Consider the following 484,418-nt stretch of genomic DNA (forward strand, 5'->3'; position numbering starts at 1 on the left):
CCACAGACTTGGAAAACCCTACATTTGATACGGTAGTTGTGTTAGTTAGAGAGGGGTAGTCATCTTTCTGGAGGCCTGGTACATTCCGGAGGTCACATGTAGACCTGACCTCTCTCCCAGGGCTGCAGCTCAGAGAAGAAGCCATCGGAGAGGGTGAAGCCCTGCTCCAGACCCAGAGGAATCACCTGCAGTTCCTCTTTGATCTCCCAGGGATGCACCTCCTCCACCACCTCCTGCTGCTCTAGGAACAGTGCGGGTTCCTCAAACTGGTGGAGGGGATGGAGCTGTGCCTGTAACAGCAGATCCTGGTGCTGCTGCTGCTGCTGTTGGAGCTGTATGTCCTCCATCATGGTACATCCCATAGCACTGTTCAGTTCTATGTAGCCATAAGAGAGCTGGTTCTGGGCCTGCTCCTGGATGTGGGGCTCGCCCTCTCCACACCACCTGGCCGGCCCAGCAGGGTGCCTCCCCTGCAGACTCAGGTCCAGCTCACAGCCCAGGGAGCTCAGCGCCGTGTTGATGTCCAGGTCCTCGAAGGTACTGCAACTCCCGCTCAGGACGTCGTCGAACACGGACGCCAGGTCAAAATCCCCCCTCAGGATGTCGGCCCCGTTAGCCTCCGTCGCTAGCAGGGGGGACTTGGGCATCCGCACCAGCTTGCTGTTGTGTTTGGGAGAGAGGTGTTTGCGTTTGCTGCCCACCCCAACCCCGTGGTAGACCTCTGTGTCTGAGAGGAAGCCATTTTGGCTCCGGCCCTGGGAGCCAGTGTGGTACGCCTGGCCCTGCGGCCCTTTGTTCTGTCTGTGGCTGCTGCTGCCGCCGCCGCTGTAGTGGTTGGTGGACATCCTCCTGCGTTTGAAGATGCCGTTGACGAACATGTGGGCGTACTGAGGGTCGATCTGCCAAAAGCCCCCCTTCCCCGGCTCGTCCTTCTGCCGTGGAACCTTCATGAAGCACTTGTTGAGGGAGAGGTTGTGGCGGATGGAGTTCTAAGGAAAGGATCATGTTAAGGAACGTGTTAAACCCGTGTTGGAAACAGGTTGTATGTTTGAGACAATCTGCTGTTTGTGTGCGTGCGTGCGTGCACACGTGTCTGTGTGTGGTCGTCGGTAGGTGCATGAGTGTGTGTGAGAGGGAGCCAGAGAGAAAGGACAGAATGAGAGAAATAAAGGCATGTAAAGGGGAGGAGGGGGTATTGTTGTTGTTTGTATAGGAAAGCAAATGTACCTAATGAGGCTTTCAAGTAACAGCGCTCAGTGCATTTCAAACATGATCAGCTGGGCTCGGCTGCCAGCTCTCTCAGGAATCCTCATTAACACTGACACACACACACACACACCATGTTCTCTCCCTCCCCCTACCTAGAACACTTGTCATCAAACCAATGAGACAAGCCACTAGAACACCAGGATGTTTGACATTTCAGAAAGAGATGAATGTTCATTCGAGCAAGCAGGCACATTTATTTTATTGTTATAAAAAAATATTAATATTGCACGCAGTCCATTTGCTAATATGTTTAATTATATCCATATTCTTGATATTGTGTATAGAGAGAAAGATAGAAAGAAAGACAGAATCCCATAAATGACAGATGGATGAGAGAGGTGGATATTTTACCTGCCAGCTGGGCTCTGCGTGTCTGTAGTAGCAGAAGTTTTCTGTGATCCAGTTGTAAATAGTGGACAGGGTCACTTTGGGCTGGCTACTGGCCTGCATGGCCATACATATAAGAGACGCGTAGGAGTACGGCGGCTTGACTTTCGAGTTGGTCTTGTAATCGACTTCGTCCGGGGGACTGACCTGCGCTGTGATGTGGAGGTGGTCATGCGGGTAGTGTAAAGTCTGTGAGTAATGCGCCCCACGCAAGTCCGTGGAGCTGCTACCGGAGGTAACGGGGCTACCGAGGCATAGAGGCATCCCCGTGGCAGCAGTATCCCCGGCTGGTGGGCTGGACGGCGAGTCGGTGCCTTGGGGGTACAGGCGCTGGTGGTACAGCAAGTGCTGCTGTGAGGGGCAGCCGGAGCTGGTGGGTCGACTCTCTAGATTTGCGCTAAGGATTGAGAAGTTTTGAAGCCAATGGAGGCTGGTGAGACTGTCGTCAAGGTGCTGAGATCCGGCCTCGTCACCCTGACCCTCCGGGTGCACCTGCAGCCATTTCTCTTTAAACATGGCGGCGATCTCCGGGCTCAGCAGAACAGGCATTATGTGCGTAACGGGTTCCTCTCAAAATGTGAGAAAATATAATATCGGAGGTCCTAGATAAAAAATAAAAAATAAACAAATTCGAATGAATACAAATAAAAACAATATGTAAAAGTAATTAACCCATTCACGCAATCAAGAGTAACATTACACACAACACTGGCATATGTCCTAATGAACAGCAAGAATATCAACAATACTGAACATGATGCATTAATATTTGTCTACCTCGAATTCAGTTCAGCGATATGCTCGCGAGCTGAGGAGCACCTGTTGCAGCGGTCGGTCCGTCCCTGCGCTCTAACCTATACTCTCCGGGGACCCAGGCGGAGCATCTATCCTTTCGGTAACAAGTGCAGAGTGGGAAGACTCCCAAAGTAGAATCCAAATGTAGCTCACATGAAAAAATAGATAACATCCATATTATGGAATTTAATCCAATCCGCCCAATTCTTCTAATGATGTTCGTCTGTGTGAAGGACAGTGTTTGAATGTTATGCGGAGGTTGAGGAATAGTCCTTGATAAAGGTGGAGAGACAGCCCACGAGTCCTTTAACTGTCTTCCAGGTCTCTGATTGGCTCGGTGACTCTTCAGGCTTCACTTGTTCAAGTAAGTCACCCACACGAACGGCTCAACTGGAGACTGGAGACGGGGGGGGGGGGGGGGGGGGGGGGGGGGGGGGGGGGTTAGAAGGAGCTTTCAATTCTGAAGTGTATTAAGAACATGCCGCGCATACAGCCGTTCTGAGTATGTAGCCTTTGGTTTCGGAGTGGTATACTCTTTTTTTGTCTTTTTTGTTCAACTCTGCAGTCTATTGTTCCCGGGAGGAAACTGGTTGAATAGGTAGGAGTGATGTGTTGAGCGACACCGCCCCCTGAAAGCGCTGAAAATTAGCGCCACAAGTCCCGCGTGTGCAGCGTGCACTTTACACTCATCATTCAACACCTTTGTCAACATTGAGCCGGTAAACTGTTATTTGCCATACCACATATCTGGTAAGCACATGTAAAAGGGTATGTGGGTGGTAGACTGCAGTAGGACATGGAATGTTTAACTTTAACTGTAGTCTGACTGAACATTCAGTCAGACTATCCTGTAGACTAACAGGCCTTTGAATAAACCTACACTTATTAGTTCTATGGAAAAAAACGATGTTATTCGGTTTGTCCAGTACATTCCACTCGACAATAGCAATACAATTCACCTGTAGAAAAGTACCCTGGCTTACATTATCCTACTGTGCACTGCCACTCTGTGGAAACACGGTGTATTGCAGTTTAAAAGCAACAGTGCAGAACACCTGCTTGGTAACTCCAGCCCAGATGTTGAGGACCAAGAACATCTACAGTGTAAAGTCAGCCTACCTTACGCCCTGAAGTGGTTAAATGCTGCAGAAGACTATGCTAAATGCAGACCCCTGGACTGAGGTATAGTTAGATAGATAAAAGGCAAATATCTGATTTTATGCCAACACTCCCATACTGATACAGTCTCTGTATTTGCTTCTCTAAATCAAACGTTCACACTAACCTTCAAACCTTTAGGCTTTGTGCTGCACTGTTTCTACTAAGAGGTTTTCGCCTTCATGAACCAGAAGGTGGTGCAATCGCCCAGAGAGCACCTTGTTCGCTACACTAATGGTGAGGATAAGATGTATTCACAGCTAACTCAGGCTGTATATTAAAGGTATAAAACACGTACAGGTACATGCACTCAAACCAAGACAGAGCAGACTGTTGATGCCCTCCTACCCCCGTTACTGTGAAATGTGATATGTGTTCAAGGCAAGTGAGGGACAGAACTGTTAAGATAAAATACATTTGATAAGCTAACGCAGCTGCTGCTCATTGTCAGTGACAGAGACTCTTCTTGGAAAATACAACCATTCATTCAAGGGTCTGCTGGTGAAATAAGTCAATGTTTGAACAGCTGTTCTAATTGTTTTAAACTAGAACACTTTATCATGAGAACCTTAGCACAGACAGTTACACTTCCCCCGTTCTCTGCACACACACACACACCACACACACACACACACACACACACACACACACACACACACACACACACACACACACACACACACACACACACACACATACATACATACATGCATACATACATTACATGTTTCTTCCTTATGTCCTATAGAGAGTGCTGCAGATAGCAGGATGTTTACAGCATCCAATTTCCCAGAAGAGCATTATTAACTGGAATGAAAGCTAATTTTATACATATGTATCCTTGAAACTGACTGGAAAAAGAGAGGGTCTCCAAAGTCTTATATCTCCCGAGGGTGCTAATAAATAAAGGACAATGGTACCCAGAGGTGTACCATCTTCTACATGATAATTATCATAATTACCATTTGCATCACACTCATTACTGTAATATTGCTACTATCACATTCGCCATTGTGGTAGAGGGACATATTCAGGGTCCTCCTTCACGAAAGAATCAGTGCAGTTCTGAAGGGGAATTCACCTAAACGTTACTTGAATAATTGACTTGGTTACTGCCGATGGGGGAAATACTCCCTGCAATGGCCACACCCATCCAGAATATGTTCATAAGTGTCTATCTATTCCATCTCGTTGTTTAGATACTGCTATGTTTTAGTGTTTTAAATTTAACTCAGATGTGTTTGTAAGATGCTTCTTAAATAAAGCTGACTTTTTGTCATTACTGTATATAATGTACATTTCTAAAATAATATGAGCTCGTTATGACCTTGCAATTACAGATGGAAGACTTTGTTCAATTAAATACATACATCACAAACAAAAAAACGGTACGCCAAATCTCGCAAAACTGTGCAAAAACTGCGCAGACATGACGCTTGCTAATGCTACACTAAATACATCCATGAGTGTCAACGTACGTAACTGTCCTTAGTACCACTCGGAGGAGCAATGTGCTCGTGATGGAAGATTTGTTTACCATATTTGGCAAGATGGTGACACCACGCGCATGGGAATTGGATAGGACCGGCCGTCATTCACAAAATACTGCCTTCTAGAACCTTACAAACAAAGCGTGTGCTCGTGGGACTTGTAGTCCAAAACAAACCATGGTGACATGTTGGCCCACGGATTTTAACCTGTGTGTTTGAGGAGGTCGGGCGTGCATTGTTGACATTAAAATTGAGGCATGAAATTCAATATTTTTAGGTTTTTAATTCATTAACACTATCAAATTGTCTTGATTAAAAAGCAGACATGTACTAATAAGCGGAAATGGCATACAACTCCCACTGTCACGTCTTTCATTTTATTGGCTGTCTCTTCACGTCAATCAGGGCGGCGCTCCTACACTACTGCTCTTACAGTAAATATTTGTGTTTGCTCAACCGGCTGTAATGGTGGACGACTGAGGCTGAAAAGAGAGGACTAAAACCACGAAATATTGTTTTTAATCGACAACACGCCTTGCCGCGAGTAGGACTAAAGCTTCGGCGAAGATGGATGAACTCAAACATCAAGTTATGATTAACCAGTTTGTCCTGACGGCCGGGTGCGCGGCGGATCAGGCGAAGCAGCTTTTGCAAGCCGCACATTGGCAATTTGAGGTAGGGTCGGTGTTCGTTCTACATGGAGAGGACGAGCTTGCTGTGCCTAATGTTTATGTCTGACATATCTGAGTTTTGACTGGCCTGCCATATTAATTGATGAGCTATGACCGTAGTCGCATAGTCGCAAGAAGAAGTCGCAAAACCTATTCGAACAATTCACTCAACTTTTATGTATTCATGTTTTGCAAATGTATGTAAAATTGGACATTTCATTTTTATGTTTGATCTACAATCAGTAGTAACGGATGAACCGGTAGAAGCTTATAGCCTACCATACAACTATCCAATTAGAATTGACTCTAGAATAAATACTATAATCCCTCACATTACATGACAGGGGTGACCAGTCTAAATGCTATTATGCAATGATCACCGCTGGCATTGTTTTGACTAGATTTTTGCTGCACGAATGGCTTAGTCTGAGGTTAGATAATCTACACATTATCTGACAGTCGACCTCATTGTTCACGTCATTGTGTTTATCTTTAAAACATGTTTTTTTTTGTATGTACCCGACAACCAATACAGTGTATTACAGTTGCTAGTAATTAACCATTTATGAATACAATCGATGCGTATAATCTTTTCTTTGATCTCTTTCAGACTGCCCTCAGTGCCTTTTTCCAAGAAACAAATATTCCATACGGCCATCATCATCAAATGGTAAGTAGCCTATACTACAGGGTGTAAACAGTGGCGTCCCTCTAATGTCGTGTATCCAATTACAACAGCTTACTCAAATCAACGGTGTTGTTACTTTGAAGAAACGGGGGGACACACGCAACTGTAATACGTCATGACACATATAGAGCCGTTATTATAGTGTTGTACCACCAATAACAAAGCACATGTCGGCCATGTTGCGAAGTCGAGCTTCCAGAAATAAACACAAGCCAGGCATGCGGCAGCAGAAGCCACGCTCACACACAGGGGGGCTCAGTACTGAGGGAGAGCGGGGAAAGAAACGTTGCATTAGCTCCTGTGGATGACCACGATTACACATTCCAGTGTACCCTATGCCACAAGCGGAACGGCCGTTCATATTTCTAAGAGGGGAAAAAAACGCTGTTTCCTGGAAAAGAAAACTGCCTTCAGCAACTGCTGCCGTTGCAGTATATGCCTCCTTGTAATGAAATAATAGTAACGACGGGACTTAAAGCTTAATGCGTTGGAAGTCAAGTATTATAATTTAATGCAAATGGTATCTTAGGAGGAATAAGTGCAAGCAAACTGTGTTCTTGCAATACAGGCTACTGCTGAGTACAGTGCGTGGTTATTATAAAATCTTGTTTGGGTTTTAAAAGCACCCACTCCAACCTAAGCCTTTGTTTTCAGCTATATGGCTGGTCTAGCAACAGCTGCTGGAACATCCCTAGATGGGGATTTCAGGGGAATTGTAGAGCTGAGCGAACGGAGTGTGCGTGTGTGTATGGGTGTACGTGCATCCGAATATTGAATTGCATTCTCCCATTTCTGTCAGATGGACACAAGGCAGCGGAGGACATTTTAGGTCTGTTGTTTTGGATGAGAGATGGTGGAGGGAGAGAGCAGAAAGGAAAGAGAGACAGCAAGGGAAAAGGACGTGTGACACAATATTTAGTTTTATGTATAAAGTGCATGTCTCTATATTTACAGTAGCCCACATTGTTGTCAAACCACTCATGCAAGATTAATAACATCCCAGTGTGCTTAATGTGCAGCTTCAGCACAGAAAACACTGCAGTACTGAATACAATACAGTATTCAAAAGTCCATTATCGTCTGTTGATGAAGAAGTAGGTTGACTCCCCAGAACCTTACCAGCCCTGATGTGTCACCTGCATATACTGTGTCAACAATTGGCCAAGAGGGGTCTTCATCTGTCTCTGCAGAGCCTTTGTGTGAACCAGCTATTGCTGCAGCGTAACCCCCCAACACACTATCTGCTGACACGGGCATGGACGGTTTTATCAGGGGGTTTTCTCCACATAGCCAGTGCATACACTGGGAGTCAGATGGCTGAGCGGTGAGGGAGTCGGGCTAGTAATCAGAAGGTTGCCGGATCGATTCCCCGCCGTGCCACATGATGTTGTGTCCTTGGGAAAGGCACTTCACCCTACTTGCCTCGGGGGGAATGTCCCTGTACTTACTGTAAGTCGCTCTGGATAAGAGCGTCTGATAAATGACTAAATGTAAATGTAAATGCACACTCTAGTCTACAGGCCAGCATGACATGTGGATCATGGGCGAAATGGGTTGGAGAGTGAGTCTGCGTGGAGAAACTGGACTGGGGCTGTGAATGCCAGGCCGGCTCGTCTGGGAGCGTGTTCAGGTCTCAGCAGGGCGGCTGCAAGTCCTCACAGCCCAGGGCCCCTGTGCCCTCAGCTCAAAGGTGATCTAATCCACTGCTGTTTGACCTAGCCAGGGAGATCTAAGAGTTTGCCTCAGAGTGTCCTACCACTGACACAGTTTGACGAACAGACCTGAGTGTTTTGGTACTACTCGCCTCCTCTGCCCCCCCTGTGCCTAGGTGAATATGGGAATAGTCGTGATGGCACCTCTAGCGCAGAATCCTATGATGTGGTCTCAGCGGCCTTCTCATTTATTGAGTTTTTACTCTCCGTCCATCCCCTATCACGATACAACGCTGCTGTCGAGAGTAGGAGGGCTTGTCTGCTATCACACCACCAGCCTAACCTTTAATCAGGTCATCCCAAATCTATATGATTGCATTCTGGCTGTGGAATTAAACCAGCACCTACTATTTCTCTGAAATCATTACACGTCTCAAGCCAAAAATCGGATAAGAAGTTACAAATGACAACATGTTTTTTACGTGACCGTTGATCCATCTGGAGTTGACCACTAAATGGGTCATGGAACAGTGTTGTAGCACAGGGTGCAGGACAGTGTCCCCTCCCTGGGCTGGTGCTGGTGTTGTGGAAGGGGAGGCTTTAAACTGGGAGCTCTTTCATTCCCCTATCCTGTGGGCTAGAGGCCTCACTGTTTGGAAGCGCACACAACAAACGCTAATCTCTGCACAGAAACCCCATTATAAGGTCCATCCTGTATGTGTGTGCGTGTGTGTGTGTGTGAGAGAGAGAGAGAGAGAGAGAGGGGGAAGGGCCAGGGAATCAGAGGTGGGTGTTGGAGGGTACGAGGCGGCGTGTGTATCTTGACTTGGGACAGAAGGACTGCGATGAATCACTTCTTTTGAGTTGGTCTCTTTCCACACTGTCATGACAACAAAACACAGCCCTTCAGTAGATCCCTGGCCCGTGTGTCTCCTGCGTAGCTGATGTCAGAAGAGCGGTCTGTGTGTGTGTGTGTTTGAGGCCTGTCTGTGTTCAGCCATGTTTAGATTAGGTCTCTTTGTTGTTAATGCATGGCTCTCCTGCTCTGTGGTTTCCTGCTCCTCTCCCTGCCCATACAAACACTGTCACCGACGCACAGGAAGCTGGCCCTGAACTACCCAAAATGGACCCTTCTTAAAACTCAGACAGGGGTTCTCTACTACTATATACCTTTCGCTACTTCTGCTCAATTTATTCTCTCTCTTTCTCGACCTCTTTCTCTGTCTCTCTTTCTCGACCTCTCTCTACCTCTCTCTTTGTCTCTCTCTATCGCTCTATCTCTATGTCAATCTTGCTGAATTGGATTTGAGAATCTATTGACTCAGTGGTGTGTGTGTGGTGGGGTCACACATCAGCAGTAGAATGAATGAATCTCCTTTTAACCACAGAGCAGGAAGCAGCATGACTTCCACTTCAGTGCACCAGAAGCATGTGACTGAACACAAACCTAAAAACACCCTTCACACTCACCCAGCCTGGGCTAGGCTTGTATGGATTTGAATGATTGCGCTGTTGTGGTTTATGATGGCTGATGTGATGTCATTTTGCCTTCAGGAGGGACCCGTCATAGTCGCACTGTGGTGAACCAGGCTGTTACAAAAGTAGCTTTCACTGCAGCGAACCCCTCAGGCTGTTGGCCGGCCTGACTGTCTCCCTCCCTGTCTCCCTGCCTCCCTGCCTGCCTGCCTCCCTGCCTGCCTGCCTCCCTGCCTGCCTGTCTCCCTGCCTGCCTGTCTCCCTCCCTGCCTCCCTGCCTGCCTGCCTGCCTCCCTGCCTGCCTGTCTCCCTGCCTGCCTGTCTCCCTGCCTGCCTGTCTCCCTCCCTACCTCACTGCCTGCCTGCCTGCCTCCCTGCCTGCCTGTCTCCTTGCCTGCCTGTCTCCCGGCCTACCTGTCTCCCTGCCTGCCTGTCTCCCTGCCTACCTGTCTCCCTGCCTGCCTGTCTCCCTGCCTACCTGTCTCCCTGCCTGCCTGTCTCCCTGCCTGCCTGCCTGTCTCCCTGCCTGCCTGTCTCCCTGCCTGTCTGCCTGCCTGTCTCCCTGCCTGCCTGTCTCCCTGCCTGCCTGTCTCCCTGCCTACCTGTCTCCCTGCCTGTCTGCCTGCCTGTCTCCCTGCCTGCCTGCCTCCTTACCTCCCTGCCTCGTCTCTGGGTGGAGCGAAGTTGAACTGGGCACCGTAGGGCATCCATAAAGAAGAGATGAAAGCTTGTTTCCTGGCACTATGAATATTAGAGGTTGGGAAAGTGGGAGCAGAGGAAAGAGGCCAGTTGTTTCTGGTAACTACAAACATGTGGTTTGTGTCTGGGTGGGGCTTTAAAAGATTGTTAGATGGTCCAAACTGCTGACACACGCACACACACCGCTTCCATTTAGTCTTCCCTCACACACGTAGACTCTCAGCAGCCGGCGGTTGTCTGCCGTTCACGGCCTCCATTCTCTCTACAACAAGGCAGAGTGTGTCGGTCATGGTCCACAGGACAACATGGCCGCCTGACTCACTGTCCGAGAGGCAGTCTCTGTCTGCGGCTCCATATGTTCATCCCACCAGCGGCAGGACGGAGGGCGAGGGAGGGAGAGGGGAGATAGAAGGAGAGGGTACAAGGGGTACACTGAGAGGAAGGCGTCAGGGGAAAGGGAACTAGAGTTGTGGTTTTTCCGAGAAACAAACTGTTGTGTCTGCCCGGCGAGGTCCGGGACTGAGCGAGTCAATGATGTTTTAACCGTGGAATGAAGTGTGTCATGTGTTTTATGGGGGATGTTTTGAGAGTGCGTGGCAGTGGGCCACGTCTGACGGGGCCTGGTCTGTGCTCCGCATGTTCTGACTGCTGCCCTCCCTGTCTCCTGCAGAACTGCTTCCCAGAACACCCAACGCAACAATCTCTCTCTCTCTCTCTCTCTCTCTCTCTCTCTCTCTCTCTCTCTCTCTCTCTCTCTCTCTCTCTCTCTCTCTCTCTCTCTCTCTCTCTCTCTCTCTCTCTCTCTCTCTCTCTCTCTCTCGGGTTTTCACACATACACTTGGGTTTCACACACACACACACACACACATACGCATGCATAATCTCACAGTTACACAGACATGGTCTGTTCTTTCCAGATGTGTGAGTGCATGGGAGAATAGGTGTATGGGGGGTGAGAGAGGTCAAATATGTGTGTGTGTGTGTGTTTGTTTGTTGGGGGGAGTGTGATTAATTCTGTACATGGTAGTCTGTGAATGTATGTGTTGACAGCAGGACATAGTCTGGAAGGTTCTGTCTAGATACAGTATGAACACCGCTGGGTGTTCGGCTTCTGTTACTCCAGCCACCTTTTGTTATTTGTACAAACAAACACTTTGTTGTCATTAGGACAATTGCACGGCCACTCTCTCCCACACGCGCTCAGGCTCATGCATTCTCTCTCTCAATCAGTATCTCTCTCTCACACACACACACACACACTCACAGTGCAGATGTGTGGAAACGGACGACGCTGGTAAACCGATGATACATTAAAGAAATGAGTTGATCATGTGTTCCTCCTTCTTTACGCTGCCTCCCGTGGCTGCCTGTTCCAGGAGCATGGGATCATGTGGGGCGTCACAGGGGGGCTGTGAAGGATGCAGGAGATCAGGGGCTGAGCAGCGTGTGTGCGTCCGGGTGTGTGTCCGAGTCCAACTGCTGAGCACGAATGCTGTTGGAACAAAGTGCAGCGCAGAGCAAACACACAGTCTAACAGGAGGCTCGCCAGTTCAAAGAGCACGCCAGCCACTGAATACGTTGCCTCGTTTTACTTGGAGGAGGAATGAACGGGTGATTGAGCGAGTGAACGATCCCGGCAGAGGACCGTGGGTGTGGTGGAGGACGTCTGGGGAGCCAGGACACCTGGAGATCAGCAGATCTCCTTCACAGTGTCTGGAGAGCACAAGAGATCTGGGGGATATGTAGGGGGTAGGTCACTGTAGTGTCCACAGGGTCAGCGGTTACAACCGTCCAATCTGATCCTTATAGGAACCTGTTTCTGAGCCCTGTTCAGCTGACACTGAGAGGGCAACCATTCTTAAACAATATACCCAAGTGTTGCAAGGCATAACATGCAACCTGTTACATATACCTGGACGTGTGACTTTGTCATGTTTGTCACCTCAGTCTGAACCGTCTGGGTATCTCCTCACCTGGTGTCCTTGTCTCCTTTCCTCGCTGTGCTTCCTACTCCTAACCTGTGTTCTCTCCGTCCAGGCTGTTGAGGTGAGGATCACATGTCCAGCTGTTACAAGGCCCAGAGTTCATTCAGCTGGACCTGCTAGCATGTTGGCGAGAGAGAGAGAAGGGGAGGGGGAGGGGAGAGAGAGAGGGAGAGAGGGAGGCGGATAGAAAAGGAGCAGATTTTAAAGGCTTCTTGTGAAAACTGTAAATCCATCAGAAATGTTTACAGAGTCCGCAGCACCAAAGGACTGGTAGGGAATGTGGGTGGGTCGAAAGAGGGTAATACACTCTCTCTCTCCCTTTCTCTTTCTACCTTTCTGTCTCTCTCTTTCCCCCTTTCTCTATTCCCTTTTCTCTTTTTCTTCCCCTCTCTCTCTCAGCCTGTCCCTCGCTCTCTTTTTCTCTCCCTCTCCCCCCCCCCTTCCCTCCCCCTCTCTCTTCCTTACAATCCTCTGAGGGGTTGCAAGTGCTGACATGGACAGACACACTGTGGACCGGAGCCACACTGTAACCACACAAGGAAACAGGAACGAGAGAACGAACAGACGATTGGTCAGTCAGTCCAGTGGACCCCAGCTCATCCTGACCAGCCTGTCAGAAGGTCCTTGATTGGTGGAAATAACAGCTCGTCTGGATCTCCTAGCTATACAGCCGAGCTGGGTGTTCAGGGTTTGGGGCTAAACACAGACAAGGCCAGGCCAGACATCCGAGTGGTTGCTAAAACAAGTTTCAAAAGAAGGAGAGGGATATTCATCTCCCCCTCGCCACACACACACACACAAACACTCGACATCAACAACACACCAACTGTCTCACTTCAGTTCCAGTCCCCATGGCAACCCCTCTGCCTCGACTCTGTTTAGAAAACTCTCTCCTGCTAGAACAAACATTCCCTGGATCTCTGCAGTGGACGGTGCAGCGCTTACTGTCTAGAACACACTGTGTGTGTGTGTGGCCGTGTGGCGTATAAGAGATCGCCCCGCTCCCTGGGAGTGCACCTGCCCCGGGCCGCCTGTGTCAGCCAATTGGATTTCATGCTTTGCACGCACACAGCGTCCCAGAAGCCCTTGCAATGTTACCTGTGTCCTTTACCGCTTGGAACCCTAATCTACTGCTCATCCTCTCAGCCCTACTCGACACAGACTAAAGGCCTTCAGTAGCCTATGTACAGACTAGAGGCTAGTAGAGGCCTCGACACAGACTAGAGGCTAGCAGTAGTCTCTATACAGACTAGAGGCTAGCAGTAGCCTCTATACAGACTCGAGGCTAGCAGTAGCTTCTATACAAACTCGAGGCTAGCAGTAGCCTCTATATAGACTCGAGGCTAGCAGTAGCCGCTATACAGACTAGAGGCTAGCAGCAGCCTCTATACAGACTAGAGGCTAGCAGGAGCCTCTATACAGACTAGAGGCTAACAGTAGCCTCTATACAGACTCGAGGCTAGCAGTAGCCTCTATACAGACTCGAGGCTAGCAGTAGCCTCTACATAGACTACACTGCTAGTCCTCTCATCCCCACAGCCCTAAAGCGTGGTAGCAGCCTCCATCATCTATTTCTGAACTTGTTAGTGTGAGTCAAGGTGGGATGGGATCCCCATGGCGCCTCCTACCACAGGTAGCCCATTCCCCCGACGGAGGTCACGTGACCTGGGTTGGTTTAAAAGTAACTTGAAGCAGGTGCCCAGGTGCCTTCTTGTCTTTGTCTCTGCGTCTGTCCAGGCCCCACACACTGTGGTGTTCTGTGTCGTGTGTGAAGGTCAAGCCAGAGTGTGTGTGTGTGTGTGTGAGTGAGAGGGGCAGATGTATGCTCAGCAGTAAGACAATCTGAGCGAACGTTTGGCCACTTTGACATACCGGAGGGGCGCTTTGGAGGTAGAGAGATCCTGTCGAGGCAGGGTGTCCATTTACCACAGGAAGTGGAGCAGAGACATGACCCAGCACTTCCTCTCTGAGGGCAGTGGGGACATGCTCACCCTTCACAACATGCAACTTCCTGTATTTATAGCCCCCAGCCTTGCATACATTGCCTCCCCCCCCCCCCGCCCCCCAGGTTAAACAGTTAGCTGCTGCAGAACTGCCATGGCCAGCCCACTGTGGGTGCTCCTGTCAAATTATATATAGAAAGATATGAAGATATGTCCTATATCGATGCCTAATTTACACAAAACGGACCAGAGCGTTGGTTGTTTCAAGTTCTCCCGAGAATTGCCCTGTTTTTTCCAGCCTTCAGCGATTTCCGCAGTCACGGTTCTCCGAATATCCCTTTGTTGCTTTGTTTGCTATTTTTACTCCGTGTTTTTGGTTGCAGATGATAACGTGTGATAGATGACCCATTCCCGCTGTCTACTTTTAGCCCCCTAGATGAGGCCCAGATCTTCCTCCCAGTCCTGTGGACGTTGTTATTGTCCCGGGCAGAGAAGGTCCCTTAGTCCCAGCTCTCAGCACGTGCTGAGGTAACTGGCAGTAGACCAGAGCAACTCAGGGGTGATGGTGATAAACGTGCTCGTACGCGTTTGCTGCGGCAATCCCCTCGCCTTACTGTTCCTGTGACGTCCTTGTCGACTCTGCATTCTCTTCGCTCCGTCTTGGACAGAGTAGAACAGTTGTTTATTATTGATGTGCTGTGTGCTCACGCATGTAGAAGCCATGCATCTGGCACGCTGCTGTGGAAAAAGAATGCACTTCTCGGAAGGCGTGGCCCCCCCCCCCGTTGTCAGGCAACAGCAGCACACCTCGTCATGTGTCCCTCACAGTCGGGTGACAAGTCTGTCACGGCTGCCACGCCAGACTGGCAGGATGCTGGGCTTTGTGACGTCACTGCCATTCTCTCCATCTTCAGATGGGCCTCTCTTCTGCTAACCTCTCTTATCTGTATCTCCCCCCCTCCCCTCTCTCTTCCCCCCCCCCCCCCCCCCCGCTTCCCCCTCCAGATGTGCACCCCCGCCAACACGCCAGCCACGCCTCCCAACTTCCCGGACGCTCTGACCATGTTCTCGCGTCTGAAGGCGTCGGAGAGCTTCACCAGCAGCAGCCCCATGGGCCTGGCCTCCATGGCGACATCCCCGCCTCCGCAGGCCTCCTGGGGAGCGGCGCCCCCCAACGCGCCCCCGCAGGGACTCTGGACTCAGGGGCAGCCCCCCTCGCAGCCGCTCCACCCGCCCGCCTGGCCCGCGGGGGTCAACATGGGCCCCCACCCACACGTAGCCTCCGAGCAGAAGGCTAGTGTCGCCATGGAGGCAGAGAGATGAGGGGCCAGGACTGATTGGCCTCGTCTGGGGAGGAGGGGAGGGAGGGAGGGAGGAAAGTCGGGGAGGAGCGGCGAGGAGTGGACTATCTTCTCTTTTTTCGAAACTGAGAGGATGGATAGTCGGGATAGGTGGATGGTGAGAGGGGCGAGAGAGCTACACAAACCAAGAAAAACCAAGCAACTACTACATGGACAATTGATGAGGAGAATGAAGTGGAAAAACATCAGTTAAAAAACGATGATAAAAAAAAATGTATAAAGGAACGCGCACACATAGTAATAAGAACAAGAGCAGCAGAAGTCTTTGTTAGTCTTGATTCTCTCAGTATAATAATAGATAAGAGAATTGTAGGAACTAAGAATCGTCATGCCCAAGGATATTTCATGTTCTCTGAAACAAGGACATCAACGGCAGCAAGATCTTTTTTTTCGTCTTCTATTCCTTATGTTCATCCAGTGCTTTTCACGACTGGAAACCTTGTGTCGAGAAGCGTTGGTGCCGCAGAGTGCGAGGAAGCAGTTATATATGTTATCTTAGTATATTCACAAGCGGGTGTGTGCGCGTGTGAGCAGTCTATAATGATGTCACACGCGCGCGCCCGCACAGACACGAGCATACTTCAGCTAGCGGATGGGAGAAAACGGCAGCCCTTAGCTCTGTGGCTTGTCTGCATAATGCCACTATCATCCCTCTGCCGTTACTAATGTTTACGTCACTCAGCGTTGGCCTCCGTTGAGGCGGATCTAAGGCCAAGTTAGCATGTGTTAGCATTAGCCTGCCTGGGGCTGAGGAAATGGTGTCTAGTACTAAAATATAGATTTTTTTTTCCAGTTTCTTTTTGTGGACAGCATTATTCAGCTGGTTTCAGAAGTCTTTAGAGCCATCATGGCACAGAGGAGCCATGGAGTGTTATTAGAGGTGGAAGGTTTGATTAGAAGTAGAGATTAAATCACAGTGGCGGTAGAGGAATGGCAGTGGCAGCATGCCCTTGGTGGATCTGGGACATCAGGACAAACACAAACATCCGGTATTTTCAACCTCATACTAAAGGTGGGACCTTTCTTACCTCACCCGGTGGTCACCTGGACATCTTTCAGCCAATCAGGGATTCTCAACCGTTGTTGATAGCAACACAGGACATTTTTTTAGGACAAGTTTTACTAAAGGCATAAGCGCTGATGTTCATGGCAAACCGCTTTGCTTTCAATTGACTGATGAAAAACGACTGTCTACGGCAATGGTTGTACAGGTTTGGGTATTATTATAAAATCATGGTTTGATATAATATAGTTTCTTTCATTTTCTTGTGAGGGGGGCTGAAAAGAGGCTTTGAAAGTGGGTGGGATTTTCTGATTGTTTTGTGGGGAAGGGCCAATCAAAGCAGCTATTTATGAAAACAAAAAGCTTCAGAAAAAAACAACCAACCTAGTCCATACTTGTGGACTCTTTGTAAGCGGACTGCCACTTTGCATGATGTGTTTCATCGACTGTACCATGTTTTGTAGCATATTTCCATGAGAAGCCAGCCGTACTGGCTCCACAGGACTCCTGGTCTGGGTCAAACCCGTCACACCTTCTGACTTTGGTTTCACCTGTTTGAGTTCACCCACGGAGATGAGACTTTATGTCACAAAAGAGCAAAACTGGGGTTGTAATTAAGTTCACTGCAATCCTTGGAAGTATTTGATCTACTGTATTTGTCGACCCCCCCCCCCCCCCCCCCCCCCCCCCCCCCCCCCCCCCCCCCCCTCAGAGTGGTAGGTCAGAGAGGTAGTACAGCCGGCTACATGTGTGTGGGGGTGGTGCGGGGATAGACATGGAGCACTGCTAAACAGAGTAATAAGAGACTCTGATTTAAGGCAATATGTTAATGCAGGGTGCATGAGCACCTTTCAATTGTTCGCTTCTGGTTTCGGAAGATTATTTTGAATTTGATAAAAGAGGGAAAAAAGGACAAAAACATTATGAACATTAGCTGGAACTTTTTGGGGGAAGTGACAGTGAGGACTTGGATGAGGACCCTTTCCCACGAAGATACAGGAAATCCAGATTTTGACGAGTAACCCTATTTCTTTTTTTATTTGACTAAAATAATGTTTCATCCCTTTTGCATCCTCCTTCACTGTCTCTGGACTGGGAGCCCCTCGGAACTGGCTGTTTCTGCCTGTTCCTGGTGCCTGTTTTCCCTCTGTATGACTGTATACCATTCCCACAATATTTGTGGACTACCTGATAATTAACTTATCATTTTTTGTGTTCCTAAATAAATATTGTATGTCGACCTGTGCTGTGTGTCTGTTTCTAAAAGCGTGGATTCATTGCTGTGTATTTGTGTGTGGCAGACAAGCCGACTTAGCGGACGCGTTGATGATTTGTTGTGACAGAGGATGGATGCAGGCTAATCTCATGCCTGGCTGCTCACCAGCAGAGCAGGGAGTTAAGACACACACACACAGCCAGGCTTCTACAGGCTGTCTAACCAGTAGTGTTGTGGCAGTTAGTGCTCCGTCTTATGGTCTGACCTCACAGGACGGTCAACATCATTAGTTCTGTCAGCCGCACCAACAGACCAGAGAAAACACACACACACACAAACTGGTCTGACTGGACACAGAGGGAAGGACAGACCTGCCGTTGGAAGAAATGAGGAGAAATCAAAGGAACACGGGGGGAAAATAAAGATCTGACGGCTCTACGTCCTGAGGTCTCCTCTTCTGCTTTCCTCTGCAAGAAATGAAAGATGACCCTACCCAGCGCTGTGTGTGTTCGTTATGTGGGTGTGAGAGTGTGCCAACCAGTGTTGGTGAGTAATTGAAAGCGCTGCCAACTGCCAACTTGGCATGGGGCCGCATTCGTTCAGAGCCAGTGAGAGCAGGAATGAAGAGAAAAGACACCAACAGCAAACACACTGAACCGCAGTTTGTTCAGCCACAGCAACTGTTGCCATGGTAAGCTAAACTACTGTTCATTAGAGACACCTGCTGGACTAGGAGTTGAAGTGCGATTCAACCTAAATGATTCAATGTTAATTTGGATACGAGACCGAACCTGCATAATAGACACCAGCTACATATAAAAATTTTAAAAAAGCATTTCAAAATCTAATTGGACCATCACAAGTTTACTCAGTGGCAACAGGTCAAATGTGGCTGCTTTCAAAGGAATATGTAAACCCATTTACAATAGGTCTGCTGCATGCACAAACTATGTAAAACCTGTTAAATAGAACACTAAAAGCATTACCAACATGAGAGGTGGCAAAGAAGAAACTTTAAAAGCGTAAAAATAAGAGACATTAAAACCGGTTCTGGACAACAGGAACACAACTTTGAAACTATTTCTGAGTCTTTCTCAGGATACTTTCCTCTTCAACTGTTGAGCCCACAGGTCATGTGGTGTGTGTTAGGTTTGGTTGTCATTTGATATTACACTTATGTTATGAATGAGAAGATTGCGGGTTTCAGTCACATTTTAATGGTATTGTAAAACGTGTGGATCCATAGACTAAACAGGACAGAAACATTCCAATCTTTACATAGCACAACGCAACTTTTTATGAATGAGGGAAAAAGTGACAACAGTGATCTTACATACCAAGATTGCAACAGAGTATCAGACAACTAAGGAAACACTAGAACATTTTAGTAGCAGGGTAAAAAAATGAATAAAGTCTGTTCACTCTTGACTTCTTGCATTTGTATTTCCATGTAATGTTTGTTTAAGTGGTAGTAAGTCAATAGCAAAGTAAAGTAAATTGGCCAAACATGCTCTTTGCCAAGTTCTTAACATCAAAAGTTCAACCGTTAACAATACATTTAAGCAAAGCTTCTCTTAATTTTCCAAACAATGTGTCCAAACCAAGTGTATCCCTGGGATAAGTCATTAACTTAATATAAACGTTCTATAGGTTTGTAGGGAGCTTCCCATCCGACTGTGCACATTGTTACCTCAGAACACGCTCACCATCTGAAGAATAAGACCATCGAGGTTGCTTAGAACAGGGAGTTCTCCCTTTCTCCAGAGGCCTAACTGAAAGCTATTTGGTTTCCTCTAGTGTGGTTCCTCATTTGAGACTGCAGATGATCTTCCCGCATTTCCCACAATCTGTGCCGAAATGTTTTTTCCCCGTTGGTGAACTTTTGAATGAAACACCAGATGGTCTTTCCTATTGAAACACTTATCACATTCCTTACACTCAAATGGTTTCTCCCCTGTGTGGATTTTCATGTGACCTGTAAGACTACCTTCGAATTTGAAGTTTTGACCACATTCTGTGCAGAAATATGTTTTCTCCTTTCGGTGGACTTTAAAATGAGATACCAGATGATCTTTCCTATTGAAACATTTATCACATTTCTCACACTGAAACGGCTTCTCCCCTGTGTGGATCTTCATGTGAACTGTCAGACAACCTCTGGTTTGGAAGCATTTACCACATTCTGTGCAAATAAATGGTTTCTCCTCTGTGTGCATGCTCATGTGAATGTTGAATTTGTCATTGCTGGGAAAGGATTTGCCACATATTTTGCACCGATATGAACCGTTGGAAAGTTCGCTTGCTTCAACTTGCTGGGTGGCATCTTTCGAGTCATCTTTGAGATTGCAATCCTTACCAAATGCCTCTGTACGCCTCTGCTCTTCTGTCTGCACATCCATCTCCTCCAGTGTCTGATCGCTCTCCTTATCCTTGGTACAGAGACAGGTGTGCTGTGTCTCCCTTTTCTCTGGACCTTTGGAGCCGAGATGCCTCATGATAGACTGCAGTCCTCCAGCGATGTCCCCACCTTTGCTTTCATCACGGACACCACAAACGGCGGAAGTCTTGAGTTGAGAGTCCAATAGAGTACCCTCTTGGATGTTTATGACCTGATAGAAGCAGGACCGTGATGGTTGAGGTGGGTCCTCTTTACAGTGCGCACGTTCGTCGATGGGAATCAGTATGATGTTGTTGTTGTCTGAATCCTGCTGCCGAAACAGTCCTTCATCTTCAGTTACGCGGATCTTTGGGTGAGGCTGAGCGGGTTCAACCGCCACTTCAGTGACTATTGCAGCTGAAAGACAGGTTTAAGCTTTAAGTCACAGATTAGCAGACAAAGAAATTGATTCTTGACACACTTATTGCAAATATAGATAACTGAATGCTTTAAATACATTGCCTTTATGTTGTGAATTGACAACAAATCATAGGCCTAATCAAAAAATCATGTAGTAAGGATACTAGATTAACATTACAGTAAGATACAAACTTCAGCACTGGACTTGGGTGTCCAGGGTTAGCTGGAATTTACATACCAATCTTCAGCTTATCAGGGCTCATGTCTCACGCATTTCAACCACACGCGTGCACGCAACACCTTCTATTTCAATAAAACAATTAATGGACACATGTTAAAGTGGCCTACATTTCTTACCTGACTCAGATTTGATTTGGCCTTCATTCAACAGAGACAGAAGGCGTGTATTTTCTTTCTTCAAACGTTCCGTCTCTTCTTTGTATTCGGATATTGTTTTAGCCACCGCTCCAATGATTTCAACAGCCGCGACTGTCAATCGGTCAGCGATAAAGGCTGCAAGCTCTTGTTTCATGGTCATTCCACATGCATACACACATGCAAACACTTACCACAAACCCTACACACAGACCCAGGCTGAGGCTTCTCCGAAACAAGTTGAAGCAAAAAGTTGTCTTCTTCTTTGGTTTCTGGTTGGCTGGTTACTGCCACCATCTGGGCTGGAGTGTGAGGCGAGTCACGACCAATCGATTTTTATTCTCCTCCACAATCCAGTGTCAATTAAATCAACACATGCTCCACGGTGTCCTCCACATGGCCTCCTCACACAATCCTAAACCATGCTTTCCCATAATCGTCAATGTTGCATTCAGTCCTGTTCTAACCTATTTCACAACACTTCCTCACTCCATCACCCTAGTACTACAACCAAACACTGTCCTCCTTATTGCAAATCTTCCAACAATTGAGACACATGTACCCTGCACTTTGACTTGGATCTCATTTGATCTTATAATACAGTCAGAACTGATGGCGTCCTTATTAACCCTATGAAAATACTTTTAGGTGCATACCGTCTAACAGGACACAGCAAGATATTCGACACTAGAGGTCAGACTTGTAACGCCTTCAAACAGCATGTCCCATAATATTTCTGTTATTTTCACACTTCGGTTGGAGTGCGGTCAGTACGACGATCAAGCCTGATCGTCATGATGCTCTTCTCCCTCGTTTTCTAACCAAATACCCACAATCCCCCCCCCCCCCCCCCCCCCCCCCCCCCACTCTTTTACCTCCCTAATCCTCCTACACTATCAATCAAGCACACTGACACACACACAAACACACACAAAGTACAGTGTTTGTTGATGTTCCCATTCATCCATACTTCCCCTCCTCTCCCTCCCGTTGGACAAAAAGGCTTTCTATGGATTCGCCAGACTGTAACATAGATCCGCTCTTCTCATTCCTGAAAAAGATGAGGTCCTGGACTTTCCCACACCCTCCTGTGGAGTCCTCATCGCAGGAACCTGGACACTGCTCTGGTCAGGACACTCCCTCCTTTTCTGTATCTGGTCATGAAAGGTTGCTTCCTCATTCCTGTAAATAGGAATGTTTTCTACCAAGAGTGATTTGAAAGATGGTTCCAGAAACCGAGTTAATGACTTAACCAGGATTTACCTGTTTTAGCAGGTCTAACCAGGAATGAGTTACCTGTTATCTGAGTTGCAGTACATTTAGAATACTATTGAAGATAATGTTTTCTTTTTCATGAGTTGCTCATAGAGTTGAGTTTCAACCATTTGCTTTACTTCAAATCACACCTGGTTCAGGTGCACTCTGAAGGGGCAGTCATAATATTTTCACATCCAGCGCACTTAATGTATGTGCAAACTACATTAGTAACTTCACAATATAGTAGAGCGGACTCCAAGATATGGTGGGCCTTGCTGTTTTCTTGGATTAATTCAGACTACTACGTTTAATCATCTTTCGGATTTGACCGTTTGGTGTCAGGGGAAAACCACACAGAGTTGTTGACGCACCCTCTACAGTCAGTTGTCTTGATTCATTCTCACCCAAACTAGATTTTCAAAGAACCAGTTTTTTTTCTACACCATCCAAGTGAACCTGATCACGTATGAACTAATAACAATAATATTATGGTATGACTTAACGTTCCTTCTTAGAGCCCCTGGAGATCCAGCCAGCGTTTGGTCAGGTGCTTTCTCCTGGGTATTACTGTGTAATTGACACCCCCTTTACGCGGTGTCATGGATTTCAGCACATGCCCTTTTTGTCCACACAGTAAAATGTTCTCAAAACACTTCTATGTGATATAGGGGGGAAATACAGAGACATTTTGACGTATTTCTCCTCTATAATTTCCTTCTTAAAAACTGTTTAACATTCTGGTAGTTCTGTTATTTAATTGAAGAGAGCGTTCAAAATTGTTTCAGTTCATGTAAGGTATGTTATGAGAAATAAAACCTGCTATCTCTTGTCAGAAATATTCATGCCATGCTCTTCATATACTACAACCAGAATTTCATCCAATCAGCGTTCATTTGCTATCAGCCAATCATCATCCATTCACTCCTTTCTATGCAGTCTTGAGGCAGACAGACTTGGCACATCCTCTCGTCACACTCATCAACTCTTTGTGAACAAGTGCTGTTATGTCTGAGTGCGCGTGTGACAGAGTGTGTGTGTGTATTAATATGGGAAAGGTCCCTTTATCAAAGAGGGCCCAGTGCTCATATGAAGCTGAGTCAGTGACCTTTCACCCCTGAGTCACAGCCCAGGAATGCTCTTGTCCTCCAACCAGCAGCAGTCCAGCAGGAGAAGAACTTACACACAACGCTCTTGCAACACTCCTGCAATGTTTTTCGGGTGGTGGCCATAACAATGAGAATACGGACTCTCTCTCTCTCTCTCTCTCTCTCTCTCTCTCTCTCTCTCTCTCTCTCTCTCTCTCTCTCTCTCTCTATCACACACACACTCGCTTTCCTTTTCCCCACACAAACAAATGTACAAATGAATGAAATTCAAGTTCACAATTAATTGTGAGGACATTGCTTCTGCTCAAGGCTACTGCGCATGAACAATAAAAACATCCAACGTCCTATTCAGCAAACAGGTCTTTTGAGTGGTGGGTGGCTGGGTGGGCAAGAAGGAGAGAGTGAAAGACAAGGAGAGAGAGAGACAGAGACAGAGCAAGCGAGAGAGAGAGAGAGAGAGAGAGAGAGAGAGAGAGAGAGAGAGAGAGAGAGAGAGAGAGAGAGAGAGAGAGAGAGAGAATGACCGGACCACCCTCTGTGTCTGTGTCCAGTCTGTCAGACAGAACCCCCTCATTGCGCTCTCATTCACACATTCAGCAGTAAAGACCTTTGAATCAGCTGGGCTCCACTGCCAGGAGGAGGGTGGGTCCATTTACCATGCCAGAGCGCCAGTGCTAATCATGGCTGTCAACATGCACCACTGACTACCCTCTCCAGATCAGCCAAACAAACTCAGTTAGAGGAGGCCTATGGGTCACGCAGTCACATAGACAACACATACATGGCCCACACATCTAGTCATGTGGGCACTCTGAAGGCTCCTTTGTTAGAGAGAGACCTTGATAGCTTTGTGGGATTGTCAGCTATAATGCAATTTCAGGGTATTTTTATGTTTATCCACGGGGTGATACAGATGTTAATTTGTATATATAATATAGTGCCTGTTGTGATTTGTTTTTTGGCCAAAGGTTCCACTAACATGTTCAGTATCAACACTCCTGTGAAACTGCATCGAGGGAGCTTGATCACATGGGATTTAGTCGACATAGGAAAACATCCTTTGACAGTGTTTTGGCAATAGTGGCTTCAAAATGTCAACTGACTTACTTTTGGTTACATTCAGACAGTCATACACTGCCAGTACATGTAAGCTACTTGTAATGGAACTACGGAGGCACTGTCTGCTTTATTATAGTAGTGGCCCCTTTTGACGGGAATCATCTCAGACACAGTTTGCTATTTCTGACCCCCAAACATTGTGTTTTGGTAATGGAGCAAAACTCCAGTGGAAACTTTGTTTCCTCTTGGGATTATAGAAGAAGACCGGCGCAGTAGAGGACTGGACTCTGTGGTGTGTGGGTTTGGACAAACTATGATCCACATCTCCTTCTCTTCAATGAGTGGGGAGATGTTATACCAGGACACTGATGTTCTCATTCATCCTTGATTTGGATCATAATTCAGAAGACATGAATTGGGAGTCACGTGCACAAAATCCTGTTTAAAAGGAGAATGTCTGCACATTCCCAGTATTTCATTTAATACATTTTCGCACTTGCTCAAGGTTGCCTTTCTAAGAGAGATTTACAAAGAGTCATCCAGCACCACAAAAACACAAAAAGAATGACCCAATCAAACGCACATGACTAGTCACGTTTTTTCTGAGGTACTATAGTCAGAGGACCGAATTTATGGTGAATAAAGAAAACCTGAGATAAAATACTGTAGGCCTACAGCCAATTGGTGTTTGTCACGTAACTAACTGTCATCAGTACACAGGCTTCAGCAGAAAACACATACGCGTAAATTAATAAGATAGTATATTCAAATAATAAGGCAGGAGCTGATCTACTGATTGTGATCAACAAAATCACATAGGATCTCTTGATATCCTGTCAAAATCCTAAGGACATTTGCACCATCTTCCACCCATAGGTTCTCAACACATTCACACCCACAGTCTTCTGCATGCACTCACAGCTTATTGGCACACTCTGTGATCCCTGTTACAACCCTTCAATACACACATTCTGTATACTCTCAATATGGTCAGGGCCTTGCGTCAACACAGGATGAAATAATCAGTAACCACCCTTTCTGTGTCCCCCCCTGCCCCCTCCTCTGTATGACTGCTGTAAATATAGTGCAGTGCACCACAGCTCCAGGGCCAGATGACATCACGCAAGCCACCTGCCTCACTTTACTGCGATGCAAGTTATACTGTAGTAGTACTAAGATCAGTTCCACTCATTCAATATTTTAAACTAGAATATTATTTGAGACAATGTAAAACTGACCTCTGACACATTCCTATTGGTGATTCCACCCAGCTTTCTAAGGTCACAACCAATCATACACCTCAGCCAAGGTTAAACATGTTGTCCAAGTCAGTTCAGTTTCTGTGCAATTGAGGACATATTCCTCCATTTGGAATTAGAAAATGAATGTTCTTGTGTGTTTTCTCGTGTGTGTGGGTTTTCGGCTTTCAAATCTGATGAATTTCATTAACTGGTCTACAGCCGTCGACTCCCAGGGTTTTTTGGTTCCATTTACCGTCCCGTTGCAACATTGCCTGTGCGCACTACATTCCGATCGTGTTTTCACCCGGTCATGGCTCTCCCATGGGTCGTGCGCTTGTTTTTAAGTGGATAAATTCGCTTTTCTCTGTCAGGGATTCTAAGGTTTTCTCTGGGAACGTCGCTCCCCCTACTTTAACACAAACAATATCTATGGAAAAGAAACAACTTTAATTGTTTTTGTTGTTCCATAATGCCCCTTCAGACTTCCTTTTCCTCTTGTGGAGGGTTTTGGAGGCTATTTGGTCTATGAAAAACACAGTTGCCGATTAAGTATCTGCTTCATCTGAAGGCTACTAAATTACATGGAACTAAACGACTTTCTAATGACTTTTGCATCTAATGGGTGTTATTCTAAGTTGTATGTCAAAATACATCGTTCATAAATATAACATATCATTCAGTTATTGAAAGGTTACAGGTGAAGAGTTTGCTTTGACGATGTTAACCCCATTTTTAGCATTGCTTACTTTACAAACGTTTTGCTAAAATGATAAGGAGACATGAGAGGTGTCTTATATTGATGCTGCGGGATGCGGCAGTGGGCTGACCGGGCGGTGACGTTCAGAGGAGGTGCGGCAATCGCGCAATTGGGAGCGCGCTTGTCCAACTGACAGAGAAGCTGCGGACTGGGCTGCACTGTTGTATTGGAGTAGGCTCATCAATCGAGTCGCAGTCCTATTTAATCAACCAGCTGACTACTACATTGGAATAGCCTTCTTAAATAAAGAAAATCGACTGGTTTGTATCGAGAATGGAGAAGCACAAAGGTAAGTACAGACTGAACTTGTAAGTGAATGAAAAAAAAGTCATTAGCTTATGAATGTGTTTTGGAGTTCAAAGCTATAGCTCATTATTATAAAACTTATAGGCTACGGCCTACCGACAACTAATTTTGGGACAGCAGTTTTTCGGACTGCGCATTGCAACTCCAGAGGATACCCAAACCAGCTGGACTTGCACCCCACTGCAGCGAGACGTGATGCGTGTTGCAAATCACAACCCCATAAACACTCATCTGTAACTATCAAAAGGCTACTTTATTATTTAAGATAAAGTGTTGTCTAACGGACCTTTCTTTGACTGAGGCGATTGCTGTTCAACGACAAGCCAAACGTGAATCGAAGAAAGTTTGTTATTGGCCAACAGTAGGTTCATAAAGCCCATTGTCGATTGCCTTATGATCCTTGTTCCTTTTAAGAATTTAACACTTTTATAACGTTTTGGAAAACAACTGTCTATTTTTAAGACTACTTGGACTGCCTGTCTGACCAAAGTTTCGCACAGCTGTCTTCGATAGCCTATTTGCCCTATGTCAAACCCACCGCCAACGCACCGGCTGACAGTTGATTAGGAACTCAACTGCATTCCAAAAAACGATATCAACGAATATGAAATTGGTCTTTTAAGTAGGCAATTTTATGGTCCAATTTGAATGGTTTGTCTGGATTTGCAAAACGTTCCTCCAGAATGAGATTAGATTATGCTAAATGAGATTATCGTGGTCCCATGGGTTTTTGACAGTAAATATTTACTTTGACCCGTCTCTCTCCACTCTCCCACTCTTTCTTTCTTCCTCCTCTGGACTCAACAGTATGTGTATTTCATCAGTCTATTCCCAACCCCCCGTTAATGCTTTGTCTCTCATAAATAAACTCCCGTTGAACAGTGTCCGCTGGAGATGAATTCCAGTAGCAACAATTGTTCTCACAAGATTCCACAAATTCTTGCGGTTAGTTTTTTCTCCACGAGAATCACTAGCCTATTTAATATTTTACCATGGCCTTAGCCTAATCGCAGGAAAATCCACTTTGGGGTGACTATGCGGGATCCACATATACTATCTAAATCTGTCAGATAGGCAAACTATTTATTGGAAAAAGCCTTTTTTGTTGTTGCTCCATTTGACATTGACATATACATTTGACCGTTTACATTCCGTGTACTTCATTCAAATACAGACTTTTTGTTTGTTTGTGAGTATGCATTAGCTCAGGTGAAACACAGGAAGTCCTCCTCTGTCTAGGCCAGTGATGCTGTGAAATCCCCTGTGGTCTTAGATCATAGGCTATCTTTGTATGTGGGAGGCAATGGTTTCAGAACAATTCGCTCTTGGCTGTGAGGGTAGTGAGTAGTTCACAATTCATATCAAAGCTCTTTCGCTTCAGTATTCATCTACCTCTAAATCCTGGGCTGCCCATTTGCTCAACAATGACACTGTACATATTTATGCACATTTCATTATCCTCTGTAACCGTCCTTGACGCTTGTCATTCTGACATATCTTGATTTGTATTAGGCTACATTTACATCTATGTGAACAACTGCAAGATACTTTCCTGACGTACAAGACTATCTGTACAACTAGCCCATGCAACACTGTAACTTATAACTATAGCATTCCAAATTGAAAGTTAAAAAGTAAAACACTGACTTTGAGATCTGAATAATATGTGGTAAAAATCCAACCCTTTCTTCATATTTTGAATCTTTTCTTCCAGAACTAGCAGGACGGGCTGTAAACCTTACTTGGTTTTAAGGGGTGTATACCCCTTAGTCACCCCTTAGTCTTAGCCCTACCCCTAGCTCAAAAAGTGTATTGGGACACCACTAGCTCTCACGGGAAGTTCGAACGCGCAAAACTAAGGGGCAAGGGGAAGGGGTAAGGGGGAGTATTGGGATTCGGCCTTAGACTAGTTGGACAGCAGGGTTCAGGTTTATCGGGTTCACCTCCTTTGGTGATTTTGTCTGGTTAATGTAGGCCAGTAGGATCACCTGCCTAGTAACATGGATGTGTGTCAGGGGGTAACTGCCAAGGGGCAGAGAGAAGTGCTTCAGGAAGCAGGGGAGGCTGTAAAAATGATGAAACGAAGACAGTCTTTCTTCTCTGTGGCAGTGGGGCGCTGACTGAGTTTGTCTGAGGTTGTGTGTGTGTGTATGTGTGCGTTTGTAAGGTATTAGTTTGTGTGCTTGTGTAAGTGTGTTTCTCTGTCAAATACACACTCAAACACTCACCCCCGAAATCCACACGTGCAATAGACGACCATATCCAAACCCACACGTGCGCGTCATCAAACCCCGCGCCTCTCCTGCATGGCGCTGGGCTGCATCTGTGGGATAATGAACGAGAGGAGAAGCTTTCATGTGGCGACTCTCAGCCGGCCATGCTTGTTAGTTTTTATAGTGGTTGTTGGTTTCTCCCTCTCAACAGGGCTCCCGTGCTCATTAAGCCTACTGTCTATACTCTCTGAGTAGCATCCAGGGTCGGGAACACTGACTGTTCAGACCAACAGGTAGGCAGAGTGAGGTGGAGGGACTGTAGGTTTCCGGTTAGTTCTGTATGGTTCGAATAATCAGCGTGAGCTCAGTAGTAAAGACTCAAACATGCGCACACACACACATGCAAGAACAGCAACTGAGTCACGAGACACTCTCGCTTAACAAAACCAACGGAAGTCATCACTCATTGCTGTGTTGTCGGGGATGACCAGGACGCCACACTGTGGCTGCGGGAGGTTTGTTTTGGAGAGATAAGGAGGAGAAGGAGGGAGTTAGGGACAGATAGGAGGAGGGAGGGAGGGACAGATAGGAGGAGGGAAGGAGGGACAGATAGGAGGAGGGAAGGAGGGACAGATAGGAGGAGGGAGGGAGGGACAGATAGGAGGAGGGAGGCAGGGACAGATAGGAGGAGGGAGAGAGGGACAGATAGGAGGAGGGAGGGAGGGACAGATAGGAAGAGGGAGGGAGGGACAGATAGAAGGAGGGAGGGAGGGACAGATAGGAGGAGGGAGGGAGGGAGGGACAGATAGGAGGAGGGAGGCAGGGACAGATAGGAGGAGGGAGGGAGGGACAGATAGGAGGAAGGAGGGAGGGACAGATAGGAGGAGGGAGGGAGGGACAGATAGGAGGAGGAAGGCAGGGACAGATAGGAGGAGGGAGGGAGGGACAGATAGGAGGAGGGAGGGAGGGACAGATAGGAGGAGGGACAGATAGGAGGAGGGAGGGAGGGACAGATAGGAGGAGGGAGGCAGGGACAGATAGGAGGAGGGAGGCAGGGACAGATAGGAGGAGGGAGGCAGGGACAGATAGGAGGAGGGCAGGATGCGAGTGGGGAGGTGGCATCCCATACTGGTCTTCTCCGCAGCGTAGGGGTGACATATTTTCCATCTCGGTGCAGATTCATGATTGTTTGTCATGAGAGCATTGGCCCAGTCCTTCATTGGAGTTTCCCTGTGAGAATTCTAGTGGACATGCATAATATTATCTGACAGTGTACAGTAAAAGACGTCTTGATTTGTTGATGTTATTGCTATGTATAATCCACTGGATTGTGTGTGTGTGCTTAGACTCTGTGGTAGGTCTCTCAGGATACTACTGTAAATATGCTGTGTACAGTAACTACCGTTTTAACTACCACATACACACACACTTTTCAAAGGCAGCATAAGGAACTAGATCTCAAAACTAAGAGATCCCCTCCCTCTACACACACACACCAATCTCTGAATCTTTCAGACTTCTTTGGAAACCTGCTTTGCATCCCAATAAAGGCAGGAAATCCCAGGGAGGGCTTGCACAGCACCAATCTGACTGGATTTTGTTCCAATCAGCATTTCTTATGTGTATTTTTTACAGACACTCAACTTCACCCTCTATGGACCGTTAGCCCTCATTATCTACGATTGTCTTCACTTCTTGATAGAGAAAGAGGGAGGAGAGAACTGAGAGGGTGAATGAGAGAGAAGAGAGCGAGTGAGAGAGAAGAAAGAGAAAGAGTAGCATTCTCATTAGCATTTGGGTGTCATGAGACAGAGCAGTGAGTGCAAGAGAGAGAACAGAGAGAGAAACTGATCCGGCTGGCCTTTGATCAACCAAAACCCGCATATTCGGGGGATTGATTAAAGGGGAGGAGGTGTAGAGCAGAGCAGGACCCTGACTGGAACCTCAAACTTGATCACCATGTTTTTCGATGAGCGGTCAAAGGCGATCAGTTCAGGGATGGCCTTTCTTGGCCCACGGGTTCTGTATTGCCATTACCAGCCATGACAAACTTTATAAGACGTAAACTCTGATCTTACGCTTATAAATACAGGTGTTGAAATGAAATAGACAGTTGGTTCGAAGTGTGAGATGCATTTGGATTATGTATGAAAGTACTGTCAGAATCTGACTTTGAGAGGAAGAGACTGAAGGAGAGAGAGGAGGGGGAGGAGAGGCATGATACACTAAGAAGAAATGACTGGACTTTTGGTTCTTTATCAGTTAGAGCAATCATGCTCTGAGCCAACTCAAGGTCTATAGAGGAATGAATATAGTGGGCTTGACGGAGCTACTGGGAAGTGGGAACACACTGCGTGTGAGTGTTTGTATGCACGTGTGTGGGTTGTCATACAATGTGAGTTAAGTTCCAGGGTGACCAGTGAAATTCAGTCACCACCAAGGAGCAGGCAAGGATGTCCCCTCACATGGGTTGTGTCACCAGTGAGATGCAGTTCAGTTGCATGCCCTGAGCATGGGTCATGTTATGCACTCTTAAGAATGTCTGAAGATTTGGATTAGGCTCCTCAGAACCACTACTAATTCGGTTGAGATTTTATCTAGTGAGAAAAACATGTTCAACAAGTTCCATCATCAGGTCATGTGAGCAGAAGAAACATCTAGACTTTGCGGTTTGACCTGTGTATTGGCAATCAATGCTAGAGCGGGTGTTTGCCGTCATTCTGAATCGACATGTTCTTTGGATTTGATTGAACAAAGACAATTTTACACCTGCTGCAGAGTTTCCTAAGCCACGTCCCAGCGTTGCGTCAGGACTGGGATGACATCACAGTGTCGACACAAGGCTTTTCTCTATTCCCTGTTTCTAAGGCGATAACCACAAAACACAGCTTGGATTAATTCACCCATGTCTGAGTGAACTCGCTACCCTTCTAGTGAACTGTGCATGTGGAGAGTAGCACTGGCCAAAAGTAACAGACAGCCAATCGGTTTGGCCAAAGGCCTCTTTAATCAGGCCTGTCGTCGAGCAGTTCCTCGCTGTGACTCGACTTGGGCGCTGACATGGAGGTTGAGGAGGGCCATTACATAGATGTTGCTGCAGGAAGAGGGGTTATGGCAAGGCAACTGGCTTGAACTCTGATTACCTGAGTACAGTGAGAAAACAAATTCTGCTTAGTAATCACTCACTTCTATGGTCCTTTTCTCTTAAAGTAAGTCTTTGGAACCACTTCTATGCATATTAAATGCATTTATTGTTAATACAATGTCTGCAAATTATTAAATAAATGCATAAATAAAGTTAAGTAAACATATACTGGAAATGAGAAAATGGGAGCAAGATATTTCTCAGGCACCTTTAAATTCCACTAACGGCTCCACTTTTAAATGAGGCACTAGATCATAGCCATTTTAAAGTTATTGTGCTGTAGTGTTGGTTTAAATTCCCTTTAGACTCTTACGTTCCTGGAGAAACAATCTGTAATGTCAATGCATTTGTAATGGCTTTACAGGGTGATTTAAAAGTGCATATCATAACAGTTTGTTTCTAGAGGGTCAAAACCTCAGAGTCACAGGACAAAGAAAATGTGGTGGCTTGGAATGCAGATGTGTGCATGATAAAGCTCTGGTACTGGTGTCTGTCTGTCTGGCTGGAGATTGGCTTGCTGGCTGGCTGGTGATTGGCTGGCTGGATGGCTGGCTGGATGGTGATTGGCTGGCTGGATGGTGATTGGTCCCGTTGTGAGTGAAGATGAACCGAGTCCAACGCCACGTCTCGTGTCCTGCTTCCATGGTTGTGCAGCTGCTCTATAACCAATTTTGTTATGAGGAATTAGCATCTGGGAAGCAAATGGTTTCACGTCTGCAATGGACACGCAGACATGCTAAGACAGGCAGATAGCTGATAGACTTGCAGATAGTACAACAAACAGACAGACTCATAGGGTAGGCATGCATTCCTTTAGACAAACAGACAAACAAACATAAACCACGTAAAAAAAACACATTCTGTTGTATGTTTAGGCAACACAAAAAAGTAGCACAAGTAAAATACAGTATGGCTTTTGAAACAAGTGTACCACATCCCATAATGTGACAGTGATTCAGACAAAGTGAACGAAAATGTCATAAAAGGAACTTCCGATACTACAGCAGCACCCACAGCAGAGAAGATGAAAGATTTGTATTTGATTCCTGTTTTTGCATCATTATTGCTTCGTAACATTTCATCTGCATCCTTTGTAGTTCACTTTCCTTAACAGTATGCCTTCTAACAACTAAGATCCTTTAGGTGAGATGTTTCAGGCTTGATGCGGGAACAGGCCTAGTGCAACAACTTAAACAATGCCACCCTAATTTTTGTGATTCAGACGTCACATTTTATGGAAAAACTACTGCGGTTCTGTCAGCTAACCATGTCTGTACAGGCTATCTCTGTCTACCAATAACTGGAGAGGTGTGTAGAAGGGTAGAGACATGGAGAGGTGTGTGGAAGGGTAGAGAGAGGAAGGGTAGAGAGAGGAGGAGTAGAGAGAGGAAGGGTAGAGAGAGGAAGAGGTGTGTGGAAGGGTAGAGAGAGGAGGGGTAGAGAGAGGAAGAGGTGTGTGGAAGGGTAGAGAGAGGAGGGGTAGAGAGAGGAAGAGGTGTGTGGAAGGGTAGAGAGAGGAAGAGGTGTGTGGAAGGGTAGAGAGAGGAAGAGGTGTGTGGAAGGGTAGAGAGAGGAAGAGGTGTATGTGTGTGGAAGAGAGAGAGCGGCAGCCCGAGTCATCAGAGGTGGTTATTGTTGGAGGCAGCTCCAGTCGCCAGCATCTGTTCCTGTTTTGGAGGCCCTGGAGACAACAGTATAGTAGCGGGGCTAGTTGGCCGGGGTTCAGAGACTGACAGAAACAAGCCTTACTCGTTTACTACTGGCTTGACTAAACATCCCACTTCTCGCTCCCACGCCTTTCAACTCTGCAGTAAAAATGTAGGGAGAGAGGAAGAGGGAGAAAAACACACACATATGGGTAGTTGTGTGTGTCTGCACACACACACACACACACACTCAACCACACACAGGCAGATGTTGGTGAGTGGAGACCATGATGGACAGGCCGGGAGTGTAAGGCTATTCTCTTCTTCCTTCGCAGCCAGAGGGTCTGTCTGCCCTGGGATCACTCTTCTCCCCTTACGCCCTTCTCTGCACACCTGTCCAGCCTCCCAGGCACTTGCCTGACACACGCAACTCCGACAGAGAGTTACCTCCATGTTCACTTCAAATTCAAATGTTTGGCCATTACTGTTTACATGGACAGCAGTACAGTGTCGTTGGCATGAACACACGGCCGACCAACAGTAAATACAGCTGTATGACACTGCAGACAGGCTACTGTTAGCGCAAAGCCTTCAGTACAGTGTTTTTTCTTCTACAGTGTTGAAGGCATCCGGGCGGTTTGAGATGAACCCCTCTCAGCTGCCCGACAGGCCAAAGACACCTCACTTCACCTCCTTGACCTGTTAGCATCCACACAGTCAAAACCAAACCTTTCACTTTCCTCCCCACCCATAGGCTGGAAATAGAGAGTGAAACGTGAAGAGAACGTTTGGGCTCCCTTGACGAGGGAGTCTGTAATTAAGGGAAATTGAGTTTGCTCAACAGTTTTCTTATTTTCCCTGTAAAATCGGATTTTCTTCGGCTTGCTGGCTTAATCTAGATAACTCTACATCAATAAAGTGGAGACGAGAACTGGAGACGGAGGCTGTGCTGTGCTTGTGAAGCTCACAGCATGAGCTCCGAGGCTGAGTTGTGCTCTCAGGCCGGCCGTTTCACTGTTCACACTACAGTTAGCGAGACTGGGGATGGGGGAATGGATGGACTCTTAGCAGGGTTGTGGTCAGCTGTGTCACAGATCAGTCAATTCAGCAAGTGAGATTTGACTGAAATGCAAACATTATAAAATGGTCAACACTCTGCATCTTATCATGAAACCATAGAAAACCATTTCAAGGTTACATTATGAACTGTGAATACACCTGGAAAGTCATGGACTTGGCTTGGTGTGCTGTTACAGATGTAATTGCATTTGTTGAAATAGAGTTGGCAGCTCGTTTCAACGTAATAAATATCTAAATATCAGATGGTGATTAGTCCTAACGAAAAAGATACCTTACAAATTGCTGTGTTGCTACCGTGGCAAGCGAATTCTGGGAAGATAGATAGTTGAGTATTGAATAGTGATGTGAGATCAGACCTTTGCATAGCTTATTAATGCAGTGACAAGATGGTGTCGCAAAGATGGATTCACATGTCACATTGTTCCACCAGCACACCATGCAGTTTTACCTCACAACAGAAATACTCTCGTGCATACAGCCATATTGCTTTCACATTATACATGCACCGACACACACGACCAGCTTGGTTGTGACCGCCCACAAGACTGACACTGTTTCAGTTTGGAGTCCGTGGGCGGCCCTTGCGGATCATAGAAATGATGTGTTCTGGCATGAAGACTGCAGCCAAACCTAGACCATGAGCCTCTCTAAGCCACAGCTGGGTTTAAATGTGGTTGTCTGTCAGACGGAAATAGCAAGTTGACCAAAACTTCACTGTTGCTGTCAACATGCATGTTTGCCAGAAGGTTCTTAAGTAAAAACCTTCTTTGGGTCTTTTCGTGCTTGCACTTGCTTAGTTTAGATGTGTCACTGAGATTTTTCTGCTTGCCATGCAAAAGATGGAGCACCAGGTTTCAAACATGGTGTGCCTCCAGGAAATAAGATGGTTTCATTTTAGAACTGAAGAATTTGCTCAGTTTGTCAGAAGACTTGTGGCTATGAGATGGAATATAGGTGTCACAGATGGAATGTTGGAGACTTGGAGTGGAGTCACACTTAAGTCATAAAGAAACTCCATCTCACCCCAATCCGTGAATAAATGACTTGATACGCTGTAAGTCCAAATCAGTCCTATAAGGATTTGCGACCCTAAAATATATGACTTGGATTCTACCTTTAAGACTGACTTATGAACAAGTCTGCTTGAAGGTATAATGACACCCAGGACAGTGTCGTGTACCAGCTTTACACATGACCAGGATGATGTGTTTCCATCAGGAGATGAAGCCCATCTCCATCTAATGGCACATCCTACGTATGTAAGATTTGGACAAGCAGGTTTAATTTCCACTGAAGATGAAGTAAAACCTTTTGACTGCTGCCTGCTTACTTATCCCCTGTTTCAGTTCTCTGGGAACAGAGTATTTATATTGTGTTTGCTGCTGTCACTACTGTATTTCACTGGTCTGTGGGCACCTTGCCAACCAGTAACCCATGGAAACAGCCCACTCAGACCCCTATCTCGTCAGCTGACTCCGTTTCCCAGGGCCCCCCTCTCCAAAAGGCCATCTGAGTCAATCTCTGCAAACACATAGCGGGAAGGCTTGGGAAAATGTTTGGACACAATGAGCAGAAAATAAGCAACTTAACAAGGGTTGTGTTGGACTGGCTTTCTGCATTTGAGGATGCTTTAATGGTCCAAACAAATATATAATTGAGCACTGATGTTGTAAGTACAGTACATGAACTGGTCTGGAGGGAGGGCTCTGCGTACGGTACTTAAATACTGGGTTTTAATTGTGGCTCGATGTGTTCATGCGTAGGCGAGGTCGATTTTCTTTACCTCACAGGAGTCTAAAACGATGATGTTATGCCACAGTGGAGCTCTTCACGGGAACTCCCAGTGGCTGACTCAGCTTGACAAGGAGAAGCTGAGGAGGAGAAGCAACATGAGACTGGGAAAGCCAAGCCGTAGCCTCCCGAAGGCATAGCTGACTGGAGTGGGATGCCTTACGCTGCAAAAGTCCCTCTTTCCAGAAACCCTTTGAAGTGCGTGGGGCAGAATGGTCTCAACCAAAACTCCCTCTTTTTAAAGAATTGATGAGCCGGGGCTTGAAGCAGCTTGTGACTGGAGTAGCTGCAAGTCAAGAGAGTTCAAACTGACAGTAAATGTTTACAAGAACTGGGGGGATTTTGTGGGAAGCAAACATTCTGTGTCGTCTGCCATTTTTAAATGTGATTCTAGAAAATTAGGATCGGTGATTGAATAAGGAAAGTATGTTGGCAATATTATAGCAGCGTTGCCCTCTATAAAACGTTTTTGAATTAGTCCTCATGAGACAGCCGTTGCGCTTCTGCTCAGTTGTGGAGTGTTAAAGTGCATGAAAGCAAGTTCTTAGATGGAGCACAATACATTTGTATGCACGTCACCTCAAATCAAATCTCCCATAAATAAAATCCTCAGAGTTCACAAACGATTCTGCTTTGCATTGGACTTAGTCAAGACTTCAAACAACTCCCGTTTGAATGGAAGAGGTAGAGCAACATACCGAAAATGAGCACCACTACACCCCCACGAATATCTGACCTGCTTTTTCCTTTTATCTTCCTTTTTTTCCGCCTCTGTTTTCTGTCAGTTAGAAGTGGTCACACAGTCAGGCCCACTGTCATGAGGGCCTTTTCACTAGAATCAAATACAGTGAACCAGGCCAGAGAGACCCCCCCCCCCCCCCCCCCCCACACACACACACTGACCTAAGAGGGTTCAACGCTGACCTCTGGAGGATGTGTGGGCAGCACCCTACGGGCTGGCAGACACAGTGGCCCCATTCACCCTCACACCAGCCCCTTCCCCTCTGACACTGACCCATGTCTGCAGTCATAACAAGCTCAAACAGACTTCAAACTGTAAACAGAGGGAGTTGGATAGAAAAGACTGAAAGAATATGAAAAGATGGCACAACGGTTGTAACGATAAGTATGTGGATTCCTTCAACATCTCGCGTGCTTCAAAGTGGCCCATAATATGCTACCGTGAGACAAAAACAGCCAGCTGAAGTGAGAGGCTTCGACTGAAAGCTGAAGTGAAATGCATTGCAGTACAGGGCATGAAAAAGTTTGAGTGAAACCATACTTGACATTTGTTTTGTGGCAAAATTATACGGCACAGGCTTCACGTTATCACCAGTAAGGTAGACATATACTCAGATTCAATCACTCACACTGTGGACTTTAGGTCTATGATTGTCCAAAGGTTACCGTAGGGCAAAGTTGATAAATAAAGACAAATAACATATGATATATATACGGCCATCTTGGACAGGTCAGGACCAAAAGTGATTGTCTAACTGCATATTAACTGTACAGAATTGGGTTTGAAAACAGCTGACTGAGAATGTGTTGTCTCCTGATTGTCTCCAGTGCTGGACCTTCTGCTGGTGGAGCTCCAGCGATTCCTCGTCGTCCTGGACAAGGAGAACCTGAGTGGGAACGCTACCATCCAGAAAGGCCTCCTCTCCGACCTGCTGCAATCGTACAGGGGCAATGGTAGGGGAGGGTGACCCTTTGACCCTTTCAGAATTCTGCCCGACTCTCTATAGTGTGTCATTAGACTTGATGCTGAATCCTTTTTACTCTCTTAATGTACAGATAATGCAAAAACATCCTCTTGGCTCTACCCAATAGAAATGTGTATAGATTTGGAAAAAGCTAATAAACCATTAGCATTTGTGTGGATTGTGAATCCATAATCCGAGGACAGTAAACAAACTGTTCAAACGGTTTCAGTCAAACATGAAACTGAAAGCGGAAACTTCAGTTTAGCTGCTGTCGCATCGACATGCATCCGCCAGCACATCTCCCCTGGAGCAGGGAAAGCACGTTCTGAGTCACAGCTTTTAGAAAGACCTTCCCCACCACTCTCAGTTCACTTATAACCTGCTTGTTTTACCTTCCTCAGAAATTGGAGCGAGGGCTAGCTCTTTTACAGGAACAATAATCTCCGGTCTTCTCATTGTCCTCCGGGGAAGAACTGGAGAGCTTCCAATGATTGTGAATATTTGCCTCTCAAGCATGTTAAACAGTTCAGAGCAGATCGAGTAGGCTCCTCTGCCGTCCACTCTTGTGAAAACAAATAGTTAACTGTAATACACACACGTAAGGAGTGGTACGTTTGCTTCTGTCTGTAGTAAAATAGTATCTTTTTAAACAGTATTTTTTGCCCCTGGTCTCCCCTTCACTTCCTCCCCTGGCTCCTAACTGTATCATTTTTCCAAGGCTGCACTTATCCTCATGGGATGCTGACTTCCTTTGAGTAGCAGTTTATAAATAGCATTCATTTCCATCCTCCAAAATCTGTTTTCACTGTACAGGCAATACAGTTTCACTGTGGTGCTGTTCAGTCTTCTACCCTGATATCCATATCAAAGGGGAAACATCCTGCAGAGAAGGGGCGTGCAGCGACGCCAATATCTCTGAGTCTGTTTCTTTAGAAACCACAAAGTTATAGGTATCTGTAGCATAGTGCATATACAGACCAGAAAGCGGGTTGAGCTGTAGCCCCAAATAAAGAATAACGAACGTTGCCGAAACATTTATTGTGTTTGGCAACTTTCAGCTGCAAAGTTATGGTTAGCTTTTGTCTTCCCTTCATTGGCTGGGCAGAACGTTTAATTAGCAGAAAACAGGAGAGTTTCAGCCTGGAGCTAACCAGACAGGGCCCATGACTGCACTACCCCTGCACAGCAGCGACTGGCTCGTCTTTTTTTATTTTATTTTTTCTTTGCTGCTTCCATTGAATGGGCTAATAGCCCTACCACTTACATCCAATATGAATGAAATCCTTCAAACTCAAACATGAAGTGTCACCTTTGATGGCGAGCTGAAGGCCAGTGGGATCATGAGGTGGTCCATCCCAGTCGTGAGATCTTGAAAGCCTTCAAAGAGCGTGCGGACACAGTGCTCCATCTGTTCTGACACAGAGCTCTGTGAGGAATGTCAGATGAGTGCAAAGCAAGACGAAAGAAAATGAGAAAGAGAGAGCTAGAGGTTTTGAATAGGCCAGTGTACCAGGATAACGCACAGCTTGTTCAGTCGATACCTTTTTAATCCTGAGTTTCAGGAATCAGCAAAACAGGTGTAAGGAGCAAACTGGGTCTATTATTTCTACCTGCACTTGTTGTGCAGTTATTTAAAACTGTAAACCTATGCAAGAACATTTTTATTTCAATATTATTATTATTATTATATTTTATTATGCTCATTCTTACATTTACAGGGCTTGTGTGTAGGAACAGGCTGCAGATTCAATGCAGATTTTGCGACTTCACTATGTTCTTAGCAAGCAAATTATTAACTGTATGTTCCACAGTTAAAGCCTTCTATCTTTCATTCTGCAATGTGAACTTTCTTTGTCCGTCAAGTTTCAGGTGGTGATGAGGAGTACATTTACATGAACAAAGTCACCGCCACTGGGAAAGGCCAGGACAAGACTGACAAAGGTGAGAAAGGTACCTGCATCACGGACGAAGCTGCTCCGAGGCCTTGTGTTAGTGTCAAGGTCATGTCAAAGAGGGAATCAAAGAGGGAATCAATTAATCAAGCAGTCAATCAGACATTAATAAATGAATCAAATAATCCATTAATCAGTCCATTTGCCCAATATTTTTTTAATTAGTCATCTACCCAAAGCGGACATTGTTTTTGTTGAGCATCTGCCCTCACTAGAATAGCTCCTACTGAAATGTAGCGGTCAGATTGTGTTGATAGATATAGCAGTGAGGTGTCAAGTCGGTGTAGAAAACGTTGCCACAAACATCCGTTCCCTCTTACGCGCCCCCTTTATCAGCCCATTTCCTGTCTGTTTCTCAGTAGCTCTCGCTCTACTTCTCTCAAACTCCCATCTGAGGCCCAGGCTGTTATGTTTGGACTGTGATGAATACTGAGCTTGAGAGTACACTGGAAATAACGCACACGTTCACTACACAGAAGAGCTACACACAAGTTTTTATTTTGGTGCCATGATAAAACTACATGTGTGTATATATATATATATATATATATATATATATATATATATATATATATATTCCTGTAGCCTACTCACAGGCTGTGGACAGCCTACCCGCTTCACTGGTATTCTACAGAACTTAGCAAAATAGGTTACTAACGCTGCTTCCCGGTCTCCGGCACCACATCTTAGCGGGTATGACTATATATGTATGTATTTTTTTATGTCCTTACATTAATGCATTCAGAAGAGTCCTTGAGAGTAAGTTCCATTGTAGGCCAAATCTTGCTTTTTTATAGCCCTTTGTGGAACACAAAAGCACATATCTACTGCCTAGTTAAGTATATTTGTTCAAAAATCTTATCAAACAATCCCATTCATTGTGAAATAAAAGCCTTCAAACTAACAGCATTTAGCTACAACATGAGGGTCCAAGTCCACATATAGGTGTCAAAAGCAATCTGCAATTGCACATTACTTCAGATGAGGCAATATGAAGTAACTTGCAGCTTGTTCAGCTTGCTCTCCAGTGACATTCTCACTGCTGTCCCCTACAGTATGAGGCTCACTCATGGCTTGTGCTCCCATGGCAACCCAGATGTCAGTTTTCTGGGAGGAAGTGAGTGGAATGTCTGACGAGTAAAGAAGACAGTTTATGGCTTAAGCTTGGAGACATAAACAAAGCATAAAGACCAGTACCTCTGGCCACTTTTTAGGGACAGCCACAATCTTTCATTTCCTGACAAAATGAGCTGCACTGACACTACTTGGTAAACTGTCGTGGTGAGTCTTGGCAAATCTAATTACAATGGCCATCCAAATATATTCAATTTGAACTGCAACTTCCTTAGAAAATGTTGTATGTCAAAAGGGAGCAGTTACTGTACCACATAATTCAAATGAACCAGAGAACATAACAGTTAACATTGACAGTTTGCCAAAAGCGGGAAAATAAAATGTGTCTGGAAATTAATGTAATACATTTTGCCCTTGCAGTGTCGTTTAATCCTATGTTGTTCATTAAACTACAAATCTAATCATTTTAAAGGTCAAAAGACCATAAAGAGGTTTCACCTTTATCTCTTTCTAAAATGTGAACATATTTTTTTAAGAAATGTATCATTTCCCTTCTGTCTGTAACATTGTTTCCTTGCCAATATTGTCAACTAACATAGCAGATGACCTGACCAATGGGAAAGGAGGAAAACCTGTGCCCGCCCCTCAAAAGAGCCTTCCAGACTTGCCTCCACCCAGGACAGTGAGTAATGTTCAGATTCACAGCATCAAATCCAACGACCACATAGTATTCATCCAAAAACATATGCCACAAAGCTCAATAATAACTCTTCTTACTTTCGTATATGTAATAAACCTATGATTCCCCTATCATTAGTCAGTATCATTTCCATGGTATCACATCTCTCTTGGAGTTTTCCTCATATTCAATAGTAGCAGTGTATTTTCAAAAGCCGCAAAAATCAACCTACATTCCCACAGTCGTAAATCCCAGATGCTGCTGCTCCTTGAGATTTAATACGTGCTATAATCACCCACAGCAACAGGTATTTAATCCCACTTGGAGTGATAAAAGAAGGAAACGAGTGGGGAAACGTATGTGTGTTGGAGTTTCATGTTGACCGGCGGCTAGGTGGCTTCTGTTTCGCTCAGCGTGAAAGAAGCAGGGGAGACCACAGACAGACAGGAGGATGGGGTATGGACGTCCCCTCAGTGCCTTTGAACTTCACACACACACACACACACACACACATACACACGTACACACACACACACACAGTGCGGAGGTTCTGATTAGAAACAGCTGGTTGGAAAGGCCATGTGGTGGCTAATGGGCCACTGTGTGTGAGTTCATCGTCCTAGCGCTCCATCTGAATTCTGAATTCCATTCAACGTTGTGTATGACCGATGTATGTTTATACGCCATCAGTCAGTCTTCATCAAGGTCTGGATTTGCTTTTAGTTTCTCAATGAGGTTATAACTGTTCATATCTGCATTTGTGCGTTACTATTAACCGTCACGTAAGTACATTCACAGTCCCAAGATAGTCTCTTCAATTTGCTCACTTTTATCTGTCAGCGATCCTCTCTTTCCTTCATAAGAGTTCTCTGTTCTAGTCTTAGGTAGCCTCAGCAAACACGTCCACAGGGAACCACTCTTTGGAAACCCTTTCATCTGCTTACGTGGTTTCCACAAGTCTCCAGCGACGCTGTACTCCAGAGTCAGCATGTGTTTGACAGTAAATGCAGAGTCACCCCGGATCATCGAGGTGAACAGCGCCCCCTTGCTGTTGATGTATTGCCCGGGCAACGCTGTCCACTGCCCCGTGGTGAGATTATAGCGATCCATGAGGCAGCGAAGGAAGTCGTCTGAGGGCCCGTTGCGCATGACATAAAGATTGTCCCTGTGGGCCACCATACAATGTCCGTAGCTCTGCGGCTTGATCATGGTGGTGACGAGAGTCCACTCGTCTCTCGCCGGAATGTATTCATAAATATCCGTCGTCTCGGGCGGCTTCCAGAAACACACAAACATCCGCCGTCTCGCCACGGCACACGCTGCCGACGCCACCGGTCTCGGCGCGTGCCGTATGGACGTCCACTCCCCTCTGACGACATCATATGCCTCCGCCGAAGATATTGTCTTTTTCTTGTGCTCGCCTCCCACTGCGTAAAGTCGCCCCTCGAGACCCAGGAGGGTGAAGTCGAATCGGGGTTGCTGGGGTCCAGGTAGCATGCACCAGGCTCCCTTCTCTGGATCATAGCAGAAGCTACAATCGACCGTGTCCTTCCCATACCCGTAGACGCCTCCGACGATGTAAAGTCGGTTGTCCAGGACTGTAACTCCAGCCATGGAGGTGCTGCAGAGGGTCGGGAGGTCAGTCAGTGGCTTCCACTCCCCCTCTTCCTCATCCAGGTAGCAAACATTCCTAAAAGAGTCATGCAAAAGTTCCATGGACGGGGAGTGGGTTCCCAGAGCGACGTACGCGGCCGGGGACAGTGACTCGGCGTATCTGAGAAGCTCCGCAGGCAGCGCGCTCTCCGCTGCCTCCCTCAGGTCAGCGTAGGCATCGCGGAGGAAGAGAGCAGCGCTGTGAAACAGAGTCGACAGGCCATAGACCGCTGCAGCGTGGTATAGCAGGAGGCAGTTGTCCGAGTCGACGAGATCACACAGGTGTCGTACCAAGGGAGCCACCTGCAGGAAGGCGGCACACTCGACGGCTTCCACAAGTTCATCCGGGTCCCTGATGTCAGGTGTTTCACCCCTGCATACAGACAAAGCAATGAGGAAACCCTTTGCACGCACTCCCCCTTTAAGATACAGCTCGTCTTGTTGGCAATCCTTCATGCCGGAGCGGAAGAGGGCACAGAAGTACTCGCTGCTCTGCCACAGCAGGGTGCGTTCCACGGTGAACAGGCTTTCCTCCACCCTCACCCTCATTGGGCCTGTGAGCAGCTCCAGCTGTCCTGGCCCTGGGCTGACACTCCGGGCTACGGTGCTCTGATCGTGTCCTGAGCTTGGACACGCATCCATTTCATTTTCAGAGTTTTCTCCCAAAAAGCCTGTAGCACGCTTCAGCGGTAATGCATGTCTAAAAATGTGACAAAATCTCTGACGTTTTTCACAGAGACGAAAGTCAATAGAAGTATGTCAGAGCGGTGCAGAGTGGCATGGCGTCCCGCCTGTTCTGAAAATAGACTGAGGCTAAAGATAGCAGTACCAAGCGTCAGATAGGAAAGGGAACTGCTGACATGCGGGGCAACATTTAAACAACACGTTGCATCGTTGCACCTCTGCAATTGGTTGAAATAGGAATTTGTTGAATAAGTCACAACTGCTTCGTGAAAAATGGCAAGTGCATGATTATTCCGACAATTATACTAGTATGCTCCATCTATGCAGATAGGCTACTATTATCGCCAATCATGCCGGTTAACATTACCTACTTACTAGCTAATCTACTGTAAAATGTACTGCCTCTACTATTTTGCTGGAACAGTGAGCTTGACAGTAGAACAGAGAGAAGGACTGAGGTGAGTAGAGTTCGATAGACAGTAGAACAGAGAGGAGGTGAGTGGAGTACAATAGACAGTAGAACAGAGAGGAGGTGAGTGGAGTACAATAGACAGTAGAACAGAGAGGAGGTGAGTGGAGTACAATAGACAGTAGAACAGAGAGGAGGTGAGTGGAGTACAATAGACGGCCCTTGTTTTCCAACATCCTGATTAATTGTATTGTTACCTTCTACCCATTCCTCTGTTCCCAGCACTGCAGTGTGAATGTGTGTGTTTTTTTGTTGCTGTGCTGGATTCCTTGGCATGGGAACCAGGGATTTTCCATGTTCTGGGTGTTCGTTAGAGTTTTTCCTTTTTTCCCACTCTTTCTCCGCCCCCCCCCCCCCCGCCCACTTCTGGACTTTGTTATTTATGCCTGACTCCTGATCCGCTTCCATGGCCTGGTGTTTCCGTGGTGATGAGTCGAGCGGGTGGGGGAACGGGGGTCCTGGTTGCCATGTGAAGTGGGAGCTGTAGCTGGTATTGAGATGAGTGTAAGGGGAGTACACATGCTGAGAAAGGCAGAGTAAGAGGCTATGGAGGAAGAGTTAGAGGCTATGGAGGAAGAGTTAGAGGCTATGGAGGCAGAGTTAGAGGCTATGGAGGAAGACGCAGAGTTAGAGGCTTTGGAAAGACACACAACGCCTTCTCAAACTGAGCATCACACACACACACACACACACCTTATGTATCTCTGCCTCACACACACACACACACACACACAAGCATATGCACAAAGAACATGCATACTATTGTATGGATCTCTCGCTCTCTATCTCTCCCTCTTTCTGTCTGACATCAGGCCAGCTGTGCTCTGGTGTGCTCCACCATGCTGCTTTTGGGCCCTGGCTAGAAGAGCAGACATAGCGAGGTTGAGGGGGAGAGAGAAGAGGAGAGAGAAGAGGAGAGAGGGAGAGGAGAGGGGGCTGCCCTGGAATGCTTGGCCTTTTAGTTTTAATCACTGACACATGTTCTGCCTTTTTATCACTGTGCAATGTTATGTGTGTGATAGACATGTCATCCAATGAGAAGGAGAGCTTTCCCAACGTCATCCACAGAAGATATCAGGTCATCTCACGCGTTTCCCACCAAAACCTCCCTGCTCAGGACTGTGTCTTTGCCTTTTTTCTTTGCAGCTGCTCTGTTCTCACATAGTTTCTCTGTCAGCTCTCTACTCCCCCACTGCCCCTCCACCCGCCTCCACCGCTCCACCCCTCCACCCCTTCCATCCATCCCCTGTCCTGCCAGTGACAGTCAGACCCTCAAAGTATTTAACTCTGAGACTGAACATCCTTCCTCCCTTGCTCTCTCTCTCTCTCTCTCTCTCTCTCTCTCTCTCTCTCCTGTGTCTCTCTCTTCCCCGTTTTCTCTCTCTCTCTCCTTTGTCTCTTCCCCTCTGTCTCTCTCTCTCTCTCCTGTGTCTTGCACTTCCCCATTTCTCTCTCTCTCCATCAGCGTCTGTGTCTGGGGGTGTAGACTAGCTTGTCAGTTCACTCCCTTCGCTTCAGCCTTCCAGCACCTCAAAGCCAAAGGCGAGGGGCGAGACACTGAGAATGTTGTGATCTCAAACAGGATAACAAGATAAAACACACTGTTGTGTCTTCACATGAATTCAATAGAAACTCCCTCTGACAAGTAAACCAGTGGTGTTATTGACAGCGTGTCTCGATGCAAGTGTGTCGTTTCATAACAAACTGTTGTTTGAGTAGGCTGGTGATGTCGAACAAACCTCGTAGACTCACTTCAAAATACCTAACAGACAAAAGATCATGCCTAAGTACAGCATGATATACGTGTAGAGTGCATCCAAAAATACTCCATTGGCTGTGCATCAGCGCTCGGAGCTCAAAGGCATGTGACCGAAGGCGTCTAACTGTCAAGTGACTGAGGTTTGAGTCAAGTGACTTACGATGTTGCTCTCCTCTGTGGTGGAACGCCGACTACGCCACATGTCACCAAGACTGTATCGGGATTAAGCGATGACATCAGATGTTATGACAGCTCATGACATCTGTTCGGAGTTAGCAGAAGGTTTGTTCAATGAGATTCAATATATTCTGGGAATACTTTGAAAACCACGGAAATCCCAGCAAGTCCGTTCGAATCGAGGTAATAATGTTTTTGTTGTTGTTATTTGTAAAATTCTTGAATTGATTTTATAGAAAAGAAACGTGATGTTTTCCTGGTGGGATCTGATCAGCGCCTGATAAAAAAAAGTTTGTAGACTTTAAATTCATGAAAAGGTGAACGTGCATCACAATAAATTCAAACTGTACACGATCATCATTTCCTTTCATCATCTATTACTGTCTGTTTCAAGACAATAACAAAGTCCACAGTGCAACATCCTTCACATCTGGCCCTGAGCACACAGAGAACTCTGCCCGGTGTACGTGTACAGTATGTGTGTGTGTGTATGTGTGTGTGTGACTGTGTGACTGTGTGTGTGTGACTGTGTGACTGTGTGTGTGTGTGTGTGACTGTGTGACTGTGTGTGTGTGTGACTGTGTGTGTGTGTGCGTGTGTGTGTGTGTGTGTGTGTGTGTGTGTGTGTGTGTGACTGTGTGTGTGACTGTGTGACTGTGTGTGTGTGTGTGTGTGACTGTGTGTGTGACTGTGTGTGTGTGTGTAACAGCAGACGTTGTGGGGAAACACGGTAGACAGCTCTGACCGCGGGATGTTGTTGGAGAGGGAACAGTAGACAAGTGGACCCCAGGGGAACGTGGGTAAAACCAGGCTGATTGATTTGGGGAAAGCCACCGGGGGGGCTAGGCCCACCCAGACACACACACTGTGTGTGTGTGTGCCTGTGTGTGTGTATGCCTGTGTGTGTGTGTGTGTAACCCCCTCCCCAAAAAAGCAAACATGTGTGGAATTCCCATCCCAGTCCAAAAGGTGAGGTCAGAGCAGTATTGGTTACACGTGGAATTCCCCTTTGAGTGAGCAATAGGAGACCACCTTGAGTGACAGCTGGATTGGCCAATAGGTCTAAGCTCCAAAGTTGGAGGATGTTTGTCTTTAGTGCAAAGGTGCACAATAAGGTGACTGGGAGTATGTGCATGTAGTCCTTGAATGTGTGTGCTTGTGTATGTAAAATTCCTTGGTGTACAGTGACAGAGATAAAATACTGTACAGAGCAGGAGAGAACAAAGAGCTGTGTTGTACAGTATGACTCATGCAAGTGCTCCCATCACCTCTCCTTATCTCTATCTCTCTCTCATCTGCTCTACTCCTTTCCACATACATCTCCTCTCAATCTCTTTCCTTCCTATAGCCTACTTTTCTCCCTCCTTCCCCTGTTACTTTCATCTTCTCCTCCTCACCTCTTCCTCTCTCTCCCCGCCTGTCTCCTCACTATTCCAGTCCCCTTTCCTCCCTCGCGTCTTACTTCCCCGTCTTTCCTCTGTCTCACCGTCTGTCTCTCTGTCTCTTCCTCTCTCTCCATCAGGGTGTGGTAGGGAGGGAGCCCTTTCCCCTGCCCGTGGCCTCGCCCCCCGCCCCGGCCTGCCTGGAGGAAGGGTACTACGAGGAGGCCCAGCCTTATGACTCCACCAACAACGGTAAGCAGCTACTGCCTGTCTGTGTGCCTGTCTCCCTGTCACCCTGTCTCCCTGTCACACAGCCAGCCTGGTCACATATCCTCCTTCAGCCATAGCTAGTACCACACGCTCTTAGAAAAAAAAGGTTTCAACCATCTAAAATCATAGCTCCGGTTGCTTGTACAACATTTGATGCAAATCATGAATGGTGTAATGATTCTACTGTAGGTAGCAGCTGAGAGAGTACCGTCAACTCTGATGACAAAATTTGTTTTTTCCTTTTTTGTATGTACTGTATTGACGATCAACAAGAGGTGTGTGTAACAGTGCACCATATTAGGAACAGTGTGTGAGTGGTGCCGTGTTAGTATGAAACTGGATTGAGCACCTCCGGAAGAAAGATTCAGTTCATGCAATTGGGATGATGATGGACACGTGCCAAATGTGGAGTCTGTTTAGAGGGGAAGTGACTCTCCTGACATTCTGACTGCGTGATTGGTGGTTGACTCTGGTCTCTCTCTCTCTGTCTCTTTCTCTCTCTCTCTCTCTCTCTCTCTCTCTCTCTCTCTCTCTCTCTCTCTCTCTCTCTCTCTCTCTCTCTCTCTCTCTCTCTCTCTCTCTCTGTCTTGTGGTCAAAGGAAGCCATTGATTCATAACTTGGGCTGTTTTGTGGGATCAGTCCTCAAGATAGACCGAGAGCAAGAAGGCAAGAGACGGGGGCACGCAGAACAACAACTGTGTGGGAGAGAGGAAGAGAGAGAGGGAGATAGTCCGAAAGAGGGACAAAAAGAGAGAGAGAGACAGAGGGAGGAGACGGACTGAGACAGAAATGAGAGAGAGAGAGACATGGACACGGATACTGAAGTGGATGACGAGAAAGAGAGGGCAGCTGAAGAGAACAGGGCTGTGCTTTGTTCTTCTGTAGCTGCTCCTCTGGCCCTGAGGAGAAACGATGAGCACAGCCCGGGGGAGCGGGAGATTGTGGAGGGCTGAGGTGATCCGTGGGAGGGGAGGGGAAAGATGGGAAACACATACAAAGTGACCGACAGAATAACGTGGAAATGAGAAACAAACGCTACATGTTTTCTTTGAGGCGGGAGGTTAAACCGTGCTTGAGAGCCGTTGTCAGAACGAATGAAGTCTAAAGATCCAAGACTCTACAGACCTTGCTGGCAGCTCTCAAATTAAATGTGGCAGTCGTTTCTCACTATCAGTTTTGCACAATTCTAGACAAACCGTTCACTGGAAAAAAAAGAAGTAGGGGACTGGGCCAAAATAAATAAATGAAACTATCTGGTAGATTCAAACGTCTATTGGCCGATGAAAAGAGAACTGTGAAAAACACTTTTCTCTGTGGGTGTTTGTGGGTAGAGGGGGGTGGCCATGTGAATACACTTGGTTAGACAGGCCCTTGGCTTTTTCAAATCCGTTGTCCATTGTCCTTGAGAGTGGCTTCACAGCTTTTTGACCACAATGGAGAAATGACAACCTACAAACATGAGACACTTCTGTCACGTGTCGTTACATGTAACCACCTGTTCCAGTTCCAAGTCACAATCAAATAAACCTCATTCAGGCACTACTGCCACCATCAAAACACACCTTCCAGAACAGTCTTACGTTTACCAACGTAGTCTGGGTTAGTGTTTGTGAGTGTTTACTCATAAACACTCATCCAACTATGTATCAGAGGTCAAATGGAACATTGGAGCTCAGAGTGTGTTCTTTACAAACAAACCTATTACTCTATGACTCGATATTAGAGCATTTAGACTGATTAGCGCAAACCAAGTAGAGATGGGTTGAGTGATTAATCATTAGTTGATCTGCACTCTTCTCTTTTTAGAGTCTGTACTTTGAGCCTAAATACAGGTTTGTATTATCAACTGAACGACTGCGCATCAAAGATTTTTCTCATCTTTCTCTCCTTCTTTCTCTCTGCTCCTCTTCTTGGTCTTGCCCTCTCTTCTCTCCACCGTGTAGACAACATGGGTTGTTTCCGCCTGCTCTCAGAGGCATGGACCCGGGTAGAGAGCTCAGACAGTGTGGTCTATGCTGTGATCACACGGGGTACAGGCCTGCATCTCCTATCACTGCGCACACGCATGGGTCTCCGTGTGTATGTGTGCATGTGTGCAAGTCTGCAAAGTTTGTGTTGGAACGTTGGCATGCGTGTGTGAGACGGAGAGAGAGAGAAAAGAGAGAGAGAGAGACACAGACAGAGAGAGAGAGACAGAGAGAGAGAGAGAGAGAGAGAGAGAGAGAGAGAGAGAGAGAGAGAGGGAGACACAGAGAGAGAGAGAGAGAGAGAGAGAGAGAGAGAGAGAGAGAGAGAGAGAGAGAGAGAGAGAGAGAGAGAGAGAGACAGAGAGAGAGAGAGAGAGAGAGAGAGAGAGAGAGAGAGAGAGCGGTTGAGTGGGAGTGCCTGCCTGCACGATCAGCACGTTCTCCAGTCCGGGCCCTGAGAGGTTCTGTGCATCCCGGTGAATGCTCCTCACACATTCTACCAAGCAGGATCCCTTCATTCTCTCCTCATCTGTTCATCACTTCTCCTCCAAATGAACTCTCTAACCAGCTCATCGCTCGTTCACCAGGAATACCAAAAACCCATCCATTTCAATCCCCTCGGTCACCCTCACGTTTCTCCTCCTTGTCATCGTCCTCCCCCTCCTCTGGTCAGCTCTGACTCCTTCCTCCTCTTCCTCCTCTGGTCAGCTCTGACTCCTTCCTCCTCCTCATCCTCTGGTCAGCACTGACTCCTGCCTCCTCATCTTACTCTGGTCAGCTCTGACTCCTTCCTCCTCCTCCTCTGGTCAGCTCTGACTCCATCCTCCTCCTCCTCTGGTCAGCTCTGACTCCATCCTCCTCCTCCTCTGGTCAGCTCTGACTCCTTCCTCCTCCTCTTACTCTGGTCAGCTCTGACTCCTTCCTCCTCCTCCTCTGGTCAGCTCTGACTCCATCATCCTCCTCCTCTGGTCAGCTCTGACTCCTTCCTCCTCCTCTTACTCTGGTCAGCTCTGACTCCTTCCTCCTCCTCTTACTCTGGTCAGCTCTGACTCCTTCCTCCTCTCCCCAGACGACGGTGAGGCGGTGAGCAGCTCATACGAGTCATACGATGAGGAGGAAGTGACAAAGGGGAAGTTGACACTGTCCGCGCAGCACCAGTGGCCGTCCACGGAGGCGTCGATCGAGCTGATGAAGGACGCCAGGATCTGCGCCTTCCTCTGGAGGAAGAAGTGGCTGGGCCAGTGGGCCAAACAGCTGTGTGTCATCCGAGAACATCGCCTCCTGGTGGGTGGAGGACTTTATAGGATATTATTTATTTAAAATTTATATTTACACACATATTATGCACAAACAACAGATATTGACCTCAAATATACTGTTTAGAGAATGAATCCATGACCATACAATCCGACTGGGACAAAGGTCACTCAGTAAGGGAAGAAGAAGAAAGCTCAGGGTGTTGTGAAGGACAAAACACACTCCATGATCGTGTCTCCGTGTGTGCTGCACCCCTCAGTGCTACAAGAGCTCCAAAGACCAGACCCCCCTGCTGGACGTCAGTCTGCTGGGCTGCACCGTGGTCTACAAGGAGAAGCTGCCCAAGAAGAAGGAGCACAAGCTAAAGGTGATCCCCATGGGAGGGGAGACCCTCGTCCTGGGCCTGCAGAGCAAGGAGCAGGCGGAGCAGTGGCTCAAGGTGAGCGGGGAGAGAGAGCAGGAGGGTGGAGACTACTGACACATGGATGATGGATGGATAGAATGATGGATGGATGGCTAGATAGAATGATAGAAGAACCTTCACCCCAGTCCCTCGTCTTAACGGTAGCTGTTCCGTTCCCCCTCCAGGTGATTCTGGAGATCAGCCCCAGGCCAGCAGAGGGCCAGGATACCCAGCACCAGGTCTCCGACTCCCCACGGCTGATCTGCACTAAGGTGAACACGACGATGAGCATGTTGTCACGCTGTGGTCACTCAAGAGAAAGCTTCCACCCCCAGAGACACACACCCGCTCTACCACTCGCCCACGGATAACCTCTGCTGCCTCTGCAGCGTGGCACCACAGTAACACCACCTGCTGTCCTAACACCACAGACGCTGCCTTCCCAGGTGGAGCTGAGCGAGAGGTACTCCGTGATGTCAGAGAGCGGCAGCAGCACCGACAGCCACGCGGACGTCCCGGAGAGCAAAGACGGTGAGAAGGCCTCTCTCAGCTGTCCCGCCGGACGTTAGGGTTTCACGTCCCCTCACAGCACGCCATCAGAAGCTTTCCTAAATCGACTGCGTTCCAGAAGCGACGTGTCAACGTGTTATGACCGTTGGTGACAGCCCATTTGCTCCACATACAGAAATGTTATGTGACGCAGTCAAAGTACTTATCCAGGTTGTTATCCAAGTCAAATATTTCGCGCTGTTATCCTTCAGCTTGGTGTATTCACAGTTGATTGCCATAAGTCAACAAGTTTCATCAGGCACTGACATAGCTAGTTAGACATCTATTCCTAGATCTTATTATCTTGTCCCTTTCCTCGTTTACAGTGAAGAAGAAGTACGGAGCAGGGCTGAAGTTCAGTAACCTCATGAACATGGGCAAGAAGAAACCCCTGTCATTAGAAATATCAGAGAAATGTGTCGACACCTCAGGTACAAGAACGTCAGATGCGCTGTATTTCTCTCCGTCTGTCTCTCTCTATTTCTGTGTGTCTTTCACCTCATCACAAGCCAGACATGGTTGACATCAGAGAGGTTCATGTTGAATCTATTTCTACTCCCTCTTCCATTTGGTTCTGATCCTTTTATCCGACACCTTCTATTCCCTCATTCGGTTCCTCTCTCTTTCACCCTCCATCTCGTCTCACCTCCCCATCCCTTCTCTCTTTCCTCTCACCTCCTCCTCATCTCTCCTTCCCTCCATCCCTCCCAGGTTACCTCAACGTGTTGGTAAACAGCCAATGGCGGAGCCGCTGGTGTCTGATCAGGAATGGACAGCTGTGGCTCTACCAGGACAAGGGCAAGACCAAGGTGGCCCAGCAACCGGTTCCCCTGGAGGGTTGCATGGTGGTTCCAGACCCCAGCCCTGAACACCTCTACTCCTTCAGGATCCAGAACGACGGAGCGCAGCTGGCCACTCTGGAGGTAGGAGGATGGAGGTGTCTGGAGGACTTTGTGTAACACACACCACTGTGTGTGTGTTTACCCTCAGTGTAATGCATCTCTGTGTGTAGTTTGTGTGTGTCTATGTTTATGTCCTCTGATCTTTGCCTTCTGTAGCACTTTTCCTTTCTTTGAAAGTGAACAGTTCTTTTTTGGGTGTGTTCTGATGTTGTTTGATGACTAAAAGCACATACAAGTGTCAGACAATTGCTCATTTCACACTTAAGGTCCTTCTTTCTTCTTTAAAGTACTCACTGACACAAAAACACACATGCTGACACACATACACACACACACACACACACACACACTAGTTCATGATCCTGACTAACCCCAGGTCTCCTTTCATACTTCAGAGCATACATGTGAGCTCAGATCAGCCTTTTCCCAGAGGAAAGGGTGGGAAACTACTTTGGATTGGCCAATGTTGTTGTGGGGAAGAACATGTAGTGTAGCACAGCTAGTGTCTTGGGCAGAAACCACATATTAGCATTCCTAACACTAAGACTGTGCTGATGGTGCACTGCTCCTCCCAAGAGTCTCCAGCCCCAGTCAGCTGCACACAGACGAACAGTCCAAACTGGGATTAAGCCCAGAGTAATGTGTGTGTGTGTGTTTGTGATGGGTGGGAATGTACAGGGTTTCTGTGAACATAATGGAACACCCATTTTCATAAAGCTTTATAAGTACCACCCTATGTTTTGTTGTCAATACAACCCTTTTGTCTAATCTAGTAGATGTTTCCAATCTATTACACGGCTCATTGCTTCCCTATCCTTTCCGTAAACTTACACGGAAGGTAGATATATGGCTTACTTCCTGTAAAATCTTGTATGTTGCATATCTCTGACCCGGAGATAAAGGCAAACAAACATTGATAAGCAGGGAGGGAGGTCAACAGGGAGGGAGGTCAGCCGAGTTTGTTTTGAGACCGTGGGTGAATTCCATTGCATCAATGCTGTCCCTCACTCTTCTTACTGTAATACACACTGGAATCAGACACTGAAACTCTGAGGCCATGGCATGACTGCCACCTGTTGGCTTGTCCAAGACATTTAAAATGCACGATTTTATGACTCATTATTGTATAATAATATATGATGTTCTCTAATTGTATAAACACAATATTGTACTGTTATATCATTTAATTGTGTTACATACATATATAACTACAGGGATTAAAGCTACAACTAGTGTCAACTGACCTACACACTAACGATTCTTGTGTACGGATTTATAGCTGTCTTTTCCCTCCTCCACTCCCAGGCCAAGTCGTCAGCAGACATGGGCCACTGGCTGGGCCTGCTACTGTCCCAGACAGGGACCAAGACCGACCCCGAGGAGCTCACCTACGACTACGTCAACTCAGAGAGGATCTCCAGCATCGTCAACGCAGCCAAGACGTCCTTATAGTGAGCCCACACAGCCCCACCTGTCCACCACTCATGTTTGTGTGTTGACCTACTCAAGAGGGTTTTATGAAGAGCCTTAAACTGTGTGTCTGGAACGTGTGCGGGTGTCGACCGACACCTGCTATGCACCTCTGGATTTGTACATTGTACGAACGTTCATGTATTGGTCTGGACCTACTCTCCAGACCAGAAATGACAGTGTGTGATTTGTGTGTCGTATGTGTGTGCTGTGTGGGCGTACAGTGCCCTCCAAAAGTATTGGAACAGTGAGGCGAATTCCTTTATTTTTGCTGTAGACTGAAAACATTTGGGCTTGACATCAAATAATGAACGTGAGACCAGAGATCAACGTTTCAGCTTTTATTTCCAGGTATTTACATCAGGATCTGATGCACAACTAAGAAAATATCACATTTTGTTTGAATCCACCCATTTGTCATGTGATCAAAAGTATTGGAACAGATATACTTAAAACATATTTAAGTGAATAAGACTTAATATTTAGTTGCAAATCCTTTGCTTTCAATAACTGCAGCAAGTCTGTGACCCATTGACGTCACCAAACTTTTGCATTCTTCCTTTTTGATGCTTTCCCAGGCTTTCACTGCAGCCTCTTTCAGTTGTTGTTTGTTTTGTGGGGTTCCTCCCTTCAGTCTCCTCTTAAGCAGGTAAAATGCATGCTCTATAGGGTTTAAGTCTGGAGATTGACTTGGCCAGTCTAATACCTTCCATTTCTTGCCCCTGATGAACTCCTTTGTTGTTTTGGCAGTGTGTTTTGGGTCGTTATCTTGCTGCATGATGAAGGCTCTGCCAATCAGTTTGGTTGCATCTTTCCTTAAATTGGCAGACAAAATGTTTCTGTAGACTTCCGAGTTCATTTTGCTGCTGCCATCATGTGTTACATCCTCAATGAAGATTAATGAGCCCGTCCCAGAAGAAGCCATGCAAGCCCAAGCCATGACATTACCTCCACCGTGTTTCACAGATGAGCTTGTGTGTTTGGGATCATGAGCAGTTCCTTTCTTTCTCCAAACTTTAGCCTTTCCATCACTTTGGTAAAAGTTAATCTTTGTCTCATCAGTCCATAAAACTTTGTCCCAGAATTTTTGAGGTTCATCTCTGTACTTTTTGGCAAATTCCAGCCTGGCCTTCCTATTCTTCTTGCTAATGAGTGGTTTGCATCTTCTGGTGTAGCCCTTGTACTTTTGTTCATGAAGTCTTCTGCGAACAGTAGATAGTGATACCTTCACTCCTGCCATCTGGAGGTTGTTGCTGATCTCACTAACAGTTGTTTTAGGGTCTTTCTTTACAGCTCTCACAATGTTTCTGTCATCAACTGCTGATGTTTTCCTTGGTCTACCTGTTCGACGTCTGTTACTTAGTACACCAGTAGTTTTCCTCTTCTTCAGGACATTCCAAATGGTTGTACTGGCTATGGCCAATGTTTCTGCAATGGCTCTGATTGATTTTCCATCTTCTCTAAGACTCACAATTGCTTGTTTTTCACCCAAAGACAGCGCTCTGGTTTTCATGTTGTTTTCACCTCTGAATACAGTCTGCATAGACAAAACCTATCTTACCCAATCTGAACCTGAGTGTAGACATTCAGTGGTATTTATTGATTGAATAATGTATGTAATAGGACACACCTGGGCAACAAAACACACCTGTCAGTCACATGTTCCAATACTTTTGCTCACGTGACAAATGGGTGGGTTCGAACAAAAAGGTGATATTTTCTAATTTGTGCATCAGATCCTGATGTAAATACCTGGAAATAAAAGCTGAAACGTTGATCTCTGGTTTCACATTCATCGTTTGATGTCAAGCCCAAATGTTTTCAGTCTACAGCAAAAATAAAGGAATTGGCCTCACTGTTCCAATACTTTTGGAGGGCACTGTATATATGTCTGTGTGTGTAATGTGTGTGTCATGCTTCTTGTGTGTGTGTGTGTTTGTGTGTGTGTGCCCCACAGTCTGATGCAGAGGAGGTTCTCTGAGCCCAACAACTACATAGACAGCCTGCCCTCCGTCCCTCATGGTTCAGATGACCTCTATGACGATGTGCCCTCTATAGAGGCCGACCCAGAGGTGAGCACATCAGCACGCACTGCCTCTATACCTCTCTGTAGGGGGACAGCTAACAACAGTATACACCTGCTATAGTCTCAAACACTTTCAGATCGCCAAACTTGAGTTGTCGACGAACCTCTTTCACAGGACTTGATAGTGTTCTCACCCTATGGGAAAAAGGGCGTGCTTAAATCAAATTGAATCATCTTCAATGAGAGCTAATGGGTGACATCAGGAAGAATTTCAAATATCAGAAACAAGGCCCCTTATTTTTGTTGGATTTAGTATATTCACATGCTTACGCACAAGTAAAAGTATAAGTATAAAATAGTATTAATTAAGAATAATAATTAAAATAATTTAAACTTGGGCATCAAATAGACCATGTACCTCCTTCCAGAGTCTGCCATGCAAATCTCATGCTCCATCTCAGTGTGTGTTGTCCCTCTCACGTTGTGACAGGACGCTGAGGACAGCAGTCTCCTCGAGAGCCGGGGGGACAGCGCCCTGTGTGGTCAGGAGGAGCTCTGCGGCCTGGAGGTCAAGCCTGCGCTGGGCTCGGGGCAGGAAGCTGCCCACCAGGTTTACCTGGATCTCATCCCGGTGAGGTCGTTCCTGCACACGTCCGGTGGGAGAACGTGTCCTCCTAAAGACTCGTCCAGCCCCACAGCAGCCCCCGCCGAGGGCCCGTTAGACCCCCACAGCACTGTGAGTCATGAGAGGGAATGTCTTGGTTCTTTGGATGTGCGAACAGCATGGGTGAATTCGGTATCCAATGCTGTATTCCCCAAATAATCATAATTCTGTATTGAAATAATAGATGTCTGATGTAGTGTATGTTTTTTCCGGAACATTTGACAGGGTTGTTATCAGTTTAAGTGTCTTTGGTTCAACCCGCGTGTGTGAATGGCAGCTGTGAAGGCTTGAAAGAGTCTTAATTGTCCATTTGTTGGACATATACACACTGTACATGCTACCATTTCCTAGATCATCATAGTTAGTAATTATTATATTGACTTAGTCTATGTTCATTGGTTGTAGGTGGAATCGAATAGCCAATCAGACCTTAGTCCTTCGTTGACCCAAAATGGCGCCAATCCCACCGCTACCACCAGCAGAAGCGAACCAGAATGCCGTTCCCCGTGCCCCAGTCCCATCCCTCTCCATACCCCGCCTCAGAAGAACACCTTCCCCAGCCAGGACACTCCGAGGAAGGCTAACCCCGGAACAAAGACCCCTCCTGTCTCCAGTGCAGCTCCCCTCAGCACACACCCACCCAAGACTCAAGTGGGACTGAGTCTTAGCACAGCCAGTGTTCCCCCACACAGTCCCCAGCCCCCCAGAGGAAGGAGCACCAGCAGTGGAGACAAGATCAAGGCTCTGTCAACAGGTGAGAAGGGAAATAGAGGTGCAACAATGACCTTGTGTAAGGAATGGCGCTTGGTTAAAAATTCCCTTTCTGTTTGCCTCTATGAATGAGAGAGTCACTTATGCTATAATGACATGAGAGGATGGAGACTCAGCCTCTAATGTGTCTCCGCAGCCCACCCCGGAGCCATAGAGGCCAAGCTGGGGAAGAACCGGACGGAGGCCGACTTGCGGCGCTACACAGACGAGCGAGACGGTCTGGAGCGCGAGAGAGAGGAGGTGAAGAGCAGCCTGGCCCAGCTGAAGAAGCAGAGGAGGGAAACCAAGGAGGAGCTCAGCACCTGCCAAGGTACGGAGCGCCAGCCAGGCCAAACTTGATGACCACCGCTCGTGTCAATCAGCTGTGTGGCAGCAGTGAAATACATACAGGACAGTGGGTCCTGAGGACCAGGGTTGAAGACCATTCCTGTAGACCAACATCTTATGTTTTTGCTTGTTGACACCGTCTTTTAGCTTGGACCTTAGCTTGCTTTGGAAGCACGATTACAGTACCATTCTGACATGCTAACTGAGTCCATACCATGGTGTGTCTCAGACCCGGGGCTGCAGGCCTCGCTGGAGGCGTGTCTGAAGCAGAAGGAGGAGGCGTGCCGGGAGGCGGAGCGCCGGCGGGTGGAGGTGGAGCTGAGGCTGATGGAGGTGAAGGAGAACCTGAGGAAGGTGGAGTCAGGGCCTTTCACTCTAGGGACCACCTTGAACAGTCTCCAAGACACGCCTACGGTTAGTATGACTTTAGGAAAGAATACAGAATATAATAGCTTTATTCTAATATTGATGTACTGAATAAATGTACACATATTTCCTGAGCTGGATAGACCAGAAATCTTAACACATGAATCTAACTCACTCATCTTTTCATAAAATGTCATCCAATATACATAACTGTGCAGGGGTTAGGCCTAGGGCTTTCTCTACGGTAAACATTTGTCAGAACAAAGTAAATGTGAAGTCGATGACGGCAGTGATTCATTAGTCTGATTCTCTTTTCTCTCACATGTTCCTAGCCAAAGGCGGTATCTATGACAACCACCCAAACCAGCAACAGTGGAGACTTGTCCTCACCAATCAACTCTGCCACGGCTCTGAAGAACAGGCCTGCGTCCGTCATGTCCTCAAGCAAAGGAAACGTCCTAGAGAAGACTAAGGTCAGAGGGCATCAACATACACACACACACACACATGCAAACGCATGGCACTGAGGGTGAAAACACACACACACACACACATGGGGTTGTAATCGTGAGATGTGGTACTTTTCTTGTTTTGGCCATAAGAGGGCGACCACTGTACACCTAACATCAATGTTAGGACTTGATGTTGCTGTGTACTGTGTATAAAACAACATATTCTCTTTTTATACACATAGGAATGGGAGAAGAAGTCCACCACCTAGTACAGAAAGAAAAGGTTTGTTATGTACAGAGCCGGAGGTCACCTGACTATGGTGACTAGGTGCCCCTTGTCCAGGTCCGCTGTTCATCCCCTCACATGGCCATGCAGGGAGGAGCTAATGATAGGGTGCTTCAGCAAAGATCCAATCACAAAGAAGCACACCTGTCTCCTGGACTACCAGTGCCACTGGACAACCTTAGAGTTACAGACTATTTAAAATGTTTTAAGGGAGATATCATCCAGTTATTTGATTATAATGGAAACGTTGAATGTTTGTTCAATAGACTGAAGTAACATGCCCAAAGACGTGTAAGAGACCACTGAGTATCATTTTATGCCTTCGCCATCTCTTTACCCCTCTACATGGCCATTTGGTACTGTCTAGATCGTAGCTTGGTTCGTGTATGCCGGTAGCCAAGATGTAAATACATATTATTACACGGTTCTATTCTGCCTGTTTGACTTGTTGTATGCTAGCTAAAACTTGCACTTTTTACTCAAATAAAAGGTAGTACTGACAGCAACCGATGTTTTTAGTTTGACTTTCTTTAAATAACCACATTCAGCATTTTTGCAATTAGCATTGCCACACATGGACACTTGTCAGAAAGTAATCTTTATACATTTAGCCCTCAACAACATTGAAAAGTACAACCAATTACTATTAATAGTCAAAGCTTGATCTTCTTAATGCGAGGGAAGGAAATTGGTTTGAGGATACAAGTGTTTCTGTACACCTCAGTGTCATGTTGGTGTTACAGTTAGCAGCCTGGCCTTCCTGTTGTTAGCTTGGTGATTTCTCTCACACGGATCTCATATCCAACCTCAGAATCACTGCCCCAAGTCAAGTCATGTGTTATTGCAGCTGAGGTTGTGTGTCCAACCAGCTTTGGCCTGTTAAAGTTGTCAAATGATTTTTTTGGGGGGGTGAAAACCCTTGGTGTTTTCAGTAATACTACCGCAACAATCAATTTTGGTCTTGTGTTTTGATGAAACAGTAGTTACAAACAATAGTTTGTAATAGTCATACATGGACACTTGTATTTGGTCATGATATTGTTCTATCATAGAAGAAAAAAATAAATAGTTTTTATTAAAATAATGTTATATCTTGTTCTTCCCAGAGAAATAATCCAACAGAACAACAATGACACTTTTGTTATAAAATATTAGGTTATAGAAAATATGGCACTAGTTTGAACATGGCTAACAAATAAGACAGTAAATGGAGCCAGAAATCAAGGACAAAACATGGTCCCTTTGGTAAGTGAATTGTGTTCACCAAAATGAAAATATAATACTAATAGTAATATTATTTGTAGTTGCTGTAAGATTTACTTTACAGCAATCTTGAACAAATGAACACATATTAATTCAGATGTACTGTAGAGTGAAAAAAACTAAAATATGTACAAAACCACTTCAAACATTGGAGCACTGATGGCTGTATAGTACGTTTCAGTAATGCCAAATCCTATAGGCTGCATGGGGTCCTACTGTCTCTCATCAGATATTTAACACAATAAAAGGCACTTAACATGATATCATCCAAGTCCTCTTTCATAAAAACATCCCTTTACTCCTTTATGTATGTGCAGCCCTTAAAGGGGTCTGCAACCGAGTGCTGCGTGCACACAGTGTCTGCTCATTCTGTTGTGTGAGGGTGTTTGTGTGTGTGTTTATGAGTGTGTGTTTATGAGTGTGTGTTTATGTGTGTGTGTTTATGAGTGTGTGTTTGTGTGTGTGTGTTTATGTGTGTGTGTTTATGATTGTGTGTTTATGAGTGTGTGTGTTTGTGAGTGTGTGTGTCTATGTGTGTGTGTCTATGTGTGTGTGTGTGTGTCTATGTGTGTGTGGAGGAGGCTGCCCTGGCTGGGTGTCTCCTGCGGTGCAGTTTATAGTGATGCAGCAGTTGTTCATGGCTCTTCTTCTGCCTGCTCTTCCTCCTGAAGCCTGCCGGTCTGGGGAGGTCTCCTCTAGAGGACGGCCTGCTACTTCCTGAGATTCAAAACAGAAACATTGAATAGATCATATTAACCAAGTACTGTGAAGGCTAAAAACTAAACTTTCAACAGTAATAACTTTTGGCTGCGACGAGCAGCTCTATAGCTCAATCTGTCAGTCGATCGGTCGGAGCTATTGAGAATATGCGCTTGTTGATAAGTAGTGTACAGTTTGAGGAACAGCAGGTCAAGTTTCAGGTCCAACCTATGTTGCTATGTGTTCCATCTCACTCTAATTTCACCTTTGGTGTACCATAGGTCATAGGGACTGTTACATATACATATCAGTTGCCCTCCTGAAGAGTAGAGTGAAAGGGAGTGCTCATTGTGTACTGACGTGTCTCGCAGTGTGGCCCCTCGAAGCCTTGGCACTGGCATCGGAAGCTCCCTCCAGACAGGATGCAGACCCCGTCGTTCATACAGGGGCTGGGCCTGCACAGGTCCACTGGCTTCTTCACATCTGATTGGAAAATGAAGCACAGGCATCGATAGCTTCTTCTAAATGCAGTCCATCCGTCTTATTGGTGCTTGTAGCTCAGAAGACTATGTGTGTAATGTTCCACTGTACATATCATGCAGTATTATACAATTATATATACAGTAACTGAATATTGTTCAATAGATTGGCACTGGAATGAGGAAAAAATAACCATGTAAGCCAAAGGAAAACTATTTCTAGTCTTCAATGAGACAATGTTTATCATAGAATGTGTTTATGGTCTGACTGACATCATATTGTAATCCCCAATCAACATGTATGAGAAGTCATGAATTAGAAAGAGAATGTCGAGGCAATGTTGGAAGATGAGCCCATGTGGCCAAGTGAGGGACGCTGCAGCAGTACCTGAACACACCATCTGCACCAGCACATCCTCAAAGTACTTAAGTTCCTCGTAGGACGTCACGGTGACCATGTGGTCCTCTTTCCCGGCGATGCGCAGCAGCCTGTCTCGCTGCACGTCCCCAATCCCGATCACAAACACCGACACGCCGTTCTCCCGGAGCTTCAGGGCAGGAACGGCCGCGTCGTCCCCTCCCGACCCGTCCGTCACCACCACGACCGCTTTGTTGACCCCGGGCCGCGCCCCTTTGCCCACCGTCAGCACGTTGGAGTGGATGTGCAGCAGGGCGGAGCCCGTGGAGGCGGAGCCACCCAGGTAGTTGGCGGCGGCGGCGGCCTTGAGCACGGCGGAGCCGGTGTCGTGGGTGTCCAGGTCGAAGGTGGTGACGGGCCGGCGGCCGTACACCACCAGCGCCACCTGGGCTACGTCCCGGTTGATGTCGAACTGGACACTGAGGCTGCGCACAAAGTCTCGGAGCGTGGCAAAGTTGTCACGGCCCACACCTCCGGACCCGTCCAGAGCAAAGACCAGGTCCACAGCCTGGCCCAGACACCCTGAGGGAGGGAGGGAGGGAGGGAGGGAGGGAGGGAGGGAGGGAGGGAGGGAGGGAGACTCACAGCATCGCATCATCGCGGCAGAGAAGATTGGTAAATTCACTTGGTCGTGTCTCATAAAAAGGTTCTTTGTAGAAAGACTACAGGTATTTCGATAATAAGCTTAAAAACAAATGAGTTACAAACAATTTTCATTCACAGAACTGTTTCCTGCTTCTGGGCCTCTTTCATTTACAAAACATCAAACACATTCAACAACAAAGAAGTACCTTGAGTGTCCACGCTGCAGATCTTGGCTTTCAGCTCCGGGATTTTGGCATTGAACCTATCAGGGGAGGAGTAGGTGACAGTCCGTTGAGGATTCCCAGTGATATTGTTGAGCTGTTCCTTTAAGGCGTCGGGCCCCACCCCTATGAGGAAGATCTCCCGGTCCCTGGCGTATTTCGAGGGCTCCACCACCTCGTCGACGGCTGGCGTGGCCGTCAGCAGCACCACAACCCGAGGGAGGTCGTCGGTCACGTCGGCAAACACCGGGGCGCTATGGAAACCGTGGTGTGTCACGTAGCGGAGTGCCTGACCCGTTTTCGTTTCCCCTCCAATGGGTTGGAGCCCCTCCACTGCTTTGAGGAGACCCCTTACATCACCTTTAAACTTGCCCACCGGAGCGTCCACACGCGTCTCACCACCAAACACGGCCAGGCCCACTAACGTGGGGGTGTCGTGACCCATCACGGCCTGTAGGAAGCGTTTGAGGAAGGATTTGAGGCGCAGGAACCCCTCTAAGGTGAGAGTGGTAGAGCCCTCTATGAGGAAGAGTAGGTCCACGGAGCAGTCTAACATCAGCTTCGGGGCTGGGGGAGGGGGAGGGGGAGAGCATAGGGTCAGTTTGTGGACTCATTCACAGGCACTGTATACAGCATTTTCAGGTTTTCACAAAAGTCTACTCTTCCATCATTCAGCACTACATTCTTGATAGAGATCTCGGCTGAAGCCGGGGTGAGGGTAGAACAGGGGTGTTCTAATAATATAGCTCATTCAACAAAAATACCATAGGGGATCATGCATCTATTCTTGGGTCAGATCTGTGTTGTCACAAAGCAGTGCTGACAGCCACAAAGTAGGAATGCAGGAAGAATGTTTTCCCCTTTCTGGACTACATCTCTTTCTCTTCCTTCTTCGGAATAAGAATCGTATCTCTCATCATCTCAAAGTAAGCCATGAATAGTTTAGGCTCAAGTCAGATATTCTATCCAGCCATGACAAAGCATGGAAACAAAGCATTGAAATATCACTTAATCGATCGTGACCGGTAAAGGTAAGTCTACCCTTAATGTAGTCAACACGATGTGGACCCCACAGTTGAAAGAGTGAATGAGAGACTGTGTGTGTCTGTGTCTTGGTGACCACCTCCACTCACCACACTGGGGGTGTCCTCCATAGCCAGGCAGGCAGACACAGCGGAACGCCTCTGGGCCCTCAGAAACACACGTGCCCCCATTCAGACAGGGCTGGGAGTCACAGGGTTCTGGGACACAACACAACCATGGTTTGTACATGTTGGATGGGAGTTCGAGGTATGGGGTGATGTGGTGTTGGGTGTGCATGCATGTGTGTGTGTAATGTGTTTTTAAGGTCTTACCTGGACAAATAGTTCGGTGACAGACTGTCTGGTGGCTCTTGTAAACCTTATTCCACCTGCAACATGAAGTAGCGTCTGTTATGGACAAAAATCCCCATAAACTGACACACTGTAGAATGATCTTCTTTGTTTAGGAACAGATGCATCTAAATGACAGCTGTTTCCTTCTGAATGCAAAGACGTAGTTTCCAACACATGAACCAGGGAAGATCTAGATATTTCCAGGCTGAAATAACAAGGTATGAGGAGAAACAATAATAGAAGTGTCATAGTTTTCTGAAAGGACATCACTACATAAAACACCATACAAGTGTAGAGACACTCTACAAGCCCAAGTCAGAGGATGACCTATCAAGGACAGGTCGTTCTGTCATGTCCTGTTCAAGCATGTACATGTACATGCTACGGGACCATGTGGTCAGACAGTGTCATAGTGTGTACTTGTGTGTCGGGGGGGGGGGGGGGGGAGTAGGGCGTGTTGTCTGTGTGTGCTAACCTGTAAAAGGGACAGAGGGAGGTGTATGGGGAGTATCCTTTCGAGCCTTTCCAGCACATGAAGTTGCCCTTGAGTTCCTTCACCGTCTCCAGAGTTTTCCTCTCGCAGGGCAGCGTCTCCGTCTGGCAGCCTGAAGAGAGGGCGGGGAAGGGACCAGGGGGCGGATTACGGGGGGGTTTGGGGGGGTCTGACCCCACTAATTAAGACTTGAACCCCCCCAAAAGAGGTAAAAACAGCAGGTCGGGGGGGTAGATACACGCCCTGGAGAAGAAGTTGACCCCCCCCGATTGTCATTGTATAATTTGTACCCTGGAAGGGACCGAGAACGAGCAGTGTGGGGTGTCTTCTGAACAGCGCCAAAAACAGACAACGATCCCTAACAACGAGCCCTAACAACGATCCATACGATGCTGCTTGAAAATGTCTCGCTTGATGACAAGAAGGAAAGTTGAAAAGTGTGATATTGCTCAGATCAGATTGATGGGTTACTTCTGTGGGTTGGGGCTATGGTATGTACCTGTGGGTTAGGCCTAGGTTAGGTGGGTTGGGGCTATGGTAGGTGGGTCAGGGCTGTGTGAGGTGGGATAGGGCTGTTCGCTACCTGTGGTCTAGGGCCAAAGTAGGGTAGCTACCTGGGGGTACAGCAGTGCAGACTGAGGAGGTGGTGAGCGTGGTGTACAGGCCGTTGACCGCGTCTTGGACATGCTCTGCGAAGAACACATGACTCTCCACAGGCTCGCTGGCCAGGGCGTGGAGCTCCTCCCACCTGAGGGAGGGAGAGAGGGAGGCAGGAGAGAAAAAAAGAGAGCCAGCACATAACATTAACCACCGAAAACTGTGACGTAAGGGGTCTGCTTTGGCTAAAGAGAGTGAGAAAGAGAAACATTGAAAGAAAGCGTTTGACATTGAAAGAGCGTGTGAAAGAGCACGCCACAGAAAGGCTTCATGAACACTTCTGTTGGAGAACACTGAAGGAGAGAGACGGTTCCCCAGTTTGAGTCCCTCATGTAACCATGGCGCTAACGGTGCCAACCGACACCCCAGGGTAAGAGGCAGGCAGACAGAGAGACAAGGGGATAGGAAAAAGGAAAACCTTTGTGTGTGTGTGTGTTTGTGTTATGTGTGGGCAGATCTTGAAGCAGAGAAAATGTCAACGCTATTCTTTACAAAGCCTCCTAGCTAAGCAGGGGGATAATTAATGAAGATTCTTCTCTCTTTTCCTGCTTGGACCCCGCCCTATATTCAACTCCACACACAACCTGCAGACAGACACAAATAACAAACCATTAACCCCCCCTTCCATATCACACACACACAAGCAGACGCACAGCCCTACCTGGGGTAGCGGAGTCCCACAGCAAACAGGGTGACGCCCATCTGCTTGAGCTCCGTAGCGGCCTTCAGCACGGCACCCTGGGACTTCCCATCGGACAGCAGGATGACGATCCTGGGAACGGTGGCATTCCGCCCGCCCGGGAATCCCTTCTTCAGGATGTACTTGAGAGCCAGACCTGTCTGGGTGCTGCCCCCTCTGGCAGGGAGGGGAGGAGCAGAGAAGACGAGGGAGGGAGAGGATAGCGAGAGGAAGGTGGAGGAGGTAAGGGAAAGGAGGAGCAGAAGGGGGGATGGGGGAAGAGGGATAAGGGGTTGAATGGGTGGAGGAGGAGATATGAAAGGGGAACAAAAGTTGGCATGGGGAAGAAAAGGCATAGAGAGGGAGGGAGGAGGGGTTGAACAATGTGGTGGGAGAGTAATGAGGTGGGGGGGAGATAAACAAGGGAGAGATGGGGGGGGGGGGGGGGGGGGGAGTGTGAGAGAAGAGGAGGGGAACAAGGTGGTTCAGAGCGGAGGAGGAAGAAGGGGGGTAAAGAGAGGGACAGAAGGCGGAGGAAGGGGAAAAAGAGAGAATTAAAGACAGTGAGTCTATGGGTGGTTTCAGTATTTGGTTTCATGTCTGCGTACTTTCACAGTGTTTACAGGGTGGAGGGTGGTAATTGCTGGGAGAACCCTGACAGGAACGTGAGTGTTGGAAATGTGATCGCTGTGGCCTCGTTGTTGACCTCTCTCATACACAAACAATGAATTGTCTAGGCATACAAGCCGGCGTAGTCTATACATACTGTAATTTACAAAAGACTGGGATCCACTGTGAGGGCACTGACTACAATAGCAATACACAAGACGGCCTACTCTACACATTGAAATGTACACATACAGAGTAGACACACACACACACTTTGTTCACGTGTACCAGTTTATCCCTTTTCCAAGCAGGATTATCTACTCTTAATCTGAATTTAATTTGCTTCTAGTACCAGAAACTCCTTCCCTAATTCCTTGCCAAACTTCAAATTGTGTGTGTGTCTGTGTGATTAATATGTGTGCATCCCAAAGCCTTATGTGGTATACTCACATCTATAGAGGGTCATCTGTGGTGTAGAAAATGTTTAGGGAAAGAGGGACATATTGTATCAACAGTGTCTTTGTCTCTCGTTACCTCAGTGGGTGTCGCTCTACATTTCTGCCAATCACTCCACAATAGTTCGAGGCCACTGATTTGTCTAAAACTGGTGAAGCACAACAGCAGGGAGATCCACATGGCATCATTGAAGCACGTACAAAACACTTGGAGGCATTTCAGACGGAGCTTAGAGAGGCTCACACAGCAGTTGTGCACGACTGACGTGAGATATTTCCACAGCAGTCGTGTGAAATCATCCTTTCACCCCCTCCCCCCTTCCTGGGAAATGGTACGTCCGGCTGGATTAGCAAGTTTTGGGCCCGCCGCCCAAGAATGAATTTGCAGGGGTGTAAATCAACAACTCAACTCCTGGTTCTGGATTAGTTGCGTTACCCTAATGTTTTTACTGAGCAACTCAGTCGATCATTCTTGAGGAATTGACTCGTTTTTGGAGGCTGAACATTCAATAATTGGTGGCTACTGACACTGCCAAAGACATTAAGCAACATAAAGCAAAACAAATCCTGTGGAAGAGGGCAGAACTGATAAGAGAGGAGCCTGTACTGTACTTGTATGTGACTTTCTTCAAGCGTTTGCGCAGCTCTGCCTTGGTAGAGTAGGAGTCCAGAGAGATCTCCAGTCTAGGAGAGGAGCCAAACTGGATCAATCCCACTCGCACCTGAACACAGAAGACCATAAAACTCATGTCTTTATGGGAATCTGAAAGATGAGATGCCCCTCTCGGGAAATGTATTGTGGGGGAGGGGGGGGGGGGAAGGGTTGCAAACGTTCCAACGATGTTAATTCAAGAGTCATTTATGAAGATACTAATGCAGCCGTATGAATTGGATTCCTGATGCCTGTACTCAGAGTGGCACAACAACAATGACTTGTGATTTGGACAGATAACTCGAGTTCTCTTTGCAGCCGTGTTTGTGAGGCTCGTACCTTGTTGGGCCTGACGTCCAGAGCTTCTGTCAGTTTGAGAGCATAGTGTTTGGATCTCTCAAAGCTGCCCTTCCCCACGCTGTAGGAACCGTCCATGAGGAGAAGCACGTCCATGGGAGTAGAACACTTCATCACTACGTGACACACGGTGATGAAGGGAGAGTCAAACGCATGGCCGCACACTCAGACTACCACACACACTTGCACACATACAGGAAAAAAGGTATCGATTTCATATTAGGTTAGCACAAACACACAAATGAACATGTAGTATACACATGCACACAGCCATTCACACATACACACACAAACACACAAAAAGAAGAGGTGAAAAAAAAAAACATGGCTTTCTTCCCAGGAAACTAACAGGACCGCACACACACATTCAGCTGCAATCAAATGGTGGCTGGATGCCAAGCAGTTGCATTCCTGGCTGAGCATCTTGTTATTCAATTAGTTGATTTGTGAGATACTCTTGTTAACTTGCAATAAGTCTCACTGTGAATGAATGAATAACAAACTCACAAGATACACAATGACACACAATGTCACACAGCAGTCTCCCTCCCTCCCTCTCATTCTCTTTCTCTCTCTCTCTCTCTCTCTCTCTCTCTCTCTCTCTCTCTCTCTCTCTCTCTCTCTCTCTCTGTAAAACATTCACACACACATATACAATAACACACACACAATCTTTTTCTCTCTCTCACACACACACACACACACACACAAAGTTGAGCATGTTTGTACCGGCTAGCAGTGTAAATGATGAGTGGTGTAGCTGTCATGTCAGAACACGCCCTCGGCCGTAAAGGGAGCGATTAGAGCTGGAGACGGCCTGCTGTCGTCTGTCAGACGGCACCAAAATATGTTGCTGCTCTCCCAACCAGCCCGGTCACACACACACACAACCTTTGTATCACATACGCAGACAGGTATCACACACACGACTAACTCTTCCCCATTGCAAGCGTTACACCACCACATCAACCCTGTTGAAAACACGGCAAGAGAAGGACCAAGGACAGCCTCAGGTCCACATGCTACTCACTGTCTCCTGCAGTGTGGATCTTACTGATGGTCTCACGGTTGGCTTGGATCTCCTGCACAGAGCGCACAGGGTTAACTGTGGGGAAGAGAATAGCAACAACTTCAAAAGGAGTCACTTAAGATAATGGTGAGTGACAGAACAGAGGTCAAAACGAAAACATCTGAAACCCTTTTCGTTTCGGTAACAGACCGGACGACCGGTCAGAAAGGTGGAGCCTGACAATCAGTTGGTTCAGTCAGGATGTTTAGGAACACGAGCTGGGAGGCATTAGACCACCCTACTGTCGTGTCGTGTCAGTGACATGGGTACGTGGATAAAGGGATGAGAAGTTTGAACAACTGTAGGGCCGGGATGTGACTCACAGCCTACAGCATAATGATAGAGAACAAACTCAAAACGACAACCGCTTATTAGCACGTGTCCACGGAGTGTGTTTACCCCTCCTGTGCTACACACACACACTCAAGAACCTCCCCCTCTCCCTCCCTCCCACACACACACAGACACACACACTTCCCTAGGGCCAAGGGGGGCCCTAACCCCCATGGTCTGTAAATGTTAGTTGTCATTTTGCCATTTTGAACTCTTTAAAAAGGGACGTCATTTAGAGGGATTGGCATTCCAACCACGCCCCCTGGGCCTTGTGAATGAGCGGGAGCGGAGCTGTCCTCAAAGTGAATCTTGCTAGCTGCTCGATTGAACAACCATCCTGTCCCCCTTTCACAATAACCCATCAAGTTGGAAGACAGGATGACAGCAACGTGGAGAGATGAAATCCTTTTATCACAGTAGCTTAATGGGCACCATTGCGTTTCTCCAGGGTGGTGTGTGGTTTGGAATGGGGGCATGTAATCTTGGATGCACAAACATTGAGGAATGAGTGGGCCTTCCCATATCACCACGGTGACCACCGAGTGACAGGCAAATATATAGCGAGTCTGGGGAAATTCTGATGGTTCATTGGTGCGCAGAAAGCTTAGGTGGTTTTAGTGTCTTTCCTTCACTAGACCAATTCAAAGGGACAATACAAAGAGTTTGTGATGCTATAGAAACGTGTACACTGAACAAACATGAACGTATGCTAACTAAAAACCTGCTACTGTACGAGAGCCTGTAAACATGGGTCTCCTGCTCAGCTCTTCATAAATACCCAACCCCACATATGTCATATTACAGGGGATATAATAACTAAGGAATCACTAGTGTTGACCACAATTATACTACACCTCATTGCCACTATACTGAGCTAGATTCTGTGTGGTTATACTGTAGTAGTTGGTGCACCAGCACACACACAGACAAACAAATCAAAGCCACGGAAAATGTTAACCACTACCTCTACCACTGAGGCCTGTCTACATCGGATAAACACTAGAAACAGTTTTCACATTTTGGATTTGAATGTCAGTCAAACTGCGGCATCACTTCTGCATGTCTTCTTTCCCGCTACAGTAGGCTACATCAACACCTCTTCTCCTGTCCAGGTGCCTCGTGAAGACAAAAAATGACTTTTCCAACACTCGTCTTGCAAAAAAAAGCTCCTTAGCTGTATCCCAAGGCTCACGACCAGTTCCAATTCATGTTCATGTTCATCTTCCTTTGTGATGTGATTCGGCCATGGAACAGACCATCAATGCTGAGGGTAACAGGGGGTCTTACTTTAGTGGTTCACGACAGCCCTAAAGAGACAACTGGATACAGAGTACAACTTTGACATTTGGTTTAAATCTCATCGCATCACTTCATCTTTGAGATCCTTTGTCTCAACCCTAACGGGCCATAACATCAGAGAACACCATTTAATTGCATCTTAGGGGTAGTCTTCCACACGGTCCAATATGACTACATCAACTGTGTCAACCACACTTCCAACATTGACTTTGATCTTCAAAGTGACAGTGACCTCTAACTTGAATGAGTCACGATGCTTCACATGACCCCACAGGGCCCCCGAATTGTGGAATCTTAAAGCCTGTGTAGGCAGTTTCATTGTGAACATCGAAAGGCCCTTTCTGCACACGGTCATTCTTCTCACCTCAAACCCCCTCACAGATTTACAACACGTGTACAATGTGTGTAGAAGACAGCTTAGTGGGGGAGAGGAGGAGCCTAGCCGACAGGACGACCCGTGTCAGTGAGAGAGGAAGGCCAAGGGGCTTCTGGGAAGGTTCCCAGGAATCTCCCAGGAAAACTATGATTAGGTGCTATCTTTCCGTGGAGCTGGGTGCATGGAGCTGGGATTATATGGATCCTGAGGTCCTCAAACACTGGAACATGTTATTTGTCTTGTCAGCAAGGTAGGGAAAGGGGGAGCAGTCTAAGCCATGCACCAGTCTGGTTTTTGAAGTTCAAAGTGTTGTAATGGCCAACAGTAAATACTTTGGCAGACGCTAAAGCAGTTATTTTAGAAAACACCTCAACTGGTATATTGGTCCTAGCAATAACGCCTCTTCCTCAGGGCGAATGTTCCTAGCCCAAGTGCATTCTGTGGATAGGCTATAAAAGTAAGACAAATCTCAGCTGTCTGGCAAGAAGCGATAAAATCTGACAGACAAGGGGCAATGAAATTCACAACTGTTCGAAAGGGGTAAAAAAAACGTGGCTTTTGCTTGTAAAACATGTCACACAATCCTCACTGAACTGTAAAATAGCACTCCACTTGTTTCCAGATATTACCGGTACATTCATGCTTAACTATGTGCACCATTTACAAGTTCCTAGTTATCCTTTCCTGTGGACTTCCTTTTGAGTGGGCTTTTCTCACGGTATTTTTCTTCCATGCATTTCTCTGACAATCTCTTTTTAAACATGATCGTTCTTTCATAATGTTCCTGTAACATCTGCTTCTCCGGTGGTGTTTCAGGGTGGACCTACCTTGAATGAGCAGCAGAGCAAGGAGACAGGAGAGCTGGCTGGTACGATGCATGTTGGGGAAACCTGGAAGGAAATATTCAAGTTTAGAGGAAACAACATCTCTCCCTTTAGCCGTCTGAGTGGAGAGAGAGAGAGTAAGTGAAAGAGTGTGAGAGAGAGAGGGAGAGAGAGACAGAGAGAGTGAAAGAGAGCCAGACAGGTAGACACAGAGACATTCTTTTAGTGTGTGTTTGTGAAAGACTTTCAGCGTAAATTACCACTGGAGGGAGAGAGTGGGAGTGAGGTAAAGACAGAGAACGGGGGTTACAAGAGGAGAATTTAACCCACAAGAATAGGACAGCACAGCTGTGCTCTATTCTGAGTAACAGAGGGGCACAGAAATATTTTAACGAGGGTGCTACTGTAAAAGGTAAAAGCGCAGGTCAGGGCACAGAAAGGCTATTCTAAAAACGTGCACACAACGCTGGGCGTGGAGTACCAGACTAAAGAGTTCCACATGCATTGCTAATATAGACTGAAGTGAGCACAGGTGGACATTGCTGGGAAGAATCCGTTCCATTTAGAATATCATGGAAACCAAAGATGAAGATAAAAAGTGACCTATGAAGCCAACATTGTTTCAGGCATCAGGAAGTGTTTTGTGTATTCTAATATCTAGTCTCATGGCATGGACAGTGTTTACAGCATAATGTAGTGGCATCATAGCACTTGTACTGTATGAAGGGCTTGAACTACGTGTTCAGATCCCACAGTTCACTAGCTCTGAGGAATTAGGAGTGTCCACTGCATGCCACTAAGTCATTTGAACTTTCATGATATTGCAACTAGACTAATCATTTACTTTTTTGTGTGTGTGTGTGTGCGCGCACATAGGAGGAGGTAATGGGAATAATTAAATGAAAGGAGGAAGTCTACCCTGGTCCTGCTGGAGAAGGTGTCAATCACAAAGAGAGCTGTTCAATGGCAGACCATTACAAACCTGTCTGTGTCAATTAATAAAGATTGATGACAAAGTACGTTGCCCCAAACAGGTCACATTTAATGCAACAGTACATACCTGTGCTACATAGCCTTAGTTAAAAGCACAAAGTCAATGTCTGCAGTTAGAGAAGGAGTCGAGACCATTAACTAACAACACAATTGGAATCAGATGGGTTGAAATTGGAATCAGCTGACTGAACGGGTCACAACGCAGTTGGAGCACTAACGGTCACCTGTCCAGTAGAGTTGATGTTACCTAGAGAACGGAAGGATGATTTGAACTAACAACTGGGGCCATTATTATCCCATCGCATCCTGAAGTTCCAACTGGGAAACAGGAAGCAGCCACTGGTTTTTGTGTTCATTGACAACTTTCTATTGAATCTGCTAGAAAGGAGACAAAGTGTATAGATGCTGATCTTAGGTCAGCTCCACCTGTTTCCCAGTAAGGTCTAAAGGTTGTACTTGTGGAAAGTAAAGTGACTTTGGATCTGTCCTGAAGCGAAGGAAGTTCCTCCACTCTCTGACCCTCGCCTATTCACAAGGAAAAAGCCAAAGGTGAAACTTTCAAGGCCTGAACAGCAGGATGAAATGAAAAGATGTTGACAAGTGCCTCTGCAACCCCTCTGCAGCATAGGGACAGGGGAGCGAGGAGTGAGGTTGAGTGACTGCCTCATACAGTCTCCAGCCCAATGAACTCCATGCACCCACTGTTTGTCAAAATTGGTCTCAGACCTGCAATAGATAGGCCGTGCAGGCGTGACATATCTCAAACTCTTAATTACAAACAACCTCTACTACTTCCAGGTTCCCCAACAATAATAACAACCTCATTCAAACACCCGAGCAAGAAAGCAGAGCTATTTACATACATACATAACCAAACACAAAGTGAAGAATGCCCACAAGTCACTTCCACTGGTCTGTGTGACCATACTTCACACGTCTATGTGTCATCAAAGACACATAGACACTACATTATCTTTAAGGTTAAACCACCATATCGACTTCCCTCCATTTGTTGAGTCTGTGTGGTTAACAAAGGATGATTACAGTATTTCTGACAGTCTGCCTCAAAGCTGTTGGCGTGCCAACAGATTAAGAGATAACATCTCACCTGCTTTTGATGTAAGCATCTGTGTGTGTGTGTGTGTGTGTCTGTGTGTACATGGCACAGTGCGCTTACTGAAATACGTCGAGGAAAAGTACGAGTGTGTCTCCCTTCTCAGGTCTGCAGTGTGAAATCTTATTGGTTGAGTTCCAAGTGCCTTGTGGAGTTTGCCAGTGGTGAGCTTATACATCTGAGGATTTGCGGTGCGATTCCAAAGATGACACACTGAGCCGTAAAACCTTTCTCAGACTCGAGGCCTACAGATATCTGAGGAACAGTCATATCCTATCGAGGAGTGAATGGCAAATGTCAGGAAGTGTGTGTGTGTGTGTGTGTGTTGGGTGTGTGTCTATGCCTTGAGAAGAGAATGTGAGTCCGATTTGAGTTGGGGAGAGAGCGCTCCTAAAGAGCAGCCTCTTTGTCTGTGATAGCCATCTAAGGACCCGACACAGGAGTGCCTCTGTTGGAGCCCGTTCAGAAAGCGGCCCAAGAAGCCCAGCGAGATAACCATCAGTGGCCTGCTGCTCCCTTTGTGTGCTCACCAGGGCATCTCAAGGACTGGAGATTTCATTAAGGAGTGAGGGGGCTTAGGCTTAGATCCACACAAGCATGCACTCGGGCATACCCACTTACACACATTCATGATCATGATCAAGTAGTACACAGACAAAATCATACTGACACACTTGATACTTTACACACACACGCACGCATGCACGCACGAGCACACACCTTACTTCTCTGGCATCCTCTTCTAACACATTCCGTAGGACCCTTCACCCAACCTAACCTCCTTTTTCTCCTCGCTCTCTCTCTCCCCCTCTGTCACTCTAATGGAGTCACATTCCAGGATTATCTGAGATTTCTTCTCATGTCCCTTAAGAAATGATCTCAACATAAATATGCTGAACTTCCACAGTAATTGGAAGTAAGTACAAAGTTTGTTATAAAGCATGTTGTCAGGTTGTGCCGCACATAATTGCTTCTCTTTCATCTGAAACTTCCCCCAGTCCACCTGTTTGAGGGAAACTGTATTGAACTGTAATTAAAGTCAAATTCAAGGCTACTATTTTTGGTATATATATACAAAACTATAACTGTTAATCTAATGAGATAAAACAGAACAATATTGTTTCCATTTGTAGTAGCCATGCTGATGTGGAAAACCAGACCCCGACGTAATATGTTCTTCTCCACACCAGAAACTCACACCAAACTCACACCAAGAGCAGAAACGGTTCATTGACGTGCCTTCTGTTTCTGAAAGTCAGAAAACTGCATCCACACCACATCATTAGAAAGGAGGGCTCTTGAACTCACTTCATACAAATACTAGGAATTTAACCAAGAACACACATGCTATTTACAAAACCACACCTGCACACGCACTTTTACAAATCATAAACGCTATAGGTTTTCCAACCATCCTACCATATCAACATTCCCCATTGAGTCAATATTCAGAAAGATCTCAAACTAATTTGACTGGGTTTGTTGTAATCCAGATTGGGCTGTTATATGAGAAAGGACAGAGAGACACACTGACCTTATCCTAAACTTTAGGAATTGTGCCTTACAACTACTGCTTAAAGCGCTTTACAGTAAGTCATTTTTTACATGTACAAGCATGTTTCTTATGAAAGTGTGGACATTTTTTTAAACATATTTGAGGAGCAGTGTCAGTAGACTGTAGAGTAGTATATTATACTGACAACTAGGCATACTTGAACATTCATGTAATAAAGGATAGTTGCTTTGAAACATGGCCCTTAATCAATTTCAAAAGAACGCTGATCAAGTGTTTCAAGTCCCACTTACAGGCCCAGACAGAAACACTCACACACACTTCAAAGAGCTCTGCTCAGTGGCATGTCCTTAATGCTTTTAGGAAACAAACGTATGCTCACAAGTTGAGAGACAAAGATAACCCATGTATTATGACTCCAAAATTGTTTTTATCTTTGCAATCAGAAACCAGAAAGATTGTTTCATCTGGACATCATTGTCCTTCTGTGAGATCACTTACAATAATAAGACTTATGCGACAGGATGTTTGTTTTGTAAAACATTGCTCAAAGTTTTTTCTTTCCTTTGGGAATAATTTACTGAGATTGAGATAATAAAACAATACTGTGGCGTTGAATTTCTCTACACAAAATAAATCACGACAGCCTAATTGATTATGGACAAGTTAGTACAGTAACTGTCAAATTATATTGCAGTAGCTTTTTTTTGTATACAGATACATACAGATCAGTGCGCGAGTCTATGCCTCGAATCAATAAACTGCCTAAAAAACATTTTCAATTTCATCACTGCGATGTATTGAGAGTTATGGAATGAATTGTGGCAAGTACCTACCATGTAATATTCTGTTAAAATATTGGATGCACGAACCAAAACAGCTGATTGAGTTCCTTCCCACAGACGCGTCTTTTGGATAACAGATCCCCCTAACTCGGCAGCGCAGGACTCACGCTCTGCCTTCAACTCACTTCCGCAGTGGGCAAACTAATGATTTCATTCGCTTCTGGGATGGGCAACCATCCTGTCATTCCCACTTCCGAGACGATCAGTTTTCTCCAACATTGTAGCAACAGGAAGTTAAAGCATCTTGTTTGCAAACAATGGAAATATGAATCGCCAAGGTCAATCTGTAGATTCAAAGTAGGTATGACTGCTCTATAGATTAGGTGCAAATATTCCAGCTAGCTAGTGGTGTTGAAGATTCAAACTATAAGTCAGTAAATTGTTTTAGTGGTATACTAATGTACACAGTAGTGCACCATATTTAGAGGTAGTATTTAGAGTATTGTGCTGTACTTAAAATTAAAGTGCCAATGGGGTCTGAAGGTTGTAGAACTTGGGAAGTGTGTGGAGTTTAAGATAGGTCAGTGAAACTAGGTCAGTGTGTTGGACTGTTGGTATGTGCAGGTGTGTCCATGTGTAAGGCGTGTGTATTGGCATGTCTAACTCTAGCCCCATCTCCAACCACATCAAGAAAGCACAGAACCTGATCACAAACGTTTACGTCCAGACCACCTCCCCCAGCTATTTAAAACTAACACGATACACTATTGCAATGGAAGACAATTAAGGCGATACACTGTAGTACATATCACAAATGAACTTTAATTTAAAAACCTACAATTTAAGACAGAAATATAATTGGAACAGTAAATGAGGAAAGGAGTAATTGTAACTGACCAATTGTAACTGACAAAACCAAACAGTCTGAACACAAAACAGCTGGCTTTCCAAACGCCACACTGTAGTCCCATGTAGAACCAGATCTGCTGCTCTTACGGAGGGACATCCAAGGCAGATCATTGAGGTTGTCACTTTAAAACAAAAAATTTAAATGTGTCATTTTAAACTGAAGGGCAACATTTTACATTCATAATGTAAATAACTAACAATGATAAATCTCAATGGAACATTCACAACAACATTGAAACTAAACTTGCTTTAGTTGTAAACAATATTAACAGAATATCCAAATGTATTCTACATTCATCCTGATTTTGCCACAGTTGAGGGCAGAGTAATGGACTTCAGTTGGGCAGTCCCAACTGCTTCATTAGAGACAGAATCAGCCCTTCAAGGTTATCAATCTGGGGAAAGACAAAACCAAACACTGCAACTGTTAACAAAAACACACAAGCTGAGGGTTTACTATGAATCTTCCATACAGAAATGAATACTGGAGATTGTTCTCACCTGTGTCTTTAATTGAAGACAGCAGCATGGTGATCCTGAAAGGATGTATAACATATCATTGAGTCAATTTAACAAAATCAAGCAAGTTGTAAATACTCTACTCCTAGAGGACCAAAACAGGTCAACCACTAGGTTCATCGAGTGCTACTTGTGTTCCTGGCCAACGAGCAGCATATCTGCCATGTCTCTGCAGACAGGCTTACTCAACAATGAAGACTTTTCAGATTGTTCATGCAGAGCGACAAGGCAAAGTACAGAAGTGAGAAAGAGACTATACCGTTGGTGCTCTTTGAACAAGTGGCACTCTGCAGGTCCTTGGGTTCACGCTTCACTTGTCTGGTATGTTCTGGAAACACAGGTCAAGAGTCAACATGTTCTTCGATGGAGACCATCAATCATAGTCGCTTTTAAAATGAGCCTTAATTGGCTTCTAAGCAGCCAAGTGTACCATCTGCTTGGGCAGCGTTGGTAGAAAATCCTCTGGATGAAATATCAGCTTAAATGAGCCTAATGAATCCCTGTCACCGCTCAATGACATCCAATATGACATGGAAGAACCACTTACTGTGTAAATTCATAGCTGAATTCACTGCTACCCCCCCCCCCCCCCCGTCTGAATCCCCTACCATTGACTGGAGCTGCAGCAGGCTTAACACTCTCCCCACTGTGTCTCGGCCCTGGGGTCTCCAAGACGACAGCGGTGGTCTCCATGTTGCCAGCTGCGTTCTGGGTGGTTGTAGCGGTCGGGGCTGGGTGCGGTTTCGGTGTGGGCGTGATTTGATCTGGTTTGTGCGTGGTTGTGGCGGTCAGGGTGTGGTGTGGTTTGGGTGAGGCGGTCTTGGCTTGAGCCTTGGTGCTCTGCAGGCCCTCCAGGATCATGCTGTTGAGGTGGCCCTGGCCGTGCTCGTTGCTCAGGGTGACCGACAGCAGGTTGCAGCGTCCATCGTAGGTCTGCTTGGAGGCCAGGACGCCGTCGGACAGCAGGACTCGGAACAGCTCCAGGACCTCCGCCGGCCACACCACAGGAAAGTTCTCCCTACCTGTGGTGGTGTGTGGGGGAAGAAGACGGTTTGAGACTGCAGTCGGAAATACCGCACAACTCAAAACAGACGTCCAAAAAGACGAGAGGTCCCACAGGTGGATGGAGGGGGCAGAGTCTGTCCTACCCTGGAGGGCACAGCGGCAGATCTGGAAGGGCAGCTGCAGCAGCTCTTTGGGGATGGGCAGGATGCAGGAGAGGGCCACCGTCTCAGCGTTGCCGTAGTCTGCATAGAGCACCGTGGCCTCCGTGTCCCGGGTCTCCAGCACCACCGCTCTGTACCAGCTCTTATCTGCTGCAGGGGGAGAGCATTATTCCCAAAAGGTAACAGCGGAGATGTACGGAGGGTCACGCGTCACAGGTAAGAGCAGCCATGTGAGCAGGTGGGGACTGGAGTGCTGACCAGAGAACTGGGCGCAGCAGGCAGCTCCAGGGGGAGGTCTGCCCTGGCTGGGGGAGGCCTGGCTGCTGCAGTAGACAGTCAGGTCCCTCATCACCTGTTGCAGCAGCTCCCGGTCCACTGGGAAACAAACGAGAGAAAACACACGTCTGACCAGGACTGACGCGCCACACAGCGTGATGGTTGGGGGGGGGGGGTTGTGCGTGTATGTGTGGCCTCCTCACCCTGGTTGGGGTTGAACAGATAGAACAGACTAGGGCTGACCACAGCTGCAATGCGGGGCTGGAAGGTCTCCATGCTGGGTAACTCCTCGGTTCTCCAGTCCACAGGGAATGAAGCTGCTTGAAAAAATACAAATGTTGACCAACTTTTCATTATTATTTTTAAACCACATACAAATGATTTTGTCTGGCCAATCACGAACCTTCCTTTGGCATCAGAACCTGAGCAGGAGCCTCCTTCTGAATGGCCAGTTTGGGCATCTCCGTGTGATGTTTCTTCTGATTGGTGGGCACGGCTGTGGGTGGGCCGGTGCTAGCCGTGGTCTCTTTTGAAGCTGGTGTGAGCTGCTGACTGGACACTCTGGCCAGCTGTTCAGAGAAAAGGGTGGCCCTGACGTTCTGCCCGCCGCTCTCCAGCTCGATGCCGTAGCCCTGCTCCGTGATGGAGAGGACTCGGCCCAGCAGCTGGTGGCCGATGCACAGGTCCTGGAACCGTCTGAGAGACTCGCTGCTCCACTGGAAGCCCGGGGGCTCCACACCTGGAACGACACACACGTCGAGATTTCATTCCAGTTAGAAATGTTTTGTAAGTATTCTGTGAAAAAACGTTACATTTTTTTGCCACAGTAAACCCTTGCGTGAAATCCTAATGCACGCGCTCACTGTACCTGCGAGGTAACAGCGGATGGCCTGGAAGGGATGTCTGAGGAGGTGTGGCGTGATGGCTCGGAGACGGGGCCACTCCACCTCGCTGGAGTTGCCGTAGTCCACAAAGAAGACTCTGGCCTTGCCCTCAAACACCTCCTGCACCATACCTCGGTACCACACACTGTCTCCTGCAGAGGGAGAGAGAGAGGGGAGGTGTACAGAGGATTTCTTCATATGTTGATTTGTAGCTTGTGGTAGCTTGGGTGAGAGAGCTTTAGCCAGAGAACATGCAGCATGGTCAGGTGTGTGGTGTTACCAGAGAACATGCAGCATGGTCAGGTGTGTGGTGTTACCAGAGAACATGCAGCATGGTCAGGTGTGTGGTGTTACCAGAGAACATGCAGCATGGTCAGGTGTGTGGTGTTACCAGAGAACATGCAGCATGGTCAGGTGTGTGGTGTTACCAGAGAACATGCAGCATGGTCAGGTGTGTGGTGTTACCAGAGAACATGCAGCATGGTCAGGTGTGTGGTGTTACCAGAGAACATGCAGCATGGTCAGGTGTGTGGTGTTACCAGAGAACATGCAGCATGGTCAGGTGTGTGGTGTTACCAGAGAACATGCAGCATGGTCAGGTGTGTGGTGTTACCAGAGAACATGCAGCATGGTCAGGTGTGTGGTGTTACCAGAGAACATGCAGCATGGTCAGGTTTGTGGTGTTACCAGAGAACATGGCGCAGCAAGGCTCTCCCACAGTAGGCGTGAAGGGGGTGTGGTTTGCCTCACAGTATTGGGTCAATTCCAACCTCAGCTCAGCGAGAACCTGAAACTCTGAACAAGAACACAAACATGTACTAGATACATAGAAAGTTTAGAAATATTTTTCTAATTCACATTACTCATTTAATAACTGCTTCATTGCAAATTCAGCCTAACATGCATGGATGGAACATGGTTTATTTCACAGATCTGAACGGCTGTACCTTTAGTGTTGTAGACGTTGCAGTAGAATTCTCCCGGGGTCTCTATCACGCTGACCAACAGCGCCACCTTCTGGCCCTCGCAGGGAAGCTCCACACAGGACCACTCCAGGGCCTCCATTGCGGGGGGGGCCTCAGGCGCCACGTCCCGGGGGGGGCTGGGGTCAGCAGGCAGGGCGTAGCCGGTGGCGACCAGCACCTCGGCCACGTTGGCTTGGGGGTCACTGGTCTCGTCCACCATGGTGACCAGCGCCCTGCCCTCGCTCTCTCCCAGGATCTCCACGCGCAGGAAGCGGTTGCACACGGTGCGCCGCAGCATCTGGACGCAGTCCTCGGACCAGGCCTCGGCCACGGGATGCACGCCTGGAGGGCGGCAGGGACAGGGTCCATGTTCAAAACGACAGCCTTTCACCTTCCAGGTTAAAGAGACCCTATCCCGTTTGTGCTGCCAAACCTCCCATGTTGACTATTTTACGCTTGAGGACCACATCTAAACAAGTGTACAGCTTTCCCCATTGCCTGTGGTTGTTAGACCCTTCGAAAAACATATCAGGCCATGCAGCTGGATATTAAGAGCCAACTCCAGGACCTGGCATCTTACCGGCCAGGGCGCAGGGGATGGCTTGCATGGGCAGAACCAGCAGCTCCGGGCTCAGGGGCAGCAGGCGCCCCAGGTCCACCTCCTCGGAGTTGCCAAAGTCAATGTACCCCACACACACTCGCTCCTCGGACGAGTAGGCCAGCACGGTGGCTCTGTACCACTGGTTGTCCTCTGCAGAGAGACAGGCGCATGACATGTCGACACTGACACATGCCAAGTTTTAGGCAAATGACAGAAGCCAGCCCTGTGTTAGGATTGAAGCAGTTTTGCCCTGCGTCGTTTGTCGCTGGCGATGCTACATGTTCTGCATTTCTGTTTAAAAAAATGATTGTGTGTCGATCGTGTGTGTGTGTAAAAGTGAGACTGTGACTGGAGAATGAGCTGGTACCTGAGAACAGGGCACAGCAGACGGTGCCAGGGGCTGGTCTGAAGTTGGCACTGGCTGGAGGAGCCTGACTGCAGCGTTCCCTCAGCTTCAGTTGCAGCTCCTGGATCACACCTGCACATAAAAAAAAACACACACACACACACCAGGACTGCTCCAACCACTGGGACCATCTGGAGGCAGCGCTCTCCACAGGCCGCTCTATATTAAGATCACTTGAGATATTTCTGGACCAATGGCTCCCAGTTGGAAACCATACAACCTAGTGTTGATAGGAAAAACCTTTCAGCAGGCCTGGCAGGTGGGTGTCACTTACTGGCGTTCTCCAGCTTCTGACAGATGATGTCGTCAGGGGACTGCAGGTGAGTGACCACAGCAGTGAAGGAGTCTCCCAGCCCCTGGGTCAGCGGGTCGGGGGACCGGGCATCCGTGTTCTCATTCTTACCGCCCGACTGGCTCCGGAAGTTCTCCAGGGAAGCACTCACTGGAGTATCAGAGTTATAAAACCTTCACTTGATATGATACAAAGCTTAGGGATGTAGAGGAATACAGAGTAAAAGTATGCTACAAGAGCATATCATCTGTTCAACAAAAACAAGAGTGACCAAAATATTGAAATGCGCCCTTTAGTTATCATTGTCAGTTGAATTCAACTCTTGTGATAACCGGCTACAGGCTGATGAAGGAAGTTTCCTCACCAATGTCCTGTTCAGAGCACTGCTTGGTGGTCACCTTCGCCGCATATCCTTGGGCCACGAGTAAGGTACTGAGATTCTTGCCTGTGATGTGGATGGATTTAGGAGAAAAGGAGCTCAAAGACGAGTCAGCGATACACAGGAGGTGGGAGCACAACTTCTAACTGCTTAACTGGCTTTAGCAACATGCCCAGGAATGAGCTTGGCCATGGTCAGACATTACCAATAGGCGACAGTAAGACGTCCACAGAGTGGAGGCGGCCGCTCTCCTGGACATCCACCACAGTCACCGTGAGGCTCTTCCCTGCGACCAGCTGCTTCACTGCTATGCTACACTCCTCCGTCCAGCTGTCCGTCACCGGCTCGATCCCTGCCACGCGGCACTCCACAGCCTGACACAGGGGAATCTGGGAGTCACAACATGTCAAAGAAACATCTGGGGCCTGAGGTGACATAGCACCTGGGCCCATTTCATGTGGGGAGCTACTACGAGTTTTTATAATTGCATTCACTACATATATTGTTTAGTAGAGATTTGTAGAAAGCTGAAACTAAAGATTGGCTGTACAATAAGGCAAGTTTTGTTCAATCGGAGAAATGTTTACCGTCATAAGCTAGTTCAAGAGGGTAGAATTACTGCACTGATCTACACAAAAAGTATTATTTCCATAATGGGAAATTTGTCTACATAAAAATAAAACTTTAACATACAAAGTTCTTCCTGTTTAAAATTCTACAACTCACACAAGGAGGCATGAGCCCCAGGCCAGCAGCCAGGGGCTTAATCATGTCCATTGTCACATTTTCCTCGTTGCCAAAGTCAATATAGAGAATACTGGCAGTCTTCTGGTCTGAAGCCACAGACTGGACCATCCCTCTGTACCAGTTCTGTAAAGACAGGACGGCAGACATGCAGTTCAGTTCTTTCAATTCAATACTAACAACTCTATTGTCCATCACATCATGATAGAAGATTGTCTTAGATTAGGGGCTCATAAACAGCATAAAACACATGAAAGACTGAAAACATGACATTAAAACTGTTCACTTGAGAATCATTCTTCAGTTTGTGCTCCTCTGTATGGATGTCAGGCTGACAGGAGGGCCAGTGTTTGGAATGGGCGGCGACAATTGACTGGACAGCTCACCTGATCCAGGGAGAATTTGACAGCGCAGACCTCTCTTTGATCAGGCACATAGGTGGACCTCAGAGAACTGACGCTGGACTTCTGTAGTTCTGCAGAAATGGTTTTAAGAGACTCCGTGGTCTCAGGGCTCTGCACGTGGATGAAAAACCTGCCAGGGCTTTGGAGCTCCACCACGGTTGCCTGGAATCGTGTTGGATGTTGTTTGAAGATTTCAGATACTTTTAATACAATGCCTTCCACGATCATTTTAATCATGAAATCCTCACAAGATTGCAGGTCAACAACTTTGATCAAAATGATTAGTGAACACCATAAATCATTGCATTGTGACAATGTAATTTTTGGTTCTGTACTCTAGTACTTTTGAGATTGAAAACATTTGATATTCGATATGCCCTTTGGTTGGTGCTAAATGGTTGGGTTTTTCAATATCCGACCCTAACCTGGAGCACGCACGCACTTATAACCTGTCCTCCTGGGATGAGAAATGGGCATAATTCCAAACCTGTACTTCAGCTCCTTTGCTAAGGTTGTTCTTGTGAAGATTCTGGAGGTAGACTCTCCGGGGACCAGCCACATCACAGTGGTTCACCTGAAAAGGTCAGAACACAAAAGGTCATCAGCTGGAATGGATAAAGGTCTCATCGCTGCAGCCATATCAGCAATAAGGTGCCATGGGGCATTTTGTTTGAACTAGAAATACAAATGTCTTATAGATGCAACCATTACAATTGGTAATGCTTGGGTATTTGCCTGAACTGTGTATATTTTACACTTCACAAATAAAGTATTTTACAACATAAAAAGTAATGATACCTTTGAGTTTAATGTGTTGGATCCATTTCCTACTGGTGACAGTGGAGTTTCTTTTGGTTCACTTTTTATAAACAATTGAAAGATAAATTGTTAAACTGGAGAGCTTCTGTAAGGGTTTATCCATACAGTAATGTATTGTGTGGCTATAGCTAGCTTTATACTACTCCGACACGGACAGACAAACGGATTCGGACGGATTCGATTAACTCTTGAATTTATAGTACTCCGTAAGTCGCTCTGGATAAGAGCATCTGCTAAATGACTGAATGTACTCCGAAGGCTGTGGGTGCTTAAAACAATTCGGTAGCGGACCAATCAAGGCCAAGGGGTATCTGTAAAATTCGGACGATAGTCAGGAAAATCAGGAGGTGCACGACAAATTCTCCGAGGGGCTCAGAGAGGGCGTTCCCTGTGTCCATCTCCGTGAAAACGGAGTAGTATAAAGTGGGCTTGAATGATGTCTCCACTCTGGGAGGACTCAAGTCTACCTTGTAGGGCTTTCTGGGGTACTTGGCATGCACAAGTGTCTGTGAGCGTTCCAGTTGGCTTTCTGACATGCCAATGAGCAGTACCAGGTTCTCTTGCAGCGTGTACAGAGAAGGTTTCCTTAAATCAGCATAGATCACGTAGTAGACATGAATCAAATGGTGAAAAGTTTATACGACAGAAATGTTCATTATAGAATCAAAAGAATAGAAGTATGAACCCGATCGCTGGAAATGTCAAGACGGACAACTGACCTTGCTGACTGCAGTAGTTGCACAATTTCACAGTCATGGGTGGCAAGGAATCACTCTGAGCAAAACACATGGCACTTGTTTTTTTCCATATTTGTGTACATTTCATCTACCCAATAGTGAGCAGGCAGGCTGATAAGAAATCCCCCAACCCACTGCCTTTCACCAGAAAGCTTTTTTAATTTATATTTATTATTATTACTAATAAGATAATAATGGTAGTTTAGACAGGTCACACAATTATGTAATTTATATACATACCAAAGAACGAACAATAGATTCGGCGCCACCTGGAACACATTTTTTTAATGCTGTTAATTTATCATGAAAGAAAAACATTACAACTGGCACAAAAAAAACATTTTGAGTACCTCCGTCACCGTTCAAAGTCACTAGAGGCCGCTCTGGTGTTCCGATGGACGGGGTGAAAGTCTTGGGAGAGACCGGGGCATCGCCCGGGCTGGTGGAAGGCCTCCTCAGTGGCATGTTGGGCATCACCATTGTTAGGAGACACGTGCGTTTCATGACGATATGGCTTGTTAACTGAAGGATACGAATTGAAAGATAATATCAACATCTCAAACATGTATGTTTGTACAGCAGGAGACAGCTAGCCAGCAATGTCATAGCTGCAAGACACATGCAATCACCACCACGGGTCATCTACGCCTACGTTTTCATTGCACTTAACTAACTACAACATCGGCTAGCACTGTTCTGACTGTGCACTTGTTCCAGGCCGTTTCCAGTTTGCGACAGCTGCTATCACAGTTTAGTTTTTTTTTGTTCATTAAAAACGTAGTGCCACCTATGTCTCCTTCCACAGCCCAGTTGGAATTAAGTGCATAATAGGCCCAGTTATGGTAGGCATGTTGTGACACATACAAAGCTATCCGTTTGGTTGGTGCGTATAGGCTAGCTAGCTAAATCGTTTTGTGAAGCTAGCTGATAATGTTGGAGCTACTTGACCAGGCTACCTCAAGTCACGTTAGCAACATTCAATTAACGCTAAATGTTGGCTAAAAACAGCTAGCTATAGACCAATGTTTTGTTTTATGAAAACACTTTTAAGATAGGCCTCCTAAAAACTAGTAACCCTCCCTGCTGTGCATTTTACGGTTATTGCTATGAATACATTGTTCTATTTACAAACGAAGCAATAAAACGTGGACATTTTACCTTTCAAAACCACCCACGTGTTGCGCTTTGAGTTTCAGTGAGTTGAATGTAGTGTCATGATTATGAACACGGGTTCACAGACTTCGATGCCCACCGTGTAGTGCACGTGCGTTAAACTAGGAAATTGCCTATTTGGGTTTATCATTTTGAAATAAAGATGGATCCAAATGGAATCGAAAATGAAATGAAGTTATTTTGTCTTTTGTCAGTGCTGTATGTTACATTTAGGTTGTTGTAATGTAAATATTCTATATTATGAATATTGTAGCCTATTGATAAGAATGTTTAGATCTATTTTTATTTGGATATACAGCTAAAAATTGCCTAAAGGGTCAGCACCATTCATCTAAATTCTAATAAAAACTTCAATTAAAAAAAATCTCAGTAATTTAAGAAAATTAAAAACAAGAAACAGTGCATATAAAACAAGGAAATAATCCTATATAATATAATTATTATATTATAATATCAGCCACTGATACTAGGATTTGAGCCACTTTGTGAAACAGTTTTGTCAAACTCGATAATTTGGAGTAAAATATGCCAGTGAAGCTGGGACAAGTTGAGCCAAAAGTTTATATAGGCTGAAGGCTACAGTATGTATTTAAGTATTATTTTAAGAAATTGTTTAGAGATGACAAGCATTAGAAAGACAAAAGGTTCTGTTTCCTTGGGTGATCAAGAAAACACCAAGGCAAGTGGCAAAGTGTGTGGCTAGTTATGATGGTTGTGGAAATACTTAATCTGAATTGGTAATTTTTGTCCCTCTAATTTTTTTTTTACTAACTTCGTGGACATTTAACGTCAGCCCATTTCACGGCATTCATTGGTTGATTGGTTATCGACGTCGTTTCTTACAGTGCCAGTGGCCATATTTGTTGATGTGTCACCTCAGTAGCGACTGGTTTCGACCCAGCTGGACAAGCCTCAGTCAAGCGAAGCTAGCCAGCTACATATTTCCAGATTTATATTCAAATCTACATAAACGATATAGAATGGATTTATCATATAAGGTTGGTGCAATTGTTACGAACGTATGGTTTTGAAGCATCAACTCATGCTAGGTATGATCAAATCTACCGGTGGAAGGTAGCTAGCCTAGCTATCTAGCACTAGCCCAGCAATACTTAACGTTAGACGAGAATAGCTATCTCTTATCTGTCAAGCAGTCTTATGGTAAATGGTTAGCCTAGCCAAAGTCCATGGTCAATAACTTTGTATTAAAATATCGTGAACTAACTAGCTACCCAATCTTACACTCTACGCTACGTGCACATTTTAGACAATGCACATCCATGTACCTTAGTCTAGATGGTAGACACAACTAGCAAGTTAGCAAACCACCAAAAACAACAAATGCTTCAAATTAGCTTCAAATGCTAACAAGTAAGACTGGAGCAGTTTTCTAGTAACAGCTACAGATTGTCAGGGCTGAATGGTTACTGCAATTTGTTTGTTTTTGCATGCCTTGGTAACTAAACAGGTCAGCCACGTCGTTATCGTCTCTGCTTTATGCAGTCATAGCCTATAGCTACTGGTGCACCCTAAAGATCATCGCTAATTCTGAACAATACAAGTGTAAACATTAGCATTGTTACTTTAGCTTGAAACAACCACTATCATGTCATTTGGACAAAATGTCATATAAAAGCAATGTATGTCTAAACATTGCAGGTTTTATGCCACGGTAGTGAAATATGACCTCTATATCCTTCATGGGAGAGCTGCGATTAGACTGCACTGCAATACACTGAAACCAATCTCCTTGTCTTGACCCGGCTGGCCCCTCACGCCAAAAGAACCCTTTTCTGATTTTAAATTAATTAAACCGTAGGTACTATAAATCAACACTGTCCAGTGGCCTCTTTAATGTTGTGGTTTAAGATGATTGCAAAACGAAAGTAATTTTTTACTGACCTATGCTGTCAGTAAGCACAGTGCTATGCAATGGTGATTAATTAACTGAGGACTGTTGTGCTGGGCAATATTCATCTATTGGCTTAGTCTGTTTATATGCAAGCACGGGAAGGCCTCATCCATTTGTGGAATGCTGGCCTAGGCAGTTGGCAGTGGCACTCCAAATATTTGTATTTGACATTAAGTTTCATTCATTTTGTGTGTATACATCATGGCTGACATTTTAGATGTGGTATATAGAGGAAGACTGGTACGGGTGTAGCAAGCCCACACCCAAAGGTTTCACAACCTTTAGAAAAAGGGTGGAATTAGAGCTATATTGCTATTGTGTCATTGGCAGCACCACACCCCTCTGTTGCATGTGAGCCTGTGTGGGAGGGTCTGAGAGGGTGTATTGTGACGTTGGCTTTAAAGGTGTGTTGTAGTTTCATTCAACTGAGTGTGGCCCCATCTCCATCTTACCTTGTTTCTCTCTCTCTTTTCCCCCCCAATCTCTCTCTCTCTCTCTCTCTCTCTCTCTCTCTCTCTCTCTCTCTCTCTCTCTCTCTGTTTCTCTCTCTCTCTCCCTCTCTTATCCGTCTCTCTCCCTGCCCCCAGGTGTGTAGCTGAAGGAGACCCATGGACCAGTCTGATCACGCCTCAGCCGGCAGCCTGCCTCAAGGGTCAGAGGTCACGTTTGCGGGAAAGATGGAGGGAGACCACCACGTTGAAGGTGGAGGGGAAGCAGAACGGCCTGGTCTGGAAGATGGCACAACACCAACATGTAACGATGCAGAGCCAATTGAACCAAGGACACGGATGCAGACAGACGCACGGACAGAGCCAAGTGTCCCAGCTAGGTGTGGAGGTGACCAGGAGCTAGACACCAGCTGTGGCAGTGAGACAGCCTCCATTGAAGACGGTAGGACTTTAGCTGCTCTTCTGGATGGAACGGGTGGTGTTCTGGAATCTTCCCCCACTGTCCTGGATGAGGTGGTGGAGAGCTCCACCTCTGTTCTGGAGGGGACAATAGAAGCCTCCCCTTCTGTGCTAGGTGGTGTGAGAGATTCTCTCTTGGCTCCTATGCATGACGTACGAGATTCCTCGCCCTCCGTCCTAGATGGTTCAAACGAAAACCCCCCCGCTGTTATTGAAGAAGCCGGGGAAAGTCCACCTTCCACCTTGGAATGCTCCACCGAACCTCCTTTCACGACTGCCAACTCCACACCTGACTCTGGGGTCCCAAACGGTCTAACCACTCCCTCGACGCCCTCCAGCCCTGACACCGTGAGCTCTGTGGCCTCCAGCCCTCCTACCAAGAACAGCAAGCCTCCCCCACCTAGCTCCTCCAGCCCATACGACACGGACTGCAGCCGCAAGCTCATGTCCCAGATCCAGCGCTCGCTGTCTCAGGAGTCCCTCCTGGATGAGTTGGAGTCCGAGCTGCTTGCATACCAGCTCCCGGAGGGAGGAGGAGGGGGGGCCGGAGGGCACCAAGGAAACCCCCTCGTCAACGGGCTGCAGACAGACCCAGAGGGTCACATGGCCTTTGAGAAATGTGTCCAGCACAAGTACGCCCAGCAGGAGAAGGCTATCAAGAGGTGAGATGATGGCCTTCAGATCAACTGCTGGATGCTCAAGAGCACATTTTACGGCACAGCAGGCTTCATGTGTTACCATGATAAACGCAACTTCTCTTAGTCTCTGTCCCTGATACCGTGCATTGTGGTTATATCATCCATATAATGGGGATGGATTTGGTTTTGGATACAGTCTTTAACATTGACATCCTGAGTGTGAGCCACTTGGTATTTCTCCTGGATTCATGTTCCTTAGGACGGTCTTCTATACAGAGAAACAATGTTTGTAGAGAAGCTCAGTTCCTCCCCCCTGATTGGTGCTGTTAGTTAATCCATGTTCCTGTTCTGGCGCTGAGTCAGTGATGATGCACAAGGCCACCCAGAGGGTTGACAAGCAGTGTGCTGCCATATCATCAGCCATTCACGTCTGCTATCTGATCATCCCCAAGGTTGTAGCCCTTATAATGGGTCCATTCAGCTGCGATAGGATTAGCCTGTGTGCTAATCTCTTTAGCAGACCTACGGTAGTCTAGTTGTCTGGACATGAGTGATGCGTTAAGCAAATAGCCATTGTTTACATTTTATAAATGTTCTGATGAATTCCATTTGAAGCACCCAAAAATATTAAAACATCCAAACAAACAACTAATATAAGTGCCGTTGTTATTGTCAGATGTAGCTTGTAAGAAAAGTCCAAGGCGTAGTTACAACCCCCTTTTTAGCTTGTTGTTTCTTATTGAAGACTCTTCAGGGTAGAAGTGTTGAAATAGGTATTTTTCACTTCATATAATTCCCAAAGGGCTTACGTGCCTGCCATAATCCTGTTTTGTAAGGGAAACCGCTGAATTTTTGTTCCTTCCCTTGAGGTCATTGAGGTAGAGGTTCATATTACAGGTGTAAATATTCAGGTCAGATATTTGGACCATATTTCTGTAAAGGACCCACACATGTTGATCTCCATAGGTAAGACTGATTGTAACCAGGACATGGTTCACTGTCTAACTGAGTGGATTTCCCCCCCTTTAGGCTGCTGGATGACAATAAGAAACACCAGGAGCTGATTCTGGGCATCTGCTCTGAGAAGGATACCATGAGGGAGGAGCTGCGGAGGAGGGCGGAGACGGAGAAACAGCACATGGCCACCATCAAGAAGGTAGGCGCTACTAGTTGGAACCTTTCCTGACCAACGTGACATTTGCACAGTGCACAAAGCAGAAAATCGACAGGTAAATGTATTCACATGAATAGGTCGCTTGCTGTGGGGCATGGTGATTGCAGCCAGCCCGATCAACAAAGGACTTGATTGTCCATCTATTTTCATTCCAAATCTGTGTCATCTTAACACTGCCCACCATTCACCGTTTCCTCAAATGAGTAATCCAGCGTTTCCTCCTTAGGTTCTGTGATGGGTGGAAGGCAAATGGTTTTTTGTGTTTGAGAGCAAATCTTGTCACAGTGTAATTACAAGCTAATTTAACGGTAGCGCTGGCCCTGCAAACCGGTAATAACGGTCGCCAAACAGACTGTCTGCTCAGGAAAGCTGTGATTGTCATCTGCAGCTGGCTGTCTGCAGCCAGCAGGAAGCTGACACGCGTTTGCCAAACACTGCAGGTGCTTGTCAGGGTAGCTTGTGTGTGTGTGTGTGTGTGTGTGTGTGTGTGCGCGTGCTCGCTTTGTTCTAAGCCAAGGCTTATCAGCAATCTGATCCCCATTTGACCTTTGGCATGTTATTCAACGCATCTGAATGTTATTCAACGCATCTGAGGCAGTCGTAGAAATGAGAATATGTGTTTGAGTTCCTCATACTGGCCTACCTTTTTATTGAAACTTGATTTGGGTGTGTGTTGCCATCTCTGAATGATTGCATTGGAGGCAGATTTTTTTTTTTAACAAACCTTTTGCATTTGCTATATTATAGCCCTATAAAAAATATATATATATAATAATTCCTGTCTCCAATGCAATCATTCAGAGCTGGCAACACTTACAAATCTAAATTAAAATATGGGTAGCTAGCTACCCATTTTTTTTATTAAGATTTGTAAATCACTTCCCTTAACAAGGAAGTCTGTGTGTCACATTCGACATCATCAAATCTTTGGTTCTCCGTATTTTAGTGACTGTCATACACACCTGTTAGGCAGGCTCACCTGGGTCTGCCAGCTCCAGTCTAACCTGCTGTATGACGCTGTCTTCAGTTTGAGGCCAGGGTGGAGGAGCTGTTCAAGGAGCTGAAGGAATCCAGGGACAAACTGGTTCACCAGGACCAGGCAGCCAAGGGAGCCCTGCAGCAGATGCAGAGAGAGATGGCCTTCCGCCTCGAACAGGTGAGAGCATGGTCTGCACATCACTCCCTTCACCGTCTTAACCGTTTTGCACGCTAAAGGGTCTAAATTCATGACGTGTTCTCAAATCTGCGGAGTTCTCAGCTCTGCGCTAAAGCAGTCAAGGTCACAGACAACAGACCCAGGGACAGGCACAGGCGAGTGACTGTGTCGTCTTTAGTTTCAGTATTTGTACACCTGATTCTGAACTGTCAAGCTACTGTGCTCTAATGGCTTTTGGAAAAGGAACACCTTCAATTTCACTGTCCACTGAACTATGGGAAATGGATTTGGCAGAATTTCAGCCCCCCAACCCTCCATCTGAATATTTACCTCAAACATCGTGATGCCCTCTCGCTTGTAGACAAGTGATCTAGAAGATTTCTAAACAGTTTTCCTCGTTTCGAGACGAGAACTACACCGGCTCACCCCTATACTCATTACTCCATCTCTCATTCTCTCTATTTTTGTCTCCCACTCTCTCTTTGGTTCTCAACGGTCTCCTCACTCTTACTCCTTGCCTTCAAGCAACCCCTGAGAAGAGGGTTGCTTCTGAGCTCTCCTCCTTACATGGAGATACTGAGAAAGGGGATACAGGGGGTCAGAGAGACTGCTGACATTCAACCTGTCTCTGACTCCAGCCATAGTCTCTGTGGTGGTGAGTGTGTGTGTGCAGGACAGGAGGTATGAATCCCCTGGTTTGGCCTGCGTCGTCTGACACGTTGAGGAGATGTCATCCTCATGAGAAATGAACACACCTGTGTGAGAGCCACTGGCTGTCTCAAGGCCAGCTGTCAGCTAACACAGGGAAAACGTACCGTCCAATCAGCGATGGTTTCCATGGGCAGGGAAGAGTGAACGACCAATGACTGCACGTCTTCCTTATTTATGGATAGAAGCAGACCATTCAATCACGGTATGCTCTGGCCCGCCTTTCGCGTGGTGCGATACCTAACAGACATGTGTAGAATTGTTTAATCCCCCCCCCTAGATATTGCAGCTCTTACCCATGCTTTATGAGGCAGATATTTCACGTTTTCTTTTTTTTACGACAGCCGACCCCTCTTCATCAAATTAGTTTATACTTTCTTTTATTAGTCGATAGTTTTTGGCTTTCACACTCAAGTCTTTCATGAAGGACCTTCAAGATAAGAATGGGATCGGACAGATAAACGAAGACCCCTGTCGTTCTCTCCTGTCTCGACACACGCGTATCTGTGCCCAGATGGGACAACATTGGGGAACCTTTGACTAACTTTAAACGCAAAGTCCCACCCATGTCCGTCCCCCTCTCCTCCCAGGCGGGCAAGAAGTGCGAGGAGGCGCGCCAGGAAAAGGAGTCCATGGTCATGAGGTACGTGCGGGGGGAGAAGGAGGCGCTGGACCTGCGCAGGGACAAGGAGTCCCTGGAGAAGAGGCTGCGGGAGGCCAGCAAGGAGGTGGACCGCCAGGCCCTGAGAGGCAACCAGCTGGCTCAGGAGAAGGGCCGCCTGCAGCAGCTCCACGACGCCAAGGTAACCACGGGCAACGGCAAGGCTCTCGCTCCGCCGCGCATTCTTTAGGTCACACACAGACGCGTGCGGCGGGGTGCGCACAGCCAGCTGGCCCAGCCACAGTCACAGTCAGACTGACCACGTCCCCCTACACAGTGTTAGTAGGAAAATGCGCACACTTTCAAATGTATAGCTCACAGACACCCCCCCCCAGCCTGCTAGCCAGCTTGTATAAATGTATGGTAAGGCTTGTGTTCTCCGTCGGGTCATATAACAAACACATGCACACACATACTGACGAGCATGATGGGTTTACTGAGAGGAAAGGCAGACTGCAGGGTGTATTGCCTGGGACAAAGGGTCACGACTGCTGTGATGAAATGTTGGCACAACATTTGACTAATGAATCATGTTTTTACTCACCTACACACAGCTGCCAGGGTCATTATAGAACAATAGAAGTGGTTGAATGTAGAGTTGCCTTCCTCTATGCAGTGCTCTTAGGCGACCTAAACAGACAGCAGAGTTCAATTACCTTAATAAACCATGTCAGTACTTTTTACTCGTCTTTTTGACTACTTGAGTTGTTGATCTCCAAGACAAAATAGCCCATGTGACAGAGAGGAACTTGAGATGAAGGCATGTTATTAGTGCATTGCTGTTGCCGCCTCCAAGTCAACGTGGGTCAGGACTAAGCCCCTCCCCCCCTCCTCTCGTCTGTCTGTCTGACTGTCTGTCTGTCTATCTGTCTGTGTGACATCAGGAGGGAGAGGTGAGCAGGCTGGCCCGGGAGCTGGAGAAGGTGAAGGAGGAGATGAACTCTCACCTTATCAAAGTCAAGTGGGCCCAGAACAAGCTGAAGAGCGAGGGTGACGTCCACAAGGTGAGTGGTCTACAGGACATGATGACCTCCACACGTCTGCCTCCACCACAGCCTGGATTCACTCTCTGGGCCTCATGTGCTGATTAGAAAACAGCCTATACTGTTTCACAATTGTATATTGTAATTCAAATGGATCCAATTATCCTTATTTCGTTTTGTGATGTGTTATGGTTCCTGGAGGAAGGTAAACTAATGTAGTTTTAAGTGTCCATTTATGCTGCAATTGAATTGGGAGTTGCGTAATGCCAAATTGCTGTCACAATCCAGATGAAAGTTTTGTGATAATGATCATAGCTCAACAGGGCCCTCGTTAACTGGCTTATTTGGGAGTGTTATCACAAAAAATGATCATCTTCATCCCGATGGGGAAACTGGGGCACTGAGAAATTGCTTTGAGGAAATGTGCAGACGAGACGTATTATTATTGACACCCCGGAGATAAGTGTGTGTGCGTGCGGGTCTGTGTGTGCGCAGGCATGCCTATCCGCTCCTTTCGTAGCGTTGGTTTCTTCCCAACACGGCTGACTGAGTGTTCTCCCCTCGCCGCCTCAGGAGACGAAAGACAAGCTGAGGGACACCACCGCCAAACTCACCCAGGCCAAGGAGGAGACGGAGCAGATCCGCAAGAACTGCCAGGATATGATCCGCACCTATCAGGTGATGCTTTGTCTCCGGCCGGCTGGTGAGAAGCAGACCTCCCTGCCTGGGGCTGTGCGGTCTGGGCTCTGTGCTCCACTAGAGGGTGGTACGACACTAGGATGCTCTGCCTGGCTTATCAGTTGCCAGCCACAACCTGGGATATGTTTGTGTGTCGTCGCTTTGATGTTTCATGTTTTCTTATCTTTTTTAAAGGAGCAGAGCTATTGTCTTTACAAACCTTTTGAATCAGGAATGCTTTTACCGACAAGGTGTGCTTGTTTCCATCCGTCGCGCCTCCCTTTTCCCAAGCATTCTCTGTTCAACTTTGATATGGTCTTTGTCTCGTTCACCTCCACACATGCATGTGCCGTTTCCCCTGCTTCTTTCTTTGTAACGATCCTTCATTGACATCCTCGACTTCCCGTCTCTCTCCATCTTGTCAGGAGTCTGAGGAGATCAAGTCAAACGAGCTGGATGCCAAACTGCGGGAGACCAGAGGACAGCTGGAGAAACACAAGCAGGAGCAGACAGACCAGCTGGAGGTAACACACACACTCATAACAGACGCACACATAGCCGCCCCCCATCTCCCCCCTTTCACAAGCCCAGGGGAAAACACACTTGAAATACATGGTCCTGAAAGGATCAATATGAAGCCACGGGTCGCTGCAACAACAACCCAGAAGACTTCACCCGTCGTCCCTCTCTCCACTCTCTTTCATCCAGGGATGCGTTGCCATGACAGTTATAATATGGCAGGATTTAAAGGCCCATTGTACGCTCATCGATACAGTAGATAGACATAGATAATGAAACTGTAAATATATACTCTCACAGTAGAGAAAGTCACAGGAGCTACGTTACAATTTGTAGGGTTCTTCCCCCCCCCCCCCCCCCCCCCTCCAGACAGAATACCCCACTGAACTGCTGGTTTGAATTCACCTCTTGCTTCACCTTGACTCGCGTCGGCCCGTTGTCAGTATCGATTGAGCTTCTGCCCAAGTTTCATTATCAACCCTCCTCAGGCTCCTTCTGGCCAGCCAATCAGAATCCACACGGGGGCCCTGGGTGCTGACTGCCTCGTGTCGTGTCTGTAAACAAAGAGTACCTCCACGCCTCAAAAGAGACAGAGCTTAAATCCGATTGGACGGGGACCGACATGTTTACTGTATGTCCCTGTGCTCGTGGCCTTATTTTGAAGGTGAATCCTTTTTCAAGGTAACTCAAGTGATGAAACGGCAGTAGCGCTTGTGTTAGGCCAGGTGGAACATCTCATTGAACCCAATAACAACCTGTCATCTTGACAGTCTGGGTTTTTACAGATTTACGGGAAACATCCAGCATGCTTTAATCACTCCTGTCTGGAGGGCTCATTTGTCACAACACAATTCTCCTAAGAATAGTCTGTATAATTAGTTATGTTTTTTTATTGAATAGTTTTTGTGCTGTGAGAATACTGTACTGTACATAAAGGAATAGTGGGAAGAGATTTGAGCTATTCATTGGTTAAAGTGAGTCATCTGTCTCAACACCTGACTGACAGATGCATCGAGTGAAATCTAAGGAGCTGGAAGACTTGAAGAGGACTTTCAAGGAAGGGATGGATGAGCTGACAACTCTACGAACCAAGGTGTGTTAGTGAGTGAACATGAATTTGTGTGAATAAGAGTGTGTTTGTGTGTGTGTGTGTGTGTCTCACACACCTGCCTCCCTCCCCAGCTGAAGTGTCTGGAGGAAGAGAGACCACGCTGGGAGGATGAGCTCTCCAAGTACAGAGAGATCATCAACAGGCAGAAGGCTGAGATCCAGAGGCAGAGAGACAAGCTGGGAGAGATCACCTCCCTGGAGGAGCAGCACCAGCGGTGAGACCTGAAGCTCTCTCTCACTCACAAAACACACACACAGTCTCTGAGATTACTAGAAGATCACCACAAGCACACACGTTCCAACTCGCTATACGTCTGCAGTGGCTGTCACTCACGCTGTAAGACGACGGCTCCTCTCCTCCTCTGCCTGTCTAAGCAGGAGTCCACTTTCCACATGTAACACTCAATAATTCAAGTGTCCCAGGAGGTGTTAGAGTCCTCAGATGTGACCATGTGACTGAGGTTTGTACTGAACTTCAAGTTTGTCGTGGAAGATGTGCCTCATGACGAACCCGTAGGATTCTTTTCGGGTCAGAGAAGCAGTCATCAGTTTGCTAGTGCTCATATACCGTAAACATGTCCCCCTCACCAACATGGGTCCATTCAGCTGTGTACACACACACACACACACACATGCACGCATCTCTTCACCTTGACCTTGTAATCACATCTGGGACGTTGTGCGTGATGACTCTGGGTTCTGTAAAGGAGCAGTCTGTTTTCATCCTAATTGGCCTGACATCACCGCAAAGGTGAGCATCGGCCTGTCATTGGTTGAATATGCGCCCTAGTTTCACGTAGCCAAGCTCTCCCAAGTTAGGTCAAGGACAAATGGGACGTAGAACCGAGAGGAACTTAGGAGAAATGGGCAGCATTTCCAATGATTGTGTGTTTATGGCTGTGTGTGGGAGAGAGCAAGTGTGAACTTTAACAACAAGCCTGTCTGGAAGTTAGACATTCCATTTTATTGTTGACTATTATAGTAAAACCATGAGCCATTCACTTTACTGATTTATTTATTAAATAGTCCATGGCAGCCTGCAGACCGAGAACACCTGAGGGAACGCCCATGTTACTATTTGCTCCCTCCCTCCCTCCGTCTCTCCCAGTGATGGACAGGAGATGGCAGCTCTCCGCGAGGAGGTGGACAGCCTCGGCGGTCAGATCACCGACCTCCAGCGGGACGTGCAGGGCAGCCGGACGCGCGAGGCCGAGCTGCTGGGCTTCACAGAGAAGCTGACCAGCAAGAACGCCCAGCTGCAGTCCGAGAGCAACGGGCTGCAGTCCCAGGCGGACCGCCTCAGCGCCGCCTCCAGGGAGCTGCAGGAGCGGCTGGACGACACGCTCCGGGCCCTGGCCGAGCAGGTGAGGCCGCCGCCGTCCCACACGGTTGTTGTTGTTGTTGTCGGTGCCGGCTGGTGTCAGCTGGGGAAAGCCCAGCTGACGTGGGCAAAAACAATGTTCTCAACCTTGTGTGGGACTCAGAGAGGGCTCTGTGCTAGGAGCTGTGTTTATAATGTCATACAAAATAAATATATATATATATATACGAATAGATTCCTGTATACAGTTCATGTATAAAACGATAAATATTCTATACTTATTCTTGGATTATACCTCAATGACTCTTGCTACTTGCCGTGTCAGCAAAAACAAAAGTTTCCCAAATGTGCAAGCTGTAACCGTAGCGCTTGTCCTCCGGGTGCAGACGGAGCGTCTGCGGAGGGAGGAGTCTCTGCGGCAGGCGGAAGGTCGGGCGCTGCAGGAGGAGAGGGACCGGCTGCAGGAGGAGACGGCCCGGCTGCAGACCCGCGTGGACGAGCTGAGAGACGAGCTGCAGACCCAGAAGAGGAAGCAGGCGGCCAACCTCAAGGACCTGACCAAGCAGCTGACGCAAGGTCAGGATGGAACCCCCCAGAACCCGCTGAAGGGAACAGCCATGTCGAAAACGGACTGGTCTCGTCCCATTCAACCCCAAACTAAACCTTTCCGCTCGAGCCTCGGTTTAGAAAAAGCAGGTCGTAGACAACTAAACAGCCCCCGCAAGGTGACACACATTCGAGCATGACTTCAGGCAAGGTCTAAACCTGCATCTTCCAAAGAAAGGAGCCGAAAAAAGTCAATCTCGCTAGTGGCGAATCATCTATATCCAATTCATATCTACAGTGTGTGGTTATATTTCACCGAACCTTGTTGGTGTGTGTGTGTGTGTGGTTGGTGTTGCTGTAGCACACAAGTCTAGGCCCCTCCATGCTAGCGGCTGCAGACTAGCACTCGGGGCTGTTGTGAGACGACTCCTGCTCGACCAGATTGAAAGATGGGAGGGAGAAAAGAGGGGCAGTGTCTCGGAGCGAAGGATGATGGAGGAGGGAGGAGGAGGAGAGCCTGGGGACCCGTTTTTCTATCGCCAGGATGAGAAAGGACACGGGGTTATTTTTAAAGAGCTGCTGTTACCTCGACCGCTTCTCTCTGGGCGCCGATATTAACGAGCGCGCGCGCGCTTCTCCCAGCTCGGCTGGAAAAGCTTTTTGGTGGTAACATGGTCGACACACGGGAAGGGTTCCCTGGGGAGGCCGTGGTGCCTTCGCCCGTGAGCTCGGCCGTAGACGTTCTGCTCCTGGGTGAGTGTGCGTCCCCCTGTAGGCGGAGGCCGCACTGCAGCGACCTGAGTTTGAATCCCCGCGTTTCCTGTCACTTAAATAACTGTCCCAACAAACCAGGAAAAAAGCCCCCCCCCCCCCCCCCCCCCCCCCCAAAAGAAAAAAATTGATCCCCCCGAAATTAATTATTAATTAATTAATTTTTTTCTCGAATAATTATAAAACGGTGTCTGTTAACTTGCTCGTGGTTGTTCTTCACGCTGTGTGCTAACCGGCGTTGTGCCGTCCCGTGTGTCTTGTCTCCGACAGCTCGCAAGAGGCTGGAGCAGCAGGAGAACGGAGGCTGCGACCGGGAGGTCAGCAGCATGGGCAGCCGCTCCAGCTCCTCAGGTACGTTCCAGGACGGCTCCCTCCAGCTCCAGGGCTGTCATCAGTGGAGGAAGGGCAGCTCGAAATGTTCCGTCCCTTTCCTTTCTCCGTCCTTCAACTGTCTCATCCGACAAAAGAACAAAAAACCTGGAAAAAAGAATGGCAGAATAATGCAGTCTTTGTCTACGCCGCCAACAGTGTTTCCTCCTCCTTCTGTGATGTCACCAGGTTCCTTGAACACGCGTCACGGAGGCGGCGGAGGGGGCGGCACCCTGGAGGAGCGCTCACCAGAGAGCCAATCGGGTTCCTCGGTGGTGGTGGTGGACAGCTTCCCCGAGGTGGACAAGGCCATGCTGGTGGAGCGCATCGTGCGCCTGCAGAAGGCCCAGGCCAGGAAGCAGGAGAAGATCGAGTTCATGGAGGACCACATCAAACAGCTGGTGGAGGAGATCCGCAGGAAGACCAAGTGAGTTGGAGGAGCACAGGTCGGACGGGGACGAGAGGAAGAGATCTCAAAAGTCTTCTTCACACTTGGAGACACGTGAAGAATGTGTACCAGAAGGATCGTGCTGAAGTTTAAACGTGCGCAACGGAATCAAAAAGAGGCCCTTTTAACTATAGTTCAAGAAACACAAAGCTACTAGATGCTTGCGGCTATTTGGAAGGCTAATATGAGATGTATTGATTTCCGTCAGTCGGTCTGGCTTCAGCGGCGCAGCTCTTTCACTGACTTTGTCTTGTGTCATGATGCTAAAAATAGCCCAAGTCCCTCCCCCCCCTCTCTCTCTCAGGGACCTGTGTTTACAGCTGTGAGAAGGGTTTTTTGGCAGGTCATTGTCACTCACACAGGGCTGTCTTCCTCAGCCCAGTCTTTTGGTGTAACAGACACATCATTGAATTATTGCATTTGTGCCCCCCCCCCCAATCACCCTACCCCTTAAAAAAAAAAAACACTGCAAAGTATCAACACACTCATGCATTATGCATAGGCTGCATGCAAGCGTGTGTACTCACAAACAATCTCATTCACTCCACCCCCCCCCCCTCACGCACTCACACCCCTCCATCCCCGTATTCTGACAGACGAGGGTTTGTCGCAGCTATTTATAGCAGCCTGGTCCAGGGAGAAGGAGATGTCAGTGAAGACCTTAATGATGTGGTATCTATATTCATGCCCAGCAGCCGAGCCGAAGCCAAAGAGACGGCGTCGAGCGCATCACTGGCTGGAGGACAGGCCGGTCTTGTCTGTGTTAAATCCCCTAACAGGCCTTAGTAGCCCGGAGTGAGGCGGGGAGAGCTGGGGAATTTTAGCAGCCCTGACAGGTTTGTGTTTCGGACGGTAGGTTTTGAACTTCTTGTGACATCACATTTCCAGAGTTATCTCAGGACAGGCTTTCTTACGGATCCTTTTCGCGGCCATCCGCGACTTCTCATCAGACCTCGAGTCCCTGGGATTTTCCCACCCCGGCGTTTCAGACTAATTTGATGCTGTCGGAAGATTTGCCTCTCTCCTTCTCTCTTCCCAAGTTCCATTCTATAGGCTCGGAGAAGAGCCATCAACCGCAACCTACATTCATAAGTAAAGAAATCGAGGCCGAATCCCACGACAGCCGAGCTTAATTTAGTTTGGTTTAATATCTGCTGGTGGGAGCCATCTTCATTCTGCAATGTCTATGTGAATTTGTCCTTTTTGCCTTTCGCTCCCCGTCCCTCCGGGGGTCACGAAAGACGGGGGAGGGGGTCTGAATGAGAGAGAGGGGGGAGGGGGTGGAAGGTGTGCTGTCCCCTGCTGTCGTTTCGGGGAGCTAGACCTTGAGCCATCGTCGTACAGAAGCAGGTTGCCCTCATACGTTTCCCCTTTTAGGATAAACAACGTGATTTATCCAAGCATGAAAGGCCCTCTGGTCCTTTCCCCCGTAAACATACCATCGCCCGGCCACGGCCGTTGAGTTATCCAGTGCCACACTGGCGGAGGTGAAGCCCGGGGGATATAAACTGTCCTCGTCCTCGCCATGTCTATCTGCTGCCGTCCCGTGATGCGTCACGCAAACACCTTCCCCCCCAAGGACAACGTGGGGGCAGTAGATGAAGCGTTCAACCTCCAGTTGTGAGCTTTGTGCTAGCATCAAGGCTCAAGATCCTTCAGCTGTTCGACTGGGATTGTGTCGTCTCTATGGAAGCAGGCCTCTGCTTGGCAGAGAATGGATGGCTGTTCCTCCAGGGAGATTTTTTTTCTCCTCTGATAGTGATCAGGATAATCTGTATTGCAAAGGAGGAACGGAATCAGCCATGCAAGTCATTGGGGGCCGGAAAAAAATCGTTGAGCTCAATTACACACTTGGTGTCGCAGGCAAGGTTATTCTAGATCCCATCAAGCAAGGATCGCTTGGGTCTGCATTAGCAACACTTTCAAGGACATTGTCTTTCCGGTTGCACGACGCATGATTCGAAATGATCCGTGCCGTTGCGGTGGGAAAGGCAACTTTTCATTGCCTTCACAATTTTGATCGACTTAGTTGATCTCGAAGATTTCCCAGATTTCAAGAGAAACCATACCGAGGTTGCGGAGGCCTTGTAAAGAACGTCCTCAGCTGTGCCCCAAGTCAGGACGAACCAAGACGGTCTCTCTCACCCCCAGATAGATGCTCCCCATGCAGAAGCCTCAAGCCTCCAAGCTTGTCTGTCTTCCCCTCAGGATGTCCTCCATGCTTCTAGCTGCATTTCATGCATGCCTGTCCTCCTGCCCTTCCTGCTAACCCCCTCCTTTGCTCGTGATAGGAAAAGGCCCACGAGACACATTTGCAGTCCAACACATGAAACGTGCGCTCAGACGCATGCTTGGTGGTGAGCCCGCCCCCTCCCTGCACACCCCCCCAGCTCTGCATGCCCGTCACCTCACCACCCAGCCGTTTCTTTACAATTGTTGTCACTTTGTTTGTTTTTACTAACACTACCGTGATGGAATTTGGGGTCCGAAATTGGACCCCCCCAGAATTAGCTAGAGGTAAGTCCATGTTTATCTTGGTGTGATTATGTGTGCGTGTGCGTGGTTAGTGGTGATTGCTTGCTTCTCTTTCTAGAGCTCACATAGCTTTCATCTTTTTGTTGTTTAGACTGTGCTTAATAACTGCTGTCTTAAGAGGGCTTGTTCAATATGTTTTCAGTGATCCCTCTTGTGTTAGGATAGTTAGAAGCACGTTCTGTCCCAGTCAAACAAGTATATTTTTTAATATTTTGACATTGTTCATGCATGCACATGTTCAAGTGCTACAAATCAAATTTCTGAACAAATGCCTTTGTTAGTGACACAATGCGCATAGATGTTATTTCCAACAGTTCTTGAAATCGTAGCTTTAGCTAAAACTGGTTTTTATCATCTGCCCACCCCATCAGCATTCCTTGACCATGATTCATCAACGGTTTCCAACGGAAGTGCATATACTTGAAAATTGAAACATTTCATGAAGCATATTTCTCCACCTAAAGAGCTTCATCAATACCAAGAAGGGCGATAAAAGGTTACCTTGGTTTCCTGTCGAGCATTTCACCCTCAGTGTTCATGAGTCATCCGCACCATAGAAGTGCGAACAAGTATTGACAAAAGATGGGATGAAATGGAAATGTCTCTCCTTGTCCTCCCCCTCATTCTTTGCTCTCCATTCCACTTCACACTGTTAAAGGGACTTGAGTGTTTCTCCTTAACTCTCCACTGCATAATGAAGAAAAACTATAACAGAGACGAGGGGCAATGAAGATTCAGAATTACCATCGCTGTTAAGATAAGAACTCCATTTTGGTTTAAATGGATCCAATTTAATGTAAATTGAGCTTTTATTACTCGGCGGGTTTTCGGAGGTAGCTCTCAATCTAAATATGTTCATTATTTAATTAGGCGATGGTTGTCTTGCAAGAGAAACCCAGAACTTTTTTTTGTCAACTTTCAAGATGCACATTCCACACTTAATTGAAGTGATCTAAATCAAACAAAACAAAGTGATTATATTTATATATTGGTATTTTAGGGTATCTTAATTTTTTATATGTTCCAGTGTTTTGGAAATTAGTTTGAGCTTCTCTATCTCTTCATAGTCCAACATATTAAAACATACACACATACACAGACAGCTGATTAGATGGAGCATTGGGATAAATAGAGGTCCTAGCAGCCCACACTAATGCAGTGACCCTGCTTCATTAGTGAAAGAACCTTCTAGCCTATAAACTGTGACTGGCACGGTGCAGCCATTAGGGCTCTGATTGAGTGTTCAGCTCAAAATAGCAAGCGGATGAGACGACCACCAAAAGCAGTCCTCCCAGTTCAGTGATAGCATGTCGTTTACAAGCAGGCGGGTGTGTCTGTGACGCAGAGTAAAGGAGGCACAGGCGGCACACAGTCTTCACGGGGTGTGTCTGTGATTTCAGAGTAAAGGAGGCACAGGCGGCACACAGTCTTCACGGGATGTGTCTGTGATTTCAGAGTAAAGGAGGCACAGGCGGCACACAGTTTTCACGGGGTGTGTCTGTGATGCAGAGTAAAGGAGGCACATGCAGCACACAGTCTTCACGGGGTGTGTCTGTGATGCAGAGTAAAGGAGGCACAGGCGGCACACAGTCTTCACGGGGTGTGTCTGTGACGCAGAGTAAAGGAGGCACAGGCGAGTGTGTCTGTGACGCATAATAAAGGAGGCACAGGCGGCACACAGTCTTCACGGGGTGTGTCTGTGATGCAGAGTAAAGAAGGCACAGACGAGTGTGTCTGTGACGCATAATAAAGGAGGCACAGGCAGCACACAGTCTTCATGTTCTGTTGCTTCTAAAGTATCCACAAGCAGCTTCCCAAGTGTCTAGGTTTAGGCCTCCTATAAAAGTCAATTCAGACGGATGTGTTTTTTGTGTGTGTAAACACAGTAGACTGTTCAGCTAAATGTCCTGTGTCGTCCTCCCCTGCAGGATCATCCAGAGCTACGTGTTAAGAGAAGAGACCGGGGCTCTGTCCACGGAGGCCTCAGACTTTAACAAAGCCAACCTGAGCCGCAGGGGCGGCATCATGGCCTCCCTGTACACCTCCCACCCAGCCGACAGCGGCTTGACCCTTGACCTCTCGCTGGAGATCAACAGGAAGCTGCAGGCCGTCCTGGAGGACACGCTGCTGAAAAACATCACGCTCAAGGTGGGTCGCCCATCTGTCCTCGGAGGAATAAAAAATGTGGACTCGGCATTGTGACATCATCCTACACGGCGGGGGCTCCCCCCTGTTCGCTCTCTTGCCCAGCCTCTCTCTCTCTCTCTGCCTCTCTCTCTGTGTCTCTCTCTCTCCCAGCCTCTCTCTGTCTCTTGCTCTCCCAGTCCCTCTCTCTGCCTCTCTCTGTCTGCCTTTCTCTCTCAGTGCTTTTATCATCTCCTTCTCTAATTTCCATCTTTCTCTGTTTCCTCTGTGTCTATCAGAGACTGAAGGAAACAGACTTGTGTTTCTCTCGCCATTCCCCGTTCCTCCCTTCTCTTGCTCCTCTCCAGTTCCTTGTTAGTTTATCTTTCTGACTGTGTGACATGTCATTGTCTTTCTCTGTAAACGTACTGGGCTCTTCTTTCTGCCTCTGGCCTTCTGTACCGAGAGGTGCTGCTGTTGTTGTTGTTCTGTCGTACTTGGCCTGGTCTGACGCTGGAGACCCCGGCACTCTGTCTGTTCAGCCGCCATCCTTCCTCCTCTCAAACCAGGCATGCACAAGGTGGTCAGCGTGCCCCTCTGACAGACGGACATCATCTTGTAGACCGGCTGTAAGTTTGTTGTCGAGGAAGAATTCTGAAGACGCTGGATACTCGAATGGTCAGGATTGCCAGCGTAATACAAATAATGTAATCAGTATAATGAAGGTAGTTAAGAGCGCTGCTCTGCGCTGCTACTGGAGGACACATGACCTACGTGTCGTTCAGCTGAGTGCTGAGGATCCCACAACAGACAGACTTATATACCCTCACAGCATCTGGTCATTGTAAACAACGATCAATCAATATAAACATTGAACACGGTCTTCTTCACAACAGATGTCTTAACAGGAAAAAGGTCTTATCCTTAACACATTCCCCAAAACTCTCAAATCACCCAAACTTGATGTCGGTCAAACAAACATTCCCCTAAATCCTTCAACCCCTTTTCGCCTAAATCCTTCAAGCCCCCTTGACCTAACTCCTTTTTGAAAAATGTAAGCTAGTCTCAGGATGTTCCTTAACAATGAACAAAGGAGATTGCAATTCAACCACAATTAAAACACATTCATTTGACACACAACTTCAAATTCGATTACACTGTCAGCAAGCGTCCATTGGTATTGCAGACGGTACTGTCTGACAGGCTGGCGCTGAGCCCTGTGTGTTTAATGCCGGTTGAACAGGAAAATAGGGGCACTTTTCTTTTTGTCTGATATCAAGCCTTTCGTCTGGGCTCACACAGCTCAGTTTTCCTTCCAATTTGTGGAATTGAATCCGAGCAAAGTGCAGCCCATTTAGTTGAACTGAAAGTAATCCTAACCTCATAATAACAACACATTCTTTGACATGCAAGATGAGTGTGGTTTTCAAGGAGTGCATGACTGTTGACATATTTCTACCTGCATGCCTTGGTGATTGTGTTGCCAGGGCAAAACTCGCACCTTCATCAATAAAGCCAGACCATTTGCACAGTTTTCAGTCATAAACATTGACCCCTAATCTCCTCACCCACAAACCCCTTTACTATGCTCTTTCAACCTGTTTTTGGTTTCTGCATTGTCAGTTCGCGCTCTTTTAACCAAGCAATGTTTATCATCCACAAATCTATAGAGAATACAGTATTACACGCAGCCCAAAGAGTCTGGGCAAACTAGTCGGGGAAACTCCAGCCTACCGGTTTGATTGAGGGTTGGTTCTCCACCAAACACTACCGTGTTAATGGAGAATTGACACTAAGGGGCTTCCCAGGCCTGTCCTTTGTCGCCCCGGGGTGCAGCATTTGATGAGTACCAGTATGCTGAGGGAATCACTCGGTTCCAAGTAAAAGCACAGCACGGCGCAGGGAGGCATTGATCTCAGGCCGCAAGTGTCTTCCTAAACCCACTCACTCCTCCAATCCTTCTCTCTCGGTCTCTCTCTCTCTGTGTCTCTCTCTTCCAGGCTCAAACACTCGTTCACTGTATACACTCTTTTTCATCTCATTTAATGCATAGTCCTCACCCTCTCCATGCCTCTCGCTCTCTCTGCCACTTTCGCTCTCTCTTCTATTTTCAGTCCAGGTCTTCTGACCTAGAAAGCAGAATGGAGAGTGACTCCAGATGATCTTTTGTAGAATCCAACAGCCAGAATATTTGCAGTTCTTAAATGGGTCAGAGATTCTTATTGATTTTCATCTCTATATCTTTTCTATGTCTGTTTCTCTCCCTCTCTCTCCCCCCCCCCCCTTCTCTCTCTCTTTTCCGCTTCTTTCTTTCCAGGAGAATCTTCAGACGTTGGGGGCGGAGATTGAAAGACTAATTAAGCAGCAGAGAGATCCAGTTGATGGGGCGAGACAGAAGTGACCGTGGGAGATGACAAGAAGGAGTCAGGGCCAAGCGGAGGAGTGGGGAGTCCCCATCCCTAAACGAAGGCCTCACAGTCACACACACACACACACACAACATGTAATGTACACCCTCAAACCCTATAAGAAGGACAGAATTGAATGTTGAAGTGCCAGTAGCGCCTGTATTTCATTTGAAGATGATCTTAGCTTCTGTCTGGAGCGTGGGGGGGAGGACGGGGCCAGTAAAGATGCCTACCCCTCCTTCGGTCACGACCGGATTGACTTTCTGATCTTCCAGACAATGCATCATTGTGCTGTTGGTCTCGACCAACACTATGCTCCAGCTCCGATACCAACACCATGCGTTGACTTCAACACCGGAGCAGCTGTTTTAATCATCCATTAAATAGAAAGACCGATCCCGATGTGTAACCTTTGGAATCCACCTTGACAAAGCTATAATCTGTGGTTTTTAATCTATAAAGGAATGACCAATCCATGCCCCTGTAGAATAAAGTGTGCAGAACTCTCCCAGCAGCACACGAGGCTTGTCGGTCAGTACCTCCCCAAGCTGCTCGTCATCTCGATGCATTTCCTGCAGGGTCTGACGACACACATTTTGGAATAAATTAAGGGGATTATATTGATATTGCTAAAGCCAGTGGTTAATGCAGTTCACAGCATGCTGCCTTTCCTGTCCTTCAGAAGTCATATGTGCCAGTGGCTGAATGTAGTTCTGAATGACCCCCTTCCCCCACCCCCTTCATCCACCGTCTGCATACTGTTCCCCTGGTGAACCTGAAGTGAAAACCCAAGTCTGCACTCACAAGGTGCTAACCCTCCTCTCATGCTCGTACATGGGCATTTTTGTTACTGTCCGTCCATACGTGGCAAAGCACTTGTGAACGAAATGTTGTTCCGAGTTTAACGCCTACATTTTAGGAGCGTGTCGACACCTATTCCCCGAGTTTGTTTGTGTTTCCCGAGACAGAAGACTACCTTCTGTGAGCACCGCACCAGAAAGACTTTCTGCACGTCATTGTTGTTAACATGAGGTGTTGGATCTAGGGCTGGTCTTTAGTTGTCCATTTAAATATGATTTATTTATTTGTTTCTCACCGTCATTTAAAAAGTTTTCACGAACGTCATGAAATCTGAATGTTATTTTATATTCCTTTTGAGTTCACTGAAATCATGGAAGCCCTTTCTGTTTATTCTTTGGTCCGTTCACAGATTCCTATTTATTATATTCCTTTTTTTGTATTCCTCACGGTAGCTCGTGGAGACGAGCTGTAATGGGATTAGAATGGGAACTAGAACAGCTATTCTGTTAATGGACCCAGCAGAAGGAGCCTATGTAAATGCCCTGGGCAAAAGTGCAATTATGCCACCTAATTACGTTTCCCCTCTCCTTAGCGTGTGTCTTTTTACTATTGGTGTGGGTCACACACATCTGGCTGTGCATGAGGGTAGATGCACTCGTATGTTTGGTGTGTGTGTAAGCAGGTGTATGTCCCGGTGTGTGTACACAAATGTCCGTGTCAATGCCTCTACATGATGGCCTGTCCATCAGCTGTCTTTGCTTAGGTCTATCTAGCCAGACCAGGGATGTTTTGTCCACAAGGGGAAACATCTAGAATGTAACCTAGCAACTCCAATACAAAGACCTGGACACCACACCTACAGCACATCAGCTAAGATATGATCACAATATTTTCCCTGATGCATTGATGTCTGATTCACACACACACACACACCTACATCATGTTGGACACTGACCATAATCACAAAGGAAATACGTCTGTTTTTCTGTTTATCGTCCAATATTAAACTCATGAGAGAGTTGCCTTTTCTCTTCAAACTAGTGATTTTTTGGGGGTTGGATCTAGACCTTGGATCTAGAATTTTTTTCCCTAAAATTTTGATTGGGTTTGGGATAAGTACGTTCGGAAGGAAATTCTGTTTCCTGTAAGTGAACCAAGGCACAATTCAGAGAAAAGAATCAAAAGCTACTTAACTGAAATACTTGCTAACTTGGGACCCCTTGAAGTTCAATATCAGTATAAAACGCTACTTAGAGTCTGCAGTTGTGTGGTTATCTCTGCAGTACATGCCCAGCTTGAATAGGTGTGTCATTAATCCTAAGAAGGAACATTCGAAAATGTAATTATTATCAAATTGATGAGGCTACATTTACATTATTTAAATAATATGATTTATTTTTTAATCATATGTCGTCGTCTGCTCAACTCTTATGTTGTCAGTTATGTAGGCTATTTACTATTAGTGAGTGGAAATGTTTCAACACACATAATCAAAACTATGTGATGTAACTAACTATTACATCCCTCCACATTTTGTCATTTTTGACATTGAAAGGGCTGTACTGTGAGAGCAGACCGTATGTTTAATTTTTTACTGTGAAAAGATGAATATGAGAAGTAACCTGAAGCACGTGGGTGTACTTCATTTTTCATCACCCGTCCCAAAAACGCACTCAATGAAGATATGTGGTTGATGAGCGTATTTAAACATTTATGTAAATAACTTATTCAAGATGTTTCTCTTTTCTTTTTTTCTTCTGATGTCCAATATGCTACCGAAACTCTGTATATTCAAACTGTGATTATATAATACATTTGTAGATATGACATTCTGTACAGTGTTCAAATGTAAAAAAAAAAAAACATTGTTCAAATGTAAAAAAAAAAAAAAAAGATTCTGGATTAATTCTGTATATAAATGGTGTTTACAGGGACTAATAAAAGAGATCAATCTCTTTTTCTTCCTCTTCTTTTTGGATTTTCTTATGTTGGTTTTTTATACCAGAATTGGAGTCCATGCATTCTCTACAGACATAACCGACATAACCGGAAACAAACCACCAATCCCCCCAAAAAGTAAGCATCCATTTGCAGTTTGGACAGTCATATCTTATTTTTTAACTGAAGCACATCCATAGAAGGTGTGAAAGTACGGTCCTGTTTTGCACATATTTGACCCTCACTGGCCCTCTCCAACCCTGTACTGGCAAATCAACATTCCAACACCTTGCCCTTCTCCAAAACCCTTTCCACTAGGGTGATATCACCAGCAGCAAAACGTTGACTCATATTCTGTTAGAAGTGTGCACTTTGGGGGAGTGTTGGGCCCGCTAAAGGAAATGTAACAGGTAAGAGGTCACCCCAACTTCAGCTCCAGCCTCTAACTGTGCAACATCAGCACATCAAACCAAAGACTTCAGTGACTGAGGTCACCATGGTCAGCTTCCTGTCACTCATCCTAGACAGACACTGAGGCACATCCTGAGTCCAGGAGGAGCTTTCCCATTGTTGACCCGCATTGCCAAGGAATAATATTACAAACATAAAAAGTTCATAACCATAACAAACACAGCAGTGTTTACCATGCACTTGCACTATTCTAACATATTTCTGCCCCATGCTTCTCAACACACAATCTGAGGAAATGCTTTTCTCCTTGCCCTTGTTGAAATTTGAGGAATCCCATATCTAACATTATTGGATTAGTAACAGTTATACAGAGAAGCACATATTTACACCGCTCCTAGTGTGTTTGACTGGATGCGTTTGAGGATTAGACCTCGACACACACTCAATGTTTACACCTCTATTATGTCCACATGCTGGTGATTGAGGTAAGTTCCTTACCAAGGACTGTTGTTGCAACAAAGATCTGCTATTGTCTGTCTTTCACTTTATTGTACACCCTTTTTCTGTCAACATTTGTTCAAGGAACTTTAGTGACTTTGTGTAAGACTTGTCTCTTTGATTAATGTAAGTAAAAATGTCAGTAACAGAAATGATCTATCTACCCTTGAAGTACCCTGGAGAGCCAGGGTACTGCCTTAGTCCGGAATTTAGAAATGTAACCGTGTATAATATTGTTAATTACTATCTACTGTATTATCTGCTTTAACCCTCAGATTATCATTTTAACAAAAGATACAGTTCTGTGAAAATGACAAGACATCATGTTCTGTGTGGTTGCAGTGTAGGTGGTGCATTTCCTGTTTGCATGCTACTTAGCTAATAACAGTTATATTTAGACAAGAGGAAGCAACAAGAACTGCCCCTTTAACAAATAGCTCAAGTCTTCTAGCCTGTACAGAACATGATCTGAATCTTGGGTGTTGAACTGATGTTTTGGACAGAAGAAATGTCCAAGCACGTATTTGTCATCGTAACTAATTACAATCGTTATCAGAGATAATTCTATGACATGACTTCTTGGAAAGTTGTTGCAATAAGTGAAAAACATTTCATAAAAGCTCATCTGATGGATTTATACAAGGTGTTAGAAATGATCCTGTATGTGCTATGGAGAAAAGAAACATTGTCCGGTTTCAAATTCAAATTTTCCAATCTTGACTACTTTCTTGGACAGCTAAACAAGCATTGGTGTGACTCAGTGAAGAGTTTGGTTTTGAAAGGTGAATTGTATGAGTATACAATTTCTGGTTAGTTCAACAGGAAATCATATCCTCACAGAGTTTAAATTATAGTTGGACTTGCTTTCGTGCTTTGCAGTCAGCTCACCTGCAATATTTCCCATCTTCCCAGGGCACTCGGAACATGCCCGGGACGAGCATCCCATTCATGCTGACGGAGTGTTGCGTAACCTCCTCTGACAGACTATTTTGGACTCGCTCAGATAACAGACCCCGAGGCTCCTATCAGCCTGGGTGACCATCGTTCAATTTAGAAACGTGTGCCTCTGCCCCCGACATGGAAACCATGACAGCAGCACTTGACCACCACACACGCACACGCTCACTTCCTCTCCCTGCCTCACTCTATCACTCGAACCAAGCACAAACATCCCTGCCTTCGAAGCACACACAGATGCACGACATGAACGCAGGCAGGTAGGGCAGTGAGTCACAAGCGACGCATCACAGGAAGGAAACGAATGAAGCCTAGGGTGATTGTGTGCCAGCAAAGACCAAATCTGCAGCAGAACTAGACAGAAGGACAGCGTACTCAGTGCATTCTGCATGGTTAACTGTGTGCACGTGAGGTAGCTTCACATTTAGATCACCTCAGTTGACATGCAGGTTGAGATCTGGGTCAATGAATGGGTTAGTTCATATTCTTTTGATAATTGAGCAACTAAATAGAGCACAATTGACCTTTTGGCCTCAACCCTCACCTTTTCAAACTGCAAGCTATGGTTAACTGGACTTCTGTGTGTGTATGTGTGATTTCCGTGGTATTTGAATGTTAATACCGTATAATGAGTGACTATTATAGTCAATGGTGCTCTAATCCCATAGTCAGGGCACATGCAACCATCTAGTAATGCAGACATATAGAAAGTGCAGCACACAAAGTTCACGAGGGAACACAAGGGCGGGTCAGACAGACAGGTACTGTCATCACTTCAGTACTCTCCATAGCAACAAAGTGGGGAAAAAACCACGGGGGAATGTTATCTTCTTCAAGTGTTAATGGCATCCATCTGCTGACATCAAAAAACGTGTCTCACGACCGGTCCAGTGTGAGAAGAGCTCTCAACTCGTCCAGACGTGTAATGTGCTGCTATTTTTACCTCACGTCAACCTCTAGCACTTGTTCTCGCTATTAATACACACCGTCAGTCAATCGAACTGGGAAAATAAGCCTGTGTTGGTACATTTTCAAGTGTGCACTTAGTGAGCAAGGTCTACTGTAATGAAGTTACTGTGCTGATTGCTGACCTACACCAGATGGTTGGTGGGGCAGGGGGTCGTTGTTGGCAAAGCAAAAACGTTTGGCTGAGACAGCTACGATACAGCACGTGGGTTTATTCCCATTTTATCTGCACATAATCAAGCCGATGAATGAAACAAAATTTAGGAAGATTAAGTGTCTGGTTTGGACAAATTAGTACAGGGATAGTTTGTGTCATCCAGTGAGTGGTCACAGTTGTTGTGTGGCAAGGTAAGATCTTCTGGACCTAGTTGTAACCAGTGATTATTATTTCTGCTTTAACATGGTAGGAACAGCCATTACCAAAATAAAAAATGTTAATAAATAAAAAGCATTGCAGGTCAATTATGAGTAAATACGATCAAACAAAACCCTTTTAGTAGTCAATAAACACACAAGGCAGACAGGGTCTGCTCAGACAGAAGAGGAAAATCAACAATCAGGCCTTTGATCAAACAAACTAATGTGAGCATGGTTAATAGTCTCGATCATGGTCAACTCTGCTCTATTATCCTAAGACATAATAAAGCCATATCTTGTTGGCTTCATTTCGGCTGGTGAAACCACCAAGTCACATTCATCAGTAGCCATGGCAGTGTACACAGCAACTGTCAAAGACTGCATTAAACAAGAAATTGCAATAGAGCATTCCACATTGTGTCCTATCGTACAACATGTCTGCATATGCCGTACTCTTGTCTCTGATGTCAGGGGAGCTCAAATGTGTTTCGATATACGCCAACATGCAATTTATGTTCATTATTCTTGAACCGGGCGGGGTCAGCACCTCCATCTGTGAGCCCCACTTTTAATCTGCTCGGATACAAGCTTCCTGCCAAAAAGAATAATACCTAATAACTAGTTGGGCCTTTGCCAGGACCCAGTCACTGATGCTGAATATGGCTCTGGTGCCACTTTTGTCCGCATATATTAGCCTGGGCAATCATATTTAAACAAGGTTCATTAGCTAAAACAGCGGAGCTCAATTCCATTCAGCTTTCTTTCGACTATTTTAAATGTTCACAGCAGTCTCATGGGAGAGCAGCATTAGAGGGACACAGAACCCTAATGCATTTTAAAGACGTCCGGCTCAAAGACTGATTACTAGGCCCCAGCTGTGGGCCCCGCTTGAATGTTTTTCCTTAAGGGCCAGTCAAAAACACCCGGCCTAGGTGTTTACCGGGCACATTTAGCACGTTGTCATGACGTTCTTCACAGGAGGTTTTTGTCATATAAAGCATCTATGGAGATCAGTTTACAGCATCGGTAAACGAATGTTGCTACGTTTTGAATGGGATCGTCTCATTTCCATATTATGAGAAGAACCACCAACATCTCACTATGTAATACAGGTAATATCCTCTATGACTTACGCATGTCCACAAAGTCTGCATGCTTGGTCTCTCTCATATCCTATGACTTACGCATGTCCACAAAGTCTGCATGCTTGGTCTCTCTGATGTGTAGTTACACTACATTCTTTACTTAGTTGGTGTGAACTTTCATGTTCCTAACAAACCCAAAGAACCCACATCTTTACTTGTTTGGTCTTCAATTGTTGGGGCTTAGTTTGAACCTTTAAGTCCCTTGTATTGTTGGGTCAAAACATGACTTTGGATATGTAAAATAGTAAATGCATGCCTGCTTATAGATACTTACTGAGCATGTTACTTTAATGCAAAATATCACAAAGTTCTGGTTAAAGTTCCAGAAAAAATTGTGATATGTGTAGTGTGTAGATATTAGTAATGTTTTATGTATGGCAAATGGTTAATATCTTTTTTTTAAGCATTGATAAAATAAAATGAATTTTATAGCCATCATGTACACCAACCTACGTGAAGATCAAACTATCTTCCTGTTTGGTTGTTGTGTATGAATGTTTATGTTACTATTGGGTCATCAGCATTATTTAAATAGAATTTGGTCAAAATTTTTATTAGGCCTACTTCAATGTATGTTTTGTATGTGTGCATATGGTTGAGATTGTGGATTAATCGAATTCCTTTGATCACTTCTTTGAACAAGTATTTGAAAATGCACAACAAATTATTTAATCATGGCCAGATGGTTGATGAAATATGAATCAGATATACTTAGCAATTCATTATTCACAAAATATATTGTTTACAATGTTCTCAGCGCTAGTTTGCTATGGAAATCACTATAGTTGTGAGAACCAAAATAGAATGTTTTGACTTAATGTCTTCAATAAACTGAATTCTTCATTCAATTATTGTAACCAGTTATACAGCACATTCAACAGCTCACATAGTGTAGCGATTCCCTTTGTGAGAGTTAAGTCCATATGTACATAGACAAATACATATGAAAAACTATCATAATGTGGAACGAAGAAACAGTTGTCATAAAATGACACTTTAATGCACACTAATAAACATCCACCATAATACAATAAAACATAGACCCATGAGCATTGAAGATTAGGAGACAGACATATATATACAGAGAGAGAGAAAGAGAGAGAGAGAAAATGGGGATCTATTTGGTCCCCCTCTATGCTGAGGTGCACATCAGTACCACCGCCCTTCAACCCACCCAATTCATGTTTGTGCAATTCTTCACCTACTCTACAGACCTATATACAGCGCAAAATAAATACTGTTTATTTAACATGTGTTTAATATAAACAAATTCCTTACGTACAATTTGTACTTTAGGCATGAGGTATAACATGGCATTTTGACACTTGTTGAAATGTATTTACATTGCTGTTCCAACATCTAGTGCACGATTTATAAATGAGCTGCTCCTTTCCATCTGAATTGAGATGTGCTAAAGTTTATTATTAACACACGGATGATGCTTAGCCTTTTGAGTGCCATCATTGTCGTCCCAGAAACAGATAAACCTTGAGCATGATTCTTGTTCCAAATTTTGGCGCATTGACAGACGAAGTCTCCATGGGCTCAACTGGACATTTATGCAACAACAAAAAATGTCACCGGTGAAATTCACATTAACAATCCTCACAGCTGCGACTCTGAATGAGATAATTTGGCGCTACCCTCCAGGCTGCTGTCGCTATGGTCCAGTCCGTTGCAGTCTGTCCACGTCCCCATCATTCCCGGTTCCAATGAGTTCACAAAGCCGCCGGAGTAACGCGAAAGGTCGCATGAGCTTACGTGAAGCCTTCGGTCTGCTTGTCTTGGGCAGCAAAGCAGTCTTTTAAAAGCCTTTCGAAAGTCCGGACTGCGACAGTAGATTATTGGGTTGAAAGCAGAGTTGACATATCCCAGCCAGTTAAAGAACACGAAAAGGTCTTTGTCCACGACCTCGGAGGAGAACACTCGGACAACGTTGACAATGAAAAAGGGCAACCAGCAAAGAGTAAACGTTCCCATAATAATGCCCAGTGTTTTTAATGCTTTTTGTTCCTTTAATGCAAGCATTTTTGAGGGTCTCTTTCTATTAGTTTTGTTCTTGGTGGCATCGTTAAGGTTATTGTGAAACCTTCCCTCACACTTGTCTATCTTCATCAGTTGCTTTTTTGCTTCTCTATACACTCGGGCATAGACAAATATCATTACAACTAAAGGTATGTAAAACGATATGATTGAGGACGAAATGGCATACGCCCGGTTGGTAATAAAGTCACAACATTCTGGATTCTCATAACATGCAGTGTTCTCATTGTCCCGCGACCAGTGCATTAAAATTGGTAGGAAAGAGACCAGCGCAGAGATAGCCCACACACTGCACACTATCACTTTTGCCCTTGCCTTTGTAAGCAAGCTTTGGTATCGGAAAGGCGAGGTGATGGCGACATACCTGTCTATCGCAATAACGCACAGCGTCTCGATGCTGGCTGTGACACACAGAACATCAACGGATATCCAGAATTCACAGAAGAAGGAGCCATACAGCCACGCGCCCTGGACTTCCAGCGCGGCACCAAATGGTACCACCAACAAGCCCATGATAAGATCTGCGCTCGCCAGGGAAACAATAAAAACGTTGGTCAATGTCTGTAGTCTCTGGTTCTTGGCTATAGCAGTTATGACCAAAATATTACCGATAACAATTGTTAAAACTATGAGACCCATAACCAATCCTATTCCGACCATCCACTGCTCAGATGCGCCATCGCCAGGAATGTCGACATCCACCTTTCCACCTTTTGTGTCATTGTTGAAGTTTATAGATGACGGACCATCCCCCATGATGGGCAGTGCGCTGTACATATATTATTCCTATTCATCAAGACAGTTTGTAGAGTTCCTGGTCCTCTTTAGTGTGTCCATGAGGTAGCTATGATCCCTCGGCTCTCCAACTCCATCTGGACACCGCTTTCTGTCTGCTCAAACAGTATAGGCGATTAAGTAGTGACATCACAACTCTGGGCGACCAATTGCAAGGCTACAGTTGTTTTGCAAGTATCTCATCCCATGACAATGAACTTCACGAGAAGACACTTTTGCCTCGGCGCATAAAACAACGTATCCATTTCAATCACATTGTGTTGGCCTATACATGCGTCTTTGCCCAGTGCATTCCAGGGTTCTGCAGCAGACATCATCAATTAAGGATAGCCAAATGCTTTGATTGCTTTGTTTATTTAAGCTTTCCTCCGAGGTAGTGTGCTTTGGTTTTTAACGAAGACAACTTCTCCACGTCTTCAAGTTTTAATGTAACTACTTTGCAATTTTTGCCGTGCTTAATACCATTCTGAAAACACATTTTAGATTCAATGTCTTTTTGATAACAGCACACTTATTTTTGCTTGTATTTACAGAACTTCAGACGACAAGGTTTCAATGCACGCGTCGAATATAGGAAGAGCTTTCAGAAAGCATCCAATCTTAGCTAGCTTTCATTGTTCTCTGTTTAACCGGATCTAATTTTCACCTGGTCCCTGGATTTTCCACTGACATTGGCTATCTCCCTGCACCAGGCTAAATAAAGAGGGCCATCAGTGCTCTGCGCGCTAGTTATGTCCTTGCATAGGCTGGGCAAGAGAGAGGCATTTTCTGCAGTAGGAAGCTGTTACTGGGCGATAAGATCATAATTGCCCCTCCTTATAGCTGCGGCTGAGCCAGGGAACATCGGGCAGGGGCAGAAGTGTACTTAATCTGCATTCCTGGAGTCTATCATAATTACTGTAGCTTTCAGACAGACATTCACTATAACTGGGCCTACAGACAGAGATGTCTTATCACTTATATTGTAATAACAGTATCCAGCCATAGTGTTCTAGGCACCAGTGCCAAAGAAAAGTTTAAAGCAGTTTATGCATGATGCTCCTTTTTGGGGGCTGACAAATGACAAAAAATAGTCATGAGGGACGCCTTCATGACCGATTCATGAAACCCAAGAAAGGATGCTTTCAAATCAAATTTTCTGGCTGGACGTTTACTACATTTTTTCAAATATGATAGCCAAAATAGATTGAACCCGTCTATGGAGGAGGGGAACCCTCACCGAATTGCTGCTCCCAAGGTTTCTCCCATTCGTTCCTCAATGGATTTTCCTGGGCGTGTTTCCTTGTCTTCCTTGAGAGTTTAGGTTGGCTGAGGGGCAGTTCTGTGAGCGTATGAGAAGCCCTCTATGACATTGCAGGTGAAAGGGCAATACAGCCATAAATGTTGATTTGAAATGTTTATTTGATTAATTAGGTAAACTAATGGAGACCTCGTTAAGCTGTACAATATAGCATCTCAAATCCAAACCAGGACCAAAGTATGAGTTTTCACCCTAAAATGTACCTATGGAATGTATGGTAGCCTACACTAAAAACAACTGTGAACCTGGTTTAGCTTGGTTGGTTGCATACCTAAGAACTGGACTGTCAATCAGTAGATATGCACTGTGACTATGACATGACTGACCTAACCCAACATTGCAATACCTCTTGAAAGTGTCAGTGTCATCATCCTGTTGCTTGATGCAGATGACAATTTGACAAATACACCAAAGACCTATGTAACACAAATACCTAAACCACCCCATATTGTCCTAGAGGCTACAGGTTATCTGAAAACCAGGAGAAGTTATTTTTAAATCAGGCAAAATGGAAGAGTACAACAGAGATTGGAAACGTAAGCGGCTCTCATCCTCCAAACATAAACACATCTGAGTCTAGAAGATCATTTGTTTCTGTGCAAACCTTAACTGATCATTTAGAATCAAACCAGGTTCTATCATTTCTACAGCATGCATTTTACACAATGAGAAGCATACACACATTCGTTAAATATGGTTTATTGCATCCCCCATACATGACTGCATTTCATATAGAGCTTCCAGACTATGAAATCAATCCCCACAGTACAAAAACATGACAGACATTATATAGATTTGCACTGACACAAATCATCAGGTGACATAACCCTTACCAGATGAACATATCTTCTGCTTTGCATGCACATGAACACCCTTCCACTAACGCCTACCCAATTGTTTCATGGTGAACCATAGAGGGCTTTCCAACACCTGTTTGATTCATAATAAATGGAGGCTCCCATATTCATAACAATAAATCTTCTCATTCACCAAGTAATACATTAAACTCACAACGGCTTTGGCATCTCCATGGCATTTTCCATTTAGCAAACGTTTACTGATAGTGGGAGTTTCTGACATCCAGCCCCACTATCAGTAACTCTAGGTGAGCAAAGATCGGTGACTTCTGTATAAAAGAGGCACTTTCATAAATATTTTTTTTCAATTATTTGTACACCTGAACTGCTAGGTGCTGTCTATACTATTTTGAAAAGAAAAAAAAAAATATATATATTACCAACTGTATGTTAATGAGCATGTGGGCAAAAGCAGGTCCCATACAAATTGATTTAATTCAAGTTTTCCTTCAATCATGACTCAGTTATTGTTACATAAACAACTTTCAATCTTGAAATTCTAGTTTTTCTAAGAACCAGTGAAAATATGAGCTGCCTCACCCTTTTGTTAATTTTGGAAGCAGGTTTAGTTATTGACACACATTGACGGAAGTTTGGCAGGGTGTGGTACAGTCATAATTTCTTGTAAATATATATTTCTACTATGAAAATGTTAACAAGAGTGTTTTTGTTTTATAGCTGTTCTGGTATGAAGCTTGTGGCATAAATACCCTTTAAGCTAAGCTGGTTAATACATGTGAACATTGAATCAACAAATAATAATAAAAATAACAAATATGATATCAGCTGTGAACGGCAGAGATGTTTGAGTGCTCACAAATTATGATAGTTGTGCTTGAGGATATTTCAGAGTACTTACAACTGTGTCATGTAAATATATGTGCCACAATCCTGTCATTGAGTCACAGTGAAGGTACTTGGGACTTGATACTTTGGTGTTAATCTTAAAAAAAAATCATATATATGAAATCTACAAGCGTTTCTGTATAGATTATGGCGCTTCATATTGACTGTAAGGGCAGATAAAGGACAAGGCCTTTAAAGCTATCCACACCATGAGTCACTACCCTGTTGAAAACAAATCTCATCTTTAGACCACTGATAACTAAAAGGGGGGGAGGTGAAGGTTGCATTAAAAGGTAATATCCTGATTCTGAGGCATACTCATCCCCAGAATGAAAGGACCCAACTCCGCTGGTTTCAGAAGGCGTGAGCCATCGTCACGGTGACCCCTCCCTCGGCGGGCGCTCGACCTATGTCGAGGGGCTGGGTGAAGGAGGCCGCTTTCATCATACAAGCTCCACCCTGGGCCAGACAGCAGTACACCCATACACTGAGAGTGAGAGCAGGGCTGGGGCTTGCTGTCCCGGTCATCGCTGGAAGCTTGGTTGAAAGGGAGAGGACTTGAGAAAGGTCCAGGATGTCCCCGGTAACCACCTGGCCCTCTAGCAACCACTCATCACCTATGAAAGACAGGAGCTTGGATTCAGGAAGTACATTCAACTGTGCACAAAGGCCTTGATTGAATGTTTTGAATAGGACGCGAATCAGATTAGTGTACTCATCATCGACTACCACCTTACAGCTCTTCTAAATAGCTACAAGGTGGTCAATGGAAATTGGTCTACATCAGGGAGTGAATTCCTCCTCTTTCTCTGTGTGTGTGTGTGTGTGCGTGCGTGCATGTGTGTTCACGTATATACCGCATGGACGTATGAGAGAGTAGAGAGAGTGTGTGGAGTAAGATCTACTTTGCATGCACAGCCGCATCTCCAACAGCACAGGAGCACGGCTGGTACTGAACAGTAACTGTGAGCTATCTTAGCAGTGCTGTTCCAGCTGTGCCGTATGCCAGGGCCGGCCCTGACCGGACCAGGAGCCCACCGGGGAGTGAACCCGACAGAGGCAAGAGAGAAGACCAAACCAACACCGATGACATGGACGTTCAGTGTGAGGACCATTGTTGCAATACACTCCCCTATGAATTACACCTGTATGTTCATGACCTCCATGCAAATTTGACTTTACCTTAAAACATTGTGTGGACTAATCGGTCCTCCAAAGACTGTATATTGATCGGCTGGCCAATTGACTGTATAAAGTGCTTTCATTGTTCATGCGGAACCAACATCAACAGATCTTGATCGTGAAATTTTCATTCAGAGTTTGCGAGCGCGAGCAGCTAGATTTACAGATGCTGCTGCTCCTCCTGCATTGATTCAGTCATAACAGACCGAGTTTATTTTCAGGATCAAGACCTGCACTGTAAATCAGTTCAGCTACATCGAACAAAAAAGCAAATCTAAAATTAGATCCTTAACGTCATCGTTAAACTCGAGATCGTTACTCAGTCTCACCTCTCTGTGAATGTATATTTCCGCCGTACTAGAAAAGATCAATACCCACATGGCATTTTGAAGTATTTAAGGGTCTCCCACATCACCGCAATTACTTAATTACTTCCATCAGCCAATTAATGAATCCGTTCCCAAGTTTGAAAATACTAAGACACAGTTAAACTATCATTCATGATTCTACGGTATGTAGGTGTGCACAGGCATCCCCAAGGACAAAGAGTTCTTGAAAGCTAACGGTGTAATGACCTGACTGTGTGGTTGAAGTGTGTGCTGTTTTAAAAAGACTGAATATGGTTGGAGTGTTGAGATGTCGACAGGTTGAGTAGAGGATGGATAGGGGTAAACTACGGAAGGATTAGACAGATTTCGACAGCTATTACAAGAAATACTACTACATCTCGATCAATGACTCTCTGAAGAACATGTTTGAGCTGAAAAGCAACAACATTATTCATGTATGCTAAAAATATTCATTAGATCTCTCATACAATTGACACCCAATCTGTGCGTGATGGGACACAGTGTTCCGGCTCTGATTGGGATGAATACAGTCCCTTGAATGTGTGTTCTTACCCTCAGCAGACAGGCTCCAGAAGCTGGGGGCCTCCTCTGTGAGCTTGGTCCCCTCCGGTAGAGACAGAGTCACCTCCATGGTCACAGTCAGCCCCAGGGACACGGCCAGAGAGGGCAGGACGATCCTGGCCGCTGATTTGGGAAGCTTGGGGACTTTGGGAGGACCAGAGGCTTTGGCTGGCGCAGAGTCGACAGTCTCGGTGAGAACAGGGAACTGAGACGGGAACACAGGGAAATTGGGGAGAGCTTTCAAGATGAGGGTTGAAAGAGAGTATCAAAGCACGCAGTCAACTCCGACTTCAAACCACTTGATCCAAATGTAATCCAAATTATTATCGGAAAGACCACATGATTTGCACATTAAAGCTATTGGAACAGACATATAAATGTACACACGGGACATAAAAAGAGCAAATAATAACTGAGAGTGCGCGCGATGGTTAGATGGTATTTACAGAGCTTTGTACTCATAGCTGGGAACATGGAACTCTGGATTATGGTTGTGTACGCAATAGAAACAGTCATTACTCACGCTCTCTCTAATACAAACACTTGGCTCCACAAGTATCAGAACATGGACATATTTTGGTTATTTTGGCTTAGCTTTTGAAATAATCAACTATGGCTATATATATACCCTCATATTAAAACAGCACGCACTTCAACCCCACAGTCAGGTAATTTCACCATTAGTAAGAGTAACAGAGGAATACAGGGTCAACACATGGAACTCATTGGGTGTTGTCTGCCGTTTAACGGCAGAGGTGCCCATGTCCACACGCAAACACCCGGCCTCTCACCAGGGAAACGGTCTTGGTGTCCATGTCCAGAACCATGACCTGGTGGTTGTTGGTGTCGGCCACGTAGAGCACCTGGCCCCCCGTCCCAACACACAGCCCTCCAGGCTCGTTGAAGGCCGAGTCTAAGAAGCCGGGCCCCAGGACGTCCCCAGCCTCCCCTGTCCCGGCCAGGACAACACACTGCTTGGTCTTGGGGTCTACCACTTTGATCTGAAGTACAAACACACACACACACACAGAGACACCACACACACACACACACACACACACACAGGCTGTGAAAAAGGCTGGCCTGGGAACAGTAAAGAGTCTTCTTCATCTGCATCCAACCCATCTAACCTGACTGAACTACAACAGAGGAAGGGCATGACGTTGGGACCAGTGAGAGGATATGATTGGAGGAAGCCTCGTGCCCAGATCCCACTCACCTTGTGGTTGTAGGAGTCGGCCACATACAGCAGGCCCTGTTCCGGGGCCCAGGCCACACCAAGAGGGTGCTGCAGCTTGGCCTCCACTCCTTTCCCATCCACGTCTCCAAAGGCAAAGAGATTCTGTTGTCCAAACACACGTAACTGGATAACCAGCATTTTGGGAAAGCCCAAACAATCATTTCCATACAGTTCAATGGAGCTACCTGGGAGTAACTAACTATGGAGATTGTATCAAGTTAAATCAACGTTAATAAAGTCTAAAACAAAATTGGCTAGTGTATAAAGTCAACCTTCTAACCCAACTAATAACGAGTGAGATTTTCTGTTATTCCAAGGGAACCCATTCTAAGCCCTTCACATAAAAATGATCCAATGTTTTGCAAAGTCACATGTGTGACGTTATACATGTGAAATTCCAAGAGGAAGAGGAAGAATGAACAAACTGCAGAAATCACTGAAATAATATGAACTGCCAATATGTATGGTAGAATATTTCCACAGACTGTCTTTCCACTAGAGGGTCATTTCAGTGTCTGGTACTTTGGGAAACTGAAACCCAAAAGAGTAAATAGATGTTGCTAGAAGAGAACTGTCACAGCAGAGCAGAAATCAGGAAAATTGATATAAATAGCCTCTCGCTCTGTGTCACCCAGTTTAATAAATCAAACAAATTAGATAACGGTATCTCATTAGAAACCGTCTTGAAATTCTGAAAATCCTTGAAATTTTCCCACGCATGCCAAGTTTGCGAGAACTTTCTGCATGGAGTGTATTCCACGTCACTGGAAGTACAAGCCTTGAATAAATCTGTTGCTGTTCACATAAAATCAGTCAGAACGCCTCTGCTTAACTATGTTTTGTTGGGCATTCATCTGACAAAGTGGTACGGCCTCTGAGGGCTCTCGATTCCTTATAAAGAACCTCATGGGGAGATAGACTAAGTATTGCTGAGGGAGAATATAAACTGAGGCTGATTAGAACAGTCAGGAATGCCAGTCAAAGTGATGAGTGAAAGCCTGGAATGACCGGGGCAGTCCACTGTATTCAGACCCTATATGGAGACACCTATAGCTAGACATGGGAACCAATTCTATTTACAAATCATGGGGCAATAGATTTGGTTTCACCCAGAATAATGAAACAAATGGATCGGTCCTAAGAGTGCAAATGGCCTTTTTTTGCATCTCAAACACTTTCAAATAATTTCAAGGGTTTGAGATTATATAAACGTATATTTATACTATATATACTGTATATATCTGTACAGTACTGTGCAAAAGTCTAGGGCACAAGATTTTTAGTAGTTTTGCTTTACTTTAACATGTTTTTATTTGTGCTTAAGACTTTTGCAAAGTACTGTGTATAATATTGAGTGTAAACAGTAGGTATATGACAATGTGCATCATCTGTGAACGCTGAAGTAAAACATTTAAGACTGATCCTCTTGAACGTACACCAGAACTGTGATTGGTCCATAAGGAGGGAGAATTCATCCAACAACAGTTGGCCAATACCCAGTAAAGGCATCGTCTGAGCCAGTGGGAGTCATTTGTCAGTCGACACCAGTGTAAATGTTTCCGTTTGGGTGGCTTAGTGTGCATTACAGGTGGAAAGATGGCCTGTCCAGTTTCACTTAGGTGTTGCGTGACGTACTTAATATTGCACTGCGTTTACTACTTGTCAAGCCGTCATTGCAAATAAGAATTTCCTAATTGCCTGGATTAATCAAGGTTACACAAATGAATATACCCCCCCACACACACAAAAAACAAAACAAGGATGACTTAGCAGGGAACAACTTTGAAATACAAAATGTCATCGCTTACAGTACACAATACAGAACAGGATCCTTGCCTCTATACAATCTATACCCCACTCCTACTGTCTATACAATCCCCCTCTACGATCCAGCAGACAGACAGACACTCACCAGGGGGTCCCTCTCGCCCCCCACCAGCATTTTGACAGCCCCGTCCTTCAGGGCCAGCGTGCGGACGGTGCTGCTCTCGCTGTCGGCCACGTACAGGCAGCTCCAGGGCTCCTCGGGGGCCGGCGCCAGGCCGGACGGCTGGGCAAAGCCTGCCTTATGTGGGTAAGCATTGTTTCGGTTCTCCTCGCTGCCACTGCCAGCCCAGCGCACACACGTGCCCGCTTTGGATTCGCTGGAGGGCGAACATGGGAGGAAAAAAACTCAAATAAAAACGATATGAAATGCCCTGTCATAATGGATGCCAGTGACAAAGTCAGAGGTGCCAGGGAAGATCAATTAAGTATGATTATGGATTTGAAATGGCTTCGAGATCGGATTTCAAACTTGGGCCTGTCCCCAATAGCTGCAGACATGGGATCTTGTGATGAATCAGTCTACTACTACTGCACGTCCTCCACAGCTGGCGTAGATGAGGTCATTATGCCGGTAGCTCACCTTGCTTTGGGCAGCTTCCCATCAGCTAGGAACAGAGCCCAGATCTGGTGGGTCCCGGCCATGGCAATCCACAGCACATTATCCTGCTCACCACCTGCCGATACAGATCTGACCAATCAGAAAGTTCTCAGTGAGGTTGTATCGGCAACCCTCAAGTGTTCATACGGCTCCTAAAACAGTCAAATATCCGTCATTAAATATGGAGGGAGGCTGGGCACCGGTTGCACCTTTGGCAGCATAGTTATACATTTATCTTTGGACTGGAAAAGGTTTGTACTCTGGGGGATTGAAGCCAACTGGAGTGGGCTGAATCATTAATGATCCCTTCATGAATATGGAATGAGTGAGTAAGGGGAGTTGTGTGTGTGTGTGGGGGGGGGCATAATAGTGGACGTACGGGTTCAATGACCACGTTGTGGAACCCTGAGGTAGCATTTCCGATCTGGATATTACCTTACCTGTACACTTTAAGATATAGGGAGGCAGTTAAGCTGCTGTCTTAAGAGGTAAAGTAGCCTAGCAAGGAAAGGGGCATTGCTGATTATGCTGCTTCATGGGCACTCATGGTAAACCAAACCAAACCCCACAAAAGTGAAACAAATTACACACATTTCAAGTCTCCTGATGTATTGCAACAGTGTGGATTTTCGAAGCAAACAATCTCACACGGTACAGAACGTCTCTTGTCATATAAGGACTCTGGTGTTCTTTTTTATTAGGATGTTCAGCCTTCTTGTATTGTTCTTTGATATTGTTATTGACTGAATCTGTGAGGGAGGCGGGCAAACTGGGAGGACTGCACATATTACTCACATGCAGGATTAGAGCCTTTGTAGTCAGGGGAATGAATCTGAGGGTTGTCATGATGAATTTTTCGAAGCAGCTCTTAGTATGCACGCGGGCGCACGCACCCATACATCATAGAACATCATCAAAATGTCAGCCAAAGGCTCTTTCTGTCAGATGAGGTCAATGCTCACTGAACGTGGAGCCCGAAGTTTGGACTGAAATGGCCAATCAGTGCTGCAGCTCTCCCTGAGAAGCTTTCTTTTGGTAGAGCAAGTTCTCTCCAGCATCAAATCAGCTGCTAGGTTAAAGATAAAGAACTACACACACATGCACACACACTTTCATCTTCACAAAGAAACTGACCAATCCACAGTGAGACTTGAAGGCACTGATGGTAACTGTATTTTTTTTTTTCGAACAAAGCCCCATTCTATGAGCACCCTGTGTATTTTCAGAGATTAAGGATCTAAAAGAGAGCTTCAAAAGCGGACATTAAAACAAGATTGTTACTCTAGATAGGGAGAGGCTGTGATGGATTAATGAAACAAAGATGAAAAAAAGGAATTTACACTGCCCAAAGCAGAACACCAAATATTACAAGATTTGATATTTTATGAGGCATAAAAACGTGTGGGTTAGTCTTCGAGTTATTCAATGGCAATCACTGCCAATTAGGCATGGTATGTCAAGTTAACCCTTTGATGCCATTTCTATTGCAGCCTGTGTGTTGGGAGTCCCTTTGACCCCATTGAAATCCTTTCTTCACCTAGATTCTAAAGTGCTATTGCATGTGTTTGAGGTCACAGTGGGCCGAACATCTCGCTCACCTGCTGTTCCGAGAGCTACATCCCATGGGGAACTGATTGGCTGCTGGAGTCCCATAGCTCCGCCCTCCTTGTCTTGGCCCTGAACCCCCATTCCTGCCAGAGTGCTGACTCGCCCCTCCAGGAGGTCAATCTGAGTGAGTGAGAGACTCGTTTTGTAATGAGAACTTAATAGACTCGCAAAGTGCAAAATGGATTCCCTGACTTCCACACAACCTTGAAATGACACACAACGTTCTAGAAGGATTGGAGCCAAACTACCTTGCGTATCAGGTGGTTCTCCGTGTCGGCCACGTACACAGTGTCTCCTTTAATGGCCACACCCTGAGGAGCACAGAAGGAAGCTTCGGAAAGGCGGCCATCTTGTTTTCCACTCTCCGGCCCTGGGGGGGTTGCAGGAGGAAAGGCTTACTCTACTTCTGGTATGAACACAGTTGCTTAACAACTTTAAAATCTATATTATTAATAATAATAATACTGCTTCCCTCAGTGTTAATACTGACAAAGACACTTGTCACAGCAAAGGCATATACCTTAAATTAGACACTTAACCAACATCATCCAGTTGGCTTTTAATGGTTAGACAAATAGCATTCAGAAGATTCTAGACTAATCCCCAGAGGTGTGATAACTGGAGCAGCTGTGGGGTTAGAAAGTGTGTTCTTGTGTTGGGGACACAACCAGCATCATGTCTCTGTCATAACTACATAATAACAAAACGAAACAGTAACCCTCAATGTCATCTCCTTGAAGTCCACTGCAGTCACAGCTACCATCAACAACTCTAACATAAAGCACATACATGCCCAACAACATAACCCCACCCCCCACCACCACCAAACACACACAAAACAGTGATTGCACAAAGCCCATAGCACCAGCCTGACCCACCTCCTACAGCATAAAGCACCTCTCCAGCCTGGGACACCACCAGGACCCTGTGGTGCCCGGTGTCTGCTATCGCCAGCCTCTTCCTCCTGGTGTCCACCGCCACCTTCCCAGGGAAGGACAGGATGGTGGGGGGCAGCGTGTCCCTGTAGAGTCGGATCCCCACAGGGTGGTCCCTCAGCAGGCCTCGGTCCCGTAGTGTCTGAGGGCGGCCTCGGAGAAGAGGGCGAGCCTGTCGCGGTGTTCCTCCCCCACCACAGAGAGGAGCAGGTTGCCGCGGGGCCCCAGGAGGACGAGCGTGGGCCAGCAGGACACCTCCAGCTCATGCCACAGCCGCGCGTCGCCGTCGTTCACCACCGGGTGGCGGATGTCGTAGCGGAGTACAGCGCTGCACACGTTCCGAAGGACCTTGACGGGAACGGAATTGTGGGATATGGAGTTTATTAAGATCGTTAATCTGACCTATCACTGTGCATAATTACTTGTGTAATATATATATAATATATATATATATATATATATATATATATATATATATATAAATAAAGGACAGTACAGGTTGATTTACTTAATTTGTTATTTGCTATACAATTATATTTTCTTGTGAAGTAGCTGAAACGTACCTTTTCATTGGGAAACTTGGCAGAGTGTACTCCCACAATAACCAAACCGTCTGAGATCAAATAAAACAGAGATGGGGTGGAAAACATCTGATTAAAAAACTATTAACGTAGAAGAAATATGACAGTTCCTGACCATTCAGATGTGGTAGGCATAACTAGCATCCATACTTGATTTGTCAATACAAATATTTCAACAATAGCAAAGCTCATGTTGGTTACACAAAAACAAAATGCTTTTCAACAAGGACGGCTTCTTGCTCTAATGTAATTCATTTTACAAGTCAAATTCCTTTCAAGGGAATGAAATCATAAAATTGTGTCAGGCAAGGACAAAGAATCCAGAGGACAAACTGAGCTTTACACAAAGGGACAGAGACCAGACAGTGCTCAGCCTCAACCACACTGTGTCCTGGCTCTGAAGGCTGCCAAACATGTTCATTTTCTCTGATCTCTGGTTCAGTAAACTGACTAAGCAAACCACCAGAAAAACAATAACAGGTTAAACAAGGTTGTCACCTCAAACCATAATGTTTTTTGGATGAAATGTAATCATGCATGATTGTGAGTTATGCTTCATAATGAATCTGTTCAACCAGAACCTTATGTAACTATGAGCGTGGAGACTTCCAGTGGAAGTTCATGTGATTTGGATCTCATGATTCTAGCTTTGTCTACTTATGTTAAATCAATTTGAGGGAATAGATATGTTGGTGAAACTGTTTTATCTGAAATGTCCTTTATACTTCAAACGCTTGCCATCTTTTTTTTTTTATAATTATTTTTTTGTTTACTTCAAAAACATACAATCTTAAAATGTTATTGAAAGTGGGCAAAATGTTTGAAGACAGGTATTTTCTTTCACCACATCAGGAGTCCTCACCACACGCAGTTATTTTTCTGTACATCAGTCATAGTATACTGCCCGGTATCTGGCTCATCCTGTCTCACACGTCACAGCTTCAGGATCTGGGTGCGTGACACAGCCCATTGGCCTCACTGACCCTAAATGTTCCCGCACGTTCATGGGCTTTAGAGTGCTTTCCTAGAACGACATAGCTTCAGGATGTAAACACATTAATAAAATAGCCTGGATGCATGGACCCTACTGACTTTTGACCTTTACGATGGACTCCCTCCTCTGGTCCAGAGACCTAACAGGAAACATCTTCTTGTCACTTGACTCACCTTCCCCTTGCATGCTCTTTACCAATGCATTAAGGCCACGAGGAAGTCTCCCTATAGACCGCTGAAGGACATTGGGTCTTTGTGTTAATGCTGTGACGGCACCCTGGAGGCTTCCACATCTGTGTGGGCTGTCACTGTGTCCTCCATATCTGGTCATCACATGTCCTACACCAGCTACGCCTCGATCCAAAGTCAAATGACATGGGCCTTCCACACACCAACAGATGGACTCATTTTAAGAGGTACAAGCTCATTCAAATCACATTTGATGGGAAATGTGTGTTCTGAAAATTGGGAAAAGACGCGAGGACAGGCTGAAGCCTTGCACATCATGTTTCAAATGTCTAGCTATGACAGGTAACAGGGCAAGAGAATGGAAGGCCCAGGGCTCAGCCGCTCTCAGCATGGGCTTCGTCAGAAAGTTAGTTAGCTTATTTGACTCTTTCCCATTTCAATATAGCTGCTGCTCACTCTGCCGTGGTTCGTCGAGCTCAACTGAAATGTCAAAAGCACTTTTGCGCCTCGTCATTCATCCAGTTTCATCCCTGGGGCTTGAAACACGGAGGCTGATAGATGCAAAGGACAGACAGAAGCACATTTGCAGCGGTCTGTCAAAACATTTAAATTCACAACCTCGGAAGCGTAAAAAAAATCGAAAACCACATGCAGAAGGAAAGGTAGCAAATTCATTTTATAACGCAACATTGTGTTGTACTGAACTTAATTTCCTGATTCACAGTACTACTGAGAAGGTTTCCACACTGAATAATGACCCATGTAACAAGTCAATCTAAGCACTCATAGAAAATGAAAGTACACAAATTGGGCCTACATATTTACACAAATTACTTTAGACTGAGAATGCACCTGGTCATGCTCACTAAGAACAGCACATCAGATGACAAAACTCTTCTTCCCTATCGTTGTTTTGACTAGCCAACCTTTTTTTCTGAGTCTGTAGTCTACAGGCAACAGAGCCCTCCGCGCTGGGCCTAGGCCCACTACTACCACAGATTGCAGAGAGCATAGGGGGTTGTTGTGGGGGCGGCTGCTGCTGTACTTGGCTTTGAACACTTTACCGGATGAAGAAGCATACAGAATGTACCCTGAGCAGTGCCAGAGATATAGCGAGGGAGATTGTGAATTAAAGTGTGGAGCAAATGGCTGCATGGTGGTGTGTGCGTGTGTGTGTGTGTGCGTGGGGAGCGGGGGGGTGTACACTACTCAATCATTTTACTTAGATGATCTTGGTGAAGAGCTAACAATAGGCCACTTGACTGTTAGAACATGATTACACAAGAACAGACTAAAAATAAGCCACCCACCACAGCCAGCAGCATTGTACAGTACTCAGACCTCTGATCATTGTGTGTGTGTTTGTGTTGTGTTTTTTTTTAGCAACTTTGGCACTTCAAGGACTGAACTAGACTACTACAAGATCAGAAACCACTTTCAGAACAGATGACATTTCACAAAGAGCGGAAAATAGGGCCATGGAAGACATCCACTGTAACGTGAAAATGTTTTGACATGATGACTGTGTGTGTACTTGGACCAACCACTTGTACACACACTTGTACATTGATACACACGCTTGTGGTTGATAATATATTGCAACATAAGGAGTCAAATCATTACCATTTAAATGGGAGATGAGAGTGTACCTACCTTTGACGGGGTGCCTTTTCTCCAGCTGATGCAAATCCGGTAGGATATGCATGCAGTTTATGCAGCAGTAGGTAAAGAAGTCCAGTATCACCACCTTGCCAGACAGCTCTTTTGCTAGAGACAGTGGACCTTCTGTATTTAGCCATTCCAGACCTAGGCAAAACAACCCCAACTACAAATATTAGCATTAATATTGTATACATCGCATTTATACATTCTCTAAAAAGTTTGAACGGTTTTGTATTGTTGGTGATCACGTATTTTACAAAGTTCCACTATGATCGCGTGCCTATATGATTATGATGGTAAATGAATAGCCAAGCTTGTAAGAAAGGAAGCACATAGTAATATTTTCTGCAGAGAATAGCAGCATGTCACATTTTAGAAACCGGAACGGGTCCAAATATGGTCTGTTTGGTGTGCATACGGCTGGCTGAAGGACCGCGCAAGCGCTGCAGGAGCTGTATGACGTTTGCCAACAACTCCCGATTCATAATATTCAACTTGCTATCACAGTGTGAGCTAACCTTCATCAAAATCGGGAATCTTCAAATCTTCTCTTTCATCCAGTTTTTGCAAGTACTGGTACACAAGATTTTCTTTCTCCTGTTGGGTTGTAGCGTCATTTAGGGCGTTGTCCAGCTGACTCTGAATGGGAAACAAAGTAGACAAGCTGCACTGGGACGCCATCTTTGTAACAACAAACCGATAAAGTGAATTTGTTCATTCACATGAGTATTTTCAACATTAATTACATAGGACTTTTTCAGACAAAATCAAGATCTAATATCTAAATGCACACTAGTGATGCTATATATACAAATATATCGTAACACACCGCTACAGATTGTTGTTATAAGATGTTCATAATTAAAAAAATATACATATCAAATGTGTCGAATCTACTGAAGTGTTTTGTAACATTGCACAACATCACACTGTATTGTGTGGCGGTAAATTTCGGTGCCGAACTTTGAGACTCTGCTAATGTTATTGGGTTCTATGAAATATGTTTTCATAGGAACGTGGAATATCGGTTTTACGCATTGTGGTGGATTGTAATTTAGACTACACGGAGATTGTTAACAGGAGACGGGTAATGCAGCTCCATGGCATGTTAGCAGCCATGAGACGGAAGGTTAAAACACATCAAACATTCCTAATTTTTCCCCACTTTTGAGATTTTGGAAATACAGTAGTTTGGTGTCCATTTCGCATGTCGAGATGTCAGAAGTAGACGATGAAAATGACATCTGGGAATATAAGCCTCTCCAAAAGAAGAGACGAGAGACTTCTGAACCGTCCAATGGAACGGTGCCCAAGAGAAGACGTGTCTCCAAACGAATAAAAAAGGGCGAGATTATGGTCAAGAAAACAGGGAATAATGCCCTTTCTAAAAGCAGAGGTCCCAACGCAACAGAAACTGAGTGTATTAGTAAAGACTCCACACGACCTTCAACTGTCACCTCTACACAGTCAAAACAAATTGATGTTACCCAACCATTTGACAACGGTGACGATGAGGCATTAACTCCTGGAGATTTCTGTCCAGTGTGTCAGATGCCATTCTCTGTATTAGTAGTCCAGTCCCAAAGGTGGCATGTAGCCGAATGTCTTGAAACCCCAGTGGATGAGAGCAAAGGTACGTAAAACATTGCAGACCTTCTTTTAATGAGATATATAATTATGTTTACATTTAATACCAACTTGACCTCTTTAGTTCTCTTGATTCTCTTGTTTTTTTCCTGATATGGATAGAATGCCCAGATGGAACCCAGTGCTCCTCCACAATTCCAAGTCACTACAAGAGATACAACCACACGGTATTAGCTCACTTTCGAGCAATAAATGACCCAGCCTTCGTCAGTCTGTCTCAGGAGAGGACATCCAGTGAAGTCCCCAGCGGCAACTCTTTGGACCAAGAGAACCAGGGCAACACCAGTTTAGTATTGGAGTGTTCCCAGAACAGTGCGACAGGGCTCCCCACTCATGGCTCTCCCTGTAACACAGGCTGTGGAGCCTCGACCCCCTCAAAGCTGACTAACGCTCTTTTGCTGTTGAGGTCACCTGCGCCTGAGGACATCAGGAAAAAGAAAGGCTGGTCACCATCTGTCAGAGGGGTCAAGTCTGCCACGTCACAAGAAAGCAAAATGGAAGAACCGACCCCCATTGTTCCAGATAGGGAAAGTCCAGCTATTGAAGGAGGCTTTGTCAAGGCAAAGCCCTCTCCTTCCAGTGATGATGGAATCTCATATTCTCCTCTCTTTGAATTCCCTACGGATCATGAAATCAGTGGTGGCCAACCAAGAAAAAATCTGTTTCCAAATAGTTTGTATGAAAATGAGAATAACGAATCAATCATTCTATTCAGTAACAAAGCATCACTTGATGATGAGTCTCTGTCAATTGATGACGAGCTCTTCTCTGACATATCTCAGTTGGAATCAAACGGTGACACCCAGGTGATGTCAATTAGCTCATTAGCGGATAGCAATCACCCTACGTTCACAGCTGCTAAAAATGGCCTTGCCTCCCCTCTGACACCTGCAGTAGCAAACACTTCAGTTCCCTGTAGCAGAACCAGCCATAGACTCCAATCCCCGCAGAGTATAGTGTTAGAACAGCTCAGAGAACACATTTCTAGCACAAACAGCAGTCACGCCCTTCACGCCGAAAGTTTAAATGCATCTCCAAAAAAAACAGAACAAACTTCAGCAGCGCCAAAGAAAGGGCCTTCGTCTCCTAAGATCTCTTTAACTCAACTGTCTCAAGCAAGCATGGCACCCAGGAAGGGGCCGGGCAAGGCGGGACCATCCTCTGGCCTCAAGCAGACAGACATTGGGGTGTTTTTTGGGCTCAAACCTCTGAAAGAGCAGGCTGCTGAGAGTGAGCTGCCGGAGCAGAGTTCAGGTCCAGGGTGTGCTGTGGCTTCCAGAGGGAGAAGGGCGCATGGAGGACGGCAGAGGAGGAGCAGGGGGGCCAGCGCTGATGTGGTTCTAAAGGTGGAAGAGGTCCCAGACGATGACGGTACCCAGAAAACTCAGGGAGGAGGAGGAAGAAGGGGATGGGGAGGAGGCAGGGGGTGGAGGAACAGGGGGAAAGCAGATGGAGGGGCAGAGGAACCCAGGCGATGTCCTTTCTATAAAAAGATTCCAGGCGAGTTCATGTCTTGTTGAGTCATGGTATTTAATAAAACAACTGTTCAAGTATTATTGAAAACGAATAGCGTTTTTTAAATGAAAAATGTTCATCCCCCAGGGACCAAGTTTGTTGTGGACGCTTTCCTGTACGGGGTGATAGACGGCATCACTGCATACTTCCTCACCCACTTTCATTCCGACCATTACGGAGGTCTGAGGAAGAACTCCACGTTTCCCATCTACTGCAACAAGGTAGGCCTGCTGTGGTCGCTCAGCACAATCTACCAACTGTTTTCTCTGCATCAGTAGGGCAAGGCCCCCGGAGGTAACTGTTAACTGATTAGAATCCCTGCCAGTGACTTCAAACCACTGAGGCAATGCTGTGTTGTAAAAAGGACAGTGTGTTCAGATGAATGTAGATTATACAGGACAGACGTGTTCCGGCCAGCATTGTTGGTGTCGCACTGAACGTGGTCAGGAAATAAATACTGATGCATGCACAGGACTCTAGTCAAGAATACACGTTGGCAGCAAGAGAGCATTAAAAGATGTATGAGAGCCTTTGGGAACTGTTGTGAACACCCTTGTCCCTTATCCTTTCCTGAAAAAAGGACATTTGTCTGTTTGGTATGAAACTGAAAGTCGACTAAAATGGATACATATGGAAAATAACAATCTATATTTGGCCCATTTTTTCCCCAATGAAGCTACACTCTTGCTCAAACTGTAACAACTGGCCACTGAACTGAACCTTGTGTGCTTTAGATCCTTAACTTAAGTGATTTTACAGTATATGAGATAAATCCCATGGAGTTGTAGGATTTACCCATGTTTTACCCCAAGTCTATTGTGCAGCATTTCCAGGATAGTAGGTCAGTCTCTCTCATGAGTCATGCCCTGCTAACATGTTCCAGTAGCAGTCTTCGGTGGTTGAGGCTAAAACAGGACAGTGGCCTGAACAGAGGTTTCATGTGGACAGGCCCTATTTCTTTCATCATAATCCTCATGAAAAATGAACATGCTGAGTTCATGAACCAAGTTTTAATGTCTTCTCTTATAGGTTTAAAACAACTCCCTTGGCTACCCTTTACAACAACTACCCACTTTGATTTCCAGTATTAAAAGATTTGAATGACAATCTTTCTTTACAAACAAGTTAAGAACAAAGACCCACGTCTATCTCGATTCCTCTAGGCCCTGGAGCTGTCAGTCAAAGCACTGTACTCGCTTGAGTTTCATCAGTTTGTTTGCCTTTGTGTAGATGCAGAGAACTAGACCTTCAGAATCCATTAGTGACAAGCACTAAGAGGCAGGCCCACAGTTGGTTTTCTGACCACAGATGGCAGGCTGACAGCTGCTTTAACGGCTGTCCCTCCCCTTCAGATCACAGGGAACCTGGTGAAGAGCAAGCTGAAGGTGGAGGAGCGGTATGTTCACATCCTGCCCATGAACACCGAGGTCACAGTGGATGGAGTCAAGGTCATTCTGCTGGAAGCCAACCAGTGAGTATCAGAATTGGGCTCAAATTCTACGGCTATAACCGAAGTGTAAACAATTCAAAATGCTTAAGTGGGGGGGGAAAGGAATGTCTGTTTTAATCTCTCAGTTTCTTTAGAAACGTGCCACGAACTGTCCAGCGTTAACAGGGGTCCAGAGGCTCCATGTGACTCTGTAGCCCTGGCGTCAGTTAGTTACCCCACCAGCGGATGTTCTACCCTCTCACCTGGTCCCCTCTGTGAGCGCAGCTGTCCGGGCGCTGCCATGCTGCTCCTGCGGCTGCCAGACGGCCAGACCGTCCTCCACGTGGGAGACTTCCGAGCCGACCCCTCCATGGAGCACTACCCTCCGCTGCAAAGCTGCAGGGTCCAGACCCTCTACCTGGACACGACGTCAGTCGCTCTCCCGCACGCACGCACACTAGAAATGTCACTCCGGGTTTTCTTGATGTTTTCTTTTGTCAGAAGACGGTAAATATCTCCCCTGATTTTCCAGTTGTCTTAAAAAAAAAAAAAAGAGAAATACAGTGGCCAGACCGCTCCATCACGCAGCCGTGTCATCGCTGTGGCCCTGAGTGAACCTCAAGTTCAATTTCTGTCCTCCATTGTGACTGCAGACTCGAGTGCTTTATTCCGCTGTAGACACACACACACACACACACACACACTCTGTCACAGACTCGTTCTCCTCCTGAAATGAACGCTCTCCCTCTGCCTTCCCATCACAGCCAGCGCTGTCCTGGAGCAACGTCGGCTCATTACCTCCGCTCCACACTCTGCCAGGCACCCAGATTTACACACACACACACACACACACACACACACACACACACACACACGTAGACTTCAGAAGTCTTCAACTCTTTTCTCACTCTGGGCCACTCCTCTGTTCTTTCCTTCTTCCTTTTCTCTCCCTCCCTCCCTCCCCCCTCCCCTTCCTCCACATGTACTCCCAGGTACTGCAGTCCTGAATACACCTTCCCCAGTCAGCAGGAGGCCATCAGCTTTGCAGCCAGCACAGCCTTTGAGCACGTCACTCTCAACCCCCGCACCCTCATAGTCTGTGGCTCCTACTCCGTGGGGAAAGAGAAAGTCTTTCTGGGTGAGTGGTCTGGACCAAGAGTGTGTGGAAAAGCCGTACCCTGTAGACCAGTCATCAGGAAGATGATTGGGCAGTTCTGAGATTGGAGGGCAGAGATTTGTGCAGAGAAGTGTTGTTTTTTTGGGGTGCCTAACCAGCCTATTTGAGATTGGGAATCTTGCTGTATAGAATGTGAGAGGGTGTGGATTTGTACTCTTGGGGAATTTTTTTATGTCAAATACGATTCAGGATTTAAATGTTGAGGAAACATGTATATGAATGATTATTTCAATGTCTAATGTTGGTGGCATTAACATTGTATTCCGCTTGGGTTTGAGTTTTCTCCTGTTTGTATCTGGCTCTGCTGTAGAGAATAATTTGAAGTGGCAGACATGTTCTGAAAGGGGGGTTCCATGGATAGTTTGTGGATGAGTTGGAAATGTCAAAGGGGAGCTACTCCATCTCCAAGATGCCCTTGGTTTCAATGAGTTATTTCCTGCCTTTTGTGTGATGCCTGTATCCCCCCCTCCTCCTCCCCCTCCCCTCCACTTCAAACAATCGCTTGCACAACACATGCACGCACAAAGCTGAAAGAGACCATCTCTCAGTGAGTGGAGAAAACACTTAAGAACCAAGGACACTTTTTACAGAATTTGAACTGGGCTCAGATCAGCTTCTTCCTCTGGTATCTGTACTGCTGAGAACATTTGTATTTAGAATAACTTCAACAATTATTACGGTATGTCTAGTGTGAAGTTAAGAATAAGTTTGGCATTGAATCAGTATACATATCAGTAGTGGAAATCATGGGGGGGGGGGGGGGGGTCTGTGTGTTCTATGTATGTTCTCCAAACGTAATTGCTATAAAAAATGTTGTTAATGCAACCCTTTATTGTATGCCCTGCTAACATGTTCCACTAACAGTCCTTGGGGGTTGAGACTAAAACAGGACAGTGGCCTGAACAGATGGTTCATGTGGACAGGCCCAACCCTTTATTGTAGAACATAGCTCTGACCCTCTGTCCATCCCAGCTCTGGCAGAGGTTCTGGGGTCTAAAGTGAGCATGTCCCGGGACAAGTTCAACACCATGTGCTGCCTGGAGTCGAAGCACATTACACAACTCATCACCACAGACTGGAGGGCCGCCCAAGTCCATGTGCTACCCATGATGCAACTCAAGTTCAAGGTAGGTTCATCAGCACGCCCCATTTCGGAAGTAACGCATCCCATGGAATGTGTTTATTGAGCAGACGCTTTTACCCGAAGAGACGTACAGGGGGATTTGAACTTGTGAACACTTGCTCTGCAGTCAGGGGCTCTAGCGCTGAGCTCTACCTGGTCCATGTTGTGTGTAAGTAGTTGTAGGGTTTGACTCAATCCCTGTGCATTACCATATCACAGCAGCACTAGCACTTGTTTGGCAAAACTAGCCAATTACTTGAAACTATAGAATCTGACGGTATAGACTAATCGGTTTCGTTTTTGTTCTGTTTATTGTTTGAAAAAATACATTTCTCAGGGTTGACATGAGAGGTTCTGACTTAAACGATGTCTCCCGTTTCCAGAAAATAGGGTTAAATAATGCATTTTCCCTGGATATTTTGACAACCAATTAAAAAACCTCATCCATTTCTGCCTACTGGTTGTGTATGCAAATCTAAGACCCGAAGTTTAAACAATTAATATGCTAATTCATTTAAATGACCGCGCTGCAAGCACAGCATCTCTCTCTCCCAAGGAGTACAACATTTCAAACTGCCATCTGCAGCTCTCCAGATAGTTCTCAATGCTGGGACAGAGCCATGACCAGTCTTCACAGAAGTGCTGATTCAAAACTTGACTTTTCTTTGGTGGTGGGGGTGGGGGTGGGGGGGGGGGCCCAACGTCCCTGCCATGCATGTCTGAAGGAGATGCCCTGCGACCAAACTACACTACCCACGATGCAGTTTGAGCTTTGAAATGCATCTTTTGAGACTTCCCCACAATTGTTATGAATATTGATTCAGGCTTTCATGTCTGAATAGTTTTGCTGCGATAAGATATTGACACGCTTGTGTGCGACAGAAATTAATTGAATGCTGCAAATGATGATTCATTATAAATGGCTTAGTTGTCTCATTACCGAATTATTGTGGTTTCTGTTTTCCCCGAGACACGTTTGATAAACACTTTGCAAAGTTTATATCCTGCTGTTAGTGAAGGGAAACCATGATTCAGATGTGAAAGGCCTACCTATCCCCAAATGTAGTCCAACCTTTGGACTTCAAAAATATAAATAATCTCTACTATAAATATCCCCAAATGATATAATGAATGAAATGAAGGTTTGCATTGTGAAGTTGTAATTAATTTATTCCCCTCCATGTTTCTTAGAAGTACATGTGAACGTTGACGTAGACGTACGGTACAAATGTAAAATGCCCCAAAAGAGGAATACTAAACAGTATAATAGGTTAGGGTGTGTGGAAGCTTCACTGTTCAGATGGTGTGTCCTGCTGTCTTTCCAGAACCTCCAGGCTCACCTGGGCAGGTTTGCGGGGCAGTATGACCAGCTTGTAGCCTTCAAGCCCACCGGATGGACCTTCAGCCAGAAGGTGGATGTGGTGCAAGACATCCAGCCCTACACCAGCAGCAACATCTCCATCTACGGTGCGTCTCAGTCTAGCTCAGTGGTCTTCAACCCTGGTCCCAAGGCCCACAGGCCCACTGTCCTGTGTGTTGGAGATGTTTCCCTGCTCCAACACACCTGATTCACATAAATGGTCGTTATCACCAGGCTTCCGCAGAGCTTGATAACAACCATTCATGTGAATTGGGTGTGTTGGAGCAGGTAAACATCTCCAACATATAGGACTGGTCTAGATTGGAGACCATCCTCATCACATTGAGGATTAATATGGTAGGACCATTGGTGTGCCAGGTCAGTATCTAGATCAAGTATATCTATAAAAGTATACATCAAGTGTAAAACTAGCACTGATGTCCTATCCATCTCCTGCATTCATATAGTTCAATAATGATCTGAAGTGTGCCCACACTTCACTGTCCTCAGACTCCGTTTCCTCCTTTGCCGTTTGCGAGACTCAGCTGGATCAGGTATCATGTTCAGACGGCATGTTCAGTAGGCCGTGACTTGATCTGATATCAGTGATTCAGCCTTTTTCTTTCTCCCCTTCTGGAAATGTTTAGACTAGCCAACAACCCCATCCGTCCAGCACGTAGCAGCACCCACTCAGCAGCTGAGGGAGGTGACCCAGAAAGACGCACGCAGCACAACCCATATGCAGTTCTGCAAACTCTCCCGATTTTCTAAATGTCCAACTCTCAGCACCTCGCTTTCTCTTGCTTTTTCTCTCGGTCCCTCTCTCCTTCCAATGTCTGTGTTGACCGCTCTCTCTCGCCCGCTCTCACCCGCTCTCACTCTCTCGTCCTATGGATTGGTAGTCTTCCCGATTGGTACAGAAGATGCGGGGCATGGAATTCAACCCAAACCAGAAAGGTCACAGGTTGCTTCAGCACATGTTAAGGTTGTATTTCTATGGTTTTGAGATCAGGAAAAGTGATCTTAGACCAATACTCTTCTGAGCATTGTTTTTCCATTAGCAGTCCAGCCCCCCGCCCCCCCCCCCCCCCCTACTTAAACTCCTAAATGAAAACGACTCTAGAATGAAAAGATCGAAGCCTTTTCAAAACACGCCGCTTGACGGCACTTGCCTGAAGTTAACATCTGCACCGGCCTCACGGTTTTGGCCATTTTTCAAGAGGTGTCATTTGGAAATGCCTCCCACCAACGCAGTCCCCTGACAGGACCAGTTGGCGCTCCCCCCCAGACTGCCTTCATGCTGCGTTTCTGTATTCCGTGGGAGACGCACAGCTGCTGCCGCCTCCCTCTAACCAAACACATACTTATTATTCATTGGACTTGATGGCTCGTAATAAGGGAGATTAGGGAAATCGTCGTTTAGCTTTTAGTCCAAGAGCGCATCCATAATTGAGGAGTCTGAAGAGTTCTCACCACCCTGCTCAACTTTTTCTGGACCTGGAAAATGAAATTAAATACTTTGAATTTAGGAAGGAGGATGAAGGCATGATCAGGGGATCTGATTAGAATTCTACCCCGTGTTGGACTGGGTGTTGAAAGCGTAGCCCCCAAAACATGCTGGCCTCTTCAAGCCAGGTAGAGGGGGCCAGGTAGAGGGGGCCAGGTAGAGGGGGCCAGGTAGAGGGGGCCAGGTAGAGGGGGCCAGGTAGAGGGGGCCAGGTAGAGGGGGCCAGGTAGAGGGGACCAGGTAGAGGGGGCCAGGTAGAGGGGGCCAGGTAGAGGGGGCCACTTGTGTCTTGTGGTGTTACTGGCTATTGGGTTTCTCCCAATGCCAAGTAAAAAGCCACTTTAGTTTTTTGGCATTGAATCGATTGTGTGAGTGAGATGTTCTTTTCCCTGCCAGGTATCCCCTACAGCGAGCACAGCAGCTTCTCGGAGATGAAGCGCTTCGTGCAGTGGCTGCGACCCCTCAAGATCATCCCCACGGTCAACGTGGGCAGCAGAGAAAGCCGGAAGGCCATGGACACGTTTTTCAGCGAGTGGCTGGCGGAGGCGAAGGCAAAAGCAATATGAATCCATAATAAGAGAAAAAAAGTTGAATCCATATAATATATATCTATGACGTGAAGTCTGGCTGTGCCTCCAGTATTGACTGAAATTACATTTGACGACCTGACTGCTTTTAGGAATTGTGACCTCAGATGAAGCCTCTCTGTAAAAACCTATTGTATTTTATTTCAAATTACATGGTCACAGGTTGAAAGAATGTAATCTTTTACTTCAGTTGCCATGGTCACCTTTCATTTTGAACTGCCACCGAAGGAAACTTATGCTACCTTGAAATACCAAAATAGTGTTCAATCTTTCTACTTTCTTACACTGTCAAGTATTTGTCAATTGCGTTTAATGGAAGTTTTATATGAATGGAAATACATTTGTGTAACTGATCAAGTCATTCTTTTGTCATTGGGTAAAATGTCATTGCTTATCTAAGGCTGAAATGCTGAGATTTGAAATGTGTTGAGGCAAATAACTATCCCTGTCTGATATTTTAAATAAAAAAAAATAGCTGAAAAGGTAAATCTTAAAAATAGCTGAAAAGGTAAATCTGAAAGTATCTCAATGACATCTATTGTAATCATGCATTTGTTCATATGGTTGTGTGCAACATTGACACGTCTTAATTCAACTGCCTGACCAGTGATTTATATGTTTTGGGGTATTACAAACCAATAAAAATTGTACAGGCAAGTTTAAATATTCTGGAATTGTTTTGTATCATAAGCTTTTTTATGTGTAAATGTATACTGTGTCAGTGTGTGTTTAAATATCTAGAAATGCTTGCAACTGTGATATGGCAATTAAGTGAATGCTTTCTCATCTAACTTTATAATCCAATTTGAGGAAGGTCGTTTTATTATGTATTCTTAATCATCAAGAACTTTGATGATTCACTGTAGAGGTCAGTAGATGCAATTAGGCGGGGTGTCCCTGTGACACAAGTTATGCATAACATTTAGTGAATATGATGGATCTCGATGGAACCAGTCGTGACGTGGAAATGTCACCGGAAAAGTTGTAGGAATTCTTGGTTTTAGAAACCAGACACTGAGGGGGTGTTGTGACTGGACACTGGCAGTTGGACCAAAAACCAATCAGGATTGACCTTTAGCAAGACAGGAGAGAGCGTGTGTGGATCAAGCATCTAAAGGTGCTTCTAAATTCATCTACACACCGTATAGGTCCACTGTTCATGTATCGGTGGTGGGGATTGCACAGACAGGCCACATGATGGTGTTAACTGAACCCGTCATAGACTAAGCTGGTGTTGTTGATTTTGTTTAGTACCTTCCTTAATATGCTAAGCAGTGGGCCGCATGCAGGGAACCTCTCTGACCACACATCTCTCATCCTCCCATCATGGTTTATCACACCTCTCCATACAAGGTGACCAATCAATGTAAGGACCCTCCAATTACACTCCCTGCCCACTGCCATCTTGAGGGGATTCTAATTGTAATGCTGGTCTCATTCATTCTTTACTAGCGCATGACATTTATCAGAGTCCGACCAGGATCTCATCCATTGGAGTTTAAGACCCAGAGCTTACAGGAAAGCCTGTCTTATCTTGACTGGAAGGAGTGGCTGCGAGGACACATCTAAAGCAGGGAGAAGGAGCTCCCAGGCATGGTGTTCATGCACTGTCTTCACAACACATCCTGCAAAAGTCACTCTGAAACCTTAAAGCCGCAAATGAAAGCTTTTTTTCTTTTTTTTCTCCACTTGTTACACATTCCAGCCCACGTTACAAGTAAGATATCAGTTCTGTCTTGTACCTTATCAACTAAAGATGGTAATGCCAACATTTTAAGGTCTGAACTACCCATGTGTTGCTGTTTCGTCCAATCCTACACAAGGACTGAAACAGTTAAGTCCCTCTTTATCTTGGTGTAAGTCAGCCATCTACTGGTTTGAATTGTAAAGCCTTTTTTCTCAAGTTGATGCGCACACTTTCCAAATGACTGGGAACACTACACTAAATTGTTCCAATGTACTCAGCAAATGCTTCTACATTTTCTAGATCAGACTGTCTGGTTGGAATCATAAAGTATTTAAGTAATTGAGGACAATAAGACAAATGCACAATCCAAAGCTGTATTTATTACAGTGATTTAATACATGGAAACATGTAAAAGGACACATTTACAGGAGCCAGTATGTACAAGGCATGTTTTAGATATAGTGCAAATAGAGAACAGGAGTAAAAGGTAGACATAATGTGTGTTATAAAGGAGTCCTCTGCTCTCTAGGGGGCGCAACTGGACTGTGGAATATAGGTCATTACATAGCATTACATTGCACAAGTCAGAGGAAAGTCAGAGGAAAATTCATTTTCAAATTAAATCAAATCAAAATGTATTTGTATAGCCCTTTTTACAAGCAATGTCACAGAGGGCTTCACATACGCCCATAGAACTGCCCTTCAACAAACCTAAATCCTCGAGAAAGACAAGGAAAAACTCACTAGAGGAGAAAAAATTGAAGAATTCATCGAGGGATCCCCTCCTCCAGAGATGGTTTGTGAAAGAGAGGTGCAGAACACAGGCTAAACATAGTCATACAGCAGGGAAGTGTCAATGGGTGTTGAAACACCAAAATCCAGTGCTCAACTTGGGTCAGTTGGTAAATGTCAGTATAAGCAGAGGTAGCCACAGGGCTGGGACTGTGATCGGCACAGCATCACAGGCCGGTTCCTGATTCGTTCAATCCAAACTGTACATATACTTCAATAGATCACATATATATGATCACAAATCTCAAGTGTTTCCCCTGGGGTTCATGTATAAATCAACACATTGCAATCAGCAGTGGGCTGAACCCTGTAGTGATTGACTCCCAAAGAGTATCTATTGACAGGAAACCAGAATTAACTTCACAATTCAACAGTGTAACACTGCCTTGTCAAATATTTGGCACAAGCTTATTATGATGCCTCTGAACATTAAAAAGGATGTTTGCAAGGTACGTCACCAAGCAGGTTTATCATCACAAAGATGTTTTTGGGAAATGTTATTTTGTCACATACTTTTAACACCCACATCAGTTGGGTTTTTAGTGCCTAACTAAGCGCCCTCTTTCTTCCCAGGAAGAGATTTGACACAACAGATAGGATCCGGATTTCAAAACAGGCAGCACACCCTCTTGACCAACTAGGGATTGTTACACAACATGGAGCAATATGGCTGCCACTGAGCTGAAATTAGGGATGGGCCTATTTTCGGGCATAGGCCAGCCCTGATGATGGGATCTATAATTGGAGAATACTGAGACAAGGCAATGTGCACTTTCAGGATGTAAGGGTAATCTAAAAGGTACTGGGTCACCCTTTCCCTAGTCTGGCACCCCTCCCTATTCCAGCAGTCAGCACTGGAATATACAATATAGATCATTCGAATCTCAATAAGAATCCAATAAGAATCCATACAGTAATGATATTATAGCAATGTCACAGATGTTATGGACCTACATTTGTACACTGTAAAGGTCCATATTTAAGTACCCTGAACTACAGGAACCATGGTCAGGTACAGTAAAAGGCTTTTTTTGTTGTTGATTACAGAGGACTCACTTATTGGAAATAAAGGTGGAAGGCATAGGTTCAGATCCAGGTAGACGCAAGATGGTCAGTGTCACCTGCAATGAATAAATGAGAAGAAGTTCACGTCAGGGGCTGCAGATGGTGCACCCAAAACAAATTCCCACGTGTTAAGCATATGAAATATAGTGCGCTTTGAGTATCTGTACGTGTGTGTGTGTGTGGGCCTGTCCATGGTGTGTGTGTGTGTGTGTGCTTACCTGTTCTTTGAGGAGTCTTCTGAGGTAGGTCTGGAACTCTTCCACACTGCCAGTGTGTAGGTCATTTATTGCCAGAATTCGGTCACCCTTATGGAATGGATAAGTGGTCTGGGACTGACCTGTCCAACCGAAGACACTACAACACACACACATACACACACTGTGATTATACACACCCTATGTAAACCCAGATCTGTCCTCCTCAAAGCCCTTTGGCCCTTGTGGTCTGCATTAAACAAGCAGTGTAGGAGTCCCAGTACCAATCAGCTTGAAGCCACCTGCAATCCACAGTACAGTAAAACCTTGCTACATGCCCGAAGGAATTTTGATTAATAAGATGTAAAGATGAGTGGTACCCAGACAATAGACCTTCACAGTTGTCATTAAGAGTTCATGTTTGGGCAAAGATCACATTTCAACTCCTGTCATGCTGACAAATGACAGTGTGCATGCTCCATTTGCCTACATAAATCCTCATAACAGATGGCGCAAGAAGAAAACAATATGACCTCTGTTTCAATAGGCTACATACCATGGTTTGCCTTCCACATCTGATACCACCAGATGCTTTTTCAAATCCTCCTGGTTCACAATGATATCTTTCTCCGCAAGAAGCTCTTCCTCCTTGCTAATGAAGACGTTTAGTCTCAAGTTATGTAAAATAAAGATTACGTCTTGGCATCAGCATCACCAAACTCTAAATTGAATTGATTAGTAAATACTGCTTCAGTAATTGTGTAAATCACCTTTCGATTGAGCTGTGCTGCTCCAGGTGTTTTGATTGGGTCATCACCACAGGAGGACCAGTTTCATTCTCAGTGGGACTGCTATCACTGGCTGCCAGGAAGTCCACCCTGCTGAGAAATTAAACCCAGTTAGAAAACCCCACAGCCCAATGTTTTCTGTGAAATATACTTCAGAAGCATCTGATATATGAGAACTGGATCCGTGCTCATGATAATTTGTTTCCTCATTCGGAGACTATCCTTCCTTTCTTACCGACACTAATCAACACCAAGCAGACTGAACATTCCCACTGCGCTATAAATAGACCCAAGGGTCACGCACTGCTCTTTTTTTTGCAAAGTCACACCTTTTTATTTTACTGGACACAGTATTTCCCACTTTTTTGCAGACATTTTCAACAACAATGGATGGAACTAAGGTTTAGTTGATCATGTTGATTTACAATACACTATATGGATACAATACAAATGCAAATGTTGTATTCACAGTGTATGTATAATCCAACACAATGAACATGTCACTGTGTACCTGGTGTTTGAGTTCATACTTTGTGCTGAAACAGACTGGCTTGACTGGCTCTGATAGATTCTTATCATGACTGATTAGTAACTTGTCAACAATGCCTGCCAGGAATAACAATGCTGTTACTGTCAGCAGTCTGGTCTACATGCCAAACAAAAGATGCATTCCTTAGCCATTTTTTATTAAATATTAAAATATGACATGAATCAATAGTTAACTGAGTGATGAACCTTTCATCTGGATCTGCTTCGGCCTCAATTGGCACCTGAGTCTTGAGCTTGTCGAAAACTTGAGTTACAGACCTAACAAGGCTGTCTGTGGTAAACTCTTCAACTTTAGCGTTCCTGTAAAACGTACAAAGTACAGTGCTTACAAAAAACACTGACCCAAACAAAGTTGGGTATGTGAACAGACAAAGAGAGACCAGTTCAATGGCAAAAACGTACACTTCAAACGACTGAACAAGGGAATCCTTGTCTCTTTCTCCAGCCTCCTTCATTATTTCAAACCTGTGACACACGCAAACACACACATATATACACACACACACACACACAAGCATAGACCAACACAGACACACACACACACTCAACCGTTTTATTAGGCAAACTAGCCTGGATGGAAACTAAACATGTTCCCTTAAGAACCGCTAAAATGACTGAGGAGTGAGGAGTACTCACACTGTCTCCATTTTCATGTAGTAGCTGTGTCTGTCATCCTCATAGGCCTCCTCATCTTCACTCTCCTGCAATTTGAAGACAAAAATAACACCATGAGGCATGTGAGTGGCATTGTGTGTAGAACATTGTGTGTGTGCATGCATACAAGTGTGTGTGGGTGTGAATATAGTCTTCTGTACTTTGACAGAAATCCACCTAGGGAAGGATGCATTGGTCCAAACCAGACTAAGACCAAGGTGCCAAACAACATGCCTTACTTTAATTCTGAGGCTTAAAGACTGACTTCCTGTTTGTGCAGGTGCCAGTGAACTAGAGCCAGAACAATCACACACAGGAAGGAGGTGCTACATAGATGGCCAGGACTGCCTCTATCCCACCATACCATGTTTATTAGAAATGTGTGTACCTGGCGTGTGTGATTGAGAAACCTCCTGGGATAATCGTAGTAATTGTTCCCGGGCTCTTTCACTTGCTCTGACAAGGGTCTCCAGGCATGTTCCACTGTCTGTGGTTTAATGGAAAAAACAGAAATGGAGTCAGAAGTGTTTTGTGAAAATGAAATTCAAATCAATCCCAGCTCCAGTCATTTTCATGTCACTTTCCAAATGGGTGTTTAGCCGTATACAAATAATATCTAAGCAGAAATATTGCATTGGAGGAAGAGGAGAACACATTGTTACCACAGGCCCAGGACCACATGTCACTTCTTCATTTCCCTGCAAAATGTGGAAAATCGAATACATCATACATCTCAAATATGAATTAAGTCATGGCTTATGCCATTCAGATTCAGATGCATTCAACTAGAAATGTATTACTAAAGGTAACACTTGACAAAGCAAGCCATATATTGAAAATGAACAGAGAGTACACAGACAACCTCCTGAGACCCCTAGCTGCAGCCGAAGAACAATAGACATCACCACAGACTTGATGAGCACAGCATCTTTGGATATGACGGCATGAGGCAAGCACAGCTGTGTAAGTCTGTGCCTGTGGTTGTCTGCACATGTACCAGAGACGCCTTTCTGAGGAAGCTCTTGGGATAGTCATAGAGTGATAGCTCCATAAAGTTTCTCGCAGGTTCTGAGCAGGCTCTCCTGGATCGTTGTGATTCCTGTGAGTCAGGCAGAAAGCAGAACTGGTGTCAGTTTATTGTGACGTGGGATTCATGTGGTCCAAACCAGTTCCCCAGGTCCATCATCACCTTTACACTTTCTGTGGACTTTGCCATTGCTTCATTTGGTTCAGATGCAGATCTATCTTTCACAGGTTGGGTCTGGAAAAAAGGTTTGAAAGAGATGTGCAGTCCGTATGGTGATTAGGGTCTCAATGATAGTAAAATATATCAACACAAGGTCAATTATGACTTAAAACAGTGCATGTATTTTGTATTTGGGTAAAAAGAATTAAAGAGAGGAAAAAGAAGATCATAAGGCAATCTTATAAATAGTGATCAATGTCCAGCAAAATGTGGAATCTAAATTTGAATTTACATTAAGCTAAATCTTCGCTAAAAGTCTCACTTGCAAATGTAGAGCATGAAGAGCACATGTTCAAGCATGTGACATGGCATTAGGTGAGTTTTGTTTTGGAAAATAAGTTCAGTCAAGACAATCACGTTTTTAGCATTTAGTGTTACATGACATGGACATGTAGATTCAACTTTGGCGGAGTGGATGATCTAAGGGAAGCACTCCCTGCCTCCTCGATGTAACACATACATACATGACATATGAGGCAGGGAGCAATAGAGATATAATCCCCCGGAGGGAACGAACAGACAGACTGCACGGGGGAGAAAGGGGATGGTGGAGGGCGGCAGCAGCACTGATCATACAACGACCGGGGTGAGTGTGTGTGTATCCGCGCGTCTTTTGAAGACGTCTTATCGGACAGGGCCCAATGAATATGCGTTGCTAACATGGGTGTGGTTGTGGGCGGAGGAAAGGAAGGTGGAGTAAGACGCCTTACGTCCCCGATGAATGAATGACGGCGCGCTGCCCAATTGCTTGAACTAGCTGCGCTTATGTGTGTCTCCTTTTGCCTTATAACAATCAGATATCTAGGCACCTAACATAATATCAAACATACTTGTGTACTTATGATGATTTTTTTTTTTATATTTCTGTACTGTGTTTGTTTATAGACAGAGACACGCGTCTGAATAGTTACTAGTAAAATCATGTTTCAATCACAACTGTAAGGTGTCACCGGTACAGTGCGATCAAATGTGGCACTTGTCAACTAAGACTCACCTTGCAATCTTCTTTGACACATTTTGCCCTCTTCTTAAGGGTGAAAACCCTTAGAACAGGATCTGAAATAGACTGTCAATAAAAAACGTAAAAAAAAAAAAGTAAAAGTAAAATACACCATTAATACCATTCAACAAAAAGATTGCAATGCATGGATTTTAGTCAAAGACTTTTATAGATGGATATTATATTTAAGAACTCATGTGTTTTGGTACCAAGGTTTGTTATTGTGATACCGTCAGGTTGATGACAGATGACAAGAAAAACTGGATTGCCAACATTACTAAAGGTCGCCAGTTCGATTCCCGGCCACACCAAATGACGTTGTGTCCTTGGGCAAGGCACTTCACCCTACTTGCTTCGGGGGGAATGTCCCTGTACTTACTGTAAGTCGCTCTGGATAAGAGCGTCTGCTAAATGACTAAATGTAAATGTAATTACGCGGTAGATCAAAGAGTTTTTATTTACCTCAATGGTGAAAGAGGAATCATCAGCCAAGACCTTTCAGAGAAAATAAACAGGAAGACTTGAATGAAAATAGATCTATTTTAAAAGATTTTATGATTAAACTACATAATCGGTCTAAATGCCCTTTTTGTACGTTTGTCTCACAAAATAATGAATGAGCGCATGTCTATCATTTCAGTACCTTTGGCATACAGTTTGTGTGTGTTTACAAAGTTGATCCCAGCCTTTTAGGCAATGTAAGAGAATGTTGATTACCTCCGGATTCAGCATTTGGTGAGGGCGGTATTTCAGAGCCTCATATATGTCCCAGAACCAGCCATCAATGTCAGAACTGAAAACATAAACATGGCAGCCATGTTCAACAAAGTACAAACACTTCTTCATGCATGATTTGAGCTTTTACATCAAATAGAACATTCGTAAAAAATATTGTGGTAGGATCAAATCACTTACAGTGGACCTATGGCCCAACAAATTAATAACTCTCCTTTCAACCCCCATTCATTTGATGTCTAAGTCCAGAGCATCGTCCTCAGTTAATTTGTATTGTTAGACTGCCAGAAATAGCAGGACCATGAAGGGAATTGTAAAGCATCGATGAAGTGTTTGGGTGTATGGGTGTATGGCCCAATCCAGCTGGCCAACATGTCAACCCAAAGAAGGAAGCGCCTCTGACCTACTTTCTACTGGTCCACTTCTACAGTACAGCAACTCAGACTAGAGGAACTGCTTGTCACAGCATTAACCAACAGTAGTTTAGTATCAAATAAGGGCACAGCAAAAGCTGAGGTGACAGCTACTTTCCTTCATCAACATATAATCTTCATATGATGCCTGTCAAAACAGAATGTTTTACAGAAGGACTGTTTAACAATGGCAGCGTCATGAAAGTTGGTGAGAGTGACACACAGCATTCAGCCATGTCGTACTGGCAGTCAGTGATGTAATTTCCTGCCTTTTCCTTGTAACCAGAAGGCCTGGAAAAGTCTTACAGACCTGTCTTCTCCGATGAGGAAGTATTCCCTGTCACGAGCCTTGATGAAGAGTACGCAGTCTGGAGAGCATTTGAAATTCTTGTTGATCCGTGGCCACTGGATGTGTTTTTGAGGGCTCAAGTAAAACAGCGAAATTCTACAGTAAAGTAGAGTAAAGGGTTCACAATGACATGAATGAGTATTGTAACCATCACTTGTAGGATTAACATATGTTGAGAGTCAAGTTTGATTAATAATGTTTCAAGCAGAACATGCTTAGATAACTCGATGCCCCCGTATGGTTTTTCCCTGTCTTCTGAACTTTTGAAGTATTTCAACAGGTAAGATTCGTCCTTCATCTTGAACAGCACAAAGAAACGCCGCTTCCATGAGTTCTGCCGATAGACCAATGAATTATTTTTTATCTTGGAATTAGAAACTTTATAAAAAGATGGATGTTTGTGATTGTCAAAAGATACAGCACAACATAAAACAGATCAAAATGTTATTATGCAAATCATACAATAAAAACACATTTAAGATTTATAACCAAATATTACTTTACATACTTTTTACAGTTTACCATGACCAGAAAACAGTACAGTATCTATTGCGATGGCCCAGAAAAACTCACCTTTGTTTTGAGTGGAAATGGGGGAGGAGACTTCAACAGGTATCCTGTCCTAACTTCCTCCACTCCTTCCACTGGCTTGTAGAACACAGTGTTCGACACTGGATTCATCAAAACACACGGCAATACAATCTTTAATTCTAGATTCTATTGTTCCCTACAGAATCATCCATGAATGGAAAAGATTGAAAAGAACAAGAACAAAACGCCCCAGCTCAGGCAGCGCAGAGAATTCCACCAAACCTTTCATTTTCAACAGTCCTGAACATTTGCACACACTAAGACTGCCTTTTAAGGACACCTGTGGTTTGTTTCAGGTTGTGAAAACAGAAATGCTTTTCAAAAGAAGTTTAGGTGGGTGAATCAACATACTGTATAAGCTCCAGGCAAAGGTACTAAACAACGATTGAGAGACATACAGTACCTGAAGATTTCTGGATACTCTTAGGCATTGTGACACTTCGGTCTTATCCACTGTCACACACAAAAACAACAAGAAAACCTGTTACTCCACAGCTGTTAAAATGATGTCAGTGATGCGATATAAACAGACAACCTTTCCAACACTCAAAGGCAATAAAAATAGATGTATCACTCAATGAACTAATTGCTGTGAGTTTTTAGTCAATTCACTGTCACGGGCCTTTTAAAAAACAAGACAATGGAACACCTGGTGAACAAAAAGCTGAATAAAAGTAATGTCTATTTATCAATAGGAGTTCCCCTAAAGATGATGGAATCTTCCGTCATCTAAAGGTACACCTGACTGAGCTGTGCTGACACATTAACATCCATGCATGTTTTGCACACATAATGGACTGTTTAAGTAAGACATCAAATAATCCCCCGTGGGATCAATAAAGTCTATCTATATGTCTAGACCGTAGACATAATAGCCGCAAGCCCTGTGGGAATGCTGCTGATAGTGTGTTACAGTAGGTCTGTCTCTATCATTTCTGTCATATGTCTGAGCAATTAGAAATATGTTCACCTCCCTTCTAACTTCAGAATTGAGAGTTGTTATGAAAACGTTAAATCTGATGCTGCACGGAACAAAGTTTACAGTTTCCATTACGTTTTGCTTTTGTACTTTTCAAAATGAGTTATCTTTACCTAGTCACAACATAACATTTAAAAGTTACATTAGCCTACCTGCTTCCACCTGTAGATTCTCCTACCTAGGTGAGCTGAGACGGCTGTAGAAGGAAGAACACTGTCACTCACAAAGAGGTGCCACCTTTCATAAGTGGAGTTTCTGGTTACCTATGAAATCAGCTGTTTGCAGTTCCTGGATTGGACTGCCTGGGCAGGTTCCAAGGTATTGTTTTTCCTACTGCCTTCAGGCTGGGTATGGCAACTCTTCTATGGAAGGATGACTGATGTGAGCGACACCATACAACTCACTGTCACTACTGTTGCTTGCAAACCCATGAGGAGGTTTCCCATCTCACCTCGGCTGCATCATCATCGCCCGTGCTGTGGACTACCCCGATGTGCATGAAATTCATTTCTGAGGATGGTCGTTTATCCCCCATAAGCCAAATGTGACAGTGGTAATAACCTTATAAGCCAAGTGAGTTACTTCTACCTGTGACCTAATTCTCGAACCTCTTGTCAACGGTCGTGTCTGTCAGAGCTCTTGTAAACGCTGTCACGCTCCCCACAGCGCACATGGCCGTACTCGCACCCATTGCTACACGTTCTCAGAACAGGTCAGCATGTTATCAGTGCAGTGAGTACTGCGCAGCTTGCCAAGCCGAAGCTTCCAAAGATGACTTAAGTGAAAGGCTGAAAGTGTTTGATATGGTTGGATCGAAGACAGGGTACCTATTGTTTTACATTTCTGCCACGTCAGAATTCCAGACAGGAGGCATATGAGTACATGTGGCAGCTTCTCGCTGTGTGTTCATGTCCATACTCCATTTGTGGCATTTGTGCATGTCATTTACAAGGCCGATGGGGTCAAGGCTGCCATTTATAATTAGAACAGCCTGGCATCAACCGTTGACAAAGATCCATCCATCTGTCTGACGCATGCGGCATGTGGTTACAAAACATGGGTCACGGAACATTGTTTGCTTTCCTCTCTTGATCGATCCCCGTTTATTTCTTGTTTTCACATCACAAACACACTACAACAGTCACACTCACACCCAAGCAAGCCACACAGACACACACACACACAGACACACACACACACACACAACGAGACAAAGATTGTGTAGGGTCAGGGGCAAGCTGCCATAAATAGCGCTCTGCTTGACTGCCGTTCATTTTAGTGGGGCACAAAGCAGCGCTGAATGACTGACTAGAACTGCTGCTCCTTCCTTAACACCGCACGAGTCACCCTCTTGTCTCTAGAGTTTAGATTTACGTCCTTACCTCCCTGAATGGAACAAGGCACATGCTTCCCAGGGCACCAGGACATCGCAGTGGGGAGGGACAGATATCTCAACCTTGCCCTAGCCCCTACACCCACCTTGCCCAATAGCAATGCCATCCCATTGCAGGGGTATAAAGGCTTGACTGACATGTTTGTTTTGTTGAGTTGGGGAGAGTGTTCACTCACAGAGGGATTGTAGCTGCTGGCATTTGTGGGAAGAGCAACAGAGAGAAGGTCCGACTGGTGTTGATCATGAAGGGCCACAATCAAGTACGTGGCTTCCAACACACCTTGGTTTGATGTCGGAAATTGCTGGTATTGCCTTCAACTTTCATCTCATTCTTTGAATTCATGTCTCCTTTCTTATGCTTTGAAACACTGTCAGGAAACATTTGTGAGTCATCAACAACACCTTCAAAGGCAAAGAGATGTGGTTGCCTACAGAATGAAAAAACTTGGAGCCAAACAGGTGGACCTTACAGTAAGTCTTCAGCTCCTCTATCTCTGCTCTGCACTAACAGGAATATTCAAGTTACACATTCGATTTATCATAGCCTCTGAGTAGTGGAAAGTTTTGACTTCCCTTCCTAGTCAGGAAAGGCAATCTTAATGACTACATACATTTCCTGCATATTTATTAAAATGTCACCTCTTTTTTTTCAGAAAAAAAACAATGTGCTGAAGGAGAAGATCAAGAAGAAGTATGAAGACATGAAGAGGGTTTTGGATGCGGACCTGAGGATCACTCTGAACCAGCTGGACATGGAGTCTGAGGCGACCGAGCGCACCATCGAGGACAAGATGGAGCGCTGCTATCACTTAACCCAGGAACTGGACCAGGACCTAGCCCAGCTCACCGCCCAGGTGGAGAAAGACAAACAGCATGTCTACGACAAGGTTTGTCTGAAAGGACAGAATTCCAACTGTTGATCGGAGATGTTAAGTTTGGTGTATGAAATGATGGAAAGATTGAAAGCATTATACATTCTTACTGGTCCTGAAAAATGACAAGTGTGATTCTTGTCTGACGACCAATGAGTCACCTTTAACCTTTGTGATGTTCCCATACAGAATGCAGAAACGGAGAAAAGGTGAGTCCACACAATAATATCTACAGCTTCTTAATAGTACATGCTTCATAACAGTGTTCCCTGCCTCACAATAGTAACTACTGCTTTATAATAGCACAGTAATGACGTCTATTGCCTCATAAACGTATATGTAGCTTTCTCTGTTTGTGTAAACTGTCCCTTTCCTTTTCATCAGGATTTCGGAGACACTGAAGACAACAGATCCTGACCTGATTCAGGTGGATGAGTTTAAGAATGAGCAGCTCCTGAGTCTAACCATTAACCTGCTGCTCTTCATCCGCTCTCAGGTCCCTGTGACCAAGAAACTCTTCCAGAGCTGTGAGTTTGTAGAGGGTCTCTTGGGCTTTAGTAGAAAATGTGTCTGAGTTGTCATGTGCCTGTGTCTCAGGTGAAAACAGGGCCGTCATCAATTCTGGTTCAAACCTAGCAATGAACATTCATATCATTTTGTTTCGCGTGTATGAGAATAAAAAATGTTGCTTGGAATCGTGGATAATATTTAATCTGAGGAGCGAGTTAAACCTAACAGCCTAAACGTTTGTTTCAAACTGATGGATTTTCCCCCCAGATGCCTCAGAAGTTGTCCTTGACTCGGATACTGCCCACCCTAAACTGACCATCTCCCCTGCGGGAGACTTGGCCACGTACACACAAACCTGGCAAGACCTCCCAGAGACCCCCTCCCGTTTTGACACCACCCTCTATGCCATCAGCCGGCAAGGCTTCCGCGAGGGCCGCCACTACTGGGAGGTACAGGTGAGCGGCAAGACATACTGGGAACTCGGTCTGACGTATCCCAGCATCCCGCGCAAAGGCCGCGAAGAGGACTGCTGGCTGGGCCGTGGGGCTGAGTCCTGGAGCGTGGAATTTTTCAATGGAGACTACACGGCCTGGCACGATAAGGTGTGCCACGAGCTCAACCACGTTGCCGGCCAGCGTTTCACACGGATTGGGGTGTACTGCAGCTTCCCCGGGGGGCTGGTGTGCATCCTGGGGGCTGACACCATGACCCCCCTGCACTGCTTCTGTGCTGGCACCTTCACTGACGTCCTCCACCAGGCAGTGTGCCCAGGCCACGACAACCAGGGGACTAACTGGAAGCCTCTGCAGATCCTCGATGCCTCCCGGTCGGCCCCTGTCCTCTGAACCGGGGAGAGATACTAGTAGTGCATGCCACAGGCAACACTAGGTTAGCTGTTCTGAATTGTGCTTTTGTGCTTATCCATGCTTTAAAATCCAACTGTTGACCGATATCTGTTTATTGCTCACAAGTCTTGACTTTTCTTTCTTGGGATCTTAACATGCTCCATTTCTAGTTTGTAAAGGTTTCTACTAGATTACCATATTGTTACCATGTAATGGCAAGTTTATAGTACTGTTGCCCAAGGTAACAAAAAAGAACCACACAAAGTCATAATAAAATAGGATCGTCATGTTTAATACAATAAAATAATGTTTACATAGGCATTCCTTTGATGAAGTAATTTAACATTGTATTGGCCCAGATTCAAAAAGGGGCCATAGAGTATGGCAATATTTCGCAAATTCACAATATTTCTTTTTTTAGGGATTTTGCCTCCCAATACTACTATATACTTTTTTTTTCTTTTTTTTGTGCAAATCATTTAAAATATATTCTAGAGGACACTAGCATTTACCACTGGAAACCATTTAAAATGTTCCCTCTAAAAACAGGATTGTTTTCCCTTCAATTCCATTCCAAAACAAGTAGAGCACACCCTCCTTTCAGTACCGGTTGGGCACTACATCACTGATCAGAGATTCATGTGTCGAGGGGATTCAAGGGTGCTACTGTGTGATAAAGGTACAGTATGAGTAGTTGGTAACATTTCTAATGGCTGCCAGGATACTGTTCCCCATCTGGCTTCTAGAAATATTGTGTGATAGTGTAGAAAAAGAAAAAAAGAAAAAGACTGGAAAAAAGAAATGGCAAATAAATTAAATCTAGCAACAAATGTTTTCCCAGTGTTACTGACTAGTGGTAGCAATACAATTTGGAGAAAATGCAATGTGTGAATGGGGACATGTGGATTGTGAATGGTCAGAATTATTATGACCAGTAATAGCTGCCTCTGTAGATAACAGATTATTTTGGACTTTTTGACAAACATGCAGTGCAACACCGACCTTACAGCTGTGCATGTGTGCTTTCAAGACTCCCAAGGCATCGTCTTGTTAAGGGCAAATAAAATAAAATATTGAATTGAATATTGGATACTCAATGCATAAAGTGCCATTACGACAAAATATTTTAAAATTTGTTTTTTTATATGGACTTTTAGTCCTTAAATTTAAAGTGTTTGTCAATGCAGAGTAATTACATAATTTTTACCAAAATGACTATTTATTGTTCGAGTAGAAGGCATCAATTTTGAAATGAAATTTTTGAAATTAATCAAAAACTATTAATTATAAATTTTTAAGTGGGATCTTAAATTGGACTATAAAATAAAGGGACACCCACATTTTCTTAATTTTCTTTTATCTTTTTTTCCCAAACATTTCAGGCATTTTCTCATTTCAAATTAGTGCACACTATGCTTGCATTGAATTTATAAAAAAAAAAGACAATGCTTGGTGCCTTTTACTGACAATATATCACATTGATATACAGTTAAACAATGTGGTCATTTGTGCTTTTAGCCAAGATTAAAATCATCTTTAAAATAATTGTTCCTCAGGTCTGACAAACAAATTCTTCACTGCATTGTTTCTGCACAACATGACTTGGTAAATATAAAAGATTTAAGATAAGAAATTGGCAGCGTTGCGCAAGAAACAAGAAAATGAGTTTAAAGCCATTAAAGTCCATTCATGAGATAAATAACTAAACCCTGGCACTGATAAAATACAGGGACAACAAGCCCATTATTTTGATAATATGTATATACAATACATTCACTTCACTGGTCAAAGTTTAAATGACGAGCAATAAAAGTTAGAGAACTGTTTATACTGCCAGCCTTGTAATCTTCAACTTGATGAAAAATGCATGTAGCCTACATACAGAAACCTGGCGAATCGTCCAGTTTTGTCCTCATTTCTTAAAAGATTAAATATTTCCTGTGCCCATGATCCACACTCACAACTGTTTTGTTACAAAGCAGCGTCACAACTTGCTGGCTATGGTGTCTGTGAGGCTCAGTAACACAAACAAGTGTTAATCCCGCTACTTGGTAACCTGAGGTTGATCACGATTCCATTAACATCTACATCTCCCATAAGTATTCCGGCCACTAATGTTAAATCATTTTGATTCAATATGTCTTATGATGTGCTGTATGTTGAAGGCTTTGCTTTAGGAGTTATTCTTGAGGACTAATGACAGAATAAAAACAAACACAGATATCCAAAAATGAAAGAATCCGGTTCCCAGCTTTACATTTGTCACCACCTGACTAATTTCAGTAAAGTCTGTCTGTTCAAGCTATCTTTCATGATGTAAAGTGCTTTATATTGACTAGTGTACATCCTTGACAGTTATCATGCCACTGATTTGTTATTGGCAAGGTTGTTGTCTCTATAACCTCAGTACTCTGACTTTAACAACAGTACTTTCCAATTCACAAGGACGACTGTTAAGTGCAGAGTTCCGGAATGTTCTCAACTGCTTTTAAAAAGGTAGTATATAACAATGCGATTAAATTCCAAAACTATGTAAAACTTAACATTGTGAATGTTTAAAGTCATGAATGGTATGACAACTTTGCTCAACTGTTGATCGTTGTTTTTTAAGGATTGCTCTAAGAACACTGGACAAATCTTGGTCAGAGGAACATACACTATAATCTACGTAAAGCACCCATATCCATATTAGGACAAGCTTGGAACCTGATGCAACCATTATCAGATATAACCCACATCCCCAACTCTAAAAACAACCTTTACATGAATGGCAGCAAATTTCCGGGTTTGTAAAATAACATGGATATTTCACACTGCCTGTCGACAAGGATCACACACCAAATGTGACATCATTATTCCAAGGAATAACCTGAAGAAGAGGCATGCATCACCACCAACACACAAAGTGCCACTGTAGAAATGGGTTTTGGAGAGTTTGTTAAGGGCCCAGCCACGCTACACGTGCAAAACGGCGTACATGCCCAAACGGTGCAGCGTCCCGCTGGGCCTGGGTCATCCCTGAATGTTTCGACCGCTCGGTCAGTGCGTAAAGAAGTCAAGTCAAGTTAGTCAGAGGGGGGAGGGGGGGGGGGGGGGGGGAAAGGGCTCGGTCGTCGTAGGCGGTCAGTTGAAGTACAGCTCTTTGGTCAGCATGGAGACCACACACGGGATCTGCTTCTTCTCGCTAAAGCGCGGGTCTTCAGACCACGACTCAAAGCTGGTGGCCACCATGTAGTTGACCCTCGTCAGGATCTGCATGATCTCCAGCTGCTTGCCGAACTCGTTGAGGACGTTGCAGAGTGCCTGGACGAACCAGGAGCCTCGCCCCGGATTCCTCCATGAGTAATATCCTGGAAGAGCAGCGGTGTCACTCCCTCGCCATGGTCGTACAAACGCACAAACATGTACCCGACACGTAGGCATACACGCACATACATGCACAGGACTTCAAGTGAACAATTGGATGTGCATTACCAGCCATTATGGTTGATGGAGCCAACCAGGGTAGGTGTGAGTCGGTGGCGAGGCTGGCTGTGGGGTGGCTGTCAGACTAGCGGTGAAGGGTGCAAGCAGCTGGGTAACAAGGCTACCTGGAAATGTTTGGGAGTTCTGGGGTTTACCTGGCACGGTGGAGTAGGCAAAGAGGAAATCCGCCTCAACGGGAATTTTATGCCTGGGATTTGCATCGGTCTCCAGGGTGTCGTTTGGGGGCCCCGAATCTGTCTGGATCCCATCGTCAAACTCTGAGCCCCGACATGCCTGTCGTGGGACATTAAATGAAATGGAATTCATTATCGTGAACCGTATTTCCACAACATTCTCCCCCACCCCATTTTTTTTCATGCCGGTAGCATAAAGCGTCTCTTTAACTGTAATGACCTTAGTAATTCTCTCATTTGAACATTTCACAAGCTCCACCCCCTCCTTATGTGCTGTTAGGATGGTCAACATGGCCCTATGGTTTTAGGGAATACGTGCTTACCTGAATGAAGAAGAGTTTGGGCTTGCCCACTAAGCTCTTGCACATGTCTCCCCTGAAAAGCGACGTCATGGTCTTGATGGGCATGGCTCCGTCCGTGCCGTAGATCATGCCCTCCTCACCGTGACTCAGCAGGATGCAGGCGAAGCACGAGCTGTCCGTGTGGTCCTCCTCCGAGGCTGGATTTCAGAGAAGAAGAGCAAAGGAACAGAGAAGATGGAGACGTCCAGAACCCACCGCTCACACATTCACATCCGGCAACCCTACAAACAACGGGCTGTGTCGGAGAACCTATTCAAAGTGAAGTGCTTCACACTAAACCCAGAGTGCACGCAGTTCTAAGGAGCTGGGTCTAATTACAGAGCGTGGGGAGCCTTGTTAGCCACGCTGGACCACTGCTTTCCCCAAGCTCTCCACTCAAGACATTAGCCAACTGCAAGCCCCCGAGGGGCCCCCACCGGGGCTGGTTCCTCACCCTCTCTGAGCAGACGCTCCATCTTCTCACAGGTCTGGTCGTTGTAGATGCAGACCTCGAAGCCCAGGCTCTTGAAGCACTTGAACAGCTCGCCTGCGTCTCTGTCCGTGCCGTTGCGTACATTCATCCCTGCAGCACAGTATGTCACAGCCTTATTAGATTCACAGCTTAAAATTTTATTTGTAGAAATATGTCAATTTCTATACATTTTTAAGTGGTAATTAAGTACTGGCCAATTATAGGTCTAAATCAAACAATGGAATATCAGTTATCAAGTTAAACTATGTACATTACACAAGGTAACTTCTGTTATCAAACCTTTATAAGACACACATGACACTTTCTGTATTAATTGAGAGGCATCCATGTTTCCCTTAAAGTTAGAATCTAGAGAATCAGTCCTGAAAGGATCACAGGACATTTGTCAGAGAAAAAAAAAGGCTGCTCAATTCTAGTAGGGTGCAAGGATAGCCCAGGTCTGACAGAACCTAAAAGGAATAGAATATCTCCTTGTTCTACAATGTCTTTGGTGGGTGAGTGCCCTAGTTTCAGTGTATGACGGAACATTCTGGAGATAACCTTCATGAAGCTGCAAAAAGCCTCAAAGGTGGTAATTGGTGATAAGCAACTCGTCAGTTTAGACCATCAGATATGTTGAAAAAAAAAGTGTGTCCACCCCATAATTCCCATTAAACGAACAAAGCCCATACCCGTCTTTTCGTCAAAGTTCTTGTTGTTGATGATGATGCACTTGCCCATGCGCTGGTGGCTCATCTTATACTGGAATGTTGGTGAAACGATTCTGTAATGGCTTTCAGAAGAGTAATCCTGCTCCCGCGCCTGGCCATCCTTATTCTTCTTACTGGGGAGGAAGACAGACGAACAGGTTCCACACACGTTTCAAATAGACAAGCAATGTGTAGGGAATGTATATTCCATAAGGAAATCCCAAACGATTGTGGGGTAGGCTAGTTGTCAAGGGTTAGGGTTAGGGCTAGTTGTCAACCCTGTAAAACTGCAGCCTGTTCTGCCTAAATACTTAAGTAAGAGTAAAAGTATATTAGATTCACTACTACCAACAAACAGGGTTGTTTGACACACTTCATTCAGATAACTCAGGACACAGCAGATCTAGAATTTTCTCACATAGGATTTTCCCTATTCTCTATTTGATACAGATATACGTAGTTGTATGTATGTAGACTACAATCCCAGTTCTTCTTACAATTACAAACGTGTCTAATGACAGAAAGCAATACAACAAAAGCAACACTCTCAACCTCAAATATACAAATATGAAAGGAGGATATGAACAGGGTTTACAGCTAAATGAACAGCAGATCAAGACATCTTGAGTCCTCTAGTCCTCTATCAAATGACGACAGCGGAAGTAGGAAAACCACGGAAAATGACACCTTAAGAAGTCGTTTCCGGTCAAAACATTTGCATACCCATTACCTCAACCCACGCCAGGACAGGCAGTGAGCCAATACTCACCCCAGCTTACAGAATTAGTCACAATATTCACAAACGCCCAGAACCACTTACTCAAAGACCATAGAGCACATACATTTTGAAATAAGGCATTAAAGTCATGGCCAAAGCGGTTGCAGAAATCCACTGGAGGGTTAACAATGAAGTTATGACATGTTTGGCTTGCGCAGGTATTAAGAAATCATAAGCGAATCAAAGGATATCCAGCGACAGAGTCAATCTTTCACATGAGTGACAATTCTCACAGACCTGTCATATTTCCATTCTCAGAGGGATTCATCCAGATAGGTGGACCACAGTGGCCTTTTGGGGCTGACAATGTCAGCACCATTTCCAGAAGAGCCTAGTCATCAAGTTACTACCGTAACAATAGGAACCCATGCTCAGGTAAACACGCCCACACACACAAACACGCACACACAAACAGCCCACCTGGCCACACTCCACTTCACATGTCATCCAGAACTTTACAGAGCTCTCCCCCATCGTGCCACTGTATAGTGAGTCTGAGAATGGGCAAAGAGCCCCAACTGTGGGACCCATGGGGAGAGGGAGGGGGAGGAGGAAGGGGTGAGTGGAGGGGGATGGGGGAGGGGATGGAGGGGATGGAGGATGTGATTGGGGAGGGAGGAGGGGATGGAGGTGATGGGGGAGGGTGGAGGGGAGGGAGGATGTGATGGGGGAGGGAGGAGGGGATGGAGGTGATGGGGGAGGGAGGAGGGGAGGGAGGATGTGATGGGGGAGGGAGGAGGGGAGGGAGGATGTGATGGGGGAGGGAGGAGGGGAGGGAGGATGTGATGGGAGAGGGAGGAGGGGAGGGAGGGTGTGATGGGGGAGGCCTTACCTGGGTTCCTCATTAAGCGCCACGCCACTCTGCATTTGAAATGAGTTGCTCCTATCGTCTCGCTTTGGTCTTTTCTTAATTTCAATTCGTTTATCAAACTCCCAGACTCTCCAGCTGTTGTTTCCGTTTTTGTTTGGGAGGGGGGGGGGGGTCGAGGGATATACACTTTTAATTTTTACCTTGCGCTAGGATCCTGACAAGCTCTCTGCACAGTATGGAGACTGGACTGGCCCGTAATGTGGACAGGGGTGGCGCACTGTCAGCCCCCTTAGTCAGCAGCCACGCCACGCCACCAGAGCTTTCCAAAGGCCTATTCATACCTGGCCCCTGCACCCCACTGCTGAGGTCACACAGGGCACCGTGCGTCAAGCTCTGCTGACTAGCCCAGAATCGGCCTCTCGCACGCGCACGCATGTGCGGTTATGACACATAGCCTGTGGGGTCATCGGTGTGCTGTAATGAGCGGCTGAGGGGTTGTTAGCGGTGTCGTACACAGTACATGGGTAACAGAGACAGGTTGTAGGCCGACATTTTGGTTCTAACTCATTGATGTTCTACATGTAAGCGAGGGACAAATGATGTACAGTACTCAAAAATGCTGTTGCGTATAGGCTAACTATTTACAGTGTGGGTGAAAAGTTCAACATTCTCATGTACTGATAACAATACATGTTATAATAATAATATAAATAATAATGATACCGCTTATGGGAGAATAACTATGAGACTGATTGGCATCTCCCAAAGCATCCTTTTCCCTTTCTCATGTTTTTGTCATGCTATGAATAGGCCTAAATAATGGGAATATGTTCAGGTGGATGGGATTCACAACACATGGGTCTTGATCCTCCCCCCATGGTCAGTTCAGTATTCTATATTGCTTCACCTGTGAGGCTATTTTCCCTTCGCACTCTGTTTGTAAGAATCCTTTTAGGGATCTAGGAAACACCCAGGTACATGGTAAACCCCACTGGGATATTTTCATTCTAGAAACTCATGCACACTGTGATGCAATTCACTTGGAATATTTTCAAAAATTAGTATCGGTATCTATTGCTTACAGGCCATACATTACCATAAGAGTGGTGCCCCCTAGTGATCAAAGACAAGAACATACCTGCCAAAACCCCTTCCTGATGTGAGAAAAAATGTACCTGTATAAATCAATCAAATCTAAACTGGACAAAGACAATAAATATAAGAGTAAAAAGTAAATTAATAAAAGTTTCAAAATGTGTCAATGGACATTGGTTTGCTAATTCGTATCGTTCTGTATTTCACAAACTTGTCTGTGGACTGTTTTGTCGGAATACAGTCTTTTACGTTTGGCTGTTTGACTGAGACTGTTGGGCTCACCGTCCAAAGAGAAGGAATCTTCCCCTTCGGTCAGGTCTGGCGTCAGTGCTGTCTTCCTCATACACCTCATCATCATTTTCGAACTTTGGAACCTCAGATTCTCCAGCCATCTGTACCGAAAACACATGTGGGCTTAGTTATAAGTAGTTGTACGTTTAACATTTTGAACATAAAACAGGAGGACTGTGTACAAATGACATTCAAACAGCATGGTGGAGTTATGGCACTCTGAAGATGTTTCACAACGGCCTGTTTAAAATGTCGAGATACTGTACACGTTTTGTTGTTTACTAGCTAGTTAGACAAGTAGGCTAGATGGATTGTACTTGACCCGACACATCACCTCAGTGCTAGTACCATCACCACCAAAAGTGTGCTTGTGATTTCTAATAACTTCTAAATCAACCAATACAATGTGAAATTGCGTTTTGTTCCAGTAAGACAAGACGACATAAAATACATTTAGCCTGCTACAAAATCGCTTTTGTTACTAGCTAGGAATGTAGGCTACAGAATTACTGTACAATAAGTTAAGTTAACCCTGTTACCTTGGTGAAGTAGGGTTAGCTAAATGTAATGACTCGTTTGAAAAATAAAAATATATAACTGTTTTTGATAAGTTGCTGGTTCCTGGAAACCAATTGCTCTGCTTGAAACAGGTCCTTAAAGCTTTCCCAGGTTAAAAGTGAAAGAGTTCTTTCGGCCTTGACACGCCCATAAATTAAAGGAAGAGTCACTGTTTTCATGTGACACACAGTACAGTACGGCTCCACCACCATCCTCCTCAATCGTTATCAGGCTGATTATTATAATATTATAATATTATCATTATATTCATTATTATTAATGAATATAATGATGATTAATGATTAACCTTAATCATTAACATATGGATACAGTCTGTCTGCATCTGACACTTGTTCTACTGTAATTGTATGTATCTATAAATGAATAGTGTGTATTCTTATTTATAAAAGTAGCACATAGTATGACAATAACTGATTGTTACATACAGCACTTGCAATGGTGTGTAAGTTCAGCTCTATTTTTGAAAGCTCAAGGCCACACTGACTAAGACTGACTAACACCCATTTCAGGATCCATTACACAAATCAACATTATCCCCCCTACAATAATTCATCCCCCCCAAATCTCTCTGTCTCTCTCTCTCTCTCTCTCTCTCTCTCTCTCTCTCTCTCTCTCTCTATCTCTCTCTCTCTCTCTCTCTCTCTCTCTCTCTCTCTCTCTCTCTCTCTCTCTCTCTCTCTCTCTCTCTCACTCTTTCTTTCTCACTCTCTCTTCACCCAATCTCTCTTCAGCTGAGAGACAGCTGGACAGCATGTCACCTGACATGACGAGGGCATGGGGGTTGGACCTGGGGTTCTGGTGACATGTAAGTGACTGTGTGTCACAGTGGAGAGTTAAGTTTATCACAACCAGAGAGGCACCACTACGTACGTCTGGGAGCCCCCGGCCTCTTCCTTCCACTTCTACCTGGGTCATCCTTCTGCTTTCGGGCTACTTTTACAGCTTTCCTGCTCCTACCAGTTGCCTTTCACCCCCGAGGGCTCTGTGGAAAGGAAACATGCAGTCCTGCGCTAGGTGTGGGTTTGTGGTGTACCCAGCAGAGAAGATCAACTGTATTGATCAGGTGAGAAAGTTCCTTCCTTTATAGACAGATGAGCGATATGCTGCAAATGAAATTTGATCTAAAACTATCAAGGTTTCATCCGTGAGGTTGACTCATGGGTGATGATGGAATCTCAAAACATCGGGCCCTATTATCTCCCTGACTGTGTCCCTTTATGAGTTAGCTGCTGAATTTGATTTAGGTAGAATTTCCCATGGTTTGGAACTATAAATATGATACTTTGAATGCTTTTCTAAATTGATAAGGTGTGTTTTCTCCATGTAGAACTGGCACAAAGCCTGCTTTCACTGCGATGTCTGTAAGACCACGCTCACCGCAAAGAACTTTGTCAGCCACAAGAAGCGCCCGTACTGCTCTGTGTGAGTACAGATGGCATGTTGTCTGGATGGATGTCGGTCATTTTGACAGTTTACGTTTATTTTGAGTAAGACTACAGTTAGCATTCATAGTGTTGGTGTTCGCTTGTGGGTAACCTGTTGAAAATTGTGATGTTACAGTTAAATACTAAAGCGTACCTGAATGTCGACCTTTCACCTTTGGACCTCTTAGACACAATCCAAGGAACAATAACTTTACCAGCGTCTATGAGACCCCCGTCAACATCAACGCCAAGAAGCAAAGCACAGCCAGCAGTGAGGTAAGGGATGTCACAAACAACGTACTGGACAGGACATGAGTCTGGAACTTTCTATACCCTGTTTACTTCAGTTAGTCATTGTGTGCGGTCACACATGTAACTGTTGTCATCTACTATTGTGGTAGTATGACTTAATTATCTGCTTGGTTGTTTTATGAGCATCATGTGACTCATTTGGATGGTTCAAACCAACTTGGATTGAGGGACATTGCATGGATCTTATTCAAAACTCTAACACACATTAACAGTTCAAGTTAATGTGTCAAATGTAAATATACACACATATATACGATACGTACATATAACAGGAATGCTGGTATACATGACATACCATGACAAAAGTGCCGATGCCTGCTTAATGAGTAAAAGAGAGGTGTACCAGCCTGGTTTCCAGGGCTCTGGGCCCATGGTGACTGCACAGGTCTGGAATAGAGAGTGCGACTTGGGCTATTTCGGTGGTTGTGACAGAGACACCCCTCGCTGGCTTGTTTTTACGCTTCGGGAGGTTAAAATTATATCCCCGGAAAAAACAGCCTCACCTCCCTTCCTCTCCCTCGCCCTTAGAACGGCACCTGTCTCTGTCTGTCAGTTTGTCTGTCTTCTTTTCATACCTCTGTCCGACGGTTTCGCCTTTGCTGACAACCTGAAACAAACAACTGCTAACAAACACAACACTTTATAACAACATTACAACTAGATTTCATTTCAAGTTGGTCTTCTCTATTTCATACTTTCATACTACACTGTCTTTTGATTATGTTGGTATGTAGCCTTGCAAAGTTACTGTAGCCTCCATGTCCATCTGTAGTATCCATAGATGACACTATGGATTGACTAATTGGTCAGACCAACCGGACTAAACTTCTTAACCCCATGCTGTGGTGTGAAAGATATCCCAAAATAACACTTTACTTCCCTCTAATGAGGTGTCGTCTTCTTGTAAACACCTCAAGAGTATCAAATATCAGATTCATACTTTACTTTCAAAATGTTGGCGTTTATATAAATTTAATGGGTAGTTTGGAATATTGATGTAGCCTACACATGCTTGTGTGACATATGATAGATTCTGTTGATACTTCTTTTAAGCACAGCACTTTTATAACTCTTGTATCCTCCAGCTCTGTGCAGGTTCCAGTAATGCCATGATCGATTTAGAAGAGAAACATCAGCCTAAACTAGGCCGGTCATTCATAACTGCATTCTAATATGACCCTCTAATCTCGAACATGGGAGTCATGGTTGTCCGCTTGTGCTTGTGTGTGTGGGGTGCTTGGCGTATCGTGCATGGAGGGTGGATTCAAGGCAGGTGCAAATGTACATAGCCAACGCTTTGGTGTCACTCCTTCTGGATGTTTCAGCTGAAGTACCGCAAGGAGGGCGAGCGCTACATGTCCACCTTCCACTATGACATGAGGTCCATGGAGCTGGAGAAGGCTCGCCTAGCCAGTCAGTTGACGAGCCAGGTGAGCTTCCTCCAGGTGTCGACAGGATATCTGGCTGGACTTCCCTTCCCGCCCTCCCATCCGCCTGACCCATGTCCCCATGCTGTCACCCCCAGCAGGCCTACCAAGCTGAGTTTGCTGAGCAGCAGACCTGGTATTCTGGCACGGTCACCAACCAGGAGATGGTGACGATGTCCCAGACCCAGAAGAGCAGCAGTGATGTGAGTATCTTCAAATAAGATAGGATAACCTTAACAGAGGGTCGACCTTGCTGTGTCCAGAATAGACCGTGACACCTCGTCCATTCATCCAGTGATAACATTGTATTATGTATTGTATTCCACAAGTGTATTTGTACACAATTTTGGCTTAGAGTGCTGTACCTGTCGAATGATTGAGAAAAGTAGATGTGAGAATGAATCTCAGGTCCCTTACCACATCAACATTTTAGTCAGTATAGGAAATGGTGTCATGAAGCGTGCGAGCCTTGTGCCTGTTCTGGTGATTAACAGGTGAAGTACACTGAGGAATATGAAGAGTCTTCAGCAAAGGGCAGCTTCCCTGCCATGATCACCCCAGCATACAAGCTCGCCCAAAAAGCCAGCGCCTTAGCTAGCAGTGTAAGTCAATCTTCTTGCTAAAGTATCCTTCTGTAACTTGTATCTTTCTCATATATTTACCCACTGGTAAATGGTTCTGGAGGTTATGTGAAGCTTGTGACATAGAGTATGTGTTTTTGTGTCGCTATTTCGGTCACCGTTTTGTCACCCGGTCGGCATGACAGTGTCCTGACCCAAGGTGTTCCCCACTCTTTGTGTCCAAACAGAAGTAGATCATAAAATAACGCTAGCTGTCACAGTTATGTAAGACCCCAGCCTGGCTGTAGGGGCTTGGTGGTCTTTCATAGATCATAACAGTCTTTATGAATGTCTTTTTGGATTTAGCTGGAGTACAAAAAAGGACATGAGGAAAGAGTGTCACAGTATACCATAGTTGCTGACCCCCCGGAGGTCCTCCTGGCTAAGAGGCAGGCACAGATTGTCAGTGATGTAAGCCTCCTACAACTTAGTACACTACCCTAGAACACTCACCTTTGTACACACACCTTAGTACAAGTAAAGAATAATGTAAACAATTTATGAATTGATTTAATTTGTACTTTTTTGTTTACCTATGAGGTTGGATTAGTTAACTCATTTGATATTTTTGTGCCTGTGTCTCGTCCCAGTTTGCCTACACTGAGGAATATGAACAGCAGAGGGGTAAAGGCAGTTTCCCTGCCCATCTCACCCCAGGGTACCAAGTGTCCAAGAAAGCCACTGAGATGGCCAGTGATGTGAGTAGTGGAGATGCACAAGCAAAACCCATTTCATGATTTTACACGCAAGCTGTATGCAATCACACACACACACGCGTGTGGCATAAATAGACATACTAAACTTGGCTAAAAGAGACACACAAAATGACATAAAACCAGTTTATAAACATGTACACTCACGCACACACTCACTGATAAATGTCTATTCTGATGGTGTCCCAGGTCAAGTACCGGCAGTTGTACGAGCAGGAGGTCAAAGGTCAAGCCAGCACAGAGGCCGGAGCGGCCAAAGTGGCTTTCGCCAAGGAGAACGCCGAGAACTTCAGCAAGGTGAGGAGCAGACGTGTCCGTCTCCTAGACGACAGAGTTAGAGATAGTTATCAATCATAGTTATCAAATCAAATCAACATACTGTATATAAGGGTATTTGAACCTTCAACTTCTTCAACTGCAGTGACATTCTTTATTCTCTCTGCTGTACCTGCCTACAGCCTACAGACCAACCTAAGAAACCCAGATGTGTGCATGATAATGGATGTTCTTATCTATGCTACAGATTTCCTACACTGAAGACTATGAACAGCAAAGAGGAAAGGGTAGTTTCCCAGCTATGATCACTCCTGCCTACCAGCTAGCTAAGAAGGCCCAGGCTCATGCCAGCGATGTGAGTAACAGTTGTTCTAACTACTTCTTGTTCTGACTATTGCCTCTGCTGGATGTTGTGTTCATTGACATTTGACCCTGTCAATATTTTATCACAAAGTGGATACAGCCTAGAGCCCTTTACATACACGCGTGAAAGGGACTGTATTTGCTGTAGAAAAGTCTGAACATGTTCAATCAACATATTTAGTTGCTGTACAGTCCCAAAAGATGGTTTGATAACTCAGGAACTATTGAATAGAGACTGGATGTCAAAAAAACAAACATTGATTGGCTACCTTCCTCCATCACCCCTGTCTGTTGTCGCCAGGCAGAATGTGGGTCTATGGTCAGGGATGAGTAGCGTTCCTGTCCCTCTCCCCTGGAATCCAATGTTGTCACTCCACAAACACCTCACAGACCAAATTAGAACATCTTTGTGTGAGCACCTAGTGTGTTTCTCCCCAACATTCCCCCTTCATTCTCGGACTGAAATGTGCGAGGGTGTCTGAGTTCCCTTTGCATTGCGTGTAACTGCGCCCCAACGTTCTGTGTTTGTGTGTGTGTGTTGGTGCATGCATGTGAGTGTGTCCACAGAGCGTGTGCAACGGTTGGCCCTTGGATACACGTGTCCATATGTGTTTCTGTGTGTGTGAAGCAACATGTCACTTATGTATGGAAGGATATTACTGTCTGTCTTTCCCTGTGTACAGAGCATAACACAATACGTGTGTGTAGGTGGGTCCGTGCCCGCGGTCTCTTTTGGCATGCATGCGCTCAGCCGATCGCTATGCCACCTGACCGATGGGCATGTTTGGATTGTGTTCTTCTCCGTTTCATCTCTCTGTCCCCTTTTTTAACCTCCCAGCTGAAATACAAGAAGGACCTGAGGAAGATGAAGGGCTCGTCCCATTTCCACAGCCTGACCGCAGAGGACAACCTGGCGCTGAAGAACGCGCGCAAAATCAACAAGATCGTCAGCGAGGTGAGGTGGAGGTTGGCAGATGATGGTCTGGGCTGTTCTGTGTAGCGCACAGCGTGTTCTCAGCTTTTGAAGGTTAAGTAGATTTAGTCATTCCAAAAATATGCGGTCCTATGCAGAGTAGGTCTGTGTGTTTGTGTGTTTGTCTGTTAGTGTGTTTGTGTGTGTGTGTGTGTTGTGTGTGTGTGTAATGAAAACCAGACAGTCACATCTTTGGGCAGACACAAAGCCGCCACACCTGAATTCTCCACATCTTTAACGTCTGTAGTGGGTGGGCTTAGCTTGGCTTTCTAACCAAGGGCAAAGCGCTAAAGAGCTATCCATACTTTGAAAGATGTTAGCTTTCGCATCTATTTCTGATGCATTTCTCCCCTTACAAATCACACAGACAAATCTTTCTGTCATCCCGCTGTTGCTGTGTGAGGTCAAAAGGTCACAGAGGGATAGACACAGGGGTAGACACAGACGGAATGACATCATCGGAGGCGTTGAGTGATGTGTCTGCTTGATGGTGCCGCAGCACTGATGTAGCCAGTGTGTGACACGCAAAAGGAGGAGGGGGATTGATTTGTAACCTCCTCACAGCAAGTGTTCATTTAACACCAGGAGCATTCATGAGGATGAGAGTGGACCATTACAAAACACTCAATGAGTCTAATGAACACTCCCAGTGTTAAACAAGCACTCCGAAATGCACTATGTAGTCTTCATGTTATCTAAGAACGACAGTTATTTTTCGGGACATTTATCTGCTCTTGATGTCAGCTGCCAGAATACGTTACACTCCGTTTCTACGTTTCTGTCTCTTGTCTCCACCTGACAGGTTGAGTATAAGAAGGATCTTGAGAACGCCAAAGGCCACAGCATCAACTACTGCGACACACCGCAGTTCAAGAGCACGAGCAAGATGGCCAAGTACACCAGCGACGTATGTGCCGCACGAGTGGCATGGTCATGTAGAGCAGAGTGGCTCGTTTATTCCATTTCTAAGTAGTGTCACCATGCAGGGGAACCAAATATTCTCACAGCACATGTGTCACATGTACACACAGTTCAACTTATGTCAATCAAACATGATCATTTTTTAAGATTATGAATGTAGACACGTGCTGGACGTTGGTATTTAGACCCAGATATTTCTTAGTCCAGAAAGGAAATCTCAGTTATGGTATGTGTGTGTGTGAAGACTGGTTATAACAGCCAAGTACTGTAGCAATAGAACTGGCTGAATGGTTGACACAATTGAAACTCTTTCTACCAATCTCAGGGACCTGCCTACTAACCTTCCTACCTACTTAAGAAACCCAGTATGTGAAGTTGTCCACAATTCTGAGTCACACAAGTTCATCTCCTCCTTTAACAGAACAAGTACAAGGAGAAGTACACCAATCACATGAAGGGTCATTATGAAGGCTCCGGGATGGACAAGAACACAATGCACGCTATGAAAGTCAGGAAGCTGGCCAGCAACGTAAGGCTCTTTTCTCACCCACACATGCAACCCCGGTGTCTATGACTGACCCTCAGCATGGGGCACTCATGGGTTGAAGTCTGATTCGAGAAACCGTACTTCTGGCTTTTTTATTGTCATCATGTATCATCAACCCTTCATTCGTTAACTTTGCCGTTGTCAACAGATTAAAAAAGTAGTCCCATATCCAAATGCACGTCAAATTTTGCTTGACACCAATAGTTTCTGAACAAGTCCATTCTTCACCATAATAGTGTTGCTGTACCTTTCAGATTGCCTACAAGCAGGGCTACGAGCAGGAGAAGACGGAGCAGGGGGAATACAACTACCCAGCCACCATCACACCGGCCTACCAGAGCCAGCGTAAACTGGATCCCCTCAAGGACGTACGTGACAAGCCCTCCAGCACGCTCACCTCACCCTGCTTGGGACACAGCCCGATGGACCGCGCTAGTGTCCCCAAGCCTCTCACTGGGTCCAGACTTGGAGCGTCTACCGCCACTGAAAATATGTAACACTTCCAAACGAAAGTTGTTGTTATGCGTGATCCAATCTGTGTGTTGTTGTACCTTCCCCATGCAGAAGAACTACAGGCAGCACATTGACCAGGTCAAGTACAGCTCGGTAACAGACACTCCAGACATCGTCCAGGCCAGGATCAATGCTCAGCAGCTCAGCAACGTGAGCACGCGCCGCCCCGCCCCGCTGCGTTTAGAGAACATGCTATTTGTAGACGCACGTTTATTATCTCTGTTCAGCTGCAGCTTTTAGCATCGCCGCCAAAGACAAGAAACAGCTGACACGTTGACAACAGTACAGCTTAGTGCAACCTACCTGCAGTAGGTTGTGTGGCTACGCTACTGACTGTGAGCCTGTGTGTGTGTGTGTGTGTTCCAACACTGTAGCTGAACTACAGAGCAGATTATGAGAAGACCAAGAACCAATACACCTTATCCCAGGACCTGCCCCAGATCGTAAAAGCCAAGGCCAACGCTGAGCTGTGCAGTGATGTTCGTGAACACACACAAGCGCACGGGCACACACACACTCTGATCTTGCCACAGACAGTACATGTACACACACTTGGGGACTTCTCTCACACACACACACACACACTCTATTATATGAAATAAATGGTATACCATACTGTGATTCCAGATCAAATATAAAGAAGACTGGGAGAAGACCAAGTCCATAGCATGTGACATTGGTCTGGAGACCCTGAATGTCAAAGCTGCCAAAGCTTCTCGGGACCTGGCCAGTGATGTAAGCTCTACGCACACACACATGCACACGCACAGAGACATGGATGCACACACACGTACATACACACACTTGTACGAACCTGCATGCAGATACCTCTGCACATACACGCACAATTGAGGGCACGCAAACATCCATAGAAAACTCGATAACAATGCTTACGAGATACTCCTTGCTTCTCTCAGGACTTCAAATACTGTATGAGTTTAGGATGAATCATTGCAAATAACCACATTCTGTCCAATTCTGACTGATAAGATTTGGATGGGTGGACGGTGTGTTGCAGATTAAATACAAAGAGTCCTTTAGGAAGAACAAGGACAGGGCGATAGGGGTCAACATGAGTGACTCCAAGACCCTGCACTCTCTCCAGGTGGCCAAGATGAGCAGTGAGGTAAAGATCATTACAACACAATGTCTGGCCTGCTCAAGTCCAACAAAAAAGATTTCAACAGACAGCACAGCAATCACCTAACAGGGAAACATCGATGTTTCCGTCACACCTACACCACACAAATACCCCCAACATTTGCCTGACCCCTTTCCCCCCCCTATACTCTCTCTCTCTCTCTCCAGATTGCATACAAGAAGGGCTCCAAAGAGAGCCAGTCTCAGTACAGCCTGCCCCTGGACATGGTGAACCTGAGCCATGCCAAGAAGGCCCAGGCCCTGGCCAGCGACCTGGAATACAGGAAGAGGCTCCATGACTACACCACTATGCCTGACGACATGAAGGTCCTGCAGGCCAAGAAAGCCTACGACATGCAGAGTGAGGTGAGGGGAGGCACTGAGCCCCAACCACCACCAGCCCCTTTCATACAGCCCTGCTTCACTGTTGAAGCACAGAAAGAATGACGAATCACATTTGGATCCCAGGGTGAATGACTTAACCCTCCAAATGAAGCATATGTTATTAATTGCGAACTTAACGCGGTGGTTGTGGGTGGTTAGTGGCAAACAAAGAACGTAGCCTTGGGCATTAATTTCTATCTCTTCAAATTGGACAACTGGATTACTGAATAAACCCTTGATATGTCTTGTACTGTATGATCCAAATTGAATTAAATGCTTGGGACTGTAGGGTTTGAGAAATAGAGGGTTAAGAAGAAAATCTATTTGGAGAGTTGAATACATCATTAACTTGGACTGGGAATAGATAGGTATATGACAGTTAGACATAAAGCAATAGTATGGTCTTCACTTTCATTCATATTCATTTACCCGGGAGTCAGATGGCTGAGCGGTTAGGGACTTGGGCTCTTAATCAGAAGGTTGCCGGTTTGATTCCATGGCCGTGCCAAATGACGTTGTGTCCTTGGGCAAGGCACTTCACCCTACTTGCCTCTGGGAAATGTCCCTGTACTTACTGTTAGTCGCTCTGGATAAGAGCGTCTGCTAAACGTAAATATACAGTACCACAAACAATCCACTGACACTGTTTTCAGAACATACAATGTGTTTTCAAAAAAATCAGCTTAACAGTTGTTGCCAGTTGAACACAGTGCAACCAATGTAACCAAATTGTATTGGTCATCTCAGAACCAGTACCGGTCTGACCTGAACTGGATGAAAGGAGTGGGCTGGGAGGCAGACGGCTGTCTGGACATCACCCAGGCCAAGAAGGCTGGAGACCTACTCAGTGATGTCAGTATCTCTGGAGTAGACTTACTCTGTGTGTGTTTGTGTATCGCACGTCTGCTTCAGTGACTTGGCAGTGTCTTTTAAGTGTTTTAGTTCACTTGTTTTGTTTGGGTAAAGAAACTCACATATGTCTCCCCTCACAGCAAAAGTACCGTCAGAAGGTCGACAGGGTCAAATTCACCCAGGTCGCAGACACGCCTTCCATCAAACATGCCAAGAAGAGCCAGGAGCTGCAGAGCAAGGTGACTTGCTCTCCTCATTGCATGCTGACGATTCTCAATCACGCAGGTCCTCTCTTTTGCTTTATTTGATTGGTTGTTTCTCCCGTCAGTCGGCGTACAAGGCAGATACAGAGCAGACCATGCACCAGTACACCATGACTAAGGACGAGCCTGTCTTCAAGCAGGCCAAGGCCAACGCAGACTTGCTCAGTGCGGTAAGGTCTCGCCAGGGAAGAAACCACAGCAGCTTTCATTGGTTTGATATGACACTTGTGGCACATTTCTTGACCTGCAGTTAAGCACTCTAACCTCTGAGCTGTACCCTCCTCTTGCATCATTAGTCGTCTCCTGTGGCACGTTCGTATGTTTCAGAAAGTGTACAAGGGCCTCTGGGAGCAGCAGAGGGAGAAGGGCTTCGAGCTGCACATGGACTCCCTGTCCATCCTCACGGCCAAAGCCAAGACAGACCTCGCCAGTAGCGTGAGTGACCTCCACATGCCCTCTGTCGGCGCGACATCATCATCTACTGTATATTTGTCCATGGCGAACGTCGTGCATTTGACCTATATTCTATTTGAAAGACAACCAGAATTGACGTGACAGTGTTTATTCCCTAGGTCAAGTACAAGGAGAAGTACGAGAAGACCAAGGGGAAGATGATCGGGGTGAAGACGGTCACAGACGACTCCCAGATGGCCCACTCTGCCCAGGCCACCAAGCTGCAGAGCGACCGCCGCTACAAGAAGGAGTACGAGGACAGCAAGGCCAAGTACAGGTGTGTGCGGCTCGCGTTGAGGTCACTTTAACAGCTTTATGCTGGTTTCTTATGATGCTGTCAATTCTGGTGAAACATATACAGGGAGAAAGAACACATTTGAACGGTTGATGTTTCTTCTGGAACCTAGTGTGTTCTGATGACAGTCACTGGTCTATGTATTATCCACCTACCTATAATACCAAACACCTATTGACTCTATTCACTGTAAGCACCATCCTATGACGAATAACATACATTTGAGCAACGAGCCACCTCGAAAGGGTTTACAGTGAACGGACATTCTAACGGATCGATCACTTTCAGTCACTCTCTGGACATGTTGAACCTGTCTCACGCTAAGAAGGCCCAAGACCTGGCCACCGAGACAAACTACAGAACCTTCCTGCACAAGTACACCACCCTGCCCTCTGACATGAGCGTGGCCTGGGCCAAGAAGGCCTATGGACTGCAGAGTGATGTAAGTGGAACATTGTGGAACTGCATTAACCAGCATGCAGCGAGGTTGCGGGAATTATCCTGTGGCAGTTCATTTCAAAGTGTCTGTGCTTAACATCAGACTCCTTTTTTATCATCTTAGACTACAAATATGTCGCATAACCTGCTTTCTGGAATACCCCGCAGGACAAACTCAAACGTTTTTGTTTTGTTTTACATTCTCAGAAAAAGTACCGGTCGGATCTGAACTGGATGAAGGGGGCTGGATGGGAGGCCACTGGGTGTCTGGATGTACAACAGGCCAAGAAGGCTGGAGACATTGTCAGCGAGGTAGGCCTAACCTTTGACCCCCTAAATGAGAAAAAACTGATCTCTCCCGGTCATCTAGGAAACCACACACAATTTACTTTGACCTTAATAGAACATAGAACAGTGAGTGCACACAGACCGCAGAATAAAGGATTAATGACAGTACGTTTTGATTTAATAAAAGAATGGAAAGTTCATGTTGTTACATGATACTGTTGGTATGAAATCGCAAGCCACATCACAAGGCATGAAAGTGGTACGCATCCTTGCGTAACAGTTGTATGCATTACTGCGTAACCCCCTCTTAAAGTAGGCCACACAAATGTTGCTGAAGTATCTAACAACCGCTACAAGTATGTACAAGTACTGTATGTATCCTGTCTTTCTACACGACTGCTACCAGTTCTTCTAACTGACACTGCTGACCCATGGAAAGATGCCCTATTCATGGGATCCCCCTCATTATCGGTGGCTTTTCAGCATCACCCATGTCAGGACAACCATTCTTAGACATAGAGTTGAAATAGACCTGTCTGAAATAGATAGTGACAAGCACAAGGCTAGAGTTACTCCGCCCACATGTATCTCTCCCTCCCAACCCCTTTTAAATCTCCACATATCCAACGATGAGTCCAGGACAAGGGTTCCAACTATTCCGCTTTTAGGGAGGATGAGGCTAAGAGTCTATAAACAGTCTGACAAGGTCGGACTGGGCCCATTACGACCCTGGCCGTAGAGACCAGGTCACTGATGTGATACCAGAGACACCGATGAAGGACCCTTCAGACATGACTAGAAAAACGGGATATCTTATAGGGAAGTGTTACAGTGAATAGGAAATTCAAGCATTAACTAAATATATAGATTCCAATGTAAAATAAGTTGAAGTATTGGCAAGACAATTTTCTTTAGGGGTTGAACCTTGAACAACAGCATCTGCGAAGACAGTAGTGTTTATCCTGGCTTTCAATCTGAATAAGTGGAGGAGCAAGTTCTGTTATATATTACTAGTTGCAGAGGGTAAAGGGCTGAGGCAGGAGAGCAGTTCTCCATCTATAACTGTCGAACTGTCGCCCTCTGCTGTGCTTAAGGTGTTACTTCACCGCACGCAAAGTCTCAAGCACCACAATTGTTCTGCGTTCCAGAAAAAGTACCGTCAGCAAGCGAGTGGGCTGAAGTTCACCAGCGTGGAGAATACTCCAGAGATGGTGCAGGCCAAGCTCAGCAACAAGCTGGCCCTAGATGTAAGTTCATCTCTCCTTCAATGGCCTTTTAAGAGGAACAAGAAACAAGGGCCCATCTAATTTACTTATATCTGCAAGTCTTCATTGGGGTAATAAAGTGGTTCTCATCATTGACGGTTACAATCACTGACATGTTTGGGGTAAATATTTTGTGAATCAACCGAAATACTGCAAAACATTTTAGTGAAAGGTGTCAGATAGGATGAGGCTGGACAGTGACCGAGAGGTTTTGGGGTGCTTGCTGTGTGCAGAGGCTGTACAAGGAGAAGGGGGAGAACGTGAAACACAAGTACACACTCAGCGGAGACCTACCCGAGCACGTGCAGGCCAAGATCAACGCCACGAACATCAGCGAGGTCAGGTCACACACACAGTCAAGGTCTTAACCTCTACACTCTGATTGGTTGATGGTGAAGTGATTTCATTGTTTGTTGGATCCACTTCTGCTGCCTGTGTGTGTTTAGAATAAGCCACTCTTGTGGCTGTTGCAGAGGGGATAACCCACAATCTGTTTCACTGAGCATTACGTATGTAGTGTGTTAACCATTGGTGTTATTTGCATGGGTTTGCAGTCTCGCTACAAGGAATCCTGGACTAAAATCAGAGATGCGGGCTATAAACTGCGCTTGGATGCCATAACCTTCCAGGCTGCCAAGTCGTCTGGGGATATACTCAGCAATGTGAGTGTATGACTAATATCAAGAAGAGATTTAGCGTCATTGTTTCCAAGTCTTGCTTTAGAGAGCAACATGGTGTGCAGAGATTCCAGCTAAGCGCTCGTGTGCAATAACTACAATGTTACCAACTCAATAGTTAAACTTTTTTAGTGCTTTGTTGGAAATAAAGCCTACCCTACACGTGGAAATGATAACTGTACCAGGAACTATCCGCAGTGAACTCCCAAAGAGTGTTTTCTTGTTTTGTGAACATTCGGTGAAATGCAATTTGTTACAGCAAAAGTACAAGGAGCAGTTTGAGAAGACCAAGGGGAAGTTGATTGGACTAAAGGGATTGGAGGATGACCTTAACCTCTCCCACACTGTCAATGCCAGCAAACTGCAGAGCGATGTGAGTCATTCTGTACACTGGAAGCTTGTATGGGAGTGTATCAGAACAGTTTGACATTGAAGAACACTCTTTGTGATGGGAGTGCATATGTGTATTGCACGTTGAGTGTTTCGACAGTACAGCATATAGCGAAGCACTCATGGGAAGTCACTCTTTCTCCTTCTCTCCTCATCCCATCCCATCCCTCTCTCTCTCTCTCTCTCTCTCTCTCTCTCTCTCTCTCTCTCTCTCTCTCTCTCTCTCTCTCTCTTCCTCTCTCCAGATCAAGTACAAGCAGGACTCAGTGAAGAAGCACTCTCAGTTCCACCTGTCCATGGACATGCTGGAGGTGGCTCATGCCAAGAAGGCCCAGTCCCTGGCCAGCGAGCAGGACTACAGACTCACACTGCACCAGTACACCTCCCTGCCCGACGACATGAAAGTCCTGGAGGCCAAGAGAGCTTACCAGCTGCAGAGCGAGGTAGGAACGGCAACCCTGGGGAATTCAGGGGTCAGGTTCAGGGGCTGGAGAGTGACTAGTGTAAGTTTAGGTCATTAAGACAGTGACAAGAAAGGGACAGTGTTGGTTTTCATGCTGACCCGAGTTTGTACTGTGTGTGTGTCTGTTCAGAAAGCATATCGTTCTGATCTCAACTACCTCCGCGGTGCAGCCTGGATTGGCACAGGCTCTCTGCAGATCGAGGGCTCCAAAAGAGCCTCCGACCTCATCAGTGACGTAAGGCCGGCTCCCACGGGCAGACTGGGGACTTTGACTCCACACCAGTTTACCCACCAACAGCATCATCCTGGGCCATGATGGTGACCCAGTACCACCTAGTCATGTCCTAAGTTTAACCATCTCCCTCTCTTGTGTGACCTGCAGAAGAAATACCGCCAGCAGCCCTACAATTTCAAGCACACGTCGGTTGCGGACTCCCCAGATATGGTCCATGCCAAATTCAGCAACAAGCTCACCAATGAGGTGGGGAAGCACAATACCAGATCATACCAGTTAATGATGCTCACCACCTACCATGTTTGTTTCTTTCATGTTTGCTGATGGTCTTCCTTCCTTGCAGCGTCTGTACAAGGAGAAGGGGGTGAACGACAGACACAACTACACCATCACCATGCAGAGACCAGAGCTCACACAGGCCAAGATCAACGCAGCGAACCTCAGTGAGGTACAGTGGCATTGCACGTCACCACAGCTTATTGGACACCCCTCTCTGCTCTGCTTCCTAAACACTCCGAGACAAAGGTGAACTGGGAATGCCATCACTAGTTCTATTAGATGTGAGTGTTTAGTGGACAAAAAGAGCTGTTTCCTGTGTGTGTTACCAGGTGAAGTACAGAGAGTCTTGGCACACGCTGAGGGCACAGGGCTACAAGCTGACCATGCAGGACATCCCTTTCCAAGCTGCCAAGAGCTCCACAGGAATCGCTAGTGATGTGAGTAAAGTTCTGTCGTGAAGAACAAAAACCGTATGAGCAGTATGAACTCGAAATGATAGAAAGTTTATGATAGAAATGAACACTAAACCACGGTCAGCAGGATAAATGAAGTTTTGGATCAAATACATTTGGGATTCTTTTGAACCAAAGTCGTTTGCCCAGAATAATGATCCTAAACTTGCTCCAGGGGTGTTAGTGACTTTCTGTCACACTTTATTGACTGACTACCATTCCTCTCCCCTTCCCCTCCCACCTCAGTACCAGTACAAACACAACCACGTCCTGGACCTGGGCAAACACATCGGAGCCCGCAGCATCCTGGACGACCCTCGTCTCCTCCACTGCCTGCAGATGGGCCGTCTGCAGAGCAACCAGGAGTACCGCAAGGACGCCTTGACCACCAGCGGCCAGTACCACCTGACCCAGGACATGATTCACCTTGTGACGGCCAAAAACGCCCAGGCCCTGGCCAGCGACCAGGACTACAAGACGACCCTCCATGAGTACACGGTGCTGCCTGACGACATGAAGGTCCAGTGGGCAAAGAAGGCCTACGACCTGCAGAGCGAGGTGGGGGAACGGTCGACCAGGGGAGGAGGGAGGGAAGGAGGGAGGGAGGGATGGGAGAGAGCGTGAAGGAGGGGGGGAGTGAAGGAGTGAAGGAGGGAGAGAGTGAGTGAAAGATGGAGAGGAAAGAGGAGCAAATAGAGGTAAACGGAGGGGCACGGAGGTCCAATACGCCCCAGCTCCTCACAGCTGGCGACAGGCTCCTCCTCTAACAGCTCAATATGGAGGATAGAGGAACGGTTCTCACACAAATTCAAAGGCACGAATCAAAATGACGTTTCCCTCTGTTGAACAGAAACTATACAAGGCCGACCTGAACTTCATGAAGGGTGTTGCTTGGGACGGCATGGGAGCACCCCAGATGGAGTCTGCTAAGAAAGCTGGAGCCCTCATTAGTGATGTAAGTACCAGGAGGTATCATATAGCGGAGATATAGCGTACGTTGCGTGCATGCACTCATGAACCATGGTCTTGATTTTGCAGAAGAAATATCGCCAGCTACCAGACAGGCTGAAGTTCACCTCTGTGGCAGATTCACCTGATATGGTCCATGCCAAAAACAGTTATCAACAGTGCAGTGAGGTACAGGGAATTACTTAATTTAATACATGTGATGAATGTGTGCTCTAAAGCTATTATAAGCCTCAAATAAAGATATAATGTATGATTTAATGCGGTTATGTTTGGAATTTAAATAAGTGCTCTGTATAATGTGTTACATTTATTTAGCTACACTCTAATTAGTAGATACTGTACTAGAAAACTAACACTGATGATTGTATGTTTGGCTCCAGAGATTGTACAAGTCTGCAAACACAGATGCCACGATGCACAAATACACTTTACATGCCGACGATCCAGACTTTGTACGAGCCAAGATCAATGCCCAACAGATAAGCAATGTAAGAGTTGACACTCTCTAGTATCTAATGCAAACAAAATATGCAAGAATGCAAAAAATGATTGCATCTCTCATTTGTCTGTCTGTGTGATACGTTTCCTCTTACAGAAAGCCTACAGAACATCTGGGGACCAGGTGCTGTCAGCCGGCTTTGACCTGAGGCTTGACGCCATTCCCTTCCAGACCGCCAAGGCTTCCAGGGAGATTGCCAGCGATGTGAGTATTCACAAGATAAACATTGCCAACTCCCAGTACAAGCTACAGATTGCCCTAGGTTTGGGCTATAGGCATAACTGTTATTCGTTTGCAAGACACTATCCAGCTATGTTCCCCCTGAAAATCGTTTTTTTACTTCAGCACGTTTTATTGTTGAGTGATACAGTATATGTAATATATTATTTGCAATATATATATATATATATAATATATATGTTTGTATTTCAGCATTTCAGTAAATAACTAACCCTATTTATTTGAACCTTTTACAACAACATCTGCCTGTTCCACTCCCATAGTTCCGCTACAAGGAGTCTTTCGCCAAGGAGAAGGGCCAGCAGGTGGGCCTGCTCAGTGTGGAGGACGACCCTAAGATGGTGCACTCTCTGGCAGCCAGCAAGCTCCAGAGCAACCTGGAGTACAAGCGCCAGTCCAAGGAGGGGCGCTCCAACTACAAGATGCATGCCAACCAACCCGAGTTCCTGCAGGCTAAGAAGAGCCAGGCCCAGGCTAGCAACCTGTCCTACCGCCAGAAGCTCCACGACTACACCTGCGACTCCCAGCAGCTCAATGTCCAGCATGCCAAGCAAGCCTACAAGCTGCAGAGTGACGTGAGTGAATGCCAAGCAGGCCTACAAACTGCAGAGTGACGTGAGTGAATGCCAAGCAGGCCTACAAGCTGCAGAGTGACGTGAGTGAATGCCAAGCAGGCCTACAAGCTGCAGAGTGACGTGAGTGAATGCCAAGCAGGCCTACAAGCTGCAGAGGGACGTGAGTGAATGCCAAGCAGGCCTACAAGCTGCAGAGGGACGTGAGTGAATGCCAAGCAGGCCTACAAGCTGCAGAGGAACTTGAGTGAATGCCAAGCAGGCCTACAAGCTGCAGAGTGATGTGAGTGAATGCCAAGCAGGCCTACAAGCTGCAGAGTGACGCGAGTGAATGGACAGGGAACAGACACAGCACATCAACGGGTTTTAGAATGGCAGAACTTTTGAAGATCTCTCATATTACGTTTGTGATGTCAGTGTGGGTATCATATGTTATTTCCCAGTGCGGTAGCAGCGATCTATAACTGCTTATCTCCCTGTTTCCTCCATGGTTCAATACTCTGCACCTTGCTGACTTGTGGACGGTGTCTGTTGCAGGTGAACTACAAGTCCGACCTGAACTGGATCAGGGGCGTGGGCTGGACCCCCCCTGGCTCCCACAAGGTGGAGATGGCCCGGAGGGCGGCGGAGCTGGGCCTGGGGGAGGGTGTGACCGCAGACGAGGCCATCGCCCAGTACCAGCACATGATGATGGTGAGAGACACACTGGGCCCCTACTGTAGAGAGGTCAGGGTTAGATCCTTAGCCGTCAATCAACCAAAGGAACTCCAAACGTCCACAAACCTAGAATGCACATCTGGACCCTCAGTTAGCCTCAGCTAACATCAGTTAGCACTTCTGGGCCACATTAGCAATGGAGAGTGTTGGAAGCTGTGTGGTTCCCTTATCTACATCCTCCTGTGTGTTTTAACTCCCTCGTGTGACCCCGCTCCCCAGCTCCAACACCAACAGCAGATGATGGAGGAGCAGTCTTCAGAGCAGGTGGAGACCGCCAAGCAGATCCAGCAGGGGGTCAACCTCGACGCCATGGAGATCCTCCACGTGAAGAGGAAGAAGACCTCCCAGATAGTGAAGAAGTCCACCACCACCTCCTCCTCTTCCTCCACCGTGGCGAGCACAGTCAGGAAGTCCGTGACGTCTTCGCACACCGCCTCGGCGATGGAGAACGCCGTCAAGACGTCCGCAACAAGCGAAGTTAGCGCGATCGAAAATGTCAAGCGTTTGGGAGAACATTAGAGCAATTATGAGAGAATGTTGAGAACCCTTTTCAGCCCTGTTTGAGCTGGTATCTGTGTGTTTACTGTGAATCATTTTACATGATTGATAATTACATTTATGGTCTCTTACAGTCCTCATGGTACAGTGTTACAAATAGTTTTTAGTGGCGCTTGTTGAACCCCAAATGAACAAAATCTGATTAGATATTGTATTTGACTAATCTACTGTAAAACACCATTGAATGTGAATTTCAAACATATAAGATAAACTCATAGAAATATCGGTTTTTATTAGGTGATTGGGGTGCAGAGTTGACAATAAAAGGTATAGAAAAGGTATATACTTTGAGGGAATTATGCATGTAAAAACAAGAAGGCATTTGGAAGTTTCTGGAAAGGTGTGTGGTGAGATATGGCATAGAGAGAGGATGGTAAGTGGTTGGTGCTTCAATAAAGTGTGCTTTTTGTTTTGAGTATCCAGAAGGGAAGGAGGACTGAACAAAACATGTATTTAATCATTCATTTATTTTATATATATATATATTTCATGAACAGACAGGTTTCAGTTTCAAGCATCATGAACAAGGTCTGGACAACGATTGATTCATTGTTGAACCAATAAGTAACTCATAAGGTATAGCTGTAAGACTGACTACCGTTAGTTAATTTTAGTCTGTTGCTATATTTGGGCGCTCATATGAGAATACTTGTTGAGAACTATATTAAGGTGATATTAGATCTGTGTATTTGTCTGGCAGGTTCAGCTTTGTGAGAATGTACTGGTGCCTCTATGGTAAGAACTCAAAGCTGGACTCGGGTTAAAAGCTTGTTTTTGACATCTGAAAATAAACGACTCGAGAGTCACTTCAATGTATTGGTATCCTAACTTTCAGAAGAACAAACCGAAAAAAGGTTCAATGTTTCTCATGCTGGGCCCTCCTATGCTATTATCTTGGCAGCGATCCAGTCGACAAACTGCGTGACATCGGCGTACACGCCTGGCTTGTTCTTCTTCCCACAGCCGTCTCCCCAGCTCACCACTCCGGTGACATAATGGGTCCCGTTCTGTTCACACACCAGGGGGCCGCCAGAGTCACCCTGATGACCAAAGTTACACACACACATTCTTTTACGTTATTTGCTGTATCTTTCCGGCAGCCCTCCGCTGAAAAACGTGCTTCATAAATATACCAAAAGAAAACAGACCTCCAACAGAATTGCTAATGTGCACCGACCCTCATGTTCTTGTGTTTTAAATAAGACACAATTGTAGACTGTGTTACAGTGTAAGACTGTAACAGAAGTACCCTGGTTAGTGATTAGGGACTGGGTTGGGTTGGCTATTATTTAAATGAAGGGTTTACTCATTATGTACATAAAACCATAAAAAAACACACACTTACATACACTGCACACACACACACAGTGTACACACACACCTGACATGAGTCCACTCCTCCCTTTAGGTTGCCAGCACAGAACATGCTGTTGTCTAACACATTTCCATAGACAGTAGGGTTCTTGCAGCGATCCTGGGAGATCAGGACCACACGTGCGTTCAGCAGCTGATTACTGCCATACCTCTCTGAGAGAGAGAGGGGAAGAGGGAGAGGGGGAGAGGGGGAGAGGGGGAGAGGGGAAGAGGGAGAGGGGGAGAGGGGGGAGGGGAAGGGGGAGAGGGGGAGAGGGAGGGGGGAGGGGAAGAGGGGGAGAGGGAGGGGGGAGGGAGGGGAGAGAAAGCAGAAAATAAGGGGAAAGGACAATGAACATAGAATATGCCTAGTTAGGTGTAAGAGTCAAAGGTTAATTTAAAACCCCAATTAATCCAAATAGCGTCTTACACATGGAATCAACCAAATTCAAATAAGTTGAAAAATACAGTGACCCAAATACATTCAGTAATTTTACAAGGAGTGAGTGAAATTACCCAACACTGTTCCTTATCCTTGGTGTAAAACAACTTGGAGACAGTCAAGTAGAAATACGTTAGCAGTTTTTGTTCCAATGAAAATACGTCATTGAATAGGCGCATCTGAGCTGTGAATGTTTGAGATGTATAAAATTCCTTCCTGCAAAAATGCTGTAAATACTCTATACTAAACTAGACTTTTTATTCATACTGAGTATTTGAGTATGATTAAGCAACCTCTTTCAATTTCTCATCTTCTTTTTTTAGTAATCAATCTGGAATTGACTAGAACTAGTCCTTGGCTTGTATCCTGTTCCAACAGTAATAATCGAATATTGATAAATTGTTAAAATACCCTATATATACAGTGCCCTCCAAAAGTATTGGAACAGTGAGGCCAATTCCTTTATTTTTGCTGTAGACTGAAAACATTTGGGCTTGACATCAAACGATGAATGTGAAACCAGAGATCAACGTTTCAGCTTTTATTTCCAGGTATTTACATCAGGATCTGATGCACAAATTAGAAAATATCACCTTTTTGTTCGAACCCACCCATTTGTCACGTGAGCAAAAGTATTGGAACATGTGACTGACAGGTGTGTTTTGTTGCCCAGGTGTGTCCTATTACATACATTATTCAATCAATAAATACCACTGAATGTCTACACTCAGGTTAAGATTGGGTAAGATAGGTTTTGTCTATGCAGACTGTATTCAGAGGTGAAAACAACATGAAAACCAGAGCGCTGTCTTTGGGTGAAAAACAAGCAATTGTGAGTCTTAGAGAAGATGGAAAATCAATCAGAGCCATTGCAGAAACATTGGCCATAGCCAGTACAACCATTTGGAATGTCCTGAAGAAGAAGAAAACTACTGGTGTACTAAGTAACAGACGTCGAACAGGTAGACCAAGGAAAACATCAGCAGTTGATGACAGAAACATTGTGAGAGCTGTAAAGAAAGACCCTAAAACAACTGTTAGTGAGATCAGCAACAACCTCCAGATGGCAGGAGTGAAGGTATCACTATCTACTGTTCGCAGAAGACTTCATGAACAAAAGTACAAGGGCTACACCAGAAGATGCAAACCACTCATTAGCAAGAAGAATAGGAAGGCCAGGCTGGAATTTGCCAAAAAGTACAGAGATGAACCTCAAAAATTCTGGGACAAAGTTTTATGGACTGATGAGACAAAGATTAACTTTTACCAAAGTGATGGAAAGGCTAAAGTTTGGAGAAAGAAAGGAACTGCTCATGATCCCAAACACACAAGCTCATCTGTGAAACACGGTGGAGGTAATGTCATGGCTTGGGCTTGCATGGCTTCTTCTGGGACGGGCTCATTAATCTTCATTGAGGATGTAACACATGATGGCAGCAGCAAAATGAACTCGGAAGTCTACAGAAACATTTTGTCTGCCAATTTAAGGAAAGATGCAACCAAACTGATTGGCAGAGCCTTCATCATGCAGCAAGATAACGACCCAAAACACACTGCCAAAACAACAAAGGAGTTCATCAGGGGCAAGAAATGGAAGGTATTAGACTGGCCAAGTCAATCTCCAGACTTAAACCCTATAGAGCATGCATTTTACCTGCTTAAGAGGAGACTGAAGGGAGGAACCCCACAAAACAAACAACAACTGAAAGAGGCTGCAGTGAAAGCCTGGGAAAGCATCAAAAAGGAAGAATGCAAAAGTTTGGTGACGTCAATGGGTCACAGACTTGCTGCAGTTATTGAAAGCAAAGGATTTGCAACTAAATATTAAGTCTTATTCACTTAAATATGTTTTAAGTATATCTGTTCCAATACTTTTGATCACATGACAAATGGGTGGATTCAAACAAAATGTGATATTTTCTTAGTTGTGCATCAGATCCTGATGTAAATACCTGGAAATAAAAGCTGAAACGTTGATCTCTGGTCTCACGTTCATTATTTGATGTCAAGCCCAAATGTTTTCAGTCTACAGCAAAAATAAAGGAATTCGCCTCACTGTTCCAATACTTTTGGAGGGCACTGTACACCCGTACACACATGATTGGGTTTGTGAACAGGTCAGGCATTTCCCCAAGGTAAGGAGAAATGAGATGGTCTTCTCAGCAGTGTTTATGTGTCTGTGGACGTGATGCTGTACTTGTCTCTGTGACTCCCCATCCTGAAATGACACACTCTGTCCCAGCAGGAAACTTGTGGTTGGGCAGACAGGCCGTCTTCACAAAGCGAGTCTCTTTGGCACAGCGACCGTTCATCCCCTTCAGCTTGAGAAGAGCTGAACAAGACAAAGACAAAACATTTCACTAGCATTCAATTCACTCACTAACATCTTATTTAGATGGCAAAATATTATACAGTTATTTAGTAATAGCTGATGTTCTTTATGTTCTCTTTGCTCTCGATAGAAAACACAATGTGTTCCATCTTAAGTGGGGGCTGGAAAAAGGGGGACTGTTTGAATGACCGGACCCACCGATGTCGTTATATAGAGCAAACGTTTCCTCTCGGTATTTCTCGTGGATGATGGCTTTCTCCACATCAATGGTCTGGTCAAACGCCTCATCCTTCTCTATGTCCACTCCACCTAAGACCACCCTCATGGCACTACCACCATTGCTGTGAAACAATCACATGTACAGTAGATCTTGTTTAACCTGTCATGTTTGTATGTCCAATATCAACCAGAAAGAAAAATGTACTTCGAAAGATGGAAGCCACTCAGTGTTGAAACACACTGGACTTCTTAAAAGACTTGAATGATTGAACTGTTACAGAAAATAGCGTGCAGATATTTCAAAACTGCCCACAGATGTTTTTTTCTAACACCGCATTCAAACTTCCCATGGCAAATTATTCTCACACAAAAGGATTCTGACATTGACATCATGACTTTCAAATAGTTGATTGTACTGACATGCAGTGGGCAGCTGTGAGCACCCAGCAGGATTCAATAAGGATGCCTCCACATGTGTGGCTAAAGGCCGAATCTTGACCGGGTCTTGTCTGCAGGGACACCTGCCAAGGATGGGCCCCAGGTTGAGACTTCATCCCCCCAAAGATCCTGGCCGCAGGGCCGGGCTGGGGCTTCCCACACTGGGAGAACTCTGCTACAGGAGTAGAGCTTCCTGTGGCTGGAACAGTTGTCCCATAGATGGTTATGGGGGTTGTTTGAACTGGGAGAGGAGAAGATTAAAAAAGGGTATTATTTGAGGAGCATGTAGGGTTTGTGTGTGTGTCTGTGTGTGTGTGTGTGGAGAGTTGGAGGGGTACCTGAGCCAGAGCAACTCCTCACATCGCAGTGGTCCCACCTGAGTTTGCCTTTTTTGTTGACAAAACACCAGGGTCTGGAATCTCCATCAGGGTTTCTGACGAGTAGATGGTAGAGTCATTCAAGCTTACGTGCAGCTACTGCACCCAGACAAACACGACTGTCCATCCGCGTCACATCTCCCACTTGCACACACATGCACAAAGACGCTCAAAGGTCTCACCTGCAGTAGTTGTGTGGGCCGATACCATCAAAGTCCTGGTAGTCCGTAAAAGGGTCCCCTCCTTTCTCCAAGATGAAAAAGGAGTTCCAGTTGAGACAGTCGAGTCCTCCCTCTGTCTCACTCACAGTCCCCCGGTAGTTCTGCCCATCTTCCTGGTAACAGTCGTTGGGATCTGTGAACACGACGTACACAAGATTTGTCTCTAGAGATCAAAGAAATTGTGTGTGGGTTTCAAATGAGGTCAATTGGAATTCTAGTTTACCAACTACATAATACAAGAACATAACAAAACATACCTTTTCATGAAAGTTGTATTAACAATATAACAACAATAAAGTGACAGAAAAATCTGCTGAGCTTCATATTTACAAGGTAATAAATAATAAACCCTTATGGTATGGCTATGAGTTTCTATTGAGAGACTGTTTTTGGTACCATTATTAGTTTTAGTATCATTTGTATTCACCAACTTGGCAGAACTTCCCGCTGTAGTTATCTGGACAGTTGCAGCTGAAGGAGGCCCTGGTGCGGCCTTTTACACAGGAGCCTCCATTGAGACAGGGGCTGGGTTTACAGGGAGATGCTAGCCCAACAAAACACATGGGCATGTCATACTGTGAGGGAACATCTGCTTCTCCACTACTTCAGTATGGAGACTCTTCAGATGACCACAATATGTGGTATAAAAATAACATAATTCATTATAAACATTATCAACATAATTCATTATCAACATTATAAACATGATATGCATAATTCATTATAAACATTATATACATCATAAACATAATTCATTATAAACAGGGATGATTCTCCGTTGTACAGTAAGGGCATCTATGAGTTAAAGACAAGTCTCAAAAAACAAAACAGCTCTTGAATGCAACGAACGAATGATCCCAAACATATGAACCAAAAGGAAGTCCATCAACACAGTGTTGAGTACAGCATCTTTGTGATGATGTTCAGGGCACACACTCACGTCTCTTGCAGGCAGGTGGCTTGTAGGGAGCGGTACACTTGCACTCGTAGAAAGGTGCAGTTTTGGTCACAAGACAGTCTCCACGGCCACACTTGGCATTCTTGCAAACGTTTTTTACTGAGGCCCAAAAACAAGAACAGCGACGTTCATGTTTGTGCTCAAATGCTGTTGCTACTTTATCTAGTGTGTGTAATATGTACAAAGTTACATAGAGATATCATGGACAATGCTCCAGGTCAAGGACCAAAGTGTATCTACTGTATGCTGAAAGCATGTCGTGGCATTACAACAGCCAGCACTAAGCCAACAAATCGTTTTAATGGAATGGAGGAAATGCAAATCACGTGAAAATGCATTTTAGGTTTGCCATAAATAAATACTAACTAGTCTACATTAAAAAGTTCATTCAACATTCTAAAACTGGTTGTTCCCAGCTTCGCGTTGTGCCTAACAACTCCCCTTACCTGTTCTAAAATCAGCCCAAAACACAGCCTCTTGGGGCTTAATGCTGAAATTTGTACCCACGAAAAAAAGAATGTAAAAAGTGTGGGGATATTTTACCTTTTGAACACTTCTTGCCTGTGTAGGGTTCAGGGCAGGAGCATACAAAGCCACCTCCGCCAGTGTCACAACGACCCCCATTGAGACACGGATTGGGATCGCACTCGTCTACATGTGAAGGTAAAGAGGAAATTCAATATTTCTGTGGTGAGTTAGACCTTGAGTCAGCATGTGAAGAGCAAAGGACAGTCGTGTCACAACATGTCATTTTGTTCTTACCTTTGAGGTCCAACAGTTCATACAGCCAGTCATCTAAGGTATCTAAGAAGCCCACATCTGTTGTTTCAGTGGGGACTTCATAATCGTCTGGTGGGGAGAAGTCACAGAATGAGCATCATTTCATTTATATATTTCTCATGCTTTATTGTAGAGTTGTTTTAGTTAAGTGAGAGAGAAAAGGCACGGAGAGAGAGGGGAAGACATGCAGCAAAGGGCCAAGACCAGATTCAAACCCAGGTCACTGTGGTACGGCCTCAGTCTACATGGTACTACCAAAGGACCTACGGAGGAAACCTTGTTCTACCATGTTTGACCAACAGTGGAAGTTGCCTTTCGTGTTTAACTTTACACAAAAAGCTTTTGTCAAACTCTACAGTTCAACAACAAAGTTCCAGCAGAGGTTGAGGACCTACTAACAACAAGAGATAAAAAGGGAAGTATGCTTACAATAGTAATCCTCCGTGTCCTGTAAACAAAACACAGGACCAATAAAACACAGAGCTTCAGCTCCTCCAAACACAATGAAATATATACAATTCTATGGTTCATCAGTGTATCTCCAGTCTAAAACCAGATATGTGGAGTACTTACATCCTGTCCATGTGCAGCCAACACACAGAGGGTTAGGAGTAAAACCACCGGAGACACCATGATGCTGTGAGTCCTAACAAGCACCAGAGCACTGCAGACCCAGTGCAACACTGCAGACCCAGTGCAACACTGCATTCATGCCCCATGGGATTGTTATAACAGCCTTCCTCTTACCTGTCAATCATTATCACAATCGATCGCTGGCTTGATTGACATACGTGTTAATCATCTGCTATATTGATTGACTTAACGCTTCTCAAGACTTCACCCCCTTGATCTCAAATATGTTTTGATGTCTTGCATCACTGTCTTAGAATAATTAGTAATGACAATTGAATCCTTTGTGTCTTCTTGCATGGTCACCCAGAGTTCTTGAAAGGCCGTTTGAACACAATTACTTGTGTACATCATGTCATGTGTGTGGTGGGGTTTGAGGCCCAGCTTCTTTTTCAACTTTGCCCATGGTCTGGAGGTCACTGACTTGAAATCAATTCGCATCAATGGGGCAGACTTTGACCAGTAAACATGCCTAGGTTTACTCTACAAATGTGCATGTTTATCGTATATTTCCATTTGAGTCAAACAAATGTTTCTGGCTAATAATATCCTATAGTTTTATTGATTTTATAGATTTTACGCTACAGTTGATCCTGTATTCAGACACCACCTCTATTCTGTATTTGTTAGACACATTTGGCAAAGGAAATTTAGAACAAATGATCACAAATGATCTCCTGGCCCATCCTTCTCAATGCAAGCTGAACACATTTAAGGTATGTATTATATATGTATGACAGTGTGTAAATACAGATTTACAGATGGGTGGGGGAGGATTATATCCTGTAACTGACTGGAATAGGTACTTTTGTGTTTACGTATTTAATATCTATGCAGAATAACATTATCCCTGAAGTAAGCAAGCACCAACAATGTTTTTTTTTGTAGATCAGTAGTAAGGTAGTAGTAGTGAAATGACCCCAAAGTCAATGAGATTTTTCTCAGCTGAGCTGATGTTTTTATTCAAATGAATACAGTGATCACATGACACTGGAGTGCAGAAATACATTGTCAATATACAGTCTTATACGTAAAGGAAGAGGGTAGGGAGAAACCAAAACGTTTCAAAAAGATATCAGTGATCTCACATTCTCAACAACCTTCTTGTTTGCTTCTGCCAAAGGTCAAACCTCTCATCACATGGTTACCCCATCAAACCAGCTGAAGAGATATAGATGTTCAGCCCTCTGGCTTCACACGACATCTGAGGGGGTGCTACAGCAAACCATGCATATGACACTGATCTGTCAACCCAATGAAGACCTGCTTATGCTTCATCTAATACTCTCAGGGCCATGGCCTGTCATTATAACAACACTTTCCTTCTGCTTTCAAAACGGCAGTCACTTTCATAAGAATGCAGTGTCTTTGGTTACTACAGTATTGAAACCCGAATAATATGCCCCAATTTTGCTTAGTACTGTGCTATTTTATAAAATGTACTTGATTAAAAGAACTTACAATAACAGTAAGTAGTGGCATGAGATGGGTGTCTGAGTTGGGGACATGCCCTTGTGTCAGGATGGGGCCAGCACTTAAAAAATACCATATATTCAATACTCCTCACCTAACTTGCAAGAGCCACCCACATACTCTCTAGCGCTCGTTTAAATAGCTCACTCATTCATTACTGTACACTACACAAACTCAACCTTTCTGAAACAGTAGTGCTCTACGGCAACTGCAGGCAGTCTTGGGACCATACTGGAAGTCTGCCAAATGCCCTCCATTATGAGTTATATAATCCTCCTGTGTGTCTCTGCTGAGTCACAGGACTGAGTCACATGACTGTCACGGCATACAAGGGGGAGGCAGGAAGAGAAAGGCCCAGGAAGTAGAAAACTGAAAAAGGTATATAAATATCAAGTCCAACAACTTTCAGAGGAGTAAATCAGCAGCACAAATGAAGTCCAAAAGAAGTTCCACCCCTTCACCAGCAAACTCCACAACAATGCATCCCCTGCTACAGTAAGGCACCAGGCTGGCCAGCTGTCTGTTCACTTCCTTGTTTTGTTTGATCTGGAGGGAGGGAGGCTGTTTAGTCCGGAGAGCACCTTCCCTTGTGGTTGGAGCACTACCGTGGGTGGAGGGTAAGATTGGATGAGGGGGGGGGGGTTACAGTCCCCCCCCTCCCCCCCAGGGAAACTGCTCAGGTGTACTCTGACTTGCGGATGTAGTTGGAGGGGACATAGCCTCTCCGGCCCCCCGCCTCACCTAACCACCACTCGCTGTTGCCATTCATGTCCTGGAACTCCAGGATGCGGACACGCTGATTGGCCGAGATGCTCAGCTCGTTGGCACAACGAGCGCTGAAGGAGTAAATGGCGTAGTAAATCTGAAACACAAAATGATTTTGATTAGCATCTAGAATATACTGAATGTACAGTATACATCTTTCTGAGCATTTTGTACATTTGCAAGCATGGGGGAAGTGCTGTCAATCGGTAATGTGTAACATATAAAAACACAAGTGACTGTAAACACTGAGGTCAGGTCAGTAATACCTGATGGCCATCCAGCTCTGACTCAGGTTCAGGATCTTGCTCGGGCTCTGGTTTGATGTCCTCGTTCCTGGGGTAGGAAGACTTCCTCTGGCCAGCACGATCTCCGTTCTGCCGCTGGTATGAACCGTAGGCCGTGTCTGATTGGCCATGCCTCTGTGAAGGACCCAAACGGCTGCTTTTGTGCGAAGAACAAGAGTCTGTCTCCGAGGAGTCACACAGCTCCCTGGGAGTAGCTGGGCTGGTGTGGCTCGAGTCAATGGAGTCCCTGTGATTGGCTGAATGCCTGTCTGTACTGTCGCTATGACAGGGTGATAGCCGATAGGATGGATCTGAGTAATCCCTGGGAGTGGGGAGGTGTTTGGGCAACGAGTCAATCGCGTAGGTCTGACTGGTGGAATTGCGGTTGGGCGAGGGCGCATCTCTGTAGTGGGCTCTGCGGGATAGGTCCGGATCCTGGCTGGGGCGTGGCGAGGAGTGGCTTGGGGGCGGGGCTGTGGAGAAGCTGACCGCAGCGGTCTCCTGGTTGAAGGTGAGCGTGCTGTTGCTGTTCTGGCGGGAGAAGACGGGGGAGGAGCCTCCGTAGCCCGACTCGTTGGACGACTGGCTCTCGATGGAGACGTCTGAATGACTCCGGCGAGGGTTATAAGGCTTCAGGAAGGAACTGTAAACAAAGCCCTTGCTGACTGCAGGAGACAAGGAACAACAGACAGTTAGCTTCTAGTCGACAATCATAGGCTGTTAGTACTAATTCAAAATCAGATAATTGACTGACACGACCATTGAACAGAATCTCAGTTTCTGGGCTACAAGTCACTCAAAGTATCTGCACATGCAGCTTGCTACTCACCCCCGGTGTCAATAAGCCAGCGGTTGTTACTACCCATGGGGTCCTGCTGCTTGACGACCCCGACGATGTCGCCCTCCAGAACAGACACGTCCAGGTCCTGGGCAGCATTGAAGTTCCTCTCGGCCTGGAAGAGCTTCTCTGGGCCGTAGCGCGCCAACAGGAGAGCACGCTGCTCATCTGTCTGGAGGATGCAGTTGGGCTGAAAGACAAACACAGAGAATCAATCGCCATTTCCTTTTTCCAGATTCTCACTGTGAATTTTGGTGTAAGGGTGTAGTGTAACACAACTTTTCTACATATTTTCTATTATGTATGTCTATTATTATGTATATTTGTATTTGTGTATGTATATTATGACTGTTCTGGTCATGAAGACACAGACCAAGACGGCGTATTGTCCCACAGCAGAACTCACCGGCCCTTGAAGCTGCTTTTTGGAAGTCTGTTTCTCCAGGGTCTTCTTCTCGAAGGGTTTGCGTATGGTCGTGGAGGGTGGCAAGTTCTCTGGACAGAAACTGAAGCTCTGGAGAAGCTGGAGAACGTGACCGTACTGCTCCTGGAACAGGGACACTAGGTTGCCTTCCGTGCCCCCAATACCAGAAAACTGTAGCCAGGTCAAGAAAAACAGAACATACAAATGTTTTTAGAGGTCTTTCTACTGAATGGACAACGGATGAAGAAAAGTTCCTATCTGTCTCTTAACATAAGTACATGGGATATCCCATTTCTTCCACACAACCCACACACAGCCACAAAAGATGCAACCAGGGCGAGAAGAGACTAATGAGGTGAAAAACCTCCACAGCAGAAAAAGACAACCAGGAAGAGGAACCAGGAAGGAAAACCAGGAAGAGGAACCGGCATCTCACTCACCTGCAGGAGCGGCTGCAGCTCCCCTAGTGTCAGCTTGGTGAAGTCTTTCTGGGAGTGGGCGAAGGCCCGCACACAGCCGGTGAACAGCTCCTCGGCCGAGCGGTGGAACTTGGGCAGCTCGTCCAGAAGCTGTGCGTTGAGCGCCTCGTAGTTGTTGCGTGCCGCCTGCAGCTCTTCCTGGACACGGCGGTCCTTGAGGCGCTCGGCGCGCTCCTTGCAGTTGTCGTAGTCCAGCAGCTTGTCGAAGCGCTTCTGGATGAGCTTGTGGGGGCCGGCGAACATCAGCAGGAGCTGGGTGAGGGGGGAGATGACCAAGGCTTCCGTACGCTCCTTCTGCTCAAGGAAAAACAAGAAACATGAACTCACAAGAGACACATTTAGTCTGAAAAGGAATCAACAATTGAAATTTTTAACATCACGTTTAAATCACTATGTAAAATTAATTCACTCAAATGATGCGTTTAGCTCAAAGGATTCATTTTTTTCGTGGTTCTCATTAAATGAAAACAAACGTAGTATAGTGTCGCGTGCACGGCTGAATCTGAACTCACAAAGTGGCTGAACTGCTTGTCGCTGATGCAGCGGTGAGCTCTCTGGAAGTACTCAGGGTCCATCTGACTCCTGTCTGTGTAGATGTCACAGAAACTGATGGCAGCCAACACTTTCACAGACGCCGACTCCTATTGGATAAGACAGACGTCAGTCACGCAGGGGCTGGCCACTGACTCGCAGACCGCCGCGTGGCTGGTGCCATTCAGATGAGGTGAAACGTTGAGTGCGGCGGTGTCCTTACTCGTATGTGCTGCAGGTAGAGAGAGATATCTCTGATGAAGGACTTGATGAGCCTCTCCTGCAGCCGGAACTTCTTCTCTGCCTCGTCGAACGCCTCATCTCTGATCTGAGGAAGCAAGAGGGTAAGATGAGACAACTCATGAGTTTGAAAGGACAGATGTCTCACTCCAGGGGAAAGTTATTCACACAGTGAAGAGAACCACACGGCATATTTTGGTATAAGAAAGGCTCCCGGTCTGAAAAACACAGATGACAAACAGTGGAGGTGTCACATGACCTACCTGAGGAGAGATTCCTGTGAGGTGTTTGAGGTGACTGCTGACACGGTTGGACTTCTTGATGATGGAGTGCATGCTCAGCTTGGAGATCTTGTCTATGAGCGTCTCCTCATCTCCTTTCCTGTACTTCACAACTGGTGACAGAAGGGGGCGCCGTCAGCTCAGCAACCATCTCAAGAATGTCACATTTAGAAACATTCAGGGAGTACATTTGACCAAACAGTCAAGTGTGAGACGATCTATTATCTATCAGCTACAGACTACGTGAAGTTTACATAGGACACAAATATCCCATACCTACACATACATATCATTCATCTACAGACACACACACAATCTCTCTGACTTGGTCTTACCAAGGTCCTTCCTCCTCTTGAACTCGTTGATGTTGACGTTGATCTCTTTAATAGACAGCAGGGCCTTGGCCAGCAGGGGTCTGTCATGGTGGCTGTCTGGCGTGGCGTTCAGAAGCTCCATCAGCAGCAGAGGGTAGCGCATCACCCTCTGGACCGGCTTGATGAGGAAGGAGCCCAGGTTGATGTAGTTGGTCTTCCCCCTGAGAGAGAGGGAGGGAGAGGGAGAGTGAGGGGGAGAGAGGCGGGGTGGACAAGGGAGAGGTGGAGCATGAGAGATGAGCAGGAGAAAAGGCCAGGGAAGGAATGGAGAGTAGGAGAGCGAGGGAGAGGACGTGGGAGAAGAGAGTAGGAGAGCGAGGGAGAGGACGTGGGAGAACAAGGGAGAAGAGAGTAGGAGAGCGAGGGAAAAAAGTTGGATACAGGACAGAGAAAGTGGGAGGGAAGAAAGAATGGAATCATTTGAATGTAACTGTACTGTAAGACCCCTCGTATCACATGAGGTATACCCACTGACTGACATCATTTGGCAGGCCGTTGCCAAGTGATTCGCTACTTGCTGTTACTTAACACATGCCACACCCTCTGACAACAGAGCATTTACCTGCTCACTTGTCTTCAGTACTACCTGCATCAGGCATTACCTTGTTCAAGTAAAATCTGATGGAAAATAATATATTATGTAATATATTTCTTCAGATAATTATACTTTTGATAATTACTTCATGTATAGGGTGTCAGTATGTGTTGAGTGATACAAAACATGAAACCCATTTTCATTTGCTTAGCTTTAAGGCCATCAGCAGTACACAACAGCAAAAAGCAACATTCTTAAAAAAAAGAAAAGTATTATTCTAATAAAGGATCAATATTAATTGAGCAAAATAAATTGAATGTTATTCTGACTGATATCATCATGTTATATAAGTAAAAATGTTTATTTTTAATTGGTTTATGATGTCTTGACATCATGCAAATCACTAACAAAGTTTATAAAGAGAGATGAACTGTAAATGATGCTGAAGTTGCTGCTTAGTTCCACTAGATGGCATTCATTCTGTTCGATGACCAACAACAATCTCTGTTGAGCTCATTAAAAACTGGACCTATGAAGAGGAGGAGAACATCAAGGCAGCCAAAACCATAGCAGCACACACACCACGAGGGGCTGGGGTCAATGCACTTTCAGTTAGGTCAAATGAAAATGCCATTGGCCCAGTCCCTATATAGCATCTCTCACTCTCTCACTCTCTCACTCTCTCACTCTCTCACTCTCTCACTCTCTCTCTCTCTCTCTCTCTCTCTCTCTCTCTCTCTCTCTCTCTCTCTCTCTCTCTCTCTCTCTCTCTCACTCTCTCACTCTCTCACTCTCTCACTCTCTCACTCTAACACCTTCACAGCAAAACCGGGAGACAGAGAAGCAAACACACACAAACACGTTAATAGGGGTTAGTGAGCCATAGGCATGCTGTTTCGACGGTTCTCATGCAGATACCATGGCAACACTCTTTGAGGAAACTTACCACTCGCGATATATGGCCCTGGGATTGGGAAGAAGACAGGGATGGGGAAGGAGAGAGGGATGGGTGGAAAGGTGGAGAGACAGAGAGTGGCAGGAGGAAGAGAGGAGAAAACAGACAAAAGGAATTATAGAAACTGACAGAGCACTGAGGTGTTGGGTCTCTGAGGGTCCAACCCCCTATCTTCTGTAAACCTATATTTTATGGCCTCTGTTTAAGACCCTGTTGAAAACCCTTTTGTTCTTTTGCTAGACTTTTTTTCTTTTTAACATGTTTTGATGCTATTACTTTTGCCCCCTGCTGTGAGATCCTACAAACACTATCCAAGGCGTAGCTTATAGTTTAACGGAAACCTATGAAAACAAAGCGCACCCTGCAGAGTTAATAGGCGGTCATAACCCATGGCAACGTGTGTTGCCGTGGCCTCTTTGGCGGGTTAGCTTCAACCTCGCCGGGGGGCTAACTGTCAAAGTTTAGTAGAGCGTTGAGAGTTTAATACATGGACTTGGGACACTGTTGCTGGTAGGACCTGAGAAAGAGTATAACAGAGCTACTAGGGGAGACACGTCCTCTCTTGAATATCACTGGATCTTTTCAATTCCCACCACAGCGCCAACACAACAGGATCTAAAAAACTTTTGTTTTGGTTTACAGTATGTGTTTTTTGTTGTTGTCTTGTGACGCCCTTGTCACCAAAACCATATCCTTTCGCTCTTGTTTAAGGAAGAGGAGAGTTGACCTTCAAACTGAGCGGGTAGTGGCCAATGAAACACAACACTGGTGAATAAACACACCAGTGTTGGCTCGCGTCCCAGCTAAAGGACAAGGAAGAAAGCAGGCAGGGCGCATTCTTAGACTGCTCAACATTACTGCAGTGTGAGGAGACTGACAGATCCCCCTTGCTCTGGAGGGACCCACTGTGTGTGTCAGTGGGTAAAAGTACAGTATCGGTTAGACGCCCATCTCTGAAGCTGTGTCGTGCGCGCCACATATTTTGTGATTCAACCTTGTATGACAAGTTTTCACAGCGTTAAAAGTAACTCGGCTAACCTCCAAACAAGGACCAGGCAACTACCACACCCTTTATAATTCTACACCTGGCCTGAACTGTGCCACTGTTTACCTTTCAATGAAGCAAGATGTTTCCAGATAACAACAGTTTCGATTACCTTCCTTTCAACAAAAAAAACTAAAAACTAGATAGCCGATAAAATATCGAAGTCAATATTTGACTTTCCAAGGATTATACAGTACAGTCTACCATGGTTAGAAGTCACTTCTTGTTTGTTTTCATGCTCGACAAAGTTACACACACGCATGCCTTTACTGTAGTCACTCAGATGCACTAAGCATTGTCAAACACTAAAACAAATTAGTGCTAAATCGTACATAGTTTGGTAGACTTCAGATTAAAGTTACAAGATGCCATCGTGAATTTCTTCCAACCTCCACACCCGAGCCTTAACGATATTACGAACATCAACACCAAAATTGTTTCCGACGAGCGGGTTCACGTTGGCAGTTGGTGAAACTCACAGACTGCACCTTTAAGAAGTCTAGACCATCAGGTATCTACCTCAGCTTCTCTAAGCACTCCAGCACATGTCTCTGGATGTTCTCGTCCTTCTCGTAGGTCTCCAGGAGGGAGATGGCATCGTCATGGTTCTGGCAGTAGATCTTATACACCTCCTCTAGTTCAGTCTTGGAGTCTAAGAAGACTTTGCCTGGTGAGAGAAACGACAGAGTCGAAAAAAAATCAGCTTTATATTTTGGGTTTCTGACCTTTACGGTCAGAAAACATACAGAAGGACACGCAAGATAAATATGGGTTTAGGATTAAAGCGTGTAAGCAATACAGGAAGCCATACAGTGCCCTCCAAAAGTATTGGAACAGTGAGGCGAATTCCTTTATTTTTGCTGTAGACTGAAAACATTTGGGCTTGACATCAAATAATGAACGTGAGACCAGAGATCAACGTTTCAGCTTTTATTTCCAGGTATTTACATCAGGATCTGATGCACAACTAAGAAAATATCACATTTTGTTTGAATCCACCCATTTGTCATGTGATCAAAAGTATTGGAACAGATATACTTAAAACATATTTAAGTGAATAAGACTTAATATTTAGTTGCAAATCCTTTGCTTTCAATAACTGCAGCAAGTCTGTGACCCATTGACGTCACCAAACTTTTGCATTCTTCCTTTTTGATGCTTTCCCAGGCTTTCACTGCAGCCTCTTTCAGTTGTTGTTTGTTTTGTGGGGTTCCTCCCTTCAGTCTCCTCTTAAGCAGGTAAAATGCATGCTCTATAGGGTTTAAGTCTGGAGATAGACTTGGCCAGTCTAATACCTTCCATTTCTTGCCCCTGATGAACTCCTTTGTTGTTTTGGCAGTGTGTTTTGGGTCGTTATCTTGCTGCATGATGAAGGCTCTGCCAATCAGTTTGGTTGCATCTTTCCTTAAATTGGCAGACAAAATGTTTCTGTAGACTTCCGAGTTCATTTTGCTGCTGCCATCATGTGTTACATCCTCAATGAAGATTAATGAGCCCGTCCCAGAAGAAGCCATGCAAGCCCAAGCCATGACATTACCTCCACCGTGTTTCACAGATGAGCTTGTGTGTTTGGGATCATGAGCAGTTCCTTTCTTTCTCCAAACTTTAGCCTTTCCATCACTTTGGTAAAAGTTAATCTTTGTCTCATCAGTCCATAAAACTTTGTCCCAGAATTTTTGAGGTTCATCTCTGTACTTTTTGGCAAATTCCAGCCTGGCCTTCCTATTCTTCTTGCTAATGAGTGGTTTGCATCTTCTGGTGTAGCCCTTGTACTTTTGTTCATGAAGTCTTCTGCGAACAGTAGATAGTGATACCTTCACTCCTGCCATCTGGAGGTTGTTGCTGATCTCACTAACAGTTGTTTTAGGGTCTTTCTTTACAGCTCTCACAATGTTTCTGTCATCAACTGCTGATGTTTTCCTTGGTCTACCTGTTCGACGTCTGTTACTTAGTACACCAGTAGTTTTCTTCTTCTTCAGGACATTCCAAATGGTTGTACTGGCTATGGCCAATGTTTCTGCAATGGCTCTGATTGATTTTCCATCTTCTCTAAGACTCACAATTGCTTGTTTTTCACCCAAAGACAGCGCTCTGGTTTTCATGTTGTTTTCACCTCTGAATACAGTCTGCATAGACAAAACCTATCTTACCCAATCTGAACCTGAGTGTAGACATTCAGTGGTATTTATTGATTAAATAATGTATGTAATAGGACACACCTGGGCAACAAAACACACCTGTCAGTCACATGTTCCAATACTTTTGCTCACGTGACAAATGGGTGGGTTCGAACAAAAAGGTGATATTTTCTAATTTGTGCATCAGATCCTGATGTAAATACCTGGAAATAAAAGCTGAAACGTTGATCTCTGGTTTCACATTCATCGTTTGATGTCAAGCCCAAATGTTTTCAGTCTACAGCAAAAATAAAGGAATTGGCCTCACTGTTCCAATACTTTTGGAGGGCACTGTATCTCGCTGATTGAAATGATTCCCCTTAGTGTAGCCCTGAAATGCTAACCAATAGAGTCAGTGTCCTGGAGGTTCTTCAAGAGGCGTCGCGATAAGTCGATCACAGAGTTAATGTTGCCGAAGAGGCCCTCAAAGTCCACATTTTGCACCTGCAGGAAGGGGAAACATGCATTAACACACAAAAATGAAATCAAGAATTCCAAACCACTTTGCTAAACTAGGTAACTGCAACCAATAAAACCTCAAACATCTTCCAGTACATGTCCAAATAAACCCCTTTATCCTCCCCTGTCCGCCCGACCACCGGGGTTACCTGTTTGCGCTGGAGCGGATGGATGATCTCTTTGACGCACATCTGCAGGTCCTTGATGTAGTCTGTCTCCGTCTGCAGCAGCTCCTCCACCACCTTGGCTCTCTTCTCCAGCATCCTCTGCTCGGGGTCCTCCGTGGCGGCGAGCGGCGGCGTGACGGAACACACCGGAGCAGGCTCCAGGGGCTTGGGCTGCGCCGGCAGCAGGGTCATGTCTGAGGGAAGGAGGAGAGAAAGGTTCAAATGTCCAGTCTGGCTTTGAACGAGTTCCAACACGCTATCCCAAGCTTGGCTTACGTATACAATACTACCCTGAGATAGTTATAAAGAGAAAAGTGGATCACAGTTTCACACAATATAAGCGAGGATTAACAAACATTTCGGGAGTATCCATGATACACAAATGGCTAACCTAGCCTAAGGAGCAATTCCACCAGACTCTTTATAACTAATATAAATGTACATGTTCTAAAAAAACATTGAAGCCCTTCCAAAAGAGGTTTAGTCTCTAGTCATGTCTGGCCAGTCTTTGATCAGTGGCTCTGTTATCACTAGTGGGCCTGTCTCTGGAGTGCCCAGGACGAGAGGGAGAGCCTGGTTCACGCACCGCTGGACCCCGTCAATGGGCTGTGGACTGGAGTGGACTCAACTCTTTTGTCTCACGCACAATGGACTGTGACAGCAACAAGAGAGATACGGCCTCTCTGGGATGGAGGAGATAGAGGAGAGGAGGAGGACGGGTCGAACGACAGGGAGATGGACAGGACTGGAGAGAGAGAGGCCGACAATGGAAGGTGACAGCGGCTTGAGAAATATGGCTTTGCTTTTGGAGGCATTCACTGGTGTGTGTGTGTTCCATTACAACCATCCCGGCAACGGGAATTGGGGTGAATGAGGTTAAGCCTAATCAAAGTCATTATCCACCAGCAGCATCTGTCTTGGGACCACATATGATGTCATTCAGACAGTGCCAATGGCGCACATCGGGGTAAAAAACCACACCACCACACACACCCACACAAAAAGGTGCATGAAGTCACATTGAGGATTGTGCTGCCGTAAACCATGTGTGTTTATTATGGGATGGCATTTACGTCGGAGGAGATCACGGCAACGGAGTCGTTCCTCAGTGAGTGCTCAAGGCCCTGGCTGGGGTGCAGATTAGCTCGGTCCACATATGCCTTCTCTGTTCCTGGCCTGCTGTAGAGGGGGTCTGTCTGATCCCTTGGCCACCTGCCCTCTGCCCTTCTCCCCACCGCTACACACAACACACACACACACATGGTGCTCCACAAGGCTTAGCAGAGTCTGAGCTCTTCTCATATGCTCTCATCTCCTCCTGTTATTGGCTCTTTTCCCCCTGAGGACTTCGACGTCTTGAATTGATGAGAACTCAAAAGAGCCGAAGAAGTCGTCCCCCAGTTTCTGCTCCCGGCCGAGAGAGGTAGGGAGCAGGCGATGAAGGAGAGGGATGTGTTTAAGGACACAAAGGAGGGGGGAAGGGGGGGGGAATTAGGCCTACATGCGTTTGAGGCGGGGTAGGAAGAGCTAATTAATCGGTTAATTGGTATCCGACTCCGGTCATTCCCACGCTGAAGGTCCTCTGCACACATCCATACATCATATGCTCCACTTCTCATGGTTAAATATGCAGCTATTTGCAACATAAGCCCCGAAGCTGCTTACCCACACCCACACACCACCCACACACACCACACACACACACACCCCCCCCCCCCCACACACACACACACCCCACACACACACACACCCCCTCACATGCGCACACACATACAATGACCCACTTCTCTCCGCTGGAATTCCACTTGTTCTATTGAGGACTGTGGGACACACACACACGCCACACTCCTTAGACAGGTGCATGAATGTGCCCACCCCCCCCACACACACACACGCGTGTGTGTACATACACACAGAAACGGGTGTCTACATCTAAAGACAGCTGAAAAATTTCCATCACAATGGCTTCTAGCAAGAGTGTAGCAGGTGTAACAGGCTCTGTGACATGGCTGCTATCTCTCTGAGTCAACCACGCTGGCCTCACCAGAGGAAACAGCTGTGGAGGGGTGACTCAATCACAGCCACCAAACACCATGTGCATCAGACACTTAGTCACTGGTTTGTGCTCGCTAACCCCTCAGTACAAAGGCCAACAGAACGAGGAGTGTCCCTGTATCCCTATGTCATTGCCCCGAGCGGCTGGGTTTCATTGTGGACACACTTGAATCCATTGGAGTCAGTGGGATGTTTAAGGGACAGCGGGAGCAGGGCTAACAGTGCTGCAAGGGAGGGCAACAATCAGTGATGTACAGTGTCCTTCCGTCTCTCCGCTGTCTTCGTGGTACAAGCAATGTGCTGGATGTGTGTATGTGTATCGTACATTTGAGCTTGTGTCCTTTTGTGTTTGCAGCGTGTGTGACACAGCCTACTGATTCTTGGAGGTATGTTGTGCGAGTTTGTGTTCGCACACACACACAAAGGCCCTTGTGTGGAGTGGAAGTAATTGCTTGTGGCATTGTTTGGTTGTCCTGAACAGTCCCGGCCCCAGACCCTCTCTGGGTTCTCATGGGGGGGGTACCATGCCATGTCCCGGGGGGCAACAGGAAACCCAGGGGGGTCCCAGAGGAGGGGGCGGTGGCATGAGGGTCAATGATGAGCATACACACATGTACACACACGGTTTCCATGGATGACCAAACTGTCAACAGAAGATCAGAGATACAACTTGGAGGCTACTTCTCAAGGTGCCGATGGTCATCAACAATCAAAACGTTTTTCTTTCCCTGTATGTTCTCCTGTGTCAAGACTTAATCCCACAACAGAGCAGAGGACTATCTGTTAAGTCAATGTACCTGAGACATAATGTGTAGAGATGTGTTCACCTGCCAGTGGAGTCCTCTTAAAGACATAATAATCAACCAGCATAAATATCAGTTTTGACCGCTAATGAGGTTTTTATCTAAATGAATCCATAGGATCCCCTGCAAATACCCATAAAGGCAACAAAAGCATTGAACCAGATATCAAAAATAGCTCAAAAAGTATGTAAGAACACACCCAATATGGCATGCATGCTCTTTCTGTATTACTAATAACTTGGGTTGCTGAATCAACACAATTGAGCAAGAGGGACTTTCTTCAGATAGGCCTCGAGTTTCATAAGTCAACAAGGAAAGAGAGAATGATAAGGCACACAGTGTTAACAATTAAGATGGGTTGGAAGTAGTCAGACAAAAGTCCATCTAAGCTCCCCTGGATCATACAGCTTTTTGGTGTGAAGACCAAGACATTGTTTTGATAAGACCTAAAAATAACTCGCCAGCACACTTGAAAACCATTAACTGTAAGCTGAGACAAATGAGATAACTTAAAAACAAACAAAAAAGTCAAGTTTTTTGGAGGCATTCAGTAGCAGATATTGACTTCCAACAGTATGAGAAGGAGAGATGGAGAAAGAAAAGTTGGGGCCTTGAAGCCCTCACCCACCTTGGCTGTGCACACACCCTTCCTCCTCTCTGCCCCCTACACACACACACACACACACACAAAGGTTCAAAACACGCCCGTCAGTCCAAGGTAGTCGAACATGCAGAGCCAGTGTAAAGTCCCATTGATGGAGCTCTCTGAACGGCCCTATGTCCGTCTCGGTGCCTTCTCCATTCTGGAGCCAAATTACCATGAGAATGGATGGAAGCCACCATGATCACATACACACACCCCAGTGGACACAGTCATCCCCAGCTCACACTAAAAGCTGGAACTGGATCACTGATGCTGACGAATGATGTGTGTGTATGTGTGTGTGTCACCACCAGCCGTATGAACATGTGGATGTACCACACCCAAATACACTAAAACTGTCATTGTTTGAATGCATCAACCAAACACACATTATGCACATGCACTCAATCCAAGCCCCGGAAATCTGGCTTAACTTTCCAAGTATCAGCATAAAATGTGCTGGAAGAAACTAGAACCCATAACGGAATCTAGGCAGAACTTGAACTTACATGGACCCAGTGATTAGAAGCAGAGGAACATTGTTGGAGGATGGGAACCTTTGGTTGAGTCCCAGTCTGCTCCATGTTTTCATCTCAGCTGACAACAAGCCAGGCCCCTCCCGTTCACAGACTGAACATCAACAACTTTGAGGACCCCTTAGTGAACACAGCCTCAGCCCTCTTCTTTCCTAGCTACCTCTTTCCCTCCCTGTCACTCTCTAAAGACGGTCAGGATGCAGGATTTAGGGCAAAAGTCAGATTCAATTTTTCAAGACTTATCTTACTTACTTTATCTTACAAAGAACAGCTAAGGACCACACCCTTACATTGAGGACCTGTGGTTGTAAACATTGTTGTTTATGAACATGCACCAGTTCCTGGTTGACTTATGACTTTAACTATGATGGACTCTGAACCAACCAAGTCATATCTGTGCTGAGGGGTTTGAACTGAGTGGAGTCTGTCTCTCTCTCTGAGCCCAGAGACACAGAGAGAGAGACAGAGAGGGAGACAGAGACACACAGAGAGAGAGACAGAGAGGGAGACAGAGAGGGAGACAGAGAGAGAGAGAGAGAGAGAGAGAGAGAGAGAGAGAGAGAGAGAGACAGAGAGACTAAGGTCAGACACAATCAGCGCTGTGTGTGTGCTCGGCCCAAAGTTCACACAAGAATGCCCCGTTGCCGTGGCTACGCTAATAGCAGGGCCCCTCTTCATATCAAGCCAAGCTTTAGAGAGCAGGGAGCCGCCTTATAGACGCTGGCATTGGGGAAGAGTTTATACAGGCTGTTTGTGTCATGCAGGCTGCAACTTGTAAGAACCACATGAAGATCACTGACTGAGCTACAAACATTATCATACACCTACAAAACTTAACTGAGCAACATTAGTACTCAATTTACTGTGGTTTCCTTTCGCATTCTCTTTTAATGAAAACAAATGACATTTCCGTGTTCTATGTTTCTTTCTGCCGTGCACTAAATAAACAAACCTAACTGTGCACGTTTTCTAAGTCCAACAATGCGTTCACCTATCTGTCACTTTCAGCAGAACAAACAGTAAGACAGGAGACAGGCGTGGAAACCTCTCTACAATACTGATACAGACCTTCCCCAGAGGGACAGCTCTGTTCCTCTGTTTACTCTGACAGGTCAAAGGTCAATGGTCACATTCCTGCTCCCTGGTTGACCTCTCTGTAACCCCCCCCCCACACACCACCACTAACAGCAGCAGGGACCACTGGTACGATATACTGTAAATCCCCCAAACTGGATACCAGAAGTTGTATTCCATATTCTTGGAAACTCAAAAAATGAAACTATGCACATGCTACCAATAATAGCAAAAAGACATCTGTGTTTTGTGGTCTTGAATACAAGGCCTTTGTTTTAAAAGACTTACAGCCACCTTCTTATTTCCAAGTTGTGAGTGGAGCGAGATCCAAGATCAGGGCTTGGAATTCCAAGTGGGCACAGACCGTGGAAGCGTTGAATGAAGCAGCTTCAACACAGTCCCTCAAGACGGCTCCTCTCTTTCTGTCCCTGCGCTGAAGAATTTGTCATTTGTGGACTTCAAGTATGCTTAGCATATGCGCATGGAGACACAACATTTGCTAATTGGAAGAGCCATTGCATGAAATCAGGACAATGGTCCAATTAATCATGACTGGTGATGAAGCTATGCAGATTCCAGTGATTCACACAACACTCAGTGGAAACAGTGAAACCTTAGTTTAATCAAAACATTCCAGTGGACCAAAACAGTGATCAAAACACCTGTATGTAGTAGTCACTGTAGATGACCTGATAACAATAGACACAATCATGCAAGGCCCTGATTTAAACGACCTGTTTGGGTAATATGTCCCAGGTAACCCTAATCAAAGGGTATAGCTCAGTGTGACTTGATCAACACCATCTCCTGTTATTTTCAACTGTGCATGTTTAATTGAGCACCCTGCTTGCTCAACCCCCATCTCACCGAGCAGGTTCGGGTGCTTTTCTCTTAGCTCCTGCTTGAAAAGGAAATCTCCTCACATGCCAAGTATGCAACTACAAATACGACTATAGCCTGTCAAAGGCAGTGTGTCGTCATTCTTTACCATGACCGTTTCATCAGCAGACTCTTGTCCAACCAGGTCCACTTCACTGGCTCTGTTGGTGGGGGATAATACTCAGGTCCTAACTCATCTCTTTCCCACGGCAAAGTCTTTGTGAAAACATTGATGATAAGATCAAGTTTTTCGAGTGCTGGGGATTTTGTTTTTGCTGAGATAATTTAAATGTTGAAATGTGTCTGTATAGTATTGATGTGTGTGTGTGTATTGGAATGAAAACTACTTGAGTTGCACCGCTGCACTGCAATTTAATGTACAACAATCCCTGTACTGCTTTTACTGTGAGTCTCATATGTCTAAACACTTCCATCACAGGGGAGAAATTCCATATTGAGCGCCACTAAGCTCCTTGCCACAAAAACAGCACACGGGAAATTCTACATTCACAGCTCCTATTATAAATGGTCCATTTGCCCACAGCACTCTGCAAAACCGCAGCGTTCGGAATGTCCGAATCACCTGTCCATTCATGACACCTGCAACACCGTCACCCGACAAGGAACCAATCACCATGCAACTGGCACCGTGGTTGTCACTGTGCTAAGGGTCACTGTGACGGCAGCGAGCGGAGCTCAGGATAAACCAATGAGAGAGCGGTGTCAGGGGTGTGGGCTTAAGTGGCTGTGAGGGAGGCCTGGAGAGCCCGCTGCAGAGTTGGCGTTTGTGCCGGAAGGGTTCGGCCAAGTTTCTGACCTACATTAGCTGGTTAATTCCGTCCTCAGCTCATGACCTGGGTCTCCTGGTGTGCCAGGCTGGGTACTGCTGAAGAACGCTGCCAGAATGTTGTGTAAAGGTTGTCAAAGGGTTTCCCTTCTTAATCACCCCCCCCCCACACACACACACACACTTCACTGCCCACCAGAAGCAGCAGCTGCTTAAGGATTACAGGCAGCAGCAGCAACAGGCACCTCAATAGACTGACACACACACACACACACTTCCAAGAGGTCTGAGAGCATTACGTTGGCCAGCTGGTTGAACTTATCACCATCTCAACAACAGCGTTCATAAAATGCAAGAATTATCAAGGTTTATAAATCTGACTATGTCTGATGCTCCACTGTACTGTACTGGTACAAATAACCTTCTATTCTTCTTTTCCATTTTTTCTCTTTACACACGCCTCAACGTCATTGAATGAGAGAGGAAACCTAATAAGCCGCACAACCAAATCAAAACTGGACAATCAAATGCTTTACTCGGTTAAGAATACTGAGCAAGCACAAAACACTTTAATGAGATTAAAGCAGGACAAGACAATAGAAAAATGTGTGTGTGTGTGTGTGCGTGTATATGACCTCATCCCTGTAGTGAGCCAGACAACCAGTCTGGTCTCTCCGTGAAGGAGTCACCCTGGTGCTGGCTGCTGCCTGGCACAACCTCCTACACCTCCTCACTATGCTGACGGTGGGGATTAGTGGTCTCCCCCTCGGAGGAGGGGGGACAAGTGGTCAGTGTGTGTGTGTGTGTAGAAGTGTGGGGGGGGCGGGGGTTGTAGGGCGCCACCTGCTTCTTCTCAGACACAATGAAGTTCAGAGGAGTGCTGCCCTGCACCATGCAGAGAGAGAGAGAGAGAGAGAGAGAGAGAGAGAGAGAGAGAGAGAGAGAGAGAGAGAGAGAGAGAGAGAGAGAGAGAGAGAGAGAGAGAGAGAGAGAGAGAGAGAGAGAGAGAGAGAGAGAAGGGGAGGGAGTTTTGTTGCAAAATCACAAAACATCTTCAGTTGCCATTATACTGTGACAGTGATGGAATTTCAGTCATAAACTACACCCAAACAGACAATGAACCCCTGATGGAAATGCTCAATATGAAAGAAAACTGAAAGGAAAACATTTTTTCAAGAGGGCATTTCGAAAGACAGAAAGAACAAAAAATAGGCAACAAAACCAAGAACCCACAAAACCCGCCAGGCAGGTTCCTCCGCCTACATGTTCACCTTTCAGAGAATCGACGATACCGCCACTTACACACACACACACAAACACACACATTCACGCACACACACACAGCAGGAGACAGACAGACTCCTGTTTGACAGACACATGCCTGTAAAGTCAGTTAGCGCCTGAACACTCAGCATTTCCAACCTCCCTAGCATTGATTGGCAACCGTCCTAAGTGCTTGTAGAGGTCAAAGCCCAAGCATAAACATTGAGACACTGGGGACTATGGGAGACAAGCACACTTGGATATGATCCCCTCAACTCTTCCCATGATCCACTTATGTATTGATTGAGACCATGGAAGAGTATTGTCCCAGCCCTCGACCATGATGCAACCCAATGGATGGATGAGCTGGCATTGGGTGATAGATGGTCCATAACAAAACATCTAAACATACAGTAAGCTTGCACTAAATATTGAAGTGGGAACTGAATACTATGTCCATCACCCACCTTGTACTTTTTCTTGGTTCTGCTTCCTGTTGATGGCAAAATCGGACTTTCGGAGAGAGCTAGGGGCCGTCTTCCTGTAGAAGCTGTTCCGATCCAGAGAACCCAGGTAAACAGGCTTCCTTCCCCTTCTTGGTTTCCCACCAAAGCTCCCTGGCTCTTCAGGACCATGTCTACTCTCCTCAGCGGGGTCACGGGTACGAATCCCAGGGTCTTCATAGGACCGCTGTTCTCTGACTGGTCGCTTATGGATCTGGTCCTGGATCCAGTCTTCACAGTGGGATCTCTTGCCTTTATCTGGGTAGTCGACATACTGGGAGTCCAGTGATATGGTTCTCAGGTCCCGGAACTGGTCTCGCGCCTTGCGGTCAAAGCGGTCTTCCTCGCTACGGTCGTAATCACCTTTATCCCTGCGGTCGTAGCCATTCTCGTTCCTCTGGACATAGCGGTCCTTTCCTTTGCGGTCAGCGTAGTCCTCCTTTCTACGATCATAATAGCCATCCTTTTCTCTGGGGTCAAAGCGGTCCCTCCCTTTGTGGCTGTTGTGGTCTTGGTCTTCCTCCATACGGTCATAACCACTCCTTTCTTTGTTGTCGTATTGGTCCTCTGGCCAGGGGTGGTCCTTATCCTTGTGGTCATAGTGGAGGCCTTTCTTCTGCTCATAACCATCCCTGTCCTTGTAGTAGTAGCGGTCCTTGTCTTTACGGTCACAGGGTTCCTCCGCTCTGCGGTCGTACTGCTCCTTACCTCTGCGCTCGTCTCGGTGAAGGTCCTCTTCTCTACGATTGTGGGGCTCCTTTTCTCTACGGTCACGCTGGCTCCTTTCTTTGCGGTCGTAGTAATCCATGTCGTTGCGGTCATAGTGGTCATCTTTGCGATCGTAGTAGTCAAACTCTCTGCAAGTGTAGTGGTCTTTCTCTTTGCGGCTGTAGTGGTCATCTCGTCTGTGGTCATACTGTTTCTTCATGTCATAATGTTCCTGCCTTTTGCGGTCATAGCGGTCTTCATCTTCGCGGTCATAGTGGTCTTGATCCCTACGGTTGTACCTGTCCTGCTGATCATACCCATTTGGCTCCTTGTGGCCCTTGCTACCGTAACGGTCATGTTCATAATACTCCTTCTCCCGGTAGTCTTGGCTTCTGCGGTCATATGTGTCCCTTTCTGTGTGATTGTACCTCTCCTGAGTTCTGTGTTCATCGTTGTAGTCCATTTGCTGTGTCTCTCCATTGTGGGCCTGGTAGTTGTAGTCCTCAGGCCCTTGGTAGAAGCAGTGCTTGGCTTTCCAATCCTGCGCTCTCCTCAGGCCCAAGTGGCCATCCTCTGACCCTGGGTGGAAATAAAGGTCCCTGCTTTGAGGCCTAGTTTCCTTGAAAGCAACCCTTTCTCGGTCTTCATATTCCCAGCTAGGTTGGTGGCAGACATTCTCTTGCCTCCCATGGGCTTGGGTCTCCCATTGGACGGGCCATGGGGCTGGCACATGTCCTGGGCCTGGCATTGGACCTCCGTGGACAGCCATTGGCCCACCAGGACCCATCATCATTGCAGGAGGAGGAGGACCAGCAACTAGCCTGTACCCTGGATAACCAACCACCTGTTGTTGTTGCTGCTGCTGCTGCTGCATCTGGAGATGGTGTAATTGCTGGAGCTGTTGAAGACGAACCATCCTCTCCCTCTCCTTGGCCCAGCCCGTGTCACCGAGCTCCTCCACACTCTTGCCCCTCCTCACAGGGACCCCGGCGGCAAGGTTCCAGTCCACCGGTCCAAACCCGGCTGGGGGCCCCAGAACTACTTGACCTTTCATTGTTGTGAGTCCCACAACAGCTGTGCCAGCGCTGCCGTTGTTTGTTTTCCAAAGTTCCGACACTCTCCCGACTACCTGCTCAAACGCTCACATTCCAGGGCACGGCGTCGCGAGACACTCCACCTGTCAGACATTCTCTCCTCAGCTCAGTGTTTCTCTCTCTGTGTGCTTCTCTCACGGTCGCCTGAACAGGACTGCCAAGCTGAAGCGCCTCCCAGCTCTGTGTGAAACTTCAAACTCCCCCTCCCCCCGCAGACGGCACTACGAATCGCTGGCAGGAGGAGGGGGAGGGGCGGAGGAGGGGAAGGAGGAGGGGCCACCCCCGGGTTAATGATCGAGCCGAGTCACATGAGTGGAGGATCACACAGTGGGGTCCCTCCCAGCGTCGGTATTGGTCGGCTGCTCTGTTTGCAGGAAAACAGCCTGGCCGGAGCAGATTTCCTCTGGAGACTGACTTTTCTAAAAATGCCTTTGAGGTGTTAGGGACTTGGCATTGAGCAACTTCCACAACAATCCTTCCTCATCCCCCCACTCTCCTTTAATCTATTTTCACACCCTTTTGTTTTCGTCCCACCAACACACTTTGACAGTCCACAAACCCTCTGCACAATTAGCTTCAACAACTTTTTTCTTTTTTTTAAGCTAATGTTTGATACACACCAAAGTATGATGGGTTCATTTGAAGCAGGTCTGATTACAAACATTTTGAAGTTTATTGTACACAGGTTGCGGAAATACAAGCTGTGTTTTGCCCTACTTTTAGAGTCAAAGAATAAGTTCACACATGAGCAAATTCACTTACTTTCATTGAAAACAGGGAGAGAGAGAGAGAGGGAGAGAGAGAGACACAGGGCTGATTGTGCTAGAGTGTATGGTGTACTGGAAAAGTAGCTGCTCTCTCTCTACAATGAGCTATTGTTGAGGGCCGTCCCCAGACTCTGGGGCAGTCGTATCTTGTAGTGGGAGAAACCCCATGTCTATTCAGAAGGCTGCAGTGTAGTGTATCTCCTCCACACCCCCACCCTCCTATCAAAGAGCCAATTATAAGACGGACCACAGTTTAAAGCCCCCCCCATACTAGCACACACAAACGCATATGAACACAAACAAGTGCATGCACACAAACACAAACACACACACAAAGAATGACTTTTTTTTTTATCGCTTTGATCTATATTACTTGATAAGTCAAGCAAATTAACTTTAATCAAACTTTCTAGAATCTTTATCTGAAAAGTATTCCAATGCCCTACTATAAATCTACCCGTTGGAAAATATATAGTTATATATTAAAAGACAAATTTAAGCCTTTCATAACAAAACCTAATATAAAGCCTGCAAACTTTCCTAACCCTAACATTTACTGGTTTGTGATTAGCTAGTCACACTATACTGAAATAATGTGTTTTTTTATTACATAATTCTGTTAATTATCAATGTTGAGGATCTCACCTTTCAGAACACTCCAGACCAAAACTGTGTTTGTGTTTTCCTACTCCAGGGACAGTAGCTACAACATTCCGACAATAATCTGTTTCCATTTCTGGCTCAGAACTGTATTTCCACAGATGTACTTGTACAGTCTTCCCAGAACGGCAGTCTGAACACAAAAAGCTCTCAAACTCTATTATGAGTGTGGTTGAGTAACTGAAAATCCCAATCACTCTTTCATCTGAGTTGAAGAACTCCCCTCAGGACAGCTCTCATGGTCTATTGGACAGACAAGGGGGACCCAGGGATATCTAAAGTGCCAGGGCTGTGCTCGGTAATGAGACTGAGAGAACTTCAATTGTGGATTTGGAGTGTGAGAGGACTGGGGAAAGCACAAAAGACGAAAAGAGGAAATGGAGTTGTAGTAGTTGAGATTAAACTAAGACCCTGATACCTTTTTAATTTCAGCCAAACTGATCTCAATTAGGTGGAGGAAGAGAGAGAAAAATAGAGAGAGGCGGATGAGGGGAGAGGCAGAGAGATAGAGTGAGGTAGTTGCATGGAAAGTTGGCATGGATTGCAGTGACACAGACTTTTCTGTATGTGTTTGTGTGTGTGTGTGTGTGTGTGTGTGTATGTATGTGTGTCCTTTATACAGTCTCTTAACAAAGTTTCATTGGCATTCGGAGAGTAAACATTGGAGAAAAAAAATCTAAGAACTTAGAATTGGTCAAAGAAACTAGAAATACTTGATCCTTTTAATCATACTTCTTTGGTTTTTGGTTCAGTTTCATACTTTGTACGTTCCTCATCTCTGCGTTTCACATCCACACAGCTCAGAGTTAGCCCCTGTGTTGTAACAAGAAGGCTGTGTGGCTCCCACTCCCTGCAGAGAAACACACCCTCTCAGAGAAACACACACTCTCAGAGAAACACACCCTCTCAGAGAAACACACCCTCTCAGAGAAACACAGCCTCTCAGAGAAACACAGCCTCTCAGAGAAACACACACTCTCAGAGAAACACACCCTCTCAGAGAATGGAACGCCACCCAGCCTGAGTGACTGGGAGTGTGAGTGTTTGTGTTTGGAAAACACGATTCATAGATAATGTGTTACTATGGCTTGAGGCTCGGCATGTGTCCTCCTTCCTACTGTGAGTAAGGTATTCCACTGCATTTGATTCATTATGCTTAAGCCTGAGGGCATTATCCTTTAGTATAATATAGGAGTAGAAATGGGCACTAGTATTCAAATATTTGTATATTTGAACCAGGATAAGATTTCAAACAGATCCAATAATAGTATTAGATGTGGGAGTAAGATATGAAATGAACAGTGACGGAGAAGCATCAAGTCATGTTCAGAGGCTCCTCCTCCCTGTTCCACGTCTCCAGGGAGACAACTGTGCGGCATATTCAAGAGGCTCATGAACATTCCTCCCCTTTCTCCATCCCTCTGTAGGAAAACACACCAAGCGGCTGAGGTGTGTGCACAGCTGTGAGGGAGTGTGTGTGTTTGTGTGTGTTTACCGGCGGTAGCTTGGGAGTGTGTGCGTGTGTGCTGAATTGAAATTGTGTGAGTGCGTGGGCTGGTGTGTGTGTGTTCTTGCATGTCTGTTAATTTGACTCTATGTCAACAAAGGAAATCCATCGTCTCGCTAGAACATGCACACATCCCAGGAATACCTTCCCAATAACTCACATCTACAATCAAATGTACAGTTACCAAACATCACAAATACAATGTGCAGTCGCTAGTCGCTCACAAAGAAAGTTCCACTGAAATATTCAGTCAAAAGATTACAAGTGAATGAAACACTTTTGCTGCATCATATCACTCCTGACGTTGAGTGTCACCACTGTCACAGAACAGTAAACCTACATTATCACAAGCAGTGAGCCTTGACTATCAGGTTCACTCTGCAGGTACTGTAAAGAACAAACAGAAAAACAGTACAAAATATCAGAAATGTTTAGCTTTCAAATCTGTTAACGGTCCACATTCTACATGAACTAGAAGCCTGAGGTGATATCTGGCCTCAGAATATCAGCTTAGCTGGCTAACGTTGTCAACCTTGATGCATCCCAACTTCCCTGGCAAGCTTCACCTGGATCCTACCTGCCATGTGATTGGACCACTGAGCCCCTAGGACATGTCCAAACAAGGAAGTGAGTCGAACGACGGGCCGTACCATGGCGCTCCACCACCGAGTTGTGACGGTGGCGCCGGAACGGGCCATGGTCCCCTAGAATCCACCGGCCCCCAACACACAACTGGTGTCTCTGAACTGTACTCCTCTCCACGAGTGAAGAAGGGATGAGAACAGGGAATGGATGGGTGAAGAGGGAGGGGGAGGGAGAGAGCAAGAAAGGGTGACGGAGGGGAAAAAACAGGGCAAGGAAAGAGAGCAAGCAGGAGTGGAGAGAGTGGAAGATGGAGGGAGAGATAGAGAGAGAGAGGGAGAGAGAGGCCCACGTGTACAGCTTCCCCCCTCTCTATGATCCAGGAATGCACCTCGCACCTACGTGAGAGAGGTTCGGCCTTGGCAGACAGCATTCCACACCTCACCAAAAAGACCCGGGGAAAACAATTAAGGGCCAATTAGCTATCGAGACGGTGGCGATAAATCAGTCAAGTCCACCAATGGCCGAAGCGCTGACCTTGTGACCCTGCCCTTCTGTTCTTACAGCTTATTATTATGTTCATGTCAGACATATTGAGTACAAGCAGACATATTTGGGCCAAGTGCATCTTATATAAAGTCACTCGGTTTGATTTGAAAATTGAAAAATCAAGTCCTTGTGGTGTGACATTAGCTAACATGTTTAGCAAATGCTACACAGAGTTCAGGACCAGAGTGAGTTCTGCCATTAGTGCTGTATTTGCAGTGTACCGTGGGAGAGAGACTGTCTGTCTGTCCAATGAATCACACTAGTCTTTGGCCCAGTTCCACCTCGTTCTCTCCTCCAACCCTACAAATGTGAAATAACAAAGACTAACACCCCACAGTACCATATACACCAATTCAATCAATGAAAACATAAGGATCATGGATATGGAACCAGGCCAAGGACTGTGTCTGTGGAGAAACCTGTCTTATCTCGCCAAAGACAAATCCAGTCCATGTTCACTGCATGCCACAAGATCATGATGACTCATTTCACAGGAAGTAGACTCTGAAACGCAGGTGTTTTCACACAACGAGCCACACCTTGACTGGAATGATGACCATGGCTGCCACCCTGACATACAGATAACAGTTTATTAGACATGGACTCCAAAAAAGTTACAGGAACTCTGGTCTGTGACGAATGAACACTGATCCTTGTTTTATACCAGCTTGTCACCAGAGGCCAAATGACACCCAACAAAGACAATGATGAAGCAAATCACATTCAGTCCATTAAAAACAGTTCAAATGTATGACAGGCACAACAAATATACATTTACTCATTCACAGGACGAAGGCATGGCCACACCTACACGCACACACTCACACGCCCCCCCCCCCCCCCCACACACACACACACACACCATACTCTATTCAAACACCATCTCTATCTGTGGTTTATGAATATTGCCAGGTGATACAGCTGCTCAGTTATTCAAATAATGCCATTAGATTAGTGTGTGTGTGTGTGTGTGTGTGTGTGTAGCCTACAAATCTGTGTCTGACTGTGACAATGTTCCTGTGATAAGACAGATTCCTGGAAATGGAACAATTCGGTCTGATCCTAAGCTCAGGAAAACAGACAGTCTTTCCTCTGACCATTCTCCTACCAAGAACTTAACCCTTCCCAGGAAACGCTGGCCTCTGGTTGTCCTAGGATCAGTGTTGTCAGTAAGGCAGTAAACTAAGCCAACCTCCAACCTCATTTACCTGCTCTGAGGTCAGTGTGTTAACAATCTTTGTGCGGCTAACTTTAGCTGCCTCTGGCAGACACCGTAAACTGTTGAAGATGGTAGTCGGCAACATCTTGTTGTCCCAGGACTTCTTGTTCAGACTCGTGTTCTTGTGCTAACACAGTTTTCAGGAAAAGATTATCACAGCCTTGACTGTAACCTTTCCTTCCATGAGGTTAATGTTTGCTTAGCTTTTCTTCTTTGTTGTGGGGGAGTAGGGTTTTGTTGGAATAAGCCTATTCTGGTATCAGTGTAACCCCTGGTAAACACATTGTTCTGTCGTTTTGCGAATGCTGTTGCGTGACTGCAGTGTGAACAAACAAACTCAAATGTCTCTATAAAATCAAAGCCCACAGTTTATTGTCAAATAAATATACATGTGTGATTTTTCCCGGTCAGTCTGATCTCCTAGCTTCTCGCTGCTCCAAGGCCTTCCCGTTAACAAGCGCTGGTCTGAGATCAGCCCCGTCTCCCATCCACCTCACCGCCCGTCGGTCTTACCTTGCAGCTGCTGCTGTTCCAGGGCCAGGGTCTCCAGGGTGTAGGAGCAGAACTCCAGGTTCTCCATGGCCTGCAGCCGGGCCGCCTCGTCCTCCTCGTCCTCGTCCTCCTCCAGCATGGCCGTCAGCTCCTGGGCAGTCTGGGCGTAGGCCTCCATGTCTCGCTCCACCTCCTGCAGCCGCAGCAGAGCCTGGTAGCGCTCCTCCCGGCTCCGCTCGCTCTCCCTCTCCGCCTCCAGCTCCGCCTGCAGCGCCTCCTCCGCCCGCAGCTGCCGCTCGGCCTCGCGCTCCTGCCGGGCGGCCAGGTCGCCGTAGGCGGGCTCCTTGTCCTCGGGGCTGTAGAACACGGGGCCGACGAGGGGCGGCGGGTGGGCGGCGCTTTGGCGGGGGAAGGGGGGCGGGGGGCGGGGAGCGGGGCGGGCAGGCTTGTAGGGAGCCGGGGCCGGGGGGCGGAGGATCCGGGGGCGCGGGGGAGGGGGGCGGAGGGTCTTGCGGCGCTCGAGGGAGGAGGAGGCGGAGTTGGAGCGGGCGGAGGAAGGTAGGAGGAAGGACAAGGGGGAGTGATTAGAGCCCCGGATGATGTCGCTCTCACTGCTGAAGTCCAGGATGGAGTAGTGTCGAGACACGCTGGCCTTGTGACCGCTGTTGCCGCTGCCGGAATCCCCGGTGACTTCGCTAGCGACGCTTCCGCTGTCACCCGGCCCATGCCCCCCCAGGCTCTTCTCGAACTCTAAGAGCTGCTGGGATAGTTTGGTCTCCAGGTCGCCGGCTGACGTCGCCAGGGTGTCCATGGTGAAGGAGGCAGGCAGGAGGCCGTTCAAGCCCCGCCCCTTCTGCAAGGACCGCCCCCTGCGATCGCCACTGACACCAGTCACCAAATCAGCATCGTTGATGCTGGAGTGACGAGTCAGTTTCTTCTGTCTGTGGACCTCTACTAGCCCAAGTAACGCCTTGCCAATACTAGCGCCTTTTCCATTACTGGTGGCACCGTCTGTTGGTGACCTCTGGTAGTGTCCATTATCTTTTGACCAGGCAGGCAGTGAGCTGTGTAGATTGAGGCTTAGAGCTCGTTTAAAAGCGTGGGCAGCTTCAGGATAGCTAGCCCTGCTACCGTTCGTGCTGTTAGCATTGTGGCTAACGTGGTGCCTGTGGCTAAGCGCCGGCAGGCTAGGCCGAAGGGGAAGCCTGGGCCTCGTATGAGGAGCTGAGCTGGGTCTCTGGGGCCCTCGCTGGGCAGGAGCTGCTGGCCTATGGGGCAGTGGCTCGGTCCTCCTCCTCCTTTCCTCCCCGTCCTGAGTACGAGTCTCGGAGCTCTCTGGTACCGCCCGCTCGCTAACCGCATCTTGTTGCCATTTTCGCTCCTCAGCCCTCTCAAAGTAGTCGAGGTCCCACACCGTGTGGTCCTCTTGAGGTGTCCATTCGGAGCCATACTCCGGACCGCTATGGTCCTGTGGGTCGGAGCAATACTCTGAAGGATAGCCGCTCTCCTCCTCCTCCTCTCCTCCCGTCGTTTCGACAACAGTCTTCATTTCTTCGGGCGCGTGCCGCCCGTCGTCCTCCATCTTGATGAAGCGGTGCGGGAAGATGCCCTGCCTACCGTGCAGCTCCCCCTCCAGCCAGCCGTCCTCCGTCCTGCCCAGCACGCGGATGCGCTCGCCCACGTCAAAGTCCAGCTCCCCCACATCGATCGCCCGGAACTCGTACAGCGCCACTCCGTAAACCCCCTCTTCCTCCTCCTCCTCCCTGTGCTCCTCCACCTGTTCATAGTCCTCTTTCTCCCCTGCCTCCTCTTCAATTCCATCCCCAGCGTCAAAGGGGTCATAGTTCAACGGTTCAGGGTCGTAGTGCAAACTGTCTGCCTGGTAGTTCTCTGGATCTGGTTCTGTATCATGGGGGGACCTGAGGGGGCCCAAGAGCTCCACAAACCCCTCTGGGAACATCCCCCTCCGCCCGTCCAGCTCCCCCTGAAACCAGCCTGGCTCCGGGAGGCCGGTGATGGTGATGAGGTCCCCCTCACGAAAGTCCAGCTCTTCGTGGAGCTGTGCGTGGAGGCCCATGAGGGCCCGGGCCTGTCCCAGTGCGTAAGGGGGGAGCTCGGAGGCCTGGGCCTGGGCAGAGCGCTCGGAGAGCTGCCTGGAGCGCCCCGACAGGTGGAGCTCCTTGACGCACGACGCGGGGAAGACGCCACGGGTGCCGCAGAAACTCCGCCCTCTCTGCCAGGCGCCCACGCTGTCGGCTCCGCTCTCTCCAGCGACGATGTCGCCTAGAAAAAGGGAAACGTGTAGATAAGTGAAAGTAGCATTCAGAGTTGTAATTATATGAAGAATAAATGTGGTTTGAACTGATAGAGGAGGAAAATAACAGAGGGGTGGGAGAAAGTTAGGGAAAGAAAGTGATTTGAAGATTTGAAAAGGGATTGACAAGATTGATAGAGGTAAAGAGTAGGGTAGAGCAACAGAGATGAAAATATGATGATGGATCACAATTAAAGGAGATAAACTGGGATAAGCTGTTCCTTAAAATCTTCCATGTAACGTTGGCCATTCACAAAGCAAACTAATGCAATGTTATTTGACATTTCCAAGAATTAGAACATAAAAGACCTCAATTTCCATAACTGGGTCTATATGACCATACATATGACCACAAAGAGGCCATTGTTTGAATCCTAAACTCCTCCCGTTCCTGGTGGTGGGGGGTACCTCCTGGGGTAACAAAAGGCCCCAACACTGCCTCCAACTCAAACTAAAATTGACTCAGTTTTACTCACAACCTTCAGAGAATTAGAGAAATGGAATGTCCGCTTAAAGTCAAAAAGGTCACATTCCAGGAGCGTAGACTCCACCTTCCATTGTGTCTGAACCACAAACGGGGGCACCACTCGTGTGGAACATAACGCCAGACAGGAAACAACACTTTAACTTACAGACATCCAATGTGCTACATTTGGCACGATCCAACAGGACAGGTTGTTAAGTTATATTCAGGTTAATTACTATTCTGAAATATAAAGAGTTTGAATACAAGTTCAAACTACGGTATGATAGAGGATATTTAAGGACGATGTTTAGGGGGAGTCATTGTGCACCACATGCCACAGAAACTCAGCTGTAAACTCATCTATGCAAGTGAAAACACACATGTATTTCAGTCATTTGCAAGGATGTTTTCACTCTGAAAACAGTAGGAATAGACTTAAAACACAGAGACTGAGAAGACAAACAACAAAAGCACCTGAATCGTTTTCTTTTTAAATGTCTCGACTCCTTATGGGAGAACTAGTGACACCTAGTGGAACGTTTTCTAAACGTTGGCGCCATCGGTCAGCTCGATAACAAAAGGTACGAAAAAGATACAAAAGGTTGATAAATAAATCTAAGAAAACCACTGGCTGTCACAGACCAATCATTATGTGTCCTTGGCAGCATAATGATGTTCTGTTTAATGATTCACATGTTCTACATCTAGATAAAGCTGGGTAAGCAGTCTGTATTCTGTTTATAGCAAAATAATGAGAATGTCAGGTTGGAATGGCACTCAGAAATGTCATCTATCTCTGGGTTGTTTTATGTAGATTGTGATGTTGTGAATCATTATCACACATGGTCATAGCTGAAGTTCTGATGCCTGGAGTCATCCTTCTAGAAAGACTACGATACTACTTACTACACAGACAGATTCATGGGACACACCATGCCTACTGTAAAACACCACTCAACACTTTACCTCGGTCCAAGGACATTAAGATCCTTTTAACAAGCAGCGTTAGGCTGAGTGGAAAAATATCACTTGTTAGATACAGAACTGCTACACTAGGACAATATAGCTTAAATGTGTGTGTATGTGTGTGTGTGTGCGTGTGCATTTGTATCCCTACCTCTCTTAAGTGGGAGGGTGCCTGGTTCTGCCGAGCTGAAGTCATTGATGCATACGTAGAGTTCCTCCTCTGGCTTGGTGCTGGGGATAGTCACCGCCTCCACAAAAGTGGTGGGAAACTGGCCTAGGACGGAGAAGGAAACACGGACAGAAAGAAGGAGAAAGAAACCGTTTAAGAATGAATCCAAATCAAGTGTAAAGAAAACCTTCTAATACTCAAGAAACCGTGGAAGGATACTCCAATTCTTCTTTTGTCTCCTAAAAAGTACTTGGAAGAGTGGTCTGTGAGTTCCTAAAACCTTTTTGAGTTCTGCTATGCCATTGACCCCCCTTCCCTCACCTGTGACTCCATCCTTGTTGCCGAGCAACCAGAACTCGTCCACCACGCTGAGCACTTCGATGACGTCACCAGGGAAGAGGGGCAGCTCCTCGGAGACGCTGGGGAGGAACTCAAACACTGCACGGACCACTGACCCTGCCTCCATCACTCATCCCCTGGAGAAAGGGACAGGGGAGGATGAGGAGGAGGAGAAAGAGGAGGAAGAGGGGGAGGAGGAGAGAGAAACAGCCAGAGAGAAAGAGGGAAAAGAGAGAGGGTTAGACAGAGAGGGAGAGAGGAAGAGAAGAATGTGAGAATTGAGAGTCGAGCTGAGGGTTGAAGATAGCTGTTCAGGTCCCTATTCACACAGAGCTACTTAAATGTTAAGGGCCCTTGTATTCTTGTTAGAACTTTCATCAAAGAAAGTTTGTCTGCTTCACAGAGAAAAAGAAAGCAACGTTCAGGAGACCAGAGGCCTCATGTTGTATCCTGTACCTCTGCTTCTCATTAGGATTCATTTCTCCACTAGGTGTCTCAAATCACCCACAGAAGGAACCAACACAGACTGCAGTATACACAGAATACAGACAGCTGTATTCTGTTATCATGACAGTAATACACAGGAGACTGTTCCTGGCTTTACACTGTGAGTCTCTTGGACTGAACATTGGTGCATTGTTACTGAATGAGCTGTGGACATTACCACATTAGATCAATGTCTACACTCCCTAACTCGCTTGACTATATGACTGGGTGGGGTCAAGAACTATCCGAGTTTATAGATTAACGTGAGCCATAAACTAACTGCTATGAGACAGAGTACAACATGAGTGTATGCGTGTGTGTATAGTGTATGCATGTGTACATGTAATTTCCTTGACTGCCACGTTTGAGTTATCACACAAAGAAATCCATCAACTTCAAATTTCCTCGGATGCAATGTGGCCATTCCTCACCTCGGCTATAGGAAGAAATAATATCTACTAACCAAAAGATAGCCTCGTAAATTGATTCAACAAGAGCGCAATAACACCAGAACTACGAAATGATGCAGTATTCCCCGGCTCCAATCAGCCCGTCCCAGGAAACAGAACAACAGAACACTCGGTGTGGATGGACACGTTGTAAAGGCAATTGAAAAAGAACGACAGAGAGGGAAACGAGAGAAGATGGCAGTAGTTTGTCTACCTCAATGGTTCCTCTGTCTGGTCCCGTAGACTGGGGATGGGGGAGAGGAGAGGGGGGGTAGCGGCAGTATTTAATCCCAGCCAAGAGTGTCTCTGACTGGGGAGCAAGGGGGGTCAAGTAACCATGGATGTGGTTCTCTGGTGGGGATGTGTGACCTGTCAGTTATGGAAGAGTGTGTGACAGCGCAACCCTGTCGCCATGGTGCAGGAATGACGTGTGTGTTTATGTGAGGAGAGTGTGCATGAAAGTCTCCATGAGTGCAGGTCTTCCCGTGTGTGTGTATGTGTGTGTATATGCGTGCGTGTGTGTCCTTACATGTGGTGAAGGTTAGGGAGTATGGTTTCAGCCAAACAGAACAGGGCTCACGGCTCAGGGTAGGAACACAACACCCCAGTGTTTTAAAGACACACTGAAACCCACTGAAACCCTAACCAGCCTATTAGCTCATTCACACCATAGGGACTTCACAAAACTGCTAACTCACCTAGCTCGCTATTCTATAGGCAGGTTGAATGACATTATGTCCAAACCATTGAATGACACAGGATCACATTTGTTCATCTCCTTAATTAGGAGGATTGGGGAGTAGTGTAAGAAGAGTGCTCAAGGCTTCCATTTTCATTTGCTGCATGACTGATCACGTAGGATGAGGGCCGAGCAAAATAACTAAAAGTTCCGGACACAGCCATGAGTAGGAGTAGGTGTGTTTGTTCATTCCAGCCAGATTACCAGGACGAGTCTTAACAAGAAGAGTTGCAACACTGTAGCTCTTACGCTCGGCGCAGACAATCAGCATCATGTCTAGATTCAGTGACAAGATATCCACCTCTGCTGGTGTCCTCAAACGCCCGTTTCCCAAGACACTAGAAGAACCTGAGGAGCACTTGATTTGGACTGCCTTGACTAGCATTTGCAGCTTCGAAATTCAACTACGCCATATACAAAGTGCCCTTTTGCCCCTTCAAATATTTGCGCCATGTGTTCACCCAGGTCTTATTAAACAGTCCAATTCTCCAGATAGAAGAGACCAGTGGACAGCAACCAAGAGCCTCCTTTCCAATTGTGATTCAAGTTATTGCTTTCAGAACTAGTTTACAGTGTTGGCATTCCAGTCAGGTAATGATAAGGCCACCTTTCCCTTTAAACTCCTATAAGGAATATGGCTGTGTGATTTGAAGAAAGAATCATCTCAGCGTTGAACATGTGCGCAGCTCCACACGAATATCTCAAAGCATTCAAAAACCAAAACATGCCCTAATTACTATGTAATCAGTCAGGGGCCATCGCTATTGGTTTGTGGTACTTAGCCTATTGCCACAAGTACCATCCTAGGAGCTGGAGAGTACGTTAAGGATTCGACAGACTAAAGCCCCCCCCCTCAAAAAAAACAACCCTTTCAAATAGCTTATGCTAGGCTATAGTCTACAGTACCTCTAGGGGGTGACTTGGAGGGGGACCTCAGACGCAGCAGTAATCCCTCCTCGTGGCAGCTGACACCAGACAAGCGTATTAGTGTTATTCTTAGGTCTGTGTGTCAGTGTGCAGTGTGACTCCCCCATGCTGCTCACCAAGCACATGACTACAACTTCACCTCTGTCGCACGGATCTCCAACCTGCTCCACGGCGAGGCCTGGGATTGGTCAAATAGGTGACGTGTGCGACTTGACTTTCTGGAACTTGTTATAAGGTGCTGGGTCACTCGAACGTTTGTCGAACTTTTTGTCTTCTGCTGTAGTTGTGAAACCTGTATCCGTGGTGTTTGCATGACAGATACTTCAACCGGAAATTGAACCCACGGACAAAAATGAACTATGTGGAGGTGCTTCCTGCGCTCCCAGGCCTACTCTGTGGTGCATAATCTACAGCTGCACACTTGCTGTACAGTACAGTATGGGCTGCTGAGAAAGAAGAGAGACAGCACGTCTCTGACTGGAAGAATGGTTTGTTTATGCGGCATGCAACTGCATAGCTGCTGCAATGCAGGTTGACTTTTCTATGTGGATGTGTTTTGGGCTCTGCCTGGGTAGATTACTGTAAGACTTGAGACCAGGTAACAAACAACGTGCAAAGAACAGAAAGAAAATGTGAATATGAGTGGATGAAAATGGTTCTCTCTGGGGAAAATCTTAAACATGTCAGATATGAAGGGTTAGCAATAGCAGTTAACCAGCCAGCTAAACGACTGCAACAACAAAAACGTCACATGCTGGGTACTCTCTGGCACAGTAACACAGATATTAGGAAGTGAGATTGATGACGACAACATGGTTAAAATAATTCTCCTTTATCATGACAAGTTGGGAGAGCCTCTAGCAACTCAAAAGGGTTCACTTTGAACCAGAGTGAATTATGGCTGGGATATCCTTCAGGGGAAATCAGCCCCTTACAATCTGAGGAAGACAGAGACAGTCACGTTGGAATTGTATTTATGATCCCGATAAGACACACGGCATGACTCCTATTTCCCCACACAGGAAAGGCCCCTCATAGAAAGACAGCATTCATCAGAGCAGCACACCAACAGACCAGCCAACAGACCACACTGGCAGAGAGCATCAGTTGATGAGCTAACGACTCATCATAGAGGGAGATAAAGAAGACAGAGGGCATAGGAAAGAGAGAGAGAGAGAGAGAGAGAGAGAGAGAGAGAGAGAGAGAGAGAGAGAGAGAGAGAGAGAGAGAGAGCATGAGACTGGGTGCCAGTTGGCACCATCCTGGAGAAAGTAGCAGGGTTACGATAGACAGCTAAGTCAACAGAGGTCTCACACATGCATAGGCTGCACACACACACACACACACACACTCACACAATCACAGCTGACAGGGGGACAGAGTAGCAACTGTGTCTAACACATAGAGGGTATGGTGACTGGGCATAACGACAGTGTTTGTGAGCGTGTGTGTTCCTTCTATTGAGGGTTATCAAGACAATGATCAAACCACTTCCTGTCTAAATAAGACCCCAGGGCCAGCCTTCACAGACGATTTCCAAACCTCTTGTCTGAGAAAAACACTGATTTTAGATCAGCATTTTGGGGGGAAATGTAATCTTGCTCGGTATTCAGTACTCAGGAATTCTAAAAAGTGACTGGGATTGGTCTCTTCCTGCAGGCAGACCCTACATGTTGAGCACCTATCCACGTTGACCTTCTCCTGACTAGACATTGGTGTCTCACTCTGGCTCTCTTTTCATCCCATCCTCTTTGCCGAAATCATCCTTTCTTCATGGGAAGGAATGTTGACCAAGACTCTACCATACTGAGGACCTTACATTAGGAAACGTGGTTACAGAGGTGTGTGTTTGTGTGTGTGTTTGTGTCTCCCGTGGGTGCATTTGTTTGGGGCTGAACTGTGTGTGCAACCTGATCTGCTGACTAGCCATGTTATTTATTGAACAGGACCCATCTCATGCCAACAATGAAGCCGTAGCTTCTCTCTGTCTGAGCTATATCAGACATACACACAAACACAGCAGAAGAACTCACTAGAGGGGTCTGGTTCGGCCACTGTTGTCTTTCTATTTTCCTGATAGCTTGTTTACCGGCTGCTCATTGTTGTGGGCCAATGTGTTCCCTTACAGAGTGCTGCATCCACTGAAACTTATTCAGTTAAAAGCAAATGGGTCCCAACAGGTGGCGGCAGGTTCTGGATCATTCTGGACATGAAACAGTGGACAGTTGTGCTGATCTTTCAGTGGTCTTTCAGCATGTGTGATCGGGATGTAACAAGAGCTCTGTCTGGCTAGCAGTTGGTCTAAAGGACTCATGGAGAAAGCCAGCTAGCCGTGCCACTGAGTGTTCCTTACATAGGTCTAGTGTTTCTCCTGATTGTGACTTCATGTGTCTTGTAACAATGGAAGTTAAGTCTAGTTAGGGGTGTGAGCACAATGGATTGGACTACTCTTTAAAAGAAATACGGCCTATATGATGAAATATAGGTTTTTAGAAAGGCTTGTAACACTTTCATACAGCACTTATTGAATGTAAACATTACCAACAGACCTGCATAACATGGCATATAAAGCATTGAGCTGTCTATATAGCCTAGGCTAGTTCATTTGTTTTACATTTGATTAGATCTGGTAGTCGAAAGCACTTGCAGTCTCCTGATACAAACAGCCTACTTTATGTGCATTTCAATGAGATTAGAACATCATGGAATGTCTTCAGCTATTGTCACAAACACATCTGGCAAACCTCGTTACAGAGCCAAGTTAGCCTAACTTGGCTTAAAGACAACAAACCTGGCAACCCTTTAGGTACTCCTCTTGTCTTTCGTCAGGATCACTGTCATGCAGGCCTCATCCACAGACTCTCTGCGGACACGTACAAACATGGACATGGATATTCACCAGGACATGCGCCAACCAGCACGGACTGACTCAGACACAAACACAACTCAAACTAGCAGATGAACATGTCTGCACGAGAACAGACACACACACACCAAACACAGACATCATTTATCCTTTTTCCACCATTACTTATCTGCTGACCTCATACGGGAGAATCCAGCTTCATCCCTCGACCTTCATCCCCCTCTCACATGTCCTACCTCTCCAGTCCTCCACCTTCATCCCCCTCTCACACGTCCTACCTCTCCAGTCCTCCACCTTCATCCCCCTCTCACACGTCCTACCTCTCCACTCCTCCACCTTCATCCCCCTCTCACACGTCCTACCTCTCCACTCCTCCACCTCCATCCCCCTCTCACACGTCCTACCTCTCCACTCCTCCACCTTCATCCCCCTCTCACACGTCCTACCTCTCCACTCCTCCACCTTCATCCCCCTCTCACACGTCCTACCTCTCCACTCCTCCACCTTCATCCCCCTCTCACACGTCCTACCTCTCCAGTCCTCCACCTGCATCCCCCTCTCACACGTCCTACCTCTCCAGTCCTCCACCCCTACAGACTGGACTGGACCCTGGGGTTGTTTCCCCTCTTCTTTCCCTCCCTCTTTCCTTTTCACTCTTTCGTGGGAAAACCACAGCATGTAGAGGGGACTTCCTAGAGAAACACCCAATGGAAAATACACAGCCTGTTTATCATTACTGATGGTCTCTGTGCATCACTTCTTGATTAGTCTCTCTCTCACTACTTCCCTCACTCTCAACACCGCCTTCAGATTATCTGTTCTTCTTTCTCTGGAGCAGAATATTGAGCATTTCTCTGAATCCATTTTCATTCCCCTTTCCTGTGCCCTCACTGTCTCCAGATCTTTCTTTCCACTAGATTTATATCTGTGCTGGTTCCCCCTCTCTTTCTCTGTCGACATTCCCAGTATTTCCTCATTCCACTCTCCAACTGTGTGCGAGTATATTTAGGCTTATATCACACAAGTAGACCAATACACACTCTCTCTTTTCACACACACACACACACACACACACGCACGCACGCACGCGGCCCAGATTGAGAGGAGCATTTTTGGATGGAAACCATGGCATACAAAACACACACAACATACAAATACAAACACTGAGGGGAAGAGCACTTCTCTTCCATAAACATTCCCACCTCCAGGATGAATACGGACTCACTAGCTGGCCCATGACGAGGCTGCCATGGAGACAGGGTTATGTTTGGAAGGCATTGGGTTTTTCCTAAAGGACCCGGGAGGTGTCTGAAGATATACCACACCCTAAAGTAGAATTCAGGACTAGCATTGATGATGTTACTTCTTTTCAGTTGTTCATGTCAAGATTCTGTGAAACTGTTTACAACGAAAAAACTTTGGCAAATATAACATGCTTCATACTTAAGAGTTTTCTTAACACCAAGTGAAGTGGGAATTATTCCTTTTTGGGAAGTAAATGCAGTGTTGTAAAGTTCTGTGATCTGTTTAGAAGTCATTCCTGTCGTTCCACAATAAGAGTTCTAATCATGTCAGGGTAATGTCAGCCATATCCTGGAGACAGGCCTTGAGGTATGTAGTTATTCTTAAAACATGTCATGCTAACCCACAAGTTCCCATAACTTGGCTTCTCAGTATCCTCACATATAAATATAGGGCTTTGATGAAGAGAAATAGGGGTTTGTACTACAAAGCAAGTTCAACATACCTAGGATTTATTTTCGTTAGCTGGCTTCACTAAACCTAACAACCACCATCCCACACAAACAGTGTCGCGACGGTGGTTACCATCTTGTTAGCTCAACCCAGGTTTTCCCAATCTAGCGGTGAGCACTTTCTCATCAAAGGGGCGGCGGTGTTTGTGACCTACCCTGGTATGACGTGAACCACCGTTGCGACACTAAAGTTACCTCGCTAATCCCAAATGCTGCTTGGTGATGTAGGAACGTTGTGTATGGTTCTCTAATGTGACATGTGGACAACTAGGAGACCTCATAGTACTAGAGGAGCATAATGCTCTTCCTCAAGGCTCGCTCGGTATGCACAGTCATGCTAAATAGGCCTAATTAGTTTGGTCTAGGCATTGGACCAAATGAGCACACACACTCTCTCACACTGTCTCTCTCCAGTTTCCCCTCTCTCCTTCTCTAAACAAAAAAGGACCCTCCACTAGCCACCATAACTCTTCTCCGTCTTCAGACAGGGAGACAAAAGGGAAAGCCAGTCCTCCAAATGCCACATTCATTCTTGCCCTTCTTCTCCTCTTCCTGCTTCTCTATCTCAGCATGAGGCCATTTCCCAGCAAGCATGTGGACAGCATATGGAAGACGATCTAGTGGGCTAACTTGTTGCTAACTGACCCATTCTGATGATGCAAAGCACTGCATCATTATGGTGGAGTCTATGATGTTTATCCATATGTCTGTCTATGTCTGTGTGGCTTGCTGCTCGCCTGTCTGCCTCGCATCCCATGTTGCACATTGAAGTCTACTCTATGTGTATGACTTGAGAGAGAGTTTTAGGTTTGTGTAACCCTTTAAAGCAGTGGTCTTCAACCCTGGTCCTCAGGGCCCACTTTCCTGTGTGTTGGAGATCTCCAACACACCTGATTCACATGAATGGTCATCAGGTCATCGTTATCATCAGGCTCCTGCAGAGCTTGATATCAACCAGGTCATCGTTATCATCAGGCTCCTGCAAAGCTTGATATCGACCATTCATGTGAATCAGGTGTGTCGGAGCATGGAAACATCTCCAACACACAGGACAGTGGGTCAGAGGGCATTGGGACCATGGTTGAAGACCACTGCTTTCAATGGGCTAGTAAGTTCAATTTAGACCCAGGGATAACTATAAAAAAATTTAAAAAAACAATCATGAAGAACTATTGTTTAAGGGTCTCGGACTGACACCATATCATAAACTTTATCAGTAGCTTTGTGGCAAAGTGTTTTAATCCTTACTTATCCTTACATTTTTACATAACTGTCAATTTAGTAGATGCCTGTATCCAAATTCATGTTCCAAAGGGCATATCGTAAGTGCAGCAGATGGTCATTGAGTCTACAAGGGCATTACAGTGTGTATGAAAAGGTTGAAACGAACATACTATAAAGACAAAAGTGTCATCAAAAGTCCTGCCCTTTCTGTCTTCCCCTCCCCTGCTCTTCCTCTTCTTTAACTTTCAGCATTAGCAGAACATCTCATTTCACAGGTGAAATAAGCAGCTTGTTTTTTTCCACTAATTTCATTTGCTTTTCAGCTGCGTGAACTGATCTTCTGCTCTCTGTGGAATGCAAGGAATGTTCTAGTTTTGATTTTGTCGAGGAGCTCCAGATCTATGTCGGTTGTTGCGTAAGCTAAATCAAAACCACATAAGAGTCAACAATAGAAGAAAATGCTTTATGCCTTCCATGGCAACACTTTGTAGTGTCTGCAGTTGAGCATTTTAAATACAGCATTTGATCACATGTATCTATTATCCTGCTATCTGTATGAGAAGTACAGCATAGTACAAAATTCATCCAGTAGACTGTATTTAAACCACTATAGGTTCCTGAATGTTTAGACTCATTTCTATAAGCTATATGCTACTGTATATTTTACAGACCCACACAATGTTACAAGACACTGTTGCTAAGTTTAATAAATAATTTAGCTACCACAGGTTCAGCCAAATAGTCTATTCTTAAATGATCACTGGCTTCCAACAGTTGAGTCTCATTAAATGTGTTTTGCACTGTAGGGATAACCAAGGATGCCACCGTAAGTCAATGGACTGCAGACCAGATACAACATTAAGGGGCTGCAACTGGATGCACCTTCCCAGTCTAGCAAGGGACAAGTTGCATAGTAAGCTGTAGACCTGTCATCAGAAACATCTCTATACTCTAGCACAGAAAATATTGAGAGGTTCAGGCATATTGAAGGGATCCTGCCAGAATTTGCATAAAATCTGCACTAGACATATAAACAAGACAAACAGGAAAAGCTTTTGATAAAATGGGAGATTAAACGATTACAATATCCTCAGCCCTTCAAACAAAGCTCAAGGGACGTTTATGAATACCTGCTTTCCTATTCTCTCTTTTTCCAGGGCTGGTGGAAATCGGAGGTGCATCAATGGCCCTGATGCACGTTAGATTCCGACTTGACCTGGCTGTGAAACTTGTCGTAGATTTGTAGTAGTACATATGTTACTGGATCTTTCTTACGGGAAATAATTGATTCATCTACGTAGGCCTACGTGTATGCACCCGGTGGAACAACTGGTGACAAAAAACAGGTGATCCACTAAAAAGGTAGTGCTACACATCTCAACTCTCTGGTGGCCAACTTGGAAGTTGAGTTGTCATAATGACACAACCACCATCTATAATTTAGACAGTCTGGCCACGTCCACTTTTGCTTCCCAACGTATGGTTGTTTCGAGTAGCCTATGTTACTTAATCCAATAACGTTTGATAGAATACGCATAAAACAGAGTTTGTTGAGTCTTGGTAAACCAAGCCTATCACAAATGTGAAGGTAGTGCATCAACATTGTGTAAAATGTTTAACACCGAGTTACATACCCTATGAGTACCTATGTTTTAGACTTTTAACATTGCAGGAATAATTGGACAGTTAACTCAATTCAAAAGAAAGTGCCTGTTGCCGTGTTGGGTGACGTTTCTTCGTATAGTTGCCGACTTGGTGCGTTGTAACTTTACAAGCGAATATATTTGTTGTTTAAACATTGATGAAAACAAACAAACACGATTCAGGATTATCTTACCTGTAGTAGGCTACGTGATTGTCCTGTATATTGTACGTTACACGGTACAGTTAAAATCCAGTGAAGCAAGAACTTTGGCCGTTTTGGGGTTAGTGTTAATGTCTTTAGATTTCCATCAGACGCTTTTAACATTAAGCAAATTCATTTTGTCAAGCTACAAAGAAATATACTGAATTACTTTGTATTTCATTATGCTCACACTGTCTACGGACGCTGGTAACTACAGTGTCATTCTCGAAATCAGCTGTCATATCCTAGAAGTTTGAGTCACAGGGTTGATCATCCGTGCTCTCCATGCTGACATCAACACACACACACCACCGCCTCCTTTTTTTTCCAACGGGACCCCAGGGTTGCCTTCACAATGCCTGAATGAAAATACAAGTGTTGGCTTGTGGATACATTCAACAATAGCGTTTGGTATTGTACCAATAAACCATGATGGGTTTATTGTAATAACCCTGGTCACTACTCTACCTCCACCGTTCTCACTCATGTTTAGAAACCTTGTTACAACTAGATACAAACTTAAAAACATGCATAATGGACAGTATCACATAGTGCAACCAGGCCCTGGTCTATTTAATTCCAAGTTAATTTGATTGTTTAGAATAATTTAAAATGTGTAATTTCAGGCTGGGAACTGGGTTATTTGAGATAAATGTTTCATACTCTGTTGATATCTTTGTTGGACAAATTGATTATAGCCAAAGGGCAGATTTCCTTTCAATCCACCCATTTTGCTTTCAACATTGTTCACTCCCATCAGACACAGGTCAGCACATGTTGTGACTGTCCACCCCACCCTGTTTTCGGTCCAAATACAAAATGAGTGAGTCTGAACAGTTTGAAACTAGCATCCAGCAATAACTGAAATTACGGCACTTGCTTGAACCTTGTTGTAACAATCTGTTTCTAATCATGATGATCATCTATCATACTTGTGTGTGTGTGTTTGCGTGCATAGAGGAAAAAACCCACCAGTGCTGCTTTAGTGGCGTATATGTTTTCTGTTTGATGAACTCTCGATTGTTCAGTTCTGTCAGACTCAGTCAGATTTCTGCAGTCTCACATTCAAAGTTCTACTTACTTAACCATCAAAAAAAGGAATGTTCATGCAGATGGAATATTCTCTATCTGACAGACTGAAAATATTTCTGGCTCTGTATCTTGCCTTTGTCTCAATTTGAAAGAATCTCTTCCACAGGGGGGTATTTCTGCATGATTGCAGCTTTAATTTAGGTTTAAAGACATTACAAGCTTACAATTTGATCTATTCTCTAAAGTTGATGTGACGGTAAAAATGACTATATTTGAGATAAAGACTGTGTGTGAGTTGGTGTGAACTGTACAGATATATGCTGTGTCTGCAGTAATTATAGTTTCCTTTTGTCCACAAACAATTGGAGGAAGTCAGTGAAGGTCTACCTAGAAAAGTGTTGTCAAAGAAAATGAGAAGAGTGGAGCTTGACTTTACTTTAAGTTCAGGGAAGCTCCTTATGGTGTCAGTAATTACAATTGACCAGTTGTCCATAATATGATATACATATAGAAAAAATGCTCTAATTTACATTATACATCACTGTGGCAAATAAGTCATGAAACATTCCTAACATCATACCATAATATTTATTGTCCTTGCACATTACTTTTTGACTCACATAAACCCTTATTTTTTGAACTCGCACTGCTCTCCATCGATGCTATGTGGCCCTGTGTAGTAGTTTACTGGAAATGCTGACTCAACCAGAGTGGAATACGTTCTGCAGGGGAGGCCTGGCATCAAACTGGCACTGTGTGGGCCCCATTGACGCGTCTGGGGACTGTCATTTGAACACACACTCACAAACCAGCTGGCAGACAAACACACACACACACGCACATTTGTTTTCAATTGTTCACTCGCCCACATGCACACACAAACCCTACTGTGCACACATGCTGTCATGCACATGCACACGTTCACTGCAAATATCTTTGAGAAAACACCAGAGTGAAGAGACTATAGAGCAGTCACAATGTGGTCATCATACAGTGGTGTATTCACTGAGAAAAGGCCATGTGGGTCTTTTGTTATCATCATTCATTTTGTCTGGCCAGCGGTTACACTCTCTGTTTGAAAAGAATACATTGTGTGTCATGATGCCAGTGGTTGACTTATCAGAGGAGATTTACAGTATGAGTAGGAAGTAATGGATGTTTATTGGTCATCAAATACAGTAATTTACGAACAAGCTACTTTGAATGACTTATATTCATAAATAGGGGCTGAAAACAATCTGCCGCTATCTTTGTCTATACTTCCAGTGAAGTTGTACCTCACAGTCACAAGTTGAGTCTGCCCACTGAAGTACGTTTTTCCTCATTCCTGTTTGTCAGAGTGGGCTATTGTTGAACTGTGTTTGGAAGCTGGTGGTCAAAAAACAAGTGGAAAATTCTCTTTCAAAAGCACAGACTGGAGCCCATGTTTCATCCCAATGTATAGCCCGGTGGAATTGTTTATAGAACATGGGCCATCTGTAAGGAACATGACCACATTTCTAATGGATACTTGCGATGGAAACATGACGGGTCATTGAAACAGCACCCGTTTTGAGTAGCTGTAAGTTCATTCAAATGGAGTAACAAACATGAATGATGACGTTGTAACATAGGTGCAGGCTGGTACTGTACATTTAAGAAGGATGAATCTGGATGAACCGACACAGGAGTATCTGTACATTTTAAGATTAGACATTTTTATTTTACTCAATGAACACCCTTTAGAGCAATCATTCTCAATGTCTTCTGATAAGGCTTGAACACTGACACATCTAGTTCAGTCTTTTCCGTGAAGGGTCGAGGGAAGACAGTTAATTATCAGTACTGTAGTGACACCTTGTGGTACAAAAGCCCGTTGATTACACTGACTTTGGCCTGGCCTCTATAACAAAAGTGATAAAGGATAACCGGATAGGATTACATTTTGCTAACTAACTGAAATTCAAAAATGTATGTTTAATAAAAATCATAGAAACCTTTATTTTTGCTTATCTTTTTCAAACCAATTACATCAATAACTTAGTGACAGTATTGATTTGTTGTAAAATACAAAACGTTGCATCTTTATGTTGCATATCTAAGTGCAATTCCATGATTCATTTATAAAATGCCGGATGAAATAAATAAAAATACTGAACAGAGTTTATTGTCATTCTTTTTTTCCCATCAAATTATTTGTATAATGACAATAATTAATTATTGTCATTAGCAATTCAGTTTTCCTTGACCTTAAAATCATTGAATACAGTACAGTAAAATTATACTAATACATAAATACATGAGGCTTACAAAATAACTACGTCATTACTGAATCCCTTATTATGTATCTACACAGACAACCAGGTTATAAAAGACACAAGTAATCATATCATACAAGTTGTTGTTCACTGTTTATCTGTACTATGTGCTTTTGTGGGAGTCTGCGTGCAGGCCCACCTGTTAGTCTTGGTTCTAGCTAGTGGGGTGACTGTGTTGTAGTACTTCTGAGGTCCATGTCTCATCTTGGGCCCAGATTCACAGGGATCTTAGGAGGAGAAGAGAGGTTTTTCTTGCCGTGGTTATTCTTGATGTTCAGGTTGTTGTCTTTCGGGGCCGTTTTCAGGTAAAAATGAAGCTGGAAATATAAACCAATTGAAATATATAAGCAGATATTCATCGAAAGAATTACTCAGCATGAATGTGCACACGCACACTTACACACACGCAGCCACGTACCTGGATTGCTTCGGCTGGGCCTACTGTGACCGTGCTGGTTGAGGGTAGGTATCCATTTGCATTCGCTGTGACAGTGTAGGTCCCTGGCAATAGAAGCCTGAAGTAGTCTCCATCCACACCTTCAAAACAGCATCGACAGATCACGTCATGTCAACACGCAAATTAGTATAGAGGGGAGATATTGCCTACCTTCTTATCATACCATCCAAAACCCGGTTGCACTGGATTGTATGTTAGTATTTCTTACATTTTTCTTTTATTACTGATCTGTCAGGAAAGGCTCCATTAAAGCTGGCTTCAAGTAACTCACCACTAGAGAGAGCTCTAACTCAAAGCGTTTTATATGCCCTGATAAACTCGTCATTCCCGCTACCTTAAAACCCTAAAACTCCAATAGGTGTCAAAGAAACGTACATGTCCGATGAACTTGAAACGGGTGACACAGAAACAAACTAATATGAAATTGAAAGTAACTGGACAATGGGAATATCTGGGGACATCAAGCCCTGGCCCCTCTCATTACCACTGGACACATCGTGGTTGATGCCAGCTACTGAGATCTCAGCGCTGGCGATGGGGTTGTTGTTGTCATCATACACCATGCCTTTGATCCCATGGTGCACCTGGAGGTGAGGTAAAGGACAAGTCAAGGTTAGGGTACAGGGTTGTTACCAGGCAACACTGATCTGGTAGTAACTGGGCATCACAAGTAGCTTTTATATGACGACTTGTGGATGTGTTGTTCAGATTAAAGGACTGAGTGTTCTTTGTTGAAAACATGATGTGTACTTCATTCAAACAGCACAATTGGAGTCAAATAACGTATCTTCTGAGTCTGGTGCTACTACTATGTTTCAGGAACACGATCCGTCACTGAAGGCACAAATCCTACAGGAATGTGTGTGTTTATCTCTCTCTGTGTGTGTGTGTGTTTGTATAAGTGTTTGGAGAGGGCATTTGTGTGGGAATCGTTTGGGCTTATTGGGAATGTTCTTGACTAGAATGATGTGTTGTGTAGGAATCAAAGACAAAGCAAGCAATGGCAATCTTTGAATGGTTTAGGCAATGTGTTGACAAAGTAGCAAACCTGCCTCTTTCCTGTCTAGCAGGATCTCGACAGTGCGGCACCATAACATCAAGCTCAGGACAGGAGAATGTTGCCAACGCACCAAGGTCCTCTCACAGTCATAACATCGGATCTCTTCCCAGAGAACGTTATCAGTATTATCATGTCCTCTCTCGGCCAGATGGTTATTAACCCACATCCCTGGCATGTGAAGGGGCCTCTAGCCTAGAGACTTCTCACCTGCTCCAGGTAGGAGACCAGGGCCTCTCTGTTGCCCAGCCACTCCCTGGACAGGGCTGAGGCTGGGGGGAACTTGTCGCAGCTCAGCTCCAGAGTGATCTCAAAGCAGTTGGTGTATAGGTAGTTAAAGTCCTGCATGCCTGCAGACAGACACATGTGGTTGAAAACCTGTCTGGTCTCACCAGGGGTCAGGACCTGATCCATGCTTTTTTTCTGCTGTATTATGATGATGCTTTTCTGCTTAAATTGTTGTACAGATTTTGTAGTTGTGTGAAAATGACATCTGTCATCTAGACTTGTGAAAATAAAGTTCTGTGTCCGAACATGCTCCATTGCCCCTCCTATACATGATCAACGAGAATCTATGACTGTACTCCTACACATGAAAAAAACAAACACTGTCAGTCAAAGTAAATTGTATATACTGTAAATGTATAATATATTACAGGCTTCCTATGGGATGACGAGTAATGAACCACATTGTCATACTGTCTGCTGTTCCTTGCGTACATGTTTTCATCATATGGAGTGTTTCATGAAGACAGACATAACTACACTAGAATAATGAAATAGAGGATTGTTTGTGTTTGGAACATTTGCTCAGTTGTGTTCAGCGTGGTACACCAAGAGAACATGTAATATTAGCTGAGATGGCTCAACTGTGGCCTAGAAATTATTTGTTTGAGTAAATATGACACAAGCCCGTTAAATGAGGCTGTGGGCGTTTTTCACATCGTCCGATTCCAATGCTGGAGTAAACAGCTGTGTAAGTACCATGCCAACTTAATGTAAAGTCAACAAAACATTTTCCAAAAGAATACTGGGTCTTGCCAGAAATGTCAGAGTCGAGATGAGGAATAGTACTCAAGTAAAAGGTTGTTTTACCCAATGAGAGTCTACATGAGTCTTTGACTAAATAACAAGTTTTCAAACCAGTTCAACACAAGAAACATAAAACACAATTTCTTCTTTACACGACTCAGTGGCACTGGAAGTTAGTCAAAAAGAAACAAGAACTTATCTCACCCCAATCAAACTCAACTTTAAAAACCGTTGGTAAAACTATGGTCTTGGCTGAACAGTTTGTGGTTTTGGCGGTCTCTTATATGAGCTGGTGTTGTCCCTGGCCTGGAGACTGTGTTCCACAAAGAAACTGCTCACCTTTAGACAGGGAGTACCAGCTGGCCCCGTTAGTGATCCCCTCATCAAAGAAGTCCCCGCAGTTCCAGCCCTTGTGCATCCAACTGTGGGCGTACGAGTAGGTCCTGGCCAACTGTAAAGAAACACACATACCCACACACATACACACTTTAGAATCTTGAACTTATAGACCAATAGGAAACAGCTGGGAGGAGCAGGACTAGAAATCCCAATGTAACTGTACACATGGCAAACTTGAAGTTGAGGCTTGAACACGTACACACGTATAACAATGGCCTGGCATCCAGTCGCTTCTAATCTTTCACATTTTCTGACTGTACCTTCTTGAAGACCTTGTCATCAGCGGAGGCAGAGTAGGTGGTCCTGCCCCTGATTCGGGGGTCCCGGGACTTATCGAAGGGGTAGTTAGCTACCACGGCCCCCCCATGCAGGTTAGCCGACAGGACAAAGTTATAGTTCTGCATCCATTTGATCACTGCAAGGGTCTCTGGCTCAACCTGGGTGAGGGAAGAAATGTGATGATGGATTACTTCAACAACAAGCAAACCTGCTTCAGCTAGAGGTGGAAGGGTATTCCACAGACCATTCCACGTCTTGACCAGCGTCTACAGTCAACTCCAGTCTTATCAGTACAGACCTACTATCTCCCCTGTGTGTTACCGGCGTCATTTGGTTGGTGTACTAGCAATGCTCTGCTAACTTGAGCCCCAATGAGATCTGAGACAGGTCTCCCACAGGAAGAATAACAAACGTATGTCTTGCTTTGTTGGTTCAAGTCCAATCCAACTGGAGAGTAGGTTTTTATATTTGGGGGCACAGGTTGAAATGTTGACCTAGTCCACGTCTGTTTTTAGGCTGGCTGATATTTATTATCTGTGGATTTTAATATACGACCAGGCTCCCCTTTGGCCTATCCTGTCACCAGGATTAGCGTTACAGAGAACATGCTTGTGCACGCCTATACGCAAAAACAAACAGGCGCCATTATGATTCAAATATATTTCATAGTGTTGTGACTTCCTTTTCTTTCACATCAACAAATAGATATCCCTTTTGAATTTAAGGCTTTTGAAATGACACTTCTTGCTAAGACCAACTGTTACGTGACCCAAAAGCAATGCAGTGTCCTTCCTGTGAGACACTGAGTAAATACTGTAAACTATCCCAGGAACACGCACAGTCTGTGGGTGGTAGCCTACAACTATTTCTTGAACAGACAGTCTGTTTGAAAATAACCTTGACTAAAAAAGGATGCGAAGAATGTCAGCAGCCCTTGTCTGTCCATAGTGCAGTTGCTCATTTTTCTAAGAAACATTTAAATGTAACCATATATTGATGCCCAGGAAGCATATATAACTGTGTCAAACAATTATACATAAAACAGCCCTATAACATGAGTGTGAGTAATTGTGGCAGGCAGCGATTTTATGTTTTGTTTTTATTTAGTTATTCACTCTAATGTGCAGCAGTGGATGTCTGACAGTGTCCAAGCCCATTTTTCCAGGGACAAAACTGGCCTTATGTTAGCTTAAGAAGCATTAGGACCAAGAGGCACCAAGCTCTCATAAGATCCAACAACATTCCTCTGTGAATCCCTGAAGTCTGGTAAGACCAAGGCTTCTTCACGCTTCACTTCCTTCAGATCTCAGGGGAGATCCCATCATTGTGCGCGGTGTAGATAACTACTGTTAGCTGACCTTTGCTATATAAAGCACCTCTGCCCTGCCAACAAACTATTGGCAGAGCAGTGATCGCCACATGTCCGTCATCCGAGGCCAAAAGGAAGTCCCTATAAGTGTGCTTTCTGTCCTGTGAACCCTATCTCTTGTTAACAGGTGTAAAGAACATAGGTTTTTACTGTTGGCTTTCATGTGTACCATACAATTCAATCCATACTGCAAGTACTTGACAAAAGGGATGTGTACTTTTGAGGGTGTACAGTATAGCTTCAATGCAGGTGGCCCTAGCAGGACCTGGATCCCTAAATCTCTGTGGCTCCTGCCATTGAGCTCTTGTGTAAACTATCGTATTGTGCCTGTTCTGGATTTGGAGGGACTTGTGGCCCATGTTTGACCTGGTGTTAGAACAACACAGTTGGCTTGGAGAGCTTTAACCCCACACTGGGAGACAAGCATAGCCCTCACCACCCACGTAGTCACAGCAACACACACGTGTGCAAGCTCACTCATATTAAGCCATGTGGACAAACACACACACACATGCACGTAGGCATATAAAACACACAAACACACACACACAGTACACATACATAGGCTTACCCATGTTATGTCATCAATTATCTGTGACAAGCTTATGTTTGGTCAATCATCCAATCATTCTGCCTTAAACTGCCCAAAACCGGATTTAGGGAGAAGGTAGCCCTCCCAAATACACCCCATCACCAACCACTCAGGTAACTTGACCCAGGTCATACATTATGTACGTCAACACAATCCAAGACAGCACTATAATGTATCCCAGACAGTCAGCATGTCTGTTATTGAGAACAGTAGAAAAACACATAGCAAACGACTGTCTCCCTCACTTGCACACACTCCCCCATCATGCCATAACCCACAGTCTCCCTCAGACGTAAGCAGATATCTGTGGATAATATGAGGTTGTCTGGGGGGGTGTCTGAGTGTGTGTGTGTGTGTGTGTGATGGAGTGTGAGTGGGTGTAGGTGTGTGTGTGTGGTTGAGTGTCTGGAAGCCCAGTATTAACCCACATGTTGTTCCCAGTTATCGGGCAGGGGCAGGTGGTGATTACGTCCGTTGGTCTTCTCGTAGTAGTACATGAGGGCGTTCAGGTCAGGAAAGTTCCGGTTCAGGTCCACATCCCTTGAGTTCCCTCTCCCCACCAGATAACCGTTGAACTCAGGACCCTGTTGACCAAAAGCAGACCAACGTGTCTAGTTATTGCAGCTATGAACTGTACAGTATGTCTTAACCCCTAGTGGGACAGCACAGGCTAGTGTTTTAAACAATACTAATGCTAGAACCTAATTCAATATTGACTTCTACAATACATGTGTTTCTATTTGGAGGGATCTTTAAGTTGCTGCAGGGTGTTTGAAAAGTGTTTTGCTGACTTTCTGGTCGTTTATCCAGGGCTGTTGACAAAACTTTAACGCTTTACACCAATTTGTGGTATAGGTTCACCACTTTGCTGTGTGTGTGTGTGCGTGTGTACGTGTGTGTGTGTGTGTGTTGTTTAGAAGAGAAGAGCAGCCACCACGTGTCCCTCTACATATACTGTAATTAGTCTCAAAGAGATGCTGTGTGTGTGTGTGTGTGTGTGTGTGTGTGTGTGTGTGTGTGTGTGTGTGTGTGTGTGTGTGCAACCATGCGAGTGTGTTAGTCGTAGAATATTGTGTTGTTTTTGGCTCATGTAATTATCCTCTGGAGGGTGCCAAGAATTCTTCTTGGGATTTGGTAGATGAGAGATGATAATAGACATGGAGTCAAACTGCTCTGTACACCTGTTTGTGTCTGTGTGTCTGCGTCTGTGTGAGTGTTTCTGAACGTGTGTCCGTTTCTGTGTGGGTCAATGTGCGTACGTACGTGTTTCTTTGTGTGTGTGGACGCGCGTTTCTGTGTGCGTGTGTACGTGTGTGCTCATGCATGTCCCACCCTCCACAGGCCCGCCCCTGCAGTCTGCTCAGCATCAGCATACCTGCCTGGCTGCCACCTCGTACCCGTCTGGGTTCATGGAGGGCAGGATGTGGATCCGCGTGTCGTGGATCAGCCTCATGATCCGGTGGTTCCCGGCCCGGTACTCCTCACACAGGAACTGGGACAGCTGGATGAGCAGCTCACGGCCCAGCACCTCATTCCCGTGCATGTTCCCAACATACTTGAACTCCGGCTCCACTGGAAAAACATGAGTCAGGTGGCGAGCAATCAGAGAGGGAGAGGGGTCACGAGGGGTCAGAGAGGGTCATGTCCGCTTAAAATGCAGAGCAGGCAAAACTGAAAACAAGTGACCCCCCTGTGCAAACACGGTGAACACACACACACTCTCTCACACACACACACACACACACACTCTGTCTCACACACACACACACACACACACACACACACACACACCCTGAGGCTCATCAAGCAGTACTACAAAATGACAGCGTGGAAATGTTGTGGAGAGATCAAGCATTTCTTACAGTCCTAACTGACCTTCTGAGCTGCAAAACACATGCTGTTAAGCAAACACTTTTATCGAAAACAATTTGCAGTCTGGTAAATGCATGCCAAGTCAAAGTCAATGTGTTTTATTTGTCACATGCACTGAATAGCATAGTGTCATCAGGACAGTGACATTCTTGTGACGTGGAAAGCAACATCACACAGTAGCATAAATAATGGAAAAAATTCAAGAAATGTCGCATCAAAAGTAACCCCCAAATTAGAGCGATTAATAAAAAACTGTAGCACAATCAAAAACTGATAAGGCTAATAGATTTATATAAATGACACTGAGTGCTGATAATACTTACAAAGCAAATCACAACTAACAACCAGACACAAGTAATTAGGGTGCCAGTAATTTGAGTAGATTATTTTGGTTAATTTCATCTGCTTGTCCTGGGGAATCCCTCACTGATTGACTTAGCCACCTATCTAAACAGACTGTCTTGACAAATAGCTATTGAATTGCAGGCAGCTGAACACAGACTGACCACCAGCACACCCTATGGGACCTCACCACCACCTCCACCACAGAAGTGCACAAAATCTTACAGACCCTAATAGGGAGTAAATCTTCGATCACTATATTTAATGGACACCCTGGGCATGGGCAGCTATTTTCAGGATCATTATCTAGAATGAGATCAACCCAGTGATAGTTTATGACAGTTTTCCTGCAGCCAACCTTCCTCTAAAGACAATAGTTTTTCTTAAAAAATGTGTCTACCTCGGCCTATATGTCCTACCTAGCCTAACCCTGCCCAGGAAACAGACCCTAAGTCTTTAATAAGCCCACAACTGGACTGACATCCAGCATAAAAAGTCAGCCTCCCAGGGGCTAGGCTTGAGAATGACCACACTCAGCAACGCGTGACCAAATCAGCAAAATAAACTTCCTGTATTGGATTAACCAAGACAAGGGTCACCCAGCAATTCCTCCTGTCTATCCACACACTTCCTGTTTTTCGACTTCTCTTACCTTCGGCTCTGGAACACGCGCACATCCTTCCATTCTACTAAAGGAAGGCTCCACTTGGGGTGAAAAAATGCAAGCTCAGCCCTGGCCAAAAAATGATACCCAGAGGCGTGCTCTCAGCTATTTATCTATAATATATCTAGCTATATATTTTTTATAGGCATCATAAATTGCAATCAGTTTTTGAATGCTTTTTAAATATTTTTGCTGAAGAATGCTGAATATGCTGTCCATACTTTGGGTTGTTCTGAGAGTATAGCTACCTTAATCCAGTTTATAATGTGACTGGTTTCCACATAAAAAGAAACAAAATACCATCAATCAGCAGTCATTTAAAGCATGCAGAACATCTAAAGAGCTCAACTAAATTCCATGATGTTGATTTAGTGGCTGTGCTGAGACTTGCAGAGGTTTCAGTGATTAACAGAACAAGATCTGTACAGAAACATTAGTCCAAATTCTCCTCTCCTGGCCGTTTCACATAGTTCGACATGAATCAAACAGATCGTACAGAATCAGAAGCTGGGTTTTGAAATGAAATGCAGATGTTTCAAACAAGCTTCTCTCCTGTTGGCTCTTTCCTTTTCCCCCTGACAGTTAGACATAACTGTGAAACCACTCAACACGGAAACACAGGGAGACTCTTTCCATTTTAAGTGCTAAAAACTTTGACAAAAAGCTTTCTCTGTTGTTTTTCTCGTATGGGGGGTGGGGACACATCCATCAGTTTTCCAAGAAAAAGCTACAACTCAAACTGGGTTGATTTGGTTGCCATAATCAGATGACTGACACTGAATGAAATACTATGTTAAAACAAAGACAGACAAAAATGGAATTACCGTTTCATCTCTCCAGGTTAACCCTCAACCCCCATATACAAAGCTTCCCCCTGCCTGCAAGGCTCTCTCTCTCCTCTTCTGACTACCTAGAAACACTCTGCTCTTCACATGCACAGTCAATAAGTGGATGGATGGATGCCACAAGAGGTGAAGAGCCTGGAGCCCATTCTGGGACACTCATGTTAAACAACGTCACTGTACCGCAATAAGATTGTGAATAAATCAAACAATATACCTATGAATACCCCCCCCCCACACACACACACACATACACACATATCCATATATGACAACAATAAGAGTTCTACTCACACTCCTAACCCGACACTAAAGACATACTCACGTGCTTCATGGACCCCAGGGTTGTCACTGAACTCCAGGACGTAAAGGTGGCGTCCCTCAGTGCTGTGGCCGATGCTGTAGATCCTGCTTATGTAGGGACACTCGCTCTGCACGGCAAACATCGCACGCACCATCTCCTCGTAGCTGTGATGCTGGAAACCAGAGGCCCCGGCCAAGGTGCTGGCCAGCCCCAGGAAGAGAGCCCCGAGCCAGGCTAAATGACACCCCTGCAGCATGGTCCCTGAACTAGAGCACTGGACAGGGGAGAAGAGTGGAGCTGCCCTTACTGACTCTCTCTCTCTCTGTTTGGCTGCCTCACTTTGTCTCTCGGTGTGCCTCTCTCTGTCTCTGGTTCCCTCTCACACACACACTGCCTCCTCCCCCTGGAACTAGCTCCAAACACACACTGGGGAACAAGTAAGGACAGCCCCCTCTCGTTTTTATCTTTTGCTCCCTTACTCCCTCAGCTGCCTCTTGCCTTTGGTCCATTGTCAACTACAGGCTGTCTGCTTTACTGGCGTTAAATACACATTAAGAGTATTGTTTTACAGTGAGTATGTTACAATCTGTTCTTCTGTTACACACAGTTTCTCTCTGTTTTGCTTTTATCTCTCTCTGTCGTTCTTTCTCTCCCTCTCTTTCACTTGTTCATTTGTCTTTTCTCCCACTTTTCTTCAATCTTCTCTCTCCCTCCATTGATTCTGCTAATCTTCTCTTGACAAATGTTGGGGGTCATATTATCACTGGGTTTCAGGTTGTGGCTCTGCCAGACGAGCCGACAACAAACGACTACCAAAATGAAATATGAAATGAAGTTGAGGAGACAGAGAAAGAGATGAAGAAGGTAAAGAAAGAGACAAAGAAAAAGGGGGGAGGGGGGTTTACATGTCCTGGTATCCCCCTCACCCCACCTCATGTATTAACCCCTGAGTAAATACAGAATTGTGTGTGGATGGGGGTTGTGCCTCTAATTCCACTTCTGGGAACGAGACTGGTCCAAAGGTTCAGTTGGGGAGAGGGGATTTTTCCCCAAAGAACTGCACACGATGTACGCACACCACTTAGACAAGCAGCACACACACACACACACACACACACACACACTAGCAGCAGAAGTTGCTGTCAATCACCAAGGTCTGTAAAGCATGGGCTCTCTGTCAAACTGCTCAACATGCAGCAGGGAAGGAGGAACACACAGGAGGAGGAATTAGAAACAGGCTGTTGAGGTGAGAGAAATTTGATTTATTTTATATTGGTATATATTATACAATTTAATTAATTTAATTAAATTAGTAAAACAGGTTTAGGGTCGCAGGGGCAGCAGCTCCAGCAGGGGGGCCCAAACGTCCCTTAAAAAAAAGGTTATTTGAACAGAATTTTGGTAGATTAAGATACATGGTAATTGTTTCTTAAATTCCAGTGTTGGTGAGTAAACAATTGAGAACGTTTATTCAAGTACCAGGTGATGGAAAAATCTGACATTTTGGGTTGTATTGCCATCTACTGTTCATTAAAGGTATTTCTTTAAATGTAAATTCTAATCTTTGAAATCTTGCAACATAAAACTCCGATATGTGTACCATGGTCCGTAAACATGTATTGAGATTTGTAAGAAGGGGTTTCCTATGTGCTTATGTTAATCGCAATCAGTAGATCAGCTATTACTTATCATCTGTTCAATATGTCTGATTATCATGATGTGTTTCTACTGTGACCTACTGTGTTTTGATGACAGTCAGGGCTGATGAGTTGATGGAAGACATGTCATCAATAGTACAATGCTACACCAACCAGCCCAAAAGCAATTATTTTGGTACCTGGAAAACAGAAAAAGGATTTAAGAATAGCATAAGATTTGTACTGTACAAGTTGTGGCATGCCATAGTGGATTACCAGAACATTCCCTTCTATAATCAGCATAGTTTCCATTCATTTGTTGTAAAAGCATAATTCACAAGCTGTCTTTAGAACTGCTTTTGTTTGGGTCATTTGATGCGTACCCGTCATTGTAATTAGTACTGATCTTGAGTACCATACAACATAAGAATTTGCTTATCAATTAAAATGAAGAAAAAAACTGATGAAAATGTACTAGAACCTGACCGATGTCATGTAGCGCACTACTTACCAAACTGATGATGTGCAGCAGCTGATGTGACTGCTTTAGTACTTCCTGTAGGAGGATTTATTTCCTGGGGCCCTGAAACACATGAAACCACAATTCCAGGTTTAACAGCTGCATTACCCATTCATGGTCAATAATAGTTGATTAGTCAAATGATAGTCTTTTGTAAATGTTTCCTTTCCATATTAACAACCACTCTGCTGTTCCAAAAGTGAAAGTGAAAGGTTTTTGCAAAGTGACAGAATAAACAAGCAGAGTGTGAAGGGTACAGGTAGTGAAGAAGAAAAACACTTTAATTTTTACTTAATTTCTAGAGATCAATACACGAGTACAAATGGAAACGTAATGCAATAAATAAATCGCAACCATGGATTTATGAGTCACAAACCAAGGAGTCTGAGAGGTGAGTAATCATTTTTACGACTTTTCCTCACAAACCACTGTTTGACAGGGACTATGCAAGGGTTGCAATGACAAAATGTAACAACAACAACCACACTGAGAAATTAAATATCTGTATATTAAATATGTAGATACATCTGTATATATATACATACACATATTTAATTGTCCAGAATATATTACTGATACATACCATCTTCAGAGAACTCCTTACTACAGCTAATGGCTGAAAGAAAATGATACACAATTAATGTTGAGATTGTGGAATGTACTTGAACTGACTTTTAGACAAACACTCAACCATCAGATAACATATCAGATTCACATTTGACATTTAATTAATTTAACATATTCTTTAATCCAAAGTGATTTCCAAATAAATCTGTCTTACTTGATTGGTCATGGGCGCACACTCCATATTCATAATCTAAGATAGGATGGAAAGACAGTTCATATAAACTTTCATTGTTCACACATTTCTTAGTGGATGGACATCCTGTCATAATCTACACGTAAATACATTCATCTTTTAAATGCACAGACACACCAAACAGGTTCTATTATGACATTCTGCTCCACTGCTCTATCTCTATGAGCAGAATATAGTCATGTGGGCCACTATCAGTTGTGCTCCAAATGCACAGAACTTAATCACAATAAACACACTTAGCTGGACTGTGTCAACAACATAAACTCAACCATGCCAAAAGTAAATTATAGAGAAAATCTTACCGACAAAGATGTCTTCATCGCCCACCAGACATGACAACTGTTGACCTGAAGGCCACTTGAGGCATAACTTCTCAGGGGTGTTCTGCTGAACATGGCACCCTCCAGGTGGTGTCCCAGACCCACAGAGGGGCTCATCTCCTCCCATCACACTGAAGCACTCACACTGGGTTGTCATGTTGAATGTCTTCATTTTATACTGGCACTCTGTCAGGGACGTGGTCAGACACTGCATGAAATACACCAAATGAAACACAAAAGCCACTAGATGGCACTTGGTTAAAAGATTATTTCGCTAAATCTTACTTTAAGTCTTACCTTCACTACGTATATCTGGCACAACACAGATAAAGAGCGATGCTATCACAAAATCTTGGTTCATCTGAAGGAACAAAATGATGTATGAAGATTACACGTACAGGCTGCAGACACAGAGTAGATAAGTACTATTGAATAGTTCACTAGGTTTTAACATAGTCTATATATTATCTATGCCCCAAAGAATTTTGGAGTGCACTGTGTGGAGTGGACTGTTTCCTTCACCATCAGCAAATGTTTATGTAGGATTCTGTGGTCGTATTAGACAACTTGCACAACTTATAGCCAAGGTGTTTTGGGGCATGTTAAGATGATTGAGAATGAGATTGAGATGATTGATGTGTTTGTGTATGCTTGCTAAGTGAATGACAATTGTAGGAGCCAAATATATAAGGCAGTGACTGATACTGAATATCTACCCCCCTCCTCCCCCCCAGTTGAAACGTTTTTCCTCTCTCCACTGATATATCGCATAGCATTTTCCATGGTTCTAGTTTTATAGTTTTGTATCATTCACTGTCAATAAGTTTGTGGCCAAATGCAGCTGCAAACTGTTAAAGATATGTAGGCACAAATGTTTACACAAATGCATTGTAAAGTTAGTTAAGCATTAAGTTTCGCAAGACCAGCACGCATCCCACTACAGTACAATATGTGGGACAGGTTTGCAACCTATCTTTGTGACTGGAATATATTTTTATGGGAAACAAAACAAACATACCGTTTCTTTCAAGATGTGCTTCTGCTGTTGAATTGGTTTGACACTTGATGTGACGTTCCCCTCGCACGTTCCCCTTTCTGTGTTTCAACACTGAAGTAATGGAGCTCAAGCATCCAGGAAGGTGGTAGGCAAGCAAGAGCAAACCTCCAACGCCTTTATATGGTGGTTCCCTTACCCCTCCCCTAACCCTCGTCAGACAAAATAAACCAACACGAGAGTGATCCCACCCACAAGATTCTGAAGTTGAAGGTGAGGTGATGTCATCCATGATGACAATGGCAATATTTTATGGATTTTATTTAAGGGCATGATTAGGTTGGGACAGTAACTTTAAAAGAGCATTAGCTACTATGACTCATTAGTTTGCCTGCACTGTCATAGTAAACACAACTTGTTATTCACACTTTCATCCTTACAGATTCATAATGTACCTCTATGGTATAAAGCACAACATAATTCAAAACTTGACTAGCATCCATTTATATCTGTAGTGCCAAAGTGATACAGCATGGTAAATATCCATTTAAATGCACACAATCAAACACTGATAGTTAACACTTACATTAAGTGTACAATGACTACCTTGTATATCATTACCTAACAACACGTAGCCTACATGATGTAGGCGTACTTCAATATTACAATGTTAAATTTCAGTGGATATTATATTGCATGCATTCAGTGTTGTGGGAAATTCCAGAATTGTCTTCTCCAGTCACAGACACACCTTCAATGCCTTCAACTTCAAAACCTGGGGCAGTTGGAGGAGGGGAGGGAGAAAAAGAAAGAAAATGAGAGAAAAATGAAAAATTCAAATTGAGAGAGAGGGAGGGAGCACATGCATTTACAGTATTTAAACAATGCCACATACAAAAACATGTATACATGTATACAAATAATGAAAAGAAAGTGGGTGGGGAGGAGAGACCTCATGACACCAACCGGTTTCATTTCCATAGCAACATCTGAAAGATAAACAGACTTGTGAGGTGCAGGACTGGACAGTCTGTTTCAAGTTTCAAGTATTTTATTATCAGATGCAGATAATAACACAATCCCCCCTATTTTGACGATCTGATACGCAAGTATCAAAATGCAAAGCGCAAGTAACTTTGTGGGCGTGACTTCAGCTTGGTTGTTATTTTGCCGGCGGGATAAATAACTTTGAGAAATCTAAAAAGGGTTGGTCTGAAGTAGCTACATTACTAATGGGTGTGAATTGTGCGTAACGTGCAATAAAACAATCAGAGCATAATCTCACATTCCCTTTAAGAGCAGCACTTGTTCCATGGCGACATGCTGTTATAACGGTGGATTTGCCAGGCGCACGCCAGCGGTTCACAGCCGAGGAGACCGACATTCTCGTCAGGGCCGTAAAAGATAGAGAAGTGACATTCTATGGGAAAGGCAGAGCAGTTTTCTCATTGATCTAAGTTGCCCACTCATGCTGCTCACTCAAATTCTTCTTCTTATTTTTACATATATTAAATTGTTTTAATTGTTATATTTTTTAATTGTTTAGTTCTTAGAATTAGTTTAACTAATGTACTTTTGTACTTAATTTATACCCGTATATGTTTATTGTTTGCACCTTCCTGCCACAGTAAATTGCGTATTTTTGTAACATAGGCTACATGGGGAATAAACCGAATTCTGATTCTGATGGTCATGGGAGAAGAAACTGAACCAAATTAGATTCAGTTAAACAGTCATGGGAGGAAATTGCCACAGTTGTTACAAATCAACTTCACATACATAGAAATTTCTTATGAAAATCTTTTTATAATCATTGAAGAAATTTAACACGCCATAAATCAAAACAATGTAACTTCGCAGATAGAAGACCCTGGCCTCGCCAACAATGGGCACGGACCAAGCTTGCGCCCTTAAAAAAGCATCTCAATAATGCGCCATTGACTTTAGACCACGTTTTTCCTGGTCAGTAGCGGAATTGTTTTTCGGAAACTGCAACATAGCACCAGGGAACGTTTGCGCCAGAACACCCCTTATTTTTCTCTGAACCGCCCACGGGAGGGCAAAGTCATTTCGACGTGCGTCTGTGGAGGGAAAAGTCGGCTTTGCGTCGAGTGCAAACTAGGAATGGCACTTGCGTCGTTGATTAAGTCAATTGCGCTGGGTGCAAGATAGGGCCCAATCATGTCAGACTGGGCACTGAAATTCTTGGGACAAGACAACGCAAAGCAATCTGGCATAACATAACATAAGTACACAGAACATAGATTACATTTATGATAAGCTAAAACATAATAACTTCCTAAATATACAAAATTATATACAATATACGATACAGTAAACTAAACCTTTAATACACATAATAACCTAATCTTATAAACCTAACAAACCTAAAGACAAGTGGGGTCTGAGGCGTGGGACAGCCTACAGTGCTACACCCACAAGCTCACAAGATTGTGCTGTGAATAGGACTTACCTGCCCAATGAGATACTGGCATTACCAAAGGTCCATCCACAGAGACCTCTTCCGACTGTTCAGCCAACCACATCAGGTCATATGGGTCATCGACAGACACGCCCTCCGACTGTTCAGCCAACCACATCAGGTTTTCCGGGTCATCAACAGAGACCTCCACTGGCTCGTCCACACAGATCTCAATCTCTGGGGTCACGTACATTTTTGTGTTTACTTTCTTGATAATGTTACCATTCTTGGTTGATCCGTAATATTGGTATTTTCATGGATTCTAATCCCTATACATTGGTTATCAATCTATTTGTGGGAATGCAGGCTGAGAAACTTTAGCAGGCCTTAAACACATTTTCAACTTGGTGCTGATTGCGGTTTTGTTCCCTTCTTGTTAGTCTCTCAATGATAACAGTCAGACGTTTGTTCTCATTAAACCACGGGAAACAAAGATTTTCAGACAGACAGGATCACAACATAATGCTGGTACAGATTGATGGAGTTTGGTATGCTCTATATGGTGCCAGATACTTGTACTTGTACCTTCTGTGGATCTTGAACACAGTATATGGATTCATGTTTGATCATGCACTTCTCTCACCTTTCAGAGAGATGGTCTCTATGTCTCCTGTCCACATCCTGGTCTGAACTACTTCACGGGACGCAAGACATTTACTTCCTCTGCTGCCGTGACTTAACTTGAGGCCGAGGGCTGCTCTGTTGCAGATGTAGGCCTCGTGATGAAGCGTACTTACTGGAAGCGAGGAAGCAAGCGGACAAAAATGGACAGAGAGAGACAGAGCATTCTTATTTGCCCACATAGCAACAGACTCATCATCAAGATGAGTCAGTGAACATGGAGAGTGGAGCCTAGGGGACATACAGAAGCCTGGAACCAGACAGACTTAACAAATGAAACGAAAAAGACGGAGACTTTCAGAGATAGACAGGCAGAACCTGACCATGGCTCTCCTCTAGCTTGCGTATGAGAGCGGCCGACGCCCTGGTGTTCATGTGGAGGCGATGTGAGTCACTCAGGTGCCTGAGCATGTGAACAGAGTGGAAGGCTGATGGGGTGTAGAACAGCAGCTTGGGAAACCCCACTGCTTGCAGCTCCAACCTGCGTCCCTGTAAAGAAATGAAGAGAACGGGTGGTATGTTTGGTGGGGGATTGTAGTGATTTATTTAACTAAATATTGATTTAGACTCATCAATCACTCTTTCTGTCAGAGAGGTTGTGCTCTCCACCTGTTGTTTTCTTCACTGAGGCAGAACTCCGTCTGACATTGCTTCTGTGCCATAGCTTTAAATAGTAACAATGCATGTGCTGGCTCTTGCACAGGAAAGGACTTGTAGAAACTTAGAAATGTTGTCATTATTCCTACTGTCAGGTAACAGACCTGGCTCGAAATAGTGCATAATTTCAATAATGATGAGATTCAAGCAAATCCTTAAGTAATGAAGAAATCTAGTCTGATTAAACAGAAACCTGGTGCGTGTACATGATCTTTAACAAACCTGGAATGTGAATCTGTCTATATTTTTCCAGGAGAGCTCATGCAGCAGAGTTTGGATTCCATCCACCTCCTTAGTGGCAACAAAACAGTAAAACGGGACATATTTAATGGACCTTTGGCAAAGTATGTTCTACCCATGTTTATCTGTGCTGGGTGATTACTAGTGTTAATTGTTATGGATCATTGGAATATCCCCAACCTGGTAAATGAACATTCCTCTCAGTGAGACACCGAGCAGAATGCAGCACTTCCTCTTCTTTTTACTCTGTGCAGGGGAGAGAGAGAAAGAGAAAGAGAGAGAGAGAGAGAGAGAGAGAGAGAGAGAGAGAGAGAAAGAGAGAGAGAGAAAGAGAGAAAGCAAGTGCGAGAGAGAGAGAGAGGGGAAGGCAGCGGGGCAAAGAAAAGATCCAGTTGCTTTCAGAAACCTGACCTGCAACTTGGCTGATATGAAACAAGTTGTCTGGCTTAGGTTTAGTTGGGTTTCATTTTCAAGTTAATTTAGCTTGTTTGCACCACACACCAGACTGCATGTGTTACTGGTCGGTCCTACACAGTTTTACTCAGTTGGCTGCTCTAGTGGGTTTGCACTCTGACCTGGCTCATCCTGTAGCAAACGACAGACACATCCTGGAGTGCACTGGCCTCCTTGATAAAGAGGAGGGTGGCGTCTTGTCTGGAAAAGCCCCTCAGATCAGCGTGAAGGCCTGGAAGGTGCTGGAGTATGTATTCCCGCCCGCGACGCCTTATTACCTTAACACATAAATACAAACGCGTGTGTGCACACTTAGCAAGCACACTGTGGGCAGACTGTGAGAACAATGTCAACAACCATATATGGCCATATACCACCATGTAGGTTAAAGCCTTACCACAGCAACTAAGGTTTGAATGCAGCCTTGAATGCATGTCACCCCCCCCCTCCCTCCCTCCTTTCTCTTTCGGCTGGCTTTTCTTGTCACACTCACACATACCCATGGAGGAAAGAAATCCTCAGGAAGAAAGTAATGGCTGCATTCTTGTTCCTCTTTCAGCTCCACTCCTTCATCCTTCATGTCTCTTCCTCCTCTTTTCTGTCTGTTTTTGTCATCTCTCTCTTCCAGAGAGCTCACGTCCCCGACTTCCACCTGGAGAGCATAAGCTGCCAATCGGAAAATGGTATCTTCATGTGCGATGCCTTGGTGCGATTGGAGGACCCTCTGTCTCAGGTCAGCGTAGTAAAGAGTCAGGGCTTTGCTGCTCCTTAATGATAACGATACGAGAAGAAATTGAGGAGGAAGTAGACATTAAATAATCAAACAGTTTTTTTGTGTTCAAATGTCTAAATAAAAATACTGGGCACATTCCGATGTAAACCAGTGGAAAATAACATTAATTAGAACAGAAGTTGTGCCACTCACGATATCATGCGACCGCTCTCTACATAGTACTGTACTCTGAGGAAGAGCTGAACAGGATCCTGGGCAGAGACAAGGGAACGAACGTATGGCATTTCAAGTTGGACATTTCTTATTTTACTTTAGAAACCATCATGGTGCTGAGTGAGTTGAGAGAATGACTGAGGAATCTAGATGCAATAGGACATGAAGACAGCTGCTTTGAAGAACACCTCGACAACAAGGAATGTAACAAACAAGCAGGGGAAATATGTGTGTCAAGAAGAGGGGTGTACGTCAAAGTCTGGGGATGAAAGAGACGTGTGTAGAGAAAACGGCTGCGTCAGCTGAACAAGGGCTTTCTGGCGACAACAAATGAACCACTACAAAGCAAAAAGAGTAATAACCCCTCCTGGTGGACAGTACATACAGACAACACGGGGGAGATGGGGATGGTGGAGGGCAGCAACACCACCATAATACAACAACCGGGAGTGAGGGTAGGAGTATGCCGCCTTATCTGACGTGGGCCAATGGGCTTGAAGCAGGCTGTATTTAAGTGAAATGACACCATGCCTGAACTAGGCTTCCCTCATGTAAGGTTACATGTACAGGGAATTTGCATTGTTACATGTGGTAACTTGACCTCACCTTCAATTGCTTCCTTTCCTTTCCTAGATACTTAGTCAGCTTTTGTTCCAGGTCCAAGAATAGGTGTTCACAGTCTGACAGGAAATTAACAGAGGAACAAAGAACAGTGTGTGCTCAACATCTTAGAAATGTTGTTAATGATCTAATTTGAATATTTACTCATATGATGGGTAGACACAATAAAGCACATAAGAGAGAACAAGAATTTTAATCATGTTGGTGACCAAGGACATATACATGTCCTGCTACAGTGGAATGGCTCTTAGCTTAGCCCAGCCCTAGTTGTTTTTCCTTTCTTCACCAATCTGTGCACCATCAGTCTACTGTTCCTCCTTCCCTCCCTGTGAGCATTCCAATCTAAATTGATTCACACACTTCCTGTGTACTAACAGACACAGGAAGCCAAACACTGTTCTCTTGCACATAAAACCACATTTGTGTTGTGTTGGAAGGTTAGTTCTCTGGACAAATGTGAAGCACTCTGCGACATACAAATACATGTTGATCAGTTGGCCAGCTCCCAACATACAGTACCATGAAGCACACTCAGTCCAAAGAAGTGTAGCTCCTTCACACCCAGCAGGTCAGACACACGGCTGAACACCTCCTGTCCTTTTGCTTTAACCTTAACACACACACACACACGAGTAGCACATTAACATAGACTAGATCCATGTCTTCTCACACACACTCTTTCAACTCCCTCTGGTCACATGACATTAACACAATCACAGCTTCCATATGAAGCATGCCACTCACCCCGACGGTGATGTACAGCCGCTCTTTGTTAGGAAGGAGGACACACACCTCTCTGTGGTGACGGCCCCTCATCCTCTCCTCCTCACAGTCCTTCTGTCTCCCCTCTCCTCTCCCTCCTGCTTTAATACATGTCAACACCCGCCCACCTCCTCTTACCTCCCATCACGTGTGGCGTAAACAGCACCCTTTTCTTTTCTTACCTTCTATACAGTTTATGGTTCTGTGGTTTATCTGAATGACCACAGAGATTATCACTGATTATCATGCTTACTAATCTCATGTTTGTGGGCAGTAATAGATACAATCAGTCAACAATAACATAACACAGCATATACAACATATACAAAATGTAGTCATGTACTTGGACTCATTGAAGATGGACAAGGCAGAATTGTTAATCTATCATTAATTTATTTTAAAACAAAAAAGAAATACCATGACAACTGTGCTTGGACATTTTTTTCATTCTATGGAAGGAGTCAAATAAGAAGAGTGACAATCATGTTCAGTAGCTGGTGTCTGCTGAAGTGTTTCTCCAAAGAAAGAAAATCACTTTTGGACTAACTGCTAGTTGTTTTATCCATCATGCTACATGGGCCTTAGCTAACATGCAAAACACCTACACACACAAACAAAAAGAAACTACAGTGCATTAAAAAGGCATCCTGTTCAGAGGATACAGGATTCATTTATTGTCTTAGTGCTACAAAGCAAAGTTCATGTGTGCCTGCATTGTTTCACTTGTAAAAAGAGACAATTAGACATGGAAGAAGGACAATGATACAAATACCGTCTAGATGAGTAATAAGTAAGGTTTGTGCGCTGCTTCTTTGAGAATCTTACGATATACCGCTCACTATTTTGGGGAAAGGTACATTCAAGTAACAAACTCTGCTTTGTTCTCTACAGAATCAAGTTATTTTGTTGAGTTTTTCTCCAAATTAAGTATTTACACACTTGCATTTGTTTTTATTCTACATTTAACAGCTGATGTGAAGGTGTCCTGTGGATACAGTCAGTGCTTGAAGCCTCAGATTGCTACCTCAGTAACTCAGGGGTGCCTCTAAGTACCTTCCAGAAACTGGGTATTGCTTTCAATACTTTAAAGAAGCTACAGCAAATGACAAGAGTAGATAACGCGAGTAACTTTGTGAATGTGTTTTGATTTTGATAGTGTGCACCAAGTTGTAACTTACATAAATCTTTCCTTCAACATACCATGTTGTGTCAATTTTCTTTTGTCGAGATTTTGAACAAGAGCTAACAAAAGTGTATGCTCCCTTCTATGTTCCTACCTCAGTACGTTTTGAAATGCCCATTTATAAACACATATGCTTTATGATGTCACATTATAGTTCTTTATGCCTTATAGGCCTCAAGTATGGTGCTGCATGTTTTCCCACAAGCAAAATATCAACCTCTGGAGTCTAATTCCATGGAATCAATGCCATCTTCCTTAATTATTTTAAATAATTTGTCCAAATTATACATAATGCCAATCACCAACAATTTCATTCCTAAATTAAATTGAACAGATCCCAACATTTCAGTGTTTTACCTCAAAACCCCAAATTAAATATGGGTCAAAACTGCATAGGCTCTTTTACCTTAGCGTAATGCTCAGTTAATTTACGCCAATGTATTTAAATAAATGAAACAATATAAAAGAATATGTGACAGAGCCCTTGCAGAGCACCTCATTTATAAATCATGTGCAATCTCAAAAACAGGGTCTACAATTGAGTACAGTTGCACATTTTGCCTCAACCGTCAATAAATTCAGTGTGATCTTTCATAATCAATGCGACCCCACTAAACAAAGCAGTGCTGTGATACATTACATGTCAAACACAACGTCCACTGCTCCATAATCTCCCTCAGACACCAAAACTCTCCACCTACTTTCCCTTCTCACTTTACGTGTTGGTCACACCATCAGATTACATCATCGTTCACTTGGGAGGGTGAACCAATGAGGTGGCTACGTTGTCTGGAAGGCATCCAGACCTGAATAAGACAACATCCAAGTTACACCTTACTGCTCCTACCTTCCCAGACCCACAGCACTGGCAAGACATGCAGTCCAGAAGCTTCCAAACAGACCGTACACGTCCATGGTCAATGTAGACTGAAAGACTTCCAAGTAGAAAATGAGGGTGTAATACCCAGTAGGTAGGATGTACAAATGGGAAGTAGGAGACAAGTGATATCCTGTTCAACTTGCTCGAGCAGCATAGATCTCTACAGGAGTTTTTACAAGCGTAAACCACAACCAATCACTAGAAGATATCACCCTTCACCTTCAAACCTTAAAGGTTCTACAACCCTGTACCTTTGTTCAATAACTATCGAGCCACGACCTTTACCTACAGACACTTTGTCTAGCTAATGAAGAGCATCATGTCCATACCAGTCATATACTGTAAGATCATACGACTCAATCTACCCCACCACAGGTCTAAAACATATTCAGCGGTCTTAAACATGTGAAGGAGACCATACACCTAAAATGTACGCTATGAAATATATTCAACAGCACAGTCTCATGAATAAGTACATACACAAATATTTGGTACCCAATCTAGACTTTGTCCACTGTAAGAAACTCCAAAACCAACATAACAAAAATCTATGAAAGGCTTGTTTACGTTTAAGTTGAAGTGGACATGGGTGGCATTTTGAACCCCAAACACAGTTCGGGGAAAAATAAATCCTCAAATACCCTCAAGTTCATCATTATAATACCAATCGCACATACCATCGTATCCGTTTGTTCTGGTGTTAGTCTAATGTGTTGACCTCAGCATTGCATGACCTTGAGTTTCAAAATGTCCTCCACAGAGTGACATTCATGCAGATGTTGATTAAACCAAATGACTCCTCTCATCCCTCTTTCAGTTACACAAATTTAGAAATGCAGTACAATTTGCTAGTGCTTCATGTTCTACTCTACCCTAGATCTCCAGTATAGCTAGCTAGTCATGTTTATGGTTTATATTTTTTTCCAACACTAAAACTGTGTTACAACTGTATGTTTTAGACCAAGTAGTACACAACCTCTATTGTATGTGAAACTAGGTATCCTTAAAGACATCCACATATAGTGCATTCTCTAGTACTTTCCAATGCAAATTCTGGATCTGTGGTTTCATTTGAACTATCAGAGCTTCCAATTTTAAACTAATAATGTTAAATGAGTCTGTTTGCATATGAATTCAGATGAGTTGGAAATCAACCCTTGATGCTCTATAAAATAAAATAAAAAACACTAATTTAGTCAGTCAACTCAATTACAAAACACTCCAGATGAACATACTAGGCTGGTGAAATAGAATGCAGACTGACCGCAAGCATTTTCTGATCCCAATTTTTTTTCCATATTGAGTCACCTTCTTCAACATGCAAACTTTAGCATGGCAGAATTTCTAATTTGTACAAGATCTGTAATATTGTTATCATCGTGAGTTAGTTGGTAGTGAATGTGAGCTGAATTTTACTTGCATCGGTTACATATGTAAAATGTTCAAGTGGTTTATCCTAACTTTCTAGGTAACAACCTGTTTGCCAAATCTAGAGGGAAAACAGGGTGGCTCCTAAACTTGAGTTCCAGTAACTGTCAGCTATAAAAAGTTTGAAGGTCACAACAGAGCTTCTGATAGGCCCACGTCCGCTTCATTATTTTTTGTGTATTTCATTGGAGTAACCGTTTAAGGAAGCGAGCAATTCTTTTAATAGCATTCTGGTACAAATTAGTCAGCAAAATACCTCTGTTGACCATTGTGTATTAATGCAATTCTATTTTAGTACCATTTTGTTTTTGCTTGCTTATATTAAAGGCAGCTTTTTTGTTGATGGTAATATGACATTCATTTACTGGACTGTTGTTAAAGTTATAAGAAATGTTATACCTACAGTTAAAAGACCAAAAAAAAACAACAAAACAAAAACCTATCTAGGGCTTTCACTGGCAAATAAAGGACACAAAGTACAATGACGGTTAATGAAGAGGTATTATTTTCTTCATTTTTTTTCTCCCCATTGCCGTGTATGTGCAGTTATGACTTTCACTAGCTGCAGAGTTCTATACATGTTTGGAGGGGTGCAGTTCTATTCGTGTTAGGAGGGGTGTTGACTGGAAAAGGAAGACCGACTTCAAGTCTCGTCTGGTTAACCACAAAAGGTTAGCGATTTTTCATGAAGGCACTTCCTGGTAAAGCTTTCCAAAGAGTAGCACCTCTGATTGTTTAGAACTAGCCAGTAAAAGCCCTTGAGGGGAGTACTTGTGTGGGTGGAGCCGGGGGCAGGGTCAGCAGGTTAGCTGGAAATCAGAGGTCACAGCAGGGTGAAACCAAGGATGTACTGCAGGAGCTTGTTCCGATTGGCCTGAGATAGGAAGGTACTGCTCAGTTCCAAATATGACACGCGATTCTCCCGCCTCTCCCTCAGGACCTGCCACCAATCAAATCAAGACAGGAAGAGACCCATTACAAACTTGTTTCATCTCACAACGGGTCCGATTCTAAATTGCACAGTAGGGTCAATGGTTAAGACAACAGAAACTGAAGAAACATGCTGAATAGGTACAAACTACGTATATACTGTAAGATTCTGGCAAATCAGGGATCAGCAGTGAACATTCCAACTGATTGTGTGTCGTGCATCTCTGTGTTGGATTAGGCACAGTTCTAAATCCATGTTAAAACGTGTAATAAATGATCTCACCCCAAGTTCTTTAAATGTCCGTACTGTGTTCTTTACGAGGTAGTGCGTTGCGCTTTCACCTTTGGAAAGTAGAGGTCAAAAATGAGACAGAGAAATGCTCATGTAGAGTTACCATTAAAATAATACTAATCTTCTACCAAATTCCTGTAAAAAAAAAAAAGATACAAAAAGACAAAACAATAAGACAAAAAAGCGACTGTAAACTGACCGTACGCGGCTATGCCCTTCTCAGTGCGAGTTAGCAAGTATCGGAAGAGCTGCTGTGTGTATTCCGACTCAGCCATTGGCTGGCTCAGGCTGTGGACAAAGATGGCCGCCCCGCTGTAGGCCTCAAGCACAGGGCTGACCAGATGCTGCAGGAAGACAAAGAACTCCTGGTGCTCCGGCGACATGCTCACCTGAGATGCGGGAGTGAAACACCACAAAGGAGTCAAGGATGATACACTACAGTCAAGAGACTGGCATCCTTTCGGGTAATCTTTTTGCCTATATCATTTTGTTTGCTTGGAGTTAGCATCCATGCTGGCTCGTGCATACTGTACGATATAGCACTGCACCAGAAACAACAATGTTTCTTCAGGACATGGGCTTTAAGTAGAAAAAGTACTCATTCTAATAGAAGCCCCACAAATCGAAGGCAATAGTGTGGTTTTTATGACCCATACCGAAACTCTGATTCTGATTACTAGAAAGAAAACAGGAAACATTTGTGGTTTAGGAGGCGTTAAATTGGGGAAATTCAACTTTGCTTTCTCCGAACTGTGAGAGTGGGTGTCAACCTGCCCACACCTCTCGTATGTCTGGAGTTTCTGGACGGTCTCAACTTGATGGCTCTCACACCCCATTCAAGATGTGGTCTGATTGGTTGGTCTTGTGTATAAAGGGAATTGTAATTCATTGTTCTGTAGATTCTTCATCTCCTGAGACCTTTCTCCTCAGTTCTCCCTTGTCCTACTCCTTGCTCACCTCTTGCTTTCTTTCTTTGGTTTACAATAATCATGGTAGTGTAGGTAAGAGTTAACCTTCATTTTGTAACATGTTTGCCTCGTAATTGATTTCATTCATTTGCAATGTTATTAAATGCGTATTTCATTTTAACCTTACTTTGACCATTCTTGCTTTAATTTAACCCACAGAGTCAAATAACTGGAATTCTGTTTGTATTGGCATTATATGGTTCATGCTAATACACTGTTCATTTCCCCATCTTCTTTTAAACCATAGGGGAATTTGTTTTGGTTGTTTGGCCAATATTTAACCCCCTACAGAACGCGACTGCGTCTGTCATCAGACGGTTTCACCACAGCTGCTGAGACGTACGGTAAATGACTGTGCACAACTCAGACCTTGAGGTAGCGGTCCCTTTGCTCCTCTCCAAAGTCACTATCCTCATCCTCCTCGTCACTCCTCCAGGACAGGGGCTCCGGAAACTTCTTAGGCCAGTCCTCTGTGGGGCTTGGACTCAGCTCCTCTTGGTCCTCCTGAACACACAGGAAAGTGCACATGCATCCACACAGTTAGTTTAATCATATATTTGAGGCCATCTTTGGGCCAGCTCCGAGAAACTCTTAAGACCTCAGTAAGACCTTAACCCTTGTGTTATCTTCGGGTCATTCTGACCCATCAGTCATTGTGACCAACCATCATATTGCTTTACCGCATACAAAAACAAAGTGATGCATTTTCTTTTAACCTTTGGGCTGTCTCAGAACCCCCACATTTTTGTTTGTTTTTGGATTGGGTAAAATTGGATCAACACAACGATGGTTCGTTATGAACCTTTGGGCCATGTGACCCGAAGGCAGCACAAGGGTTAAATAGAATGAAAATAAATATGATGTTATGCTTCAGCTTCCTAGTGTGGGTTAAGAGGTTTGACGTGCAGAGCTCGAGTCCATCTCACCTCTGCTACATGCAGCACTCCATACTGGATCAGACGGCAGACAGCGTCGTGGAAGACTTGGTAGATGGTCTGGCAGGGCTAGGGGACAGAGGTCAGATAAGGTCACACGTCCACAAGCAAAAACGCACAGCTCCACATTCAAATGGATGTCTTTCCCTGTATTTACTGAAATATGAGGTTGAACCCCTTTCACTCCAACGGAGCAGACTAACTGTTGTGTTCGATCATATAGCATCATTACAATCCATAATAAGTTATGGGTGAACAGTAAAGTAATTTAAGCCCACTCTACAGAACAAGCCACAAACCTTCTCCACAAGTCTGTAAATATTAATCTTTTGGATTGAGAACAAGGTAAAACGACCACTTTTCTTGTAGAGGTCTATGCACGGAAGAACTGGTGCTTAACACGGACAGGCTCTGCACATAGCGTCATAGTGGGGTGTAGTGGTGAGGAGAATTGGATAGATGTTGGGCGAGAAAGCCCGGTGACTGTGCAGAGGTGGTGTGATTGGATGGATGTTGGGCGAGAGAGCCTATCACTGACCGGTGCGACCATCACTTCGTTGGTGAGGAAGTGGGAGAGGCTGGCGGCCTTGCGGATCAGCCTCTCCTGGCTGAGGAGGAGCCTGTTGGGCCGGCCCTGCTGCCCCGCCTCCGCCTCCATCGCCTGCTCACGCTGCAGCGCCAGAGAACTGCATGCTGGGAGGAGAAACGCCCGACGGGCGGAGAGGTGTCAGACCAGATGAGCAGAGCAGGAGTTCTGATCATCCGGCTTGGACGTACAAGCGTAACGGTGATCGGGGGGAGCCCACATGGGTCTGGTGTCAACAATCCAGCCTGGTCTGCTGTAGAGCATTCCTCTCTGGCCTTTCACCATGTTATCAGCCGATGTACATGTACGGTATGCCCTCAGTATCACGCTTACGCTAGCTACTTAGCATAGTAGTGGACACATCATTTGATATCTACTCTTGTCTGCCAAAGAGTCAACATTACGATGACATGAGATAAGCGAGGCCTTAGTCGTGTAAGCCCTTGGACACCAGGAGGTCGTCGTGGTTAGCTACCTATAATGGCGTCCGCTATAAAGACGTGGAAGAGGCCGTTGCTGTAAAAGTTGAGCTCGAAGAGAGATTGCACCGTGCAGTTTGGGGCAATTGTGAACTCAGTGTTGCGGTTGGTGCTGGTGACGTTGACGCAGTTGCCTAGGAGATGGAGCGCGTGCATGACCACGTCCTCAGAGTTCCCGGAGAAGCCCAGGTCGAAGTCCCGCGACAGGATCTCCTCCTTCATGTTGAAGAAGTCTTCCACCAACTTGGACAGTGGCACGCCCTGGCGGGAGAGAAGATACATTTTCTTTCATTTCAGATTTCAAGTTTCTGTTCAGACGACAAGGATGAAACCTCTTGAGGTCATACACAGTGTAAAACACAAATGCATGTCCATTCTTCTCCTCTCCCTCGCCTGGAAGGCTACTCCAACTCCACAACTCAACCAAAAAGGTGGGATTTAACTCTACTGGTTAACAACTTAACAACATACACTTCCTAATCTGTGCCTGTAGAGGGCACTATTGGATAGTGCATGAGTGAGTGAGTGGGAGGGAGGGAGGAAGAGAGAGAGAGCAAGCGAGAGAGAGAGAGCAAGTGCGAGAGAGAGAGAGAGAGAGAGAGAGAGAGAGAGAGAGAGAGAGAGAGAGAGAGAGAGAGAGAGAGCAATCCATTGCTTTGATCCAGTGGTTACTGTCATTTGTCTCCCTTGGACAGTGAAAGGGTAGAAGGGGGGTGGGTGTGGGTGGGTGTGAGGGGAGGGGGTAGATTACCTGTCTGTGTCGGTACAGGAGCAGACAGGCCACGATGTGTGTTGACATGATCGCTGATGACTTGTTTGCCGCTGTGAGGAGAGCCAAGGGGGTACACACACACACACACACAGGGACACATGGAGCGTGAAGACTGACACTTCAAATCCCAGAGTCACAAGATGACAGTCATCATCTGTGTTCAAAAAGCAAAAACACAATCTTGACAGGTGTCTAATAACTAGACCAATAATATTCAATCCGGTATATAAGGGTACTTCATGTAAGACTGAGCCCTGATAGGTGCCAGGATGCAGGTGGAAGCAGACGGGCTGAGAGGGACCGGAGCACGCAGTGTGTCTCCGCCTGACTACATGTACGCCTTCAGAAACACAATGCAGTCCGATCAAGCAATCAGCGTGTCTTTAGCAGGTCATCCTTGACTACAATGTCAGTCTGGGCGTAAAACATTTACAAGCAGTGCCACTGATACTGCAATTCCACCCCTAACCTGCTCCTCTGTCCACCCCTCTCTGTGATTGGCTCACAAACAACAGGCCATCTCCCAGGAGAGCGTGCCATTGGCTGACGTGAATAGGGCTAGTGGGGGGAGAATGCAGTTGAATGAACTAACGGGGAGAAGCGCTTGGTCTTCAGAGCACTGGACAAAGCTCAATGATGCTGGTTGTGCTTACAAATGAGAACCGCCGTCTGTGGGGGAAGGACGTTTTTGGTTAAGTGTGGCAAGTGCCAAGCGAAGGCTTTAAGTCGAGAGCAGATGCAAGAACACGAGGATGTGGGAGAGTCCAAGGGTGTAGCCCACTGACGGTGATAACGACTCAAGCAAAGCAGCATGTTAGCTGGAACTGAACGTATTCTCTGACTGCATGGCGTGTGCTCACAGACTCTCTGCCAGCGTGGGCATGCTTGTGTGTGCGTCTTACTGAAGAGCACGTGCTTGGCCAGGTTGGCGATGACCTGTCTCCTCCAGGGCTCGTCAGCCAGGTCTCTGGAGTTGAGCTGCTCCTCGTCCTCCTCCTCCTCAGCGTTAAACACGGCTTGGTCAGGCCTGGACACACAACGGAGCAGCTGAGTCAACACTCCCGTTACACACAGCACGCTATAACATTGGAAGTATCACGTGTCCGATATACTTTCTCACTTCAAATGAACCCCAATAAAAATCCCAGACATTCAGGCACTTTGATCCAGAAAACATACCAAAGACCAGAAATAGATCATTCCGCCCCATAACCTCTTTTCGCTGATTCAAATGTTAACAATTTGAAGTAAGAATAAACATGTAAAATGTGGGGGAAAGTGTGTCTTGTTGACACGGCTGCAGCAGACTGCTGAGAGACCATGCAGGGAGCACAGTGGGAGATGTTGATCTAGTGCAGAGGGCTTGTGGGGCTTATTCCAGGGAGAGGTGTGTGTGTGTGTGTGTGTGCGCTTACATTTGGCACAGTAAGCCAAATATCAAATATCAACTGCAAACTGGGGTTGCCTCATGTGGCTAGGCATTCATTGTATAATTGTGCAATTAATAATGTATAATCATTAGCGAAATAGTTCAAAAGTAGTTGGCTGAAATGACAACTGGAGTTTGTTACACATGGTGAGTGTGTGTGTGTGTACATGTGTGTGTGTGCACGTGTGGGAGAAAGAAGGATACTGTTTCACTGAGTGGGTTCTCTGTGGTAAGTGTGTGTGTGTGTGTGTCGGGGGGGACAGGTTGAGGGGGTGAAGGGTTCAACATGTTCCGTACGGTAGGCGAGGCAGCCACGTGTCTGTGTTCTACCTACTGAGCTGAGATGATGGTGGGCAGCAGGCTCTGCTCCAGGGACAGGAGGGGAGGGACGTGACGACTTCTCTGGGTGTCCAGGTACTCCTGGGAGAGGCAAACAACAACACGCGTCACGTTACAACACACCCTGGAATGGAATAGAACATTTCGTTGGTTACAGTATTCATTTGGGACATTGGTAAGTTCCTACCGCAGCTACTTTGGGAACATCATCGTCAACGCAATGACGTTGTGTAACTGAATAGCAACAGAATGTGTGTGATGCTAAGGCCATGTGTATGGCACTGGTTAGCTGGCAGAGTGAGGTAGCAGTGAGTGGTCCACAGAAGGGAGGGGCTGCGAGCCTCCCTCTCTGCCCTCACCTTCAGGGAGAAGGGTTGGGTGAAGTCGACCCGGACGCAGCCGTAGTTCTTCCTCAGCATGCGGAACACGCCGCACGCCACGCCCCACAGACTCTCGTTCTTCTTGGGCTTTCCCTGAACGACGGGAGGGGGGAGATGCCGTTAGAAAACGTTTCGCACACGTCCCAAAGCAAAAGTGCAGTGTCATCGTCCCACCACCAGTATCCCCCCTCCCCCCGCTCCAAACTCGACCCCACGCCCCCCGCCTGGACACTCATCCACCAGCCCACCCCTCAGCTCTGAACCGTACCAGCTGCTCGCTGTTGTAGTTGCCCTCCAGAATGCGGTCGTAGGAGATGCCCACGGGCACCACCAGCAGGTCGGGGATGGCGCCGGTGCACAGCGTGTCCACCACGATGGAGAGCATGCCGGCGCGCGCCGGCGACGTCTTGCCGCTGCGTGAGCGCGTGCCCTCCAGGTAGACCTCCAGGAACTGCTGCTGACGAAGCAGCTCCTCCGTGTACTGGAGGAGGGGGCGGAGAAAGATAGGGAGAGAGAGAGAGAGGGTTACAGATGCAGGAGAGAGAGAGAGAGAGGATTACAGATGCAGGAGAGGGAGAGAGAGAGAGAGAGAGAGAGAGAGAGAGAGAGAGAGAGAGAGAGAGAGAGAGAGAGAGAGAGAGAGAGAGAGAGAGAGAGAGAGAGAGAGGGTTACAGATGCAGGAGGGAAAGAGAGAGGGTAACATATGCAGGAGGGTGGAGAGAGAGAGGATTACAGATGCAGGAGGGAGAGAGAGAGAGAGAGTTACAGATGCAGGAAGATGGAGGGAGGGAGAGGATTACAGATGCAGGAGGATGGAAAGAGAGAGGGGGGGTGAGAGAGTCAAAAGAGGGTGAATAGGGGCAAGAAGAGAAGCAAAAGGACAAAGAGATGGATGAAAAGACAGCCATGCAGACGAGGGGAGGAACCACATATCACACACAAACCAACAAAAGGTCTACTGCTCTCAGGAAAATTGGTTGCTACTGCTTTAGCAAAATGGTTATTTTCCTTGTTTACTCTCTTCATTAGCGAGATGCTACCAATGCCAGACTACAGAGTTGTAGTTCTTTCCAGAGGACTACTGTCATATAATAGGTGATGTTAAATGCTTACAGCATTGTAGCTCCAGAGAGAAAAGGGGAATGCTAATAGCCAAAGGTGGACCATGTCATTTCACCCATTCAGTCTGCATCAAGTTAAGGTGTGGGTTTCTGGAAGAGCGATGCTCTATCATGGTTTCAGAACATGGATCTGGTTTTCCCCAACACTCAGCACCTGCCATGCAGGCCATCTTGTGTCTTGGTAGTTGCTGAAAGTACACCCTTGCTCTTCTTTCTTAGTATCAGCTGTTGTAAAGATTGTGAAGGCTTTTGAAGAGATAAGCTTCGGCTCCAAATAGCCCCCCCGTGGCATTTTGAGGGAGCTGTGAAATAGCATGTATTCCCTCTTTCACTTAAACTCCCCATCCATCGCTTTAAATTGCATTAAATTGAGGTCTAATGGGTTAGGGCATCACAACCAGGCCATTGGTTTCAATAGAGGATACGGCCTAACTTAATCGCATGAATTGACAACAGCTGCTGCCTTTCTTCCGTTAACTTATGACGCCAATAGGACGGAGTGGTCTTTTAGTCAAATGTGTTTGCTGCAGTTGGGAATATTCCCAGCATCATGTCTAATTCATCATGTTTATAATAAGTAGTGTGGGATAGGATATAGGATACCCGTGCATGATGAAGCACCCCCTCTGCCCGCTGAGACGTGTCACTGCTCCAGACCAGGCCATGGGTGACATGCACACAACTTCACACCACGCTAACTCCCTGCCTCTCACCTCTGCACACGCTTCAACGCACCCTCCGTGAGGGGCAGTGACTGACAGCTAAAGAGCTAGAGTAGACAGAGACAGAGACAGACAGAGAGAGAGAGAGAGAGAGAGAGAGGGGAGAGAGAGAGGGGAGAGAGAGAGGGGGGGGTTACAGATGCAGGAGGGAGAGAGAGAGAGGGTAACAGATGCAGGAGGATAGAGAGAGAGAAGAGAGGAGGAGAGTGAGATTGGAGACAGCAGAGGATTTGACAGCTCAAGCTACGGCTGTGAAGTGAGTCATCACTTAGTGTCACAAGCAGTGACAATGGCCTTCGCTAACCCCTCTTGTCACACAATGCTGAAGGCATGATGTTCCACGAAAAAAAGGATTTCACAGCTGCAGATTTCACAGCTGCAGCAGTCCAACTGGTCAGATCACTTAGATAAGGTCAAACTTAACTGCTGATGTCTCAAAAGCATGAATAGCCACATAAGCTAGAAAAACCTGTAAATTCTGTCCATTAACTAAATCCGGATGATCTCTATCCGAGTGGAATAGAGACTGATGCTGATCCTCTGTCTCCAGGCACCCTCAGTGAGGGTCTTACATTCAAATATATCATGTTCTTAATCTCGTTATATAACACCCTCTCAAACACTCAGGAGACAGATAGCAGCTCATAGGCAAGGCTCTCTATGTTCACATAGAGAGAACACTGCGGAGAACATGCAAGCTGAGATCATAGCACTGAGTTTCAACCCAGGAGGTCCCCCACTCGTTATATTTATGCAATCAAGCACGTGCACGCTCTCACACACATGTGCACCCTCTCTCACACGTGCACTCTCACACACATGTGCACGCTCTCACACACGTGCCACAGTTGTACACTAGCACAAAGACCCCAGTCACTGAAGTCTCCTTTTCCAGTCTCACAGACTCCATTCTCTGCAGTATGTAAGACTAACCACCAAATATGAAACAGGGGCTCGCGGCTGATTCATACAGTTCCATACACTTACAGCATGTAGCAAGGATCTGTACAAAACATCTTTCTTTCCATCTCTTGTCTCGTCGAGTTTTCGCCGGATGAAGAATCCTCCAAGTTTACGAATCAACGTACTGCAAATAACAAAAGACGGCAAATTAGTGGATACTCCCTTGTAATTGACGAGTCCCAGCAAAAGCATCAAAGTCTTTTCATTCACTGAAGCGAACAAATATAATAGACAGAGCCCTAGTCTTTGGTTTAGGTATGCACAAAGCTACCTGGAAACGAACGAGGCCAAGTCTTTGAAAGGGCCTTCAACCGTGTATTTCCTGACATACTTCATCCCCAACAACTGAAACCACATCATGAACTACTTTTCTAATCACGAGCGGGTACAAAATCGAACCCAAACAAGAGCTGCGTCAACAATAGGTTCCCTTGTTGTGTGTCATTCACCTGAAGATGGGAATGTTGAGGTTGTTGCCGGCGGCAATGTGGGGAGCTTTGATGTTGTGGCAGAAGAGGATGAAGGTGATGAGCAGATAGTCGATGTGGGACTTGTGCACGGGGAGGAAGACCAGGGGAGCGTTGTGCTGCAGACACAAGGACAGATCCAACACTGTGAACCTCCATGTCAACATACCGGCTTCAACTGAGCTACGTTTGGACGTCTCAACTATACTGCAAACATGTGTATGGTTTTCTGTTCGGGGTTAGGGTTAAGATGCTTCTCTGACCTCTGTCGCAGCCTTCTTAACCATCTCCAGCTGGCCTTTATGAATCTGAATGCTCCAGAAAAATCCGTTGAAGAGTTTGAGGAGCACCCATCCTGTCATCCTGAAGGACGGCCGAGAACCACCGAGTTAGCTCGCTAGTTAGCTCCCTTAGCTGCCATTTACTACTTCCCAAACAAGCGAGCTGGCCAAATGAGTTTGGAGTACTTCTCACTTTAAACACATGCCAGATACCGCTGTAGGACTCCCCCCCATTCAGCCAGTAAAATGAGTTTGAGAATGTGGCGGGATTTGAAGGTTCGGTGGTGCTTTTTTTTACCTGATGAAGGCTGGTGAGATGTTGGCCACCATCTCCTGGAGGAACCCTCTGGCTTTTCTCCTCACCTTGCTGACGGCCTTGTACTCCTGCCCAGGCTCACTGGCCGCTGGGTCCGAGTCTGTCGCCACCTCTACGATGGCGCTCTCCACCCTGGGTTACAGTAGAGTTCATTTACTCTCTTTGCTCAGCAGTCCCTTATCTGAAAAGTGGCTTATTTGGGGATTTTCGGGGTTATTGCAGTTGGTCAAAGGCCATTTTACGATTCTTATTTCAAGGGAATTCCATGTTTGTTAGAAAGTATTCTGTCACAATATTTGCATTATTTTGAAGCTTTATTAAAGGTCTGCTCCATGATATACCGGTAGCCAACTGTATGTTGGTGGAAGATGTCTGCATGCACACATTTACCTTCCCCCTCTTTCTGCCTCTCCCTTTCCATATCGCCAGCTCCTTCCTTCTCCCCCTGCATTTCTCTTGCTATCATCAATCAATATTGCTCCTCCCTCCATCGACCCCCTCACCTTTCCATCTCCTTCAACCCTTTCCATCCACTTCCCCTCCATCTCTCAACCGCCCATCCATATCCACCCCTCCCACTCTCATCCCTCCCCTCCTCTCCTCTCTCCGTCTTTCTCCTACGCTTGTTTCCCTCCTTGCACCTGGGACCATCCATCTCTTTCACTTGCAGGTCTGTGAAGGTTTACCTGCTGTTGTTGAGAACGTTGTCCACAACGTTCCTGGCAAACATGTCCTTTTGGACGTCCCTCTCAAGGACAAACAGCACATAGCTGAGCCTGCGGGCCAGCCAGCCACGGTGCCTGCATGGCCGGAGAGAACGCAACACAACCTCAGGTCAAGGTGGACACACACACACACAGGCCCACAAATACAGTTCCAGTGGCCTTGCAATGCACATGACTTGATAAAAGAATTCCAACCCCTACGGTAAATAAACCCCTAAAGTAAAAAAAAAAAAAAATAACTAGCAATGTCATTTTTATTTGTTGATTTTGTTTTCGGTGAACTAAATCTACAAAAGGTCAATCATTCCAAACAAATAAGAAAGAAAAAAAAAACTAATAGTCAGCTAAAAGTCAACCATTTCCCCTGAACTTCACGGTGAAATGAACACTTAAATGATGTCAGAAGCATCTCACCTCCAGGTTTTATAGAAGTTCCCCAGATTCCACAATAGATACGGCTCTTATTTACAGTAGACATGAGCATATTTATATTTCATGGTTGGTTGTAGAGCAGCTAATGGCAACTTGGACCACAGAATACAGTCACCTGATCCAGGATGGTGTCCACTAACAAACACGGTTAATTATTCATTCTTAAGGTTTCCACTCTTTCACAAAGATGCACCAACGTAACCCTAATTCTCCAAGTAGATACCCTCTAGTGAGTTTTTGTAAACAGGAAAGTGACCTAGGTTAAATAGTATTTGAAATGCACTTTCGAACTAGGTGGTGCAACCTTTCCAAGGGACATTTCTAAGCAATGCTGAGCTCATCCATCTGTACACCCAAAATGTCAAATGCGTTTACAAACAATGTGACCAAGGTCTGTTTGGACATGAGCAGGGTTACTGAGAATTCTTTTGACATGGTACTGAATGATCAATCAACCAGTACAGCTCCCTCCCAGCTTTGAAGATGCATTCTAGTTTTTTCTGCTTGTCAGTGAAGCATTCGTCTTGCCCTAAGGTGATCTGGTGAATCGAATTTCTGGTGAATCTGATTGCTGGTAAAACTGGTTCATCCGGTGTCGGTTCACTGTAGTACAACAGCTGATCTCACAGATGTGACAATCTGAGGTCACTTGCGTTCAGCAACTTTAGCAATAGGAAAATGTGTCGGCATTGGCTACATTGCAACGCATATATTATTCAAATTGAATAGTGAATGTATTCACGTTATTGATTTTGGTTTACCTTGTATGGGTCTCGTTGATATAAATCACATTACGCAGTCCCAGAGAAGGGATACTGGGGTTGAAGAGTCTCTCCTGGAAGAGAGTGGAACGTTAAACTACACACCACTCTACACTGGGAATACAGTGGCTGGAACATTCTGGCCATGTATGTGGTTAGAAAAGTTGCTTAGCGAAAGAGAATCAGAGATGAAACGATCACAGTGACCAAAATGATCACGGTCATCAGTATTAAGGCGGGATTGCACACATGTGCTGGGAGCATGTGGTGATGTGGTCCCATGTGTGTGTGGACTGACTTGGCTCTGGGGGGTGCAGGAGTGGCAGCAGCGGCCCACAAAAGGTCTCTTTCTGTTTAGCAGGCCCTCCTTCCATGTGCTGGTCACACAGCGCAGCACTGAGGGGCTGGAGCTCCGTTCCTGGTCACACACACGCAAACACACACACACACGCGCACACACACACAGGCACACGCGCACATTGTAACAAAAAAATTACTTGACACCAACAACTGTTTCTCAAAAGACATTGAAACCATGTTTTAAACGGGCCTCGTTTTACAGAGGCTAACCCTAACCTGAGGCTAACTCCCCCCCTAACCCCTCCCCCCACAACCCTAACTCCCCCCCCCCTCCCCCCAAAACACCACAAAATCAAACGGGAGGTTTCAGTTTTACCGAGTCGTCGTTGGGATGTTTCCAACGACTGCCTCCTTGGTCTCCATTGTTGACCTGGAGCAGGCTGTCTGGCCCGAAGGAGACCGACACGTCCATCTCCTGCCTTCAGATCACACACCAGCTAGGAGTCTGAGGGAGGAGCACAGCATGACAGACAGGTTTTCACTTCCGCTCTGTGCCACAGGGCTGAAATGCAGGTCTGTCAAAGTCTTCTATTTATCATCAAGTGGACAGTCTTACACAAGGTCATTCCGAACAACAGGATTCGTACATTATTCTTACATAACAATTTCATAGTAGGCATAATATTACAAATAAATATGACAAAGAATCGCAAAAGCAGCAATACATTTAAGCTATTTGGCTAAAGGCGCTATGGACAGTAAATAAACAGTGGACAGAATTGAACTTGTGGATCATGGCATTTACGTGTATTCAGAACAGTTGCTCAACATGTGATCATTTCACCAAGACTGAGGGAGGGTCAGAACCAGAAACTACACCAAAATCAGCTGACAAACATTTCATTTCAGTGCCTAATCTGGGCGGGACGTTCTCACGTATGTAAGTGCCCCTCACCGGGGTCTAAGCGTAATCACGAGTGAACATACAGCAGCTCAATAGAAATACTGGACCTGCTGGACCAAGTTAGATTCTGCTGAAGCAAGGGCGTGAAAAGTGTGTCAGCCAAAAAAAGAAAAAGAAAAAAAGAAAAAAGTTGCCTAAAGTGCAAGCACATCCTGAGAACTTGCCAAAGCAATTGTTTTCCCCTCAGCTTCTAGTCAGAGTGACAGGATACTTTCAAAGGCCTGGTATTACAAGCCCTTGAAGCCTTCCAAAAAATGGAATAGGCGACACGTATGTGTGATGTTGACTAAGGTCACATTCTTTCAGCAATCACCAGACTCTGGGCTTGGCTGGTGAGATCAGCCAGTACAGGCTGGGATGGGAAACAAGAAGCCACAGCATCACTGTGGACGTTCATCTCTTCCTGGCAGAATACTGACCTGACAGTGGCAAGGGGGGGGCGAATGCATCATCCATGCTGACGACCACAAGAACAACATTTACCTCCACAGTTAGGGGCCTTCACAGGGCGGAGATACATGACCTTGCGGCCTATCAAGGCCACAATGTAGGCTATTTATGTCAAGTTAGCATCCAGACTTTCTAAACTACAGGCTCCAGCCAGGTTCAAGGTTATGGAAGACGGAGCAGCTCGTGTTATCGGAACAGAGGTGGCTGAGGACTCGGGGGCTCAGTTACAAAGGCTGAACGGGCTAAGACGGTCATGTGGAAAGACTTTTCCAAACACGTCCGTCCTGACCCCTGTGTGTGTGGCGTCAGCTGAGCTGATTCGCTGACCTACGGGCAAGAGCCCTCTTTCCCCTCGGGTGTCGGATTATAGGCTACGCACACAGGCACGCACACGCACACGCACTCTCACACGTTCACACACACATGACCCGGGTCCTGCAGCTGTTCTGAGCAGGGGAGGAAGAGGAGGCAGGTTGGAGTGAACCGGTTTGATCAGAGGGGGAATGGAGGAGTGATAGCAAAGCAGTATGTTCACAATGTCTCTCTGGGGTTATTTGTGAAGAGAGGCTAAAGCTCATCCCACGAGAGAGAGAGAGAAACACAGAGGTTGTTAAGAGTTATTTGATAACAACTCTGCCCTTTTAGGGACAAAATGAAAGCCACATGGCAGAAGAAAGAAACTCACTTTAACAGTAAAGTGTGTGTCTATCTTATGTCATCAGTATACCACTAACACAAGCATCATAAGGCATGTAGGTTTTCCCTTAAACCACCAGCACTCCAATCATCTGAAGTATTTTCTGCTGTGAAGCAACATTTTAATTCATCCCTTAAAACAAATGTTACAGCTGATACAGCCTAGGCTCATTTAAGAGACCCTGAACTAATTTCACAACTTTGATTCTTGAATTCAGTAAACAGGATACAGTGCAATACAAAAAAACGCACCGCAACTACAAATAGAATACTTCACACTACATGTTTCAGCCTATCAAGAAGGAACCAACAATCCTTTAGCAAACAGCAAAGTAGCAAGGCTACATTTCACACATCCCTAATTACACTTCCCTGCTACGTCTCTGCAGCCTAACCAGACAGTCTGCAGCCTAACCAGATAGTCTACGTTCTTTAACCAGATCCAGTGGTCCTGCAGCAGCCCAGTGCACTCAGCACAGTGGCCAACCTTGAGGCGACATGAGATGCAGTATCATAAAAGCCCATAGTCAGGACTTTTACCCTGAGTCATCATCACTGCTGTGTGGCCAGGCTTTGTGCTCACACATGCCTTGCTTGCATTGGGCCAAGATACTCTGACAGCACGGTCTTTTGTCAAGCGTTTGGGATGGTTATTAAGTCAACTGATTGTTAAGTTTAGACGGTTACGTTGATTTGTTGCCCTGCGTTGGGTTACAAGGCTTGGGAGTGTGGGGGGAAAAAACAAAGTTTAACCCTATCAGTAGATCAGCTATGCCTCATTATTTGTTCATATCCTATTGTACTATTCTAAGCAATGTGTTCCTGCTGTAACCTGTGATTTGCATTGATGTCATACGTCTGCCTTAGCTTGACATCTGTTAGCGGCGTGTAATCTTAGTTTTTCTCTATTCATTCCATCCCCTGACCTTCATGGCTCAGAGAGACTTTGCTACAACAATTGTGTCTGAACCGGTCGTTGTTCTTGTCGAGGTGTGTGTTAGTCTAGCTCTAATCAGCTTGTTGTCTAATGCTTATAAACCCAGAACCTGAACTGATTGCTACACTTCTAGGAGACATACAGCAATTTCTTCCACGTGAGTATTAGAACAGTGACACTAAAGAAATATCTATTCAATGCAATCGGTATTGGGAAAATGTACAAACCTTAGATATTGGTTGTGCAGTCCAAAATGCTTGGGAAGGCAATCCTAATGTAATTAATAAGAGAAAATGGCTTGTGATTCTCATTAGTTTGCAAAGTAGGTCAGACACTGAGAGAAGCTTGTGGTGACTTGACGGAATACCCTCAGCCTGGAGTGTGTGTGCCTATCAGAAAAAAGAAAGGATCATCTCGGATGAATAACAAGTGCAAGCTGGCAACAGGACTTTACTTATTGCCAAAATTCTCCCCCAATTCAAGCTTTGAGGCACTGTTCTTTTGTGGTAATCCCATCGAGTAGGTGACACACATTGAGGAGGGAAGTGTGACTGGAATTGTGGATTGAGTTTACAAACGGTCATTGACCGGCAGTGCCAACAGCCATGGGGTGACTTTGTTAGAAGAAGACAGAAAACAACAGCTGAGCTGGGTGTTTGTGCCCAGACTGGTTATGATAAGCCAGTAATGCCAAGCCCATGACTCAAATAGCCCACCTGAATCCCGCTCAACTTGCCTAGCACTTTGAATCACATCAACAAATGAGTAAACCGTCCTAGAGAGAGAGATCAGGCCTACGAAGCCTTTTCAAACCTTATTGAATATAAATTCAATTTAAATCCCACTTACCGCTCAACGGTCCCACCATAACAATGACTGTCAAGTATTCCTGAACGTGATAACCCAACCACTGCATTTTGCATTTTATTGTAACTAGCGCTGTTTACTGTTTGTGGCTTGAGGTTAGTCAGGATCGATCATGTTGACTTTGACTGTACGGTTGTGATTCGTTTTTCGTTTGACTGCAAAAAACATAAGTTTTATTATGGATTACATAATATAAAATTATATAAATATTACATCATTATAAAGGGACATTAAATTGTTTTACTGACTGACCCTGCATCACTGGTGAGAGACTTAAAAGTAAAATGGAAAACAAGTTTTCTGTGAAGTTCAGTAACAGTTCAGAGTGCATGAATGAGCAACAAAAGTATTGTGAAAGGCTTTGACAGGTTTGTACAAAAGCATGCCAACTCACCGGTCATGCACGCTATCAGTTGCGCTCTTATAAGTTATCAGTACCTGCAATATGTTGCTACTTGCAGATAAGAATAGTTTTTTCTTGGAAAGTGAATATGGTTTCTAAGTTTGTGTGGACTGACTGCTGACAGAATATTATAATGTTCATCCATGAGGGGTTAGTAGGTTAATCCGTTTCACAAGCTCAGAGATGTCTGGGCTAAGCAGGTCAAAAGAGAAGTCGGACATTAGTGACAGATGGGAGGTGACGCATCTTTTGTTGAATCAGACAATAACAAGATAGCTGGAGTATTTGACGGGTTATGTCGTATTATGGTTTGGCAACGTGGATGTGACCATATAACTTGTGCTTGCATCATCAGCGTGGCTTGACAGATTGCTCCCAGGAAGGTAGCCTATAGCTACATCAACCTGATCAAGCACTGATCAATGAAGACCAGCTATCACATATTACATTGTGCTTGATACAGCAAGTGTAGCTTGGTATCGGTACGTTAGGCTCATTTCTCTTAGCCAAGGATACTAGACGTTGATGACAATATATCATACAGAACTAGCTGTGTAAGATTAATATGGAAAGATAACAGAGAGATAGAGTCGAACCTAGCGTACCTAACTAGAACTAGCACTACGGTACTAGCTGGTGGTGTAAAACACTGCTATCCAAACCACTCTTCTCATAACAATAGCTAGGTCTTTCTCACTAGTGTAGTGTTGTTATGAATATCATTCATGCATGATGTGATACGATAGTATTAGCTAGCAAAGCTAGCTAGCGGCGGTCCAGCTAGTAGTAGAATAAGGATAGCATCACTAGCCTGTTAGTAAAAATGTAAAGATCAGACACAGAGACATTATGTTTTTTAAGTATTATTGGCCGACTGATGGTGAACTCAAATCGTTAGCTACCTATCCGGGATGTAAATATGACATCTAGAGTAGCTAAGTCAGTCATTTTTTGTATAAGAACGCGACAAGCTTAGTTAGCAAATAGATGGCGAGTACAAACTACCTCTAGCTGAAACAGAAAATAATTCTCAGGTTTTCCAAATCTTACCTTGAAATTGGTGTACCATGTCTCATAAATGTACATCCGAGTCGAAATTTATCAACGTTCGCCAATTATGCCCTTGACAATTTGCAGGACAATCAGCCGTGAACTTGGTGCACCAAGAGCCAGAGCAAACTGGATGTGTGTAATACTGTCGGCGGAAGCACAGCAAGGTAGTCAATCAGCTGCTTTGTTGCTCTGGATCCAGAGGGGGGCGGCATTTAATTTGTGTGAGCTAGTGAAGGTCTGCTTGCTAGTCACAGAGACCTCTCTGAGAATTTATCTGGGGGGGGTTTTAAATGAAGAAAAAAATGTTTGAAAATGTTTCGACCGTATTCGTGTTCATAAGTACGGTACAAAGTATAGATCGAGACCTGTAAAGTGTGTGTGAGAGATAGAGAGCGAGAGAGAGAGAGAGAGAGAAAGAGAGAGAGAGAGAGAGAGAGAGAGAGAGAGAGAGAGAGAGAGAGAGAGAGAGAGAGAGAGAGAGAGAGAGAGAGAGATAGAGAGAATAATAATGGACACGGTGTTATATCAGATATACCTGTAAAATAGTACTTCAGAAGAATACAGCTAAATTGAATCACAATAAAATGGAAATGTGAAGTTGGATTCATCAACGACTGGACTGTATTTAGTGGAATTCCTTTTAAAGGATAAAACTTTAAAGAATGCTCTTATATCTGCTCGGCTTTAAATAAAGTACAGTTAAAGTTTGTGTTTGGCTGTAGACTAAGAAAAGGTTTAACCATCATAATTTATTATCACTCATTTTGACTATTTCCATAGGACACACTCTTTAAAGTGTCACAGTAATAGTAACTGGGAAGTAATAGTGCCATCTGGCGGTCAAACTTTAACCCAAATTTGGAATGTACTATTGTGGCAAGATGGGGTGTAAAATACAATGTACAACATTATATGCATGACATTATATATTTATTACGATGATACGAATATTCATATGTTTTCAGTGGTACCTATTTTCCTTTAGGTTGATTAATCGATGCCGCATATACAACGTGACGATCACTTCAGGTCGGATCTCCTTTATAGTTGGTAGGGTCCGTACTACGTCACTCTCTTCCTTTTCTATCCACACTCGCAGCCATGAGGTAAGGGCCTGATCTCTCGCATTGTTGCGTTTTTTAAAGACATTATTAATTCCTCTACAAGTAATGCAAATGCAGGGTAGTAGTAACGCAGGTAAACCTCAATACTATACATGGTAGAACGAGTTTGGATAGTTTTGCTATATATTTCTTAAGTATCTGACTTGCTAGTTGGTACGCGCTAACTAGCTAACAAGGCCTAGCTAGTGTCAGACTGCTTATCAAGTCTACATTGAATTTAACTATCGACGTCAAACAAGACATGTCCAGGGATTTTTTAAGATTACCGGGTCTATGAGTTTGACAGTAGTTGGGTACTTAAACTACCAATGGCATGGACGTGCATTTACATCTTTATAGTACAGCAGCTAGCCTGCCCAGGAGGTGCTAATAAGAACGCTGATATAAGCTACCCATCTACACAGCAACCAAAAGTTGACAAGAGTCGTACTGAACATTTTGTCATTTGTTTACCCAGCATGCTCAGGCTTCAGAAGCGCTTGGCGTCCAGTGTCTTGCGCTGCGGTAAGAAGAAGGTATGGCTGGACCCCAACGAGACCAATGAAATCGCCAACGCCAACTCCCGTAAGTCTTTCGTCCAACATTTTCACTGCCGTATTTTAGGATATGCTGTTAAGGAAGTCATCTGTCATGATATCTGATAAGGGTCTATCAAGCTTAAATAGTTAATGAGTGTTTGTGGAAACCATATCACTGACCGCTTACTGTACGTGTTATATCTGAATTTAGACACTGAACCTTATGGTGGTCTCCCTTCTGTTCTACAGGCCAGCAGATCCGCAAGCTGGTGAAGGATGGGCTGATTATCAGGAAACCAGTGACGGTGCACTCCCGCGCCCGCTGCCGCAAGAACACACTTGCGCGTCGCAAGGGACGTCACATGGGTGTAGGTGGGTATGGACAGGTGCCACGCACAGTAGGACTCCTGAGTACAACAGGATAACAGGATGGTCTTAGTTTGGAGGCTCTTGGAGAAGGGAGAGGGCTAAAATGTAACAATCTGCCCACCCGGCCCATGTGTGGATTTTAGATGCAGCTTGAATTTTAAAGGCAAACATCACCTTTCGAATAACAGTCATGGTTTGCCTTCAAGAACGCGATTCAAATTCAAATGTATAAGGAAAACATGGTGTGGCTTACTCAAATCCATTTGAGCAACTTGAGAAAGTTTGAAAGTTAGGCCTTCGTCGTCCTTCATACTCTCTTCTTCAGGTAAGAGAAAGGGTACAGCCAATGCGCGTATGCCAGAGAAGCTGTCGTGGATGAGGCGCATGCGGATCCTGCGGCGTCTGCTGCGTCGCTACCGGGAGTCCAAGAAGATCGACAGGCACATGTAAGTCTGACTCTGGGCTTTTCCAGTGGATGTGTCTTGTTGGACAGAGGCATGAGGTCAAGTGACTTGCAACTTGACTTGGGACACATTTTGATTTGAAACTTGCAAAACGTCCTCTTACAGTGCTGTTTTTTGCCCGTCATTCCCAGGTACCACAGTCTGTACTTGAGGGCAAAGGGTAACGTCTTCAAGAACAAGCGCATCCTCATGGAGCACATTCACAAGCTGAAGGCAGATAAGGCCCGCAAGAAGCTCCTGTCGTAAGTCCACACTACAAACGTTACTCATCCTCGCACCACTTTGATATTACTGCCCTCTCTACCTTTGGAAGGTGACTGATAATGGAAATGTGTCCCTATAACTTCAATTGGTCTGGATAATTTGGCCCTTTTGGGGGGGTGCGAGACTCTCCCTCAGGACCATCCCAGCATTCTCACTCCCTGTCTTCTCTCGTCCTCCAGCGACCAGGCGGAAGCCCGCCGTTCCAAGACGAAGGAGGCCCGCAAGCGCAGGGAGGAGCGTCTCCTGGCCAAGAAGGAGGAGTTCATCAAGGCCCTGTCAGAGGAGGAGTCCACCAAGAAATGAGACTAGTCACACCCATGTCGCCTGCTTCCATGTTAATAAATTTGGACACAAAAAAGATGAAGTTGTCTGGTGTGTATGTGTGGTGAATTCTAGCTTGTATTTGAGGTCCAGAGCTTCCAGACTGGCCCAGAAACCATGTGATAAATCGCTTTGAAGTAATGGTAGTGATGTGGGGTGGACTCGTTTTTGGACATTTAGCATAATAGAAGTATATAATGCTAATAATGTTAGGAACATTTATGAAAATGTGGTCAGCCTAAAACCAACAGGAGGGAAAGGAAAAATGATTAAAAAAATAAACATGCTGATGTTGGTCTTTCTATTCACTTTGGTGGTTGATTTCAAAATCAGTAAATTATGAAAATATTTCCGCTTCAAGGCAGTCCACAGCCTTCACTAAAGTGAATACGCTGCACACGTTCAAAGGCAGTGTGTTCTTTTGAACTCATTTGATGAGATGGAGCTTAGGAATGCTCTGAAATGTGCAGGTGCAGCGCTTTCAGCATGTAGGCCTGCAGACCTGTCAAGGTGTTGGCAAAAGAGGTCAGCTATGGAAAGGAGACAGACTGCCAATTTTGTATTAAATGGATCCTCTGTCTCCTACATTAGCAATGTGTAGCATGTGATCCATCATACATAATTAGTGTTTGCTTGATGAAGCAGGGGCAATGATTGCATATTTCTTGACTAATAGTTTGGCTTTCCTGATGAAGCACATCCACCCCTTCTCCTTCAAACGCAACATTATTTCTCAGGATGCCCTCAACACCTACGCCTTGGGCAGTCCGTCATGACCCATCCATACGTGCTTTGTTCACCATTTGGAATTTTCATGGGTGCACTTCCTGTTCAAAACACAAGAGAGCATCATCTCACTGTACAGCATGATTCTAAAACCACAGGGGTTCTACAACCCATCCTGGCCTGTTTGAAGTGTTCCATTTGAATCATATCTTCAAATGAGGAAAGTAAAATGGTACACATCTAATATGATTCATACACTTAAGATCTCAAATCAGAATATATTCTAACCATAGCTTTCTTTATCAATGACAATGTTGTGATAGTCAGCTAAGCTATTACACTGAGAGCCTCAGTGTATTCTTTGAGAATAAACCCTAATACACTAACTTTAGAAATTACAGTCATTAAGAGTTGTTACGCTTGACCCTTAACCCTACACGATCATGTGATTCTCCTGGACCAATTATTTTGCAAGCTTTTATCATGTCCCTGAAAATTGCCCACCTCAACATGAATCCTAACATCTCAAATAAAGGATCATGATGTTAAGTGATATGTTGACACAAACCAGTATAGACAATAGAGATGTTTTTAAGTCGGTTCCTCAGATCTGTCTGTCAGTCTGTTAGTTGAGGTATTGTAAGATAATGAGACATTTTCCATTTGTCTCAAATAACTGCGTATGAACAGCCAAGGACACTGGCCAATAGCAATCCAATGATAATGAACTTCTCAACAATTTAAAAGTAAAATTAATTTCACATGAATTTAAAGCAACTCTAACCTTCCTTCCCTTATTGTTCTGACCTTCCCCAAAGTACTCACTAAAACCTGAAACAATAGATTTTACCAACATTTGCCTTACATTAATGCATTCCTATTTCTCTTTGCCAATTATTCGATGCCGTGAAAACCATGCCATAAAATGTAATTAAATGAATGGCCAGATGTCCATGGCAAACAGTCCTTAAAATAGCTGGGTCTTCATAAACTGTGCAACTAAACTGGCCTTACACTGGCCAACCACTATATGTTCAGTGTATAGAACAGTTGGTCAAACGAACCCTAACTGCTGTTTATCTTCCCTTGTCACTAATAAATACCCAGGTAAGGAAAGTGAAGCTTCTCAAACTAAACAACCTTTTATATGGACAATGATTCATTTTTTCCTCAAATTGACTATGAAAATGCCATGTTTGTTGTGCACCTGTGTAGAGGTGTAACTTGGGAATCAATACAGTTCTATCGATCGATCGATCTATCTATCTATCAACGGACATGCCAGAGGATTGAGGTCATTTGATTTATAAATTAAATCACAAAGGGGCTCGTTATGGTCAGAACCTTTATCCACACTCCCTTTGTGACCACAAAGAGAGAGGGAAGAGTCCATTGCATAGATTAATTGCCACAATTATTTTCACACTTGATGGATGCATTTGTCACTAAGCACATGGATAATTCAATCAACTTGATTATGAATGTTGCAACAGCCCACATGCACTTGTAGTGCAAGGATTAATATGTGGTTTTATTGTGGTCCTATTCCGCCTCACAGTAGCCTAACATATCAGCAGCATTAGTTGGCTTTCTTTCTGACTTTCTTTTTGTCCTCTGCAAGACCTGCACCAGGAGCACAGTAATGGTTAGAACAGTACCAGCTGAGTGTCCACCTGCATCTTTTATAAAGCACTTTTACAAAGTCGAGTCCTGCATTAAACATAACCGAGGGTCATTGATTTTCCCAGCATCAGAACCTAAGACAGACAGATTTTATTTTAGGCCTCTCCACTTCAAAAAAGCGCTCTCCTGCCTCACGCTTGAGCAAGACTCCAGTCCATAAAAATAGCATTTTAAAAGGTAATGTCAGATTTGTTTTGTGATGTCATATTTTTCAGATGACGTTTTATTCAAACCTGCAAACCATAGTTCAAACCAGGGTATTTGAGAGATGCATGGTTGTAAAGAACACCAGGGAGCTTGTCTCTGGAGCTGAGTCAGAGTATTTTGCTGTGTATTTCTGATAACATCTCTATAAATCTCGTCATTGGAGACAGAATGCTGACCCAGTGGCTGGTGAAATGATCTTAGTCAAACACATTCAACTGAAATTGCACATAAAAGTCAATCTCTTATTCAAACTAACAAATCTTTAATCGGGACTAAACAGAGCTTGATATTAACATGTCTGTTATAAAGCTACCAATGCCAGTTTGGTTTGCCTAAACATACTAACGTAGCTTCTTCTTCTTCAACAGGTACCATGACCTTCAACGTAGGAGAGTCGGTATACCTCGTTCAGGCCTAGTGAACTGTATAATCAGGTAATTGTCATCCAGGATCTGTCTTTGTTACTACCCCTCAGACACATCTATGTTGCATGGATGATTAAGCCTCTGTCCCAGTCGTAGACCAATCGCGTGTGTGTGTGTGTGTGTCCATGTCTGTGATGCCCCTCACCCGTGACTGATCAATTTATCCACCCAGCTGGGTGAGCAATCATTTGGCCTGGTAGCTGTCAATTTCAATTCATCTCCCATTGTGCATGTTTAGCTCAAATCTCAGTGGAGTGAGAACCACAACGTAGGTTGAGACAAAAATGGAGACTGTTGCACAAGAGACTATTGATCAAAGCACAGCTTTCCTTATCACACACTTACAGCTGTAGTGGGACACACATTTTGACCTAGTTGTGCATTGAGGTCAGAGGAGAAGTTTGACAAGTTTGAAATACCTCTAAAAGTTCAAAACACCCTTTCCTGTGTGTTTCACATTGACTTTGGGGTCCATTTCTAAAATCACTGAGTTGAAGAAAGTAGTTCAAAGTGCAGTAGCAAGATGCCTAGTTTTTTAAGTGTTTAGAAAAGTTTCGGTGGTGAGGCCCATGGTCTAATCCCACACATTTTAAAGATGTATCTGAATTGAATGGAAACAACATCAATACTTGCTAGACAGGTGTGTCTATTGGCATTTTTACCCTACCATTCATCTTAACCACATCAGAGAAATGCTCGCTGTCCCCTGTGCCTCTCCCCCCACACTCCCAGACAGCAACAGACAGATGTTCCCTTCCTGTCAGTGCCTGCTTTATGACCGTTATAACACTTCAACTTGTTTTCCTTTTCAGCCCGCGCCTTTTTCTCCGAGCCGTTGCGAAGACAGGTGATAAAGCCGTAGACGGCGCGAGTCTGACGGCTGATCGCTGCTCCTGGTACGCAGGCGTCGTCGACAGTGAGGGGGCTGGCTTCGGCAGCCTGTGCTCCTGTCAGGGAAATTAGACCTTGTGTTCCCTGATGTGCCATCCAGTCATTTTCGGTTTTTGTCTAGGGGCTTGAAGGATGCTTTTCTTTTCTGGTCCCCGGAGAAGGTGTGACTGACGTGTTCGCTGACAGATCTGTCTGTAACCAGGAGAGACAGGGACAGCATTGCTGTCTGTGAGTCTGGAGATTCTGTGGGAGTATTCATATAACGTGAGAATTTATGCTTGGACATGGTTTTTTGATGTTGGGAGGACTTTTGGGAATGGTAGTGTAGATGCTGACTCTGTTACCAGCGTCAAATGAAAAGGGATGAGGTGTTTATTTACCTTTTCACCTCAGCCAGTCCCCTTAGTATTCGTTCTCAGTCAGTATTCAAACATAGTCCTAATTCAGTCACTGTGGTAGGCCTCCATGCACACAAAAAAATACATGTTTTGTTCAAAGTGTGTAAAAGTCAAGTACTCTTTCGCATGCTATTTTATGTCTGGTGCTGAGACGCTAGGTTGAATTCCACCTCCCTAGCATAACAGCCTCCTTAAAGGCCATCCAGGCAGACGGTTCCAGGCGATAACAGTACTCCATGTGCAACATCCTTGAACACACAATAGTGTTCAGGTCTGTTAGCACTTCAAACAGCAAAATATGAATATTGACCCCTTTGAGGACTTTCACACTTGGGGTACAACTGTTGGAACCTACAGGCCTTATGCAACTTGGCTGTTTACAGTATTTAATCGCTATCAATTGTAAAGTGTGTACCGAGGGCTATACTTGGAATATAATGCCATATGGATAGAGGTATGGGAAGGATTATGCCCTGAGAGACTTAACAATAATCAAGTGGGGATGCAGGCCTTTTCCAGTTTTTTTTTACGCAAATAACTTCTTGAAGTCTGAGTCTTATAATAGGATTGGTTTTGAGTTAGATAGGGGAAAGGAAAACGAGAGAGTGTGGAGTCTGAGGTTGGAGTCTGTTCTATCTTGAAAGATTCAACTGTCACTTTGGATTAACAATAACACCCCCAATCATCTGAATGTACCTTCATTCAATCAATAGTATTCAATCAATAGACGATGAGTCTCCACAGCCCTGAGAACAGAAGTGGGAGACAGGAAAATGAAAACCCCCATTCATTTAATTGAATCTTGACCTTAAGGTGACCAAGAGAGTGACAGTTCACCTTACCTACTTCTTTCCAATCCCTCTCATTCTCACACACAATCCTTCCATCCCTCCCCTATCCACCACTCTATTGTAATCTCCTCTCATCTCCCACCTCTCTGTTTGATTCCACAACAAAAAAAACTTGTGTGCTACAAAGAGAAACAAGAGATCTTATCGAATGAGAGCGTGGAGAGTAGTATGAGATTGGTTTTTCTCTCTCTTGTCTGTTCTCCCTCGTTCTTGAGAGGGATCAGGTAAAGGATTATTCCAGATCAGTGTCACAGAGATCAGGAATCAAGCCAAGGTCCACTTGAGCCCGAGGTAAAGCCTGTGTTCCTGGTGACCAGCAGACAGGCCTGCTGTGTACCTGACGTGTGTCTGGCTAAGTCCTTGGTGGCTGTCCAACCATCATCGCCCACTGACTCCTATTACTCCAGTCTATTGTTTGGCCTTTCCGGAATCCTCTTTTTTTTATTGTGTTGTCGTTGTACGCTTTTGTAAGTTCCCCCATTGTGTTGAGTTACCATGTTCAGTTATGGGGTCTAGGAAATACAACAAGGGTATTGTAGCAGACATTTTTAAAGGTCCATCCTTAATCCTAATCTCCTCCGCAATTGGATTGAGTCACACCCACGACCTGTCTGATACAGTCACTTGGATCAGACAGGGTTTTGGATGTAAGCTTTGACCATTGACCCTATGTACTGTACCTAAAACATGAACCCAATTCATGGCGTTAGATTCTTGGTCTACAAGAAAGCATTAAAAACCAACTTTGTTGTCACATTTAAATCAGAATCTTTCTCTTGTCCTCCTCTAACCTTGTTCACGTTGTATGTACATGTGTCTTTTACAAGAGGGGTGGCATGAAGGCTCTCCTCCCAGTGGCCATTGTCACTGACTGATGACTGTCGTCTCACACCCTTATTTGATTTGGTATTTCTCCGGCAGGTGCTCAGCACAGTCCAGAAGAGAACCTAGTCACGTCTGGGGGAAAGAGAGATTTTTTATCTTGAGTGGCTGAAGTAAGGTTTGGCTCTGTCCAAGTCACATGGATCAAACAGTTCATCTGTTCCCCACCAACGTGACATTTTCATCCAAGGATAAGGTGGTGGGAAAGTATACCAACGCAAGACTGAGCCAGTTTCAGGACTGGATACACAGGAATTATGCCCTTGTTGTCAACACACTTCCCAGGACTCACTTCTGAGGTGCCTGACTTATGATTCCCTACCCTACCTTCCCTACCTTCAGTATTTATGGATGTATACCAAGGACAGCATCTTTATCTTGAAGCGTGGAATAAGCCAAGGTTACTCTCCCCCTCTCATTCTCTCTCCCTACATCTTCCTCTAACTCTCCCTCCATCTCTCTCTCAATCTCCATCCCTCCTTTTCTCATTCTCTATCCATCTCTCTCTCACTCACTCATTTCCTCTCTCTCTCTTTTTTCGCATTTAAAAAATAGAATAGATAACGGTGTTCAGAGTGTTACGGAACAGTTTTACCACCTCTATTGGAAGGTTATTGAACTGAATGTCCAAACAAAGAAAACAACGTCTGCAGGAAATAACATGAGTATATTTAATTTGTAAGGGTATGCAGCTGCAGCTAAGCTACAGTAGAAGTGTCTGAAAAATTAATGTCCTCTGGTACACGAATGCAGCGTGACATGGGTAGAGGTGGGAAGAAAAGCGAGTCTCATGGATTCTAAATCCCTTTCTCTGCGACTTAATGGATTTGAACTCTGCTTTCAAGATTCCTGAGCATGTTGAATATGGCCGGCTTCCACTGAAGGAATGGGGGAAAAAGGAGGGTTTGAAATATAGAAAGTACTTGGGGCAGGATCATTTTTCCCCGGGCAGTTTTTGCCTAAAAGGCAGGGCCATGCACTCCTCTTCCTCTGAATGAAATCCATAAGGGCTCTAAGAGCAAGCACTGTGGCTTCAAACACATTGTTTTAAAATGATCATATAAAAGTAAAGATTGAAAAAGACAAAAGTCAAAAGAGAATCCCTGAAAACATGCAGAACTACCCAATCATCCAGTTTGTAGACAGTTGGAGAGGGAAGCTGGACAGCATAAAACCTGGACAAACAACCAGTCTGCAAGTTAATGATCACAAGTAGAAATAAGGTGGGCCATAAAGCAAGACCAAGGTAAATATACATGCCTGTCATTATTGAATGAATTAAAGCATACATTAAAAAAGAAACCGAGAGCCGGGCAGGGAGGAAGAGGAGTGAGCAGAGCGCTCCATCCTCCTCTAACGTCTGTCAGTGTCATTAATGTAGAGCAAAGCTGCCAAAGTGTGCAGATTCATCACCAGAGGTTTCCATGGTAATTAAACAAGCGTGCCCTCTCTACGTCCGCCAACGAGGCATCAACCACCTGGGAGTGTGTTACAGCACCTAAAAAAGTGTGTGTGTGCGCGTGTGTGTGCACAAGGGACAGAGAGAGAAAAGAGTGAGAGAGAGAAAGAGAGATTCTTTGCAGGGCCTGGGCAGTTAAGAGTGAGTAGAAGTCGGAGAGTGTGTCTCTGACGTCCTCATTCCCAATGCAGAAGGCCATGCTCCAAGGTCAAGAAGTGAGCCTTATCCAAATTCACGATGGTGCTCATTAACCTGGACAAGACATCTTTTCGACCTTGTCCCCTCGTTCTCGCCCCCCTTTAGTGGCTCTATAGTGATCTTTCAATGATCAGGTGGATAATTGTGTTATCAAAGTTACTAATGGTAGGCCACAGGTTAAGAATTGACACAAAAGGACTGGCAGATAAAAGGACTACTCAAAATGAAAGTTTAATGGCTTAAGGTCTTCATCCTCCGTGAATATTGAACAATATTTGATAAGGCAGCCAAATATAAAATGCAGAGGATTTACATGTTTTGATGGATTTCCTTGGGTGGCAGGATTTACTATAAGGAAAGGCCAATGTCCATAATACAGAATTAATCTTGAACACCCAACCATGTTCATACAGGTGTTTGGAACCTTTAGGTTATTCTGTGCCGTGTCACAAGCAGGTGGGCCATGTGCGCCCAACAAACAAAAGTTTCAAAGACAATCTTCCTATTCCTCCATCTACCCGAGGTCTTTCGTCTGTCGTGTTCAACCTCCGGGGCTGCTCAAAGTGTACGGCGCCAGTTTCGACTCCTCTGTCTAATCCCAATGCACCCTGGGAGCTCACTGTCTATTTCCCCTCCTCTCTTTGAAGTAGGAACAAGTCCCCTGTGGCTCTCGTCCCTGTCACCCGTGTACGTGCGTGTGCGTGTGTGTGTGTACATCCTGAGAAAGCAGAGCGAATGACATAGACAGGAGATGGGTACATGCATTAAACATTCAGTCTCTGTGTACCTGTTTAATTTTTGATGAAGTCATTGGACAGTGGCCTAGAGGAATACAAACAAACTGCAATAACCCAAGAACTGGGCCACAATCTACCTACATAATAAGATCCCCCACAATATGTTTTCCCTTTGGGGCAGTCCAATCTGAAATGGAAGGTGGATGAGAGAAAATGTAATACGGGATTGATTTGAGAACGTTATAAACGTTCATAAATGTGTATTCATGGTGGACAGGGAATGTTTTCCTCTTCTGCACACAGTATCTCACGAGATTGTTCTTACTCCAAGAAGTTCTGGCCCACTTATTTATAGACCTCCCTTCTCTTTCTCTATGAGGAAGTGATTTCCGTGTAAGAGATATTTATAGTTGCATATTGTTTCTGTATCAAATTAGAAAATGAACAAATGGTTATATAAATAAAGACCAATATTAATGTAGCATCCTATTTAGAAGCAGGATGTGGTAATTATGCCCTTTCATTTAGACAGACAGGCAGAGAGAGAGAGAGAGAGAGAGAGAGAGAGAGAGAGACAGCAAAATATATGTTTGTGATCTCTAAGTTATTGGTTTGAAATGTTAACAATTAAACCACATAAAACCATGACAATTGGTGATTGCAAATAAGGTAGCCCTAAGAAAGAAGGTGTTCGCCATGCAAGACATGTTCTTTGTATACAAGATTGTTTTGCACTACAGTGCTTATGTCTGTTTGCATGTGTTTGTGCATCTTACAGTCTTTTTACAGATGCAGATGCATGTAAATACCAGATATGCTGTTTTTGGAAACAACTGTTTAATACCCATTCTCATTCTTGCGTGCGTGTGGCGATGGCCCCTGTCTACATCTCATGGCAGGTTCTTTATACTAGCTAGCACAACATCAATAGCCTGCAACCCCTCTGCACCACACACACACACTTGTCATCCTTCTTTCTCCCTACCTCTTTTTCACACACACACACACACACACACACACACACACACACACACACACACACACACACACACACACTTTTGCCTTGCCTCTTGGCAAACTCTCTAGTTTCTAGCTTTCATGTTGAGCCAGTGAAAATGATCTGATAAGGGAGAGTTGATTACACAGAGCGATGCCACTCTGAACAAAGACAGTCCCTCTCATTTACACTACAATAGGGCCTGTTGCCAGCTAAATTGGCAGAGAGCGAGGGATGGAAGGAGAGCGAAAGGAGAGAAGGAGAGAGGTACAGACTGAGAAACAGTCGGGGGGGGGAAAGGCAGAGACGGTGGAAGATGAGTGTGAGCGAAGCAACGAGAGGGCGGGATGGACAGAGTCAGAGGGAGATAGAGTGCGTGGGAGTCATATGAGGGTTTGACAAGAACGCATACAGAATGACACTTCATTAGTGCCTCCCTCTTGCACGCACACACTTCGGTCCACTCACACAGGCCCTCTCTCTCTCTCTTTCTCTCTCTCTCTCTGTCTCTCCCTCTCTCTCTCTCTCTCTGTCTCTCTCTCCCTCTCCCTCGCTCTCGAACACACACCCACGCACACGCCGCACCCGTCTGCCAGCTCAACGTCGCGCCTGCCAGCAGCTCCTCCGTCGACACTTAGTTTAATTGAGAACTAATCATGCTATTTGGGATCATTTAAGAAAGGAGCAAACTTCCCGGATGCTGCAGAGTCATCGTACTGTAGCCTGAGATCAAACCCTTGTGTACACATATTGCACATCATCAGCTTGTTGGCTCATCACAGGTCTGCTAGCCAGACAGGGGCTGGAAGGCTTAGTGAGGCATTGAGGTTCAGTTGTCAATGAAACTTTAAGACTCACAAGATCAGGGTGCCAGAAGAAAAGAGATTGTCTTTTGCGCTGTATTTTATTTCAGGTTTATTGAAATGTTTGAGGGTTGATTTCCAGCTAGAGGTGCAGAAACAGTGAATAATGTGTTACCAGTGACTACTTTCCTGAGTCAATATTTGTCCACAGTTTCATAGAGGATGGTCATGATTAGGGTTCACACATGCTAAACCAATGTGTCCCTGAAACCCATATATTACCTAGGATGCTGAGGATTAAACCGTTGCTAAACATCCACGCTGAGGACGTATAGTCGACTGTACAATTTGTGAATACATACAGTGGTTAAGATTGAGGGAGAATAGAAAACGTGTGATTGCCTTACACTGGTGTGCATAGTACTGTGATAGGTTTGTGCTGATTGGTCAGATGTGGAGCTAATGCCATATAGGGGCAACACACATTTTGGAGAAGCTGGATCCAGCACAGTTGATGCTGTAATACATTTAAAGTTGGTATCTCATTCCTATTTACACAGAGTACACACAGTATATTACCAACTACGGTTATTGCTAAGTTTCATATGGTGTGGCCGCGCTACTGCCTTGTAATATATAAATCATGATAAAGATAAATAAACAAGAATTAAATCTTGATACATGATATCAATCCATAAAAATGGATTTAAGACGCTCAACATTCATTTGGGCCACAGAGAAACCTTTGTTTTAAGATCAGTCAGTGGAATACATCTCAATTGTCAGGACGAGTGACACATGACATCTGATCTAAAGAAGATCTGAAGAAAACCCTTTCAATTTACCTTTTCGGTGTGAACTATCTACCTTGGTTAATGGCTGAACATATCTGACTTTGCTACACCATCTGCTATCTGAAGCACTGTATGCGTGTGTGTTTGTAGGTGTGAGTGTGTGTGTGTGTGTGTGTGTGTGTGTGTAGAAGGGCACACTGTGGGCTTAGATATATGACAGAGGGTGAGTGTGTGTTTGCTTGTGTGTGTGTGTGTGTGTAACAATGAAAGTAACAGGATCTGTGTCTAAATACTGGATTGGTGTGAGGAGAATAAACACAAGTCATAAGTACAGCAATGAACCCAGACAACTTCGAAATGTCTGTCAGAGAGTGAGAGACCCATGCAACAGTACCCTTTCAGTTCCACCATTCCCGCTACAACTAGTCAGTCATCATAGGACCCTTGTGGCTTCTTTGTCCCCTGCAACCAACCTTGGTTTGCCCTTTGTGCTAAATAAATGGATTCACAGCGAGCTGGGCTGAACAGTCTCACTAGGGGGGTGTCAAGGTTCAGCCAAGAAAAAGTTCTGTTTGCACAAGCTGCTACAATGAAATAATGCTACCGTCAAACAGACAAAGATACACCTCTTTGAAGATGGTGGCCAAATTTGCTGAGCTCAGAGACCGTACAGGCTCCACAATCGGTCATTTTTGTTCTGCAGGGCTAGAGCAGAAGCAGGGTTATTGTATAGTTGGTGAGATATCCAGATTTCTTTTAGATCCACACAGGCTTTCACAGTTGTTTCCAATTCAATACCAACACTTGGCTGTCTTTGTCAATATGTGTGTGTGTGTTTGTGTGTGTACTGTAAGCATGTGTTTGCTAGGCTATGTATACAACCATCTCAGCCTGTGTTTGTGTTTCTATTAGCAGTTGTGTGTGCTCTACGTGTGACCGGTACAGGAAGGAAGTGAGGTCAGCTACACCCCAGGAACAAAAGCAGCTCAAAAGAAGCCTCCACCATCTTCATCCTTTCCTCTTTCCGGAACACTCCACATCTTAAAGCAAAGCAGCGGCCAAAATTCACAGAGACTCGTTTCAGAACAACGTTCTCCTTTCTTGTCTCACAACTCAAGTCCTTTTTTGAGAGGTGGGGCCGGATGGGCAGAGAGGGGCGGGGGGGTGGGGGGGCTCCAAGTCATTGCCAGTGGGGCGGCAGACAGCGTTGAGGTGGTGAGGCCCAACTGGGAGCGCTAGCAGAGGGGCCTGGAGGGCAGAGGAGGTGCGGGAGAGGAGAAGCCCCCCCTGGTCAGAGTCAGATCTCTAGGAGGTACTTGGACGGGACCAAGCCTTTCTTCTTGCCACTGCTGAGCCTCAGGTACTCGTCGGTATCCTCGTTCTTCCCCACACAGATCTGGGGGTGAATAAGGAGAGGGGGACGGTAGGATACAGAGAGAGGGGGGGGAGCAGAAAGTTGAGAAGGAGACACAAGGGAAGGAGACACGAGGGAAGAGCGAGGGATGAACATGGGAAATGAAAGGGTAGATGAGGATGGAAGGGGGAGGGGAGTGAGGTCATTACTTTTATCTGCACGCCATTGAATTTGCATGTGCAAAATGGAATGGACTGTGCACGCATGTGCAGAAGAATGGGGTTGGTGGTGAGAGTGTTCTGTATGTGTTAGTGTGTGTGTTAGATAGAGTGGCTTTTGTGTGTGTGTGTGTCTCAGCTTACTTGAGACTCTTTTACAGTCATCTGGCCTTTCTCGCGCTTGCCATGGAAACCCTCCGTGACCCTCCACACTCGTTCGCCAGGGCGTACCCTCTGCACAAAGTTGGCAGGGAAGAAACCCACCTTCTCTTTGCTTTTCCCCTGTGTAAACACACACACATTCCACGGGCACACACACATACATCCCAAAGGCACACACACACACATTCGCACACAATACAGGCACATACACACATACCAGAAAACTGTAAACCCTACAAAAATCTATTTGGTAATTCTACATATAGACAAAGACATTGAATTGATGTGTGTGCAAGAAAAGTTAATTTCCTACACAGTTGTTTTCCCAGTTCTGTTTACTCTCTGATGTCTATGATTAAAACTAGAAAGGCAGAGTTCAAACGAGTGGTGACAGTCCTGTTGTTAAGGAGATGCTGTGGTCGTACAGTAGTAGATTAATGCATTGTTATTTGTTTTATATGTTTTCATTCACACAGTCACCCAGTTAACCAAGGACATGGTCAGACTGCAAAACAAGCATCCGTCATAAATAAGTGCATTTTGGTTTAGTTCTGGGTGACTGTGTGCCTGTTTACCCATTTTGAAGCTATGTATGCCTGTGTATGTGATAGTGTGTTTGTGTGTGAGTGAGGGACCGGGCAGAGTGTGTGTGTTCTATTGACTCTGTGTGTGTCTGTTTAGTGAGCTTGATGTCTGCTTTCCCCTCAGCTCAGCACACGCTCCATGAAGACGTCAAAGCTGAGGATCATTAAACATGTATTAGAGCCAGCTCCGGACACTTCCTCCAACTCCTGTTCAGACTCGGGTGGAATATTTCCGATAGATGAAATACCCAAGTTGTGCCTGATTAAGCTTGACTGGCCACGGATAAATTGCACTTTACCACTGCTTTGCACCCCATTAAGTTGAACTGAAAGACTTGGACAGAAATAGGTTAGCTTGATGGCTAAAAGGGAATTGAGTTGTTTTTGATTGCTTTTATAAAGCGTTATGTAAGGAAGTTGAAAATGGAGTGCGGTTGTTTTTCTACCTACCTTCCACCAGTCTTCGTTGGAGTCATCTATGACTTGTACCCTGTCCCCGGGTCTGAGAAAACAGAGCAGGGGTTGTTTGGAACACCGGATTTTCTTAAGACATCTTACAGTGACTAGCTCTGTCAGACATTGTTTCCCATTAAGGACTACATACAAACTACATGCTGAGAGACATACATCATTTAGACCGATTCAGAATGGGTTATGGTGGCACTTGAACAGACACACACATGCACACACACACACATGTATGCCTGCACACACATACACACGCATGCACACGCATATGTATTTGCACACACACACACACACACTGCCTGTCCTTCCCAGCCTCGCGGCCCCCACTGTGTGCCAGCCATGTCTCAGCGCCCCAGTGTGAAGACAGATGGTGAGTGTGTGTGTGTGTTGGCGCTGTGCCCCCCCATCCCCCCCTCCCCACTTACCTTATCGCTGCAGTGAACTCACCCCCTCTCCCAACACACACACACACCTTCAACACTTTCTTTTCCCTATGCACAACCACTTCTGTACATCATATTTGAATAAATCCTGCACCACGTAATGCATAATAAGTTATTTATTACTGGATTATGGTCATGTATCATGTATTGAATTGCATACTTTCCCTATCCCCCATTCCCAATCAAACAGAGCTAGACGCACACACACACACCCACACTCACACACACTCACTCACACTCACCCACACACACACACACACACACACACACACACAGTCACCCACCCACACACACACACACACACACAAACAAACACACAAATCCTTGTGCCTTGAACTCACTGTAGCTCCAGGTCATTCTTCTCCTGGGGTAGGAACTTGTACAGAGCCACGTAGGTGTGTATGGAATGGACCTCGATGCGTTTGGGAGTCTGGGAGGGAGAGAGCAGAGAGTTGAGGACAGTGGTGGGCTTGATGCTGGAGCAGTCACACTGTACTGTAGCACCCTCAAGAACGGGCAGAAATGCCCTTGGCTGCACAGTGTCTCTATTGCAACTGTTTCTTAGGCTAGCCAAAGAACTTGCTGGATTTGTCAGAATGCTGTACCCTTGTTGTAGTTATCATACTGAATGCAGTACTGTGTGAGAAACTGGGAGAATTACAATCAGAATCACATGTGATCACATGAAATAAGAGTTTGCTGGTTGTCATGGAGAACAGGGGAAGAGAGATAAGGGCGAGAGGAGGGAGGGAATGGAGGAGCAGGAGGACGAATGAAAGGGGAGGAGTTAAACGCTTCCCGCTCACCTTCAAGCTGACCCTGTCTTCTGAATCAGCCTTCTCACTTTCAGGGGGGGTGAGATCTGGAGGGAGATGAGAGGAGAGGAAGTGTGTGTGTTTAAGAGTCAGAGTGTGTGTGTGTGTGAGAGAGAGAGAGCGAGAGAGAGAGAGAGAGAGAGAGAGAGAGAGAGAGAGAGAGAGAGAGAATTGTCACTTAGAGAATGGACCATGAGGTCAGTGAAAGCTTGCTCACTACTTAAAATATCAGCACCCATAAGGACAGGAGGATGACTGGACAAAAGACCGCACAACACACACACACACAAACGCACCTACGCCCTATGCACAAAAGCATACGTACAGACAAACAACATCCTTCTCTGACAAGATTGCGTGACACTCCTACACCCCCCTCACTCAACAGCCAACCCAGTTATGTCAGCGAGCAGCACTCCCTGTGTAATAGATTAGTGTAATGATGGTGTGTAATGACAGCCATATTTCAGGAAGTGGGACAGTTCACCGTTAGCTAGCAGTGCCCACCAAGTAGAACCACAGTAAAGATAGCAACAGAGAGTTAGCAGTTCCCACCAAGTAGCACTGTAGCTTAATACAAATTACTTTTTCATTAGTTGGATCACATACTGATAACAAGAGCAGAAGTTTCTGAACAGTAAAAGATCAAATGAAGAGGGTGACATTTTAGAAGTGAAAGTAACTTACTTCCTGGTACAGACTCCTCTTCAGCTATTGTTTGAGATTCGAGGCCCTCATCAAATGTATCATCCTATAGGAAACAAGGGACGAGAAAGGGAGAAGTTTGAGGATGTGCATAACTAGGATGTCAGCGGTGTGAATTGTTTTTATGTGTGTGTGTGTGTGTGTGTGTGGGGGGGGGGGGGGGGTTACTATGTGTTACCTCATGACAGGGTGACTCAAAGATACTGCTGAAGTTGGACCGGCTCTGCTGAGCCAGCGAGGTTCCGTAGCGCAGTGCCTCATATACAGGGTCAACACATGCCTTACCAGACTCTACAAACACACACACACACATCTAGTGTTACAAGTCCACTTACATGCATTTCACTGTAGTACTCTCTGTCTCTCCACAATATGCTGGCCACACACACATACACAAACACACACAGCTTACAGTCTTTGTCTCTCCTCAATCGTCTGGCCGAATACTCAAACACACACACACAGAAACATGTACCCAATGTATATAAATATGCCTAAGCAGGGATGGTCATCCACACAAGTCCCAGACACACGTGCATTCAGGTACTGCGCGTAATGGAACAATTAAAACATTACACCTAGATGGTCGCAAAGCATAAATTCACTTATTACCAAGCATGGAAGCTTTCGGACGTGTGCCTTCATCAGTATGCAATACAGCATCAGAGGCAAAGGCACCATTGGGAAGCAGTAAGCACACAGACCGTTATCAGGGTGAAAAAAAAGGCCCACATTTACACATTCCACACACACTCACACACAATTTATCAGACTGGGAGAAAAAAACACATTTAAACATCGCCAGACACACACACACACATATGCATAAGACAACCATTTGTCAACACAGTCACAACAAACAGCAAAAAAGTTATACAATCGTCCAAATATTGAGTCGACAGTCTTCAGGGCATTACTGGCATCGTCAAGAAACAGCTAGAAAAGATAGGCCTTGACGTCCACCTGAGAACAAACCTTGTGTTCTGTACTCCCAGCACTAGCAGTTGTGTACATGACAGGAAAGACAACTGGCTATTCTCACAGGACACAAGTGGTGGGCAGGCAAGGACCTGCACCTCACATTGACTGTCTGATACACAATGAACAAGCCAAAGCAATGATTTGACACACACACACACATACACTTGATCTAAGCAGAACGGGAATGACCAAAGCAGTGTGGAAATAGACACACACACACACACGGTAATTCTAGTCTGTGGCACTTAATCAGTTTGGGAGTCAGAGAAGTAGGGGCTTTTTAAAGTTTAGAAGCTGTTCGGAGTTTTGTGTGTGTTTGTGTCTCTGACAGCTGCTCTCACATTCACACACAATGTGCAGGGACTCCAGTAAGGATACAGAACTTCCTCCCTCTCTAGGGGGATCAAGAAGAGAGGGAGGAAGAGGCGGATGGGAGGCAGAAAGTGTGCATGAGTGAGGGGGGGAAAGAAGATGAGAGAGGGGGGGGGGGATCTTCTGGAATCTCCCAGCAAAAGCTTCTCAGACTTTAGCCCCTGGCACTATTAACATATCAACAGTAACTGAAAGGACAAACCGGAAAAGGAAAGCAACACACACCCACACACACACTCACACAAACACACGCACACACAAACACACACGCACACACTTACCTTGTGCCGTAGGAGCTTCCTTGACCACTCCCAACATGTCGTTAGTTAGAAGAGGAGAGCTGAAGTTCCGCTTGAAGGCTCCCGTCTGGCAGAGCACGGAAGGACAGAGATAGAGAGGACAACAGAGATAGAGAGGACAACAGAGATAGAGAGGACAACAGAGATAGAGAGGACAACAGAGATGTATAAATAGACGTCTGTTCTCGACTGAATGAAATCCGAGTAGATGAAACCTGAATAATACAAAGGTCAGGTATTTTGTCCTCAGTAAATGGATAGTCCTGTGGTTTCTGGCGGGAAGGTGATCGGAATGGAGGCTTTTTAAGGGTTGTGTGTGACTGTGTGTGTTACATGCAGTGAGCGGACAAAACAGCGTTCTAAGTTTTCCCCATGTGTGTAACGTGTACACAAACATTCGTGTTCCTTCGTTACGTGTTCCTCCCCACGTGTTTCCATGGTGTCGGATGGGTGTCTGACTGTTCACTGTACATATGTGTTTGAAAATGAGTGTATATTGTGTTTTTTTGTTGTTGTGATTTTGCGTGGGTATTACCTGTGTGTGTTTTTGTTTGTGTGTGTGGGAGAGTTTGAAGTGGATGGGTGGATGAACAAAGTGGACGTTGACAGGATATGACAGTCCTCACCAGAACATCCACCCTCTGGGTCACTGTGAGTTGAAGACCACATGTGATGCACGGATGGAGGTGGACTAGTAGAATGCGATTGCTGGCTGTGCTCTACCTTGCTTGAACTGTACCTGTTCATCTCTGCACATTTCTGATTATAGAAAGACACAGTTCTTACAATCCCCCGACTGGCTGCTACGAGTTTGGGCACACCAAAGTCATGATGTTGTCGTTTGACATGAAACTCAAAGTACCCTAGCAGCTATGGAAAGACGTTCCTTCCCCGCAGACATGAGAGGCTGCTTCAGATGTAGAAACAGAAACGAGCTGTTAAAAGTACTGTTTTTGACGGCAATGACGGCAAAGTTTTGGTATCCAGTTCCGTGGAATCTGTAAAACTTTCCTATTTAAAATAGCTCAGCAGACTGGTTTGTTTTGTTTTGTGTTCTATTTTATTATATTCTATTCTATACGATGGCTGAAGAGCCATACCATGTACAAAAAAAAGCTTTTTCAGAGGAGCTGCCAAAGTCTAAAATACGACTGAAAAGCCCTCTTCTCGTGCTCACTTTATCAAAATAAAGCTTCTCTTTCCGAGAACATAAATCATAAGGCATGCCAGCTCTCCTTCCTGGATCAGATTTATCTCTCGTTTACCCGGCACCTGAAACATAATAGATGTGTGAATGCCTCGGTGAGATTCTGATAAATGAGAGGCAGAGCCGAAGCCTGCCAGCGACCAGGCCTGAGGTGCACAGGGAAGGCAGGAGGGACTCATTCCAATATCTGGGCATTCTGCTCTTCATTGCAGGCTCACAACAGACACGTTCAAAATTAGGTGAGAGATTTATTTATTTTAAACCAGATTAAGGGAATGATCTGGAAGGGAGACAGAGGGGGGGGTCTTACCCATGATTCACCACTCCCTCACCCTGACCCCTCAAGCCCAACTTGTACAGCACATCCCTTTTCTGAGGCTAGGACTGATTGCACCTTGGATGATTGTCCCTCTGAGGTAATTTAGTATGCCAGCCAGATGTTGAACTGATTGCGAATTTAGAATGCATGAGTCGACAAACACACTTTCACCCTGGTCTGACCTGGCACTCCACTTCTTATGGTTCAATTTGTGTGTTATATTGTACATGTGTTTGCTGTGAAAATATTAAGGGCCGTCCCTGTCAAGAAATATATTTTTTATGAATTACGTTGTTATTTTATTTCATTTATTTGGTAAAGGGGGTGAAAATACCTAGCTTCTTAAATATTTGATTGTATTACTAAATGTAATACAAGTGAGGCTAAATGATGCTGTTCACAATGTTTACCATGAACCTCTCTATTGGTTAGTGTGTGTTGTTAATGAATCACTCTGCTTCCTTTAAGCTTTTAAAACAATACTTGTAAGCAGTTTGTATGTGTTAAATCAGTTTCAGTTTAGCTACATTCAATAGACAGGGCTACATCATCTGATGTTAAACATTCTCCCCATTCTCCCCATACACAGCCATCATTGAGTCCATCCTCACCTCCTCCATTACCACCTGGTACGCTGCTGCCACTGCCAAGGACAAGGGCAGGCTGCAGCGTATCATCCGCACTGCAGAGAAGGTGATTGGCTGCAATCTGCCTTCCCTCGAGGACCTGCACACCTCGAGGTCCCTGAGAAGAGCGAGGAAGATTGTGGCGGACTCCTCCCACCCTGGACACTCCCTGTTTCAGTCACTCCCCTCCGGCAGAAGGCTGCGGTCCATCAGGACCAAAACCTCACGCCACACAAACAGTTTTTTCCCTTCCGCTGTTGGCCTCCTCAACAAGGCCAAGAGCCCACACTGACTGAATGTCTTAAAACGTTATATTTGCACTACATTCAATTCCTGTTATATTGTATTTTAGATTGTATTTTATACTGTAAATTGGCAACTTATATTTTATTTTATTGTATATTTTATTCTAATTGTATTCCACTTAGTATTGCTAGTACTCCACTTAGTATTGCTAGTTTATGTATCATTACACTTAGTATTGCTAGTTTATGTATCCTTAGTATAGTTAGACCTCATTTAAATTTAAGATTCCTATATGTTTATTGTATGCACCTCCCTGCCAAAGCAAATTCCTTGTCTGTGTAAACATTCATGGCGAATAAACCCATTTCTGATTTCTGATTTCTGATAGCTCATGAGTCAATTACGCCTAATCAAAGGAAAAAGGACTAACCCCATGGGAGCACTTTTGCATAAGCGGAGGAAAGGACAGCAAAATTCATTACACACATTAACCAAAAAGAAACAGAAAGCCACCAACCTTAGGCTACATTTTAAATAAACTAGCTGCTAGCATGTGCTAGCATCTCTCTTCCAGTTCTTCAATATGTCTAATCCCTTGCTTTGATGACTGTGCAGTGTGGACACACAAGGCTTGGCTCCGGCCTGCCATGTCGTATCCTCAAGGGCCCACGTGCGCCTCAAACACACCAAATTTCACACTGAATTAGCCACAGCGGCTGGTGCAGGGAGATATTGATTTTCCGAGCGACTTGAGAGGAGAGTAAGGAAAACACAGAATTTGGGATGGGGTATGGGGGGTGTGGAGGGTAAGGGCGGGGAGTGTGAGGGATGGGTGGGGGGGGGGGGAGCGGGGCAAGGAAATACATTGGGACCCAAGCTGATATGAGTCTCTGCACTTTTGGCTTATGTTTCTCATACCGAACATCTGATACTTTTTACACGTTCCTCCCATCTCTCTCTTTCTCCCTCTTCTTCTCAACCTCTCTCTCTCTCAAATTCTTTTGCTTGGTCCACTTTGTCTTTTTATATCTCCTCCAACGCTTCAGGAAAAGGTCTGATCCGTTCCGAAGTACGCTGGCGCAGGGAGTTTGAGGCTAAATGCACTGATCCGACTCCCCACCTCCTCCCACACATCTGAGTCAACTGAGAGACAATGAAGGCAACCAGCTGGTTCCTGCCTAGCTGAAACAATACATACTGCATAATCAACTAGCCTCTGGAGAACTGTTGTTTAGCCAGTTCATATATCATGGTTGAGTTGCAATGAACAAGAGGAAGAAAAAGGAATAAGAGAAAAACAAGTCGACTATGGGTCTTGGTGATGGTTCGAAGCTGTCTCAAGTTCTGCCTTGCAATTTGTATTCCTTTTTCTGTTTACATTGGCTGCCTATAGAAGACTATGTATATAGGCCGTGAACTGTGTATGGAAGCTATGCTTATTGGTACTACGTTTTGGTGAGAGACTGTGGTGGGGAGAGCTGCATGGGACAGGGTCAGTTTGGTTTACCTTGCCGTTGCAGGGCTGCTGGGATAGCTCGGAGGAGCACCAAAGGTGAGCTCCTAGCTTGCAGGCTTTACAGCGCAGCGCCTGTTTGGAGTTTCCTGCAAACGCACACATCAAGGAAACCCACGTTAAAGAAGAGCGGAAAAACGAGTATTAGCAGCATCCTGTGCAATAAGAAGTACCAGTGCATACTGTGAAGAATCAAGAACAACTATTCATAATGATTGCATTACATGGGCTTCAATTGTAGCTCCGCTTGGATGCCTTAACAAGATGTTCCACAGATAGACAGCTTTGACTTTAGCTAGCTACTGACCATCTGGGTTTACAATGGGATGCATGTAAGACTCATGGTTTGAAGATTGCTAATGTATGTTTGAACACAGTAGTAGACAACAAATCTTGTCACCATTGTCCCCATTGATCATGTGTTTGCACTGTACTGCGAAACACATTGCTGCATGCTGTTACTATACACTACCGTCCCTTCGACTCTATGATGGCAGGACCAGGGTGGAAGCGAATGGCCCACTGTGTTGTGCCTGAGCCTTCAGAGGACCCACCCTGGATCATGTGCCTGAGCCTTCAGAGGACCTACCCTGGATCATGTGCCTGAGCCTTCAGAGGACCTACCCTGGATCATGTGCCTGAGCCTTCAGAGGACCTACCCTGGATCATGTGCTTGAGCCTTCAGAGGACCTACCCTGGATCATGTGCTTGCACTGCTGACAGCAAGTGGGCCGGCGGAACACATGCTCCTGGAAACAGTGGGTTTTGCTGGGCTGAGACAGGGCCTGGACGTGGGCCTTGGAGGACGTCGAGAGGGAGGGGCTGACGGAGGGCGAGTGGGATGAGAGCGAAGGGTTGGGACTGATGGACGGCGAGATGGACGGCGAGCGGTCGGCGGCCGGAGCGGACTCCTGCGGCGAGGGCTCGGTGATGAGGGCCGAGGGGAGGCGGGCTTCGCCGTTCCGCTGGAAGAAGTTGTCCACGCTTTTACTGCGCATCACCGACTTGAAGGAGAGGGAACGCTTCAGTCTCTGGAGCTGTGGACCAAAGAAAATGGTTTTGTTTGACATTGGAGTAGAAATGCTCCTATATATACAGTATACCATGGTGCTTTTATTCACAATGGTAACTAAATCTGTACAATTACTAAGCTTTTTAGGAAAAAAATTCTCCACAGAAAATGACACATTTGTGGCTTAGAGGACTTCCAAGACATTAGCCAAGGGTTTAAGGGTTTTCCTCAAAACTGGAAAAAACTAAGAAATATCGATATCCTGTATATTAAAACAATATTGTAATTTCTGGCAATGAAGATGAACAGAATTCCAATCTATAGATCAAGTAACTGGTCAAGTAACTGGTCAAGTAGCTGGTCAAGTAACTGGCGTCCGATGTTAAGTGCTTCCATCAGCCTGCTTATGCCCTCTGGTTGACCTTCACCTGCCAGACTTGGCATCTCCTCTTTCATCTTCTGCTTTTCTCCTTCTCCGTTTGGATCAGAAATGTGCTGTTCCCAGCAAATCTTGGCAACTCAATATCCCTTAAAATTCCGATTTGATTAGTTTTATTGAGCGGCCTGCCCCCCCACACTTGAGGCATTGATGCACAACAAAGACAGTGTTTATATTTCACTCAGCCTGCCCCACTACCACCCCCCCTCACCCTTCCGTTTCCTGCGGACTTGCCAGGAACTGCTCTTGGCCGCAATAATGAGATGTCACTAATGACAACAGATTACGGGGAGTTGGAGGCAATGAGCTCCAATATTTGGTGATAATAAGAGCCACCGACCTAAGAACCAACTGAACATGAGGCGTGAGGGTGAGCCGCCAGTGAGTGCTATACAGTGGAAACCAAAACAAAACAGTTAGTTTCATGTTTCAGTTTTATCATTATTAGACACGATTTGGGGAACATATGTTTTGTTTCTCTGCATGATTGTTGTGTCTGTGTTGTACAAAATGTGTGTGTGCGTGTGTGTGTGTGTGTGCGCTTGGGTGTGCCATCTCCTAGTGTGTCTGTAGCATCTGTATATTTTCTCAGCACCTGGGAGAAATTAATGTAGCCTGTGTGCGCTTCTTCTTGGAAAGGATCATCAACAATGTTGAGTAGGTTCCTCTTTTCTTCCCTAAAGCCATGGATTCACTAACGCCAATTAGCTTGAGTGATGAAAAGAGCTCTCTCTGTTGACCCATTAGTGAGTGTCTCTTGCAAGTGTTTTTCTTGGGGGAGCTGTAGCCATGCTCGCTTTAATGTCTTTTTTCAGGTTGACTGGTGGTCTAATCAAACAGGCTATTTCATTTTCCTTTCCACCACAATGCGTGCCCCCATTTGACCTTGGTAATCTATTTCAAGCTCTTCCCAGTCTACTGATTTTTATTGCTGCTTTTATTTATTCTTTTCATCTGTGAACTTCTAAAAGACATTTTGGTCACAACGACCTGAGTAAACCTCAAGCCAATGTCCTTTCTGAGACGCAGTTGCCTGCTGTCTCTTTAGCCTCGCACAAAGAGCTGGATCACAGGCCTCCTGTAAAACACCTGCATACATATTCAACTGTCTCTAATGAATAACCGCCATGACAGCGCAGTTAAGTACCTCCGCGTATTAATGTTGACGCAGTTGTGAATTCCATCAGGGTTAATCACCAGACTGTTAGGTCTGCATTATTCAGCAATCTCTCCTTAATTCCACGGGTCTTTGGTTTGGGCTAAAGTGCTGTCACATTTATGCAGAGGCAGTGGGTAAAGCACAGTGGCTGCTCCCATCCTGTGCAGAGATACCAGCTGTGAACAAGAGGGCACAGTGACAGACAGGCTCCTCCCATGGGCTCCTTCACACCTTGGCACCAGCCCCCCAGAGAGCCCGAGGCATCTGACTCATAACCGCCGTAGTGTTCAGCGTTCACACGGGGGCCCAGGGGTGCGTGGATGCGTTGAGGGGGGGGGGGGGGTTTGTTCAGGGGGAGGTTGGGGGTGTCGGGTGTGAGCTGAGGTGTGGAGGTGTCAGGGGTGTGGTGGTGCTCGTGTGATGACGAGTGCAGCTTGAACTTTGTGGGGGTGCCTATTCGTGAGCCGAAAGAGAAACATGCCTGCCACTTCAATTTGCCTCGATGCCCATTGTCTGTCCAACCCCAACCCCCCCCCCCCCACCCCCCAACCCCCCCCACCCCCCCACCCCCACAAAAACGAATGGGACAAAAGCAGGCCCCTTGGGGACCGCCAACCTTGTCAATCCCAACAGTGCTCCTTTGCTCTGCTATCTCTCCCTCAGGTGCTGTAGAATCTATTTATGGCTCCCAAACCCAGAGCCCCATCTCTCTTTGAACAACTGACAGCAATTAGCCTAACAGACAGAGTGAGCAGGCGATAGGGAAAGAGACAGAGCAGGAGAGGGAGAAAGATAGCAGTAATGCCACAATGAAGGGGAAAGAGAAAGTGTGGGGGAGACAGAATGAGAGAGAGAGAGATAGATAGAAAGAGAGAGAGTTAACAGAGAGGCGAGGTGAGACAACAAGAAGACTAGGCTGGGAAATATTTCCTCCCTGTTTTCTCCCCTTCCCCTCTGAGAACCCAAACAATGCACCCGACCCTGTTCCCCCCCCCCCGTGAGATGGGCCGACAGTGCCAGAGCAGAGCAGACGTCCCGGCCTTGTACTCTGCCTGTTTGAAGACCTGTGCTGCACAAGAGATGTTTTGTGGTGCTATTTATAGCCCGGTTGTGAGATGCATGGATAAATTAATGATTACAGGGAGAGGTGTTGTTCACATGGCATGCCTAGGAATGGTGAGGTTTCAAGATACTAGGAAACTGCTGCCAACACAAACTGGCTTTATAAAAATCTCTTTATAGCGACTATCCCAGTAACAGGTAGAGGAGATTTTTTTTTTTTTTTTTTTTGGGGGGGGGGGGGGGGGATTGTGTCTGTTTCAAGTGATGATACTGTCAAGAAATAATATTCCTTATTAAATGGTGCTGCATCTGACAGAACTTCTTAGACAGTTCATGACTGATATGGCTGAATGGAACAAATTCGCAAGCACAGATCCAATCCGTGCTTAGTTCGAAGATGTCATGAAAAGGGGATGTTTCACAGGAATGGCTCATAGTTTGTGGAGAGCTAGTCCAGTCTATGAGACAAGTGGAAGGGTTTCCGCTTGTGGAGGGCCTTCATATTCTAGAATTGTTCATGTGTCTTACTATTCTAGGTTGGTCTTTATTTAGCACAGAATTGCCTTCTATAATGAGCTGTTCATATGTTAGCATGTTGGTTGTCGGAGAGTGTTGTGGGTGAAGAACATGCAGATCCAAATACAGCAGTTTAGAAGGCTTATCTCTTTCGTAAGCAGCTTAAGCAATTAGCACGAGGTAACAGCAATGTTGGGTGTTTAATGTCGTTGGAATACAGAAACATTCATCAATCTGCGAATGGGCGACTGGCTGGGTGAGGGGAGGGGATATGTCACCAAATCTTCTCATGGCTTTCACACCCAGGAACACAGATGGGTGCACACACACCTCCTATGAGCTTAGGTCCAAGTCTGCTAAGGAAAGGCCACGTATTCTATTGTACTATTGTGGGATGTTAGTGTCATCACACAACCCATTCACTTTTAAACTTCAACCTCACGTCAATACTTCTTTCAAAATGATATGTCATCCGATCTAGTTTCAATTTGGAATATGAATTCAAAAGGTATGCTTTTAGAATATAGAAACATTTATATATCATGGGATATGCTGTATGCATTCAACACAACTCTTCAAAAGAAAGATATATAATGAATCTGTTTTTTTCTGTGTGTGCCAGCCTTTAAACCTGCCCACTCTATTGTTACAATTCCCCCCACCTTGTAAAGAACATCCCAACTCAGCTCTATTCTGTAATCAAACCACAAAAGGTCACTTCTGTTTATCCATCTGTTTTCAGTCTTCACGCTGACTGTGCAAAGACCTTTCTAGGTCAGAGTCACCTTTTAAATATTGTCATTATGAGCATAATAGAGACTATTTTTTTGTTATTGAATTACTAAATTGAGCTTTTCTCCTCTAACGCCACCCTTGCTGTGTGCTGTGAATGAAGTAACCTTTATGCTGGAGCTCAACCTTTATGCTGGAGAGAAAGAGGAGAAACCAGATATCACGTATACTAGCAGGAGACGAGAAGGGAAGGAGAAAACGTTTGTCGGAACTGCAGCATGTGTTTCGTATCTCCCTTCCATCGCCTCATTATTTCCTTACCAGTGTGTCTCTATTTCCAGCATCTCTCTCTGCCTTCTCTCGTTTCCTGTCTTCATATCATTTGCGTTCTCTGGATCGCTCTCTACCCTTTTCCTCCTCCCTCTCCCTCCGCTCCCCGTCTACCTTCCCTCCCTCTCTACTTTTACCATGCTCTGGTGAGCGTCCCCTGTTGCTGTCCTTAAGGACACCTCCAACCTGCCAAAATCCCAGCGAGCCGTCCCTAGCAAATCACTATCCTGGGATTTAGAGAGGTTGAGGAGGAGAGAAGGTGAGGAGAAAGACCAGGAGGGGAAGGGGAAGGCAGGGAGCAAAACAGGAGAGAGAGATGGAGGGACGAGGAGAGAGAGAACAACAGATAGACTAGGTGGAAGAACAGATAAACGTGGGTTTGGATTCACGGCTAAAAAAGGAGAAGGAGACATTGGGATGGAAGGACATGGAACTGACCGAGTTGGTAAATGTTTCACAAAGAAACAAGGAAAGGGTTGAGATAACGGGACACAATCAAGCGAGCAGCTAAATAGAGTTCGATACAGAGGCAGGCCGGCATCATAACTTTTTCCCTCATAAAAGTGTCTCTGTGTTCATTGCTGAACTGATGGGCCGTGTAAAGAGGGCCTGGTACTCTGCACGATCAGCAATTTCACCAGCTCCACCAGCTCATAAAAGAAACTAAGTACGAAAGAAAGAGACTCAACATAATCAACCCAGCCTTCAGAATGTAAAAAAGAGAAGTGGAGAAACGATTGGTTTTGGAGCCCAAAGAAGGTAAAGTACATATCCATTAACTTTCTCACAGTCTTACTTTGAGAGGGGCACTAAAGGCCAGCGGGCTCACCTGAGAAAGCTATGAGAAGGACAGAGTGGTAAGCAAGAGAACCAGCCGGAAAGGTGAGACCGGAGGAGATCCAGAGAAGAGAAAGAGAGGGAGTGATGCAGAAAGACAGAGGACGGAAAAGAAAGAGAGAAATGTAGGCTGAGGAAGAGCGAGCATGCGAGACAGAGAGAGAACAGAGAGGCACAGCATGAAAGACGGATGATTCTTCCAGCCTGTGGCAACACAAAACCCTTCTCATCCATTCTCTCTCTCTTTCTCTCCCTCCATTTTCCCCTCATTCTTTTGGAAAGGGAACACGGCTGCCAGGGTCTTGGCAGAGAGAGCAACATGGAGTGGAGGCTTTTGTTTGCTTTCCGCTGTTGTCTTGTCCAGCCAGCGTTTCATCTGAGTGATGACCCAGCTCCAAGCCAGACAAGAGAAACATCTGTTACCTGATTAAGTCATAAATTCTCTCCCCTGCCCACCCTCCGCCCCAGCCCCGACCAACAGCAGACCCTCCCATCCTAGCGGCACGCGGGGAGGGGGGGGGGGATGTGTGGCTTGGGGTGCGTTGGGGTTGATGTGCCTGTTTGCTGTTAACGTTTCAGCTGGAGGAGATGTTTGTTGGTTGTATAGCTGAGACTCAAGATACGTCTTTTCTGGATTTTTTTTACTGTTTCAAATCTGTACACTTCCATTTCACTTGAATAAATACGATCATGTGAGACTGTGAAAAAATGTGACTTTACAATATAAACTGCCTACACTCACACTATTTCACTGAGAAAATAGACTTTCCAGGGAACGTACATAATGTGAGTGATAATTAGTAACCGGAACATGTTTTTGAACATGCCACACTAAGGGCTATGATCCATTGATCTACAACAGAGCAAGTTGACATAGTGAACCTCTTTTAATCCCTTTAACTTCCATTGCACATAATCCTGGGATTTTAGGACAGGGGCATCCAGTGATAGTTTGGGTGCTTGGAGAGAGGAAGCAAAGCTTCTCTGTTCAAGTACAAACCTTTGGGATGACCAGGTCCAGTCTGGCCCTTGAGCTTTGTCTACCAGTTCATCTCACACACATACACACACACACACACATACACATCCTCGCAGACACACACAGACAAACATACAACACAGTAACGACAACACTTTGTGGTTACATTCTACATTCCTCCTGTTATAGATATTTTCTGAAAAAAGGCTATATATTTCCTGGTTTTGATGCTATACTTTAGGACTTCAGGAGATAATCTGTGACTATTATCACCTGTAATACTATCACTCATGGGTGTCATGTGTCAACATCAGGGGCGGATCTAGAGATGTTCATTTGGTGTGGCAATGGGGTGGCAGAAGGAAGTTGTTGGGTGGCCTCAAACCCAAAGTAGGGGGGTTCAGACAGTACTCCCTATGGTAAATGATTAGGCTAGAACACTGTAGTTTAAATTAAACAGTAACATTAATATTATTTATTGAAATGTTCTGTAATGTACAAATAATATTTTTTCATGGGAAGGTTGAGGTTCATGTTGTTTAATTGTAACTTGTTTCACTACATGCTCTTATGGTTCTTCCCTTTGGGACAGTTTTTTCACAATGTATGCTTCATGTTTTGGCTACCCGCAAAGTTTGGGGCTATTTTGTTGTTATGATCAGAGACCTATGCACTTTTGTAAAGCTCTCTCTTGGAAGTCACTTTGGATAAAAGTGTCTGCTAAATGCATTTTAAAAAATTGGGGTGGCAGTATTTTTTACGGGGGTGGCAGCTGCCACCCCCTTGCCACCCCTTAGATTTTCCACTGGTCAACATTAGTTTGACATTTCTATGGATTCACTACATTTGATACTACATACTGAATCAACCTCTCACCTTACACAACCCTTGAGTAGTCTGCAAGGATCACCATGCAGAGGCTGTGCTGAGCCTAATAGGGTTACATAAGTGTACTGTTGCTTGTAACTTGTTGTCCCCTGTTCTTAACACGGGGTCTTCGACTACAATGATATATAAAACTCATGTCAAGAACATTCTTAGCAATTCACAGGGGAGTTAGGGGGTAGCAGGTAGAGCGAGTTCCTTACCTTTGTTTCGGGCTGTATAGGCACCGTTCCCAGTGAACGCTGGAGGTCCCGGTCTCGATTCTGTGGTTCATTTTCTTTTTCACTAATTTCCGTCATCATGTGTCAGAAAAACACTTTATCGTTTGCAAATATGAGGTTAGACGTCAATATCTCTTTTTATTTATCTCTTCGAAAGCTTTAGTTGGTATGGTGTCATGTAATGCCTGTGCATTACGTTACAAACACGCATCAAACGTACAATAAGAACAATATCCCTACTGTAAAAAAAGAATGGGCTATTATTTCTTTTCAATACCTCAATTAACAGGAGGGGTCGAGCTGCGATGTTGCATGCGTGAAATAAATGAAATATCCAGTGCTTCACGCTCTTATATATCCTCTCATGCTATTCGACTTAAACGCTTGAATAAACCACCGGCGAGTAGTTTCTTTCCTTTGCTACACGCGCTCCTTTACAAAAACTTTGATTTACGGACATGCTTGGCTGGTCCTGATTGGACCAAACTCCCCACGGTATGCTAATATAGCTGTAGTACCACGTCACGATTGGCTTGAGGTGGATGACGTACATTCCGACGGTGGGTGCTGCGACACAGGTGTATTTCTTCAGAAGGCACGCGATGGCGTTGCAATATCAGTAGAATCACCGCTCTAATACGAAACGACCTCCAAGGAGCCTGGTTGACTTAGTTTTAAATTTCAGCACCACCGGTGCGAACAGCTCCCGACCACCTCTTGACTGGGAAAGAGGGGCTATAGACTCGGGGCTTATAGAGTAATGGAGATAAGAGACACGATAGGAGACACAGCAATTAACATGGATTCTAAACCCACAGATATATATGAATTCTCATCTCCATAACTCAAATCTTGTAGTGGATCTTGCAGTGATTGACTCACGTCCTTCATCTCCTCCAGTCGTTTTAGATGTGAACTCAATGACACATTGCTAACTTATAGTCCGTTTGAGTAAAAGTTCGAGTTATGTTCCATCCATAGAAAAGTGCACGTCTTGCCTCAGAGTTGGCAAAACTGCTTAGAAAAAGCGGGGGTGGGGGGTGGAGGGGTGATCATGTTTACGGTGATGTCCTCTAAACCTCTCAAGTTCTTCATCTCTATTCACTGAAAATCATGCAAGTATATTCATTCCTCACTCCCATACTCTATTAGTCATTGGCTCTTTGCTCAGTCTCATCACACATTATCGGTGCGTAATGGGAAAGCGCTGTCTCGGGTGATTTCTTATAATAACAGATGATAAGTTAAAAGCAGCAGTAATTGTGGCCCAGTTTTGAGTGACAGATGTGTGCAATTATAACCTTTTTAGGGTTGCTTCCAAATAGCTTAAGGAGGAGATGGTAGCAGCCAAATGACCACTCTCTCATTTAATAAGCTTCTCTCTTGTTATGATAAGTCAGTAGTGTGTGCGTGTGTGTGTGTGTGCGTGTGTGTGTGTGTGTGAGTGTGTGAGAGAGAGAGAGAGAGAGAGAGAGAGAGAGAGAGAGAGAGAGAGAGAGAGAGAGAGAGAGAGAGAGAGAGAAAGCAAGAGAGAGAGAGAGACAGAGAGAGTGTGTGTGTGTGTGAGTGCGTGTGCGTGTGCGTGTTTGTGTGTGTGTGTGTGTGTGTGTGTGTGTGTGTGTGTGTGTGTGTGAAAGAGAGTCACAGATGGAGGTGAAGTGGTCCATGTCTGTAGTGTCCCCTGGTGAACAGCCACCAACCTCAGTTAACCAACCTTGATGAACCTGGGTCTTACTATCATGCATTTTTGATTCTCAATTTAAGTGGATTAAGCATGGTGAAAGGATCCTGTATGTTGGAATAGGTTAGGTATGGTTGGCTAAAGGTTGGCTGGGTTAAGACACAACAGCATTGGCTAGGATAGGATGGAACAGTACATAATTGGTTTGACTGCCTTAGTTTCATAATGGTTTTGTCACCCCTCTGCCAAAAAGGCTTTACTGTTAACTGATTTGAGCCCACAGTACCCCATTTAAACATAATATTATCAGTCTGTAGACAGTTTCTTAGGGGTTTAGTCTGTTACAATGTGCTATTAGACACACAGTTGTGACAATCCATATACAATGCATTTATAAGAAACTGCTTGTTGGCTTTTGGCTCCTGTGCCATGTGATGTACAATATTATCAATGTTTACTGTGTATGTTTGTATTCTGTGACCTTTCATGTGAGACAAAATGCGTTTGACTTGGCTGAAAGTCATCCACAGAATTCACATCATGTCTATAAATAGGCCTTGTGGAGTTGTGCTGTTGGACTGTTGCGGCAAACACAAGGGAAAGACAGAACATGGGTTGTGTTGATGGGTTGCATAAAATTAGCATTAACATTAATTGCATGTGAGAGAATTCTTTTGGTCCACTTACAGCATATACTCAGTGTTACTTACTGTTGCTGTAGAAACCTCCCATCCTCTTCAATTTTAAAACACACACAAACACCCCCCCCTAATGACACACACTGACACAGACTGTCTTCCCATGTACCAAACCCTTGCTTAGTAAAGACCTCTGAATTTGACCTCGGCATTGAGTCGTGCATTTGAGCCCACCTGCCTAGTATCGGTGTTACAGGATACATGAACACATGTACACATGAACGCACGTACACATCAACACATGAACATATGAACACATGTACACATGAACGCACGTACACATGAACATATGAACACATGTACACATGAACGCACGTACACATGAACATATGAACACATGTACACATGAACGCACATATGAGATTTCAGATGCATTGTGCGAACCCCTGCTGCTGTGTTTTTAGGACATGTGTGACTAATCTCTGTTCCTCCCTCCTTCCCCTCGTCTGTGTCATCCTGTCTACTGACTGCTTTTACTATTTTAGTCTCGGAGCAGTTGTCTCCAGTGTACAGGTTACATCATTCACAGAACACAGACAGAGCAGGTGAGATAACAGAGGTGGGATTCTATCCTCTGAGCAAGGATCAAGTCGGGTCTGTGTGTGTGTGTGTGTGTGTGTGTGGGTGGGGGGGAGGGTACCCGTGTGAGTGCACGTGTCTATCCAACGGGAATGATCATATATGGTGTGCTTTTTCTGCGTTGTGTACGTATGTGTGTATGAGAGGGTCTTTGTGTGACCAAGATTTGATGTGTGTGCGTGAGAGGGTCTTTGTGTGACCAAGACTTGATGTGTGTGCGAGATTGCCTCTCTCTTTGAGATCCAGACGTGAAGCAGGAAGAGAGACGCGGATTAGAATCCCGGCTCAGGAACGTAAGCAGGATGAAAGCTTTTGAAAATGCCTCATCCTCTCTTCCCCTCTCAAATTAGCATAACACCACGTAGTCTCTCTCTCTCTCTCTCGCTCCCTCTCCGTCCCTCCCTCCCTCCCCCTCTCTCTCTCTCTCTCTCTCTCTCTCTCTCTCTCTCTCTCTCTCTCTCTCTCTCTCTCTCCGTCTCTCTCTCGTTACTTTGTCTAAACCTTTTTCTTATTCTCAGCATTCTCTCAATCTTGAACCCTTCGCTCTTCTTTGGTACTTTATCTTAAAACAACTACGCCAACATTTTGTCTTCATCTATTTTAGGGGGGTGAAGAAACTTCACTGGGGGCCGCTGAATTTCACAACAAAATCTGCTTTAGCACGCCGGGTGGTCTGAAATATGTTTGGAGATTTGTTGGGATGTTTTTTTACATAATCAAAATAGGTGAGACAGGAAACTTGGGCTCGCCACTTGCGTGTCGTTCGTATAGTCTGCCCTCATTTTCCGCACAGGAGCTTTGGTATGTGTGTATGTGTATATATGTGTGTATATGTATGTATTTGGGAGTGCATGTGTGCTGACGTGCTTATTTGTGTGTTGCGCTAAAGGTCCTGAATTATTGGGTTGACTCATCAAAACAACTATTTATAGAATCACAAGAAGGCGACGGCACATCCGTCAAATAAACGGGTCGGAGCCGCGGTGTGCTTGATTCTGTACTGAGATCAACTTCCCATTGTGTCCTCATGAAAATCGACTGAAAAAACAAAAGTGTCACTTCATGGTCCCTGCTACATCTTGAAAAATCTTTAAGAGCTCAAAAGACAGGCCTTGGAGAACTGAGTCTTGCACTTATCAAAGAATTAAGTGATTTATAATGCATGCGTTCTTCCAAGGATTGAGACTGAAAGCCTCCAGCCATGTCCATAGCTAGAAGTGAAGAGCTCGCTGTGGTAAAGCTGTGTTTGTACTGCGCTATGGTTGTGGCTGTTCCTTAAGACTTTCTCCCTATCTGGGTCAAAGATTCACCTACAAATACACAACAGAAAACAAATCTGTTTTCATGACGTAAGGATCAGACTTTGTTCAAGTGCGAGGTGGCCTAATTTTTTATCTATTGCCTTGAAGTGTTTTTCAACCGTTAAGCACCATCCATGTGGGGATAAAGCCCACTTCCATCATGTGATCTTGACTGTGTTGTATGTATGGTGTGTGTGTGTGTGGGATTATCTATTTACTGTAAACAAGATCCATGTTTGTGTACATGTCCATAAATATGTAATAATCTGTGATAAATGTGATGATACTAATTAGTTTCATGATAAATGAACATTGATTTAATTTAATGTTTCTGATTAACGGGGTAGATAGATCCACTAGCAACAACATTATCAGAACACACGTGACCGGCATAAGTCTTTCCTCTAAGCATATTGTCCTGGTAACTGGGTGGGACACAGGGAGGGATGGGACGTGTCATAAGCTTCTTTTTAAGAGAGAGAGAGAGAACAGGGGGCAGCAAGACCAAGACAGTAACCAAAATAAAAAACAAAATGATAGAAAACGAGTATTTGTCCGAAATTCGTCCAAAATAAGTAGTCGAATCATGTGGTCATGAATCCATATCATTTGCAAACATCAATGCCTGAATGCCAGATTGACTATTAATTACTGAAAGAAAGAGACAGAGACACAGAGAGAGAGAGAGAGAGAGAGAGAGAGAGAGAGAGAGAGAGAGAGAGAGAGAGAGAGAGAGAGAGAGAGAGAGGTTAGATAGAGAGTATCATGAGAGAAGAGAGGGGGTGGGCTCGATGACAAAGCCAGCCAGAGAGCATGGAGACAGAGAGGTTCACATACAGAGGCAGAGCTAGCTTGTAGAAATGTGTTTGCTCAACAAATATGACAGCCAGCTATATTTAGTAGCAGTCAGGGATACAGTACAGCTGCTTTCTGCTGGTGATGAGGGTTAGTGGGAAAACGCTGGGTTGTTGGGATTGAGAGAGTGTGTGGAATTTTCTCTGTGTGTGTGTGTGTGTGTGTGTGTGTGAAAGAGAGAGAGAGAGAGAGTGTGACAGAAGGGAGAGGGGGAAGCAGGAGAAAGAGGGAATGGAAGAAAAAGAAGGGAAAGAGAGAGAGACCGGGGAAGCAAGGGAGAGAAGGTTAGCACTCTCTGTCTCCTCATCTTGCAGGATGTGCGATCTCTTTGCTAACCCAATTCCCTCTCACGCTGTGTGAAATATTAAAAAAAACTCCATTTGCACCTTCAGAGCTCTTTGTGGTGAGTAAGAGGTAAAGTGTGAAAATCAATTTTCAAAACAAATCTGGTCTCAAGGCAAGACAGAGAACCCCATGATAGGAACGTGTCTCCTGTGTTCTTAAGAGCAAGACTCCGAGTGTTGATGAGCAAGTTTGATAAGTGTAGCCCAAAAAGTGTGTGTGTGTTTCTGGGCTTTGTGTGCAGAGTACAGAGCACGCACAGGTCTGTGGGCCAGCCTCAGAGAGTGTGAGACCGACAAGAAAATGTGGAGCAGGAGAGCGAGGGAATGAGGGAGCATCAGACAGTTGGCGAGGGGGCGAGCAGAGTTTGTTAGGGGGTCTGTCGGAGATTCATGAGAGGGAGGGAGGGCCAGAGTGAAAGGGAGTGAGAATGAGAGACGGAGGGAGGGGGAGAGAGAGCCAGTCTCCCAGAGTGACATTGAGGGGAGGTGATTGACACATCTGACAGGGCCCTGGCGGTAGCTGCCGCACCCTCCCATGGGGATTACAGGGACAATAGAACTCCATTTATTTTTAATGAGAGGCTGAACTTGCTTCGAGACTTTTGCCCGCGTGCAGAAACACACTCAGTTAGGGAGATTGAGCAGTGTAAGCAGGCCAAATTACCAAGGGTTAAACTGGCGCTGAACCTCCATTCAAAACCTAATTTTAAGTTTTGGGGGCCACCAAGAACGAACTTTGCACTGTGAGAATTGACGAAACAGAAAACGTGTCACTTCTCCAAGTTTTCATTTCAAATTTCATTTCCTCACCAATGGAAGTTGAAACCCTGACTTAATCAATTATTACACTATCATGGAAGGACACACAAGACTGTTGTAGCAAGGAAAAGCCTTGAATAAACCTAGAATCCATGTTTGTTTGTCAAGAACCATTCACATGCTATACAGTACCAAATCTTGGCAAAGGAACTGACCAAGGTCCTGATTTGTGTGGCCCTATCCATGGTCCTGAGAATGTAGCTCCTCCACAGTGGTGGTGAATGTTCTGGGGTTGCTGGGAGTTGAAGTTTTTTTCACCTGTAAGACTTCCCGTGCTTCATATGCTAATCAGTCAATGCCATTCATTGAGGGAAGGTGGTGACCATGTTAATCCCCAGCAATGCTTGTCGTCCTCCATCACTAACTCTTGACTTGCCCATCAGATGGTTACTTCTTCTTGAACCCTCCCTCCGTCTCTCCTACCCAGTCCCTGAGGTGGGCACGCTCTCTGCTCCCTCCAACTCACCCTTCTTTTCCTACTTCCCCTCCATCTAACCCCCCTCTCTCTTTTTCAGTCCCTTCCTCCTTTCCGCGCCCTTCCTTCACCTCTTCCTCGATTCTTTGAAACGGAGAGAGACGTAGAGGGAGGACTTGGTCTCCCCGTCGCCCTTCCTCTCTCCCCCACACTCCCCCAGCTCCGCCCTCCGCCCTCCTCTCCCCCGATCCCCCATGTCCTCCCAGAGTCCTGGCAGTGCTGTCTGGCTGGGTGTGGGCCCCTCTTCCCTGGGTCCCTCATCTCTTTCAGCCTCTTGGATCTTTCCGGCTCATCACATCCGCCTCCGTTGCGTGCTACACCCCGTTCGCGACACGTCTCATTTCCATCCTGGCCTCTCACAGGTCCTCGATGGTTTGCGTGTGTCCCCCCCCCCCCCCCCCCCCGCCCCTCAGACCAGCTGGTGTATTTCCGGCCCCTTCAACCGGCGCTCCGTCATGGTTGCGTTGGCGTTGCTCCAGGCTGGCGTTCAGACTGTGGGTCGGACTACGGAGACCGCTGGTCATGTTTGCAGAAGAACCAGGCCCTCGTCCACCACTTCAGGCCCCCTGCTGGGCCGTGACCCCTCCTGAGCCTCTGTCTGGGGCCTGGCGCTCTCACAAACCCTGCTGACAGAACTCCCAGTTTGACTTGAGTGAGATGATTCATCTTGATCAGACTTCCTCTTTACTGGACCAGGCTGTATTAGGAGCCTGGCACCGCCAATATTTATTGGTCATTTCCAAGGGGTGTTATCAATTGGTGCAGACCCACATGCCTCTGGGCACAATGGGATGGAATTGGAGAAATACAAATAATCAGAGCAAAGAAATGTCATCTTTGGTTTTCACAGAAATGCCTCAAAGATGCTCCTCTGTACAGTCACTTACTAAACCCGCCCCATATAACAATTGTGATTGTCCCAACCACATTCTGATAGGAGGGAAATGGGCGGATGTCCAAACCCATCTGCCAGTGCAGATAAAAATGTAGAGGTAGAATTTGTCCCAGACTACAAGGTGGAAAAATAAAAACTCAATTAGACTACTTGCCTTGACCCATACCGTAAGACATTTCATAACCTTTCTATATTCTTCACAGAGGTCATGCTAGATATAGACACAGCTTTCCCCAAATCCAGTATGCTTATAACTGCACATTTAAAATTGAATAATGACATTTTTTCAGAACAGCCAATAGTGTTCACCAGAGTGAAGCTTGCTGGATGACATATAATACCCTAGATACAATATCTTACAGTATATTTAAAGACTCGGCACTCAGCTGAAAATACCTCTGCACTTTCTCCCCTCTCCCCTCCATTCCTCTGCCATAAAGCCTAACTAACTGGCAAATGACTCTGCCCCCAATGACTTCTTATCTAAGCCAATAGCTGAGTGTGTTAGTTATTTCCGTGCCATCTAGTTCATCAGGAGTGAAAGGCTATAGACACAGCACCACATATGGAAGGCTGTCAGCAGAATTTATTAAACTAATTTCATGGATGAGGAAATACAACACCCGGAGTAAACCTTTCTGACATCCATTCCCGTGAACCTCTCAGTGTCACATATTACACTTCTGTTGAAACTTTCGGTTTAGAGCAATGCACTGTATGTGTCTCACAGGGATTTAGGTTGACACAAAACACATTAGCTTTGACATTTATCGCCTTGTCAGCACAGATTGTTTACCTGGTACCTAATAAGAAGTCATATCTCCAAACAACTTGAGCTTGAATTTCCAACACAATTTTAAAAATCCCTTCTGGAACCTGAGACGACCTTTCAGATCCCGCTCCCCTTTTCCTTGTCTCTGGCCTTAAATACTGCAGCTATCTAAGTCACACTTAATCCTTCTCTTAATGATAACTAAGGAGCGGAACTAGAACATCCAAATCGCAGGCTGAGAATTAAAGCATCTCTCTGTCAGCTTTCAGCCAGGCCTTAGTGGTGTTAGGTGCTGGGGGGGGGGGGGGCACAGAGGACAAGGGTCACAAGAAGCTATAGTCATGGTCTTAGAAGATGGTTTCGAGCTGAGAAAGAGAGAAAGAGACAGAGCGAGCAACAGAAGGAGAGAGAGAGAGAGAGAGAGACAGAGAGACAGAGAGACAGAGAGACTGTGAGACAGTGAGGTAGAGAGAGAGAGAGAGAGAGAGAGACAGAGAGAGACAGAGAGAGAGAGAGAGAGAGAGAGAGAGAGAGAGAGAGAGAGAGAGAGAGAGAGAGAGAGAGAGGAGAGAGAGAGAGAGAGACAGAGAGAGACAGAGAAAGTGTGAGACAGTGAGGTAGAGAGAGAGAGAGGCTTAAGGAAGAGGCTTGGAAGCTCTGGCAGGACAGAGCAGCTGGAAGGCCCAGGGCAGCAGCTCTCACAGGGGGGGACGGCAGGAGATTTAGAAAAAGAGATGAAGAAGCAGAAAGAATGGTTACCACGTTTTCTGAAAACAGGAAACATAAAACAGGTGGACAAGAGAGAAGAAAGGAAGTCATTTGAGCAAGTGCAAATTGGCAAGTAAATTGTGGAAATGTGATAGATTAGAGAAAATGGGACACAAAACACGTCTGACGAGCAAGATGGAGGGAAGCAGAGCAGAGGATAACTGAAGTAAAGAAGGAGTCAAACATGGAGACGTTCCAAAGAATAGGATCAAGTGTGAGCCAGGAAACTGGGTTAGCAAGGTGGGCGGGATGATGGTGAAAATGGATGAGGAGAAATGAGGGATCAGCAGTTTGTGAAGGTCGACAGAGAGCTGAAAGTCAAGAATCGAAAGAGAGAGAGAGAGAGAGAGAGAGAGAGAGAGAGAGAAGGAGAGAGAGAGAGAGAGGGAGAGAGAGAGAGAGAGAGAGAGAGAGAGAGAGAGAGAGAGAGAGAGAGATGGAGAGAGAGATGGAGAGTTGCAGAGCATGCTATCTTTTTTTTTATCTTACTGACATTTGACAGATGGGGAAAAATGTGTGACACAAATGAGCACCTCGGCTGACACTGAGTCGTGAGGCCACAGAAATACCTTCTTTGTGTATTTGTGAGTGTAAGTTAGATTCCACTGAGGGAACAAAAGAGAGGGACAGATGATAGGTATCGTCACTTTGAGAATATCTGTTACCACCATTGTAAGACAGGCAACGTGCGTGTTCTGTATGAAAGAGGGTCTGTAGGAAATGAATTACCCCTGATAAATAATTCTTGATTATTTTTTGAACTGGCAAAATGCTTCCTGACATGAAGATCATTACTTTATTTTGCCAGGGGGGAAACTTGAATTCTAAGTATTTTCACAGCTGACGACAACTGACATTGGACAGCTCGACACCCTTTATCTCGATGACTCAATACATATGCTCCTCTTTGACAAGCCGTTTCTCACTAGCAAACACATCCCACTAACGCTGTTGACCCTGAAACACTCAGACTGTGCCTAAATAATGCACGGCATCTCTGAAACAACCCCTCCGGTTGTTCGACGCGTATGTGTGAGTGTGGGGGCGTGGAACTCAAGAATGCAAGCGCCACCGCTGGCTTGGGAAAGCATGTGTCACCTCAGCTGAGAGCCCTCTTGCGAGGGAGCGACCGACTCGATGGTGCAGTGTTGCAGTGCACAGTGGGAGTTCGCCTGCCTGAGTCAGCACATCAGAACCCGACACCGGCCAAGTAGCTCATCAGAGGTACCAGCAAGTCATCAAGGCAGAGTAAAGGCTCTGGCTACAGGTCAAAGGTGAAGAGAGTCTCCGAGCCAGGTGTCTATTAAGAGGCTGGGAGGTAGCCAGGAGATAGCGACGGAGGCCATCAGTCTCATTTGAGCTATATGTCTCAGTGGCATCATCTCATATCCTCTCACCTTCCCTCCCTGTTTTCAGATCAGCACAAATGAAGGAGAGAACCTGAGGAGAGGAATCCAATTAAAATGGCAGAACCGCCACTTAGGAGGTACAATCCATATCTGTAACATGCAGGCTTCCGTCCAAGACCGCCATTATGAACGCACGTGACCCTACCCATTAATCCCCAGCTCTTTCCCTTTCAGAAAGTGTTTGTAAGTGTACATGTGTGGAATGGATTTTAAATGAAAACACAATAGACTTTGATTGAGCGCTAGTCAATGTCACAGCTAAATGAGTCGTGAGTGGGTGGAGGCCACTCAAAAGTGTGTGCTGCAACATTGCAGGAGGTGGAGTATGTCCTACAAAGCCCCTACAGGAGGGGGCGCTGTGCTCTCACCCCATCCAGCTCCTTCTCCCCGGTCCTGTGAGGAATGAGAACGACCAGGTTCCGTATACGGGTATACGTCGTAGTCATGTGCACGAGAGATCCATGGATGACCATGTTAGCTCCACGCACAGCATCTCTCTGCTGAGAGGATTTGATCGTTCCACACCATGTATTGCCATCTGTTGGCATTGTAAAAGTCAACTTCGGGGTGGGGAAATTTAAACATACATCCATGTTGACGTAAAAAGAGGGACGTTTTTATACCCGGAGTTATACGTCAATGTACAAAAGTGACACAAGAGGTACTTAATCTTTCCACATTCCTTCAGGTTGACATACTAACATTGTCTTCTGGATTCTTAATAAGGTTGTTTACACACATGCTGCTAACCCCTACTTTCAAAATGTACATTTGCATTATAATAATTTTGCATTTAATAAATACAAAGTCAACTAACCGTAACCAACCCATTCCATGTCCCTAATAAAAAAAGATGTGTTTGACAGTCTCCTTAGATCTTTCTTTGTTTACATTTTAATTGCCTTGTCCCCTCTTCTCTCTGTTTTGTGTACAAGCATGAAACATATTTAACCCCTAATATCATTACCACAGGGATTCCATCCTGGAAGGACAAACATTTGTTTCCTCAACTAATGAGGACTACGCAGTGAAGCTCATTGCTGACATCTACAGTGCTGTTTATGGAACAACATGTCTCTTGATTTGGCCCTGATCTATGGAGATGGCAGGCCAACGCTCTGATTAGATCCTGATCACCGGATTAAGAGATGTTTCTTTTTTGTTAGAACTGTTGATTTGGCCTTGAATGAAACACTCAGGCCAGTTGCTGATGAACTAATTCCAAATTTAGTTTTTGTAAGCAATCAGAAATCAGCCACCTCGTGGCTATGACACCTGCTTTAAATATCATTAGCACACAAGCCAACATGAGTTAAATAAAATAAATGATCAAAACAAAAACTTGGCATGGAAATATTTTATATTCATACATTTTCTATGCAAAAAATAAGCACATGGGTTTATGTACTTATATAGCATAAAAGCACTGATATCTACACAAACCTGCCCCGTAAACATGTTCAGTGGTATCAAAACCTATGATCCCCCATCACATGGCACAAAATCAAGGCATTTTAAACTGTACAATAAGATGTTAGAAACCTTTGATAATACTTCATAAAACAAATGTCATAGTTCTTTATAAAACCACTGGTAAATACCCCTCCCACCCAGGAGAAATGATTTGCAAACTCAAAAGTATGCCTGATCATCTTTACCTTAAAACTTAAACTCTGACTTAAAATATCATTAAGATCATAAGAGAAAGGGGGGGGGGGGGGGGGGGGGAGAGTCTGATATCAAACAGCGGATGAAATAAAATGCCACATATTGATGTTATTGAAACATTTGGAGGCAAAACTTGATGTCAAAGGGTGAACAAATTGGATTCCGATCATGTGCTAGAGCACCCACAGTGTACGACCAACTTGTGTATCAGTAATGCATGGAAACTAACTTAAAAAAATATTCTGCTTTAAAAATCGACCAATGTTTGAATTTTGAACACAGTCATTTGGTACCTGCATCCTCCATCCTTTTAACTTCAGGCAACTTCTAAGTCTTAACCGGGGCAGATATCGCATGCATAACGAGAGATTCTTTGTTGGTGAGACGCTTAAAAACGTGTCTACTTCGAAGGTTAAAGGTTGCCCGTGAGGGCAGAGTCCATGAGGTCGTCGTCTTCATTTCGCATGTAGACCGGACTGGGTCTCAAGGGGCGGTCCGACCCCATCATGGACATCGACGAATCAGAAGCCGAGATGGGAGACCTCGACCAACTGTCGGCTTTCATTGGATGCGACGTAGGGCCCATAGACATGGAAGATTTCTTCTTCTCCTTCTCCCTCTCTCTCTCCCTTTCCCTCTCTCTGTCTCTCTCTCGTTCCCTTTCCTTCTGTTTCTTCTTCTCCTTCTTATGCTTCTTGTGTCTTTCCCCGGAGCTGAGGGGCACAGAGCTCATGTAGTCCTGCTGAGGGAGGGGCCGCATGCTCTGGTCGTCATCTGAGCTTGGGCTGTTCTGGTGGGACTTCTCCGCCACAGAGCTGCTCCCCGACTCGCTCTCGCTGTCGTGGTTGAGCGGCATGTACCCCGGGGAGCGGCTGTGGCTGGGAGACGAGCGGTCGTGCTTGGGAGTGGAGCCGCTGAACAGCGGCGACGCTTTGAGGCCCGAGTGCTGGGGGCGCATCGACTCGCAGCCGGAACCTTCCCCAGGTTTCTGGAGCGTCACCTTGGCCTTGATGCTCGGGGAGGCGCTGTCCGGTTTGCTGATAATGATCTTGGCCACGCCCGTGCTGCACACGGCTCCCGTCTTGGGGTCAATCATCTTCTTCTCCCCGCTGTTGCCCCCCGAAACAGACACCTTGGCCTTGCCGTCTTTGTCCATCTTGTCCCGTTTGCTTAGATAGTCCCCGCTTTGCGACGACATGACATGCTTCGAGGAGGGGCCGAGGTTTGGAGGCCCGCCCCCCGCCCCGCCCGGGGGCGGAGCACCACCCCCGCCACCCCCCCCGGTGACGGGGGGGCCGCCTTCACAACCATCCTCTGAGCCCCCGGTGCCACTGCCCACACTCTTGAGCTTGTCTATGACGGCGATCAGGGAGGGTTTCTTGTTGCGACTGGGAGACTTGCCCTTGGCATTGGGGTTGTTTGCATTGTTTTGTCCACCTCCACCACCACCACCCCCCCCCCTCCTCCTCCTCCTCCTCCTCCTCCTCCACTCCCTCCTCCTCCCCCCCCCACCCCCTCCTCCTCCTCCACCCCCACTACCTCCACCTCCCCCCCCCACCCCCACCCCCTCCTCCTCCACCACCACCACTATACTGAGACTGGGAGCCTCCTGAAAAGGCCATGTTGCCAGAGGACGAGCTTGACGAGGACGTGGAAGAGGAGGAGCCAGAGGAGGAGCCACCCCCCATGGGTTTCTGGGAGCCCATTCCACCTCCTCCTCCTCCGGAGGAAGAGGACTTGGACCCCCCTGACCCGCCGCCCCCGGAGCCCATCGGGGATTTGGCCTTGGAAGAGGGCGGCGTCCCTGGGACCTGCGACTGCTGCATCTTCATGGGGGAGGACAGCTTGTCAGAGCCCCCGGAGCGAGAATGCGAGGGCGAGATGTTGGGCTTGATGCTGGGATTCATGAGGGACCCGGGGGGCTTGCCCCCCTGGGGCTTGATCTTGTTCCCACTTCCCACGGCACCTCCACCGCTTCCTGACCCAGAGAGGCCATGTTTGGTGATGGGGGAGGAGCCCGGCTTGCCAACACCCATTCCCTGAGACGAACTTTTGGACTGCGAGAGTCCACCTCCAACCCCTCCACCGCCTCCCACACTCCCAGGCTTGGAGCTGCCACTGTGGCCCATGGAGCCCTCCTTGCTCTTCATCTTCCCAGAGGAGGAGGAAGAGTGGGAGTGGTGGCTCTTGCTTCCGCCCATGCCTCCCGTGCTTCCGGCTCCGCCGCCCGCAGAGCTGCTGGAGGTGTACCCCCCGTGGGACAACGTCTTCCCCCCGGTTATGGTCCCTTTGGGGATCTGGATGGTAATTTTGGGGATGGGTGGGGTGGCGCCTCCAGGTGGGGTCTGGGAGCGCCCCGAGCTACCGGGGGACTTGGACCCCCCTCCGCCCATGCTACCCCCGGACCCCGAGCCCACGCTGGGAGGGGTGTAAGGCCGGCCCCCTGAGCTGTGAGAAGGGGACTTCCCGTCCGGGTCGAGCTTCTTGCGTTTGGGGGGCTTCCCCTCTTTGGATTTGCCTTCGCTGGAGGGGGTGCGGCTTCGCTTGACCTGCTTCCCCTCAGAGGACAGTCCTCCGCTCATCATCCCCAGCCCCGCGCTGCTTCCACTGCCGATACCGATGTCATCCTTGGCCCTCATCATCCCCTGCTGTTGCTGCTGCTGTTGCTTGGCTTTCGTCTCGCCGCTCTTGAAGTCACTTCCGGCCCCCCCCATGCCCATCATGAGGGGGCTCTGCCGGTCCCCCGTCAGCGAGGAGTGGGCATCCCCCAGATCCGGGGCCTGACCGAGCAGAGGCTTGCCCCCTCCGCCGCTCCCGCCGAACACCATGTCGAAAGGGTCTTTGAGCGACGGGTCGGGGGTGCTCTGGCCGTGGGGGGTGGGGTTCCGGGGGGTGCCCGAGGGCGTGTTCTGCTGGCTGCTCCCGCCGAAGCCTTTGACGAGGTCCAGGTCTCCGTCGGCGCTCGGGGAGCTGTCCTCAAAGTAAGCCTGCGGGAAGCCGTGTCCGGACGCCAGCAGCTCGGGGTTGAAGTCCGCCGCGTCGGGGAAGAAATTGGTGGACGATGTGTCGCTGTTGGGCGTGGCGGCCGTGGCCGCCGCCTCAGCGATGAGGTCGGCGGCGTCCGTGAAGGGGTTCTCGTTGCTGTTGGCGTTGAAGATGTCCGCCTCAAACACGGCGCTGCCCTGGCCCGAGCTTGAGGAGTCGCGGATGGGCGTGCCGAGGGCGCCCCCTTCGTCGCCGCCGCCGCCCATATGGTGCTGCCCGTGCCCTCCGCCCCCGCCGCCCTTGCCCGTCTGCTCGGGCAGATCCGACAGGATCTCCGTGATGTCGGCCCCGATGCTGTCCGAGCTGGACAGGCGGACGTCCCGCATGCGAGGAGGTTGCGGCGCCTGTTGCTGGGACTGGACGTGCGACTGCGCGTGATAGGACACCCCGGGCCCAGAGGGCGGGGTCCCACACTGGCTGGGCGCCGGGGTGATGTTGTGGGGCGTATCCAGGCCATCGCCCGGCAGGTTGACGTCAAAGATGGGGTTCTGGGAGGTGTCCACGTCCATGGAGAAAAGCTCGCGGTGGAAGTCGTCCACGTGGCTGGACGGGTGCTGGTGATGGTGCTGCATGGACGACTGCTGCTGCTTCCCACCCATACCCCCACCACCACCACCACCACCTCCGCCCCCAGACACAACCCCACCCTTCTCCGTCCCCCGCGGGCGCTTCTTCTTGACCTTGGTGCCACCCCCGGGGCAGGCGCCGCCCCCCATGCCGTCCGTGCGAGGCGAACCCGACGACGAATTCTGCCTCTCCAGGGGGCTGGACCCATACAGTGCTGCAAAATCTTGGGCGGGGTTATCTTTCAGCAGGTTCATCAACATGGGATGGTTCTTGGTGTTGCTGGCTGGTGATGATGTCGGGGGCGGGGTTTGGGGAGGCTGGGAGCCGGACGAGGCATTCTGAGGGCCGGGACTTGAACCTACGCTGCCTGTGATCTGCAACAAGCTCGTCAGTATGGGATTCTGTGTCACTTTGCTGAAATCGTCTGAGGGACCTTGCTGCTGCTGTTGCTGTTGTTGCTGCTGCTGCTGCTGCTGTTGCAGCTGTTGCTGATTGGCTGCCCCACCCTGAGGCATGCACTCTCCGCCTTGCCCTTGACTGCGACCCATCCCATACAGCGAACTGATTGGCCCAGGGAAGGCGCCACCAGGGCCGTCGCTGTTGCCGCCGGTTGGCGTGTTGCCTCCGCTCATCCCAGGGAGCCCCATGGGATTGCTTCCATCTGCGCCTGTGGCCATGCTGTAGCCGGGGCTGCCAGCAGGGGGCAGGTTCTTCTTCACCATGATCTCCACCGTCTCGGCTATGAGCGAGAGGGCTGGCGTGTCCGCCTGGATGGTCTCGGCCTTCCTCCGGATGGCCCGCATGGTCACTGGGATGGACATGCACCTGGGGAGGACAGAAGAAAAGCAGGATGGTGTCAGATGAAGGGAAACTCGAAGATTACGGCTGATTAAATTGAAGAGGTCTTAAGCTGATTACAGTTTAAACTATTTATTTCTAATAGTGCCACAAATTAAGTGTACTAAGTGGCACTGTATCCAGTTTCAAGTTAAATTGTGTTCATATTAAGGAACATTTTAAAAATGCTTTAGGATCTGGAACCAACTATAGGGACCTGGTGTCTTCCTAAACATGCTGCCGCAGTGCTTTGTACCACCCTTGCTTATTTAAGACGATCTTCTGCTACGTCATCGCATCGAGAGGAGCCTGCTGAGGGGATGAATCGTCACCCACCTCTGAACCACTTTGGTGATGAAATCGTCGGTGCAGATCAAGGCGTCTGATAGGCCCTTGTAGAGCTTGCAGGACACCTGCCTGGAGTCTATCACCTCCATCACCACTGCAGGAACGAGGGAGAGGGAGGAAGAGAGCGGGAGAGGGAGGAAGAGAGACGGGAGAGGGAGGAAGAGAGACGGGAGAGGGAGGAAGAGAGACGGGAGTGGGAGGAAGAGAGACGGGAGTGGGAGGAAGAGAGACGGGAGTGACACAGAGAGACTTGTGTCAGCCTGGACGAACGACACGTACATGCCGCCCCATGCTCTGCGTCTCCCGATTCCAAAGTAGGTTCGCTGAGAACAAACGAGTGAAAAGCCACGTATGTGGGTTGAGGTGCGTGGCGGGCAGGACGCTCACCACAGACGAGAGACTCGTTGACAGGGTGCTGGAAGGACACGCTGAAGCTGGAGTCTGTCAGGGGACACACCTCGAACTGGAGTATACCTGGGGTTTCTGAAACAAGCACGGATGATCAAATCTTCATGTATCACGCTGACTTAAAAATCTCCTTCGGCTGTATGTTTTCACCCGGCAGTAGTGTCGGTAAACCATGCAATCGTTTAACACTTATTTCAGTCGAGAAATCAAACTAATAAAGTGAGGGTGATCCAATCAGGACAGGGGAAAACGTCTCTGTAACATCAGCTGTAACCAATCACATCACAGCGGGTTGCTCTTCCTCCAGGAATGGAGAGAGAGCCAGAGAGGTTTCCTTTACGGAGAAAAACACCCTGCTCTCGTTTCTCGCCATGGCAGCCACCTCCACTCACCCTCCTTGATGAAGGTGCGTTTGACGCAACTGCCGATCAGCGTGTTGTAGGCTGCCTGGTGGCGGATGACGTCCAGCAGGGCCGGCACCTGGGCTGGGTGGCGGAAGGGGATCTTGGAGACCAGCGCCCCCTGCAGGGAGCGCCCGTCCTGCACCGGGGCGTCACCGTTCAGGAAGTAGCAGTGCTGCTGGTCGGGTAGCGACTGGGGCGAGAGAGAACACGTTCGGAAGGATATATCGAACTGTCTATGGATCGATTAAACATGTCTGACGATCCATCAGTTGTGTCTGTTTTATGTCACATTCGATTATTTTAGTATTGAGACGCTTTTCTCCACTGTGACGGACCAATCACACCGATCCAACAGCTTTTACACGAGAGAGCAGTCCTCAACGGTCGTAATCAGAGGGCAGGTAGAGGTGGGATGGAGAACAAGTGTATGCAAACACTGGTTATCCTATCAGGAAGGGGTTCCCTCGGCTCTCCTCTTCATTGCTGGACCTGGCTCCTGTCTAACGGAGTGAGGAGTTACTCACGGCATAGAAGCGCATGTGGTGCGTGGGTGGAGGGCTTCCCTCCTCCTGCAGGTGGCTCTGGATGATGAGTTCGTAGAGGTTGGCCAGCGTGGGGGGAGCCTCAAACACAGGGATCCCTGGAGAGGGGAGAGGGGGAGTTAGAACAGGCAAGGCCTATGTCTATTCTGGTCCTTGGGGACCCCCTGCCCTGCATGGTTCAGATGTTATGTCTATCTATAACATGCAGGATAGGGGTTCATGGTTCAAATGTTATGTCTATCTATAACATGCAGGATAGGGGTTTTTGAGGACCGGGATTGAGAAAGGCTGAGTTAGAAGGTCACATCGCACGCACACGGGTGTGCACAGGTGACACGCAAGTGGGGGCAGACGAACACACTGGTGTACATTTAGTAACACGCGCAAATGTACGTACACACACACACCACGCTTTCCATCTCACCTGTAGCATTGCCCATTCTCTGGATAAAGGACAGGGAGAAGGGCATGGGCTGGTTCATCTTCAGGAAGAAGCAGGCAGGTAGGTCCACACAGTTGGAGTTGGTGACTGAGGAGAAAGATGGGGTTCTAAAGCACACACACACACAATCGAGGTTAAAACATTTGTTGTTGTTACACACTGATGAAAGACGTTTCAGACCCTGGTGTGTGCGTGTGCTCCAGTTTCTAGTATGGTACTGAATTAGCCCCCAGAGAGTTTATAACAACGATTTAGCAAAAATAAAAGGTTAATTACCTGTATCTGAGACTAATTTTTCATGTGCTTGGGAATACTGTCCCGCTGCATGTAATGTATAAATAATTTCCCCTGACTTAGTTACTTTTCATACTTTATGCATCTTAGATTGGCTTATTTATTTAATTGCTGATATAACATTGTTGACTGAAACCTTGTCCTATGCGTTTCATTGTCAAGATGATGTTAACACTGTATATTTCATAAATAGAACACTTTGACAAATACTCCCTTTATCCCAGAGGTACCATCTGTATCCACAACACAGAGGCAGTGGAGAAGCAGCTCAGACAGACAGGTCTGTCGAGTGGTACTCACCCCTTGTTGTCAACTGGGTGAGATCCAGTGATGAGGGGCGCAATGGGTAGCTTGTAGACAGAGGAAGTTCCTTCGACTGTTACGGAGACACTGACGCCCAAAGAACGAGGCACTGTGCAGAGCAGGGGCATGAAGCATGATCTGTGAGCGCTCTAATAGTGACAATGCGTTTTTTCAAACTGAAGAATTCTGTCTTGAACTTGTTCGCTTTATTAACTCTTATCAAACCCTAGCGAGTCTGTTTTCTTCAGTCAATTCAACTCCGATCATAATCGGAGACAGTGGGTATGATTCACCCCCTCCGTCCTCTCACCGTTTGTATCTGTGAAGTTGAGCTGTGTTCCGGTTCCCTCCTCGAACACGTCATAGGGAGACACGTAGCACTGCAGAGAAACAAGATGGCCGCCGCTCCTGGCCGTTAGCAGGCCCACGCTACCATGGATGATGGTCTCCACAGTGTTTGCGTTTGTGGCTAACCTGCAACACGCACAGCTAGTTTTGTTACTGTGGTCAACGACAACATTTGGTTATGGAAAAAACTCTGAAATTCCCCCTAGAACTTGGCGTTGGGAGCGGGACCTTACCTGAACATGTGCATCATCTTGGTCAGATCCAGCTCCAGAGACTGCAGGGCCAGGTACATTTTGGTTTTCAGTTTACTGGACAGGAACAGAATAATTTTATTTTTGAACAAAGTAATGCACAGTACAGTTCCAAATGTATATAAAACATTATAAGAAGAGATAAGACAGTGTTGCTACTGAGATTACGATAATTTAAGGTGATTACTCATTGTTTACATTAATAAACATACAATATTAGGCTAAAAACATATTTATTTAACTGTGGAATTTGCTTTCACACTCTTTTGAGGTTTAAATTCATTCCCAAGACGTTGCACCTCTATCTGCTTCATGAAATACCTAAGAAATAAACAACTGACAACCCAGAAATGGGATCTAATGACATCAGGAACTTACTTATCTCCTGGAAGCTTGTACAGGTTGACAAGACCTTTGAGGTGTTTAGAAAATTCTTCAAAGTTATTTTCCCTGTATGAGGCATATGAGAGTGGTTGGCAGAAAGTCAGTGGGATGTTAATTAAGTAGCCATGGCATAAGCAGCTTTTGATGTGTTCCCTGATTTACATCTCTGCGTTGTACTATTTTTGGATAGCTACATGTATCATTGGTAATAATCAATGACGTAAGCAAATGAAACGTGTATGTACTGTATGAACACATGAGAAACGTGTATGTACTGTATGAACACATGAGAAACGTGTACGTACTGTATGAACACATGAGAAACGTGTATGTACTGTATGAACACATGAGAAACGTGTATGTACTGTATGAACACATGATGGTGCATTTTATTCTCTCACCTGAGGTGCTGAATCAGCTCTGGACAGCTCTAAAATAACAGAATTTCAAATGCAATCAGCAATCAGCACCGTCTTTACATGTCATTCGGATAAAATGCTAAATGACTTTGTGCAAAGTAGTACAAAACGTTTATATCAAAAAAACTGTAGAGCACACTGACCAACAAGGCAACCAAACCAAAAGAAAGCATTGTCTTGCAGACCATAGGTGGGAAATTGACTAAGGACACATGAAATACACAAACTTCAAACACCCTAACTACCACATTGATCTCATCTCTCTCTGTTGTACTGACCGCAGGGTTCTCCCCGTGATGGGCCACCTTGACGTCCACCAGCTGACCAGCCGTGTCCAGCTGCACCTCCACATAGAACATGTCTGAGGTGATGTAACACTCGGTCCCTGAGGGACTGAGGTGGGAGCCCAGCCTGGGGAGGGGAGGGCCGTTAGCTCAAGTCTTTAGCCAAGTCTCCACTGGAGAGGGAGAGACAGAGGGAGGGATGGGGGGGGGAGAACGAGAGAGAGCTAGAAAGAGAGAGAACTTACATGTTTTGCCGGGCGATGGACTCCAGGCGATCGGTCATAGAGGGCAGAGAGGACACTAACACAGAGAAGGAGGATTCCAATAACCAAGCATGTCAAAGAGCCGCTAAGTTTAATAAACCAAAACACGTTGTGGGAAAAGTGACGTGAAAATTAAGAGTGGAGCCAGTTATGCCTTGTGAGATTGCCTGCTGGCCAATTAGGCTTCCGGTGTTTGCTTGTGCAGAGAGAGATTCATGACCACAAGCACATGCTTTTGGTGGTCTGAGAACTATCAACACATTTCTGTATTTTTTTTTGTAGTTTTGTTTATTTTCCTCTCCTGTTTCAAAAGGAGACTACCATCTCCTATCACATCTGTCTCACCTTTCAGTGCTTTCTGCAGTGTCTCCAGGCAGGTAAGAAGGAGCTGGTGTCCTGCAGCATTCATCACACCACGTTTCTCCTGCAACAGAAGAAAAAAAAGAATGATAGAGAGAAAGAGAAGGGGGTTAAAAAGGGAGAAAAGGAAATTATAAAAGTGGGTCGTTGTCAGTGTTTTCCACTCAACACGATATCTGGGCTCTCAGTCTTACCATTGCCTGGCGCACCACCTTGCTGGTCTCCTGCCATGTTCGTGAAGCGTTGTGCTTCGCATGGAGCCTCTCCAGGAGCGCATTCACACGACCCTGCTTCTCTGCTTCTGAAAGTACCAGTCCACAACAAACTCAACATATAGCTACTTACAGCTTTATGAATATCAGCTATACCGGTGGTCTTTAACCCTGGTCCTCAGAGTCCACTGTCCTGCATGTTTGAGATGTTTCCCTCGTCTAACACTCCTGATTCAAATCAATGGTCGCTATCAAGCTTCTGCAGAGCTCGATAGAGACCCATTCATTTGAAAACAGGAGTGTTGGAGCAGGGAAACATGATCTCAAACATGCAGGACAGTGGACCCTGAGGAACTCAGGTTTGAAAACCACCCATATTACCTGTTACTGGTCTCCGTTTCTTCAGAATGTCAACATGTTATTAGAGAGGCTATACACCATCTAAACAAGTGGCTAGAAACAAGTTTAAAAGTTCCGGCTAGAATTGTAGAAAGGATGGTTGCTTCAAATTCCAACTTTGTAGCTTAGCTTCGCTAGTGTAGCCTTCGTTCGTTGCTCGAAACAAGCTAGTCAGCTGACGTTAACTAGTTATATACATGAATTGCTAGTAACAAACTTAGATAGCTACTGTACCATTATCATAAAAGATAAATAGAAAGATAGCCTGACTTTTACGAGCATCCCAGATCTCAAACTGAAAGTGTTGTGTCTACAGTGCTAATGCATTAGGTTAGCAAACTAGCTTACGCTGTTGTGGTGAGTGACTGGCCTGGCTATCACCACGATAGCTGATCGCAGAGTTTGACCAACGAAGCTCTACTCGCACAAATGATAGACTAACCTGTTCCTTCTTCACCCTTTCCCCGATCTCCAAGCAACGGGGCCCCTGCAGACTGAACCGAGTGAGAAAGTTCTCTTGCTGGACTACTGCCCTGCAGAGATACCCCTGAAACCGCCGCCATCTTCGCTATTCTTCCCCGCTTTCCTCTCGGGCTTCCGTAGTAAGACGGACACGAGTCCCTCTCAGACCCCGTTCCCAGGTCAGTTTGAAACAATCAAAAACACGTCTCAACTTTTGGAGCTACTTTCTCCAAAACTGACTTCAAATCAGTTATTATGATTTACACTCTAACGATGAAAGTGTCTAGTCTGGGTTGAGATTGCACGTTGCTGTAATATTTATTTATGTACTGAATTAAATTTCAAATAAGCATTTGTTGGTTCGGTCGTGCAATTTTTTTATTCCAATCCTTCAATATTTGTATCGGCAGAACCAAATGTCAGACAAAAAATCACTAGATAAGGACACTAGAGGGCCACATTGAATCTAATTTGTGGCCAATTTATACGTTCCACTGTATATTTTTTTTTTCATATTTTTTTATACTTTGAAAACAGCTAATTATGCTATTTGGGACAACGTGTGCAGTACAATGTCTGTGTAATGTTTTTTCTAGAATTATTAATTGGGGTCTTGACCACCGTTGCTAACGCTTGAGTTGATTATCAAAAATGTGATGTATCAATTTAACCTGCGGATGTGCGCTACTGTTTTAGTTTAGGTTAATGGAAGCCAGTGACAATAGGCTACACTATAAAGTTGATTTATCATATTAAGCAACATTTTACATTCAGGAATTCCAAATATATCCACCCGGGTTTACAAATTATGCGACACACTGAAGTCAAGACCTAGTTAGTTCTTTATCCAAAGGCATTACCTATAAGCGAAATTATCACGCAACCATATTTTTTCCGTGTAAACAAGGTGTTGCTCATTTAATGTAATGAACAAAGTGGTTTATTTTTAACCGTATTTACTGGAATGCAACTAAGAGTGCAAAGCAAATAGCCTACTGTTATCAAACCAAATCCATGAACTCACAAGCTTACAGAAAAAATTGAATGCACACACATTCAAACACGTACACACACACACACACACAAACACCTGAGACTTTCTGGACAGCTGAGCCCACAGCAGTGAGTGGTCTCTGGAGGGATTTTCCCACCAACCATTATGACCTGTGTAGGGTACCTGAGTGTCTATTTGTATACGGGCAAATGTGTGTGTGTGTGTTCAGGTATATATGCGAATGTGAATTTATAGATTATGCCTCTGTTAGTGTATGTGTGTGCATAATAGTATACATTTGTGTGCATTAAATGGAAATCAGTCATATACGCTTTACAGAACATTAAATCCTAGACACTTTATAAAATATGATTGTTTTTACAAATAGAAAGAATGAAAAGCAACTGAACTGGGCGCACGCACGCACACAAACACACACACAGACAAAAAGACACACTTCCACAAAGATAGCCAGACAGAGACTGAACAGATTGGGACAGTCAGAGACAGGAGACAGAAGCACAGACAGACATGAGAAAAGAAGGGAGGTGCCGCCATGTAATTGATGTGCCCACTAGGAGCCATAGCTGGCTGGCTGGCTGGCAGGCAGGGGTGAGGGGGGAGGGGGGAGAGATGGGCACCGATGCCAAGACAGCAGCGGGATAAAGGGAGGCCTGGGCCTTGGGGAGTCGGGCGCTGCACATGGGCAGACTCTAGCGGGGCTGAATCCGTGCCCATCAATCAGGGGGTAGTTCACCCTGCCATGCCAACCGGGACCCCCCTCGGTGCCGAGGTTGGGGGTGGCACAGGGGGTAAGGTTGGCACAGTTGGTAAGCCTTTCCTAAACCTTCCTAGGCGGTGTATCACTGCCACCTCAGCTTTGGAATTAAGCGTGGGTAGGGGAGGCAGTGCGGTAGAGGAAGCGGCTACTGGCCGCCATTTTGAGAGCGCGTCAGGTTGGTTGTTGATGTTTGTCGCTGTACTATTCACACTGTTGGAAATGGAGATCGGATGGAACCGTGATAACGTTGCTTACGTTGAGAACCTGTTCGTGTCGCTAAGTATTTTGAGAAGTATGAGTCCACACATTCCTTATGTGTTTCTGGTGGACTTGCTGTCTATTGCATCATGTGCTTTATAGAAATTATGAAGGGCACTATAATAAATAACTGAATGTTATTCTTTAAATGAATGGTTACTCATATACACACACATACACATAGATGTCATAATCCTTTACAAACTATTTGTTGACAGAGAAACATTTGTTAATAGTTTAGCAGTTTAAAACAGATCGTCGTGAAGTGTGCTCTTTAACATGAAAGGATGGAGACACTTATTGTGAAGTATCACAACTTCATGTTGTCTGTTTAAGGTCATTCATCCTGGGAGATGGAGGACAATATGAAAAACTGATGTAAGGATATAGCCCCTGTTTCTGTGGTATCCAGTGTGTTGTGAATGTGCAAATGCTTCTGGGAAGACAAGCTGGGTGTGTGAAAAGGGGAGGGGTACGAGAGTGTGAATGTGTGTGTGTGTGTGTGTGTGTGTGTGTGTGTGTGTGTGCGTGTGTGTGAGACAGAGAGAGAGGAAGAGAGAGAGAAAGAGAGAGAGAGAGAAAGAGAGATAGAATGAGAGGACGGGGGGCCCTATAGGACCATTTGTGATGAGGCTCATTTGCACAACGGCACTTAATTGGCTACAACAATTAATTAATGTGTTGGAAAGTTGGCACAAAAAGTTCATTTAAGAGGGTTTTAATAAGCAATTAGGGAGAAATAACCAGTGAGGTATGGAGACTAGAGAGAAGCATGGCAAACTCATTGAAAACCTCAACTGCTGTTGGAGGTTTTAAGTTTGTCGTTTCAACATCCAAATTTGAATGTATATTTCAAACAATGGTTGATGCGACTATGAATGGTGGGAGTTAAACTTTCCTCAACAAACTTTGTCACCAATTTCCTTTGTGACCCAGCTTTCCGCACTCAGCAACTCTAGACCTTCCCAAAATTACATTGTCTTGTTGCTGTCCCCCACCCTCACTCTCTCTCTCCCCCTCTCACCCTCTGCCTCTCTCTCTTTCTCCCTCCCTCCCTCTCTCCGTATGAAATATCGCATGACTAATGAGTGGAGCAGGTTGAAATCCTGGGGAAGATGTCCTTGGAAGACGAATGCATTTTCAGCAGAATAATTAACTTAATTAACAAATTCACATGCATATTCATCAGCCTATTAATGTCTGCTCCGCGCGGCTTGATGAGCAGTGGGGTAATAACCATCTCATTTGCATAGCGCGTTCACACGGCTCTCCATTTAAAGAAGAAGGAGAGAAATGCAGGAGGAGCACCGAAAAAGGCAACAAAAAGCAACCAGGGAAGGAACCCAGCGGGACAGTGAGGAGGTGAAGGAGCGACACGGAGTGACACGGCCTCATACAAAAGACCGGCACCAATGACGGATGGGTGACATTAGGAGGGATGGTCCACATGAGCTTGAACAGATTGACTCAGACACGTCTCTCTCTCTCTCTTTCCCTCTCTCCTCACCCGTTCTCCCTCTCTCTTTCTCTGTCGCCCATTCTCTGTCTCGCTCATTCTCTCTCTCTCTCCCCCCTCCCTTCCCACGACTCCCACTCATCTTCACTCACTGTCTTGTCTCTTTAATTTTCGCTCCCCTGCTTCCTTCATCATTCTATTTTCTTCCCTCCCATCGCTAAGTCTCCCTCTGTCTCATATTCTCCCTCGCTTTCTTCCTTTTAATTTGTCCTCCGGAATGATCTATATAATTCCTGATATGTAGGATAGAAAATGTATGGCTAATGATTGGAGACTTTTTATATATACTCTCTTCCACTCTCCTTCTTCCCCGTCTCCCTCTCTCCCTCTCGCTGTCTTTCTCCCTCTCTCTCTCTCCATCTCTCTCTCTCCTTTCCTCTTTCTCTCTACCTCTCTCTCTCTCCTTCCCTCTGTCTCTCTACCTCTATCTCTCCATCTCTCTCTGGGGACTTTTCTTGGCATTACTCCACTCCTTTTTTTCTTTTCTTTTGGCAGACTGCTGCTGCGTCTGCCACGGCTGCTGTCTGCACACAACCTGGCCCCCCTAGCAACGCCACCTCTCCTTCACACTCGACTCCTGAAGACACACACACACAGACAGAGAGAGAGAGAGAGAGAGAGAGACTCACATAAATACACACAGGCACAGACACATTCACATGGAAACACACAAACACACGCACAAAAACACACACTAAGACATGGGTCTCTGTAACACGCAGATAAACACATGCCAGAGATCACAACAGTACCACTCTCTCTACACACTCACAATTGACATACACCTGCATGCACACACCCACAAACACCATCATAACAGATGTCCGATATAAGCGCATGGCATTAATATTCACAATACACACGCATCTACCCACAGAATACCTGACGAGTCATTCTTGGCTAAACACATGCATGCAATGTATTCTGTACACTCTTCCCCAGTAATACCGAGTATACTAGTAGCGTGTCTTGTACATCCAGACACACATACACACACCGTCCCTGCATCTGGGCTGATGCTGTGGCTGGAGGCGTGTGTGTGGTGTGGTGATGGCGAGCGAGCAGGGAAGCAGCAATTGAGATATAGAGCATTAGCTGGTGTCAGGAGGAAATTAAAGGCCAGATCACTTTCTTAATCAGAGCACAAGCACTGTGTTAGAGGAATTAGGTCGACAGCTGCTGAGTGCTCTCTCTCTCTCCCTCTCTCTCTCTCTCTCTCTCTCTCTCTCTCTCTCTCTCTCTCTCTCTCTCTCTCTCTCTCTCTCACATGCTCATGTTCTCCCTTCATCTCTCTCTTCCACTCACTCACCATCTCTCCCTTACTGTCGCCCCACTTTTTGCTCTTACTCTTCTCCCCCTCTGTCAGTTTCTCCCCATCTCTCTCCTCCTTCCTTCTCAGATACTTTATTGCATCGATACTTTATTGCATCGATTCTTACCCATTTACCTCAGACTTCATGCAAGTCTCGCTACAATCCCCAATGATCCCAGATATCCTAGATACCTTCACTGTCTCTTTCTCCCTCCCTCTCTCTCTCTTTTTTTTCTTTCCTTCCCTCTCTCCCCCTCTCTCTCTCTCTCTCTCTCTCTCTCTCTCTCTCTCTCCCTCTCCTTTTTTCCTTGTGCCAGACCTCAACTTTGGCCACCTGTCAACACCAATAAACTTGCTTCCCTTTACTCGATTATCGCGTATATCTGCACATGCAAACACCCATTTAGTCCTAGCACACACTCACACACACACAGTAAAACAGCAACAATCTCTCTCTCTCTCTCTCTCTCCCTCTCTTTCTGTACATAGCTTTCAGGTGAACTGCAACAATCCCAAATAATCCAACTTGCTGATCAAACAGATTGTTTTACAAACAGGCATGTCACAGACCAGCTCCATAAGAGAGCGGTGAGGATGACAACCTAAAGGAGGGTGTAGGAGCAGATAGAGGGGAGGTTTTGGTCCTGTCCCAAGTGCTCGGTAGTACCACCCATGGCTGATGGATGAGCTGTCAGTTCTTGGCCCCTTCGCACCAACCTGAGATGAATGGACAAACAGCAGTATCCCTCACTCGCTCTATTTATCATCCTCTCTTTATTTCATACTTTCCATTTTTCTCCCTCTCTCTTTTCCCTCGCACTGTTTTCACACTCTCATTCCTCTCTCTCTTTTACTCTCTCTCTCTCTTTCTTCTTGTCGTTCTCACAATATCCCGCTAGCTTTCTCTCACACTATGTCTAAATCATATTTTTCTGGAAGTTTTTTCTTAGTAGTTTCCTTTCTCTCCTCTTATCAAGGTTGGGGTCAATTCCTTATTATTCAGCCAATTGAGCAAGTCAATTCCAGCTCACTTACTTTATTGTTTGCATTTAAATGATATGACCTCTTGATATGATTCTTGTTTGCAATACAGGGTGAGTCTCTTTTAAACCTTTTCACACCTCATTTGAACATTTGAACATTTGGTGTACATTTCTTTTGGTGTACATTATTGAATGGGTGCCTTTCTTGGCACATAGTTAATCAATAGATGAGTACACATACACACACAAACAAATGCATTCGGATATCTAGTCTTTCAGATCGGAAAGTCAATAATTTCACAGGACACACATCAGTCAATCCATGAATGTATTTCTATTTTGTGTTGGGTGTTACTAGCCACACAAGGCCCAGATGTAGAGCCCTATGTCTTTACATTTTTAATTAACAGTAAAGAACAGCAATGACAAGTACATATTGCCTACACTCTACATTACTCCTTACCACATTAGGACCACACTATTCACATTCTCTGAGGGACAGACAGGTTTAAAAACATTTAATCAGCCTTTTGGCATGGCTTCACTTTTACCCCCTAGGTTTTGGGAAAGGATTTTAAAGACTTCATCCCTATTAGAGCTCTCCAGATTAAACATTCATGAGAGCTGTCCACAGACCACATGTATGTAGTCCTTTCAGGATGAGCAAATCTGTTTTGTATCTAGGGTAATTAGCACATTGACACAATAATTCAAGCTAAGTCACAAGGTAATAGCTGAAAATCTTGAAATTAAACATGGTTTGATTCTGTGTGTGTGTGTGTTTGTCTGTGTGTGTGTGCGTGCGTGCGTGCAGTACTGCATGCGTGCACATGTATGAATGTCTGTTTGGAAGCGCATACCACCACATTTGATCTGCACAAACACATCCACAATACAAGTGCCCATGCAGGCATTCATGAAAATGTGCGAGGGTTGTGTTTCATTTGTCTTTGTCTTTGTGCTTACGGCCATGTCTGCGTGTGCATGTGGACTGGCTGTACATGTTGGCAAAGACAGCATGTATGTTTAGGTGGATGTGTGTGCGCGTCTCCCGCTCTCTGCCCTCCCTGCCCGTGTGCGCTGGCGGGGGTATCGGAGATGAAGTGATCCGCGCTAAAGCCTCCTGTTTGGTGGCGCCCAGAGCCGGGCTGGAGCGGTGGCTTATGGGTAGGATGCCGCGGAGAGGCAGAGGAGTTTGGGGAAGGGAAGGGGGAGGGAGGGGGGCAGCAGATGGCACGCCACGCTGCGAGGGCCGTCGGCTGGCATCGATGGGGGGGGAGGGTGTGTGTGTGTGTGTGTGTGGGGGAGGGGGGGCAGATAAATGGGGGAGGGGGGGTACTTTTCCCCATAGTGCCAGCAGGCGGGAGAGGGTGGAGGAGATGGGGGCTAGGTGTGTGTGTGTATGCGTGTGTGTTTAGGGGGGATGCTCAAAAGCTAATTTCTCATGGTGAGAGGTGAGAGTCATTATTGCCCCAATCCTCTATCCAACATGGGGTGAGTTTTCTGGCTTTGAAATATGAGAGCTGTGAATAATGCTATTCTTCAAAATCAAACTACTGTTTTATCTCCATATAGGGATGCAATTACTCTCTTCACCGCCCAATTGTTCTGTTGTACTAACTGAATGGTTTTAATAAATAACCCTCCAGCAAAATGACCATATGTGTGAAGAATTCAGCAACATTCTTTGATTTCTTGGAGCGTGGTCAAGGCTGTATTTCATGTGCAGAAAATGAGCACAGCCAAAACTGCAAAATTGAAAATTAGCCTTAACATCCTTACAGAGCCTCCCCCCTCACTAAACTCACACACACTCACACACACACACACACTCCCCCTATCCCAGTCACCCATCAACACACACAACAACACACACACCCCAACCCCCAATTAAAGTGCTTGCCTGCAAACCCACCAGCATCCTACAACAGTATACTGCTTGCCTCACCGAACAGATGTTGTGGAATTTAAGATGCAAAAGCCCCCCACCCCCACACCTCACCCCTCCCGTCGATCCTTCAACCCCCCCCCCCTCTCCCCCCCTCTCCCCCAACCCCCTCCTTTCTTCCCCCACCCACCCCTCTCACCTCCTCCATCTCCCCCCACCCCCACCCCACCTTCCCCCACCCCTCACCCCCAAACCCCTCCTTCTCGCCCATAGCCATCTCCCCCCCCCCCCCCCCCCCAGCTGGCCCGGCACGGGTGTGCCATGTGGCACTCCATTCCCCCTGGCACTGTGGCTCTGGCTGTGCCAACTCTGCCGCGCCTGGCGGCTGCCGAGTGGAGAGCCCCGAGAAAGAAACCAAACCAAACGCAGCCCTGCGTACTCCACTGTACTGCTGCATCTGTGTGTGTGCGTGTGTGGCTGTGTGGTTGTGAGAGTGTGTGGGGTTGTGCGCGTGTGGGGTTGTGCGCGTGTGTGGTTGTGCATGTGTGTGGCTGTGGTTGTGTGTGCATGCGTGCATGCGTGCACACCCTGTCTGTCCGACAACAATCTATTTTGGTTGCCTGTCACACGGTGATACATAACTGAGCCACATACCTAACGTGGGAAACATGGTCCTCTAGCAGGCAGGAGACGGGTCACGGTGACCCTGATTGGCTGGAAGATGTTTCTGTGAAGTGGTAGAGATGGCAATGCTCAGATGGGATCATTTCTACATAAACTGCCGTGTGTAAGAGTGAGTAAATACTTCCATGTACTGAATGTGGGTGTCTGGTCTCTTTTGCGCGTGTCATGAAATGCTTCCATCAAGTGTAGGTGTACACTCAGAACATGTCACCTCGTCAATCCATAGTAGCCGGCTGTGAATACGCCGGGGAACAGCCGTGGAATTCCTGTTACCATGGAGATGTCCGAGCACATTTGTGATGAAATCCTAATTTAAGAGAGATTAATTCACACAAATCTGTTGATTTATTCATCATTGTGGATGTTGATGTGCTTCCCCATTCACTGTGATGTGAGGGTGAAAATGTAACATGCAGTGGCACCAATTATTCCCCGCCGTCAACTGCGCGTCTGCTTCAACGCAGGGAAGGATAGGAAGGAGTTGCACGTTGCTCTGGTCTGTGAGGCGATCTCCCAGTTACAACAGACAACATCGCGAGGGATTTCAAGACGTGTGTATTTGCACATTCGCTTCCTTCTTTTCAAAGTCACTATTAAGGAGTGGACGTCACACAAGCTGCGGTTCGAAAACGAGATATTTTTCTAGTGTGAGATTTTTGTTTATCCCCGCCCTAATCTCCTCTAATTTCAAGGCAATAGCGAGCGGCGTCTGAGGCTGCTGTGTCAACACTCCATCTCAAGCCTCGCCCCGTGACACACACATGGGTGTGTTTACTCCTGTCACCGCGCGGAGAGGGAGGGATGGAGGGCGAAGTCAGGAGGGAGGGAGACAGAAGGAGGAAGAGGAGGAGAGAACAGAGGGACGGGAAGGGAGGGAGGCAGGGAGGGAGGGAGGGAAGAAGGGAGGGAGGGAGGGAGGGAGGGAGGGAGGGAGGGAGGGAAGAAGGGAGGGAGGGAGGGAAGAAGGGAGGGAGGGAGGGAGGGAGGGAGGGAGGGAGGGAGGGAAGAAGGGAGGGAGGGAGGGAGGGAGGGAGGGAGGGAGGGAGGGAGGGAAGGGAGAGATGCAGAGACCACAGAGGAGAGATGAGGAGACGGACTTGTTCCGAAGGAAGGGGTGGTGAGAGACTGAGACGGGTTGTGAAACGGTGAATGAAGATGGCGATGAGTGTAAGAGACGAACAGGAAGATGATGACAAAAAAAAACAACAAACATGACAAGTTTTATTCATATCTTCTTGTGTAGTCCCTCGGATATGCATTCGTTTTATTCAATTCCCTCTTGAATTTAACAGGTGCACTCCACCCTGCTGCAAGCTTTTAATGGATCAGGCCCTCAGGCTTCATCTAAAACGTTTCATTAATTTGGCCCTTGGGCCTTATTCAATGTGAACCTGGAGCCAGAGGTCTAGATCTTACTAATAATATACAGCATGACAGTAAGACTCGTGGACACATTGTGTTTGTATGCGTTGACACCCAGGTGAGATGCTTCAAGTGACTGTTCCTCAACCAGGAGGACATAGACAGGTTTGGGGGAGAGGGAGAAACAACAGAGACAGCAGTGCGGGGATCTCGTCAGCCAGGTGTTTAGGTTTAACTTAAAGCTCACTGGGATTTTCCCACTGCCCATATGTTCTCAATGCCCTGTGTGGATCTGCACGGGGAAGCAATGCACACATGGGCTCCACACAGTTTACACTGAGCTGTCAGTGCGGGGTGTCTTTAACCCCAAAGAATGACTCGTTTTTTAATTTCCTCCAGACACCCCATTTTCTTCCAGACACCCCGTTTCTGAGTTGTAAAATGTACCCACATTCAGGGACACTTTTTAACTTCTTGTAATGATTATGTGTGACAGAAGGACTTTTACTTACTGCTGCCTTCCCCCCCCCTTGTCTTCATCCATTCATACTGTGGCTCATTCCTCTACCCAGTGGTGCCTGCAGCCTGCCTGCCAATCTAGAAATCCAGTGTTGTCTGCAGGTCTCAGAAAGAAACACACACAGTGTGACTGTCATGTTCTAATGAACAGCTGCCGCTGAATTTAAACACACTCTTACCCCTCCCTGGTTCTGTCCCCCACACGCATAAAGACACACACACACACACAGACATAAAAAGACAGACACAAACTCATAAACACACAGACACATTCACACTGAAACCTACTCCTTAACCCTTCCCTGCAAGACTCCAGGTTGGGCTCATCCATGCCTTGGCAACCACCTGCTCTATTGCAAGCCCCTGAGAGCACAAAGCATTCAGTCTTCTTTTCTGCTGTCACGTCGGCTCCATCTAACCCCTGTACACCTAATTTATTCATGGCAGGGATTTTATCTGTAGCAGTGAAGGATCCCTCACTTGCAGGCTTGTGTTGCTTCCTAATGTTCCACATAGGAAGACAAGCAAACCAGTGCCAGTTTAGTGTGTTTCCTGGCTGACATTCCTAACATGAAATAGAGAGCGGGATGGCCCAGTCACATATGCAATGCATATTTCATGATCTTATTGTCTGCCGGGGTGATGTTGATTGTTTTCAGCATTTTCATTTGTACATTTTCGAAAGTTGACTTGTGGATTCGTCCTGAGACACCGCAATTTTGAAATCTGCGGTCAAACACGGTCAGACTTTGGCGTGTGTGTGCGTGTGCAAGGGTTGTGCACGTCTCTCTGTGCACACACATTTGTTTGAGTGTGTGAAAGAGGGCGAAGAAAGGCAAAGCAAGTAGAAGAAATACAGTCCGGGACGTCCGTCTGTGAGAAGGAGGTGAAGTCAAAATGCGCATGTGAGCATGTGCAAAAGATCAAGAGAGACCGTAGACGGAAGAAAGAGAGAGACAGAGAGAGAGAGAGAGAGAGAGAGAGAGAGAGAGAGAGAGAGAGAGAGAGAGAGAGAGAGAGAGAGAGAGAGAGAGAGAGAGAGAGAGAGAGAAGAGAGAGAGAGAGAGAGAGAGAGAGAGAGAGAGAGAGAGAGAGAGAGAGAAAGAGAGTGGATAGAGGAAAGTGTGTGTGTGTGTGTGTGAGAGAGAGAGAGAGAGAGAGAGAGAGAGAGAGAGAGAGAGAGAGAGAGAGAGAGAGAGAGAGAGAAAGCGAGGGAAGATAGAAGAAGAGAAGAGAAGAGAGAGGGCAATGAGCTGGATGCAATGCCATCTGACAGGTCCAGCTGGGCGCCTGCCCGCCCCACAGCACTGCAAAACCGGTCAATATGGGGGCCAATTACTGCTGCCCCGCGTGACCATGGCATGGCATCGTCAGAGCTGCCCACCGCCCCACCCACCCATCCTTCCCTCTCTCCTCACCCTCCCTCACCCTCACCCGCCTCCTCCTCCCAAAAATCACTCCCACCATCTGTGCAGACCAGCAACAACCTCTATAGTCTCCCATGCACATACACAGCAAACACACAATTGCACTATATACAAACACACTACGATGTCATAGGTACGTTGCCGCATACACACACACACACTCTCTTTCACACTTCACTTGACATCGCAGAGGTCAAGACAAAATATAGAGCATAGCTCAGGAGCTGCTCTGTCCATGTGCTTTGAGGTTATACAGTACTTGTGTGGCATTATGGAGGAATGATTCTATTTAAATAGTTTGAGTACTATGATGTTGCAAACTAAGATATGGGCCATGATATTTAGCGACTAGTTCAGAAAGCACCGCGGCTCATTCCTGTGCAGCATCTGAGAGTCACAGCCCATTCTGCCATAGTGCACACATGCAGTGGAATTTGTATTGCCCCGTCATGCCCATGCCAGCTTTGCCCCTCGATGGAGTTGGGTGTGGTGCGGGGTTGGCAAGGCAGGGAAGATGGGAGGATGGATGGGTAGAGCTGATGTGGCAGCCAATGCCCTCTGCAGAGGAACCGACCTCCGTTTGGTATACTCTGAACTCAAGAGTTTATCTTGTAATTTCACCAAACACTCTCACAAATTGTGGTAAGAGTGTGGTATTAAGTGTGATCCAAAAAAACTGTATATATGCCTCATAGTACATCCATATTTGACTTCATATTTTGTATTGATGTGTGTGTGTGTGTCTGTTTTGAGAAGGACAGTGGGTTGGATCCCAGAGGAAATCGTGCTTGAGTAATTATGGCCTCACAACAAGATGTTGTCACTCACCTTTTAATATTTAAATGGTTATTTTTGAATATTTAACCGCTTTAGAAACCAGTGTTTCGTCGGCGTTGTGCTGTTACGGTGTTAGCTTTCTGTGTCAGTCCACGATGTCAGTCCCTGTGTCAGTCCATGATGCACCGATGTGGGCTATGGCAATTCATTCAATAAAAAATAAAAAAAGATTACATAGCGATTATTTAATATAAAAGATTAGTTCCAAAATAATTAAGATAATAATACGATAATCCGAAAAATATTTAATCGGATCATGGAAGTAAAACTACACAGATGGAATTTGTGCAGCCTTTTCAAATTTAATTTGGGTTGCTGTGTCCAATCCACACGTGTTGCAATTTGAGAGGATCATGATGACCGATTAGTGAAAAGTGACAATTGCGGGGTGGTTGCTCGACATTAACCAAGCAAAATCAAGCGTGATATGTTAGGCTAAAATAAGGCCTGCAGGCCCTATCAATTGAAATAGTGAAAATAGATACTTACAACTCCTGGTGTAGGCTGTAGCCTTAAAGGTATTCTAAAACGTATACCTATAGCCTATTTAAACTAAAACTGACACGAGGTCTGATCCTTTATCTTCGTTTTTTTACGTTTGCTCATTTAGCCTTAATGTCGTTAATGTATGGCAGGCTATATATATATTCCAGTCAGCGTTGTAGTGTAGGTCTAGGCTACTGAACAAACGACAAACCTTTTACAGTTGAAATGACATGACTTAAATATTGACAATAAACAAAAGGCTAATAGGCTACATTTCTAACCCTGCCTATTGGGGGCTTATAATTATATTTTAATTGAATGTTTACGGCCTTTTATAATTTAATAAAAAGGGCTGATGATAATAATAATAGCCTAATAATACGATAATTATCTTAATAGTCTCATCTCAAGTCCTGACTTGTTTTAGGTCTATGGACCCTACTGACAAAATTGATTATGTAACTTGATATTACTCTAGATATTAGTATTGTGTGAACCCGGCCTATGTTAACTTTTAAACTTCAAGAAAAGTTTAATTATACAACCTAAAGTCTATAAACCTCGGTTGACCTAGGCTGCATGGGCAGCTGGCCTATTCCGAGCAAAGGGCGTTAGGCTGTCTTCTGAGCAAAATACAGCCCCACATTGAAGTAACTGACTAGGAAGAGAAAAATCTTCCAGAATGAACAGTTAGTTTCAGACATTAGCTCCACAGTTACCGTAAAAGTACAGGGCCGTAAAAGGTGGCTTTTGTTTTGGGAGTGTGCACAGAGACCCTTCTTTAACGGTGGAGAATAATGAACAGATGCCGTTGAATTAGGAAAGAAATACTCGCCCCTCCCCAAAGTACCACTTTGGCCGGGCGCACTGGCTGGCACGTGGCGCAGCTGGCAGCGCTATGGCGAGCTCCTCTCAGCTCGTGCTTACTGGTGCTGAGACATTTAGCGATTTGGCAGCGGTTTCCACCATGAGCTACCATGCCAACCATCCGCCCCTAGAAGTGCATACTGGCCTATAGTTTAAATGACGAAATATCACAAAAGGAGCAGACGCCTCACTCTGTCTTTCTGTGTCCTCCGTGACCTGCCCTTCATCCTTGGCCTTGACCGGGAACCAAACTTTTATACGGCGGAAGACTTTATTGCATTGATTGATTAGATAATACGCCAAAATGTCATGGTTTCAAGTAGGTCACGTGGCATATTTAGACATTCGAAGTAAACATCGGTAGAATTGTTCTTTCTAGATTTATCGCTGGTGTTATGCACATTTAAGCCATTTATTATTTTCTAAACTTAGGCTGCCCTACAAAACAATAGGACAACAATACAAACCCGTGTTCCCAAACTATTACTGTGCAACCTGTGAGCCCATGGGCTACACTTTGGAGACCAAATGAAAGTTAAAATGTGGCCTGATGCCTTCGTGTTGGTGAGGCTTCGGACTTTGCACTCTGGCTGTGCATCAAGTAGCCTAGCAGCTGACGTGCACTCACAATCACTGCAGGTGTGCTAATTGAAGGTCTAGGCCTTCCTTTTCAGGGGCATAGCCCACTGCATGTATTCACAGACCCGGAGCATGCATTCACATGCTCACACATCATGCGTTTCTATATACCAGCATATTGTGCAATTACTGCCACCCTTCACAGCTCTCTACAGGACGTTGTTAATGCTCTGTGAAGCCTTTTGACATGGCTTGTTAAAAAGGCTACACGTTAAGTTTGATTAGGTTTCCTGTCCAACAGGGGACTTACATCCTATGCTTCCTGCCTTGTTATTGTATTGATGCTGCTTCAAGGCAGGAAGTTTTCCCCAACAGGTGTGGTTATATTATCTGTCAATTATATTATAACTCAATAAACAGTGAGGTATAAGAGTCTTGACTGGACGGTTATCGGTTAGGTAGACTAAGTTCTCAAAATCACCACTGATATTGTGCTCATGTGCATCGAATTATCAAGGCCATTTAATACGCTTTTATTAAACTGCATATCTTACATCGGTCTTAACTTTCAGACAGAATAGAATGTCGGCCTGTACTTTTCAATACTCAATAGCAATGTTTTAAAATCGAAATATAGATCCAGATGAAAAACCATTTAGGAAAACTAATATGAAATAACATTCCTTGGCCATCATTTTCCGAAGGCATAGGTCTACAAGAGACCAAACCAATTTTAAAACAATGCAGGGCATAGCTTATACAAGAACACTTTTGACTTGTCCAATATTAGGAATACTAGGATAGGATATCTATACTTTGCTTTTGCCCCTATTTAGTATGAGGTCATGAATTAATCGGCAAGATTCATCGTTGTTCCCTGGTGCCCGGTGCTGATGGTACTCTGGACGACTGGTGGAGCATATGGGTCCCGGGGCAGCGTTCCAAAGTCGCAGCAGTGACGCTTTCCACCCTCTTTTGTAAATTACCACCGAAAACCTTGACCAACGCAAAAACCTCGGACAATATCAGTAGGCTATAGCCTTGTCTACAACTGAGAAGTCTAACACACAAGTGGGCAATTCCTGTATATTGTAAAAGATCTTACCTGCATACTTAGTTTCACTATAACCTCAATGACAGACATAATGTTAACCCATGCCATGAATTTTGCTGTGTCTCGTAAGCTTATAGTTTATACCTTGCTCCATTAATTCCTTGTTTGAATGTAGGCTGACGTCGATGTTTCAGTGGACAGGTGAGACTTTACAGTGTGTCCTTAATTGACAACCTTTCAAGTAACATGAAGGTCTCAACTCATTATTCAATTAAGGTTATTTTGTAAATGCAACGTTGTTTATACATTTACAGGAACATACCATTTATGAACATATAGTTTGTATTTGACGCTGTATTCGATGCAACGTTCGGCTGAATTCGTTTTTTTCAAATATGTTACAACTGTTAAAGCTATGACATTCAGCTGTGTAACTGTATGGGCATGTGTGAAGCTTGTAAAAAGGGCTAAAACAATTGTATTTGACCGCCTATATTATTAAGATTTATAAAACATGCAGGCCCATTGTTAAGTACATTTTGCTATTTCAAGGTGTGCATCATTTTAAGACAAATCACACCTAAATGAATGCCAAACACAGGTTCTATTTTGCATGCCCAAAACATGCCCAACTTTCCTGCTTACATTTGCTCATAGAATGCAGTTACGTCGTTCTGCGTTTACTGCATCACACCCTGTGCATTTTAGGCATGCTTCCAATGTGTTAATATTCTAAATGTGTACTGGAACTTGAAAGTATTTGCAAAGTAGTATAAGAACGTCTAACCATACTATTGGTTTATATACGGCTTAGATCATTTTTCTGAAATACTTTTTTACACGACGAGTTTCTCTGAAATAAAGTGATCCGATCCACAAATCAAACTAGGCCGTGTTTGATTTTAGTATTGACAGTAAGATTATAGCTCACAGTGCTCGTACAATGTATCTACAATAAACAATGTTCATTATATATAATGGTGAGAAAAAAATTACTATTACGAATGGAAAATTTAAACTGCGCATTCACAGACGGGTGCATGATTATTTTCTGTACCTGTTGCATCATGCAGTATTTATGGTGCACACAAATAGGCTACATAGATAAATATTTATACACATGCATTTTTACTGAGTTTAATAGCTGCTGGTAGTGTTTTGAACACTAAGAACACTGTTTTACTGTTAAGCTGTTTGTGTATGTGCATTTAGATGCTAACTGCATTTCAACGACTCTGTACCCGTACTGTACACAATTACAATACAAGTTTGATCTAATCGAAAAAAACAAGATTTTTATTCCAAACCTAATATAATTTATTGGATCTTTCTCATGCTAATCAAATGCAAATCAATCAAAAGCTCTTTTCTCCTCACAGATTTCTGGATTTATACGCTGAGACTTGACAAGATTTCTGGGATTGGCTAAAGATGAATCCGAACACTTAAGGATTAAGGTCCATTATAAAATGCATTGAATTAGCGAGTACATTTTTACCCAGTATTTTGTGTCGATTTGAACTTAAAAAAATAAACATATTAATTGACACACATGCCTTTTTCCTCTGGTCGTCTTTTACGGGTTTGTTTCACACAAGCCTTAAAACCTCTCAATTAAGTGGAGAGAATAGCCAGTGGTCAGTTAGTAAAATCTCTTATTCCTTTTTTAGAATGATCATTTCCTCTATAATTATTTTTTCTTGTCTGTTAAAAACAATTAAGCTACTTCAGGAAGTTGTTCATAATGACACTAGCAATCCTGAGCGTGTGCAGCATGTGTTTGGAAGTATAAGAATTAGCTCCTTCTTGCAGTAAGATGTATTTCAAGTGAGGAAGAGACGATCAGCGTAATTCAGATATTTATAAAATCTTGTTTTATTTCTTGTTTCATAACATGTTTTGTTCATGTAGGCCTATACAGCATTTAATGTGATTGCACTCATATTCTGCATACAGGTGGACATTTGATTAGTATTGAATTCTGACACACCTTGATAAAATGTACATAATGATTATTTTGGGATGACATCAATAAAACAGAGGACCAACAATGAGAATTCAGGGCTATTTCCATCTCATTTTTCTCTCCTCTCAAAAACGGTGTCAGCTTGGGTAATAATACATTGGATTGTCATTGATTGGCTTCGTTAGGGATTGTTCAGGAGATTGGGGTTCAGTTATGAAAAAAGGCGTTCAGTTCTTCATAAGCAGGCGCCCTGTCATGGTGTAAGTGCACGTCATGAAACGGTGGAATGTTCTCTGAATGCGCGCCACCGCTGCGCGCTCCTGAGGGACCAAACGGCAAGCCGTGGGCTGCTGGAAGGCGAGAGCCGGGCAATCCGGAGTAGTGCATAGCATAATGATAGTTCCTGTCTGTATCAGGCGATACCGACTCCTGTTGTCTCACTGAGAAGTTGCCGTTTACACACACGGGTGGGCTGTGGTGGCCCTCATAGTCCGGACTGTTGTAGTCCGGAGATGCCCCCCCTTGATAGACTGCGTCATAGCCAGAACCATAGGAATGATTCCGCACATTGTGTGCACTAGAACCGGGCTGATATTGAGGACTAGACAGACGAGGACACGGATAAGAATATGGATGCACGGAGAAAGGAGAGTTTGGGACATGGAACCGAGACCCATCTGGACACTGTTCTGTCAAGAAGTTCCGAGTGTTGAGTTGCAAGCAACCTGCCACTAAATTAGTTGTGGGTTGTGAGAGGCCTTTGCACAGTGTCTGCACGTATGATACAACGTCCGGTCGTTTCCCATTGCGCAAAATCTCTCCAAGGGCCCAAATGTAATTTTTAGCCAGCCTCAGTGTCTCTATCTTGGATAGCTTTTGAGTTTTGGAATAACAGGGCACTACTTTGCGCAGATTGTCCAGGGCAGAGTTCAAGTCGTGCATACGAGTGCGCTCGCGGGCGTTGGCCTTTTGACGTCGCACTTTGGAACGCTCCATCCTGGCAGGTGTCATCTTGCGTTTCTTTGGGCCTCGCTTTTTGGGTTTGTCTCCCTCTGTTTCATCTCCACAGTCCTCATCCTCAGCATCGTCATCGTCGTCGTCATCGCCAGCCATCTCGGACTGAGCCCTGCTGCTTCCCTCTGCTGCATCACCGTCATCCAAGTCGTCGTCTCCAAGGTGACAGTGATCTTGGTCGTCGTCCTTGGTTTTGGAGTCCTCACTCTCACTGTCGTCCGCCCATCCCGCAAGTTTTTGGACATCCGGCAGAACCTCGCTGAAGAGCCTAGTCAACATGGTGTCACTGCAGAGAAATAAATAATAGATTATCGTTGGGCTCAATTAATATGGTGTCAGCGCACGTATATATTTCTATTTGGTCATGTCGGACAGATGGAGAGATAATTATAGAGAACTATTGAAACATGCTTAAATTGGGAAAAAATCTAATGCTTACCTAAATGCCGCGTTTTATTGAGACCAGACTATGGCCTACACATTTTATTTATTAGTCAAGCTATACTGACAAGTTTAGGATAGGAACAAAAGATCAAGTTAATGGCACATTTCTTTAGCGATTAAAATAAACCTGTGCCTAATTAAATTGAATGGGCAACATTTCTTAGGGGACATGACCACAGAAAAGCGCCAGACGTGACCAGACGGACCCCATTCTCCGCTCCCTAACCACGTGCCTTGGCGTGCCCTCTCGCAGCAGGTTTCTGTGGTGCTGGCCCTATCATAAGGTCCCAAGGGGCGCATTGTGCGGCGGGTAGCCCCATTCGCCCCGTCCACCTCTTCTGGATTTTGGCGACATTCCAAAACAGCCACCCCACATTTCTTGGGTGTATTTTATGAAAATATGTTTCATAATAGGCCTGAATTTAATCAAGACAATGTCACGTTTTTTATAGGTTTGGCTAGCTTGTATCGATATGTTCAAAAGGTCTGCATTTGGCAATATTGTTACATGTAGGCCTAAGAGCTAGAACAACATTTCCGATTAAAATTGCAAATAGTAAACTATATGTTTACAATGTGATCGAAATTCAAGTTCCAGAAATGAGATGGTCAGTTGGTCAGGTTTAGGCCCAATTCAAACTCCAACTTGTTCGGATTTTCTGCATCACCTAGATGAGGACTATGAACCTATTCATGTTGGATTATACCATAATTCAATCTTTCATTGATTATGATCTTGGCAATATAATAATTATAAAGCACCCATTTGTAAATAGCTTTATAAATGACTTATGACACTAATCGTGTTACGCGATTATATGTTTCTTTATTTGAGCTCAGCTGTGCATGTGCGTAGATTTATATTTATTTAAATATTATAATCACAATGCAATTAACGTAAACCAATACCTTGTCAATTAGCGCTTTTAACTCTGGATAATTCATCCCCCACATTTCTCTCTCCCTCTCACTCTCTCATTCTCTCATTCTCTCTGTCTGGCACACGCATACACATACTTTATTTTTTATAATGGGTTCGGTCAAAACAAAGTCTATCTTCAAGTCTCATAGTGAACAAAGATTTCGTAGGTTTATGCGCCAAATGAATCTCCCACAGCAATAACATAGGTTTTGTAAAATACCGATTAGGGATGAAATGATTAAAAACATCTCTTAATTAATATAATTTTAAAAATTCTGGCGTGTAATCTGTTTATCGTCGTCTTTTTTGATAAATGTTGTGTGCCTTAGGTGGTAGGTTAAGTAAAGAGCTCGAGCAGGCTTAGAGGGTATCTTGATTATATCTCCTTCACTTAACTGGAGATAAAAGAACGAGAGGAAGCTGCCTCGTTGTGGAATCCTGAAACAGTATCTTAAATTATGCTCAGGAAACGTATAGCCCATACGGTTTATCAACAGTCCCAATGGGTACATTTTCGTTTACATGTAAATCTAAATTTTCTGCTTCAATGTGTTAGTATGTGAAATTCGTTATAAACAGTAGGTAATGTTCAACCTACCTCCGTCCTGGAGCTCGGTAATAGGCGATAGCGTTTGTTTACACCATCTCCGGGTGTCCAGTCCACACCCCTCCACTGACACTCCTGTAGTTGCTATTGTCGGCTTCTCTCTGTGTGTGCTGCTATCCCTACACCAAACGCGCGGAGACAGTGTGGCATCATAACCAGAGACTGGGTGGGTTACATACCAGCTATGATGCCAGGCCATATGGCTGGCACGTCATTGGCAAGAGCCATCACATGAGAGCGGGTGATTGACATGCGCCCGCATTCACAGAGATTGCCTTCCCGGGGGAAGAGGGACTCGCCATCTGTCACTGTGCTCGCGCTCACACAGCCAGAAAAAGCGAGGCAGCAATGAAAATGGAAGGAGAAAGAGAGTAACAACAACGGGGGTAGAAAAGGCAAGACATATTATTGATTGAAGTGTCTTAAACGTCTGAATTAACTCATCTTGGAGCATAATAATGGACCCCTATGCACATTAGTAGAGGACCAAACGTGTATAAACAACAGAGGGATTTATGCGAACTAACACAAATGGATATCTATCATGAATCATTTTTTAAACGTAGGCTATAGTGTTTCTAACCAATGTTAGTGCCGTGGAGGCTACTAGAAAGATCAAGGTGCAATTGCCTAAATGAGTCATTTGAACTGCGATAACCATGCCATGGTGTCCTAAGAGAGCCTACCTTGGAGCGCCCACTGGGTGAGCAATGCCAGGTATGAACTGCTGCCAGTGGGAGGGGTATTCATGGGTGGTGCCAAAGATGGCACAGACATGACAGTCCAGAGGACAGAGCCCCAGACGGGAAAGATGACAAAAATAGGATATGATTTAGGGAGGTAAAACAGCAAATATGCTCATTACAGATCACAATAGTAATACTTGCTCATTTATCCTAATGAGGGGCCACATGAAAAGGGTGGAATCGTGTTGCGATATCAGTCAGAACAATAAAGACAATGGTTCAATCCTAAAAAAGACACAGCAAAGGGTGGTGGGAGTCATATGCAGACAAAGGTTGAACAGCAACCATAACAAAATGAGTGGCCAACAGCACAATTCAGTGTATAGCCTGTTATCAGGATGTTGGCTATATCACTGTTAAGTTTGCAATTAATAGTTTGAACTTAAAATACTTCAGGACCTCTTTTGGTCTTTCAGACATGTCTGTAGATATTGGAACATGTGTGTGTGCTTGTGTGTTGCTTATGGAAAGTTTTAGAGATTGGTGCATTAAGGTCCTGACATCAGATTGAGCTTGTTTCCCTGACAACAGCTGAAACCTAATAAATGTACCCATGGTTATGTCCTGTCTCTTTGTAGCAGCAAAAATAATACATGAGATTAGGTAATGTCCCATCGAAATATAAATGTGAATAATTTGCTTCCTGAATTTGTAAATGCAAAATGCCAGAGACAAAAGTACATTATTATGGTCAGACCTCAAAGGTCAAGTCCGGTTGAATTGAACAGGTATTTATTTCGAGGGTCATAGTTACCTGAAGCTATTAAAATATATTTTTTATGCACTTTAGTTCTATTGATTGACAGAATATAATTCAATTGGACACTGATTTCTCTCTGGTTTACATTTAATTGTTATAGTATACGTGGTTGCATGAAGCACCACAAAATGTGAAACTGCTTTTGAGGAAGTAAATCAATTCCTGAGCGGTGACTTGTAAAACAATCTGTGGGCGACATCTGGTGGTGGAAAAACAGAAAATCACAAGTGTCTTCTTGCTGTGTCTGACAATTCTATAACAAGGGCAATATTTCACATTGCATGTAATTTATATATATTTTCTTCGAGCAGGCCACTCGTTTATTAATGTATTTATGTGTCAAAATAATCATGGTGCAGAGGATTAGTGGTAGTCTGCGGTGATGAGATCCAATCATGTCCCATTGCCCTGTCTGATCTGACAATGCCTTATGTGCGTATGTGTGCGTATGTGTGCGTGTGTGTGTCTTTGCGTACGTGAAATTGTGTGTATCTTCCATTACCATACCTTATGATTTGTCTTACACAGTTGTGTCCCTTGTGCTAACCACAAACTACAGTTTGCCATCTCTAAAGACAGAAGGTGCAAGCTCCCCATGATGCGGCCTCCAAAGACTGCACTTCCAACTCTCAATTCCCTATTAATGGTGATCACGACTTCTCTGATGCTGCCCAAACCTATGGACTAGCACTATGCATCAAGTCTTCGAATGTAGATGCATTTAGATCTCATTCTAAGAACCATTCATTCTCTTTAACCCAAGAGACTGTGTGAAGGCAGCGGGGTCACAATGTCTGTCATAGCCGATGTTTTGTCACATGTATAGTGTTGCGCGTCAGTCGGTGTACGGAGATTTATGTACGTATTCTTTGTATTTGAAACGTGATGAATTGATGCGTTGACTGATTGATCACCTCCCTGTCTTTGTAGCACTGCCAAGATGAAACAGATATAATGAAGGACATGATGGGAGAGAATAACAGTTTGGAAGGAAACTCACGCCACAGGAAGCACAGTTTAGAGTAGGTGCCAAGGGAATGAAGAACCCACACTAGGGTCTACACCTCACCCTGTTCTAATTATAACATTGTCTTGCTCCAGTTAGGTCCAATGGCAGTGGTAGAGCTCTACTCCCCAGACACTAGCTTCTTCCACAATAGAGAAACATGTTCACATCTGCATTTTGGGATGGGTGATTTATCTCCTAGCCAACCCACCTCGGAAGAGTAGTCAGGTCTGTCCGATGGCCATGCCCATGCATTGCTAATAAGAGCCTATAGCGCACGAGTGTGCTGTATGAGCGTACGGGCGTGTGTGCGTGCGTTAGTGCCTTTGTGGTGGGAGAAGGCGGTGGTGTGTGTCTGTGTGTGTGTGTGTGCTCGTACAAGATGAGAGAGACTAGGAGCTGCATGTGTTGATGTTTATGTGCACGTGTAGGTCTGGGTTATATAAGTCTGGGACTCTTGCCCATGCCCTTGGGTGCAAATCAGAGCACTTGCTCTATAACCAGGTGGTGAAATGGGCTGGTAATTGGTTTCATGGCTGTGGGTCCGACGCTTGGTTGCGACTTTATTTGAGTCCAATCACAAGTGTGTCTGCTGCTTCTATGGTTTAACAGCTGATGACATCCTTCCCAGGCTCAACAATATCTCTGTCCTTTGGGCCTCCAGTGACCGTTTCACTCCTGTCCTCCCATCTTTGTTATTCATCATTTGTGCTTTTCCCTTCCTTCCTCCCCTCCCTCACTCCCTCCCTCTCTCCTACATCCCTCTCTTCCCTCTTCAATCCCCTCAGCCCCCCCCCCCCCCCCTTCCAGCCCTCCTTCTCTCAGTTGGGCTGAGCCCTAGTGAGTCTACTGTCCTGCTGACCCCTGTACGGCCCCGTGGCTTAGCGGCCAGAGAGCAGACAGGGTGGCTGCTTATGTTTGTTTATTTTCAGCTGTTCTTGCTCACTCTGTAAGGCTCTGCTCTAGTCTGGTCTAGTCTGCTTTAGTGTGCTCTGCTCTAGTCTGCTCTAGTGTGCTCTGCTTTAGTCTGCTCTAGTCTGCTCTGCTCTAATCTGCTCTAGTCTGCTCTAGTGTGCTCTGCTCTAGTCTGCTCTAGTCTGCTCTGCTCTAATCTGCTCTAGTCTGCTCTGCTGTAGTCTGCTCTGTAATGCTCTGCTCTAGTCAGCTCTAGTCTGCTTTAGTCTGCTCTAGTCAGCTCTGCCCTAGTCTACTCTTCTCTAGTCTGCTCTGTTCTGCTTTAGTCTGCTCTGTAATGCTCTACTTTAGTCTGCTCTGTAATGCTCTACTCTAGTCTGCTCTGTAATGCTCTGCACTAGTCTGCTCTGTTCTGCTCTGCTTTAGTGTGCTCTGTTCTGCTCTGCTTTATTCTGCTCTGTAATTCTTTACTCTAATCTGCTCTGTAATGCTATGCTCTAGTCTGCTCTGTAATGCTCTACTCTAGTCTGCTCTGTAATGTTCTACTCTAGTCTGCTCTGTAATGTTCTACTCTAGTCTGCTCTGTAATGCTCTGCTCTTGTCTGCTCTAACGCTCTGCTTTAGACTGCTCTGTAATGCTCTGCTTTAGTCTGCTCTGTTCTGCTCTGCTTTGTGCTCTCTCTTTCCCTTTCTCTTCCCCCTCCCCTCCACACTATGGAAACAGGTACTGTAGCGCAAACACACAAAGCTGTGTGTAAAGTTACTGTTGCCATGGCAATATATTTTTCTGCTCATAAAAGAACTGATACTAGGAATGTATCCAGCGTTTAAGAATAGAAGGTGAAAGGTGATGAGGGACTATTATAGTTTAACTGAATTTCTATTTTTAAGTGCCTGTCTTTTCTTTCAGACAAAGAGTATGATTTGCATAAGAATGACACATTTCTTCACCGACTAATCATCTTAACATAATCTGTTATGATGTCATTATTTAAACATTATCGTCACAATCACGTCAGCCAGTGTGAGGTTACTTGTTTGTTATCTGTCAATTGTAACATCAACAAAACAATTGTTACTTTACTAAGGGGAAATGTTGTGGTCCACTGTCTAGTGTCTACTGACTTAGACTGACTGATTTACGGTCTAAATAAATTACTGACAGGTCCTCCTCTCTTTTCTGTTCTCATGAGATGTGTATCTGTGTCACATCTTAACAGCCTGACCCTGCCGGTACATATCTGCTGCCACCAATATCTGTTCCACCAATATCTGTTCCACCAATATCTGTTCCACCAATATCTGTTCCATCAATATCTGTTCCACCAATAGCAGCTCCCAGTCCTTTCCGACAAGGTCAAGGGCACCGAGAGAACAACAGCACTGGGGTGAGATTAGATTCTATACTGTAAACAAATCAGCTTCAGCTTAGCATCGAGCACTTGTAGCCTTCCTACCCCCCCGAATCCCCTCCACCCTATCGCTCTCACACACACGCACACACACACACGCACACATTCCTCCTCCAACATTCCCTCATTCATCCCTCCCACCATCCCTCCCACTGAGGTAGTAGAGGCCATCCCTCCTTCACTCACGCGGCACAGGTTTAGAACGAGGGAGAGTGATCGAGAGCTAGGGAGAGTAGAGGAGCGCAGGAGAGAGGGAGAGAGAGTGAGAGAGAGAGAGAAAGAGAGAGAGAGAGAGAGAGAGAGAGAGAGAGAGAGAGAGAGAGAGAGAGAGAGAGAGAGAGAGAGAGAGAGATAGAGAGAGAGAGAAAGAGAGAGAGAGAGAGAGAGAGAGAGAGAGAGAGAGAGAGAGAGAGAGAGAGAGAGAGAGAGAGAGAGAAAAGAGAGAGAGGGAGCAGAGTCAATTCGCTGAGCCACTCACGGCACAGTGCACCGGGCTGACAGTCTGACGAATAAAGAGCAAGAAAGAAGGATACAGGAACCCGTCACATCTCAGCTCAAAAGCCCAGTGTTCCAGGAGCGCAGGAGGAGGAGGAACACTGAAGGGAACCCTCTTGTCACAAGAGCACCCCTCAACTTGCAGTCTTAACCTCCAGTTCTCCAGGAAGGAGAATTATCAGTGGACTTCTAAGTACCCATCCAAAAGGTTTTCCTGTTTTTTTTTCTTTCTTTCCCCCGGCCATCTGTGAGTTGGCCGCAGAAGTAGCTCCATGGACCCCCTGCTCCCTGCAGAGATGGACAGAGAGGCAGCGAAGGACAGCAGGAGGATCCAGTTCTCCGTACCGTCTGCCGTACCGACCCAGCTGGACCCGCAGCAGGTGGAGATGGTGAGTGTGTGTGTTTGTGTATACGCGCATGCTCAAGTTTGCCTGTTTCACACCTAGGGCGCTTCACTATAAAGGGATCTCCCGTAAAGGGCATTTGGGCGAAAGCTCTTGAGCAAGTTGCTTGCATGAGAGAAAGACAAGAGGCCAACATACAGTGTAGAGTGGACTTCAAGTACGTGTTCCCTCTCTACAACTTGGCATCGTGAAAAAACAAGAGCCCAACCTGCAGCGTTAGGAGTAATGGTCATGAAGACTATCCAGAAATGCCCAAACACTCTATCACACCGTCACAGTGCCAGCCAGCTAGTTATGTAACTTAGGGAGCAGGGCTTGTGTTTTCATTGTGTGCAAAATTTCCGCTGGGCTGGAGGATGGGGTTGGTGAAGGGTTTTAAACTGAGCCATGCAAGTTCAGCAAGAGTACCCTGAAAGTGATGAGGCAACTCTTTGCCCCAGCAAATATACCAGACAGGAGAAGAGAGCGAGAATAACACCAAGAGAAAGGACAGCTAAATGGGGGGAAGGAGGAGGAAACACGCACCTGGGGGACCCGAGATAATTTTTGATCAAACCACAATGAGATTATGTGTACGAGTGAAAGATCATCCCGTGTGTTAATTGAGAGGTGATTTTTCCTTCTCTGAGTGTGAGACCAGCCCGACAATGCCAGATAATAGATTAGAGAGGAGGAATTCCGACAAGAAAAAGCCACATTTGCCCTTCAATAGGCAAAGCAGTACTAAGAAATGATATCACTGACAGACGTTAGAGTCCTTTTTTAATCAGTGTAGGCTATTATGTCTGGAACTGCAGGCAGTCAAGGGATGAGAGGTCCTCACATCCACCTCAACTCTCCTCGGCCACCCTCGTGCCCGTCTTAATCACAGAACCACTGCTGCTTCTCATCTCCTGACTAATCTGGACCCAGATGTTCACAGGGAAGAGGAGGCAGAGTCAGGGAGAGTCCACCAGGGGAACAGAGCATCCATGACTAACTAGGTGCCATGTCAGGAATTGAAATACAGCTGAAAGAAGTGACCATGGATGTTGGGTTTATCTGCTAACCCCCGGAATGTAGCAAGGGCTCATATTGACTGCTTTTCTACTTTCTCCCTGCGTCTGCTGTTGACAGTGCCAGGGTCTTACCAAACAACTGGCTGTGGTTCTTGTGCTCCAGGCCCCTCCCTCCACACCTCCCAACCCCCCACCTCTGCCTCTGGGACCTTTCACTCACCTCTCATGTCTGACAATATATTTTTGGAGTCGAGCAGCTTATTTGGAGTCTGCCAAGTTGTTGTTAGTTGTCAAGGGCACTTTGAGGTGTAGGGAGGCAGGAACATTACCACATGAATGGGGTCCTCTGTAGCGCTGCAGAAACGGGTCAAGGGCGGGGGTCTTCCTTCTCCTCAGAATGACGCACGAAGGAGACCGAGTCAGACATTGAGTCTCATAGTGTTCTCTGTTATTGGACATGGACGTATGGGAAGGACTCCACGTGAATTTCAATGGGGAGCAGTCTGCGGTGCAGACCACCCATCCTTCAGTTGCTGCGTGCTGTGGGCACGTGAGGGCCAGCAGGGGACGGCACACGGCATAAACAACAACACTGCCAAACCTCATTAGCATAGAAATGAGATTGGGGTCTAGGGAGGGTGGGAAGAAGAGAAGGAGAGAGGGAATGGAGACAGAAAGGAGAGACTGTAGGTGTGATTAACTGTGTCTTCAAGGGCAGGTAAGGTGATAGAGAGGAGAAGGGAATGGAGAAACAGGAAGAGAACTATTATAACGTTTGAATTGATGTAGAAGCCATGTCCACACAAACTAGAACTGTAAAGAAGCATTACAAGTGAGATATTCCAAAAATAATTTATATTAATATAGCATGACTCTAACCTCATCAAAACAATCTGTTAGATTTTTTAATGTTTTTTATTTGATTTTCTGTCACCGGCCATCAATAAGAGGGACTAGAATCAGATGGAATTGCCTTAATTAATAGGTTTAAATTAAAGTATATGTGGGGTTGGGTGATAGCTTAGTGGTAGAGCATTTGATTGCAGATGAAGATGTCACTTCGGATAAAGGCGTAAATTGCTAAATTATTACATTATTTATTATATTTTAATGTTTCAAAAGGAAATCAGATCTCCTGCATCTGCAAAATGACAAAAAAAAAAAAAAAAGACTAAATCTCAAATCTCCTGGTGAACTCATTCTCAGGTCTTGAAACTGTGGAACAAAATTAAGATCCATCTGTAAAGATTGCATATTTCTGTGTACAGTATACATTTACCAAACCAATAACACTCAATCGACATTGCCAGTAATCCCCTCATAAAAGCAATGGTCACTTTACAAATTAATTTTCCTCCATCCCCTGGATTGAATGAGCTGAAATCTAATTCACATCTTATTGTGAATAATTCATATGGAGTCGCTAAACGCGTTTAGCTTCTATTTGATTTAGAGGAATATTACTTTACTTGTACAAGTATATAAAAACACAGTATGGACCACCAAGTTAATGGGATTTTACTTGGAAATAAATCGGTTTCTATGTCACACAAAAGTTAGCGGAAGTATAGTCGTAAACAGCAAACACTCAATTATTCCCATTTGCATTTCTCAACAAATTGGACTTGCATATTTAACCACACAGCGTGTGAATGGCTGCAGTGTGACTACACGTGTTCATGTGCGTCCCTGCAGCGATGAGAGCCACTCCACAGTGAGAGGCGCCCACAGCTCTCGGCCGCCCAGGGAGCATGGCTGGCTCTGTAAACACTTGAAGCTCACACAGGCCTCGGGGCTAGGCAACCACAACGGGTGCAAGACAGGAGTCGGGGGATAGGATGAATATGTATGCATTCAACAAGGGTCATCTACTTGTTGCGAACGAGAACAAAAAAACGATTTCCTTTTTTACACTTTTGTTCGCCTTATTGACATACAGTACAGTACACACAGTATGCATACAATGTCATGCAAGTGAAGCAGCTTGTGGAGCAGACTCTGCTCATGGCTGAAGCCCTTGCCGAAAGCCATACACTTCAGCCAGGTTGCAGCAAGACAAAGGCAGGGCTGTGTGCACCGTGATTGGTTCATGTATGATGAGGGAACCAGATCATGACCTTTGCGTTTAACATAGGAGTTAGCATTGTTCCAAGAATGTTGCCTGGATCATGTTCCTCCAAAGGACTTTTCCAAACCATGCATGTCCTGGACAGATACCTTTCAACTTTGCTTAAGGTCGGGGGGCGCAAAGAGATTTGATTATTTCTGGAAAGCACGGGAGGCATGGATCCTACAGTCTATATGTTTCTTCTAAGGGTTTGACCGGTAATGAAAGGAATGTGTGGAAACTGTGAATGTTTTTAAGGCCGTGCTGTTTTTTCCTCCATGTTATCATCTTCACACATTATCTTCATCAGTACTCCAATATGCAAATGAGGAGCTGTTTGTCTGCGTTAGAGGAACATTTTATCACACTGCTAATTCTAAATCGTGTTCATGTTTTCACTTTTCCCTATAGACCGTTAAGCAACGCATGAAAGTTCATGTTTATTTACATAACTAAAATGAAATTAAATCATGTGCAGAAAAACAAATGTGCTTATTGAGTTAGCACTGTGTTCTACCTTCTTTTCACACTGGAAAAGGAGTTACACTCTTTTGAAACTGTTCCCAAGGCATTCGTTTAGACAATAATTCATGTTTCAAAAGGCAGCCATGATTAATTCCCTATTATACTTCAGCAAGTACTTTACTAATAACAGAAGAAATCAACTTCACACACCTTAATCTCCCAATCAATTTGATGAATGTATCCTTAGGGCTTCAGTATGCTGTGAAGAGCACTGGGTCTTCGAGTGGAAGACAGCACACAGCAGGAACTGATCACAACAGAGCTCTGCTTATTCATTACTTCATGGAAAAGCTATTGTACAGTTTACCACTGTATTTACTTACCAGCCCCACTACCTATGAGCCAGCCAGCTGACCGCAGCCAGCATCTTCCACAGTGGCTGTTTACCATGGTAGTGATTTACCCTCAGGTCCCCAGATGTTGACTGTTTGTTTTGGTCGGAGCCAGTGTTCCCTGACCTGCCGCGTGCCCGTTCCTCATCACTTGAATCAGGATCAAAGTTTAATCTGCTCTAATGTGGGCTCTTGTCCAACACACACACACACACACACACACACACACACACAGTCCCCTTCTGTGACTCACGGGTTAAACTAATCTGGTCTGCCCAGATCCACCCGCCTTCCCACTTCAAATGATTGATGAGCCACCGCCATCGGTCAGACAGGCAGGGTGGTGAGCAGGTTAAAATGAAGTCAAGCTGCTTCCATCACCTGCAATGCCATGCCCTCGACAGTATGCTTGCGATCTGAAACTAACCTTGTCTGACTGCATTCTTCAATTCAACGTTTTTTGAAATTGAAAATTGAAAATTCAATTGAGATTGTTGCATTACAGCACACACAGCCTTTGTGGACAATATTATAACCTTATTTGTGGTTTGCCACGTGTCACTGTGTGGAGCAGTTGTATGGATATGTGGAAGGCATTCCTTTAAAAGTGGAATAGTACAGGGTAAATCATCAACCCATGTGTGTAAGTCATGGTTGCCTTGGAGATGTGGATGAGGAGATAACCTTTTTTTCTGGAAAGGATCAAAATGGAGCAACCCTGGGTTAATATTACTACAGTACTTCCCATCTGTACTGGACATTTGCTGTATATGACTGATGTCATTAACATGTAATGCTTTACCACTGAATTATACCAAATTCAAAAGTTTCTACTCTTTCAAAGTATAAAATAACATTGACTAGGAAGTATATGACCTGTGCTACCGTTCAAAGACAGAAACACTCTAGAACGTTCCTGGACCTGTAAATGAAGGGATGAGACGAGCAGATGAGAACCCCACAATCCACATGATCCATTAACATTATCTCATCCCCACAAACCTGAGGGTTAGTGTTTGAGCCCCTCTATCTTCGGTCAAAGATCTACCACAACTATAAACGTGAAAACTGAATGTGAGGGGGTGGAGTGGAATTTCAAGTGGTGCCTTCCAGCCCTGGCCATCCTCCCACTCCTTCCTCCTCCATCTCCCTCCTCAGGGAAGGGCACACTCATATGCAGCTTCATCTGCTCACCTGGAGCCCCCACAGGTCAGGGAGATGAGCTCATGTCTGCTCATGACATGATATTGGTCTTCTTGAGAAATGTGTGTGTGTGTGTGAATGACCTATAACACAGCATTTCAAATAACCAAAGACCCCGCTGTCCAGTCTACCCTCCTCTGAAACACCATCCTGCTAGCATCTCCGCTCAACAGGCAAACCATAGCAAAGGTTAGGAAAGGAGCACAAATCTAAAATTCCAAAAGAGGATTTTAAAGGAACTGGAAGTCCATTGGATGGGGAAGGAACAGCCAGGATTAGACAGGGGTGAAAAGAGCACAAGATTACCACAGTCAGACTACTAAAGAGAAGGAAATGGAGCAAAATGGAAAATATTATAATCCAGCTATCCCTATCCTGACATACTTTTAAACCAGGAAGCCATTATAGTCATGATGTAATCTAGCTTTTGGGATTATTTGGGTTCCAAATAATTTGCTGTTGTTGTATTGTTATGTGACCTTATGTTTTCATCCAACTACTGTTTTACGGTTGGTCTGAGTTTGATACACAGATAATGTGTATTTTGTATAGTGTATTATTACGGTGGGTTGTATACACTAGTGAGCAGGATTTGGGAAAACTATTTGGGGGAAAAAACTGTGTTGATCAAATTAAACAACATTTCTCCTGTCTGTGCACTGTCAAATAATTCTGAAATGTTGTTTCTTTACCGAAAGAAAATATTTATATTCTATTTTTATTTTTTTATGTAACCTGTTTTTCAGCTGTGTAAACAAGGATTTGGTCCAGTTTAGTTTGCCACATAAAAAACTGGGGGAAAGTGCAAAACAGTTGAAACAGTTGGTTTAGCTGTTCAAAACATGGAACCTGTCAAATGTGATGGCCTCAAATTGGGGGACATAACCACAACCTATCTAGGTAAAGATCTTAACCCAGTCTTTCATTTAGATTCGACGGAGGAGACCAACCCCTGCTACGTTGTTCAGACTGACAGACCATGCATCTCCTGAAGATGATAATCCCACACACCAGGTAGGTACCATCATGGGCTGGTTCCAAACGAAGGGTTAAGCTGTTCTCTTTTCATGATGTGCCCAAGTTTGAAGTGTATTTTCTTTGTTTGGACAGTGGGAACATGGTGTCCTCAAAACAAAGAGAGTCAATGCCACAGTGTATCAACCACCATCACTCAAAGGTACATCAACTGTGTGCCACAGTGTTTGTGTGCGTGATTATGTGTGGGTGTGTAATTGTATGTGTTTATGTGTGTGGTTTTATTGGTGTGGACGCGTGCGTGTCTATGTGTGTGTGTTTGTGCTCGTACTTGTGTGTGTTACATAATGCAGAAGCAATTTAAAAGCCCTCCACTTGTTGTGTCTGCTTGCCCATGTGGCCACCATCCTTTTTGACAGAGTAGATTTTTAATGGAAAGTCTAAATCTCTACGCAAGGTGTTTGTGTGGGCGGGAATGGGGCATGTATATGTGTGTGTGTGTGTGCTTGTGTTCTGTGTGTTAACGTGAGGGTGTTGTGAGATTAAGGGCAGAGACAGCTGTGAGTCTGCGTTCTTCTGGATCATCCTAGATTAGAGGACGGGGTACACAGCTGTAATACAGACTTGTCACACACACATGCACACACCCACACACCAATTCACAGACACATAAATGAATGTTCTGACTGTTGTTGCACATACAGGACATCCTGAAGTTAGTTATATAGTAATTCTGCCCACCTAGTATATATTTTCACAGAAACATTACTCAAATTAGTGTTCTAAATTAAACAACAGCATGCTTCACGTTGAACCATCTTGAATGTGTGTACAGCAAGTGCATGTGTGTGTGTATGTTGGAATGAATGTTTCAGCACTATTTTGCAATAGACGGCGGGACGTAGTTGAAAAGTGATGATAAGTACAGGAGATGGAAATGGAAAAACAAACTTGATATTTGAACTTTACAGACCTGAGGGTCACATTGTTCTTTCCTGTGAGTAGGCAGGCTGGCCATTGGAATGTGCACTTGATTTTAAGACACCAAATGTTGCAAAAACTGTTGCCACAGCTGTGCTCAAACATTCTCCTCGTTGTTTTTGTGCGCGTGCGTGCATGTGTGCACGTGTCTGTGTGTGCACGTGTGTGTGTGTGTGCATGTCCGTGTGTGTATATGTGTTGGCACAGCTGTACAGAGGATGACCCAGGCCCATATGGAGACTCTGGGGTCGGTAGACAGAGAGGACCCCTCCTCTGAAGACGAGGACAGTGAGGAGAATCAGGAGTTGTTCCCAAGCACAGACACAGGTGACGCGCTCGCACACACACCTGCCCCAACGATGACAACACAAGAGACAATCGAACCGACTTCTCTGCCTCTCTGCTTCTCACACCCTCTCCCACGTAACCCACTGCTAATAATATCCTGAACAAACGCTGCAACGTTTAACCTGGGAACGTACATTTTGGTTTTTCCTTAGAATCCCAGACAGATACGGAGTCTGTGGAGAACCAATCAACAAGGCTCTTGGGATCAGAAGTCAATTCCGAGAGAAGATCCCATCCTGTCAACCCCCGGAGAGACCATCATGGAGATGAGGAGGAAGAGGAGGAGGATGATGGAGGGGAGGGGAAGGGAGAATGACAGAGCGATGTGTGCTGTGAGAACAGGGAATGGTTAAGGTTGATTCAAGTATTTTTTATTGTTACTAACCAATTTAAAGTAAGATGAGAGATGTATGTTCGTGTGTGCTGGTACGTGTGTGCGTGTGTAACAAAATACAGGGAATTTCATCAGAGAGATAACTCTAGAAGGTCAGTGTATAAGCATGTGTGGATCCATCTTGGCCCAGGCTGCTGCATCATGGGATATAATGTCCAGCAGGCCAAATTGGCCACTTTGTTGCAACACTGATTATTGTGTCAAAGGTTTGTGAGCCTGTCTTGGTATGAAGAATCTGTTTTGAAGTATTGATGAAGGTGACTGAGGACACCATGCATGCCCTGTGTGCTGTCAGCATGTAGCAGAATGTGCATGGGTCTATATGAGTGATCATTTTGTCAAATCATTTATAAAAAAAAAGTAGATACTTCTTGTGTTCATTGCTAATAAAATTACTATATTATTCATTTATTATGATTCATTTGTATGTCTGTTGTTAGGATGTATAGTGAGTGGTCTGGACCCTATGTGCTCATGGGAACACAGTTCTATCTGAATATATTTGAAAGTGCAGTTTAACACATTATATTTAAAGTATATTTACAGTTTAAAATAGACAAAACAGCTTTTGGGATGAAGTGTGGGCCAGAGTGGGTAATGGATAGTGGGAAGTTCACATGAAATCTTTATAAACAGCGAGCAGCGTAACTCTCACAAACTCATTCAACTAGACATCATAAACCTGAATGCTCTACACACCATGTTTTCGCACTGTATGCCACAGTCTTAAACTGACATCTAGTGGCCAGATAAAATATTAAAAACCAAAAAAAGAAAGTAATTGACCTTGACCACGTAATGCAAACACTCTATCCACTTTTACCTTAAAACAATCAGATGAAAATCCTAATGAACGTATAAATCTCACCAAGGCTACTTTTCTTCCTATTTGTGCCCAGATTGTCATGTAGTACCACATCTTCAGGAAACACTTGCAACTTAAAAATTCATTACTTATATATTGGAATAATGTATTTGTCTTATTATATAATATAATACAACTATAAAGATAGGAACCTGTGTGTGCTGTAATATAAAACTATAAATATTTGGCGTAGGATCGTTTTGGAGTGCTTATGTGTTTGTTGTTGTGAAGTCTTATGTCCTTTCTGCACGTCACATACTCAATTTTCAGTCAGACTTCAACCATCATCAGTCATTTTGTTTAAGGAAAAGAAACTAAACCTAGCAACCAGTTCATCACACTTCTTGTCGGTTTCATTGTCTCTCAGCCAGTTCTATATATAGGTCAACAACTTATCTGTTCTCTCTCTTTCAACCAGTATCTGCCACACTCTTCATGTCTGTTCACTCCTTATCTTCGCTCTGTCCCTCCTCTGCCTCCTTATCTCTTCATCTGTCCCTAGGGAAACCTGACTCTACCTGGATCTCTTAATATGGTAACAGGATGTGTGTGTGTGTGTGTCTGTGTGCACTCTGTTGGATACAACTCTGTATCTCCTTCTTCTGACTATATGTCTTCTTTAACTTACCACAAATCCCTCAAACGGTAGCTCTTCTTCATGTGATGTGCTTTTTTCATAGGGGTAGCGTGGAGATTATTATTTGTTTGTTTTAATATTGGTTTTCAAATGACCAAATCATCAGTTTAGCTTGATTCTCCCGTAAGGGTCATCCATTTACAAACCAATGTACATCCTCTTCATGCTACAGGTTGAACTTTGACCTGTTCTTGTGTAATGGCACTTAGAGATGATTGCTGCCCACTGGAAACTTTTGAGGTTCAGACTCACTCATAAGCCTACTCTTTCCATCAACACACACCACTGCCCAGCACTCTCAAGGAGCTGGTTGATATCCCCACTTCAGAATCACTGACAGTCTTACAAATCAATTCCAGGCACCGTTATTAGAAAACCTTCATTTTAGCTTTGACAAATTGTAAAAAGTTAATCCAGGCAAGTTCATAAGAGTAAAAATGTTTGTTTGCCGAATGTGAATTTGAAAGTAGACCACATTTGTCTGTAGGTATTTTTTAACATGTAAAAAACTTTGTGGGGACCAAACAACAGTGTATAATTTCGATAAAGAGTGCTTATATTCATGTGATGGTTGTCGGGTATTTCAATCAATTGCCACGTGTAAAGTTAATGTATGGGTTGTGGGTGTCATGACCAAACATGTTATGCTGGTAGGGTTAGCAACTGAGTGCTTTGCAAGTTGTTATCTGTACTTTATGTGTGTGTGTTTTTTTAACGTGTGTGTGTGAGCTTGTGTGTGTGCGTGTGCGTGTGCGAGTGTACGTGTGTGTCTGTGTGTAAAATAATCCTTCCCGTCATCTGTCTCTCATTATCTCTCTCCACTGTGAGTGCCAGGCAGACGATTGGTGTCGAGTGTCATCACAATCAGGCCTACAAGAAAAACGTTCTAAAATAGCCCATGAATAGGCTATATAAGCCCAGTTGCACACAACAAAGTCACAAAGCGACACATCACCATTCTGTGACCCGCTTCAGTCCACCCCCTGGACACAGAGGGAGAACAGCTGGCTTAGACCACATTCATAAATCTGATCCCCGACATAGGAACAGAGAGCACTTACCGAAGCACACAGAACCAGCCTTGGGGCAGAGGCACAGGTACGAGCCGTGACCACTGCCGATCACTCACTCTGCAGTACCCCTAAACTGACAGCCCGTCAGCTATCTGCCCGACCAGGAAGTGGACCAAGGAATGGACTGATTGACAGATACCCTGCCCAAATCACCGGACCCAGAAGAGAGAGCCACTCCCTCCCAGACGAGCGCCTACTCAGACACACCCAGGAGGATGAGGAGCCTGGTGGTGCCGGGGGGGCGAGTGGGCAGTGTGAGGGCACTGGCACTGGACAGCAGTGTTCAGGAGGAGGACTGGCAGAAGGGACAGACCTATAACGCCCACTGGCACAGCGTCTGCCTCATCCCTCGCCCGTGGGACAGGTGGGTGGCAGTGCCAGCTGTACACACACACACACACACACGTACGGCATTACTGATTCTGTATGCATGGCCTCACTTGATGTTTTGAACATTCCTGCTGTGAATTTGCTGTGGTTTCATCGCTTTGTTTTTCGATCTGATGAGGGTTTCTCATTTCACAGATTAATCAAATGTTCCTTCCAGTGATGCTCTTCGGTCCATACATCACCACACAGCTATTCATAGCTCATTGAATAACGTTCAATAAAATACAATGTTATCGACACAGTATAGTTTGACAATGTAAACTGGAGTTTTACATGGTAAAGAAGAAGCGACAAAATACAATTAAAACAAGGCAAGACCACCACTTATCTCTCTCTCTCTCACCACGTAGACAGTCTGTGACTGAGGTGCAGTACCATGGTAACCAGACCCTCTCCAGACAGTGGGAGGCCCGCATGCTGCTGCAGCGCTGCCTCTCAGGGGCCATCCTCCATGGAGTCCTGGAACCACAGCTGCCCCCGAGGGCCCCACAGATCATCAGATCCCAGCCCACCTCCCCACCCCTCCTGGGGGTGAGGGCTTCCAAGGGCTTCATGGTGGAGGTCCACTGTACCACCATGCCAAGGAGATCCACAGTGGGGGTGGCAGATCTGCCCCCGTTGGGGACCACTGAAGTGGGCTTTAATAAAGTCTCTAGGTCCCTAGGACGGGCGCTGGCTCTGGAAGCTCAGAGAGGGTGAGAGAGAGAGAGAGAGAGAGAGAGAGAGAGAGAGAGAGAGAGAGAGAGAGAGAGAGAGAGAGAGAGAAAAAAGAGAGAGAGAGGGTGAACAGAGAGAGAGAGAGAGAGAGAGAGAGAGAGAGAGAGAGAGAGAGGGGGGGGGGGGGGAGAGATTCGTTATACACTGACAATATAAAGTCAAACAGAATAAGTTTGTTTGCGGTTTATTTTTCCATAGAAAACTATTTAAGCAGCAAACTGATTATTATATTTTAAAGTTGCTGATTATTTTAAATGTTTGAATATTCAATAATGTATTGTATTTTTGAAAGTGATAAAGCAGCATGTTGACAATGCTCAGTATACTAAAGCTAAATGTGTTTTGCTGACTGGTTACATTATGGTTCCCAAGGAGTATAGATTGTTTAATGTCACAGATGAATTTCAAGTGTATTTCAAGTATCTGGGATGTTGTTTTCCACAATAAAGCTTTACAATGAAGCTGTTTGTCAATCGGTCTAGGCTTAAAGGCTTAAGAAATATTAAGTATTCAGGGTTAGGGTACTACTTTGTCCATAACAGTCTAAAAATGTGTGTGATGGAGAGTCTTAAGTAGGTATATCATGTATGTAGGAGTAAATAGTACTTCTTTTGTCTCAAAGAATTTAGAAAAAATGTCATTTAATACAAATGATTTATATTTTCCAGCCCCCACCTCAGTTCATTCACAAGGACAATTGTCGGACACACTAAGATATAGGGACTGTCCAACAAAATTAAACTAAAGCTGTGGTTATTTTGGGCACCAGAGCCTCATCTCGTCTGCATCAACACATCCCCAAAGATGGGATAAAGACAATCCCATTTGGCCAAAGCCCTGCTCCCTCAATATGAATAACATGGTATTAATACTACTGGCAACACTTTCCAAATTCTTCCCAAGTGATGAAAATATCACACTTTAATCAGACTGTTCATAAGGGCAAAGGAGGGTGCCAGTGATGTGAACTCACTGACCCTCAACATCTAAACAAGGCCCAGATTCTAGGCCAGACACTTGAATGAGGTGTCTTTGGGCTGAAGGCTGGTATGAGATGCACAGTCACTGTAAACTATTACAGCAGGGGGACAACCATGGTTCATTATACAATTTCAATAACACACATTTTTTTACCTAAAGGTTGCGATACTATGCTTTGAATTCCTTTGATGCATGGAAGTCAAATCAATTTGCCACGGCCTAAAAGCGTTCTCTGTTTTGGTTACCAAATATAACTCAATCACAAATGAAACTAATAGATCGGCACTCACTTTTTCAAATAAACACAAACACAATTGACCTTGCATGTCTGATCTCTGAACTAAGCCTTCTAAATGGGATTAGACTGACATTTTACACAGGGGATTCCTGGGTGATGGGAAAGTGTGGGTGTGTCGCCATCACCAGCCCTGGTGCTAAGTAGACTAACTGAATAAGCTTGTGGCATTTTTTCCCTCTTGGTACCATGTGCTGTTGTCTTTTTATTATGCTAGGCTGAAACAAAGGGTGTGTGCGCATGTGAGTGTATGTGTGTGTACGCATGCATGTATGTGAGTGTACATATTTGTGTGTGGATGTCTGTATGTATTTCTGTGAGTGTGTGTGTGCATGTGTTTGTGTGTGCGTGTGCGTGTGTGTTTGTGTCTTTAGATGATGACTCATTATGTGGATTAATTGACATGTCAACTGTAGCACCATTAAGATACGATATGAAAAGAACATGTATTGACTCACACTAAGAAAGTCTCCTTCCACCAATTACAACAGCTCTATATGACATCAATCTATTGCTGCCTGTCCACCTCCTTTTAGCAAAACACTAAACAAAATGTCTGCCTTACAGTTGACTTTAATAAACCTGCAGTACACTGTCATTTGAAAGGCCTATTTTATGATGAGGAGATAGCAGAAGATGTAAAAGAAGTGGGAGAGAGGCCAGGAAGCATTTGTGTGGGTGGCCATTAGTAGGTTTCCTGGTTGAGGAAGCCCTCTCGATGATGAAATCAAAGCCTTGGGCCAGGGAAAGTGGACAGCCCTAATGCTATCAGGTGGTTCCACAGCCCAAAAAGGGGATCGCTATCTCATCCCATGAAGAGAAAGAGAGGGAAAGACAGAGGGAGAGTGTGTGCATGTTCTTGTGTGTAAGAGAAAGAGAGAGATTAATACCCTGATTGCCTTGAAGCAGGGAGACCATAACACACATTGTTCCTTCTCGGTAGAAACACAGACCAAAAAGGTACATGCCCACATAATGACAACCCCCCCCACCCCCTCTCTCTCTCTCTCTCTTTCCCTTTCTCTCTCTCTTTCCCTCTCTCTCTCTCTCTCTCTCTCTCTCTCTCTCTCTTTCTTTCCCTCTCTCTCTCTCTCTCTCTCTCTCTCTCTTTGTCTGATACACACACACACAAGTATAAATTCTGAGTTCAACAGCACCAAAAAGACAGAAGCACACTCACCTGGTGACCTACTGACTGGAGACTACAGATATCCCAAACAAAAAAGAACCAGCCGGAGAAAGAGAAGGATGGACAAGGAGAAAGAGGGAGAAGAAGGTGTGGCAGCCATGGCAGTTCTCTACCAAGGGTTTGATCCCGCTGCGTATCTTCAGTATAACTACACATCACCTCGGGCAGACTTTGAGCGACCAGACAGCATCGTTCCATGGAAACTAGGATGTCTACACAGAGCCTTCACTGAAGGTAGGGAGATGTATGTGCTTGATGTGAATGGAAATCAAGCATGATTTGATTATGGAGGAAGAAAATGACAACGTAACATGCTTTTCGTGTGCACGTGTGTGAGTAGTGACCTAGTTCTGTGTGAATTCATATTCTCTCTTCTGTGTTCCAATCTTAGTTACTTACACTTCTTTGCCATCATGTATTTTTATCTCTCACCTCCCTCTCTTTCCTGCTCTGTCTCCTTCTTACATCTTGCTCTTTTTCCTTCGCAACCTCTCCTTCTCGTCTCCCTCCCCACTCTTACTCCAGGCGATGTGAGTGGCGAGGTGTTGCTGGACGTAGGTTCAGGCCCCACCATCTACCAGGTGCTGAGTGGCTGTGAAGTGTTCAGCAAGGTCCTCCTCACAGACTTCCTGGAGGTGAACCGGCAGGAGCTGCGACGCTGGCTGCACAACGAAGAAGGCTTCAGCCTGGACTGGACCCCGTACCTGCAGCACGTCTGCAAGCTGGAGGGTCGGAGGTGGGTGAGGGGACGGGGGGCTGGACTTCTGTGTGTGTGCCTGAAGGCAAACGTCACAGAGACAGGCAATCAGATATGTATGAGGAGCTGTATCTGTAGGCTCCATCAAATGATGTCATCGTTTTGCTCTCTAGCCCCTCGGCATGGATGGAGAAGGCTGCCCGTCTGCGCACCGTCGTCTCAGACGTCCTTCACATCGACGTGCACCGGCCCTGGCCCCTCTCCCTGGACGCCCTCCCCGCCTTGCCCCCCTCCGGGGCCGACTGCCTGGTGTCCTGCTTCTGCCTGGAGAGTGTCAGCCCCAACCTGGCCTTCTTCACCCAGGCTCTGGGCCACATCGGGGGGCTGCTCCGACCCGGAGGCCACCTCCTCCTGATTGGGGCCCTGGGGGAGAGCTATTACCTGGGGGGACCAGGGGTGAGGATCCCTGTGGTGCCCCTGGATGAAGCCCAAGTGTGTGCCAGCCTTACAGCCAGTGGGTACACCTTGGTGAGGCTGGAGGTGTACACGCTGCCTCCGGATATGAGGGTCGGGGTGGATGATGTATCAGGTGTGTTCTTTGCAAAGGCGAGGAAGGACTAATTGGGGGTAAAAAAAGAGAGGGAGAAAGCGAGGGATAGTGAGGAAGAGATTGAAAGGTAGAAGTGAGGGTGTTTTGGTTATGAGGGGTAAGTGGGATGCAGGGAGGTTGGTGGGTTTGATAGGTGACAGAGTGAGAAACCAAAGCAAAAAAAGAGAACTATCAGCATTCCTTATATTCAAGGTAACCTATTAACATTGTGTAAAAAAAAAAAAACGACTTATTCAAGTAGCATTTGAAAAGATCTGTGCTTGACTAGGCTTGCCTACAGCAATAGTCAAGTGTCTCTAAAAGAGCAAACCCTGTACATCTTTCACTCTGCCCAGGTAATGACAGTTTTTCAAATACACTACTTTGTACTACTTAAGAAGGAAGAATACTATGTATTATACTGCCCTCTGCTGTTTAGAGATACATATTGCAGCATATACCCAAAAATTCACAGACATTCAAATTCAAGTCTCCGTTAGCTTAAAATGTTATGGTATAAACAGTCTGGTGCTGTGGGTCTTTTTGCACAACAGAATCACAAAAGGGCTCTTTGTTTCTAAATGAATTGTAGATCCATTTTATAATAAATGAAAGTTGTACAGTTCATTGTACTTATAGCATATTGGATCCATATAATTGGCCAAGCAGCAGTTAATGACTCATTACTCAAGTGTTTAATTACATCGTTTTCATTTGACAAATAATTTCATACATGAAAAGTAAAGGGAACTTCAATGTAAGAGAGTGTCGTTGCATCATGTCCTCCTTCAGCTGTTTTGATTGGATCCGTATGTGCATAACCCTTACTAATGGACACACAGTCATACTTTTTCCGTGTGTCTTAGAGTTAGGTCAATAAAGCCTAATGTTTCATTTGAACAGCAATGGTCTTGAATCATCATTGTTAATGTCAGTTGGATTTCCACTGGAGACACATGACCTATTGTAGTCTGTCAGAGCTATCCATCTCTCGTTTGTGGCGCTCCTTGCCAGTCCCCTCGAGGCGGTGCTTGGTGGTGTCGTAGACCCCACGTCTGGCTGGTTTGTTCACCCTGCCACAGATCTCAGTGTCCAGATGGTTAAGAGCAAAGCGCCTGTTGCAGACCTCACAAGGCAAAAGGCTGGAGTCAATGGGACCGGTTGGCTGGTGGACTCTAGGACCGACCTGTATTTTAGGCATCAGACTTCGGTACTTGAGTCACCTGACAGCTACAAGATTTCCCCCCCCCCCCCCTGTTATGGATGTAGTGTACCATTCCTTCAAACCACATCTGTGATGAGGCCAATGTCTCCTCTAAGATGGTCCCCAACAGCCTTACTCACTGGATCCTTCACATCATCTGAATTACACAGAGACACAGTGGGGGAGAAAAACATGCTTGCATTACACAGTCTAGGGTAGTGGCAACATTTCATGTTGAGACCGTTTGACTACAGAAGTTGGAGTGAGATATGTATCTGGGCATGCAAATGAGGTTCACCTGTGTTTGGTTGGTGGGGGATATCATGTTGTGTGAGGAGGGCCTGTAGTCTGTGAATCTCTTCTCTCTGCTTGCGTAAATCCTACAGAAAAACTTGTTTTAGAACTTTCTCCAAATAGTCCATGTGTATAGCTTAGACGAGTAGTGACAGCTTACTAATGAAGGAATTGAATCTTACTGAACTTTACCTCGTTGCATTTCTGTAAGGAGTTTTGAGTATTTGAAGGGGTTGTGACCTCCTGTTTCACCTTGACCTTTTGGCTCTTCAGGAAACCAGCATCCTCAAAAATATCTCTCAGTAGATTATTGTACCCCTGCCAATAAAGGAAGACGGGTACATCTTAGAGAGCTACTTCCTGTATTTAGACGATCCCCGAAAAACAAATATTGTGTGAGCGTAGTCTGGCCACATTTATGTTTACGAGTTCCCGGACGGGACGGTGTAATACTATAGTTACCTGCTCAGTGATTAGTTCCTCATACAGAGCCTGCTCAGCCTCATCCCATTCTTTCTGCAGCCCTTCACTTAGGACCGGGTACACTTGTTGAACACACATACACACCAAGTTTCAGAGCTCAGCATTTACATTGTATAATTTGCAGGAAGACTTGGCCAGCTTTTAGCCGACTTACCTAGCAGAGAATGTGGGTGGCAGACTAGAGGGGTCTCGAACGTCAGGGAGTAAATACAGGTACTGGGCTCCGACACCTGAGCAAGCTTGCTGCTTACGCCACAGCTAAGAATGACCTGGAGATTTCAAAGGGTTCAATTCTGGTGTTTTATGTAGCATGTTGGGTCAGGCTAGGAACCAAAACAACACTGAACCCACCTTGGTTTGTCTATTTCGGTTCCCACATACATCCCCTTCTCTCATCCACATGGCCATAAACGTGTTGTTCACAATTTCCCACTCCTGCCAGATTCTGTTAAGAGAACCAGGGGTGAAGGTCAATGGAAATACTTCAGTAATGAGAAGGACAAAGGCAGCATGGTCGATGTGGTTAGAAGGAACTCTAGTACAAATAGGACTGGGCTGTGCAAGCTGTACTCACCCTAGTATTCCACTATAAGCATTCCACCTGAATGACTGCTCGTGTTGAGTGATATTGTGGAATGGACAAAATTCATATTTATACCTGTGCAGAGCGGGGAACACTATAGGGTTTATATACATCTATTATGTAATCAATGAAAATTGGTAGAATGTATGTAATGACAGGAACTTGCGTGGACTCGATGTAGCTGAAACACTTTCCTGCCAGTGTATGTAGATGAGGTGGTCCTTGAGGGGGAATGCCAGGGTCATCAAACTAGGACCATTAAGATTGGCTCAAAACGGATATCAGGTTATTGGTTTTACCTGATACTGGGGATGGGGTTGCCTTGGGCTGAAGCCTGCTTCCCTGAACCAACAACGGATTGTTGAGCCTGAACAAAAAAAGTGCAAAAAATGTATATTCAACGAGCGGTGCAGATATGGTAACTGAGCTGACATTAACACTTACCCAAATGTATTTGGTTCCTCCACAATCTTCATCTTACCCGCAAATGCATGTGACACTGAGTAAGAAAAACAACAATAAAGCAGCAGTGTAAACACGTCTTGAAGTTCAGATAATACTTGACTAAATCGATGACATCAGGAAACAGTATACGTATGGCTCAGTAGTAACCATACGTATGGCTACTGTAGAACTTTATCATTCAGTCATTAATCAGGTACTTACCAAGAAGTATTACAAATATAATCCGCAATATGTGAGATTGACCATTAGGTATGCAATACATGGTTGACTATTTTGAGTCGATAAATGTTCTTTCACTCCAACAGAATATCCAGCTGCTGTTAGTTCCTACAAATACAAAACACGTGATCAGGTCAGCTGATCAAAATACGCAAACTGCGCCTGCGTCTCTTGTGTGCGCCACATGAATGCATGGCTGACATTTCAGTGTATTAATATTGCGTTTACTAAGATGTTGTCTAAGAAAGATCAGCAATCGTTTTACAAATCATGTCATAGTCCATCGGAATTTGGTGAAGGATATGCGTTCTTGGTAGCCACTAACTAAGTGAATTTGCTGGAAGTTTTCTCACTAGTCTGAGATAGTTCGCCAGTAAGTCTGACCTAGCTAGCTACATTGTAAATAGTTTATTGTCATGGGACGAAAGAAGCAGGGTAAATTTGAGCGTTCTGACAATAAAGGGAAAGATAAAAGACACAAGATGAAAGGGAAATCCCTTGAAACTTTCACAGAAGAAATGCATGGCGCATTACAAGGTAAAAACACAAAGCAACAGAGGCATTACTTTCTGTTTCTGAAGACTAGTCCAGTATTTTGTGAGAGGCAGCTAAATCTTTTTTTGCGTTTTGGACGTCCATATGGACGTCCATAGACTGACGGCGATGGCTGCTGATCTTTGCATGGATGGACGGACGGCGATGCTGTTCAGAGTGCCGTCCATAGAGGGAGCAGATATTTTGGACGGCGTCATAGCCGTCCATATGGACGGCGATGCTGTTCAGAGTGCCGTCCATAGAGGGAGCAGATATTTTGGACGGCGATGGATTAGCAGGGACGTCCCTCGTGCCGTCCATAGAGGGAGCAGATATTTTGGACGGCGTCATAGCCGCCCATATGGACGGCGATGCTGTTCAGAGTGCCGTCCATAGAGGGAGCATATATTTTGGACGGCGATGGATTGAATGTTTAGCAGGCTGTTGAGCTAACAGAACTGCCGAAGGCTACCATAGCATGTAGCTAGCTACATTAACTTTGGATGACTCAATCTTTTGTCAAGTTAATTTGTATGAATTGCATGTTAGTGCAATATTTACGCCTTTATTCTGTTTTTTTTACATAATCAGCAGTATGATCTCATGACAATATAGACTTGAAAAACAATATGTTATGGTTTGGGTTTGCCTATAGGCTACATTTATTTTAATTATTTCGAGAATTGTTAATAAAGACTCATTTAAAAGGTTAACATTTGGAGTGTTAGGCCCATAGGCTATTACGTTTTGCATTTGTCTCCGCTCAAAGTGGTTCGTGCGCAACATTGGAGCTACTGACTGGTGGCTCCAAATCCACCCATAAAACACTTTAAACTGACGGCTTAAAAGACCTAAAGGGCAATGTATTTCATAGGGTCATAACACAATGTTAAAATCTTAATTGAGTCTTTATTAACAATTCTCGAAATAATTAAAATATATGTAGCCTATATCTAGGCAAACCCTAACCATAACATATTGTTTTTCAAGTCTGTATTGTCATGAGATTATATTGTTGATTGGCCTACTTTTGTATGTTAAAAATAAAATAAAGGCGTAAATATATAGCCTTCACTTAAATGCAATTAATACAAAATAACGTGACAAAACTTATTGAGTCATCCACGGTTGCTGTAGCTACATTCATGGTAGCCTTTGACGGCTTTGGTTTGGCTCAACACATCGTATTGTGTTTTGCATTGGTCTCCGCTCCAAGCGAGTGTTTGTTGTTTTGCGTTTGTCTCCGTGCGCAAAGTTCGTGCGCAAGATTGGAGCTACTGACTGGTGGCTTCAAATCCACCCATAAAACACTTTAAACTGACGGTTTAAAAGACCTAAATGGCAATGTATTTCATAGGGTCATAACACAATGTTAACCTTTTAAATGAGTCTTTATTAACAATTCTCGAAATAATTAAAATAAATGTAGCCTATAGGCAAACCCAAACCATAACATATTGTTTTTCAAGTCTATATTGTCATGAGATCATACTGCTGATTATGTAAAAAAAACAGAATAAAGGCGTAAATATTGCACTAACATGCAATTCATACAAATTAACTTGACAAAAGATAGAGTCATCCAAAGTTAATGTAGCTAGCTACATGCTATGGTAGCCTTCGGCAGTTCTGTTAGCTCAACAGCCTGCTAAACATTCAATCCATCGCCGTCCAAAATATATGCTCCCTCTATGGACGGTACTCTGAACAGCATCGCCGTCCATATGGACGGCTATGATGCCGTCCAAAATATCTGCTCCCTCTATGGACGGCACGAGGGACGTCCCTGCTAATCCATCGCCGTCCAAAATATCTGCTCCCTCTATGGACGGCACTCTGAACAGCATCGCCGTCCATATGGACGGCTATGACGCCGTCCAAAATATCTGCTCCCTCTATGGACGGCACTCTGAACAGCATCGCCGTCCATATGGACGGCTATGACGCCGTCCAAAATATCTGCTCCCTCTATGGACGGCACTCTGAACAGCATCGCCGTCCGTCCATCCATGCAAAGATCAGCAGCCATCGCCGTCAGTCTATGGACGTCCATATGGACGTCCAAAACGCAAAAAAAGATTTAGCTCCTACTGTATTTTGTAGGAATATCAGAGGCACGTCCAATTAACTGAACGAAAATGATGTTGTCCTTCCACTGTAATCATTATCCTTTTTCTTCTTCAGCCACATTGCACCCAGAGGAAGGAGAGGAAGCTGCCCAGGTTAAATTGCCCTGTCCGCTGGCTATGTGGGAGCTTGGCCACTGTGACCCCAAGCGCTGTACTGGCAGGAAGCTAGTCCGTAAAGGCTTTGTGCGTAACCTTCGTCTTAACCAGAGGTTCAATGGCCTCATATTGAGCCCCATGGGCACAAAATATGTCACACCAGCAGACCGGTGAGTGTTGAGTTGCATGGTAAAGGTAATGGTATTAGTCGGGAAACGTTAATGGAGCTGGCAAAATCTTTATTGGGGACTGTATCACTAACTCACATGGCTGAATGTGTCTTCATATGTGTTGTTATCAGAGAGATTGTGGCTCAGAGTGGACTGGCAGTCATTGATTGCTCCTGGGCTAAGCTTGATGAGACTCCCTTCAGTAAGATGACAGGGAGTCATCCCCGCTTGCTGCCTTTCCTGGTGGCAGCAAACCCAGTCAACTATGGCAAGCCTTGCAAGTTATCTTGTGTTGAGGCTTTTGCTGCCACGTTCTGCATTGTGGGTAAGGCTAGATCTGATCCACAGGTGACTTGTAACCAATACTACATCAGTCGAAACACCATGACACCATTAAAGATGCCACTAGAAGTATTTATATGGGATTTTTAAGATTCTGGTTCTTAGTTTGGTCTATTATGATTGGTCATGTCTCTATTGTAGGCTTTCAGGACCTGGCTGTAATCCTACTGAGAAAATTTAAGTGGGGTACAGTATTCCTGGACCTGAACAAAACACTGCTGGAGCGCTATGCAGCCTGTCAGTCAGAAGACGAGCTACTGGCTGCTGAGAAAGAGTACATCAACAAACAACCAGAAGAGGAGGAGTTTGGTTAGATACTATAAGCATTAACTTCAACAACAACAAAATGTGCCCTTGGAGGGCAATTGTTTTTTGCTGCAAGACAGAGATAAATTGATATAAATACACGACTATAAAATACAAGATGGCCATTTTAGGAGATAGAATATTAGTAGATTACTTATTTAATGTTTGATCTCCTTTTTCCTCAAGACTTACAGCTTTGGAACATTTTGTTATTTAAACTATACTAAAATTTCCCTTGGGTCACAACATGTTGTTTTTGCAGATCCCTTCGATGTTGACTCAGGGAGGGAGTGCATGAACCTCAACAGACCTCAGTGGTGAGACATCTATTTCAAGTGGTTTGCTTGTTAACATATCCATTGGACGTTTGCATTTATGTTGCAGGAGTTAATTTAACAACAGTTTTTGTCTGTCATGCAGTTCTAAAGATTGCCTTGTATTGATTGTTTTCTGTGATTTAGTGTTGCTGAGGAAGATGATTCAAGCAGTGACGAAGCTAGGGTGTCAGAAGATGATGATGACGATGATGAAGAACTAAAGGAACACAGAAAGTGACCCTCAGGATTTGTTCAAACCACTGATTTGTATGAAGTAAACTTCAATGATTTACAATAAAATAAATTCACTTATCTAATCATGTCAACAGAAATGGGAGGAATTGTGTAAATCATGGTATGATGTTTATTTCCAATTTGTAAATAAATGCTCATCAATAGCTAAACGTTCATTATAAACACATTATTTTGATTATTTATATAGTAGATTATGGGATTCTAGTTCCCGTAGTTCCAACTGGGGTGTCAAATCCTGGTTTCGCGAAAACTTTAGAATACTAATAAGAAGGGAGATTTATTGAGCGTCCGAGTCTCAACAGAGATATCGTCTAAATATGGTAACCTAGGACATATCACACATGATAAGAACAGTTATAAACCGTTGCTGCGAGACGTCCAAGGCGATGATTTTCCAAAAAATCATAGACGCTTTTTTGTAAGGCAATTTCAGATTGGTAAACTATTAGCGTTAGGGCAGTCATTCCTAACAATAAAATTGCATTATAAATATTAAAGTAGTTATTATTCTGACCTTTCATTAAGTTTGGCAAAAAAGGAAAAGAAAAAAAAGCGAGGGGGCGGATACAGGGAAGTATCCTCTCCTGTCTTTGCGGTAACATTGTTGTGGAACGACGTCACAGCTGGAAAATGAAGGCGGCGAGGCAGCCATTACTGGAGGTTCTGTAATTATTTTATTCCAAATAAATACTCGCGGAAAACTTCCATGGCAAGAGCCACAAGTCAATTAGTAAGTATTGCAACTTTCATCCGAATATCATCTCGAAGCCATTGCTTTAGATGTTGTGTGTGGCGGCAGTTTGACAACATTTTCGATGCGTTGGGCCTTCATTTCAAACAGCGGTAATATCAGGAGGACCTTGCTAACGTCGTTACTGTTGTAGCATAGCATGCTAGCTTGCTAGCGCAAGCTTATAATATACTCCGCTGGACTGGATAATACTAGCTATGTGCATTTTTCTCTTTATACTACTGCCAAACTGTCTTTAACAAATTAGTTTGCGCTTTTTATTAACGCTTACTAACCCGCAACATTTCATCGATTGTTATGATTCCCCCTACGCGCTTTAGTCTGGCAATGCGCTTGAACTGGTTCTGTCTATTTACTGGAATAGTTCCATGGATCTGGGTTTATGTTGTAGCTTTAGCTAAGTGTCATACATGATCAACCCAGGCACATCCATTGAATTTGCTAACAATTCTTTCCCTGAATATATTGATATGTGTTAATCTCAGAACAGTTTAATAGAAAAGGCCCTGTTGCACTTCCTATATTTTGTCATATTTATTAATCCAAATAGAATTAAAAGTTTCTTTAAACTCAAAACGATATGTTTCAGATTGAGAATTGGAGTTTCGCGGCCTCAACTTTTTCAACATGTACATCATTTGCTTTTTCAACAGTGACACATTTTTTGTGTAGTATTTGAGAAGTCCGTTGTGCTCTTCAAATAAGTCAACCAATCTCGCTGTTATCGGCAAATATCTAAATTCTAGCTAACATATATAAATTAAGCAAAACAGATGTCCATTAACATTTGAACGAAAAGTACCAAAGACTCATTCTGTTCTAGACCCCCCATGCTACCAGCTAGCTAGCTAGCCACACTGCTGGATGCTTTTCGTCAACAACTTTGCATGGATGGAATCTGCTGGCTAGCTAGCTAGGAAGTCTACTTGGCCGGCTAAAAGGTGTGATATTATGCAGCAGTGCGTGTTTCGTTTGTCATGTCGGTGGTGGATGGATGGCTAGCTAATTGGCTTATCAACTTCTTGCTGTCACTGCCCTCTTTGACCACAGTAGAAACAGTCCCATCAAAGTTGTGCTCCACTTTAGCTAGCTAGTGTGTGTTACTCGAGCCAACTAATCTAGCCAGCTGGTGCTAGCTAGCTACATGTTGGTTCATCCCCAGCCTAGTGAGCTAGCCCGCTGTTTACACCATTTGGCTTGGAAACTATTAGTCAGTAGCACAGTGGCAACACAATTAACTGGCCACGCCAGTTCTGTATATTTAGTCTATTAATTTGAGTGGGTTTAGTGAACACACTGACAGTGTGATCATTATAGATTCGTGCATGTTGTGGCCCAGCCAGGCTTGTCTGTCTCGTTAGCTACCTAACCATTGCATTAGCTAGCTAGCAAGCCATCGAACTATGGACAAGCACCTAGCGCTAAACATTTATAATGTGAAACATGCTCCATAGATACTTAAATTTCCGTTGTCATTTAATTAATACAAGCAGGGAATTATAGTGTTGACTATTTTTGAAATTGGTTGCATGGAACGACCTTCACATTAACGTCCTTTCTGAAATTGTCCCCTTAGCTGCCGTTGACAAATGCTAACATGGCGAGCTATATTTATAGCCTATAACGATCTCCTAGCGTTTGGGGGCACCTAGCTACCTGTATTTACAGTTGACCATTATAAGGTACACGCCAGCACGTTTATCATGATGGTCACCTAGCTATGTAAACAATGTTATGTCGAGTGAGCCAAGCTGCGTATCTCATCAAACTTTACGTCAGTGACTGTCACGTGGAAGATGTATGCAACTAGCTAGTCTAGTAGCTAAATAGTGTTTTACATCATGGCCGGTAAAGGGCTGGGCCCACTGTGGCTAGCAGTACTAGCACAGTGAAAGCCACGATTTAAATCAGCCTTTATTACCTTATGTGTATTTTAAAGCACCTTCAACATAATGCTTCGAATAGATGAATGGCGGACCGCATTGCTGGGCAATGATTCCATATTAACTCTGTCCTTGTTTACTTATAATCCTTTAACGATACTGTTTTTCACTATTTGTTGTTGTCCTTCACGCCATCCATGATCTATTTCACCACCTTGTGCACGAGATTGGCACGTTAACGAACGTGGAACCGTTTCGTCTCATTCGTGCTTGTTGTCATAGTGCGGTTGAAAACATATGAATAGCATGTAGACTAGTCATTTCCCTTTTTAGCATGGAGACTACTATATTTACTTTTGCACAGTGGTAACATAATAATGCATTTGAAGATTCTTATATGCTAGAGTCTTATATGCTAAATATTTTCACACTTCACCTTCACAATTTGCCTCTTTTCAAGTGTGAAAGGAGTCAGCCTTTTTGTGTGAAAAAATGCCCCTTTCCTCAAGTAGACTTACACAAATGCCTACAGTTTTTTAATTTATTTATTATACTTTACTGGAATCCTTATCCTTAGTCAATGCTGTACTTTTCAATTAACGACACCCCTGTCTTTCTTCCTTTTGCAGTATGATGTTGTGCCCATTCAATCCAGCGTTGTCATCTGTTCCTGCCCACATCCATCAATGGTAAGAAATCAGCCTGACTCCTGCTCGCCACTTGCTATCCCAGGCGCAAGTAGCAGTCACTGTCCAAGCATGGAGGGATCTGCCTCTGAAGCTCGGGCCTCGAGCAAGCCTGCCAGCCAGGGCTCTGAGCTCCGGACGCCGCAGCCCATGCAGCCCCGTAAGAAGAGGCCCGATGACTTCAAATTCGGCAAGATTCTGGGAGAAGGATCCTTCTCTACCGTACGTAGCGTCACATTCCATCTCGGTTATGAATTAGCTTGAGATAGTTGTTGTTACATGCTTGCATTCTTGTGGTCAAATACTTGAGGTACTCATCTTCAATTCTTTTCAACCTGATTGATTACAAAGGGCTAAGACGTTTTAATAACAGCTAGCCTCTTTGTTCAAGGGAATTTAGGATTCTAAACTTTGTTTGTTTATGCTGTCTTTCATTTCATAGGTTGTCTTGGCAAGAGAACAGTCAACTTCAAAAGAATATGCAAGTAAGTAGCTGTTCTGTGTTGTGTAATAAAAGGCTGAATAAATGTTTAACAACATTAGTATACATGACTGTCCTTTTGACTTTGTACTTAGTTCAGCCCTCTTGACTAACACCAAAATATCGTTCTCTTTCAGTTAAGATTTTGGAGAAACGGCATATTATGAAGGAGAACAAGGCGCAGTACGTCAAAAGAGAACGGGATGTAATGTCCATTCTAGATCATCCATTCTTTGTGAAACTCTACTTTACGTTTCAGGACGATGAAAAGTTGTGTATCCTTTCATTAACAAGAGCAGGGCATCACAGACTGGTGCCTGAATGACTGCAACACACAGTATGCATCCTGTGCGCCCCACACCCACTCAACCTCAATTTGACAATCCAGTGTGAATGGAAAAACAACGCTCTGATGTTTACACAAATATAGATGAGGAAAGCCTCATGTCGAGGCTAATGGTTAAGTGCCTGCGTCCAGTGTAATTGATCAAATGAATAAAGTGTGTCATTGGATATGGTTGTTAAACCTTCATCTTCATCTGATGTACTGCAAAAGAGCCATTAGTAACAGAATTATCTCATCTTTCTTTGTTGTTAGTTGAGTATACACTGTTCTTGCTTCTTGTAGTATGACATTGTCCTTAACAACCCTCTGTCAGATTTTGGCCTCAGCTATGCTAAGAATGGGGAGCTTTTGAAATACATTCGCAAAATCGGCTCCTTTGATGAGACCTGTACTAGATTCTACTCGGCTGAAATAGTTAGCGCACTAGAATATTTGCATGATAAGGGGATTATACACAGGTAAGAAAGTTGCAGATATGAATATGTATGATATACAATTAATTCAGTGTAAATCAGTTGCAATACAAACATACCAGGTTTGTCTTGTCATGGGAAACATCCACCTCACCTCACTTTTCCACTTTTAGAGACCTGAAACCTGAGAATATTTTACTGAGCGAAGAGATGCACATCCAGATAACAGATTTTGGAACGGCAAAGCAGCTGTCCTCGGATAGCAACCAAGGTATATTGATATTTCTGTCAACATTGTTTCTGTCGAAGACCCAGCTTGTGGGCGCCTCATCCTTTACTCTATCTGAGGGAACTGCTTTCCTCATGCATCCCAACTCTTGTCTTGTGCTCTGCCTGTTTGTAACCTGCCTCGTGTCAACATACTCAACACGATCAATTTTTCTATCGTCCTGCAGCAAGAGCAAACTCATTTGTAGGAACGGCCCAGTATGTGTCTCCTGAGCTGCTGACGGAGAAGTCAGCCTGCAAAAGGTGAGGGAGGCCTACCACACGACACCAACCCTTTAGACAGCTGATCTTAAGTCCATTTAGAGTGTTAGGCCTATAATACATTTGATTCTGCATGCATTGTGGGAATTGGGTTTCTGGACAATATGACCAAAAATGACCTGGTGGTGGTTCTGTTTGTTTTTTTTAGCTCTGACCTTTGGGCCCTAGGATGCATAATCTATCAGCTGGTGGCTGGGTTACCACCGTTCAGAGCTGGGTAAGGACAGTAGAATGCCTGCTTGTACCTTCACAAAACCTGAACATTTAACCTCTAGTTATTAAGTTCAAGAATAATTCTGGTATTATGGTGGTCATCTACTCTACAGATCTTTTATAGACACCCTCTCACATTGTCAACTTTTTTCATCCTCTCTAAATGTTCTCCACATGATGTGTATTTTCCGTACCAGAAACGAGTACCTAATATTCCAGAAGATAATAAAGCTGGAATATGAATTCCCTGAGAAGTTCTTCCCCAAAGCCAAGGATCTTGTCAAACAGCTTTTGGTAGGTTATGTTTTCATCTCACAGCCATCATTAACACCACTAACAACAGGGTCTGTTTGTATTTACAGCTACGCTATGTGCAAAGCAAACATGGAGTCTTCAGACAGGTAGAACCTCAGTTAACATTACGCTGTGAACTTCCACGTAGTCGCTGGACCCCTCCAAGCGGATTGGTTGTGAGGAGAGTGGAGGGTACGACCCCTTGAGGGGACACCCCTTCTTCGAGACCATCTCCTGGGGGGACATCCACGTGCAGACCCCCCCGAAGCTGACGCCCTACCTGCCGGCCATGTCAGAGGATGACGAGGACTGCTATGGAAATGTAAGAACACCCAGGTCGACTGATGATGATGACGATGTACCTTGACGCCTAAGAAACACTGTCCAGATCTGTTTTTCATGACGTTTCGTTATTCAGTTAACGTGGGCTGACCAAGTGAAATGGCAACACCCAAACACTGTGTACCAACCGGCTGAATTTCTTTCATATCACCTAATGTAGGACTCTCATAACAACATAAGTGTCCATGATCTTCTTAATTACCCCCCCCCCCCCCCCCCCCCCCCCCCCCCCCCCCCCCCCCCCCCCCCCCCCCCCCCCCCCCCCCCCCCCCCCCCCCCAGTACGATGACCTCCTGAGCCAGTTCAGCAGCATGCAGGTGGCCCCATCCAGCTCCACCCACTCCCTCTCCACACCCGAGTCCATTCCCCCACAGAGGTCCAGCAGCAACATCGAGCAGTACATCCACGACCTGGACAACAACTCCTTTGAGCTGGATCTGCAGTTCTCAGAGGTGGAGAAGCAGCTGCTGCTGGAGAAACAAACCAGTGGAAACACCTGGTAATGACGCCCCGCCCCCTCCTCCCCCGTCTGTCTGAGTGTGGACAGGCCTGGATGTATCATGTAATGCAACAGAAAAACAGTCTTTGAAAGGCAACTGGTAGAAAGTGTCATATTTGAAAGGAAATGCATTTTTGTCTATTGAATTCAGATTTTCAAATGTGTGTGTGCAGTCTGTAGTAAATGTGCTGAATTTTTTGGGGTTTCTCATTCACACAGGCATCAGTTTGTGGAGAATAATTTGATCCTTAAAATGGGTCCGGTGGATAAGCGGAAGGTAAGTGGATCTTTCTTGCTAAAACTAGTTTGTCTTAACCTGTTCCTCAAGTCTTCTTAAGTCCAATTCTCTCCTCAAGCTAGTGTAGTGGATTTGGTCAGGTGCGGTGTCATTGGGTTCGATGTCATGTGGTGTTGTCTAAGAAATATTTCAGTTTCATGAAAATGGATCTCAGCCAACAGTGAAGGGGAATTCCCCTTCTGGTGGGGAATGTCACACATACACTAGCCCCCTCTGGTGGTCATGTTATGTTACAACACGTTCCAGGGCCTGTTTGCTCGGCGGAGGCAGCTGCTGCTCACTGAGGGGCCACACCTGTACTACGTGGACCCTGTCAACAAGGTCCTGAAGGGGGAGATCCCCTGGTCCCCAGAGCTGCGCCCCGAGGCCAAGAACTTCAAGACCTTCTTTGTTCACACGGTAAATGTGACAAGAGTAGTGGGTTATTGGTATCTGTCTATAGTTACTACACTGTGAATCGAACAATTTTTTTAATGGCCTCTTATTTTCCTTGCAGCCCAATCGAACATACTATCTGATGGACCCCAGTGGAAACGCTGACAAGTGGTGTAAGAAAATCCAGGAAGTGTGGAGAAAGATCTATCACAAACACCAAAATCCTGGCCTATAGGAGAGCAGTTCCTCCTGTGACCACTCCTTCCTCCTAGCTCTGAGGCCAATCACGGAGCAGAGTAACACCCTCTTTAGTGCCCTTCATCACCGCAATGTAAACAAACTCTTTTAGAGACGCTGGCATCTATGGCATCTAGACCTTGTTTATTTTCCTTCTCTGAAATGAGCTGAACCAATAGGAAAAAAAAGACACCATGGGATTCAGGGTTGCTTTGCTTGTTCTTTGTGCTCTCTGTGGGGCTTCTATTGCATTTTTTCCATGTGTGGATGATGAGACTGCTACCATGCACATTGGCTTCTTGTACATTCTGCAGGGGAAAGAGAGGACAGGCTTGTCTGTAGAATTCCACCGGCATAGGTACCATTTAGGACCATCTCTCAGTGCAAGGACTGGGCTCCTGCTTCAGCGACACCATAACACAATCCAGCATCAAGCATGAACCAGAGCCTAACCCTCAGTATCATACCTTAAACCATATCCTAATACAAAATTGTATGCTTAATGTTTCCTCAGACCCTAACGCCATTTATATACTCCATAGTTCCAAGCCGAACACAGCCCGGTTCGTTATCTTACCTCAACTAGACACGAACCCAAATAAAGTCTATTTTTGTCAGATTCCCATGGTTCACATAGTATATTTTATTTTTGTTCTCTAGGCTCTTGGTTCTTGCTGATATATTGCCCGTTTTGGGTCATTTACTGTTTCAGAACCGAGTGCTGGCCCCTGTAATGTCAGAGTTGAATTGGTTGCTGCACAGTTCAGTTTGGGTTTTGGTTAGACAGTGAGAGAGGAAGTTAGTCAATAATAGACCTGTTTCATAGGGGGTGGGTGAACATGCCACTAGCTTGTACTCTTTTTGTTTTGTTTTAATCATAAGACTCGCTTAGATTTTCTGCACAGCCAGTTGGTAGCTCAGGCTTGTCCGCTTCTCTTCCGGGGCACTGGAAATTTAGTTTATTAAAGTTAAGGTGGTTATTTTGACTGCATTGGCAACCATGGCTGATATTATTGAATTATTTGGCTGTTCTGTACCATTCACTGGCTATTTCTTTGTGGTTTGAATACTTTTTTTTTGGTGGGATTATTGGTTCATCTTCAGTTTGTTCTTTCGAAGAAAAGAAAAAAAGCGAAATCGAATGCTGACCACCCCACGTTGAACAGGAAAGATTCAACACAGAGATACATGCAAACTATCACTTCTTGGAAGCAATCACAGTAAAGCTGTATTCCCAAGGCGAGTTGGCAGTTTCCTGGTCGGCTTCTCAAGGCTCTTTTAGAGTTTCTCTATGGTTTGTCTACATGACACCTGGCCCACTATAAATTGTGCGATGGATTCGATTTTTTTTTCTCCTTTTTTTATTTTATTAAAGAAAAATATAATACTTTAAATTCTGACATTATCTTGCGGTCCTCTCGAAGGACTCTTCCTCCAGCCGAGTCAGTGTGCAGTGTGTGACTGGAGCGATTGGATAGCAGCCTCTTGACCTCAGGCTTGGGCTGAATGTAGATGGATGTCAGCAAAAGGGTATCTTCTGTCTGATCCAAATAACAGATTAAATTGCTGTATCCGCTCTAAAGTTGAGGAAACGCTACAGATAAAGAGTTTCCTCCTCTCTTGCTAGAACATTTTTAAAATCAAGATGGCGCGGCAGTCGGTTACATTGTGTATGTAATACTCTACCTGGTTTGTAACCGACTAGAACTGTGATGTACAGATGATGTATTATTGAAATCTGAAGCAAGTAATGCAATGATATTAGGATACAGTTTTTGTATTTTTATTCTTGTATAAGGTTATTTGATGGCTATTGTTTAGCCTCTAGTTCATTCTGTGTTATTTAAATTCTAATATATGAATCATATTTGGATTGAAGTCATGTTCAGGGGCCATGTTGTGTATGTATTGAGATGTAAAGCCTTTGAATGTGAATAATTATTGTAAACTATAATATTTTACAGCTTTTTTCTTACTATATCATATACATTTTCTATTTGCTCAGTGATTTAATCATATTTCTGATAATTTAATGAATCTGTTCATTCTCTCTCTGATTATTTGTGCGCTAGGTCAGTAGTTGTTGAATGATGAATTTTCCACGTAATGCTTGGTAGTGCAGTAATTAAAGCATGTAGGGATTTAGGCATACAATAATGATATGCCTCCTGTCTTCTTTCAACCTGCCATGCTATAAACATGATTACATCCTCCCATGAAAAGACAACTTCAAATGGTTATGAACAATACAATACAAATATGGTTCCGTTTACAAGGAGGATAATACGGGTTTAAGACTACATTTAGGACCTATTAGACAGCCTACAATATAGATACGGTACCATCTCATTTTATAGACAAACTCCTGAATTACCATTGTCAACAAGAGTGGAAATTAGTTGGAGATCTAAGATTTATGTGGCTGAGATATCAGTAGGCCTAATCTTCGTAAAAACGGTATGACCAGAAACACCTACCCGTAGTAGGTGGAGGAAGAGGAGTGGTTCAGTCGCCTTGCATGAAGTGTGGTCTACTGTAGAGGGCTTTTGTCACGGCAGTCGTACCAGAGGGCGGAGAAGAGGGGATGGCAGAAAACAGCTCCGATATTAGCGGCGCCGTTTACCGGAGGTGTCTGCCTCATTATACCGTAGACAAGACGGCCAGTATCGGGGCCTCGAAATGGATTCGCTTGAACGTTGGGGGAACGTATTTCTTGACAACACGACAGACACTGTGCCGTGATCCGAAATCATTTCTGTACCGACTGAGCCAAGCTGACCCCGAGCTCGACTCCGATAAGGTAATGTTAGCTAGCTAGTAGCGGAGCTAGCCTGCTATCTTCCAAACTCTGCTTTGTGAATGGTTTAATTTTTAGAATGAATATACGTACATTCTTGTTAATACAACTTTGTATCTCTGTAAAATGTCATTGTTAATAGTTTATTTGAGAGACCTGTTACAGTAGCAACATATTTTATTTCCAGCAGTTGGCGAAACAACGTATATTAATCCCAAATTCCAACAGACGTCAAAAGACATGATGTTAGCTACTAGCTAGCTATTTGACTACAACACAGTCTAGGTTGAGGACAGGCACAGTGTGCCACAATGATGATGATGATGGTGTTGCTGACTGTGCTGTCTTAGCGTGTGGCTAGTTGCAGACAGAAAAAAAGCTTGCAAAAAATGGCACTGCCTAACTTGCATGCTCAGCGACCTGCTCCTTCTAAAACTAAACTATGAAGTTGTTTTTAGTAAACAATTCTAGTCAGCGAGGTCTTTTTTAAATTCTCATGACTGATACCAGCTGTGAGATGTTAAGTTGACATGACTGTTGGGGACATGGGGGCTTGATAACATAAAATAATCAACTTTATTATTTAACAACTTTATTATTTAACTAACAGAGTTATTCAAAGAACGAAAAGGCAGTTTGTCCTGTACGAGAATACAGGCAGTGCAATACAGACAACCTGAACAAGATAGATAGACCATACAAGTCTGGACTCCCCATGCAAATGTCCCATCCACAGGGCAGGCCCACTATTGTGCTGTGTCACTTGACTCACTCTCTCTTTCTCTTTATTTCTCCCTCTCTAACAAACAATGCCCCCCACCCCTGTTCCCTTTCCCCTCTGGCTCAGTGTCTGGTCTACATAGAGCTGCTTGTGTGGATGCCCTCATCCATGTGGGATGACTGCTCCAGTCTTTACCAAGTGGGGTGAGGCACTGTAAATGTGAAGCCAACGGATGATGCCACTGAAGGGCTCTGTTGGTCCATCTGCCATGAGCAGTGGGCGATTCATGTCCTAGTCTTCACCAAAGCAGCACTGTCTGTGTGTGTGTCTGTGTGCGCCAAAAGAGTGAGTTTGTGTTGTTCTCCACCATCTTCCTATTTCATTACGGTCCGTTGCACTTATCTACTACCACATTTAATCTTAATCACTGCATCACACTCTCTTGTTTCAGAGGCCTTTAATATTAACATCCAAATCACATAATCTCTGAGTAATCAGTGGCTTTTTGGGTGATTTTATCCAAATGTGAACAGCTGATCATAAATGGAGCAGCCCAAGCCTATCCAAATCCCCTAAGTGCAGATTGGGTTACCAGGCTTATGGTGTGTATGTCTGCCTACTGGCACACTTGACTAATGGCAGCTCCCTATATAGCTACGCCCTGCTAGACCTATAGTCAGCCTTTATGATGTTCAGACACAAGCATCTCGCACATGAATGAGAAGCTTGTTTTTCTTCAGTCACCTCACGCAACCCTGCATGAGCCGGAAGCTCCTATTGAAAGGCTAACGTGATTACCCCGTAAAAAAAAAAAGACAATTTTTTTTTCCCTTTCTCTGCGAAGGCAGTGTTGTGTTTTCCAGCCAATGAAACAAGTGTCTCAGTCTCCTAGTCTGACGAGCTTCTGGATGGGGCCTGGATTATTGATGCTGTTGACTGGAGCCGGTGTTACACGTTGGGCCAAGATGGAACGTGAAGAGTAGAGTGGAAGTAGGCTCGCGTCACATACACGGCCGGTCACAACTGCTGACGGATTGTCACCAATGTTTCTGCATCCCGAGGGTGATTTCTAGGAACGGTACTGTCATGTCAATGGGAAAATGTGCCTGATGTTTGGAGAGAGAATTGCAACATGCGCTGTCTTAGTGATGAGCCATGTTTAACAGAAGCTTGTGTCGCTGACATCACAGAGTTCTAGAAGCAGATAATGGTATGTTGGGGGAATAATTACAGTATATATTTACTACGTAGCAAGGTACCTTCCAAACAAAACAGGAAGTTGCTGATGGCTGTACTACCTGATGACTTGAGTACTCCTAACAAGTTTGTAAAGCCTGTCACGGTCGGTGTGTGATGGCGGGCCACTCATGTAAGCCCAGCGCAGGGAACACTCAGGAGGAAACACAGCTCTCTAGCTTTGAGAGCTGCATAAATATTTCAAGAATTCCACTTTCATAAAATTCTTGTTCGGTTCGCATCTTATTCTTTTCACATTCGCCTTCGCTGTGCCCTCCTGGAAGGCCCTCTTTGTTGCGTGTGTAGAGAGACGCAAAGGCCGCATTTAATGCTGGCCTCAAACTTTAGCACATGCTTGAGCTCACAGCGGGAGGCGTTGTAAATATTTGACGGTGACATCGCTCCTCGCGCCGTCCATACTGTCCTCACGTAGCCTCCCGTCAGCACAAACACCGGGGACGTCCGGGATCACCTGCAGACCTAGTGACCAGCCCAGGGTGGCATTATCACTGTCGTCCTCCCAACGGGACCCCCGTGAGGGGCCTGAGTGATGGGGCCTGCATTGTGGTCGGTTTGTGCTCCTCGGTTGATGCGGCAGTGCAGAGAGGAGAGAATGCTCTGGACAACGGTGATTGCCCGCTCTCTCCAAGCCGCAGCCAGAGCTCTTAACAGGCTCTCATGACGGGGGGAAAAGCTTTTAGGGTCTTCTAAAAGGAGCTGCTCATTTAGACCCTGAAACATTCATCCATCATAAATTGTTCAGCTAAATGCATCATCTGGGGCGCCAGGACGGAAGATGGGTGCCATGTTGTGAAGGCAGAAGAAAGAAGTCCCCCAGAGGAAAAGGTCAGACTTAGTTTCAAATGACACCCTGCAGTATTTTCAGATAAGCGAATTGTGTCCCGCAGTGTTTGGTATGTAGGCTAATATGTGGATTATTGAGGACCTGCACTGTATGAGGGCTTCCATAAAGAAGGTTTTGCTCGCCCATTATTATTCAAATGAGTGTATTATAAATATGTACATTTGTGGCTCTACAGCCAACGGACTTCCACCATGCCGAGATCCCCATCATGTGACTACGCAAAGGTCTGCATCTTTCAAACCTCTTATCGGCAATTGTGTGCAATAGCAATAGATTCTACGCTACTGACCAGAGACAGCTGATGGTCCATTTTCGTGGAATTTGACCAACATTCCAAGATTGTAAAAATGATTTTTTAAACGTTTCAACTTTTGAGCATCCAAAGTCTAGAAGTTGACAACTGAAGGGGTTGAGTCAGCTGCAGTGCAAGAGGACATCAGACATGCATGTGCTTGATGGGTGGGTCTCAGTGGGATTTCCTGTCAGAGGATATGTATTGTGCGTGGGTCAGAAAGATTAGTCTGGGCCATAGGCTCCTGTTCAAGTTGTCCTCAGTGTTGAGGCTTTCCCTCTCAGTTCATTTGAATGTTTTATTGGCGCAATAATGAATATTTCAAACATTGCCAGCACAAAACATACAATGTACAAATGAAAACAAGAAACAAATCTTGAAAAGTATGAAACGAGAAAGCTAGGCTTGTTCCATTGGCCATCCCTGAGCCTATGGCTCGCCTCCACAGACTTTCCCTTCTCATTTTTAGCCTGTTGTCCACTTTCCTTCCTCTGTGTCCACAGTTAAGTGAACTGTGAATCCCTCCTGGTGATTGTACTTTGGTCGCACAGTCACTGGTCAGAACAATTGACGAGTATGTTATTTGGTAGGCGTAAGTAAAAAATAAAATAAATAAATAACGAAACAAAAAAAACTGGAAGACCGAGAGAAGAGAGAATCCTCGTCTCCTCAGCCCGGTGTATCCCGTTTCCCCTTCGGCCCCGTCTGCATAAACAAGTCTCTCAAAGACGGTTTGATGAGAGGAGTGTTAACTTACATCCCACAATAGCAAGGGTGCTGAATTATTCATGTCGGCTAACTAGTCAGCGTCTTCTGAGGATCCTACGTCGGCTCCTGGATCACATCTCCGGTCGGTCGTACGGTCCCTTTGAAGAAAACCAACCCCCCTTCGCTCCTCGCTCTCCATGTCCCCACGGTCTGCTCCGTATTCCCCAGCTTGCTCTCCTCCTCCCTGTTTGTCTCTCCGCACTCCCCCACCCTGGGCCCCCTGGAGAGTGGCTCTTGTTTTTCATTAAAACACTGTGTCCTTTGTTTGTTGGTTCACATCAATCACGAGCCACTGCCCCTCTAATCACCGCTCTCTCAGAATGGGGTCACCCGAGCGAGGGCCCCCCCACAGGAGCCTGCACACCCTGGGGACCAGCTCCGACGGCTAATGAACAGAGGGGAGAGCCCGAAGGAGGAGGCGGGATGGTGCCCTGACTCCAAAGTTCACAAACGTCGCCTCCAGTCGATGCCAATAGCAGAAGCAGACGAGAGACAGATTTGACATCAGATGAGTCACAACTGGGCCTGCTTGAGTCTGGATTTGGGAGACCGTCCATACCCGTTTTGAGTTGGGATTTTCTCTTATAGAAGGCCCTGTGTTGACGACTGGTGCTGACGAGGCCAAGCGTTCCGTTTTGGGGCTTGGCCCTGCTTCTGTGGGTTTGGCAATGGCGCAGATCCGTCGGCGGGTTTAAATCGCTGTGTGTGTTGATGTCTCTTCTTGGCTTCATGGAAAGAGCTTTGAGCTGTGACTGTTAGTGGTGTTGGTGTGACATCTGTAGACGGGTCACCAGCTTGGCCTGGTCCTAATCCCTTGCTCCCTGCCTCTTACCTCAACCTCAGCCTCTGCCTCTACCTGTGGTTAAATGTTCATGTCTGTGGAGGTGTGAGGAGCTGACTTTGGGGCCAGAATAGAGCTGAAATCCATGGGGGTCCTGGGGGGTATTTTTACGATGGAAAAGAGGTCAGACAGCGTAAGAGAGGGTTCAGATTCATTACCACAGAGAAACGCTCTGGGACATTTTCTCATTATTGGAAAGACTAATGGGTTTCTCCAGGTTTGACGACAGCCCATCTCTCCAGCTCTGACGGCTCGAGGGAGCTGTGAATGTGGGCTTCTATGCCACCGCGGGGAGGGGGGTTGTTTGGATTTGACTGTGGCCGCGGCCTGAAAAGTAGGAAAATGAAGCTTGTGTTCTTGTGTAAATGATGTTGGCACAGCTGCAGTCAGTGCATGGGCCTAAGGTGCCTGGGTGTCTATCCCGAAGCCAGATTTTCAAGTATGCAAACGTACACATCCTGCTGCCTTAAGTGGATTTGCACAAAGTTTGCATTTATCCCCTCCCTACACAAGGTTTTGGCTGCTTCTAGTGTGATCTGAACCGCTGCAGGAAAACCTGCTTGGTCACTGTTGTTTCAGTTGTAATTGTAAGTGTGTTTTTGTAGGATTTGTTTAGATCATCTCGACTTAATAACTGACAGCCACCTGACCCACAGCCTCTATTATCTTTTGCTTTCGGTGAAAGAAAACATGCCAGTGACGCACCGATCTGTGCTCCTCCTTGTTTGCCATGGCAGGATGGCCGTGGTATTTTCCTCTGACTCGGGTCCCCTCTGTGGATTCAGCCTCCTGTTCCAAATCTCTTTCTGTTCTGCTCTAATTGTTTTAACCTGCCCCTCCCCAAGAGACCCGGGTGTTCTAATCACAGAAGTAGGGGAATGCCCAGTGGTCCTGCTGGAATGATGAACAAACCCCCCAGTGCATGAGGGGACATGCGGGATTGACGAGCAGAAGGGCATGGCTTACGTGTGTGTGTGCATGTCTGCAAACGTGCAAAGAAGCTACACCACTAGGCCTGAATTCAATTTTTTTGACATACTTGAATTTCCCTCTTCTCTCTCTCTCTCTCTCTCTCTCTCTCTCTCTCTCTCTCTCTCTCTGCCTTTGTCTCTCTCTCTCTCTCTCTCTCGGCCTTTGTCTCTCTCTCTCTCTCTTCATCTCCAGGATGAGACTGGTGCCTATCTGATAGACCGAGACCCTGCATATTTTGGCCCTGTGCTGAACTACCTGCGGCATGGCAAGCTGGTGCTGAACAGAGAGCTGGCAGAGGAAGGTAGGACTCACCGCAGAACTGGGGACGGGAATGCAGGCCTGGACTCAACCTTGTACAGTCCCCTCACAAATATTCCTGTGGGGGAAAAAACACATTATTAAAAGTAACATTATCTTTATTCTTTTTTTTGTATTTTTTTTTTCTTCAAGGTGTTTTAGAGGAAGCTGAATTCTACAATATCACATCTCTGATAAAGCTTCTCAAGGACAAGATCAGGGAACGTGACTGCAAGACGTCCCAGGTAGGGCTTCCCCCGTAGCGCACCGGATAAGGACCACGTGTACCATTTAGGCTTACCGCACCTGCATTTCCTGTCACACTTAAGCTGTTCAATAAAAGATGAAAAAGGTAAAAAAATTATATCTTAAAAAAAACAACAACAAAAAGCATCTCAGGTAGGTGTACGTTTTGCAAGGAGTTTCTCTCCTTGTCGATCCATTAGGCCAACAACCCTTCCTCTGTGAGCCCCATCTGGGCCGTTAGCTGTCTCCGTGCCTGCGCTATCCCATGATTCACTGCTCCGCAGCAGGGAAGGGAGATGGATGCGGGGCGATAGTGGACACTTAGCTGTGCGTGTGTGGAGATGTGTGCGCACGCGCTAGCGTGTGTTTGTGAGTGCAGTTCTCCCCCAGAGTGCTGTGCAGTATCCCCTGACGGTCCGCGTCCCTCCCCGCAGGCTCCGGTGAAGCACGTGTACCGCGTGCTGCAGTGTCAGGAGGAGGAGCTCACACAGATGGTGTCCACCATGTCCGACGGCTGGAAGTTCGAGCAGGTAAAGACGTCCGCTCAGCCTCACCATGCACATGTTCCCTCTGTGGACCTCCCCTCCCCGGCCCCTGCAACCCCCACATTGCCCAGAGAATCGATTCCATATTAGGGGAAAACTTATTCTTTTATTTTTTTTTGAATGCAACTTCAAATGCCTCCCCCTTGTAAATGGGGGCATCCCTCTGTGCTCTGATTGGTTGTTGCAGCTTGTCAGTATAGGTTACGGGCGGGCCCACCAGTCAGAGTTTCTGCTGATTGTGTCAAGGGAGGTGAAGGGGGAGCTGCCTACCACTACTACTACTACTACTACTACTACTACTACTACTACTTTGCCAAACAACAGCGGAGAGGTGTGTCCCACAACTTTCTGTCCATGGGTCACTGCATGGTCCCCTTGTACCCCTCCCCCACCCCCCCGTAAACACAGGTGTTGGCCGTCTTGGGTTTTATTTTCATATTTATATCAATTTTTTATACTATTTAATGTTGTTTGCTCACCTATGGGGCAAATAAGTCAACACATGCACCTTATAGTTTGATGAATCTCCCAGTAATGTTTTTTGTGTGTCCGCATCACTTCTTTGCCGCAAACGTTGAGTTGACTTTCGTACTGTAACTTATTTACGTGGTTTCTCTAAACTGAAATCCCTGGATCCGTCATGAAAAAAAGTAGGTCCCGGGTAAAAACCAAACAAAACAACAGCATCCAGCACTTCACCCCTTTTAAGAGATGCCTTGCTCATTTTGGCTCGGGGATGCTTGGTAAAGCTATTATGGTGTGTGCGTGTGTGTGTGAGAGAGCTCTGAGTCCTTCCTGGCCCCCCCATCTCCCACTTCCCAACTCCCAGAGGGATCAGGGATTTGTGGATCTCCCTCAGAACTGGAATCTCTCTAATCGTCTTACAGGGTTCAGATAGGAAACCCCTTGAAAGTCTTCCTCACCAGGGGCTTAGAGGGCAGCGGTGTGCCGCCAGTCATCAGGGGAGAGCACTTCACTGGCCACCTGGGTCATCCTGGCCCCGCCCACAGCCATTTCTATCAAGGAAGTCCTTAGAAGAGTGTTTGGTTAGCTTGTCGCTAACAACGCTTAGCCAATTAACAAACCGAATTGAAGATGTTTGGGCTCGCTTGGCGCTGAGCGTGGTGGTCAGAGGGGCGGGTGTCTCATCTCTCTCCGTGGGTTTGGTGCGCCAGACGTCCGAGGGCAGGACAGTGGAACAACACGTTGAGGATGGTGCTGAAGAGTGGGCCAAAAACTCTTGCCGTGTGTGTGTGTGTGTGTGTGTGTGTGTGTGTGTGTGTGTGTGTGTGTGTGTGTGTGTGTGTGTGTGTGTGTGTGTGTGTGTGTGTGTGTGTGTGTGTGTGTGTGTGTGTGTGTGTGTGTGTGTGTGTGTGTGTGTGTGTGTGTGTGTGAGGGAGGGGGGGGGGGGGCTCTTGGCAACAACAAGGCTCGTCAGAAGAGGCTAATGAGTCGTGTGGCATGCCCCGACATGCACAGCTGGGTATTTAACTCCACACACGGACTCGGAACACACGGGGAACAGTGTGGTTAAGAGGCCTTCTACTCCGAGAACTGGGTTTTGTTTGTCTGACACAGTCTCATGCTCTTGTCAAGTCTAAATAGTCAGGAGTCAGATGGCTGAGCGGTTAGGGAATTGGGCTAGTAGTCAGAAGGTCGATGGTTCGATTCCCGGCTGTGCCAAATGACGTTGTGTCCTTGGGCAAGGCACTTCACCCTACTTGCCTCGGGGGGAATGTCCCTGTACTTACTGTAAGTCGCTCTGGATAAGAGTGTCTGCTAAATAACTAAATGTAAATGTAAATATCAATCGCTGTGTGTGTTCCTGGTTCCATGGTGTTCCTGTCACCTGTTTGCTGCCCCGGCCTGCATGCTGGCTTGTGTTTGTATTATTGCAGTGGGGCCGATATGGTAATGTGCCTGGTCTGAAACTAACCATTTCCATTTAGTCATTAGTCATAACCCCCATGCTTGAAACCATTGACCTCTCATTTACAGTCTCTTATCACCTCACAAGTACAACTCTGTTTGGTTATTTGTTATCTCGAGCCTCTATCTCCTTTCACGTGTCTCTGCCTCTCACTCTCTCTCTCACTCTCTCACTCATATACTACCTTGTTTGCATATCTCTCACTCATGTCTCGGTGTGCCAGCTTTCTGTGCTGCAAAGTCTTCTCTCTCCAGAGGATTTTCCAACTACCCCTACTTTCCCATCCACCCTTCGTTCCTGTCCTCCTACTGTCTATTCTCCGGCTCATCTCGTCTCTGTCCTGAATCAGCCTGCTTGAGGCTCACCTCGTCTCTGTCCTGGTTCAGCATGCGTGAGGCTCACCCCCCGTATCTGTCCTGGTTCAGCATGCGTGAGGCTCACCCCGTCTCTGTCCTGGTTCAGCATGCGTCAGGCTCACCCCCCGTCTCTGTCCTGGTTCAGCATGCGTCAGGCTCACCCCGTCTCTGTCCTGGTTCAGCATGTGTGAGGCTCACCCCCCGTATCTGTCCTGGTTCAGCATGCGTGAGGCTCACCCCCCGTTTGTTCCTGTCTCTCTCTGTTTCCCGTAGCTCGTCAGCATCGGCTCCTCTTACAACTATGGGAACGAAGACCAGGCCGAGTTCCTGTGCGTGGTCTCCAAGGAGCTGCACAACCAATCGTACGGCACCAACAGCGAGCCCAGCGAGAAAGCCAAGGTGAGCCATCTGGTGTGTGTGAGAGGGTGTTGATATCAGCAGTATAGCCTTCCAGGAATTCATGAACAGTTTATGTGAATGGTGGCTTGTGCTGGATATCTACATTAACATGAGCCCTGGTGGAGACTGCCACGGTAGATTGATTGCTGGGCTTCACACAGAAGGCTGTTTCAGATGGCCTTGAATACCTTACCTCACGTGAGTGTCGCAGTTAAAAATTCAGTTCAGTTAGTCTATGATGTATTTATAGTAATTTAGGAACAAATTAGTCTTTTTAAACACAAAAACTAAAGATTCCATATCTGCTATCTAAAATCAGTCCAAGACCATCCATGGGGTATAATAGTCTCAATCCAGCTTAAAGATTCATGACATCTTAGCCTGTAACCTAAACAACCCCCCCTTCAACTCACCTAATCCAGGCTGTTGGGACGTGGAGAGTGTGTTTGGGGATTATGGGAGCATTAGAGGAGAATGGCGTTCTCTCCCAGGGCTTTGGGACCAGAGCAGCGGCCTCATCTCCACAAATTAATACTCCCATCTGCAGGTCCCTGTGTGGGCTTGTTACTCACACACACACACATGCACACACACACACATACAACATGCACACCCTGCATGAGCTACACACGCCACACACATAAAGAAAGGCAATTGAGCTGGGTATTAAAGTGCATTTTCATCTAGGCCTACAGAGGGGATGTTGTTTGTGTCTCATATTGTTTACTGCGGTTGGAAACGAATGCCGAGTTTTAGTACCAGGAGCACTGTCAATCAAGTTTAGCGAGTCGCAGCAACAGCGGGATCTAGATTCCCAGTCAGCGAGTCACCTTCTGCTTTGGAAAATGTCAGAGAGGGGGTAAACATTCTGAAATATTTCCCCTCCCCCCTCTAACCCAACCTTCAAACCCCAGAACATTTCACAACACTCTGACTCCCAATCATGTGTGTGTGTGTGTGTGTAAGACGTGGCCTGTGTTGTGTTCCCTCCTCTGCTGTCTGCATGCGGCACGTGGTGCAGAACGAGGAGGACGAGGACACGGATTATGAAATGAATGACTCTGATTACTGAGTCACCGTTGAGCACTCGTGACTCAGCGGTGAGGAGCACACGGCCTGCCTGTCGGCCCCTCTGCCATCCCTCCCCCCCGTCCTCTACAGTCTCTCCCACCGCCCCTGCTCTGCTTAGTCCAGGCTGCCCTGCGTCTGAGCCGGGCCGCTGCTTCATCACATCCCACACTGCTTCAGCCACCTCCAGTGACTACACACTGATGGGTCCCTCATACATGACCTAAAATAGTGACTCGGTAGTCAAGGCAAATTGGTAGTCTGACCTCGCTTTGACTCTCCCTGGCCTAGTGGAACTAGAGCCCCCATCCTTGAATGTGCCTTTTATTTCGTTTAGAGTGTGCGTGCATGCCTGGACGGTAAGTGTCTAATTGGATAAACGGTCAAGCTCGATGTATCGTTTGCAGTTTTAGTAGGCTTGCCCTGTTTACGGCAAACAGTTCATATTTTACCATTTGAATGTTAAGAGAAGTAGAATTTGGAGTTTTATAAACTGACAAAAGTGGCTTCATATGTTTGTTTTTACATATTGTTTATTTGTACCTGACTTTGTAGATTCTTCAGGAGAGGGGCTCTCGGATGTGAAGAACCAGTATTAGAAGCTCCAGGGAAGATGCAAACATATCATGGAAGAGGAGGAATCATTCTCCACATGGAGATGCTTATTGAGGGGATCCTACATTTGTTTGTGTTTTTTTCTTTTAATTATTGTTTCAAAATGTAAATAAGTCTGTTTACCAACTTTTTGTGCCTGATTTTTGCCCAACTGAAAATGAGGAACTGTAAATTACGTTTCATGCTACAAAATATGGCCATAGCCATGCAAGGCCAATGATTCACTCAGGGGCTTCAATTGAGTTTTTTCTTTAATCTTCTAACTCAAGGGTCTTTTAAGGGATCATGATGGTCTATAAAAAGTCGACACTTATAATATTGTACACAGTCATTGATTAAACAAGAAACAAGAAGGGAATGATGCATGTATTTAGCACCCTTTGAGAAATCCAGCTCATACATGCAGGACCATGCAGTAGTTTCCCCTGACCATAGAAGGTGTGGCACCTCCCAGAGTTTTCAGAGTTCTTAAATAGATTAGATGGTCAGAACAAACCCATAGCCCTACTAAGAGACAGTGTTGTTTTTGCTTTGACTGACAAATATGCTTCCTTAACGGGTTTACCCTCTGTATTTTGGAGGGAATGTATGTTTAATATAGCCTTTATTAGGAGAGACATTTTGGGGGCAAGTTTGAATCTGCATTTTTTTTTTTATATAATGGTGAAGGAATATCAATTTATATCCTTGTTTTTTTTTGTACGTATTCTAAAAGTACATTAATATTTAACTCTTAAACTGCACGTTTTGTACACTGTATAGTGCACAACTTCTTATGGAAGTTGGACTGGATCTTGCAAAGCTAGAAAATGTTGATGATGTTGGCTAGTTTTGCATTGTTTGTATAGTAACTGAGTGAGATTAGTCAAGATAAGTCAAATAGCTCTGCTAAATATCTCTATCTCTTGAGAAGACGCCTGGAAAAATCTTTTGATATCCAATGACAATATACCTTGGCTAAAAAAAGTTGACTGTTATCTTGTAAAAAAACATGTTTATTGTAGGCTGATACATTGTTTGAAGCATATTGAATTGTGTAGATTTAATACACTGCATTCCAAGCACAACAGTGAGGATAACACTGGGCACAATTAGTTGTTAAGCCTTCAGTAATTTGTTGTGTGTGTAAACACTGCATTTCAGGACACAATTCTTTTGTGGAGAACAGTTTCATGACTGAGGTTTATCGATTCATTGAAATTGTATTCACAAATAGTTATTGATGGTGTTGCCTTTTCCTAATGATCAAATGCAACATGGTATGTGTAGCTTACACATCAAACTGTGTCAGGGATATGTTCACTGTTGGGGTGCCGGCACACTGGACATTACACAGAGGTGGACGCGAGCCCCCTTTGTCACACAAGGACAGACACACCTCTGCACTAACACACACCCACCCTTTTTATATCACATAGAGTGAAACTAACAGATAAGCGCATGTTTTTGATAAACACACACAAGGGCTTTTTAAATGCAAACAATATGATCAACCTAGAGATTCAATCAATTTACAGTGGGTGTTTAGTTTTTTTAGTTTTTTTTGCTGGAGCTAAGCTATGTTTACATTTGCGACAGTATTCTGAAGCCTTCCAGTTATGCTGCATCTTGCACTCCCTACCTTGGTATATAGGCAATTTGTTGTGACTGACATGTTTGACTTCGGCAACGGCACTCCCCACTCCAGATAACTTTAAGCGCATGTAAATTGATTGTTAACGGATGTTTTTTGAAAAATTGTATGCGTTTTCAAGATGTTTGCTACCAACTCAATAGTTTTTAGCTAAAGACAATCATACTGTCCTTACTGTGATGGCTTTGTTGCTCATTGAAATGTCAACTGGCGCTGAAGAGGGAAATCTCATATCTCATGTCTCATCCCAAGTACTGTATGTTGCAGTGAGATTGATTTATTTTCGGTTGAGTTAGTTTAGTTTGGTCTCAGATCCCACAAGTGGCACAGAGCAGCTGCACTATCTTTACTCTGGACTGTTTGCCTCTTTTGGCAATTGATTAAAAAAACTATAGATAGAAAAAGAGTTGTGGTTCATGCATTCAGTCTGTAATATCTGCAGGTGCCCAGTCTGTTTGATGAGTTGGCTGATGTCCACTCATTGCAAACCACTGATTTATGCATGATTGAATATGATCACACTTAGTAAAAAATAAAAAGTAAATTGTTTCTTGCTCAGCCAGAGGAATAACAACTACGACTGATGTCGTTATATCACAACGTCATGTCAACTTTAACTTCTGGTATATTATGCAATGTTTAAAATGTACAAATTCAGTGTGACTGGGATAGATGGTCTTGCCTAGGGTTCACCCAATAAAAAGCTTTTCTCTTTCACACCTAATGTGTTCATAATCATTTCTCATGTTCTAAATGGTCATATTCTGTACTAATTGAATGAGCACTGCAATAAAATGCTCAATTTCTTATTAAAATCTATACAGTAGAAAATATTGCATGGCAATAACGTGTGATAATCATGTTATAAATTCAATGCTTTAGTTCACTTGATATTTTATTAACAAACAGCTATGAAGGCAGCTTTTTCTCCATCAAATGTATTAACAAAGTACGCCCTCTAGAGTTGTAGGATAAAACTTCAAAATTTTGAAGAAACTGTCTCTTTAAATTGAGTCGTCCAAAGATTTGCCTGAATTGTTTCAATAACCAAGTGCAATCACTCATGCAAAATTATAATGATGACCCAAGTTGCTGCCAATGAATATATGAATATAAATTGAATATGGCATGACACAAAATGCTTAATGCAAATACAATTGAACTGTCGCTTAAAAAATGTGTATGCAAGTGAAATCACAAATATTGCAAATATGTAGTCATCTTGTTAGATTTGTTTTGTTCTGCTGTGATATTGTTTGATCCTTGCTGTCCGCGGAACCCCTAATCAATTTTAATTATGTTCAGGCGACAAGGGGGTTGGCTATGTAAATGGTCCTGTTATTTAGTCTGGGTAGAAACGGGTGGGTTTTCAGGAGGGAAACTTTGTAAGGTTTAATATCCATAGATAGCCACGATTAACGCATACGGTTCAATTATACCAGCCATTGAAACCATATTGAGAGGTAAGAGAAAGACTCCATGTACGTTGCACATTTACCGTTTTGTGATACAAGGTTATTTGAGACGCGCGAATTTGCGCAATTTTCGCTAGTTTGGTCGGTGCGTAATTTTGCGCCTGTCCGATTGCTCTTGGTTCTTTGTCCTGCTGTTCTGTGTGTTTTATTATTTCTAACTCTTGTAAGAATCTGGAGTAATTAAAAGGGAAAGCCGATGTGACAACGACTGTTTGCGACGTTAAAATTGAGGGGTATTAAGCGTATTTTTATCAACACTGTTTGTAAATCAACGGCAAGTGCGCAATTCCATGTCATCAGGCCGCTCAGACGCTCCGCGCCAGGGTGATATGGCGCACAATAATAGTAAGCTACCTTAGCGGGTGCTTCTTCGGTATAGCTAGTTGTATGTGAGTAGTTATTTTATAATTTCATAGATGGCGATGTGTATTTATGGTCACAATCTTAAACCAATCAATTGGTTTGAATCTATAGTTTACCGATGACATGAGCTGAAGGGTCCAATTCGTTTGTGCAAATTTGACTGGCTAACGCTAGCACTAGCAGGCTAGCCGATGCTAACGCATATTTTTGTCTTTGGTGCTATTCGTCTGGAACGAAAGTTCCGGATATCCACCTTTATTGCCACCACATGTGGGGATCAGTTATATTATGGGTATATCAAACTCTGATCATTGTAATTGTCGGTGCAATCTTGACTAGTCAGTGGCTGTCTAGTTCTGTTTAGGGGCTTACAATCTGTACAGGGATTAGAACTTCAATGCTTGAACTTGTATGTATTGGATCGTTTAAACTGCTGTGCCTGACTGCCAGGCATCCTATGGATATTATGCCCTCCACACACACATTGATATTATTCATGGATTCAGTGACTTTTCAGCTAGTGTAACACCTGCAAATTGTCTTGTTATTGCAGGACCTCACTAGTCATGTCTGGCATTGCGTTGAGCCGGCTCGCCCAGGAACGCAAAGCGTGGCGGAAAGACCATCCTTTTGTGAGTAGCTCACTGATGCCCATCAGTTTCTGATCTGTGTTAGAACCCACTCTACATAATGTATATGAGTAGCAGTCCATTTAGCTTATCTTCACATTCTATTTTCTTTCCTGTTTCAGGGATTTGTAGCTGTACCAACAAAAAACCCAGATGGAACGATGAACTTGATGAATTGGGAATGTGCCATTCCTGGGAAGAAAGGGGTAATAGGGTTATTCTTTATCGGTACATTATAATGGGGGCTATTATCTCCCCTACTTGTTTGGTAAAACAAGGTGGTGTTGATGGATCTGAGAACTTTTGTGAACTGTTAGATTCCACACTTTCTCTCCACAGACTCCATGGGAAGGAGGCTTGTTCAAACTGCGCATGCTGTTTAAGGATGACTACCCTTCCTCGCCCCCCAAATGTGAGCTTGCCTCTTACCAGTAACATAACTAGTGTCATCACAACGCAACCTAGAGTCTCTTGCTTACAGACCTGTTTGATTTCTTTCCCGTAGGTAAATTTGAGCCTCCCCTGTTCCATCCCAACGTGTACCCTTCAGGCACTGTCTGCCTGTCTATTCTGGAGGAAGACAAGGACTGGAGGCCAGCCATCACCATCAAACAGGTTAGCATGGACCACATCTGATGTGGGGTCTAACTCAACTCCAACTAAATGAAAACAAGTGGCATTAAAGACTTGAAATATCAATATGACACTAAATTAGTAAAGTTGACAAGATTACAATTCAATTTGAGTCAGGACAAGCAGTCTAATGCTGGGGACACACTAAACTATTTGAATTAACCTTATAAGATTTTCAAACTGAGAGACCACATGCATGAGGACAAAAAATCCTAGATTTAGCCGTTGTGCTCCTACAGTGTGTGGTGTGCCATGATTTGACACAGCCCGTGTCCCGACTGTTAACACAAATTTCGCAAAATCTGTCGAGACTTAAGAATAAGCATGGCGGACTCTATGCAGGAAGAAATTGCGTGTGTTTGCAAAAAAGTGTTGCAATTATTTTCACAAATTCACGGAAAAAAGGAAAGGGTTTGCTGTTGCCACACATCAATTCCATTTAACTTTGTGTTGCGCCGTGACTCTGACTTTGTTATGCTTCCTTCTCTCAGCTTGCTTTTCTGATTGGATATTGTTCGTTTCACGTGATAAACTCGGGGTTTGTCCTCAGGGTTCCCCCCACACGTCAGGATTTCTGATCGCAAATGTTCAACATGTGTTGACAGGCGCCTCCGACGTCCTTCCGAGCAGATTCGGTCACTCTTGACACACCTCACACCAAGGGAATATCTGATAAAATAATCAGTAGAACCATCAAGATAATCGGGACGTTACCTAGGATTGTCGGAAGGGGCGAAATCGGCCCGATTATTCTGTAGTGTGTCCCCAGCATAAACCAGTGGTTCTTAATCCTGTCCTCAGGGAACCCCTGGCCTGCATGTTTTAGATGGTTCTTGGCTCCAACACACCTGAATCAAATGCATGTTCGTTACCAGGCTTCTACAGAGCTAGATAAAGACCCATTTAATCGAATCAGGTGTGTTGGAGCAGGTAAACATCTAAAACATGCAGGACGGGTTCCCTGAGGACAGGGGTAAGAAACACTGGTCCAAGCTATTGGAAATGTACAACTTAAACTGTTAATCTGAGCATTCAACAACAATGCACCGGTGGTAAAAGTGTAAACATCCACTGTACCTTACCTGGTAGCTAGCAGTTGTTTACTTCCTGACAATTAATTTAATATATCGGTTCGACATTTGTCTACGAAATACCTTTTCCAGTAGCAAATTACTCTTCACTTTGGACCTTGTCTGGGTTTTTCCAGATCCTATTAGGTATCCAGGAACTTCTAAATGAGCCTAATATCCAGGATCCAGCTCAAGCAGAGGCATACACAATTTACTGGTGAGTGCTGGCCAAACCTTGTTTCGGATGAATTTAAATAACTACCTTTTATCAAAACGTTTCTTTTTTTTCCAGCCAAAACAGAGTAGAATATGAAAAAAGAGTTCGAGCACAGGCCAAAAAGTTCTCCCCGTCGTAAGGGTGAACGCACCACTCGGAAGACATGGTTCTATCGTGGATCTCCTCCCCTTCTCAGTTTCTCAATGAATGTGACCCTCTCACATTGAGACTTGATTAAGGACTTCTATTTAATAACTCCCACGCATTCTGTGCCATCCGCTCTTCTGATTTACCATTTTTATTTCAATCGCATCCTGACCATCGGCTGGTGAGTGCGTGTGGCACGGGGAGGGAATGGTTGCCACAGTGACCTGAATGCCTCCCTTTTTAACCCCTCGACTTCTGTTCTGGTGTGAGGGCCGTGTAGGCTGCACCGTAGTTTCAACATTGATCCTTCTCTTTCAAGGAGTTACGTCTCTTGGTTGGGTTTTGTTTCTGTTCAAATGATTCTGTCACAGGGTCTGTTCCTTAACTCCCCCCTCCTTCCCTCTATCTCCAATCCTTGATTTTAAATGTAAAAAGTTTTGCTATTTCTTCAATGTCAGTATTTCAATTGCTGTATCATGAATGGCACTTTTATATACTGTCTTATCACACTAGTGTCTCTAGATGGCTCTCTTGATTCTCTGATGCAGGTTTTCTATTCAGCATGCTGTAATGTAAGATAGAATCTGCTGCCTTGGCTGTCTTTGTTCATTGGAGTGTTTGGTATGAGGAAAAAAATCAGGGACCATGTGTGGTCACTCTGAAGACAGGTAGGCTTCCTTCTGTAACAGACTCTATGGTGCTTTTGTTCATGTATGTGTTAGAGTAAATAAAAATGTTTCTATAAAGCTTTGGTTAAATTATTGCCTTTTATATTAGGCAAAACTCAAATGTATGTGTACCCCTTGATTTTAAGCATATTAGTGTAATGAACTTGTTGGGTGTGAATGTATCTTGACATATCCTTGGTATATAGAGATGATTTGACTCCAAATTGCTGTTAACATTAATTTAATTCATGTTACAAATGACAGATACAGAACTTGGTAGTCCTACAAACAAGAAAATGGTAGTAAGGTAAAGGACTTGACTGATTGCATAGTAAATAAATAAGCAGGCCCGATTAGCTGGCGGGGGGGGGGGGGGGGGGGTTTCAAAGCTCCTAAAATTCCGCAGTTGGTCACTGTTCAGCTAATTTCTGACAAATCAGTCAAACTGGTAGACTCCATCTGACGTCTCGTTAAAGTGAAGCTCTGATCGCTGGTCCTCGGCCCCCACCACCTCGCCTGCCTTCCTGGCTGTCCCGAGAGTGTCAGACAGGATGCAGTACTCGTTGGTGTACAGGTGGACTTCCCGCTCCAGGGACACAGCACTGCAGCGCCAGCATCCAGAGTCTATCTCCAGGACACACGCCATGTCAGAGATGAGTGATGCGCTCCTCACCAGGTTGCTGGAGGAAGGAGGAGGGGGCCTGGGGTTCACGGCTGGAGGGCCGCCCAGGAGAGCCGCCTCTGAGACTGACGTGATGGGGCTGTCACAGGAAGGGTCTCGGCCCTGGGACGGGCAGAGTGTGATCTTGTCCAGGATGGTGTCGGTTAGGGTGTCGATCTTTAAGGTTTCCTCCGTCTTGAAGTCCTCTTCACTGCTGGGTGTCACGACCCAGCTCTGTAATAAGGGAGCATTGCAGCTATAACATAATGTTTCTTCATGACACTGAGTTCATTGCCTTCCCGTCGCTTGTTCAGTTATTGTAAGCTGGTTACATGGTGGTGATAAATGAGCAGCATATTATAAGTGTAGTAGTTGATTAACTTGGTGTATGGAGGCCAGGTTACCTTGAAATCCCCCTTACATTCGCTGTAAAGCGATTTGAAAAATGGTTCTGGAGTTGGGATGAAAGTATTTCGCCTCATCCTACAATACATAAATGGTAACTAGACTTAAATATGCCAAGCTATTTGGATTGAGAAACTGGAGCATACCCACTTTATCGAGTACTTTTGGTAGTAGAAATGACTTACTTCACAACAGGGATGTAGCACAGGAATAGCAACATTGGACCCAGGACACAAAGCGGGATTATAATGTTAGCGTCCAACAAGGACTTGACGGTGTTCCAGGGAGGCACTGCGTTTTCAAACCAGAACGACAACTTTAGTGTGACTTACTGCAAACATGAGCATATACACTGAGGTAGTCTACACAGCTGTCATACCATGTTTGCTGGGGGTTTTCCAGTTTACTTCTGAGCCCCATTCACTCCATTGCCCTTTGTAGGATATCTGATTGGGGCTAGACCTCACTCTAACTCTGTACACAGTTTCTGCTTCAAAATTGTAGTCGTTAACCGTGATGTTCATGATGGTTGAGGAGAGTGTGACAACCTGTGAGGTGAAACGAGTCAAACAGGAGAAGCTGTTTAGTTCAGTTTGATTTGGACATTTTAATGGCATAAGAATGTTATAGTAGCTCATACCTCTACTTGGTGATTCATACTTTGATAGCTTAGCTCAAATTTGAGGTCGTCAGTTAGATAGAAATATGGGTAATCTTCATAGGTGCTCTTCCATGTGAAGTGGTATTTATCGTAGCTCCGGTGGACTGTGAGGTTGCAAGGTGTTTTAGGCTTTACTAGAAAAACAATATATATAGCATTAGATTGATTGTCCGACAAAAGAAAACAAAAAGGACTCAAGTAAGCAAGTTTCTGTTCTTAACACTAGTGTATCTGTATTCTCTTGTGCGTATGTTTGTGTCGTACTACTCTTTAGCGTGCATTGTCAAAGTCACCTACTGTGTTCCACAGGCTTGAAATTATCATCCAGCAGCCTAGAGCTGATGTCCCCATCTCTGTTGATGTAGAGCGTGATTTGAAAGACATCCATGTCCGTGAAGGTTGAAATGTAATCGTCTTGAGGGTTTTGAATTAATGTGTCAAATGAACAGGAGTAATTGCTGTAGTTCCATGCCAGGCTACAGTTATACACATCCCTGAGGAGAGGGGAGGAGAGGGATCAAACCCGAGCTACTAAAATGCCATAACGATGTAACCCCTGAACCTGTGCATATTTGAATGTGAGGGAACGGCTGACCATTGAATATTTAGAATATTACTTGCGTGTGTTGCTTTTAGTTAAAAAGATAGCAGAAAGTAAAATGAGGATGGTGCATGTCAGTGTAAAATAGATTTGTATATTAAGGAGGCTTCGTATTAACTCACTGAATTTGATGAAACGTCAGCCAGTGTGTGTGGTTAAACGTGTGGGCCTCTTTCGATCTCACACTGAGTAGGCAGTTTATGGTGTACAGGTAGTCAGTCAGACAACTAAGACTGTAGTCCACTGCTGAAAACACATTAAAAACACTCCAACCATTACTCCCAACACTAGCTTAAGTGGTTTGTGAATGCCATTGTATGTTTTGTCATTAATGTAAAAAATACCGGACATAAAGGATAATGAGGAGAAAAGAACCTTTTGAAATAATACATTGAAACAATTATTTTTTTTATGCACAATTATATCAGAACAAGTTATGTACATAAAATCAATATGATTAAGTTTAAGCCCCCTTTGACTAATAGGTGTTGCGACTCTTCCATATCCAGCTGATATTGTAGATTTATAATCAGACTCGTAAACACCACACCACTGCATATATGTTGCACACCACCATTGGTTTTTACCTTGTTCAGGAGAAAGTCCGTGCAGACAGAACATATGGAGAGACACCAAGATAAATGCCAGGTGAAGCCTCATGTCGGTATTGGTAGAGTCTGGATGAGCACTAAAAACATTTGGGTGTAATCAACTTTCACTTAGCCCCTGTTAGATGCTCTGTTTTTCAGATCTGTTGTTCAATACCCTTTCTACCGTGGCTAAAAGTGGGAGGATTCAGATAGTAGCAGCTGTTATCTCATCTGTCATGAGCAATGCAGGATGTGTTAGAATTGAAGATTTCTATATCTAGTTAGTGGTGGTGAGCCAGTATCTTGAGCCAAAAGGGAATACATGTATAATTGCATAACATTTAGGCTATCAATTGACATTTAGTCATTTAGCAGACGCTCTTATCCCGAGTTTCCTGTATTGTATTCATATATGGAGACACATAACAAGATATTTGAGCCGTAGTTACTTGTTTATTTTTGTACAATTATTTTGTTTACATGCCTCCAATACATCTTGACAGAAATGGTGTTCCAAACAAATGATCATAATCCATAAATTTACAACATCCAGTTGTATTCCCCAAAACAGTTTTCAGTGCGTGTGAAGTTGTACAGTGCAACATGCCTGCAGTTCAGGACTCCTGTAACTTAGGCCTGGAAATGTCTTATCAAAATGTAGCATTGTTAACATAAGTTAACATTGGCATCTTTTTTTTCTGATGTGATGGCCCCAGTAAAGGTTACCAGTGACAACAGTGTCACCACACAGGAAGATGTGAAAAAGTATATCAGACATCGTCAGAGCACTGAATTACGTTCACGGTGAACAGTTATTTTGCACAGGAAACGTCTGTGTATAAAAATCATTAGCACCTTATGATACTAGACAGAGAGGTCACAAATAAAGACTTCACATCAGAACACTTCTAATTTTGCTCAGGTAAATTACCGAGGCCGATTCATACACTGTTGATCTCCATCTCCATATCTTGCATGCTTAGTAATATAATTAGCACAACAGTCTATTATCTGTGACAGTGTTCTTGTAGACAAGAACTTGTGACATTGCGCAAGTTAAGACATCTTGAGTTGTAGCCCCTATCAGCATCTCCCTCAAACTTTTGGTTAAAGTAACTTAGATTGTTATATGCATTCACTCCCAAAGATAAGTGTTTCCGCCATAGTTTTACTTTCAACTGAACACACAAACTAAACGTACAGACAAGCAGTAATTAATTCATTTGGCTTATAATAGTGTTTATTCCAAGTGATCAGATGACTTTGGGCACAGTTGGGGGCTGATAGAGGCCAGTTATACACTAAAACCATGTCAAGAACAAACCTCAATTCTTTTGTCAAAATGTTGAAATAGGTAATAGAATTATTAACCACTCAAAGGGGGTAAATTCAGTATTGTTTATTTGTCTTCATAAATTCAGTTGTCTTAAATACAGACATTATTGTGCAACTCACTTAGACGTTGCACACAATATCCAGTGGAATGTAAACAATATTTTAAGTTAATACTACAAATGGACTTATTTGTGATTTCGAGCAGTCTTCATGCAGTTAATGGTCAATTGAAATTGATATTTATGCACTATAGCAGTAAGGGTTTGAACCCTTTTGCAGATTTTGTTTTTTTGTTTTGTTGATGCTTTTACATGTCCCTGTGCTTATCATACTTTAGTGATTATAATATACAGAGGAAAGTGCCTAACCACATGACATCCCCGGAGGACAGAGATTAACCTCCAGATTGTCTAATGTTTTCAGCCTCAACGATAATCTACTTAAATAACAGAAATGGAAAACTAGTACTTTAAACTTGTTCAGTACCTCATAAATTTCATTGAACATATGTTTGATAAAATTGATCAACCTCAGACCTTAAAAACAAAAACAACAACAAACATGGCCAGAGCTAGAATCCACATTTACAATAAATACAAATACTATTTGAGTAATAGTTGAGTTATCCACAACTGTTGAGCCACTGTTAAAGACTTTCACTCGCAGGCCAGTTTGCCATCGAAGGAGGACAGAGTGATGGCAAAGGCTTGGAGGGCACACATGGGGAAGCTGTAGTCCATGGAGAAGACATCCTCGGCCACGCGGCCAAACTGCATCGCTATGTAGTCCTCTGGGGGGGTTGGGTTGAGGGGAAACCAGAGAGAAAGGGGATCAATATATAGTGATATAATACAGCAAAGGGTGTTTGGAGGTGGGAACACAACCAAAGTAAGTCAGTAGATTAACTTCTAGTTAAGTGAGATCTGATGATTCTCGCTGTACACTCCACCTATTCACAGACATACATATATATATATTTATACAATATATAATAGCCTAACAATACTAGCATGCTGGGGCTCATCTTGTAGGACTCTTACCTCATCGGTTAAGTCCTCACTGCAGTGGCCTGGGTTTGATTCCAACTCTGGCCATTTACTGGCATCTTTCTCTCTTGCTCGCTCTCTCCCCTGCCTTTCCTATCTTTCTACCTTCCTTCACTATGAAAACAAAGAGCGCCGGCTGGCTTTTCTCTTTGACTTATTTTGTGACACCTGTCAATCAAACTTGAGCTGGAGGAAAGCGCAGGAATTATTGTTACGAGCATTACTAGCATGTTGTGATGTGGTCGTAATCAAACCCTTGTGCACTCACTGAACACCGGAGTATTTTTCCTTATCTTACCGTTGTCGGGGTGGACGATCTGAAAGTTTTTGACTGAGGCCTGAGTGACGCGCCCATGGAAATTGAGCACATAGGACTGGGTCTGCTCATTCCAGCTGGGTGACTTGTTCATCAGGTTGACCAGGTTTTCACTATTCCCATTCTCATAGCGGGTCAGCAGAGATTCTATATCCTGAAGGGGCGTTTGTAAATACAAACATGTATTTACATGACAGGAATGTCATATGTGTATATCTACCGAACAATAGTAGTTATGAAATTCATAAACAAGTATTTGCGGTATGGGGTATCAATGGACTTACGCTTTTTGGACGAATGCACACTCTTTCATCATTGTCCTTCATGCCAGGAATGATAACGATCATTTTCCTTGGGCCCTTAAATCCAAGAACATTCCTCTCCTGCAAAGAATTGAAAACATGTATATCGTCTACAGGTACATAATGGTGTGCCACTGCATAAAATAGTCAAACAAGTATGTTATGAGTAGAAGGAAAGCTGCACTCACGTAGCAGATGGCAGCCAGCTCTTGACGGACTGATTCGCTCTCTTTGATGAAGGGCTTCTTGTCTGGGTTCTCTCCACCGTCGTATACGGTGAACTTTGTGCCCAAAACATTGGATCTGAGAGAGATGAACCTTATGAGATGTCTGATGTAGAATGCAGTGTAACATGGAGAGTATAGGACGGTTGGTGTACCTTAATTTGCCAATGTAACTGTTAGTATCTCTAGACAGATCTGTGGGATCGATGGAGATAAGGTAATTGGAAGTTTTGCACTTTTTTCTCTTCCTGCCTGCCATTAAGAAAACCTATAAAAGAGAAGAGAAGGAGAGGACAAGGAGAGGGAATAAGAGAGTGCTCTCTGCCAATGACAGCACGGCTTCCATACTGTAGCTTACTGTCTGTGCTGCCTCAAAGCTGACCCAAAACATAGCACAGACTAAAGGAATGGGTATATACCGTAGCTCATTGGTAGAGCACCTCACTGCAGATCAGGAGGTTTCAGATTAAAGTCCCTTCCTGAACATCACTAGGGATGAAAGTGTCTGCTAAATGAATACATTAAATATTGCGTCAAGACTTTCAACTTTGAAGCCTAATGACAATACTGAACAAACGAACCCTCTTGCCATCTTCCTTCTCCATGTGGAGGTAGTAGGTGGGATACATCCCCTTCTCCACACCCCTCCGGTCACGTGTGATCCTACACTGAATGGTCGTATCCCTGGGGGCAGGACGCAGGGCAAACTGTTCCAGGTCCTCCACCGACAGGGGAGAGGACTGAGAGGAGGGGGGCAGGGTGTTCAGCAAAGAACAAGGTGTCACACATGTTTAGAGAAGAATGTGGTAAACGTGTTCAGAGAATGAAGATATGGAACACAATTTGTTAAACTGCAGGCGTACCTTCAACATACACAGTACAAATAGGCCAAACGACTGGGTGAAACATTCATGAAGTCATTCCAATGTGGTGTTATTTCTTACTCTTCCAATTGAGTCATTGTCTGAGGTGGACTGTTGCCTGGAATTGGTGTTAAGGGATGCCAGGTTGGTCTTGGTTTTCTCCCCTTTTTTTGTCTTTCTTGGTGTTTTCTCTCTCTCGAGAATTTCATCATCCCTGCTCTCATTGTCGCTTATTTGGCACCTTGCTGTAGAGGTTGAGACGCAAAATTCACAAATGTATTCCATGTGTAATGTTCAAGTTCACAGTTAGGTTAGTGTTAAGTTGGCGCACAGCAGCTAACTTACATGTGTTCAGTTGTTTCTTTCTGGGTGTCGATGGAACAGGGCTTTTCGACCAGTCCCTCCCCTCCTCATCATCTCTGTCCAGGGGCATGTTTAATTTGGGAAGCTCCGTGACTGAGTCTATCTGAATGGCTGGACATTCTGGGACATTGAGAGACAAGGGTCACACAAGATCATATCATGGAATGGTTGTAATTTCAGCCCCATCGAGTGAGCGCCTGTGGTACTTTGCATACCATGTAAAAAATGCATGTTTTGTTAACTTTGTTAATAAACATCAGGTGTGAATATCGGATTTACAAAAGAATGTAAGTACCTGGCTCTGTGTGTGAGTCATTGGCTTTGGCTCCTTTATCTTTACCGTCAGAGGCCGCTCCTTTCACTTTGTCCTTTTTCTTGGTCTTCTTTTCTTTCTTCTCTTTCTCTTTTTCCTTCTTGTCTTTCTCTCCTTGTACTTCTTCATCCTCAGTCTGTTCCAACTCTGAAGTACAGAAGAGGGAAAGACGGGTTCTATAATTTTTTGTTTGACAAAGGGATAATAATTTAGCATCAAACACACATGTTGAATTCTCACGTTTAGTTGACCCTTTTTTAACTCCTTTCTTCTTGGTCTTCTTTTCCTCCACTTGTTCACCATTTTCTAGGTCATATTTGGGGTTTGGCTGTGAGTCCATTTCTAGGTCCATGGTCTTGGTAATGATGGGCTTCTCTGGCGTCATCTCCTCTGAGGCTCCATTTGTTTGGATACTAAGTTCTCCTAGGCTGATTTCCTCCAGTGGGTTGTCATGGGCATGTTCAACCTGTGAGTCTAACAGTAAAGAAACACACACACAAATATCCTTTAAAAGAGAAAATAATTGTAATGTATTTATGGCATGCACTTTTAATAAAGATACAGGGATTGAATAATGTATATGTTATATTACACTGATACAAATACTTACAGATATAGAGGTTTTAAGTAGCCTAATAATTCAACAAAAGCACAGCTGAGAATTAGGCCCACAGAGATCATCGCTCACCATTCAAGGAGTTGTTGCTCTGGGATTGGCTAATCAACAGGGCCGTGTCATCAGCCCCACCAGACTTCTGTTTGCTCTTCTTGGGCCGCGCGTCTCGATTGGCTGTGACCATTTGGGCATCGGCCCGCCTCCTCTGCTGTTTCTTCATCAGAAGGGACCGCTGTGAGGGATTCAACTGTTAATCTTAATTCCAAGACTGCATTAAATGTCTCACTATTACACTAAAATGAACAATAATGGTGAATAAGGAGGTATATATCTCCATTAACTTAGATTAAATGACTGTCCGTTTTCTATTGCTGTAAAGTTGTTAGTTGGCAATGTTTTGTTAGCTGCGTGTTCCTCATTTGTGACATCATTTCCATACAAAATATGCATATCCTGAGAAGTAATTGTAATGATGCTATACAAATGTAGGTTGATTTTCTAAGATGACACTGTGAGCAGTCTTTCAAAACCACAAAGGCCATACATAATTATTTTTTGATACCACATTGGATTTATTTCATGTTAAGTTTTGTTGGTTGTTGTACATTGAGTCAAATTCGCTTTCACAGTGCACTACAAACACGATTTGTTTTTTGGGGTCCTAATGAGTTTGTGTTAACTTTGGCCTACAAATTGTTACAGATTGAGCTGCTTTTACCTGATTGTCCAGCTTTTGTTGACGTAAATCCGGGTCCTCCATGGTCCTCTTAAGGTATTGATCCACAACAGATAATGTTCCCAATAGGCGCCCTCTGAAAACCCACAATATCAAAATCTCGTCAACTGTTGTTTCAAGTCCATGATATGGGAACACAAACTAGCCTATACTACTGCCACAATAAAACCATTCTCTCTCGTTCTTTATCTTCATCTGACATACCCACCTGCACGCAACAGAAGGTAAAGTGGATTAAGAAGGGATAAGGCACTTAAACTCCAAGACACAGCACAAGCAGTATGGACACTGGTGACGAAGCGGACCATGTCAACTGACTAGCTGTTTTCAATTAAATAATCAATTAAATAAAAGATAAAATATGCTTAAAAGGTAGATGGATATATGGTAACAGTTTCTGAAGGTTTTCATTACAAAGGCACATTTTGTAAACCATATGTGATTTGCCAAAATAAATGATCTTCTGATTTTCTGGATCTCAATCAAATATTGCCGATATTTTTCAGAGAAACATTTAAATGTATAATTGGGCCTTTACCACGTGGGACAAGCGGGCTAAGGGGGATTGTGTTGTTGCTAGGACACATGGCGAGGTAAACAGAGAGGTGTCCAACTCTGCCAAGTAGGCTACTCAGGATAAATGTGTAAAGATGCACTAGACTTCGTTGTTCTAAGCAATTGTGAAAACCCAACTTCATGTCCCAATCATTAAGTTGATTCGCCGTTTTCAGTGGGAAGATAGAGCTGGCAAAATGAAATTGGATGGAAAAATAAAGGTAAACTGACTCGACAGTAGTTGGATCTTTTTTCTAGCAAGGTTTTAGCATAGGCTAGTTATTGTACGCTAGTTTATTGAAGTACTGTCTTTTTTGTAGGTACCCCACCCCTTGAAACCCCGAGTGTTATTATGGTAGGTTTCATGACCATTTTGCAAAAAAAAGTCACGCAAGTCTCTGAAAGTTAAGACATTTACTTGTCAATGTGTCGTAGGGCTGACGTCAGCTACAATGATATGGACGAAATTGACAACATTAAGTCCATCCCAGAACTTGAGAGGTCTGTGATAAAAAAAAATACAATTACAAAAATAATCTTTAAATTAGCACAACACGCACACACATGCATTCATTGATATTTGTAAAATGTGATATATTACATGTCGATAAGAACTTTATGCCGTGTCCTGGCTGTGGACTTCTCTGAGCCAAGGAAAGGGGTTCTGCTGGAGCTGTTTGTGCACACAGTGCTGTTCTGCAGGGAGAACAAGTTCAACAGGGAGCAAACATCTGCTCTGATCTCCATCGTCAAGAACATGCATCAGGCTAACACAGGTAATCCTCTCTACTAAGTGGTCTTTATGCTGTAACAGATCATTTAATCAGGACTATGCCACAATGCACATATGTATAGGACAGATGAATTAACATGTTCCTAGTTTATTGTATAATTATATTACGTTTATTTTTAAGATTAACATATGACAAGAATATAATACAAAAGAAAATATATTGAACATCCTGCAATAGTTTGTGAAATTTACTGTACATTTTGTATGTGTTCATAATTACTAGAAACACCGCTCAACAACGTGGACCACTGTTTTGCATACTGCAGTGAACTTCTGCTATGTCACTCGGTCAGGGTGTGTAGGCTTAAATACTCTACCCAAAGAACCTTACCATTACTACCTCATTTTACACTTGTAAACTATTTTTCCTTTTTCTGCTTTCCCCAGCGACCTCCCTTCAGTATTAACCTCTTCAGCTGTGATCAAGTCACCCACATCTTGAAGTACCTCCTCAACTCCTATATAAAACACTTTAATCTCTACAAATATATATTCACCCCTCAGGTAAACACAGGCATGCAGTAACAACACTCAGTCTAAAAGCCTATTATTCTATTATTTTGCCACTTCCCTGTGGAGTGAATAAAGAGCCCATCTATAGTATCAATCTATTCTGGGAATAAATATGCTCTACAACTTGATGGCAGACTTTCACTCTTCACCAGGTGCGCCTGGACCTGACCTTGTGTTACTCTGGGATGCCGGATGTAGAAGACCCCCCCAGCCCTGAATTATTAGGTGTGTATGGTTGGCAACTGTCCAGAGGATATCAACAGCATTCATATGACTGAGAGCACAATACAATGGTCAAATGATGTGTTTTTTCCCATTGCTATATTTAGATATGCCAGATGCAAAACCTGTGACACAACAGAAGCCAGAGACTGAACAAGAGGAGCAGCTGGGCATGGAAGAGAAAGCAGCTCTGGGAACGTCACCAGAAGAGACTGCAGCAGGTGTTGTGCTTCATCCAGCCTTGTTCTCTCATCCCTGGGACTTTTAACGTCCTTCATATCTTCACTACAGTCTCGTTCAAACAGAGACTATGTCGTAATAGACACCAGGTTAAGTTAAGAAACGTCTGTCGTAACTCGTGAAATGTGTCTATTTCTGCTGCAGAGGGTCCATCCCATAGGTCAGAGCTCAGAGCCCTCATCCAGCAGGAGGTCAAGCAGGAGATGGTGAGAGTGTCTACCCAACTGGAGCAACAGCTGAGGGCCAGTGCAGATAAGATGACCAGCACCCTGGCTTCGCTGGAGTCCAGCCTGCAGGGCAAAAAGTAATAACAGCCAGGCCTCAAACTGCTTCCCCCTCATACTGCATTTGTCAAACCAAGATATGAATAATTTGTGACCGTTGTCAGTGAGGAAGTGGATTGCGTAATCATGCCAACCATCGTGACAGAAAAACACAACACGACTCAAACACGGAAAGGTTCACATGCTATGTATAAGCAATGTTACTTTAATTATCATTATAAACTCTTTTTGTGTAATATCAGATGCATTACATCATGTTTGTACAATTATTGTTCAAGACTTAGTGGTAAAAGAAATGTTTACTCTGAAAAAGGAAAATTTTGTAGAGAACTTCAAACTACAGGAATGGAAAGGTATAACATTGTTAGTACTAACTGGTGTTACATGCCACATCAAGAAGTTAGAATGTATCGTGGGCTTATTGCATGTTCTGAAAGAGAATATATAACTAAGTATGTATGAATGGAAATATGCATCCCTTAAATACAAATATTGTATACATGTAGACATACATATAGAAAGTATTCTCGATTCAGGTAATTATAAAGGGTTTTAAACATACAGTACAACCACTCACCACTGAGGAGAAGTTTATTACTGATTCATAAGCTGTCTGTAAACAAGTGATTAACAGATTATAAATACTTCGTAACTCTTTTTAAAGTGTGTACTGCATATAGTGGCTTAGTTATGACTTATTTCTTCTAAAAACATTGCCTGCAAGGAGGAGTTACAAATAGCTCTCTCTCTCTGACCCAACAGATAATATCAGATATTCCGAAATCTATCCCGACTATCTATAAATAACAAGCCATTGTGCGCATTAGGCTAGCAAAGGCCCCGGGTCCCTGTATTCCTCATATTGTACTTTAATCAGCAGTTACCACTAACACAGACAAATAATAAGTAACAACAACCTACACATTAAAATACACAAGACAGGTTGTAAAACGACATAAAACCCAATGCAGTCAAGAAGGAGAACAGCGTGACCTTTAGGTTTCAAAGTCCTCCAAATCCAGCAGCATGATCTTGGAGGTGTTCTGGAACAGCGCGGCTCGGTTCTGCTCCTCCCCCTTCTTCACCCAGTGGCCGTAGATCCTGAAGGCGCAGCCGTCGATGAGTTTGCGTACGCCCCGTAAGGAGTACGGGTCCCTGGCCAGGACCTCCCTCGTGAGCGGCCTGCTCCTGCGGTAGCGACAGTACATCCTGATACAGGCCAGCACGCTCAGGATCAGCACCTGACAGGAGAGGGGGGCGGGGGGGCAAGACCCAACAACAACATTTAGATGCCAAGTGTTCTTAGGTTTACGGTTAGAGTTATAGTATCTTATGTACAAAGTAGGTACTTTCATTTTAAGTATTTGTTTTTCAATTTAAAGGCAGGGTCGGTAAGGTTGTTGAGATGCATTTTTGTCATATTTGCTGACATAAACTTCACACCCTGATAGCAAACAATAAACAGCTGATTCAACTGTCAGTAGACGCATATGAGCTAGACACTTTACCCTGAATGTCTTCCTCGGACTGAAGAGCCGCACCTCGTCCTTATGGTACTGCCTGAAGAAGGAATGGGCCAAGGCCTGCTCAGCAGTAAGGCGCAGAGCTGGGTCCACAACCAGGAGCCTGGATATCTGTACACATGCAGCACCGACAGAGGGACACATCCAACATTTCATTTCGCACACATATGTTCCTTTAAGATGGTCAAAAGTACATGCCTCTATTCCGTTGCTCTTTACTCTGCAATAGCACTACTGTCTTATCAAGATTGTGACATTTCTGATCCTTTGGTAAAGGAGCAGCCTCATGTGGACTGTGACTACTACAGCCCCTCAACCTGGCTGCTGAACGCAGCATCAACACAGGAACCGTCTGACACACTGCAAGTCTCACCAGGTCTTTAACGGTGTCCGACCTGTCGTCCCACTCCGGGGAGTTGAACTGGTAGCGGCCCTCCATGATCACCCTGAGCATCAGCAACTGTTTCCTGTGCCAGAACGGAGGCGAGCCCGCCAGCAAAGTGAACAGGATCACCCCACATGCCCAGCTGCCCCAGAGAAGAGGAAGCAGGGTGCAGGGTCAAGGTGAGAAGCGTCCCAACTAGCACTATGTTGCGAGGTGTCGGGCAGTGTTAACCAGAAGACTTACAGGTCAACTTCCTTTCCATATCCTGGATGCATCTCATCCATGGAGCATTTCAATATTTCCGGCGCAAGGTAACCTGGCGTTCCACACAGCTCTGAAAGGAAGAAGGGAAAGCTGTAAATAACTAAAAACCTGAAGGGTTGTCTAGACTTATGTGGTTTCTTTCTGACCTCTAAGTTTCTCTCCTGGCTCAAGTACGACAGAGAACCCAAAGTCAGACAACTTGATGTGTCCTTGGTCATCTAGAAGAATGTTTTCAGGTTTGAGGTCTCGGTGGACTATGTTAAGTGAGTGAAGGTATTGGACAGCTTCCAGGAGGGCTCGCATCATACACCTGAGAGAGCCACAGGCAACAAACAAAATATACAGGGAGGCGTTAGCGAGTTTCCAGTTTCAAAATGTTCATATTTGGGATAGACATGGGGTTCAAATGTATTTCTAGAATACTCACCTGGTCTCCTTTTCACTAAGAGTGACCTTTTCTGTGAGGTAGTCAAAAAGCTCTCCCCTTTTCATCCTGAAAACAAATCAAATGTTTGGATCATTGTTTAACCTTTGAGCTTTGTGTTTATTGGCACAATTAGCACAGTTGATCCTAATTATACTTACAGGTCAAACACCAAAAATATGAAGGTAGTTGACTCGTAGCAATCAATGAGAGTGACTTGGAAAAACAGTAGAAAAATCATGAGGATAGTCACCTAAATTGTCTTTTAAGAACACACACTGTAACACACCTATGTTGCATTTGGAAAACAAACTCACTTATAGAGGAATGTCCTTTCACAGTGTTGAGGACTTGAATCTCCTTTAGAGTAGAGGTCTTCACCTCCTCCAGTTGCTGTGATGTCATCTTCTCTGCTGTGATCTCTATAATCTTCACAGCCAGCTCCTGTCCTGTATACTTGTGCACACATCTGCGCACCACACTGCTCACACCTCTAAAAAGACACATGCGTTGAAACATCAATTACACAGACCGTTGGTTGAGATACGGGTGGGATAGTAAGATGGGGATACATGACTTACCTGCCAATTACCTCCTTGGGATCGTACTTCTGATAGAACTCCTTGGCCCCCACCCAATCTGGTAATTCATCTCCAATCACAATATCTCGGGTCATGGTGGCAACCCGGTCTTTGACAATTTAGAGAAAGTCACTTTCATTAGTTGTACCAAGGACGATGGTGCAAGCTTAAATGTGCCTATATGCTCAATGATGATGCAACATCACTTGTGAGGAAGCACAACAGTAAGGTTCATAATTTACCCAGCTAGGTAAACTACAACGTTTAAGCTAACTTTAGTCGCAGCAAATCAAATGTTATCAGGAGCATCACAAATACTTTTGCTACGTTTGCGTAAATATGCTTGCTAATGGATAACAACACGCGAGCTAATTCGTTTCAAGATATCGACCAGTTAGCTCATGCTAGCTAGCCGATGTGCCCACACTAGTGCATTGTATTTAGGAAATTACTTAAATGTTGGTTTTCATAGCCCGGGTAGCAATATGCTAACTCTACTCACCAAAGAAAGATGCAGTAAATTCCTCTAACTGAATGTCCTGGCACTATGCACCATATTGCTGTCAAACCGTGGGTAACCTCGCCATTGCCAACTTCAGGTTTCGATAGTAAAGTTACATAAGATACCCAAACAAAACTCGGGAAGCACTTGACTTGAAACAGTGTGCAGATGATTGAATTGTTTTGCCAAAAACACGTGACAGATGACGTTCCAAATTACGTTTCGTCTCACAACGTACATTTTTCACTGTCCTGTTACACAAGCATGGTAATTGTATAAGAATCACTTTTACTGCACGCAAAGTTGTCAAACACCCATTATTTCCCAATATATTTTAATCACTTAATGTATCATACTGTATAGTAACGAATAGGTAAAATTGTACTCTAACCAACTTTACCAACGCAGTTTGCACTACATTACAATTCCTGTAATATTTGTATTTTATATTGTATTTTATATTGTAAATTGGCAACTTACATTTTATTTTATGACAACTTATATTTTATTTTGTTATATATTTTATTTTAATTGTATTCCACTTAGTATTGCTAGTTTATGTATCCTTAGTGTAGTTTGACCACATATGTAAATGTAAGATTCCTATATGTTTATTGTATGCACTTTCCTGCCAGAGCAAATTCCTTGCCTGTGCAAACTTTCATGGCGAATAAATCCCTTTCTGATTCTGATTCCGGTTAGAGCGCTCTCCCTGGTGTGTAGGGCGTCAACGACAACAACTATGCAGCTCTGGATCTTGACCAGCAGGGAGCACTAGTGTACACGGTGTTGTTTAAAGCCTCGCATTATTAACTTATTTTCGACAAAATTGGTTGAAAAGCTCCCGAACACCACAAAGCTTCGTTTCCCCACCATCAGCATCGTTAAATACATTTTGGCAATGCTAAATTAATTCTCCAGATTTTTTTACTTCCTGTCAAAACGGAAATGTCTGAGTCGTCATCTCCTGGCTGTGTTAGCAATAGCTGCTAGCCTTAGCCGCTAGCGATGTTTTACGACTGCTCTTGCAGCTGGTGAAGGTTTGTGATATTATGTAGAAATAGTGAAAATAAAGCATAATATAATCTAATATTGAGCATTAACACCTGCAGTATGTAATAAGATGATATTTCTGGAACTAAATAGCTAGCTAAATTAACCAATTTATTAACTCGCAAGCAATATTATATTCTGCAGTTAGCTAGCTAGCTACTACTACTGTAGATAGTCAACCAGGAAAGCTTTAGTTTTGTCGGTTAGTTAGTAGCTAAGCTATCTTGCGAGCGAAAAAGCAAGCTACCTAACCGCTTTCAAAACTAAGCTCCATGCAGTAGCTACTGTAGTTATTGTAACATGGCGAATAGAACACTTGTTTGCAGTAGTACCATTTATTTGAATTCACCATGCTACTACCGGCTAGCTAGCTTTGAATGGGCTTCCTACCTATAATACAGAAGGATACCTGACTAATTGGATTCTCATTTCAGTTTACTTTATTTTGTTGCAGAAGTCATGATGTCCGGAACAGGGGGAGGGAAGCGAGCCTCCGGCGGGGACAGTCCACCTGGTCCACCTGAGAAGAAAAGCAAAAAGGAGGAGAAGACCACCACAACACTTATCGAACCCATTCGCATAGGGGGAGTATCGTCAACGGTAAGTAGCACATTCTCTTCCAATTGGGGCCTCCCTAAAGCACCTGTGATCTCCCGTGTCTTTCCCCCATCAAGTCTTTCATGACAGCGTGACTAGCACTGCGTTTAAGTCGGAAGAGCAAGAGACGGTAGAGTTCCGATGTTGACGTTTCGTCCCCGCCTGTGTCTGCTGTGCGTCTGTAGGAGGAGATGGACATGAAGGTGATCCAGTTTAAGAACAAGAAGCTCACGGAGCGCCTGGAGCAAAGGCAGACCATGGAGGACGAGCTGAGGGAGAAGATCGAGAAGCTGGAGAAGAGACAGGCCACTGACGACACCACACTGCTCATCGTCAACCGCTACTGGTCTGAGGTACGTGCAGGCCATGACTCCTCAGGGCTTTGTAGAAAGATTGTCCCTCAAAGTGTCCCACCATGCATGCTCATCTGGTACACTGTATATCAATACGATCTGTGTGGTTACATGTGCTGTGTGTAGATTTTGGTGTCTCATGCCACGACAGAAAGGCTTTTGTTTCATGAAAGTGTGGAACCGCTAAGCTTATCTCCATCCCTGACCTGACAGTTGGAAGAGAACGTTCACATCTTGCGCCAGCGTCTTGAATCGGAGCCCCCTTCTCCCGCCCCGCCACCCGCCCCCGCCACTCCCTCCGCTCCCATGCCTCCACCCACCCCTATGGAAGAGGACGATCTGATCCCTCCACCCCCCATCCCAGATCTGCCTCCACCCCCACTCCCTGAGCCGGAGAACGAGGAGGAGCAGCTCCTCCAGCAGCCCCAGCCCCCGCCCCCTGACGGGGTTGAGGAAACTCCCACAGAGCCACCCCAGGACTCAGCAAAAGGTAACCACAACGATCTATTCTTGTTCAGTCCACCTTTTGAACGTTTCGCGTCAATATCAGCTCGTTTTTAAAGCCGCACGCCATCAAGCGTTTTCGTCGTTAGTCTATCCGCTGGCTCTCAAAGATCCCAATCCTTGAGGGTTTCGGTTGGTTTCGGTGCCGTTCAGCAGGCGTAATGTGAAGCCCTTTGTGACATCGCTCGTATTAAAAAGGGCCAACATTTGATTGGATCCATGCGTTTCATTCCAACTGCGCCTTGCTCCCTTCCCCCTGGACTGCAGAAGCCCCGCCTCCCCCTCCGCCCCTCAGCGACAGTGCCAAGGCCTTCCTGGCCGTGTTGGACCACAGCGGCGAGGAGGAGCTCAGCCTGCAGCTCCAGGACCGGATGCAGTTCAGCAAGGACGCCGTGGCCTGCATGGTGTGCACATTCGACAGGCTCCACAGCCGCATAGACCTCCTGTGTTCCCAGGTCCAGTCTGCAGGTAGGCTCCAGTGACTTACCTCTCCGGAGACTGCTTCTCAGTTAGCCGTAACGGCGACAATGTGTTTGCGTGAGAGTCGGGGGCGAATGCCTGCTGCTCAGTTAGCATAACGGCTACAGTGTGTGTGTGAGAGAGTCTGGGAAAATCTGCCTGTCTAGGGACTTTCTGGTGCTATTATTTGGGCTGTTATTGCTTCGTCAGATTCTTAGAGCTGTTGAAAACTGGTGTACTGTATTTGTTTGACCTCAGAAACAGTGTCATCTTTTTAAATGTGATGTTTGATTCGAATGATGGTCATGTTCTAATGAGCCTGTCTGTGGTGGTGTGTTAGTGTCTGAGAATGATAGCCAGTCAGAGATCATCAGTGTGACCTGTACACTGCTGGAAGAAAATGGCAAACTGCAGGACAAGGCGTCCTCTCTGCAGGGCAGGAACCACAAGATGTCCATGGAGGTATGCCCTCCACGCTCTCTCGTGTGTGTACAGTATGCCGATGCCTACTGTTTACTCATTCACTCCAGCTGATTCCTCTCCTCGTGTGTGAGTGTTTCTGTGGGTAGTCTTGTGTGGGCTTTTTGTGTTGTGCGTGTGTGTGTGTATTTGATCAGGCCTATTGTTGACTCTTCCACGGATGTGTCTCCTCACAGTACAACGAGCTGGTGGACAAAGTGACCAGCTCTGAAACCAAGGTGTCTGAGATGGAGACCGCCGTGGAGGACCTGCAGTGGGACATCGAGAAGCTCCGCAAGAGGGAACAGAAGCTCAACAAGCACCTGGCCGAGGCCCTGGAGCAGGTGTGTGTGTGTGTGTGTTAGTCTTGTCTGTGCATTCCACATGGGATCCCAGTGTATTTAGCATTTGCATCATCTTACACACAGGTGTAGCTGTGTGTAAGATGAATCTTATTGTCCAGCTGTACTGGTGTGAACATACATTGTCGTATTTAAACCGTGTAGCCGTCTTTTAAACAATATTTAAACCAGCTGTTCCAGTAGTGACTCGCCAGCTGTGTCGGTGCCGCTGGGCACAGTTGCTCTGTTGACTTAAACACGGCCTGCATGTTTTGTGCAGTTGAACTCTGGGTACTATGCCACGGGCAGCTCTGGAGGACTTCCTGGAGGTCAGATCACCCTGAACATACAGAAGGTAAGGACCACTGCGCTTCCTCTGAACACACCCCTAGTATATATACACACATGGACAAGCACTGCGGCGTATTGGTCACTTCCTGTCATACTGTTGTTTTCCAATGCTTCTCGTGTTATCGTGTCAGTTTGAGAGCCTGAATGCAGAGCTGGAGCAGAACCAGGAGCTGGCTAACAGCCGCATGGCCGACCTGGAGAAGCTACAGATGGAACTGCAGGAGGCGGTGAGGGAGAGTGAGAAACTGAAGGTACAGCTGGCCCTCACTGGATGAAGTTCCACTGTAGACGGACAACACAGCTATCACAGAACCAGCCGCTAGCACAACATCTTTCAAACTGATGCATCGTTAAAAAAACTGTACAAATATTCTTTTGAGATCCAACTAATCCTGAAACGGTGAAACGTTCTCCCTATCCCCCCCCCCCCCCCTCTCCTCCCTCCAGATCGACCTGCGGAACATTCCGGAGGAGGTGGTGAAGGAGACTCCGGAGTACAAGTGCCTCCAGTCCCAGTTCTCTCTGCTGTACAACGAGTCTCTGGGGGTGAAGACTCAGCTGGATGAGGCCCGGGCTCTTCTCCTCACCGCCAAGAACGCCCACCTCCGCCAGATAGAGCACATGGAGGTCAGCGTCCTAGCACACACACGTGTGTGTCCATAATCCATACTCCAAACAACTCCCTTTACAGAGTGAACACGCTATCCACAGTATGTCTGCATGAAGTGTGCCGTAGTTCTGGGCGCCATTGCCATGCCAACAGCCCCCCTTTTTCCAGCGACAGTGCCGAGGGGTGGGGGAAGTGGGACGGTAGAGGGAGCTGTCGTCTCCCCTGACCCCTCCACCCCCCCTCACTCTGGTTGTTCCCCTCAGAGCGACGAGCTGTCGCTGCAGAAGAAGCTGCGCACGGAGGTGATCCAGCTGGAGGACACCCTGGCCCAGGTCCGGAAGGAGTACGAGATGCTGCGCATCGAGTTTGAGCAGAACCTGGCGGCCAACGAGCAAGCAGGTAACCCCACGCCTCGGCGTCCTCGCACCCAATGACGCGAGCCGTCTGTCCAGGGTGTCTCTCCCCCTCCCCCTTATAAAAGTTACCGAGCGATGCGACATTGTCATTGAGCATTGTCATTGAACGCCTCACGTTTCGTAGGTGAGGAGGAGGCCGTAGTAGGCTGTGGGTGGACGTGGTGTCCTATTTGTTCAACCTTTCTGCAGAGTCTGCAGACGTGAAACTGCACAGCCAGACCTCGTCTCTCTCTCCCCTGTGTGTTCAATCAGCGTCGCGCTCTCTCTCCATCTGCCTGCCGTCCCTCTGTGTTCCCAGGTCCCATCAACAGAGAGATGAGACACCTCATCAGCAGTCTGCAGAATCACAACCACCAGCTGAAGGGAGACGTGCAGAGATACAAGCGGAAGCTGAGGGAGACGCAGATGGAGATCAACAAGGTAGGCCGGCGGCGTGCCGCCCGCTCACTGGCCGCAACAGACGTGGGGTCATGGGCGAGTGTTTTCACACGCTCTCCAGTCTGAACGCCTGCTCCTCTACCGGGGAGAGGCGCCGCTCGGTGGTAGAGCGTTTGACTGCAGATGGAGAGGTTGAAGGGTTCAACACCCCCCCCTCCCACACACACACCCAACTCCTCCACTGTGAGTTGCGTACAAATAGCTTCTGCTGAATGACTAGTTTACATAGCTCCCTGAACAGAGAAGTTTTATTCACTGTGTTTGAGATAATACTTCATTAATCCCTAGACAGAGAACTTTGGGTGTTGACTCATGAACGTGATAGAAAAGTTAGACGTTGGATGGTCAAGCAACAACACGTCCATTCTGGAAGTTTCACCCGTAACGTTTGGTTTGTCCTTTTGGGTCCGTCGTTCAGCTGCGGTGCCAGAGTGGAGAGACTGGAGTTCTGCTTCTGGAGGAGACGTCTAACGAAGGAGGCCTGGACGTGAAGAAGGAGGAGGACGATGACCAGGAGGAGGAGGAGGAGAGGAGGAAGGAGCTGGACAGGCAGCGGGCCAGGGAGAGAGAGCGGGAGGCCGAACGAGAGCGAGAGAGGGAGCGAGAGAGGGAGAGACAGCGCAGTGAAGAGCTGAAGAGGAAAGACTCTGACACACTGAAGATGCTGAGGGCCGAACTCAAGTAGGCTCCGCCTCCAATTGAATAACAAAAATTCAACTTTTAAAAGTGTAACTTGTGCCAATACAAATTCTCACTTGTCAGTAACAATTCACACACGCACACAAACAGCAATGCAATTAAGTGGGATTGAATTCCAAATCAAACCCCTTCAATGCCAAGGTGACTGAGAAATAGGGAAGATGAAAGCCTAACCTCTCTCCTCCTCCTCTCCAGGAAGGCCCAGGAGTCCCAGAAGGAGATGAAGCTGCTCCTGGACATGTACAAGTCTGCCCCCAAGGAGCAGAGGGACAAAGTGCAGCTCATGGCCGCCGAGCGCAAGTCTAAAGCCGAGGTCTGTGCCCCTGGTTAGCCTCCTTCACCTGCAGCGTTTTCTCCCGCTGCATGCGCTTTCCTCACCTTGAAAAACATTTCACTGCCAATAACTCTGTTCATGTGCATATGGCAATAAACTTGAATTAAAAGCTATGCTTTCGATTGTAGTCACACCAGCTGTAACTAGACCTAAAGGAGATGTTCATGCCGTTGTATTTCATCTCTCTCTCTCTCTCTCTCTCTCTCTCTCTGTCTCTCTCTCTCTCTCTGTGTCTCTCTGTCTCTCTCTCTCTCCCGCCCCTCAGGTGGACGAGCTGAGGGTGCGGGTCAGGGAGCTGGAGGAGAGAGAGAGGAAGGAGAGCAAGAAGCTGGCTGACGAAGACGCGCTGCGTAAGATCCGTGTGGCAGAGGAGACCATAGACCACTTGCAGAAGAAGCTGACTGCCACCAAACAGGTACACGCGCCACTGCACCAAGAACCGAGGAGAGGAACTTGGATGATAGTCAGGTGACGAACTTGAGTTCAAGTGGCTGTCATTGCAGAAGTTGAGTCATCATCATGTCACCAAACCGCTGTCAGATTAGTATTTCTCCCCGACACAGATAAAAGGTAAACCATTTACGGACAACAATACTGAGCCTGTCATCATGTTTCTAGATTTGATTTTGTGACGCAAGCAGGGTTAGCCACTTAACATGAAACCAACCTTTCTCTGAATGATAACCTCTCCCTGAACTACGTGTCCTCTTTCTTTTTACGGTTTCCCTTTCTCTCGTTTTTTTTCTTTCTCTGTTCCTCTTCCCCTCTGTTTTTCTTTCACTGTCTCTATTTCCGATTTCTCTCTTCCTAAAAATCTAATTTCTGTCTGCCACCCCCCCCCCCCCGTCACAATCTCTTCCACAATTTCTCTCTTCCTCTGACTCTTCCCTCACTCTTCCTCTGACTCTTCCCTCACTCTTCCTCTGACTCTCTTCCTCTGACTCTCCCCTCACTCTTCCTCTGACACTCTTCCCTCACTCTCTTCCTCTGACTTTCTTCCTCTGACTCTCTTCCTGACCCTTCTCTGACTCTTCCTCTGACTCTCTCTCTCCCTCTGACTCTCCCTCTGAGTCTTCCCTCACTCTCTTCCTCTGACTTTCTTCCTCTGACTCTCTTCTTCTGACTCTTCCTCTGACTCTCCCTCTCCTTCTGACTCTCCCTCTGAGTCTTCCCTCACTCTCTTCCTCTGACTCTCTCTCCCTCTCTGCCCCCTCCGTGTCCCTGAAGGAGGAGGAGGCGCTGCTGAGTGAGATGGACGTGACGGGCCAGGCCTTCGAGGACATGCAGGAGCAGAACAGCCGCCTGATGCAGCAGCTGCGGGAGAAGGACGACGCCAACTTCAAGCTGATGAGTGAGAGGATCAAGTCCAACCAGATCTACAAGTTGCTGAGGGAGGAAAAGGAGGAGCTGGCCGACCAGGTGCTGACCTTCAAGACCCAGGTGAGACCCCCCCCCTGATCATGCATTGGTTTTATATCCCCGGGAATCATCCTGCAGAGTTTGTTGACGGGAGTCGTATGTTGAAAATTGTCTTGTCGAAGTTGCTGCGAGAGGCTGCTGTTTGGACTGGTTGACTGGACCTTGACGACCAACATAGCTTGATTGGTTCCTTTTGGCTGTCTGTCACAGGTTGATGCCCAGCTGTTGGTGGTCCAGAAGCTGGAGGAGAAGGAGGGCATCCTCCAGAGCTCTCTGGCTTCTCTGGAGAAGGAGCTGGCCCTCCGAACCCAAGCTCTCGAACTGAACAAGAGAAAGGTTAGGATACAACATCACACACTGTCCTCCAAAACAAAAACGATAATGCAAATTCATCACAGTTCTCAAATAATGGGTTAAGGGTTATGAACTTCAGCATTTCAACAAGAGTGGTATTGCTTGTGTGTGTGCGTGTGTGTGTGCGTGTGTGTGTGTGTGTGTGTGTGTGTGCGCGCGCGTGCTGCCCAGGCGGTTGAAGCAGCCCAGCTAGCAGAGGACCTGAAGGTGCAACTGGAGCACACACAGGCCAAGCTGAAAGAGATCCAGGTGTCTGTTGCAGAGAACCGCACGGCCCGCGAGAGGGAGAGCGGCAACCTCAAGAGAGCTCAGGTCCACACACACTCCTGTGTTTGACACACACACACACACACACTCCTGTGTTTGACACACACACACACACACACTCCTGTGTTTGACACACACACACACCCACACACCTGGGTTTGACACACACACACACTCCTCTGCACTCATTGTATACCGCCATTCTACTCACACAGAGTTACTGGTACAAAAGCACATGTATTTCCATTCTTTATACACAGCTAACAACTGTTTGAATGAGCACCTCAGGGCGCAGGTGTAACTTGAGTCTGCTTCCACGCTCTTCAGGAGGATCTGTCCAGGCTGAGACGGAAGCTGGAGAAACAGAAGAAGGTGGAGGTGTACACGGACGCTGACGAGATCCTGCAGGAAGAGATCAACCAGTACAAGGTAGACTAAAGGATCCTATATGAACCTACAGGCCTCAACCAGGCAACGCCCTCGCTTGGGTCAACACATGTTGGTTCTTAAGAGGGATTAGAATTTTTGCTGCTTTTTCCAAACTGGGCCCATGTTTAAAAAAAAAAAAAAAAAAAAAAACACCAAACATATTCCAGATTGTTTTTATGTGCAGACTGCAAAGGTTTTTATTTATTTAAATGTGTTTATATAAATAGTGTGAGTAGTATTACTGTGGTGGATATGATTTTTATAAATGTTTTGCTTTTGGGAAGGCAAGGCTATCGAGCTCCTGGCATCAGTTTGGAGCGTATTTGGTGGAACGACTGGAAGTAATCCTGACTGTTTACCTCCCTCCTCCCTTCCTGTGTGCCTGTGCTGCAGGCCAAGCTCCGGTGCCCGTGCTGCAACACGCGAGACAAGGAGACCGTCCTCACCAAGTGCTTCCACGTGTTCTGCTACGAGTGCCTGAAGACGCGCTACGACACCCGGCAGAGGAAGTGCCCCAAGTGCAACACGGCCTTCGGCGCCAACGACTTCCACCGCATCTACATCACCTAACCTTGTCCTGGTGCCCCTCCCCGAGGACAAGCGGGAAGGGGACTGAACCAAAAGGAGGGGAAGCAAAACTGAAACAAACTAAAGGGGGGTGGATAAAGAGGATGTGGTCGTAGGGGATGGGTGACAGATCTCGGAAAGCTTTGGTTTTCTGGTTTTATTCTCTCAATTTGGGTCGGGGGGGGGGGGGGGGGGGGGGGGTTTACTTGTTTTACCGCATCATTGACAGTTGGTGCTAGTGACCAAACAGACGAGCCGTGTTGTGACTGAGTGAGACTGATGTGCCGTAGTAATAAACAGAAACGCTTGGTCTTTCGCAAATATTTGTATATTTAGATGTCCTGTTCTAGTTTCCGGTGCGTGTCTGTTTCAGATCTTGCTAATGTTTCATTCTTAACTTTTAACTGAGCCTGTTGAAAAAAGAGAAAAGTCATTTTTAATCTTGGTTTTCTGTTATCAAATTATTGACATAATTAGCTATTGGACATAAAGCCTTTAGGAGTTCAAAGCTGAAGTGCATACATAAATCAAACATCATCTTGTAGAAATGACATTTTTTCTGCCCTACTGAGACAAAAATATAGCATGGAACATGCTTTACAGGTACTTTTCCCTGAGTATTGCTTAAAACCAGTGCCTGTGACTCGCTGAGGCAATGCTGTTGATTTGGTTTGGGCCCAGTCCAACATGTACTCCCAGGCATGTTAAGGATCACCTTGGACTAGATCCTTGGTTTTGGGACAATGTGACTTACCCATGCTGGAGAGCTCCATAACATCTGCAGGCTTTAGTGCCTCATTACTGATGACATCATCCCAGTGGAGGGACAGTTTATATGAATGTTCGCACTGGGCTTAACCAGCTTTTCCAAGACTGCTCTGTTAAAGGTTACTTGAGCATTTTTTTTAAGTATAAAACCATCTGTCCTGACAAAGCTCTGACACAATTTGAACCAAGAAATTTTTTTTTCTCAGTTTTGATGGTGGACATAATGTGGACTTGGTAAACTTGTGTAAATAGTTGGTAGTGGGGGGTAAAGCATTTAATATCAGTAACGTTGGACATTGAACCAATTACGTGTATTATGGATTTCTGCAAACTGAGTAGTTACTCCACAAGAGTTTGATGTTAATATTGAAGTTTTGTGTCTGCATGGGAAATCGAATCGGTAAACATGCCTGTTGCACACTAAAATGTTTCAAGCAGATAGCAAGCAAATTGTGAGTAGTGCCTTTCACACAAAGCTACGCTTGAAGATGCAGTAACCTGTTAAGTGTCTTGTGCATTAGACTTGTGGATATAACATTTAAAGATTAGACTAGAGAGAACTAGACTGGCCCGCGGGGGATGACGGAACACGTTGCCAAGTCGACAAAATATTTAAATATCACGTGAAAGGAAGAAAGAAATCCCAAATGAAACCCATGCGTTACTCAGAGATAATGAGGCAAGTTTCCTTGGAAGTTTGTCTTCGAATTACATTTACTTGAATGCACACGTTACATCTTTAAGAAGATAACAGCTTTAAAGAAGGTTAGCCAACGCTAACCCTATAGCTGTTTCAAATACTGTTTTTGTCCTCTCTTGACGACGGCCCCAGCTCTTTGCCAGATACTTGTGTTTCTTGGCAATGGTAAGTGAATGACGTAGGACAGGCGTGGTAATAACAATGAGAACACTATTAATTCCAGACTATACAGGCTTTGCCCTCCAAGTTAAAGTAAAAGAAAGAGCGTGATGGGTGGGGTCCTCACATTTATCCCTTATGGATTAAAACACGTATTTAGCAGTGTCTATTCAACATTTTAGTTTTTCCTTAGAAAAAACGTAAGTTGACCAAACAGTGAAGTTTCCCGCGAGTCTCGACGGCTCCTTTGCACACAGCCGAGTACAGTACACATAGGAAATGACTCATAGGAGTTGAACTGTTAGCGTGGGTGTGTGCACTATTAAAACAAGGCGCAGACTACTCGGAGTGAGTCATTCTGATGCTAGCTTTTCCATGGTAAAAACCAGCACGGATTGATCAGATGAACTTTCGGGAATTGCGTGAATAGTTGACGAGTACAATGGATTCTAATATTCTCTGTGCGCTTTATGGATTTATAATTACAGTTGGATCTAATCTATATGGTGTCAATGGACAAAGTAAGTGATTTAGATTATGGCATTTTTGTACTATGTTAAAACTTTATATTGGTTGTGAAAAATGTTTAAGTGTATTGTTTAGACTGGGAAAACGATCCGTAATGGTTGTAGTAATGACTTTCTTAAAATGATACAAAACATTTCCCGTATTTTTAACGTTTGACTGTATGGGAATTCGTGTTTCATTAAACATCGTAATCGCATGGCCACTCCAAAGGAGTCAGATAATAGGGCTACCCGCTGACGGGGTGGCTTCCTCCACCAGCTGCACGTCTCACCGGTTCCGCATTCCTAAAGCCTTATTTCACCTCGTCTAAGCCCTTGGGTGAACAGAACAGACCAGGCTCAATGGACAAACACCATCTACGTTTGTTCTAATCAGTCAAAAAGAAATATTCACTTAAAATCTGTACCGTTTGATGTTTTTTTTGTCTCTTCCTGGTAGTCTTCCAATAATATTCTAGGAACAACAAGGACAAACAAGTCCCTTCCTCCCCCCTTCCTCCAAGAATCAGACCCTTGGTAATTGAGACCTCTATATTCATAATCCAGCTATCTCACAACAACTGAGAGTATTTGGTTACTTTTATAGGCATATATAAGAATTACAAAAAAACAATGTAGATGATCAAGACACTTCTGAGATGTTCACAATGTCTAGACTGAGCCAGCTGTGGAGGACTGGCCTGGACAATGTATCAATGTAGATAGGCTATGGGGTATTCAGCTTGACACCGATTTTCTAAGAGTTAAAAACATTGACTGTAACACTAACTCAATACAAGCCCACAGTGAATCACTAAACAGAAACACACTTGTGTGCATAAAATGCATAATTCAATCCAGAACAGTGGATGAAAAGGGCCTTCAAGACAAGTGTTGTTACATATGGGTTTCTTGACAACCCATACTGACAGATGTGAATGTATAGCTGACCTGCTTCCAGTTTCCTGCACACTCATGCCTCGACTTCTGCCTTATGCTCAGTGTGTCATTTAGCAGTGATGTTTCGGTATCGTTTTTCACGAGCTTTAATCACAGTTGGATGTGCAGTCAGCACCAAAATTCAGCAGAAGTATTATCATGGGGGAGTTAGAGTACAAGTAGAGAAGAAAGCTGTAGTTCTTTCCATAATACATTTTTTTTTTCACCTTTCGTGTTCACATCCACAATGATGAGAATCATTGTTTATTGACTCATTTTAACCTCAGTATGTTATTTGACATTTTTTTATTTGAGGCTGCCTTTAAACATTTGGCCGGGGACAGCAGATCAAAATGGCCAACTCTAGCTCACTTTTTAGCTCACTCAGTTTTTCTGTTGATTGGTGTGCATTGTCTGAAATAAATGACATTGTCCAAAAACAATTAAAAGAATGGTGTTGGACCCATAGACCAAATCACACCACAGTGTAGATTTGACTGTGCTGGTGCTTCTATCTGCGGTTGCAGTAGAAGGATATTACACGTTCTGTATAGAGCGCAAGACCTCTAGGTTTGGGCCCCAGCACTGTTCTCCATTGCTCTGGTGATGTTTGTTCACACCTTTTCCAATCCTGTAGGTTGTTCTCTGGAAGTTACACACACACACCGCAATGTGCAGATGTGGTCTTCTTTGAAAGCAACAGCACATCCCGTCAATCACACACCTGCAGGCTACCCTTGTCTGTTAGTTCAGCAGAAAGCCTGTTTGATTTGCATGCCTGTGCATCAGCAGGTTGTACAGAGACTAACAACCACAGGAATTCCCCAGCTCATTTAGTAAGAAGAGGAAACCCACAGGACTTCTCACAACTACCGCATTTCATACGCTCGATTGTCGTCTGACTTCTGAATCACTGGTTAAAGACATCCCATTTCATGTAACCTAGGCATTTTTTCTTGTGAAATGGGAGGTTTCTTCGGGGCCGAACATGCAACTGCCTGTCTCAAACTGACGTCTTTAACTGGAAGTTTCAGTGGAAATAGGAATTGGATGACTCCACATGACTGGATTTCATATGATGACTGTTTTTTAAGATGTGTTCTTATTCCCTCCATGTTTTCACAGACAAATGCAGAAGTAATGAGATCTGGAGTTCAGACTTGGATGGATGTGTGTCTTGCTCATCATGCAAGCGGTATCCCAAAACTCCTTCATGTGACACCTGTAAGTGTGAGAAGTCTGAGGGAAATCAAAAGGTGTCAAAACAAGCTCTGTTCAAATATCTAAATGCATATCATTGGCCCCATGTGCCCTAAATAACACTCTCACAGTGTACAACTGTCCACAGCGTTGTACAAAAGTATATGTTTTGAGACTTGATGGTTTAATAATGGGATGTTCTCCTGTTGTCAGGTGTGTTCCCAGATGAGAGCCCAGACGGCTGGCGGCTGGCAGCCATCACTAGTTTCTCCGTGCTGGCTGTTGTACTGATCAGTGCCGGGCTCATTATCGGCGTCATGCTGCATCGGAGGAAGTCACGACCTCTTCGTGGTGAGACCCCGAAACCCGCTCGGATACGAAACAGTTGTGTCTTTGTGAAGAAACGTGTGGTGAAGCACATGTTGTTGTCCTGTCTGAAAGGGAAATGGAAAGTGTTGTGAACCGTTAGTAGCAGAAGATATTTGACCATGTTGCACTAGGATGTTGGATTTTGATGTTGCTGTTTTTGTCCTATGACTGGAATGAATTAATTTTGCAATTGGGGTTATTGTTGCATTGTGTATGGCTAAAATATAGACCATTCCTTGGCAGTTAGCACTAAAATACTGTCAGAACTGTGCACTTTTTGTATGTCGATTTTGATCAAAGCACCTGCTATAAAATGAAACATAAAACGTCTAATGTAATTTCCTTCCTTTTTTTCAGAACCCATCGAGGAGACCACAGGCCCATAAGTCCTTTCGAAGGTGTGCATTCAAGCCCAACATTAGTTTTTTTTTCATAAACATTATATAACAGTGTACGAATGAATGATGGTGAAACTGATGAATCTCTTGATTTTTCCAGTGTCATCTTCCTTCAAACATGGCTGTAACAGACGAACCGAGAGATCCCCTCTTGCCTTCATGTAAAGGACTGTAACCTGGACACAGTGATGTTTTCGAGTAGAGCTGATCATTCTAATTTATTCTAGGGTTAGTCAAGATGGGTTTGATCACAGTACCTACAATGCTGTTGTGACTAGCGCATCTCCCAAGCTGTCAATATCCTGTCCTGTTCAGAACCAACAGGGCAGAGCACTGAGTAACAACAATGTGATTCACTGTGCAGGGTCGCTCACCCACCTCTTTGCTCTAGTTTTCCTGTAGTAAGGGCATTGTTTTTTGGCAGTTTCATATGTAGTAAAGACACATATCTGATATCTTTGATCACCGATGACACGTCTCACCACCAGCAGGATGTAAAAGTGAATCCTTGACCATGGCTAACTTCAGTTATGGTATAGTTAAGACTAAAAGGTTTACATTTGCAGGTCATTAACGAAACCCTCTTAAGTCATTTAATCGTTCTGATTACAATGCACGTGGAGCACATCAAGGCCATCTGAATGTACTTTAAGGAGGATTCTATACTTCCAGCGCTTCCATTCCAATATGAACGCATCAATTTAATTTTTGTTTTTGAAGAGTGTGACACACTCATGCACTGTTCTATACTCTTCAAATCTCTCCTCCACAGTAAGTGTATTGAATATCGTAATGTAGGGATAGTTTTATGTAGATGGCAATGTGCTGTAGCACTGTGCATATACTATGCAGAATTCGGTAGCATGACACAGGGGGTCCTGAAGGATTGTGGAACAGGATTAAGGTGGCATAGTATTCTTGGGACCTGAATCATACTCTTCTTGAAAGCATTTAAACCCAGTCTCTAAATTGACACCAGCAGGACATTCTTACTGTTTTGACAATGGTGCTTGTGTGACAGGATGTTTGTAACACTATAATTCTAACATTATCCCACTCTGTTTGAATGTGTACTTATAGTGAATACTGTAAGGGCAATGTACACAAAATAGTATCCAAACTTTCTGAACAAAGACTTGTTCGATTGTTCACTTAGGATACATTTGTGGGATGAGCATTTTAAAATCTGAATATTGAGATATTTCATATTGACAATATCCTTTTAAAACATATCATACATAGAGTACTTTGCTGTGTAGGACAAGTTAGTCCAAAGCAGTAACAAGCTACCACTTTTAAAGATGTTTTTATATATATATATAGTATAAAGTAAATCTATTTTTTATTTATTTTAATATCTTTTATAATATTCAGTCCAATGTCACAATATAAATTGGTAAAAATAAATAATGTATAGCATATGCTGTACATTAATCTACTTCAATCCCTGTGAAGGTGGTTAACAAACTTCCAGTACCAGCTGACAATTTACTGGGCAGTAACAATAGTATATTTTTCTCACCTTTAGGTCAATCTTTCAAGTGAACTGTTTATAGTTAACATATTTTTCAGAATAAACAAATTACAATAAAGTTGCATGGTGTATTGTATTGGAATTGCATGAAACACAAATTGTGTTGGGATTCATTGTGTGACATCTAAGGCCATGACTATTAACCACCCTAGACTCAAATTGATAGTGTCTAATCACCGATTGGAAATTTAGTGTGGAAGGTGCACTTAACCAATCAGAGGGCAAGGTGGAGCCATTGCACTATCTCTCAGCGCTGGCTACCCTGACCAGAATCTTATCACCAAGAAATGACACAACACACCAAATATTTCCGTAATTTAATTTCAACAACTAATTTTTCAAATGTGTTTATATTCTAATTACTTAAGTTCAGTATACTAACAAAGAAGTAAAAATCTACGTTTCAAAGTGACAAAATATATATACAGGTTCATATAAATATGAATTAAATATTGAGCAAACATGAGTTTTGGAACATTTTTGAAAATTCAATAAAATGACATGTGTGGTATACGCTTTTTATTACACAATAGCTAAACTAGCAGTTGTTTCCTAACGTGGAAGATATTCTTGCTCTGAATGTACAGAAAACCCAACTGAAGTTCAAATCCAATATTTACAGAACTCTCAGAAATGTTACAGGGTTATGATGAAGAGGAGTGTACATAAAAATAAGTGCCAGGTGGGATAGAATATGGATGCTTTAACAAACAACAGTGAACAATTCTAACTGAGATTACCAGACTAACACTCTGGATATTTGTAACAATGGCGTATGAAAATACATTGTCATAGGAAATTCAGAATAATGGAATTGAAAAGGATGCTCAGGTGTTGGCAAGTCATTCTGAATGATATCTTAAGTAAAAGGTCCTTAGCCATTCGGTTAACTCAAGCTGTGTATACCATTTATATATACTACTATATTAGTGTACCTGGTATACATGTATAAATACATGAAGACAACAAAATTACAATCTTACAAAACATAAGATGTACAGTACATACATTATGTAAGTAGACAACACTGTACCTGAAATAATGGGCAGTAAACAGTCCTATCAACATATTGCTTTTTTAAAATTGGTAGAAAGGTGAGACTTGGGCTACATGGACCTGCTGCGCCTGTGACACTAAGATCTGAGGCGATGGGGCAGACGAGGAAGATAATGTCCTTTCATAATCAGTGTTGTCAAGAAGGCGTACGAAACAGTCCTTGTAGAATCTAAAAACGGAAGTTCATGTTTTTGAAAAGGCTCGTCACTACTGCTCACTCGATGAATCACTTTTAAGGATTGCAATGACGACAACATGATGAGTGGAACATCCGTTATAGCGAATTACTCTATGATAAACCAGTGAAGGATTTAAATATTTTGGTCGCTGGATTGGCAAGGCTCTCCGTGAGGTATTTTATACATCTTACCACCCACAGCCATATTTTACATAGCATAAGGCAATAATAAAAACACAAACAAGGTGAACACATCTCCTGCTGACCATATTCAACATACTGAACGAAAAAACACGGCCTTTTCTTGGGGAAGCCAAAAGATGCAACATTGTGAAGAAGCCAAATGAATTCTATGCGTATTGTTTTCCCTAGACTTGACAGAATTATATTCTTCCCTAACCATCACTTAATTGCAAATGGCAAGTTATTACTATTTAATCTCATCGTAAAATAAACAAAATAATCATCTTCAAGTAACAAACTCATGGAATGATGACCATATTTGAAAGTGTGAATCAAATTAAAGCTTGATCTTCAACAGAAGTAAAATCATAAAAAGTCAAATACACATGTTGTGTTCTACAGTTTCTGCTGATTAGAGAGAGTCATTTCACACTGGATAACTGCTACACTCTTGACTCACACATTTAGGCACTGGCACGTCGACATTTGTTATACATTTCAAAGGAGACAGAGCACAAAGGATGAGGGGTTGGACAGCCTGGGCCGTTTGAGCCTGACAACTGTTTGAGAGAGACGACAAAAGGCTACAACTCTCACTTGTGCGAGACAATGGTGTGAAATGGCACCTGTGAACGATATCATGCCCAGGTCAAACACACTGTAGACACGATTATCTACAGTGTTATCCACGTCAGGTATTATCCTTTTGAAGGTGGGGAACCTGAGTGCTTCAAGACCATCGTCCCTGATCAAGGCATTTCTACCTGCAGGGTTGAACCGATTGAGTATATATGAAATCATAAGATACATTTATGAATCTCCTTAAAAGCTACATTTTAAGCATTTTCAATTTACAAGTTTAACATTCATAAAAACTTTTGTTTTCTAGTATAATAAAGTATACACAGACAATTTAAAATAAATGAATAGAACAGGAATAAATTATTAAATATGTCCATTTAGCATACAATGCCATTCAGGTGAACTCAAATATTATAATCATCAATAAAAACTGAGTAATTGATTATATGATTTCGGTAAATACAATTTTCTATCATGATCTGGACCGGTCCAGTGGTACAGTATCTGCTTCCTCATACTAACAGAGTTGTCCTAGTCTATACACCACAGTACATGGGGCATACTGACCAGTCCATTCAGAACTAGGACAACACAGAGGGGCCCAGGAGGAACTATAAGGGCCTGTATACTTGATGGGCACAGCAGAGCAAGAAACTTACAGAGGCACTGAACACAGCAATACATATCAAGAGAGAAAATTACTATTCTTGGAACAGCACTTGCTCATAAAAAAGACAAATCATCTATGTGTAGAATAGTGTGTTGAGTGAGACCTGGATAAAGTAGTTGTCTGTGGTTTTTGCTTTGGTTGACTGGGGGGGGGGGGGGGGGGGGGGGGGGGGGGGGGGGGGGGGGGGGGGGGGGGAGAGAGAGAGAAAGGGGGGGTATTTTAAGGAATGAAGTCACAGTCCAGTTGCAGCACTCAAACTGTTTCAAGTTCCAGATTTAGTTTCCATTCTGTGCACTTCATGGAAAACAATCAAACTTTTGATGTTACAATCAGGCATACTCACCCATCCTGGACTTTTGTTAGTGTCTCAATCTATTTCTGAGGTAAGATCCAAAGTCTCTCCACCAGACTTGCATCTCCACCACAACCATAAAATTATGTTCAAAATAGGAAAACACGCGAAGCATCTTTGAGGGCATCCATACCAAGACTTGAAAATGTTTTCTGTGGAAACTCTTTGAAAAATATCTTACTTTTACAATTATTGACAAGTAGGGTTAGACCGGACGATAGAAGCCGTTCCGTCTAGTTGAGGTGATCACCCTGCTTCAGAGGAAAGAGCCCATGTCCAGATCCATGAAGGAATTGGCATCCATGCTGAAGGAGGACTCGTAGGACTGCGTGCTCTGGTGCATCTTCTGGTGGTGTCGCAGGTTGGACTTGCTGGAGAAGCGCTTGTCGCACAGCAGGCAGGAGAAGGGCTTCTCCTTCGTGTGGATCCGCCGGTGGCAGATGAGCTGGGTAGACACGCGGAACGCCTTGCCACACTCCAGGCACTGGTAACGCTTGGGCTCCGTGTGGATGCGCCGGTGGTTCTTGAGGGCCATCAGGTTGGAGAACTCCTTCTGGCAGACGGAGCAGAAGAACGAGCCCGTCTTGTGGCTGTTCTTGTGGTTTAGCAGCGAGCCGGCGTGGCGGTACGTGCGGCCGCAGTGCTCGCAGACGTGGCTCTTCTCCTCGGAAGCGTGGGCGTCCGCGTTGCCTTCTGCCGCCTCCTCCCCGGACATGCCGCCGTGCATGTGGGCGAACGCCGGCACCAGCTTGGGAATCCCCTGGAGCCCCATGTCCTGGTCCATCCCTGAGCCCCAGCCCAAGTCCTCCTGCATGTGGACCCCAGCCCCCTCGCCGCGCGGCTGGTATTGGCCAGGGGCTCGATGCTGCAGCTCCTGGTGCTGCTGGTAGCTGGCCGTGCTGGGGAAGCTCTGCTGGCAGGGGCTGCACACCAGGGTCCTCTCCTTGTTGTGCGTCTCCATGTGGCTCTGCAGGTGAGCTATCAGGCAGAAGGTCTTCCCACACTCAGGGCAGCAGTGGCGCTTCATCTGGGAGTGGATCTGGAGCGTGAGGGGGTCCGGGAACGTCTGCAGGCACAGGGTGCAGTGGTGGAGGTTTTCCGAGTGGGTTTTTTTGTGGTTGAGGAGGGAGCCAGCATGGCGGTACGAACGCCCACACAGGTCACACCTGCAATAGAGACAAACTCATTTAGGGCTTCACCATAAATACACCAGATGACTGATTCCACAGCATTTTAACAATTCACCAAATTGTTGCCTCCATGTTGTACAGTTAGATAATACATTAAATAATAATTGCGATATTTATTTAAAAAGATTATTTAAGATATATATTAAATTAGTCATTGGAAATCAAATCTGCTTTAAACAAATATTATCCGTCAAAAAAGTGGACTTTGTGACTTACACAGTAGGCCGATTATGGGACAGTAACTCACATGAAGCACTTGTCGCCCCCTTCAGCGTGATGGACGCCTGCTCGCGTCGCACTGTCCTGACCCCTCTGGCACCGATGCCTCTTCAGCCCAGACTTTCCCTGGAAGCTCTTCCCACAGGCAGGGCAACTGAAGTGGCTGGCCACGCGATTGTGGACCTTCTGGTGGTTGTGGAGGATGCTGGCCAAGCGGAAGGCCTTGCCGCAGGTGAGGCAGACGTACTTCTTCTTCTGCGTGTGGATGCGCGTGTGGTTGCGCAGCGCCATGGGGTTGGTGAAGGGCTTAGAGCACACGGCGCAGCTGAAGTGGCCGGTCTTGTGAGTGTTCTTGTGGTTCAGAAGGCTCCCCGCGTGGCGGTAGCTACGGTTGCATATGTTGCACGCGAATGGGCGCTCCTCTTTTTTCATGGCCACGTCCGCTTGGCCGTCGCTGCCGCCGCAGGCGTGGACGGACAGCTGGTCGGCAGTGGCGAAGGCCTGCCCGCATTCCTTGCACTTGAAGTCTTTTGTCCGCCTGCGAGCCCTCCCCCGCGTCCCTCCCGCCATGTCCTTTTTGAGGTGAGGGCAGGTGTGGTTCGTGAGCTGTCTCTTTACCCTGAAGCCTTTCCCACAGTCTTGGCAGCAGTGCTTCTTTAGCGCAAAGTGAATACGCAAGTGGTTCTTCATCGCCAGCTGGTTGGAGTAGGTGTTGTTGCAGATGGAGCAGTAATATTCACCAGTCTTGTGAGAGTTCTTGTGGTTGACCAGACTTCCGGCATGGCGGTACGTCCGGCCACATTGGTCACAAGAATAGGGCCGCGGGTCGCCGCTGTTCTCAGATTTGACCCCAGCATTGGGCTCCGTCTGATTGGCTGGCCTCACAGCAGCCTTCCTCGCCATGGGGGGAGGTCGGCGTCTTTTGCGCGAGGTTGAGGCTTGATTGGCGTTTGCATTTAAGGAGTGCATTCCTCCCTCGGACCCGGTCCCATTCATCTGCATAAGGGCCTGGATCTGGTTGTTGAGTTCTTGTATTTTGGCCTGGTTCTCCTTGTGGATTCTCAGGTGGTTCAGCAGTTGCTTCTGGATTTTGAAGGCTTTCCCACACTCATGGCAAGTGTGCCTGGAAGAGGAGACAAAGCCTGCGGTTAAATCCCGTGTTTACAAAGCAAAAAACATTCTACAGAATGAATGAACGTGTGATGTCAAAACACCTTTAATGTCAACAAATCCAATTGCATAGGCAATAGTGTATATATGTCTGTATGTTCTTTAGCGTAGCATAGGATATGAACACATGCATAGCTACTAACAGACTGCATTATACATAAATAAAAAGTGAAGCATTGCATAATTCTGCAGTTTCCATAACTTGTACCAGCCATTAAGATATTGTTCAGTGATGCTAATACTACGCATAGACATTTAATTGAGAAGACTAAATGGGCTGAGATTAAATCAAATTGGACTATTATTACCTTTTCACATCAAAGTGGGTTCGCTGGTGGTTTTTGAGGGCTAGCAGATTGTAAAAGCGCTTCTGACACACAAAGCAGCGGAACACGCCCGTCTTGTGCGACTTCTTGTGGTTGAGCAGCGAGCCAGCATGTCGGTACGACCGGCCGCACTGATCACACTTGTACTGACGATCTCCCCCGTCCACATTGTCCTTCGCGGGTCGGTCAGCGATCTCACCGACGTCTGCCTTTTCATCGTTTGTCGCGGTCGACTCGGTTTTGGTCTTAGCCGAGCAGTGGTGGGTTTCGAGATGGTCGTAGCTGCTGCAGAAAATGCCACAGTGTCCACAGATGATGCTCTGGCCCTCCTCTTTAGGCTTGGCCGCGTCGTCCATGTCCACACTCCCAAGTTTCACGTCGACCTGCGCTCGATCGTGCAGCTGTTGGTGGGCGAGGAGGTCTTGCTTCTTGGTGAAACTCTCCCCACAGGTACTGCAGATGATCAGCCCTCCGTCCATCTGCTGCCTCTCCCTCGGGTCCTCCTCTTTCTCCTCCTCGAGGGAAGACATGGAGGACGGCCCGGAGCTGGTGGGGGTGCCGTGGGATTGGGTGTGACCACGGAGGTGGCTCCTCAGCGCTCTCATGCTGGTGTAGCGGTTCCCGCACACCGAGCACTGGTAGAGTTCTCCGTCGTCATCGTCATCCTCTTCGTCGTCAACGTCGCCTTCTAAGCCGCCGCTACCGCCGTTCATCTGCTCACCATTCATGTCTTCGTGATAACTTTGCTTGCCAAAGTACCTTTGGTCATGAGTGCCATTGAGTCCTTGAAATTCCATGTGATCCCCTGGGTTTCCCATGGCACACTGGCCATTAGTGACCTGGAAGTCCACATGACCGTTGTAGCCGTCGGAAACGGGCTGCTGCTGCTGGAGTAGAGGGCACACGTGCGACTTGATCCCTGCGATGTCGGCAAACGTCTCGCCGCAGTCGGCGCACATGTGCCTGTTCATCAGGTGCTCGTCGTGAGGTAGGTGCACAGTCCTGCCCTGGGGGAAGCCAGGGTCGAACTGCTCGTGGTACGCCGCCCCGTTTCCGTGCCCGTCGGCGTTCTCCTGAGCGAGGGCGATGGCGCCGCCGTCTTCCCCGTCCTCCTGGGAGGGATAGCTGCTCTGCTGGTTGTCGAGCGTCAGGGGCTCAGGAGAGAGCCAGTCTCCCTCCGAGCTGAGGTTAAAGGAGGATGTGTGGGCCTTGTGGATGCGGAGGTGGCTGCGAAGAGCAGCCAGGTGTGGGTAACTCTTGCGGCAGATTGAGCACTGGTAAATGCCTGTCTGATGGGACCGCTTGTGGTTAATGAGGCTCCCTGCGTGCCGGTAGCTTTTCCCACAAATCTGGCACTTAAAGCGCCGCTCGTCAGAATCACCGGCTAAAGACTCTTCAATCAGAGTCGGGTCGTCAGCAGAATCAGCAAGCACCAGGGCGGAGTTGTGGACATCCGATTTCACGACTGAGGGCTCTCCCTGAGTATTGATGGTAAATGGGGTTTCATTACTGGAGTGATCAGAGTACAGATGTCCATTGCTAATCTGGTCATGCGACTGACTGAAATCCACATGGTTGCTCATTGACAAGGGCATTGGAGGTGCATCATTTAGGGAGGGTGAATAAAAGTTTGAGTCCGGAGACTGTGTAACACTGCGGTCATAGGAGACATTGTGGTCTTCTGACAAACCTCCGTGGAGTCCAAACGACATGGATGAAGAATTATGCATTTGGATGTGCTCCTGGAACTCCTCGTCGTTGGGAAACAACACCTGACACAGGTGACAGAAATGCACTGGGGCATCACTGACTAGGGGGGAAAACTGATCCGGTGTTGTAGCAGCGTACACACCCTCTACAGAACTGGCCTCGGGACCACTCTTGGTCTTGTTATGAATTCTCTGGTGGCTGTGGAGAGCGGCCAGGTTATTTAACTGCTTGAAGCAGACGGAGCACTCAAACATTCCTACAGTGTGAGACTTTTTGTGGTTGATCAGACTGCCGTGGTGCCTGTACGTCTTGTCACACTGATCACATCTGAAAGGTCGATCACCTCCGCCGCCACCCTCCTCTTCACCGGGGAATTCTTCCGATTTAACATTCAACCCTGATTCTTGCTCGGCCCCAAATGCACACGCGGCTTGCTCTTCAAGTTCAAAGGCATTGATATTCTCATAGTCTCGCTCTTCCTCGTCGAGAGCATAGTCCACGGCCGCAACGTCGCTCAGCCTCCCCCTTGCTTGTCGAGAGAGATGGACCTTTTCGTGGGTGGCCAACTGCGTGGCCAGACGAAACGCCTTTCCACAGTCCACGCAGGAGTGCTTTTTCTGGGATGTGTGGATTCGAATATGGCTCTTGAGGGCCAAAGCATTGGACAAGCTTCTTTGACATATGTGGCATTGGAAAGAACCCACCTCGTGGGTCTTTTTGTGGTTAGCCAAGCTACCGGCATGCCTGTAGCCCCGCCCACACTGTTCACACTTGAATCTGCGATCCTCGTCTAGCTGGGAGTGACTTTCCATATGTTCCAGTAGGCTTGGCATACTGGAGCGCACTATGCCACAGTGCTTACAGGGAAATCCTTTGGTCCTGCCTGGCTCTTGCATAGCCATTCCAGGATAGTGTTGCACCTTTCAGAGCTAGATACAGTTTGTATAAATAGCTGAAGGAAAAATGCATCAGATTTCCTGCTTCTCTCTTTCTGTCAAAGGAACCTATTCGTCGGCAAGGTCCAACCAGGGTAGCAACAAAAGAAAGGAAAAGGACGAGTCAATACCCCTCCATTGAAGTGTGACTAAATGTTGCCACACAAGGAAATCTGTGGAAAAAGGGAAACAAATTGTATTGAAGAACAGATTTGACCATGCATCAGATTTTTGAGTTACACCTGGCACTTCCAAAGTATCAAATCTAGAATAATAACCTTCACACATCCCCAGTACTGCAACACTTACTGCGATTCTACAGGCTCTACTAATATATATTATTTTTAACTCTTATTTCGCAGTGCATTTCCACTAAAATATGAAGACGCTTCACATTCAGCTGACAAGCTTGACACCACGGTTGTCGGTATGGTTTGCATTATAGCTATTCACCCGCATATATCAGTCAGAAATCCATGCTGTTGAACAACAGTCATTTCATCAATACCTATATTGGTAGCTTGGACATGTAAAAATACCAGTAAAATAAGATAGCAAAAAACGAATTCGCTTCACGGCAAATAGCGACCTACCGTTCATTCGCAGAAGGCTAGCTAGCTAGCTATGTCAACAAACCGAGACCAACGCCTTGTTGGAATGGCGTTAAATACAAAAGACGGTTCTGTTCACATTTTTCATATTCAACACGAAAACCGCAGTCACATTAGGGAAAAAAGTTGTTTTGGTTTCCACGCAAGAATGCAAACTTCAGCAAGATAGTGGTACTTGGTCGCAAAACACAGAACAAGCCAGCTAGCATCAGCATGCTTAGCTAAACAAACATTGCACCAAAAAGCTACAGCTAGCTAGCCAGCTAACGCTCGTTAGCTTCAGTGAGCACACAAGAAGTTGTCATCCATAATGCATGCACACCACCAAATACCTTCTTTAGTTTAGGATGAATTGCATTTCGACCCACGATGCATATTTTGTCCCCTCTTTGGGTTGTTTTCTGACCCAACTATAGGTAAAGGACAAATCTTTTCAATTGTCTTTTTTTCCCCCATCCCATTCCACATACTTCCTGCTCTTGTTGCTAGGAAACAGGAAATGTGTACCACTCAACTATCTCCCCATGCTATGTCAAATAAAAAAAATCGCTCTGCTGTTTTTAATTGTATTGTGTGAAGTTAATCACTTATGCAACATATACTAATGTGTATCCAGATTATGCCATGCCCTTACGCAGCGTCATGTTGTTAACTAGAATTAAATGACATCGTTCACAAACATTTCAAAGTCAGAATAAGTTATACCATTCCTGTAACCCACTCCTAACCCTACTTTCCACTAACAACTGTCTACCTTAAACTGCCAATACAACTGCCCCACGTATGTCAGCATTGCACTATTTATAATAAGAAATACATTTTAGTTCGTGTCTTCAGAGCTAGCTAGTACGAGCTATTATTTCTCAATGTCTCAATTTCACAACCCGGGCAAGTGCTGCACTCGACAACACAGCGCTTTCGTCATGGTCCTAAAGCCGCCCATCATCAGTTGCAATCACCAATCGTGGCAGTTCACTGTAAACGCAATTTGAGAAGCTTTCAATCTATCCATACTGTGAACTATTGTTCAACCACAAGAAGAGAAATCGGGTGAGTAAAAAAAAAAAAAGCAGGACTTCTAACTTGATCTAGCGGCTGCCAGATGATGATCCATCCAATGCGATGACACCAGTGCAGTGGGCAAACAGCTTGATCAGCCGGTCCTAAAGCCAGCCATTTTGAGTCGCTAGCTAGAAATATATGAAAATGATTTCCGTACTACTGATTTGCGTTGGGTTTGGAAAAACATACCTTTGACGAGTGAGAATTAAAAAAATACTTGATTTATACTACAGTGTCCAGCAAAACCCAGTTTCAGCTTGATCTCAAATCTATTATGTTCCCGCTAGCTTGCTAGCTGGGTACATGCAACTTCCTTTGACAACAATCGTTTAGCTTACTCGCGTATTGTCCCTGAGGTCCTAATGCCAGCCATTTTGGGATTTGCCCCCACCCACTTTGTTCTTTGCATAGGTATTATAAGTGGCTTCTTTTGATTCTAGTTGGTCATCATGCTATCTCTTATTACGCTCAGCTGTTCACAGTAATCTTACAAGGACCATTATGTATCAATCATTCAATAACATGTTCTTTTGCTGTTGAAAATAAATAATTGATTTGTTTTTTTCCACTTTTGGTTTTCTACAGCACTTCAAAGCAATAGTTTTTTCTTCTTTTCTACACCCACCTCCCCAAATATGGCCTCTCCACAGCCTGCTAGTCCACCACTTACAGAACAGTTTACCCCACCGAACGAGGAAAGCAAGGAAGAGGAGAAGGAGGTGGTGAAGGAGCCACCTGTGAGAAAGAGGGGCAAAGGTAGGCCTCCGAAAGCCAAACCTTCGTTCAGATGTTCTGCCTGTCAGCAGACTTTCAGCAGCCCTGCGGCCCTAAGAAGCCACAAGCTGTCCTTACACGGGAAGGAACGAGCGCAGGAGCACACATGCTCCCAGTGTAACAAAGTCTTCCCCAGCAGAGCCCAGCTCTCCAAGCACCAACGTTCCCACTCTGCCCAGCGCCCATTCCAGTGCCCCCAGTGCCACAAGGCCTACAAGACCCAGACGGAGCTGCGCAACCACACCCGCTCCCACACGGGCGAGAAGCCGTTCGTCTGCACCGAGTGCGGCAAGGCCTTCATGCAGGCCATATGCCTGAGGATCCACATGACGCAGCACAGCGGAGAGAGGCCGTTCTCCTGCCCCAACTGCTCCAAGAGCTACCCCACTCTCTCCAAGCTGAAGGTCCATCTGCGCTCCCACACGGGAGAGAAGCCCTACTTCTGTGCGGAGTGCGGGAAGAGCTTCGCAGACCCGTCGGTTTATCGGAAACACAGGCGCAACCACCAGGGCCACAGGCCCTACGCCTGCGACGAGTGTGGCAAGACCTACACCGAGCTGAAGGACCTGAAAAACCACGAGCGCTCCCACACCGGAGAGAAGCCTTACCTGTGTTCGGACTGCGGCAAGGCCTTCTCGCGCTCGTCCTCCCTGGCCTGCCACCTGCGCATCCACTCCCAGAGCAAACCCTATCAGTGCGAGCAGTGCGGCAAGGGCTTCACCCAGCTCTCCTCCTACCAGTCCCACCTGCGCACCCACTCCGGAGAGAAGCCCTTCCTGTGCCCGCAGTGCGGCAAGATGTTCTCCGACCCCTCCAGTTTCCGTCGGCACCAGAGGGCGCATTCGGGGTTCAAGCCCTACCCCTGCGACAAATGCTCCAAGAGGTTCCGCCAGCCGGCCGACCTGGCCGTGCACGAGCGCGTGCACTCGGGACAGAGGCCGTACAAATGCCAGAGCTGCGACAAAGCCTTTGTGGCGTCCTGGGACCTGCGCCGTCACATGCTAGTGCACACGGGGCTGCGGCCCTTCTCCTGCACCGAGTGCGGCAAGTCTTTTGCCGAGCGCTCCAGCCTCAACAAGCACCGCAGAGTGCACTCCGGGGAGCGGCCGTTTAAGTGCCAGCTGTGCGTCAAGTCGTTCGTGGTGTCCTCCAGCCTGCGGAAGCACGAGAGGACTCACCTGGCGGAGAGGGCCGAGCAGCAGCAGGCGGCCCCGGGGGCAGCCACTCCGGCCTTCCCCTCCCACACCACCCTCCCCCAGTTCTCCTGCGCCCACTGTGACATCACGTTCGGAACCTGGGAGGAAGTGCAGGCCCACGAAAGCCTACACTCCGTCTCCCCCGATTCCTCCAACATGGCCGCCCTGCCCATGGGCCCGCACCAGTGTGCAACGTGCCACGCGGAGTTTGGACAGCTGGCGGATCTCCAGGAGCACGAGAAGCAGCACCCCAAGCCCCGTCCCCATGTCTGCGACAGCTGTGGCAAAGGTTTCCTCAACAAAGCCGGGCTTCGTAAACACCAGAGGATCCACTCGGCCAACAAGCCCCACAGCTGCCCGCAGTGTGGGAAAGCCTTTTTGTTTGCAGCGTATCTTCGCAAGCATTTACGCACACACCGTGACCAAGCTACCAACTCCTCCCTCTCAGAGGAACACATTGAACACACAGAGCCCCTGCCATCCCCTCCACCCCCCATGGAGGTCTCCCCAACCTCTGCTGAACCTAGTGCAATTACCCTGGCTTATCCCGTGTCACTTCCTATCCCCGCCTTTCACACAATGCCTGTGTATGTTGACAAAGAGGAGGAAATGTGAGAAAGATGTCAAGTATCGGTTTAAGAAACCAACCTTTACAACCCTTTTTCCCCCCTTTTATTTAAACAGTTTGGATGTTCTGTTTGGATGTTCTAAAACCAGCATTGAAGGACAAAACAGTGATTCTGATTGGGCCACAGTGCTTGTTTATGTTTTGATCTTGTGATAATTAAAACATATTTATGGAATGATATATGTACATAATGTTTTATAAAAGATGTCAGGCATCATTTCATCAAATTGATTCAAACTGGTGACGATTATTCACAGCAATGCATTGGTATAATAACGTGTTTATCAGTATTTAAACAAATCATACATAAGTCACAGTTATGTCATTTCAGTCTAAAAACATATAACTGATGATTTTAATCATGAACTTTTTTCTACTTTTTTGTAGGCTGTTCTGATTCAAATTTTGTGTGTACAGTTACATGGTGATGGTATTAAACTGTTTACTTAAAGACACTGGTGGAATCATGGTGGCCTTCTTGTGCACTGCCTTGCATAGAGATGAATGAGCTGAACAGCAACAGTACAATCATAGTCTTAATTAATGTCGAGCTGCATTTCATAGAGTAAACAATGCACCCCCTTCTCCATAATGTAAATGAATGACATGATTTTGGTCTGTTTACAATGTCAAATTTGACAGTTTCGAATTTTAGGGTGCTGGGTACAAAAAAGAGAAGTTTGGGATGGAGTCAGCAGTCAGCAGATACACGAGGAGTGGCCACTGCTAATCCTGATGACCAAGTGTAGTATACGTCCTATAAAAGACTTATTTTGGAACAAAGTCAGAGAATCAAGATTGTGGACACAGCTTATCAAGGTAACCTTTCTCATTTTGTTTGGAACAGCCCTGGACGAACATGGTTGGACAGGGCTGACACAACTGTTCAACTTTTGAATGCGTAATGACATGAATACAATGATGCTTTGTGTTGGTTTGTGATCCTGTATTCTGCCTGCACAGTATTCAGCAATAAACCATCGAAAACAACAACAACAAATGGCAGCCTTAGTGACGGGCCTGATCCCCATCCTCCGGACGGCCGTGGACACCACCACCACCTACAAGTGTCGCTCGCTGTGGTTCGGCTTCCTGTGCGTCCGTCTGGTGGTGCTCTTCGTGGCCGAGCTGCCCTGGTTCAAGCTGGACTCGGACTTCAGCTGCAACGCCACCAAGGACAGCATCTGCGTCCAAGCCTGCTACAACCAACACTTTGACAAGCCGGTGATGATGGCCTGGAACTTCCTCTTCATCCTCCTCATCCTCTCGGTGCTTCTCATGGAGCTCTTCGCCTCCCACCTCCGCGCCGTGGCCCAGAAGAGGGCCTGCAAGAGTGGCGGGGGGGATGGGAACGCAGAGCTGGCTGGCTCTGCTGACACCAGGATGGTGATTGACCTCCACAAGAACAAGAGCACAGTGGGCTTCTACCTGTTCAGCATCGTCCTGCGTATCGCCGTGGAAACGTGCTTTGTCTACGTGCTTCTGACGTGGAACCTCCCTCGACTGGCCGACGGTACGTTTGGGTGTAAGATGAACGTCTGTGGAGACGAGGTCTTGTGCATCGTGCGAGCCTCTCCGGAGAAACGGATGTCTATTTACACTCTGGCCTCCATCTCGATCCTAGTCATTGTTGCGTCACTTGTATTCTGTTTGTACTCAATTGCACACTATCTCTGCTACTCAGGCTGACAGGCGACAATACATTCTTTTTCTATTGATTGTGTTCCAGCGTAAACGAGGGCTGGGTAGACCCACTGTTAGGGACTGCATATTAGCAGACCGGTCATCCATAATCTGAGAAAAATGTATTTCCTTATTCTATTTCTGGCTGGTTGTCTCGATGTGCAACAATGGGTCTTTCAAAGCGACTGTTGAATACAAATAGCTCAAATTTGTCATAAAGTCACCAACTGTCATATACGTAAATATATATGTAATAAAATGTGTTGGAAGCTTGAGTACAGCTAGTGTGAATTGTGGGTGTTTGCATTCCTCTCCCATGTGAATACACTATGTGTTTCTGAGTCATGTTATTCTTGTCTGTTCCGGTCAGGATTAGAGCGCGAGCTCAGCTAGAAGGAAGGTGTAAGATACACCCTCTTTTCAACTGCCATGCAAGTGACAAAATGGTCTCCGTTTCAAGAATAGTTGTATTTACAGTACAGAGTTCAATATTTACAGTTGATACTTAAAGCTAAGGTTACATGTGAGGTGTCACTGGTATGTCCATATTCATTGCCTGTGAGTAGAAGCCAATCCCTCATCATTCACGGCATTCAGACAAGAAACCAAACAGAAACGTGCTGGTGTGGCCACCGTTCATGCTTTGAGCTAGTTCTGCAATGACAAGGAACCCCGGTTGGTGTTCTTCATTCCGAAGAGAAGTTCTGCACCTTGGTCTGTCAGGGTCTGATGAAGGAAAGAACATCACAATATATTACGATTTGACAGTACACTTATTAATGTCAATGTAGAAAACAATACATAAAAGTAGAAAATCAGGTCTTCTCCAGGTCCCTCATGAAGACATCTTACATTTGGTTTGACCTTCCTCCCCCCACAGACCCTTTAACTGAAAACATTCGAATACCATCTGTTTGTATATGGTGAACATTACCTGTGAGTCGGAGAGTACAGATTGTTTCTGGAAAATAAGAGCAACGGTAATTAGGACAGTTTACAGTAGCTACAGTACATCTGTTGTGATGGGGCCTAACACACACCCTTACCCTTGTGTAGCGGTGTATACTGTTGTTTATGGGATCCATGGTTTTTACCCATGACTTGTAAATCTCGCTGTCCTCCACACTGCGATTATGCTCTCTGCAAAAGCAACCACAGAACAGTGTGTACACTTCAACAACAGCTTACTATACAATGGATCTACCACTATGTTTTTAAGACTTTCAATGTTAATGTGTATGTAAACTTGCAGTGAACATATGAACATGCATTATTTACTACTTAATATTATATCATAGTCAAATACACACACACACACAGGCCCCTTGAGCACACTCTGGTGGCTGTGTCTCTCAGTCCTGCTCACTCATTAGCACTCATCCTCCGCACACACACTGGCAGTCTTGCCCCGCCCCCACGCTGTTACTCACAGGGATCTCTCTAACAGTTTCATCTGCGCCTCCCCCTCTCTCCTGGCCTCCAGGAAGCGGCCCCTCACAGCCAGGGCAGCGCAAGCCTGGGACGAGTTGAGCTGGATGATTTCACAGGATAAGGAGGAGAGGACTGTCACACTAAGAGGGGAAAGGAAGGAGAGAAAAGGTTATTGTTTCGTGTTATATGGCCTGCCAAGGACAGTTACTGAAATCGACCTATACATTCTGTAGATTGACCTATCCTTCTACACACACACACACACACACACACACACACACACACACACACACACACGCACGCACACACAGACACACACAAGATAACAATGTGTGTTCAGGGTGTGTCCTCTCACCTGTCATCAGTCAGTTCTCTGTCAACAGTCAGAACTCTGAGCATACACCGTCCATCCATCTTTCTGTAACTGACCTGCAGCTGGATGGACACATGGCTGCCAGGGGCCAGGCCTGACACTGGACAGATAGGCAGACACACAGACAGACAGACAGACAGACAGACAGACAGACAGACAGACAGACAGACAGACAGACAGACAGACAGACAGACAGACAGACAGAGAGAGAGAGAGAGAGAGAGAGAGGCAGACAGACAGACAGACAGGCAAATTAGCCCACAGACCGAAACAAATATAGTCATTTAATAGTCATTCAAATGATAGTCATCAAAAAACAATCTGGTCTCAAATTCTGGAACTATAGTTTTCGGTTAATTTATCTCGTTTCACCCTTCTGTTCTCTTGACTGGAGATCCCTGGCACCAAACTGGAAGGTGATTTCTGTGTCGGACACCACGTTCCCGACTTCTTTGGTCCCTCGGTGTCCTGCTTGTTTCTCTCCTCTAACACGTCTGGAGAATGAGCACACCATTTGTGAGGCTAGATCTGCAAACAACAGCTTTGCAAAAGTATCACCCCAATAACAACCTTGAAACCCCCACAGGAAACCATATCTAGAATTCTCGGTAGCTAATTCTTTACATATGGACAAATAATTGTTTTCAGATGTAACGTGCCGCTATTATTATTACAATCTGCTTCGATATAAAAAACGGGTGGTGCAAATGGTATTCGTTATGTAATTCTTACAGTGCCTTTGGGAGTAGCAAAGCAACACTACAGTGAGTGGCTATGGCCCTGTTCTCGATGATGTCCTCAAACACAGTGTGCAGTTGATGTGGGCTCACTATCACCACCTAGGGATTTAAACAACAGACACCATAATGAAACACGGCTAGCTGTGGGTGAGTTTTCGCAGAGCCTGGAAGTGTTCGTTTTCTCTCACGTCTCCCCCAGTTCGGTCTGCCAGTTTCCCCAGCTCATCCAGCCTGCAGTCTGTACCCTCCATGGACAACACCGACACCGTCACCCTGGGAAAGGCAAATCATTCAGGATCATTCCTTTGAAGATATATTTAGGCCCTTTTCCGCTTTAATGGACAGAGATAGAGATGGACGGGAAATGTATGGGGTAGAGAGAGCGGGCAAGCCATGCAGAAATTGCCTGAGCTGGATTTGAACCGAGGCCCTTGCGTTAAGGCTTCAGCATGTATGTTATATATACACACCTATACCTGGTGAGCCACCCTCAGGTTCATTCCTGACACATTTTTGACCATCAACTCTTTATTTATTCTTCAAGGACAAACAGTGAAATTGAGTTTTGTTGTTGTACAAACCCCTGGCAGGCCGCATACTCCCCCAGGTCTTGGTAGAAGATGGTGGAGGACAGTAGAGCACGGGCATCGCTGTCTTCCACTTCAAGATTACCCAGCCCTGTGTTGGCTTTCCCATCAGTACAGATTATAACCTGGGAGAAACACAAAAACACTGTAATCCAGAGTAGATGATCTCTTTGGAATAATATCAGAGTGATATCAAATGATAATGAGTTCTGGAGTTCCAGATTTACCTTTGAACCTGGATGTCGAGAGGCCATTGCAATGGCCAGGACAGCAGCAGGACCTAGAGCTGTGGCTCCACTCTCTACCAATCTTGTAATACAAAAGAGAGGTCATTTTATGAGAAGGTCTCGAATGAACCGGAAATTAAATCAGAACATAAAGTAGGAACCATTGTTTTGCTCTACAGGGAGAATTTTTTGGGAAAGATTCAGATTTCCCCTTGCAGCTCTAAACCCCAATGTGAACAGTTACATTATTATTTTCAATGCAATTCCATCTTCTATAGGGTTCCTCACCCCAGGACCTCTCTCTGTAGGTCATCCCTGGTCCTGGAGAGGGGAGGTGGGCTGGGAAAGCTGAAGGCAGCCTCCTTTAGGTACTCGCTGTCCATCAGCTCAGATCCCCACAGAAAACGTGAGCTGATCTTCTCATATCCATGCAGGGTCACCTGGCAACACAACAAGTTCAAAACTGGGTTTGATTCATATAAATGTGTGTGTGTGTATGTCTGTGGGTGCATGTGTGAGTGAGTGTGTGTGTGTGTGTGTGTGAAGGTGAAGTACAACAAACCTCACGCTTCATATAGCATCCGTAAACATAGCATGAACGTGAAAAGGGAATGTGTTAAGTGACAACAGTACCTGGTTATTGAAGGTGATGAGGCCCACGCGTGTGTGAGGTCGAGCGCCACTCAGTTTCTGAACACTCTGCATCACCGCTTCCTGAACACACTGGTTTGGAGAAATCATCAGGAGTTAGAACAGAGGTCAATAGGGTCAATCTGTGGTCAATTGACACCATGTGAGCTCCTGTGGTCTATAAAGGGTTTCCTCCAATCCAAACGCAGCTCACCTGAAGTCTTGACTTGTAGACGACATGGTGTCCTTCAAACACCTTGCAGACCAAGAAGAGGAAGGAGGAAAAATCCACAAATGCATAGATGTTATACACGCCAAACTTTGAGAACGCGCACGGTAAGGGAAAGGGCCGGTTCCACACAGTACCTGGCAGGTCACGCTCATGGAGCCAGAGATGTCGACGCACAAGATGAGCAGGGCGTCGTCAGGCGACACGGTCTTGTCGTCAGGGGACAGGAAGAATAGGCTGTCCTCGCCGCTGTTTGGGGGAAGGAGAGGCGGAGGCGGGAGCGGGAGGGAGGGGGATGGTGCTGGCTCCCATGACTGACAGAAATAACACCTCTCCACCTGTAGAGGAGACAAACCAGGAGGTCATCACCCGGGTACGTTCTCACAGGTAGGGGAGGGCATCAGTGCTGTGACAGGTGACTTCAATCAGTTATTCAAACAGTTTGGGTATTTAGATCATCTTATGTTCAAGTTTGTCACTGTACCACATTGTCATAGCAGGACTCCAGCACGGATCCACACTGAGAGCAGGAGGTGGGCTCTCCCTGGAGAGTGAACTCTGTCATTGGACACACATACGACACAGGGCAGCAAGTTAGACGGGCCAAATATTCATGATACTGCATCAATGAATACGGTATTTCGGATCAACAAAACAAATGATTTATTTCCCAACCCTTTTCCTCTGAGAGCAGTTTTCCCAAACTGATAAGGATCACATTGGGATTCCCCGGGAGTGGTCCTTTATCTACTGATCACGAATTGAATGGAAAAAGACATAAACGTTAAAACAATCCAATCCAAGAAAGGCTGTCAAGGTACTTGACATAAACTGTGCAGAGACAGAGAGTGATAGTATGACAGTGTGACAGAGAGACAAAGGCAGTGGAGAGCAGGAATGCACCTTTACTCAGGTCTTGCTGAGGAGCCAGTGGTGGTTTGCAAGAGGAGGAGGAGGAGGAGGAGGAAGAGGAGGAGGGGGATGGAGCGGTGGAAGGCAACACAACCATGTAATCTGGGAACAAATTTAAGAACCATGGTCTAGGTGGGAGCGGCGGAGGTGTAGAGGAACCTAAAAACAAGAACAAACGATGGTCAGCACTACTGTGGAGAAATCTACCCAGCAACATTACATTCATTTGTCCAACAACATCTTGGGAATGTGTCAGTAGAATGAATAATGAACGTATCACCAGACGGGGTCGGGGGCCTTATCTCCTCCTCGCCACCCTCTGACATAATGTAGGTGTATTCTGGATCACTCGGGTCTTCCCCTGAGACGTGATTGCTTGGCCCGCAGCCAGGAAAAGGGAAATTAGACGTCAAGATTGGCTCAGTGCTAGTGGGTTGTGATTGAGCATTTGTCTGTGATGGTCTCATGGTTGGTGGTAGAAGTGCTAGAAGAGTAGGTAAAAAGAGTTAGCTTGCAGTCATCCTATTTTGTGTTTGTTTACAACTGTGTCTGTGAGAGGGGGAGCTAATTCAGGGTTAGCATGTTAATGTAAAGTTTTCTTTATCTTCCCCACAATGAATATCACGCCCCGCATGGTAAAACACTACCTGTTCTACGAGTTGGCGTGGACTGTTGTGGCCGGGGTGTGCCAAGGTTGGGATGAAAGGCAGTATTCTCATACGGGGGGGAGGGGCTTGAGCCTTTTATCTCATTCTCGGTCTTTGTGCTGGGTGCTGGATGGGCGGCCAGGGGGGGTTTGAGTTCTGTGGAGGCCGCTGAAGGGGGAGGGGGGGGCGGGATGCGAGGACGAACTTTGTTTACAGGAGGCAGGAGGGCTGAGAGGAGGGCGGAGGAACAGATCACGTCTATGTTAAAAAAAAAGTTGTTGTACTTGAAATGAAGTGAACATGGTGTTTCCCTTGCTTGACAGACTGAGAGACAGTCTCTCTACACCAACTGTCTTCTGGAACACGGTCCAACTGGGACTCACACAAATGTCTTAAAAGATGCAGAAATCTAAACTAAAGTGTAGAATAGAATGAACCTATGCATGTTCTATAACAAAAATACATGTATGTTGAAAATGGTAAATCCAAGTCTATTGCATGCTTTGCTATTTAAATAGTCATATTATGAAGTGCAAGAAGTTGAAACCTCACCTGAACGTTTAAAGACATGTGGATTTGTTTTTTGGGCATCTTTCTGACTGGTTGATGGTGGAACATAGATACATTTACAAGCAAATTCCATTGGTGGCTCTTCTTACCTTTCAGAGCAGGAGACAATAGAATTACAGCAATGTGTTACCACTTATCTGTATAAAATATCCCAAAATAGTCAATTTAAGGCATGAACAGCTATGGCAGGTATTACTGGCAAATGTTCACGCTGTTAAATATCCAAGTACACATACACACATACACACACACACACACACACAAACACAACAATGCGCACCCACACAAACACTCACACACGCAATATGACTTACAGTCTTCAGCTATTTGGCTCTCCTGCAGTTAACCTTGAACACCTGATTATTCTGCGCATAAGCCTCCTTGTATAAATTAGTAGTATTCTAGATAGCCTGCAGATATACAAAACAGAACAAAACATCTAGTTTTAAATAAATTGTTAAAGAAAACTTGTACTTATACTCCTCAGCCTACAGTACACTTTGTCTTACCTGTACAAAGTCTTGAGAACACATCCATGGACTTACTTCCTGTTTGGGTTAAAGTGTCGAAGTTGAGGTGTCTTTTGCGTCATTCTTTTGAGGATGATCCTAAACAACCTGCTCTACCGGATAGTCTCAGTTGACGTGATCTTGAAACATGTTAATGAAGTGATAGCTTTCTTTTGACATTGCTTAATCTAAATAACTAGTTATGTTCTTTTCTGAGCGAATATCTTTTTTCTGATGTCATTTAAACGTCATTTCGACTTCTTTCATCCGACGGATTCGTCAGTGGGTCGAGCTATTTCTATAGTTCAATCTTTTGTAGTACGCAATTTTTTTGTCTCCCCTCTGCATCCTCTGTTACTAAAATGCGTTCACTGTAAGATTTACATTTACGGTTGGTAGTTTATCAATAAAAATAGCGTGGCGTCCACTCTCACATTGTATGGTTTTACAGAAAGAACGAAAAGAAAATAAAGTTTTTCAAAATGTTGGATGTTTATTTTCCTAATACAATTGAAATAATGTAATGTCCTACAATCCCTAGGTGTAAACAGGATACATTTTGTTGACTGTATAAACAATACACAAATCACTGTAAACCAGTGCTTTGGCAAGGTTAAGGGTAATACCTTTTATTGAAACTTGGTTAATAAATAATTTTAAAGAAGTGAAAGACACAGAACCTCGTATCTGTTAATACGCCTACTAACGCACAGACACAGCCCTTAGCACAGAAAGCATAAAAGCACAACGCTGTAAAGTCATTCATAAGTTAATGCATTTCACCAACTGTTAAACCCCGTAAGGTTAGATTGTCACATCATTAATAATAATTTAATAAACTCTTAATAAACGCTTGATTTAACTTGTCCCTTAAAATATTTAGAAAGGCTATCGGTGATGTAACAAATTGCACATTTGTGCAAAATACTACAACTACATTTGGGGATGTTGACATTAAAGGTTATTTACTACAATCGACAGTATTAAAATGTTCAGGCACCAACAGTGAATGTTTCAACCAAGACATGCACACTTCGTGAAATACGAGAAAAAAAGACATTTTACTCGAAAATCGTTCGGTGTGGCACTATGACATCATTACTGCACAAGCTCAACATAATTGGCTGGGTAGAAGCCCTCCCTCTCTTCATCCATCACTCCCCTGCACCACCCCTGCTCATCCTCTTCCTCCACCTTCAGGAAGACCTCCCCTTGGGCAGGGAGAAGGAGAAACACACGAGTCAGTCAGGATCCTTTGAGAAGGCAGTACACGGCCACATGTCCAGTTAGTGTTGCATACAGAACCCTTTTCACCACAGCATTTCTATATTACATTCAGTATTTTGTTCATGCTTCTGCTAGTGTATTAGTACAATCCCCCGCCCCCTGAGATGTAAAGTTATCCTCTACTATAATGTACGTTACTCTTGTAAAATGTGTCTCCCCCCCGGTCTGGTGAAGCCTGTTAGTTAATGTTTGATTGCTTTTCTTCTGGCCAAACCTACTGTACTCTCCAGGGCCTACAGGATACCACAGATGCTGACCATACAGTTTGAGTTTTGAGACATGCATACTTAAAGCTGCATGCAATTGGATGTCAGAACGTCACGGGTCACCTGCTCTGAACGACAGCTCGTCCCCTTCTTCTCCCACGTAGTTATACAGCGCTCTCACCTTCACTCCTCCGATCATCACCCTGGCCCAGCATGGAGGAGGGGAGACAGAGGGTCAGCTCACACTGCTCAGACGTCTGTGATCATTTCCATCGGGGTTATGGAAAGGACACAGGTTTGAACCGTGTGTAGGTGATGACTGACAGGCATTAAAACTGAACCAAAAACCATGGGGTGAAATGAAAATATAGGTATGGAATAGCATTGTGCAATGGGAACCGAATTTTACTCTTTCTCTCTTTCTCTCTCTCTTTCTCTCTCTCTCTCTCTCTCTCTCTCTCTCTCTCTCTCTCTCTCTCTCACATCTCTCATACACTCTATGGTTCCAACTATAGCTGACTTACGGTCGGTCCAGTTGGCCCTTCTTGTCTCTCTTTTTCCTCTTCAGTCTTTTGACAGGCGGGACCCATTCCTGTTGGTACACACAGCAGGCAGAGCTCAGTCACTTAAGCCCTCTGCAAACACCACACACACCAAGACCACAACATGGTGTTGTTATGTTGCCTCAGCAGGGTGTACAGCACATCCATGTTGTCCTCGCTTACCCTAACCCTCCTCACCTTCATATACTTCATACATACTTCTTTTTAAGGGATTTGTAGACTCTCTACTAACTATTAACACAAAACACTAAACTAACACCCCACTTCCCCTAACTTTGGTCCAGCACCAGGTCTTCAGCAGTGCAGCAGTTGATAAATGGCTGATTGCAAATAAGTTGCCAATAGAGTCTTTGGTTAGGGTACAGGATAGTAGGGTATGTGATTTGATTTGGTGCCATTTTCCAGTGGTTTACCTCAATCTGTGGCCAGTCAGTGGGCATGCCCGGACCATGGTTGTTCTTCCACCATCGTAGGTCATCCTCCTCACTGATAGACATGAGGGTGTGGTGCAGCTCGCTATACACAGCCTTCACACTGCCCAAGGGAAACAGCACAGAGTCAGGGCTCCATGGGGTGGCGTAGTCCGTAATCTAGACACTTCTTATCCACCCCTAATCCAAAAATCATGTCATGACAGTCAATTTGCACAGTTTGTCTTCCTAAATCAGTTACCATTGCTCCACTGTTTGAGTTGTGTTTTTTTGGTGACGGTGGTCTCTATTACGAGCTTGTCACCCTCTTCTGCCTAGGGTGAGTATGTGCACGCACATTTGTTTGGCTAGTTGCTAGCAGCTAGCAAAATAGATAGCTTTAGCACACCTCCCTGTGCACTGCTCTCACACTGGCTGAGAGAGCAAGTGGGGAACAGTGGCATGCCGTGTTGCACGACACATTCAGTAGAATGTGACACATGTCATGTCGTGTAGAACATGATCCTGCACACAAACAGCCAATCACCACCCACATGTGTAAACAGTGAGAGGAGGGATGATGAGGGAGGAAGCGAGAATGAAAGGGTGAGTTTGTGCACGTGAGCACGCAGGAAACACAGACAAAGATAAGGAGCGACTGAGAGGGGGGGGGGGTAGAGAGATACAAGAGAGAGAAATAAAAAATGGAGAAAAGGAGATTGAGAAATAGAAAGAGAGAAAGAGAAAGGAAAACCGGGTTCCCAGTCACCTGTCATTGTTGGTGATGTCTAAGTGTCTGTGGATTGAGAGGAAGGCCTGTTTCAGGAAGCTGATCCTCTTCCTCTCCTCCTCCTGTGATTGGTCAAAAATGGCCTCCATCTCCTCCATGTAGCGGGGTGTGTAAGATGTGACTTCCTCCAACATCTTCTCGTAACGCTCGCGGACCTGTCCACCGTCCATAAAGAGCATGTTTATGACCAGAACTCCCGACATACTCTAATGTCTCCTGCATGACCACCCATAGATTCATGTTTCCATTTAGGACGTAAACATAAACAGATCAGCCCTCCAGGACCCGGCCGAGTGCCCCTATATGCTCACATGATTTGGTGTTAGATAAACAGAAAACTTGGTAACAATAACAGTTTTGAGACCTTTCCATAAAAGGGGGCACGACATGAAAAATAGTCCACACTCCCAGGGGTGAGGGGGTTCCAGCAAGCTCGGGGGGTGGGGGGGTGGGGGGGGGCACACCTGTTCCAGTACCGTCTCTGGTATGTGTACATTGCAAAATATGTATGCACTGGCTTGAGGTTTGAGGCTGGTGCATTAAAATAACCCATGGCCTGATTTGAATCAGGAGCTATGCGCTTGTCCTTACGTCCAACCTATCGCTTATTGCATGCTTATGGGGTTATTCATCTGTGATGCGTCCTCCTCACTTTCTCCTTGTCCTCAGTGGCACGCTCCCTGGCCTCCTCCATCTTCTTCTGTTTCTCCGGGCTCAGCTCCGTGTTTTCCTTGGCCTGTTTCTCTCTGTCCACGGCTGTCTGCTCCTTCTGACAGGCCTTGTGGTAAGCACCACAGGCCTTCTCCAGCTGGCACACACACACACACACACAGACCAGAGGACACAAAGTCAGTCCGTAAGTCCTAACTCAGAGCAGATCTGCTCTTACATGAATGCTACATCTCCCACGGGGAATAATGGACTCAGCTCAGCAGGGTGTGTCACTTACATTGGTGAGAGCTAAGCAATGTGCCACTCAAACTCTAATCTTGTCTTGCGAGGTTGTGTAGCTATGCACGCATACAGTCAGGAAAGAACACACACACACACAAAGACAAACACACACACAGACAGAGAGGCAGACACACACACACACACACACACACACACACAGAATCACGCCTGAACAAACACAGGCACAGACACACACACGGACATTCGTACACAGAATGAACACAACGTAAAACAAATGGCAGTGAAGAGTGATGTACAGCAGGTGGTCAGACCTTTGTCATCCTCTTGGACCAGGGTTTCTGCGCTCGGGAGAACTCTGTCTTGTTCTGGTACGTCTCGCGGAACCCACAGAACATCTTCCGGGGGAACGTCTCTTTCTGCCAGATCTTCACCCTGTCCCCGTCTTCCACAGTGAGCGACTGGGAGATGGCGGCGTGGAGGACGGCCAGGCGCTCAGTGGAGGAGAAGAAACATTGCCACGCCCTCATCAGAGAGCCGTAGAGGGGCCCTAGCGATGGAAAGAAAAGACGGTGAAATATCAATCATTTAGTTCCAGATAGGAACTAAACTAAGTTCTGGATCTTTCTTTCATATGTGCATATTACGTTAAGTATCAATTTCACAGTGTTGTACTGGTGAACCCTTTAAAAGATGCATACATCCATATTTACCTGTGAAAATGAAATACAGACATCAATATTGGAGTTCATACTAGTTCAGTCTCTGGCTATCCCAGATTCTTCTAGTTAGTCTTTGTAGTCCTTGTGGCCCTGGGGGACTTACGGGAGTCCACTATGGCCTTCCACTTGCTGCTCCACTGGCTGAGCTGCAGAGAGTAGTGCTTCTCCACCTTGGCCCTCTCCAGGAAGCAGACCATGATGTCGTTACACGCCTGGTGGGATTGGTCGGTGCGCCGCACGGTGCGCTCATATTTCCCTGGCTGAGGAGGAGGAAGAGGAGGAGGAGGAGGAGGAGTAAGAGGAGGTGGAGGAAGAGGAGGTGGAGGAAGAGGAGGGTGAGGAGAAGGAAGAAGGTGTGGTTACAAAATGTATTTTCTGTGAGATGTTCCATCATGTGAGGAACTGGCTGTGTTCTGTTGTCCGTGTGTGCGTGTTCATGTCTCAGATGTTCTCACCATCCAGAAGCTCTGCTTCTTCACATCCTCAGGGGGCTCTTTGGGCAGGGTTGTCATTATTTAGATGTCTTTGAAGAAGAGAGGAACATACAGTCATCATGTATCATCATCGTGTCTATGCCCAAGACCTTATAGAACACGAAAGCATGGCAAGGAGATGCAACATAGACCTGTGTCTGTGACAGTGGTGTTCACATTGCAGATAATGCAATGACTGACGACGCCAATGGTGACCATAAATACCATTTTCATAAGTCAACATCAAATACAATATTTACATGCAAACCATATTCAAATAGATAGCAAATATCCATTGCATCAGTGAAAAGTGATCCAGCTGATTGGATGGCCATAAAACTGAATGAACCTAGCAACCGCACAACACAGCGTGAGTGAGTTGACTCGGCAGGCCAAACAGTGTAGAAGGCACGTTTATTTATACTGTACGTTGCTTACAGATCTCAATCCCCAGCGTGAGTGAGGGGTGTGGCATGCTGGGGAGCGGAATTTACAGGCCGGAATCTGACAGCAGGAATAGAACACCCACTCCGGCATTCTTCCTGCTTCGCTCCCAAAATAAACAGCAGGGAAAGGTCATCTTTCCCTTCTTACTGACGCTCTGCCTATTAGCGCAACCGTCTCTCCCGCTCTCACTCTCACTACTGTCTAGTTCGTGGAAAACCTGACGACGAAAGTGAGAGCAGTGGGAGCTCTTTGGTTCTGTGAACACACAATGGTAAAAGGGTGTCACTGGATCACCCGAAAAAAATAACGTTTTGTCTTATGATTGAGCGATAGTTGAGATGGGGGTCGAACAAGGTTTTGTACATAATCGCACTTAGAGAGACACTTTCGGGTTCAGACTATTTTAATTTGGCCATAACACGTTGGAACTTTCCTGTTGAAGCGATAATAATTTCCTCTTTGAGAAACTGGCTAACCACACCTCATCACAAGACTTAGTCAGAGGAGAGAAACTTCTCTCAACAGCAGTCTCTCTCTCTCTCTCTCTCTCTCTCTCTCTCTCTCTCTCTCTCTCTCTCTCTCTCTCTCTCTCTCTCTCTCTCTGTCTCTCTCTCTCTCTCTCTCCCTCGGTCCCAGCTGGCTCTCTGTCAGATAAAAGCCTTGTGTTGATAAAGGCGGCCATCTTATAATTGTTTCTTGATCCATGTCACAACTATTTAGACTTCTTCTGAATCAGAGTCAAACGTCACCCCTTCTTTTACCATGTCCGTTCTAGGAGGGAGAAGGTGAGATATATCACAAGTGTCAACTAATGAGCCTCTCCTCTCAAACGTATACAACACCGAGCATTGCAGACCACCTGTTTACTATCAGTCAAATTCAAGCCAAAGTCACAAGCCCTGAGAACACACACTCATAATAAAAACAGAACAAAACATGCTCGGGACTAACTGTCACTTACATTTCTTTCTGAATCAGCAGTGATTATTCAAGTGGATCACTTGTTACATTTAAAGGGCCGTTCTGACTCTCGCCCCCCCTCACTCTCTCTCGCTCACTCTCTCTCTCCAGCTGCCCTCTCTGTCTGTGTGCCTCGTCCCACCACACATGCTCCCAACTCCTCACTCACTGTCTGACCCAGTTTCCCCCCCAGCACTTAAAGTTACACACACCGTAATGATCTGAGAGAGGGAATGAGTCACCGCCCAGCAAGACCACGACTGACACAAAACAGAGCATTTGCATGAAAGTCACACAAGCCAGGCGATTGAAACGGCGGTAAAGGGGCTGAAAACAGGAATCTTACCCCGGAGTGTTCACTGGTGGCTGAGGTGGTTTTATCCTTTCGTCCGTGCCAAAATGTCTTCTCCCTATTCTCTGTGGTTATTCCTTCACTTCTCACCCATCCTGTGTTCCTCCTTTGTTGTTTTCTGAACTCAAGTTCCCCCCAACTGTCAAGTAACACTTTGGTTTTCTCCTACCCACCCATACTTTCCCCCTCTCTCTATCTCTATCTATATCCCTCTCTCTCTTTCTCCCTGTCTCTCCACCCCTAGTGTATATTTCCAGAAACAGCTGGAGGGAACCCCCTTCTCATCCCTTTTTCCCTCCCTCTCTCAATATGGTGCTAATGAACTATAGTGTCGACACGTTAAAGGAGGCCAGGGAGAAGGTAAACTTCATTTCAACCCTCGACTGGTCACAGCCAAGTGTCAGCGTGGCACCGTATCATGTGATCATATTAGTGTGTGTATGTGTGTGTGTGTGTGAGGGCCCTTCAACAATAACATAAATCTTGTGGATTTTTCCACAAATCTAGTCTCTTAAGTTGCCTTTGAGGATGATTTAAGTGCAGAATATACCTTATAAGTATTGGATATATCTCTATATATCTGGTCATTGACCAGTTCTGTACAGATACACTGCTTTTAAAACCAACCAATGAAAATCCACTGTATCTAAAACCAGTCAGTGAGTCCAGAAATGACTGGACTCAATGCCTTTCATTTCTCTGTGTTTTGACTCACCACACACACACACACACACACACACACACACACACACTCACACACACACACACACACACACACACACACACACACACACACACACACACACACACACACACACACACACACACACACACACAAACACACACTGAACAAAGCCGTCCTGTCTTTTATTAGAGTGAGCTCTCAAATGTAATTCAGAGCATATTGATACAGAAGTTTGAACACATCAAAGGCCCTTATCTTGCTAGTCTAGAATAATCCTGTACATGTGGACAATCTGTTGTAGAGCCCTAGGGGACCAACTACTCCATCTGAACACGCCAGGCTGAATGAGATCCTAATGAGAAACCTCATGAAAACCATTAGGAAAATTATGAAAGTATTTTTAAATGAAAAAAAGAAAGACATGGCCACACTTTTATTTATTCAGCATTTATTTTGACACCTTAGTTATATCTCTATCATATTTTATCTGTATATTGTAATGTTATTTAAAACAAAACTTCATAAATACCTCTTATCTCTGCTGCATACATGTTCTCATACTGTATATATCAAATTCATTATACTGTATATATTTTACTAGTCCTAAAATATTCTTTTAAATCATAGACAGTAATGCTTTCTACACAACCGCACATTCATTCCTATATGTAGTTTCTTGAGCGTGTGGTGAACCCAACATTAAGGGCGTCTCGGCATGAGATTAGGAAATTGAAAAGTGCACGTCTACCCAGGAATGCTTGTGAACGGGGTGAGTTCCTCTGGGCTCGTCTGTGAAGCCAGGCGAGGAGTATAGAAAGCATTCACCTGAAACCAGAACCCAACCAAAAAACACAAACAGATAGCTTCAAATAATTGTCACACTATTTGGAAGACGGAGATTCAGTCATTTTTAGAAATGTTTAAATACTTAATCTTTAATATAATAATCTGTGTTAAATCATACTATGTTTTGTTATTATTATCATAATCCTCGTCATCATCGTTACATAAACCTACAAAGGATGCGTGTAGAAGTTGAGAGAGTTTAGCCATCCCCATACAGTACAGTTCACTGAAGGTTGCTAGACGTGTTATACAAAGCCTGTATTTGTGTGTACATGTCTCTGAGTGTGTGTTTTCTCTCTCTGATCAGAGGTTTCGAGGAGAGAGCATGAAAAAGGGCAATGTAAGGATTGTCAAGTGTTGCGAAACATACATCCCAAGATACAAGATGTTTGAATGTTCGAAATCTGTCTTTGAGTTCTAGAGAAGGCATTAAAGAGAGAAAGAGAGGTATAGGGATTTGATATATGTAACAAGGCCAGCGGACAGACCGACACACAACCACACACTCACAAAGGGAATAGGCTGGGGAGTCAGACGCACAGACAGACAAGCAGTATAAGCCCTTTTCAATCACTGCACCTGTGTGAGAAAATAGTCAATGGACTGTGATGTCATCCAAGAGGGCCCCCATGGTCTTGGACAGTGCTTTGCTCGTAAACATCAACAACGCATTTGAAAAGTCGATCTGCATTGTAACATGATATGATAGCAAACCTGTTCTCTGCTCTCCCTTGCCCCTCTTAGTGGACTTGATAATAGTAAAATGTCAATTCACAACACTTTTGAATTATTCGTAAATTGTCCTTACAAACACTATTGAAATGACTCGATGTCGTAACCCTGACCCGTTGCAAATGAATGATTGCAATCAGCACGCGATACAAAACAAATTAACGATAATCGTTATGAGTCCCGCTTTTTTTACACGTAGGTTTTACTGTACACTGCATGTGTTGTTGTTCTTGCAAAATACATAGAAAGCTTGTTGGCAAATCACTAGGGGGAGATTAGGGCAAATAACACTATAGGTATCAAAACACTTTTATCAACATCTTTACTTTGTAATTATTTACCATGAACTTTTGAATGAAGGGCCTTCCTCTGACTAGCTGTCTGTAGGACTGTAACCACACCATGGGCTAATAGTCTCCCACAGCTTCAGATCTGATGGGAGTTTCTACACACAGGGCCCTGATGGTTAGCTGTGAAGCAGCAGCGCTCGAGGAACTGTTTCCTGGGACAGGAGCTTCAGCAGCTTCTCAAACTCACAATTCTGCCTTCAAGTTTTCCTTGGTGCTGCCAAGCAGCAGATGGAGTGAGAATGTCCAGTCAAATGTGTGTGTGCGTGTGTTAGTGTGTGTGTGTGCACGTGTGCATGGACGAATAGCTTGCGAGCACGTATCAGTTCATGTTAATTAAAAGCCTTTTCATCAGTAGTTGTACTGTGTAATAATTGAACCCTATAAGATAAGACCGCAAGTCTTACATTTTGTACCCTCTTTTGACCAACACGTGCAACCATTGATAAAAAAAACAAAAACAAAGTCATTGTCCATCACACAAACTGAATCTCTGACAGCTTGATTGTCCATCATGAGCCTTCGTCCCACAAACAAACGGCTTGTGTCCACGCACTCGTCTTCTCTATATCTCTTCTCATCTTATCATTCTCTCAGCTTTGAGTCACCTCCTCCCTCACTCTGTCAGTCTGGGCCTCGGGGAAGAAGGGGCTAGAGACAGGCGAGGGAGAGGGCAGCCTGGAGAAAGAGGGAGGGAGCACATCCAATAAGAAGAGAGAGGAAAGAAAAGGAGAAAGACTGCTGTGAGTGGGGAGACGGTTGAGAAGACACAGAGGGAGAAGTAGAGAGAGAGAGAGGGGAGAGAGGGGAGAGAGGGGAGAGAGAGAGAGAGAGAGAGAGAGAGGGGGGAAGGAGGGAGGGAGGGAGGGGAGAGAGAGAGAGAGAGAGAGAGAGAGAGAGAGAGAGAAGGGGGGAAAGGAGAGAGGGGAGAGAGGGGGAGGGAGAGAAAGTAAAAGAGGTAGAAAGAGGACACAGAGAGGAGAGAGAGAGAGAGGGAGACAGAGAGAGCGTGAGCGAGCAAGAAAGAGAGAAGGATGAGGTGAAAGATGGAACGCTAAAGATCGAGATGGCAAATAAAGAGAAAGAGTAACTTATCAGACCACATCTAGCGACTAAACTCTACCAAGGGAAGGGGGATGGACCCAGCTGGCGCGCAACGAAGGAAAGCTACACCCGTCTTTCCTTCTCCATCCGTCCTTTCCTTCTCACACTTCCACTCTTCCTCGGCCCCGCCCCCCATCCAGCCGAACCTGCTGCCTTGGGGGAGGAGTCTGTCCCCCCCCCGCTCCGCTCCGCTCCGCTCCTCCCTCACCTGTCCGTCAGCTTCTTCAGTGCTCTCTCGATGTTCATGCGGTGGCCCACGCGCGTCACCCCCAGGTCCAGGAAGTCATCCTTGGTGAGGGACGGCAGGTGGGAGCCGTCAATCTCGTTGTCCAGGAAACGCTCCCTGTGCTCGCCCAGGTTCAGGTAGGCCAGCCAGTCGGCCACATCGTACTTGGTCCAGTAGGACAGGGGCTTGACGGCGAAGGGCTTGGCCGGCGGCGGTGGGGTGAGGTGGGGGTAGCTGAGGCAGGGCGGGGTGGGGGGCAGGTGCATGGAGGGGGAGGTGGCTCCGGACAGGAACTGTGTGGGCGAGAGGGAACGGGCGCCCAGCAGGGGGTTGAGCGGGGCCGTCGCGGCCAGGTTGAACAGGGGAGGGGCGGAGGGGTTGTAGGTGTCTCCTAGTGGGTGTCCCGGGGAGGGGGGAGTGAGGGGGCCCGGGAAGTCAAAGGGGTTGCTGTAGACGGGGGTGCTGGGGAGGATGGGGAGGGAGGAGGGCCGCTGGGGGGCCGGGGAGGCGTGTTCGCTGGAGTAGATGAGGGGGCTGGGGGCGCGGCGCCGCGTGACGGACGAGCGCATCTCCGGGCTGGGGTTGAAGTCGAACGTCTTGGTGCGATACTTGGAGCGGTGCTTGGGCGACGTCGGGTACGGGGAGTAGGTGGGCGAGGTCGGGGGGTGGGAGTGGATGGGGGAGGTGGGCATCTGGGGGGAGGGCGAGCGCGTCCAGTTGGGCTGGAGCGGGGGCTGGGAGGACGGGGAGACGGAGGGGGTGGCGGTGAGGTTGGGGGCGAAGATCTGCTGGCGGTGCTGGGGGGAGGAGGTGGGCAGGGGCGAGGTGGAGCGGGTCGTGGGGGGGCTCTGGAACACGTCGGAGAAATCCGCCGAAAATCTGAAAGAGACAAAAAAAACGAAACACGTCCAGCTGTTCTCATGCAGAGAGGATGGTGGTGTTTCCAAAGTTCCATATGGTTACAACTGAGAAGAACGGACAAAAGCCATGTACCAGGTGCACTGCACGTTGCTTTGGACAGATGAGTCTGCAAAAAGGACCGACATGTAAACGAACACATCTAGAAGCATCTAGAAGCAACGGTCTTACCTCTGCGTGCTGGGCAACCTGGGACTGTTGCTCCACTCCTCCAGACTTTTGTTGCCCATCTGCTGCAGCTTGGAGCTCAGTTCATTGATGATGCTGGCCTTCACGCCGGCCAGGGGCGAGGGGCCCCTGCGCCCTTCCAGCGACACCCCGGCCCCGGCCCTGGCGACCCCCCCGCCCCTCTCCGCCTCCGCCGCCTCCCCCCAGGCCGCTCCCTGCGGTCTCTCCAGGCAGGCAGCCAGGGTGGAGCCGAAGCCCTCCTCCATCTTGGAGCGGCTCGGCTTGCGTCTCTTCTCCTCTGCCGCTCCGCCCGCCTCCGTCCGGGGCTCGCCTTCCTGGGGGGGCGGCCGGTGCGGGTGGTGGTGGAGGGAGGGGGGGTTGGTGCTGCTCTGCCGGCGGAGGACCGCTGCCGTGGCCCCTTCCCGCCCGCCCCCCGCGCTCTCCTTGCTCGGGGGAGTCTTTGGGTACGCGGGGCCGGCGGACTTGGGGTTGTGGTGCACCTCGAACGTCTGGCCGCCCGTGTAGCTCACGTAGGGATCCGTGTGCTCCACGCCTCTCTCTCCCTCTCCTTCTCCTCCTCCACCCCCTCTCTCTCCTCTCGCTCCGCCCACCCCCAGGATGTCCAGGGGGTGGTCGCTGCTGCAGTGGCTGTCCAGCTCCTCGATCCCAGAATCCACCACGGCGTCCTGCCAGTCTCCAGTCTTCACCATGGAGGGGTGGTGGTGGTGGTGGTGAGGGTGAGGGTGATGGTGAGGGTGAGGTTGGTGGTGATAGTCTCCGGCCATGCCGCCCGCGCCCATGCCCGCCTTGGCGGTTGCCGAGGGTACGCCGTAGTCCAAAGCGGCGGCGCCGGCGGTGGTGGTCGTCGCGGCGACCGTGGCGGTCATTGTGGTGGTGGCGTAGGTCATGGTGGTGGTGAGGGTGGCGGCGCCCCGGTCCTGGGCCAGCGGCATGACCGGGTTACCGGGGTTGAAGTAAGGGTGGGCGTGGGACATGGGCTGGGGTCTGTGGAGCGAGAGGGCAGGCTGGATGGTGCTGGAGGAGGTGGATGGGGGGAATATCTGGGGCGAGGGGAGGGAGGGCGAGAGGGCGGACTGGGTGAGGTTGGCCACCTCGCTGTCGTAGGAGGTGAGGCTGGAGGCGGCCGAGTCGCCGGCCTGGGGGGAGGGCAGCGGCGCGTTGGAGGGGAGGCCCCCGGCCGTGGTCACTTTCGGGGCGGGGAGGGGCGGAGCTGGGGGTGGGACTGAGGAGGAGTGTTGGGCCGGGTGTGGGTGCTGCTGTGGGTACCTCTGGAGGTCCCTCTGGCCCCTCTCTGAACCGCCGTTGGCAAACTGTATCGGAGGGGGCAAAGGGTCCACAAAGACAAACTCGTCATCCTGGTCTATGGAGGGGGCCGGGGGAGGGAGGACCATGAGCCCCAGCCCCCCCGCCCCCCCTGCCTCTCCTCTGGGCTCGTGTGCGTGGGCCGGGGCTCCGGGGAGGGTGTACTGGGGGACGTAGTTGGCATTGGGGCTGCTCTCCATCTGCAGGAAGGAGGGTCTGCGAGGGGTGGGCTGAGGAGCAGGGCCGACAGGCTGAGCGGGTGCCCTGCTCTCGTACACCTCTCTCTCCCTGGGAATCTGTTGGTAAAACTGGGACTGGTACTGATTGGTTCGGTCCTCCGAAAAGCGAACCCGGAGACCCTCCCTGGCCCCGCCCTCCTTGTCCCTCTCCATCCTCTCGGCCCCGCCCCCGGGCCCCCCACCGCCACCCCCTCCCAGGCGCAGTATCCGTGGCGACTGCGGGCGGCTCAGGGAGGGCGGCAGGGGGGTGGCGGAGGGAGAGGTGAGATGGAGAGAGACGGGGGAGTTGTAGGCGGACTGCGTCGGCGTGGGGAACAGCGAGGGGGCCGGGGTCTGGACGGGGGTGCTGAACGAGCCCACGCTCGACATCTGCCGGCCGAAATGGCGCTCCTCGCGGCGGGTGCGCCGGTCGTCCTTGAGGGCCCTCTCGCGGGCCGCCAGCGCCAGGCCCAGGGGCGACGACGGGTCAAGAACCTTCCCCGTCAGCGGGTGGATGAAGGTGGTGGTCGGCTGGCCGTAGTTGGAGGGTGCCGACCTTGGCTGGCCATCCTGACCCAGGATGGGGGAGGAGTACTCGGGCAGGCCGAAGGCCGGCGGCATGCTGCTGGCGTAGTTGATGTAGTTGTCCGCGGAGAACATGCCCTCGTCGATGGATTTGGAGGGGCGCAGGCGGGGGGCGGGCACTTCCATCTGGGAGCCCTGAGCCAGGGAGACGGGTGTCCTCGCCCCGCCTCCCCCCTCTCCGGCCCCCTCTCCCTGGACATCGTCCTCGGAGGACAGGAAGAACGAGGCGCTCCTCCGCCTCATGTCCCTCAGCCTCTCCCGGTCCCTCCGGGCCGCGCCCACGAACGCAGCCCCCAGCTGCGTGCTGAAGTCCAGGCTCTCCAGCTCGTGCTGGCTGGGGAGGGACGGGCTGCTGGAGGATGGCGGCAGGGGGGCGGAGGCTGGAGGGGGCTGGGGCTGCGTGGGGACCAGGGGCAGGGGCTGCCCAGGGGCTGGGATGTCCGGGGAGGCTGGGGGGGAGGCGGGGTCGTCGGGGTCGGGCGGGGGCTCCGCCTCCATGCTGCTGCCTTGGCTGCTGCGGCCGCTGCTGCTGGTGGAGGGGGCCTTGACGATGATGGTGGGGATGGGGATTGAGCTCTTCTCCTTGGATGCGCCGCCTTTGGCGCCCTGGCCCCCGCGGTGGTGCCTCTGCCCGTCCTCCACCTTGGACTGCTTCATCAGGGCGCCCTTCCCCCCTCGCCTGGCTCCTCCGCCCTGCCCGCCCCCTCCTCCCCCGCCCCCCTCCTCCCCCGCCCCCCTCCGCCCCGCTCCCTGGTCGCCGCCTGGGGGTGATGCGGCGCTGGCGGCGCCTGCGTTTTGGGCGCGGCGCTCGTGGGCGGCGTGGCGCTGCTGTAGCCCCTCCTCAACCCCCCCATTTTTCCCCCGCCCCTCCTCGGCACCTCAGGCTCCTCGGCGTGGGCACCGGGGGCTCCCCTGCGCAGGGTGGGGGCCATGACATTCTGGTTCACACCCCCAGGGGCCCCTCTGTCCCAGGCCTGGGAGTGGTGCTGGTAGTGGGCTTGGGAGGTCGGGGGTAGGGCCATGGCCGGCTCCCCTCTCCGGCCAGAGTGGGGGCCGGCAGACAGGGGCGGCTCCGGGGCGGAGGTGTTAGGTGGGGGCGGGATGTCCTCGGGGCCCGGGACTGACAGGCTCCGGGCCAGTTTCACAGCAGGCGTGTGAAGATACTGCCTCTCCTCTTCTGTCACACCTGAGCAAAACCAGACAGTGTTGTTGACTTGGTTCATTATTCAGCCTACCTCACATCAAACTGGTGCATTAGGCCAAAGACATCCATCACAACAAACAGACACAGAGATCAGGAAACGCTACTTTTCACTGTTTACAACTGTTCCTGGACGTGGCCTTCAGACAGGTTAGCCGTACCGATTGATTTCTGGCGCAGCATCACGCCGTGCGGAGTTCCATGGCCGGGCGGAAACTGGGCGTGGTTATACCCGAACCCTGGACCGGGCGCCATCATGCCGGCTGCTGACTGGTTGAAGGCGTGCTTCAGGTCCAGACAGCAACACAACACAGAAGCAGCAGGCGGAGAGGACGGGAGAAGATTTACATAACATTTTATATTTGGATTCATTTTGAAGATTTTGAAGCTTTATTTGACATACAAATAGCCTATACAGAACTACAGCAGAAGATCAAGGATAAGAAGTGCATGGTTCAAACAGTATTCTGGTGATCAGAGTCAAGGAATGGTCCGTATAAAGATGAATGACTCTGGTAAATGAACAAATCTTTTCTCAGATGTGAAAATGAACCAGTTTGCTGGAGCAAGATTACGTGTTGTGGTATCGGTGGTCAAACAGAAGGTTTCTTCAGGCACAATGTCTCAAGGAGGGATATCATACTGATGTGATGAGTGATGTGATAAAGGGCTGTGATGGAATGGTGCGACGGGGGGGGAGATGTGATAGAGGAATGAGATGGAGGCGTGTCCTGGGGGGGTGCGGCACCTCGTTAGGGACGATGCTCTTGCTCCGGTCTTTCTTGCCCCCGTGACCCCGCTGGCCCTGGCCATCAGAGGTGCTGATTGTCTGCTGAGCAGCTGCCAGGATCTCATCTAGTTTATCTGGAGGGGAGGGGGGGGGGAGGGTGAGAGGGGGGGGAGACGGAGAGAGGGGGGGAGGCGAAAGAGAGAGAGAGTCCATTACCCGGGCGGCGAAAAAGTAAGCCAAATGGATGGAGCGCTGTTTTCTTTTTTGACCAGTTCAAACATCCTCTTTATGTAGCAAAAGGCTGGGTTGGAGGAGCGAAGCTGAGGGGGCCGACTAGGTGGGGGAGGGTGGGGGGAGGGAGGGAGGGGGGTGAAGTCTTACTCAGCGCCATCTGATAGACTGTCCTTTTCTTATCTGGCACCTGCGAGGTCTCGTACTCTGAAAAGCAGATGGAATTATTCGACGGATCAAACCAGAGAACGATTCTTAATTAGGGCTGGAGGGCTGATGTGATAAGAGAGATATTCACCTGCTTTCTTCTTCCAGGGAGAGGCCGCTGGAGCGTACATCATTTGAGAGAGAGAGAAAAACAAGAAAGAAAGAGAAAAATAGGTTGTTTTCCACAACTCTGGCCATCTGCACGAAAACCAGTCGATGATAATGAGATACTGAGCGTACTTTGACAACAGTAATGTAGACAGGGGTGATGATGAGGGGGACGAGGAGGGCGGCGGTGGTGGTGGTGAGGACGACAACAATGGCAATGACATCACAGAAGGCAAGGCCTGTCGCACCTTTCTCCACTGGTGGGGGGTCCGATGGGATAGCAGAACAGAGAGAAGAGTCGGTTAACATTGGTGCTCATTATACAAAACCACACCAACCGGCTTCGTAAAACTGCTCAGTATGGGAGCATTTTCACTGCCTCGCTGGACTGTCGGAGGTTTGGGGGCTCTATCGACACTGGAGAAGGGCCGTCCATGACACAGGCCAACTCATTCATCTGTCAGTAATTAAGCTATTAAATCACACCAATACTACTGTAGATAATGACCTGGCTCTCTACATCAACTCGATACATATTTTATGAACGATTCAGATTCCCTTTTCTTTTTATGCCATCGTGCAGAACCTTGGAGTGCACAAATTCATTTTCTGTCACTTCCTCTCTCTCTCTCTCTCTCTCTCTCTCTCTCTCTCTCTCTCTCTCTCTCTCTCTGTCTCTCTCTCTCTCTCTCTGTCTTTTTCATCCCCCTCTCCGCTGCAGGCTTACCCATGTCTTCCAGCTCTGAAGTCATTGATTTTGAGCGCAGGGCGATGGCAGGGGGGGTCAGCCTCTTAGCTTGCTGGGGGGCTGCCAAAAGAAACACACACACACACACACTTACCATTTATCACTTTGTTACAAGAAAAAAACAACATTCAGTTGTTAACAACACTAGAGCAAACATGGCATTTCCC

The 484,418-nt window shown here is 45.5% G+C and overlaps 42 protein-coding genes across 66 annotated transcripts; 17 read left to right on the forward strand and 25 right to left on the reverse strand.

The window, feature by feature from the left end:
- Positions 1-36: 36 nt before the first annotated feature.
- On the reverse strand, positions 37-2,772 carry foxj1b (forkhead box J1b). Its single transcript, XM_047032570.1, has 3 exons — positions 2,434-2,772; positions 1,621-2,258; positions 37-989 (listed from the first exon to the last, which is right to left on the reverse strand). The coding sequence occupies exons 2-3, from the start codon at positions 2,203-2,205 to the stop codon at positions 93-95; spliced, it is 1,482 nt and encodes a 493-aa protein (XP_046888526.1). The 5' UTR covers positions 2,206-2,258; positions 2,434-2,772; the 3' UTR covers positions 37-92.
- Positions 2,773-5,522: 2,750 nt separating this feature from the next.
- ubald1a (UBA-like domain containing 1a) lies at positions 5,523-17,817 on the forward strand. The gene is made up of 3 exons (XM_047032455.1): positions 5,523-5,774; positions 6,381-6,440; positions 15,219-17,817. The coding sequence occupies exons 1-3, from the start codon at positions 5,667-5,669 to the stop codon at positions 15,534-15,536; spliced, it is 486 nt and encodes a 161-aa protein (XP_046888411.1). The 5' UTR covers positions 5,523-5,666; the 3' UTR covers positions 15,537-17,817.
- A 982-nt stretch (positions 17,818-18,799) lies between these two features.
- On the reverse strand, positions 18,800-21,758 carry LOC124476083 (zinc finger protein 418-like). The gene is made up of 2 exons (XM_047033087.1): positions 20,948-21,758; positions 18,800-20,587 (listed from the first exon to the last, which is right to left on the reverse strand). Exons 1-2 carry the CDS (start codon positions 21,126-21,128, stop codon positions 19,587-19,589), a joined length of 1,182 nt encoding a protein of 393 aa, XP_046889043.1. The 5' UTR covers positions 21,129-21,758; the 3' UTR covers positions 18,800-19,586.
- Positions 21,759-26,441: 4,683 nt separating this feature from the next.
- On the forward strand, positions 26,442-60,318 carry afap1l2 (actin filament associated protein 1-like 2). 6 transcript variants are annotated; one of them, XM_047033027.1, is made up of 19 exons: positions 26,442-26,674; positions 38,136-38,261; positions 40,136-40,213; positions 41,898-41,980; positions 48,242-48,353; positions 51,409-51,623; positions 51,856-52,035; positions 52,185-52,271; positions 52,431-52,530; positions 52,875-52,979; positions 53,260-53,471; positions 54,756-54,901; positions 56,878-56,992; positions 57,437-57,682; positions 58,016-58,364; positions 58,518-58,691; positions 58,938-59,122; positions 59,407-59,547; positions 59,769-60,318. In XM_047033027.1, the coding sequence occupies exons 1-19, from the start codon at positions 26,659-26,661 to the stop codon at positions 59,793-59,795; spliced, it is 2,697 nt and encodes an 898-aa protein (XP_046888983.1). In that variant the 5' UTR covers positions 26,442-26,658; the 3' UTR covers positions 59,796-60,318. The 6 variants fall into 6 exon arrangements, with proteins under 6 accessions (XP_046888983.1, XP_046888985.1, XP_046888984.1 ...); XM_047033029.1 differs by having other exon boundaries at positions 52,446-52,530; XM_047033028.1 differs by having other exon boundaries at positions 41,901-41,980.
- On the reverse strand, positions 41,945-45,107 carry LOC124476069 (kelch repeat and BTB domain-containing protein 13). The gene has a single exon (XM_047033064.1). It carries the CDS (start codon positions 44,270-44,272, stop codon positions 42,770-42,772), a length of 1,503 nt encoding a protein of 500 aa, XP_046889020.1. The 5' UTR covers positions 44,273-45,107; the 3' UTR covers positions 41,945-42,769.
- Positions 60,319-61,581: 1,263 nt separating the features above from the next.
- Positions 61,582-77,271, reverse strand: vwa2 (von Willebrand factor A domain containing 2). Its single transcript, XM_047033040.1, has 14 exons — positions 77,113-77,271; positions 72,660-72,722; positions 69,786-69,860; positions 68,738-68,871; positions 68,359-68,468; positions 66,665-66,859; positions 65,961-66,094; positions 65,329-65,458; positions 64,833-64,888; positions 64,611-64,718; positions 63,463-64,044; positions 62,642-63,193; positions 62,135-62,257; positions 61,582-61,792 (listed from the first exon to the last, which is right to left on the reverse strand). The coding sequence occupies exons 2-14, from the start codon at positions 72,709-72,711 to the stop codon at positions 61,638-61,640; spliced, it is 2,406 nt and encodes an 801-aa protein (XP_046888996.1). The 5' UTR covers positions 72,712-72,722; positions 77,113-77,271; the 3' UTR covers positions 61,582-61,637.
- Positions 77,272-78,050: 779 nt separating this feature from the next.
- On the reverse strand, positions 78,051-87,398 carry tdrd1 (tudor domain containing 1). The gene is made up of 26 exons (XM_047033019.1): positions 87,321-87,398; positions 86,513-86,684; positions 86,403-86,431; positions 86,145-86,199; positions 85,893-86,010; positions 85,405-85,465; positions 85,094-85,180; positions 84,589-84,768; positions 84,185-84,328; positions 83,664-83,832; positions 83,444-83,524; positions 83,062-83,229; positions 82,749-82,859; positions 82,361-82,531; positions 81,763-82,122; positions 81,503-81,610; positions 80,800-80,967; positions 80,335-80,670; positions 80,135-80,248; positions 79,914-80,030; positions 79,638-79,805; positions 79,098-79,511; positions 78,749-78,817; positions 78,472-78,506; positions 78,263-78,365; positions 78,051-78,092 (listed from the first exon to the last, which is right to left on the reverse strand). Exons 2-25 carry the CDS (start codon positions 86,664-86,666, stop codon positions 78,306-78,308), a joined length of 3,477 nt encoding a protein of 1,158 aa, XP_046888975.1. The 5' UTR covers positions 86,667-86,684; positions 87,321-87,398; the 3' UTR covers positions 78,051-78,092; positions 78,263-78,305.
- Positions 87,399-88,197: 799 nt separating this feature from the next.
- ccdc186 (coiled-coil domain-containing protein 186) lies at positions 88,198-111,071 on the forward strand. Its single transcript, XM_047033020.1, has 16 exons — positions 88,198-88,333; positions 89,835-90,817; positions 91,823-91,949; positions 92,995-93,123; positions 94,422-94,634; positions 95,377-95,496; positions 96,049-96,153; positions 96,579-96,677; positions 97,679-97,765; positions 97,855-97,997; positions 98,891-99,146; positions 99,490-99,679; positions 100,691-100,771; positions 100,979-101,216; positions 105,701-105,920; positions 108,214-111,071. The coding sequence occupies exons 2-16, from the start codon at positions 89,856-89,858 to the stop codon at positions 108,295-108,297; spliced, it is 3,054 nt and encodes a 1,017-aa protein (XP_046888976.1). The 5' UTR covers positions 88,198-88,333; positions 89,835-89,855; the 3' UTR covers positions 108,298-111,071.
- A 4,951-nt stretch (positions 111,072-116,022) lies between these two features.
- adrb1 (adrenoceptor beta 1) lies at positions 116,023-118,500 on the reverse strand. The gene has a single exon (XM_047033082.1). The coding sequence runs from the start codon at positions 118,195-118,197 to the stop codon at positions 116,983-116,985; it is 1,215 nt and encodes a 404-aa protein (XP_046889038.1). The 5' UTR covers positions 118,198-118,500; the 3' UTR covers positions 116,023-116,982.
- Positions 118,501-120,198: 1,698 nt separating this feature from the next.
- nhlrc2 (NHL repeat containing 2) lies at positions 120,199-133,678 on the reverse strand. The gene is given in 13 exon segments (XM_047033045.1): positions 120,199-121,835; positions 123,303-123,516; positions 124,103-124,312; positions 124,531-124,653; positions 126,464-126,695; positions 126,959-127,052; positions 128,575-128,704; positions 128,833-128,954; positions 129,463-129,654; positions 129,657-129,867; positions 130,083-130,132; positions 132,936-133,088; positions 133,463-133,678. Coding segments are annotated over 13 exon segments (2,157 nt in total). The 5' UTR covers positions 133,626-133,678; the 3' UTR covers positions 120,199-121,572.
- Positions 133,679-133,762: 84 nt separating this feature from the next.
- Positions 133,763-143,273, forward strand: dclre1a (DNA cross-link repair 1A (PSO2 homolog, S. cerevisiae)). The gene is made up of 9 exons (XM_047033022.1): positions 133,763-134,577; positions 134,694-136,091; positions 136,194-136,327; positions 137,459-137,577; positions 137,821-137,964; positions 138,528-138,673; positions 139,685-139,839; positions 141,161-141,302; positions 143,099-143,273. Exons 1-9 carry the CDS (start codon positions 134,160-134,162, stop codon positions 143,266-143,268), a joined length of 2,826 nt encoding a protein of 941 aa, XP_046888978.1. The 5' UTR covers positions 133,763-134,159; the 3' UTR covers positions 143,269-143,273.
- A 2,063-nt stretch (positions 143,274-145,336) lies between these two features.
- Positions 145,337-154,587, reverse strand: LOC124476067 (pleckstrin homology domain-containing family S member 1-like). 3 transcript variants are annotated; one of them, XM_047033062.1, is made up of 19 exons: positions 154,484-154,587; positions 153,756-153,805; positions 153,335-153,432; positions 152,977-153,095; positions 152,723-152,857; positions 151,982-152,057; positions 151,727-151,759; positions 151,259-151,330; positions 150,208-150,279; positions 150,016-150,117; positions 149,681-149,716; positions 149,407-149,505; positions 149,001-149,065; positions 148,767-148,829; positions 148,551-148,664; positions 147,798-147,905; positions 147,584-147,697; positions 147,052-147,187; positions 145,337-146,889 (listed from the first exon to the last, which is right to left on the reverse strand). In XM_047033062.1, exons 2-19 carry the CDS (start codon positions 153,781-153,783, stop codon positions 146,821-146,823), a joined length of 1,539 nt encoding a protein of 512 aa, XP_046889018.1. In that variant the 5' UTR covers positions 153,784-153,805; positions 154,484-154,587; the 3' UTR covers positions 145,337-146,820. The 3 variants fall into 3 exon arrangements, with proteins under 3 accessions (XP_046889018.1, XP_046889019.1, XP_046889017.1); XM_047033063.1 differs by having other exon boundaries at positions 147,584-147,679; positions 147,798-147,908; XM_047033061.1 differs by having other exon boundaries at positions 147,798-147,908.
- Positions 154,588-155,862: 1,275 nt separating this feature from the next.
- si:ch211-28p3.4 (zinc-binding protein A33) lies at positions 155,863-158,737 on the forward strand. The gene is made up of 6 exons (XM_047033094.1): positions 155,863-155,984; positions 156,100-156,195; positions 156,378-156,611; positions 156,786-156,805; positions 156,981-157,123; positions 157,374-158,737. Exons 1-6 carry the CDS (start codon positions 155,967-155,969, stop codon positions 157,949-157,951), a joined length of 1,089 nt encoding a protein of 362 aa, XP_046889050.1. The 5' UTR covers positions 155,863-155,966; the 3' UTR covers positions 157,952-158,737.
- casp7 (caspase 7, apoptosis-related cysteine peptidase) lies at positions 158,223-166,797 on the reverse strand. The gene is made up of 7 exons (XM_047033102.1): positions 166,648-166,797; positions 166,100-166,209; positions 163,116-163,267; positions 162,406-162,534; positions 161,934-162,109; positions 161,572-161,710; positions 158,223-161,301 (listed from the first exon to the last, which is right to left on the reverse strand). Exons 2-7 carry the CDS (start codon positions 166,207-166,209, stop codon positions 161,075-161,077), a joined length of 933 nt encoding a protein of 310 aa, XP_046889058.1. The 5' UTR covers positions 166,648-166,797; the 3' UTR covers positions 158,223-161,074.
- A 636-nt stretch (positions 166,798-167,433) lies between these two features.
- LOC124476038 (nebulin-related anchoring protein) lies at positions 167,434-186,765 on the forward strand. Of its 2 annotated transcripts, none has more exons than XM_047033006.1 (43): positions 167,434-167,750; positions 168,015-168,109; positions 168,300-168,387; positions 169,749-169,853; positions 169,949-170,053; positions 170,345-170,452; positions 170,777-170,881; positions 171,061-171,168; positions 171,373-171,480; positions 171,707-171,814; positions 172,661-172,777; positions 173,598-173,702; positions 174,138-174,245; positions 174,518-174,631; positions 174,828-174,926; positions 175,151-175,255; positions 175,404-175,511; positions 175,795-175,902; positions 176,085-176,282; positions 177,048-177,152; positions 177,293-177,391; positions 177,481-177,585; positions 177,743-177,850; positions 177,988-178,145; positions 178,452-178,605; positions 178,809-178,913; positions 180,038-180,136; positions 180,388-180,492; positions 180,709-180,816; positions 181,091-181,204; positions 181,467-181,664; positions 181,815-181,919; positions 182,067-182,165; positions 182,263-182,367; positions 182,528-182,635; positions 182,897-183,208; positions 183,501-183,605; positions 183,689-183,787; positions 184,000-184,107; positions 184,215-184,322; positions 184,622-184,933; positions 185,468-185,623; positions 185,867-186,765. In XM_047033006.1, the coding sequence occupies exons 1-43, from the start codon at positions 167,685-167,687 to the stop codon at positions 186,164-186,166; spliced, it is 5,433 nt and encodes a 1,810-aa protein (XP_046888962.1). In that variant the 5' UTR covers positions 167,434-167,684; the 3' UTR covers positions 186,167-186,765. The 2 variants fall into 2 exon arrangements, with proteins under 2 accessions (XP_046888962.1, XP_046888964.1); XM_047033008.1 differs by having other exon boundaries at positions 167,503-167,750; positions 169,952-170,053.
- Positions 186,654-194,015, reverse strand: habp2 (hyaluronan binding protein 2). Of its 2 annotated transcripts, none has more exons than XM_047033057.1 (13): positions 193,899-194,015; positions 193,755-193,773; positions 193,308-193,394; positions 193,089-193,196; positions 192,528-192,644; positions 192,015-192,131; positions 191,549-191,720; positions 191,328-191,422; positions 190,972-191,230; positions 190,531-190,673; positions 190,198-190,332; positions 187,587-187,732; positions 186,654-187,245 (listed from the first exon to the last, which is right to left on the reverse strand). In XM_047033057.1, the coding sequence occupies exons 1-13, from the start codon at positions 193,956-193,958 to the stop codon at positions 187,087-187,089; spliced, it is 1,617 nt and encodes a 538-aa protein (XP_046889013.1). In that variant the 5' UTR covers positions 193,959-194,015; the 3' UTR covers positions 186,654-187,086. The 2 variants fall into 2 exon arrangements, with proteins under 2 accessions (XP_046889013.1, XP_046889014.1); XM_047033058.1 differs by having other exon boundaries at positions 190,531-190,595; positions 191,050-191,230; positions 193,899-194,014.
- An 873-nt stretch (positions 194,016-194,888) lies between these two features.
- Positions 194,889-235,949, reverse strand: LOC124476039 (dynamin binding protein). Of its 3 annotated transcripts, none has more exons than XM_047033009.1 (17): positions 235,640-235,949; positions 225,340-225,494; positions 225,001-225,123; positions 221,125-223,386; positions 204,965-205,176; positions 204,701-204,800; positions 202,699-202,846; positions 201,126-201,143; positions 199,606-199,805; positions 199,253-199,383; positions 198,973-199,077; positions 198,731-198,859; positions 198,180-198,512; positions 197,722-197,910; positions 197,307-197,505; positions 196,460-197,142; positions 194,889-196,290 (listed from the first exon to the last, which is right to left on the reverse strand). In XM_047033009.1, exons 2-17 carry the CDS (start codon positions 225,482-225,484, stop codon positions 196,105-196,107), a joined length of 5,163 nt encoding a protein of 1,720 aa, XP_046888965.1. In that variant the 5' UTR covers positions 225,485-225,494; positions 235,640-235,949; the 3' UTR covers positions 194,889-196,104. The 3 variants fall into 3 exon arrangements, with proteins under 3 accessions (XP_046888965.1, XP_046888966.1, XP_046888967.1); XM_047033010.1 differs by lacking the exon at positions 235,640-235,949 and adding an exon at positions 230,750-231,075; XM_047033011.1 differs by lacking the exons at positions 221,125-223,386; positions 225,001-225,123; positions 225,340-225,494; positions 235,640-235,949 and adding an exon at positions 213,490-215,517.
- Positions 235,950-237,822: 1,873 nt separating this feature from the next.
- cpn1 (carboxypeptidase N, polypeptide 1) lies at positions 237,823-248,583 on the reverse strand. Its single transcript, XM_047033072.1, has 9 exons — positions 248,208-248,583; positions 245,538-245,734; positions 244,591-244,746; positions 242,183-242,359; positions 241,863-241,974; positions 240,702-240,841; positions 239,919-240,018; positions 239,396-239,514; positions 237,823-239,294 (listed from the first exon to the last, which is right to left on the reverse strand). Exons 1-9 carry the CDS (start codon positions 248,440-248,442, stop codon positions 239,178-239,180), a joined length of 1,353 nt encoding a protein of 450 aa, XP_046889028.1. The 5' UTR covers positions 248,443-248,583; the 3' UTR covers positions 237,823-239,177.
- Positions 248,584-249,442: 859 nt separating this feature from the next.
- Positions 249,443-259,445, reverse strand: LOC124476070 (FERM domain-containing protein 6-like). 3 transcript variants are annotated; one of them, XM_047033066.1, is made up of 20 exons: positions 259,242-259,445; positions 259,017-259,107; positions 258,483-258,556; positions 257,856-257,914; positions 257,430-257,697; positions 257,053-257,208; positions 256,658-256,723; positions 256,460-256,528; positions 255,904-256,069; positions 255,543-255,695; positions 254,951-255,136; positions 253,444-253,466; positions 252,502-253,252; positions 251,781-251,844; positions 251,466-251,669; positions 251,125-251,160; positions 250,927-250,959; positions 250,335-250,406; positions 249,926-250,023; positions 249,443-249,555 (listed from the first exon to the last, which is right to left on the reverse strand). In XM_047033066.1, the coding sequence occupies exons 1-13, from the start codon at positions 259,311-259,313 to the stop codon at positions 253,217-253,219; spliced, it is 1,419 nt and encodes a 472-aa protein (XP_046889022.1). In that variant the 5' UTR covers positions 259,314-259,445; the 3' UTR covers positions 249,443-249,555; positions 249,926-250,023; positions 250,335-250,406; positions 250,927-250,959; positions 251,125-251,160; positions 251,466-251,669; positions 251,781-251,844; positions 252,502-253,216. The 3 variants fall into 3 exon arrangements, with proteins under 3 accessions (XP_046889022.1, XP_046889021.1, XP_046889023.1); XM_047033065.1 differs by lacking the exon at positions 253,444-253,466; XM_047033067.1 differs by lacking the exons at positions 249,443-249,555; positions 249,926-250,023; positions 250,335-250,406; ... (2 more) ...; positions 251,466-251,669; positions 251,781-251,844 and having other exon boundaries at positions 253,160-253,252; positions 253,430-253,466.
- Positions 259,446-259,630: 185 nt separating this feature from the next.
- gpam (glycerol-3-phosphate acyltransferase, mitochondrial) lies at positions 259,631-281,472 on the reverse strand. 2 transcript variants are annotated; one of them, XM_047033039.1, is made up of 22 exons: positions 281,317-281,472; positions 279,224-279,385; positions 276,326-276,454; positions 275,948-276,067; positions 275,650-275,723; positions 274,418-274,531; positions 273,714-273,863; positions 273,398-273,497; positions 273,117-273,253; positions 272,692-272,791; positions 270,129-270,341; positions 269,840-269,953; positions 269,476-269,561; positions 268,615-268,739; positions 267,692-267,762; positions 266,937-267,201; positions 266,414-266,568; positions 265,867-265,944; positions 265,310-265,444; positions 264,172-264,361; positions 263,964-264,022; positions 259,631-263,690 (listed from the first exon to the last, which is right to left on the reverse strand). In XM_047033039.1, the coding sequence occupies exons 3-22, from the start codon at positions 276,419-276,421 to the stop codon at positions 263,574-263,576; spliced, it is 2,499 nt and encodes an 832-aa protein (XP_046888995.1). In that variant the 5' UTR covers positions 276,422-276,454; positions 279,224-279,385; positions 281,317-281,472; the 3' UTR covers positions 259,631-263,573. The 2 variants fall into 2 exon arrangements, with proteins under 2 accessions (XP_046888995.1, XP_046888994.1); XM_047033038.1 differs by lacking the exon at positions 279,224-279,385.
- An 868-nt stretch (positions 281,473-282,340) lies between these two features.
- Positions 282,341-284,418, forward strand: LOC124476108 (60S ribosomal protein L19-like). Its single transcript, XM_047033120.1, has 6 exons — positions 282,341-282,425; positions 282,901-283,007; positions 283,211-283,333; positions 283,656-283,776; positions 283,926-284,036; positions 284,238-284,418. The coding sequence occupies exons 1-6, from the start codon at positions 282,421-282,423 to the stop codon at positions 284,359-284,361; spliced, it is 591 nt and encodes a 196-aa protein (XP_046889076.1). The 5' UTR covers positions 282,341-282,420; the 3' UTR covers positions 284,362-284,418.
- A 12,223-nt stretch (positions 284,419-296,641) lies between these two features.
- LOC124476087 (SH3 and cysteine-rich domain-containing protein 2-like) lies at positions 296,642-313,995 on the reverse strand. Its single transcript, XM_047033093.1, has 11 exons — positions 313,897-313,995; positions 306,437-306,779; positions 305,737-305,831; positions 301,814-301,898; positions 300,358-300,470; positions 300,162-300,225; positions 299,466-299,521; positions 299,001-299,089; positions 298,199-298,250; positions 297,147-297,284; positions 296,642-296,826 (listed from the first exon to the last, which is right to left on the reverse strand). The coding sequence occupies exons 1-11, from the start codon at positions 313,993-313,995 to the stop codon at positions 296,728-296,730; spliced, it is 1,233 nt and encodes a 410-aa protein (XP_046889049.1). The 3' UTR covers positions 296,642-296,727.
- Positions 313,996-325,558: 11,563 nt separating this feature from the next.
- Positions 325,559-336,865, reverse strand: med1 (mediator complex subunit 1). Its single transcript, XM_047033129.1, is given in 18 exon segments — positions 325,559-327,633; positions 327,636-327,674; positions 327,737-330,615; positions 330,964-331,069; positions 331,363-331,458; positions 331,776-331,977; positions 332,312-332,427; positions 332,754-332,878; positions 333,366-333,477; positions 333,679-333,842; positions 333,950-334,024; positions 334,346-334,417; positions 334,753-334,781; positions 335,049-335,181; positions 335,300-335,354; positions 335,663-335,741; positions 335,872-335,978; positions 336,731-336,865. Coding segments are annotated over 18 exon segments (5,553 nt in total). The 5' UTR covers positions 336,852-336,865; the 3' UTR covers positions 325,559-326,590.
- Positions 336,866-354,156: 17,291 nt separating this feature from the next.
- Positions 354,157-357,398, reverse strand: neurod2 (neuronal differentiation 2). 2 transcript variants are annotated; one of them, XM_047033095.1, is made up of 2 exons: positions 357,242-357,398; positions 354,157-355,563 (listed from the first exon to the last, which is right to left on the reverse strand). In XM_047033095.1, exon 2 carries the CDS (start codon positions 355,554-355,556, stop codon positions 354,471-354,473), a length of 1,086 nt encoding a protein of 361 aa, XP_046889051.1. In that variant the 5' UTR covers positions 355,557-355,563; positions 357,242-357,398; the 3' UTR covers positions 354,157-354,470. The 2 variants fall into 2 exon arrangements, with proteins under 2 accessions (XP_046889051.1, XP_046889052.1); XM_047033096.1 differs by having other exon boundaries at positions 354,157-355,566; positions 357,242-357,381.
- Positions 357,399-362,511: 5,113 nt separating this feature from the next.
- Positions 362,512-371,257, forward strand: LOC124476112 (protein phosphatase 1 regulatory subunit 1B-like). The gene is made up of 5 exons (XM_047033124.1): positions 362,512-362,973; positions 369,084-369,167; positions 369,264-369,330; positions 370,317-370,436; positions 370,610-371,257. The coding sequence occupies exons 1-5, from the start codon at positions 362,857-362,859 to the stop codon at positions 370,771-370,773; spliced, it is 552 nt and encodes a 183-aa protein (XP_046889080.1). The 5' UTR covers positions 362,512-362,856; the 3' UTR covers positions 370,774-371,257.
- A 5,733-nt stretch (positions 371,258-376,990) lies between these two features.
- Positions 376,991-378,410, forward strand: LOC124476098 (phenylethanolamine N-methyltransferase). The gene is made up of 3 exons (XM_047033108.1): positions 376,991-377,232; positions 377,524-377,734; positions 377,869-378,410. Exons 1-3 carry the CDS (start codon positions 377,058-377,060, stop codon positions 378,314-378,316), a joined length of 834 nt encoding a protein of 277 aa, XP_046889064.1. The 5' UTR covers positions 376,991-377,057; the 3' UTR covers positions 378,317-378,410.
- A 542-nt stretch (positions 378,411-378,952) lies between these two features.
- gnptg (N-acetylglucosamine-1-phosphate transferase subunit gamma) lies at positions 378,953-381,659 on the reverse strand. Its single transcript, XM_047033105.1, has 11 exons — positions 381,515-381,659; positions 381,293-381,347; positions 381,148-381,215; positions 381,015-381,069; positions 380,840-380,923; positions 380,617-380,710; positions 380,420-380,534; positions 380,245-380,327; positions 379,975-380,100; positions 379,787-379,868; positions 378,953-379,645 (listed from the first exon to the last, which is right to left on the reverse strand). The coding sequence occupies exons 1-11, from the start codon at positions 381,573-381,575 to the stop codon at positions 379,566-379,568; spliced, it is 903 nt and encodes a 300-aa protein (XP_046889061.1). The 5' UTR covers positions 381,576-381,659; the 3' UTR covers positions 378,953-379,565.
- Positions 381,660-381,681: 22 nt separating this feature from the next.
- tsr3 (TSR3 ribosome maturation factor) lies at positions 381,682-385,743 on the forward strand. The gene is made up of 6 exons (XM_047033107.1): positions 381,682-382,069; positions 384,251-384,461; positions 384,593-384,786; positions 384,945-385,112; positions 385,372-385,426; positions 385,571-385,743. The coding sequence occupies exons 1-6, from the start codon at positions 381,949-381,951 to the stop codon at positions 385,662-385,664; spliced, it is 843 nt and encodes a 280-aa protein (XP_046889063.1). The 5' UTR covers positions 381,682-381,948; the 3' UTR covers positions 385,665-385,743.
- A 527-nt stretch (positions 385,744-386,270) lies between these two features.
- On the forward strand, positions 386,271-395,205 carry pdpk1b (3-phosphoinositide dependent protein kinase 1b). Its single transcript, XM_047033054.1, has 14 exons — positions 386,271-386,411; positions 388,945-389,223; positions 389,444-389,486; positions 389,620-389,757; positions 390,142-390,286; positions 390,415-390,512; positions 390,697-390,772; positions 390,939-391,007; positions 391,201-391,297; positions 391,446-391,619; positions 391,921-392,138; positions 392,358-392,415; positions 392,683-392,835; positions 392,933-395,205. The coding sequence occupies exons 1-14, from the start codon at positions 386,388-386,390 to the stop codon at positions 393,044-393,046; spliced, it is 1,686 nt and encodes a 561-aa protein (XP_046889010.1). The 5' UTR covers positions 386,271-386,387; the 3' UTR covers positions 393,047-395,205.
- A 330-nt stretch (positions 395,206-395,535) lies between these two features.
- On the forward strand, positions 395,536-409,348 carry kctd5b (potassium channel tetramerization domain containing 5b). Of its 2 annotated transcripts, XM_047033111.1 has the most exons (7): positions 395,536-395,848; positions 401,733-401,841; positions 401,991-402,082; positions 402,518-402,613; positions 402,816-402,959; positions 405,188-405,313; positions 406,937-409,348. In XM_047033111.1, the coding sequence occupies exons 1-7, from the start codon at positions 395,633-395,635 to the stop codon at positions 406,964-406,966; spliced, it is 813 nt and encodes a 270-aa protein (XP_046889067.1). In that variant the 5' UTR covers positions 395,536-395,632; the 3' UTR covers positions 406,967-409,348. The 2 variants fall into 2 exon arrangements, with proteins under 2 accessions (XP_046889067.1, XP_046889068.1); XM_047033112.1 differs by lacking the exon at positions 402,816-402,959 and having other exon boundaries at positions 395,541-395,848.
- Positions 409,349-409,945: 597 nt separating this feature from the next.
- Positions 409,946-413,909, forward strand: ube2ib (ubiquitin-conjugating enzyme E2Ib). The gene is made up of 7 exons (XM_047033126.1): positions 409,946-410,092; positions 411,021-411,099; positions 411,219-411,302; positions 411,436-411,508; positions 411,602-411,711; positions 412,937-413,016; positions 413,092-413,909. The coding sequence occupies exons 2-7, from the start codon at positions 411,034-411,036 to the stop codon at positions 413,153-413,155; spliced, it is 477 nt and encodes a 158-aa protein (XP_046889082.1). The 5' UTR covers positions 409,946-410,092; positions 411,021-411,033; the 3' UTR covers positions 413,156-413,909.
- Positions 413,910-414,199: 290 nt separating this feature from the next.
- LOC124476072 (interleukin-21 receptor) lies at positions 414,200-417,090 on the reverse strand. Of its 2 annotated transcripts, none has more exons than XM_047033071.1 (8): positions 416,747-417,090; positions 416,282-416,402; positions 415,856-416,052; positions 415,538-415,692; positions 415,277-415,445; positions 415,083-415,188; positions 414,897-414,975; positions 414,200-414,726 (listed from the first exon to the last, which is right to left on the reverse strand). In XM_047033071.1, the coding sequence occupies exons 1-8, from the start codon at positions 416,817-416,819 to the stop codon at positions 414,268-414,270; spliced, it is 1,359 nt and encodes a 452-aa protein (XP_046889027.1). In that variant the 5' UTR covers positions 416,820-417,090; the 3' UTR covers positions 414,200-414,267. The 2 variants fall into 2 exon arrangements, with proteins under 2 accessions (XP_046889027.1, XP_046889026.1); XM_047033070.1 differs by having other exon boundaries at positions 416,282-416,405.
- Positions 417,091-417,742: 652 nt separating this feature from the next.
- On the reverse strand, positions 417,743-423,123 carry si:dkey-220f10.4 (tubby protein homolog). The gene is made up of 12 exons (XM_047033053.1): positions 422,846-423,123; positions 422,200-422,359; positions 421,752-421,985; positions 421,494-421,658; positions 421,181-421,318; positions 420,917-421,080; positions 420,554-420,712; positions 420,128-420,240; positions 419,937-420,051; positions 419,731-419,829; positions 419,429-419,600; positions 417,743-418,874 (listed from the first exon to the last, which is right to left on the reverse strand). Exons 1-12 carry the CDS (start codon positions 422,885-422,887, stop codon positions 418,741-418,743), a joined length of 1,695 nt encoding a protein of 564 aa, XP_046889009.1. The 5' UTR covers positions 422,888-423,123; the 3' UTR covers positions 417,743-418,740.
- A 278-nt stretch (positions 423,124-423,401) lies between these two features.
- ccdc189 (coiled-coil domain containing 189) lies at positions 423,402-426,027 on the forward strand. 2 transcript variants are annotated; one of them, XM_047033104.1, is made up of 9 exons: positions 423,404-423,639; positions 423,739-423,773; positions 423,854-423,919; positions 424,031-424,194; positions 424,435-424,505; positions 424,599-424,715; positions 424,877-424,949; positions 425,054-425,167; positions 425,331-426,027. In XM_047033104.1, exons 1-9 carry the CDS (start codon positions 423,616-423,618, stop codon positions 425,492-425,494), a joined length of 828 nt encoding a protein of 275 aa, XP_046889060.1. In that variant the 5' UTR covers positions 423,404-423,615; the 3' UTR covers positions 425,495-426,027. The 2 variants fall into 2 exon arrangements, with proteins under 2 accessions (XP_046889059.1, XP_046889060.1); XM_047033103.1 differs by having other exon boundaries at positions 423,402-423,639; positions 424,435-424,715.
- Positions 425,643-429,338, reverse strand: phkg2 (phosphorylase kinase, gamma 2 (testis)). The gene is made up of 10 exons (XM_047033088.1): positions 429,150-429,338; positions 428,648-428,756; positions 428,384-428,559; positions 428,228-428,282; positions 428,070-428,135; positions 427,789-427,952; positions 427,622-427,712; positions 427,367-427,520; positions 426,979-427,104; positions 425,643-426,711 (listed from the first exon to the last, which is right to left on the reverse strand). The coding sequence occupies exons 2-10, from the start codon at positions 428,740-428,742 to the stop codon at positions 426,466-426,468; spliced, it is 1,173 nt and encodes a 390-aa protein (XP_046889044.1). The 5' UTR covers positions 428,743-428,756; positions 429,150-429,338; the 3' UTR covers positions 425,643-426,465.
- Positions 429,339-430,085: 747 nt separating this feature from the next.
- On the forward strand, positions 430,086-445,430 carry rnf40 (ring finger protein 40). The gene is made up of 24 exons (XM_047033021.1): positions 430,086-430,189; positions 430,657-430,802; positions 430,985-431,152; positions 431,366-431,642; positions 431,924-432,124; positions 432,456-432,577; positions 432,772-432,918; positions 433,196-433,270; positions 433,398-433,517; positions 433,714-433,893; positions 434,140-434,275; positions 434,591-434,712; positions 435,149-435,411; positions 435,625-435,742; positions 436,029-436,178; positions 436,991-437,203; positions 437,393-437,518; positions 437,708-437,848; positions 438,131-438,232; positions 438,626-440,947; positions 442,997-443,095; positions 443,285-443,422; positions 443,798-443,838; positions 443,939-445,430. Exons 2-20 carry the CDS (start codon positions 430,662-430,664, stop codon positions 438,800-438,802), a joined length of 2,979 nt encoding a protein of 992 aa, XP_046888977.1. The 5' UTR covers positions 430,086-430,189; positions 430,657-430,661; the 3' UTR covers positions 438,803-440,947; positions 442,997-443,095; positions 443,285-443,422; positions 443,798-443,838; positions 443,939-445,430.
- A 245-nt stretch (positions 445,431-445,675) lies between these two features.
- Positions 445,676-455,946, reverse strand: znf646 (zinc finger protein 646). 5 transcript variants are annotated; one of them, XR_006956999.1, is made up of 5 exons: positions 454,887-455,593; positions 451,281-454,116; positions 449,831-450,925; positions 448,385-449,559; positions 445,676-448,183 (listed from the first exon to the last, which is right to left on the reverse strand). XR_006956999.1 is itself a non-coding variant. In XM_047033014.1 (4 exons), exons 2-4 carry the CDS (start codon positions 453,908-453,910, stop codon positions 448,650-448,652), a joined length of 4,635 nt encoding a protein of 1,544 aa, XP_046888970.1. In that variant the 5' UTR covers positions 453,911-454,116; positions 455,806-455,946; the 3' UTR covers positions 448,221-448,649. The 5 variants fall into 5 exon arrangements, 4 of the variants coding, with proteins under 4 accessions (XP_046888970.1, XP_046888968.1, XP_046888969.1 ...); XM_047033014.1 differs by lacking the exons at positions 445,676-448,183; positions 454,887-455,593 and adding an exon at positions 455,806-455,946 and having other exon boundaries at positions 448,221-449,559; XM_047033012.1 differs by lacking the exon at positions 445,676-448,183 and having other exon boundaries at positions 448,221-449,559.
- On the forward strand, positions 455,516-458,274 carry znf668 (zinc finger protein 668). Its single transcript, XM_047033048.1, has 2 exons — positions 455,516-455,604; positions 456,202-458,274. Exon 2 carries the CDS (start codon positions 456,252-456,254, stop codon positions 458,199-458,201), a length of 1,950 nt encoding a protein of 649 aa, XP_046889004.1. The 5' UTR covers positions 455,516-455,604; positions 456,202-456,251; the 3' UTR covers positions 458,202-458,274.
- Positions 458,275-458,940: 666 nt separating this feature from the next.
- On the forward strand, positions 458,941-460,263 carry gjz1 (gap junction protein zeta 1). Its single transcript, XM_047033113.1, has 2 exons — positions 458,941-459,033; positions 459,178-460,263. The coding sequence occupies exons 1-2, from the start codon at positions 458,950-458,952 to the stop codon at positions 459,901-459,903; spliced, it is 810 nt and encodes a 269-aa protein (XP_046889069.1). The 5' UTR covers positions 458,941-458,949; the 3' UTR covers positions 459,904-460,263.
- An 83-nt stretch (positions 460,264-460,346) lies between these two features.
- Positions 460,347-467,109, reverse strand: si:dkey-9k7.3 (circularly permutated Ras protein 1). 2 transcript variants are annotated; one of them, XM_047033042.1, is made up of 22 exons: positions 466,753-467,109; positions 466,558-466,653; positions 466,226-466,332; positions 465,674-465,901; positions 465,307-465,510; positions 465,018-465,185; positions 464,790-464,861; positions 464,599-464,672; positions 464,252-464,452; positions 464,100-464,141; positions 463,889-463,978; positions 463,544-463,695; positions 463,256-463,337; positions 463,023-463,153; positions 462,630-462,714; positions 462,434-462,540; positions 462,074-462,195; positions 461,684-461,801; positions 461,328-461,468; positions 460,944-461,037; positions 460,832-460,858; positions 460,347-460,623 (listed from the first exon to the last, which is right to left on the reverse strand). In XM_047033042.1, the coding sequence occupies exons 3-22, from the start codon at positions 466,314-466,316 to the stop codon at positions 460,546-460,548; spliced, it is 2,307 nt and encodes a 768-aa protein (XP_046888998.1). In that variant the 5' UTR covers positions 466,317-466,332; positions 466,558-466,653; positions 466,753-467,109; the 3' UTR covers positions 460,347-460,545. The 2 variants fall into 2 exon arrangements, with proteins under 2 accessions (XP_046888998.1, XP_046888997.1); XM_047033041.1 differs by having other exon boundaries at positions 464,790-464,864.
- A 116-nt stretch (positions 467,110-467,225) lies between these two features.
- Positions 467,226-474,113, reverse strand: LOC124476085 (protein kinase C and casein kinase substrate in neurons 2 protein-like). Of its 2 annotated transcripts, none has more exons than XM_047033090.1 (10): positions 473,869-474,113; positions 472,098-472,165; positions 471,746-471,902; positions 471,235-471,470; positions 470,661-470,816; positions 469,988-470,163; positions 469,222-469,342; positions 468,770-468,837; positions 468,369-468,448; positions 467,226-467,963 (listed from the first exon to the last, which is right to left on the reverse strand). In XM_047033090.1, exons 2-10 carry the CDS (start codon positions 472,152-472,154, stop codon positions 467,851-467,853), a joined length of 1,164 nt encoding a protein of 387 aa, XP_046889046.1. In that variant the 5' UTR covers positions 472,155-472,165; positions 473,869-474,113; the 3' UTR covers positions 467,226-467,850. The 2 variants fall into 2 exon arrangements, with proteins under 2 accessions (XP_046889046.1, XP_046889047.1); XM_047033091.1 differs by lacking the exon at positions 473,869-474,113 and adding an exon at positions 473,524-473,699.
- Positions 474,114-477,462: 3,349 nt separating this feature from the next.
- On the reverse strand, positions 477,463-484,348 carry LOC124475869 (SH3 and multiple ankyrin repeat domains protein 1-like). The gene is made up of 9 exons (XM_047032712.1): positions 484,231-484,348; positions 483,752-483,760; positions 483,487-483,513; positions 483,339-483,395; positions 482,976-483,091; positions 482,389-482,512; positions 481,769-482,212; positions 478,904-481,733; positions 477,463-478,693 (listed from the first exon to the last, which is right to left on the reverse strand). The coding sequence occupies exons 1-9, from the start codon at positions 484,346-484,348 to the stop codon at positions 477,793-477,795; spliced, it is 4,626 nt and encodes a 1,541-aa protein (XP_046888668.1). The 3' UTR covers positions 477,463-477,792.
- Between the last annotated feature and the right edge of the window lie 70 nt (positions 484,349-484,418).

The sequence above is a fragment of the Hypomesus transpacificus genome, chromosome 13 (assembly GCF_021917145.1).
Source record: "Hypomesus transpacificus isolate Combined female chromosome 13, fHypTra1, whole genome shotgun sequence".
NCBI lineage: Eukaryota > Metazoa > Chordata > Actinopteri > Osmeriformes > Osmeridae > Hypomesus > Hypomesus transpacificus.

What these genes read in the sequence shown, in the direction of transcription:
- foxj1b (XM_047032570.1), bottom strand. Translation starts at nt 2,205, where the DNA reads ATGCCTGTTCTGCTGAGCCCGGAGATCGCCGCCATGTTTAAAGAGAAA. An exon ending in ACGCAGAGCCCAGCTGGCAG is followed by an intron (nt 990 to 1,620) that starts GTAAAATATCCA and finishes TCCTTTCCTTAG; the next exon opens with AACTCCATCCGCCACAACCT.
- ubald1a (XM_047032455.1), top strand. Translation starts at nt 5,667, where the DNA reads ATGGATGAACTCAAACATCAAGTTATGATTAACCAGTTTGTCCTGACG. An exon ending in CCGCACATTGGCAATTTGAG is followed by an intron (nt 5,775 to 6,380) that starts GTAGGGTCGGTG and finishes GATCTCTTTCAG; the next exon opens with ACTGCCCTCAGTGCCTTTTT. An exon ending in ACGGCCATCATCATCAAATG is followed by an intron (nt 6,441 to 15,218) that starts GTAAGTAGCCTA and finishes TTCCCCCTCCAG; the next exon opens with ATGTGCACCCCCGCCAACAC.
- LOC124476083 (XM_047033087.1), bottom strand. Translation starts at nt 21,128, where the DNA reads ATGACCATGAAACAAGAGCTTGCAGCCTTTATCGCTGACCGATTGACA. An exon ending in CCAAATCAAATCTGAGTCAG is followed by an intron (nt 20,588 to 20,947) that starts GTAAGAAATGTA and finishes CCTGTCTTTCAG; the next exon opens with CTGCAATAGTCACTGAAGTG.
- afap1l2 (XM_047033027.1), top strand. An exon ending in TTATGACTCCACCAACAACG is followed by an intron (nt 48,354 to 51,408) that starts GTAAGCAGCTAC and finishes TCCTCTCCCCAG; the next exon opens with ACGACGGTGAGGCGGTGAGC. An exon ending in GTCTCCAAGACACGCCTACG is followed by an intron (nt 59,123 to 59,406) that starts GTTAGTATGACT and finishes ACATGTTCCTAG; the next exon opens with CCAAAGGCGGTATCTATGAC.
- LOC124476069 (XM_047033064.1), bottom strand. Translation starts at nt 44,272, where the DNA reads ATGGATGCGTGTCCAAGCTCAGGACACGATCAGAGCACCGTAGCCCGG.
- vwa2 (XM_047033040.1), bottom strand. Translation starts at nt 72,711, where the DNA reads ATGCATCGTACCAGCCAGCTCTCCTGTCTCCTTGCTCTGCTGCTCATT. An exon ending in GTGGGACTCCGCTACCCCAG is followed by an intron (nt 66,095 to 66,664) that starts GTAGGGCTGTGC and finishes TCCCTCCCTCAG; the next exon opens with GTGGGAGGAGCTCCACGCCC. An exon ending in GGGGCCACACTGCGAGACAC is followed by an intron (nt 61,793 to 62,134) that starts GTCAGTACACAA and finishes TTTGAATCTCAG; the next exon opens with GAAGTAGCAGGCCGTCCTCT.
- tdrd1 (XM_047033019.1), bottom strand. Translation starts at nt 86,666, where the DNA reads ATGAAACGCACGTGTCTCCTAACAATGGTGATGCCCAACATGCCACTG. An exon ending in CATCCCCTGCGCCCTGGCCG is followed by an intron (nt 82,123 to 82,360) that starts GTAAGATGCCAG and finishes GCCGCCCTCCAG; the next exon opens with GCGTGCATCCCGTGGCCGAG. An exon ending in CATCCGCTGTTACCTCGCAG is followed by an intron (nt 80,671 to 80,799) that starts GTACAGTGAGCG and finishes GTGTCGTTCCAG; the next exon opens with GTGTGGAGCCCCCGGGCTTC.
- ccdc186 (XM_047033020.1), top strand. Translation starts at nt 89,856, where the DNA reads ATGGACCAGTCTGATCACGCCTCAGCCGGCAGCCTGCCTCAAGGGTCA. An exon ending in TGACAACTCTACGAACCAAG is followed by an intron (nt 97,766 to 97,854) that starts GTGTGTTAGTGA and finishes CTCCCTCCCCAG; the next exon opens with CTGAAGTGTCTGGAGGAAGA. An exon ending in GACCAAGCAGCTGACGCAAG is followed by an intron (nt 99,680 to 100,690) that starts GTCAGGATGGAA and finishes TGTCTCCGACAG; the next exon opens with CTCGCAAGAGGCTGGAGCAG.
- adrb1 (XM_047033082.1), bottom strand. Translation starts at nt 118,197, where the DNA reads ATGTACAGCGCACTGCCCATCATGGGGGATGGTCCGTCATCTATAAAC.
- dclre1a (XM_047033022.1), top strand. Translation starts at nt 134,160, where the DNA reads ATGTCAGAAGTAGACGATGAAAATGACATCTGGGAATATAAGCCTCTC. An exon ending in TGATGCAACTCAAGTTCAAG is followed by an intron (nt 139,840 to 141,160) that starts GTAGGTTCATCA and finishes CTGTCTTTCCAG; the next exon opens with AACCTCCAGGCTCACCTGGG. An exon ending in CAGCAACATCTCCATCTACG is followed by an intron (nt 141,303 to 143,098) that starts GTGCGTCTCAGT and finishes TTTCCCTGCCAG; the next exon opens with GTATCCCCTACAGCGAGCAC.
- LOC124476067 (XM_047033061.1), bottom strand. Translation starts at nt 153,783, where the DNA reads ATGCCTAAGAGTATCCAGAAATCTTCAG. An exon ending in ATTCCTCTTTCACCATTGAG is followed by an intron (nt 151,331 to 151,726) that starts GTAAATAAAAAC and finishes TTTTATTGACAG; the next exon opens with TCTATTTCAGATCCTGTTCT. An exon ending in CATGTGGTCCTGGGCCTGTG is followed by an intron (nt 149,506 to 149,680) that starts GTAACAATGTGT and finishes ATTAAACCACAG; the next exon opens with ACAGTGGAACATGCCTGGAG.
- si:ch211-28p3.4 (XM_047033094.1), top strand. An exon ending in AACAGCATGTCTACGACAAG is followed by an intron (nt 156,612 to 156,785) that starts GTTTGTCTGAAA and finishes GTTCCCATACAG; the next exon opens with AATGCAGAAACGGAGAAAAG. An exon ending in CAAGAAACTCTTCCAGAGCT is followed by an intron (nt 157,124 to 157,373) that starts GTGAGTTTGTAG and finishes TTTTCCCCCCAG; the next exon opens with ATGCCTCAGAAGTTGTCCTT.
- casp7 (XM_047033102.1), bottom strand. Translation starts at nt 166,209, where the DNA reads ATGGCTGGAGAATCTGAGGTTCCAAAGTTCGAAAATGATGATGAGGTG. An exon ending in CCAAACTCTTCTTCATTCAG is followed by an intron (nt 161,711 to 161,933) that starts GTAAGCACGTAT and finishes GTCCCACGACAG; the next exon opens with GCATGTCGGGGCTCAGAGTT. An exon ending in TGCCTACTCCACCGTGCCAG is followed by an intron (nt 161,302 to 161,571) that starts GTAAACCCCAGA and finishes CTGCTCTTCCAG; the next exon opens with GATATTACTCATGGAGGAAT.
- LOC124476038 (XM_047033006.1), top strand. Translation starts at nt 167,685, where the DNA reads ATGCAGTCCTGCGCTAGGTGTGGGTTTGTGGTGTACCCAGCAGAGAAG. An exon ending in TCAACAAGATCGTCAGCGAG is followed by an intron (nt 172,778 to 173,597) that starts GTGAGGTGGAGG and finishes TCCACCTGACAG; the next exon opens with GTTGAGTATAAGAAGGATCT. An exon ending in CCTACGACATGCAGAGTGAG is followed by an intron (nt 176,283 to 177,047) that starts GTGAGGGGAGGC and finishes TGGTCATCTCAG; the next exon opens with AACCAGTACCGGTCTGACCT.
- habp2 (XM_047033057.1), bottom strand. Translation starts at nt 193,958, where the DNA reads ATGGTGTCTCCGGTGGTTTTACTCCTAACCCTCTGTGTGTTGGCTGCA. An exon ending in GGCCCACACAACTACTGCAG is followed by an intron (nt 191,423 to 191,548) that starts GTGAGACCTTTG and finishes TCTACTCGTCAG; the next exon opens with AAACCCTGATGGAGATTCCA. An exon ending in ATGGGGAGTCACAGAGACAA is followed by an intron (nt 187,733 to 190,197) that starts GTACAGCATCAC and finishes TCTCTCTCTCAG; the next exon opens with AGAGGTATGGCAGTAATCAG.
- LOC124476039 (XM_047033009.1), bottom strand. Translation starts at nt 225,484, where the DNA reads ATGGAGGCAGGGTCAGTGGTCCGTGCAGTGTTTGAGTTCCTCCCCAGC. An exon ending in GGAACAGCAGCAGCTGCAAG is followed by an intron (nt 205,177 to 221,124) that starts GTAAGACCGACG and finishes TCCTTCCCTCAG; the next exon opens with ACATGACCCTGCTGCCGGCG. An exon ending in TCACAGGAATCTCTCCTCAG is followed by an intron (nt 199,078 to 199,252) that starts GTAGGTCATGTG and finishes TTGCTTCCTCAG; the next exon opens with ATCAGAGATGAGGCGTTCGA.
- cpn1 (XM_047033072.1), bottom strand. Translation starts at nt 248,442, where the DNA reads ATGCTGCAGGGGTGTCATTTAGCCTGGCTCGGGGCTCTCTTCCTGGGG. An exon ending in CCCTGGGGTCCATGAAGCAC is followed by an intron (nt 245,735 to 248,207) that starts GTGAGTATGTCT and finishes ATGTTTTTCCAG; the next exon opens with TGGAGCCGGAGTTCAAGTAT. An exon ending in CTGGTACTCCCTGTCTAAAG is followed by an intron (nt 240,842 to 241,862) that starts GTGAGCAGTTTC and finishes GTCTGTCTGCAG; the next exon opens with GCATGCAGGACTTTAACTAC.
- LOC124476070 (XM_047033065.1), bottom strand. Translation starts at nt 259,313, where the DNA reads ATGAGGGGCCGTCACCACAGAGAGGTGTGTGTCCTCCTTCCTAACAAA. An exon ending in GAGAGCGGTCGCATGATATC is followed by an intron (nt 257,698 to 257,855) that starts GTGAGTGGCACA and finishes GTTATCATTAAG; the next exon opens with GAGCAGCAAAGCCCTGACTC. An exon ending in GCCAGTATCTCATTGGGCAG is followed by an intron (nt 253,253 to 254,950) that starts GTAAGTCCTATT and finishes CAACTGCCCCAG; the next exon opens with GTTTTGAAGTTGAAGGCATT.
- gpam (XM_047033038.1), bottom strand. Translation starts at nt 276,421, where the DNA reads ATGGACGTGTCGGTCTCCTTCGGGCCAGACAGCCTGCTCCAGGTCAAC. An exon ending in ATCTCACCAGCCTTCATCAG is followed by an intron (nt 273,498 to 273,713) that starts GTAAAAAAAAGC and finishes GCCGTCCTTCAG; the next exon opens with GATGACAGGATGGGTGCTCC. An exon ending in ACGAAGTGATGGTCGCACCG is followed by an intron (nt 265,945 to 266,413) that starts GTCAGTGATAGG and finishes TCTGTCCCCTAG; the next exon opens with CCCTGCCAGACCATCTACCA.
- LOC124476108 (XM_047033120.1), top strand. An exon ending in AATCGCCAACGCCAACTCCC is followed by an intron (nt 283,008 to 283,210) that starts GTAAGTCTTTCG and finishes TCTGTTCTACAG; the next exon opens with GCCAGCAGATCCGCAAGCTG. An exon ending in GGGACGTCACATGGGTGTAG is followed by an intron (nt 283,334 to 283,655) that starts GTGGGTATGGAC and finishes TCTCTTCTTCAG; the next exon opens with GTAAGAGAAAGGGTACAGCC.
- LOC124476087 (XM_047033093.1), bottom strand. Translation starts at nt 313,995, where the DNA reads ATGATGACGGAAATTAGTGAAAAAGAAAATGAACCACAGAATCGAGAC. An exon ending in AAGACAGGGTCAGCTTGAAG is followed by an intron (nt 299,090 to 299,465) that starts GTGAGCGGGAAG and finishes TCTCCCTCCCAG; the next exon opens with ACTCCCAAACGCATCGAGGT. An exon ending in TGACTGTAAAAGAGTCTCAA is followed by an intron (nt 296,827 to 297,146) that starts GTAAGCTGAGAC and finishes ATTCACCCCCAG; the next exon opens with ATCTGTGTGGGGAAGAACGA.
- neurod2 (XM_047033095.1), bottom strand. Translation starts at nt 355,556, where the DNA reads ATGTTGACTAGGCTCTTCAGCGAGGTTCTGCCGGATGTCCAAAAACTT.
- LOC124476112 (XM_047033124.1), top strand. Translation starts at nt 362,857, where the DNA reads ATGGACCCCCTGCTCCCTGCAGAGATGGACAGAGAGGCAGCGAAGGAC. An exon ending in ACCCGCAGCAGGTGGAGATG is followed by an intron (nt 362,974 to 369,083) that starts GTGAGTGTGTGT and finishes TCTTTCATTTAG; the next exon opens with ATTCGACGGAGGAGACCAAC. An exon ending in TCAACCACCATCACTCAAAG is followed by an intron (nt 369,331 to 370,316) that starts GTACATCAACTG and finishes GTGTTGGCACAG; the next exon opens with CTGTACAGAGGATGACCCAG.
- LOC124476098 (XM_047033108.1), top strand. Translation starts at nt 377,058, where the DNA reads ATGGACAAGGAGAAAGAGGGAGAAGAAGGTGTGGCAGCCATGGCAGTT. An exon ending in ACACAGAGCCTTCACTGAAG is followed by an intron (nt 377,233 to 377,523) that starts GTAGGGAGATGT and finishes CTCTTACTCCAG; the next exon opens with GCGATGTGAGTGGCGAGGTG. An exon ending in TGCAAGCTGGAGGGTCGGAG is followed by an intron (nt 377,735 to 377,868) that starts GTGGGTGAGGGG and finishes TTTGCTCTCTAG; the next exon opens with CCCCTCGGCATGGATGGAGA.
- gnptg (XM_047033105.1), bottom strand. Translation starts at nt 381,575, where the DNA reads ATGTATTGCATACCTAATGGTCAATCTCACATATTGCGGATTATATTT. An exon ending in GAGGAACCAAATACATTTGG is followed by an intron (nt 381,216 to 381,292) that starts GTAAGTGTTAAT and finishes TTTTTTGTTCAG; the next exon opens with GCTCAACAATCCGTTGTTGG. An exon ending in TTCAGCTACATCGAGTCCAC is followed by an intron (nt 380,924 to 381,014) that starts GCAAGTTCCTGT and finishes CGCTCTGCACAG; the next exon opens with GTATAAATATGAATTTTGTC.
- tsr3 (XM_047033107.1), top strand. Translation starts at nt 381,949, where the DNA reads ATGGGACGAAAGAAGCAGGGTAAATTTGAGCGTTCTGACAATAAAGGG. An exon ending in TATGTCACACCAGCAGACCG is followed by an intron (nt 384,462 to 384,592) that starts GTGAGTGTTGAG and finishes TGTTGTTATCAG; the next exon opens with AGAGATTGTGGCTCAGAGTG. An exon ending in TGCCACGTTCTGCATTGTGG is followed by an intron (nt 384,787 to 384,944) that starts GTAAGGCTAGAT and finishes TCTCTATTGTAG; the next exon opens with GCTTTCAGGACCTGGCTGTA.
- pdpk1b (XM_047033054.1), top strand. Translation starts at nt 386,388, where the DNA reads ATGGCAAGAGCCACAAGTCAATTA. An exon ending in GATAAGGGGATTATACACAG is followed by an intron (nt 390,287 to 390,414) that starts GTAAGAAAGTTG and finishes TTCCACTTTTAG; the next exon opens with AGACCTGAAACCTGAGAATA. An exon ending in GTCCGGTGGATAAGCGGAAG is followed by an intron (nt 392,416 to 392,682) that starts GTAAGTGGATCT and finishes AACACGTTCCAG; the next exon opens with GGCCTGTTTGCTCGGCGGAG.
- kctd5b (XM_047033111.1), top strand. Translation starts at nt 395,633, where the DNA reads ATGGCAGAAAACAGCTCCGATATTAGCGGCGCCGTTTACCGGAGGTGT. An exon ending in TGCCAAACAACAGCGGAGAG is followed by an intron (nt 402,960 to 405,187) that starts GTGTGTCCCACA and finishes TGTTTCCCGTAG; the next exon opens with CTCGTCAGCATCGGCTCCTC. An exon ending in AGCCCAGCGAGAAAGCCAAG is followed by an intron (nt 405,314 to 406,936) that starts GTGAGCCATCTG and finishes CTGACTTTGTAG; the next exon opens with ATTCTTCAGGAGAGGGGCTC.
- ube2ib (XM_047033126.1), top strand. Translation starts at nt 411,034, where the DNA reads ATGTCTGGCATTGCGTTGAGCCGGCTCGCCCAGGAACGCAAAGCGTGG. An exon ending in CCATTCCTGGGAAGAAAGGG is followed by an intron (nt 411,303 to 411,435) that starts GTAATAGGGTTA and finishes TTCTCTCCACAG; the next exon opens with ACTCCATGGGAAGGAGGCTT. An exon ending in CCCTTCCTCGCCCCCCAAAT is followed by an intron (nt 411,509 to 411,601) that starts GTGAGCTTGCCT and finishes TCTTTCCCGTAG; the next exon opens with GTAAATTTGAGCCTCCCCTG.
- LOC124476072 (XM_047033070.1), bottom strand. Translation starts at nt 416,819, where the DNA reads ATGAGGCTTCACCTGGCATTTATCTTGGTGTCTCTCCATATGTTCTGT. An exon ending in GTATGAATCACCAAGTAGAG is followed by an intron (nt 415,446 to 415,537) that starts GTATGAGCTACT and finishes TTCACCTCACAG; the next exon opens with GTTGTCACACTCTCCTCAAC. An exon ending in TGCTACATCCCTGTTGTGAA is followed by an intron (nt 414,976 to 415,082) that starts GTAAGTCATTTC and finishes TATGTATTGTAG; the next exon opens with GATGAGGCGAAATACTTTCA.
- si:dkey-220f10.4 (XM_047033053.1), bottom strand. Translation starts at nt 422,887, where the DNA reads ATGGAGGACCCGGATTTACGTCAACAAAAGCTGGACAATCAG. An exon ending in GAGCAACAACTCCTTGAATG is followed by an intron (nt 421,986 to 422,199) that starts GTGAGCGATGAT and finishes CTTTACTGTTAG; the next exon opens with ACTCACAGGTTGAACATGCC. An exon ending in TGTGCATTCGTCCAAAAAGC is followed by an intron (nt 419,601 to 419,730) that starts GTAAGTCCATTG and finishes ACGCCCCTTCAG; the next exon opens with GATATAGAATCTCTGCTGAC.
- ccdc189 (XM_047033103.1), top strand. Translation starts at nt 423,616, where the DNA reads ATGAAATTGGATGGAAAAATAAAG. An exon ending in TCCATCCCAGAACTTGAGAG is followed by an intron (nt 423,920 to 424,030) that starts GTCTGTGATAAA and finishes CATGTCGATAAG; the next exon opens with AACTTTATGCCGTGTCCTGG. An exon ending in ACCAGAAGAGACTGCAGCAG is followed by an intron (nt 425,168 to 425,330) that starts GTGTTGTGCTTC and finishes TTTCTGCTGCAG; the next exon opens with AGGGTCCATCCCATAGGTCA.
- phkg2 (XM_047033088.1), bottom strand. Translation starts at nt 428,742, where the DNA reads ATGACCCGAGATATTGTGATTGGAGATGAATTACCAGATTGGGTGGGG. An exon ending in GCCAGGAGAGAAACTTAGAG is followed by an intron (nt 427,713 to 427,788) that starts GTCAGAAAGAAA and finishes TCTTCCTTTCAG; the next exon opens with AGCTGTGTGGAACGCCAGGT. An exon ending in TATGGAAAGGAAGTTGACCT is followed by an intron (nt 427,521 to 427,621) that starts GTAAGTCTTCTG and finishes TCTCTGGGGCAG; the next exon opens with CTGGGCATGTGGGGTGATCC.
- rnf40 (XM_047033021.1), top strand. Translation starts at nt 430,662, where the DNA reads ATGATGTCCGGAACAGGGGGAGGGAAGCGAGCCTCCGGCGGGGACAGT. An exon ending in ACCCCAGGACTCAGCAAAAG is followed by an intron (nt 431,643 to 431,923) that starts GTAACCACAACG and finishes CCTGGACTGCAG; the next exon opens with AAGCCCCGCCTCCCCCTCCG. An exon ending in TCACCCTGAACATACAGAAG is followed by an intron (nt 433,271 to 433,397) that starts GTAAGGACCACT and finishes TTATCGTGTCAG; the next exon opens with TTTGAGAGCCTGAATGCAGA.
- znf646 (XM_047033014.1), bottom strand. Translation starts at nt 453,910, where the DNA reads ATGGCTATGCAAGAGCCAGGCAGGACCAAAGGATTTCCCTGTAAGCAC. An exon ending in ACCCACTTTGATGTGAAAAG is followed by an intron (nt 450,926 to 451,280) that starts GTAATAATAGTC and finishes CTCCTCTTCCAG; the next exon opens with GCACACTTGCCATGAGTGTG. An exon ending in GGGGGCGACAAGTGCTTCAT is followed by an intron (nt 449,560 to 449,830) that starts GTGAGTTACTGT and finishes TCTCTATTGCAG; the next exon opens with GTGTGACCTGTGTGGGCGTT.
- znf668 (XM_047033048.1), top strand. Translation starts at nt 456,252, where the DNA reads ATGGCCTCTCCACAGCCTGCTAGTCCACCACTTACAGAACAGTTTACC.
- gjz1 (XM_047033113.1), top strand. Translation starts at nt 458,950, where the DNA reads ATGACCAAGTGTAGTATACGTCCTATAAAAGACTTATTTTGGAACAAA. An exon ending in TGTGGACACAGCTTATCAAG is followed by an intron (nt 459,034 to 459,177) that starts GTAACCTTTCTC and finishes CTGCCTGCACAG; the next exon opens with TATTCAGCAATAAACCATCG.
- si:dkey-9k7.3 (XM_047033041.1), bottom strand. Translation starts at nt 466,316, where the DNA reads ATGGAATTTGCTTGTAAATGTATCTATGTTCCACCATCAACCAGTCAG. An exon ending in TCAGCAAGACCTGAGTAAAG is followed by an intron (nt 464,865 to 465,017) that starts GTGCATTCCTGC and finishes ATTCGTGATCAG; the next exon opens with TAGATAAAGGACCACTCCCG. An exon ending in AGTCCTGCTATGACAATGTG is followed by an intron (nt 464,453 to 464,598) that starts GTACAGTGACAA and finishes TCTCCTCTACAG; the next exon opens with GTGGAGAGGTGTTATTTCTG.
- LOC124476085 (XM_047033090.1), bottom strand. Translation starts at nt 472,154, where the DNA reads ATGACAACCCTGCCCAAAGAGCCCCCTGAGGATGTGAAGAAGCAGAGC. An exon ending in CCACTGAGGACAAGGAGAAA is followed by an intron (nt 470,164 to 470,660) that starts GTGAGGAGGACG and finishes GACGGTGGACAG; the next exon opens with GTCCGCGAGCGTTACGAGAA. An exon ending in CGAGCTGTCGTTCAGAGCAG is followed by an intron (nt 467,964 to 468,368) that starts GTGACCCGTGAC and finishes TCCCTGCCCAAG; the next exon opens with GGGAGGTCTTCCTGAAGGTG.
- LOC124475869 (XM_047032712.1), bottom strand. Translation starts at nt 484,348, where the DNA reads ATGGTAAGTGTGTGTGTGTGTGTGTTTCTTTTGGCAGCCCCCCAGCAA. An exon ending in AGTCTATCAGATGGCGCTGA is followed by an intron (nt 483,092 to 483,338) that starts GTAAGACTTCAC and finishes CCTCCCCTCCAG; the next exon opens with ATAAACTAGATGAGATCCTG. An exon ending in AGGTTGCCCAGCACGCAGAG is followed by an intron (nt 478,694 to 478,903) that starts GTAAGACCGTTG and finishes TGTCTCTTTCAG; the next exon opens with ATTTTCGGCGGATTTCTCCG.